Source organism: Nipponia nippon, unplaced genomic scaffold, assembly GCF_047370975.1.
Source record: "Nipponia nippon isolate SJK-2023a ecotype South Korea unplaced genomic scaffold, ASM4737097v1 scaffold_42, whole genome shotgun sequence".
In the NCBI taxonomy this organism is placed as follows: Eukaryota; Metazoa; Chordata; class Aves; order Pelecaniformes; family Threskiornithidae; genus Nipponia; species Nipponia nippon.
Genome location: NW_028262361.1, coordinates 500,533 through 1,023,436, shown reverse-complemented (window position 1 = coordinate 1,023,436; position 522,904 = coordinate 500,533). Strand labels below are relative to the sequence as shown.

General features: G+C 63.3%; 49 protein-coding genes and 3 long non-coding RNA genes across 113 annotated transcripts in view; 26 read left to right on the top strand and 26 right to left on the bottom strand.

The window, feature by feature from the left end:
• The window catches only part of MAP2K7 (mitogen-activated protein kinase kinase 7), a 13,285-nt gene extending 12,972 nt beyond the window's left edge, over positions 1 to 313 (bottom strand). For 2 of the 3 annotated variants that reach the window (XM_087778187.1, XM_087778185.1), the window contains exon 1: positions 9 to 264. In XM_087778187.1, coding sequence (XP_087634313.1) covers positions 9 to 132 — 124 coding nt within the window. In that variant the 5' untranslated portion in view covers positions 133 to 264. Of the gene's footprint in view, positions 1 to 8 lie in introns of all 3 variants that reach the window. The other variant, XM_087778186.1, reaches the window with a different exon arrangement.
• Positions 314 to 1,735: 1,422 nt separating this feature from the next.
• SAMD1 (sterile alpha motif domain containing 1) lies at positions 1,736 to 7,963 on the bottom strand. 2 transcript variants are annotated; one of them, XM_087778188.1, is made up of 5 exons: positions 7,361 to 7,963; positions 5,609 to 5,885; positions 4,074 to 4,167; positions 3,844 to 3,955; positions 1,736 to 2,029 (listed from the first exon to the last, which is right to left on the bottom strand). In XM_087778188.1, exons 1-5 carry the CDS (start codon positions 7,961 to 7,963, stop codon positions 1,865 to 1,867), a joined length of 1,251 nt encoding a protein of 416 aa, XP_087634314.1. In that variant the 3' UTR covers positions 1,736 to 1,864. The 2 variants fall into 2 exon arrangements, with proteins under 2 accessions (XP_087634314.1, XP_087634315.1); XM_087778189.1 differs by lacking the exon at positions 4,074 to 4,167 and having other exon boundaries at positions 1,861 to 2,029.
• Positions 7,964 to 9,627: 1,664 nt separating this feature from the next.
• On the bottom strand, positions 9,628 to 22,496 carry LOC148052922 (cAMP-dependent protein kinase catalytic subunit alpha-like). Of its 2 annotated transcripts, none has more exons than XM_087778200.1 (10): positions 22,387 to 22,496; positions 20,835 to 20,896; positions 19,195 to 19,323; positions 18,375 to 18,473; positions 16,958 to 17,040; positions 16,028 to 16,154; positions 14,900 to 14,995; positions 14,686 to 14,808; positions 11,677 to 11,781; positions 9,628 to 9,895 (listed from the first exon to the last, which is right to left on the bottom strand). In XM_087778200.1, exons 1-10 carry the CDS (start codon positions 22,430 to 22,432, stop codon positions 9,770 to 9,772), a joined length of 996 nt encoding a protein of 331 aa, XP_087634326.1. In that variant the 5' UTR covers positions 22,433 to 22,496; the 3' UTR covers positions 9,628 to 9,769. The 2 variants fall into 2 exon arrangements, with proteins under 2 accessions (XP_087634326.1, XP_087634325.1); XM_087778199.1 differs by having other exon boundaries at positions 9,632 to 9,895; positions 11,677 to 11,841.
• A 1,253-nt stretch (positions 22,497 to 23,749) lies between these two features.
• On the top strand, positions 23,750 to 60,563 carry LOC148052920 (adhesion G protein-coupled receptor L1-like). Its single transcript, XM_087778106.1, is given in 24 exon segments — positions 23,750 to 23,768; positions 26,521 to 26,644; positions 28,090 to 28,303; positions 30,335 to 30,444; positions 41,171 to 41,971; positions 42,933 to 43,325; positions 43,974 to 44,077; positions 45,227 to 45,412; positions 46,440 to 46,478; positions 46,964 to 47,147; positions 48,144 to 48,266; positions 49,368 to 49,573; positions 51,239 to 51,409; positions 51,519 to 51,728; positions 53,092 to 53,312; positions 54,212 to 54,278; positions 54,644 to 54,735; positions 55,321 to 55,489; positions 55,923 to 56,051; positions 57,323 to 57,419; positions 58,027 to 58,155; positions 59,162 to 59,179; positions 60,041 to 60,245; positions 60,247 to 60,563. Coding segments are annotated over 23 exon segments (4,254 nt in total). The 5' UTR covers positions 23,750 to 23,768; positions 26,521 to 26,574; the 3' UTR covers position 60,563.
• LOC148052921 (uncharacterized) lies at positions 33,275 to 34,813 on the top strand. The gene is made up of 3 exons (XM_087777902.1): positions 33,275 to 33,436; positions 33,550 to 33,937; positions 33,974 to 34,813. The coding sequence occupies exons 1-3, from the start codon at positions 33,275 to 33,277 to the stop codon at positions 34,621 to 34,623; spliced, it is 1,200 nt and encodes a 399-aa protein (XP_087634028.1). The 3' UTR covers positions 34,624 to 34,813.
• Positions 60,564 to 66,359: 5,796 nt separating the features above from the next.
• Positions 66,360 to 79,862, top strand: LOC148052919 (adhesion G protein-coupled receptor E5-like). Its single transcript, XM_087778168.1, has 15 exons — positions 66,360 to 66,432; positions 67,160 to 67,288; positions 68,565 to 68,602; positions 69,146 to 69,226; positions 69,833 to 69,998; positions 70,494 to 70,601; positions 71,676 to 71,893; positions 72,735 to 72,929; positions 73,448 to 73,642; positions 74,529 to 74,749; positions 75,540 to 75,606; positions 76,243 to 76,334; positions 78,682 to 78,868; positions 79,502 to 79,591; positions 79,690 to 79,862. Exons 3-15 carry the CDS (start codon positions 68,570 to 68,572, stop codon positions 79,714 to 79,716), a joined length of 1,680 nt encoding a protein of 559 aa, XP_087634294.1. The 5' UTR covers positions 66,360 to 66,432; positions 67,160 to 67,288; positions 68,565 to 68,569; the 3' UTR covers positions 79,717 to 79,862.
• Positions 79,863 to 81,201: 1,339 nt separating this feature from the next.
• CRB3 (crumbs cell polarity complex component 3) lies at positions 81,202 to 84,358 on the bottom strand. Its single transcript, XM_087778216.1, has 4 exons — positions 84,288 to 84,358; positions 83,376 to 83,474; positions 82,741 to 82,805; positions 81,202 to 81,940 (listed from the first exon to the last, which is right to left on the bottom strand). Exons 2-4 carry the CDS (start codon positions 83,434 to 83,436, stop codon positions 81,737 to 81,739), a joined length of 330 nt encoding a protein of 109 aa, XP_087634342.1. The 5' UTR covers positions 83,437 to 83,474; positions 84,288 to 84,358; the 3' UTR covers positions 81,202 to 81,736.
• Positions 84,359 to 85,079: 721 nt separating this feature from the next.
• Positions 85,080 to 97,845, top strand: PLPPR2 (phospholipid phosphatase related 2). The gene is made up of 7 exons (XM_087777913.1): positions 85,080 to 85,170; positions 86,190 to 86,378; positions 87,106 to 87,226; positions 90,548 to 90,813; positions 94,698 to 94,874; positions 97,084 to 97,131; positions 97,813 to 97,845. The coding sequence occupies exons 1-7, from the start codon at positions 85,105 to 85,107 to the stop codon at positions 97,843 to 97,845; spliced, it is 900 nt and encodes a 299-aa protein (XP_087634039.1). The 5' UTR covers positions 85,080 to 85,104.
• Positions 97,846 to 101,728: 3,883 nt separating this feature from the next.
• On the top strand, positions 101,729 to 104,148 carry SWSAP1 (SWIM-type zinc finger 7 associated protein 1). Its single transcript, XM_087778210.1, has 2 exons — positions 101,729 to 102,604; positions 103,334 to 104,148. Exons 1-2 carry the CDS (start codon positions 102,368 to 102,370, stop codon positions 103,814 to 103,816), a joined length of 720 nt encoding a protein of 239 aa, XP_087634336.1. The 5' UTR covers positions 101,729 to 102,367; the 3' UTR covers positions 103,817 to 104,148.
• Positions 104,092 to 110,821, bottom strand: EPOR (erythropoietin receptor). Of its 2 annotated transcripts, none has more exons than XM_087778177.1 (7): positions 110,691 to 110,821; positions 108,104 to 108,282; positions 107,411 to 107,562; positions 106,806 to 106,959; positions 106,113 to 106,200; positions 105,907 to 105,994; positions 104,092 to 105,444 (listed from the first exon to the last, which is right to left on the bottom strand). In XM_087778177.1, the coding sequence occupies exons 1-7, from the start codon at positions 110,786 to 110,788 to the stop codon at positions 105,085 to 105,087; spliced, it is 1,119 nt and encodes a 372-aa protein (XP_087634303.1). In that variant the 5' UTR covers positions 110,789 to 110,821; the 3' UTR covers positions 104,092 to 105,084. The 2 variants fall into 2 exon arrangements, with proteins under 2 accessions (XP_087634303.1, XP_087634302.1); XM_087778176.1 differs by lacking the exon at positions 110,691 to 110,821 and adding an exon at positions 109,467 to 109,956.
• Positions 110,822 to 111,418: 597 nt separating this feature from the next.
• Positions 111,419 to 116,955, bottom strand: LOC148052914 (uncharacterized). The gene is made up of 9 exons (XM_087777911.1): positions 116,854 to 116,955; positions 116,722 to 116,759; positions 115,988 to 116,086; positions 114,882 to 115,496; positions 114,014 to 114,147; positions 112,769 to 112,928; positions 112,275 to 112,427; positions 111,799 to 111,982; positions 111,419 to 111,528 (listed from the first exon to the last, which is right to left on the bottom strand). The coding sequence occupies exons 1-9, from the start codon at positions 116,912 to 116,914 to the stop codon at positions 111,419 to 111,421; spliced, it is 1,554 nt and encodes a 517-aa protein (XP_087634037.1). The 5' UTR covers positions 116,915 to 116,955.
• Positions 116,956 to 117,001: 46 nt separating this feature from the next.
• PRKCSH (PRKCSH beta subunit of glucosidase II) lies at positions 117,002 to 124,442 on the top strand. Of its 5 annotated transcripts, none has more exons than XM_087778174.1 (17): positions 117,011 to 117,275; positions 118,468 to 118,566; positions 118,670 to 118,786; positions 118,879 to 118,974; positions 119,567 to 119,624; positions 119,767 to 119,884; positions 120,560 to 120,689; positions 121,013 to 121,100; positions 121,186 to 121,264; positions 121,363 to 121,449; positions 121,663 to 121,806; positions 121,902 to 121,992; positions 122,414 to 122,483; positions 122,788 to 122,877; positions 123,387 to 123,461; positions 123,556 to 123,655; positions 124,022 to 124,442. In XM_087778174.1, exons 2-17 carry the CDS (start codon positions 118,482 to 118,484, stop codon positions 124,154 to 124,156), a joined length of 1,563 nt encoding a protein of 520 aa, XP_087634300.1. In that variant the 5' UTR covers positions 117,011 to 117,275; positions 118,468 to 118,481; the 3' UTR covers positions 124,157 to 124,442. The 5 variants fall into 5 exon arrangements, 4 of the variants coding, with proteins under 4 accessions (XP_087634296.1, XP_087634297.1, XP_087634300.1 ...); XM_087778172.1 differs by having other exon boundaries at positions 117,145 to 117,275; positions 121,016 to 121,100; XR_015709119.1 differs by lacking the exon at positions 118,468 to 118,566 and having other exon boundaries at positions 117,002 to 117,275; positions 118,696 to 118,786; positions 122,788 to 122,873; positions 124,022 to 124,161.
• Positions 124,443 to 124,567: 125 nt separating this feature from the next.
• COLGALT1 (collagen beta(1-O)galactosyltransferase 1) lies at positions 124,568 to 135,375 on the bottom strand. The gene is made up of 12 exons (XM_087778163.1): positions 135,119 to 135,375; positions 134,171 to 134,281; positions 133,553 to 133,670; positions 133,324 to 133,458; positions 131,638 to 131,842; positions 130,311 to 130,430; positions 130,110 to 130,186; positions 128,747 to 128,853; positions 128,509 to 128,641; positions 126,684 to 126,811; positions 126,398 to 126,604; positions 124,568 to 124,899 (listed from the first exon to the last, which is right to left on the bottom strand). The coding sequence occupies exons 1-12, from the start codon at positions 135,358 to 135,360 to the stop codon at positions 124,632 to 124,634; spliced, it is 1,851 nt and encodes a 616-aa protein (XP_087634289.1). The 5' UTR covers positions 135,361 to 135,375; the 3' UTR covers positions 124,568 to 124,631.
• A 617-nt stretch (positions 135,376 to 135,992) lies between these two features.
• On the bottom strand, positions 135,993 to 146,314 carry NIBAN3 (niban apoptosis regulator 3). 8 transcript variants are annotated; one of them, XM_087778151.1, is made up of 14 exons: positions 144,376 to 146,314; positions 143,423 to 143,553; positions 142,792 to 142,923; positions 142,284 to 142,398; positions 141,136 to 141,285; positions 140,747 to 140,862; positions 140,560 to 140,664; positions 139,968 to 140,130; positions 139,444 to 139,631; positions 138,970 to 139,128; positions 138,610 to 138,726; positions 138,322 to 138,429; positions 137,583 to 137,694; positions 135,996 to 136,653 (listed from the first exon to the last, which is right to left on the bottom strand). In XM_087778151.1, the coding sequence occupies exons 1-14, from the start codon at positions 144,428 to 144,430 to the stop codon at positions 136,550 to 136,552; spliced, it is 1,755 nt and encodes a 584-aa protein (XP_087634277.1). In that variant the 5' UTR covers positions 144,431 to 146,314; the 3' UTR covers positions 135,996 to 136,549. The 8 variants fall into 8 exon arrangements, 5 of the variants coding, with proteins under 5 accessions (XP_087634276.1, XP_087634277.1, XP_087634275.1 ...); XM_087778150.1 differs by having other exon boundaries at positions 135,993 to 137,694; XR_015709116.1 differs by having other exon boundaries at positions 136,618 to 136,653; positions 137,583 to 138,429.
• A 137-nt stretch (positions 146,315 to 146,451) lies between these two features.
• PGLS (6-phosphogluconolactonase) lies at positions 146,452 to 148,229 on the bottom strand. The gene is made up of 5 exons (XM_087778208.1): positions 147,922 to 148,229; positions 147,728 to 147,835; positions 147,543 to 147,644; positions 147,034 to 147,174; positions 146,452 to 146,872 (listed from the first exon to the last, which is right to left on the bottom strand). The coding sequence occupies exons 1-5, from the start codon at positions 148,195 to 148,197 to the stop codon at positions 146,735 to 146,737; spliced, it is 765 nt and encodes a 254-aa protein (XP_087634334.1). The 5' UTR covers positions 148,198 to 148,229; the 3' UTR covers positions 146,452 to 146,734.
• Positions 148,230 to 150,142: 1,913 nt separating this feature from the next.
• On the bottom strand, positions 150,143 to 160,470 carry SLC27A1 (solute carrier family 27 member 1). Of its 2 annotated transcripts, none has more exons than XM_087778159.1 (12): positions 160,343 to 160,470; positions 156,784 to 157,178; positions 155,802 to 155,963; positions 154,870 to 154,939; positions 154,676 to 154,767; positions 154,437 to 154,546; positions 153,396 to 153,605; positions 152,961 to 153,087; positions 152,603 to 152,740; positions 152,033 to 152,197; positions 151,263 to 151,409; positions 150,143 to 150,721 (listed from the first exon to the last, which is right to left on the bottom strand). In XM_087778159.1, the coding sequence occupies exons 1-12, from the start codon at positions 160,378 to 160,380 to the stop codon at positions 150,564 to 150,566; spliced, it is 1,812 nt and encodes a 603-aa protein (XP_087634285.1). In that variant the 5' UTR covers positions 160,381 to 160,470; the 3' UTR covers positions 150,143 to 150,563. The 2 variants fall into 2 exon arrangements, with proteins under 2 accessions (XP_087634285.1, XP_087634284.1); XM_087778158.1 differs by lacking the exon at positions 160,343 to 160,470 and adding an exon at positions 159,132 to 159,445.
• Positions 160,396 to 161,759, top strand: NXNL1 (nucleoredoxin like 1). The gene is made up of 2 exons (XM_009466391.2): positions 160,396 to 160,718; positions 161,457 to 161,759. Exons 1-2 carry the CDS (start codon positions 160,396 to 160,398, stop codon positions 161,752 to 161,754), a joined length of 621 nt encoding a protein of 206 aa, XP_009464666.1. The 3' UTR covers positions 161,755 to 161,759.
• A 1,579-nt stretch (positions 161,760 to 163,338) lies between these two features.
• On the bottom strand, positions 163,339 to 226,638 carry LOC148052911 (uncharacterized). 9 transcript variants are annotated; one of them, XR_015709122.1, is made up of 13 exons: positions 225,333 to 226,638; positions 209,258 to 209,387; positions 199,337 to 199,461; positions 190,312 to 190,392; positions 189,026 to 189,516; positions 177,523 to 177,907; positions 177,296 to 177,417; positions 176,110 to 176,306; positions 171,094 to 175,924; positions 170,548 to 170,668; positions 168,119 to 168,176; positions 163,866 to 163,979; positions 163,339 to 163,359 (listed from the first exon to the last, which is right to left on the bottom strand). It is a non-coding gene; the product is annotated as an uncharacterized LOC148052911 (long non-coding RNA). The 9 variants fall into 9 exon arrangements; XR_015709129.1 differs by lacking the exons at positions 163,339 to 163,359; positions 163,866 to 163,979; positions 190,312 to 190,392; ... (1 more) ...; positions 209,258 to 209,387; positions 225,333 to 226,638 and adding exons at positions 165,142 to 165,261; positions 165,533 to 165,895; positions 167,532 to 167,699; positions 168,504 to 168,705 and having other exon boundaries at positions 167,933 to 168,176; positions 170,548 to 173,008; positions 189,026 to 189,652; XR_015709125.1 differs by lacking the exons at positions 163,339 to 163,359; positions 163,866 to 163,979; positions 190,312 to 190,392; ... (1 more) ...; positions 209,258 to 209,387; positions 225,333 to 226,638 and adding exons at positions 165,142 to 165,261; positions 165,533 to 165,895; positions 167,532 to 167,898; positions 168,504 to 168,705 and having other exon boundaries at positions 170,548 to 173,008; positions 189,026 to 189,652.
• On the top strand, positions 165,061 to 188,651 carry GMIP (GEM interacting protein). Of its 6 annotated transcripts, XM_087778130.1 has the most exons (23): positions 165,061 to 165,313; positions 166,679 to 166,816; positions 170,075 to 170,119; positions 176,283 to 176,376; positions 176,461 to 176,536; positions 177,404 to 177,467; positions 178,338 to 178,463; positions 178,714 to 178,778; positions 179,196 to 179,306; positions 179,555 to 179,635; positions 180,275 to 180,463; positions 180,582 to 180,719; positions 181,167 to 181,357; positions 181,909 to 182,030; positions 182,272 to 182,358; positions 182,477 to 182,575; positions 182,661 to 182,800; positions 183,107 to 183,295; positions 183,377 to 183,514; positions 183,622 to 183,818; positions 184,361 to 184,655; positions 186,193 to 186,313; positions 186,829 to 188,651. In XM_087778130.1, exons 1-23 carry the CDS (start codon positions 165,061 to 165,063, stop codon positions 187,323 to 187,325), a joined length of 3,456 nt encoding a protein of 1,151 aa, XP_087634256.1. In that variant the 3' UTR covers positions 187,326 to 188,651. The 6 variants fall into 6 exon arrangements, with proteins under 6 accessions (XP_087634256.1, XP_087634252.1, XP_087634250.1 ...); XM_087778126.1 differs by lacking the exon at positions 170,075 to 170,119 and having other exon boundaries at positions 183,212 to 183,295; XM_087778124.1 differs by lacking the exon at positions 170,075 to 170,119.
• LPAR2 (lysophosphatidic acid receptor 2) lies at positions 189,898 to 207,797 on the top strand. Of its 3 annotated transcripts, none has more exons than XM_087778198.1 (3): positions 189,898 to 190,109; positions 201,507 to 202,249; positions 206,083 to 207,797. In XM_087778198.1, exons 2-3 carry the CDS (start codon positions 201,517 to 201,519, stop codon positions 206,382 to 206,384), a joined length of 1,035 nt encoding a protein of 344 aa, XP_087634324.1. In that variant the 5' UTR covers positions 189,898 to 190,109; positions 201,507 to 201,516; the 3' UTR covers positions 206,385 to 207,797. The 3 variants fall into 3 exon arrangements, with proteins under 3 accessions (XP_087634324.1, XP_087634323.1, XP_087634322.1); XM_087778197.1 differs by lacking the exon at positions 189,898 to 190,109 and adding an exon at positions 190,420 to 190,540 and having other exon boundaries at positions 206,083 to 207,796; XM_087778196.1 differs by lacking the exon at positions 189,898 to 190,109 and adding an exon at positions 196,923 to 197,532 and having other exon boundaries at positions 206,083 to 207,795.
• Positions 216,426 to 230,613, top strand: PBX4 (PBX homeobox 4). Of its 3 annotated transcripts, XM_087778184.1 has the most exons (10): positions 216,670 to 216,801; positions 217,217 to 217,578; positions 220,147 to 220,220; positions 226,661 to 226,902; positions 227,259 to 227,449; positions 227,746 to 227,881; positions 228,138 to 228,294; positions 228,514 to 228,620; positions 229,228 to 229,329; positions 229,777 to 230,613. In XM_087778184.1, the coding sequence occupies exons 3-10, from the start codon at positions 220,172 to 220,174 to the stop codon at positions 229,867 to 229,869; spliced, it is 1,077 nt and encodes a 358-aa protein (XP_087634310.1). In that variant the 5' UTR covers positions 216,670 to 216,801; positions 217,217 to 217,578; positions 220,147 to 220,171; the 3' UTR covers positions 229,870 to 230,613. The 3 variants fall into 3 exon arrangements, with proteins under 3 accessions (XP_087634309.1, XP_087634307.1, XP_087634310.1); XM_087778183.1 differs by lacking the exon at positions 217,217 to 217,578 and having other exon boundaries at positions 216,426 to 216,801; positions 229,228 to 229,314; XM_087778181.1 differs by lacking the exon at positions 217,217 to 217,578 and having other exon boundaries at positions 216,426 to 216,801.
• Positions 230,614 to 230,691: 78 nt separating this feature from the next.
• Positions 230,692 to 235,429, top strand: DSN1 (DSN1 component of MIS12 kinetochore complex). 4 transcript variants are annotated; one of them, XM_087778190.1, is made up of 13 exons: positions 230,696 to 230,908; positions 230,996 to 231,041; positions 231,299 to 231,643; positions 232,085 to 232,158; positions 232,367 to 232,439; positions 232,792 to 232,879; positions 233,800 to 233,859; positions 234,037 to 234,108; positions 234,230 to 234,377; positions 234,489 to 234,576; positions 234,664 to 234,756; positions 235,195 to 235,290; positions 235,395 to 235,429. In XM_087778190.1, the coding sequence occupies exons 1-11, from the start codon at positions 230,822 to 230,824 to the stop codon at positions 234,750 to 234,752; spliced, it is 1,170 nt and encodes a 389-aa protein (XP_087634316.1). In that variant the 5' UTR covers positions 230,696 to 230,821; the 3' UTR covers positions 234,753 to 234,756; positions 235,195 to 235,290; positions 235,395 to 235,429. The 4 variants fall into 4 exon arrangements, with proteins under 4 accessions (XP_087634319.1, XP_087634320.1, XP_087634318.1 ...); XM_087778193.1 differs by lacking the exons at positions 235,195 to 235,290; positions 235,395 to 235,429 and having other exon boundaries at positions 230,692 to 230,908; positions 233,977 to 234,108; positions 234,234 to 234,377; positions 234,664 to 234,715; XM_087778194.1 differs by lacking the exons at positions 235,195 to 235,290; positions 235,395 to 235,429 and having other exon boundaries at positions 230,695 to 230,908; positions 234,234 to 234,377; positions 234,664 to 234,715.
• MVB12A (multivesicular body subunit 12A) lies at positions 234,790 to 237,050 on the top strand. The gene is made up of 9 exons (XM_087778205.1): positions 234,790 to 235,099; positions 235,195 to 235,290; positions 235,395 to 235,491; positions 235,577 to 235,703; positions 235,786 to 235,920; positions 236,086 to 236,168; positions 236,514 to 236,578; positions 236,672 to 236,722; positions 236,831 to 237,050. Exons 1-9 carry the CDS (start codon positions 234,947 to 234,949, stop codon positions 236,891 to 236,893), a joined length of 870 nt encoding a protein of 289 aa, XP_087634331.1. The 5' UTR covers positions 234,790 to 234,946; the 3' UTR covers positions 236,894 to 237,050.
• A 280-nt stretch (positions 237,051 to 237,330) lies between these two features.
• ATP13A1 (ATPase 13A1) lies at positions 237,331 to 253,060 on the bottom strand. Its single transcript, XM_087778123.1, has 26 exons — positions 252,725 to 253,060; positions 251,204 to 251,293; positions 250,699 to 250,889; positions 250,267 to 250,339; positions 249,789 to 249,944; positions 249,572 to 249,641; positions 248,812 to 248,918; positions 248,049 to 248,178; positions 247,713 to 247,768; positions 246,972 to 247,098; positions 246,560 to 246,697; positions 245,922 to 246,042; positions 245,129 to 245,286; positions 244,153 to 244,328; positions 243,638 to 243,748; positions 242,995 to 243,120; positions 242,557 to 242,665; positions 241,837 to 242,036; positions 241,365 to 241,461; positions 240,751 to 240,932; positions 240,311 to 240,425; positions 239,768 to 239,964; positions 239,186 to 239,328; positions 238,514 to 238,625; positions 238,127 to 238,270; positions 237,331 to 237,731 (listed from the first exon to the last, which is right to left on the bottom strand). The coding sequence occupies exons 1-26, from the start codon at positions 253,058 to 253,060 to the stop codon at positions 237,621 to 237,623; spliced, it is 3,576 nt and encodes a 1,191-aa protein (XP_087634249.1). The 3' UTR covers positions 237,331 to 237,620.
• LOC148052910 (uncharacterized) lies at positions 247,701 to 248,805 on the top strand. Its single transcript, XR_015709134.1, has 3 exons — positions 247,701 to 247,794; positions 247,872 to 248,040; positions 248,260 to 248,805. It is a non-coding gene; the product is annotated as an uncharacterized LOC148052910 (long non-coding RNA).
• Positions 253,061 to 253,091: 31 nt separating the features above from the next.
• CHCHD5 (coiled-coil-helix-coiled-coil-helix domain containing 5) lies at positions 253,092 to 254,914 on the top strand. Its single transcript, XM_087778206.1, has 4 exons — positions 253,092 to 253,233; positions 253,317 to 253,457; positions 253,591 to 253,742; positions 254,454 to 254,914. Coding segments are annotated over exons 1-3 (294 nt in total). The 5' UTR covers positions 253,092 to 253,231; the 3' UTR covers position 253,742; positions 254,454 to 254,914.
• A 2,475-nt stretch (positions 254,915 to 257,389) lies between these two features.
• LOC104018411 (LIM homeobox transcription factor 1-alpha-like) lies at positions 257,390 to 288,374 on the bottom strand. Its single transcript, XM_087778180.1, has 9 exons — positions 288,188 to 288,374; positions 287,641 to 287,718; positions 283,864 to 284,050; positions 265,172 to 265,404; positions 264,551 to 264,708; positions 264,383 to 264,460; positions 263,584 to 263,716; positions 263,034 to 263,192; positions 257,390 to 262,606 (listed from the first exon to the last, which is right to left on the bottom strand). Exons 1-9 carry the CDS (start codon positions 288,372 to 288,374, stop codon positions 262,452 to 262,454), a joined length of 1,368 nt encoding a protein of 455 aa, XP_087634306.1. The 3' UTR covers positions 257,390 to 262,451.
• Positions 266,472 to 275,379, top strand: LOC148052909 (uncharacterized). 3 transcript variants are annotated; one of them, XR_015709132.1, is made up of 4 exons: positions 266,472 to 267,223; positions 271,965 to 272,194; positions 272,284 to 272,562; positions 274,376 to 275,379. It is a non-coding gene; the product is annotated as an uncharacterized LOC148052909 (long non-coding RNA). The 3 variants fall into 3 exon arrangements; XR_015709133.1 differs by lacking the exon at positions 272,284 to 272,562 and having other exon boundaries at positions 271,965 to 272,043; XR_015709131.1 differs by having other exon boundaries at positions 271,965 to 272,562.
• Positions 288,375 to 289,897: 1,523 nt separating the features above from the next.
• Positions 289,898 to 295,623, bottom strand: LOC104018398 (hepatic lectin-like). 3 transcript variants are annotated; one of them, XM_009471525.2, is made up of 6 exons: positions 293,634 to 295,623; positions 292,594 to 292,701; positions 292,118 to 292,192; positions 291,571 to 291,722; positions 291,063 to 291,175; positions 289,898 to 290,787 (listed from the first exon to the last, which is right to left on the bottom strand). In XM_009471525.2, exons 1-6 carry the CDS (start codon positions 293,674 to 293,676, stop codon positions 290,652 to 290,654), a joined length of 627 nt encoding a protein of 208 aa, XP_009469800.1. In that variant the 5' UTR covers positions 293,677 to 295,623; the 3' UTR covers positions 289,898 to 290,651. The 3 variants fall into 3 exon arrangements, with proteins under 3 accessions (XP_009469800.1, XP_087634337.1, XP_087634338.1); XM_087778211.1 differs by having other exon boundaries at positions 290,645 to 291,722; XM_087778212.1 differs by lacking the exon at positions 292,118 to 292,192 and having other exon boundaries at positions 290,645 to 291,722.
• Positions 295,624 to 295,757: 134 nt separating this feature from the next.
• On the bottom strand, positions 295,758 to 299,121 carry FBXL12 (F-box and leucine rich repeat protein 12). Its single transcript, XM_087778204.1, has 3 exons — positions 298,982 to 299,121; positions 298,831 to 298,903; positions 295,758 to 297,444 (listed from the first exon to the last, which is right to left on the bottom strand). The coding sequence occupies exons 1-3, from the start codon at positions 299,092 to 299,094 to the stop codon at positions 296,671 to 296,673; spliced, it is 960 nt and encodes a 319-aa protein (XP_087634330.1). The 5' UTR covers positions 299,095 to 299,121; the 3' UTR covers positions 295,758 to 296,670.
• UBL5 (ubiquitin like 5) lies at positions 299,092 to 300,102 on the top strand. The gene is made up of 5 exons (XM_087778218.1): positions 299,092 to 299,187; positions 299,332 to 299,392; positions 299,497 to 299,580; positions 299,741 to 299,778; positions 299,871 to 300,102. The coding sequence occupies exons 2-5, from the start codon at positions 299,337 to 299,339 to the stop codon at positions 299,912 to 299,914; spliced, it is 222 nt and encodes a 73-aa protein (XP_087634344.1). The 5' UTR covers positions 299,092 to 299,187; positions 299,332 to 299,336; the 3' UTR covers positions 299,915 to 300,102.
• A 269-nt stretch (positions 300,103 to 300,371) lies between these two features.
• On the top strand, positions 300,372 to 313,751 carry PIN1 (peptidylprolyl cis/trans isomerase, NIMA-interacting 1). Of its 2 annotated transcripts, none has more exons than XM_009471524.2 (4): positions 300,372 to 300,521; positions 302,195 to 302,395; positions 309,067 to 309,177; positions 312,439 to 313,751. In XM_009471524.2, exons 1-4 carry the CDS (start codon positions 300,464 to 300,466, stop codon positions 312,546 to 312,548), a joined length of 480 nt encoding a protein of 159 aa, XP_009469799.1. In that variant the 5' UTR covers positions 300,372 to 300,463; the 3' UTR covers positions 312,549 to 313,751. The 2 variants fall into 2 exon arrangements, with proteins under 2 accessions (XP_009469799.1, XP_087634339.1); XM_087778213.1 differs by having other exon boundaries at positions 300,488 to 300,627.
• Positions 313,752 to 331,980: 18,229 nt separating this feature from the next.
• Positions 331,981 to 334,716, bottom strand: LOC104018409 (microtubule-associated protein 1 light chain 3 gamma). The gene is made up of 4 exons (XM_087778215.1): positions 333,265 to 334,716; positions 333,125 to 333,180; positions 332,853 to 332,959; positions 331,981 to 332,177 (listed from the first exon to the last, which is right to left on the bottom strand). Exons 1-4 carry the CDS (start codon positions 333,314 to 333,316, stop codon positions 331,988 to 331,990), a joined length of 405 nt encoding a protein of 134 aa, XP_087634341.1. The 5' UTR covers positions 333,317 to 334,716; the 3' UTR covers positions 331,981 to 331,987.
• Positions 334,717 to 342,560: 7,844 nt separating this feature from the next.
• Positions 342,561 to 358,018, bottom strand: OLFM2 (olfactomedin 2). 3 transcript variants are annotated; one of them, XM_087777973.1, is made up of 6 exons: positions 357,804 to 358,018; positions 348,971 to 349,120; positions 347,542 to 347,697; positions 345,613 to 345,832; positions 344,958 to 345,064; positions 342,561 to 343,518 (listed from the first exon to the last, which is right to left on the bottom strand). In XM_087777973.1, the coding sequence occupies exons 1-6, from the start codon at positions 357,858 to 357,860 to the stop codon at positions 342,841 to 342,843; spliced, it is 1,368 nt and encodes a 455-aa protein (XP_087634099.1). In that variant the 5' UTR covers positions 357,861 to 358,018; the 3' UTR covers positions 342,561 to 342,840. The 3 variants fall into 3 exon arrangements, with proteins under 3 accessions (XP_087634099.1, XP_087634100.1, XP_087634097.1); XM_087777974.1 differs by lacking the exon at positions 357,804 to 358,018 and adding an exon at positions 355,918 to 356,000; XM_087777971.1 differs by lacking the exon at positions 357,804 to 358,018 and adding an exon at positions 354,124 to 354,286.
• Positions 358,019 to 359,095: 1,077 nt separating this feature from the next.
• Positions 359,096 to 382,041, bottom strand: COL5A3 (collagen type V alpha 3 chain). 10 transcript variants are annotated; one of them, XM_087777964.1, is made up of 68 exons: positions 381,903 to 382,041; positions 379,598 to 379,708; positions 375,972 to 376,139; positions 375,602 to 375,815; positions 375,371 to 375,533; positions 374,720 to 374,842; positions 374,404 to 374,550; positions 373,171 to 373,395; positions 372,931 to 373,092; positions 372,734 to 372,781; positions 372,583 to 372,624; positions 372,446 to 372,508; positions 372,179 to 372,253; positions 371,939 to 372,022; positions 371,805 to 371,861; positions 371,639 to 371,692; positions 371,468 to 371,521; positions 371,275 to 371,328; positions 371,118 to 371,171; positions 370,992 to 371,045; positions 370,863 to 370,907; positions 370,600 to 370,653; positions 370,412 to 370,456; positions 370,131 to 370,184; positions 369,985 to 370,029; positions 369,810 to 369,863; positions 369,656 to 369,700; positions 369,505 to 369,558; positions 369,352 to 369,396; positions 369,067 to 369,120; positions 368,719 to 368,826; positions 368,584 to 368,637; positions 368,444 to 368,497; positions 368,132 to 368,176; positions 367,546 to 367,599; positions 367,368 to 367,412; positions 367,138 to 367,191; positions 366,911 to 366,964; positions 366,781 to 366,834; positions 366,578 to 366,685; positions 366,332 to 366,421; positions 366,186 to 366,239; positions 365,885 to 365,992; positions 365,659 to 365,766; positions 365,226 to 365,279; positions 365,029 to 365,082; positions 364,773 to 364,880; positions 364,565 to 364,618; positions 364,357 to 364,410; positions 364,216 to 364,269; positions 364,045 to 364,098; positions 363,770 to 363,877; positions 363,547 to 363,600; positions 363,210 to 363,263; positions 362,952 to 363,005; positions 362,780 to 362,833; positions 362,520 to 362,627; positions 362,286 to 362,339; positions 362,146 to 362,199; positions 361,935 to 362,042; positions 361,752 to 361,805; positions 361,516 to 361,551; positions 361,354 to 361,407; positions 360,969 to 361,212; positions 360,672 to 360,784; positions 360,419 to 360,487; positions 360,025 to 360,261; positions 359,096 to 359,896 (listed from the first exon to the last, which is right to left on the bottom strand). In XM_087777964.1, exons 3-68 carry the CDS (start codon positions 376,105 to 376,107, stop codon positions 359,750 to 359,752), a joined length of 5,328 nt encoding a protein of 1,775 aa, XP_087634090.1. In that variant the 5' UTR covers positions 376,108 to 376,139; positions 379,598 to 379,708; positions 381,903 to 382,041; the 3' UTR covers positions 359,096 to 359,749. The 10 variants fall into 10 exon arrangements, with proteins under 10 accessions (XP_087634090.1, XP_087634092.1, XP_087634091.1 ...); XM_087777966.1 differs by lacking the exon at positions 381,903 to 382,041 and adding an exon at positions 380,818 to 380,949; XM_087777965.1 differs by lacking the exon at positions 381,903 to 382,041 and having other exon boundaries at positions 379,598 to 379,746.
• RDH8 (retinol dehydrogenase 8) lies at positions 378,817 to 380,862 on the top strand. Its single transcript, XM_009471533.2, has 6 exons — positions 378,817 to 379,154; positions 379,689 to 379,850; positions 379,927 to 380,106; positions 380,189 to 380,282; positions 380,370 to 380,553; positions 380,630 to 380,862. The coding sequence occupies exons 1-6, from the start codon at positions 379,049 to 379,051 to the stop codon at positions 380,852 to 380,854; spliced, it is 951 nt and encodes a 316-aa protein (XP_009469808.2). The 5' UTR covers positions 378,817 to 379,048; the 3' UTR covers positions 380,855 to 380,862.
• Positions 382,042 to 382,152: 111 nt separating the features above from the next.
• On the top strand, positions 382,153 to 388,342 carry LOC104018404 (uncharacterized). The gene is given in 13 exon segments (XM_087777910.1): positions 382,153 to 382,246; positions 382,904 to 383,074; positions 383,209 to 383,310; positions 383,586 to 383,636; positions 383,729 to 383,899; positions 384,834 to 384,910; positions 384,998 to 385,105; positions 385,189 to 385,312; positions 385,403 to 385,481; positions 385,570 to 385,811; positions 385,814 to 385,928; positions 386,116 to 386,466; positions 386,939 to 388,342. Coding segments are annotated over 13 exon segments (2,889 nt in total). The 5' UTR covers positions 382,153 to 382,228; the 3' UTR covers positions 388,219 to 388,342.
• A 264-nt stretch (positions 388,343 to 388,606) lies between these two features.
• On the bottom strand, positions 388,607 to 391,687 carry EIF3G (eukaryotic translation initiation factor 3 subunit G). The gene is made up of 11 exons (XM_087777975.1): positions 391,584 to 391,687; positions 391,187 to 391,236; positions 390,650 to 390,742; positions 390,475 to 390,563; positions 390,141 to 390,200; positions 389,805 to 389,909; positions 389,506 to 389,695; positions 389,300 to 389,407; positions 389,034 to 389,170; positions 388,839 to 388,945; positions 388,607 to 388,701 (listed from the first exon to the last, which is right to left on the bottom strand). The coding sequence occupies exons 1-11, from the start codon at positions 391,601 to 391,603 to the stop codon at positions 388,686 to 388,688; spliced, it is 975 nt and encodes a 324-aa protein (XP_087634101.1). The 5' UTR covers positions 391,604 to 391,687; the 3' UTR covers positions 388,607 to 388,685.
• A 131-nt stretch (positions 391,688 to 391,818) lies between these two features.
• Positions 391,819 to 408,945, bottom strand: DNMT1 (DNA methyltransferase 1). Of its 2 annotated transcripts, none has more exons than XM_087777969.1 (34): positions 408,805 to 408,945; positions 405,747 to 405,789; positions 405,040 to 405,147; positions 404,665 to 404,935; positions 404,336 to 404,408; positions 404,002 to 404,092; positions 403,822 to 403,862; positions 403,638 to 403,689; positions 403,211 to 403,294; positions 403,012 to 403,121; positions 402,801 to 402,919; positions 402,541 to 402,633; positions 401,389 to 401,540; positions 401,121 to 401,308; positions 400,429 to 400,618; positions 400,149 to 400,246; positions 399,886 to 400,033; positions 399,639 to 399,754; positions 399,253 to 399,454; positions 399,028 to 399,164; positions 398,726 to 398,899; positions 397,973 to 398,194; positions 397,155 to 397,347; positions 396,611 to 396,701; positions 395,885 to 396,019; positions 395,419 to 395,701; positions 395,183 to 395,324; positions 394,804 to 394,970; positions 394,552 to 394,729; positions 394,083 to 394,278; positions 393,848 to 394,011; positions 392,652 to 392,768; positions 392,455 to 392,545; positions 391,819 to 392,282 (listed from the first exon to the last, which is right to left on the bottom strand). In XM_087777969.1, the coding sequence occupies exons 1-34, from the start codon at positions 408,861 to 408,863 to the stop codon at positions 392,236 to 392,238; spliced, it is 4,575 nt and encodes a 1,524-aa protein (XP_087634095.1). In that variant the 5' UTR covers positions 408,864 to 408,945; the 3' UTR covers positions 391,819 to 392,235. The 2 variants fall into 2 exon arrangements, with proteins under 2 accessions (XP_087634095.1, XP_087634096.1); XM_087777970.1 differs by having other exon boundaries at positions 399,028 to 399,161.
• A 1,850-nt stretch (positions 408,946 to 410,795) lies between these two features.
• Positions 410,796 to 419,733, bottom strand: S1PR2 (sphingosine-1-phosphate receptor 2). 3 transcript variants are annotated; one of them, XM_087778013.1, is made up of 2 exons: positions 418,730 to 419,733; positions 410,796 to 412,574 (listed from the first exon to the last, which is right to left on the bottom strand). In XM_087778013.1, the coding sequence occupies exon 2, from the start codon at positions 412,480 to 412,482 to the stop codon at positions 411,430 to 411,432; it is 1,053 nt and encodes a 350-aa protein (XP_087634139.1). In that variant the 5' UTR covers positions 412,483 to 412,574; positions 418,730 to 419,733; the 3' UTR covers positions 410,796 to 411,429. The 3 variants fall into 3 exon arrangements, with proteins under 3 accessions (XP_087634139.1, XP_087634136.1, XP_087634137.1); XM_087778010.1 differs by lacking the exon at positions 418,730 to 419,733 and adding an exon at positions 417,446 to 417,535; XM_087778011.1 differs by lacking the exon at positions 418,730 to 419,733 and adding an exon at positions 413,510 to 413,722.
• A 562-nt stretch (positions 419,734 to 420,295) lies between these two features.
• MRPL4 (mitochondrial ribosomal protein L4) lies at positions 420,296 to 423,304 on the top strand. The gene is made up of 9 exons (XM_087777931.1): positions 420,296 to 420,431; positions 420,526 to 420,574; positions 421,235 to 421,406; positions 421,511 to 421,562; positions 422,170 to 422,287; positions 422,382 to 422,488; positions 422,583 to 422,692; positions 422,808 to 422,878; positions 422,992 to 423,304. The coding sequence occupies exons 1-9, from the start codon at positions 420,333 to 420,335 to the stop codon at positions 423,135 to 423,137; spliced, it is 924 nt and encodes a 307-aa protein (XP_087634057.1). The 5' UTR covers positions 420,296 to 420,332; the 3' UTR covers positions 423,138 to 423,304.
• Positions 423,305 to 424,013: 709 nt separating this feature from the next.
• LOC104021460 (intercellular adhesion molecule 4-like) lies at positions 424,014 to 426,025 on the top strand. Its single transcript, XM_087777930.1, has 5 exons — positions 424,014 to 424,207; positions 424,596 to 424,859; positions 424,942 to 425,226; positions 425,413 to 425,673; positions 425,841 to 426,025. Exons 1-5 carry the CDS (start codon positions 424,150 to 424,152, stop codon positions 425,975 to 425,977), a joined length of 1,005 nt encoding a protein of 334 aa, XP_087634056.1. The 5' UTR covers positions 424,014 to 424,149; the 3' UTR covers positions 425,978 to 426,025.
• Positions 426,026 to 426,159: 134 nt separating this feature from the next.
• LOC148052906 (uncharacterized) lies at positions 426,160 to 430,774 on the top strand. Its single transcript, XM_087777909.1, is given in 3 exon segments — positions 426,160 to 428,212; positions 428,214 to 428,511; positions 430,256 to 430,774. Coding segments are annotated over 3 exon segments (1,572 nt in total). The 5' UTR covers positions 426,160 to 427,457.
• On the top strand, positions 430,116 to 434,954 carry LOC104018401 (intercellular adhesion molecule 1). The gene is made up of 7 exons (XM_087777926.1): positions 430,116 to 431,136; positions 432,219 to 432,491; positions 432,573 to 432,890; positions 432,978 to 433,244; positions 433,379 to 433,654; positions 433,751 to 433,993; positions 434,148 to 434,954. Exons 1-7 carry the CDS (start codon positions 431,085 to 431,087, stop codon positions 434,378 to 434,380), a joined length of 1,662 nt encoding a protein of 553 aa, XP_087634052.1. The 5' UTR covers positions 430,116 to 431,084; the 3' UTR covers positions 434,381 to 434,954.
• Positions 434,874 to 439,382, top strand: LOC148052905 (uncharacterized). Its single transcript, XM_087777929.1, has 4 exons — positions 434,874 to 435,349; positions 436,280 to 436,461; positions 436,723 to 437,001; positions 438,287 to 439,382. Exons 1-4 carry the CDS (start codon positions 434,874 to 434,876, stop codon positions 438,448 to 438,450), a joined length of 1,101 nt encoding a protein of 366 aa, XP_087634055.1. The 3' UTR covers positions 438,451 to 439,382.
• Positions 439,383 to 440,472: 1,090 nt separating this feature from the next.
• Positions 440,473 to 447,245, top strand: ICAM5 (intercellular adhesion molecule 5). Its single transcript, XM_087777925.1, has 11 exons — positions 440,473 to 440,707; positions 442,101 to 442,226; positions 443,043 to 443,319; positions 443,396 to 443,707; positions 444,360 to 444,638; positions 444,716 to 444,994; positions 445,087 to 445,329; positions 445,409 to 445,651; positions 446,117 to 446,362; positions 446,465 to 446,728; positions 446,812 to 447,245. Exons 2-11 carry the CDS (start codon positions 442,167 to 442,169, stop codon positions 447,024 to 447,026), a joined length of 2,418 nt encoding a protein of 805 aa, XP_087634051.1. The 5' UTR covers positions 440,473 to 440,707; positions 442,101 to 442,166; the 3' UTR covers positions 447,027 to 447,245.
• Positions 447,246 to 447,331: 86 nt separating this feature from the next.
• On the bottom strand, positions 447,332 to 449,718 carry ZGLP1 (zinc finger GATA like protein 1). Of its 2 annotated transcripts, XM_087777928.1 has the most exons (4): positions 448,939 to 449,718; positions 448,520 to 448,608; positions 448,337 to 448,430; positions 447,332 to 448,254 (listed from the first exon to the last, which is right to left on the bottom strand). In XM_087777928.1, the coding sequence occupies exons 1-4, from the start codon at positions 449,583 to 449,585 to the stop codon at positions 448,131 to 448,133; spliced, it is 954 nt and encodes a 317-aa protein (XP_087634054.1). In that variant the 5' UTR covers positions 449,586 to 449,718; the 3' UTR covers positions 447,332 to 448,130. The 2 variants fall into 2 exon arrangements, with proteins under 2 accessions (XP_087634054.1, XP_087634053.1); XM_087777927.1 differs by having other exon boundaries at positions 448,520 to 449,718.
• Positions 449,719 to 451,489: 1,771 nt separating this feature from the next.
• On the bottom strand, positions 451,490 to 453,724 carry FDX2 (ferredoxin 2). The gene is made up of 4 exons (XM_087778027.1): positions 453,397 to 453,724; positions 453,213 to 453,319; positions 452,726 to 452,813; positions 451,490 to 451,926 (listed from the first exon to the last, which is right to left on the bottom strand). Exons 1-4 carry the CDS (start codon positions 453,636 to 453,638, stop codon positions 451,770 to 451,772), a joined length of 594 nt encoding a protein of 197 aa, XP_087634153.1. The 5' UTR covers positions 453,639 to 453,724; the 3' UTR covers positions 451,490 to 451,769.
• Positions 453,725 to 454,047: 323 nt separating this feature from the next.
• On the bottom strand, positions 454,048 to 463,756 carry RAVER1 (ribonucleoprotein, PTB binding 1). Of its 3 annotated transcripts, none has more exons than XM_087778024.1 (14): positions 463,296 to 463,756; positions 461,784 to 461,850; positions 460,531 to 461,000; positions 460,105 to 460,296; positions 459,333 to 459,462; positions 459,152 to 459,252; positions 457,774 to 457,882; positions 457,216 to 457,475; positions 456,912 to 457,005; positions 456,636 to 456,778; positions 456,425 to 456,505; positions 456,192 to 456,320; positions 455,947 to 456,102; positions 454,048 to 455,048 (listed from the first exon to the last, which is right to left on the bottom strand). In XM_087778024.1, exons 1-14 carry the CDS (start codon positions 463,509 to 463,511, stop codon positions 454,902 to 454,904), a joined length of 2,295 nt encoding a protein of 764 aa, XP_087634150.1. In that variant the 5' UTR covers positions 463,512 to 463,756; the 3' UTR covers positions 454,048 to 454,901. The 3 variants fall into 3 exon arrangements, with proteins under 3 accessions (XP_087634150.1, XP_087634149.1, XP_087634152.1); XM_087778023.1 differs by having other exon boundaries at positions 454,050 to 455,048; positions 457,774 to 457,885; positions 463,296 to 463,753; XM_087778026.1 differs by having other exon boundaries at positions 454,051 to 455,048; positions 456,019 to 456,102; positions 457,774 to 457,885; positions 463,296 to 463,751.
• A 1,326-nt stretch (positions 463,757 to 465,082) lies between these two features.
• Positions 465,083 to 485,054, bottom strand: TYK2 (tyrosine kinase 2). 3 transcript variants are annotated; one of them, XM_087777920.1, is made up of 25 exons: positions 482,163 to 482,370; positions 480,865 to 480,932; positions 480,533 to 480,745; positions 479,474 to 479,597; positions 477,290 to 477,434; positions 476,800 to 476,963; positions 476,199 to 476,583; positions 475,763 to 475,957; positions 475,357 to 475,514; positions 475,128 to 475,251; positions 474,807 to 474,999; positions 474,602 to 474,708; positions 474,073 to 474,249; positions 473,859 to 473,946; positions 473,596 to 473,723; positions 471,882 to 472,017; positions 471,367 to 471,518; positions 471,122 to 471,272; positions 470,010 to 470,107; positions 468,426 to 468,618; positions 468,026 to 468,144; positions 467,311 to 467,483; positions 467,063 to 467,180; positions 466,859 to 466,969; positions 465,083 to 465,972 (listed from the first exon to the last, which is right to left on the bottom strand). In XM_087777920.1, the coding sequence occupies exons 3-25, from the start codon at positions 480,717 to 480,719 to the stop codon at positions 465,838 to 465,840; spliced, it is 3,561 nt and encodes a 1,186-aa protein (XP_087634046.1). In that variant the 5' UTR covers positions 480,720 to 480,745; positions 480,865 to 480,932; positions 482,163 to 482,370; the 3' UTR covers positions 465,083 to 465,837. The 3 variants fall into 3 exon arrangements, with proteins under 3 accessions (XP_087634046.1, XP_087634048.1, XP_087634047.1); XM_087777922.1 differs by lacking the exons at positions 480,865 to 480,932; positions 482,163 to 482,370 and adding an exon at positions 483,775 to 485,054 and having other exon boundaries at positions 480,533 to 480,683; XM_087777921.1 differs by lacking the exons at positions 480,533 to 480,745; positions 480,865 to 480,932; positions 482,163 to 482,370 and adding an exon at positions 477,617 to 478,239 and having other exon boundaries at positions 479,474 to 479,565.
• A 498-nt stretch (positions 485,055 to 485,552) lies between these two features.
• On the bottom strand, positions 485,553 to 490,093 carry CDC37 (cell division cycle 37, HSP90 cochaperone). Its single transcript, XM_087777923.1, has 8 exons — positions 489,908 to 490,093; positions 488,734 to 489,015; positions 488,553 to 488,658; positions 488,096 to 488,211; positions 486,437 to 486,559; positions 486,091 to 486,273; positions 485,905 to 485,976; positions 485,553 to 485,783 (listed from the first exon to the last, which is right to left on the bottom strand). The coding sequence occupies exons 1-8, from the start codon at positions 490,007 to 490,009 to the stop codon at positions 485,634 to 485,636; spliced, it is 1,134 nt and encodes a 377-aa protein (XP_087634049.1). The 5' UTR covers positions 490,010 to 490,093; the 3' UTR covers positions 485,553 to 485,633.
• Positions 490,094 to 493,522: 3,429 nt separating this feature from the next.
• On the top strand, positions 493,523 to 522,111 carry PDE4A (phosphodiesterase 4A). The gene is made up of 17 exons (XM_087777908.1): positions 493,523 to 493,638; positions 494,546 to 494,778; positions 505,379 to 505,564; positions 506,203 to 506,239; positions 506,440 to 506,513; positions 506,602 to 506,651; positions 507,096 to 507,208; positions 512,585 to 512,678; positions 513,659 to 513,840; positions 513,928 to 514,026; positions 514,650 to 514,814; positions 516,246 to 516,345; positions 517,558 to 517,712; positions 519,454 to 519,576; positions 519,658 to 519,840; positions 521,126 to 521,509; positions 522,073 to 522,111. The coding sequence occupies exons 1-17, from the start codon at positions 493,597 to 493,599 to the stop codon at positions 522,109 to 522,111; spliced, it is 2,259 nt and encodes a 752-aa protein (XP_087634034.1). The 5' UTR covers positions 493,523 to 493,596.
• Positions 522,112 to 522,904: the final 793 nt, after the last annotated feature.

Below are 522,904 nucleotides of genomic sequence, written 5' to 3'. Positions count from 1 at the left end.
CGCCTTACTGGGCCGGGCCCGGGCGGGGCTGATGTCGAGGTTGAGGTCGATCCGGCGGCGGGCTTCGCGGTTTTCCTGCTTGAGCTTGGCCTCCAAGCGGGAGAGCTTCTGCTCCAGCGAGGACGCCGCCATCTTCCCCCGCAGCCAGCGCCGCCGCCGCGCAGCCAGAATGCACAAACAGCGCAGGGCGCAGGCGCGGCCTGACCCCGCCGGGCCACCGTCCGCCCGCCGCGAAGGCCGACGGCGGAGGTTTTGAGGTCGCCGCCGGCCACCGTCGCGCCCGCCCGTCCCCGTGGCGGCTTCGGGAAGGGGAAAGCGCATGCGCGGTGCCCGGGGAAGGGCGGGGTTTGGCGGGGCGGGCGCCCCCTGGTGGGGTGGAGGAGCTGCGCATGCGCACTCGGCCCCCTCCCCACTATGGGGGCCCTTAGGGAACCCCCCGCCTCGGGGACCCCCCCCACGCCTTGGGGACCCCCTGTGAAGCCCCCCCCTCCCCAAGACACCCCCCCAGAGGGGCAGTAAGAGGCCAGGACCCCCCTAAAAGGGGGGGCATCACCCCCAAAGGGCCCCCAGGCCCCCCCAAGTGCCCCCAGCCCCCCTAAAGAGCCCCCCCCCAAAGTGCCCCCAGCCCCCCCAAGGGAGTCCAGACCTCCCCTAAAGGGACCTAAGACCCCCCCAGCCCTCCAAAAAAGCCCCCCCCCCCCCAAAGTGCCCCCAGCCCCGGAGGGGGGGGAATGCGTTTAATTTTTTCCTCTGTTTTTTACCATTTTTATTTAAAAAACCCCAAAACAAGCCAGGCCCGGGGAAGGGGGGAGGGGCACAGACCACGATTGGGGGGGGCGGGGGGGGCAAACCCCCCCCTCGTGGCAAAGGGTGGGGGGTGCACCCCAATTTGGGCGGGGGGGGGGCACAGGCTGGGGCAGGTTTAAAACATCTCCGGGCAGCGCCCCCCAACCCGACCCATCCCCTCACGATTAAAAATCCCCCCCCCCCCCAAAGAAAAAGGGGGGTCCCCCCCCTAAAAAGGGGGCCCCCCCAAAGAGGGTGATCCCCCCCGAAGAGGGGGATCCCCCCCCAAAGAGGGGGGACCCCCCCCAAGCGAGTACGCTCCCAAAAGAGGGGTGAGCCCCCGAAGAGAGGGGGGACCCCCCTAAAAGAGGGGGACCCCCCCCAAAATAGAGGGGTGAACCCCCTAAGAGGTGGGTAACCCCCCCCAAAAGAGGGGGGTGACCCCCCCAAAAGAGGAGGTGGGCCCCCAAAAAGAGGAGAGGGACCCCCCAAAAGAGAGGGACCCCCCCAAAAGGAGGAGGTGGACCCCCAAAAGAGAGGGACCCCCCCCAAAAGAGAGGCAGACCCCCAAAGGAGGACGTGGACCCCCCCCAAAAGAGGAGGGGACCCCCAAAAGGAGGAGGTGCCCCTGCAGAGAAGGAGGTGGACCCCCAAAAAGAGAGGCCCCCCCAAAAGAGGAGAGACCCCCCCAAAAAGAGGTGGACACCCCCAAAAGGAGGAGAGGGCCCCCCAAAAGGAGGTGGACACCCCCAAAAGAGAGACCCCCCCCAAAAGGAGGTGGGAGCCCCCAAAAGAGGAGAGACCCCCCTAAAAGGAGGAAGGACCCCCCAAAAGTAGGAGGAGCCCCCCAAAAGAAGTGGACACCCCTAAAAGAGAAGAGACCCCCCCCAAAAAGAGGGGGTGCCCCCCCCCCCCCAACCCCCCCCCCCAAAGTCTCTGCACGCAGCGGCCGGGGGTGGCGGCGATGCCCCACCTCGGGGTTTGGGGGGGCCCTCCCGGATACCGGGGTGCCCCCCCCCCCCCTCTCTCTCTCTCTCTCTCCGATTTTGGGGTGCCCCCCCCTCGTTTTGGGGGGGCGTCAGGCGGGGAAGGGCTCCGGGGGGGGCTCCTCCTCCTGGAAGTGGCTGCGCTGCAGCAGCTTGACGTGGTACTCGTAGATCTTGAGCGCGGGGCCCAGGCGGATGGAGAGCCCCGTCAGCACGTCCGCCCGCTGCATCAGCAGCAGCGACTTCCCGTCGATCTCCTGGGGGGGGGCACCCGTGGGTGGGGGGGCACCCGTGGGGGGGGGGCACCCATGGGTGGGGGTGTCATGGGTTTGGGGGGGTCCACCCCGAGGTGGCCCGAGGGGATGGCAGGGGTGGGATGGGGATGGGAGCAGTGGGAGCGTTTGGGGGGGGTGCTCTTGGGGACACCCCCGGGGAGGAGGGGACACCCTTGGGGACAAGGGAACACCCATGGGTGGGGGGGCACCCATGGGGGGGTGGTGCGTGGGTTTGGGGGGGTCCTCCCCGGGGTGGCCCGAGGGGATGGCAGGGGTGGGATGGGGATGGGAGCAGGGGGGCGTTTGGGGGGGTGCTCTTGGGGACACCCCCGGGGAGGAGGGGACACCCTTGGGGACAAGGGAACACCCATGGGGGGGGGGGGCACCCATGGGGGGGGGGGTGGTGCGTGGGTTTGGGGGGGTCCACCCCGGGGTGGCCCGAGGGGATGGCAGGGGTGGGATGGGGATGGGAGCAGTGGGAGCGGGGGGGGTGGGGGGGGCTCTTGGGGGCACCCCCGGGGGGGAGGGGACACCCTTGGGGACAAGGGAACACCCATGGGTGGGGGGGGGCACCCATGGGGGGGGGGGTGGTGCGTGGGTTTGGGGGGGGTCCACCCCGGGGTGGCCCGAGGGGATGGCAGGGGGGGGATGGGGATGGGAGCAGTGGGAGCGGGGGGGGTGGGGGGGGCTCTTGGGGACACTGCCGGGGAGGAGGGGACACCCTTGGGGACAAGGGGACACCCATGGGTGGGGGGGGCACCCATGGGGGGGGGTGGTGCGTGGGTTTGGGGGGGGTCCCCCCCGGGGTGGCCCGAGGGGATGGCAGGGGTGGGATGGGGATGGGAGCAGGGGGGCGTTTGGGGGGGGGGCTCTTGGGGACACCCCCGGGGAGGAGGGGACACCCTTGGGGACAAGGGAACACCCATGGGGGGGGGCACCCATGGGGGGAGTGGTGGTGCGTGGGTTTGGGGGGGGTCCTCCCCGGGGTGGCCCGAGGGGATGGCGGGGGGGGGAGGGGGAGGGGAGCAGGGGGAGGGTTGGGGGGGGGGGGTCTTGGGGACACCCCCGGGGAGGAGGGGACACCCTTGGGGACAAGGGAACACCCATGGGGGGAGTGGTGGTGCGTGGGTTTGGGGGGTCCTCCCCGGGGTGGCCCGAGGGGATGGCAGGGGTGGGATGGGGATGGGAGCAGTGGGAGCGGGGGGTGGGGGGGGCTCTTGGGGACACCCCTGGGGAGGAGGGGACACCCTTGGGGACAAGGGAACACCCATGGGTGGGGGGGCACCCATGGGGGGAGTGGTGGTGCGTGGGTTTGGGGGGGTCCACCCCGGGGTGGCCCGAGGGGATGGCAGGGGTGGGATGGGGATGGGAGCAGTGGGGGTGGGGGGGGTGGGGGGTGCTCTTGGGGACACCCCCGGGGACGAGGGGACACCGGTGGGGATGGGGGGCACCCATGGGGTTGGGGGGGGGGGGGCCACCCATGGGTGGCCCGAGGGGTGGTGGGAGGGGTGGGGGTGGATGTGGGGGAACTGGGGGGGAGGACAGAGCTTGGGGACACCCTTGGGGACAAGGGGACCCCACCCCGGCGAGAGGGGGACACCCTGAGGGGACACGGGGGACACCCAGAGGTTGGGGGGGGGGGGGGGGATCACCTCGGGGATGGCATCAGTGGGGACCCTGGAGACATTGGGGGGGGGGGCCTTGGGGACAGCCCTGGGGACACCGTGGGGACCGAGGGGACACCGGGGTGACACAGGGTGACACGGGGTGACACGGGGTGACACGGGGACACCCACCTGCTCCTGGAAGGCGGTGGCCTGCTCGGGGAAGCCGGCCTCGGTGAAGTAATCCACCACGTCCCGCACCGACCACTCCACGGGGTCGGACGCCTTCTCCTTCTTCCCGGCCCTGGGGACAGCGGGGACAGCGTCACCGGGGGGGGGGGGACAGTGTCACCGGAGGGGGACAGCGTCACTGGGGGGGACACGCAGAGGTGGGGGGCGACGCGGGGCCCCCCCAGACTCACGTGCAGCTGAAGGGGGCCCCGTCGGCGGCCTGGGGTCCCGGCCGGCCCGGGGAGAGGGGCACCGAGGGCTCCGCGCCCGCCAGGGCTGGGGACACTGCAGGGACACGGCGGGGTCGGGCCTTCGCCCCCCAACTGCCCCCCCCGGCCCCCCCAAACTGCCCCCCCCCACCTGCCCCCCAACACCCCCAAACTGCCCCCCTTGGCCCCCTAACTGCCTCCCCCAGCCCCCCAAAACTGCCCCCCTGCACCTGACCCCCCCAACTGCCCCCCAGCACCCCCAAACTGCCCCCCAGCACCCCAAAACTGCCCCCCGCACCTGACCCCCCAACTGCCCCCAACACCCCCAAACTGCCCCCCAGCCCCCCAAAACTGCCCCCCTGCACCTGACCCCCCAACTGCCCCCCAGCACCCCCAAACTGCCCCCCAGCCCCCCAAAACTGCCCCCCTGCACCTGACCCCCCCAACTGCCCCCCAGCACCCCCAAACTGCCCCCCAGCCCCCCAAAACTGCCCCCCTGCACCTGACCCCCCCAACTGCCCCCCAGCACCCCCAAACTGCCCCCCAGCCCCCCAAAACTGCCCCCCTGCACCTGACCCCCCCAACTGCCCCCCAGCACCCCCAAACTGCCCCCCAGCCCCCAAAACTGCCCCCCTGCACCTGACCCCCCCAACTGCCCCCCAGCACCCCCAAACTGCCCCCCAGCCCCCCAAAACTGCCCCCCTGCACCTGACCCCCCAACTGCCCCCCAGCACCCCCAAACTGCCCCCCAGCCCCCCAAAACTGCCCCCCTGCACCTGACCCCCCCAACTGCCCCCCAGCACCCCCAAACTGCCCCCCAGCCCCCAAAACTGCCCCCCTGCACCTGACCCCCCAACTGCCCCCCAGCACCCCCAAACTGCCCCCCAGCCCCCCAAAACTGCACCCCTGCACCTGACCCCCCCAACTGCCCCCCAACACCCCCAAACTGCCCCCCAGCCCCCCAAAACTGCCCCCCTGCACCTGACCCCCCAACACCCCCAAACTGCCCCCCGCACCCTGACCCCCCTACTGCCCCCCAGCACCCCCAAACTGCCCCCCCAGAACCCTGACCCCCCAACTGCCCCCCAGCACCCCCATACTGCCCTCCAGAGCCCTGACCCCCCAAAAAACTGCCCCCAGCACCCCCAAATTGCCCCCCCAGTGCTCTGACCCCCCCAAAACTGCCCCCCATGTGCTCTAAGCCCCCCAAACTGCCCCCCACGTGCCCCCCAGTGCTCTGACCCCCCAAAACTGACCCCAAGTGCCCCAAGCCCCCAAACTGCCCCACTAAGTGCCCCCCGAGCCCTGCCCCCCCAAACTGCCCCCCCAAACTGCCCCTCAACAACACCCTTACCCCCCAAACTGCCCCCCCCAAGCCCTGCCCCCACCAAGTGCCCCAAGCCCCCCAACTGCCCCCCAAGGCCCTGACCCCCCGAACTGCCCCCCCCCAACAACACCCTTACCCCCCAAACTGCCCCCCCAACGCCCCCCAACCCCTGGGCCCCCGGGGGGGTCACCTGCTCTGTCGGGCTGCCCGAAGGCCCCCTCTTTTTTGAGGGGGGCCAGGTGGTGGCAGGCGCTCTCCCCCGGCGAGCAGGCCTTGGGCTGGGGGGGCCGCTCGGGGGGGGGCTGCCCGGGGGGGCGAAGCGGGGGACCCCCCCGCCCCTCGCCGTTCAGCTGTCGGGGGGCCCCCCCGTCCTCCGAGGCCTCCGAGCCCGTCCCGTCTTCCTCCTCCTCCTCCTCTTCCTCCTCCTCCTCCTCCCTCGCCGATGCCTCGGTGCCGCTGCGGGGGGGCTGGGGGGGGGGGTGAGAATAAGGGGGGGGGCCCCCAAAAGGGCAGCCCTACCACAGGGTCCTCCTAAATCTGGGATGCCCCCGCTAAAATCTGCAGCCCCCCTAAAACCTGCAGCCCCCCCCCCCCAAACCTGCAGCCCCCCCCCCCCAAAACCTGCAGGACCCCCTAAAAATCCACAGCCCCCCCAAAATCCACAGCCCCCCCCAAAAGCTGGGGGACCCTCAAAGCTGCGCCTCCACCCCAAAGCCACCCCACCCCCCCAAACCCAGCCCCCCCAAGTCCTGCTGGGCTCCTCCACCCCCAGGAACCCCCCAATTTTGCAGTGCCCCCCCCCAACCACAACCAGGAATAACTTAAATAGCCCCAAATGAGCCCCCCCAGACCCCAATGGGCCCCCTAAAGTCCCCCCCAGCCCCGCAGTTCGCCCCCCAAAACCAAGACCCCCTCGCCCCCACCCCAGCCCCCCCCCCCCCCTCGGGGCCTGGGGACCCCCTGGTCCCTTCACGGACCCCCCATCCCCCATCCCCTCAGGGGTCGTCCCTGTCCCCCCACGGTCCCCTCAGCCCCCCATCCCCTCAGGGCCCCCCCTGTCACCTCCATGGTCCCCCCAGTCCCCTCAGGGTCCCCTCTGTCCCCTCAGGGGTCCCCACCATCCCCTCATGGCACCCACGGTCCCCCCCAGTCCCCTCAGCGGGCGTCCCTCTCCCCTCCCGGTCCCCCCAGCCCCCCATCCCCTCAGGGTCCCCCCTGTCCCCTTAGGGTCCCCTCAAGGATCCCCCCAGTCCCCTCAGGGGTCGTCCCTGTCCCCCCACTGTCCCCGCTGTCCCCTCAGGGGTCCCCTCCGTCCCCTCATGGCACCCTGGGCCCCCCCAGGTCCCCCCCCACGGCCCCTGCTGCCCCCCCAGGGGTCCCCGCTGTCCCCTCCCGGCCCCCCCAACCCCCCCAGGAACCCCCCATCCCTTCAGGGTCCCCCCTGTCGCCTCCATGGTCCCCCCAGTCCCCTTAGGGTCCCCTCAGGGGTCTCCCTGTCCCCCCACTGTCCCCGCTGTCCCCTCAGGGGTCCCCTCCGTCCCCTCATGGCACCCACGGTCCCCCCAGTCCCCTCAGGGTCCCCGCTGTCCCCTCCCGGTCCCCTCAGCCCCCCCAGGATCCCCCCATCCCCTCAGGGTCCCCGCCATCCCCTCAGGTCCCCCCGCCCCGGTCCCTGCCGTCCCCTCAGGGGTCCCTCCCCCGGTTCCCGCCGTCCCCTCCCGGTCCCCTCAGACCCCCGGTTCCCTCCCGGTCCCCTCAGACCCCCGGTTCCCTCCCGGTCCCCTCAGGCCCCTCCGGTCCCCTCAGCCCTCCCCGGTCCCCGCGTCCCCTCAGGCCCCTCCGGTCCCCCCCCGTCCCCTCAGGCCCCCGGTTCCCCTCCGGTCCCCGCGTCCCCTCCGGTCCCCCCGTCCCCTCAGGCCTCCGGTCCCCCCCGGTCCCTCACCTTTCGGGCCCTACCGGCGGCCCCGCGTCCGCGCTCGGCCCGGGCCATGGCGATGGTGGCGAGGCGGGTGCGCTCCAGCCGCCCCCCGCCGCTCCCGCCGCCGCCGGGTGCCGGTGCGGGTCCGGGCCCCGACCCACCGCCACCCCCGCCGCCGCCGCCGCCGCTGCCGCCGCCGCAAGGCCCCCCGGTGACTCCCAACCCCCCGTCAGCCGGTAACGCCGATCCCTGTAGGCGTCCGCGGGTCAATCGCCCGTCGCCTCCGAGGTAACGGGCGGCGTCGCGGAGGCTGACGGGCGGCTCGGCGCGGCGGGCGGGCGGCGGCGGCGGCGGCGGCGGGCGGCGCGGCGGCTGGACGCGGGCGGCGTTGCGGTAGGAGATGCTGCCCTTGTAGCTGACGCGGAGCACGGCCCGTTGCTGGATGAGCTTCTCCAGCTCGGCCCGGGTCCGTTCGGGCTCGGGGCCGTGGCGCCGCCGGACCATCCGGCAGATCCGTTCTAAATCGGGTCGGGCTTTTCGCGATCGTAACGAATCGATCGTATCTAAAATCCACTCTTGGTAACGCGGTGCCTCCGGGCCCGGCGGCGGCGGCGGCGGCCCCGCCATGGCCCCCGCCCTCCTCCTCCTCCTCCTCCTCCTCCTCCTCCTCCTCCTCCCCCTCCGCCCGCCCCCCCTCCCGCCCCGCCGCAGCCCCGCACCGGCCCCGCCGCCGCCGCCGCCCGCCCGCCCGCCCGCGCCCCTTAAGGAGGAGCCGGAGCCGGAGCCGGAGCCGCCGCCGCCGCCGCGCGCGCCTTAAGGTGGAGCCGCCCCGTTCGCCCCGCCCCCGCCCCGCGCGGTACCGGACGCCGCGCCCTAAAGCCCCGCCCAGAGCGCGGGAAGCCCCGCCCAGCGGGAAGAGGCCCCGCCCAGCGGGAAGAGGCCCCGCCCAGCGGGAAGAGGCCCCGCCCCGCTGGAGAGGCCACGCCCCCCCACACCCCTGGGGGGTCCCCCGCTTCCGTGAGCCCCGCCCCGCCCATGGGGGCCCCCCCCCCCCCAATTCCAAGCTCCTCCCAAAACCATGGGGTCCCCCCAAAACCCAGAGCCCCCCAAACCCCCGTGGGGGCCCCCCCACCTCCAGGGGGTCCCCAAACCCCCAGGGCCCCCCCAAACCCCCATGGGGGCCCCCAATTTCCTTGGAGCCCCCCCAAACCCCACGGGGGCTCCCCAAACTCATGGGGCCCCCCCAAAACCCAGAGCCCCCCCAAAACTCCCATGGGGGCACCCCCACCTCGAGGGGGTCCCCAAATCCCCAGGACCCCCCAAACCCCCATGGGGTCCCCCCAAAACCCCCAGGGCCCCCCCAAACCCATGGGGTCCCCCCAAAACCCACAGCCCCCCCCCCCCCAATTCTAAGCCCCCCAAACCCGTGGGGGTCCCCAAACCCCCAGGGCCCCCCAAACCCCCATGGTGGCCCCCAAACCTCACAGGGCCCCCCCAAACACGGGGACCCCCCCAAACACGGCCCCCCCCCCCCCCCCCCAATTTTAAAACCGGTGTTTTTAAACAAAACTTTATTGTATTTGTCTCAAATATGTTTACAACGGAGCCCTGGGGGGGGGGCGGGGGAGTTGGGGACCCCCCGGGGTTTTGGGGACCCCCCCATGCCCCCCTCCCCCCCGGGAGCCCCCAATCCTGCCCCCCCCGCGTTTTGGGGCTAAAACCGCCACGATCAGTTAAAATTGGGGGGGGGACGGACACGTGAACCCTGCCCCCCCCCCCGTTAAAAATAGGGGGGTCGGTGCCCCCCCGGTGGGTAAAAGTGGGGGGGCTGCCCCCCCCAGCACCCCCTGGGGGCAAATAACCCCCGGGGGGGGGCAAATCCCCCCTTTAATTACCCCGGGGGGGGGCAAATCCCCCCTCAAACCTGGGGGGGGGCTCTGAATTGCCCCCCCCGGGGGTAAATACACCCTGTAAATTACCCCAGGGGTAGTGAAGCGCCCCGCTTACTGCGGGGGGGGGGGGGGGGGAATCCTCCCCTTATATTGGGGGGGCCAAATGCACCCCAATATTACCGGGGGGGGCAAATACCACCCTGAAATTACCCCGGGGGGGGCAAATCAACCCCTTGATTTACCCCAAAGGGGGTAAATCTACCCCCGTAACTACCCCGGGGGGGGGGGGGAGGGGGGGCAAATATCACCCCTTGGGTTACCCCCGGGGGGGGGGGGCACCCCCTAAAATCCCCCCCCCCCCCCCCCCGGGGCCGGGGGCCCCCCCAACCCCCTCCGGGGGCGCGGGGGTTGGCTGCTCACCGGTGGGAGGGTGTTGCCCCCCGCCGTTGCTTTGTGGGGGGGTTTGACCCCCCTGGGGGGGGTCGTAGCCCCCCCGGGGGGGGGGGTATTTTTTGGGGGGGGGCCCCCCCCCCCCGCCCCCCTAGAAGTCGGCGAACTCCTTGGCGCAGCGGACGGTGAGGGAGACGCGGATCTCCTCCTCCTCGTACTCGTCGAAGTTGCTGGTGCCCCCGGGGTCCTTGCACTTGGGGACGAAGGGGGCTTCCACCTGGGGGGGGACGGGGGGACGGGGACACACACGGGACACGGGGGAGGGGGGGGGGGGGGGGGTCCCCGGAGGCCTGGGTCCCCTCTGTGGGCCACCCCCCCCCCCCCCCCCCCCCACTTCTGGGCGTCCCCAGGGATCCTCTGAGGAGCCCCCCCCCCCCCCCGCCAAGGGAGGCTCCTGGGGTTCTGTGGCCCCCCAGCACCCTGGAGGATCCCCATGGCCCCCCCCCCCGGGACCCCCCCCCCCGGGACCCCCCCCATTCCCCATGTCCCCTCCCAGACCTCCCCAGACCCCTCGCGTCCCCTCCCAGGACCCCCCCCATTCCCCATGTCCCCTCCCAGACCCCCCCAGACCCCCCGTGTCCCCTCCCAGGACCCCCCATTCCCCATGTCCCCTCCCAGACCCCCCAGACCCCCCGTGTCCCCTCCCAGGACCCCCGCCATGTCCCCATGCCCCCCAGGATCCCCCAGACCCCTCGCGTCCTTTCACAGGACCCCCCCCCCCCCATGTCCCCTCCCAGAACCCCCAGACCCCTCGTGTCCCCTCCCAGGACCCCCCATGTCCCCACGTCCCCTTCCAGGACCCCCTAGGGCCCCTCCAGGACCCCCCACGTCCCCTCCCAGGACCCCCAAGGGCCCCATGAGCCCACCTAGGACCCCCGCGTCCCCTCCCAGGACCCCGTAGGTTCCCCATGTCCCCTCCCAGGACCCCAAGGACCTCCTAAGCCCACCCTGGGACCCCACAGACCCCCCCAGAGCCCCGTGTCCCCTCCTAGGACCCTACAGACCCCCCATGTCCCCTCCTAGGACCTCGTAGATCCCCATAGGTCCCCCATGTCCCATCCCAGGACCCCCATGTCCCCTCCTGGGACCCTGCAGACCCCCCATGTCCCCTCCTAGGGCCTCATAGATCCCTGTAGGTCCCCCATGTCCCCTCCTAGGACCCCCAAGTCCCCTCCTAGGGCCCTATAGGACCCCCATGTCCCCTCCTAGGACCTTGCAGATCCCCATAGGTCCCCCATATCCCATCCCAGGACCCCCAAGTCCCCTCCTAGGGCCCTATAGAACCCCGTAGGACCCCCAAGTCCCCTCCTAGGACCCTATAGACCCCCTGTGTCCCCTCCTAGGACCCCCATGTCCCCTCCTAGGACCTTGTAGATCCCCATAGGTCCCCCATATCCCATGCCAGGACCCCCAAGTCCCCTCCTAGGGCCCTATAGGACCCCGTAGGACCCCCAAGTCCCCTCCTAGGGTGCTATAGACCCCCTATGTCCCCTCCTAGGACCCTCAAGTCCCCTCCTAGGGCCCTATAGACCCCCCATGTCCCCTCCTAGGGCCTTGTAGATCCCCATAGGTCCCCCATATCACATCCCAGAAACCCCAAGTCCCCTCCTAGGGCCCTATAGACCCCCTATGTCCCCTCCTAGGACCCTCAAGTCCCCTCCTAGGGCCCTATAGAACCCCATATCCCATCCCAGGACCCCCAAGTCCCCTCCTAGGGCCCTATAGACCCCCTGTGTCCCCTCCTAGGACCCCCATGTCCCCTCCTAGGACCTTGTAGATCCCCATAGGTCCCCCATATCCCATCCCAGGACCCCCAAGTCCCCTCCTAGGGCCCTATAGACCCCCCAAGTGCCCTCCTAGGGCCCTATAGACCCCTCATATCCCATCCCAGGACCCCCAAGTCCCCTCCTAGGGCCCTATAGATCCCCGTAGGACCCCCAAGTCCCCTCCTAGGCCCTTGCGGATCCCCCCGCGGCCCCTGGCGGGCCCCCAGCCCACCTTGCGCTGGTAGATGGCGATCCAGTCGGTGGTGGAGAACCACTTGTGGCCCTTGATGTCGGCGACGCCGTTGCGGAGGTTGCCGAAGCGCTTGGTCAGGTCGACCTGGAGCAGGTTGCGCAGGAGGTCCTTCAGGTCCGAGCTGAAGTGCGAGGGGAACCGCACCTGCGGGCGCGGGGTCAGCCGGGCGCCCGGGGCCCCTGCGCCGCTGCGGGGGGCCCGGGGGGGGCGGGGGGTTGTGGGAGGGGGGGCTGGGACCCATTTGGGGGGTGGGGTGGGGGGCTGGGACCCCTTTAGAGGGGGTGGGGGGGCCTGGGGGCCTGTGGGAGGGGGGCTGGGACCCCGTTACAGGGAGTGGGGGTCCCGGGGGGCCCAGGTCCCTGTGAGAGGGGGGGCTGGGACCCCGTTACAGGGAGTGGGGGTCCCGGGGGGCCCAGGTCCCTGTGAGAGGGGGGGCTGGGGGCTGGGACCCCGTTACAGGGAGTGGGGGGGTCCTGGGGTGGCTGGGAGTCTGGGGAGGGGGCTGGGACCCCGTTACAGGGAGTGGGGGGGTCCCGGGGGGCCCAGGTCCCTGTGAGAGGGGGCTGGGGGCTGGGACCCCGTTAGAGAGAGTGGGGGAGTCCTGGGGGGGCTGGGGGCCTGTGGGAGAGGGGGCTGGGACCCCGTTACAGGGAGTGGGGGGTCCTGGGGGGCCCAGGTCCCTGTGAGAGGGGGGCTGGGGGCTGGGACCCCGTTACAGGGAGTGGGGGGGTCCTGGGGTGGCTGGGAGTCTGGGGGGGGGCTGGGACCCCGTTACAGGGAGTGGGGGGTCCCGGGGGGCCCAGGTCCCTGTGAGAGGGGGGCTGGGGGCTGGGACCCCGTTAGAGAGAGTGGGGGAGTCCTGGGGGGGCTGGGGGCCTGTGGGAGAGGGGGCTGGGACCCCGTTACAGGGAGTGGGGGGTCCTGGGGGGCCCAGGTCCCTGTGAGAGGGGGGCTGGGGGCTGGGACCCCGTTACAGGGAGTGGGGGGTCCTGGGGGGCCCAGGTCCCTGTGAGAGGGGGGCTGGGGGCTGGGACCCCGTTACAGGGAGTGGGGGGATCCTGGGGTGGCTGGGAGTCTGGGGGGGGGCTGGGACCCCGTTACAGGGAGTGGGGGGTCCTGGGGTGGCTGGGAGTCTGGGGGGGGGGCTGGGACCCCGTTACAGGGAGTGGGGGGTCCCGGGGGGGCCCAGGTCCCTGTCAGAGGGGGGCTGGGGGCTGGGACCCCGTTAGAGAGAGTGGGGGAGTCCTGGGGGGGCTGGGGGCCTGTGGGAGAGGGGGCTGGGACCCCGTTACAGGGAGTGGGGGGGTCCTGGGGGGGCCCAGGTCCCTGTGAGAGGGGGGGCTGGGGGCTGGGACCCCGTTACAGGGAGTGGGGGGATCCTGGGGTGGCTGGGAGTCTGGGGGGGGCTGGGACCCCGTTACAGGGAGTGGGGGGTCCTGGGGGGGCCCAGGTCCCTGTGAGAGGGGGGCTGGGGGCTGGGACCCCGTTAGAGAGAGTGGGGGGTCCTGGGGGGGGCAGGTCCCTGTGAGAGGGGGGCTGGGGGCTGGGACCCCGTTAGAGAGAGTGGGGGGATCCTGGGGGGGGCTGGGGGCCTGTGGGAGGGGGGGCTGGGACCCCGTTACAGGGAGTGGGGGTCCCGGGGGGCCCAGGTCCCTGTGAGAGGGGGGGCTGGGGGCTGGGACCCCGTTAGAGGGAGTGGGGGGGTCCTGGGGGGCCTGGGACCCCTTTGGGGGAGGGTCTGGATGCCTGGGACCCCCTTAGAGGGGGTGGGGGGGGTCCTGGGGGGGGGCCAGGACCCCTTTTGGGGCAGGGCAGCAAGGCCCCAGTGACCGCCAGGCCTCTCCCAGTGGCACCAGTGCTCCCAGTCTCCACCCCAATATCCCTGCTCCCTCTGCTAGTCCCTGCCAGCGCCCCCAGGCTCTTTCCCAGTTGCCCCCGCTGCTCCCAGTCCCTCTCCAGTCCCCCATGTGCCTCTCCCAGTGCTCCCAATCTTCCCAGTCTCCCCAGTCCCTCTCCGAGGGCTCCCAGTCCCCCCAGTACTCTGTCCTTTTTCCAGTCCTCCCAATTCCTTCCCCAGTGCTCCCAGTCCTCCCAATCGCTCTCCCAGTCCCAACGCATTACTCCCAATCCGTCTCCCAGTGCCCCTCCGTGCTCCCAGTCCCTCCAGTCCTTTCAGACCCTCTCCCCAGCTCCCCAGGCCCTCTCCCAGCCCCCCCCCGCCAGTGCTCCCAGTCCCTCTCCCAGTCTGCGTCAGTGCTCCCAGTCCCTCTCCCAGTCCCCTCAGCGATCCCAGTGCCTCTCCCAATCCCCCCAATCTCTCTCCCAGTCTGCTCTAGTGCTCCCAGTCTCTCCCAGTCTGCGTCACTGATTCCAGTTCTTCTCCCAGTCCTCCCCAGTGCTCCCAGTCCCCACCCATTACTCCCAGTCCCTCCCAGTGCTCCCAGTCCCTCTCCCAGTCCCCACCCATCACTCCCCTGCCCCACCCATTACCCCCCATCCCCCTCCCCGATCCCTCGCTCCCTCTCCCAGTCCCCCCAGTGCTCCCAATCCCTCTCCCAGTCTCCCCAATCCCTCTCCCAGTCTCCCCAATCCCTCTCCCAGTCCCCCCCAGTGATCCCAATCCTTCTCCCAGTCCCCCCCAGTGATCCCAAAGCCTCTCTCAGTCCTGCCCAGTGCTCCCAGTCCCCCCAATCCCTCTCCCAGTCCCCCCACTGCTCCCAATCCCTCTCACAGTCCCGCCCATTACTCCCAGTCCCTCTCCCAGTCCCGCCCATTACTCCCAGTCCCTTTCCCTGCCCCCCCAAGCCCCCCCATAACACCCCCAACCCCCCAGCCCCCAACCTGCCTCCACCCCCCTGCCCAAGCGGAGCCCCCCAACCCCCATAACCCCCCCCAGGGAGCCCCCCCCCCAGGGGACCCCTTGGGGGCCCCCCCAGCCCCCCCTGAGCCAGGGCCCCCCCGGGGGGGAGGGGCAGGGCCCCCCCTCACCTTCCCCGAGACGATTTTCTCGTAGATCTGGATGGGCTGGTCGGCAAAAAAGGGGGGGTACCCGGCCGCCATCTCGTAGATGAGGACCCCCAGGGCCCACCAGTCCACAGCCTTATTGTACCCCTGCGGGGGGGGACACGTGGGGTGACAGGGGGGTCCCCCCAAAACCTGGGGGGGGGGGGGGTGTCCCCAAGGGGGTTTAACCCCCCCTCACCTTGCTGAGGATGATTTCGGGTGCCAGGTACTCGGGGGTGCCGCACAGCGTCCAGGTCCGGCCCTTCACCCGCTTGGCGAAGCCGAAATCCGTCACCTTGGGGGGGACACGGGGACCCCCAGCCGGGAGGGGTTAGGGTGGGGGGGGGGTGTTTGGGGGGCAATGGGGTGGCCTTGGGGGGATTGGGGTGGTTGCAGGGGGGATTAAGGGATATGGGGGGGGGGACAAGGGAGTTTTGGGGTATATTTGGGGGTTTTGGGGTAACCTGGGGAGGTTGTGGGGTGCCCTGGAGGGGTATTTGGGGGGTTAAGGGGTATCTGGGGGGGACAAGGGGGTTTTGGGGTCTATTTGGGGGGTTTGGGGTAGTTTGGGGGGCTTTGGGGTGCCCTGGGGGGTATTTGGGGGGGTTAAGGGGTATTGGGGGGACACAAAGGGGTTTTGGGGTAAATTGGGGGTTTTGGGGTAACCTGGGGAGGTTGTGGGGTGCCCTGGAGGGGTATTTGGGGGGGTTAAGGGGTATTGGGGGGGGACACAAAGGGGTTTTGGAGTAATTTGGGGGGTTTGGAGTAATTTGGGGGGGCTTTGGGGTGCCCTGGGGGGTATTTGGGGGGATTAAGGGGTATTGGGGGGGACAAGGGGGTTTTGGGGTGTATATGGGGGGTTTGGGGGTATTTGGGGGGTTATTTGGGGGGGCTAAGGGTTATTGGGGGGGACAAGGGGGTTTTGGGTGCATTTGGGGGATTTGGGGTAACCTGGGGGGGGGGGGCTTTGGGGTGCCCTGGGGGGTGTAGGGGGGGGTATTTGGGGGGATTAAGGGGTACCAGGGTGGGTCAAGGGGCTTTTGGGGCATATTTGGGGGGTTTGGGGTACCTTGGGGGGGGGCTGTGGGGCACCCCAGAGGATGCCTAGAGTATTTTGGGGTGCCTTGGGGGTACGTGAAGGGATTTAGGGGGGGTCAGGAGAGGTTTTGGGGTGCATTCGGGCTGTTAGGGGTCCCTCGCCACATCCCTGCCAGTCGTAAGCAGCCTGGGGGGAGGACTGAGGGGTGGGGGGTTGGGGGGCGCGGAGGGGGATTTTGGGGTGCGGGGGGGGGGATTTTGGGGCGCGGGGGGGGGGATTTTGGGGTACCTCGATGTAGCCCTGCTGGTCGATGAGGAGGTTTTCGGGTTTCAGGTCGCGGTAGATGAGGTCGAGCGCGTGCAGGTACTCGAAGGTCAGCACGATTTGGGCCGCGTAGAAACGGGCGTGGGGCTCGCTGGGGGGGGGGGCGGGGGCTGAGACCCCCCTCCCAGCACCCTGGGACCCTTCTGGGACACCCCCACCCTCCGGCCACCCCTGGAAACCCCCCAGGGACCCCCCAAGAGCCTTTCTGAGACCCCCTTGGAGCCCCTGTCACCCCCACAATCCTAAGACCCCCCCCGAACCCTCCCGAGATCCCCAGGGACCCCCAGAACCAACCTAGACCCTGTCTGAGACCCCCCCAGACCCTTTGGGACCCCTGCAACCCCCAGAGACCCCCCTGAGACGCCCCCCCCCCCAAGACCCTGACAACCCCCAGAAGTCCCCAGGACCCCCCTGAGACCCCTCAGCCCCCCCAAGACCCTTCCCGAGACCCCCCAAAACCCCAATCCTCCCGGAACCCCCAGAGACCCCAGGGGGCCTCTCCAGTCCTCCCTGAGACCCCCCAGGGACCCCCAAGACCTTTCCTGGGACCCCCCAATCCCCAGACCCCACGGGAACCCCCAGAAGTCCCCAAGGGTCCCCCCGAGACCCTCTGGGACCCCTCCGAGCCCCTCCGCGACCCCCCAGGGACCCCTGAACCCCCCCAAGATCCTCCCTGGGACCCCCCCAATCCCCAGACCCCCCAGGAACCCCCAGAAGTCCCCAAGAACGCCCCCAGGGCCCCAGGGGACCCCTCCGAGCCCCCCAGGGACCCCTCAGAGCCCCCCAAGACCCTTCCTGGGACCCCCACAATGCCCCCGGGAGCCCCCAGAAGTCCCCAAGGACCCCCCCGAGACCCCAGGGGGCCCCCCCCAGACCCCCCAGGCTCCCGCTCACCTGAAGCGGCCGATGCGGCGGAGGTGGGAGAACATCTCCCCCCCCGGGATGTACTCCATCACCATGTACAGGTTGGAGTTGTCCTGCCGGGGGGGGACATCCACGGGGGACAGGGGACACCTTGGGGACAGCCCGGGGGGGACGGGGGACATCCGAGGGGGATGGGGGACACCTTGCGGACAGCCCGGGGGGGATGGGGGACGTCCACGGGGGACGGGGGACACCTTGGGGACAGGCTGAGGGTGACGGGGGATGTCCACGAGGGACGGGGGACACCTTGGGGACAGCCCAGGGGGGATGAGGGACATCCACGGGGGACAGGGGACACCTTGGGGACAGGCTGAGGGTGATGGGGGACACCCAGGGGAATGGGGGACACCCTGAGGACCACCCCAGGGGGACAGGTGACATCCAAGGGGGAGAGGGGACAGCCTGAGAGTGATGGAGGACACCCAGGGGAATGGTGGACACCCTGGGGGCCACCCCAGGGGGACAGGGGACAATTTGGGGACAGGCTGAGGGTGATGGGGGACACCTTGGGGATCACCCAAGGGGGACAGAGGACACCCCAGGGGGACAGGGGACACCTTGGGGACAGGCTGAGGGTGATGGGGAACACCCTGGGCAATGGGGGACACCCTGGGGACCACCCAAGGGGGACAAGGGACACCCAGGTGACATCCCAACGGGGTACCTTAGGGTGATGGAGGACTCTTCACAGATGCGGGGATACCCTGGGAGCGATGGGGGGACAGGGGACACCCCGGGGGTGGCAGGGACCCACCCTGGGGCCATGGGGACGACCTGGGGTGGCAGGGACCCATCCTGGGGGTGACAGGGACCCACCCTGGGGCCATGGGGACGACCTGGGGGTGGCAGGGACCCATCCTGGGGGTGACAGGGACCCACCCTGGGGCCATGGGGACGACCTGGGGGTGACAGGGACCCATCCTGGGGGTGACAGGGACCCACCCTGGGGCCATGGGGACGACCTGGGGGTGGCAGGGACCCATCCTGGGGGTGACAGGGACCCACCCTGGGGCCATGGGGACGACCTGGGGGTGGCAGGGACCCATCCTGGGGGTGACAGGGACCCACCCTGGGGCCATGGGGACGACCTGGGGGTGGCAGGGACCCATCCTGGGGGTGACAGGGACCCACCCTGGGGCCATGGGGACGACCTGGGGGTGGCAGGGACCCATCCTGGGGGTGACAGGGACCCACCCTGGGGCCATGGGGACGACCTGGGGTGGCAGGGACCCATCCTGGGGGTGACAGGGACCCACCCTGGGGCCATGGGGACAACCTGGGGTGGCAGGGACCCATCCTGGGGGTGACAGGGACCCACCCTGGGGCCATGGGGACGACCTGGGGTGGCAGGGACCCACCCTGGGGTGACAGGGACCCCGGTCCCCACCTTGAAGGAGTACTCGAGGCGGACGAGGAAGGGGAAGGTGACAGCCTGCAGGATCCGCTTCTCGTTCAGCGTGTGCTCGATCTGCTTCAGCTTCACCACCTGCGGGGACACCCTGTCACCCCTGGGGACACCCCTGGGGACACCCCGGATCACCCCCCCTCCCTCGGGACAGCCTGTACCCCCTGGGGACACCAGTTCGTCCCTCCCACCAACGCTGGGGACACTGGGCTCCCCCCAGGACGCTGAGGTCCCACCACCTTGGGGACACCAAGGACACCCCCCACCATCTTGGGGACACTGGGGACACTGAGGTACCCCCAGACCAATGCCATCAGCAACCCCCCCCTCCCCCGGGGACACCAATGTCCCCCCCCCACGTTGGGGACACCAAAGGCCCCCAGACCCAATGCCACCAGTGTCCCCCCAATTTGGGGACACCAAAGTCCCCCAGATCCGATGCCACCAGCGTCCCCAAAATTTGGGGACACCAAAGTCCCCCAGACCCAGTGCCACCAGAGTCCCCCCACGTTGGGGACACCAAAGCCCTCCCAGTCCCGATGCCACCAGCGTCCCCCCAATCTGGGGACACCAACGCCCCCCAGACTCGATGCCACCAGTGTCCCCCCAATTTGGGGACACCGAAGCCCCCCCCAGACCCGATGCCACCAGTGTCCCCTCACGCTGGGGACGCCAAAGTCCCCCAGACCCGATGCCACCAGCGTCCCCCCAATTTGGGGACATCAAAGCCCCCCCACGCCCCCCCACCAGTGCCGGGGGGTGGCCAGGTGCCACCGCGGCCCCCCCGGGACGTCCCTGTCACCTTCTGCTTATCGAGGATCTTCATGGCGTAGTGGTGGCCTGTGTCCCTGTGCCGCACCAGCATCACGCGCCCGAAGGAGCCCGTCCCCAGCGTGCGGATGCGCTCGAACTGCTCCAGGCTGGCCGTGTTCTGGGGACGGGGACGCGACCGTGTCACCCCCCCGGGGTGGCAGCGTACCCCACCCCCCCCCCCGGGCTCTGGAGGGCTCCCGGACCTGCCTGGGGGACGTGGGACTGTCCCCAAGGGGACAGGGGACCCCCAAGGGGACAGGGGACACCCCCAAAGGGGACCCTGAGTGATAGGAGGGCATGGGGATACCCCAAAGGGACAAGGGACACCGCAAAGGGGACAGGGGACACCCCCAAAGGGACTCTGAGTGATGGGAGGGGACAGGGGACACCCCAAGGGGACCCTGAGCGATGGGAGGGCATGGGGACACCCCGAAGGGGACAGGGGACACCCCAAGGGGGATCCTGAGTGATGGGAGGGAACAGGGGACACCCCCAAAGGGACCCTGAGTGATGGGAGGGCATGGGGACACCCCAAGGGGACAGGGGACACCCCAAGGGGACCCTGAGTGATGGGAGGGCATGGGGACACCCCGAAGGGGACAGGGGACACCCCAAGGGGGACCCTGAGTGATGGGAGGGCATAGGGACACCCCAAAGGGGACAGGGGACACCTCAAGGGGACAGGGGACACCCCCAAAGGGACCCTGAGTAAAAGGAAGGGACATGGGGATGCCCATGGGGACCCGAAGCTCAGGAAAGGGACCTCGACCCCCCCAAAGGGACAAGGGCCCCCCCAAACCTTCCGAGAGGGACACAGAACCCCCCCCTCGCTCCCTTGGGAGGGGACATGGCCCCCCCAAAGATACAAGGGCCCCCCCAACCACCCAGGAGGGGACACGGGGGGACACGGGGGGGACACACAGAGGGGACCCCCAGGAAGGGACATGGGGGGGGGGGGCACAGGGGATCCCTGGGAGGGGACACAGGGGGGACACACAGGGGGGATCCCCAGGAGGGGACAGGGGGGGACACGGGGCAGAGGGGCAGAGGGGGCCCCCAGGAGGGGACACGGGGACACACACAAAGGGGTCCCCCAGGAAGGGACACATGGGGACACAGCGGGGGCAGAGGGGACCCCCAGGAGGGGACACGGGGGGACACACAGAGGGGACCCCCAGGAAGGGACACAAGGGGACACGGGGGGGGCACAGGGGACCCCCAGGAAGGGGGACAGGGGGGCAAGGGGGGGGCACAGGGGACCCCCAGGAGGGGACACGGGGGGACACACAGAGGGGACCCCCAGGAAGGGACACAAGGGGACACGGGGGGGCACAGGGGACCCCCAGGAAGGGACACAGGGGGACAAGGGGGGGCACAGGGGCCCCCCAGGAGGGGACACGGGGGGACACACACAGGGGACCCCCAGGAAGGGACACAAGGGGACACGGGGGGGGCACAGGGGACCCCCAGGAAGGGACACAGGGGGACAAGGGGGGGGCACAGGGGACCCCCAGGCGGGGACACGGGGGGGACACAGGGGATCCCTGGGAAGGGACACGGGACCCCCTTTGGGGGGGACACACAGGGGACCCCCGGGAGGGGACACGGGGGGGGGGGGGGCACACGTACCTGGGCCGGGTTCTCCCATTTTTTGAGAAAATCCTCCTTGGCCCGGGCCAAAAACTCCTTCACTGGGGGGGGGGGGACACACACGGGGGGGGGCAGGCCCCCCAGAGCCCCCCAACCCCCCCCCCCCGAGCCCCCCCACCCCCCCCCCTCACCGTCCTCCATTGCGGGCCCGGGGAGCTGCCGCCGGGCGATGACCCCGGGGGGGGACGCGACGGGGACAGACTTTGTCCCCAGGGGCACACGTGGCCCGCACCAGGGTCAGCCCCCACCCCACCCCTCCCAGTATGGCCCAGTAAGGCCTGGACTGGGGTACGGGGGGGGTAAATAAGAAGGAGGGGACAAATACCCCCCCCCTTTTTCAACAGGGGAAACTGAGGCAGGGAGGAGGCAGGCAGCCGGGAGCAGCCCCCCCAAACCAGGTGAGCCCCCACTTGGGGACCCCCCCCAAAGACCCCAGGGGTCCCTTTGCCCCCCCCCCCCAGTCAGGGCTGGCCCTGGGGGGCCCCTCCCGCCCCCCTTTTTGGGGGTCCCGGGGGGGTCTCCCCGGCCCCAGCCCCCCCCGTAGCGCAGGAGCCGCCCCAGCAGCAGCGCCCACAGCAGCGCCTGCACCCACAGCTGGAAAGGGGGGTCCCAGCCCCACCCCGCCCCCCCGGCGGCCATCGCCCCCCTCTGCGGCCCCTCAGCACCCCGACCCCCCCCGGGTGGGGGGTCCCCCCGGGGTTCCCCAGCCCCTCAATGAGCCCCCCGCCGGTACCCCAATACCCCCCAGTGCCCTACCAACCCCCCAGGGTGTCCCCTCGGCCCCCCAATCCCCCCCAAGTGCCCCCTCAGCCCCCCCAGTCACCCAATGCCCCCCCCCAATGTCCCCTGGGTCCCCAAATAGACCCTGGGCCGGGACAGGGTCCCCAACCCCCCCCCAGCCCCCCCCCCGGTACCGCCTGCGTCCCCCCCATTGTTCGGGAGCCCCCGGGGAAATGGGGGGGGGTCGGGTCTGCACCAGCCCCGCCCTCCCATCGCTCTCCCGCTAGGACCCAGGGGACCCCCCAAGCTCCCCACTGGCCGAAGCCCCGCCCCTCTCCCCGCAGGCCCCGCCCCAGTCCCCATGGCAACCCCCAGCGCCCCGCCCCTTTCCCCCTCCGCCCCGTCCCCACGGCAACCCCGCGCAGGCCCCGCCCCTTCCCCGATAGCAACCCCACCTGCCCCGCCGCCGGCCCCGCCCCCGTTCCCACGGCAACCACGCAGGACCCGCCCCCTGCCCGCAAGCCCCGCCCCCGCGGTCTCCCCCACGCTCCCCGCTCGGGGGGGGAGGGGGAACCCCCGGGATCCTCCCCCCGTTCCGGCCGCTTCCACCGAGACCCCCGGGGGGAAACGCCCCCCCCCGGTCCGGTTCCCCCCGGTCCCGGCCCAGCTCAGTCCGCGCCCCCCGCCTCAGTCCGGTCCTCCCGGCCCGGTTCGCCTCAGCCGAGCCCCGGCCCGGCTCCCCCCCGGCCCGGTTCGGCCCGGTTTCCCCCCGGCCAAGCCCCGGTGCCCGGTGCCGGGCCCGGCCGCTCACCGCTCTCCAGCTCCCCGCCCTTCTTGGCGGCGGCGGCGTTGCCCATGTCGGGCCCCGTCGGCTCCGCGCTCGGCCCGGCCCGGCCGCCCGCTCCCGGCGGCCCAGCCCCGCCCCGCCCCCCGCCGCCCATTGGTCGCGCCGCTCGGTCGCCGCCGCGCCATTGGTCGGCGCCGGTAGTGGCGCCCGCCCCCTCGCCGCCATTGGGCCCGGCCGCCTCTGCGGCACCGCCCCTCCATTGGTCGGGGAAGCCGTCCCTCCGCGCTCGGCCCGCCCCCGCCCGCCGCTCATTGGCTGCGCCCGGATAAAAATAGAACCCGGGGGCTGCGGAGGGGGTGGGGCCTCGGGCGGGGGGGCGGGGCCAAGCGGGGCTGTGGGCGAGGCCAGGGCGGGTGGGGCGTGGTCAGGCGGCGAGGTGGGCGGGGCCATAGGAGATTGGCGGGCGGCGGGAGGAGCTTGGGGGAGATTGGCAGCGGGGGCGGGACCAGGCGGGGCGGAATCGCCCGGAGCGGGGCCGGTAGCCCCGGGGGGCGGGCCCGGAAGTGGGCGGGGCTCCCCACCCCCGGTTCCGGCCCTCTCGGCCCAAGCCCCGCCCCCACCCCACGACCAATGGGGAAGGGCGAAGGGGAGGGGGCGGGACGAAAGCCTCGCGCCGGGCTGCGGGCACGCGCGGCCGCGTGTGCAAGGGGGGGGCGGGGCCTTGCACGCGCGCGGCCTCCTGCGCACGCTCGGGCCTCGCGCCCCGCCCGCGCCACACCCCGAGCACCATTAATGAACCCAGCGAGGCCCCGCCCTGCCGTAATTAACCCCCCCGCCCCCTAACGAGCCCGGTAATTAACTCTGCCCCCCTTCAATTAACGAGCAGGCAGCTGCTTCCTTACCCCAGCTCATTAGCATATGCTCAGCAGCTCCTGCTGCACCGCCCCCTCTCAGTCGCTCCCCCCTCCCCCCCCCCCCGTTAATTGGCCTAATGAGCCCCAGGCCGCATCCGGGCCGGGTTTTACCCCCGGTCCGCTTCCGATCCGGATCCAGGCCGGGTTTTACCCCCCGGTCCAGATCCAGGCCCGGTTTTACCCTCCCAGGCCGGGTTTTACCCCCCCGTCCGCTCCCGATCCGGTCCGGGTTTTACCCCCCCATCCGCTCCCGATCCGGTCCGGGTTCTACCCCCCCCGGCCGGGTTTTACCCCCAGTCCGCTCGCAGTCCAGTCCGGGTTTTACCCCCCCGGCCGGGTTTTGCCCCCGGTCCGGATCCGGTCCGGGTTTTACCCCAGCCCCCCCGTTCCCGCCGGGCAGCCCCGGGCCGGGGGAGGGGGGGGATCCGCCGCCCCCAGGCCCCGCTGTCGTCCTCGGCCCCCTCCGCCACCACCGGGACCCGGCCCCGCCAGGTACCGATCCCCCCGCCGCCATCGCCGCCCCCTCACGGGCTTCCCGCCCTTTTTTCGCTCCTTCACACGGTCCCGTCCCCTCTCCCCCGCCCGTTACCGCCTCCTCGGACGGCTCCCACACCGTTACCGGCCCCTCAACTCCGTTCCCGCCGCATCGCTGCTCCCTCAGGCGATCGGTTACCGGTTCCTTCCCGCCCTCGGTACCGCTCCTCTAAGCCAGATTCTCCCGTTACCGGTTCCTCAGGCCTTTCCCGCCCTTTCCCGCCCCCTCACAGGCTGCGCCGCGCGTCCCCCGCTACCGGCTCCTCGCGCTCTTCCCGCCCTTTTTGGGTTCCCTCAGGATCCCCGTTACCGGCTCCTCACGGTGCCCCCGCCGTTAACGGCTCCTCGCGCTCTTCCCGCCCTTTTTGGGTTCCCTCAGGATCCCCGTTACCAGCTTCTCACACGGTTCCCCCCCGTTACTGGCTCCTCACGATCTTCCCGCCTTTTTTCGGGTCCCTCAGGCCCCGCCGTTACCGGCTCCTCAGGCGGTGCCCCTCGCCCCCCCCAATTAACGGCTCCTCACGTTACACCCCCCCCCCATTAACGGCTCTTCACACGTTGCCCCCCCCCCGTTAACGGCTCCTCACGTTACCCCCATTAACGGCTCTTCACACGTTGCCCCCCTCGTTAACGGCTCCTCACGTTACACACCCCCCCCCGTTAACGGCTCTTCACGCGTTGCTGCCCCCCCCCGTTAACGGCTCCTCACGTTACACCACACCCCCCCCCATTAACGGCTCTTCACACGTTGCCCCCCCCCCGTTAACGGCTCCTCACGTTACACACCCCACACCCCCCCCCCGTTAACGGCTCTTCACACGTTGCCCCCACCCCCACCCCGTTAACGGCTCCTCACGTTACACACCCCACCCCCCCCCCCGTTAACGGCTCTTCACACGTTGCCCCCCCCCCCCGTTAACGGCTCCTCACGTTACCCCCCCCGTTAACGGCTCTTCACACGTTGCCCCCCCCCCGTTAACGGCTCTTCACACGTTGCCCCCCCCCCGTTAACGGCACCTCGCGCTCACCCCCCCCTTTTTTCCCGCCGCCCCCGCGGTGATTGACAGGCGGGGGGGCGGGGCCGGGCGGGGCGGGGCGGGCGCGCGCCGCGGGGGGGCGCTGCCGGCGGCGGCAGCGGCGGGGGGGGGGGGCGGGGGCTCGCGCCGCCCGCACCGCCCGCGCCGCGCGCCGCATGGAGCTGCCCCCCGGGCCCGCGCGCCCCCGCAGGTACGGGGGGGGCCGTGCAAAGCGAGGGGGGGGGGGCGTGCAAAGCGGGGGGGCCTGTGCAAAATGGGGGGTCTGTGCAAAACGGGGGGGCCCTGTGCAGGGGGGGGGGTCTTGCAATGAGGGGGGCCCTGAGCAAACCGGGGGCCCTGTGCAATGCGGGGGGGGGGGGTCTTGCAATGGGGGGGGGCCTGTGCAAACCGGGGGCCCTGTGCAAACCGGAGGCTCCGTGCAATGGGGGGGCCTGTGCAAAATGGGGGGCTGTGCAAAATGGGGGGGGGGGGCTGTGCAAACCGGGGGCCCTGTGCAAACCGGGGGGCGTCTTGCAATGCGGGGGGGGGGTCTTGCAATGGGGGGGGGGGCCTGTGCAAACCGAGGGCCCTGGGCAAACTGGGGGGGGCGCCATGAAACCGGCGGGGGCCCTGTGCAAAATGGGGGGCGCCGTGCAATGCGGGGGGGCTCTGCAAAATGGGAGGGGGCTGTGCAATGGGGGGGGGGGGGGCTGTGGAATGGGGGGCCCCCCTGTGCAAACCAGGGGCCCTGTGCAAACCGGGGGTGGGGGGCGCCGTGAAACCGGGGGGCCCCTGTGCAAAATGGGGGGGGGGGCTGCCCTGTGCAAAATGGGGGGCTCCGTGCAAACCGGGGAGGGGGGTTATTGCAATGGGGGGGCGTCGTGCAATGGGGGGGGGGCACTGTGCAAACTGGGGGGGGCTGTGCAATGCGGGGGACCCCTGTGCAAAACGGGGGGGGCTGTGAAAGCCGGGGCAGGGGGGCTTGCAATGGGGGGGACTGTGCAAAATGGGGGGCGCCGTCCAATGCGGGGGGGGGGCTGTGCAAAATGAGGGGGGGCTCCGTGCAATGGGGGGGGGCTGTGGAATGGGGGGGTGTGTGGAATTCTGGGGGGGCCGTGCAAAATGGAGGGGGTCGTGCAATGGGGTGGGGGAAGCTTAACCTGGGGGGGCGCCGTGCCAGCGGGGGCTGTGGGGGGGCGGGGGGCAGGGTCTGGGGGGGCCGTGGTCGCCCCCCCCCCCCCCCCCCCCCCGTCCCTCAGTTTCCCCTGGGCGGGGGGGTCCCGGGGGGGGATGGGGGGGGGGGCGATGGCGGCGCGCAGGGCACGCTGGGAAGGCGGTGCGGGGCAGCCCCCCCCCCCCCTCCGGTTCCTTCCCACAATGCCCCGCGGCCTCCCCCATCACGGGGGGGGGGCGGCTAGTGAGTTTCCCACAATGCACCGCGGCGCCGTCTCCTTGGCAACGCGCCGGATGGGAGCTGCCCGGCCGGGGCTGAGCTTCCCACAATGCCCCGCGGCGGCCCCCATCCCCCGCACGGGGTGAGCGCGCTGGGGGCCGCCGGGGGCTTCGACCCCCGCCGGGGGGGGGGAGGGGAGGCCCCGGCGCTGGGGGAGGGGCGCGGGCGCCTGGCCCCCCCCCCCCCCACCCTGACCCCCCCCTCCCCCTTTTTCTCTCCCCCCCCCCCCCCCCCCCCCCAGGTTGGTGCCCGCTGAGGCCGTGGGGGCTGGCAGCGCCCCTCCCCCCCCCCCGCCATGGCCCGCCCCGCCCCCGCCCTGCGCAGCCTCCTGGTCACCGCCGTCCTCGTCACCTCGGCCACCCAAGGTAGGCACGGGGCGGGGGAGGGGAGGGGGCGCCCGGGGGCCCCCTGGGGGTGGGGGTGGGGGCTGGGAGGTGCCCGGCGCCTGGGGCGTGCGAGGGGCGTGCGAGGCCCGGGCAATGGCCGGGGGAAGGGCGTGCGAGGGGCGTGCAAGGCCTACGCGATGCCCAGGCAAGAGGTGCACAGACTGGTGCAAGGGGCGTGCAAGGCCTGTACGATGCCCAGGCGAAGGGCGTGCGAGGCGCGTGCAAGGGGCGTGCAAGGTCTACACGGTGCCCAGGCAAAGGGCGTGCAAGGCCTCTGTGATGCCCGTGCAAGGGGTGTGCAAGGCCTATGTGATGCCTAGGCAAGGGGCGTGCAAGGGGCGTGCAAGGCCTATGCCATGCCCAGGCAAGAGGTGCACAGACTGGTGCAAGGCCCGAGCAAGGGGCGTGCAAGGCCCATGCAAGGCTCGTGCAAGGTCCATACGATGCCCGGGCAAGAGGCGCACAGGCTCGTGCAAAGCCCATGCGAGGCGCGTGCAAGGAGCGTGCAAGGGGCGTGCGAGGCCCTATGTAGCGCAAGAGGCACGTGGGCGCGCGCGAGGCTCAGGCGCACAACTGCACGACACCCGCGTAAGGGGTGTGCGAGGGGCGTGTGTGGGGCGTGCGAGGCTTGCGCATGGGACTTGTACAAGGCTTGTGCAAGCAGTGTGCCAGGGGCGTGCGAAGCCTGTGTGAGGAGCGTGCAAAGCCCGCGCGAGGGGCGTGCAAGCCTGTGCAATGGGCGTGTAGGCTCGTGCAAGGAGTGTGCAAAGCCTGTGCAATCGGTGTGCAGGCGCGAGGGGCGTGCAAAGCCCGTGCCAGAGGTGTGCAGAGCCCATGCAATGGGTGTGCAGGCTCATGCGAGGGGCGTGCAGGCTAGTGCAAGAAGTGTGCACAGCCCGTGTGACCAGTGTGCAAAGCCCATGCAAGGGGCGTGCAAAGCCTGTGCAAGGGGCGTGCAGGCTCGTGTGAGAAGAGTGCAAAGCCCATGTGAGCGGCATGCAAAGCCCGTGCAGGGGACGTGCAAAGCCCGTGCAAGGGGCGTGCGAGCTCATGCCAGGGGCGTGCAGAGGCGTGCAAAGCCTGTGCGAGGGGCGTGCGAGCCCATGCCAGGGACACACAGGGGCGTGCAAAGCCTGTGCAAGGTCATGCCAGGGGCGTGCAAAGCCCGTGCGAGGGGCGTGCGAGCTCATGCCAGGGGCGTGCAGAGGCGTGCAAAGCCCGTGCGAGGGGCGCGCAGGCTCGTGCCAGGGGCGTGCAAAGCCCGTGCGAGGTCCGAGCTGCCGCCTGCCCCCCGCGGGCCTCGCACGCCGCGCGTGCACGGGGCCGCCCTCCCGCGGGGGGGTGGGGGCGGGGGCGCGGGGCGCGGCGGGCGCGCGAGGCGCGGGCGTGCCCGGGCGCGCAGGGACGCAGGCGTGCCCCCGCAGGGCTGAGCCGGGCCGGGCTGCCCTTCGGGCTGGTGCGGCGGGAGCTGGCGTGCGAGGGGTACCCCATCGAGCTGCGGTGCCCGGGCAGCGACGTGGTGATGGTGGAGAACGCCAACTACGGGCGCACCGACGACAAGATCTGCGACGCCGACCCCTTCCAGATGGAGAACGTCCAGTGCTACCTGCCTGACGCCTTCAAGATCATGGCCCAGAGGTGGGGGACGGGGGGGGACACACGGGGATGGGTGGGGACGCGGGGACACGTCGGAGGTGAGGGGACACGGGGACAGGCAGGGACATGGGGACAGGTGGGGACTTGGGGAGACGGGGACAGGTAGGAGGCAAGGGGACACAGGGACGGGCGGGGACACGGGGACAGGTCAGAGGTGAGAGGACATGCGGACAGGTGGGGACATGGGGACACAGGGACAGGTGGGGACATGGGGACAGGTGGGGACATGGGGACACGTCGGAGGTGAGGGGACATGAGGACAGGCGGGGACATGGGGACAGGTGGGGACATGGGGACACAGGGACAGGTGGGGACATGGGGACACGTCGGAGGTGAGGGGACACGGGGACAGGCAGGGACATGGGGACAGGTGGGGACGTGGGGAGATGGGGACAGGTAGGAGGCAAGGGGACACAGGGACGGGCGGGGACACGGGGACAGGTCAGAGGTGAGAGGACATGAGGACAGGTGGGGACATGGGGACACAGGGACAGGTGGGGACATGGGGACACGTCGGAGGTGAGGGGACATGGGGACAGGCAGGGACATGCGGACAGGTGGGGACGTGGGGAGACGGGGACAGGTAGGAGGCAAGGGGACACAGGGACAGGTTGGAGGGGTGGGGATGCGGGGACAGGTGGGGACATGGGGACATGCAGGAGGCGTGGGGACATGGGGACAGGTGGGGATGCGGGGACAGGTAGGAGGTGAGGGGACATGCAGGCAGGTGGGGACACGGGGGACACATGGGGACAGGTCAGAGGCTTGGGGACATGGGGACAGGTAGGAGGTGAAGGGACACGGGGACAGGGAGGGGACACAGGGACAGGTGGGGGCACAGGGAGGGGGGGGGACACGGGGACAAGTTGGAGGGGTGGTGATGCGGGGACAGGTAGGGGACATGGGGACAGGTGAGGATGGGGGACATGGGGGACTTATGGGGACACAGGGACACGTCGGAGGTGAGAGGACACAGGGACAGGTGGGGACATGGGGACAGGTGGGGACATGGGAACAGGTGGGGACACGGGGACATGGGGACGCAGGGACAGGTCAGAGGCATGGGGACAGGTGGGGACACAGGGACACATGGGGACACAGGGATGGGTGTGGACATGGGGACAGGTCAGAGGTGAGGGGACACAGGGACAGGTCAGGACAGGGGGGACGTGGGGGACTTATGGGGACACAGGGACAGGCAGGAGTTGAGGGGACAGGGGGACAGGTAGGAGGTGAGGGGACATAAGCACAGGTGGGGACATGGGGACACGCAGGAGGCGTGGGGACGTGGGGGACACATGGGGACACGAGGACAGGTCAGAGGCATGGGGACATGGGGACAGGTAGGAGGTGAAGGGACACAGGGACACGTGGGGACACAGGGAGATGGGGACAGGTAGGAGGCAAGGGGACACAGGGACACGTGGGGACACAGGGACAGGTGGGGACACAGGGACAGGTCAGAGGGGTGGGGATGCGGGGACAGGTAGGGGACATGGGGACAGGTGGGGACATGGGGACACAGGGACAGGTCAGAGGGGTGGGGATGCGGGGACAGGTAGGGGACATGGGGGACTTATGGGGACACGGGGACAGGTGGGAGTTGAGGGGACATGGGGACACGCAGGAGGCGTGGGGACACGGGGACAGGCGGGGACATGGGGGACACATGGGGACACGGGGAGAGGTCAGAGGCGTGGGGACATGGGGACAGGTAGGAGGTGAAGGGACATGGGGACGAGCGGGGACGGGGATATGGGGACGGGTGGGGACATGGGGACGCGTTGGGGACAGCGGGGACACGGTGGGTGCGGGGTAGCATGGGGCAGCGTGGGGCCATGGGACTGTGGGGACAACGCAGGGACGTCCCCGCGTCCCCGCGGCCTGGGCCACGTGAGGGCTCCCCTGGGCCCAAGTCCCCGTCCCCAGCGCCGCGTCCCCGCTGTCCCCCACTGTCCCCCGTCCCCTGCGCTGTCCCCCGTCCCCCGTCCCACGTCCCCTGTCCCCGCGCAGGTGCAACAACCGGACGCAGTGCGTGGTGGTGGCCGGCTCCGACGCCTTCCCCGACCCCTGCCCGGGCACCTACAAGTACCTGGAGGTGCAGTACGACTGCGTGCCCTACAGTGAGTCCTGCCCCACGGCGGCCCCACGGCGGCCCCCCTGCCCCACAGCGGCCCCCCAGCCCCACGGCGGCCCCGGCCCCCCAGCACCCCCGGCCCCACGGCACCCCCGGCCCCCCCAGGCACCCGGAGGTGCAGCACGACTGCGCGCCCTGCAGTGAGCCCTGCCCCACAGCGGCCCACCCAGCCCCACAGCGGCCCACCCGGCCCCACGGCACCCCCGCCCGGCCCCATGGCCCCCCCGAGCACCCGGAGGTGCAGCACGACTGCGCGCCCTGCAGTGAGCCCTGCCCCACAGCGGCCCACCCGGCCCCACGGCATCTCCGGCCCCACAGCAGCCCCGGCCCCACGGCGCCCTGGCCCTGCCCCACGGCGGCCCCAGTGCCCCCAAGCGCCCGGAGGTGCAGTGGGCCCGTGGCGCCCAGCCCCACAGCACCCAAGAGCACCCACGTTGTCCTGCCACGTAGCACCCAGCCCCACAGCACCCACAGCGCTCACCCCGCAGCACCCCATAGCACCCACGGCGCCCCGCCCCACGGCACCCACAGCCCCCCAGCGCCCCCCAGCGCCTCCCAGTCCCCTCCCCCGCCCCGGGGGGCACCCGGATGCCTGGGTCCTCGCCTTGGGGGGGGGAGGGGAGGGCAAGGGGTGATTTGGGGGGGGCAGGGACCCCCCATAGAGCAAACCAGGAAGCCCCGCCCTGCCCCAGGGCATTCTGGGAGCCCCCCGGGGGGGGGGGGCGCTGCCGGGGTCCCCCGTGGCCCCCCCAGACGCGGGGGCTGCCTCTTCCTCCCCCATAGATCTGTGTCCCCCCCCCCAAATTGGGGCCCACCCCCCCGTGCCCCCCTTTGTGGAGACCCCCCTGCCCCCGTTGGGCTCCGAGCCCCCCGGCCCCTCGCTCGGGGGGAGGGGGCTGCGACCCCCCGCGGGGGCCCATCCCCCCCTCCCCCCCCCGGGGGTCAGCTTGGGGGCTCCGTGTCCCCCCCCCCCGTGGCCCCGCGGGGGGAGGGGTCGGTCCCGTCTCTCCCCAGGCGCCGTCGCGGGACCCCAACCCCCCCCTCACCCCCCTTTGCTTTGCAGCCGCCGCCGGAGCCGCCGGAGGGAAAGCGCCGGAGCCCCCGGCACCGGGACCCGCGGCACCGGCGGCACGCGGGGACAGCGCCTGGCACACGCTAAGCACGCGCTGGGCACGCCCACGCACGCCCAGCACACGCAAAGCGCCCCGTACATGCCAAATCCGCGCCTGGTGCAAGCCGGTGTGTGCCGAGCCCGGCTGTACACGCTAAGCACACGCTAAGCACGCCGTACACGCGAAATACACGCCTGGTGCAAGCTGGCGTGTGCTAAGCGCACCCCCGTACACACTAAGCACATGCCTGGTGCAAGCTGGCACACGTTAAGTACATGCTAAGTGCACACACACAGGCCTGGTGCAGGGTGGCACATGCTAAGCACACGCCTGCACACGCTAAGCACGCATCTGCAGCACATTTGTACACGCCAGGCACACTAGCACACGCTAAGCACATGTTTACACACGTGTAGCTGGTGCCTTGCGCTTGCTGGCACACAGTAAACATGCCTAGCACATGCTAAGCGCATGCCTGGTGCACGCCAGCACACGCCCAGTGCACACTGGCACACGCCAAGCACACACCTGGTGCACACCTGTTACCTACCTCGTACATGCGAGCACGTGCACCAGGCACACGCTAAGAACACACCAAGCACATGCCTGGTACATGATAAGCACATGCCAGGCACACACCAAACATGCCTGGCACACGCCAGGCACACGTGGCACACGCCAGGCACCTGCGGCACATGCCTGGCACATGCCAAGCACACGCCAGGCACACGTGGCACACGCCAGGCACATGTGGCACACGCCAAGCACATGCCTGCCACATGCCGAGCACGCCAGGCACACATGGCACACGCCAGGCACACACCAAACACGCCTGGCACACGCCAAGCACACGCCTGGGACACGTGAGCACGTGCACCAGGTACATGCCAAGCACACGCCAGGCACACACCAGACATGCCTGGCACACACGCAGCACACGCCAAGCACACGCGGCACACGCCAGGCACACGCCAAGCACATGCGGCACACGCCAGGCACACGCGGCACATGCCTGGCACACGCCAAGCACACGCCAAGCACACGCCAAGCACGTGCGGCACACGTGGCACACGCCAGGCACATGCCAGGCACACGCCAGGCACACGCCAAGCCCACGCCAGGCACACGCCAAGCCCATGCCAAGCACACGCCTGGCACACGCCAAGCCCACGCCAGGCACACGCCCAGCACACGCCAAGCACGTGTGGCACACATGGCACACGCCAGGCACATGCCAGGCACACGCCAAGCCCCCGCCAGGCACATGCCAAGCACACGCCAAGCACGTGCGGCACACGCCAGGCACACGCAGCACATGCCTGGCACACGCCAGGCACATGCCAAGCACACGCCAAGCACATGCCAAGCATGTGTGGCACACGCGGCACACACCAGGCACATGCCAGGCACACGCCAAGCACATGCGGCACACGCCAGGCACACGCGGCACATGCCTGGCACACGCCAGGCACACGCCAAGCACACGCCAAGCACGTGCGGCACACGCCAAGCCCACGCCAGGCACACGCCAAGCCCACGCCAAGCACACGCCAGGCACACGCCAAGCACACGCCAAGCACGTGTGGCACACGTGGCACACGCCAGGCACATGCCAGGCACATGCCAGGCACACGCCAAGCACACGCCAAGCACGTGCGGCACACGCCAGGCACACGCAGCACATGCCTGGCACACACCAGGCACATGCCAAGCACACGCCAAGCACACGCCAAGCACGTGTGGCACACGCGGCACACGCCAAGCACACGCCAGGCACACGCCAAGCACACGCCAAGCCCACGCCTGAGCACGCCCAGCGCCAGCGCCCGCTCCCCCGTGCCGGCCGGTGCCGCGGGCCGCGGTGCCGTGGGGCGGGGGGGTGGGGCGGGGGAGGGGTGGGGCCGGCCGTGGGGCGGGGGGCGGGGGGCCGGCCGTGGGGCGGGGGCCGGCCGTGGGGCGGGCGGCCTCTTCCTTTGCAGGTCCGCGCCGTGGGGCAGAGCCCCCCATCGCCGCCGCCGTGGGGCAGAGCCCCCCCGCCGTGGGGCAGAGCCCCCCCGCCGCCTCTCTCTCTCCTTCGCTTCCTTCCTTCAGGGCGGGGGGGGGAGCGCGGGGGAGGGGAGCCCTGTGCCCCCTCCAGCCCCCCGTCCGTCCGTCCCCCTGTCCGTCCGTCCGTCCGTCTCCATCCCTCCCTTCGCTGCCCGTCCCTGGGTTTGTCTGTCCGGGGGTTTCTCTGTCTGTCTGTCTGTCCGTCCCCAGCATCCATCCGCTCTCCCCGTCCGTCTGTCCATCTCCATCCCTCCCTTCGCTGTCTGTCTGTCCATCCATCCACGGGTTTCTCCGTCTGTCCGTCTGTCCATCCATCCACGGGTTTCTCCGTCTCTCTGTCCGTCCATCCATCCACAGGTTTCCCCGTCTGTCTGTCCGTCCGTCCCCACCATCCATCCGCTCTCCCCGTCCGTCCGTCCATCTCCATCCCTCCCTTCGCTGTCCGTCTGTCCATCCATCCACAGGTTTCTCCATCTGTCCGTCCCCACCATCCATCAGCTCTCCCCGTCCGTCCGTCCGTCCGTCTCCCTCCATCCCTCCAGTCGCTGTCCGTCTGTCCATCCATCCACGGGTTTCTCCGTCTGTCTGTCCGTCCCCACCATCCATCCGCTCTCCCCGTCCATCTGTCCCCATCCCTCCGTTCTCCGTCTGTCCGTCCATCCATAGGTTTCTGTCTGTCTGTCCCCTCTGTCCCTCCTTCTGTCAGCTCTCCCCCCCATTCTTCTGTCCGTCCGTCCGTCCATCTGTCCTTCTACCTGTCCCTTTCCATTCTTCCCTCTGGTCTTTTAGCCACCCTGGCGTCCGTCTGTCCGTCCCCTCACCCTTTTGTCTGTCCGCCCGTCCTTCCTCTCCTTCCTCCTTCCCTCCGTCCTCTCACCCGTCCATCCGTCCGTCCGTCCACCCTCCCAGCCGTTCTCCCACTCATCCTTTCAGGCGTCCGTCCGTCCGTCCATCCCCCCTTCTACCTGTCCATCCGTCTGTCCATCCCTCCTCTCACCCATCCTTGACCTGTCCGTCTGTCTGTCCATCCCCCCTTCTACCTGTCCGTCCGTCCGTCCGTCCGTTCCTCCTCTCACCCATCCTTGACCTGTCCGTCTGTCTGTCCGTCCCCCCTTCTACCTGTCCGTCCGTCCGTCCATCTGTCCTTCCTCTCCCCCCACCTCTGTCCACCCATCCCTGCCGTCTGTCCATCCCCTGTCCGTCCATCCGTCTGTGTCCTCCCCCCCCCCCCCCCCCGTGTCCGTCCGTCCGTCCGTTCCTCCTCTCCCCCATCCTTGACCTGTCCGTCTGGTCTGTCCGTCCGTTCGTCTGTCCCTCCTCTCCCCCCACCTCCGTCCACCCATCCCTGCCGTCTGTCCATCCCCCCCCCCCCCCCCCCCCCCCCGTGTCCGTCCGTCCGTCCCCCCGGGGGCGCGGGGACCCCCCCGCACGGGCTCAGGGACCCCGGGGGGGAGGGGCTGGGGGGCCGGAGCCATTTAATCTCTTTTCTCTTTGTCTCCTCTCTCGCCCCCCCTCCCCCCGCCCGTGTCCCCCCCCGCCCCTCCCCCCTCCCCTCCCCCGCTCTCTCCTCTGCCTTTTTCTACCGGTGCTAAAAGTAGAAGTGGAACAAAAAGGTAACGCTCCCGCCCCGCCCCCACCCCGACCCCCCCACCCCCCCCGGCCCGGCCCCCCCAGCCTGGGCCCCCAACTCCCCCATCCTCCCCCCTCCCCCCACCCCGACCCCGCACCCCAAAAGTCTCTAAACTCACCCCAAACCCTGACCCCTCCCCCCCGCCCCCCAAATCCCCCCTCCTCCCCCCAAATCCCCCTTCCTCCTCCCATCTGACCCCCTCCACCCCTCCCCCCACCCCTCCTCGCTCCCCCTCCCCCTCCCCCATTAGCGCAGGGGCAGGGGGGCATTGCCCCTCCCCCCCCCTTAATTAGCTCTAATTGGCGTCCCCGGGGCCCCCCGATCCCCCTGGGCCCCCCCGGGGCCCTGGGGGTCCCCAGGACCCCCCAGCCCCCCGGGGCCCCCCGGGACCCCCAAGTGCCCCCCTCCCCCCCCCCCCCCCAGGACCCACGGGCAATGCCATAAGTGGGGGGGAGGGGGGCTGAGGGGAGGGGAGCCCCGCGCCCCCCCCATCCCTCCGCCCCTCCCCCGCCAGCCGTGGAGCCCCCCCAGGCCCAGCAGAGGCACCCCAAAATCGCCACCCCTCCCCCCCCCCCCCAAATACCCCCCCTCCCCCTCCCCCACTGAGCCCAGGGGCAGGACAGGCCGGGGCAGCTCGGGGGGGCCCCGGGGGGCACTTGGGGGGCAGCAGGGGCAGTTGGGGGGCAGGCAGGGGCAGTCAGGGGGCAGTTGGGGGGCAGCAGGGGCAGTTGGGGGGCAGGCAGGGGCAGTCGGGGGGCAGTTGGGGGGCAGCAGGGGCAGTTGTTGGGGGGCAGTTGTTGGGGGGCAGTTGGGGGACAGTTGGCCCCCAAGGGGCAGCAGGGGCAGTTGGGGGGCAGGAGCAGCAGTCAGGGGGCAGCAGGGGCAGTTGGGGGGCAGCAGGGCAGCAGTCGGGGGGCAGCAGCAGGGGCAGTTGGGGGGCAGTCGGGGGCAGCAGCGGGGGCAGTCGGCCCCGGGCGCAGTTGGGGGGCAGCAGTTGGGGGGCAGCAGGGGGGCAGTCAGCCCCGGGCGCAGTTGGGGGGCAGCAGTTGGGGGGCAGTTGGCCCCGGGGGCAGTGGGGGGGCAGCAGTTGGGGGGCAGTCGGCCCCGGGGGCAGTTGGGGGGCAGCAGTTGGGGGGCAGCAGTTGGGGGGCAGTTGGCCCCGGGGGCAGTGGGGGGGCAGCAGTCGGCCCCGGGGGCAGTTGGGGGGCAGCAGTTGGGGGGCAGCAGTTGGGGGGCAGCGGGCAGGGGCGCAGCCAGGGCGGGAGCCCCCCCATGTCTCTCTCTCTCTCTGTGCGGGGGTGGGGGGGGGGGCGGGGGCCGGGGCCGGCGGCTTCTTCCCACAGGTGCCCCAGGAGCGGGGCCGCGGCGGGGGGCGGGGGGCCCCTAACGTCTCTCTCTCCTCCTCCTCCTCCCGCAGGGCCGCGGTCCTCCCGCCTCGCCCCCCCGGACCGCGGGGCCCCCCCGAGCCTGTGAGTCTCCCCTCCCCCGCCCGGCCCCTCCCCCACCCCCAGCGGGGACCCCGCCCCACCCCCCCCCCCGCCGCCGGGGGTGGGGGGAGCAACGCAAGGGGGGGGCACGGGGGGGGGGGCACGGCGGGGGCGGGGGGAGGGGCCGGCCTTCACGGCCCTCGTGCGCGCGCGGGGCCTCGTGCACACACGAGTTCTTGTGCACACGCGGGGCCTCGTGCACACACGAGTTCTCGTGCACACGCGGGGCCTCGTGCACACACGGGGCCTCGTGCACACACAAGTTCTCGTGCACACGCGGGGTCTCGTGCACACACGAGTTCTCGTGCACGCGCGGGGACTCGTGCACACGCGGGGCCTCGTGCACACACAAGTTCTCGTGCACACATCAGGTCTCGTGCACGCGCAGGCCCTCGTGCACACGTGGGGCCTCGTGCACACATGAGGTCTCGTGCACACGCAGGGCCTCGTGCACACGCGGGGCCTCGTGCACACACGAGTTCTCGTGCAGACACGGGGCCTTGTGTGTTCACAGGGCCTCGTGCACGCGTGGGGCCTCGTGCGCTCGTGGGTCTTTGTGTGTTCACGGGTCCTCGTGCGCTCACAAGTCCTCGTGCACACGTGGGGCCTCGTGCACACCTGGGGCCTCGTGCACACACAAGTCCTTGTGCGCACACGGGTCCTCGTGCACTCATGGGTCCTTGTAAACACGCAGGTCCTCGTGCACACACGAGTTCTCGTGCACACGCGGGTTCTCGTGCACACACAGGTCCTCGTGCGTTCACAGCCCTTGTGCACACAGGACCTCGTGCACACGCGGGTCCTCGTGCACTCACAGGGCCTTGCGCACACGCGGGGGTTTGTGTACTCGCAGCCCTCGTGCACGCACAAGCCCTCGTGCACACACACGGCTCCTCGTGCGTTCACGGCCCTCGTGCACGCACCTGGCTCCTCGTGCACGCACAGATCCTCGTGCGCACGCGGGTCCTTGTGTGCCCGTGGCCCCCGTGCACACGGGACCTTGTGCACACGTGGGTCCACGTGCACTCACGGCCTTCGTGCACGCACGAGCCCTCGTGCGTTCGCGGGCCCTCGTGTGCACGCGGATCCTTGTGCCCCTGCGGTTCCCCGTGCGCACGTGGGTCCTCGCACGTCCGCGGCCCCCGCGCACGTTTGGGTCCTCGTGGACTCACGGATTCTCGTGCACACGTGGGTCCTGGTGCGCTCGCGGCCCTCGTGCACAGGCACCGCGCACACGCGAGGCCCCCGTGCCCCCCCCCCCCCGCCCCGCGCCCCCAGCCCCGCCGCTCACACGCGTGTGCGACGGGGCCCGGACAGGCGGGGAGGCGCGGGCACACACGTGTGCGAGCCGCGGGCGCAGGCGCGAGGAGGCGCAGGCGGGACGCGCCCACGCCAGCGACACGCGTGCTCTTGCACGCGCACGCGGGCCCAAGGGCGCCGCACAAACGCACCCGCGCGCGTGAACGCGCGGCCGGGGGAGCACGCGCCCCCACGCGTGTGCAACGCGCGCCCGCGGCCCCGCGCACACGCGTGTGCGAGCGCGCTCCCGCCGCGCGCCCCCCCCCCGCACACGCGTGTGCGACGCGCGGGGGGCCCTCCCCGCCCCTTCGCACACGCGTGTGCGACGCGCGGCCCAGGCGGGGGTTGGGGCTGGGGCCCCCCCCGAATCGGGGGGGGGGGGGGGTGTCCCCAGCCCGGCCCCAGCCCCCACCCCCTCCCCTCCCCCCCCCCCCGGCGCAGAGACCCCCGCGGGGGGAGGGGCGCCTTGGGGGGTCTCTGCCCGGGGGGGGGGGGGGCTTTGGGGGGCCTCTGCCCCGGGGTCCCCCCCGTGTCCCCCCCTTTCTCTCCCCGCAGCGCTAACCCCCCCGTTTCTCTCCCCCAGCCTCTCTGCAGCCGGCGCCGGACAGCGGGACCACGCGTTCCCCTCCCCCACCCCCTCCCCCACCCCCGCACCCCCGAACCGTGGGGGTCCCCCCCCCCCCCCCCCCCCCGCGCTCGATCAACCCTGGCTGTGGGCCCAGGGCGGGGGGGATGGGAAGAGCCCCCCCATTTTAGGGCCCCACCACCACCATTTTAGGCCCCCCTCCCCCCATTTTAGGGCCCCCCAGGGAGAGCTGCCCCTCCCCCTCAGGGTGCTGCCCCCCCCCAAATAAAAGGGGGGCTGGGGGGCGCGGCCCCCCGTCCCCACGGCGGGGGGGACAGACGGGGTGTCCCCCCCCCGTCACCCCTGCCCCCCCCCCATTTTGTCCCCCCCGCCCCTCCCCCCCGGACGAGGGCCCCCCCCCCGTGTCTCCTTGTCCCCTCCCCCCGCCCCCCCCGGGGTTGGGGTCCCCCTGGGGTCGGGGTCCCCCCTGTCCCCCCCCCGGGGTTGGGGTCCCCCTGCCCCCCCCCCCCAGCCGCTGATGAAACGCTTCTCTCTTCTCTCCTGCCTCTCGCTGTCCCCACCGCTGGCCCTCCCGCCCTCCCTCCGTCCGTCTGTCCCTCCGTCCTTCTGTTCATCTGTCCTTCTGTCCCCCCCGCCCCCACCGCTGGCCCTCCCTCCGTCCGTCCATCCCTCTGTCCGTCCATCCCTCCGTCCATCCCTCCGTCCTTCTGTTCATCTGTCCTTCCGTCCCCCCCGCCCCCACCGCTGGCCCTCCCTCCGTCCGTCCATCCCTCTGTCCGTCCATCCCTCCATCCATCCCTCCGTCCTTCTGTCCATCTGTCCCTCCGTCCCTCTGTCCGTCTGTACTTCTGTCCCCTCCCGTCCTCCCCACGGCTGGCCCTCCGTCCGTCTGTCTGTCCCTCTGTCCCCCCGCTGGCCCCACGGCTGGCCCTCTGTCCTTCTGTCCGTCTGTACTTCTGTCCCCTCCCCATCCTCCCCACGGCTGGCCCTCTGTCCGTCTGTCCATCCCTCTGTCCCTCTGTCCCCCTCCTGGCCCCACGGCTGGCCCTCTGTCCCTCCATCCCTCTGTCCATCTGTCCCTCTGTCCGTCTGTCTGTCCATCCCCCGTCCCTCCCTGTCCCCACGGCTGGCCCTCTGTCTGTCTGTCTGTCCCTCTGTCCCCCCTGTCCCTGTGGCTGGCCCTCTGTCCGTCTGTCCCCCCTGCCCCCACTGCTGGTCCTGTATCTGTTTGTCCCCCCCCATTGCCATGGCTGGTCCTCTGTCCGTCTGTCCCTCTGTCCCCCATCCCCACGGCTGTCCCTGTGTCCATCTGTCCCCTCCCTGTCCCCACCCGCTCTCTGTCCCCCTGTCTGTCCCTGTGTCCCTGTACCTGTCCCCATGTCTGTCTGTCCCCATGGCATGCCTGTCCCTGTGTCCCCCTGTCTGTCCCTGTGGCTGTCCGTGTGTCCCTACGGCTGTCCCTGTTCTCTGTATCTGTCCCTGTGGCTGTCCCCCTGTCCGTCCCCCTGTCCGTCCCTGTGTCCCCCCATCTGTCCCTGTGTCCGTGTCTGTCCATCCCCGTGTCCCCCTGTCTGTCCCCGTGGCTGTCCTTGTGTCCATCCCCATGTCCCCACATCCCCTGTCTGTCCCTGTGTCCCCCTGTCCGTCCCCCATCTGTCCCTGTGTCCATCCCCGTCCGTCCCCATGTCCGTCCCTATGTCCCCCTCTGCCCCTGTGTCCCTGTGTCTGTCCCTGCGTCCCCCTGTCCATCCCCTGTCCCCCATCTGTCCCTGTGTCCCTGTGTCTGTCCATCTCCGTGTCCCCACATCTCCTGTCTGTCCCTGTGTCCATCCTTGTGTCTGTCCCCATGTCCCCCTGTCCGTCCCCACATCCTCCCATCTGTTCCTGTGTCCCCATGTCTGTCCCTGTGTCTGTCCTTGTATCCATCCCCATGTCCCCCTGTCCATCCCCGTGTCCCCCCGTCCGTCCCTGTGTCCCCCTGTCCATCCCCACATCCCCTGTCCGTCCCCGTGTCTGTCCTTGTATCCATCCCTGTGTCCCCCTGTCCGTCCCCGCGTCCTCCCGTCTGTCCCTGTGTCCCCATGCCCATCCCCATGTCCCCCTGTCCGTCCCCGCATCCCCTGTCCGTCCCTGTGTCCCCCTGTCTGTCCCCACATCCCCTGTCTGTCCCTGTGTCCCCCTGTCTGTCCTTGTATCCATCCCCATGTCCCCCTGTCCGTCCCCATGTCCCCCTGTCCGTCCCCGTGTCTGTCCTTATATCCATCCCCGTGTCCCCCTGTCCGTCCCCGTGTCCCCCCGTCTGTCCCCATGTCCCCCGTCTGTCCCCATGTCTGTCCTTGTATCCATCCCCGTGTCCCCCCGTCCGTCCCCGTGTCCCTGTCTGTCCCCTTGTCTGTCCTTGTATCCATCCCCGTGTCCCCCCGTCCGTCCCCGTGTCCCTGTGTCCGTCCCCGTGTCTGTCCTTATATCCATCCCCGTGTCCCCCTGTCTGTCCCCGTGTCGTCCGTCCGTCCCCGTGTCCCCCCGTCCGTCCCCCCGTCTCCCCCCCGCAGTCTTCGTCTGCCCGGGCACCCTGCAGCGCATCGGTTCCCCCACCTCCAGCCACGAATCCCAGCACCAAGCCGGCGCCTGGTGCCGCGACCCCCTCCAAGCCGGCGACCGCCTCTACGTCATGCCCTGGGTGCCGTACCGCACCGACACCCTCACCGAGTACGCCTCCTGGGACGACTACGTCGGCGCCCGCCACACCACCACCTACCGCCTCCCCAACCGCGTCGACGGCACCGGCTTCGTCGTCTACGACGGCGCCGTCTTCTACAACAAGGAGCGAACCCGCAACATCGTCAAGTACGACCTGCGCACCCGCATCAAGAGCGGCGAAACCGTGGTGGGCGCCGCCAACTACCACGACACCTCGCCCTATCGCTGGGGCGGCAAAACCGACATCGATTTGGCGGTGGACGAGGACGGGCTGTGGGTGATCTACGCCACGGAGGGGAACGGCGGCCGGTTGGTGGTCAGCCAGCTCAACCCCTACACCCTCCGCTTCGAGGGGACCTGGGAAACCGGCTACGACAAACGCGCGGCCTCCAACGCCTTCATGGCTTGCGGCGTCCTCTACGTCATCCGCAGCGTCTACGTGGACGACGACAGCGAAGCCGCCGGCAACCGGGTGGCTTACGCCTTCAACACGCGGGCCAACCGGGGGGAGGCGGTGGAGATGGCCTTCCCCAACCCCTACCAGTACGTCTCCTCCGTCGACTACAACCCCCGCGATAACCAGCTCTACGTCTGGAACAACTACTTCGTCGTCCGCTACGGCCTGGAGTTCGGGCCGCCGGATCCGGGGGCCGGTGAGGGGCGAAACGGGGGGGGCGCGGGGGAGGGGGGGCCTGCAGGGGCGGCCCTGGGGGTGCGGGAGGCGCCCTGGGGGTCCCGGGGTCACTTTGGGGGCGCCCCAGTCACTCATGGGCAGCCCTGGGGGTCCCGGGTGACTTTGGGGGCGCCCCAGACACCCATGGGCAGCCCTGGGGGTCCCGGGTGACTTTGGGGGTGCCCCAGTCACTCATGGGCAGCCCTGGGGGTCCCGGGTGACTTTGGGGGTGCCCCAGTCACTCATGGGCAGCCCTGGGGGTCCCGGGTGACTTTGGGGGTGCCCCAGTGACTTGGGGGGTGCCCTGGGGGTCCGGGGTCACTTTGGGGGCGCCCCAGACACCCACGGGCAGCCCTGGGGGTCTGGGATCGCTTTGGGGGTGCCCCAGTGACTTGGGGGGTGCCCTGGGGGTCCGGGGTCACTTTGGGGGCGCCCCAGACACCCATGGGCAGCCCTGGGGGTCCCGGGTGACTTTGGGGGTGCCCCAGTGACTTGGGGGGTGCCCTGGGTGGTCCAGGGTCACTTTGGGGGTGCAGCCCCAAATGTCTAGGAGTACAGCTTTGTTTTGGGGGTGCTCCAGTAACTTGGGGGGAGCCCTGGGGGTCTGCAGTCACTTTTGGGGTGCCCTGGGGGTCTGGGGTCTCTTTGGGGGTGTCCCGGTCCCTTGGGGGGGCCCTGGGGGTCCGAGGTCCCTTTGAGGGTGCTCTGGGGGTCCGAGGTCACTTTGGGGGTGCCCTGGAGGTCTGGGGTCTCTTTGGGGGTGTCCCGGTCCCTTGGGGGGGGCCCTGGGGGTCCGCGGTCCCTTTGGGGGTGCCCCCCATCCCCAGAGTCCCCTCCACCTGCGGTTGGGGGGCTGGGGCGGAGGGGGGCCCCCCAATCCCCGTCGGGGGGCTATGGGGGGGCTCCTCCCCCCCGACCCCCCCCATCCCCGTCCCCCCCAGGTCCGGTGACGACGGCGGCCCCCAGCGCCGCCCCGGCGCGACCCACGGCGCCCCGGAGCTCGCCGGCGCCCGCTCCCACCCCCACGGCGCGCAGGGGCCCCCTCACCCCCCGCCCGGGGCCCCCCCCGGGGCCCCCCCCGGGCCCGGGCCCGGCCCACAGCGCCGCCACCCCCGGGGGCCCCCCCGGCTCCCCAGGGCCCCCCAGGAACGGGGCGGGGGTCCCGGCGGCCCCGCCGCCCCCCGCCGCCTCCCGCCGCCCGCCGGGGGGGCCCGGGGGGGGGCCCGGGGGGGGCCCAGCGCGGCTGTGCGAGGCGCGGGAGGTGCGGAGGGTGCAGTGGCCGGCGGCGCAGCAGGGGGTGGTGGTGGAGAGACCCTGCCCCAAGGGCACCCGCGGTACGGGGGCACTGGGGGGACTGGGGGGCTATGGGGGGACTGGGGGGCTATGGGGGCACTGGGGAGACTGGGGTCAGGGGGGCCTCGGGGGTGCTGGGGGGCTACGGGGGGACTGGGGGGTTATGGGGGGACTGGGGGGCTATGGGGGCACTGGGGGGCTCTGGGTACTGGGGGACCAGGGGTTGGGGGGTCTGGATGGTACTGGGGGTACTGGGGCTGCTGGGGGACCTGGGTCAGGGGGTCATGGGGGGCTACGAGGGGCTGGGGGCTATTTTGCGGCCATGGGGGTACTGGCATCAGGGGGGTCATGGGAGCCTGGGGGGTACTGGGGGGCTATGGGGGTACTGGGGGACCAGGGTCAGGGGGGCCTGGGGGGGTTTGGAGGACCAGGGGCCAGGGAGGATACTGGGGGGCCATGGGGGTACTGGGGGGCTCTGGGTACTGGGGGACCAGGGGTTGGGGGGTCTGGATGGTACTGGGGGGCCATGGGGGTACTGGGGGACCTGGGTCAGGGGGTCTTGGGGGGATGGAGGGTATTGGGGGGCCAGGGGGTCCGGGGGGGGCGGGGGGCTCAGGGGGGCCTGGGGGATTATGGGGGGGCTGGGGGGTCTTGGGGGGCTCTGTCCCTGACCCCCCCGCGCCCCCCAGGCATCGCCTCCTTCCAGTGCCTGCTGGGGCTGGGGGTCTGGAACCCGCGGGGGCCCGACCTCAGCAACTGCACCAGCCCCTGGGTCAACCAGGTGGCCCAGAAGGTAGGGGGCAGCTGGGGACCCCCAAACGGGGACCCCCAAACGGGGACCCCCCCAAACTGGGACACCCCCCCCCCCCCCACTGGGGACCCCCCACTGGGGAGCCGCCCCCTGAAACTGGACCCCTCCGAAATAGGAACCTGTCCCCAAAACGGGATGGTCCCCAACGGAGACACCCCCCCCCAAAACGGGACCCCCCCAAATGGGGACCCTCCCCCAAAATGGGGACACCCCCAAATGGGGACCCCTGCAAAAGAGGGCCTCTCCCCTCAAAATGGGGACCCACCTCGGGGCCTTCATTGCCCCAGGGACCCCACCCCCCACCCCGGGGACCCCTGGGACCCCCCACCCACAGCCCCCAGCACCCCCACCCACCCAGAGCCCCCCAAAAACCCCCCGCGACCCCCCAAAACCCCTGTGCCCCCCAAAACCCCCCGTGCCCCCCCAAATCCCCTCCCCAAGGCCATCGCCACGTCCCCGTCTGACCAGGACCCATGGGGGCAGGGGCTCCTCACCCAAGGGGGTCACCTCCATTCCCCCCCTCGGGACCCCCCCAGCACCCCCACCCACCCAGAGACCCCCCAAAACCCCCTGTGCCCCCCAAAACCCCCTGTGACCCCCCAAAACCCCCCGTGCCCCCCCAGATCCCCTCCCTAAGGCCATCGCCACGTCCCCGGCCCACAGGGTGCCACCGGGGCGGGGAAGGGGTCACCCCAATACCCCCCCACCCCTGGGACCCCCACCCACCCAGAGACCCCCCAAAACCCTCTGTGCCCCCCCAAAACCCCCTGTGACCCCCCAAAACCCCCGCGCCCCCCAGATCCCCTCCCTAAGGCCATCGCCACGTCCCCGGCCCACAGGGAGCCACCGGGGCGGGGAAGGGGTCACCCCAATCCCCCCCCCACCCCTGGGACCCCCACCCACCCAGAGACCCCCCAAAACCCTCTGTGCCCCCCAAAACCCCCTGTGACCCCCCAAAACCCCCCGTGCCCCCCCAGATCCCCTCCCTCAGGCCATCACCACGTCCCCGTCCCACAGGGAGCCACCGGGGCAGGGAAGGGGTCACCCCAATCCCCCCCCACCCCTGGGACCCCCCCGGGGGATATCGGGGTGCCCCTCTGACCCCCCCATTCCCCCTTCCCCCCCCCCCAGATCAAGAGCGGGGAGAACGCGGCCAACATCGCCAGCGAGCTGGCGCGGCACACGCGGGGCCCCGTCTACGCCGGGGACGTCAGCTCGGCCGTGCGGCTGCTGGAGCAGCTGCTGGACATCTTGGACGCCCAACTGCAGGCCCTGCGCCCCGTCGAGCGCGAATCCGCCGGCAAGAACTACAACAAGGTGGGGGGGGGGGGGGGGCCCCCCGAAAGTCCCGTCTTGGGGTACAGCCCGCCCCGAGCCCGAGGTTCCGCCCCGGCCGGGAGTTGGGGTGCGATGGCCCGGGAGTTGGGGGGTTCTCCCGCCCCAGGGGTTGGGGTTCTGCCCCGAATGTTGGGGTTCTGCCCCCAATGTTGGGGTTCTCCCGCCCCAGGGGTTGGGGTTCTGCCCCGAATGTTGGGGTTCTGCCCCCAATGTTGGGGTTCTCCTGCCCCAGGGGTTGGGGTTCTGCCCCAGATGTTGGGGTTCTGCCCCCAATGTTGGGGTTCTCCTGCCCCAGGGGTTGGGGTTCTGCCCCAGATGTTGGGGTTCTGCCCCCAATGTTGGGGTTCTTCTGCCCCAGGGGTTGGGGTTCTGCCCCAGATGTTGGGGTTCTGCCCCCAATGTTGGGGTTCTTCTGCCCCAGGGGTTGGGGTTCTGCCTCAGATGTTGGGGTTCTCCTGCCCCCAATGTTGGGGTTCTCCTGCCCCAGGGGTTGGGGTTCTGCCCCAGGGGTTGGGGTTCTCCTGCCCCCAATGTTGGGGTTCTCCCGCCCCAGGGGTTGGGGATCTGCCCTAAATGTTGGGGTTCGCCTGCCTCAAATGTTGGGGTTCTGCCCCAAATACTTGGGTTCTCCTGCCCTAAATGTTGGGGTCCCCCCTGCCCCAAATTTTGGGGTTCTCCTGCCCCAGATGTTGGGGTTCTCCTGCTTCAAATACGGGGTTTCTGCCCCAAATCTTGGGGTTCTGCCCCAAATACTGGGGTTCTCCTGCCCCAAATGTTGGGGTTCTGCCCCAGATGTTGGGGTCCCCCTGCCCCAAATCTCGGGGTCTCCGGCTGCAGACATTGGGGGTCTCCAGCTGCAGATATTGGGGGCCCCATACGTGGGGGTCCCACGCCCCAGATGTGGGGGTCCCCACCCCATACGTGGGGGTCCCGTGCCCCAGATGTGGGGGACCCCGCCCCATACGTGGGGGACCCCACCCCGACGCCGTTCCCCCCCCCCCCCCAGATGCACAAGCGGGAGCGCACCTGTAAGGATTACATCAAGGTGAGCTGGGGGCGGGGCTTATCAGGGCGGGGCCTATCAGTGGGTGGGGTGTGGTGTGGGTGTGGCCAGGGCGGGGCCTGTGGACAGTGGGTGTGGTCTGTGGGTGGGAGGGGCTTGTGTGGTGGGGAGGCGTGTCCAGTGGGGGATGCTGGTGGGTGGGGTGTGGCCAGGGGTGGGGTCTCTGCTGGTGGGTGGAGCTTGGGGGAGATGGGCGGGGCTGGGGTGGGTCCAAGGGGCGGGGTCTCTGCATGGGCATCACCTGTGGTAGGTGGGGGGCTGTGCTGGTGGGCAGGGCCTGAGTGGGTGTGTACCAGGGTGTGGCCAATGCATGGATGGGGAGCTCTGCTGGTGGGCGGGGCTTGGGGAGATGGGCGGGGCCTGTGAGTGGGCAGGGCTGAGCTGGAAAGGCAGGTGGGGCAGTGTCCGTGGGTGGGGCAATGGGCGTGGCCCTGGTGGGCGTGGCCAACCCCACCCCTCCTCTGCAGGCGGTGGTGGAGGCGGTGGACAACCTGCTGCGGCCCGAGGCGCTGGAGTCCTGGAGGGACATGAACGGCTCGGAGCAGGCGCACACGGCCACCATGCTGCTGGACGTGCTGGAGGAGGGCGCCTTCCTGCTGGCCGACAACGTCAAGGAGCCCGCCCGCTTCCTCGCCGCCCGCCAGAACCTGGGTGAGCCCCCCGCTGCCCCCCACCCACTCCCACCCCTCGCCCCCAGACCCCCGTCCCCTCCCCGGGGTTCCCAGCAGGGTGGGGGAGACCCCCACTCCCACACCTGGATCCCTGGGGTCCTCCCCAAAACCTCCATCCCCTCCCGGGGGTCTCTGGGAGGCTGGGGGAGACCCTGACCCTCACGCCTGGGTCCTCAGGGGACACCTGGGTCCTCGCCCCCAGACCCCCGACCCCTCCCCAGGGTCCCCAGCAGGGTGGGGGAGACCCCCACCCACATACATGGGTCCTCAGGGGACACCTGGGTCCTTGTCCCCTTCCTCAGACCCCCGTCCCCTCTCTGGGGTCCCCAGCACCTGGGTCCTTGGGGTCCTCCCCACAACCTCCGTCCCCTCCCGGGGGTCTCTGGGAGGGTGGGGGAGACCCTGACCCCCACGCCTGGGTCCTCAGGGGGCACCCAGGTCCTGACCCCCAGTCCCCCAACCCCTCCCCAGGGTCCCCAGCAGGGTGGGGGAGACCCCCACACCTGGGTCCCTGGGGTCCTCCCCCAAACCTCCGTCTCCTCTTGGGGGTCTCTGGGAGGGTAGGGGAGACCCCAACCCACCCACATGGGTCCTCAGGGGGCACCTGGGTCCCTGGGGTCCTCCCCCAGAGCCCCGTCCCCTCCCCACGGTCCCTGGCAGGGTGGGGGAGACCCCCATGCCCATGACTGCATCCTCAGGGGACACCTGGGTCCCCAGGGCCCTCCCCAAACCTCCGTCCCCTCCGGGGGTCTCTGGGAGGTTGGGGGAGACCCCGACCCCCATGACTGCATCCTCAGGGGGCACCCAGGTCCTCGTCCTCTTCCCCAGACCCCCGTCCCCTCCCTGGGGTCCCCAGCAGGGTGGGGGAGACCCCCGACCCCCACACCTGGGTCCTCAGGGGGCACCTGGGTCCCCGGGAGAGCCCCACGCGTGTGCGGTGGCACGCGTGTGCGGTGACGCGCGCGCTCTCCCGCAGTGCTGGAGGTGACGGTGCTGAACACGGAGGGGCAGGTCCAGGAGTTGGTTTTCCCCCAGGAATTCGGGGGCGAAAGTTTCATCCAGCTCTCGGCCAACACCCTCAAACAGAACAGCCGCAACGGTGAGGGGCCGGGGGGCACCCAGGGGGTCCTGGGGGGAGTAGAGGTGCACCCTGGGGGTTCTGGGGGGCCGGGGGGCACCCAGGGGGTCCTGGGGGTCTGGGGGGGGCAGGGGGGCACCCAGGGGGGTCCTGAGGGTCCTTGGGGGGGTCTCAGGGGGGCACCTGGGGGTCTCAAGGGTCCTGGGGAGGGTCTACAGGGGGGCACCCAGGGGGTCCTGGGGGTCCCAGGGGTCCCGGGGGGGCAGGGGGGCACCCAGGGGAGTCCTGGGGGTCTCAGGGGGGCACAAAAGCACCCAGAGGGTCCTGAGCGTCCTGTGGGGGTCTCAGGGGGCCAGGGGGGCACCCAGAGGGGTCTCGAGGATCCTGGGGGGTCTGAGGGGGGCACCCAGGGGAGTCCTGAGGGTCCGGGGGGTCTGAGGGAGGCAGGGGGGTCTGGGGGACCCAGAGGGGGTCCTGAAGGTCCTGGGGGGATCTCAGGGGGCACCTAGGGGGTCCTGGGGGGGGGGGGGGTCTGAGGGGGGCAAGGGGGCACCCAGGGGAGTCCTGAGGGTCCTTGGGGGGTCTCAGGGGGGCACCTGGGGGGTCTCAAGGGTCCTGGGGCGGGTCTGAGGGGGTCAGGGGGACACCCACGGGGTCCTGGGGGGGTCTGAGGGGGGCACCCAGAGGGGTCTCGAGGGTCCTGGGGGGTCTGAGGGGGGCACAAGGGCACCCTGCGGGTCTTGGGGGGGTCCTGGGGGAGGCAGGGAGGCACCCAGAGGGGTCCTGAGGGTCCTGGGGGGTCTTAGGGGGCCGGGGGGTTTGAGGGGGTCCTGGGGAGGTTGGGGGCACTTTGGGGGTGTCAGTGGGTGTCGGGGTGGGGGAGTCACGGATCTCGAGAGGGACTGTGAGATTCTGGGGGGCTCCAGGGGGGTCGGGGTGCTTTGGGGGGTCTTTGGGGGTCCCAGGAGACCTCGGGGCTCTGGGGAGATTTGGGGGGATCAGGGGGGATCAGCAGGGTTTGGGGGGCTCCCGGGGCTCTGGGGGGGCCAGGGTGGATTTGGGGGGTGCGGGGGGGTTTTGGGGGGCCCAGGCAGGGCGGGCTCTGACAGGCGGCTCCCCCAGGGGTGGTGAAGGTGGTCTTCATCCTCTACAACAACCTGGGGCTCTTCCTCTCGACGGAGAACGCGACGGTGCGGCTGGGGGGGGAGGGGGGGGCCCGCGCCCCCCCCCTCGTCGTCAACTCCCAGGTCATCGCCGCCTCCATCAACAAGGAGTCCAGCCGCGTCTTCCTGATGGACCCCGTCGTCTTCACCCTGCCCCACCTCGAGGTGGGACCCCCGGGACCCCCTGGGAGCTCCCTTGGGACCCCCACGCTGCCCCAGGGACCCCACTGCCACCCCCTGGGATCCCTGAGACCCTCACCCACCCCCTGGGACCCCACCCAGCTCTGGGGACCCCCCAGAGACCCCCACCCACCCCCTGGGACACCCTGGGACCCCACCCAGCTCTGGGGACCCCCCAGAGACACCCACCCACCCCTTGGGACCCCCTGGGACCCCCACCCAGCTCTAGAGACCTCCCCAGAGACCCCCACCCACCCCCCGGGACCCCCTGGGACCCCACCCAGCTCTGGGGGCCCCCACCCACCGCCTGGGACACCCTGGGACCCCCACCCAGCTCTGGAGACCTCCCCAGAGACACCCACCCACCCCTTGGGACCCCCTGGGACCCCACCCAGCTCTGGAGACCCCCCAGAGACACCCACCCACCCCCTGGGGCCCCCACCCAGCTCTGGAGACCCCCAGAGACCCCCACCCACTCCCTGGGACACCCTGGGACCCCACCCAGCTCTGGGGACCTCCCAGAGACCCCCACCCACCCCCCAGGACCCCCTGGGGCCCCCACCCAGCTCTGGGGACCCCACTGGGACCCCCTGTGGTCCCCGAGACCCTCACCCACCCCCTGGGCTACCCCCAGGGCCCCGCCAAACCCCAGGCACCCCCTCCCACCCCCAGGGACCCCACTGGGAGCCCCTGTGAGCCTCGAGACCCTCACCCACCCCCTGGGATCTCCGCAGGGACCCCCCCAAACCCCAGGGACCCCACTGGGAGCCCCTGTGATCCCTGAGACCCCCACCCACCCCCTGGAACCTTCCCAGGGAGCCCCCGGACCCCCCGGGACCCCCTGGGATCTCCCCAGGGCCCTCCACCCACCCCCAGTGACCCCCTGGGACCCCCCCAAGCCCCGGGACCCCACTGGGAGCCCCTGTGATCCCCGAGACCCCCACCCACCCCCTGGGATCTCCCCAGGGACCCCCCCAAACCCCAGGGACCCCACTGGGACCCCCTGTGATCCCTGAGACCCTCACCCACCCCCTGGGATCTCCCCAGGGACCCCACTGGGAGCCCCTGTGATCCCCGAGACCCCCACCCACCCCCTGGGATCCCCCCAGGGACCCCCAAACCCCAGGGACCCCACTGGGAGCCCCTGTGATCCCCGAGACCCCCACCCACCCCCTGGGATCTCCCCAGGGACCCCCCAAACCCCAGGGACCCCACTGGGAGCCCCTGTGAGCCTCGAGACCCTCACCCACCCCCTGGGATCCCCCCAGGGACCCCCCAAACCCCAGGGACCCCACTGGGAGCCCCTGTGGTCCCTGAGACCCCCACCCACCCCCTGGGATCTTCCCAGGGACCCCCCAAACCCCAGGGACCCCACTGGGAGCCCCTGTGATCCCTGAGACCCCCACCCACCCCCTGGGATCTTCCCAGGGACCCCCCCAAACCCCAGGGACCCCACTGGGAGCCCCTGTGATCCCTGAGACCCTCACCCACCCCCTGGGATCTCCGCAGGGACCCCACTGGGAGCCCCTGTGATCCCCGAGACCCTCACCCACCCCCTGGGATCCCCCCAGGGACCCCCTGAGATCACCCCAGACCCCCCCCCCCCAACCCCAGGGACCCCCCTCAAACACCCCCCTCTCCCCCCGCCAGGCCAAGAACCATTTCAACGCCAACTGCTCCTTCTGGAACTACTCGGAGCGGTCGATGACGGGGCACTGGTCGACGCAGGGCTGCCGCCTGCTCGACACCAACGCCACCCACACCTCCTGCGCCTGCAGCCACCTCACCAACTTCGCCGTCCTCATGGCGCACCGCGAGAGCGTGAGCTGGGGGACGGAACCGCCGCCTTGGGGACACCCTGAAAAGAGCCGGGGGTGACGCCTGCGCCTCTCCGCGGTCCTTTATTTTTATTTTTTTTTGGGGGGGGCAGTACCAGGGGCGGCTGAACGAGGTGCTGCTGTCCGTCATCTCCTGGGTGGGCATCGTGGTGGCCCTGGTCTGTTTGGGCGTCTGCATCTCGGCCTTCTGCTGCCTGCGGGGGCTGCCCTCCGACCGCACCACCATCCACAAGAACCTCTGCATCAGCCTCTTCCTCGCCGAGCTCGTCTTCCTCGTCGGCATCGATAAGACTCAGTACCAGGTCTGGGGGGGAGGGAGGGGGCTCCTGGGACCCCCCACGGGATGTCCCACGGCACCCCTGGGGCCCCCACGGCACCTCTGGGACCCCCCTGGGACCCCCACAGCCCCCCTGGGACCCCCTGCTCCACCCACGGCACCCCCGGGGCCCCCACGGCACCTCTGGGACCCCCACAGCCCCCCTGGGACCTCCTGCTCCCCCCACGGCACCCCTGGGGCCCCCACAGCACCCCTGGGACCCCCTGGGACCTCCCGGGACCCCCACAGCACCCCTGGGATGCCCTGCTCCACCCACGGCACCCCTGGGGCCCCCACAGCACCCCTGGGATGTCCCACAGCACCCCTGGGACCCCCTGCGACCCCCCTGGGACCCCCTGCCCCACCCACAGCACCCCTGGACCCCCTGTAACCCCTCTGGGACCCCTTGCACCCCCCACAGCACCCCTGGGGCCCCCACAGCACCCCTGGGATGTCCCATAACCCCCCTGGGACCCCCTGTGCCACCCATGGGACCCCTGGGATCCCCTGCAGCACCCCTGGGACCCTCTGAAACCCCCATGGGACCCCTGGGGCCCCCACAGCCCCCCTGGGACCCCCTGTGCCACCCATGGCACCCCCGGGACCCCCACAACACCCCTGGGGCCTTCTGTGGCACCCTAGGGACCCCCTGCAACCCCTGGGGACCCCCACAGCACCCCGGGGACCCTCCGGTGCACCCCAGGGACATCCACAGCACCCCAAGGACCCCCGTCCCTGCAGGTGGCCTCCCCCACTGTCACGGGGTCCCCTCGCTGTCCCTGTCCTCACGCTGTCCCCGTCCCCATGGGTGGCCTGCCCCCTCACTGCAGGGTCCCCTCGCTGTCCTGCCCCCCCCCGTGTCCCCCCTGTCCCCACCACGCTGTCCCCGTCCCCGCAGGTGGCCTGCCCCATCTTTGCGGGGTCCCCTTGCCGTCCTGTCCCCCCTGTCCCCACCATGCTGTCCCCGTCCCCGCAGGTGGCCTGCCCCCTCACTGCGGGGTCCCCTCACTGTCCTGTCCCTCCTGTGTCCCCACGCTGTCCCTGTCCCCGCAGGTGGCCTGCCCCCTCACTGCGGGGTCCCCTTGCCATCCCTGTCCCCACGCTGTCCCCATCCCTGCAGGTGGCCTGCCCCCTCACTGCGGCATCCCCTCGCTGTCCCCCCTGTCCCCACCACGCTGTCCCCGTCCCCGCAGGTGGCCTGCCCCCTCACTGCGGCGTCCCCTCCCTGTTCTGTCCCCCCTGTCCCCACCACGCTGTCCCCGTCCCCGCAGGTGGCCTGCCCCCTCACTGCGGCGTCCCCTCCCTGTTCTGTCCCCCCTGTCCCCACCACGCTGTCCCCGTCCCCGCAGGTGGCCTGCCCCATCTTCGCAGGGCTGCTGCACTACTTCTTCCTGGCCTCCTTCTCCTGGCTGTGCCTGGAGGGCGTCCACCTCTACCTGCTGCTGCTCGAGGTCTTCGAGAGCGACCTCTCCCGCCGCAAGTACTACTACGCCGGCGGCTACTGCTTCCCCGCCGTCGTGGTGGCCGTGGCCGCCGCCGTCGACCACCGCAGCTACGGCACCGACCAGGCGTGAGTGGGGGGCGGGGCCTGAGCCCTGGGGGCGGGGCTTGAACCCCTGGGGGCGGGGCTTCCCCCCCACTGTCATGGGGGTGGTGGGTGATGTTGGGGGCACTGGCCGGGGGGGGGGGGGGGCTTAGGGGCGGGGCCTGAGCTGGAGGGGTGGGGCTTGGTGCCTGGGGGTGGGGTCTAAGCCTGGAGCCTGAGCTGGAGGGGTGGGGCTTGGTGCCTGGGGGTGGGGCCTGGGCCATAGGGGTGGGGTCTGAGCCTGGAGCCTGAGCCATAGGGGTGGGGCCTGGGCCATAGGGGTGGGGCCTGGGTGGGGTCTGGGCCATGGGGGTGGGGTCTGAGCCCTGGGGGTGGGGTCTGAGTTGTAGGGGCGGGGCCTGGTGCCTGGGGGCGGGGTCTGGGCCATAGGGGTGGGGCCTGGGGATTGGATCTGAGCCATAGGGGTGGGGCCTGAACCATGGGGTGGGGCCTGGGGGCAGGATCTGAGCCCTGGGGGCGGGATCTGAGCCCTGGGGGCGGGGCCTGAACACAGGGATGGGGTCTGAGCAACAGGGGTGGGGCCTGGAGGTGGAGTCTGAGCCATGGGGTGGGGCCTGAGCCCTGGGGTGTGACCTGGGGGCGGGGCCTGAGCCCTGGGGGCAGGACTTTCCCTGATGTTGTGGTTGTGGCTGCTGTTCTTGACACTGCTGGGGGCGGGGCTTGGGAGAGGAGCCTGAGTCCTGGAGGCGGGGCTTGGTCCCTGGGGTGGAACCTCAGCCTTGGGGGTGGAGCCTGGCCCTGGGGGTGGGGTCTGGACTGTGGGCGTGGTCTTATCAAGCCCTGGGGGTGGGGTCTAGTCCCTGGGGGAGTGGCCTCCCCAGCCAGAGAGGGGCGTGGCTCCCTGACACCCCACCCACCCCCAGGTGCTGGCTGCGTGTGGACAACTACTTCATCTGGAGCTTCATCGGCCCCGTGGCCTTCGTCATCCTGGTCAGGGGGGGCTCGGGGTGCTGGGGGTCCCGCCGAGGGGCGGGGGGTGCTGGGGGGCCAGGGGTGCCCATGGAGGGTGCTGGGGGGAAAGCTGGGGGGTCCCCCTGTGGGGCTGGGGGTGCTGGGGGGTCCCCACTGTGGGGCAATGGGTGCTGGGGGTCCCACCAAGGGGTCCTACCAAGTGGTAAGGGGTGCTGGGGGTCCCAGTATGGGGTGGTGGGTGCTGGGGGGCCAGGGGTGCCCATGGAGGGTGCTGGGGGAAAGCTGGGGGTCTCACCAAGGGGCTGGGGGTGCTGGGGGTCCCACCATGGGGCAGGGGGCCGCGCCGTGGGGCGGTGGCGGGGCGCTGAGGGCCGTCCCCGCAGGTGACGCTGGTGTTCCTGCTGGTGACGCTGCACAAGATGGTGCGCAGCTCCGCCGCCCTCAAGCCCGACTCCAGCCGCCTCGACAGCATCAAGTGAGGCCCCGAAACAGGGGGGGACCCCAAAACTGGGACCCCAGAAAAGGACCCCAGGAGCCACCCTCCCCAATGAGGAAGGGTCCCCGAAACTGGGACCCCCCCCGAGGCTCCAAAACAGGGACGGACACCCCAAAACCCACAGCACCCCGGAATGGGGAGAGAGCCCCCAAAATTGGGGCTCCCCCTGGGACCCCAAAACCCAGACAAGACCCTCCTGTCTCCCCCAGACCCTGTGGCCCCCCAGATCGTGGGTGCTGGGGGTCCTGTGCCCCCCAGTCTATGGGTGCTGGGAGTCCTTGATCCCCTGTGGCCCCCTGATCATGGGTGCTGGGGGTCCTGTGCCCCCAACCCCCCCAGATCGTGGGTGCCAGGGGTCCCTGACCCCCCATGTCCCCAGATTGTGGGTGCTGGGGGTCCTGTGCCCCCCAGTTCATGGGTGCTGGGGGTCCCTGTGCCCCCAACCCCCCCAGATCGTGGGTGCCAGGGGTCCCTGACCCCCCATGTCCCCAGATTGTGTTGCTGGGGGTCCTGTGTCCCCCTGATCATGGGTGCTGGGGGTCCCTGACCCCCGGTGTCCCCCAGGTCGTGGGCGCTGGGGGCCATCGCGCTGCTGCTGCTGCTGGGGCTGACCTGGGCCTTCGGCCTCCTCTTCGTCACCCGGGAGTCGGTGCTGACGGCCTCGCTCTTCACCGCCTGCAACGCCCTGCAGGGCACCTTCATCTTCGTTTTCCACTGCGCCCTCCAGAAAAAGGTGGGGGGAGGGGGCACCCAAGGGTGGGGGGCACCTAAGGGTGGGGGGCACCCAGGGTTGGCGGCGTGGGGTAGGGGGTTGATGCGGGGCATCTTCATCTTCCTCTGAGCCCTCTGGTACAAGGGGTTGGGGGGCACCCAGGGGTGGGGGGCACCCTGGGGACCGCCCCAGGGTGGGGGGATCTGGGGGTGGGGGGTCCCAGGGGAATGGGGAGGCCCTGGGTGGGGGGACACTGGGGACGGGGGTCCCAGGGGAATGGGGGGGCTCTGGGGGGGGGTCCCAGGGATGTGGAGGCTCTGGGTGGGGGGGGTGACCCTTGGGGGGGTCCCAGGGTTGGGGGAGTGAGGGAGTTGGGGTCCCCAGGGTGGGGGATGTCCCCAAGGAGGGGGTCCCCGGGGTGCTGCCCCCCCTCACGCCCCCTGCGCCCCCCCAGGTGCACCGGGAGCTGAGCAAGTGCCTGCGGCACACATCCTGCTGCCTGCGCAGCCCCCCCGGCACCACCCTGGGTGCCCTCAAGACCTCGGCCATCCGCACCAACACCCGCTACTACACCGGCACCCAGGTGGGACCCCCGCAGCACCCCCACACCCCCCATGGCACCCCCAGAGCGCCCCAGAGCCCTCTCAGTGCCCCAGACCCCTCCATGGCACCCACAGAGCCCCCACAGAGCCCCCCATGGCACCCACAGAGCCCGCCCAGCACCCCCAGAGCCCTCCATGGCATGCACAGAGCCCCCCCAGACTCCCCCATGGCACCCCCAGAGCCCCCTCAGTGCCCCAGACCCCCCCATGGCACCCACAGAGCCCCCACAGAGCCCCCCATGGCACCCACAGAGCCCCCCCAGACTGCCCCATGGCACCCCCAGAGCCCCCTCAGTGCCTCAGACCCCCCATGGCACCCACAGAGCCCCCTGACACCCCCAGACCCCCCCATGGCACCCACAGAGCCCCCCACAGAGCCCCCCATGGCACCCCCAGAGCCTCCTCAGTGCCCCAGAACCCCCTGGCACCCCCAGAGCCCCCTGGCACCCACCCATCGCACCCCTAGACCCCCCCAGAGCCCCTCCAGCACCCCCAGATCCCCCCAGCACCCCCCAGACCCTTCTGGCACCCCCTAGACCCCCTCCATGGCACCCTTGGCACCCCCAGACGCCCCATGGCACCCCCAGAACCTCCCCAGACCCCCTGGATCCCCCCAGCACCCCCAGATCCCCCCCGGCACCCCCTGTACCCTTCCGGCACCCCCCAGCACCCCCAGACCCCCCATGGCACCCCCAGAGACCCCCAGAGTCCCCCGGCACCCCCAGACCCCCCCATGGCACCCCCAGAGCCCCCTCAGTGCCCCAGAACCCCCCCAGATCCCCTTCAGCACCCCCAGATCCCCACCCCTTTGGCACCCCCCAGACTCACCCCAGTCCCTCCCAGCCCCCCCAGAACCCCCTGGAGCCCCCCAGCACCCCCCAGACTCCCCTCAGCACCCCCAGACCCCCCCAGCACCCCTGGCACCCCTAGATACCCTCCCCCATGGGTGACACTTCCCTGGGGTGCGGGCGATGGACGTGGGGGCTCTGGGGCAGGGGGTGCCTAAGGGTGGGGGGTCCCGGGGCTCTGGGTGACCCCCACCCATTGTGGGGTGGCCCATGGGGTGCCCGGGGTGGGGGGAGCTGGGGGGTGACAGGGTGGGGGTCCCCAGGAGGGGAGGGGGTCCCCAGTAGTGATGGGCCTTGGGGACAACGGGGTCCAGGGGGGTGACAGGACCCCGGGGGCGATGGGGACCCCAGGGTGGGGGGTCCCTGGGGGGTTCCCGGGGGTCCCAGCTGCGCCCCGTCCCCAGAGCCGGATCCGGAGGATGTGGAACGACACCGTGCGGAAGCAGACGGAGTCCAGCTTCATGGCGGGGGACCTGAACAGCACCCCCACCCTCAACCGAGGTGAGACCCCCCCCGGGGACCCCCCCGGGACCCCACCCCTGCCCTCAGCCCAGCTGGGACCCCCAAGGACCCCCCTGGGGACCTCCCCAGGACCCCACCCCTGCCCTCAGCCCAGCTGGGACCCCCGGGGACCCCCGGGACCCCCACCCTTAACCCAGGTGAGACGCTGGGACCCCCCCAACCAAGGGGAAACACCCCTCGGATCCCCCTGGGACCCCCAGCCCAAGGCGAGACCCCCCAGGACTCCCCCGGGACCCCCTGGGACCCCCAGACCCCCCTCAGACCCCTTTGGGACCCCCCAGACCCCTCAGGACCCCCCAGACACCCTGGGACCCCCTGGGATCCTTCAGACCCCTCCAGGACACCCATGGGACCCCCTGAGACCCCTCTAGACCCCCCTGGGACCCCTAGAACCCCCCTGGGATCCCCCAGACCCCTCGGGGACACCCTTGGGACCCCCTGAGCCCCCTCTAGACCCCCTGGGACCCCTAGAACCCCCCTGGGATCCCCCAGACCCCTTGGGGACACCCTTGGGACCCCCTGAGACCCCTCTAGGCCCCCCCCGGACCCCCCCCGGCGGGTGCTGGCCCCCCCCCCCTTCCCGCAGGGACGATGGGGAACCATCTGCTGCCCAACCCGGTGCTGCAGCCGCGGGGGGGCTCCAGCCCCTACAACACCCTCATCGCCGAGTCGGTGGGCTTCGCCCCCGCCTCGCCCCCCGCCTTCACCTCCCCAGGTGGGTACGGGGGGCGCCCGGCCCCCCAAACCGCCCCCGGGACCCCCCACAGCCCCCCCCCCCCCCGGCCTTCACCTCCCCAGGTGGGTACGGGGGTGCCCGGCCCCCCCAAACCACCCCCGGGACCCCCCACAGCCCCCCCCCCCCCATCCCCAGGTGGGTACGGGGGCGCCCGGCCCCCCCAAACCACCCCCAGGACCCCCCACAGCCCCCCCCGCCCTTCACCTCCCCAGGTGGGTACGGGGGCGCCCGGCCCCCCCAAACCGCCCCCGGGACCCCCCACAGCCCCCCCCTTCACATCCCCAGGGGGGTATGGGGGTGTTTAGGGGGTCCTGGACCCCCTGTGCCCCCCCGTGTCCCCCCCAATTTCAGCTCCCCAGGTGGGTACAGGGGGCACATGGCCCCCCCAAACCCCCCATAGCCCCCCCTCCCCTGTTCACCTCCCCAGGGGGTACGGGGGGTGCCCGGCCCCCCAAACCGCCCCCGGGACCCCCCAACCCCCCCAAAGCCCCCCCCCCCCCTGTTCACCTCCCCAGGTGGGTATGGGGGGGCCTGACCCCCCAAACTCCCCCTATGCCCCCCCAAACCCCCCAGGACCCCCCACAGCCCCACACCCCCTCCTTCCACTCCCCAGGTGGGTTTGGGGGGTCCTGGCCCCGGCCCCCCCCCCAGTACCCCCGATTTCAGCTCCCCAGTTTGGTACCGGGGGAGCACCCCCAAAAGTACCCCCACCTTCACCTCCCCAGGGAGATATGGGGGTGCGGACCCCCCAACCCCCCCGTGCCCCCCACATCCCCCACTGTCCCCCCTTTCACCTCCCCACATGGGTGACGGGGAAAGGAGCCCCCCAGTACCCCAAATCCCCCCCCCCATCTCCCCAATCACCCCCACCCCCCCCCCCCTGGGGCTGGGGGGGGCCGGGGGGGAGGGGGGGGGGGGGCGGGGGGGGGGGGTTGGGGGGCTGGGGGGGTCACGGCCCCTCCCTAACGGCCACCTCTGTCCCCAGGGAGCTTCCGCGAGACCAGTAAGTGCCCCCCATGTCTGTGCCCCCCGTGTCCCCCCACACCCCCCGTGCCCCCCAATGACTCCTGTGCCCCCCAAGCCCCCCCATGTCCCCCCGTGTCCCCCCACACCCCCCTGTGCCCCCCCAAGGCCCCCCATTCCCCTTCTGTCCCCCCCCCGTGCCCCCCCAGGCCCCTCGCCCCCCACCTGCGCCCCCCACTCTTGTACCCCTGAGCCCCCCGTGCCCCCTGATGCCCCCCCATATCTCCCGTGCCCCCCCAGTCCCCTTGCCCCCCCTTGTACCCCCATTCCCCCCCGTGTCCCCCTGTGCCCCCCCAGGCCCCCCAATCCCCTCGCACCCCCTCACCCCCACCCGCCCCCCCGTGCCCCCCAAGCCCCCCAGTCCCCCCGTGCCCCCCTGCCGCTGACGCCCCCTCCCCACAGAAGCCCCCCGATCCCCTCGTCCCCCCCCGTGCCCCCATTCCCCCCACGCCCCCCGCCGCTGCCACCCCCTCCCCGCAGAGCCCCCCCGCGCCCCCCCCTCCCCTTGTCCCCCCGCGCCCCCCCGCCGCTGACGCCCCCTCCCCGCAGAGCCCCCCCGCGCCCCCCGCTCCCCTTGTCCCCCCGCGCCCCCCCGCCACTGCCACCCCCTCCCCGCAGAGCCCCCCGCGCCCCCCGATCCCCTCGTCCCCCCGTGCCCCCCCGCCGCTGCCACCCCCTCCCCGCAGAGCCCCCCGCGCCCCCCTGCCGCTGACGCCCCCTCCCCGCAGAGCCCCCCGCGCCCCCCGATCCCCTCGTCCCCCCGTGCCCCCCCGCCGCTGCCACCCCCTCCCCGCAGAGCCCCCCCGCGCCCCCCCCCGCCGCTGACGCCCCCTCCCCGCAGAGCCCCCCCCGGGCGGCCCCCGCGACCCGCCGGAGCCTCTGCCCCTCAACGGCAACTTCAACAACAGCTACAGCCTGCGGGGGGGCCCCGAGGGCGGGGGGGGGGGGCCCCCCGACCCCCGCCGCGGCCCCCCGGACCCCGCCGCCCTGGAGAAGATGATCATCTCCGAGCTGGTGCACAGCAACCTGCGGGGGGGCCCCGCCGAGCCCCCCCGGCGCCCCCGAGCTGGGACTCCTCTACCAGGAGCTGGCGCGAGGCCAGGGGGGCTGGGCCCCCCGAGCCCCCCGCGACCCCCGCCACCCCCCGCCCCCGCCCCCGCCGCCCCGCCCCCCCCCCCCTCCCCCGCGACACGGCCTATCCCGACAGCAGCCCCGAGCTGCCCCCCCCGCCCCCCCCTCCCTGGGGGGGCCCCCCCGCGCCCCCCCCCCCGCCCGCCGCCACAGCCCCGAGGCCTTCGGGGGCGGCGAGGGGCCGGGGGGGGCCGAGCCCGACGGGCAGATGCAGCTGGTCACCAGCCTCTGAGCCCCCCTCGCACGGGGACCCCGCCTCGCACGAGGACCCGGCTTCGCACGAGGACCCGGCCACGAGCAAAGACCCGGCCTCGCACGAGGACCCGGCCTCGCACGGGGACCCGGCCACGAGCAAAGACCCGGCCTCGCACGAGGACCCGGCCTCGCACGGGGACCCGGCCACGAGCAAAGACCCTGCCTCGCACGAGGATCCGGCCTCGCACGAGGATCCGGCCTCGCACGAGGAGCCCGACTCACGCAAGGAGCCGGCTTCGCGCGAGGGCTCGGCTTTGCACGGGGCGCCGGTCTCGCCCGGGGGTTTCACTTCGCACGGGGACTCAGCCTCGCACGTCGTCCTCACCTCGCACGGGGACCCGGCCTCGCACGGGGACCCGGCCTCGCACGAGCGCCCAACCTCATCTGGAGACCCAGCTTTGCACGAGGAGCCGGCCTCGCACGAGGGCCCGGCCTCACCCAGAGACCCCGCTTTGCACGAGGACCTGCCGTCGCACGAGGACCTGCCCTCACACGTCACCCTGGCCTCGCACGTGGACACGGCCTCGCACGAGGAGCCGGCCTCGCACGTGGACACGGCCTTGCACGAGGACCTGGCCTTGCACGAGGACACGGCCTTGCACGAGGACGCAGCCTCGCACGAGGGCACCCCCCCTGCCCACCCCCAGCCGGACCCGGGCCCCTCGTGCCCCCTCCCCGTGTCGACACGAGGGTCCTCGTGCCCCCCACCCCGGACATGGGGGGGCCCCCCCCCGAGCGCGGGGGTTTTGGGGAGGGGGCACGGCCGGAGCTGGGGGGCTGCTGGCCCCATGGGGGGGGGGGGGCCCCCACCAAAAGCCATCCGGGGGGGCCCCCTGTCCTTGGCAGCAGCGAGACAGGGTGGGGGGGGGGCTGACCCCCCCAAACTGAGGGGGCCCCCCCCAAAACGGGGGGCCCCCCCCGGCCGACACGGTTGTTGCCAACCCCCCCCCCCCAAAAGAGACACATTTTCCTTGTAATATAGATGTAAATGGACCAGCCCCCCGGGGAAACTGAGGCACGGGGGGGGCCCCCCAAACTGCCCCCCCCCGGGGTCCCCCCCCCCCCAAAGCGGGGCCCCCCCTGGAAGCACAAGCGCCGCCCCCCCCCCCCAGCTTGGGGGGGCCTCGCCGCGCTGTACATGGGGGGGGGGGGGGGGGCCCGGGATGACCCCCAAAAATGGGGGGGGTGAAGGGTTGGGGACCCCCTGCAGTCTGGGAAATCCCCCCTGTCGAGTTTTGGGGACCCCCCGAGTTTTGGGGACCCACCCAGACTCTGGGGAGCCCCCTGGCTCTGGGACCCCCTGGAATTTGGGGATCCCCCCAGTATTTAGGGCCCCCCTATATTTTGGGGATCCCCTCTGGGATCTGGGGACCCCCCCAAGTTTTGGGGACCCCCCGGGGTTTGGGGGACCCCCCAGGGCTTGGGGGCCACCTTCGGGGTCTGGCCCCCCCCCCCCAGAATTTGGGGACCTCCCCAGTATTTGGGGGCCCCCCAGGTTTTGGGGAACCCTGAGAGTTTGGGGGTGCCCCCCCATTTTTGGGGACCCCCCAGGGTCTGGAGACCCCCCAGGTTTGGGGGGACACCCCAGGGCTTGGGGACCCCCCCCAGTATTTAGGGACCCCATATTTTGGGGACCCCCCAGGGCATTGGGGACCCCCCCCAAATTTTGGGGGCCCCCCCAAGCTCCCGGTCGGGGGGGGCACATGGGGGTTTTGGGGTGCCCCTCCCCCCTTTAGTGCGGACCCCAAATTTGGGGTGGGGGGAGGGTCCCCCCTCCCCCCCCCCCATCTTGGGGTTCCCCCCTCCCCCCCCGGGTTTGGGGGGGCCCCTTCCCCTCCCCCCCCCCCCCCCCAATTCTGCCAAACCAACTTTGGGTCGAGTGCGTCAAACCAACGAAACCGGAGGGGCCACCGAGAGCCACCGCGGGGCCACCAGCGTCACCGCAGGGCCACCGAGAGCCACCGCGGGGCCACCACAGGAAGAGCCAGGGAACAGCCAGGGCCACCATGGGCATGGCCAGGGCCACCGCACAGATGACCACCACGGGAACAGCCAGGGCTACCGTGGGGCCACTATGGGGACAGCCAGGGCCACCACAGGAAGAGCTAGGGCCACCATAGGAACGGTCAGGGCCACCACGCGGATGGCCACACAGGAAGAGGCAAGGGACAGCTGGGGCCACCATGGGGACGGCCAGGGCCACCACAGGAAGAGCCAGGGCCACCACAGGAAGAGCTAGGGGACGGCCAGCGCCACAACGTGGATGGCCACCACAGGAAGAGCCAGGGCCACCATGGGGATCGCCACCGCCAGGGGACACCACGGACAGCCACTGCCGGGGCCACCATGGAGGTGGCCAAGGCCATTGCCAGGACCATCAAAGGGATGGCCAGGGCCACCATGAGGCCAAGGTCATCATGGGGGCAACCATGGCCACCACAGGGACAGCCAGGGCCACCACCGGAATGGCCACCACCAAGGCCACCACAGAGACAGCCACTGCTGGGGCCACCATGGCCATGGTGGAGGTGGCCAGGGCTACTGCCAAGGCCGCCAAAGGGACCAGAGGACAGCCAGGGCCACCAAGAGCCTGGTCAGGGCCACCATAGGGACAGTCACAGGCACCGCTGGGGCCACCGAGGCCACCACAGGGATAGCGAGGGCCACCGTGGAGGTGGGCCACTGCCAGGGCCACCAAAGTGACCAAAGGACAGACAGGGCCACCAAGGCCACAGAGGGGGTGGCCAGGGCCACCATGGGGACAGCCAAGGCCACCAGGGTCACCACAGGGGTGGCTAAGGCCCCTGGGGAGATGAGCAAGGGCCACCATGGGGATGGCCACCACCAGGGCCACCACGGGTGGTCGTCGAGGTGACGGCCACTAGCAGGGCCACTGCCAGCAGGGCCAGGGCCACCATGGGGATGGCCAGGGCCACCATGCGGTCAAGGCCTCCATGGGGTCAGGGCCACCATGAGGACAACCAGGGCCACCACAGGGATGGTCAGGGCCACCACAGGGTCAAGGCCACCACGGGGTCAGGGCCACCATGGGGGCAACCAGGGCCACCACAGGGATGGTCAGGGCCACCATGGGGTCAAGGCCACCACGGGGATGGTCAGGGCCACCACGGGGTCAAGGTCACCATGGGGTCAGGGCCACCACGGGGATGGTCAGGGCCACCATGGGGACAGTCGCGGACGGGAACCAATAAAGGTGACACCAGTTCTTGGAGCGGGGTCAGAGCCACCACCTCTGTCTGGGGGGGAGGACGGGGGACACATGGGGGGGACAGGGGACACTGGGGGGGCTTGGAGGGGGACAAGGGGGGGGCAGGGGGTCCTGGGGGGGGGACAAGGAGGGGCAGGGGGTCCTGAGGGGGCTTGGAGGGGACAAGGGTACCTGGGGGGGGACAGGGGGGTTGGAGGGGACAAGGGGGGGTCCTGGGGGGACATGGGGGACACTGGGGGGCTTGGAGGGGACAAGGGGGGACGGGGGGACCCTGGGGGGACCCGGAGAGGGCGCTGGGGGCGTGTCCCGCCCCCCCGCTGCTCTGACCCCGCCCCGGGGCGTGGCCACGCCCCTCCCCCGGCCACGCCCCCGGGGAAGGGGGTCCTCGCTTCACCTGAGGGGGCCTCAGGTACCCCAGGCCCCGCCCCGCTCATCAGGCCCCGCCCCCTGCCCCACCCCCCGAGGCTATAAAGCCCCGCCCCCCGGCCCCACCCCACCGCAGCCGCCGCGATGGGACCCGCCGGGCGCCTCGGTGAGAGCGGGACCCCCGGCCCCCCCGGCCCCCCGGGACCCCCGGGACCCCCAGCCCCGGGACCCCCCGCCCCGGGACCCCACCCCCCCCCGGGCCTGGCCCCCCCCCCCCGCCCCCCCCGGTAACGGTTTCTGCCGGGCCCCGCCGCGCCTCAGTTTCCCCATTGCCCTGGGGGGGGGGGGGGGGCGAACTCGGACGCCTGGGTGCCCCCTCCCCCCCCCGGGGGTCCCTTGGTTGGGGGGGGGAGGGGCGCCCCGACGCCTGGGACCCCTCCCACGCGTGGCGGGGGGGGGGGCGTGGGAACGCGGGGGCCTGAGGCCCTTTCCCACGGCTGGAAGGGGAACTCGGGGGGGGGGGGGGGGGGGGGCTGGGTGCCTCCTCGGCCCCGCCCCCAGGTGTTGGGGGAGGGGGACCCTCGGGGGGGGGAGGGGCGCAGGGCGCCTGGGTCCCCTCCGGGGGGGTGGGGGTGGGGCGGCCACACCCAGTAGCTCCCGCGCTCCCAGTCCCCGCGGGTTACTGGGAGCAGCGAGGGGGGGGGGGGGGGGGGGTGTCCTGCCCGCAACTTTAGGGGTCCCCGGGGGGGGGGATTTGTGGTGCCCCTTCCCCCGTGGTCACGCGGAAGCGGGGCGGGGGGGGAGGGGCACCCGTGGGTGCCGGGCGACGTCACGGCACGCGTGGGTCCCAAGGGCCCCCCCCAATTTACCCCCCACCCCCCCCCTTTGCTGCAGGGCTCTGCCTGGTGCTGAGCGCCCTGCCCCCCCCCGGCCGCGGGGGTGAGTGGGGGCGGGGGGGGCTCGGGGGGGGGAGGGTTGGGGGGGCTCGGGGGGAGTTGGGGGCTCGGGAGGGGAACTGGGGGAGTTTGGGGGGGCTGGGGGGATTTGGGGGGCTGGGGGAGGCTCGGGGGGGGGGTTGGGGGGGCGGGGGCTTGTTATTGGGGTGCTGGGGGGGATTTGGGGGGGCTGCGGGGGGCCGGAGGTGCCCCCCAGGCTGGGGGGGGGATGGGGGGATTGGGGGGGGGATGGGGGGGTTGGGGGGGGGGGGCTGGGGGGGATTTGGGGGGGGGGGCTCTGGGGGGTTTGGGGGGCTGGGGGCGGGGCCCGAGGCCTGTCCGTCCGTCGGCGCCCCCCCCCCGCCCCGGCCCCCTGCCCCGATTGCCCGCTGGCCGCCTGCCTCAACGCCACCCACTGCGGGTGCCCCCCCGGGCACCGGCCCCCGCCCTGGCCCCGCCGCCCCCGCGCCCTGGAGAGCTGCGACGGTGGGGACCGGGGGGGACACGGGGGGGGGACGGGGGAGGACATGGAGGGGGATGTGGGGGGACACGGGGGGGGGACACGGGGACGGAGGGGATGGGGGGCATGGGGTGGGGGGGGACACGAGGGGGACACAGGAACGGACATGAGGGGACACGGGGACAGAGGGGATGGGGGGGACCGGGGGGGACACAGGAACGGACATGAGGGGACACGGGGGGGGGGGGGGGACACGGGGACAGAGGGGACAGGGGGACACGAGGGGGACACAGGAACGGACATGAGGGGACACGGGGGGGGGACACGGGGACAGAGGGGATGGGGGGACACGGGGGGGGACCGGGGGGGACACAGGAACGGACATGAGGGGACACGGGGGGGACATGGGGGGGGACACGGGGGGGACACGGGAACGGACATGAGGGGACACGGGGACAGGGGGACACGGGGGATGGAGGGGACGGGGGAGGGACACCGGGAGGGGACACGGGGGCACCGCGGGCTGGGGCAGGGCCCGGGGGGGGGGGGGGCCACTGCTCACACCCCCCCCCCCAGACATCAACGAGTGCCTGGAGCAGCCCCCGCGCTGCGGCCCGGGCCAGAGCTGCACCAACACCGTGGGCAGCTTCGCCTGCCGCTGCAACCCGGGCTACCGCCCCGCCCCCCCGGGACCGCCCCCCCGGGACCGCCCCCCGGGACCCCCGGGACCCCCGGGACCCCCGGGAACCACACCGGCACCCCCCCCCCGGGATCACCCCCCGGGACCACCCCCCCGGGAACCACACCGGCACCCCCCACCGGCACCCCCACGGAGCCCCCCCCCCTCCACTGCGTAGGTAAGGAACCCCCAACCCCCCTTGCGGACCCCCAATCCCCCCGACCCCCCGACCCCCCTGAACCCCCATCCTTGCACCCCCCCAAGGCCCCCATGACCCCCCCATCCTTGCACACCCCCGCTCCAGGGACCCCCTGACACCCCCGAACCCCCATCCTTGCACCCCCCGACCCCCCCCCCCAAGGACCCCCCGAGCCCCCCGAACCCCATCCTTGCACCCCCCGACCCCCCCAGGGACCCCCCGACCCCCCCAAGGACCCCTGTCCCCCCCAACCCCATCCTTGCACCCCCCGACCCCCCCAAGGACACCCCGACCCCCCCATCCTTGCACCCCCCAACCCCTCCAGGGACCCCCTGACACCCCCGAAACCCCATCCTTGCACCCCCCCGACCCCCCCAAGGCCCCCATGACCCCCCCGAACCCCATCCTTGCACCCCCCGACCCCCCCAGGGACCCTCCCGACCCCCCCAAGGACCCCTGTCCCCCCCAACCCCATCCTTGCACCCCCCGACCCCCCCAAGGACACCCCGACCCCCCATCCTTGCACCCCCCAACCCCCCCAGGCCCCCCCTGCCCCCCCCAACCCCCCTCCTTGCACCCCCCGACCCCCCCAGGGCCCCCCAAATCCCCCTCCGCCCCCCCCAACGCCCTCCCCCGTGGGGGTGGGGGTGGGTCCCCCTGGGGGGGTGTCCTCGCACTGAGGGTGCCCCCTCCCCCCCCCCCCCAGACGTGGATGAGTGCGCGGAGGGGGGGGCGGGGCGGTGCGGGAGGGGCTCCGTCTGCTTCAACACCCCCGGCAGCTTCGAGTGCCACTGCGGCCCCGGCTACGCCACCGCCCCCGACGGCACCTGCGCCGGTGAGTGACCCCCCGGGACCCCCCCAAACCCCCCCGGGGCCCCCAAACCCCCCGGGACCCCCCAAACCCCCCAACCCCCCGGGACCCCCGGGACCCCCGGGACCCCCAAACCCCCCGGGACCCCCCAAACCCCCGGGACCCCCGGGACCCCCAAACCCCCGGGACCCCCCAAACCCCCCGGGACCCCCGGGACCCCCGGGACCCCCAAACCCCCCGGGGACCCCCCAAACCCCCCGGGACCCCCAAACCCCCCGGGACCCCCAAACCCCCCCAACCCCCGGGACCCCCCGGGTCCCCGGGACCCCCAAACCCCCCGGGGACCCCCGAAACCCCCCGGGACCCCCGGGACCCCCAAACCCCCCGGGGACCCCCCCCCAAACCCCCCCCGGGACCCCCAAACGCCCCGGGACCCCCCCAACCCCCCCGGGACTCCCAAACCCTCCGGGACCCCCCCAAACCTCCCGGGGACCCCCCCTCCCCCTCCCCCCGGCACCCCCAAACCCCCCCGGGGCCCCCGAACACCCCTGGGACCCCCAAACCCCCCCGGGGCCCCCCTCAGCCCCCCAAATCCTCCCAGTCCCCCCCCAAGCCCTCTCCCCCCCGGGGGTCTCCCTCAGGACCCCCAAAACCACCCTGGGGACTCCCACACCTCCCGAGGGGGCCCCCAAAAATGCCCCGAGGTTCCCCCCCAAATCCCCCCAGGACCCCTCAAACACCCCTGGGACCCCCAAATCCCCCCGGGACCCCCAACCCCCCTGGGACCCCTGGGGTCCCCCAGCACCCCCAAACCCCCTCTGGGACCCCCTCAAACCCCTCTGGGACCCCCAAATCCCCCCAGCACCCCCAAATCCCCCCGGGCCCCCCAAAACCCCCTTGGGACCCCCCAACCCCCCTGGGGTCCCCCCCCAGCCCCCAACCCTCCCCCAGCACCCCCAAATCCCCCCTGGTCCCCCAAACCTCTCTGGGACCCTCAAATCCCCCCGGGACCCCCCAGGCGCCCCCCCCCGCCCCTCCCCCACTCTCCCGCCCCATAATTTGGGGGTGCCCCCCCTCCCCGTGTCCCCTCCCCCCACCCCGTTCCCATGGCAGGAGGAAGTGGGGGCGGGGGTGCCCGCTGGGGGGAGGGGAAGTGCCAGCCCCACCCTGTTCCTGTGGCTGCGGCTGCCCGCCCCCCCGTCCCCCCCCCGCTTGTGCAAGGGCCGTGTGCACCTTGCACGAGGGCTTTGCACGAGGGTTGTGCACGAGGGGTCCTGACGCTGCCCCCCCCCCCCCCCAGCTGTGATGGTGCCCCCCCACCTCTGCTCCGATGACCAGGGGGGGGGGGGTCGCCAGGTCCTGGGGGGGTCCTTGGGGACGTGGGGGGGGGGGGCATGGGTCACTTTGGGGGTCCCCAGGACTTGGGGGGGGTCACCTCATGGGGGGGTCCCTGGGGACATGAGGGGGGACATGGGTCACTTTGGGGGTCCCCAAGGCCTGGGGGGGGGTCACCTCATGGGGGGGTCCCTGGGGGCATGAGGGGGGACATGGGTCACTTTGGGGGTCCCCAGGACTTGGGGGGGGGTCACCTCATGGGGGGGTCCCTGGGGGCATGAGGGGGGACATGGGTCACTTTGGGGGTCCCCAAGGCCTGGGGGGGGGTCACCTCATGGGGGGGTCCATGGGGACATGGGGGGCACGGGTTACTTTAGGGGTCCCCAAGTGACACTGGGGGTCCCTAAGTCCTGGGGGCGTCCCTGGGGACATGGGGGGGGGGGGACATGGGTCACTTTGGGGGTCCCCAAGGCCTGGGGGGTCCCTGGGGACATGGGGGGACCCCAGGATATTGGGGGGCCCGGTCCCATCCCGGTGCCCCCCCAGAGCGGCTGTGGGCTGGCGAGGAACCTCACCCACCTCTACGAGGTGCTGCGGGGGGGGGGCGACCCCCACCACATCCTGCAGGTTTGGGGGGCTTTGGGGGGTCCCAGGGAGGTTTGGGGGGTCCTGGGGGCTCCTAAAGCCCATGGGAGGGTTGGGGGGGTCTCAAGGGGTCCCTGAGGTGGGGGGGGGGGGGCGTTTGGGGGGGTCCCAGGGAGGTTTGGGGGGTCCTGGGGAGCTCAAAGCCCATGGGAGGGTTGGGGGGGGGGGTCTCAAGGGGTCCCTGAGGTGGGGGGGGGCGTTTGGGGGGTCCCAGGGAGGTTTGGGGGGTCCTGGGGAGCTCAAAGCCCATGGGAGGGTTGGGGGGGGTCTCAAGGGGTCCCTGAGGTGGGGGGGCGTTTGGGGGGTCCCAGGGAGGTTTCAGGGGGTCCTGGGACTGTGGGGGCATTGGAGGGGGTGTCCCATGGGGGTCCCCGAGATCTGGGGGGGATTGGGGGGTCCCGGGGGGGGCATTTAGGGGGTCCCAGGGAGGTTTGGGGGGTCCTGGGACCTTGGGGGGGTCGCAGAGATTTGGGGGGGGTCCCGGGGGGCTGGGGGGGTGTTTAGGGCATCCCGGGAAGGACTGGGGGGGGGTCCGGGGGGGGGTGGGGTGGGGGTGCTGGCAGTGACCCCCCCCTTCCCCCCCCCCAGGAGCTCTTGGGCGTCCTGGACGTGGCGCTCGGGGACGGGGACGGGGACGGGGACGTCGCCAGGCGTCACCTCAGGGCCACCGCGCTGCTGGCGGCCACCGAGGGGCTGGTGCGGGGGGTGGGGGCCCTGCTGCCCCCCGCCACCACCCTCAACTCCAGTCGCACAGGTACCCCCGCGTCCCCGACCCCGGGGCTGGCGGCGTCCCCGGCCCGCGGTGGCACTGTCCCTACGCGTGGCGGTGTCCCCAACCCTGGCAGTGTCCCTATACATGGTGGTGGCACTGTCCCTGTCCCCAAAGGTGGCACTGTCCCTGTCCCCAGGGGTGCCATTGTCCCCATGCATGCCAGTGGCAGTGTCCCCATTCTGGTGGTGGCACTGTCCCTGTCCCCAGGGGTGCCACTGTCCCCATGCATGGCAGTGGCAGTGTCCACAACTGTGGCAGTGTCCCCACGCATGGTGGTGGCACTGTCCCTGTCCCCAAGGGTGGCAGCGTCCCTACGCATGGCAGCGTCCCCATTCTGGGGGCTGGCACTGTCCCTGTCCCTGGGGGTGGCAGCGTCCCTGTCCCCAGGGGTGGCACTGTCCCCATGCACGGCAGTGGCACTGTCCCCATCCCCGGGGGTGTCCCCGCGCGGGGGTGACGCGTCCCCGTCCCCCCCAGAGCTGCAGCTGGCCGTGCACCAGGGCCACCCCCCCGGCCCCACGCGCCTGCAGGTCACCGGGGTGCAGCTGGGCGTCCCCGAGGAGGTGGCCGGGGACAGCGACACCGGTACGGGGGTCCCGGGGGGCTGGGGGGGTCCTGAGGGTCCCCATGGGGGCTGGGGGGAGTCCCCCAAGGGGGGCTGGGGGGTCCTGAGGGTCCCCAAGGGGGCTGGGGGGGTCCCATGGGGGCTGGGGGAGTCCCCCAAGGGGGGCTGGGGGGTCCTGAGGGTCCCCAAGGGGGGCTGGGGGGGTCCTGAGGGTCCCATGGGTGCTGGGGGGTCCCTGGGGGTCCCCAAGGGGGGCTGGGGGGTCCCATGGGCGCTGGGGGTGTCCCTGGGGGTCCCCAAGGGGGGCTGGGGGGTCCCATGGGGGCTGGGGGGGTCCCTGGGGGTCCCCCAAGGGGGGCTGGGGGGTCCTGAGGGTCCCCAAGGGGGCTGGGGGGGTCCCATGGGCGCTGGGGGTGTCCCTGGGGGTCCCCAAGGGGGCTGGGGGGTCCCATGGGTGCTGGGGGTGTCCCTGGGGGTCCCCAAGGGGGGCTGGGGGGTCCCATGGGGGCTGGGGGGTCCCTGGGGGTCCCCCAAGGGGGGCTGGGGGGTCCTGAGGGTCCCCAAGGGGGCTGGGGGGTCCCATGGGGGCTGGGGGGGCCCCTGGGGGTCCCCCAAGGGGGGCTGGGGGGTCCTGAGGGTCCCCAAGGGGGCTGGGGGGTCCCATGGGCGCTGGGGGTGTCCCTGGGGGTCCCCAAGGGGGCTGGGGGGTCCCATGGGTGCTGGGGGTGTCCCTGGGGGTCCCCAAGGGGGGCTGGGGGGGTCCTGTGGGGGCTGGGGGGATCCGTGGGGGTCACCGAAGGGGTCTGGGGGGTTCCTATGGGTGCTGGGGGGATCTCTGGGGGGGTTCTGGGGTCACTGGGGGGGTCTGGGGTGTCCCATGGGCCGGGGGGAGGTCACTGGGGGGGGTCCCATGGGTCCTGGGGTGTTACTGGGGGTCCTGGGGTTTATTGGGAGGTCTTGGGGGGGGGGGGGGGTCTGGGGCATACTGGGGGGTGCTGGGGGGTTCTGGGTGTCACTGGGGGGAGCCGGGGGACGTGGGGGGTCACGGGGGGGTCGGGGTGCGGGTGCCAGCGTGTCCCCCCCGCCCCCCCCAGGCCCGGTGCTGGTGGCCCTGCTGTCCCAGCGGGCGCTGGGCCAGGTGCTGGAGGGGGCCCCGCAGGTGCAGTGGGGGGGGTGGGGGGACCTGCCCCCCCCCCGGGAGGGGGCTCGCCCCTCCTACCGCGTCCTGTCCCCCGTGGCCACCGCCTTCGTCGCCCGCCCCCGGCCCCCCGGCCACCCCGAGGTCACCCTGCGCTTCCAGCACCCCCCCCCGGTGAGTGGGGGGACCCCCAAAGGGGGAGGGGGACCCCAAAATGGGGAGGGGGGCCCCCAGAGGGGGGAGGGGGACCCCAAAGGAGGAGGAGGACCACAAAAGGGGGAGAGGGGACCCCCAAATGGGAGAGAGGGACCCCCAAAGGTGGAGGGGGACCCTAAAAGGGGGAGGGGGACCCCCAGAGGGGGGACCCCCAAAGAGAGAGAAGACCCCAAAAGGGGGCGGGGGAGCCCCCAAAGGAGGAGGAAGACCCCAAAATGGGGAGGGGGACCCCAAATGGGGGAAGGGAACCCCAAAGGGGGAGGGGGGACCCCCAAAACGGGGAGGGGGACCCCAAAAGGGGGGAGAGGGAACCCCCCCCAGGGGGATGGGGACGTGGGGAGGGGAGGTTGGCGACCCCCAAAGGGGATGGGGACACAGAGGGGACAGGGACCCCCAACAGGGGTGGGGGGCAATGGCGGGTTGGGGACCCCCATAAGGGACAGGGACGTGGGGGACCCCTAAAGGGCAGGGGGATCCCTAAAAGGGGTTGGGGACCCCCAAGGGGGATGGGGACACCTGGGGGGGCATTGACCCCCAAAGAAGACCTCTCCCCCCCCCCAGGGCAATGGGGGGGACCCCCCTGAGGTGTTGGGACCCTCCCAGGGTGATGAGGACCCCCAAAGGCTGTGGGAGCCCCCCCAGATCGCTGGGGACCCTCCCAAGAGTTCTGGGGACCCCCCTGGGTGCTGGGACCCCCCCCCCAGGGCAATGGGGACCCCCAAAGAGAGCGCCCCCCCCCCCCGGGCTATGGGGGGCCCTGGGGGGGACACAAGGCCCCCTGACCCCCCTGTCCCCCCAGGACCACAAGCTGGGGGGCCGGGTGCTCTGCGCCTTCTGGCACCCCCAGGAGCGGCTCTGGGCCACCACGGGGTGTCGCGAGGTGGCCCCTGCCCCCGGGACCTCCCCCGGGACCCCCCCGGGCACCGTCACCACCACCTGCGCCTGCAACCATCTCACCAGCTTCGCCGTGCTCCTGGCCTTCCACGAGCTTGAGGTGGGGCCCCCCCAAACCCCCTGGGACCCCCAATCCCCCCTCAGGATGCCCCTAGGACCCCCAGCCCCCCCAGGACCCCCCGGACCCTCCTGAGGTCCCCCCCCCTTTTGGGCCACTCCAAAGCCCCCTCTTGCACCCTCCAAACCCCTGTGAGACCCCCAGTGCCCCCCAGAACCCTCCCCTGGGACCCCCAACCCACTCCTGGGGCCCCCAGGACCCCCCTGGGACCCCCAACCTCCCCCAGGATGCCCCTGGGGCCCCCTAAACCCCCCCAGGGCTCCACTGAGACCCCCAATTCCTCCCCCAGGACCCCAACTCACCCCCAGGACCCCCCCCCGGACCCTCCTGTGCCCCCCCCCCCCCCCTTGGGCCCCCCCATAGCACCCACAACCCCCCAGGCACCTGGGTCACCCCCTCCCTATAGGGAAACTGAGGCACGGGTGGGCTCAGGGTGCACCCACCCCCCTGCCGTCAGTGGGGGGGGGGGGGGTGTCTGACGTCTCCCGCCCCCTCCCCAGGAAAATTGGGTGCTGGACCTGGTGACGAAGGTGGGGCTGGGGGTGTCGGTGGTGGCCTTGGTGGCGGCGGCCGCCACCTTCCTCTTCTGCCGGGCGCTGAAGGGGCTTCGCACGACGCTGCACCTGCACCTCAGCCTCAGCCTGCTGCTGGCCCACGCCACCTTCCTGCTGGGCATCGACAGCACCCAGCACCCGGTGAGCGGGCCGGGGGCCTTGCACGGGGCTGGCGGCCAGCGGGAGGGCGGTGGGTGCAGTCGTGCAAGGGCGTGCGAGGGTAGGGGGCACGGGGAGGGAGGTGGGGGGCCTTGCACGGGGCTGGCGGCCAGCGGGAGGGCGGTGGGTGCAGTCGTGCAAGGGCGTGCGAGGGTAGGGAGCACTGGGAAGGGATGTGGGGGGGGCTTGCACGGGGCTGGCGGTGAGTGGGAGGGCGGTGGGTGCAGTCGTGCAAGGGCGTGCGAGGGTAGGGGGCACGGGGAGGGAGGTGGGGGGCCTTGCACGGGGCTGGCGGCCAGCGGGAGGGCGGTGGGTGCAGTCGTGCAAGGGCGTGCGAGGGTAGGGGGCACGGGGAGGGAGGTGGGGGGCCTTGCACGGGGCTGGCGGCCAGCGGGAGGGCAGTGGGTGCAGTCGTGCAAGGGCGTGCGAGGGTAGGGGGGACGGGGAGGGAGGTGGGGGGGCTTGCACGGGGCTGGCGGTGAGTGGGAGGGCAGCGGGTGCAGTCGTGCAAAGGTGTGCAAGGGCCAGTGGGTGCTGAGGGGGGCCTTGCACGGGGCTGGCGGTGAACAGGAGGGCGGTGGGTGCAGTCGTGCAAGGGCCAGTGGGTGCCAGATGGGGAGGGGGGGCTTGCACGGGGCTGGTGGCGAACAGGAGGGCACGGGGTGCACTCGTGCAAGGACGTGCAAGGGCTGACAGCTCCTTCCACGTGCACCAGCGGGGAGGCGGGTGCTGGGTGCCACGAACGGGGAGCGTTACCGGTTGTGCACGGGGCGGGGGGGGGGGGGTTCGTGCGAGGTCCTGCACACCCCCGGTGCGAGGCCCCGGTGCGAGGCCCCGGTGCGAGGCCCCGGTGCCCGCCCCCGTGCAGACGGCGTGCGCGGTGGTGGCGGGGCTGCTGCACTTCTCCTTCCTGGCGGCGTTCTGCTGGATGTGCCTGGAGGGGCTGCACCTCTACGTCCTCCTCGTGCGAGTCTTCGTGCCCTCGTGGCTGCGCGTGCGACACCTTCTGCTGGTGGGCTACGGGCTGCCGGCCCTCCTGGTCGCCATCGCCGCCGCCGCCTTCCCCAAGGGCTACGGCACCCAGCGCTAGTGAGTGCACCAGGCCCTTGCACCAGGCCCTTGCACCAGGCCCTTGCACCAGGCCCTTGCACCGGGCCCTCGTGCAAAGGCTCTGTCACCGGGAGGGGGGGTGGCCCTAGTGCGAGGCGTTGCTTGTGCGAGAGGGTTTGGGGTACTGGGGGGGGGTCCTCGTGCAAGAGCCCCCGTGCAAGGGGCCCGTCCTCGTGCGAGAGCCCCCCCGCAGCCCGTGCGCTGCCCCGTTCCTCCCAGTATGGGCCAGTTCCCTCCCCCCCCCCAGCAGTGGCTCCAGTTCCTCCCAGTTCCCCCGCACACTCCCCAGTGCTCCCAGTCCCTCTCAATGCTCCCAGTTCCCCCCCAGTGGCTCCAGACCCTCCCAGTTCCCCCTCAGCCCTACCCCAGTGCTCCCAGTCCCTCCCAGTTCCCCCCGTTCCCCTCCAGTGCCCCCAGGTCCCCCCCTAGTGCTCCCACTCCCTCCCAGTTCCCCCCCAGTGCTCCCAGTTCTCCCCCCAGTGCTCCCAGTCCTTCCGAGTTCTCCCCCAGTCCCTTCCCGTGCTCCCAGTCCCTCACAGTTCTCCCTCAGCCCTCCCCCAGTGCTCCCAGTTCCCTCCCAGTGCTCCCAGTTCTCTCCCCAGTGCTCCCAGTCCTTCCCAGTTCTCCCCCAGTCCCTTCCAGTGCTCCCAGTTCCCCCCAGTTCCCTCCCAGTTCCCCCCCAGTGCTCCCAGTCCCTCCCAGTTCTCCCCTAGTCCCTCCTAGTGCTCCCAGTTCCCCCCAGTCCTCCCAGTCCCCGCCCCTCCCACAGCTGCTGGCTCTCCCTGAAGCGAGGTTTCCGCTGGACCTTCCAGGCGCCCGTCTGCCTCGTCATCTTGGTGAGCCCCCCTGTCACCCCCCTGTCACCCCCCGTCACCCCCCTGTGTCACCCCCATGTCCCCCCCGTCCCCATGTCCCTCCTGTCCCTGTGTCACCCTTCACCCCCGTGTCACCTCTATGTCCCCCATGTCCCTGTGTCCCTCCGTGTCCCTGTGTCCCCCCATGTCCCCATGTCACCCCCACATCCCTGTCACCTCCGTGTCCCCGTGTCCTCCCGTGTCCCCATGTCAACCCCACATCCCCATCCCATCACGTCCCCCCGTGTCCCCCCCACATCCCTGTGTCACCTCCATGTCCCCATGTCCCCAGTGTGTCCCTGTCCCTCCGTGCCACCCTGTCCCCCTGTGTCCTCATGTCCCTCCTGTCCCCGTGTCACCCCTGCACCCCCATGTCACCTCTATGTCCCCCATGTCCCTGTGTCCCCCCGTGTCCCCATGTCCCCCCACATCCCTGTGTCACCTCCATGTCCCCATATCCCCCGTGTGTCCCTCTCCCCCCGTGCCACCCTGTCCCCTATGTCCCCCTGTCCCCCTCTGTCCCCAGGTGTCCCCGTGTCCCCCGTCTCCTGTGCCCCCCCGTTCCCCTCCGTGTCCCCCCTCTGTCCCCGCTGTCCCCCCATGTCCCCCTGTCCCCAGATGAACGCCGTCATCCTGGTCATCACCGTCTGGAAGCTGGTGCAGAAATTCAACGACGTCAACCCCGACATGGGGCACCTGCGGAGGATGAGGTGGGGACACGGGGGGACACGGGGACAGAGGAGGACAGGGACATGGGGGACACGGGGGGACACGGGGACAGAGGAGGACGGGGGACATGGGGACACCAGGGGCATGGGGACACAGGGACAGAGGAGGATGGGGGGACATGGGGACAGAGGAGGATGGGGGACATGGGGACATCGGGGGCATGGGGACACAGGGACAGAGGAGGATGGGGGACATGGGGGGGATGGGGGACATGGGGACAGAGGAGGATGGGGGACATGGGGACACCGGGGGACACGGGGAGATGGGGACAGAGAGGGATGGGGGACACAGGGGGACGGGGGACACGGGGACAGAGGAGGACAGGGACGTGGGGGACACGGGCGGACACGGGGACAGAGGAGGACGGGGGACATGGGGACACCAGGGGCATGGGGACACAGGGACAGAGGAGGATGGGGGACATGGGGGGGATGGGGGACATGGGGACAGAGGAGGATGGGGGACATGGGGACACCGGGGGACACAGGGGGAGATGGGGACAGAGAGGGATGGGGGACACAGGGGGACGGGGGACACGGGGACAGAGGAGGACAGGGACATGGGGGACACGGGGGGACACGGGGACAGAGGAGGACGGGGGACATGGGGACACTGGGGGACACAGGGACAGAGGAGGATGGGGGACATGGGGACACCGGGGGACACGGGGACACCGGGGGACACATGGAGAGATGGGGACAGAGAAGGATGGGGGACACGGGGGGGGACGGGGGACATGGGGACACAGGAGGACCAGGGACATGGGGGGACAGGGGGGACATGGGGACAGAAGAGGATGGGGGACATGGGGACACCGGGGGACACAGGGGGAGATGGGGACAGAGGAGGACGGGGGACACGGGGGGACACGGGGGGACACAGGGGGACACTGGGACCATGGGGACGGGGGGATGGAGGGGCTGGGGACACAAGGGGACACGGGGGACACTGGGACGGGGGGACATGGGGGGCACAAGGGGTCCCAGGGTGACCCGAGGGGACCCGGGCGGGGGGGGGGGGGCTGTTGTGCAAGGAGGTTCCTCGTGCAAGGAGACCCCTTGCACGAGCAGAGAGCCCTCGTTGCACGAGTGCCGTCCCTGTGCAAGGGGGTGTCCCCCCTCCCCCAACACAGGGGCCTGGCCCCGCCCGGGCGGGGTCAGGTGGGCGGTGGTGCGAGGGCGGTGGTGCAGGGGTCCTGGTGCGACGGTGTTGGTGTGAGGGTCCTGGTGCGAGGGTGGTGGTGCGAGGATCCTGGTGTGAGGGTCCTGGTACGAGGGTGGTGGTGTGAGGGCGGTGGTGCGACGGTGCTGGTGCGACGGTGCTGGTGCGAGGGTCCTGGTGTGGGGGCAGTGGTGCGAGGGTCCTGGTGCAGGGGTCCTGGTGAGAGGGTCCTGGTGCGAGGGTGCTGGTGCGAGGGCGGTGGTGCGAGGGTCCTGGTGCAGGGGTCCTGGTGTGGGGGTGGTGGTGCGAGGGCGGTGGTGCGAGGGTCCTGGTGAGGGGGTCCTGGTGTAGGGGGTCCTGGTGCGAGGGTGGTGCTGCGAGGGTCCTGGTGTAGGGGTCCTGGTGCTTGGGCGATGGTGCGAGGGTCCTGGTGCGGGGGTCCTGGTGTGAGGGTCCTGGTGCAAGGGCCCTGGTGCGAGGGTCCTGGTGCGAGGGCGGTGGTGCAGGGGTCCTGGTGTAGGGGTCCTGGTGCGAGGGCGGTGGTGTGAGGGTCCTGGTGCGGGGGTCCTGGTGTGGGGATCCTGGTGCAAGGGCCGTGGTGCGAGGGCGGTGGTGCGAGGGTGGTGGTGCAGGGGTCCTGGTGCGGGGGTCCTGGTGCGAGGGTGGTGCTGCGAGGGTCCTGGTGTAGGGGTCCTGGTGCGAGGGCGATGGTGCGAGGGTCCTGGTGCGGGGGTCCTGGTGTGGGGATCCTGGTGCAAGGGCCGTGGTGCGAGGGCGGTGGTGCGAGGGTCCTGGTGCGAGGGCGGTGGTGCGAGGGCAGTGGTGCGAGGGTGGTGGTGCAGGGGTCCTGGTGCGAGGGTGGTGCTGTGAGGGTCCTGGTGTAGGGGTCCTGGTGCGAGGGCGATGGTGCGAGGGTCCTGGTGTGGGGATCCTGGTGCAAGGGCGGTGGTGCGAAGGCGGTGGTGCGAGGGTCCTGGTGCGAGGGCGGTGGTGCGAGGGCAGTGGTGCGAGGGTGGTGGTGCAGGGGTCCTGGTGCGGGGGTCCTGGTGCAAGGGCGGTGGTGCGAGGGTCCTGGTGTGGGGGTCCTGGTGCGAGGGTGGTGGTGCCAGGGCCCTCGTGCCAGGGCCCTGGTGCGAGGGCGCTGGTGCGAGGGCGGGGGTCCCGCAGGGTGCTGGCGGCCACCGGGGCGGGGCAGCTCTGCCTGCTGGGGACGGGCTGGGCGGTGGGGCTGGGGGGGGGGGGGGGGCTGGCCCGCCCGGAGGGGCCCCCCTCGCCCCTCCCCCTCCTCTTCTGCGCCCTCAACGCCGCCCAGGGGCTCTTCATCTTCCTCTGCCACTGCCTGGCCCACCCGAAGGTCGGCACCCCCGCACCCCAAAACCCCCGGGGTCCCCATCCCCCCACGTCCCCCAAATCCCCCCATCCCCCAACCCTACACACAGCCCCCCCACCCCCCACCCCGGTGCCCCCACCCCCCTGCACCCCAAAACCCCTCCAGTGCCCTCCAGCACCCCCCAGCGTCCCCACTCCCCCTCAGGACCCCCCAAATCCCCCCCAGCACCCCCAAACATCCCCTGGGGTCCGCCCCATCCTCCAATCCACCCCCCGGTACCCCAAAACCCATCCTGGGGTCCCCCAAATCCCCCCCCCGGTGTCCCCAACCCCCCTGCACCCCCAAATCCCCCCCAAATCCCCCCAGTACCGCCAAATCTCCCCCCAAATCCCCCCCAGGGCCCCCCAACCCCCCCAGCACCCCCAAATCCCCCCCAGTGCCCCCCAACCCCAGTGCGGGGCTGTCAGGCCGCCCTCGTGCGACAGGGGGGTCCTGGTGCGAGGGGATCCTCGTGCAAGGAGTCCCTCGTGCAAGGGCTGCCCCGTGTAAGGGCTCCCTCGTGCGACGGGGTCCCTCGTGCAAGGGGTTCCCCGGGGGGGTCCTGGTGCGAGGGGATCCTCGTGCGAGGCCCCTCGTGCGAGCCGTCCCCGTGCACAGGTACGTGAAGCCTACCGGGCCTGCCTCTGCCCCGGCAGCAAGCGCTACTCCGAGTTCACCAGTAACACCAGTAACACCAGTAACACACGGGTGAGCCCCCCCCACCCCCGCCCAACCGCCTGGGTCCCCCCGAGGGGGGGGAGGGGGCCAGGCCCTGGGTCCCCCCCGACCCCGCGCTCTGCCCGCAGCTCTCGCGCCAGCAGCCGTACACGTAGGCGTGCGAAGGCCTCGCACGAGGATTTGGGGGCCCGGACCCCCCCCTCCCCCGCAGCGCCTGCACCCGCTTCGGCCGCCCCCCCCCCACGGGCGCCCCCGCCACGGATTTTACTCGCGCCGGCATTAAAGGTTTTTCACGACGCCACCGGCGTGCAAGGTGGTGCACGAGGGCTGTGCACGAGGGGCGTGGGGGGGTTGCACGAGGGTGGGTGCACAAGGGCCGTGCACAACGGGGTGCGAGGTGTTGCACGAAGACTGTGCACAAGGGCTTTGCACGAGGGGTGCAAGGTGTCGCACGAGGACCGTGCACAAGGGCCGTGCACAAGGGCTGTGCACAAGGGGTGCGAGGTGTTGCACAAGGGCCGTGCACAAGGGCTTTGCACGAGGGGTGTGAGATATTGCACAAGGACCGTGCACAAGGGTGCATGAGGGGTGGGAGATGTTGCACGAGGACTGTGCAGAAGGGGTGTTTGCACAAGGGCCGTGCACGGGGGGGTGAGGTGTTGCACGAGGACTGTGCAGAAGGGGTGTTTGCACAAGGGCCGTGCACGGGGGGGTGAGGTGTTGCACGAGGGCCGTGCACGAGGGCCGTGCACGAGGGGGGGTGAGGTGTTGCACGAGGCCCGTGCACAGCAGCTCACGCGCTCGTGCAAGGCCCCTCCCCCGCCCCCTCTCACGGACCCAGGCACCCCCAGCCCCCCCCCCCCCAGTGACCCCCCAGCGCCCCCAGCTGCCCCTCGGGGACCCCAAATTCCTTCAGGGACCCCAAAACCCAACCCCAGAGACCCCCAAAAGCAGCCCCAGCGACCCCCCCCCAGCACCCCCAGCTGCCCCTTGGGCGCCCCGAATTCCTTCAGGGACCCCAAAACCCAGCCCCAGGACCCCCCCAGCACCCACAGCTGCCCCTTGGGGACCCCAAATTGCCCCAAGGACCCCAAAACCCAACCCCAGAGACCCCCAAAAGCAGCCCCAGCTGCCCCTTGGGGACCCCAAATTTCCCCAGGGACCCCCAAAAGCAGCCCCAGGGACACCCCAGCTGCCCCTTGGGGACCCCAAATTCCCTCAGGGACCCCAAAACTGCCTCAGGGACCCCCCCAGCACCCCCAGCTGCCCCTTGGGGACCCCAAATTCCCTCAGGGACCCCAAAACTGCCTCAGGGACCCCCCCAGCTGCCCCTTGGGGACCCCCAAAACCCAGCCCCAGGGCCCCCCAGCTTTGGGGTGTCGCTGTGCCAGGGAAGGGGGGGGCTGGAGGGGTGAAGCCCCTGCCCAGGGTCCTCCCCAAACCGCCCCTCCGTGCCTCAGTTTCCCTCCTGAGGATCTACCCCCTCAGATTGGGGGTGCCCCCCCCCCAGCAGCCATAGGGGTGCAGTGCCAGCCACCCCCCCCCCCCAATGGTGGGTTTTGGGGGGGCCCCAAGGGAGGACCCCCCCCCCCCGGGTACCCCAAAAGGGGGGAGGGGGGGGGGCAACAACCACCCAAGCACCATTTTGTGAGGTTTTTATCTCAAAAATAAACTATTATAGAAACTCTCCCGTGGGGCGGCGCGCGCGTCCCTCGTGCGAGACCCCCGCCCCTCGTGCGAGGCCGTGGGGCAAGACCCCCCCTCGTGCGAGACCCCCTCATGCGAGGCCATGGGGCGAGACCCCCTCGTGCAAGATGTCCTTGTGCGAGAGCCCCTCGTGCGAGGCCGTGGGGGCGAGACCCCCTCGTGCGAGAGCTCCTCGTGCGAGAGCTCCTCGTGCGAGGCCGTGGTGTGAGACCCCCCTCGTGCAAGGCTGTGGTGAGAGACCCCCCGTGTGAGACCCCCTCGTGCGAGGCCATGGTGCAAGACCCCGCTCGTGCGAGGCCGGGGTGTGAGGCCCTCGTGCAAGCCCGGGGTGGGGGGGGACACTCCCAGGCGTGCGACACGGCCGTCGTGCGAGGCCGGGGTGCGAGGCCCTCGTGCAAAGCCGGGGTGGGGGGGACACTCCCAGGCGTGCGACACGGCCGTCGTGCGAGGCCCCTCGTGCGAGGGGGGTCAGATGAGGCGCTCCTCGGGGGGCAGGCGCAGGGGGGCCGGGGGGGGGGCGCGGGCCCCCGCCTGCTCCTCGCGGCTGGGCCGGTACGTGCCCTCGGTGCGGCGCTTCTCCCGCAGGCGCAGGGCGAGGAAGAGCAGGAGCCCCACGAGGCCGAAGGCCCCCAGCCCCCCCAGCACCACCGTCAGCGCCACCTCCCCCGCCACCTGGGGGGGATGGGGGGGGGGTCGATGGGGGGGGCCACGGGGAGCCTCCGGGACCCCCCAAAGCTCAGGGGGAGACCCAACCCCTCCCGCAGGAACCCCCAAAGCTCCTGGGGAGACCCCAAAGCCCCCCAGGACACCCTGGGGACCCCCCCAAACCTCACAGGGACCCTCTGGGGAGCCCCCAGACCCTTGGGACCCCCCCAAACCTCACAGGGACCCCCTGGGGACCCCCCAAGACCCCAAGGAGCACCCTGGGGACCCCCCAGACCCTTGGGACCCCCCAAACCTCACAGGGACCCCTGGGGAGCCCCCCAGACCCTTGGGACCCCCCAAACCTCACAGGGACTCCCTGGGGACCCCCCAGACCCTTGGGACCCCCCAAACCTCACAGGGACCCCCTGGGGACCCCCCCAGACCCTTGGGACCCCGCCAAACCTCACAGGGACCCCCTGGGGACCCCCCGAAGACCCTGGGGACCCCCCAAAGCCCCTGGGGACCCCCACTATACTCAGGGACCCCCTTGGGACCCCCCAAAGCCCCACGGGACCCCCCAGTGCTCTCAGGGACACCCTGCCCCCCAACCCTCCTGGGAATCCCCAACGACCCCCCCAAATGGCCTGGGGACCCCCCAAACCTCCTGCGGAGCCCCAGGGACCCCCCAAACCCCCTTGGGCCCCCCAACCATCCCAGGAGCCCCCCAACACCGCAGGGACCCCCACCACCAGCCAGGCTGGCCCCCCCCCAAACACCCCCAGGGCCCCCCCAAATCCGGGGGGACCCCCATAGACACCCCAACTCACCGAGAGGCCGCCGCCATTGGAGTCTGTGCTGTTACTGGTGGTGGTACTGGTCACACTGGGAGAAGCTGGGAATGAAATGGCAGAGGGGGGGGGGTCACAGGGGAACCCAAGAATTTGGGCCCCCCCCCACCCACCCACCTGCCGACGCCCGGCTGTGAGTCACGGCCCCGCCCCGGCACCCGAAACCGGCAGGGAGGGGACCCGGGCGTCCGGGGACACCCAGACCCCCCCCCAGTCTGTACAGAGGGGACCCCGGTGCCTGGGACCCCCCCGTAACCCCCCCATGGAGGGGTCCGGGACCCCCATAACCCCCCTAGGGCACCCGGGTGTCCGGGGACACCCATGGAGGGACCTCAGTGTCTGGGGACACCCAGACCCCCCCAAATCTGTACAGAGGGGACCCCAGTGCCCAGGACCCCCGTAACCCCCCATGGAGGGACCCAGGCCTTTTGGGCCCCCCCAACCCCCCCCGCAACGGGGGGACCCAGGCGTCCAGGACCCCCATAACCCCCCACAGAGGGACCCAGGTGTCCGGGGACCCCCCAACCCCCCCAAATCTGTACCGAGGGGACCCGGGCCCCCCATGACCCCCCGCTGGGGGACCCGGGCCCCCCACGCCCCCCCCCAACACCTACTCTGGGCCAGGGCCAGGCAGGGCAGGGTCAAGGCCAGGGCCAGGTGGGGGGCACCCGCCATGGCGGGGCGTCGGCGGGGGGGCCCGGGGGCTCCTGCGGCTGTGGGGACACGGTCAGGGCCCCCCGGGACCCCCGATACCCCCGGGACCCCCAAATACCCCCGGGGCCCCCCAAATACCTCCGGGATCCCCCTAATACCCCCGGAACCCCCCAAATACCCCCGGGACCCCCCAAACACCTCCGGGATCCCTCTAAATACCCTCGGGACCCCCCTAAATACCTCCAGGATCCCCCAAACACCCCCGGGACCCCCCAAAATACCCCCGGGATCCCCCTAATGCCCCTGGGACCCCCCAATTACCCCCGGAATCCCCCCCAATACCCCCAGGATTCCCCAAATACCCCCCGGGACCCCCTCAAACACCCCCAAAATACCCCTGGGATCCCCCCCAAACAACTCCGGGACCCCCCTAACACCCATGGGACCCCCAAACACCCCCGGGTCCCCCCGAATACTCCCGGGACCCCCCAAATACCTCTGGGACCCCCCAAACAACCCCGGGATCCCCCCAACACCCCTGGGACCCCCCAAACAACTCCGGGACCCCCCCAAACACCCCCAAAATACCCCCGGGACCCCCCTAACACCCCCAAAATACCCCCGGGACCCCCCAAATACCCCCGGGACCCCCTAACACCCCTGGGACCCCCCAGACACCCCTGGGACCCCCCCACCCCCCCCCCCGGCACCCTCACCCCTCCCCTGGCCCCCCCCCCTCCCCCCCCGGGAGGGACCCAGGCGTCCAGGCCCGGGGCAAGGGCCCCGGGTGGGGGGGGGGGGGTGGGGAGGGGGGTGACACCCCCCCCCATGGCCGGGGTCCCCCCCGGGGGGGGGGGAGGGGCCCCTCTCACCGCCCCGCTCCGCTCCCGTCAGCTCCGGCCGCTCCCGTCCGCCCCGCCCCGCCCCGCCCTTCCCACGTGACCCCGGCCCCGCCCCGCACCTGAGCGCCCCCGCCCACACCTGGCGGGAGGAACGAGGGGGCGGGGCTTGGGGGGGAGGCGAGGGGGCGGGGCGAGCACCTGCTGCGGCCCCGCCCTCCGGCACCTGCTGCAGCCCCGCCCTTCGCGCGTGCGCCTTGCGGGATCCCCCCCCATTAACCCCCGAAGCACGGGGCCGCTTTTGGGGGGTCCGGACGCCTGGGTCCCTTTTGGGGGGGGGGCCCGGGCACCTGGGGCCCCATTTTGGGGGGGGTCCGGACCCCTGGGTCCCCTTTTGGGGGGGGTCCGGGCACCAGGGTCCCCATTTTGGGGGGGATCCGGACCCCTGGGCCCCTTTGGGGGGGGTCCGGACGCCCGGGTCCCCCGTTGCCGCATTGGGGGGGGCGCAGAGGGGGGAGGGGCACGCCCGAATCGCCTGGATCCCGACAGCATCCAATCAGCGGCCTCTGCCCCCTCCCCCCCCCCCACCCCCCGCAGTATCGCGATGTCTCTGTCGCGACAGCGCCACCGCCTCCCCCACATCCTCCCCCCTCCGGTGATGGCGGCGGCGTGAAGGAGGCGGGGGGGGGTCGGGGGGAGCGGAGGGGGGTCCCCCCTTTTTTGGGGGGCCCAGGCGTGCGGGGGGGGTGGGGGAGGCGCTGACACCCCCCCCTCTCTCTCCCCCCAGCGCGAGCGCGGGAGCCCCTCCCCCTGCCCGAGCCCGGGGGTCCCGGGTGCCCCCCCCCCCGCCATGGCGGCCCCGCGGCGGGAGGTGAAGCGCAGCGGCTCCATCGTCCCCTGCTTCCTCTTCGTGGAGGTACGGGGCGCGCCGGGACCCCCCCCACCGGGACCCCCCTCGCACCGGGACCCCCCCCCGCGCCGGGACCCCCCCTCGTACCGGGACCCCCCCCGCGCCGGGACCCCCCTCGCACCGGGACCCCCCCCCGCGCCGGGACCCCCCTCGTACAGGGACCCCCTCGCACCGGGACCCCCCTCGTACCGGGACCCCCCCCCCCGCGCCGGGACCCCCGTACCGGGACCCCCTCGTACCGGGACCCCCCCCGCGCCGGGACCCCCATACCGGGACCCCGCCTCATACTGGGACCCCCTCGCACCGGGACCCCCCCCCCCGTACCGGGACCCCCTCGCACCGGGACCCCCCCCCCGTACCGGGACTCCCCCCTCGTACCGGGACTCCCCCCCGTACCGGGACCCCCTCGCACCGGGACCCCCCCCCCCCGTACCGGCCACCCCCCGTACCGGGACCCCCCTATACCGGGGACCCCCCCCGATACCGGGGACTTGGCCGGGGGGGGGGGGGGTGACAGTGGGGTCCGGGGGTCCCGCGGGTGCCCCCCCAGCTGGGCATCCTGGGGGGCACGGCGACCCCTGGGGTCCCCATTCCGGGGTCTGGGGGGGTCCCAGCCACCCGTGTCCCCACGCCCGGGGTCGGGGGGGTCCCAGCGGGTGGCCCCCCCCCCCCAATCTGGGGTCCGGGGGTCCCACGGGTGCCCCCCCAGCTGGGCATCCTGGGGGGCACGGCGACCCCTGGGGTCCCCATTCCGGGGTCTGGGGGGGCCCCAGCCACCCGTGTCCCCACGCCCGGGGTCGGGGGGGTCCCAGCGGGTGGCCCCCCCCCCCAATCTGGGGTCCGGGGGGCCCACGGGTGCCCCCCCAGCTGGGCATCCTGGGGGGCACGGCGACCCCTGGGGTCCCCATTCCGGGGTCTGGGGGGGTCCCAGCCACCCGTGTCCCCACGCCCGGGGTCGGGGGGGTCCCAGCGGGTGGCCCCCCCCCCCAATCTGGGGTCCGGGGGTCCCACGGGTGCCCCCCCAGCTGGGCATCCTGGGGGGCACGGCGGCCCTCGCCTACCAGCTGGAGTTCACCGACGCCTTCCCGGTGCACGACGGGGGCTTCTTCTGCCGGGACCCGGCCTACGGGCGCCCCTACCCCGGCCCCCCCGCCGCCAGCCGCGCCCCCCCCGCCCTGGTCTACGCCCTGGTCACCGCCGTCCCCGTCCTCACCGTGAGTGGGGGGCCCGGGGGGGGGGCTTTGGGGGGCCCTGAGGGGGGGGGGGTCCTAAGGGGGCTGGGGGGCCCTGGGGGGGGTGAAGGGGCCCGGGGGGGCCCTGGGGGGGTCCTAAGGGGTTGGGGGGGCCATGGGGGTCCCAAGGGGCACCTTGGGGGGTCCTAAGGGGTTGGGGGGGCCATGGGGGTCCCAAGGGGCCTGGGGGGGTCAAGGGGTTCTTAAGGGGTCTGGGGGGGGGTCCTAAGGGGTTTGGGGGGCCCGTGGAGGTCCCAAGGGGCCCGGGGGGGGTCGAGGGGGTCCTAAGGGGTTTGGGGGGACCCTGGGGGTCCCAAGGGGCACCTTGAGGGGTCCAAAGGGGCCGGGGGGGGCCCATGGGGGGGCCTAAGGGGTCTGGGGGGTCCCATGGGGGGTCCCAAAGGGTCTGGGGGGACCCTGGGGGTCCTATGGGTCTGGGGGGTCCCGAGGGGGTCCTAAGGGGCCTGGGGGGGTCCCAAAGGGTCCCGTAGGGGCCTGGGGGGAGGGGGCGGGGGGATCCTAAGGGGTCTGGGGGCACCCAGGGGGTCCCAAGGGCTCGGGGGGGGGCCCTCAGGGGTCCCTTGGGGAGGTCCCAAGGGGCTGAGGGTGGCCCTGGGGGGGGGGGCCCTGGGAGGTCCCTTGGGGGTCTGGGGGCCCCCGAGGGGTGAGGGGGTCCCCCGGGGGTGCCGGCGGTGACGGGGGTGCGCAGATCGTGGTGGGGGAGCTGCTGGGGCGACTGGGGGGGCCCCGGGGGGGCCGGGACCCCACCATCCTCTGGGGAGAGTGCTGCTACCTGGGGGCCCCCCTGCGGCGCCTGCTGCGCGTCCTGGGTGAGGGCCGGGGCTGGGGGGAACGGGGGGCAAACGGGGGGGCTGGGGGGCAAATGGGGGGAATGGGGGGCAAATGGGGGGCAAATGGGGGGCAAATGGGGGACTGGGGGCTAGTGGGAGGGAATGTAGGGGCAAACGGGGGGCTGGGGGGCAAATGGGGGGAATGGGGGGCAAATAGGGGGCTGGGGGGGCAAATGGGGGTTAATGGGGGGGAATGTGGGGGCAAATGGGGGGCAATGGGGGGAACGGGGGGCAAATGGGGGGAATGGGGGGCAAATAGGGGGCTGGGGGGCAAATGGGGGGCAAATGGGGGGAAATGTGGGGGCAAATGGGGGGGGCAATGGGGGGAACGGGGGGCAAATGGGGGGAATGGGGGGTAAATAGGGGGCTGGGGGGGCAAATGGGGGTTAATGGGGGGAAATGTGGGGGCAAATGGGGGGGGCAGTGGGGGAACGGGGGGGCAAATGGGGGGAATGGGGGGTAAATAGGGGGCTGGGGGGCAATGGGGGGCAAATAGGGGGCTGGGGGCAAATGGGGGGCTAATGGGGGGGGGAATGCAGGGGCAAATGGGGGGCTGGGGGGCAAATAGGGGGAATGAGGGGCAAATGGGGGGGCAAATGGGGGGCAAATGGGGGACTGGGGGCTAGTGGGAGGGAATGTAGGGGCAAACGGGGGGCTGGGGGGGCAAATGGGGGGAATGGGGGGCAAATAGGGGGCTGGGGGGCAAATGGGGGTTAATGGGGGGAATGTGGGGGCAAATGGGGGGGCAATGGGGGAATGGGGGGCAAATGGGGGGAATGGGGGGTAAATAGGGGGCTGGGGGGCAATGGGGGGCAAATAGGGGGCTGGGGGCAAATTGGGGGGCTAATGGGGGGAATGCAGGGGCAAATGGGGGGCTGGGGGGGCAAATAGGGGGAATGGGGGGGCAAATGGGGGACTGGGGGCTAGTGGGAGGGAATGTAGGGGCAAACGGGGGGGCTGGGGGGCAAATAGGGGGAATGGGGGGCAAATAGGGGGCTGGGGGGGCAAATGGGGGTTAATGGGGGGAATGTGGGGGCAAATGGGGGGGGCAATGGGGGAATGGGGGGGCAAATGGGGGAATGGGGGGTAAATAGGGGGCTGGGGGGGCAATGGGGGGCAAATAGGGGGCTGGGGGCAAATTGGGGGGCTAATGGGGGGAATGCAGGGGCAAATGGGGGGCTGGGGGGCAAATAGGGGGAATGGGGGGCAAATGGGGGGCAAATGGGGGACTGGGGGCTAGTGGGAGGGAATGTAGGGGCAAACGGGGGGGCTGGGGGGCAAATGGGGGGAATGGGGGACAAATAGGGGGCTGGGGGGGCAAATGGGGGTTAATGGGGGGAAATGTGGGGGCAAATGGGGGGGCAATGGGGGAACGGGGGGCAAATGGGGGGAATGGGGGGTAAATAGGGGGCTGGGGGGCAATGGGGGGCAAATAGGGGGCTGGGGGCAAATGGGGGGCTAATGGGGGGAATGCAGGGGCAAATGGGGGGCTGGGGGGCAAATAGGGGGAATGGGGGGGCAAATGGGGGGCAAATGGGGGACTGGGGGCTAGTGGGAGGGAATGTAGGGGCAAACGGGGGGGCTGGGGGGGCAAATAGGGGGAATGGGGGGCAAATAGGGGGCTGGGGGGGCAAATGGGGGTTAATGGGGGGAAATGTGGGGGCAAATGGGGGGGCAATGGGGGAACGGGGGGGCAAATGGGGGGAATGGGGGGTAAATAGGGGGCTGGGGGGCAATGGGGGGCAAATAGGGGGCTGGGGGCAAATGGGGGGCTAATGGGGGGAATGCAGGGGCAAATGGGGGGCTGGGGGGCAAATAGGGGGAATGGGGGGGCAAATGGGGGGCAAATGGGGGGCAAATGGGGGACGGGGGGCTAGTGGGAGGGAATGTAGGGGCAAATGGGGGGCTGGGGGGGCAAATGGGGGGAATGGGGGGCAAATAGGGGGTTGGGGGGGCAAATGGGGGGCAAATGGGGGGCAAATGGGGGACTGGAGGCTAGTGGGAGGGAATGTAGGGGCAAACGGGGGGGCTGGGGGGGCAAATAGGGGGGAATGGGGTCTGGGGGGGCAAATGGGGGGCAAATGGGGGGAATGAGGGGGCAAATGGGGGGCTGGGAGCAAATAGGGGGGAATAGGGGGCAAATGGGGGGCTGGGGGCAGATGGGGGGGCAATGGGGGGCAAATGGGGGGGCTGGGGGGCAATGGGGGGTAAATGGGGGGAATGCGGGGGCAAATGGGGAGCAAATGGGGGGCAAATGGGGGGCAAATGGGGGGAATGGGGGGCAAATGGGGGACTGGGGTGAATGGGGGGCTAATGGGGGGAATGCAGGGGCAAATGGGGGGAATGGGGGGGCTGGGGGCAAATGGGGGTGAATGAAGGGGAATGGGGGGCAAATGGGGGGGCAAATGGGGGGCTGGGAGGGAGAATGGGGGGAATGCAGGGGCAAATGGGGGGCAATGGGGGGGCGAATGGGGGGGCTGGGGGGCAAATTGGGGAGCTGGGGGCAATGGGGGGAATGGGGGGCAAATAGGGGGGAATGGGGTCTGGGGGGGTAATGGGGGGCAAATGGGGGGAATGGGGTCTGGGGGGCAAATGGGGGGCTGGGGGGAATGGGGGGGCAAATGGGGGGCTGGAGGGGCAAATAGGGGGCAATGGGGGGGCAAATGGGGGGCTGGGGGGAATGAGGGGGAATGGGGGGCAAATAGGGGGGGAATGGGGGGCTAGGGGGCAAATGGGAAGCCGGGGGGCAATGGGGGGCTGGGGGTGCGAATGGGGGGAATGGGGGGCTGGGGGGGCAAATGGGGGGGCTGAGGGGCGAATGGGGGGAATGGGGGGCTGGGGGGAAATGGGGGAAAGTGGGGGGGGCTCAGGGGTAAATGGGGGGTTCTGGGGGTGAATGGGGGGGCTGGGGGGCAATGGGGTGGGGGGCAGCCCCTTTTGCGCCCCTAACCCCCAATTTTCCCCCTTTTCCCCCAAACCCCTCAATTTGCCCCCCTCCCCAATTCCCCTCTTTTTTACCCCTCTGCCCCCCAATTTGCCCCCCACCTCCCCAATTCCCCCTTTTTGCCCCCCTGAACCCCCTTTTACCCCCTCAACCCCCCTTTTGCCCCTAACTCCCCCTTTCACCCCCTGCCCCCCCAATTTGCCCCCCACCTCCTCAATTCCCCCCTTTTTGCCCCCCTGCCCCCCAATATCCCCGCTAACTCCCCCCTTTCACCCCCTGCCCCCCGATTTGCCCCCCACCTCCCCAATTCCCCCCTTTTGCCCCCTAACCCCCCTTTGCCCCCCGCTGCCCCCCAGGGGTGGTCTCCTTCGGGCTCCTGGCCACCGCCATCTTCGCCAACGCGGGGCAGGTGGTGACGGGGGCCCCGGCCCCCCATTTTCTGGCCGTCTGTCGCCCCAACTACAGCGCCCTGGGCTGCGCCCCCCCCGCCGCCGCCCCCCCCCGCTTCGTGCCCCCCGGGGGGACCCCCTGCGCCGGGGACCCCCCCTTGGTGGCGGCCGCTCGCCGGGCCTTCCCCTGCAAGGAGGCGGCGCTGGGGGCCTACGCCGGGGCCTATGCCGGGGTGGGGGTCCGGGGGGTCTGGGGGGAAATCTGGGGCAATTGGGCAAATTGGGGGGGGCTATGGGGGGGGTGGGGGGAAATTGGGCAAATTGGGGGGGCTAGGGGGGTTTTGGGGGGAAATTGGGGGGGATTGGGCAAATTGGGGGGGCTAGGGGGTTTTGGGGGGGAAATTGGGGGGATTGGGCAAATTGGGGGGGCTAGGGGGGTTTGGGGGGAAATTGGGGGGGATTGGGCAAATTGGGGGGGCTATGGGGGGGTTTGGGGGGAAATTGGGGGGATTGGGCAAATTGGGGGGGCTAGGGGGGTTTGGGGGGGGGTGGGGGGGATTGGGCAAATTGGGGGGGCTATGGGGGGTTTGGGGGGAAATTGGGGGGATTGGGCAAATTGGGGGGGCTATGGGGGGTTTGGGGGAAATCTGGGGCAATTGGGCAAATTGGGGGGGCTATGGGGGGGTGGGGGGGGGGTGGGCAAATTGGGGGGGGCTAGGGGGTTTGGGGGGAAATTGGGGGGATTGGGCAAATTGGGGGGGCTAGGGGGTTTGGGGGGAAATTGGGGGGGATTGGGCAAATTGGGGGGGCTAGGGGGGTTTGGGGGGAAATTGGGGGGATTGGGCAAATTGGGGGGGCTATGGGGGGTTTGGGGGGAAATTGGGGGGATTGGGCAAATTGGGGGGGCTATGGGGGGTTTTGGGGGGAAATTGGGGGGATTGGGCAAATTGGGGGGGCTAGGGGGGTTGGGGGGGGGGTGGGGGGGATTGGGCAAATTGGGGGGGCTATGGGGGGTTTGGGGGGAAATTGGGGGGATTGGGCAAATTGGGGGGGCTAGGGGGGGTTTGGGGGGAAATTGGGGGGGATTGGGCAAATTGGGGGGGCTAGGGGGGTTTGGGGGGGGGTGGGGGGGATTGGGCAAATTGGGGGGGCTATGGGGGGTTTGGGGGGAAATTGGGGGGGATTGGGCAAATTGGGGGGCTATGGGGGGTTTTGGGGGGGAAATTGGGGGGGATTGGGCAAATTGGGGGGGGCTAGGGGGTTTGGGGGGAAATTGGGGGGATTGGGCAAATTGGGGGGGCTAGGGGGGGTTTGGGGGGAAATTGGGGGGGATTGGGCAAATTGGGGGGGCTATGGGGGGTTTGGGGGGGAAATGGGGGGATTGGGCAAATTGGGGGGGCTATGGGGGGTTTGGGGGGAAATTGGGGGCAATTGGGCAAATTGGGGGGGCTATGGGGGGGTGGGGGAAATTGGGCAAATTGGGGGGCTAGGGGGGTTTGGGGGGGAAATTGGGGGGGATTGGGCAAATTGGGGGGGCTAGGGGGGTTTGGGGGGAAATTGGGGGGGATTGGGCAAATTGGGGGGGCTAGGGGGTTTGGGGGGAAATTGGGGGGATTGGGCAAATTGGGGGGGCTAGGGGGGTTTGGGGGGGAAATTGGGGGGGATTGGGCAAATTGGGGGGGCTATGGGGGGTTTGGGGGGAAATTGGGGGGATTGGGCAAATTGGGGGGGCTGGGGGGGGGGTTTGGGGGGGGGGGGGTGGGGGGGGATTGGGCAAATTGGGGGGCTATGGGGGGTTTGGGGGGAAATCTGGGGCAATTGGGCAAATTGGGGGGGGCTAGGGGGGTTTGGGGGGAAATTGGGGGGATTGGGCAAATTGGGGGGGCTAGGGGGGTTTGGGGGGGGGTGGGGGGGATTGGGCAAATTGGGGGGGCTAGGGGGGTTTGGGGGGAAATTGGGGGGATTGGGCAAATTGGGGGGGCTGGGGGGTTTGGGGGGAAATTGGGGGGATTGGGCAAATTGGGGGGGCTAGGGGGGTTTGGGGGGAAATTGGGGGGATTGGGCAAATTGGGGGGCTATGGGGGGTTTGGGGGGGGGGTGGGGGGGATTGGGCAAATTGGGGGGGCTATGGGGGGTTTGGGGGGGGGTGGGGGGGATTGGGCAAATTGGGGGGGCTAGGGGGGTTGGGGGGGGGTGGGGGGGATTGGGCAAATTGGGGGGGCTATGGGGGGTTTGGGGGGAAATTGGGGGGATTGGGCAAATTGGGGGGGGCTGGGGGGGGTTTGGGGGGAAATTGGGGGGGATTGGGCAAATTGGGGGGGCTATGGGGGGTTTGGGGGGAAATTGGGGGGGATTGGGCAAATTGGGGGGGCTGGGGGGTTTGGGGGGAAATTGGGGGGGATTGGGCAAATTGGGGGGGCTATGGGGGGGTTTGGGGGGAAATTGGGGGGGATTGGGCAAATTGGGGGGGCTGGGGGGGTTTGGGGGGGGGGGGTGGGGGGGATTGGGCAAATTGGGGGGGCTAGGGGGGGTTTGGGGGGAAATTGGGGGGATTGGGCAAATTGGGGGGGCTAGGGGGGGTTTGGGGGGGGGTGGGGGGGATTGGGCAAATTGGGGGGGCTATGGGGGGTTTGGGGGGGGGGTGGGGGGGATTGGGCAAATTGGGGGGGGCTATGGGGGGTTTGGGGGGAAATTGGGGGGGATTGGGCAAATTGGGGGGGCTATGGGGGGTTTGGGGGGGAAATTGGGGGGATTGGGCAAATTGGGGGGGCTATGGGGGGTTTGGGGGGGGGGTGGGGGGGATTGGGCAAATTGGGGGGGCTGGGGGGGTTTGGGGGGGGGTGGGGGGGATTGGGCAAATTGGGGGGGCTATGGGGGGGTTTGGGGGGAAATTGGGGGGGATTGGGCAAATTGGGGGGGCTGGGGGGTTTGGGGGGAAATTGGGGGGATTGGGCAAATTGGGGGGGCTAGGGGGGGTTTGGGGGGAAATTGGGGGGATTGGGCAAATTGGGGGGGCTAGGGGGGTTTGGGGGGAAATTGGGGGGATTGGGCAAATTGGGGGGGCTGGGGGGGTTTGGGGGGGGGGTGGGGGGATTGGGCAAATTGGGGGGGCTAGGGGGGGTTTGGGGGGAAATTGGGGGGATTGGGCAAATTGGGGGGGCTGGGGGGGGGTTTGGGGGGAAATTGGGGGGGATTGGGCAAATTGGGGGGGCTAGGGGGGTTTGGGGGAGAATTGAGCAAATTGGGGGGGCTATGGGGGGTTTGGGGGGGCATTGGGGGGGATTGGGCAAATTGGGGGGGCTGGGGGGTTGGGGGGAAATCTGGGGCAATTGGGCAAATTGGGGGGGTTAATGGGTCGTTGGGGGGGCAGTTGGGGGGCTATGGGGCGGCTGTGGCGGGAAATTGGGGGGGCCAAAGGGGGGAAAGGGGGGATTGGGGTTAAAATGGGGGGGCCACGGGGAAGTTGGGGTGACTCTGGGTGTTTGGGGGTGCAGTGGGGGGTTTCAGGGTTACTTTGGGGGGGACCTGGGGGTCCCTGGGGATCCGGGGGTGCTCGGGGGGTTGGGGGGTTCCTTGAGGGTCTGGGGGGTCTGGGGGACTTTGGGGGGTCCATGGGAGTGCTAAGGGGGGTTTGGGGGGGTCCCTGGGGATCTGGGGGTGCGCAGGGGGGTTTGGGGGTGCTCAGAGCGGTTTGGGGGTGCTCAGGGGAGTTTGGGGGTCCCTGGGGATCTGGGGGTGCTCAGGGGGTTTGGGGTGCTGGGGGGTTTGGGGGGACCTGGGGGTGCTCAGGGGGGTTTGGGGGGATCTGGGGATGCTCAGGGGAGTCTGGGGGTGCTCAGAGGGGTTTGGGGGTGCTCAGGGGAGTTTGGGGGGTCCCTGGGGATCTGGGGGTGCTCAGGGGGTTTGGGGTGCTGGGGGGTTTGGGGGGATCTGGGGGTGCTGGGGGGGTTTGGGGTGCTGGGGGGGTTGGGGGGATCTGGGGATGCTCAGGGGAGTCTGGGGGTGCTCAGAGGGGTGTGGGGGTGCTCAGGAGGGTTTGGGGGGGTCCCTGGGGATCTGGGGGTGCTGGGGGGGTTGGGGGTGCCGCTGCCCCCTGGGGTGACCCCCCTCCCCGCAGCTGTACGTGACGCTGGCCTGGCGGGGGGGGGGCTCGCGGCTGGCCAAGCCGGCGGCGGTGCTGGGCTTCGCGGCCCCCCCGTTCCTGCTGGGCGCCCTGCGGGTGGCCGAGCACCGCAACCACTGGGGGGACGTCCTGGCCGGCTTCCTCACCGGCACCGCCATCGCCGCCTTCCTGGTGAGCCCCCAGCCCCCCCAGCACCCCAAAACCTGCCCCAACCCCCCCCGGGGCTCCCCAGGCCCCCAGCACCCCAAAACCTGCCCCAACCCCCCGGGGCTCCCCAGGCCCCCCAGCACCCCAAAACCTGCCCCAACCCCCCCAGGGCTCCCCAGCGCCCCCAGCACCCCAAAACCTGCCCCAACCCCCCCGGGGCTCCCCAGCGCCCCCAGCACCCCAAAACCTGCCCCAACCCCCCCGGGGCTCCCCAGGCCCCCCGCACCCCAACACCTGCCCTCAACCCCCCCGGGGCTCCCCAGGCCCCCCCACACCCCAACACCTGCCCCCAACCCCCCCGGGGCTCCCCAGCGCCCCCAGCACCCCAAAACCTGCCCCAACCCCCCCGGGGCTCCCCAGGCCCCCAGCACCCCAAAACCTGCCCCAACCCCCCGGGGCTCCCCAGGCCCCCCTGCACCCCAACACCTGCCCTCAACCCCCCCGGGGCTCCCCAGGCCCCCCCACACCCCAACACCTGCCCCAACCCCCCCGGGGCTCCCCAGGCCCCCCGCACCCCAAAACCTGCCCCAACCCCCCCCTGGGCTCCCCAGCGCCCCCAGCACCCCAAAACCTGCCCCAACCCCCCCGGGGCTCCCCAGGCCCCCAGCACCCCAAAACCTGCCCCAACCCCCCCGGGGCTCCCCAGGCCCCCCCAGCACCCCAAAACCTGCCCCAACCCCCCCGGGGCTCCCCAGTGCCCCCAGCACCCCAAAACCTGCCCTCAACCCCCCCGGGGCTCCCCAGGCCCCCCAGCACCCCAAAATCTACCCCCAACCCCCCCGGGGCTCCCCAGCCCCCCCGCACCCCAACACCTGCCCTCAACCCCCCCGGGGCTCCCCAGGCCCCCAGCACCCCAAAACCTGCCCCAACCCCCCCGGGGCTCCCCAGGCCCCCCCGCACCCCAAAACCTGCCCCCAACCCCCCCGGGGCTCCCCAGCCCCCGGCACCCCAACACCTGCCCCAACCCCCCTGGGCTCCCCAGGCCCCCCCGCACCCCAACACCTGCCCCAACCCCCCCGGGGCTCCCCAGGCCCCCCCGCACCCCAACACCTGCCCCAACCCCCCCGGGGCTCCCCAGGCCCCCCCAGCACCCCAAAACCTGCCCCAACCCCCCCGGGGCTCCCCAGCCCCCCGGCACCCCAACACCTGCCCTCAACCCCCCCGGGGCTCCCCAGGCCCCCCAGCACCCCAACACCTGCCCCCAACCCCCCCGGGGCTCCCCAGCACCCCAAAACCTGCCCCCAACCCCCCCCCCCCCCAAGACTCCCAAATTCCCCCTCTAGGACCCCCAGATCCCCCCAGAGACCCCAAGACCCCCCTGGGGGTCCCCAAAATCTGCCCCTGAACCCCAAACTCCCCCTGAGGGTCCCCAAACCCCCCAGGGCCCCAAAACCTGCCCCAACCCCCAGGGACCCCCAGACCCCCCTGGGGTCCCCAAATCCCCCTGGGACCCCAAAACCTGCCTCAAAACCTCCCCCGGACCCCAAAACCTCTCCTGGGCCCCCCAAAACCTGTCCCTGGGTCCCCAAAACTTCCCCCAGACCCCAAATCCCCCCAGGACCCCCCAAATCTGCTCTGTGGTCCCCATGATCCCCCCAAGCTGCTCCGCGGACCCCCAAAATCTCCGGTGACCCCCAAATCCTCTCTAGGACCCCCCAACACTTCCATGGGGTCCCCCAAAACCTCCCTGTGACCCCCCAAACACCCCAGGACCCCCCTGAAACCCCTTGGGACCCCCAAAACCTGACTGGGACCCCCCAAAACACCCCCAGGACCCCCCAAAACATCCCCAGACCCCCTCTGAAACCCTCTGGGCCCCCCAAAACCTGCCTGGGGCCCCCCAAAACACGCCTGGGACCCCCAAAACCCCCTCAGGACCCCCAAAACCTGCCTGGGGCCCCTCAAAACCCCCCAGGACCCCCCAAAACCCCCTCAGGACCCCCAAAACCTGCCTGGGGCCCCCAAAACCCCCTCAGGACCCCCAAAACCTGCCTGGGGCCCCCAAAACACCCCCAGGACCCCCCAAAACCCCCTCAGGACCCCCAAAACCTGCCTGGGGCCCCCAAAACACCCCCAGGACCCCCAAAACCCCCTCAGAACCCCCAAAACCTGCCTGGGACCCCCAACCCCCCCGAAACCTCTCTGGGGCCCCCCCAAATCCTGCCCCCCCCAGGTGACCTGCGTGGTGGGGGACTTCCAGAGCGGAGGGGGCGGGGAGGGGGTCCCCCCAGAGCCCCCCCGGAGCGGCCGCCCCCCCAGCCCCCCCTGGAGGGGACCAGCGGCCCCCAGGGGGGGGGGGGCCCCCCAAAACTGGGGGGGGGGGGGGCACATAGCACCCCAACCCCATGGAGAGGGGAACTGGGGGGGTCGTGGGGGGACCCCGACCTTATGGGGGGGTGTGAGGGGTCATGGGGGACCCCAACCCCATGGGGGGGCACTGGGGGGCCTGGGGGGATGCCAACCCCATGGGGGGGCACTGGGGGGGTCGGGGGGCACCCTGACCCTAGGGGGGGGGCACTGGGGGGGCCTGGGGGGACGCGAACCCCATGGGGGGGCACTGGGGGGGGTCGTGGGCCCTATGGGGGTGTTGGGGGGGACCCCAAACCTATGGGGGGAGGGGGGGGGGTCATGGGGGGCCCCCGACCCTATGGGGGGGTGCGGGGGGGGCTGTCTCAGGCCCTATGGGGGTGTTGGGGGGGACCCCAAACCTAGGGGGTCACTGGGGGGCCCTGGGCCCCATGGTGGGGTCATGGGGGGACCCTGACCTTATGGGGGGGTCATGGGGGGGGGTCCTGGGCCCCATGGGGGGACCCCATTTCCCTGGGGGGGCACGGGGGGGGTCCCAGGCCCCCTGGGGGTGTCCGGGGGGGTTGGGGGTCCCCTATCGCCCCCCTCCCCCCAGGCGCGCCGTGCCGACTTCCCGGCCGTCACCTGAGCGGCCCCCGCCCGGGGGGACCCCGACACCTGGCTGGGGGCACACGCGTGTGCGGGGGGCTGGGGGGGGCCCACGCGTGTGAAGGGGCTGGGGGACGTGTGAAGGGGCTGGGGCACACGCGTGTGCGGGGGGCTGGGGGGGCCCACGCGTGTGAAGGGGCTGGGTGGGCACACACATGTGCGAGGGGGTGGGGGCACACGCGTGTGCGAGGGGGTGGGGGGGCACACTCATGCACGGGGGGCACACGCGTGTGCAGGGGGGGCACGCGCCGTGACACGGGGAGGGGGGAATAAAGTGGCTGCGTGTGACGTCCCCGTGTCCCCGTGTCTGTGTAGGGGGTGGCTATAGGGGACGTGGGTCTGGGGGGGTTATGGGGGGGCTGTGGGGGTCCCTGGAGGGCTGGGGGTGCCTATAGGGGCTGGGGGGTGTCTATAGGGTCGGATGGGTGTCTATAGGGGGTAGGGGGCATCCGTAGGGCTGGGGGCTGTCTATAGGAGCCGAGAGGTGTCCCTAGGGCTGTGGGGTTCCTATAGGAGCTGTGGGGGATCCATAGGGACTGGGGGTGCCTATAGGGGCTGGGGGGTGTCTATAGGGGTGGGGGGTTCCTATAGGAGCTGTGGGGGATCCATAGGGACTGGGGGTGCCTATAGGGGCTGGGGGGTGTCTATAGGGGTGGGAGGTTCCTATAGGAGCTGTGGGGGATCCATAGGGACTGGGGGTGCCTATAGGGGCTGGGGGGTGTCTATAGGGGTGGGAGGTTCCTATAGGAGCTGTGGGGGATCCATAGGGACTGGGGGTGCCTATAGGGGCTGGGGGGTGTCTATAGGGGTGGGAGGTTCCTATAGGAGCTGTGGGGAGTCCATAGGGGCTGATGGGTGGCCACAAGGGCTGGTGGTGCCTGTAGGGGCTGAGAGGTGTCTATAGGGCTGGGGGGGTGTCTATAAGGCAGTCGGGTGTCTATAGGGGTGGGGGGCATCCGTAGGGCTGGGGGCTAGCTATAGGAGCCGAGAGGTGTCCCTAGGGCTGTGGGGTTCCTATAGGAGCTGTGGGGAATCTATAGGGGCTGATGGGCTGCCACAGGGGCTGGGGGGTGTCTCTAGGGCTGTGGGGTTCCTATAGGAGCTGTGGGGAGTCCATAGGGGCTGATGGGCAGCCATAGGGCTGGGGGTGCCTATGGGGGCTGGGGGTGCCTATGGGGACTGGGCGTGGCTATAGGGGGTGTCAGCCTATAGGGAGGGAAGGGCGTGGCCGCAGCCCACGTGCCCGCAGGGCGCCTATAGGTTGCCCGCAGGGCGCCTATAGCGGGCGTCGGCGGGGGGGGGGGGCCGCGGTGGGAGTGGGGCGGTGGGCGTGGTCAGAGGGGGCGTGGCACTGCATCGCCCCGCCCCCCGGACTGCGGCGAGGCGGGGCGCGGCGAAGGGGCGTGGCGTGGTGGGGCGTGGCGGGGGGCGTGTCCAGCCCCCCTCGGCCCCGCCCCTCCGGACTGCGGCGGGGCGGGCGGCGGCTCCGGCGGCGGCGGTGAGTGAGGGGCGGGGGGGGCGCAGGGCCCTATGGCCGCGCCGTATGGGGGGGCCTATGGGGCGCCTATGGCTGGGCCCTGGGGCCGGGGGCTGCGGGGGGGGGGGGGCCTAGGGCCGGGCCCTCAGGCTGCGGCGGCCGTGAGGGGCCGCCCACCCGAGAGCGGAACCCCCGGGGCCGGGCAGCCCCCGCGGAGCCCCTATAGAGCTCCTATAGAGCCCCTGTGGAGCCCCTAGAGTCCCTGTAGAGCCCCTATGGAGCCCCTAGAGCCCCCATGGAGCCCCTATGGAGCCCCCATAGAGCCCCTGTGGAGCCCCTAGCGCCCATGTGGAGCCCCTAGAGTGCCTATCAAGCCCCTATAGAGTCCCTATGGAGCCCCTAGAGTCCTCATGGAGCCCCTATGGAGGCCCTAGAGTCCCTATAGAACCCCTGTACAGCCCCTAGAGTCCCTGTGGAGCCCACATGGAGCCCTTAGAGACCTTATGGAGCCCCTATAGTCCCTGTGGAGCCCCTATGGAGCCCCTAGAGCCCCTATAGAACCCCTATGGAGCCCCTGTGGAGCCCCTGTAGAACCCCTTTGGAGCCCATATGGAGGCCCTAGAGTGCCTATGGAGCCCACATGGAGGCCTTAGAGTCCTTATGGAGCCCCTACAGCCCCTATGGAGCCCACATGGAGCCCCTAGAGTCCCTATGGAGCCCCTAGAGCCCCTATAGGACCCCTATGGAGCCCCTGTAGCCCCTATGGAGCCCCTATAGAACCCCTATGGAGCCCCTATGGAGCCCCTAGAGCCCCTATAGAACCCCTATGGAGCCCGTAGAGCCCCTGTGGAGCCCCTAGAGCCCCTATGGAACCCCTATGAAGCCCCTAGAGCCTCTATAGAACCCCTATGGAGCCCCTAGAGCCCCCATGGAGCCCCTAGAGCCCCTATAGAACCCCTATGGAGCCCCTAGAGTGCCTATGGAGCCCACATGGAGCCCTTAGAGTCCCTATGGAGCCCCTATAGGACCCCTATGGAGCCCCTGTAGCCCCTATGGAGCCCCTATAGAACCCCTATGGAGCCCCTATGGAGCCCCTAGAGCCCCTATAGAACCCCTATGGAGCCCGTAGAGCCCCTGTGGAGCCCCTAGAGCCCCTATGGAACCCCTATGAAGCCCCTAGAGCCCCTATAGAACCCCTATGGAGCCCCTAGAGCCCCCATGGAGCCCCTAGAGCCCCTATAGAACCCCTATGGAGCCCCTAGAGTGCCTATGGAGCCCACATGGAGCCCTTAGAGTCCCTATGGAGCCCCTATAGAGTCCCCAGAGCCCCTATAGAACTCCTATGGAGCCCCTGTAGCGGGGCTGGGGAGGGGGAGCTGTCCGCGGTGCTGAAAGGGGCGGGGCAGCCCCAGACCACACCCCCCCCCCCCCCGGGTCCCCCCCGGGTCCCCCAGACCCCCGGTCGTGTCGTGTCCCCCCCGGGTCCCCCCGGCCCCCCCAGACCCCCGGGCCCCACCCCCCCCCCCCCGGTTCCCCCCCCCCGACGCCGGGTCCCCGCTCGCCGGCCCCCGCTCCCTTCGGCGACGGGTATTCTCGGGCGGATAATACGGACGCGCTGTTATTGCTTGAGAATACGCGTAGCCGAGGGGACGCCCTCGTGCAGCCCTCGTGAGCCCTCGTGAGCCCTCGTGCAGCCCTCGTGCAGCCCTCGTGCAGCCCTCGTGCAGCCGGGCCCCGCCGCCCCCGTGCAGCCCGGTGAGGCCTCGCGCGGCCTGGTGCGACCCCCGCGCGGCCTCAGGCGACCCCCGCGCGCCCTCGTGCACCCTCGCGCGACCCTCGTGCAACCCCGTGCATCCTCGTGCGACCCTGGTGCGCCCGCGTGAGATCCTCGTGCATCCCCGTGCGCCCTCATGCGAGCCTGGGGCGTCCTCGTGCGACCCTCGTGCACCCTCGTGCATCCCCGTGCGACCCTCGTGCACACCCTCGCCGTCCCCAGGGCTGCAGCAGAGCCCGGATCGCGACCCTGCACGTGGGGGTGTGCGCGCGCGTGCACCGCGCCGGGCCGTGCACGCGGCCGTGCACGACTGTGTGCGTGCGCGCGCGCGCACGAGTGCGCGTGTGCGCAGGCGGGGGGGGGGGGGGTGTCGGCGCGTGCGCCGGGGTGTGCGTACAACCGCGCGTGGGCGCGCGCGTGGGGCCGGCGCGTGCAGCGGCCCGTGCGCGCGCAACCGTGCGCGCGCGCAGCGGGGCCTGCGCGCGCGCGCACCTGCACGCGCAGGGGCGGTGCGCGAGGCTTTGCACGCGCGGGTGCGCGCGCGCGCGCGTCACACACACACACACACACACACACACATCCCCCCACACCCCCGCCCCGTCGCCTGGCAACCGCCCGCCTTTGCCGGGCAACGCGTTGCCGGGTAGCGCGGGGGTGACCGACACCCGCCCCTGCCCCGCCTGGCCACGCCCCCGCCCGCCCGCCGCCTCCCCATTGGCCCGGCGGCGCGTAAAGGGGCGGTGCACGGAATCGCATTAGAAGACGGGGGAGGGGTCGGCGCTGGATTGGCGGCCCGAGCGGCCAATAGGAACCGCGGGAGGGCGGGGCCGCGGGGGAGGGCGTTGCGCAACGCCCGATTGGCTGAGGCGCGCGTGCCGGCCGCGATGGGCGGGAACGGCTCTGAGGGAATCTGCTCCCCGATTGGCTGAGGCTCTTGCCGGCCGCGGTGGGCGGGAGCTGCGCTGAGAGAAACTCCCCTCTGATTGGCTGAGGCGCTCGCTGGCCGCGGTGGGCGGGAACGGCGCTGAGGGAACCTCCCCTCCGATTGGCTTAGTCGCGCGTGCCGGCCGCGATGGGCGGGAACGGCTCTGAGGGAATCTGCTCCCCGATTGGCTGAGGCTCTTGCCGGCCGCGGTGGGCGGGAGCGGCGCTGAGGGAACCTCCTCCCCGATTGGCTGGATCGCGGCCGAGGCTCACCTGATTGGCCGCCAGCCGGGGAGCGCGCGCGGCGCGGGTTCTGCCGAAGCCGCGATGGCGGCGGCGCTGGAGCGGGCGCTGGGCTCGGTGACAGCGGAGGAAGCGGCGGCGCCGCCGGTGCCGGTGCTGGTGCTGGGCCCGGCGGGCTCCGGGCGGACGGCGCTGCTGCTGCGGGCGGCGCTGGCGGGCGGCGGCGACGGGCCCCGCGCGCTCTTCCTGGCGCCCAGCGCGCTCCCGCGGCTCCCGGGCGGCGACGACGACGGCGGCGGCAACGACCCGCGGGCGCTGCAGGTGAGGGGGGCGCCGGGGGCGAGCGGGGCTGGGAGGCGGGGGCGGCCCGGGAGCAGCAGGGGGCGCTGCAGGGGGCGGGGCCGGCGGCGAGTGGGCGGGGCGCGGGGCGTGGTTTCCAGCAGGGGGCGGGGCTCTGCATGTGGGCGGTGTTTGCTGGAGCGGGCGGGGCGGGGCGCGGGTGGGCGGGGCTTGCTGCAAGCGCGGCGCCGGTGGTCGGGGCGTAGCGCGGGTGGGCGGGGCTGTGGGGGGCACACTGTGCTGTCCGGGGTGGGCGGGGCGTGCCGCGAGTGGGCGGGGTTGCGACAGGGGGCGGGGCTCTGCATGTGGCGGTGTTTTGCCGGAGAGAGGGCGGGGCGGGGCGCAAGTGTGACACCGGTGGGCGGGGCGTCGCGCGGGTGGGCGGGGCCGGCGCCAGGGGGCGGGGCGTGCAGGGCAGGACTCCGCTTGTGGGCGTGGCATGCAGCCAGGGGCAGGGCATGAGATACGGGGGTGGGGCTCTGCTTGTGGGCGGGGCTCCGGTTGTGGGTGGGATCTTGAAGCCAAGGCGGGGCTTTGCATCAGCTGTTGGGGGTGTGCCTCGTGTGGGCGGGGCCTGCAGCAGGGAGCGGGGCTCTGTGTATGGGCGGGGCTATGGCTGATCCTCAGCCTTGCGGGGGGTCATGCTATGGGGAGGCCTGGCCTGCCGCAGAGGGGCGTGGCTTGACCCCCCACGCCCCGCCCCCCCCCCAGCGGCTGGAGCTCCGGTACCCCCCGACCCTCGGGGCGCTGGGCCGGGAGCTGGCGGCGGTGGCAGCCCGGCCCCGGCCCCCCGGGCTGCTGCTGCTGGACGGGCTGGAGCGGTACCTGGGGGGGGCCCCGGCGGCACCCGCCCGCCTGGCCACCCTCCTGCTGGAGGCCGCCCGCTCCCCCGGGCCCCCCCGGCCCCCCGGGCAGGTCCTGGCCTCCCTGCGCCTGCCGCCCCCCGGCCCCCACGTCCTGCCCCTCCTGCGCCGCTACTTCCCCGCCGAGTGCCGTCTGCGCCCCGTGCCTGGGGCCCCCCAGCGCTTCTGCGCCCGCCTCGCCCGTCCCGGGGCCCCCCCTCGCCGCTGGCGACTCCGCTTTGGCCCCCACGGGCGGCTCCACGTGGCCCCCGCCGACGGGGACAGCGACGGGGACGAGTACACCACCAGCGACGGGGACGAGGCCGGTGACGGGGACGAGGCCTGGGGGTGAGCTCGGCCGCCGCGGGTGTCGGGGCGAGACGGAGCCCCGGACCCCGACGTCGCCCCGACGCGGAGCCTGGAGATGGGGGTGAGGCGGACCCCCGGGGTGGCGGGGACCCTGGCCGCCAGCCAGGGGTGACGCCGGTCCCGGACCTTGGGGCCACGGGCAGTGACGCGGAGCCCGGGCGCCAGCTGCCCCCCACCGAGGCCCCCCGCGAGCCCCGCCCGGCGCCCGGGGGCCCCGATAAGGCTTATCAGCCCCCCCCCGGCCGGCAGCGACCCGGGCCGAGTCCAGCGCTGCTTTATTGTAAAAAACAGGAATTAAAAACCCCAAAACCCAAAGCCAGGAGGATTCCATGCCCCGCGCAGGGGGCGGGGTGTCCCTGCGGGACGCGCGCCCTCCGTGTCGCCGGGTCCCCGCGCGCCGCGAGGCGTCCCCTCCCTCGGGATGTCACCGCGTCTCCGCGTGACGTCGGTGCTGACGCGTCCTTTCTGCCATGGTGTCACCGCGTCTCCGTGTGACATCAGAGCGGCACATCCTCTCTGTCGCGGTGTCACAGCATCTCCGTGTGACGTCTCCCCTCTGTCTTGCCGTGTCATGAGGCGACACGTCCCCTCTGTGTCCTCGTGTCACGGGGTGTCTGTGTGATGCGTCCCCTCCATTGTGGCGTCGTGGCGTCTCCGTGTGACATCAGTATGACGTGTCCTCTCCATTGCGGTGTCATAGCCTGTCCACGTGACGTCACTGTGACACGTCCCTTCCATTGTGGTGTCACGGTGCCTCTGTGTGACATCAGCGTGACATGTCCACTCCATCGTGGTGTCACAGTATCTGCATGTGACATCAGCGTGACGCATCCCCTCCGTCGTGGTGTCACGGCGTCTCCCTGTGACACGTCCCCTCCATTGTGATGTCACAGCATCTCCATGTGACATCAGCATGATGCATCCTCTCCATTGTGTTGTCGTGGCCCGTCCACGTGCCATCAGCGTGACGCAACCCCTCTGTTGTGGTGTCACGGCGTCTCCATGTGACGTCAGTATGACACGTCCCCTCCATCATGGTGTCACAGCATCTCCATGTCACGCGTCCCCTCTGTCATGATGTCACGGCGTCTCCGCGCACCATCAGCGTGACGCGTCCCCTCCGTCGTGATGTCACGGCGTCTCCGCGTGCCGTCACTTCGCCGCGTCCCCTCCCGCGGGGTGGCCCGGGGACCCCCCTGCGCCGCGTCCCCTCCCCGCGCCCCCCCGGCCGCGCCGCGGGCCCCCCCCGCCTTAGGAGCAGAGGACGTAGGGGGGGGCGGGGGGGTCCCCGTCAGCGGGGGGGGGCGCCGGTTTGGGGGCGGGGGGCGGGGGGGCCCCTTTCTGGGGGGCCAGGTTGGCGTAGGGCCCGCGGGGCGGGGGGCTGCCGGGAGGGGCACGGGGGCAGAGCAGGGCCGAGCCGGGGTCGAAGAGGGTGTACTCGAAGCTGGAGGCGGGCGAGGGGCCGGGGGCGGCGGCGGGGGGGGGCCCCTCGGCGGGGGGGCCCTTGCCCGGGGGGGGCCCCACCTCCTCCACGGCGCTGGGCAGCTCCTCGGCCTCGGCGCCGGCCCCGGGGGGGGCCCAGGGAGCCCCCACCCCCTGGCACAGCCAGAGCTGGGGGGACACGGGGTCAGGCACCCGCGGGGGGGGACCCTGGGCACCCCCAGACACCCCCCCAAATACCCCCAAACACCACTCCTTTGGGGGGAGCCCTCCCTTTGAGGGACCCCCCCCCCCAAATATCCCCCTAAACACCCCCCCTTTGGGGTAAACCCCCCCAGGCACCCCCCACACTGGGGTAGGACCCCCCCAAATACCCCCCAGACCCCCCCTTTGGGGTAAACCCACCCCAGGCACCCCCAAACACCCCCCTTTGGGGACCCCCCAAATACCCCCTAAACACCCCCCATTGGGGTAAGCCCCCCAAACCCCCCCCAACCCCCCCATTGGGGTAGGACCTACACTAACACACCTGCCCCCCCATGCTAAACCCCCCAGCCCCCGAACCCCCTCCCCCATTACTGTAGGGCCTACAGTAACACACCCCCACCCCCCCCCGCCCGGGCCCCCCCTCACCTGGAAGTTGCCCCCGTAGGCGCTGAAGAGCCCCTCGAATTCCCGCTCGGGGCCCGGCACCGGCGGCCACAGCTTCTCCTGCAGCAGCCTGCGGGCAGCCCAGCCCTCGTGCCAGCCCTCGTGCGAGGCCCCGTGCGAGGCCGTGCCAGCCCTCGTGCGAGGCCCCGTGCCAGCCCCCCCGCGTCCCCCCCCCGTCCCCCCCGTACCTGCGGTGGCCCAGGAGGCCGAGCAGCCCCAGGCCCAGGAGCAGCAGGGCCAGCAGGCAGGACAGCCCCAGCGTCACCGGGTCCACGTCTGGGGACGGGGGGGGGGACAGGTTGGTGGGTGGCCCCCGACCCCGCGTCCCCGTGTCCCTAAGTCCCCCCCATCCCCCTGTCCCCTCATGTCCCCTCCCGTCCCCAAATCCCCCGTGTCCCCTGTGCCCCCCACATCCCCCTGTGTCCCCCTGTGTCCCCCTGTCCCCACTCACTTGGGGGTGACAGCTGTGTCCCCCTCTTCCCTGCATCCCCCTGTCCCCTCCTGTCCCCCCATCCCCCTGTGTCCCCCCGTGTCCCCAAATCCCCCCCATCGCTCCCTGGGCCCCCCAAGTCCCCCCCATTCCCCTGTCCCCCTGTGTGCCCCCCATGTCCCCTGTGTCCCCACTCACCCGGGGGGTGACAGCTGTGTCCCCCCATGTCCCCCCATCCCCCCCATGTCCCCTGTGTCCCCACTCACCCGGGGGTGACAGCTGTGTCCCCCCATGTCCCCCCGTCCCCCCCATGTCCCCTGTGTCCCCACTCACCCGGGGGGGTGACGGCTGTGTCCCCCCATGTCCCCTGTGTCCCCACTCACCCGGGGGGTGACGGCTGTGTCCCCCCATGTCCCCCCGTCCCCCCCATGTCCCCCGTGTCCCCACTCACCCGGGGGGGTGACGGCGGTGGCGGGGAGGGACCAGGGGCTCCAGTAGCCGCCGTAGCTGAGGCCGTCGGGGCGGGCGCGGGCCCGGACGCTGTAGGGGGTGCTGCCCCGCAGGGCCCCCACCCGCTGCTCCCGCTGCCCCGCCGGCACCCCCACCTGGGGCGGGCGTCAGCGGGGACGGATCCCCCGGGACCCCCCGGGACCCCCCAGATCCCACGGGACCCCCCAGCGGGGTGAGCGGGGACCCCCTGGGTGCGAGGGGCCACCCCGGGAGCCACCCATCCCCCCTGGGACCCACGGGACCCCAACCACCCCCACCCTCTGGATATCCCCCCCCCGATCCCCGCTGGATCCCTCCCCCCAACCCCTCCTGAGAGGAACCAGACCCCCCCTGGGACCCACAGGACCCCAACCACCACGACCCACTGGATCCCCCCTCCCCAGGGGCCACCAGATCCCCCCCAGGACCCACTGGTTCCCCCCACGCCCGCGGAGCCACTGGACCCCCAGGGCCCCACCCCCCGGGGGCTCCCCCATCCCCGTACGCCGGGACCCCCCGGCACCCCCCGATCCCCCCGGATCCCCCCCGCTCCCCCCGGCTCCGCACCGTGCGGGGGGGCAGCCCCGGGGCCTGCAGGACCAGCTCGTAGGCCAGGCTGGACTCCAGGTAGCGGCTGGGGGGGGGCTGCCAGCGCACGCAGAGCTGCCCCCGCGCCCCCCCCGGCCCCACGGACACGTTCTCGGGGGGGCCCAGCAGCACTGGGGGGGCGGCGGTGAGGGGGGGCCCGGAGACCCCCGGCCCCCCCAAACCGTCTGGGGCCCCCCGAGCCCCCGGGTCCTTCCTACCACCCGCGGCCCCCCAAATCCCCCCCACCTGGGTCCCCCAAATCCCTTGGGACCCCCAGGCCCCCCAAACCACCTGGGTCCCCCCCAAATCCCCTGGGCGCCCCCAGATCCCCCACCACCACCCAGGTTCCCCCGATCCCCTGGGTCCCCCCAACCACTTGGGGCCCCCCAAATCCCCCCAAACCACCTGGCCCCCCCAGATTCCCTGGGCCCCCCAGATCCCCCGCCACCACCCAGGTCCCCCTGATCCCCTGGGTCCCCCCAACCACCCAGGTCCCCCCAAATCCCCTGGGTCCCCCCAACCACTTGGGGCCCCCCAAATTCCCCCAAACCACCTGGGCCCCCCCAGATCCCTTCTCCCACCTGGGCCCCCCCAATCCCCTGGGTTCCCCCAACCACCCAGGCCCCCCCCAAACCACCTGGGCCCCCCCCGATCCCCCGGGCCCCCCCGTACCGACTTGGTCGAGGAAGAGGGTGCGGCGGTGCAGGGGGGGCGCGGGGGGGGGCGGCAGCACCCGCAGCTCCAGGGGCACGAAGGCGACGGCGGCGGTGGGCGGCAGCGAGCACCAGAAGCGGGAGCGGTTCCTGCGCGTGCGGGCGGCCGCCAGCGTGCAGCCCTGCCAGGGCTCCTGCCTGCGGGGTCAGGGGTCAGGGGTCACGGGGCCAGCCCTGCCAGGGCTCCTGCCTGCGGGGTCAGGGGTCAGGGGTCACGGGCCCAGCCCTGCCAGGGCTCCTGCCTGCGGGGTCAGGGGTCAGGGGTCACGGGCCCAGCCCTGCCAGGGCTCCTGCCTGCGGGGTCAGGGGTCAGGGGTCACGGGGCCAGCCCTGCCAGGGCTCCTGCCTGCGGGGTCAGGGGTCAGGGGTCACGGGCCCAGCCCTGCCAGGGCTCCTGCCTGCGGGGTCAGGGGTCAGGGGTCACGGGGCCAGCCCTGCCAGGGCTCCTGCCTGCGGGGTCAGGGGTCAGGGGTCACGGGCCCAGCCCTGCCAGGGCTCCTGCCTGCGGGGTCAGGGGTCAGGGGTCACGGGGCCAGCCCTGCCAGGGCTCCTGCCTGCGGGGTCAGGGGTCACGGGGCCAGCCCTGCCAGGGCTCCTGCCTGCGGGGTCAGGGGTCAGGGGTCACGGGCCCAGCCCTGCCAGGGCTCCTGCCTGCGGGGTCAGGGGTCACGGGGCCAGCCCTGCCAGGGCTCCTGCCTGCGGGGTCAGGGGTCAGGGGCCCAGCCCTGCCAGGGCTCCTGCCTGCGGGGTCAGGGGTCAGGGGTCACGGGCCCAGCCCTGCCAGGGCTCCTGCCTGCGGGGTCAGGGGTCACGGGGCCAGCCCTGCCAGGGCTCCTGCCTGCGGGGTCAGGGGTCAGGGGCCCAGCCCTGCCAGGGCTCCTGCCTGCGGGGTCAGGGGTCAGGGGCCCAGCCCTGCCAGGGCTCCTGCCTGTGGGGTCAGGGGTCAAGGACACAGCCCTGCCAGGGCTCCTGCCTGGGGTCAGGGGTTACCAGTGCCAAGGGGCACTGGGGGCACCGGGGCAAAGGGCAGGGGCCCAGGGCATTGGGGTCAAAGGGCGCCTGGGTCAGGGGGTGCCGGGGGTCAAGGGGCAGTGGGGTCAGGGGACCAAGGGTAAAGGGCAGGGGGCACCGGAGGCAGGGGTCATTGCAGGGACTGAGGCCCCATAGGGTCAGGGGTCAAGGGTGGGGTCAGGGGTCACCAGGCAGTGCTGGAGGGGTCAGGGTGGGGTCAGGGGTCACACATGCAAGGCGGTACTGGGGGTCAGGGGTCGGGGTCACACACACGAGGCGGTACTGGGGGTCAGGGGTCGGAGGTCACGCACTCGAGGCGGTACTGCAGGCGGAAGGGGCGGGGGTCCGGGGCGGCGTCGCTCTCCCAGAAGCAGGTGAGGTCGTGCAGGAACCGGGAGAAGCACTTGGGGTCCTGGGGCTCCTCCGCCAGCAGCACCCCCGCTGCCACAGCGCACCGTGGGCACCGGGCGGCCGCGGGGGTGCACGGGGGTGCGCACGGGGGGTGCGCACGGGGGGGTTGCACGGGGGGTTCGCACGAGGGGGTTCGCACGAGGGGGTTCGCACGGGGGGTTTTGCACGTGGGGCTTTGCACGGGGGGTTTTGCACGAGGAGGTTTGCACGGGGGGTTTTGCATGAGGGGGTTTGCACGGGGGGTTTTGCATGAGGAGGTTTGCACGGGGGGTTTTGCACGAGGGGGTTTGCACGGGGGGTTTTGCATGAGGAGGTTTGCACGGGGGGTTTTGCACGAGGAGGTTTGCACGGGGGGTTTTGCATGAGGGGGTTTGCACGAGGGGGTTTGCACAGGGGGGTTTGCATGGGGGGGTCACATAAGCAGTTTGCACGAGCGGTTTGCACAAGGGGATGTTGCACAGGGGGTTGCACAGGGGGATTTTGCACAAGGGGGTTTGCACAAGGGCGTTTGCGCAGGGATGTTGCACAGGGGGCTGCATGGGGGGATATTGCACAGGGGGGTTGCACGAGGCAGTTGCACAAGGGGGTTTGCATTGGGGGTGTTGCACGAGGAGATGTTGCACGAGGGGTTTGCACAAGGGGGTCGCATAAGCAGTTTGCACAAGCGGGTGGCACAAGGGAACGTTGCACAGGGGGGTTGCACGAAGCGGTTGCACAAGGGGGTTTGCATTGGGGGTGTTGCACGAGGAGATGTTGCACGAGGGGTTTTGCACAAGGAGTTTGCACGAGGGGTTCGCACAGGGGGTTGCACGGGGGGTTTTGCACAGGAGAGTTCACATAAGCGGTTTGCACAAGCGGTTTGCACGGGGGGGTTGCACAAGCGGTTTGCACAGAGGGGTTGCACAGGGGTTTTTGCACGGGGGGGTTTGCACGAAGGGGTTGCACGAGGGCTCCCCCCAACCCCCTATCCCCCTCACCCCCCTCCCCCCTTGCACAAGCCCCCCCTTGCACAAGCCCCCTCCCCCCGCACAAGCCCCCTCCCCCCGCACAAGCCCCCTCCCTCCTTGCACAAGCCCCCCCTTGCACAAGCCCCCTCCCCCCTTGCACAAGCCCCCCCCCCCTACCTTCCACCTCGAAGTCCCCGGGGGCCCCGCGCCCCCCGCCCCCCCCGGGCGCAGGCCAGGAGCCCCCCCAGGGCCAGCAGCGCCCCGGGCCCCACCATGGCGCTGGGTGCTGGGCGCTGGGTGCTGCCCCCCCACCCCCCCCCCCCCGCTGATAAGGCCCGCCCCGCCCCTCCCCCCCGGGGGGGGCCGCCCCGCCCCTCCCCCCCGAGATCTGTGGGGGGCAGATAAGGCCCGCGGGGGGGGAGGGGCGGGTGTTTATGGGAGGGGGGGAGGGGCGGCCCGGACGCCTGGGGCCTCACGGGGACCTTCCAGCCCCATCCCCCCCCGGGACCCCCAGAGACGAGGCACAGGCGGGGGGGGGGGGCAGGAGGGGCTTTAATGGGCCACACGCGGCACCGGGAGCTACTGGGGTGGTACTGGGGACACTGGGAGGCACTGGGGGAGCACTAGGGGATACTGGGAGCAACTGGGCAGGCACCAGGGGATATTGGGAGGCACTGGGGGGGCACTAGGGGATACTGGGAGCAACTGGAGGAGCACTGGGGGATAGTGGGAGGTACTGGGGAGGCAGTGGGGGATACTGGGAGGCACTGGGGGGGCACTAGGAGATACTGGGAGTTACTGGGGGAGCACTAGGGGATATTGGGAGCAACTGGGTGGCACGGGGGGGGCACTGGGGGATACTGGGAGGCACTGGAGTGGTACTGGGGGGCACTGGGGGCCTGGGCTCAGCGGGGGGCCCCCCGCCCCCCCCGCCGCCCCTCCAGGATCAGCCGGGACTGGCGCTTGATGGCGGCGCGGGACGGGGGGGCCCCGGCGGGGGCGGCGGGGGTGTCCTCTGCGGGGAGCGCGGTGAGCCCCACGGCCCCCCCACGGCCCCACGCCTGCCCCACGCCTGCCCCACAGCCCCCCAGCTGCCCCATAGCCCCCCATAGCCTCCCATAGCCCCCCACAGCCCCCCACAGCCCCCTCCAGGCCCCTCCATAGCCCCCACAGCCCCCTGTGGCCCCCCAGCTCCCCATAGCCCCCATAGCCCCCCCAAGGCCCCTCCAGAGACCCCCCAGCCCCCTGTGCCCCCCCAGCCCCCCATAGCCCCCCCATAGCTGACCCCCAGCCCCCCATAGCCCCCCCAAGGCCCCTCCATAGCCCCCAGAGCCCCCCCCAGCTGCCCCATAGCCCTCCCATAGCTGCCCCACAGCCCCCCATAGCCCCCCCTCACCGTCGGAGCTGTGGGGTGGGGCCGCGGGGTCCTCGGTGGTGTCGGGGGGGCTGCGCTGGAGCAGGGCCTCCAGCTGGGGGGGCCGGGGGGGACCCCCAGATGGGGTCAGGGCCCCCCCAAACTGGGTCAGGCCCCCCCCAGACCTGCTCAGGCCCCCCCAGGAGCCCGCAGAGGGGCTCAGGACCCCCAAGATCCCCCCAGACCAGCTCAGCCCCCCAGGCCCCCCCGGGGTCAGAGCCCCCCCAACTGGGTCAGGGCCCCCCCAGCCCTGCCCAGGCCCCCCCCAGGAGCCCCCAGAGGGGCTATGGGCCCCCCAAGATCCCCCCAAACCAGCTCAGCCCCCTCTGAGACCCCCCTGTGCCCACCTGGGGGGGGCTGCCGGGGGGGGGGCGCTGGGCCCGGGGGTGCCCCCCCAGCCCCCTCTGCAGCGCCGTCAGCCGGGCCCGGGTCTGCGCCAGCAGCTGGGGCAACGCCTGGGGGTCCCCCGGGGGGGGCTGCGCCTGCCCCCCGCCCTCCTCCTGCGGGGGAGACTGAGGCACAGCCACGCGCGCCCACCGCCGCCCGCCCCACGGTGGCACAGGCCTCCCGCCCCACGGCGGCCTGCCCCACGGGGACCCACGCCTCCTGCCCCACGGCGGCCTGCTCCACGGTGGCCTGCCTCACGGAGACCCACGCCTCCACCCCACGGTGGCACAGGCCTCCTGCCCCACGGCGGCCTGCCCCACGGGGACCCATGCCTCCTGCCCCATGGTGACACTGGCCTCCTGCCCCCCAGCACCCAGACCCCCCGCCCCACGGGGACCCACACGTCCTGCCCCCCAGCACCCAGACCTCCTGCCCCCCAGGGCCCCCGGCTCACCAGGGCCACGTGCCGCAGGCGGCCGGCCAGCTGCTGGAGGCCGATGCTGGCCGTGGCCAGGGCCTGCGTCACCTCGGCCAGGTCACGGCGGGCGACCTCCCGGCGCCGCTGCTCCTGCCCCAGCCGCTGCCGCAGCTCCTCCGCCCTCCGCTGCGCCCTGCTGGGACCCCCATGTCTGGGACCCCCACGTCTGGGACCCACCCCCCCCAGGGACCCCCAGCACCCAGGGGTCTCACCCCCAGGGACACTCAGATCCGGGTGGGGACCCACACATCCAGGCCCAAGGGGCCACAGGGGTCCGAGACCCCCAGCCCCCCCCCAGGGAACCCCAAGGACCCAGCTGTCCCCCCCACAAGGGACCCAGGTGCCCCCCAAGGGACCCAGATGTCCTCCCCAGACCCCAGTGTCCCCCAAGGGACCCAGGTGCCCCCAGGGGTCCCCTCCAAGGGACCCAGATGCCCCCCCTGGACCCAGATGTCCCCCCCAAGGGACCCATGTACCCCCAGACCCATGTTGTGTTCCCCCCAGGCACCCCTGTCCCCCCCAGACCCCAGTGTCACCCCCAAGGGACCCAGATGTCCCCCCCATGGGACCCATGTCCCCCCAAGGGCCCCAGGTCCCCCTCAGAGCCAGGTCTCCCCCCAAGGGACCCAGATGCCCCCCGGACCCAGATGTCCCCCGCCAAGGACCCATGTCCCCCCTGAAAGGGACCCAGGTACCCCCAGACCCATGTCCCCCCCCCCCAGGGCCCCATGTCCCCCCCAGGGCCCAGTGTCCCCACCAAGGGACCCAGATGTCCCCGCCATGGGACCCATGTCCTCCCCAAGGGACCCAGGGGCCCCCCTGGACCCCGGTGTCCCCCCCAAGAGCCCCATGTGCCCCCCCCAGCCTCCGGTGTCCACCCCGGCCCCATGTGCCCCCCCCAAGGACCCCCATGTCCCCCCCAGACCCCAGTGTACCCCCCAGGGCCCGGTGTCCTCCCCAAGGGACCCAGATGCCCCCGGACCCAGATGTCCCTTCTGAATGGGACCCAGGTACCCCCAGCCCCATGTCCCCCCTCAGGGCCCCAGTGTCCCCCCAAGGGCCCCCATGTTCCCCCCAGGGCCCCATGTCCCCTCCAGCCCCATGTCCCCCCGGCCCCCAGTGCCCCTCCCAGGCCCCCATGTCCCCCCCAAACCCATGTCCCCCCCAGGGCCTGGTGTCCCCCCTGGCCCCCGGTGTCCCCCCGCCCCCGGCCCTGCTGACCCTGCCCGCGGGCCCCCCCCGCCGTAGCGCAGCCGCTGCAGCCGCTCCCCCAGCGCCGCCGCCTGCGCCCGCAGCTCCCCCAGGGCCAGCGCGTTCCCCCGGGCCAGGGCCACCAGCCCCCGGGCCACCGCCTGCTGCAGGGACACGGGGACAGGGGGACAAGGGGGGACATGGGGACACAGGGACCCCCATCTTCTTGGGGACATGGGGGGGACAGGGGACATGGGGACCGGCCAGGCCGCCCACTGTGGGGACACGCATGGCGTCATGGGGACACAGGGACATGGGGACGGGGACATGGGGACGTGGGATACAGGGATGGGGACATGGGGACCAGCCAGGGCGCCCGCTGCGGGGACATGGGGACATGAGCGTGGGGACACGGGGACACAGGGATGGGGCCGGGGGGGGCCGGGCTGGGGGCCGGGGGGTGGCACTGTCCCAGCCTGGGGACAGGGACCCCTGTGTCCCCCCCCCACCCCCCAGCCCCCCCGTGTCCCCCCCAATGTCCCCCCATTCCCCCTCTGGCCCCCCCGTACCGGCAGCTCCAGGTACCCCCACCTCCTGTGGGGCACCCATGGGTGCGGGGGGGCCATGGGCACCCCCCTGCCCCATGGGGACCCCCCTGCCCCGCAGGGGTCCCACCAGCCCCATGGGGGCCCCGCCTGCCCCACAGAGACCCCCCCTGCCCCATGGGGACCCCCCCTGCCCCATGGGGGTGCTGCCTGCCCCACAGAGACCCCCCTGCCCCATGGGGACCCCCTCTGCCCCATGGGGGTCCTGCCTGCCCCACAGGGACACCCCCTGCCCCACGGGCACCCCCTGCCCCATGGGGACCCCCCTGCCCCCGGCCCCCCCACTCCCGTACCCGTTCCTGTTCCTGGCCCAGGCCCGGGCCCCCCTGGCGCCCCCCAGCCCGGGGCCTGGCTGCCTGCGGATCCCGCAGCTCCCGCGGCTCCTGCGGCCCCCGTGGCTCCTTCGGCCCCCGTGGCTCCCGTGGCTCCTGCGGCCCCCGTGGCTCCTTCGGCCCCTGTGGCTCCTTTGGCTCCCGTGGCTCCCGTGGCTCCTGCGGCCCCCGTGGCTCCTTCGGCCCCTGTGGCTCCTTTGGCTCCCGTGGCTCCCGTGGCTCCTGCGGCCCCCGTGGCTCCTTCGGCTCCTGTGGCTCCTGTGGCCCCCGTGGCTCCCTCAGCTCCCGCGGCTCCTGCGGCCCCCGTGGCTCCTTCGGCTCCTGTGGCTCCTGCAGCCCCCTCGGCTCCCGTGGCTCCTGCGGCTCCCGCGGCTCCTTTGGCTCCCTCCGCTCCCTCAGCTCCCGTGGCCCCCGTGGCTCCTGTGGCTCCCGTGGCCCCCGTGGCTCCTTCGGCTCCCTCAGCTCCCGTGGCCCCCGTGGCCTCCGCAGCTCCCGCAGCTCCCGCAGCTGCCGCCGCCGCCGGCCCAGCTCGGCCTCCAGCTGCTCCAGGTGGCTCCGGGCAGCCCCGGCCTCCTCCTGCCCCACGGCCCGGCTGGAGGCAGGCAGGGGCCCCGGCACCCCCACCCTGGGACCCCCACCCATGGGACCCCGGGACCCCCCCAGCCCCCGGGAGCCCCGCCCTGGGGACCCATGGGCCCCCCACCCTGGGGCACAGCACCTGGGGACCCCCACTCTGGAGAATCACAGCCATGAGACCCCCGGGACCCCCACCCTGGGACTCCCACCCATGGGACCCCTGGCACCCCCAGCCCCAGGAGCCCCGGGACCCCCACCCTGGGACCCCCACCCATGGGACCCCCACCCTGGGACCCCCACCCATGGGGCCCATGGGCCCCCCAGCCCCAGGACCCCCACCCATGGGCCCCCCGGGCCCCCCCCAGGGAGCCCAGCACCCGTGGGAGCCACAGGGCCCCCCCACTCAGGGGACCCCCACCCGTCCCCGTCCCGTGGGGGTGTGGTGTGGGGCGTGGCGGGGCGTGGCAGGGCGGGGCGGGGCGGGGCCGTACCTGGAGGTGTGCGCGCAGGCGGCCGTACAGCCCCGCCAGCCGCTCGGCCTCCTCCGCCCGCAGGCGCAGCCGCCCCAGCCCCCCCCGCAGCCCCCCTGCCTGCGGGGCACGGGGGGTCACAGGGGTCAGGGGGGCATGGGGGGTCAGGGGGTCACAGGGGTCAGGGGGCAAGGGGGTCACAGGGGGTCACAGGGGGCATGGGGGTCACAGGGGGCATGGGGGTCACAGGGGGTCACGGGGTCACAGGGGTCATGGGGCACGGGGTCACGGGGGTCATGGGGTCACAGGGGTCATGGGGATCACAGGGGTCATGGGGATCACTGGGGGCATGGGGGCATGGGTCACAGGGGTCATGGGGCATGGGGGTCATGGGGTCACAGGGTCATGGCAGGGTCATGGGGGCACAGGAGGGTCATGGAGGGTCACAGGGGCACGAAGTCATGATGGGGGGCACGGAAGAGTCATAGGGGTCACGGGAGGGTCATGGCAGGGGTCACAGGGGGTCGCAGTGGGGTCATGAGGGTCATGGGGTCATGGCAGAGGTCATGGGGGTCACAAGAGGGTCATGGTGGGGGTCACGAGAGGTCATGGTGGGGGTCATGGGGGTCATGGAGGGTCATGGGGCCATGGCGAGGGTCATGGGGTCCCGGGGGTACAGAGTACCGGGGGTCACAGGGTCACGGGGGGTCACAGGGGTCACTGAGGGGTCAAGGGGTCATGGGCCCGCCCCTCACCACCGGGTCCCGCTGCAGCCGCCGGTGCTGGGCCCGCCCTGGGGGGGAGGGGGGCACACGGGGTCAGCGACCCCCTGACCCCCCCGTGACCCCCCCGCGACCCCCGGGACCCCCCCTCCCCCCACCCCGTACCTGGGTCCCGCCGCTCTCGCCGGGGCCGCGCGGGGGGGGCGGGGCAGCGCGCGGCCGCCATGGGGGGGGAGGGTCCCGCTTCCTGGGGGAGGCGGGGGGGTCGGGGGGTCCGGGACCCCCCTCCCCCCGAGCTCCCCCGCCCCCCACTCCGCACGCACGTGCCGCCCCAGCTCCGGTCGCCCCGTGCCCCGCCCCCTTGTCGCTATGGCAACCGGACGCTCGGCCGCTGATTGGACCGCCCCGCCACACCCAAGATGGCGGCTCCCCCACGGGACAAAGGCAGGGCCGGAGCGGGCCGCCACACCCAAGATGGCGGCGACGATCGGCCGCTGGCGGCGCGGCCGGAAGTTCCGCCTCGTCCGCTTCCGCTTCCGCTTCCGCCGTGTGGGACCCTGAACCGGCCGCGCGCGGACGGCCCCGCGGTACCGGGGGGGTCTATAGGGGACGCGGGGGGTGTGGGGGGTCTTGGGGGACATGAGGGGCCTGGGGAGCATCTGGGGGGCTTATAGGGGACCCGGGGGGCCTATAGGGGGTGTTGGGGGGTCTGAGGGGTCTGGGGGGCCTATAGGGGACTGGGGAGGCCCTATAGGGGGTGTTGGGGGGGTATAGGGGGATATGGGGGGCATCTGGGGGCCCTATAGGGGACGTGGGGGGCCTATAGGAGGTGTTTGGGGGGGTCTGTGGGGGATCTGGGGAGGCTATAGGGGACCACGGGGGCCTATAGCGGGTGTTGGGGGGTATAGAGGGACATGGGGGGGCTGAGGGGGATCTGGGGTGTATATAGGGGGCCGGGAGGGCCTCTAGGGAGTCCTGAGGGGTATAGGGGGGTCCTGGGGAGCCTGTGGGGGGTCTGTAGAGGGTTCCAGGGGGCATGAATAGGGGCCTGGGGGGCCTGTAGGGGGTGCTGGGGGGTATAGAGGGACATGGAGGGTCTAGGGGTGATCTGAGGGGCCTACAGGCGGTCGTGAAGGGTATATAGGGGACCTGGGGGGCCATAGGGGGCTGGGGGGGCCTATAGGGGGCCTTTAGGGAGTCCTGGGATGTATATAGGGGACCTAGGGTGCCTATAGTGGGTGTTGGGGGGCTATAGAGGGGTACGGGGGGCCTGTAGGGGACTGGGGGGGCTATAGTGGGTCTTGGGGGGTATACAGGGGTTCTGGGGGGGTCTATAGAGGGTTCCAGCGGGTGTAAGGAGGGACCTGGGGGGCCTATAGGGGGTCCTGGGGGGTGTAAAGGAGTCTTGGGTAATCTATAGGTGGTCTGGGGGTCTATAGGAGGTCCTGGGGAGCATATGGGGGTCCTGGAGGGGCCTATAGGGGGACCTGGGGGTTCTATAGGAGGTCCTGGGGGGCGTATAGGAAAGCCCAGGGGGGAAGCAGGGGGGCTGAGGGCATCTCTAGGGGGTCTGGGGGGGCTTCTAGGGGGCCTGAGGGGGTCTATAGGGGCTCTGCGGGGGCTATAGGGGGTCCAGGGGGGGCCTATAGGGGCGCTGGGGGTCTATGGTGGGGGCCATGGCGGGCAGGAGGCCCTGGCTTGGGCAGGAGTCGAAGGTGGTGTGGCGGGGCTCTATAGGAGCAATCTATAGGGGGCAGGAGGGCTGACTCCAGCCCCCAGCCCCCCGTCCCGCCATGCTGCCACTGCTGCTGCTGCTGGTGCCGCCGGTGCTGCCGGGCACCGTGGAGGTGACGCGGCCCCGCGGCGTCTCCCTCTCCAGTGAGTGACGGCCCCGCGCAGGGGACACGGGGGGGCCCCACAGGGGGCGGGGGGACACGGGGGGACCCCCCAGCCCCCCCCCCCACGTCCCCGTCCCCCCCAGACCACCACTTCTACGAGGCCTCGAAGCCCTTCACCTGCCTGGACGGCTCCGCCACCATCGCCTTCGCCTGGGTCAACGACGACTATTGCGACTGTCGCGACGGCTCCGACGAGCCCGGTGAGCCCCCCCTGGCCACTGGGGACCTCCCCTGGCCACTGGGGGGTCCCCGGCGTCCTGACGTCCCCCCCGTGTCTCCCGTCCCCCCCCAGGGACGGCGGCGTGTCCCAACGGCCGCTTCCACTGCACCAACGCCGGGTACCGGCCCCAGAACATTCCCTCCGCCCACGTCAACGACGGTGTCTGCGGTGGGTGGGGGTCCCAGAGGGTGGGTGGGGGTCCCCGGGGGGGCCTGGGGGTCCCCAGGAGGTGCTGGGGTCCCAGAGGGTGGGTGGGGGTCCCTGTAGGGGCTCTTAGGGGTCCCCAGGAGGTGCTGGGGTCCCAGAGGGTGGGTGGGGGTTCCTGAAAGGTATTGGGGCCCCAGAGGGTGGGTGGGGGTCCTCGGGGGGGCTCTTGGGGGTCCCTGAGAGGTATTGGGGTCCCCGGGGGGCTCTTGGGTGTCTCCAGGAGGTGCTGGGGTCCCAGAGGGTGGAGGGGTGGGGGGTCCCAGACAGTGGGTGGGGGTCCCTGGGGGGGGCTCTGGGGGTCCCAGAGGGTGGGGGGTCCCTGGGGGGCTCCTGGGCATCTCCAGGAGGTGCTGGGGTCCCTGGGGGGGTCTCTGGGGGTCCCCAGTTGGGTGTTGGTGTCTTGGGGGGGCTAATGGAGGTCCCCAGGGATCCTTGGGGTGCTTGGGGGTCCCCCGGGGGGATCTGTGCTGGCTGCAGGGGCTGGGGGGTCTTGGGGTCCCTGGGGTGGTGTTGGGGTCCCCAGGGTGCTGAACGCCCCCCCCCGCCCCCCCAGACTGCTGCGACGCCACCGACGAGTACAACAGCGGGGCCGCCTGCGAGAACACCTGCAAGTGAGACTGGGGGGGGGGGAACTGGGAGGGACTGGGCGGACTGGGAGGGACTGGGCGGACTGGGAGGGGGGGTCCCGGCCTTGGCGGGGGGGGGGGGTCCTGCGTGGCGGGGTGCCTCCCGTGCCCGTGCCGCTGCCCGCAGGGAGCTGGGCCGGCGCGAGCGGGAGGCCCTGCAGCGGCGGGCGGAGGTGGAACGCGAGGGCTTCCGCATCAAACAGCGCCTGGTGCAGGAGGCGGCCGCCGGGCGCCAGGAGAAGCAGGTACCCGGGGGGGCGGGGGGGCAGGGACATTTGGGGGTCCCCTGGGGGATGGGGGGGCCTGGGGGACCATTGGGGGGGAAAGTGGGGTTCCGTTGGGGACGTGGGGGATGTTGGGGGGCACATGGGGGTCCCCTGGGGGATGTAGGGGGGCCTGGGGGGCATGTGGGGGTCCCGTGGGGGATGTAGGGGGTCTTGGGGGCCATTTGGGGGTCTTATGGGGGCTGTAAGGAGTTGTGAGGGTCCCATGGAGGACATAGGGGTTCTTGGGGGGCACATGGGGTCCCCTGGGGGATGTAGGGGGTCCTGGGGGGCACCTGGGTGTCCCATAGGGGATATAGGGGGACCTGGAGGACATTTGGGGGTCCTATGGGCGATGTAGGGGGTTGTGGAGGTCTCAGGGGGGAACCTAGAGAATCCTGGGGGACATATAGGGGTCCCACAGGGGACACATGGGGGGCACAGAGCATCCCAGGCCTCATGGGGGGGTCCCAGGGGGGACATAGGGGGTCCCAGGGGGGACATAGGGGGTCCCAGGGGAGGATATAGGGGGTCCTGGGGGGGACATAGGGGGTCCCAGGATGCTTAGGGAGGCCCGAGGGGGCACAGGGGGCCCTGGGTGGGAAGCAGTGGGTGCGGGGGTCCCGGGGGGGTGCCGGGTGCTGACCCCCGCGGCAGGGGCGGCTGGGGGGGCTGCAGGAGGCCCGGCGGGGGCTGGAGCAGCGCGTGGGGACCCTGCGGGCGGCCAAGGAGGCGGCCGAGGAGCCCGAGCGGGCGGCCAAGGAGGAGCAGCGGCGGCGCTGGGAGGGTACGGCCCCCCCACCCATGGGTGCCCCCGGGGCGAGGGTGGGTGGGGGGCTCCTGAACGCCTGGGTCCCCATGGGTGGGGGGTGCCCGCTTCCCTGGGGGTGGGGGACACCTGGGTCCCACAGTGGGTGGGGGGCACCTGGGTACCTGGGTCTCTGTGGGTGGGGGGCTCCTGGATGCTTGACTCCGATGGGTGGGGGTCTCCCGGATGCCGGGGTCCCCTCCAGGTGGGGGTGGGGGTCTCCCGGATGCTGGGGTCCCACGGGTGGGGGTGGGTGGGGGTCTCCCGGCCCCTGGGGTCCCCCCCGACGGGGTCGCTCCCAGCAGAGCAGCGGGCGGCGGCGGCGGCGGCGCAGGAGGCAGCGCGGGCGGACGAGGCCTTTGCCGAGCTGGACGCCGACGGGGACGGGCGGTGAGCTGGGGGGGGACAGGGGGTCCCCAACGGCGGGGGGGCAGCACCCAGGACCCCCCCTCTTCACCCCGTGCCCCCTCCCCAGGGTGACGGCGGCCGAGCTGCGTGCCCGCCCCGAGCTGGACGCCGACGGGGACGGCGCTGTCTCAGAGGACGAGGCGCAGGTGGGACCCCGGGACCCCCCCCCCCAGGGCCTGGGGGGACCCAGGTGGCCGGGAGGGTGACACCCCCGCTGTCCCCCCCCGTGTCCCGTCCCCCCCAGGCGCTGCTGGGGGACCCTGTGGCGGTGGACGCCGCTGCCTTCCACGACCGCATCTGGGCCACCATCAAGCACCGTTACCGGCCCCAGGTGGGTCTGGGAGGCTCCCCTGGCCTTTGGGGGGGTCCCCCTAGCCTTTGGGGGGGGTCCCCTGGCCTTTGGGGGGGGGCAGGGCTTTGGGGGGGTCAGGAAGTGCTGCTGGCACTTCCCTGTGTTTGGGTAGGTCCTATGTTAAGTGCTTATGGGGAAACTGAGGCAGGGGGGCGTCCGGGCAGTCTGACCCCTCCCCCCCGCTATACACAGGGTCAAGCCGAGCCCCCCCCGCCCCCCCCCGAACCCCCCCTGGAGGAGACCCCCCCCGAGGAGGAGGAGGAAGAGGAGGAAGAAGAGGCTGAAGAGGAAGAAGAGGAGGAGGACGGCAGCGAAGGCCCCGAGGAGGAGCTGAAGGTGGGGGCGGGGGGCCACGGCTGGGACCCCCCCCACCCCATCCTCTGCTTTGGGGGGGATTGGGGACCCCCCTCCTGCCCCCGCTGCCCCCCCAGGTGCCCCCCCCGCAGCACCCTGAGGAGAAGGGGCCCGAGGAGCCCCCCCCAGAGCCCCCCTTCGACGACGCCACCCAGGCCCGGAGCGATGGTGCGGGGGCCTGGGGGGATGTTTTGGGGGGGTCCCTGGGAGATTTGGGGGGTCCCTGGGGGGGTTGGGGGGCTTTATGGCATATTGGGGGGGAAGGTCATGGGGGGGTGTTTGCGGCATGAGGGGGAGGTTTGGGGGTCCCTGGGGGGCTTTGGGGGGGGGGGTCCCCGGGGGGGTTGGGGGGCTCTATGGCATATTGGGGGCGGGGGGAAAGGTCACGGGGGTTGTCTTGGGGGGTTGGGATACCAAGGGGAGGTTTGGGGGTCCTGGGGGGTCTTGGGGGGTTGGGTGGTTTGGGGGGGGGGCAGGATTTTGGGGGGGGTCTCTGGGGTAAAGGGGGGGGGTCCATGAGGGGGATGATGGGGTTTTACGGGGGTTGCTCCCAGTTTGGGGGCCCCCCCTCACCCCGCGCCCCCCCCAGCCGCCCAGCGGGCCCGCGAGGAGCTGGAGGAGGCCGAGCGAGCCCTCAAGGAGGCCGAGGAGTCCATCAGGTGGGGTGGGGGCCTGGGACCCCCCCCCACCCGCCTTTTGGGGGGGGAGCACCCTAAAAACCTCTGTCCCCTCCCATTGCAAGGGGGGGACACACCCCAAAACCCCTCCTGGGTGGGGGGGGCACACCCCAAAACCCTCCCTGGGGGCCACTGAACACTGGTGTCTGCTCTTTGCACCATGTGCCTCAGTTTCCCCCCATGCTGGGGTGGGGGTGTGTCTGGGGGTATTTTGGGGGGGGTGGGGTTTTTTGGGGGGGCCTGGGGGTGTCCCTGTCCCCTCCTGTGACCCCCCCCATCCCGGCAGGGCCCTGGAGCAGGAGCTGGCCTTCGACTTCGGCCCCCAGGGCGAGTTCTCCTACCTGTACAACCAGTGCTACGAGCTGGGCACCAGCGAGTGAGGGGACCGGGGGACTGGGGGGACTGGAGGGGGGGGGCAGAGGACATTGGGGGGCCAAGGAGAGGGGACAGGGGGAGAGCTTGGGGGGACAACGGGGGATGTGGGGGGGCAGGGAGAGGGGCTGGGGGGGTTATAGGGGACATGGGGGGGTGAGGATGGGGGGGCAAAGTGGGGGTCACTGGGGAGCAGGTGTGGGGAGACTGGGAGGATTGGGGGGGTCACTGGGGGCTGGGGAGAGGGGACATGGAGGAGCAGGGATGGGGACATTGAGGGGCTGGGGGGGTCGGGGGGGGCACCCAGGGTCTGGGTGCAGGGGACATGGGGGGGTTGCTAGCAGGGGACATTGGGGGGGTTGAGCTGGGGGGCACCAGGGACCAGTTGTGAGGACATTGGGGACAGGGGAGAGCCAGGTTCGGGGACACGGGGGGTGGCTCTGGGGGACACGGGGCAGTTGGGGTCCCCCCGTGTCCCCCCCTCCCCGTCACCGTGCCCCCCTCTGTCCCCAGGTACATCTACCGCCTCTGCCCCTTCAAACGTGTCTCCCAGAAACCCAAACACGGCGGCGCTGAGACCAACCTGGGGTGAGGGGACCCCGGAGACCCCCGGGGACACCACGGTGGCCCCTGTCCCCTCTGTGTGTCCCCCTCCTCATGTGTCCCCGTGTCCCCCCCACAGGACGTGGGGCGCCTGGGCCGGCCCCGAGCACGATCGCTTCAGCGCCATGAAGTACGAGCACGGGACGGGCTGCTGGCAGGGCCCCAACCGGGCCACCACGGTGAGGCTGGCTGTCCCCGTGTCCCCTGGGGTGTCTCCAGTCCACTGGGGAGCCCCCCCCATCCCCATCAACCCAGCGTGACCCATGTCCCTGTCCCCCAGCACTGTCCCCATCCCCTGGGGTGTCCTTGTCCCCTCGGGGTACCCCCCATCCTTGTCCCCCAAGGTGTCCCTGTGCCCTTGGGGTGCCCCACAGCCCTGCCCCCCAAGGTGTCCCTGTCCCCTGGGGTGCCCCATGTCCCCAGCATGTCCTTGTCCCTGGGTGCCCCAGGTCCCCCATCCCCTGGGGTGTCCCCATCCCCTGGGGGGTCCTTGTGCCCTTGGGGTGTCCCCTGGCCTCCCACTGAGCCCCCCTCCCCCCGCGCAGGTGAAGCTGTCCTGCGGGACCGAGACGGCGGTGACGGCCACCACGGAGCCCAGCCGCTGCGAGTACCTGATGGAGCTGGTGACGCCGGCGGCGTGTCACACGCCCCCCTCGCACGAGGACCACGACGAGCTCTGACCCCGGGTACCGCCGTCCGCACCCCCTCCTCGCACGAGGAAACCCCCCCCTCCTCGCACGGGGACTCGCCTCGCACGGCTGTGGTCTCCGAGGCCGTGCCTCAGTTTCCCCTTGGGGGACGCTCCCTGCTGCTCTCATCCCGGGGGGGCTCCCCCTTGTCCCAGCGGAGGGTGACAGCACCATCCCTGCCTCAGTTTCCCTCTCCCACAGCCCAGCAGGAGCTGCCAGGACCTCAAGGGACCGCGACCCCCCCAGGGACCCCTCGGGGGGGGGGGGGGCGGGGGGGGGGACACACACACCGCACACAGGACGCTGCGACTGAGCCGGGGAGGGGGGCCACGGGCCGGGGAGGGGGGGGTGTTGAGGAGGAGGGAGGGTTCAGACGCTTCCATCGCTCTCCAAACCGAGAAATAAAAATAAAAATAGAATTTAAAAGCGGCGTCATCGTCCCCCCACCCCCGCAGCCCCCGCCGGGTCATAGCTCGTCCCGCGCGGCGCTGTCGAGGGGGGACTGGAGCACGTCGGAATTCTGCGCCTCCCGCCGCAGCTCCTCCTGCTCCTTCATCTTCTGGGACTTGGCGCGGTCCCAGTCGGTGACGGTGGCTTCGTCGTCCCACACCACCGAGGTCTCGGTGTCGCTGACGTAACCCTCCTCCCCCGTGTAGTGGGTGGGAAACACCAGCAGCGGCTCCGCCGAAAAGGCCACCAAATCCCGCTTGGCGAAGTGTTTGGTGTAGTCAGCGCTGGGGATGGAGGGAGAGGGGTTAGAGAAGGCCGGGAAAAGCGCTTTTCCCACTGGAACGCGAAGGATTTTTGAGAGAGAAATGGTCCAGAACGGAGCCCTGGGAACCGGCGGAGGGATGAGAAAATGGCTGCGAGGGAAGTGGAACCGGCTCCGAGGGGAAACGCAGCCGAAGGGCCAAGAAAAACGGCTCCCGAGGGAGAAGGAACCATCGCTGAGGGAAAAATGGCTCCAAAGGGACATGAAACCGGCTCCCAAAGGACACGAAAGTGCCTCTGAGGGGAAACGGAGCCAAAGGGACAAGAAAAACGGCTCCGAGGAATGGATCCAAGGGCGACGGCTCCGAAGGAACAGGAAAAACGGCTCCCAGGGGCCAAGGAACCGTCGAGAGGGAAAACGGAGCCCAAGGGACGAGGGGGAAAAGCTCCGAGAGAAGCGGATCCCAAGGGATGAGAGAAACGGCTCCGAAGAGACAAACCGGCTCCCAAGGGATGAGGAACCGTCTCTGAGGGGAAACAGAGCCAAAGGGACGTGGAAAATGTCTCCTAAAGGGACAAGAAATGGTCTCGGAGGGGAAATGGAGTCAAAGGGACAAGAGAAACAGCTCCCAAGGGACAAGGAACCCTCTCCGAAGGGAAACGCATCCGTGGGGACAGGAGAAATGGTCCCAAGGGACAAGGAACCAGCTCCGAGGAGAAACGGAGCCAAAGGGCCAGGGACAAACATCTCTGAGGTGAAATTGCTCCAAAAGACAAGAAACATCTCCAAAGGGATCAGAAAACTCTCTCCAGAGGGACAAGGAACCGTCTCAGAGGAGAAACAGCTCCAAAGGGACGAGAAAAGTGGCTCCAGAGGGACACAAAATGGTTTCTGAGGAGAAATGGAGGCAAAGGGACAAGAGAAACAGCTCCCAAGGGACAAGGAACCAGCTGTGAGGAGAAACAGAGCCAAAGGGACAGGGACAAACGTCTCCGAGGGAAAATAGATCCAAAAGGCCAAGAAACATCTCCAAAGGGATAGGGCACCATCGCCAGAGGGACAAGGAGCCGTCTCGGAGGGGAAACTGAGCCGAAGGGACACAGGAAAATGTGTCCTAAAGGGACAAGGAGCCGTCTCCGAGGGGAAACTGAGCCAAAGGGACAGGAAAAGTGGCTCCAGAGGGACACAAAATGGTTTCTGAGGAGAAATGGAGCCAAAGAGACAGGAGAAACAGCTCCCAAGGGACAAGGAACCCGCTCCGAAGGGAAACGCATCCATGGGGACAGGAGAACCGGTCCCAAGGGACAAGAAAAATAGTTCCACGGGGCAAGAAACGAGCTCTTAGGGGACGTGGGCCCGAAGAAACGGATCCAACGGGATAAGAAAAATGTCTGCAGGAGAAACATCTCCAAAGGGATGAGAAGCCAGCGCCAAGGGGGAACCCCTCCGAGCCCGGCGGCACGGGGACGCTCCCCCAAACCCCGACCCCCGCGGGCGCCGTCGGCCGCCCCGGCACTCACAGCGGGTGTTTGTCGAACATGACGGGCAGGAACTCGTCGACGGGCAGCATCTTGGCCAGCGGCTCGGCCGCCAGCAGCTTCCGGGCGCCGCGCAGCGAGAGGACGTAACCCAGCGTCCAGTAGGAATAATCCGCTTCCACCAGGTTCCTCACCCGCGGCACCGACTTCTCCGGCCGCTCCACCTGCATCCGTTTCCTCCCGATGTAACTGCGGGGAGACCCGATGCCCTCGTTAGCGCCGGCGAGGCCTTCGTTAGCGCCGGCGAGTCGTTAGCGGCGAGACTCACATCAGGTCCCAGGCCAACCCCTCCGCCTCCAGGTCCTGCATCAGGTTCATCAGGCGCCGCTTGAAGAAGATCTCGAAGCGCAGGTCGTCCTCGAACACCACCGACTTCTCCAGCCCCCTCGCCGCGATCTGCGGATTGAACCGGAACGGCGGCTTTTTACGGAAAAAGGGAAAGGCCGCAGGGACGGGAGCGGCTCCGCTCAGCCCCAGCCACCTCCGACGGCTTCCCATTGGGATTAGGGACTCGTCCCCATGCTTCCCCTCAGGATTAGGGATTCATCCACGTCCTTCCCCTCGGGATTAGGGGACTCGTCCCCATCCTTCCCCTTGGGATTAGGGATTCATCCACATCCTTCCCGTTGGGATTAGGGACTTGTCCCCATCCTTCCCCTCGGGATTAGGGATTCATCCACGTCCTTCCCATTGGGATTAGGGACCCGTCCCTGTCCTTCCCTTTAGGATTAGGGACTCGTCCCCATGCTTCCCCTCAGGATTAGGGATTCATCCACGTCCTTCCTATCGGGATTACGGACTTGTCCCTGTCCTTCCCTTTAGGATTAGGGACTCGTCCCCATCCTTCCCATCAGGATCAGGGACTTGTCCCCATCCTTCCCTTTAAGATTAGGGACTTGTCCCCATCCTTCCCCTTGGGATCAGGGACTTGTCCCTGTCCTTCCCTTTAGGATTACGGACTTATCCCCATCCTTCCCATCGGAATTAGGCACTCATTCCCTCCTTTACCATCAAGATTAGGGGCTCGTCCCCTTCCTTCCCGATAGAATTAGGGGCTCACGCTTTTCCTTCCCCTTGGGATTAGGGATTTTTCCCCTTCTTTACCATTGGGATTAAGGACTCATCTTCTTCATTGACCATTAGGGTCTCGTCCCCTTCCTTACTGCCAGGACTAAGGACTTGTCCCCTTCCTTCCCACTGGGGTCAGGGATTTGTCCCCTTCCTTCCCACTGGGGTCAGGGATTTGTCCCCTTCCTTGCTGTCGGGATTAGGGATTTGTCCCCCTTGTTACTGTCGGGATTGGGGACTCATCGCCTTCATTAGCATTAGGGACCAGTTCCCTTTGTTACCATCAGAACTAGGGACTCGTTCCTGTCCTTCCCATCGGGATTAGGGAGACGTCTCCTTCGTTCCCATCGGGATTAGGGACTTGTCCCCTTCCTTCCCGTTAAGATTAGGGATTTGTCCCGTTCCTTCCCATCGGGATTACAGATTTATCCCCTTCCTTACTGTCGGGATGAGGGATTTGTCCCCTTCATTACCATCACAATCAGAGACTTGTTCCCCTCCTCGCTATCAGAACTAGGGACTCATCCCCTTCCTCCCCAGCGGGATTAGGGATTTGTCTTCTTCCCAGTGGGATTAGGGACTTGTCCCCTTCCTCCCCATCAGGATTAGGGATTTGTCTTCTTCCCACTGGGATTAGGGACTCGGCCCCTTCCTCCCCAGCAGGATTAGGGATTTGTCTCCTTCCCACTGGGATTAGGGACTCGTCCCCTTCCTCGCCAGCGGGATTAGGGAATCATCCCCTCCCTCCCCAGCGGGATCAGGGGCTCGTCCCCTTCCTCCCCATCGGGATTAGGGATTTGTCTCCTTCCCAGAAGGATTAAGGACTCATCCCCTCCCTCCGCAGCGGGATTAGGGGCTCGTCCCCTTCCTCCCCATCAGGATTAGGGATTTATCTCCTTCCCAGCAGGATTAGGGAATCGTCCCCTCCCTCCCCAGCGGGATTAGGGATTTTTCTCCTTCCCAGCAGGATTAGGGGCTTGTCCCCTCCGTCCCCAGCAGGATTAGGCCCCCGCAGCCTCACTCACCTCCTGCCAGACGCGGTAGTGGCTGAGGAAGCAGCCCAGCTCCCCCTTGGTGAGCGGCCGCCCGTGGTAGGGGTCCTTGTACCCCGGCAGCATCCGGATGCCCAGCGCCTCCACCTCGCTGCTGTTCATGGCTCTGCAACCCAACCGGCTCCGTCCTGGGACCCTTCCCGAGGGAAAATCCCCCCCGGAGGGCGGCCCCAGGGCTCACCCGCCGCCGCGGTCCCCTCCCCAGACTCACTTGCCGTCCACCGCCTCCACCAGCTTGCAGGCGATCTCCTGCTCGTACAGTGTCCGCAGCATCCGCTCCCGCCGGTCCGCCCGCCGCTTCAGGTTAATCATGAAAACCTGAAAAGGGGGGGGGGGGGGAACCCCAAAATTCAGAAGAGAAGGGGAAAAAAAAACGCAAATCCAGAAGAAAATAAAAAAACCCCACCCCCCAAAATCCAGAAGAGAGGGGGGAAAACCCCCCAAAATTCAGAAGAGAAGGCGAAAAAAACCACAAATCCAGAAGAAAATAAAAAAGCCAAACCCCGAAATCCAGAAGGGGGGGGAGGAACCCCCAGATTCAGAAGAGAATGGAAAAAAAACCCAAATCCAGAAGAAAGAATGGGGGGGGGGAAAAACCCCAACCAAACCCCAAGATCCAGAAGAGCGGGTAAAAAAACCCCAAAATTCAGAAGAGGGGAAAAAAGGCCCCAAAATCCAGAATACGGGGGGACACGACATGGACGGACGACCCCGAATCCGGAAGGGGGGACACAAAATCAGGGAGAGGGGGAGAAAAACCCCCAAATTCAGGAGAGGGGAAATCCCCAAAATCCAGAAGGGGGCGATGACCCAAAATCCAGAAGAAAGGGGGGAAACCACCCCAAAATCCAGAAGGGGAGAGGGAACCCCCAAAATCCAGAAGGGGGGGGGGACACCCCCAAAATCCAGAAGAAAAGGGAAAAAACAACCCCAAAATCCAGAAGAGAAGGGGAGGAAAAAACCAAATTCCAGAAAAGAGAGGAGAAACCCCCCCCCAAATTCACAAGAAAAGGGAAGAACAACCACAAAATCCAGAAGAAAAGGGGGAAAACCCCCAAATTCCAGAAGATGGGGGGGGAAAAACATCCCAAAATCCAGAAGGGAGGGAACACCAAAATTCAGAAGAAAAGGAAAAAAAACCAACCCAGAAAACCCCCCAAATTCACAAGAAAAGGGAAGAACAACCACAAAATCCAGAAGAAAAGGGGGGGGGGGAAAACCCCGAATTCCAGAAGATGGGGGGCAAAAAACCACCCCAAAATCCAGAATGGGGGAGGAACCCCAAAATTCAGAAGCAAAGGGGAAAAAAAAAACCAAACCAACCCAAACTCCAGAAGAAAAGGGAAAAACCACCCCAAAATCCAGAAGAGAAGGGGGGGACACATGTTCCAGAGGGGGGGAAGGAAACACCCCAAAATCCAGGAAAGGGGAGGGGAGAAAGCCCCAAAATTCAGAAAAAAAAGGGGCAAAAATCCCCAAAATCCAGAAGAGAAGAGGAAAAACCTAAACCCCCAAATCCAGAGGAGAACCCCCCAAACCGGGCGGCGCGGGGAGCCCCGGGCGGGCGGCCTCACCTCGTCGAAGCCCATCTTGTCGGGGACCTTGGGGGGGACCCAGACGTGGGGGGAGGGCTCCGCCGGCGGGTTCTTCACTGCGGGGAGAGGGAGAAACCCGGGGCTGGCGGGCGAAGCCTCCCCAGGGGCCGGATCCGGGCACGGAGGCGCTCGGAGCGCCGCCGCCGCGCTGGGAGTGACGCCGATGCCGCCGCCGCTCACCCATGATCTCCAGCTGGACGTGCAGGAAGCTCTCGGCCTCGTCCCGCAAGGTGCTGTGGGAGCGCAGCGGCACCGGCAGGAACCCGTACACCTCCCGGTTGCAGATGAACATCTGGACTTCTGGAGATTTAAGCCGAGCTGGAGTTAAGCAGGGCTGAAGCCAGGCCGAAGTTAAAAAAACGTGGCTGAAGTTAACCCCAGGCTGAAGCTAAAAGTTAAGCGGGGCTGAAGTTAACCCCAGGCTGAAGCTAAAAGTTAAGCGGGGCTGAAGTTAACCCCAGGCTGAAGCTAAAAGTTAAGCGGGGCTGAAGTTAACCCCAGGCTGAAGCTAAAAGTTAAGCGGGGCTGAAGTTAACCCCAGGCTGAAATTAAAGTTAAGCGGGGCTGAAGTTAACCCCAGGCTGAAGCTAAAAGTTAAGCGGGGCTGAAGTTAACCCCAGGCTGAAGCTAAAAGTTAAGCGGGGCTGAAGTTAACCCCAGGCTGAAATTAAAGTTAAGCGGGGCTGAAGCGGAAGTTAAGTGTGGCTGAAGTGGAAGTTAAGCGAGCCTGAAGTGGAAGTTAAGCAAGCCTGAAGTTAACACTGGGCTGAAGCTAGAAGTTAAGCGGGGCTGAAGCTCACACCAGACTGAAGTGGAAGTTAAATGAGCCTGAAGTTAAGGTTAAGTGAGCCTGAAGTTACAGCTGCGCTGAAGTTAAAAGTTAAGTGGAGCTGAAGCTAAAGTTAAGCAGGGCTGAAGTTAATCCCAGGCTGAAATTAAAGTTAAGTGAGCCTGAAGTTAAAGTTAAGTGAGCCTGAAGTTGAAGTTAAGCAAACCTGAAGTTAAACGAACCTGAAGTTAACCCCAGGCTGAAGTTAAAAGTTAAGTAAGGCTGAAGCAAACCCCAGCCTGTAGTTAAAGTTAAGCAGGGCTAAAGTTAACCCCTGGCTGAAGCTAAAGTTTCTAAAGTTACCAGTTAAGTGAGCCTAACATTAAGCGAGCCTAAAGCTAACATTAACGCCAGCCCGAAGTTAAGCCAGCACCAGCCCAAAGTTAAGCCAACGCCAGCCCAAAGTTAAGCCAGTGCCAGCCCGAAGTTAAGCCAGCACCAGCCCAAAGTTAAGCCAGCGCCAGCCCAAAGTTAAGCCAACGCCAGCCCAAAGTTAAGCCAGTGCCAGCCCAAAGTTAAGCCAGTGCCAGCCCGAAGCCCAGGCTAGCGCCAGCCTGAAGCCCAGACCAGCGCCAGCCCAAAGCCCAGACCAGCGCCAGCCTGAAGCCCAGACCAGCGCCAGCCCAAAGCCCAGGCCAGCGCCAGCCCGAAGCCCAAGCCGGCCCCCCGGCTCCTCACCCGCCTGCCGGCAGGAGAAGGCGAAGACGATGATGTCGTCGAAGGCGCCGGTGTAGTCGGGGTGGGGCGGGTAGAAGGCGAGGGCGCGCGAGGCCTCCTTGCGCAGGTCCAGCAGGAAGGTGGAGTGCACCATGGGCACGGCGAAGCAGCCCCGGCGCTCCCGCTTCCGGATGGGCAGGTAGGCCGGCGTCCGCCGGTAGTAACCCTGCGAGAGGCAGGAACCGCCTGGGCGCCCGGCTCGGCCCCGCCGAGCGGCGGGACGGGGGGTGCGGCGGCCGGAGGACGAGGCACCCAGGGGACCTGGCACCCAGAGGACACAGCACCCAGGGGACCCGGTGCCTGGAGGACCCAGAGGACCCAGCACCCAAAGGACATGGCACCCAGAGGACATGGAGCATGTGGCACCCAGGGGACACGGAGGACTCAGTGCCTGGAGGACCCAGCACCCAGAGGACCCAGCGCCTGGGGGACCTGGCACCCAGGGGACCCAAAGGACCCAGCACCCAGAGGACATGGCAGCCAGGAGACCAGAGCACACAGCACCCAGGGGACTTGGCACCCAGAGGACCCGGCACCCAGAGGACCCAGAGAACCCAGCACCCAGTGGACCCAGCACCCAAGGGACACGACACCCAAGGGACCAGAGGACGCAGCACCCGGGGGTCCCGGCACCCAGAGAACTCAGCACCCAGGGGACCCAGAGTACCCAGCACCCAGAGGACCTGGAGGACCCAAGGCCCAAGGGACACAGCACTCAGGGGACCTGGCACCCGGAGGACCTGGCACCCAGGGGATGCGGCACCCAGGGCACCAGAAAATGTGGCATCCATGGTATGTAGCACCCAGGGGACCCAGAGGACCCAGCACCCAAGGGACACGGCACCCAGGAGACCACAGAACCCAGCACCCAGGGAACGTGGAGAACCCAGTGCCCAGGGGACCCGGACAACCCGGCACCCAGAGAATGCAGCACCCAAGGGACACGGCACCCAGGGAATGTGGCACCCAGAGGACCAGAAAATGTGGCACCCAGGGAACCTAGCACCCAGGGGACCTGGAGGACCTGGCACTGAGAGAACATAGCACCCAGGGGACCCGGCGGACCTGGCACCCAGAGAACATGACACCCAGGGGACCTGGCCCCCAGGGGACCCGGCCCCCAGGGGACCCAGCACCCAGAGGACCTGGAGGACGTGGCCCCCAGAGAACCCAGCACCCAGGGGACCTGGATGACCCAGCACCCAGAGAACATGACACCCACGGGACCCGGCACCCAGGGGACCTGGAGGACCCGGCACCCAGAGAGCCGGGCACCCAGGGGACCCAGCGGACCTGGCACCCAGAGAACTTGACACCCAGGGAACCTTGCGGACCCCAACACCCAGAGGACCCAGCACCCAAGGAACATGGAGAACCCAGTACCCAGAGAACCTGGATGACCTGGCACCCAGAGAACGCAGCACCCAAGGGACATGGCACCCAGGGAATCCAGCACCCAGGAGACCTGGAGAACCTGGCACCCAGAGGACACAGCACCCAGGGGACCTGGAGAACCTGGCACCCAGAGAACCGGGCACCCAGGGGACCCGGCACCCAGAAAACACGACACCCAGAGGGCCTGACACCCACGGGACCCGGCACCCAGGGGACCTGGAGGACCCGGCACCCAGGGGACCCAGCTCTCACCTGCGCCGTCATCCCGCACCAGAAGTTGGAGTAGGCGGCGCGCGAGTCCAGCATGGGCGCCACCACCGTCTTGTTCTCCGCCATCAGCAGCCCCAGGGTGTCGGGGTTGGTCAGGACGTTGTCGGCGTCCAGGAACTGCCCGAGAGCACCCAGACACCCGACGGGCGCCGTCAGCCGCCGCGCCCGCGCCGCCGCGCCGCCCCAGCCCGGGGTGCCCGGACCCCCTTACCAGCAGGTAGTCGGCCCAGATGGCGCGGGCGGAGTCCAGCGCCGCCTGACGCAGCTTCATCACGTGCTCGTAGCGGGAGGGGGACCAGTGCTTGGGACCCTCCTCGTCAGGGTACGACCTGGGGGGGGGGGGGGGGTCCGCGCCGCCCTGAGAGCTGGCCCCCACCCCGCACCCACCCACCCGCTCCGTGGGGACCCCCCGAGGCTGGGAACCCCCCCCAGGCCGGGCACCCGCAGCCCACGGGGTCCCTCTGAACCTGGGCACCCACCACCCACAGGGCTCCCTCAACCCACAGACCCCCCCCAAAAATTTGGGGACCCGTGGCAACCCCCAAACCTGAGCACCCATAGACACCCACCCATAGACATCCCCCTCCCCAAAACTGGGCACCCACAAGACCCCCCCCCAGGAATTTGGGGACCCGTGGTAACCCCCAAACCTGAGCACCCGCAACCCACAGACACCCCCCCCCAAAATTGGGCACCCACAGCCCACAGACCCTCCCCCCCATAGACACCCCCCCCCCCAAATCAGGCACCCACAGCCCACAGGAGACGCCCCCACCCCCAGGGCCCCCCAAGCCCCCCCAGCCCACGGGTGGCCCCCGGCCCCACTCACCGCGGCTCCTCCATGGGCCGCCACTCCACGCGGTGGTAGAGCCCCCGCACCCGCCCCAGCCACTCCCGCAGCAGCGCCGTGGTGTTGTCCACGCTGTGATCCACCGCCACCCTGGGGGGGGGTCCCACCGCGTGGGCCCGTCAGCCCCCCACCCGTGTCCCCCCCGTGTCCCCCCGCCACCCTGCGGGGTCCCGCCGTGGGCCCCATCAGCCCTGGGGTGCCCCCCCCCCGCCCCAGGTGCCACCCAAGAACGTGTCCCCCCCACCCGTGTCCCCTCCATGCTCCCCCTCACGCCCGTGTCCCCCCCCATATCCCCCCACGCCCCGTGTCCCCCCTTACCCATGTCCCCCCAGCCCCCCTCAAGCCCCGCATCCCCCCCCACACGTGTCCCTGTCACCCGTGTCCCCCCCTACACATATCCCCCCAAGCCCCGTGTCCCCCCCACTCGTGACCCCCCACCCGTCCCCCCCAGCCCCCGTCCCTCCCCAGCCCCCGTCCCTCCCCACCCGTCCCCCCCAAGCCCCACGCCCCCCCCTCGTGTCCCCCCTTACCCATGTCCCCCCCCCAAGCCCCCTGTCCCCTCCACTCGTGTCCCCCCCACCCATACCCCCCAAGCCCCGTGTCCCCCCCACACGTGTTCCTGTCACCCGTGTCCCCCCACGTCCCCCCCACCCGTGTCCCCCCTACACATATCCCCCCAAGCCCCGTGTCCCCCCCACTCGTGTCCCCCCGACCCATACCCCCCCAGCCCCACGTCCCCCCAGCCCCCGTCCCTCCCCAAGCCCCATGCCCCCCCACTCGTGTCCCCCCTTACCCATGCCCCCCCCCAAGCCCCCTGTCCCCTCCACTCGTGTCCCCCCCACCCATACCCCCCAAGCCCCGTGTCCCCCCTCCTCGTGTCGTCCCCCCCCCCCCCCCCCCGTGTCCTCCCGCCCCACGCCCCCCCACCACAGCGCCGTCCGCTCCGGCGGGTGCCGCAGCCGCTCCAGCGCCCCCAGCGTGGCGGGCAGCGCGTGGGCCGCGTTCCGCGCCAGCAGCGCCACGGCCACGCGTGGCGGCCGCAGCGGCGACTCGGGGCTCCAGCGCTCCTCGGGGAAGTACCCGCCCGCCGGCCGCGGCCCCGGGCCCGGCCCCGGCCCCGCCGCCAGCGCCAGCAGCACCAGCAGCGGCCACGGCCGCGCCGCCGCCATCCTGGGCCGCCCGCGGCTCCGCCCCGCCCCGGCCACGCCCCCTCGGCCACGCCCCCGCCCGTGGCCACGCCTCCCCCGGGCCCATCTCCCTCGTCCCCTTCTCCTTCCCTCTCCTGTCCCCTCTCCCCCGCCTCCCTCCCCCCATCCCGGCTTCCTCACCTCCATTCCCGCTCCTCCCTGCCCCATCTCCCTCTCCCCCATCTCCCCTCCCTCTCTTAACCCCTCTCCTCCTGCCCCATCTCCCCACCCCGGCCTCCTCTCCTCCCTTCCAGCTCCTCCCTGCCCCATCTCCCTCTCCCCCATCTCCCTCCGCCCCCCGCCATCTCCCTCTTTCCCTTCTCCCCCTCTCCCCCATCTCCCTCCCCCCTTCTCCCCCACCCCAGCTTCCTCACCTCCCTGCCCCATCTCCCTCTCTCCTGTCCCCTCTCCCCCATCTCCCTCTTCTCCTTCTCCCCCCCCGCTTCCTCACCTCCATTCCAGCTCCTCCCCACCCCACCTCCCTCTCCCCCCCTTAACCCCTCTCCTCCTGCCCCATCTCCCCCACCCCAGCCTCTCCTCCATTCCAGCTCCTCCCCACCCCTCTCCCTCTCTCCTGCCCCCTCTCGCCACCCCATCTCCTCCACCCCATCTCCCTCTTCGCCTTCTCCCCCCTGCCCCATCTCCCTCTTCGCCTTCTCCCCCACCCCAGCTTCCTCTCCTCCATTCCAGCTCCTCCCTGCCCCATTTCCCCCTGCCCCCTCTCCCCCATCTCCCTCTGCCTCATCTCCCTCCCTCCTGCCCCTTCTCCCTCATCTCCCTCTCCCCCTGCCCCATCTCCCTCTCCCTCCACCTCATCTCCCTCTCCCTGCCCCATCTCCCCCGGCCCCCTCTCCCTCTCCACCAGCCCCATCTCCCCCTCTCCCTGCCCCATCTCCTCCGCTCCCTCTCCCCCCACCCCACGTCCCTCTCCCTGCCCCATCTCTTCCACTCCCTCTCCCCCAGCCCTTTGGGGCCCCAGGGCTTCACCCACTCTCCACACACGTCAGCCATTTCCAATCGCTCCATTCTTCGCCAGGCACAACCGCTCCCGGCGGGGCCGAAGGGCTCGCGCCCACCCCGCGGCCCCCACGCCTGACCCTGCCCGCAGGCAGGGACCCCTGCCCGCCCCGGGGGTTCGCACCCAGCGCGTCCAGGCCGCGGCGACGCCGATTCAGCCCATCTCCTCGTAGAGCGGCTCCTCGGCGCTCGCCGGCGGGCAGGGGCAGCCGTCACCGGAGAGGGGGCGGCTGCCGCGGCGCGAGGCTTCGGCCAGCGCTGGAACGGGAATGGGAGCAGCGCTGAGCGCTAAATCCTACCCCGGCCTTCCGCGGCCGCGTCCTTCTGCCTGCGGAACGGCGCCGTCAGGTGCTTTTACCTTCAAAATGGCACTTTCAAGTATTGTACCCTCAAAACTTCAAGTATTGCTACCTTCAAAATGTTACTTTCAAGTATTTTACCTTCAAAATTTCAAGTATTTCTACCTTCAAAATGTTACTTTCAAGTATTTTTTCCCCTCAAAATGGGACTTCGAGTATTTTACCTTCAAAAATTCAAGTATCATTTCCTTCCAAATGGGACTTTCAAGTATTTTTTCCTTCCAAATGGGACTTTCAAGTATTCTACCTTCAAAATTTCAAGTATTTGTGCCTTCAAAATGGGCCTTTCACATATTTTACCCTCAAAATTCTACTTCCAAGCCCAATTTCCAAGTCGAACCCTCCACGGTGGACTCGCCAAGGGGCCCGCGGACCCCTCCAGCCTGCTCTCCCCCTCTTTTCCCGCCTGCCCTCGCCCTTCGGGAGGGTGGAAGCGGCGGCGCAGCCCCGGCTCCTGAGTCACCCTGCCCATAAAAGCTCCCCTGTTGGGCGCCGGCGACGCCGCGGCCCTCCCGTGACATCATGCCTGGAAAATGAGAGGCTTTTTCCCCCGGCTTTGGCCAGCGGGAGGTTTCGCGGTTCCAGCCAGTGAAGGGGGAGGGAAAGAAAACTGGCAGGAAGAAAATAGCTCAGCCTTGGGATTCTGGAACCGAGGGCAACATCTGGGAAGAAACTCAAACATACAAACATGGAAATCGCTGTTTCGCGGCTTAAAAAAACCCCCAAATCTCTGCTGTGCACAGAGAAGCGGCAGTGACGACTCGGTGACTAAATATTTTCCCGGGGGTATCCCAGCCCGGCGTTCCCGCGGGAACGCAGCCCCCTCACCTCTGCCGACAGCCGGCAGCAGCGCAGCCAGGACTGTCTCTTCGTAAATGTTTTCCAGGTTAACGATGCCGCCGAAGTCGGCGAAGACGAAGCTCTCGTATCGCGGCAGCTCCTACCCGGGGGCAGAGCGGGGCAGCGTCAGCGTTCGCCTTCCCAGCGAGCCGGGAGGCTGCGAAACCAGCAGCCGGGATGGGAAGAATCGACGGGAATGGGGTAAGGCTCCCCAAAAACCGGGGGGAGCGAGGCCGGAGGCTACGGCAGCGCCCTCGGATCCCAGAGGAGCCCGCTTTCCCCGTGCCAGAGCGCCCTTCGCCTCCAAAAACACCCCCGGGACTCGCTGCGGAGGGAACCGATCCAGCCAGCGCTCCGGCACAGCGAAGACGCCAAAAAAAAAAAAAAAGGGAATAAAATAAAAATACAGGAGAATGTTCTGGGAAACAGCTAAAGGACGGTCACACCCGCGACGGCGTGAAACAGAACACGAGTTGTGTCCGTTCGGAGGAGGTTTTCGGGATGCCGCCTGGGAGAGGGCTGCGGTTTGGCAGCCTGCGCCGCTGTAGCTTGAATTAAAAAGCTCTTTTCTGCAGAGAGACAGCTCCCGAGCGCCAGGACGCTGGCGAGAGGGGAAGGCCGCAACGAGGGAAGGAGTCGCTTTTTCTCGCTGAACTAAAACCCGCTTGTTTGAGCCCGTTCCCCCGAGCCCAGTCCCCCCCCCAGCCCGTCGCAGGCTCGGCCCTACCAGTTTACACCCGGACTCCAAACGCTTCAGCAGAAAAGGAAGAAAAATCCGGACCAGCCACTCCTGAGCGAATCGCTTCCGGAGGGAGCCGCTGTCGCAGTCAAACTTCTGCAATCAAATTCAGACGGAGATCGGTCCGACGGGCGCCGTCTTTTAACGCCTGCGGCGTGAGCGCAACGCAGAACGGCGGGGAAACCGCGGCAAAGCGGGGCGATTCGGCGGAAAAACCCGAACCGCGTCCACGTAAACCCCTCACAGGCGGGAAAGGGAGAGGCACCCGCGCCTCACCTTCAGCACCCGCTCTTTGATTCTCCCCAGCATCTGGGCGAGCTGGCGACGGCCGGCTGCTCGGCCGCGGTGCTGCCGCCAGAGCTGCTGGAAGGTGTGGGTGGCGTTCCGCATCAGCTGCAAGACAAAACCCCGCTGAGCCGCTGCCGGGCGCGCCGGACCCGGGATCTTCCTCCGCATCTCGCCCCCGTGGCGAGCGCCTTCCTCCTCGGTTAGCCAACTCGTTGTGTTTTTAAACCAAGAAAAAGCTTTTCAGACCGCTGCTTCGTGCTTTTTAGGCAGCCCAAGGAGAAACGGAGCAGAAGGGGAGCAAGCGGCTGAGGCTGGAGCCAGCCCGCAGCGGCCCCCGTCCCCACCTACCTGCTGCATGAGGTTCTGAGCGCCGAGGACCAGGCTCGTCACGCCGCGGAAGCCGAACCGCTCCTCGAGCCCTCGCAGGCTTTCTCGATACAGGTCGGCCTCCTCGTAGCACGGCTGCATGACTTCGGGCTGCCAGGACGTTCTCCCCAGCGTCAGGAGCTAGGTCAGAGCGGCAGCGCGTTGCTCGCGCGGCAACGCACGTGCTCCCCGGCTCCGCATTTCCGCTCCCCCCGTGTCCTCTCAGGAGTCCGGGAACGAGCGCGAGCAAAAAGCGCCCTCCGACATCCCCCCAGCAGCCGAGAGTCGGCGCTTAATAAAGCTCAACCCCGCGAGAACCTTCCTGCCGGGATTCGGCACCGATTCAAAGGAGCTGCGGCAGCGCAACGACGACGGCACCTCGGGAATCGGTCCCGCGCCCACAACGGTGGGGCTGGAGGAGCGCGGCCGCCTTTGCCGTCCCGTTCCCGCCGTTACCTCTTTCTGCAGGGTGACGATGGGAGAGCTCCGGACGCGCCCGATCATCTCATCGACTCTCTGGGCGAAGAGCGAGCGAACCGCCTCGACGCCCGCGCTGACGGGACGCATCAGTTCCTCCATCACGCAGCCCAGGTGAGGCTCCACGTCCCGGCCGCAGCACGACTCCGCCGGGCCCCGCACCACAGCTGCCAAAACCGAAAGCTGCGGGTCACCCGACAGACCGTGCCGCGTTCCCACCACGCTTCTTCCCACCGCGCCGGCTCCACGGGGCACAGGATGGAGCCAGCGGGGCTCAGGCCGGGTAGAAAACGCCACCCGAGATCCTCCACCCGCAGCCCCTCTTTACCAAACCCAAATCCGCCGTAGCTGCTGGTTTGCGGTTCCCAGAACAACGCTATTCAAGCCAGCGCTTCCCAAACTAAGGCCTGCAACTACGGGCGGACAAATTTCATGGATTTGTCCAGTTGGTTTTTTTTGAACCTGCGTATTTTTTGCCTTTTATCCCCCCCCGTTTGCCCAACCTTGGAGTTTGCTGGCTATCTGATCCTTCAGAGTCAGCATCTGATCCAGGTCGGGGCGAATTTTCTTCTCCAGCTCAATCTGTAGTTTTTCCTTCTCCTTCTGAAAAGCTTCGAATTCACCGGAGATTTCGCTGAGGATCAGGGTGTAAACCTCCTGGAGAAACTGGGGGGCCGATAAGGAGCGGGTGATCCAGAGCGAGAAGGAATAACGGAGAGGTAAGAGGCACCAAGCAGGCAAATTTCAGAAACGTTACCGTTTCCTGGCCTCGCCACTGAACAAAAACCCGCTTCCCATCCCTGTCACGCTCCTAAAATTCCTCGACTCATCCAGCTTCGTTTCACCCAACCCAAATACCAAGTAATTAATTTGTCCCTCTCCGTTATGACCAGCCCCTCGCTGCCGATACGCAGAACCAGCCGCGCCGCTCGCGCGCTGCAGCGCTCCCTGGTTTTTGCTCCAGCGCTGGGAAGCGGCCGTTTTCGCCAATTTGTTCTTTATTTGCTGAGTTTGTACCCGACGCTCCGCTCTCCCCCTGAGCACGCCGGTCGCCACCGCGTGTGCCGGCACGACCGCGACTTTCAGGGAATTCACCTGGAGCCACAGCTGCTGCCGCCTCCTTTCTGACCCTCTGATGCTCGGGAGCACCTGAGAGCGCAGCACCGGCAGCAGATCCTCCATTAGCACGTTTCCGAGGATCTAAAACCCAAAAGGAGCAGCTGAAACCACCCCGGAGCCACAGCCTCGCTGGAAACGCCCCGGTCTCAAACGCTTTACCGACCTCGGGTTCCGGCCCCAGGAGAAGATCCCCTGCCCCGTAGCGGCCTCTCTCTTGCCTGTAAAACCGCACAGCCTCGAGGAAGGCCTCCGCTTCCAGAGAATCCCTCCTCTGTAATTCTGAGGACAAAGGACAACGCAGTCCCGGTGACGTTTCATCGAGGACGCTCAGAGCAATTCCCACCGAACCACGTGAAACCGCGGGAACTCGGCGGCTAAAAACTATTCCGAGCGAGAATAAAGGCTGCAAGCGGCTCTCGCCCTCCGGCATAAACGCAGCGAGACCCGGCTCGTGCCGCCCCCTCCGCGAAAAGACGCCGAGGGCGGAGAGGGCTCACGCTCTCGGACCTCGCCGCTCTGTTGGGCAGCGTCCACCCGCTGCGGCAGCCTCACCCGTGCTGCGGTAGCGAATGCCGTCCCGAAGAGCGGCCCTCCAGATCCGCCGCGATCCCGCCGAGCCCGCGCAGAAGCAGAATTGCCTCCGGAAGGGATGGTAGAGGAAAAAGAGAAACTCTCCCGGCGCGTCGGCGAAGGGGCTGCCACCTCGGGGAGGAAGGAGAGAGGAAGAAGCACAACGTACGCTGGCGCGGCCACAATTTTAAATTAATTCTCTATCGACTCTTGGAAGCTTCCCCAGCGGTACGGCCGTCGGTCGCGTTTTCGTTCAGAAACACCAGTTTACAGACAAAAAAGAAAAGGCCGTCCTTGGAGAGCGCTCCGAGGCCTGCTGCGCCGCAGCCGCTCCTTGGAAAACGACGGCGATCGCGCCCCGCCGTGCCGGGGAAACGCCAAAGCGAAGGGATCGGCTTTGCCAAGCCGGGCGCCTTTTCTTTTTTTTTTTTCTCGCCTTACCAGACGCAACAAATAGGAGCTGTGCCGCAGCGCTGCGAACAGCGAGAGCCGTTTGTAGGGGAGGAGTACAAACGTTTTGTTGCGAGAGCAAATCGGTGAAGCCTTGCCTCCCTTTCCAGCCAGATTCTGCAGCAGACTGGAAAGATCCCAATTCCATTAAGTTTTTTTAACGGCGCTGCCCAGAATTTAAAAACGCAACGATAACTCACACATGTTTGCGACCAGATGTAAACTCTTTCACGGGAGGCAGCTCTCTAATAAAAGCCAGAGGGCTGCACGCTGAAGAGCTGAGCAGAGAAAACAATTTGAAATGAATTTCCGTCGCTGGCCAAGTTTCTCTGCAGCTGCTTCTGTTTTTGCGCCACCTGGGTTTAACGCCCCGGCGTTCCAGCTGGCCAAGGAAAGCCGCGCAGGCTGCCGGCAGCCCCGAGCGCAGCTCCCCGCGGCCAAAGGATACGGAGAAACGAGGAAAACAACGGATTTAGCAGCATGGGATCTCAAAAGCGCCGAGCCTGGGTGATGCCGTAAGTTTAGCCGCAAGGGTTACGGCTCTGCCTACACCTAAGGAAGATTCTCGGGCATCTTTTGGTGCGAGGACACAGAACCCGCCTCGCGCCTCCGTCCGGCGCCGAACCGGACCCCGCTCGCACCTCCACCGTTACCCGTTTCTTAACGCGTCCCAGAATTACCCGCGAGCCCTTGGCACAGACGGGCGAGCGACTCGGCGTATTCGCTCGGCGAAGACAGCAGCAGGTAGCCAGAGAGAGCGGTCGAGCCTCTGGGCTCGCAGCCTTTCCTCAGGGCCTGGAAAAGAAATCGGAGGGCGAATCCTCAGCGGCAGCGCTCACGCCGACCGCGGCGCAACGGCGAGCGGGTTCGTTTCTCGTGGCTTCGCTTACGCCAGCTGCGGAACTCGGCGCCTCTTTCGCGCAGCTGAGCGCCAACAATTAAAACGAAAGAATCGAACGCAACGCAGTAAATTGGGGTGAATTTTAAAGGAAATGGAACGCATTCGTGCAGGGATTCTCCGTGCAAGGAGAAAAAAAAAAAAAAAGCAGCAGGCTTTTACATGAGCGCGCAGGCGGCGGCGCGGCCCCGCACCCATCTCGCGCTCGGCCTGCGAGGTCCGAGCTTTTCACGAGGTTTGACCGCGTCAAATCCTGGATTTCACAGCCTCTGCGGCAGGACCGCGTTTACCTCTTCGCTTTCGAACCACTGCAGGGTGAAATCTCCGAGCAGAACGAAGTAACTCTCCTGCCAGCTGTGGGAATCGCCGTCGTACTGGGAGAGCGACCCCTCGTGCAGAGCGGCGTCGGGCGGCCCCCGGAGCTGCGGACACGCGAGAGAAGAACCAGAAAACCTCAGCGACGAGAGAGACCGGGGAGGGAGCCGGCCCCGCCAAGAGCTTTTGCTGCCAGCGTTGTGGGAGTTACAGCGCGAGGCAGCTGGACACGGACATCTAGCGGTGATGAAAAGCAAAGGGAGAGCCTAAAAAACCGCGCCGTCGCTCTCCGTGATACACCGTGGCGATGCCGTAAGGGCTTTGACGGTCTTTGGCGTTGATTTGTGAGCTAGATCCTCGGCTGTCGACCCCACCTTCTCACCTCTCTTAAAATACACTCCTAAATACTTACTTCTAAGCCACAAAAGAGAAAGTTTTCCCTAACAGCCGGTCGCTGTTCTGCGTAACGGTGTTTAATTACGCAAAGCTGGAAAGAGACAGGGAACGGCAGCCGCGTCTCCCCGTTCATCGGAGGACGGACGCCTCCGAGGCGAGACCGACCTCGGCAGGGACGCGTTTCTGGCAGAGGCCGCGCTGGGCTTTTACCTGGCTCGGCAGGAGCTGCAGGGCCGGTTTGCTCTGGGGGTCCAGCTCCCCCGAGACCCGTCTCAGAAGGGCGGTCGCCAGCTGCCTCCGGTAATAGGGCACGAAGTTCTTCACGGCGGCGTCGGCGCGACCTGCGGGCAGAGCCGGACCGGAGCCCGTTTCGGGGGGGGTGCCCTCCTCCCGCAGGAGGCTGCTCGCTGGTTTGAGTTCGCGTTTTTTCTCTCCTCTAAGAACGCCGGCGGAAACCGAGCGCTGAGGCGTGAAGCAACCTCTCCGCGTCTCTCGTCGCCGGACCCCGCTCCCGAACCGCGGGTGCTTTATCACCCCGGGAAGGCCGTCAGCGCAGCGCGGGAGGGCGTCCGGTCAAGAAGGGATCCGAAACGCCAGAGGATCTAACGCTAATCAAAATTACAAAAGACTCTTTATGCGCCGCTGCTTCTCTAAGCGCTTCTTCTGCCAGCTGGAAAGACGGAAAACAAGGGAGCAAATTCATCGATAGCAGAGCTACCGAAACGTCGCGCCCTTGAAAGAATCGGACAACAAAGCCGCGGTCTGAAGCTCCGGAGGTGTCTCGCAGCACCGAGAAGGGCGTTGCTCAAGACGCGGGAGGAGCCGGGGAGGGCAGCGAGCCGACGTCTACGACCGAGGCGTTTCCCAGCCCTCTCTCCGAGAGCCGTCTGAAGAGGAAGGCACCAGAGGAGAGGGCCTGCAGCCTCCTTGCTCTATTTTTTTGTCCAACCGACGCCTTAAAACCAACAGCTAAACTGGATTTCACGTCTCACAAAGCCCAAACGCGAGCTCAGCGAGCGCCGAGCCAACGCTGGCAGCCCTGCGGTGCGGAAGGAGGGCCGATGCCACCGAGGGAGCCTGCCGCAACTCACCGCAAATAGGATTTACGTTCTTTCCGCCCCAAAAAAAAAAAAGCAATAGAGACAGTAAAAGTCGTTTCTCACCTCTCAGGTACCTGCGCTGCCTCCCGTTCAGAGCGCTCGAACACCTTCCTCCCATCTTCAGCCTCAGCGCGCTCACGGCCGGCCGGGCTCCGAGGCCGGGACGTGGCACATGCTCCCTGCCAGCTCCGCCGCCCGGCAGCGCTTTCCTGTCTCGCTCCCCTCCAGATCACCGGCCCGTAAATATTCAAATAAAGTTTCATATCGACCCCCGTGCGCGCACAAAAATAAGCCTTAAAGGGGCGGCGGCGCCTCCGCCGCTCCCCACCCCTTTCTACCAGTTTCACCCCAAGTTCCACGCGCTAAAACAGCACCGGTTTGGTTTCTGATTTAATTTAAATCGTTTAATTTAAAAAAATTTAATTAATTTCTGAAATAACTGCTGGTTCCCGTTAATTAACACAGAACCGTTCAAGGCGAGGCTGCACGCGCTGGAATTTAAATTCAGGACGCTGAAGCGGTTCGGGCTGTAAGTTTACACGACGCTGCGAAAGGCACGACCGGATTTATCCGAATTTGCTCGCGGTGCTCCGCGTTCCACCTGCCTCGCCCCTCTCCCGGCTACCGCCCGCGCGGGACGCCCCGCAACCGAACGAAGCGGGCGAGGAATTCGGGACCGAGCGGGATACGGCGAGGGGATTTTTCTGAGTTATTTCCAAATCTGAGAACGGATCGCAGAAACGGCCCTGCTCGCCGCTGCGCCCCGCACCTGCTCTCGCTTCCCTAATCGAGCTGAACCAAATTTGCCATTTTTACCGTTACGCAGCCGGCGGTTTTTGATACCTTTCACGCCCCACAGGACGGGTGGAAACAGGAAACTCTCAGCAGAAAGACCCAGCGCTTGCCCCCGAGCTGCCCAAAAAGCCCAAACACGAGGAAATCAACAGGGGATGGTTTAGAAAAAGCTACAAAACCGGATGGAAAAAGGTTTCGGAATCGCTACGGGGATAACGCGGCGCTGCTGCGCGGGAGAAGCGGGTTTCTACGGACACGGCGCCGCGGACCGGAGGCGTGACAATTCACCGCTGCGCGTTTTCGGACTCGCCTTTGCCAAAACCGTCTCGTTAAAGCTCGCGTTGTGCGCCAGGTCCAAAAACGGGGAATTGGGGCAGTTTAAATATTCTTTTAAATGCTGAGTTTCAAAGTCTTGCCCGCGCGCACCTGCTTTGCTGGTTTACTCACGTTTTTAAGACGCGGAGCTCGGCTATCGGGCAGATACAAACGTGATTTTAGTCACGTTCGTGTTTAATTCACAAATCTGGACGCTTTCTGCCTGGATCGCCTTAAAACCGATTTCAGAGACGCCGAAACAGCCGCCAGCCGGGCTGTCCGCAGCCCCCGCCGGCACCTACGCGCGCCCCCGGGAAGGCCGCGCTAGCGCCGACTGCGGACAGCGGGAACGAGCCAGAACCCCGCGTACGTCGCCGATGAAGGTGGAATCGCCCGCGCTCCGGCTGCCGTTGGCTCTGCGGCTCCGGCAGACGCCGTCGCGAGGGACGGCTGCGCCCCGTACGGCGCGTTCAGGGCTTTTATCCCATCAGCTTCTGCGCGGCGTATCTGTAAAAATCCACATCCGCCCCGGCAACCTCAATTCCCGTGGTTTTTTTTTCCCAGATTTGACACGGAAGCGCCGCGCGTAAAAGTCATCTGCCTCTTGCGACTCGGCTTCTTCGCCCGTCAGCGCAGGAACGCCGTTCCTTTCCTGCGGCGCCAACAGATATCGTTGGACGCCGCGCGATCTCAGCGCCTTCTTCGCTGCTCCGAAAGCAGCGGACGTCGACGGGACAGGACCGAAAGCCAAAACTTTACCGCTGCGCACGCGGACATGCAAAAAAACAGGTAGAAAGGAGCCGCCGACGCTGTTTTAGGCAAGAACTAAGGCGTGATTAAGGTCAGGATTAACAAGGACAAGCGCGACGAACCAGGGAGGGAAACCGAGCGTCGCCCTACAGCCAGAGCTGCTCCAGACGAGCGTCCGTCCGTCCGTCCTCGCGTCGCCCCAGCCCCCGCGCCGCTCCTCGAGCCCCTCGCTGACGGAAGAGCGCGGCCGGGGGGAAAAAGAACCAGGAGCAGAGGAGCTGAAATCCGCCCGTTTAATATCGCGCACCCCTTTCGCCTCGCGGCGACCGAAACGAGCCGCGCGTCGCCGTGCGCGATTCCGCCCGGCCCCCGCCGAACCGAAGGAATTCCCGCGTGGGAATTCGTGCTCGGCAAAGCACCGTTTGTTCCAAAAAGAGGGGAAAAAAAAAAAAAAACAACAAACCCCTGTTTTGTGCCGCGACCGAGCGCTGCGATCAAACGCGGCGCTCTTCGCCTGGAACGCGAGGCAGCCGGCGCTGCGGTTCCCCGTCGCCCGCCGGCTCTACGGGACGGAATGGTTGTCGACGGGGATGGTCAGCTCCTTGGCCGCCGCCGCGTCCAGGAACCAGCGCAGCTGCCCGGAGCGAGGCCGGACGCGAGCGGCGGGAAGGGGGTTTTCCTCGTCGCCTTCCAAAATGCGCTGCGGGGAGAGAGGGAACGGTGCCTCAGCCGAGCGGTCGGCAAAAGGGAACCGCAAACCCCGCCTAAAACGCTTCGGCGGTTGACTGAAACCTCTCTCTCGCTCGCTGCCCCCAAACGCCTTGGATTTTCGTTAGGACGAGGAACGGTTTGGGTCCAAACCTTGAGAACGGCAGCTTTGCCCTCCCCCGTCGCCACGAACGCCACCATCCGCGCGGCGTTCAGCACGGGCAGCGTCAGCGTTATCCGCTCCGGCGGCGGCTTCGGAGAGTCGGTGATCGCAGCGACGATTTTCTCTTTCTCCTATCGGAGCGAAAAAAGAAAAAAAAAAAAAAACAGGAAAAGAGGAAAAAAAAAAAAAAAAAGAGCTGAAGCAGGGGGCGACCCAGGCTCCGACCGCAGGCGGGTGAGTGGGGGTGCGCAGCCCCTCCGCGTCTCCACCCCACCCAAAGTTTCCTTTTCTGTTTCCCCCCCCCCCCCAAACCGGGAGAAATTTAAGGGAAACGAGCGGGGGGACGAGTCGACTCCAGCAGCTTTTTTCTCCCCACGACGGCTTCTTCCCCTCCTCTTTATTTTTCCAACTACGACGCCCCCAAATCGGGAACTGCCGCGTGGACGCGATTTAGGGGTGAAAACGGGGGGCGAGGGCGTCCCCCGGGAGCGGAGCCCACCTGGAGCAGGGGGTGGCCGGGGAAGAGGGAGCAGGTGTGCCCGTCCGGCCCGACCCCCAGCACCAGCAGGTCGAAGACGGGGACGTCCTCGCCCGGGAAAGCCTGCGGAGAGGACGGGAGGTGGAAGCGGGGCGGGAAGGGGCTTCTCCCCGCCGCCCCCCCGCCCCCCCCCCCCGGGCCGGTACCTGGCGGAGCTGCGCGGCGTAGTCATCGGCGGCGGCGGCGGGGGGCAGCCCGGGGGCGGGGGCCAGCACCCGCGGGCCGGGGGCGAGCAGCCGCGGGAGGAGCTGGGCCTGCGGAGAGCGGCGGCGGCGGCGGCGATGGGTCAGGGCCGGCCCGGGAAGGGCGGCAGAGCCCCCGCCGCCCCGGCCCCGCTCACCTCGTAGGCCCCGGCCGTGCTCTCCGGGTGCTCGGGCGGCACCAGCCGCTCGTCGCAGAAGGCCAGCAGCCAGCGGGCGGGCGCGGCGGGGCCTACGGCGGCGGGGGGCAGCTCCCGGACCAGGATCCCCACCAGGCTCCCTCCCGAGAGGCCCAGCGAGAAGCGCCCGCCGGCCCCCGCCGCCCGCTCGGCCACCAGCCGCGCCAGAGCCGGGCCCAGCTCCCGCGGCGAGGGGAACACGGAGACGCGGCGGGGAGCGGCGGCGGCGGCGGCCATAGCGGCGCTGAGGGAGCGGCGCGCCGGAAGTGACGCGCCCGGCGCGCCGCGCTGTTGCCTGGCAACCCGCGGCCTGGCACCCCGCGGCCTGGCACCCCGCCGCCCGGGCCTCCCCCAGAATCGTGGAACCGTTTGGGTTGGAAAAGGCCTTTCGGATCCCCGAGTCCCATCGCTAAGCTAAAGCCACCACCTCCGCCCCAAACCAGGGCCCCGAGCGCCGCGTCTGCGGGGCTTTGCGATCCCCCCCGGGGCGGGGACTCGGCCCCTGCCCTGGGCAGCCTGGGCCAGCGCTCGACAGCCCTTTGGGCGCAGGAATCCTTCCCGAGATCCCACCTCAGCCCAGGTCCCATCCAGGACCTATTCCTTCTCCTGTCGCTTCTTCGTTGGCAAAGAGCCCGACCCCCCCGGCCTCAGCCTCCCTTCAGGCAGCCGTGGAGAGCGCCCAGGGCTGCCCTCAGCCTCCCCCTCTCCAGGCGGAGCCCCCCCAGCTCCCCCGGCCGCTCCTCCCGAGCCCCCCAGCCCCTTCCCCTCCCGCTCCAGCCCCTTCCCCAGCCTCGCTGCCCTTCTCCGGCCGCGCTCCAGCCCCTCCGCCTCCTTCTTGGAGCCGGGGGCCCAAGGCTGAACACAGCGTCCCAGCTGCGGCCTCCCCAGGGGGACGGTCCCTTCCCCGGCCCGCTGGCCACGCCGCTCCCGACACAAGCCAGGACGCTGGTGGCCCCTTTGGCCACCTGGGCACGCTGCCGGCTCCCATCCAGCCGCCTGCCGACCACCAGCCCCAGGTCCTCTTCCACCAGGAGCTCTCCAGTCACTGCATCCCCCCCGACGTCACCGGGGGTCCCCGACACCAGCGGGTGGCCGAGGACGTTGTGCGGGGGCAGGCTGGCCCCGTGGGCTGCCCGTGCTTGGGGACACCCAGCTGGGGACATGGGGGTGGCACTGGGGGTCCCTGTCCCCAGGGGAAGCTCAGTTGGGGACATGGGGGTGGCACCGAGGGTCCCTGTCCCCAGGGGATGCTCAGTTGGGGACACCATGGTGGCACCGAGGGTCCCTGTCCCCATCTGGTACCCAAGGGTGCTGTGCAGGGACATGGGGGTGGCACCGAGGGTCCCTGTCCCCAGGGGATGCTCAGTTGGGGACACCATGGTGGCACCGAGGGTCCCTGTCCCCATCTGGTACCCAAGGATGCTGTGCAGGGACATGGGGGTGGCACCGAGGGTCCCTGTCCCCAGGGGATGCCCAGTTGGGGACACCATGGTGGCACCGAGGGTCCCTGTCCCCATCTGGTACCCAAGGATGCTGTGCGGGGACATGGGGGTGGCACCGAGGGTCCCTGTCCCCAGGGGATGCCCATGCTTGGGGACACCCAGTTGGGGCCACCAGGGAGCCACCCAGGGTCCCCGTCCCCACGCCTCTGCCTCCTCCCCGCGCCCGCAGCGTGGCCGGGGGTCGGTGGCACCCACGCGCAGGACCCGGCGCTGAGCCCTGCTGGCCCCGGGCCCACGGCTGCGGCCTGGCCAGGCCCCAGGGCAGAGCCTCCCTGCCCTCGCAGCCCAACGCTCCCGCAAACCTCGGGGGCGCGAATCCCCTCGCCGCGGACTCCATCATCGATAACGGCGTTAAACAGAGCTGGCCCCAGTACGGAGCCCTGGGGACGCCACTGGTGACCGGCCGCCCACTGGATTTAACTCTGTTCACCACAACTCCTTGGGCCCAGCCGGTTTTTACCCAGCAAAGCGTACGCCCATCCGCGCCCCGAGCAGCCGGTTTCTCCGGGAGAGCGCCGTGGGACGAAGGGAGGCGGAGGCGGGCTGAGCTCTCACCGCTTTACCCCGTTACTTTCCACCCTCCGAGCACAAACCCCCGGCTCCGCCAGGCCTCAGGCTGCCGCCACCACAGGGAGGGCGAACCCAAAGGCCGCTCCCCTCCACCACAGCACCCATCAGAGTCACATTTTCTTCTTTTTAATGTCCTCGCATCCCCAGCCCTAAGGGCAGGGGTAGTTAAAACGTGCCCTAACACCAAGTGAGGTTAAAAGTCGTCTAAGTCGGTGAGTAAAGTTCCGAGTCGGAGCAGAGAGAAGCCGCTGCGGGGCGCGGGGATCTCCGTAAATAAATATGGCCATCGCGCTCCTCCCTAAGCGGGTAGTGGTTACAAAAATACTCTCTCTAGAGGCGTAAGGGGGGGTTAATGGGACGGCAGCGCTCGGGGAGGGAGCGGGCGACGGGTTAATGTGCTTTAGGGGAGGGAGACGGCAGGCGAGGCGCGTCCCCGCCGGCGATTCACCGCCTAAGGAATCCCTCGCCTCCCGCGAGCGTCGGCCCTCCGATTAGTCATCGTTTTCCTCGAAAAGGCTGAATGGGACCAGATCATAAAGCGGCTTTTCCAGAACAAATCCTTTCATAAAGGCATTCATCCAGAGGAACGTATTTTCCCGACTTTAGATCCAGAAAATACAACCGGTCTGAGGTTTGGTGGGGGTCGAATCCTTCCCTCTGCAAGCGGGTTTTCTGAATCTTAAATGTACCTTCAAAAAGAGAAAAAGAAATTAAAAATACCTTGCATCGAAAAGCCCGCTCGAGCACCAGAGCGCGGAGGAAACGTCACGGGTGGCCTAAGGTTTTGCCTAACAATTTTAGCAACTCGAGGCTCGTTAACCCTCCTGATCGTTAGCGGAGTTCTTACATAAACCTTGCGCAATTTTTACTTCTCCTCACCCCCGGGCTGGTAAAGAGCCAGTGAAATTCCTGGGGAATGGAAAACAGAAAACGCAGCAGCCAGATAGCAGCTGACTCGGCCTGGAGGAAAGCCCCGGGAAAGGCAACGGACAGCACACGAGAGCATTAGAGCGCACGCGTTCCTATGCATCTATAGATCTTTCCTATAAGGGCCTGGAACTGGACGATTTCTTGTTTAAGACTCAACCGCACTCATCGTTTTTAGGAGAGGTGCTTCTGCGCCTGCCGCACTCGACGGCGGGACGTTATTTCACCCTGAAGCAGGCGGGAACGCTTCCAAGCTCCTTTCGGGATGCGAAGCTTCCCGGAGAGCAGCCGGATCACCCGTACCTGTGGTGTCAACCTGGGGTAGGAGCCGGAGGAAGACGGGCCGGGCGTAGGGAGGCAGCACCTTCTGCAGCTCCTGGTACAGGACCTTGGGGTTGACTTTAGCTTTGGGATCCGCGATCGCCGCCATCCCAGCTTTGCCCTCCACCCCTGAAACAGAGGAGCGCAGCTGGGGCGGAGACCGCAGACGTACGAAACGTTTAGCAGAGGCGAGCGCGGGTTTTTTCCTCCTTCTTCAAGGCAAAGCGCAAAGGCGCTGAGGAAAACCCAATTTAATACCAGCGGCTCCGAGACCGTTGCCATCGCGTCCCCTCGCCCCTTAGTCGAGGCCGCCCCGAAAGCTAACCCAATTCCTGTTCTCATCGGCTTTCTCACGTACGCCGTGATAAAAATTGAGGAAGCGCCACGACGGGCACCTCTCCGGCCCACGACCGCTCGGTTCCCACCCCGTTCCTGGATTTCTTGAAGGTCCGAGGGCTGGCACGCACCCACGGAACGGTCTATTGCACGCCAAGAGCTTCTGCAAAGCTCACGTCGTAAAAACCTTCCTTGTTAAGACAGAAATTAAGATTCCGCTGCTGGATCTCGTAATTTCTACCGCTCAGAATCAATGTGTCAAACTCCACTGCTTGACTCGATTCTGTCTTTCCGTTCTTGGGTGCCTGGTTACAAGAGAGGCGACCGATTTCTGCCCGTTCCGACGCAGATCCGGTACGTTTGCCCGATATTTGCCTTCCTCCCTAAATCCCCAGAGCTCCGACTCAAGGTTTTACCTGGTACTTCCACTCCGTACACCGCAACATCCGTCTGGTTGAGGATGCGACTCAACGTTCCTTCCACCTCCGTGGTGGAGACGTTCTCTCCTCGCCATCGGAAGGTGTCCCCGCTGCGATCTCTGAAGTACATGTAACCGAGTTCGTCCATCACCAACACGTCTCCTGGGAGGGGGAGAGGCCAAAAACCACCTCAGGATCCAAGTCCGTTAGCGCTCGGGACTGCCTCACCGCCCTCTGCTCGGTGCCGCGCCGTTTTCTTCCCAGGGAAGCGCAGAAGCGCCTCGGTGACTTCCCGCCACCGCGTCTCCTCGTTACGGGAGGCAGGCAGCAGTAGGAAAAGGATGAGGGGGGAAAAAAAAAAATCCCTCCCACTTTGAAACGTTAATTTTTTATTAAATCCAGTGCAGCTCAACAGCTGGCAACTTCAAAACGCTAACACATCTGTTCATAGAATCATTTAGGTTGGAAAAGACCTTTAAGATCATCGATTGCACTCAAAAATCCCGGATTTCGGTCTCTCGAGACCGCCTTTGCACGAGGAACGCCTGCAATCCGTACCGACAGTACCTGAAAGGTACGCCTGGTCCCCTTTCCAAAGCACGTTGTAAGCGATCTTCTTGTTGGTGGCGCTCTCGCTGACGTAGCCGTCGAAGCGACGCAGGGGATCCTGCTGATTGATCTGACCGACGAGCAATCCCGGCTCTCCTGCGGGAAAACGGGATTAACGCACGATGGCACCGACATTTCACGACACGCTAAACTTTTCCGCACGGTTGCTGAACTGGATCCATCTTTGGAGGAAAGAACTGGAAGTGAAAACCCTGCAGGCGACACTGGAAACGCCGTCAACCAGACAGAGCTTATTATATATTCTATGTTTTTTAGAACAAAAAGCTGCGATTGATTTGTTCGGGTTCACGCTCACCTGGGCGACAGGGGATACAGAGCCCACCGGAATCCCGGATCAGCTCCATCGTGTCCTCGTTGACCTTCACCAAACGAATGGGATAAACGTTGGGCAAAATCCGACTGTTGAACCCACAGGCGCCGACCTTCCGAAAGACAGGAAAAAAAAAAAAAAACAAAAAACAAAACAACCCAACAGGCTGAAGAGAACGGCTTGGGTTTTGCATTACCGCTTTCCGGGAATTCTCTGCTCTTTCCTCCCTTTCCGTTTAACAGGCAAATTCACCCAAAACGTAACGGTTTTCCCAGGTTTGTGCACACGCCGCCCCCGATTACCAACGTAGCTCCCTGCCATCCCTCGCGAGAGGACTGGGAGGCGGCAGAGAAGCCAGCGGAGGTTTTCCTCCTTTCTGCCCGCTCCCCGTGGCCGTCGCGGCGCCCTCTTCCTCCTCACCTTTCCATCCAAGTTGGCAATGCTGCAGTTGCACTCCGTGGCTCCGTAGAACTCTCCGATCTGCTTAATTCGGAAGCGCTTTGTGAAGTCCTCCCATATGGTGGGTCTCAAACCATTGCCCACCGCCAGCCGCACGCAGTGTTGGGTTTCGGACTCTCGGACCGGCTGATTCAGAAGATACCTGCAGATTTCCCCGATATACTGAATAATCTGAAGCAGTAAACACAAAAACATAGCTCAGGCTTCAGGCGACCCTTACAACGCCCTGGAAAAAGCCGACCACGAGGCCGCTGGTGTCAGCGTACCTCGTGGAACTGAACACGTCAGGCATTTTAATAAACTCTGCGGTTTGGCGAGTTCAAGTTGGGATTTCTCGCCGCAAAAAAAAAAAAAAAAAAACCCACAAACAAACACCAGGCAAAGATAAAACAGTCGTTGCCCTCCGGAACCCCCACGCTAGCGCCAGAAAAGAGCACAGGAGGGATCCCTCAGCGTGAATAAAGAAACACCCTTGTGCTTTAACAGGTGACGGGAAGACCTCTGGGAAGACGGGGGGAACGAGTGGTCAATCGTAACCTAACAGCCTGACCCAGCAGAACGCGGTCGGAGCGGAGATCCAATTACCAGCTATAAATACCGCCGGCGAGGAAAGGGCAAGGCAAACAGCGGGGAGGAGAAAGGGCTGCTTAAATTAGAAGGTAGCGTTGACATAAACAGAAAGAGATGTTCATTGGCTATCAGCTGCCGAGAGAATTCCTCTGCAGAGATTCCTAAATTCTGGCAGAGCTTTCCTGCAACTCTAAGGGATGCAAAGTGGAGCTTTAAAAGCTGGTCTTGACAACTTTACAAAGAGAAAAGATGGACGAAAGACCTTTTCTGAAGCCCTGCGTGCCTAAAGCGGCACCGGCCGTTTGAAGACGCCGCGGCGCAGGCCCCCCGATACCCGACAAGGGACGGGGGATTATCTGGAGATCGATAATTAAGCAGCGAACCTGGCGCTCTCGAATCGAGTGCCGAAGGTGGCGACCGCGGAGCCCTCACCGTGCATCTGTATTTCGTGCAGTCGTCCCAGAAGCGGCTGGCCGAGAACTTCTTCCTGATCACCACCGTGAGGCCGTGGATCAGACACTGGCCAACTCCCATGATGTTACCTGGAAAACAAGGACCACGGGGATGGCTCCGACCATCCCGGGGCCGCGCGCTCACGAGGACGCAGGAAGGAGCAGGCGGGGGGGGGAGGCCAGCGCCTTACCTCCGCCTCCGAGGAGGAGGCCGCTTACCTGCGGAGTGATAGAGCGGGAGGCAGTTGTAGAGGACATCCTCCGGGCGCATCTTGTAGGCGTAGTAACCGAAGGCAGCGATACGGTAGTACCTGCAAGAACGCAGCGCGCGCTAAGCGAGCGAGACGGGTAAAGGCCGGGGTTTCGCGATGCGAAAGGCGCCTCAAGGGGGAAGAACGTCCTCAGGGCCTCACCTGCTGTGCACCACAATGGCGGCTTTGGGCATCCCTGTTGTTCCCGAAGTGTAGATATAGAAGAGCCGATCTAGAAGAACGGAAACAGGCGTCAGACAGACTGCTCTCAACTGCCCGAGAAAAATCCCCACGGGGTTTGTTTTGTGGTTTAGGCTTTGTTCCCAGCAGCTGAGGAACGGCTCTGAAACGGTGACAGCGAGCTGCGACGGCCGAGGCAAACGCGGAGGCGCAGCCTGACGGAGAATCTGCTCGTTGTCCGTCACGGCGAATACAGGAAGGCGTAACGAGGAGTTTGCGGAGCTCCGAGGACACCACCTGTACGCCTTCACGCAGATTGTCCTGGGGTTAGCTCTCCAGGCCAGACATTAACTCCAAATCAATCGAGAAGAAAGGTCTCAGCCTGACAGCAGGGCAGGTGTCTAACTCTACGATTAAAAAAACAGAATCTAAAGGAAAAGCCTCTTAGCAGCGTCGTTCCTCCTGCTGCAAACAAAGCACTGAAACGGAGCCTCACGCCTCAGGGATCTCAGATACGCTTAATTGTCTTAAAGTACGGAATACGGACTGGAGGCCAGTTAGGATCTTCCTTTCCCTCTCCCGAATCCCAGACCCGCCAATATTCATCCTCGCCACCGGCGTATTACAAGGAAGGATTTAAATTACGCGCGAGTCAGCCGCGGGGGAAGGCGGCAGGGGCTGTGAAATGCTACAGACGAGTCAGACGGGCTCGCAGAGCTGCCGGAGCGCGGGGTAAGCCCTGGCCCACCGGCTGCTTCGCCCCGCGCACATTCCACGTTCTCCTTTCTTCTATTTGCGAGCCCAAACTGGGTTGATTTAATCCCTCCACCTTCCTTAGTTTTCTCGTTTTGCTGTCACCTAGCCCAGCTCTCGCACACATCGCATCGAGAAATAAAAATCGTTGATAAAATTACCATCTAAACCCTTGACTGGAATCTGAGCCGGGGGCGATGTCGACGCGGTACTCAGCAGAGGATCGAGATGCCTGGTCTCTACGGGAACGGCATCCGGGTTATAGTCGCCGGAGCAGAACTTTGCCATGTTCTTCCCCAACATCCCGTTCACTTCAGATATCGCTGCAAGACAAAGCAAGTCGCTTTTGCAACAAACGTAACTCCCTAGGCAGCAGCAAAAATAATCCGGATAACATCCCGTTGCGCCTCAAAACCACAGGAGGACCTGAAGAATCAGGGACTCCTTTAAAATACTCACGTCACACCCATCCAGATAACGTCTGCACCAGCGCGGTCAGACTGACCCGGGCCCGGTAAAAACCCTAACAAAAAAGCTACGCAAAATTGCCTCTCCCCGTGACCCACCACGTCGTGATCTTCAAGTTATCTAGAACGGTTTCAAGATGATTCAGAATAATAAACCACCGGATCTAACCATAACCATCGGAACAGGGTTCGTTAGAGAAGCAGGGATGTATTTAAAACCAGCACCCGCTGACAAACCTATCCTGCGGCAGAAAGCGCGGCGTTAAAGAGCACGAACGCGGCAAAAAGAGAAAAACACGCCTCGCGGCAGAAAAACACGCCTCGCGGCACGTATGGCCCCTTCTCGATGAAGCCCAAGGCTCCCGAGGCAGCGCTTCCAGATCCAGCAAAGCAGGAGCAAATCAGCGAGCTCAGTCCGGGCACCACGAAATCGGGAAGACGCCGGCAGATGAAACCGAGCTCCCGACCGCTCTACTCAAAACGCCGCTCCTCTTTCGGCCTCGGATACTAACTGAACGCTTCTGCCTTTTGTCATCAGGAGATTTACCACCTTCCCTAGCTTTTAATACGGCCAGCTGCCTTTTTGGTTGTAGTTTACTCGGCCTCTGCGTTACTCAGGACCAAGCGAACGGTTGACGAGCTGCCCGCGAGGCGTACGAACGCCCAAGCGACTCACCTGAAGACAGCTCCCCGCCGAAGATCACGGCTTTCGCACCCGAAGTCGTCACGCAGTAAACCAGAGAATCCAAGCGCAAATTGAAGTTGATCAGCGCCGCTTCGATGCCGATTTTTGCCATCCCTAGCCAGAGGCCAACAAACTCGGGGCGGCTCTCCATGAAGATGGCAATGACGTCCCCCAGTCGGAAGCCTTGCTGGTAGAAGTAGTTCGCCACGGCGTTGGAGTACTCGTCCAGCCTCCTGAAGGTCCACTGCTCACCAGTGGCCTCGTAAATCAGGGCCGCTTTGTCGGGGTGCCTGCGGACGACATCCTGGAAGATCTTGGGGACGGTGCTTTTGGCTTTTTGATGCTTTCGCAACTTGTACTTGACTCGTAACAGCACCGAGAGGCCGCTGCGGCAAAGAAAAGAGCGCGACAACTTCATTTTCAGCACGATTTCCAAATCAGAAGGGACGCGGGCAGGACGCGCGCGAGCCCCCCGCTGGCATCCCCCTGTCCTCGGACAGCTGAAGCTTTACCCTGAAACTGGAACCTGGAATCGCTGCTGCTCTACAGAAAGCGACGGCCATTTTAACGTTACGGTAAATAAACGGTATGCAGCAACTGTTCTGGTACTTTCCACGCTATAAACCACAGGGAATCCATCTTCACGTTGACAGCAATTCAAACAAGCCCACAGAAAATATGAAAGAGGGTAAATCGCATCTTTTAACCTCCTAAAAAGGCCTTTGCAACCACTGCTTTTACCTAGAAAGGAAGCAAACGTCCTTCGCGTGGGAAGCGTCTTTCTCGCCGGGACGTTCTGCAGCACCTTTGTGCTGTTCCGCACAATCGCGCCCCTCGGGACGCAAAAGCATTTGAACGACAAAGGCAACCTGACCCTTCGAGAGCAACCCGCGGCCTCAGCTTCAGGAGAACGACGCCGAAGGCTTCCCCTTTCACCCACGAGGGAGAGGGCTGCCGGCGCGGTGCTCACGGGCACGCTTTCCCGTGAGTCACCCTGCCGCGGTCCCGGGACGAGAGGAAGCGAGGCTATCTAAATACTACCGGGCAGAAGCCATCGATTTTAATAATAATTAACAAATAATAAGAATTCTTGGACGGCAACCTCCTTTAAAGACGGCGGCGCCTTATCAAGAAAATAATTGCTGCCTCTGCGGATGCTTGATGCCACAAAGAGCAACTGCTCAATAAAAGAACAAACCAGACCGCTCTACTTTTGTCTTCCGTAATTCACGTAATTATTTTAAGTCTCCAAGGCAACAGCTGCAAGTTAAACCTCGACACGGTTCAACCTCGGTCGCAGCGAAAGTTGTTGTCCGACCTTCAACTGTCTCACGGCGTCCTGGAGGAAACTATATCTTCACAGGCGCGCTGGCTCCCTTGCTTTGGCTCCCAGTTGTAATTTAGACGCGAAAATAAATTTATGGAAGTACTCTACCACAACACCGCCACCAAAGCCAGGCCAGCGGCTCCGGGCAAACGTAACCGATCCCGTTTCCTTCCCGGAGGTAGGAAGACGGAGGCGGTGTTTTTCCAACGTTAAAATAGGAAATCGTTGTACAACAAGGGTTTGGAAGAAGCCCCAGAAACTCGAAAGGTCGTTTAATGTTAGCGCTTAAAAAACCCCCGCAACTGTCACGACCGAACGTCGAGAGCCGGGGGCCTCGCTCGGCAAAGCCCCGCGGAAGGGGGAAGGGTGCGTTTCAGAAACAAGTCGTTGGCAACGGCCAGGCCGAGCTGGGCTTTCACGGTGACCTTACGCCGCGCTGTGCCAAACGCAGAACAGAGGAGCCTTTTCACTGCTGAGCTGCGCTTTCCAGATACTTACAGGGCTTCATTCTGCCCAGTTTATTTTCTGTCATTATTCCCAGCTTGCCGGGAATCAGGAGGAAACAGCTCTTCAAAGCACAGCGACAGCCGCAGCGAAGCTGGCAATCGCAGGAGCCCTAAATCCTTTGGAATAAAGGCACATCCTCCTAAAAACCGCGGAACCGAGCGGAACCGAGCGCGACGGCGGCGACGGCCTCCCGGGAGCGGGGCGAGCTGCCGGCGCCTTGCCGCTCTTTACGCCGCAAGCCCCAAGGTTGGGATTTAAGAGGGATCTTGGCCCCTCTTGGCGCGCAGGGGGTGCGAGGGCAGGCATCGCCCCGCGACCCCTTCCGAGGGTGAAGGGCGGCGGGCATCCCGCGCCCGTCGGGTCGCTCCCTTTGAGGCCGAGCCTGTCTGGGCGCAGGCAGGTTGAAACCCCGACGGGGCCGAAGGCAGCGAACCCAGCCTCCCACCGGCCCGGGCCCCTCCACGCCTGGGGGGGGGGGGGGGGGAGCCCCGGGGGCCGCACTTACAAGAGGTCCCGCGGAGCCGTCCTGAAGAGCAGCCGCAGCAGCCGCCATCCCCCGCTGCCCAGGCAGACGCCGAGCGAAGCGGCCAAGCTCCAGGGCCAGGGAGCTCCGAGGAAGCGCAGCAGCCCCAGGGAGCCCAGGGAGGCGGCGCAGACCCCCGCCGGGTGCATGCTGCGGCGGGAAGGGGCAGCGGTCAGGGCTCCGGCGGCCGGGCCGGGCCGGGCCTCCCTCGCCCCGGCCCCGTCACCTCAGCGGCTCCCGCTCCCGCCTCAGCCGCCGCCGCCTCAGCTTCGGCCCCGCCCCGGCCGCGATCGCTCCACCCCCCCCGGGGGGGGGGCGGGACGGCGGGGAAACGCGAGGTTCTATTGGCCGAGGGGCGCGGCTGTAGGCTTCGGATTGGGCGAGGCGGAGGGGCGTGGGGAACGCCCGCGAGGCGTCATCGCGTCGGGGCGGGGCGCGGCTCGGCTCCCTCCCGCCCCCCGCTGCCGGTACCGGGTCGCTCCCTGCCCGCCCGCGGGCAACGGGCGCTCGGGGAACCGGTCCTTCGCGTCCGCGCCGGCACCGCCCGGGCCACGCACGCCCGTGGCTTCCCGGCCCCGGACCGGCGCTGCCCGCGACCCCCACGCCCGGGTCCTGCACACTCGGGACTCCACGGCCGCGGGACCGGCACCACCCGGGTTCCCACAGCCCGGGGACCCCACGGCCCGGGACACGCACACCCGCGGCCTCCCAGCCCTGGACCGGCGCTGCCCGCAACCCCACGGCCCGGGACCCCACGGCCCGGGACACCCAAGCCTGGTTTTCCCACCGCCCAGGACCCTTACACCCGTGGCTTCCCGGCCCCGGACTGGTGCCGGCCAGGACCCCACGGCCCGGGACGCGCACACCCGTGGCCTCCCCGGACCAGCACACTACCCAGGTCCTGCACACCCCACAGACTGGCACCGCTGGGGACCCCACGGCCCCCGCACACCCGGCACCGGCACCACAGCCGGGTTCCCACAGCCCGCGACCGGCGCTGCCCACGTTCCCACGGCCCGGAACGCGCCTCCCCCCCACCCCGGGGACCCCACGGCCTGGGACCGGCGCACCCGGGACCAGCACCACCCCCAGGCTCTGACCTCCCCCATTTAAGCCGCTTCCCGGAGGCTCTGGGGAATCCGCGATCATCCGCGATCCGGTGAGGCCTCATCACCCGTGAGCCGAGCGCTCACCGAGAGCCTGCGGGGTCCGTCCATCCCGCCGGATCCATCGGCCTCGTCCGCCCATGGCCGCCCTCTTCACCGGGAAGGTCCTGATGGCCAACCAGGAGCGGGACGAGGTGGAGACGGAGCGGGAGCTGGGCCGGGCGCTGGAAAACAAGGTGCTGCTGCTCTACTTCGCATCCGGGCAGTGCCCGCGGTGCCGGCAGTTCTCCCCGCTCCTCAGGGATTTCTTCCTGCGGCTGACCGACGAGTTTTACGTGGAACGAGCTTCGCAGCTGGTCCTGGTGTACGTGTCCCGCGACGAGACGGAGGAGCAGCAGAGCGCTTTCCTGAGGACCATGCCGAAACGCTGGCTGGCCCTACCTTTCGGGGACGCCTTCAAAAGGTACGCCCCGGGCGAAGCAGCGAGGCAAACCGCCCCTCCCCCCAGCCCCGGCTGCGTTTTCAGATATTGAGAGTCTTTTCCAGATGTTTTCCCTCATATTCAGTCCCCGCCGGAGCGGTTGGTGTGGCGCGCTCATGGGAAAAATTGTTCAGGCTGTTTGGCTGCACCTATTTATAAAGGAAAAATATTTCCTCTTCCTTCCATCTCGCTTTTTGCCGATACATTTGTACGCCAGTTTTACAGCGCGCTATTTATAACTCTAAAAGACACGTCAGCCGACCCTCCCGGCAGAACGCGTAGCGTGAAAGATGGACGCAGCCAGGCGGATTGGAAGCGCTCACGTACTTGCTGTAACCCCATTAGCGACAGAGCGAGCTGCAATTAATACCGAGAATTATTCCCAGCTCCTTTGGAGGGCAAACCGGAGCAAAATTCCAAGCGTCCTGCTGCTGTTTAACCGCTGCTGGTGTAAAACACGTCCCAGCAGCCGTCACGCAGCTCCCGTACCCCAGGGAGCTGAGGCCCAAACCCCCTTCCCCTTTTACCGGCCCCACAGAGATCCGCGTCAGGCTCTTAATTACCAGCCACGGACAAACGAGAGGGTTATGTGCAGCAAAACGGGCTTCGCGTAACTGCACCGGGACAGCCGCGGGAATCCCACCGGACGGCGAGGACGAGGAGCGGCGAGGACCGCTACACCCTTCCCGATTTGAGGTTTCTTCCCCCTTTGCCTTGCAGGGAGCTGGAGCTGCGGTTTGCCGTGTCCGAGGTGCCCGCGGTGGTGGTGCTGAAGCCGAACGGGGAGGTAATCGTTGGAAACGCCGTGGAAGAGATCCGGCGCGTGGGCCCCGCTTGCTTCCGAAACTGGCAGGAGGCTGCCGAGCTGGTAGACAGAAATTTCCTCTTGGCAGAGGATTTTGATGACTGGACCAGGAGAAGCATCACCGAGCCCATCCGCCGCCTCAAGTACAAGCTGGACAAGAAGACGGAGGCGAAGAACAAGGAAAGGAAAGCGGAAGGCGAAGAGTCGGCTTAGGGGCTCGAAGAGGCCGCGGCCGCGTGGGCTGACTTGGCCGGGGCCGTCCCCGCAGGTCGCTGTCCCTACCCGACGTCTCCGGGACAGCAACATCCGAGTTGTAGAAGTCCACTAAAAGCACGGTAGTTTTCCAAAAGTTGAATCGTTTTAAGGCAAACGTGCTCCACTCCCACGCGCAGCTTTTCACGCGTGGAAGGCCGGTTAGCGTAATAAGGATATCGCGAGCCCGACCGAATTACGTTTCCTTTTTGTCACCCTAGGACGTAGCATAGTAAAAATCTCAGTTACATCTTTGTCATTTATTTACCAAAAAAGCGAGAAGAAAAGTAACTGACAGACACCGGCATTCAGCGGGTGACTCACTAAACAGTTTTAAAAACGGGAATTGCATTAAAAAAAAACCCCGCAGCAGGCCCAAGCGCGGCTGCGGAGGTACGGAGCCGCCGGGGCAAACAACAGGAACAGAATCCCTACGATAAGCCGATACGGGGGGGTTTAGGAGACAGACCCCCACGCGCTAAGCGAGCAAGTCCTGGGAGATCTCCCATCTCGCCGCTCGCGTTACGCTGCTGAAAATTTACGTTTCGGACAAATCCTGCTGAGAAGCAGGTTGCTTCATGACCGGAATTACAACAGGCAGCGGCTGCCCCGGTGACCTGCCTCTCCGAGCGCGAGCCGCCTCTCTTTATCCGCTAATCGCGGTTGCCATCTGCTGCTGCAGAGCGCCCGGCAGCAATCCGCCGGGAAGCCGAGTCCCATCCCGGCTGGAAGATCCGCCTGTCCTAACCCACCGCAGCAGGCAGCAGACATCCTCAGCAAACACCACTCTGCTTCGTCCTTTCAAATTCAACAGATTTGGACGGGGCCGACTCTCTGAACGGCTGAGGGGGACGACGCTCCGCAGCCAGAAACCTCGTTTACGGAGCCTGCAGGGAATCCTGCTGCGCGCATCCCCCGCTTCCCGCAATCGAGGGGTCTGAAAAGCGGGAGAAGGGGGGAAGGGACCGTTCACGTGCTCGTTTCTGGTCCCGCTCTCCACTATATCACCGGGGGACGAGCGGAGGATTTCCGAAACCTTTGCTGGATCCATGAAGGATTTGGGAAGGAAAGCGCATGTCGAAGACAGACAGAGAGGCCGCGCAAGGCCGGCTTGTTCAACTTGTTTTCCGACTTAATCCTCCCTCTCTTCACCCAGCAAGTTTGACAGGTAGAAGAGGGAAGGAGGAGAAGTCCTATAAAATAAATGGTTGGGAGGGACTCTTGGGCAGAACAAGAAGGGCAGTTCCGTCAGGATGCTCCACGGTGCACGGACACGGCGTGAGAAGGCACAAATAAGACCCCACGGTGCTTCCAGGTGGCGTAGCTGCTGGAGGAGCGAAGCTGTGCTGCCTGACGGCCGCTAAGGAAACACTACTCCATTCGCCTCGGGCAATGTCCAGCGGTTAGTACGCCTGTATTTAAAAAAGCAGGTATAAATCACAAATTAGGAACCTGGAGCGATGGGAGGGAGGCAAAGGGCAACATTTTCACCTGTTATTATCTGGCGGCCAGGTGCTGCTTCTCCTCCCCGTGGACCTTTGATGTCAATAAAAGGCCACCCTCCACCTACATTTATGAAAATTCGATAATATTAAATGTTGCCTTTTACCAGCCCTACCCATTTATTTTTTTGAGCCGCCGTATTTTCCTCTGTTCAGAACCAAAAGCTGCCCTTTTCTTGGCCGTCGTGGGGCCAAGGAAGGGACACCGAGCGATAGCGAAAAGTGAAGCTGCCAGCACGGGGCAGCGCTGCTGTGCTATCATCATCATCATCATCATCATCATCATCACCACAGCAAAGACAAACAAGTGCTTTAGCTCCTCTTGATTTTCTGGACGTTTTCCCCCCAGTAAAAGAAGCCACAGTGCATGTGAGTGCACTTCAGGCAAAAGCAGGAGATGGAGCGGCTCTTCTCTCACAGCTGATAAAGCTCGGCAATCCCTGGGAAGCCGGGAAAGCCAAATCCCGCTGCCGGTAGGAGGGGAGGCAGCGCCGGCAGATGCTCTGCCTAGCGAGCGAAGGCAGTGCTGCACCTCAGGAGAAGAAAAAAATCCTACAGCCAGCCACAAACCTTATTTCTCCATCTCAGGTTCCATCAGAGATGAAAATCCTCCCGACGGATGCGTTGCACAGCGCTGCTAAGACATTTAGCTCTGCTTTCGTGCACGGGGCTTATTATTTGTATCTACAGAACACAGAACAAAGGGAATTCGAATGCTTAGAAATCTAAGCACCCTTCAGTGCAAATAACCAATTCCCGATACATTTACTTTGTCAAACACGCTACCTTACGGTTGGTCTGCATAATTCTTGCTTTACCCTTTCCCTGTGTCACACAATCTCCTTACAAAGAGCCTTGCCGTCCTGAAAAACAGAATACACTAACGCACGTGGAATGACGAAGGTGCTTCACAAGTTTCGGACAGCACAGAGTTAACGAAAGCCGGGTAGGAGGATGGGTCTGATCCAGTAGATAGCCTGGGAAGTGAGTAATTTTACAGCTCCCAAGAGGAATGTGGAAAATCCGCACAGCCTGACACCTGCCTGAGGTTGCAGACTCATCCCACGCAGGCTGCGCGTAGCGTCGCTTCCCGCAGCAGAGGCGCGGGGCAGCCCAGCGGAGATTCGGGAGCCCGACTGCACCGGGACACCGGCAACGGCTCGATTTTCTGGTTTCACCAGCAAATACCAAGACGCCGCGGTACCCGGGACAAACAGAGATTTCTCACGAGAGGCGATGGCTTTTTCCTCGTCCGTGTTTTAGCTGAGGAAGGACAACGAAAGAGATGGAAGACAGCTCGCCTAAGCCGACGTTTTTACTTGCAGATAATGTTATGGTAAATAAGAGAGACCCATACGGAAATGCAGCGCTACTGCATATGGATATTCGGCGCTTGGTTTTGATATCCAAGCCTTGCTAAGAAAAAGTTTCCTAAACTTGGGTTTCCATTTGCTGGAAAGGGTGCGAAGAAACTTGATAATTAAAACTTGCTTCAGAAAACTCTGGTTGCAGCTCTACTCAATTAGAAAATGAATAAATGCTGAGAGCATGAGAATTCATCTCATACCTTCCATTTTCTTCCGAGTGTTTTGTCTTGCGTCTCCAGTTGCTTTTGCAGAATGCTGCTTCTCCTCCTCCATTCAATGAGGGGGAGCCGCGCTCACGGCCCGCGGGACCTCGGAGGTGTGCGCCCAAAAACATAGCCGGAGAAAAAGGCTCACCCACCGGACTCGGGAAAGCTCCGCAGCGGGTGCTCCACCTCGCCATGAACGGGCCGGGAGCCCAGGGCAGCGCCGGTCCTGCTCGGATCGCAGGCGGATCGCCAGGCAGACGCCTTCCACCCGGCCACGAGCCCGATGCCGGATGCCTGGCTGCTGCCTGGGCTCCGATCCAGAGCCCTGCCCCTGGCGATCGCGCCGGCGGCGGGGACCGCACGGCCGGCGAGGCGCTCCGCATCACCAAACACCTGAGGAACATCGACAGGAAACTGCAGAACTTCCGCGAGCTCTTCCGAAAAGGTAAATATTTTTCAGTCCACTTATTTGCTTACAAAACAAGCAGATTATATTCAGCAAAAACGATCCTGTCTCATTCTTGCTGCATTATTTATTTAAAGCAATGAATTTAGACAGCCCTCAGACAATTTAGAGTGGTTTCTCGCTGCGCAGATATTTAATTATGCAAACGTCTTTTGCTCTAATGAATTGCATCAATAGATAAAATTTCAGAGCACTTACCCACCTAAGTGCGCAGGTTTTCTCCAAAAGCGATGCAAAACCACGCCAAGTGCTGCTGACAGCACCTGCAATTACTCAGGCGTGAGTTCAGCTGGCTCAGAGAAAGGCTGCCTGCGATAACCCCGCTGAGAAAACCGGGATTCATCCCCAGGGAAGGAGTCCAAATGCCACGAGTCGGAGAGAGGCTCAAGCTGGCGGTGCTCTGGGTGGCGGCGGGAGCCCCAGCGTGTCTCCCAGCCTGGAAACGTGCTCCAGAAGCGCCGCGCCTGCCTGTCCGGCACCTTCCCCCTCTCTCCTCCTTTTTCCCAGGATAGCCTCTGTGCTTGCAGGACGCTCTCCAGGCTGGAGCCCAAGTAAATAGACCTAAACCGAGAATTAAGAAAACAGTTATCACAGGCTCGGTGCTGCTCTAGAAACCTTGTACAGCACGGCAGCATTAACAAAATCCCTTCAACTACTTGCTGGAACAAGAAACCTCCTGGAGAAGTGCCACCCTCTCCACCAAGGCACCCGGAGAGCCCTGTGATCTTGGTCTCCCCACCCACGGCCGCAAGCTGTAGCTGTAGGTCACGGTGACTGCCTCACCCCAGGCGCGCCGAACAAGTTGGGTTGGCCGCGCTCCTCCAGCAGACTCGTAACTGCGGTGGTGCTCTTAGCTTCGCAAGGTGTTTGCTTTTAACAGCCCCCAAACAACGCCGGCTGCACGTGGAAATTCAACCTGCCCGGGCTGGCTCCTTCGCGGAGCGTCTTTCCGAGCGCCCAGCTTGGGATTGCGTTTTTGTCTCGGAGGTTGGCCTTTGGACGTAAAGACACGAAGATACGCAGCGCTCCTGCAGCAGGAAGCGGGGCCGTTCATCGCTTGGGCTCGCGGAGTAGAGCCCAGACAAAAGGCAGCGTGGAGCCTCGTTGAGGGTCCTGGCCCTGGTGACTAAGGACCGGGCAACGTCCACATCCATCCCATCGCCGCGTGGGGGTTTTTTCGCTCGCTTCGGTCCTCAGAGTTTGTTATTTGCCGTTTTGGGCAGAACTTGAGTATTTGGGAACAGCCGGGTACCCGTACCATGGTGCTTATCCTGGGAGAGGTGAGGATGAGAGTTCATGCATGCAAAAAAAGAAAACTGTAATTTTTCCCCTTCTTTATTTTAGGCGAAGTTATTTCAGCTTCTGTTGAAGCCAAACTGGCAGACGTACTGCAAGCCATCTCCTCCTTCCTGAACGCCTATCCTGCTTTGACCGGGGATGCCATCCAGCCTGCCGTAGCAACCCTTATCGCCAACATTGATGGTAAATCCGTAACCTTAGAGAACCTAACGAGCGCTGTAGTTGTTGCCCTCTGCTCAGCGGTGATGGAAAGCTTTCGCACCGCGCTCAGCACCGACACAGGGGTGTCCGTGCGCACGGAAAGCGCGTGTCACTACCGAAGCTGAGCAGAAGTCGGTGATCGTCAAGGCTTATTCGTATCCACATCCCATCGTTAGGGAAGACAGTGCTTTTAAAACGCATGAAAACGAGATAAAGGCTTAGACGTGAGAGCCTTTCTATTTAGGTTGGCAATTGTGCTGGCAAACCGCACCTATCTGTCTGTTTTCCACTAATAAAGCCACGTTGCGTTCGGGTGGTGAAACCAAAGAACGGAAACGCGAGGCCCCGGGGAGCTGTTCTTGGCTTGGTTACGTCTGTTGGAGCGAGCAGGCGTGTGTCAGGACTTCTCTCGGTGCGGAATTCCTGTATAACCCCGTGCAAAACGTTTTCACGTGTTTGCTTGTCAGCGCGTGGCAGGGGGGTAGAATTAGCCTGACTCACAGAACGGTTGTGGCAGTTCGTTTACGCGCTAATTAAGAAACCGTTACCCGCCTCTGGGAGGTCAGGGCAGCGTCCTGCGCCACGCTGACCTTCTTGGTTCGATGGTTTGGACGTGAATCCTTAATGCTCTTTCTATCGTTTGCACGTTACTGTCTTGGGAGCTGAGATATACTTAAATCTAGTGGGAAACCCTCACCTGAAAGCGAGTCTCAGCCTCCTCGGGAGAAAGGCACAGTGGTTCCTGGCCTTTGTCTCAGGGGTCAGATGCGTTTCAAGAGGAAGCACCGACCGTCCCGTCCCGATATTCTGCGTACGGTCCCCACCAGAGCAGAGCCGGGACCGGCACGAGGCTCTCGGCGGGGAGCTGGAAGGAAGGAAAGTGCAGTAACCACGCCGCCGCTTCCACTCCCTCTTTCTTTCCTGCCCTGCCTTCAAAAGACTTGCTGATGTGAAAATGTATTTGCCTTATAAAATAGCAGTGGTGACGTAAAGGGAAGTTTAATGAGACCTCACAGGGGGCTGCTCCTGTGTATTGTCTGCAGTAACTTGCCATCGTGCTTGGTCTAAAATAGTAATTAAAAAAAAAAAAAAATTCACCTGTTAGAAACGCAGGAGGAGTTTGCAGGCTGCGCTGGAGGAGCTCAGCGTCAGCAGAGCGGCCGAAGCAGCTTTCTGCTCCGCCATCGGTGCCGACCCGACCGCACCGGCAAGCGGAGAGGCTGCCGCTAAGCTTCCCGCTGGTCAGAGCGCCGCGTTATTACGCTGCGCGCGGCTCTGCCTTACCTTGGCAGATGGGCCGTTTCTCATGAATTCCCGTACTTCCCTTTTGCGAGCCTCTGATCTGCAACAGAAAGTTTAGGGGTTTACCATCTCCACTTTTACCCCTCCAAAAAAACCCCAACCAAAAAAGGACGGACTCATTCAGCAAGAACGCCTAGGAAACAGTCGGATGGGACTGGGTTCCTGGTAAACGAGGAGCCACCCCCCTTGCTTTGTGCTAGCTTTTATTAGCTTTTTTTTTTAATAGAATTAATTGGCGGGGCGTTGCTGTACTGCGTTGCAATCCTTTTGGCTATAAATGCCTTCGCACTAGAAAAACATTTTTTAGATCGCTTAGCTATAAATACGGCACTGTGCAAACTGGGTACGATAATTACGCTTAGCATACCCGTAATTATACCAGTCGAACGTAGGAAACGGAGAGACAGGCTAGGGAAGATTTGATAGGAGAAAGTCATCGTGCCGACCCCTCCGCGGATCCCAGCAGCACTTTGCCATCATTACGCATCCCAGTTTTCTCGTTCTCTTTTCAAAAAGTCAGCCGATACCTCCAGAGCCCGAGCAGAAACCGCCGCCACGGTCACTCGAGCCTGAAACATCCATCACGGAAGCAGTAACTCAGATTCTAGGATTTCTTTTGAATTAAGCAAGCGTTACGGACAGAAAGGCCAGCCGAACCATAACGCTGGCTTGTGCCTGGCCGCAGTCAGTGTGACTGAAGAGCCCGGAGATTTGCCTGGTGGCGCAACTGCGGGGAGAGATTTCGCAGAATTTAGCAGCATTGCTTGAGCCTTCAGCAGATGCCAAGGGCAGGGAAACCGCTTCTGGGGAGCCCAGAGCCCCAAGCATGCTTTTAGGTTGCAGCAGAAAACATAGGGTTTTTAATTATTCATTATTTTTATTAAAAAATAATAGCTCCACTGCTGAGCACAAGTTTGTTTCTCGACTGTCGCATTTTTGCTGTCAGTTTCTCTCACATTTGCAGAAGTTCGCTTCAGTTCCTGCTCGCTTCGATCTATAATCTTTGAATAAACGTTTTCTATTTCCCACAGCACAGTTTCGTCGTTAAATCCCCACCAGTATTCCTAAACCGAAGGGAAAATTCACCAATTTTAAAGAGGGCAACGCTAGCTACGTGCTTGCGGCCAGTAAATCAATTGCTTGGGAGCTGGAGCGTATTGTCCAGCGCGAGGGGAATCAGATTTAAAGGCTGACGTCCCAGCCCGCCGCCTGGAGAACGCTCCCCGGCTGAAAAACATCTTGACGCAAGCCATAGATTTTGCCCTAGCTCATCAATAACCTACAAAAAAATCAAGACTTGTTTTTATTTAAGAAACAAACCCTCAAAAGTTTAGATTTCCGTTTTGCTGAGCAGAAGTCGAGAAGGGCTGCGATCTCCGAGACGGCTCCGTTACACCCAGGCGCCGGCGAAGAGAGCAGAGGAACGGTGGCTCAGGCAAAGACGGCTGCTGGCCCGTCCTTTCCCTTCTGCTGTCCCCTCTTTTCACCTAACAGCCCTTTCCCCTCGCCACCGGCACTTTCTCAGCGGTTTCTTCAGTATATTTGGAAGCAGGGGCGTTTCTTCGGAAGCAGACAGTGCCCTCCAGGTAGGAGAACGGGGGCTGCTGCGATAGCTGCGAGCACCGAAGCCAGGAGGACTCAGAAACGGTCCCTTTGCTATTTGGTAAATAGCAGGGTTATGCAAATTGCATGATCAAACAAATGTACGCCGCACGCTGTTTCCTTACACGGAAGCGCGTCTGCAGGAAGCAGATTTGGCTACAGCAGCCGCGCTCACCGACGGGCGCTTCTGCCAGTTATTTCGGGCAGGTCTTCTTCACGTGAAGCTATCATGGGCCTCTGGATAATTCCTTCACGTCTGATCTGACCAGGAATTTGTGTTTTATTTGCTTGAGCTGTGATTCATAGCTGGGTCATTTGGGATTCTGCTGCTTTCAGACCAAACCGCTGAAGACTCAGCCATGGAAGACCCAGAACCGAGTGGTATGTGATGGCGTTTGAAACAACCTTTTATACTGTTTGTAATGTAAGCTTTTGGGGCGTGCTATGACATACGATGCAGATCAGCCTGGGAGCCACCTAGGGAATACGGGTGCTAGAGAACAGCTCTAAGTTCCTCTATCTGGGGTTTCCATGAAGACCCCAGCTGTTCAGTGCTCTAAGTCTCTCTGACAGATGAAATTATTTGATGCATTGGTACTGGACGTTGACTTCATGTAAGAGGAAAGGGTGCAAACCCCTTTTTCAGGAGGCAGAAGGTGCAGTGTTTTCTCTTAAGCGATTGGAAGTACGTTGCTACTTGCATACCATCAGCTCAAGTCCCTCTGACAAAAATTTGCTCTAAGTCCTTGTTCTCAAAGGTGACAACCTTAATTATGAACATAATCAGTTTGACTCAGAGTAACACTTACCGATCGAGCATCTAAGAGGTCTCTGTGCCACCTGAGAGCACGAATCCCTCCTGCCAGAGCCCCATCTTCAACAGGGGCCAGACCCTGGCGCTTCAGAGAGGTGAAAAAACCCTCACTGTCTCTGTAATCAAGGAAAGACAGCAAGCAACACCAGTCCTTTCCCTGCTCTCACGTTCAAATGCATCATTACCCTCATAGCTAGAAAACTCTCAGTTCAGCGTGCCTTTCAGCAGCTGGATCTTGTCATGTCTTTGTCGTGAAAATCGAAAAACCATGAGCAGAATTTCTATAGCTCACGATCGTACACGGGGACAGTTAAAGGACGCCTCGGCGTCTTTGATAAACTGAATAAGCTGAGCTGGTTTGGAAGCTGCGTCGTGAGATCAGTTTTCTGCCCACTCTCGCCCTACAGAGCGCTTTTGTGTCTTCAGCAACGTCTGCGCAGCCTCTCGCCAGAACTAACAGCTAACGCGCTCACCACCCAGCGCTGGGCGCAGAGGCACACGCAGAGCCTGTTTCTGCTCGATGTTCCCCTTTTGTACGTACCCAGCGCTCGCGGAGGTCCTCTTTCCGCAGCGTTGCATGCGAGGCTCGCGTTAGGCAACCACCCGCCGTGTCCTTCTCTGCTTTTCGGGGCAAAGACTTCCAGCCTGGCGATCCGAGATCCGCACCTAATTTGCGGACGTTCGGCTCTACGCTGCAGTGGAAGCATAACCGTTTCTGAGGCCGCTGAAAGGCTCTGTAAGACATAGCTGCCTTACTTCTTGGCCTACAGTCTCGGTCTCATCAAGCACTTTACCAGGAGAGATGGCGATACAAGTCCGATCATTTAACAATCCCACCAAAAAGCAGGAAGCTGTTTCTGAGATCCCTCTAGAAACAAGCCCGTACGTTGGTTAACGATGTATTTTTAGGTTTGTCAGTGACACAGTTTTTAACACGCGACCAAGAATGCCACCAGAACGTGACATGACCGTAAAAGTCAAAAGCCTTTGAGAAATCCAGGTGTGCCGTACCCACAGAGGGCCTTTTATCAACAACATCTCATCTGTTAAGGAGGTTTATTTGACAAAATGACCCGTGTAAGTGATTTTGTTCAGTCTTATTTGTTAGCCAGTAAGTGTTGCTGTTGCTAACTGGGAGGTCCTTTACTGCTTTCCAGTACTGGAAGCATCTGCTGTGCTTCACTGCCAGCCTAAATTCTTCTTACCATCGCTAACGTTGCCTTATTTGTAATATTGAAGAAACAAGCAGCCTGAAGTTTAATGTAGTTGTACTTTTCTGACATAAAAAGCAAGGTTTATTAATTACTTAAGTACTGCAGGGGGCTGCCGTCTGCCAGGACAAGCCTGGGTTACCGATATTTCCCTCTAAAGCTGGCAATCACCTCATTTTTATTTTGCGAACGAAGGCACCTGCGCTCGGTTTCTGCTGTCAGACGTCTCGGAAACATTTGCAGCGTGCACACCACCTTTTTCAATGAATTGATGTATTAAGGGGAAATTCTCCTTTCCCCCTCCCCGACATGCTTCATTAATCCCCTCGGTATTACACACTGCTAGTTAAGACATCGCTAGTATGTCCTGCTCGTTGTGGCTGATCGCACTATTTGGTACCCGTTCCGACCTCCTCAAAAATTAGCCGATTTGTGAATTCAGTTTTTGCCAGGGTCTTTGCTCCACTGAAGTGGGAAGAGAAGACGAGAAATCAGAGTGACAGATGGGAAGTGGTCTTGGTTTTGCAAAACCGTTGTCAAGGAACTTGGATGATTTTGGTCCAAAACTGTTATGCCTCAGAGATGCCGATCGAGGCAGCCGGAGCAGCGTCCCTTGCTGCGAGCCATAACCAGAGTCTGACTGAGGGATATCTTGGTTACGGAGGGAGGATTTCACGCAGGAGTGGCAGATAACGATTTTCAGACTTATTTGGCCTAATTTGGTGCAAACCGCACAGTGGCTTAGCAAGCTGGGGATTTTTCTTTTATGCAGAAACAGGAGATTTGCCTCAGTGGAAAAATTCAGATGTGTTGGAAAGCGCGAGACTGAGCGCAGAGAAGGGGAAGGCGCTACCGGGAACAGGCTTGTGATACCGAGGTTTGGCAACGGTGCCATGCTGAATTAGGGTTTTAGACATTTTACCTCATTTCACAGTAACTGCAGCTGAAAGGGAAGTGATGCTTCTGCTGAACGGCAGAACAAGAGCTTCTCCTGCTAAAAATATCGACGCTCTGCACACCCACCACTGCGGGAGCTTGCTCTCTCCGTAACGGTGGCAAAAGGCAGAGAAGAGCGGTGAGCTTTCCAGAAGGCAGATGATGGAGATGAGATGATGGCCTCGTCCATCCAAGGATGGGGCAGAACTCTGCACGACAGCTGGCCCGCTCCGCTGCGAGCGTTGGCCATGCTCTCCTTTAGGACGCCGGCCTGGTGCCGACGCTGGAAGAGGTTTCTGCTGGAATTGTCTGAAATAAGAAGAATAAGGATACGCCATCCTTCAAGAAACATAGATGGTTTTTAATCTCCAGAGGAGTTAGTCTCCAGATCAGCCTTCCAGTTGTCATTGGGTTATCCAGTAAGATAACTGGTTTTAAATCGAAGCGTCCGTTTGTAAATAAGGCTGCAGAGTGGTAGTGAACGGACAAAGGACTGAGCCGGGGTCTCTTCCAGGCCCGTGGTCCTACACCCCAGCGCCGCGGCGGATGCTCTGCTACCTAATCCTCACTGGCCAAGGCAAAGGGCTTTCATCAGCATCTGAAAGATGAATTCATCGTGAATTCATCGCCAGTTTATGGATATTTACGGGAGCCTCTGCAAGCCTGCCAGGCGCAGGGGCTCCATTTTCCTTCCAGCCCAGGAAAACGTACACAGATGTTTACGTATTTAGCGAGTGGGCAATCGGGAGTGCACGGTTCCTCAGGAAGGGACATCCTGAAGGTGTCCGACAGGCGGCTGCCTGATGACAGCTGTGACGACAAAGAGCAAGACATTCGAGGCAATTCCTTTCCTTGATGAGATACGTACGAGGCACACGCATCATTTGGCCCAAACCTGCAGGTGCCAAAAAGCCACTCGAAAGATTTTAAACAGATGGACAAACTGGCGCAGCTCCCAAATGCCAAAGGGGCTGCGCATCGGGAAGCACGCGTTTAAACCCGTGAGAATGCAGCTAACAACATCAGCGGCAGCCAGGCTAGGAAAGCTTTTTCTGTCCAATTTTTCCACCTTCCTACTTCTATAGTATTAGATATGGTATTATCTTAGTGAGATGAAGCAAAAGACTTGTGAGAACCTGAGGTTCTTGCCTGTCTTACAGCACCTCACAATAGCTGCTTTCAAAAGCGGAATGTTTCATTTTGCCCATCGCCAGCGCTGCTCGAGTTGAGTCACTTCTTCCTGTTGTACAATCCCCTGCTAGTGGTAAACAAGAGAAATTAAAGATGTCCGTCTGCTCAAAGTAACAAGAGTAGTTAAGATTCAAATTAAATTAGTATGCCTTGGATTTGTTACGTCTTGGATTGTGAGCAATTTGTGTCTCTTCCAGAAAAACCAGAATGAGATGTTTGGTAAACTGCCTGTCTCGCTGAGCGCGAAACGTTGATTTATCACGGTTAAGCAGGACGGGTGCCGGGTGCCGTTTGCAGTTCTCCGTTCGCACCAGTGGTGCGTTTAAATCCCTTCCCCAGGCCCCCCAGCCTGGCAGGCCATTCTGAGCCGATCCCTGCAGTTCCTTCAGATCGCAGTGGTTTATGGTAAAAAACCAAGCGCGTCTTCACACGTTTTCAGCGTCTCGTTCCGCTTTGGAGTAAAACGTTCAGAAGACTTTTAAAGAACAAGGCCGGCATAAATTTTAATTATTTGCCCAGCAAAGGCAAGTAGGCTAGGAGCATTCCCAGCTCATTTCTTGATGCAGAGGGAACACAGCGTCTGGCCCGTGCTGCTCAGCGCTGGCTGCGAGCGAAGCGCGGCTTCAGCGCCACACCCAGCCTGCTTCACAGCTATTTCTATTTTAAAGCTGGCGATGGGGTTAGGTTGGTTGGTGTTCACGGCTCGGACACCGTAACCGTACGATTGTCAGCGAGCACTCTCGTTTAACAGCAAACAAGGAGCTCTGAAGAACAAAATCCCTTTTCCCATCTGTCTTTTAATTGTATGTTCTCCCTTCAAATCCTTTCTTTGCATTGTCCGATGTCTTTACAGAGTGAAAAAAAGATACGTATGCATCTGTACATGCCCACCGTCTCCCTTATCGCCAGCACAGACAAGCCAGTCTCGTGCTCTTCTGCACCATTTGGGCTGGAAGGGTGGAAGATGCCAGAGGAGCAGTACCATCCCGGTCGGGTGCCCGGGGTCTTCCCCTGCCTGCTGGGAGTTTCCCTGGAGCCATCGGCCTCTCCCAGGGGCAACGTGGTTCTGCAAGCCTGGGCTCAGCAACCGTGCGATGCTGTTCACGTAGCCCGGCACCTCGCTCAAGGGCAGGCCAGCTCCTAATCAAAACCCGACCGGAAAATCTGTATTTTTCAGGACTGAGACAAGGCCCAGGAGTAGCTGCAACTAACTGAGACACAAGCTGACTTTTCTACCAAGCATCATTTGAGCAACATTTGCAAGTACTTGCTGCTCACTGTCAAAAACTCAACTTTCAGTGAAGCAACTCTAGATTTAGGTCAACCACATCCTGTTTCCTGGAATGTCAAAAGGACAAAGAAGAGTGAAGTTTTCTTTTGTTTTTACCAGCGGTGCCCAGTTTCATATTTTAAAACTTTTCCCCCCCCTTCTTTTTTTTTTTTGCAGCAGCAGCTTTCAGCCTGAGTCAATTTTAGTTTCAGCCCTCAGTGACAAACACATGACAGAGTGGAAAGTGAGGTTAACAGCGTCGCTCACCCCATGTAAAACGCATGTGCTCGCCTCCACCCTGCTACACGTGCAACTGCAGGCAGAATACGCGTAGACCTTAGAGATGCGTGGCAGGAGCGCGTTGCCCCTCAAGCGGGGACAGGCCCATTTTATATTTTGCACGCCCACTAATTTGTACCAGCTGGGGACCGAATGAGACGCAGGATTTCGTAACGTAGATTAGCACCATAAATAAGGACACATAATACTGAGAAACGGTCCCTGCACGTAAAACATTGCGACACAGACACACGGCGCGCAAGGAACGGGCAACTTCTGCGACGCAGCACAGCCCGTGCACCGCCGGACTGCTGTTTCCTAGGCACGCGGCTCTGCCGACACACCTTGCGCGGCGTGCGCGCGGGTTTGATCGAGGCGCGGGGCATGCCGCCGCGTCCCGCGAGCCCCTCCATCAGGTCTGCCAGCCCATTGCCGGCACGCAACTAGGGGCAGCGTGTCCCTGGTGTGACTCCAGCTCAGAGCGGCTACGATAAAGATTTCCGTGTGATTTACGCAGCTGATCTTGGGTCTGATCACAAGCCCTAAAATCAGCTTCGATGTCTCCCCTGGGCCTCCACAGAATCATTTTCTGCGGGTTCTGCCCAAAGAACAGTTTTACAGTTAATTTACAGTTACCCAAGTTTTCTTTTGAATTCCATCTCGCCCTCACCTTGCCGTGCTTTGCCAGGCCATCGCAGCTTGTCGCTTCCCTGTGAACCTGCGCGGGATAGCGGGGCTCATCCACGCTCCCCCGCACCCTCTAGAAACCGTCCTGTCGGTTTTCCAGCCTCGGGGAGCTTTGGGTCAGGCGCTCCAGCGAAATGATTTCTTCTCCAACTCCAGGTCTCGACAATCAAGAGAAGGTACCTGAAAACAGAAAGCGGTACAGTGAGATATTCCGGAGCCTGGATGCCTTAGAAATCTCAATTGGAAATGCGTATGTAGAGAAACGGGGCTGAACTAGTTTTTTGGGATCTTTGCAACCTTCATTTATTTAATAGTGTTCTTTTTCATTATACAGGACGGTTGATATGTTCGCTGGTGATGCTGATGGCACTGACGACGCAGACCTAACCACAGAAAGGGAGGTCGTTCCGGTAGGCAAAAAATGAGATCTATTTTATTAAAGAAATTATCGATGTCCATTGCCAAAGTGGATGATTCTATCTTATTAAATTTTATGGTTTTAAAATTCTCTTTGGGTGATCATCTGAAAAAAAAAATAGTTACAGCTCTTACTTGAATAGACAGAACCATACAAGACTTGGTTATAACAGTGATGAAGGTGAAAACAGAGCAGATAATATTTAGTGGAAACATTCAGGCATTTACTGTTTGGATTTACATTTTTCTGAAAAACCAGATGTGGAAATTGCTGGTTTAAGTTCTGCATGCTGGAAAAGAAGATCAGACAAGACAGCAAACCCAAACTACACTTGAGAGTCATGCATCAAAAACCTCTAAAATGTTGGCCTTAAGAAACAGAAGATCTTCAAAATAGAACTTAATGGTTTTTCGCTTGCTTTGGGCAGTAGGGGACTTTGGGGCATAATCAGCCTCATTTCATGCTTTTCTGTATAAACAAAGGGGCTAGGAACTTCATTTTTCTCTGTCAGTGACTGTTCTCATGTAATCGTATTATCCCATGAGCTCAACTTAACAATAAAAATGCAATGTTTTGTGATTTGTAGTCAAAGAAGAGCTGCCAGCATTCAGTCTCGCAGCCCTTTTCCAGCCTTGATCTCTCTGCCGTAATGCTGTTCTTCCTCCGGGTTTCTGTTTGTCGTGGACTTCCATACCATGCTACCTTCCCTCGGTCAAATCTCAGACTGTTTTAACTGCGCTGGGTTGCTTACCTAAGCAAAAGCAGCACTCCAGCTGGCCTTTTGGAAAAATCCTCCAGATTTCTGCATACTCATTTTTCTTTTACTATTTTCTTCTTTTTTCCCTTTTCCTCCCCACAGCCGAGTGAAAGTTTCTGCAAGAGCAAAACCAGTTCAGAGAGGCAAGTGCAGGCAGACATAACAGGTAACATTGCTAATTAAAAATCCAAAAGGTGACACGAGAACACGTAGGCAATCACCTGGCAACGGTCCCGGCAGCCTCCCGAGGACACGGATGAATAATGCCGGTGTCTCCGCTGGCATCGGTCTCGGGGCTGATGGCCAGCAAGGACGCGGATGCCTCTTTGAGCTCAGTAGTCCTGCTGCTTCCTCCAGCGCCCAGATCTTCCCCTGTTCAGCCATTAACATCTCGTTAAGGAGCTTCTCCCGAGGTCCTGATTTCTAAATACCGAGACATCAATTCCCAAAGGTCTGCCGGTTTTAAGCACGGCAAAGATCAACCTAGGGAAACTTGGGATACTCTGAAGCACTTTGCTGCCCGCTGGGAGGGTTCTCACCAGCTCTGTACTTGTCGGCGGTATCATAAAATGCAACCAAAAATTGTTTTTTCCTCATATAAGGTCCCTATGAAGAAAAAAAAAAAATTCTAAGCTGCTTTCTCACAGATTTTGGCTTGAAAAGTGTTCAGATTCGCTCACTGCAGCGTAACAGATCTGTCTTAGGTTCCACCAAGGAACAAGAATCCTTCCTGCAGCTCCCCAGTAACCCGTTAGGTCCTTCACTTCTGGTTTTCAAAACAAATTAAAACTAAATATTTAATTAAAGGGGGGGCAGAGGAATATACCTGTGTAATTTGCCTGGAATGGGTGTGGTTCCATGGGTGGGACAGCACGGGGTCGCCGTGAAGTAGATCATAACGACATCGTTCAGTGAAAGACCTTTTTTATGGCTGTTACCCGAGTATTTCACAGCACCAACTCCAATTTCACCACTCTTGGGGGAGCCTCTGCCCGTCAGCCAGAGCTGTTCCGAACCTGGATTTATTCTGTTGCAGTTCAGAAGGCAGACGAAATGCTGATAAAATGTGAAGGCGGCATTGACGCAGCCCTCGAATATGCCAAAATGTGGTGTAAATACGTCAAAGAGCTCCTCAGCTGGATTGAAAAACGTCTGAGCTACGGTGAGTCTGTGCCTTTTTTTTTTTTTTTTTTTAAATCATAGCCAAGAACACACAGTTGCAAGCAAAAGTATACCAGTGAGAAACTGGCCAAACACCAGCCCTTTTAGTTGCTTTTCCCTGACGATAAAGACATGGAGTCAGAATTTCTTCTTCCCTGAATGATCCTAATTGACTGGCACGACCTCTGGCTCTGACGAACCCACCTCTGCGACCGTGAATCCGGTGTCTAATCCACTCTGCCCTTTTACAGAGACAGAGTTTGCCAAAGGGATAGTGAAGATAGCTGAATCGGGACGAAACGCCATCTTCCAGCAGGTACGGGTCCTTGCGGGGTTCCTGCCTCACTGCACGGGGTTCCCTTCGGAGGAGGAGGAGGAGCAAACGTGAGGCTGTCCACACACCTGAACTGCTTGCAGAGTCCAGCTTAAGCAAATACGCCTCCAAAAACTTTCCTAAAACTCTCAGTATTGGAACAGTTCCTTTTTTCTTCTACGGGCTTATAACACAGAGTGATTGTTTGGAAAATTAGATAGAAGGATGAACTGGCAAGGAGTCAGAACGGTACTGCCCAGCATAAAGCTCTTCTGCTTCCAGTATCCTGCTGGGGGGGCTGAAATAGGCCCCCCCTCATTTAACCGCTCTCACCTTGCTGTAATAGATCTCCATCATAGCTAGCAAAAGCTCTCAAATTTAGGAAAGCTGCAGTGATTATCCATCATTTCGTGTTTGCAGTACAACATGCCTCTTCGGGAGCTATATACAATGGTGCTGGACCATGACACAACGGTCGGAAATTCAGCTAGCGAGACTGCAGGATTGCTCCAACAGAAGGAATTCTACCAGGTACCGTGTTGCTGCGTGGACTCAACAACTTTGCTGAAAGATGAGACGGGAGCATCACAGAGACCTAATGAAGCGATTTATCCTGGTCCATGGGGGTGGAGGGGATGAAAGAAGGAAATGCCCCCCGAGTTTAAGGGGAAAAGAGGCATCTTGCAAGGCTTGCTTTCTACTGTCATGCCCTCACCTGTCAGATACTTTTTCCTGCCTCCCGAGGAACGGTTGCCATCCTAACTGTTATTGCTCTGCAGCCTCTGTCAGCCAAGAAGAACGAAATTGAGAAATGGAGGAAAGAATTCAAAGATCAGTGGACAAAGGAGCAAAAGAGAATGGTAAGAGGCCGAGAGATGGGCCTGACCTTTACGCCAGTCACGGCTCAGAACACTGAAAACAAATGTTCATGAGCAAGCGATAACTAAATAACATAATACGCACCCCGCGATGGAATAAAAGTGCTTTTTTAAAGAGTACAAGGGGGGAGCGCTGGTGGCATTCCTGTGCCATCCTGCCCGTGCTACCTGCTAGATCCCACCACCTCCTGCCGGCTGCAGAGGCTGGCTCTGAGCGAGGACGCGGTTTGGGTTCGCACTCGCTGGCGCGAGGCCGCCTTCAGCAGAGAGGGATCCCCTGCAAAGGCTGTGCCAAAACCCCAGCCGCACACAGGCTGCCAGCACTTCACCCTCAGCCCTTTTCTCCGGGGTTTCCTGCTGGGGAGGAAGATGCTCCCGGGCGCCTTGCGGATGCAATCCAGGATGGCTGGGTCTCTCCTCAGCTGCAGAGGAAACCCAGGGGCACCCTTAGAGCTCCTGAACTTTGGGAGGAGAGGGAGGGAGAATACTGATGTCCATTTGAATGAGAATATCCACTGGAACCAACAGACAGGCAGTTTCCTTATAAGCAGAGTACCGCTGTGACTTGTTCCTCCCACTGCCTCACCGAGCTGCTTAAACCTCTTCCTTTTCCCACCCAAGAACGAAGCCTTGTCATCCCTGCGCAAGTCCCGCCTGCAATACATACAGCGCTGCGAGGAGCTGGAGAAAGCAAAGCACCTGAGCGCCAAGGCGGAGGACGAATACCAGAGCGCAGCCCTCACCAACCCCGGCAGCGCCAACAAGCAGCTGGAGAAGCGACGCCGTTCTTGCGAGGAGGCGCAAGCCAAGGTGACGAGTTCAGATCAGGCTGCCGGTACTCCCAGCCATCCCACGCGCCGCGTGACGGCACCTTCCCACCCATCCCGGTGACTTTCTCCTCCTTTGCTCCATTTCTGATCGCGCACAGGTTCAGGAAACGGAAGCTTTGTACAAGATGTGCATCAGCGATGCCAACTTTCGACGACAAGAACTGGAGAAAGTACGAGCACGGATCGTCTCCCATATTCGGAAGCTCATTTACCAAGGGGATGAGGTGCTGATGTGGGTACGTGGAGTCCTACAACTTCTCCTCTAACCCTCATTTCAGGGAAACTGCTGTTTGGGGTAAGACCTCCAGGCTCTTCACCATTTCACTGTTGAATCACCCTATAACTGACCATTCTCAAGCAGTTGAAATTAGGGGAGTGCTCTGGACGTTGCTTTGCTACTGACCTGCTACCAAAGAACCTCAGCTATATAATCACATTTTCAACTACTACTGCTTTGAGGACACAAATATCCATAGAAAAAGTCTAGGGGGGAAAAAAATCCTGGAACAAGAAACAGTGACTATTTTTATCCGCCCTGCTAAGTAGAACTATCAGAAGTGCAGGTAACCGAGTTTGGGTAATGAAAAACTGAAGACGAGCGAATGACTGTGAGATGCAAGGGAGGAAAAAGCACCTGGGCTTTGACTAGCAATGGTTTTTGGTTTTTTTTTTTCCCCTGTAAGGTCACTTTAAGGATGTTCAAGCAGCGGCAGACTCAGTCAGAAAAGATTCCAGTGGAATACCAGTTCCTGTCCGAGGTCTGCAAGCCATACAAAGCGGGTGAGAAGTACCTGGAATTCATTCAGGCTCTGCAGAAGAAAGACATTCACATGGAAGTGTTTGAATTCGAGCCACTTGCTTCCGGAGGACAGAGGTAAAAAAACACAGAAAACTTCCATCCTAGCTGAAAGGTCAGAAATATCTAGTGCACAGAACAACAACAAAAAGTTTAGAACACATTTATAAAGTCACTAGCAACGCTGTGAGTGCTAATTACCGAAAAGCCCACGGCCTCAGCTGTTAGCATCTTTTCTCTCTGCGTAGCTCCGCTACCGAAGAACAGATCTCTAAAGATGCGCTCGGTTCCTTCTGCTGAGCGCAGGACCAACATCAGTAAAAGCAGGGCAGCAGTTTCGTGCCACCTCCCTTCACTTATTTCTACCGTTTGCCAAAGATTTGGATCGCTCTTTTCTCACGCGGGTGCTGTCCGACTTCTAAATTTTGCCTGCGGATAGAAAAGGTGAAATTATATTGAACAACTTTGGTTTCCTAGATTTGTGCCAGTGTTTATTATAGTCTCCTTGAAAACTCAGCTTACACCTGAAGCAGACGCTTTGTCTCAAGTACCCACAAGGCAATGCAATATTGTGATTTATTTGTCCGTTATTCTTCACTGCTGGAAAATTGTTTGCAACCCCTTCTCAGGTCCCCTCCCAGCAGCAAAAAGAAGATGGCGTTGCATTACACCGGACCCTCTTCCGCAGCAAAGGATGCGAGCACTCCAGAAGATCCATCCAGAAAGCACTTCTCCACAAACGGTGAACAGAGTAGGTGGAATTTAATAAAGACAACCCGATTTTCTCTCGAGCCACTGTAGTTTAATTTAGATTAGCAGCCAAAGAGGTGGGAGAGGTTCTCAAATTCTTAGGGCAGTGCTTTGCTCAGACTGGGAGAAAATATTGACAAGTATTTATGGATTTTCTTGGGAGCTTGGTTTGGACTTCAGCCCTGTGTTGAAGTATCCCAAGAGCACTCGGGATGGCCTGTCACCGCATCCACCTTCCGCAGGTGCGAACAAATCCCTCTGCAGCGACACAGAAAGCCTCGGTGGGAGTTGTGAATCCCGGTCCCTGGACTCTCCCAATTCCAGCCCAGGTGAGAGCCGCAGAAATTCTTGCCTCATATTGCCCAAAAGCCTAAGACGGGACTAAAGCCTACACTGCCCCGCTGTGTGCATCATGAGGACGAGAACAGCTGTTTCTATTTTCTCAAGGAAACTCCGATAGGAAATTGTTGAAAGCTCCATCCACCAGCACCATGTCCTCCTCAGAGGATTTTGAAGAGAGAGATTCCTTGCAAACTTTTGACAACGGTGAGCCACGCACATATTTGACTCACGAGGTGGAAACGGTGCTTGAGTATCGGTTCCTTTTAACGATTTAATGCTGTTTCCGCAGAAAACGGTACATCCCAGCAGCAGTTTAAGAACATCCTCCTCTCCAGCGCAGCGCAGACCCACCGGCTGCGGAAGCTGCGGGGACCATCCAAGTGCAAGGAGTGCGACACCTTCATGGTCAGCGGCTTCGAGTGCGAGGAGGTGAGGGCTAGAAGCTGTCGTTGCAGATGCCTTGCGTAGGAGCCTGGGGTGACCGTCGTCTCACTGAAAGTCGGCGGGAATGAGGGGCCTTTCTGCAAAATTCTGGGCTTTTTCTTCCTCTGCATTACACAAGGCGTGCTTTTCTGTCCTTGAGTAAGCCACCAGCTGCCACTTGCCTGAAACAGCCCTCCCGGGGTTGGTGGGACTTTGGTGGTTGAGGGAACAGGAGAAGTCCTCCAAGTTCAGCCACCGCTGCAGGGCTGGACCACAACCAGACCATAACTCGCGGCGGTTCTGCCATTTCAGTGCTGCCTGGCCTGCCACAAGAAGTGTCTCGAGAACCTGCTCATCACTTGCGGCCACAAGAAGCTGCCCAACCGAGTACCTCTTTTTGGCATTGACTTCACGCAGGTTCCTCGAGATTTCCCAGAGGAAGTTCCCTTCATAGTGGTGAAATGCACCTCGGAAATTGAAGCCCGTGCCCTCGGGGTGCAGGTGAGCAGTCAGTTATTCTTGCTTCGGTCTTCTCTGCTCCGTATCCAAACCTCCTGACCTCTCCCCCTCTGAACCATGCAGGGGATCTATCGGATAAGTGGATCCAAAGCCCGGGTGGAAAAGCTGTGCCAGGCGTTCGAGAACGGACGGAGCCTGGTGGAGCTCTCCGAGCATTCCCCCCACGACATCACTGGGGTCCTGAAGCATTTCCTGAAGGAAGTGGGTACCAAATCTCTGCCGGGAGCGCAGGTCTCGGCTGACCGCATTCCTCGGTGCCAGACCAGCAGGATGAAGTAACGTGCCGTTTTCCTCCCCTCTCGCTGCAGCTTTCGGCACCGGTGCTGCTGTCCCAGCTCTATAACGATCTCATCGCGCTTGCCAAAGACCTGCAAAAACCCGGGGAGGAAAAGTCGGACTGCGCAGGCCTCCCGTCAGACCCCATCCAGAGCATGAAGGACCTGCTGAGCAAATTGCCTGGAAGCAACTACAACACTCTGCGGCACCTCATTGCCCACTTGTACAGGTGAGGAGCGTGCCGGTTGTCACGCTGGTTAGCGTCAGGTCCGACCCCAGGAGATCCCTGTTGAGACCTGGCTGCCAGAGGAGCGGTAGCACAGCGCCAGACGCGTACGAGAAGAGCACCTGGGCTTCCTTGACCTGGGAGAGCCAAGCAGGCAGTTGAGGAGGGTAAAAAAAATTCATTCATGGAAAGGACCATCTTGCAGCAATTAGGAGAAAGTCTTAATGACCAAGAAGGACCAGAAGGTCCTTGCTGATAACGGTTCATAAAGTGCAGAGCAAGAGGTCAAGGAATAACCTGAATCGAGCCCTCTTTCACCCAGCTCTGCACGCAGGTCACAAGAAACAGCCACTCTCATCAGGGCTGCACCATCCAGACAGATTTTTCTCCGGAGTTTCCCTGCACAGACCAGAGCTCTGGTCCCCGTAAAAGATGGGGTTCCACTCTCTCCTAGGAAATGGGGGTTTTGGTGCGTTCCATCTGTGTGCTAGCGCATTCGGGTTGAGAGCTGGGAAGCCCCTAACAGTCCTGTTTCCCTTCCCTAGGGTGGCAGAGAAATACGAAGAGAACAAGATGTCCCCAAACAACCTGGGCATAGTATTTGGGCCAACTCTGATCCGGCCAGGCTCAGGGAGCGATGTCTCAATGTCATGCCTTGTTGACTCTGGGTATCAAGCCCAGATTGTGGAGTTTCTCATTCAGAACTACGAAAGGGTGTTTGGGATGGATGACCTGCCTTCATCCTTATCCCTTGGATGTGAAAATCCTTCGCAAGAAGCCTCGACAGAAACGGATGAAGGACCTCAGAGCCTAAACACAATCCAGAATATAACTCTAGAGGTAGAGCTCCCAGACACTGAGCTGGGCTTACTGACCCTGCTGTAGAGACAGGAAGGTGGCCTAGCAATTAAAGAGAACTTTTTTTCCACGGATAACAAAACCGTTTGCTATCAGAGGGTTATTCCGAGAGGAAGGAGCAGAGAGCCTGTTGCATGTGGAGTGGGAGAACCAGGAAAAAAATTAGAAGCTGCAGATCACTCGGCAGCTTCTCAGACCACTCTGGACGGTGGTTTTGCTCCATGTTTTAGATCCTAGTCATTCTGAAAAGTTGTGGGGTTCTCCATACTGAATTGCTTAGGACGCTGCTGTTTCTCTCTGTAAGCAGCTCTACAACTTTGGAAGCAGCTATGTACACTTAAGACCTGGCGCATGCCCCAGTAGAGCCCCACGGGGCTCTGCCGCATCCCTGCCCAGCGGCCACGGACCCTGGTTTTCCCCCGCTACCGCTGAGTGTTCTGCGGCCCTCCCAAGCGCCACGGCTCTTTCCTCACAATGTTTCACAACCTATTCCACAGCACTTTAAAACACACAAATGGGCATAGCATCCCTCAGCTGGGACATGGTGGGTTTTTTCCTTTTCGCAGCTGGTTTGATGAGCAAGAAAGAGGAAATGACTTTCCTAGAGTTAAGCCAAAGGGAGCGAGATCTGGGTTCGGGGACTCTCTGCCTCCTGCTTTTGAGTCATGGGTGCTTATGTGCAAGACAGCCTGTCTGCAGTGACCGTATCCATGTCTGACACGCAGTAACGCTGCTTTCTCTACAGGTCCAGCTCACTGAGGAAGCAGAAATTAGAATAACCATGATTACAGTTAAAATAAAATCACCAGGGTAGACACAATTCACTTCTCGTGTGCAGAAATCCTACAGGATTAATAAACCTCCACAGAAAGCACTTTGAGATACACACAACTATTGCCTTCGACTATTTGCAAAGCCATTTTTACCTGCTTCTGCAGCGTGACTGAATTCCACAGAAGGCATCAAATGCCTTTAAAAAGGGGAGTCGCTTCTAAGGGCACTCTCGTTTTGGCATCGACAAAACCGAGCTCTGGAGCCCCCGCCCAGGCGACCTGCTCCTTGTGCACACTCACACTGGTTCCATACCACTCCCGTGTCCTTCGCTCATCCTCCCATTTGCATTTGACCATAATTACTGTGCTCCAGTTAATGGCTTGCTTTCTGTTTCCCCTTTTTGTTCCGAAATGGGCTACTTGAGTGTCCCGCGGGACACGGGAATCGGTCTCGGCACACGGCTGCCTTCTGGGCCGAGCTTGGTGGCAGTTGTGGTCTGCCGGCACGGATGCTGGAGTTGGCAGGTCTTGAACCATAATTTTCTCTCATGGCCCTGCCCCGTGACCTTCTGCAAGCTCCTTCCCTCTTCCCCCAAGCATTACAGCATTACAAATCAAAGCATTTTCAGCTTAAGCGGTTGCCTCCATTCACTTGGCTCTAACAGCATTCGGGGTGAAGTGGGAGTTGACAGTATCTTCATGTCAAATAAGAGTCCTGTATAAACACTCGTGGCTTTTTCCAACAGAATTCCTCCTCCAAGCATGGTTTAAATGCGGACTGTGTCTCTGATAACTCGTCTTCCAGGGAAGCCATCAATGAGCTGACTCTGGAGGGAGCCCACAGTCCCTTAAGCGTGGATGCCCTAGGTAAATAAAGTGCTGATCCTGATGTTGTTACAGGTTCTCTTGTACTACGTTTGCTGGTTTTCACACCTCCTGCCTGCCTGCCTCTACATTACACAGCAGAGAAAGCATGGCTGGGCCCTCCTCGGCATCGCTGCTCGGTCTTTGCGCAGATAACCTACTGCAGAGCAGCCGCCACGTAGCTGGTGTGAAAGTGCAAGCACGTTTTCTGCTCGTCTCAGGAAGAGCTTTTCTCTGCTGCAGCCTCAGCTCTCGAGCCCGCAGTCACCTCTGCCACCTCTCCTGGCTTTAATATGCCTCGAGGACAGCTTTAAGAATAAAAACCTGATTCATATCTTATACCTCTTTCAAACGCATACCTTGCGATTGCTCCCGATTAAGGAGGCTGTTAAGAGGGGCATTTTAGCAGGAGGGATTTCAGTGTCCTTTCTAACAGGAAGAGAAGCCATCAGCCAGAATTGTTTGTCGCAGTAACCTTGTCTCGCTGTTCTAAGATAACTGTCTAATTTTTTGTTCAGAGATGAATACAAGTGTTGGCTCTGAGCTGGAGGAGCTGGAGGACTCTGTGCAGGAAAAGACAGACAGTGACTCGGACACGGTCCTCGGGACCCAGCCCAGATGCCATTTCAGCCGGCAGCCTGTAAAATATATTCGAACCCAGCCAAAAACGAAACCAGTCCTTCCCAAGTCTTCCAATTTGCCCTTGAGGACTACCACATTAGCCAGTGTGGCAACGGAGTCTGGTGCAGAAGGCAAGCCTACCGACAGCAGCTCCGTGACAAAGGATGTCCTGGAGGAGAGCACTAGGAGCAGGAACAGCTCGACCGACACAAGCACACTCAAGCAGCGCTCAGGAGGGAGACAGCAGCTTAAACATTTTGAGATCACGCAGGAAACCGCCAGGATTATCTCAAAGTTTAAAGTCGATGACACTTCTGCGTCCCCTGAGTCTTCTCTGGAGAGCGTGGGATCTGCTGAGAAAGCAGAGGACCTCAACCCAGGGACATACCTATAGAAAAAACCCTAAGGGTAGCAGATAATAGCAATGGAAAGGGAGGGAGGACTGAAATCCCACCCCTGCTGAGCAAAGGAATAGCCATGGGGGGAGAAGAACATCCTATTTGTATCTACCAGGCAGGCTAGAGAAAAGGCACCTGCTGTGAACTACCGGGCAGGCTTTCAGCTAACCCAGGATTGGCTTTTTATTCGCTAACAAACCCATAGGAGTGATAAGAAGCAAGCCCAACAGCACTCTCCCTCCGGAGCATGCCCTGTTTAGCATGAAGGACAACGCAAGAAGGAGAGGAAACACAGATTGCCTGGCTGGAAAGATATAGCTGGGAAGGAGGCAACTGAAATGTAGGACATTGGACAGAAAACGTTCCCAAATGGTTGTTTTCTGGCAGCTGCAACAAACACTGACTTTTGTCATTTTTATTTCACAGCATTTTTGAGTGCAACTCACTTTTTGAGTGTACTAGAACAGGGTGCGCGGCCAAAGCTCATGTACTCTGGATCCTTCTGCTTCCATTGCTGGAGCTTCAACCCGCTAGTCAGCGCAAAGTAAAGGGAAAAGACGCTGCTGTACTCGGAGCCGGACCCCATTTCTCCAGAACTATTTCCCTCAAAGCACGTTGAGCTTCCACGATACCTCCGCTGGAAGCTGTCGTGAAGGGGGCAAAGCCCTGAACCCCCAGCAGAGACGAAGATTTCTTGGGTCTAAGATGAGGTTGCTCTGACTTGCTGGCTCTCCAGCTCACCTCCGTGTGGGTTGCTCCTTTTGCCTCCCTGCAGCGGATTTTCTGTCTGCCAAATTTCAACCCGAGGACAGGGAGGACTCTGTCCTATAGTGCCATCTCCTGACGCAGGCCTGGGGAAGACAGGCTTCCCACACTGCTCACTCCGGGGATAGCTTTGCATTACAGGACGGGCAGTGTTACACATTTCCTTGGTGCTTGGTTGCGTATACAGCACGAAATTCAGACGACAACATAAAAACTTCAGCACTAGGGCAGGTTTCGGTGATTACCGTCGGCTACAAAGACACTAGGAGACGTACAAAGACGCCAGAGCTAAATGCTAAAAGAAAACATTATGCCTTCCCCAAATAGCTCAAGAGATTAAACGATCTACTTTACCAATTTCTTTTGTCTCGTCAAAAGACTGTTAAGAAACAGGACCGAAACATAAAGTTGTAAAAGAAATGCTAAGGATCTGTTCTTAGTATTTGTACAGTTCAGGCTAAAGAGAGTTTGCATCTCTGGAGCAATGTATATTTGTTAATAGAGCGCTTTGAATTCATGAATACTAAATTATCTTTTACTGTAGAACTTCTGTAATAAATTACTGGGTGTTTTATTATGAGTTTACCCTGTATTTATTCAATGTGAATAGGGAAGCCTTAAGCAAACACTTACTGGACTGTTATTGAAAGCACCAACTGCGCTCGGGTCCCTCTAAAACAAAGGTAATGCTTGCCCACAAAAATTTATAATTTGAGGAACCAGCAGAGCTAGAATAATATCCCTGGTCAAACCCCTAGTTTCCTTTTCCTGCTGCACACTTAAATAGTTAAACAGGAGATTCACCCTGCGCAGGAGAAGCGTTAGGGGCTTGCACAGCGCAGCTCCTGCCATCCACCGCTGCCCTCCGCTTTTCCTTCCAGCGGTCCAACGCATACAAAAACGCTATTAGAGAAAACACGCTTGCTCTTACCTCGTAACTCCTCGTTCCTCGCCGCTTTCCGCAGGGCTGGTGATTTGTTGAGGGCAGGAGCTGCCAAAGCAACGCTTCCAGCCAGAGTCGCACGGCTGCCAGGTCCCGCTCGCGCAGGGAGAGCTTGGACGCAGGGTCCGAAACGTCTCTCCTCGGGATTTTCTGTCGTCCAGCCGCAGCCACCCTGGTTTGGAAGCTGAGACGCTCAATTTAAGATGAAACTTGGCAGGGAGGGAAGCACCACTTCCTCAATTCCTCCCGCCTCCTCAGGGCTGCGTCTTCACTTCAAAGGAGCAGCCTCCGCTGTATTCATGTACGGCGAGGGACGGGCAGCAGTCCTGGGAAGCACTAACAAGGAACGACCGCGTTTCCCAGTTCAAAGCAGGAGCAGAGAAGATCTTACAAACGTCCTATTTTCGCAGCAGCACCTTACGTAGGCGGCTGCCTGGCCCTCCAACTCAGAGCTACACCACGGAGGATAGCAGCAGCATCTGTGTAATTAATATCCAAAACCATATTAATATCCAATAGCACCCCCTCAAGAAACCTCTTATCACCCAACCAACCAATAAACCCATTTCTTACTACAAGCTTCTTTTTTTTTTTTTTTTTTTTTTATCAGCCAATGTGAATCCGGAGCACAACGCAACCATCTCATCTCAGCCAGTCAACGTGCGCCTGAGCATCGGTCGCTCCTCGTTAAGGAAATTAACGGTCCCAGGTCTTCACAAACAAGGGCCTCAGCTGGGCTGCATACGCTGGACTCTGAAGTGACTTAGGAAAATTCAAGCACCTGATAATTTTAAGCAGGGACCAAGAGATTCCTTTGTCTTGGAGAAGCCAGTAGGTGTTTGTGATTTGCTGATCACTGATTGTTTAATTGCCACCAGGCTAGTGACAAATTCTGCCCCAAATTTCCTGCCCTCAAAAAAAGGAGCTCTTTAGCTTTATCCCCTCTAAAAACAATCAAAGCAAATAGACCTGCAGGTATTAGGGAAAACGTTCCAGGTTTTTCCAGCAGAGACGGCTGAGGGACTACCTTGACAGCGCGCTAACAAAGCAAGGCAAAAGGCATTACGTTTTTGTAAGGAGCTCGAGGCTTTGGTCCAATTCTTGATCCCATCCTTTTCCTTTTTTTTTTTCCTTCCTCATTTGAAGTTTTGTGCTCTTGCTTCTTATTCTCTAATTAGAGAAGGTAAATGGAGATTCAAACACACCTGTCAGATATTTCTTAAAATTACCCCCAGAAGGAGAGCCTGCAGAAAAAGACAGTTCAGGCTACTTACTAGCTGGAAACCGGCTTCATTCACAGGTGCTTCCTTTTGAACCATCAGCACTTCTCCATCCTTTGCCTTGAACCAGCATCCCTAGAATATAAAGACAGGGATGAGTGGCTTGCTTAGGGCCTGAGGCTTTGATGGAGGAACATGGGAGTTCAGTGGGGTTTATTACTGGTTTCCCTGGAGCAGGCTTTTTCTGGGAGCTTTTGTGCTTTGTGGAATCCATCCTCTAAGGGTAAGAAGTGTTTGATTATCAGGCTGTGCCTCTCAAAATGTGAAATGTTGTGGAGTCTTTGCTATTTCTTAAAACCAATCCAAATACTAGGTAGCATGACAAGAAGCTGGTTTATAGTTTGGGGCCCCTTTGTGGATCATCTGCTGCCTGCTTTGAGAGGAGTCCCTGGGACGTCTGTGCTTGCAGCAAGCCAAATCTCTGCGGTCCCTGCGTAGCACGCGTGCACGTACCCCCTTTGAGGCTGTTGAGCGAACGCTTGCGAGGAGACCAGCTGTTGCTGAATGTTTACGTGAGCAGATAGGAAAGGTCTTTCCCTGAGTCAAGAAGGGGCCAGCAGAAGAAGTGGCATCCGCTCTCTTCCTGAGGCTGGCTGGGGCACGACTCGGGCTTGTACAGGGGTGGGAGGGTTCCCTCCTTGAGAGCGAGCGGTGTCCATGTTACCCTCGCGCAGGATGCGTCCTTGCTCGGTTATTGCTAAAGATCAGTCGAGGCCGCTGTGTTCTGCCTTGCCCTTCTAGCGCTTACTAGTAGGTACCCGATTTACTCTTATTCCTCCTTCTAAGCTGTTTTGTTGTCTCGTGCTATAGCGGGTGGTTTAGCAGCAGGAGTGGCTGTGTAAGTTGCTGTTTGGAGTCAAATGAAATCGTTCCTATCCATACCCTGGGCACTGACACATCTGGAGTACTGCAGGATATAGGATACATCGGTATTATTGCATTCTTGTTTTATTTTACTTTGGAAGCTGTCTTCCAAGAGTCGGCGAGCAGATCAGATGAGGCAGTGAAAAGCGAGCTCCTCTGCATGTCTTGCTGGGAGTTCACGCTGCTGCCGACAAACAGCTTTTGTTTTCTTCTTCTCTCCCCCCCTGCCCCAGTATGTTTTGTAATAATCTTGGCTTTGTGAATGTACAGAGCGATGGCACCTGTAACCATGTGGAAGATGGGAGAGCGCGTAAAGCAGGCACGTCAATCTCCGATCAGCTGAAGCTCCCGCATCTGAAATTCAGAAAACGCTTTGCCTGGGGAATTTTCTAAAGATGCTGAGTTACAGCGTGCTTCCGTCCTTTCCTTTGCGTGGCAGCGCAGGCATGCCCGTAGGCGGCGTACACCTCGGGGCGTTCAAGAAAAGCACTGGCAAAGGGAAGTCTGGAATCAACTAAATCAAATATGCATGTCTACGTATTCAGGCCCACAGCTTGTGGCTGGAATCCTTTCAGGGCACTGGCTGCTCTCCTCTATCATTTATTTTAAAAAAAGAATGTGTGGAGCTGTAATTCAAGCTTTGCTTAGACAGCGAGTTTCGGATATTTGGCATCCAGGGCCCTGGAGGCGGTCAGTTTTGTAGGTGTCTTACAAAAGAGTTTCAAGGGAGTTGTATTTTTCAGTATAAATCTCTTTAATAAATGAACACGTAGACTTCCTATGCCCTCCACAAGAATGGCTTAGTTAAGGGAATATTTTTCTTAGAAGGAGCAACAGCTTTCCTGTTGCTTTGCAACAGAAGAAGGCATCTGAAATAATTTTTTTTTCTGCTAGAAACGTGCCGAAAAGCTCAAGGCTTTAGGAAGTTAGTACAACATCACCAAAAATGATCAGAAGTTCAGGAATTAAGCAAGCAGAAGTAGAAAAGGCTGTTTCATTTGTAATGGAAACCTGGAATGTTATGGGCCAGACTGTGGCCTGAGTCTATCAAAATCGTTTTGGTTACCCTGCGCTTACCAATACGCGAAGGGCAAAGAGAATCCAGGCTCTGGTGGTGGGAGCAACAAAACCCAAATGGTTTTGGCTGCTGACCAGGCAGCTGGGTCTGCCTCGGAAAGACCTTGCGTTAGCCCGGGACCGCAGGACCGAGGCAGGAGAGGAAAGGTTTGCTTGAACGCGTTCAAGGGATTTGGTGGGGGAAAGATTTGTAAAGGGAGGCTTGCGTTGAACTTACCTTTTGCTTGTTTCAAGTGGGGGTGTTGTAATTTTTCTCCCCATGACCTCACTCTTGTGGGAGCGGACTCTTGAGAAAAAATGCAAGACTTGCCTCAGTCTATTGATGAAGCAGTTGTGGGCATAATGAAACATCCCAGAGTGAGCCGAGATCTTCACTGAGCTGGGAAAAAGCCATGTTGCTGAGCATTTTGCTTGACCAAGGCCGCCCCAAAGGCTAACTCTCTGGAGGCAGTCGCATTTCTTCGAAGGGACAGGTATTCCCGTTTCTTGCTCAGGGATAGTAGCTGTGTGTCGGTCCCTGATGCTCCCTTTCAAGATAAAGCTGCAGTCGTGCTGCATCTGCTTATTCTGTAGCTGGAGGCTTTTCTGAATTGGTTTTGTTTGTTCTTTCTAGACTTAAGCAGAAAGGCATGTTAAATGCTTTTTATGACTCTCCAGCCACGAGCTGCAGGCATCTGACATTAAACCAAATGGAGACACGGGGGAAGTGGGTTTTCAGAAATAATCCCTATAAAAGCAAAGGCTGAGGCATGCGGAGCTTGAGTGCCTGTAAAGTTCCCTGACTTTCCAGCGAGTGCTAACTAAACAGGGAGACTTCATCTTGCTGGGTGCCAGCCAAGACCAGGGGAGTTCAGGGCAAGGCGGCGTGCGGCCCTCTTGCGAACGGAGAGCGCGCTGAGGGCCGCCTGCATGCGGTTCGCAGGAAGGGAATTTCCACCCAGTTTTGCTTTTATTGACAATAGCGCAAAGTGCCAGATGGAATTATCCTTGGGTGAAGATGAGGCCGAGTCCTGCTTCATAAACGCAGCATCCCGACTTGATTTTCACCTCGCTGTGGCTTCTAATAATGTGACATCGCTCCGAGGCCAAGCTCTTTTTTCTCTGAACTGCTTCTGCCTTCAGTGTTGCTTGTCTCTGTGTAGGATAATCTCCTCCTTCCTGTGTGAATTAGGAGGAGCAGCAGCAGAGGGGCCCCTAGACCATCCCGACTCCAAACAAAACACCGCTGCAAATAACCCTCTCTTCCCTCCCCTGCCCTGTTTTCTCTCCGCTGCTGCAGAACAAACGTTTTCCTCTTGGAGAGGGCTGGAATGGCCAGTAACTGCAGAAGGAAGGTGGCCCACCAGAATCCATTCCCAGGGTAGTTACCTGGGGAAGGCGAGAGTGGTGTTTTGCCAGGACCCGGATGCATTTGAGGGAATATCCTGGCCATTTGTCCTCCGCTGTTTTTCCATCTGGTCTAACAAGGCAAAGGTGACAAGATCCAATGTTCTGTTTCGCTTCGGTGGTCTCCCCGCTTCAGTTCCAGGTGTTGTCTGCAATATGGAAATGCCTTGATTCTAAGTGTCCAAAGGCAGCCAAGGCAAACCTCGGGAAGATGAAAGGGGGAGAGGAATTTTCCCGGTTCTTTGTGATTTGTTCTGGAGCAATTGATTGTAAGTGGTCGCTAACTTGCTGGAAGGAAAGAAAATTCCTGTTGTAGGCAAGGCTGCAGCGGGCACGGATTTCTTCCCTACCTCTTTGTGGAAAAGCATTCTTTGATGCTGGAGGCTTGCAAACAAGAGCTCTGCTCCACCTCAGAGCTGGCTGCATGTCAGCAGCAGTGGGTGTTATGAAATTCCTGCATTTTTAACGCTGGTGTATATGCTGCTTTCCATCGAAAGATCCGCCTGTTAGCTGCAGTTGTGAGAACCGCGTCGTCGTTTTGTTGCACTCGAGGGAGCGCTCCTCGCTGAGGGGTTGGGAATCTCTGGGCCAGTTGGGACTTGGGAAGTATTAATTTGAGCAACTGGTTCTCTGCAGAGATCTGCTGGGGGGGAGAGGGTGACATGACTCCTTCCAGAAGGTTTTTAACATTCTTGGGATTCCAGGAGAAGAGGGGTCTCAGGAAAAAAAAAAAAAGCAACAAACCCTTCAGATTGTCATCCGCGGGAACAGTCACAGCAATGAGGCTTAAAGAAAAATATTGGCTTTAGGCTTGTTTGAAAATGCAAAATCTACTAAAACAATTAACTTCACTTTGAAAAATAGAAGTGTGATAAAGGGGAGGCAAACATGTGTTGTCTTTGGAAACGTTTCTCTACCAGTTCTCTGCTGGGCACCCGAATGCGATCAGATCTGCCGGCTGCATCAAGATCAGGTTACTCGGTGACTCTGCTTGAGCAGCCTTCCTGCTTGGGGGAAGGACGCTGCACAACACCCTACGAGCCCCTTCGGAACTGGTGGAAACGGGAAAACTCCTGGAGCGATTGGAGGGGAAGGGGGGGAGACAGAGGGGCTGGACGTGATGGGCGTCTGCTCGCCTTGATCTTGCCTGTGTTCAGCGTCCGGGACTCGCTCCCAGAAGTATCGTTGCTGGAAGATACCCAAGCTCAGTCTTTAAGAAACCATTACCTTGGCTGCAAAAGCTGACGCGAGGTTTTCAGGTGCAATGACTTCTGGTTTTGCAGGTAGCGCCCTGAAAGGGGGAGGCTGTGTGGGGCCCGAACTTGTGTATCATAACATCCCCCAATCCTGAAGATAACCAGACCGCCAAACTTCTGTTAGGCGGAGAAGTAAAGTTAGTTTTTTCTAAGCAAAGGGGCTAGAAAAATTGCTGTTATTAAGGTCAGGACTTTGAAACCTGAAATATCCTCTCACCTCCATATGCAAGCAGACACCGCCTGGGACAGGCTTACTGGCCTGATGCAGTCTGATATTTCTTGTACCCCACTTTGTCCCAGCTCCGGGGTGTGGGGACGGAGTTGCAAAAGTGCTTCTGACCCTTTGTCAGGGCCGGGTGCTGCGAACTCGCTGGGTCTGTCTGACGTGCTGAGCTATTGTGACGGACTGTTGACACTTCAGTTGAAACCAGTTATGCTGGGCTGTTTTCCTGATTGCTCTGGGTGTTTCTTTATGAAAACGTTGCCTCTAAAGCACTTGCTGAGTGCCAGTTTGAAACCTTAAAGTAAATCAAAAGTATTTTTGCTGCCATCCCAAACTGCACAGCTGCAGAGCATGTGTGGCTTCGTAACTGTCCGAAGCCTACGGAAGCCAGCGCTGCTGCAGAACGGTTGCTCTGAGCTGGGTGCTGCTGCTTGTGCGCTGGTGTGGAGAGCTGGATCTGTGACTTGAACCTATCGCTGGCAGCACAAGTGCTGCAGCGGACCGAAGGGGGGGGGGGGGGGGCTGTGTTATTGCAGCTTGGACTAATTTGGTCTCGGACTAATAATGTATCCAAAATGCCTGACGGAAAGGTGACGGCTCTGCTCTGTGTCACCTGAGTAAGGCACTTCGGATTTGAAATGACTTGGTGTAACTATAATGTTGTTGTAAAGCTGTCTAGTTGCAGTAAGGACTTCTGGCTCTCTGTGTTAGGACCGGACTTCTTGGTAACTTGCTTGTTCTCTGCTATGAGAAAGCAAGCTTGTTAAACTATAGTGGGTTTTTTTCCCAGGCAAGGACTCTGCGATACCTGTTAGCACGACGTTTTGCTGCTTCTAAAAAGGCACAGGGAAATCTTGTGAAAGGCCTGGCACCGTCTTGTGGGTGGCATCCTCGGTCCGAAGGTGCAGAATTTGTAAGCAGTGGGATGACAGGCTCTTCCCGAGTTTTTGTAGCCCTCGTGAGCTTCCTGGCATGATTTTGGCCTTTGGGGGCTGCAGGACGTAGGGGTAGAATTTAGGGAGCCTGGTGCAATTTTCAGTTTTTGCAGGGCTTGATTGCTGCCCCTCTGCTATCTCAGCCTGTCCATTCACCCATCTTTTCTGCCCCCGTCACTACTGCGCTGCCTCCGTTTATCGGCTGCCCTGCTCTGTTAACGTGTCCTTGGATCTTTGGCCCTATCTCTTTCCCCTTTGTGCTGGGCTCTCCTTGTAAATCTCCTGCCGGTTTTACATAACGCGACCGGGCTCTGCCAAGCTCCGCGGTGTATCTGACTGGCAGCAGATTAGGGTTGTGCTTGGTGATAACATTGTTCCTTGGGGAGCAGATGAGGGTAGGAGGAGGGTGGGAGAATAGGAAATGGGAGTTGCATGGAAATTGCTGGGCCCTTTGCAAGAGCAGCAGGCATAAATCGGAATGAATGGATGTTGCAAACTCGGGGGGGTGTTTTTGTCTTTCATAATTTATACAGCTATGGCTTGTTAGCACAAAGTGTGCTGCTGGTATTTGTGCAGTACTTAGCAGGTAAGATAATTCAGATGTGTCAAGGACTAGCTAGGCTGACGTATCAGAAATATGAGCTCTTTTTCTAGCAGTGAAACACACATTTACCAAGTTACAGCAGGGGAAATCCTTCCCAGTCTGTGCCTCAGTTTCCCTTCTCCCTGCTTCTTACCCACTTGAAGGTTTCCTGTGTTGCATTGGGTAGGTGTGGCCGCTGTAGCGGATGTGGGGGGCCGCATCCTGACCTGACAGTCCGCTTGAGATGTGGGTGCTGTAGCTGTAGGCGAGGAAAGCAGCCTCATGGTGCCAAGGCAAGGCAGCCCCTCCATCGTGGGTCGTTCAAAGATCCGCTCCCCTCCTGCGGTGGGGCGAAGGCTGTGGGGCGGCAGGCGAGCACAAACGAACCCTCGCCATGGGGCGAAGGGGTGCGGTGGGAGCGTTGGGACCAGAGGGTGCCAGTTCCCGCAGAGCAACACCTTGCTGGCAGGAACGGTCCACGAGGGAGATGCTGGCAGATCGGAGCTAACTCGTTCCAGCCAGAACCGGAGGTGCTTGGAAAGTGGCTTTGGCTTCCATGAAGGCGGCAAGGACTCGAGTTACAGCTCCTGGGTCTCCTGGAAGGACCCGCCTAGGGGAGGACCCAAGGAGGGACGGGCTCATCCGAGCTCTTGCAAACTTGCCTCCCAGGAGCCAGTGTTTCGGAGCGGTCCATGATGGACTCTGAGGCTGTAACGCTTGTCTGAAACTTTCCTGGAAGGCACTTGGCTTTTTTTTTTTTTTTTCCCTTGCTTGGAAAGCACCTCTGCCCTCCAGAGATGGGGATCTCCTTGCTGGATAGCTGCCCTGGTTTCCTGCGGTGGGGAGACCAATGCTAAATGTCAGGTTTGGATGCGGTGGTTGTGCTTTCAGGTAAGGACGCTCTTCTTTGGGGTAAAACCTTGTACTGTTTATGGCTTTAAAATATAGCAGTGGTTTGAATGTTTGGCCACGTAAATCTGCGTGCAGTGGACGTGGGTAAAACAGGTTGGATGTGAGTCGCTGTGAGCCTTTATAGATCCATTGTTCTGCCTTGATCGACACTGATTGCAGTTATTAGTGGGAGCATAAATTCAGCCATTCATCCCTGCTCGCTTCCACACTTCGCTGGCTGTCGGTTTGTTCACAAGTCTTGAATGTCTTCCCAGATCTGAAGGAGCTGACTAGCATTTTCCACTTTTGCAAGCAAGAGGAATTGGAGAAGGGAGGATGCTTACACCTTTACTTTCTGTGTAAAAGGACTCTGAACTTACCGTGAACCTGGGGCAGTAATTAACTGAGTAAGGAGGGAGATGGTGTATGCGTACGGATAACGCTGGCGAGGAGAAAAGACGGGGTCTGTGCTCATTTTGTGCAGTGGTTCCTACCAAACTGCAAAAGCTGCGCTGGATTTTAAGGGGGAGAGACTTGAGTGGAGTTTGAGGCAGCATGATTAGAGAAGAGTGTTTGCGTATTGCCCAAGGAAAGGGGCCGCTGAATTGTTGCAGCATGTAACTAGAGTCTTGTTTTACCGAGTAAACAATGCTGGTAAGGAAAAAAAATCGTGTAAGATCCTGCTGAGGAGTGTAAGGCCATGGAAGGGGGTTGCTCGGACACTGAACAATAGGCTCATCCAGCTCCTTTGTGCATCATGGCACCAGCCTGACTTTCTGTCTGCTTGCTGCTGTGGGCAGGGTGTTTCTCTGCCTGTGAATTTTTGATTTGTGGTGGTGTCTGCCCTTGATGCCGAACTCCAAGGTCAGTTTTCTAATTGCAGGGTAGCAGTGAAGTGGCACACGCGCTCCCAGGACCCGTCACGAGCATTAACCTGTCAGTCCCTCCGGGACCCCACCCAGCTCCCGGCATTGCACACTTTCAGCTTGTAACCTACGCACGTTTCGGAGGGTTCTGCAACTCTCAAACTTTTTTCCCCGTGCTCTGACTGGGTCTGGCCTAAAGAAGCAGTTCAGCTGTTGTCATTGGGACTAATGCTGAGGGACTATTCTCTAGATTTGAGTATTACGCATGCAGAACACGGCTCCTTTGTGGGTTTACACAGCTCTAATCCCCTCCCCCAGTAAACATGCCATTGAACCAGTACTTGTAGAATGCTTTGAAAAAAGCTCATGGTTTGCCAGTGAGCGTGCAGTCTTACCGAGGAAGCTTATGGGGCCTGTCGCAGCTGTGGAATCTTTATTTGCAACAAAATAAGATAGGTCTCCATAATTTAGTGGCAATTTTAAAGCTAGCCTTATCTGGATTTAATTTGTCTTGGTGTCAGCTCAAAAATTACTGGGAATAAGACCTAGATCCATCAACACATTATTTCACTGTAGTATTTTAATGTTTCTTAAAAATTAAAGCGTGGCATGAGCTGTCTTCGTGCTACCCTGTGCACAGGCAGGCAAGTTTCTGGGCGTCCACATGTGTAACCTTAAAAAGGTGAAGCCTTACCTAACTTCAGCAGCAATTTCCTTTCTGATTGGGGATTAAAGCTTTCAAAAGTGTTTAGAGAAAACTGTTTTGCATAAGAGTGGCCTAGCCTTGGATCTGGTGCCTCCCCAGATACACCCTATGCAGGTGGTCATCTACCTGCCTGTGATTCACAGCGGTTGGGTCCCTCCTGTTCCTAGGCTTTCCTCCCTCCCTCGTTCTTCCACCGCTTTCCCCTGTTCAAGCCCAAATCCTCCCCAGTTACCTGCCAAGCTGCCACGTGGTACCTCTGCAGAACCCACTCGGTTGCGTTCCTCCCCTGCACTGCGTTCGGACCTCACGATCCCGAGCCATAGAGCGGCGCAGGGGAGTCTACAAACATCCCGTGAGCTGAAAAGAGAGGAAAGACGGACTTGTTATATAGCACTAGCCCACGACTCCATCCCCTGGGGCAGGCTGATTCCTCCTCTGCCTCCTCTTCCTTTTTTCCCCACCAATATTTGTGAAAATAATATTTCCCTATTCAGATTTTTGAAGTAGTTCATTGGTACGGCTTTCTCGCCTCAAGGTAAAGGCGGCCATATGCCAAAGCAGGCCGATACAGAGCCCATGAGGCAACGGAGATCAAAAGTTCAGCTGCAGGTACAACAGGGTTTCCTGGCTCACCCATCTTGTTCACGCCGCTCAGCGTGCGTGCGTGGGTGCGGTGCAGGTGATAATAAGCTGACCTGCCTGCAACGATCTCGCCTCCCTGTTACTAACAGCAGCGTTGCTGCTATGCCGAGAGCTCCTGCTGAAGTGTCCCGGAAAACAGAGCCATTGCTGCCTGGAGAGCGGAGGAACATGCAGCTAATTAGGGCCCCTGAGCTGTGTTTTGGTTTCAGGGGTGTTTAAAGTGAATCGTGAGTCAGGCACTTTGGTTTTTCTCCCCGTCTGAAGAGGACGGCACTCTTGCTGCGTGGTCTGCTTTAAGCTTTCTCTGAAGCGAGGATGGCGGTTGAGCTCATGTGAGGACAGGGAGAACCAGTGACTTCATGTGCAGAACACAGCAGGGTAAGGAAAAACTGTGTCACTTTTCAGCACCTCGGTGCCGCGAGGAAGGAGGCTCCAAACTGGGTTTGCCCGTCCCAGCGGGGACCGCAGCCAGCCCTGACTTGAGATTTCCAAGCTCTTGGTTAGGAAAGGAACACGAACATCTGCTGCGGGGTGTAATGATCGGGCTGCTTCTCATCCCTTGGGTTTGTTCACGGTGCTGTATTTTTTTCATGTTTTCATTTTTCCGTGGCCAAGTAACACAAGCGTCAATTACCGGCTTTAAATTCTAATTCCGCAAGGTAAAACATCCTTCAGCTTAACCTGCTGCTTCACGTTTGGCGGTCCACAGGACAGGAAGCTCATTACCAGAGAGGTATACGGGCTTTCAAAATTAAGACTTAACGTTATGATCCAGACGTATGGCTTGTCTGGTCTTGCTCCCAGCAGTGCCCAGTGCATCAAAGAAATGTGAGATGTCCTCCTTGAGACCTAAATCTCTTTTCCTATCCAGTTTTTCAACGGAGTTCAATGGGTTTTGAATTGCAAGCTTGTTCCAGAGCTGGAAGGGAAGAAGGGAGTTGCCCAGGTGACTTTATTCTGAGGTTGATACTCTGGGTGCTGCCCCACACGCTGCTGTGTAGCCTGGAAGCGCTGCGGGGCTTGCAGAGGATCCAGCTCTTGCAGAGATCCAGCCCCGCCGTCGTATGCGCTGACTTGCTGCTGTTTGCTTTTCTGGGCTGAGGAGTTTGTTTCTGCCCAGCTCTATGTGCTCTTTGCCCCTTGGCAAGGTTTGGGAAGTACTCACCTGTGTTGGAAGGATTGCTGTGCGTAGAGCAGCGTTCGGAAGCAGCTGTGCATGACGTTAGCCTTTAAGCAATAAAACTACCCAGGAAAGATGAGCGATCTGTGGTTGCTGAACCAGAAGCAGCACTCCTGGGGACTGCAACAGCTGCAGAGGCTCATAGGCTTCATCAGAGCGTTGTTTAGTGACTGACTGATAAACATTCTTTGCTGCTGCTTTGTGTTTGCATTTCTGAAGTAGGACATCTGGGACAATGAAAACAGTTTTGTCTGTCATCCCCATGAAGCTGCGTGGGCTGGACAGGGAGAATCTCTTATCAGATCTGGCAAACCTTCTCTCCTCCCATGATCAGTCAAGGTTTTGCTGCATCCTCAGCGTGGCTTTGAGAACAGATGAGGACGCGGCCTGTGAGATGTGTAGTTCTGTTTTGAGTACAGAAGCGGTTTTCTGTTGCTCGTGTGGTGGTTTCTGTATGTTTCAAGCTCTTCCCCACCTTCATCTGTGGCAAAGGCACTATCATAATGCTCAGCATCTCCCCGGCTTGTAATAGCTGTGTGTGTGGGCACAACAAGCTAACGATACTCTCGTCCCTCTCTAGGACAGCAGCGATGAAGCACTGTTTTTACAATGAGACTGTGGGGTTCTTCTACAACAACAGCCGCAAAGAGCTGACCACATACTGGAGGACAAAGGATGTCCTGGTCGTTGCCCTGGGCCTGACGGTGAGTGTCATCGTGCTCCTGACCAACCTGCTGGTCATCACCGCTATCATCATCAACCGGCGTTTCCACTACCCCATCTACTACCTGCTGGGGAACCTGGCAGCTGCCGACCTCTTTGCTGGCATCGCGTACATGTTCCTCATGTTCCACACGGGGCCCAGGACAGCAGAGCTCTCCCTGAAGACCTGGTTCATCCGCCAGAGCCTGCTGGACACCAGCTTGACAGCCTCCGTGGTGAACCTGCTGGCGATCGCTGTAGAAAGGCACCAGACTGTGTTCACCATGCAGTTACACAGCAAAATGTCCAACCAGCGTGTGATGATCCTGATCTTCTGTATTTGGGTCACGGCCCTGCTCCTGGGGCTCATCCCGTCCTACGGCTGGCACTGCCTCTGTGCCCTGGAGAAGTGCTCCAGCATGGCACCGCTCTACAGCAGGAGCTACCTGACCTTCTGGGCCATCTCCAACCTTGTCATCTTCCTGATCATGGTGGTTGTGTACACGCACATCTTCATCTATGTCAAAAGGAAGATGACACGGATGTCCAAGCATACTAGTTTCCACCCCCGCTACAAGGAGACCATGATCAGCCTTGTCAAGACGGTCACCATTATCCTAAGTAAGTCCCCTTGCTGTAGTCAATCGAAGCGATGCTTTGATCCTTCGTCCTGGGTTGTGCGGGGCTGGAGAGGTGAACGTGCTCGGGACAACGGGGAGGACTGGGAAGTGACGTTCTGCTTCCCTGGTCTCTGAAGCTGCTGGGGTGATGGTTTGGTGCGGCTCCTGAGGAACTCACCAGTTTCAAGACTCTGCATGAATTGTGTGAGCTGTAATGGGAGGAACCTGGCAGGCAGAGGGGAGGGCGAGCCCCAGAATCTCTTCCCCTCTGTCACGGCTGCTCCTCTGGTTAGCAGGGACAAGAGGGACTGTTACTGATGTGACTTGGTAATATCTGACTACTGTAAGTGCCGGTGCTTTGGGCAAACGAGAGGCTCTGTTATGTGCTCTAGTATGCTTCCTCTGTAGAAGAGCAGCATGGAATTAGGAGCTATAATCAGGCCTTAATCAAGAAGCAGCACTTGGTGCATCCTTTATGAAAGGATGGAGGAAGGTTTGGGGCAGATATTAAAGGTGATGGGGGAAGAACGAGGGAGTTGCATCCAAATTCCTTACTGTTTACTGGAACAAAGCGCTGAACTCTGTTCAGACTTTTTTTTTGAGCAGGTCAGTACCAGGTCTCAATCTGCTTGGGTAAATATATCCTTGGGAGCTCTCAACTCTCTTAGTTTGAGCTGTTCTCTGTGAGCACGGGATCTCCAGCAGAGCGCTAACTGCCTGTCTGTCTGCATCTGCAGTGCAAATAGGAGCAGATCAGTAACTGGAAGTGGTTGGCACTGAGGCTCTGCCTCTCCAGGATATTTAACTTTATTCCGATAATGTGCTGGGCATCTAACAGCAGAGGCTGGTGCATGCATTGTGCTTTCAGCAGCCTTTCGCTCCGTGGTTTCTTTAATCTGCTTTCATCTCATGCTTTAATGGTCTAACAGCCTTTCTTTAAAGTGAAACAAATCAATGCGCTCAGATCTTCCACAACCCAGCTCGACTCTGGGCTTATGGTCGCAACCCTTTGCTTGCAAATCTTTCCTGATAAGCGCAGAATTTGCTCCGTCAGGGAAACCTTGTAGCTGCAAACAAAACCTACTCCCTTGCAAACTGCAGCTGGCAGAGCAGGCTCAGCAGGGGAGGGGAGCAGGGGGGGCTGTCGGGCGGCTTGGTGTGGCCCTGCTCAGGAGCAGGAGGCTTGCCGGGTCCTGTTGCAACTTGTGAGCATTGAAACTGGAGTTTTCTGCCTGTTCCTGCCTTTCCTGTCATGTCGTCTTCCCTGCCCCGCAATCTCTCCCTCTCTTGTGCGCAGCTGGGAGTTCATTACTGCCTTGGAGCTGATCAGATGCAGCACAGAGGGTCAGCAGGGCTGAAGAATGATTTACTTCATGTATTTTGCGCAGCCCGCAGTGGAGAGAAGTTTTGTTCCCCCTTTCCTCCCTGAACAGTGTTGGAGGGTCACCCCGTGGTGTCAGCAGGACTGCTTAATTTTATAGCACTTCACAACAGCAACTGGAAGAGGGTCGGCAGGATGGGGATGCTGGCCAAGAAGGAAAATACAATTTCCAAGAAGGAAAATACAATTCACGCTTGGTGCATCACCTTGTTTTGGGAGATCCCTTTCCTCTTGCTGTCCCCGCTCCCGGCTTGGCCTGCCTGCCTTTTGTCTTCTGCACCGAGTGAGGAAAAAGCTTGGGTCAGAGGAGGCTCAGAAGAGCTGCTGTGGTTTCACAGGGAATTGGGACTGGTGTCTGAGGACGGACAGAGAAGGGAGGAACCTAATGTGGGAAGTTGAGGGAGACTCAGGGGTTCATCGGGCCTTTGGGACTCCTGTAACCCAAGGGTTTTTCCCCTTTCTCTGCGGGACAGTGTCGGAGAGAAGCAGCAGACGGTTCTGAACAGGTCCCTTGCACAGGAGGGAACAAGGGAGGGAATTGCCCAACTTGGGGGGGAAATACCTTTCTGTTCGGACTCAGTGTACAGAAAGTTGGGACCGCAGAGGGTTTTTTCTCTCCCTGTGAAAGCCCTGGTGTAATTCCTTCTCCACCCTCGTTCCCCAGCCTTCTGCAAACTTGGACTCTGCACAGAGGAATACTTTGCGCCTTATGCATCAGAGGGCGTAGCCGCTGGTGAGGGCGCGGTAGGAGCTGTCTGTGTGCGCCACTTCCTTGCAAGGCAAGGTAGCCGTGGTTGGTAATCCTGCAGGTCCTGGGCATTAAGAACAGGTCTCGGAGCTGACCTGGAAACCAATGATAAGTCCAAGGTACATCTGGAAACTAGCAGCAAATTTTCCCACAGGCCAGCTGAGCGACACAGGGTGTCATGGTGACCAAACCACAGGGCAGAGCCATTAATGACGATGCTGTGTTAGATTATTAAGAGTTCAGGCTTCTTTCTGAATACTTTAGCTTCCATTAAGGAGCAAGGACATCACTGGATTTGCAGGCAAAGGCCCAAAACTTTTTGGGTACCTCTTTTTGTTTTTCCCCTCTCGCCTTTAATATTCCTCTGGCTTAGTGCTGCTGGGAGCCAGTCTCTAGAGAATCTGGCTTGCCTTGTGGGTGCTGAAAACCTGGCTAAAAAAAAGTTACATCACTAAAGGAGGAGGCCCCTTTCCTGCAGGCTTACTCAAGACAGCAGTATTGGACCTTCCTTCATGACAGCCAGGAATCTCTCTTGCATATTTGCGAAATTTAAAGGGGGCAAAGTCATGTCTGAAAGCGCAGGGAAAGGTGCCTGGCCCAGATGCGGTGGCTCCTGTGCTGAGCTTCTGGGAGCATGATTTGCTTAACTAAAAAGAGTTACAGTGGCCTGAAATCAGCAGGGAACACTCCCAGAAACCCAGGAGATCCCACCCGTGTGTTCCTTTTGACTTTTCACTAGTGCAGCGTTTCGCTCAGGGACAGCTTTAAATTCAGCCTCTCGGTTTTGGTGCGGCTCCTCTGGCTGTTGTTCTTTCCTGACAGATGTTTTTCAGTAAAGGGTGTAGCCGCAAAGTTTCCACCGAGTCTCGTTCTCTTCCACCCTTTCCCAGAAGGCACAGCAGGGTGCAGCTCCTGTGCTTTAAGATACAACCTTATGCATGACCTCCAGGAGCACCGATGGGCGAGTGCTCCATTTACGTCAGCCTTACAAACATGACTGTAAAAAGAGGTTTTAGGAGCCGCAAGCACCTCCCACTCCGTCATGCGAACAGCAATTATCCCATTTGCCAAAGAGCTTTGCAGGTGGTGGCAAGAGCATGGTATCAGCCCGTCTGAATCAGCGGTGGAGCCTGCCCAGCCCGGTCCTGGCGTTGGCCAGCCCGTTGCTTGGCTATTTCCTACTCGGCGTATAGCTGTGTGAGAGAGCCTCTGTTGGACTGCCCGAAGTGTTGGCCAGGGCTCTTCTGAACTCATGCTGTTAACTAAAATGCTCATAAACCGTATGGACAGTGGGGATTATTTCATTCGAGATGTGTTACTCTGACTCTTCCCTGATTTTTATGGCTTGTTCCCCTTTTTGGAGGGAGCGGCAGGTAAATAGGAAATATGGACGCTTGATCTTCACTCTGTAAATGCAACGATGGGGATGGGGGGAGGTAAGTGAAAGTACTCGGAAATGTTGTTCTGAGTGAGCGGAGGGGGGGAAAAACAGTGCCTCCATTTTTGGTATTTGCTGGTTGAATCCTTAGTCTTCCTCCAAAGCAAAAATACGGAGTGAAACTAGTTCCCCCCCCCCCCCCCCCCCCCCCCCGTAACTCTTTTCACAAGATAAAACGCCAGTGATTCCATTGAGCATCTCTGTGGTGAGTGACTGGGCAGGGCTGGGAACCTGCTTTTTCTCTAACAGGGGTTCTTCTCTCCCCAGGTGCTTTTGTCATCTGCTGGACTCCAGGACAAGTTGTGCTCCTCCTGGATGGCTTGGGCTGCAAGAGCTGCAATGTTCTAGCGGTGGAGAAATACGTCCTTTTGCTGGCAGAGATCAATTCGTTGATAAACGCTATTGTCTACTCTTACAGGGACAATGAGATGCGTAGCACCTTCCGGAGGATCCTCTGCTTTGTCTGTTATAGGAATTCCAAATACACCCCCACGGTGGTGAAGCTGAACACCACAGACCGCAGAACGCTTTCTCAGAACGGGCACTTTACTGTGGATTCCTCTATTTAGCTCTTGATCGGCAAGACAAGCACGGTGCTGACCAGCAGCTGCTTTCTGAGCGAAAGAGCAGAGGCTAAGAGCGACCTGCTTCTAAAGCAGCAGGGACTTCTTTTATGTGCTCAAGCATAAATATTTCTATAGAGTACTTGTCATCGATAAAGGACAAGAGGCTTTTAAGGAACTGCTGGATGGTGCGTTATTTAGGGCAAACATACTTTGAGTAGTATTCTTATTAAAGACTGCTATTTCTAACGCAAAGTTGATTTAATTTAGCGGCATCTAGAAATACGCGATGTGCAACAGGAATCTCGCGCGATCTCTCAACGAGCAAAGTGTTTTCCTGGTACTTCAGTATTACTGCCTTCAGAAAGAGTCGTTCCAGTGGTAGCGTACTCCAAAGAGCCAAAGCTCTTCAGCTTTACGTGTTGCTTCCTAAACAGAGCTGCTTAGTGTCTCCCCAGAGAGCCTTATTCAGGTTGTGTTCCACCCGCTTCAGCAATCGTGGTGTTCTTAAGGCCTCTTCTGAGAGGAATCTGCTTGAATTGCTTCCTGAGAAGCAGATTCCTGCTTCCCTAAGTGTCTGTTACTGAATTTCAAAGTATTCTGGGCTTTCAGAGGATGTCTTAGGAGCACCTAATTCTCTCCTAAAATGGAGAGTGGCGCTGTAACTAACTGCAGTTGTGTTTGTGTTCTGCTAAGTGATACCATGTGGTGTTCACAAGTTCATTGCCTATTCATAAATGTGGAGTGAGTCATGTTCGCATTAAACCATCTTTCTACTCGCTGAAAACCCTTTGGGACAGGTTTAGGTTAGATTCCAAGGCAATCAGTATTTTGCCTTGGGTTTTAATGTGCGGTTTGTACCTTAATACTCGACTGCTCAAATAATGTGTTAACAGTCGGTTCAAATGTAGCCTTTCTCTCCGCAAAGCACTGCAAGAAATTAGCAATGTTAATTAATATTAGCGCACGCGGGATCTAGTTGTCTGAGTAAGTCCATTTGCTGCATCTGACGTGCAGTGTAAACTGTCGCTCTTGATTGCGTGGCCGCGACTGGAGGGCAGAGGCTCTGCTGGCAGAAGAATATTCGTGGCTGAGAAGCTGTAAATATTCTCCGGGCTTCCTTTGCCTTCACGCTGTTTAACAGTGTGACTGCGCCTGTGACAGTCCAAAATCTGGAGTTAGTCTTCTACCGTGGGCTTCTGTGAGAGCAGAGAGAGGCTAACGGAAGGCAGGTTTTGGAACATTGTCTAAACTTATAATTTCATGGGGTTGTTTTTTTAATGGAACAGCCCTGTTCTGTCAGATGATCAGCTTCCTGACTGATCGCATCAGCTGGCTTTGCAGGGAAGACAGCTTACTGGAGGCGTCGTTACTGAAACGTGTGCGCGTGGACTTTTCCTTGCAGAACGTGGTCAGGAAGTGACAACGTTAAGGTGACAGTCTCCTGGACTGACTAACGCAGTCTTGGAATATGGTTCCCGTCTCTGTGTCCCAGAGACTTTTTGAATAAATATTTTGTCCTGGGTTTTAGAAAAGAGGACTTTGAGTTTTTCCCCTATTTCCCCGCTCTGAAGCCCTGGGAAAATACCCCCTCCAGTGGTGCGTTGTGATGCTGGAAGGGAGGGGTACTGGCCTTCACGCTTGCATCCATTGTGACTTGCTGTGCGGTGGCCCCGCTGCTGATCTGCCTCCTAGGTAGGTTGTGAGGGCGTCTCGCAGGACGTGTGCGTGTGTCTGGAGGGGCTGCAGCCTCCGGAAAGACTGAGGAGAACCGGAGGAAGCGATTTTCAGCCAGCCATCTGCAGCCAGAGCAGGGGGTAAGGCTCCAGCCCTGGTCCTTTCCCTGGTTTGGGGAAATTTCACACCACTAAAGCATGCCAGGTGGTAGGGCTAAGAGAAGGCCTAACTTTATTTTTATTGCCAAAGATAACTTCTAGGTACTTTTACTTTCCCTGGAAAATATTGTTGTTGGGATACAGGCCCACGCCGAATTAGCAGTAGCTGGAGGAAGACTGTAGTAGTGAACACCTGGGAAGCTGTTACTGGGAGCGATGGAGCTGGGACAGAACAGACTCAGACCTTTTCTGCTTTCCTGAACACCCCTGAAGCAGGAAAGCGCACGAGTCCTACTTCACGCAAAGCTAATTTTGCAATTAAATACGTGCCAAGCTCTGCTGTTATTAACAAAGGGGGAAGGAGGAAATAAGCAAGTTCTTGTCGCCTAGGTATGGGATTAGTACCAGTCTGATTTAACTGGGGTGTGCGGGCGCGTGAAGGATTGACTGTGCTGCGTTTGGGTGTGAATGAAGCTCTGCAGTGGGCGAGATGACACTTGGCTCCTCAAAGAACTGCAATTGGCTTTTATGCCTGATTGGGCCTTTAATAAGCTGTACGTGTTCTTCCCCGAGGGATCTGGTAACGAGCCTGACCTCAGCCTTCGCTGGCTGCTTGTCAAGCTGCGTTTCAGCGATGCGACCCCGCTCTGACAAGTGCTTTCCCGTAAGTATCCGCAACACAGGCGGACGTCAAGTCACTGCCAACAGACTCCTGATGCTTTATGATCACCATATAGAGAGGATCGTCTCTGAGGGTTTTTCCCAATATTTTAAAAGGCTTATTTAAATTTAGCCCAACTGCCAAACCAGTATAAATGCTAAAGAACTGTTGCACAGCACACTGATAGGAAGTATACCGAGGATTTGGCCAGTTTGGACCAAGCAGAATATCCTGACTACCTGGAGGATGTCGGTACTTTCTGTATAAAAGTGGACTCTGCTGAATAACGGTAACTGACTGTACGAATGCAGCTTGGCGCGTGATTTCACAAAGGTAAATAGCAATTGATGAGTGTGAGGAGGAGGGAAAAAACCATCCCAAACCTTTAGTGGAGCTTCTCTGAGTGATGGCTGGCACCCGGCGGGAATGGAGGGGGGTTGCCTGCAGTTCTTCAGTGGGATTTCTCTTCCTGAGCGGCTTGGGACCTGTGGATTTCTAGTTGTTTCCAGCTGGCTGTAACAGATGAGAGAGCAGGAAATTAGGAGTAATAGAAACTAGCCTGGAAAGTGCTGTTTTCAGTGAGATTTGAAAAGAAATGGTGAATCAATGAGGCAGAAGAGAGAGGAGGAGGATTTTAACAGCCCTCCCAGCAATGAAGGAGGGGGAAGGGGAGAGGGGAGACATAAATGTGTATATAAAACATATATAAAACAAAAAAGAGGGTTTAGGCTGTTCAGTATTCCACACGACTTGACTTTCCAGTTTCATTTGGGAACGCGAAGCCTTGTCTGGCTGCATGGAGGCAGGAACCACGTTGCACTGCGTTTTCCACTCGCTGTTTTGCGTCCTAACCAAGATGCTGCAGCGAAGGGTGTGGTGTTACCCGATTACGTGGTCGTTCCCCAAAGCTGCTTAGAAGATTTTAAGTATCGCTTTATCATTGGATGCAGAGCTGGATGCTGCCAGGTTTGTGGGATAGCTTGGTTTTTAATCCACGCTCCACAACCTATGCTGTGCCTAGCTTAAATGTGGCAATATCCCTTTTTTTCAGTTTGAGAAGACCCCCTGCCTTTTTTTTTTTTTTTAAATCACAGTATGAAATTGCCTTTGAGGGCTCATCGCTGGTTTCATCGAGCTTTTTTTTTTTTTTTGAGGAAATCTCCCTGAAATTAGTGTGTGTGGGGTTTTTTGAGTGTTTTGGGGTTTTTTTTGAGGCATGTGAGATTTGTTCTAGACTTATTGTGTTGGGTGGGAAGAAGGAAGAGACACCTAGGAACTATTTTAAAGGGATCAAACGCGGGACAAGCGAGAACACACAGCTCGATCAAAGATAGGCCGTGTGGTTCCAGGAATGAGAGGTCATGCCTTGCTGACTAGTTGGAATTCCTGAAGCAAGCCGCTGCCAACAGTAATATGGATTTTTGGTGTGTTTTTTGGGGAGGGTAGCACTGGAGACTAATGCTGTAGGGACTGATGGACTCCGAAGGTTTATTTTATTGAAGAGAAAAAAAATCCAACAAAAAAAAAAACCTGCAGGAAGGGGAAAGACGGAATAAGGGGGAAAGTGAGATTAATAAGGGGAAGCTGGCGATGGTGGGTTTTTCTTTGTTTTTAAACTTCAGTTTGTCATCTCTCTGACCTACTCAGACACGGAAAAAGAAAACCAAAGTTTCTGCTAGGCCGTAAGCGTAGGCAATGCAAAAGTTAAGCTTTTTGGAGTCAGTTGTGCTTTTCTGAGTCTCCGGCGATACCGGAATATCGGGGCTGAGAGTTGATTTTCAATGTGCAAGGGTGACCGGTGCAACACCCGGGGGCCCTGGTCTCTGGGGGGGTGTAGGTAGTTTTGGAGCCCGCCCGTAGGTTTGTGTTGTGCTCCCCCAGCCGAGTGCCAGCAAGGAGACGGCGCCTAGGACCTTTTATGGGGTAAATTCTTCCTGGCTTGGGGCACACATCTTACGAACGCAGTTGTGAAGTGAAGCCTGGTATCTCTCTGCAGTGGATTGGCATGTGTGTAGCCAAGATAATTTAAGAAAGGTCACGCTGATGGTGTAATTATCTTCCCATGGTATTTCTGTGAAAAGCTTTTCTATAAAAAGCATGATGTTTAGCAGCAGCAGTTGGGTTTCACGGGTCCACGCTCCCATGCAGTATGTGAGTATAATTTCTGTGAGCGAAAGTGAGAAGAACCCGTGTCTCCTCTCGTCTGAAAGCCGTTACAGCCCGGAGTCCAGCTTCAAATGGAGTTTCTGGAAGATGCTGCTTCTCTAACTGGTGGTCTTGGCCAGGTTTTGTCCTCATGCTGTGACTGTCCCAGGGCATACAGCAGGCACCAGAAGGTAAGGAGGGGCTCTGATTTGCCTGCATTTCCCAGCAGGGGAAATAAAACTGTCCTTTAGCTGTTCACACCCATTTCCTAATAAATCTCACCCCGGTTTCCCCGTAATGGTCACAGAGCGCGTTCAGCTGACTTCTGCTTGGCTTCCATCTGGAAAGGAGCCATGTGGTTGAGTTGCGTTGACCCTTCTCATGGTAGAACCAGCCTTACTCTCTAGGTTTTTTTTCTCTCCTCGCTGAAAGCAAGGAATACGAACTGGAAAAAAACGTGCCTACGATTTCTCAGTTTCCCTCGCATTATACCAGAACGTGCCTGTAGATGTCTCTGATGCTGCAGACTGTCCCCATCACGCCCTCGATGTCCCAAGCCCTGCGTGCGAAGAACGTCCAAAGGCAGCGGAATATCTTCCTCCTAAGTTTCATAATCGTGGGCTTGTCTAGATTTCGGTGCCACCAGCCAGGAAGGGGAGCTTGCACACTGGTTTTTGCTCTGGTATAGTGATTTCTCCACAAAATGATTTTTTTGGTGATACCCCACTGATTTTTTTTATTTTTTTTTTTTTAGCACTTAACCACCCACTTTTGTCCTGGTAGGAGTAATGCAGCACGGTGCAGCAGTGGGGTCTGGAGATACCAATGGCTAACTGGCTGCTCTGCTACATGGCGACAGAGAAACAAATGCTTTTGGCACTGCTGCTTTTCTCTTCTCCTTGCTGTCTCCGTGCCTCGGGGACCTTCGCTGACGTGGTGCTTGCTCTTATTTTTCTCTCTGGCTGTCAGGGAAACCACACTTCTTATTGCGACTAGTCAGAGATCAAAGATGCATCCTTCTGTCTTGATCGTAAGATCATTTAGGTTGGAAAAGACCTTTAAGATCAAGTCCCACCGTTAACCCGGCGCTGCCAAGGCCACCACTAAACCACGTCCCCAAGCACCACATCTCCCCGGCTTTGAAATCCCTCTTGGGGTGGGGGCTCAGCCCCTGCCCTGCGCAGCCTGGGCCAGTTTTCTGTGTTTTCCTGATGTTCTCTGGCATGGGCTGTTGTGAGTGTAATGCAGCTTTTGCTGCTAGACCAGTTTTACTTTATTATTTGCTTGATCTGGCTGTAAGAAGCAACTTAGTTCACAGCCCAAATCAAAGTAAAACCCATCGGTGTTTGGAAAGCCTGGCAGATCACACTGAGTCCAAGAGGCGCTTCGCAAAGACGAAGGCCAAAGCCTGAGCATCCCAGCTCAGCGTGGATGGGGAATCCTTGGGGTATCGATGGTGTGACCTGCGTCACCACTGTTGCATACGGTTCGAGGCGCGGACGCGGCGGTCGCCTTCATCTGCTCGTAACGGCCCTTGCCAGTCCCGAGGCCGTTGCAGCGGTAGCCAAGGGCCACGTTAGCAACTTGAGCAACTTGAGGTTGAAGCTGCAGGACGCGCGTGTGGATAACCACAAGCGGAAGCTCGGAGCAGTATGACTGCGCATGTGATGGGCTGCGGCTCGCCAGAGAGATCTCTACAAGTGCACGGAGATCTCTACAAGTGGTGTTTTGAAATGGTGAGTGTATGGTTCTCCTTGGAAGTGGCTCACGAGTCCCCTTACTGGCGGGAAAACCTTGGCAGCTGCTGCGGGGATGAGGGTGGCTGTTGTGTGGCGTGCTGTAGCCCTCCTCCGCCGGGAGGCAACGCAAGCCAAGCTTTTCTTTCACCGTGTGTTTTCCTGTTCTCTGCCTGAGGCTTCTTGGTGCCCCTTTCTCCCCTGAGAAGGGGGGATGCGTAGCCTCCCATCAGCCCGCCGTCCCGTTGGCACTTTTCAGTGCCCCGTGGAGGGGCTGTGCCACCCATGCCGGCACTGGCATGCGAATCCAGGAGTTGGGCGACGTTAGTCGTGGCAGCGGGGCCTGTTTCCCGCAACTTCCCTGTTAGTTTTGGGGCTGAGCAAAGCCTCCGACTGATCGATGAAACCAAGTTTGTCAGCTCCAACTTACAGGATGCCGACCGCAAGCGATGGTCACGGATGTGAGAGCAAGGCGAGTGTTCCTTCCCGTGCGAACGAACAGCGCGCAGGCGGAGCGGGCAGGTATCTTCACACATGTACATATGATTTACATATCTTATTTACAAATAAGTCTGTCCAGATGAACTCTGAAATACAGCTGGGGAGCATGCAAGCTGCTTGCTGGGCAGATCATCGTTTCCCCTCGCCAAAGCAGCGATCATGGGTCTAGCAGCTAATTTAATCCCATCACAACACAAGCACCGATGTGAGCTGCAGCTGACAGCTATGGAAATGCCCAGAGATAAGGCACAGACTACAGTGGGGGTGTATCTCCCTGTGAATTCACGCTCTGTGGGCTTCAGGCTCAGTTTGCAACTTGTCAGTTGGCATCTGAAGTCCTGGCTTTAGTTTTAAAATGAACTCTTTCCCCCCCACCACCCCCCTTTTTGTGCTGACAGGAGAGAATTCGCTTGCTAATTATACCCCAGTCCATTTCCAATCGAAATGCACGGGGCGATTTATCAGAGAGCTGGAGACAGCTCTCGCCGTTCCCTTGGCTGCATCAGCAAGAACTTCTGCAAGACAATTTAATTTCTTGTCATCTTTTAATCCAGCTCCCTTTCCCCCTATAGTCAGCCTGTGAATGAGAAAAGATGGTTTATTAATCATTTTAGCAAAAGGCTGAGAAATACAGTGTGTTTTCGGTGGTGCCTGCTCTCGGTCTCATCAGTCAGCATTCCCAGAGCACTCGGAGCCACAGGGTCATAAACATTCAGCCCTCTGACATGGGAAAACGAGTTCCCGCATTGTGAAAACCTGACAAGTGTGAATGCGGGCAGCCAGGTTTTGCTGCCTTTGGGGTCTCAGTGGGTGTTACTCGGAATGGGATTTGGCCCCAGCATTTTGTGCAAGAACCTGCTTAAAATAAAGCCTGATTTAAAAAAAAAAAAAAAAGTGTGTGGGGGGGTGGTGGTGTCGCTGTCTTACTGAGCTGAGTGGGAACTTCTGCCTCATAAAGCCAGGCCTAAATCAAGGTCCTAAATCCTGTGGTGTTACGCTGGGATAAATGGAAGATTGCTGGATGCTGCAGAACTTTTCCACTAAGAAGTGATGTGCTAGAACCTAGCTACAGCTGCAGGATGAATACTGCTGTCGTTAGCAACCGCCTGGTGAGCTAGGCTAACGAAGGAGGAGGGGCTGATTGTTCTGAGCCAAGTCACAACCCTGGCACTCGCAGCGTTTATCGGTTTGCTCTGCCACTGTCATTCTCCTCCCCGCCTCGCTCTGTCTCTCCTGTCTTCGTCCCCACCCTCTTTCGGCTCTGGTGCCTTTCCAATAACCCGTCGCTCGCTTAGGATGTTTTCTGTATTTATTCCACAGCAGTTTTAGCTAAAACGTCTTACCTGAAATAACAAAGGCAAAGCATCTAAACCTGAGGTCAGGAGCCAGAGTAGATTTTGGTTTTCCGTATACATAAATGTCAGAGTTCAATTTGAGTTGCTCAGGTTTAGAAATTTTTACAAATAAGCTGCGGTTTGCTGCCGATCCCCTAATGGTGGAAAGTATTAGTGTGAGTGAAAGGGCTGCTTGGCCACGCAGGCATCGTCCCTATAGAACCAAATCCAGCAAGATGTAAAGCCAGGGTTGCTTTAACCATAAATGGGCCTATATATATGTATACACGTATACACACAAATACATATGTATACGTAAAAAGAAACCAGTAAGAAGCGGTTCTGTTTCTGGGCAGTAATGCTGCTTCTGGTCCAAACACTGCCCAATGACTTAAAAAGGTAAATAATAGACCAAGAGCAGGTCGCTTGAGAGTGTTACTGTGGATCCTAAAGTATCCAGGGAGCCCCGTTCACAGCCCCACAAACGCTGGCGCTCCCTCTTTCTGGAGCCTCCCAAAGCCCGTTACAGTCTCTCTCCCTGGGCACCGAGTACGGCCGGAGCCCAGCTCGGAAATTGCGAACGTCCAGGGATTCCTCCCACGCCAAAGGTGCCAGGACCAAAAGCTCTTGCTGCTCTGCGTGTTAAATTGCCCTTGCCTGCGAGGCGAAGATTCCAGCGTTGGGCTGGTGGCAATCAGGAGCACGGAAGATGCTTCTACTTGAAATGCAGCTGCAAAAGGACGTAAATCCTGGAAGCACGTTGTCCTGCTGGGCTGTAAAACAGCGAAAGAGGTGAAGAACGATGACCGATGCAGTCAGCTCTGTGCTTGCACAGAAGCACTTAAATCTGAATTTGGGTTTTTCTCCTTTTTTAACTTCTATTTTTGGGCAACCGTAGGTCTAGCTGTAATGCTGTCACTTTAAAGGAGCAGCTTAGGAAGACCCCCGAACTTCATCTAGAGCTCTCTGGGTGACCCTCTATAAAAAGTAACTTCTTCTGCACCGCGCGGTACCTGCAAACCTTATTCAGCTGCGAGTACGTGAGATGCGCAGCAGCTTTGCTGTTGGAGGCTCTGCACGCTCGGAGCCGCGCGCGGTCACGTGAAAGCGTCTTTCCAAGGTGGCGAAGCAAGGAGCGAGTACGACCCGAGCCCGGGTTGCGGCCTGTGCCGCCTGCTGATGGAAGAAGGCAATCATGGCGCCGTTTGGGGCTCGTGGTGTTGGTGTTTCAGGGGATCGGTAGCTTAGCGGTGACCAGGTGGAATAAATCGGTTTAGAGTTTCCTCAGGGTACTCAAAAATGTGACCGGTATTAGTAACAAAGAAGAAACATAGAGTCTGATTCTTCCTTCGGTTGTGTTTCTTACCAATGAAACGCCATTAGCGTCGATCTGAATAATTTGAGTGCGAAAAGCGGAGAATCGGGACGATGTCCCGTGTTTGTTCGATGCTTGCCCTGACGTCAGGCGCGCGGCCAGGCAACGGACGGAATCCTTGCGCTGCGCTTAAATGCAGATTTGCGTGTTAAGATTGTTTATTGTCCGCCTAGGCAAGTTAGAGGTCAATTAGGCGGGGAACCCCAAATGCCATCACGGTGGAGTTTTATGACGTGGCCGATCGCCGCGCTGACGTTACGGCGTGGATTTGCTGCCGTCGCCTCCTCGGGGAAACGGGGAAAGGGAGCGGGGGAACGGCGGGGCAGCAAGCGGGGGGAGGCCGGGGCGGGCGGCGCTGGGACCCGGCGCCGAGCTCCCGGCGGCCACGCCCCTCCGGTGTGCGGCGGGGGCGTGGCCCGGCGGGGGCGGGGCACGTCGCGGGGCGGGGCGGGCCCGGCGGCGGCGGCGGCGGCGGCGGCGGCGGCGGCGGCGGCGGCGGCGGCGGCGGCGGCGGCGGCGGCGGGGGGGGGGGCGGGTGCGGGCGCTGGGCCCTGTTGTGTGGGAGCCGCTGGGGCCGCGGCGCTGCCCGACCGCGGCGGACCGGCCCCGCCGCCCCCCGCCATGGAGGACCCGTCGCGGCTGCTGGCGGCGGCGCACGGCGGCGGGGTGAGCCTACCCGCTGGAATCCCGCCGCCCCCGCCGCCCGCCGCCGGGGATCCGGCAGCCGCGCCCCCAGCGGGGCCGGGACCGCCGCCGGCCGCGCACCACGACACGGGCGACGTCCTGCAGCAGATCATGGCTATCACCGACCAGAGCCTGGACGAGGCCCAGGCCAGGTACCGGCGGGACCCGCGGCGGGCCCGGCCGCCGGGGGGGGAGGGGGGGGGGGGGCGGGGGGCGGCGGAGCTGCTCGGTACCGGCCGCCTTCCCGCGCCGCCGTGACTCAGCTCTGCGCGGCCTGGGGGGGGGGGGGACGGGGGACGGGACACGGCCCCCTCGGCCCCGCCGCTCCGGTGGCTACCGGGGAGGCGGAGGGCAGTGGCCCCTCGCTGCGACCCCCCCGCCGCGGCTCCGGTGGGGGGAACGGGGGGGTTCGGTGGGAAATCGCCCTCCGGAGGCGGAAAGTTCCACGTTCGTCCCCCGCTTCCCGCTGTTTCCGCGCCTTCGCCTCTTCAACGCCCGACGCCGGGATGATGCCCGGGCTCCTCGCAATTAATTTTTCCTATTTTCCTTCCTTCTCACCGCATTAAGAAATCGCCCGGGTGATGTAATCGCAGTCGTCATCCCGGTGGGAACGGGATCGTCCCGCCCGACGCCGCCGGCAGCGGGGAACACCGGAGCGGCGGCTGCCGTTGAGGGCCAAAGTTGGGGCGGGAGGGAAGGTCTGTCGAGCCCGCGCCAGGGGCTCTAACGGTTTTTCACCACCGTCAAGAACTTTAATATTTAAAGGAAAAAGAATTCCGCTCGTTCTTTCCCCGTCTTGTTGACTTCCTTGGGACGTAAATAATTACGTGGCGAAACCAGCCTGGAAATCAAGAGAATTCGGCACCTTCTGGGGTGTTCTCCTCGCCCCGGCGCTGCGGCTGGCCCCGATCGGCGCAGCGTAATTAGACGTAATTACGCGCTTTGCTTCCTCGGCGTGCGCGAGGTGGGGGAGAAGGTGGAGCCTTAGGGAGCGGGTTTCTAAAAATCAGCAGAATGGTTTTCTGGCCTTTTATTTTTTTCCCCGGTTAACGCGGTTTTCCCCTCGTTTTCCCTATCGCGGCGATTGCCGCGGTGCCAATAAAACCCTGCTCTTAGTTTAGCCGGTTTTGGGTATTCCTGCGGCTATCGTGCGCCGTCGGCAAGCGTTGTGCCGAGGCAGCGGCGTTACCGCGGACGGGTACCAGATTCCTGGTGGCTGAGCGGATTTATATGAATATAAGGAAAACCCGTCCCTTCCGAGAACGTCACAATTTGGGTTTAAAGTCAATTCCTTCGGGTGACTTTCAATGAAAGCTGAGCGGCGCTCGCCGTGGTCACGTGGAAGACGCTTGCTTCTTCCCAAAACTTACGTTTTTCTTTCCTACCTGGCGCTATATCTCCGAAATAACCGCCCGCAGCTCCTGTATAGATTCTATAGGCGTGGATTTGGCTGTATGCTGCATAAAAGCCGGAGTTTTCTCTCACAACCTCGTATTTAAGATAATTTTGAGCGGAATAAATTTGTCGGGAGCTGTAGTTTCAAATAAGAGTTGAGGAACGGGCTTAGGAAAATGGCCTGACCGTTGTTTGAACTGAAGAACTCTGCTCGTTGCCGTCGGAATGCCGTGGGAGCCCACCTGAAGCACAGCAGGCTTCGAAGGCCCCCAAATTTTAAAGCGCCTTTGGTGTATTTTCACGTATCTTTGCACAAAAGAAGCTTTTGTCTCCTGGACGAGAAGTTTGTCGGGTTTACTTAGTCCTGCTTAAGAGGACGCGCTGCTGAGAAAGTAAAACTGGTTAAACCCATCGCGCAAGCGATACGGGGACGCGGAGGGGGATCCGGGACGTCTCACCCCTCGGTAACGCGGCGTTAACTGCTTCGGTTGCTGGGGATTCCTTTTATGCTTTTGTACGAAAAACGCACGTTGGTGTGTTTTGTACGTGTTATTTTAATGCCCGGTGAATGTCGGAGGGTTCTTTCCATGCACACAAGGAGAATTTTTAAAATCCAAGTTGAAAACTTAGGTGAAAGTTTCATGGAAAGGAAATTAATCGGCCAAGGATGCGTTAAACGCGTTCCGTTATCACCTTAGTCTTCCTCACAAGAGTTAGAGGCCACTTTAATTACGCAATTAGCTCCGGGTCTGGCATCTCCGCTGCCTTGTACGTAAACGCCGCTTTTTAGACCCGGGTGGAGAGCGCGGTCTGGAGGCTTGGAATTCATTTGCTCTCTCCCCCCGTTTTTTCCCTCACCGGGCAAGGACAATAGACTCCGCTCGGCTGTCTTCTCAGCTGCCTTTGTTCTCAGGCTGTTTGTCTTGGGGTTGATATTACCAAACGTCTCCGTAGCCGAACGGGTTTTATACTTCTTTTGGCCGTGTCGGGAAGGAAAGTGGCCAGTCGACTTCAGCTTCTGCGATTTTTGTTAAAAGCTAGCGTTCTGATGTTCGCCGGCAGCAGCTGTCAGCGTTTCGGGGTTCTAAGGAAGCCGAGCACCTGTGTTTGCGCCGTTCCCCATAGCTGGAGAGGCGACCGGCGTGCAAGAAGGAAGCCCAATTTGTATTTACATAAAAACCATATTGAAACTTAGCTATAAAGGCGATTTAAATACTGTTTCTGAATCACGGAAGGGGTCACAAGAAGCACAAGAGGCTTTCTTTGAGGCGTACGTTGCAGCCAGGTACTTCTTTCCACTGACTTCCAGCGGAAGTGAGGCACCGAACTGGTGGCTGCCCTTGGAAATCGGCGACGGCTAGGTAAAAACACCGCCCGCCCTCCGCGGGAAACCTCAGCTCCCTCCTTCACAGGTTGCTCGCCACACGTCAAGTGTGTTTTCGATGGAGCAAAGGATGTCATTCCCTGTTTTGATTAGACATTAGGACGGATTCTGTGTTCACGGTGTAATTAACGTTGTCTCTTACTGGTGAGAAGGGGAGAAAAAAAGGCCGCAAACACTGGAAGAGCTTCCAAAAGGCAAAACCAGCACGTGTGGTAAAAGTTGGACTAAAATGCTGTGAAATACAGTCTGCTTTTCGTTGGATCAGGCGGCCGCTCGTTGCGTAAGCCGGGCGAGTCAGTGCCTGGTACTTGTGTTCTCTGTTGTTCAGGACCTGTGTGCTCTAAAACCACCATTTTTTTTTTTTTTACCTTTTGGGTGGATTCCGTTCTTAGATTTTATAGAGGCGTACTAACTCAAGAAGGAACTTTTTATCCCCGCATATAAAACGTGCTTTCGGTAGAACCGAAGGTGCTTACAGTTCCTATAAGCGACGCAGCATTTTGAATTTTAAGGCCTGCGTATTTCCGTGACGGTTTGCTCCTAGCGATGACCGAGCGTGGCACTTAAATGAAATACGTCGCCAGAACTTGCGCGTTTCTCTCTGAATCTTATGCGCTAACCTGCTGTTACTGAAGCGCGATCCAGTTTTCCGAGAGTCTTGGCATCTTTCTCGGCTTTTCCTGTTGGCGTTCACTCATTCTTTCTTCTTCCGTTTCAGAAAACACGCCTTGAATTGCCACAGAATGAAGCCTGCTCTTTTCAGCGTGCTCTGTGAGATCAAGGAGAAAACAGGTGCGTTGGTGTCTCTTTCGGCCTCAGCTTTCCCCAAAATCCCCACGTTCAGTCATCAGCTCTGCCCTCATTTCACGTGGCCTGTATTTTCCCTGATACATTCGACAACGTAAGGCTATTTTTTTTTTTGGCTTAATCGTCTTCTCTAAGCTGGAAATTGTTTCGATGTGCTTTTTATAACGCTGTCTGTGTGCAGGTTTGGAGAAAACAGCGCTGCTTACCTGAGCAAGTCTTTTGGTTGTGTGTGTGTGAAGCATCTGTAGGTTGGGGTTTTTGCTGAATCCCGGAGAATCCTGAATAATCCTGCTCTTGTTCTGCTCTTTTTTTTCCTGTAAGGAATTGGTACCAAAATTGTGGTGGTAGTAAGAGTTCAAAGGTGACAAATAACTGTGCTACGGAGGAAAAGAGACAGTAAGGCGGAAGGCTTGGGGATATTGGAAAACACAGAAGCAGGAGGAAACGGAGTTAGTTGGTGATCGCACAGCTTGCTTTGAGGAGCAGAAGCACTGGGGGCAAATGGATTTCGGGTTTGAATTGCCCGGTGTATGCTCATACGTGAACACTTAAGCAATGTTTGAATATCTAATTTCTATAAACTATAGCGAACGTTGATGGTTTTTTAGAGAATAGCTGCTTTCATTATACGTAACTAAAATGGTGGGTTTGGTTTTTTTTTTTTAGTTGTATGAACATTTAACATCCTAAACCTACATTTGTATTATTTTTTTCTAAAAGCATCTCAGAGCTTGCAGTGCTCCTCGTTGCATTGCCAAGCGAGGGACCACGCGGTTCCGTCCTCCGCCGTGCTTTCGTCATCGAAGGCAGCCTTGAGGCAGACATTACGCCTTCGTTTCTGGAGAGTTTGGTTGCAGAGGTTGCGTTCTCCCGGTACCAGTTTGCTTCTGAAGAAAAATGTTGCGGTAATAAGCGTGTGCGTGCTGTCCGGGTGTGCTTTTATGTCTGTCTGTCCTTCAGGATTGCTGTCCTTAAAGAGGGTCTTTCGCCCGTTTTTCTTTTCCACGCTGAAAGCTGCCTTTCTGTGTTTTATTGACTGAAACTGGGACTTCTCTGAGCTAAATACACTGGCAGGAGCAGACTCTGATATCCTGGTTATGCTGGATTTGTTTTGGTCTCATAGGTTTTTGAATGTCTGATGGTCTGTCTATTCCTTATTTAAATTATGGGGAGCAGATGTTATGGCTTCAAGCAAACAAAAGCCTGGACATACTGTAGCACAAGGTTTTGGGCTTTCTTTGTGACCCAGGCACGCAAGCTTCTTTTCGAGCTCGGAAATCAGTTTCAAACGTGTTCCTCCCCCCATCTTTCTTGCCTTCTTTGTTGGAGCGCTACTATCATTCACAATAGCGCAGGATAAGCCGTACGCCTTTGCCACGGGCAGCCAGCTGAAAGGTGCCGAGAAATTCTCCCCAATCGTGTTTATTAATGAAAAAGAAATGACGAATGACTCTTTGTAATTCAAATAGATTTGGCCACATTTAATATTTTGTTCAAGCCCTGTTTCCCCCCCCCCCCCCCCCCAATTTAAATTTTTTAAATTTTAAACCAGTTATGGGGAAAAACAGGTATTTTATTGTCAAGTCTTAAATACCTGCCTGGAGCACAGGCAGCTATTTGAAGAGGCATCTAATCCAGTAAAGCCTCCTTAGGGTTTTTGGGAACTCACAGAAGCATTTGGAGCATTTTTAAGGTTTTGTGGGAACTCACAGAAGCATTTGGAGCATTTTTAAGGTTTTGTGGGAACTCACAGAAGCATTTGGAGCATTTTTGATCTATGCAGCAGATAGGGGTTTTGCTGGTTGGGTTACACTCCGGATATGATTCAAGCTGCATGAATTCAAACACGGCGTAATTCTATCTTAAAACCAGAATGAAACATCCGTAGTGTTCAAGATGCATGCTTTGGGTGCCGAATATTACATTTCAGAGTTTTATTTCTCGGCTGCTTGTACCACGCTAGGAAGACGGGAGGCTGTGATGGGCTTCAGGCCCCTTGGGGCAGGGAAAGCGTATTTCTACCCACTTTGGTGGAAGACGCTGCGCAGCGGGACTCGGATCCTGCGTTCCGGGCCCGTGGTGGGGAATGCGTTTGTCGCAGCGTCGTAACATGGAGTACCAGTTTTTATTGTTTCTTGTCGGTGCTGGCTGCAGCCCTCTGTCCGTCCTCTAATGTGCTGGCACTGGGCTGGGTTAATTCAACGGGTACCTTTTCGGTCGGTTATAAAACTTGGCAAGCGGCGTGGCTGAGGAACACGCTTTCTCTTTGTTGCTGAGTTTGTTGACATTCTTACGTAGCCGAGTCTTGTTCCTCGGCGCTTGGAGCCCCGCTGGCTTTTGTCTCCTGATTCCATTCTCTCTCTCTCTCTCCCCCCGAATGTGCAAGGCTGTCTTGGGTTTGGAGAAAGCGCTCTCCTGTCACAAGGCTTTGGGAGCAGCTGAACCAACAGCGATGTCGCGCTCTGGAGCGGGCTGCTCAGGAGGCCGGGGTCCCCACGGAGGACTGACTGCTGACTGAAAAATGGGGTGTCTCGTGCGGGTGAAAAATCCGCTTGATAGTGCGTTGGGGTGTGTGGTGGTTTGGTAGCGTTAAGGAGGGGTTTAGAAGGGGTTCGTGGTTGCTTTAGGTGACCTGCTATTAAAAAAATACGCTCCTGCCTTCTCAGCTAGCGGTGTGATTTGTGGACTGCCAAATCAAGGAAGCCCTTCTGTCTGAATAAAACATCAGGAGGCGGTATTTAGCATGAGTTATAAGATAAATATTTGCAAGTGTAACGCAGGCGATGGGGTCATCTGGGAAAAACTGAGAGGTGGGCGAGGAGGGGTGCAGGCCCGGGACCCAACTGCCTCCTTCCTTGCGCTCTGCAGAGGTATTTTAGACTTCGTACAGTACGGGCTGGTCATTTCTGGCCCTAATACGGCAGGTTTGGGGTCTGACTTTGTGTATTCTATACCCAATAGGCGCATTTATCCTGCTCTTCTTGCTCTGTCATCTGTTACCGTGCGTTAACTTACTCTATGAAGGAAAATCTGGAAAGGAAAGCAAGGCTACGCAAAGTGTGTATCACTTATTTTGATACCAGTGATCTCGTACAGTTCATTACAGAACTGCAAATCTTTAATTAATGAGATGTAAATATATTGTAATGATTGCATTTGCATACCGAGTGAGGCTTCGGCACCTTAGGTTGTGATGTATTTTAATTAAAGATTAATTAGAAATGACGGGAATTTCATTTTGCTTAGGATAATTATTTTGCATATCTGACGAATACCTGGTGGGTGACGTGCCAGAGAATGCACAACGTTCTATCGGTACATCCGACAGGAGCGACTCTTCAGGCTCTTTGAGCCAGCGTAGGGTATTTCTTAAACATCCGTAAAAGTGATGGATCGTGAAGGATTTAAGTTACCGTTATGCAAGGACTTTCTAAATCATGCTTAAAACACTGACTGTGCCATAACTCCGGTCTCTCAGCGTCTGGAGTATTCAGAGAGTTGTCAGGTGTTAAACTGTTGTGGCAACTTCCAAAAGTGTGACGGCCAGAAGGCTGCTGGGAGGTAAGCTTTCCAGAGAAGCGTTCTCCTTGCAGCGTTGGGAGCCGGTGGGTAAGGACGGGCGTATGTTGCAAGGCAGTGTTGACCGAGATGCTTTTTTTATATTGTGGTAACTTTTTCCCCCCCCGGCTTTGGAATCCTTTTTCTTTAATGAAACCTAGTTCTTCCAGAAGCCACGCAGCCTGCAAACCCCTGCTGGCGTCGTTTTCAGGGCTGTACGCAGAAATGGGTGACGCCTGACCCACAGAGCACGCCGAAAGCTCGCGGGGTCGATGCAGCTTCCCTGACAAAACTCTTAGTGGTACGGCATGCGCTTCTGGAATTGTTTTTACCAGACTGTCAAAAGAGACTTTTGCAGAAGCCGGTGTGAGCGCAGCGTTCCTGCGGCTGCAATGGTTCTGCTCTCCCATTGCGCCATCTTTTGAAATGATCCGCTCTGGAAAGCTGGTAGTTGAACAACTTGGGAATCGGAACTGGCTGCTACTTGCAGCAAACGGAGTTAGGAATTCACGGAATAGGTCGTTTTGAGCGAATCTGATGGAACTTGGGATCTGTGCAAATATTACCGTTAGGTGAAGGTACTAGGAGCAAAACTAAAGTTGAAGCAAAAGGAACGGACAGTTCCAGGAGATGACGGCTTAAATTTAAAAATAATACCTGTGGCAATGATTTTTAAACTCGTGGCTTAACTGTCACGCGTATCAAGATGCAATTACGCCAAAAGTTTAAAATCAACCTGATGGAGCGGGTTGGACAGAGCGAGCTTCTGGCGCTCATCGATTCTTAGGTCTGCTCACCTTTGAGAGAGTTTATTAAATAAAAGTTTGAACTCCTGGGTTGGAAATGTAGTTTATGATACGTTGATGATGGTTAACTCCTTTCTAGTTTCTTGTGACTTACTAGAGCCAGCCAACCAGAGTCTTCCCTCGAGACTTTATACACGCTTTATACATGCTTTTCAGCAGTCAACTTGAGATGAGCTTATGTGTAATTGATGATAACTAATGTCTAATTACCATAATTAGACAAGTGACATAAAATTAAGCTGCAGCTGGGAGCTTGACTTCAACGTGAGGTACTCTGAGGTGCATCGTAATGTGCATAACAAGACGTTTGGCAGAAGCACGTTCAAATAAGAAGGTGACACCAAAATATCTGTTCTGCTGAATTTACACTTGCTAGCGCGAGTCGTTTAATGCGAGTTTTATCGAAAAGACTGAGGAGCCAACGGCTGCTGGCGAACTCTCTGCTGGGTCTTTTGGAAAAAGGGAGAACTGGCGATTTTTAAAAACAAAAAACCACCCACAAATTTTAAAACCCCACATTTTTTCTGTGTTTGCTTCGTTTCTCGTAACATTGACTCAGTAAAGGGTGTATGCAGGAGATGGTCTGCTGGTTTTTTAAAAAGGTATTCATTTTAACTCCGTAATGAGTTAGAAAAGCCACTAACTTTTAAAACAGTCAACACTTTCCTCATTGCTGTCTTAGCTTGAGCTCAACAGTTACCCATGTACTGTGTTACAGCTACTTTTGCCTTACCTTTCTCCGCTTGCAAAAGGACTGGGGATCTTCCGGAGAAGACCTGTGGCGCTCCAAAACTCTCTTTTCTTCAGAATCGTGCAGTAATTTCTGTATAGCCTGCAACACATTAAGTTCAGGAATGGGATTGTAAGTTTGGGCTGCTGGCGTGTTCAAAATTATTATTGGTTTTTTTTTTTTTTTAGATGAGCTATTCTTTTGCCTACGAAACGCTGAACATTATTATAAATGCGTATGTTTGTTGTACGTTGTTCTCCTGCCCTCACGCTCGAATCTCTGCATAACGAGATCTTTTGTGCTTATCTTTGGTAGGGAACGTAATATCCCGCTAACCTGCCAGTTACGATTTGGAAAAGGTCATTTGAATTTTGCAGCTTCACAAGGTTAAGACCAAACTCTTCATCAAACTAAAAAGGTCTAGCAATTAAAATCCAATTAAAAGCCAAAAAGCTGTTGGCGTTTTTTGTGTTGACTCAATATCTCGTGAGTTCGTACGCTTTTTAAAAAAGGAAGTTCATAATAAATTGTCAAAAAATTTGGGAAATGAAGTTTTAAAAATAAATTTCCTTGGACTCAAACTTGAATAATCTGAGCATACAGGCTGCTGCAGTCTGGGCTTGTTGAATATAAGCGTAAGGAAACCGGCTTCTGGAGCATTTTTTCACGTTGTTTCAGATTTTGGTAGATTTTAAAACGGATTTTAATAGAGTTTAAAATTCAGCACTGTTAAGACTTCAATTAGTAGCCTGCTGCTGTACAGCACAGTCGTATCCTTGGCCTATAAAGCGGACGAGGTCAAACTCATGCCTCGTGCACAGATTCCGACGGGATCTTACGCTAGCGTGGTGCGCCTTTCCGTCCCTGGACGCGGAGGCGTAGCCGTTCTCCCGGCGGCTCAGGCCTTTTGTCCATCCACCGCGGTCTGTCCGCGCAAGCTAGCGCTGGACGCTGTTGAGGACCGCGCGAGGCGCCGGGCAGCGGGCTGAGATGGGGGCATCTGCTCTGTGAGAACCTCGTCCTGATTTTTATAGGCTGCTGAAATAATTTCTAAATGTAGCATGAACTAGATGAGCCCGAGTAGTCGTCTTCCCTGCGTGCGTTTGAAAACTCGCCTTATGGTTTGGTGTTTCTCGATCGGAACAATGGCCTGTTCGTTTTGATGTGTTGCCTCGTGGCTTCGTTAAACGCTCCCCTTTCCCCCCCCCCCCCCTTGAGCTCAAGACCTGCTAAAACCTCTGAAGGGTGTTTAAGTGCTTTGCCCGAATTGAAGTGGATGCTCTTTCCTGTTTCGGAAATAATCTTTTGATTCCCTCTTTATATTTATCTAGTGTTAAGTATTCGCGGTATTCAGGAAGAAGATCCCCCCGATGCTCAACTAATGAGACTAGATAACATGTTGCTGGCAGAGGGTGTCTCCGGGCCCGAGAAAAGAGGAAGAGGAGGACCGATGGCTGTAGCAGCAACATCAGGTGGCTGTCCAAATGACAATAGCATTGAACACTCTGACTACAGGGCCAAGCTGTCACAGATCCGACAGATATACCACTCTGAGCTAGAGAAATATGAACAGGTGATCTTTCTGCATGGAAGAGTTTTTATCATCTCAATTAAAAATAACCGTTTTTTCCTTTGGTGTCGGTTTTAAGAACGGAACAGGAAGCATAATGAATTCAGGTGAACGCGAGGATATCAAATCCAGTTGAAAACTTATCTCAGTGTTGCAGAAGTAAGGTGAAGATAGGGGGACTGGACATCAAAGTACAGATAATAAATGTCTCGTTTATCTTTGTTGCCGTTTTTTAAGAGTAAATAGAGTAAAGCTGAACCATGGAAACTCCTCTGACGTTTTTTGGCTATATATTCTTGTTGGGAAAACGAATTCTAGGGTATTTTATCGTTTGTCGATACAAATGTGTGTATTTTCAGGCCTGCAGTGAGTTCACCACCCACGTTATGAACCTGCTTAGGGAACAGAGTAGAACAAGGCCAATTTCGCCAAAAGAAATAGAGCGCATGGTGAACATAATCCACGGCAAATTCAGCACCATCCAGATGCAACTGAAGCAGAGCACGTGCGAGGCAGTAATGATCCTGCGCTCCCGCTTCCTTGACGCGAGGTACGAGAAAACGCAACCTAGCCGTAAGCGACGTCGAAGCCTGAACTGCTTCTGTTGCTCGATGCCAGGCAGGGTGTAAGAAAGCTCAAGGCTGGCATTCCCCGCGTCGATCTAGTTTAAATATTAAGAATTCGCCACCTGGTTCGCTTGCTAGGGTCTGTCTGTTCACTTCCACTCAATTCTTACATTCTCCTTCAAACCCAAGTGTATTTTAGAGGAAAAGAGAAGCCAATGCTGTACTCTAGCCGGTCTACTCGATAACACCATTTAAGTAGGAATAATTAATATTTTTGTAGGCGTAAACGACGTAACTTCAGCAAACAGGCAACGGAAGTGCTGAATGAATATTTTTATTCGCATCTGAGTAATCCTTACCCCAGTGAAGAGGCCAAAGAAGAGCTAGCAAAGAAAGGTGGCATCACAGTTTCGCAGGTATGATGTGTTTTAGCTGGAATTAAGTGGCTTTTTTTTTTAACTCGGACAATTTTTTTTTTTTTTCCCCCCCCATAGTTAGCAACAGGCTTCAGTTCCTGGTACCTTAAATAGGATTTAGGTTGTCCTGAAGGGTTTAGTAGTGGGTATTTTCTTCTTGAAGCCTAGTTTAACACGTCTCCTTTGCTGGTAACTTCGGAATATAGTGGAAAATGTAATAATTTGGTTAAATGCTAACAGCGATATATGTCTCCAGGTTTCCAACTGGTTTGGTAACAAAAGAATTCGATACAAAAAAAACATGGGGAAGTTCCAAGAAGAAGCTAATATTTATGCCGCAAAGACAGCAGTGGATGCAACTAATGTCGTGGCTCAAGGCAACCAGGCAAATTCTCCGTCTACACCAAATTCAGGTGAGCGAGTGCCGGTGAAGAGTCCGTCTGCTTGAAAGTCTCTAATTATTTCTTGGGACAATTAGTACCGCGGTGTTTGAAACGTTCGTAGGATTTCTTTTTCTTTTAAACTTAAATAACGTAGTACTTATTGGAGAACCATTTTTGGTGGGTTTTGTTTCTCATTAAAACATGTGGTTTGTTGTTTTTGGTTTTGTTTTGGTTGTTTTTTTTTTTCAGCTTCTTCTGGCTCTTTTAAGATGACAAATTCCGGAGATTCGTTTATAAACTTGCAGTCATTGACTTCCTACCAGAGCTCCCCAGTGGGAGCCAATGTGCAGTCGCAGGTCAGTAAGGGGACGGGAAATACATACTTTCAGCAGTGAGATAAATGTTAAAATCCCATTTCTCTGCCGTTTAAAGGGTATGAACGGGTTTCCCAGGGAGGCTGTGGAGTCTCCGTCCTTGGAGATATTCAAAACCCAACTGGACGCGGTCCTGAGCATCCTGCTCTAATTGACCCCACTTCGAACCTGGAGCTATTCTTCTCTCCCTTTAAACTTACATTAATGAATCAGTATTTTTTCATTTTAGAGTCAGTCTTGTTCCATATAAGCAGAACTTTGCTTAGGATTTGTGGTTAACAGTATTGTTAAACTCATTTTACGCTTTCTGCTGAATTTCTAAATCCGTCTGAACGGCATAAAATCTGTTCCTCTGTCATAAAAGCTATAGGCGATAGGCACGATACTAAGGCTCTAATTCTGCTTGATCGTGAACGAGTTAGCTAGAGCTCAGGTAACAGCAAGAACTGCAGAGAAAACTTGTCTTCCTGCAAGAAAACCTGCCCCGTGTTTAAAGAATTTCTTAAATAGAGATGTACCACGTAGTACTGCATTTCTTGAACTTGACTTTTTATCCTTATCGTTCTCACCGCGTGGGATCTGGTTCTAGATGGATTCCTTGCATCATGTCATACACCAGACGGGAAGATATGACACAATCGTGGGGAATCCTTTGTACACGACGCAGCGCATAGATGTAAGATGTACTGAGGTATTAGTTACTAGAAACACAAATTCTGCCCGAGATGGGTTAATGGTCTGTGAATAAATGTTGGCTTTTTATTCCCCCTGGCATCTCTGATGTGGGGATAGGAAAAAGCTGGAAAAGATGTGCTAAATAAATATTTACCCCAGCCTTTCCCTCCCAGAGACTGGATTTAAAATTTTGGCTTTGGTCACCAGAAATGTTGTGCATTGCAGTTAATTCTTGCCAGAAGGAGATGGCGCTAGGAATAAGAGGAACCCCATAAAATCTGTGGGGGGGGGGAAGAGGTTTTACGGGATATTTGTGGACTGTGCTTTGCCAGAGCCGGTAAGTAGTTACTGCCTTTGGAAAGCACCGTCGCTTGTAAGGTGTAAGCATATAAAGGCATACTTTGTTGTCTGCAAGGAGTTTTCTTCAGGATTTAATGAAATGCTGTATTTATTCTCCCTTCAGGCTAATGGCAGCTGGCAGGATGCTACCACCCCTTCATCAATCACTTCACCTGCTGGAGACCCTGGAAGTGTTAATTCAGATGCGTCTAATTAAGTTTTTAGGACCTATTGATGAGAGGAAAGAGGTCATTAGTGTAATTTGTCAGTGTTGCTCTTTTGCCAATACTATTGTTTATACAACTTGACACACAGCTAATTACCTCAGAAAAACCCCTGGAACCAATAGAAGATTGTGATTACAATGATACCTCTCTACCTCTCAGCCTCACGCAGTTGAGTTCTTTTTACTTATGCCCATTGGGATGTGAAATTGTTTTAAAAGAACTTGCTTCATTTTCCTAACCAAATTCATTTTTTTAAATATGGATTTTATGGTAAGAATCTGAAAGTGTCTCAAGTTTTACAGCTTAAAAAAAAAAAAAATTGACTTATTTTAATTTCCATAAAGTTTTTTACTATGAAGTTTCTGTTCTAGTTGATAGCTACTAACAGTTAAACCCCCTGTATTGTAATTGTATGCGTTCTCTGTATTGTAATTTTGTATAGGAAAATAAGCTTTTCTTAACTAGAATTCATTCTGAGCTAATTAATCAGAACGTTGCTTTACCAAAACTCTCACTGGACTTTGCTCTCGGGTAGGACCTTCCATCCTGTGTCATTCCACGTAATTCTAATTTAATGTCGAGTGAAAAAACAAAGAAACAAACAAAAAAAACCCCAAGAAACCCACCTGACTTCCCCATGGATAATAGGTTTTTGTGCATTTCTGCAGCTGTTAACAGAGAGTCCACCCCTTTCAGTTGAGATTTTATCAAAGATAATAAACTTCCAAAGCCTTTTTTTTTTTTTTTTTTTCCATGCTTTTTCCTCTCCGTTTTCCTCGGCGGGGCTCCCTGAGGGGGTGAGGGGGCGCCGGGGCTCCCTGAGGGAAGGGCGGGAAGCCGGGGCGGGAGGCGCGAGGCGGGCCTCTGCGCGTGCGCCAGCGGGCGGCGCCTTCCCGCCATGCCCCGCGCCCAACGGCCGCCGCGGGAGCGAGCGGCGCCGCCATGGAGGAGCCAACGGCAGGGAGCTGCGGGGCGGCCGCCGCCGCCGCCTCCTCTTCCTCACCGGGGCCGGCTGGCGGGTCGGAGGAGGTGAGCGATGGCGGGGGGCCCGGCTGGGCTGAGGGGGCCGCGGGGAGGCCTCGCTGCCGGCCCCCGTAACCGTTTTTCCCCCCTCAGCGTTCCCCCGGCGGAGCCCGCCCTGCGGGTGAAGGCGCGGCGTCAGGTAAGAGGGGCGGCGGGCCTGGGAGCGGGGAGGGCCGGGCGGTACCGAGCATCTCCGTGCTGGAAGGGAGAACCGGAGGCACCGGCGGTCTTGGGAGGCTGCGAAGCCCTGATCCGGCCATCGCACCTCAGCGCTGCTTTTGCCCCGAGCTAGAAAGCAAAGCGCCAAGAACAGGTTCGGTGCCTTTGAATCCCTGGGAGAGACCCTTCCCTCTCGCTTGACCCTGCTAACCTATTGATCGCGTCTGGTTTTCTCAGATCCTGACCCTGGAGAGAAGAAAGCGGATCCTGAGCGCTTCCTAAAGCCACCCGACGTAACTGCTGTTAGCAAGAACGTTAGTCCCTGTGAGACCCCCGGAGCGGCTACGAGGAAAAGATCCCATGACAGTCCCAGCCTCAGGAAAAGCCCCCTCGGACCTAGTCCCACGAGGCTGTCTCCCTGGAGAAGCAGTCCCAGGAAAGACCACGCTTCGAGTTCTTTTAACTTGACCCCGAGACCCCTCATCACCACTCCTCAAGCCAAGCGTCGCTCTTGGTGTCGTTCGAGCCTGAAGGGGACAAAACGCCGAAAATCTCTGCCTCCTGTTCACCAAGATGTCACTGGTGCGTGCTCCGCTTCTTCCCTTTATCAAGCTCTTTCAAAACTCGTAGGGCAGCCTGCAGCAAGTTGAAATTTAATTTCACGGCACGACCTTTAGGGTAATTACAGTCTAATTGCGCTATTCCTAACTGGTAGCCACTGACGTCCGTGTTGGCAGTGATCTCCGAGGCCTGGGTCCTTGATGATAAAAGGAGATGCTGCATTAACGGCTTCTGTAGACCAGCGGTTTGCAGCCTCTGCCTTTTTATTTCCATGGTTGAGCCCTAAGTGTGACTTTTCCTTGTTGGGAACTCTGTTTCTCTCTCTTTTCCCTGCTCCTTCCATATCCTGCAAACCGCGCTCCTGTACAACAACAGCTTTTAGTGTCTTTCAGGAGCGTTCCAGCCGTTTGCAGCTTGGTGTGAATTGAATTGTTCTTAAACAATTTTGTTCTGGTTTTTCAGAATTAAGCAAATCAATTAGCTTGGATCTGCCGGAGATGGACCGGCTTTCTATGCTGTTGTTGTCCAGTTTCCAGGTAAGGTACTCTCTTTTAAAAAGTGATTTTTTTTTTCTCTTGCCTTTTTTTCTGCCCCTAAACGTACGTTCCGATTTGTGTAACTGAACTGTGAAATACGTGCGAGGGGAGGAGGGACTCCTTTCTCCTTCGGTAACGAATCTGCCCGCGAGCTTTGTCGTACCACTCGGGAAGGGGTGCGAAGACGTTCTTTCCTATCTTCTCTTAGTTTTCTGCCCAGAAGCTCGAACAAGTCTTGAAGCAAACTGACGGCTTTAGCCCGGAGGCTTTCAACGCTAACGGTAAGGTGTGCTATTTGCGCCAGCAAGGGTAATCCTGAACTTTAAAATATCCTCCCGGAATGAAGCTAGCTGCCTTCCGGAAGGGGTGGGTGCAGCCAAAAATACAGGAACGATGTTTTTAAGATGCTGTGCAGACCACAGGTTTCTGGGAGGGAAGGCAAACGGACACGCTAAAGTAAACCGTGGCCGCAGAGATGAGTTATCCTTCCCAAAACAGCATCTAATAACCGGAATGCCTTCCGATAAGGAATCAGAGCAGTACCTGTAGGTTAGGACGCAGCTTGCTTTCTCAGTATTACCGATTTTCTAGGCAGCGGGTACCAGCATTGTTTTATTCTGTCTTCATCTCCAGCGCACTCGGTTTCAGAAGACCTGAAGCGATACGTGCAGAAGTTGAAACGAGACGGAACGCTGAAGAGCTGCGTCGAAGACCCTAAAGGGTGAGGACTCGCCGAGCTCGTCCCCTGTGGAGCGTCAGCAGCGAGTCGTTACCGCTTTTGGGGGCGGAAGGGGGTAGCCCGAACACAAAACGCATCTGTTGCCACATAAACCTTCCTAACCCAGTCGTGCCACCGTGCCTTGGGCTCATTTAAACGCTTTTTAATTAGCTGGCTTCCCTCACCCAGGCAACAATAACAGAACCAGTGAGGAAAGGCTGACGTGCAGATGCGCCAGCAGATTTTAGGGGGGTGAAGCTTTTAAATGGGAAAGAAACCATGATATTATTCCTTTGTACACGTGCGGGATCTGGAGAGGGGAGCGGTTCATAAGTCCAAGACCAAATAAGATTTTGCCTGTTAAGCAGGTGAATAAATACATATAAACGTCACAGGTACGTGCACGTAGAATCGTGGAACCGTTTGGGTTGGAAAAGGCCTTTCGGATCCCCGAGTCCCGTCGCTAAGCTAAAGCCACCACCTCCGCCCCAAACCAGGGCCCCGAGCGCCGCGTCTGCGGGGCTTTGCGATCCCCCCCGGGGCGGGGACTCGGCCCCTGCCCTGGGCAGCCTGGGCCAGCGCTCGACAGCCCTTTGGGCGCAGGAATCCTTCCCGAGATCCCACCTCAGCCCAGGTCCCATCCAGGACCTATTCCTTCTCCTGTCGCTTCTTCGTTGGCAAAGAGCCCGACCCCCCCGGCCTCAGCCTCCCTTCAGGCAGCCGTGGAGAGCGCCCAGGGCTGCCCTCAGCCTCCCCCTCTCCAGGCGGAGCCCCCCCAGCTCCCCCGGCCGCTGGATAACGAGGACCGTATATCTGGGGGATCATTTACAGCTGGGGTTGCATACGAGCACCAGAGCCCTCTGATGGACGTATGGAACGTATAGACCTCCGTACGTCGTGCTGATGTGCTCTCTCTGCTTTAGGATTTTACTGGACTCGGCTTTGGACGAGTCAGTGGCCCAAGTTAAGGAGTACATCGCCAGGTAAGCGCGACCGCGCGACCGATCTGAACCTCTCGGCGCCGATACGGCTTCGGACGCCTCTCCCCAGCGGGTGTTTTGGGGGTATTTATCTTATTTAATAGCTGTTTTTTCTCCGAGCCCGCACTTTGCAGAGGGGTGCTGCGGGGCGCCGACCCCTTCTCGCCTCTCGCCCCGCAGGTTCGCCGCCGAATGTCAGTCCTGGGATCAGCTCTTGCTGCGCTACCAGGAGAGCGCCGAAGAAATGTCCAGGTGTGGATCGTTCCCCCCCATCTTACAGCTGTTGGGTACTTGAAAAGAGAACGGAAGGTCAGAACCTGCCTCGGATGACGGCGCCAGCGCTGCCCGAGGGATAAATGACTTTATTTCGCAGGCAGCTGGCGGAGTGCAAGCGGAACGGAGGCCGGGCAGAGCCGCGCGGTTACCTCCGGACCTCTCAGGCCGCCGTCCTCAGCAGCAAACCCAACTACCAGGAGATCCTGGATGAGCAGGCGGAGGTCCTGAGCTGCGTGGAGCTCGTGGTGAGGCGGTCTCGGCTGTCGGAGGCGAAAACCGTTCTGCCCCGGCGCCGATTTCACCATTTTTCAGCTTTTTTGTTTTGTTTTGTTTTTCACGCGGCGCTCGTTTTGCAGCTCGACGAACTACAGCAAGGGGTGAAGCTGCTGCAGGCCTTCAGCGAGGACAGCCGGCAGTACCTGCAGCGCCTGTCGGAGCAGCTCGGTAAGCGGGAGTCCCTCGGGGAGCAGCCCCCGTGGGGGCCGTTAACGGGGGTTAACGGGTGTTTTTCTCCCCCCCCCCCCGTTCCAGCCAGGAGAACCTTCCGGCAGCTGGAGAACTCCCCCGTGCGCAAGCTGCTCGCCGCCCCGCCGAGGAAGGCTCCGCCGCCGGACGGCTGAGCGGGTGGGGGGGCTGCTGGCAATAAAGGCGGTGGGCGCCCGGTACCGGTCCGGTGCCCCCGGTACCCACTCCGGTGTCTCCGCGCTTCCGCGTTTAAAGGCGTCCTGGGGGGTCTGTGGCGGCTGAGTGGCCGACGCGCCCGTCACTCAAAACGCGCCAGCCAATCCGCCTCAGCCGCGGTGTGCGCCGTCCAATGGTTGCTCAGCGGCGGGGTGGGGGGTGGAGCTCCGCCAGTCGCGGGGTGGAAGCGGCGGCCATGGCGGCGGCGGCGGCGGCGGAGGAAACGCCGCTCACCGGCGTGGCCTGGGCCGCCGCGCCCGAGGCGGCCCCCGCCGGCTGGACCGTGGTGGGCGCGGCGGGGGGGGGCACCGGTTGGACCGCGGGGTGGGCGGGCACCGCCGCCCGGTTCTCCCGCGGCCTGACCGCTCCCCGTGCCCGCAGATCACCGCTACCGTGGAAGGCGCGGCGGCCAACCTGGGCAAGGGCTTCGGGCACAAGGGCGGCGGGTACCTGTGCGTGAGCACCGGAGGAGCCCAGGTGCGCGGGGGGGCGGCGGGGGACCGGTACCGGGGACGCCGGGAACCGGTACCGGGGTGGGGGGTCCATGCCCCGGTCCGGTGCCGAGGTCCCGTCCCGTCCAGGCGGCTCCGGGGCCCGTGGTGACCGACGTGCAGGTGCTGAGCGACCGGAGCCCTCAACCCGCCGGCTACACCCGCATCCCCGAGTTCCCGGAGCCTCGTAAGTGCCCCCCGGCCGGGGAAGGGGGGACCCCGGCCCGGGAAGGGGGGGGCGATCCCCACCATCTCCCCCCCCCCCCCCGCAGGGACCGGCGCCTCCCGGAAGAAGCGGGTGTACGTGAAGCTGGCGCCGCTGGCCGCCGCCGAGACGGCCGTCTTCGCCATCAAGCTGAGCGCCAAGAGCAAAGCCCTCCCGCAGCACACGAAAATAGGGTAGGGGGGCCCGTCCCGCTGCCGCCCCCGCTCCTGCCCCCGCTGCAAAACCCAGCGGGGTTGGGGTCTTTTTTCCTCCTAGGGAAATGGGGAGCTTTGCCGTCTGGTGTAAAAAAGGGCCGGTTCCGAAATCCAGCCCCCAGCCCGTCCCCAAACCGCGGACGATCGGCGCAGGCCTGAAGCAGCTCTCGCTCCAACCCCCTGACTCAGACCAGAAGTATGCACTCGTTAATTTTTTTTTTTTTCTTTTTCCAGTCTTACCTGAACCGGTCTGGGACTGGAAATAAATCCTGCGACTGCTGGTGCCACCTCCTGGTGTCCCCTGCTCTGGGGCTCGTTAGCGGCTGCCCGAGAGGCACTAATTAATTCTGATCCGCTGCAGGTCGCCCCTGGCTCGCTGCAGCACCAACCGCGCTTCCCAGCACGAATCTCTCTACGACACCTCCAACATCTACGGCCTCTCAGGTAAAACGTTTCTTCGTCTGGAATCGAACGAGGAAGCCGCTTAAAGCAAGCGGATCTGGATTTTAGTAGTTTAAAATCAAAATACAGGCGGGAAGTCGGTTCACGCACGAGGGCTCCTGCACAAGCGTTCCGTCCTAAGACTGGAACCCAGCTAAATTTTGAGAGGAAGGGGTTCTTAAAGATTTCACCCTGAAAGTTTTTCCTGGCTTGAATCAAGCCGGCACCGACACCTTGCTCAAACTCTCCTGGCTGCTCAGGTGTCCCCTTCCGCTCCTCTGCTTTATGCGGCACTTTTCCGAGCAGCTCCCGGGCTGTTCCTAAAGCACCTCTCCCCTCTCTTCCCAGCTATGGATGGCGTGCCCTTCGCGCTACACCCCCGATTCGAAAGCAAGCTCGCTCCTGGCAGTAACGTGAGTCCTCCTTCGCGCCGCCGGGCTTAGTCCCGCCTCGTAACTAACCTTAAGCAGAAACGCGCCGTGCCTTTGGGGTTTGGTTTTTTTTAGGCTATCCTCTCAGACCTGAACGTCAAGTCGCTTGCCGATATCGAGAAAGAGGTAAGCGGGCTGCTCTTGTCGTGCGCCTCTTTTGGGGCGGCGAGCGGTCGTATTCTGAATTTCTCAAATACCACGGTCTTGGCCTGACCGCTTCTTTCTCGTTTGCAGTACAATTATGCTTTCGTAGTGGAAAGGACGGCCGCTGCCAGGCTCCCGCCCAGCATCTGCTAGCGCCGGAGTCTACCTCGAGGAAGGAAGCTGCAGGCAGGCAGCCAGCTGGGCCGCGCTCCGCTCTCTCTGATTAAATTTCAGGGTACCTGAAGAACTGCAATCGATATCTGATTACAAGAATTGCTTAGGGAGAAAAATAAACGTGTTTCTCTTCTCACCTGCCAAAATATTTTTATAATGCTTTTGAAATACGGGGCTGGCGCGTACGGCAGCGTAACGCCGAGGAGTTCTTGGCAGCGTTTTTTCTCCTACGCTTTGTCAACGCTACGGCTCTTTATTCCGAGCGTTACCGCCCGCGAGGGCGGTTCTAGCGTTTCTGCTGCGCGCGAACTCCTACCCCTCGGCCTCGCCTTCGGTTTGTCGCTGTTCTTACTCCTGCGCTCGGCCTCGTTGGCTATTAAAAACATCACAAAGGAAGTTCCAAACACGTTTCAAAATACACCGATTCTGATTTTAGTTACCAAATTCTGTAAACGTTTCCTTAAACGTTAGGGCAGTACAAAACTCCCGACAGTTGGTGGTGCGTCCTGGAAACATTAAAAAGTCAGGTCTGCTTTCACAGAGGTGGCTTCCACGCGATTTGGAAGAAAACTTCCCCACGCCTGCGTCCGAACGGGGTCAGAGTTATCGTCAAGAGAAGGAAGGGCGATTCTCGCGATGGCGGAACACGGCCCTGGGCGCTGTCCTTCCTGCGGCGCTGCTGGGGGCGAGGACCTCGGAATCCCTTTCAGGAAGGCACTTGAAGTTTTGCGCTCCCCAGCAGAAACTGAAGAATTCGGTCCGCTAACAAGGCGAGGAAGAAGTCAGCCAGCAACACTTCCGTGATCACGATCTTGAACTGGGAAAACAAACACACCCCGTTAGCCCTCTCCTCCCCCTCTTGGGTTCATCAGAGCCTCTGCCCCACGCGGCGCTCGCAGCAACTGCTGAACTAGAGCTTGCGCTTCCTCCTTTCGCAGCGTGCTGTTAAACCGGCTAAATTGTACAAACGGCTAAATTGTACAAATTCCACAGCATGCTGTAAAAACTCCCCAATGCATCAGCAGGATTGCGACCACATCCTCTCTCTCGGAACTGCTTAGGCAGGCAGCGCTCCCGTGAGCCGTCATCTGCCTGACGTTCTGCTAGAACACCTTGAGATTCTCCAGAGCTCTGAGGACGGGCTCAGAGCCGCGTTCCCGCTGGAAACCGCCCGTGCAATGCGGGAGGCGCGGAGAAACGCTGCCTGCTCACCTCCGTAGGGATTTCTACCAAACCAAACTGTTCGTTGAATTCTGGCGAAGAGCCCGTCAGAAGGCCCACGATGGCGAGTCCCGAAAGGACGATGCTCCACAGCAAGGGCTTGTTCTCCCGGAGACTCTCCATGAAAGGGTGGCCCTGAAACACAGCGGGGAGAAAGCGTGAGCAGAGGTTCAGCTCAGTTCTGAGCTCCTTCAGACTAGGGGATGCGGAGCAATTCCTGACGCAGCTGGGGACGCTGGGCTTATTCCAAAACGCAAAAGAAGGGGAGGTTTTCCCTGCAGAGCACTGACAAAACGCCGTTTGTTTTGCATTATTGCACCTTCATTACAAAAATCGCTTCGCCGGTGCTGCTGGAGATGCGACTTAAACAGGGCTTGCCTTGTAGTTGATAGCAAACGTGGCCATCTGCATCGCCATCGACATGATGTAGACGGTGCTGTTCACAAGGCTGGGCTCAAACTCCTTGTACAGATCCACAAACTCCTCCTGCCTAAAAGGGAACAAAGCTGGAGATCAGCGGACCGGACTCAATCACCAGTTTATTCAGCTACAGCTGATTTCAGCTACGTGCAAGTTTTGCTGGGCCACAACAGTTTGCTCCCAGACTTGGGTGGCTCCCAGCAGCAGCACCCCCGCTCGCACGGGTGAGAGCGGAGCCGCGGGTGCTGCGAGCACAGGTAATCATTGCGTTCTTTTTCACAAAATAAAAATCAAGTGGGGAAAAAAAAATAGGTTTTTGTGTGTTTTTCTTTATAACTTTCCGGTAATCCACCTCCTTGCTGTTATTTCTATTTCCTTTTCCCCTCCATAGACCATATCACAGACGGTATTCCCGCCAGTTCCCTCCCATCCGTGCCGGGATCCTGCCGACGCGCTCCAGGTACAACTCAGAAATGCTTTTTCTGGACCTAGCACATCGAACTCCTACTGCTTGGCGCGCTCCATAAAGCATTCACCGACAGAGCGCTGCGGTGGGGGAGGCCTCTCTCCACCCTCCTGCTCAGCAGCAACTGGAGAAAACATTCCAGGGTCGGAGGAAGAGACGCTTACTTGGAATCGCTGCGCGCCTGGGCGCTGCGGTACAGGTAGACGAGGCTGAGGAAATGCACGAGGAACTGCAGCAGCACTGTCAGGACCGTGTAGAGGTTAAAGATGTTGGGCAGCGGGCGCTCCTTGGAAAGCGTCTTCAAAGGCTGGCAGAGAAAAGCAAGCAGGGTTGACCCGACTGGTTTGGACCATCTCTCGGCGGTTTTCCAGCAGAATCCAACTAATATTTGTGTTTCTCAGGAAACAGTCGGCAAGAATTCCACTTGGATTCCACGTATCTCACGCAGACGTGAGACCCACAGCTTAGCTGGTGCAAGTAACGGCCTCAATCGAGGCATTTTATCTGCGTTACCCTTCCCGCCTCCCCCACCTGCCCTTCCTGCAATCCCAAGGTGCTCCCTGAAGCAAGCGCTGGCCTCAGGAACCTCCCAAATCCAGGGGAACACAACACCCCACCCCCTCCAGCATCGTGGACTGGGCACCTATTAAAACAAGCAGCTTTTTTTGGAGAGGAGCACTCCGTCAGTAATCCTGATACGGCTGATGTCGACCAGCCGCTCTCCCGACGCGCTTCCCTCCCCTCACCTTTGACCGGGAGATGAAAAGGAAGCAGCCAGCCAACAGCAGACCCTGCAGAGTTGCCTGAAAATCACTGAACTTCACCCCCTCCAAGTAGAGGACGCTCTGGCTGTAAGCAAGGATCAGGGCGTTCAGGGCAAGGATCTTGAACATTTGGAGCGTTGTCACGAGCGTGCAACGACCTTGCTTGATCACGTGGCAGACTAAGGAGCAAGAGGAAGCAGCGTTTGGAAACAAAACAAAACAAAACAAAACAAAACAAAACAAAAAAAACCAAGTTCTGGGGCTTTGTCCCTCAGTCCTCTCCGTTTCCGAAGCAGGACAGAGGGAAGCCAACTCCTCGCTGCTTGCATCCCCATCTAAGAAACACCCTCCCAGGGCTGCTCCACGCAAAAAGCTGGCAAAGCCATGGCTTTGGGGGCATTTCTCACCACCCCACGCCCTCTGTCTTGGCTTCTTTCAAATCTAGACTTATCTAGATAAGGTTCCGAGAGGAACCTGGGCACACGGAGACGCACATCAACTGTTCAGCTCCCAGCACGCACTTACTGCACTGAATGGAAGAGAGCTTGGAGGTAAAGGGGGCTGCAATGCTGGCGTCACCCAGCTTCACGACCGGTACGCGCTCCTCTTCCAAATCCTTCAGGACCTGACTGATCCGCTCCTGCAGGCGAATCAGAGAACGATGCAAACGCACGCCTCGTTAGCACAACCTGGATCAAAGACGGCCTTGCGCTATCCTCTCCCGCACCCCTGCTCCAAGGTGAGGCTGAGAAGCCTTCCCGCTTGCAGCATTAGCCTGGTGGCTGGCTGGAAAAGCAGCACCTTCCCTGCCCAAATCCCTTCTGCTATTTCAGGATAAGAAGCGGAAAAGCTGGTCTTTTCTCAGAACATCCCGCCATTTCCAGTTCTCCGGAATTAGCAGTAAACCAGAGGAGGAACAAGGAGCAAGGATAAGTTAACGGGCTTCTAAACACCTAGTTACCAACCCTCTGGATGGCCAGCTGCTCCTCTCTTTGGGACATGACTCTGTGCTTGGCACCACGGGAGGTGGGCTTCACGGTTCCGCTCCCCAGCGCCGGCAAAGCAGGCCTCCCATCGCCGGGTCCATCTCGAGTTCTCTTCTTCCGTTCGGGCAGTCTCTCGGGAGCATTTGCCAGCAGCGCCACTCCTGTAAGAGTGTAAAAACATTAGCTGCAGGGAAAAAGGGCTGTAATCCCTTTGCCGACAGAGAATTTTCACCGAGTAGGAACCCCAACTGCTCTTTACACCTGGAGTCAGGCGGGCAGGCTGGTTACGCAGGGACCTCAGACATGTTACGCTTGCCGAGGCAATGCTTAGGAAGAAAAAAAAAATTAGGAAGAGTCTTTCTTCCAGGAAAACGTGTTTGCAGCTAATTCTCGCTGCCTGCTGGTGCGCACAGAGCGGGTATTCCACCAGCACAAAGATCCTCCTTCTTTATGTTGGTTTATGCCACCAAATGACGTTGGTCAGATCGATCCCAGCCCTCAAAACACCAGAGAAACAAACACCGGGTCTGTGTTTAGGAACGCTAGCCGAACTCAGGCAGGGGCACGCGTGAGAGTCCTGCGTGCGGACTCACCCACGTCCGCATGCTTCAGAGCCCCGACATCGTTGGTCCCGTCCCCACACATCAGCGTGACGTAGCCCAGGCTCTTCAAAGCAGTGATCACAAACTCCTGCAAAAAGAAACGCGTAGCGAGAATTGGCAGCCTGCGGGTTCTGATACGCTGCAGCCTGGGCTGGGTTACGTGTCTTGGTCTTGCAGGAACTCGCTGGCCTCGCACCCAGCCTCCAAAAGCTTCACCTTCAGGCTGTGTTGGGAATGCAGAGCTAGAACGGGCCGACGGGCTCAGGACTCTTTAGGAGAACAACGTGGCACATCCTGAGCTCTGGTTCTTGCTTCCTGCTGGCTTGGATATTGGGAGGGGCGACGCTGCTTTGTTGAAAACAGCTTTTGCGTTAATCATGTGCTAGCATCGACGTGGCTCCCGCGTGAGCCCTGCTGGGAACCCTGCTAAAACTGGGTTTTACCGGCAGCTGAAGTCTCTCACCTTCTGCTTTGGCACCACTCTGGCAAACACCTGGATGTGCGGTATGAGTTTCAGCAGCTGCTGTCTGTTCACAGACTGTAGGTGAGAGAGGCCTTCCCCAGTGACGCACAGGTCGTACCGCTGCGTCAGCTCTTGCAAGGAGGTTGGCAAGACTGGGAGCACGACAGCACCATCGATGGACTGCCACTGCCAGCTGGAGTCTGGAAAGAGAAGCACGAGCTGGACACGAGCACGCCTGCGAGGTGCCTGGCTGCGAGAAACGCCCCCAGCCACCCAACAGACGCTGACCCTGGCGTTTGCAGCCCCTCGGCACAAGGCCCGCCGCTTCTCAGGACGGCGACGTGCCCACCTCCCACCTCGGTCCAGCCTTTATGTGGACCCTCCTCCCCGCAGCCAGCGACACGGCTCTCAGCTTCCCTGGATGGCCTCTCAACCCGCACAGCAGGGAGGCCTTCAAGCTGCCGTTATTTTTGTTATTTTGGTGCTCAGACAGCTCGGTTTAGGGGCTGGCAGAGGGATGCACGTAGCTCCCATGGTTCTCCAAGCCAGAGGGAGGGGCAAAGCACAGAGGGTTATCTGGGATTCTGGAAAGCAACCGAGTCGTTTCCTTTATCAGCATCAAGCAGCAGCGCTAATAGCACGTGGCTGACTTTGATACAATGCCCCAGCTTTGGCCGTCGTCCTCCGAAAGGCAGAGCCATTCTGCATGGGACGGGTTACCTTTGCTCACAGGAGGCTGCAGAATGAGGGTGTGCTCCCTCTGGAGGAAGTGTAGCTCCCGGGCCACGTGGCAGGCAGTGAGAGGATTGTCTCCTGTTATCATCACTACCTGAGGGGAAAGCCAGAGGGGTCAAAAATCAGTTCTGGGTAGATAAGCAGCACTTCACAGCGAGTCTTCCGTATGCTGAAAAGACTCCTGCCTAGCTTGGATGCTGGCGACATTCCCTGTGAGACGTAGCTCTGCGCAGCTCCCTGCGGAAAGGCCTCCTCTCTGGGCCAGGGCAAATCCCACCGCAAAAATAACATCACATCCACAAGGTCTCCTTCCCTTCACCGCAGGGAAGCCTTTGCCCTCGCTCCAGAAAGGCTTCTGGTACTGAAATTCCACATCCCAAACACCACGGCTACCAGTAAGGCTAGGATGCTGGTGACGCTTACGTGGTGTGACGCATTCTGGATCTCCCTGATGACAGATTTGGAGTCAGCTTTGAGAGGACAGGAAACCACAATGAATCCAACAAATCTAAGATCACACTCCAAAGCTTCACGTTTCGTCTCTCTCACCTGCCAAAGCAAATCAGCAAACAGAGGGTTACCTGCTGCTCTGGAGCAGCAATCTTGTTTTCCTTGCAATCAAAGCATCACTAGAAACACAACTGGTGCTCCGAGATGCACAGAGCAACCTGGACAGGGCCCAGCTGCTCTAGAAAAAAAGGCTTCTTTGGCACAAAGCTCCCCAGAGACAGCCCTGAAAACAATTACACGTGCCCATCCCCACATGAAACCAGTTTCACAGCTAAGCAGCTCAGTGCTAAGCCTCTTCGATTGCTGCAAGGGAAGAGTTGACCCTGCTTTACGCACAGGGAAACAGAAGCATTGATCGATGGTGCACAGGAATTCAAAGCTGGGAGCACAACGCAGAGGCTGCGATCTTCCCAGAAGATCCAGATCGTAAAAACAACACGGTTACAGCAGCTTTGGGCAACACATCCATAAAGAGTCCCACCCCTCTTCCCTGCTCACGCCACCTCCCTTTCCTTTAACGGGTGCTCGATTTCAAGGCTTAACCAGACAGATTTACCTGCTGGTGGGTGAGGTGCCCCAGTTCTTTGTAGCCAAGGGCCAGCACTCTTGCCCCCTCACGTGAAATTTCCGTGTGGACGGCATGATAGTTGCTTGGGCACTGAGACAACTAGAGAAGGCGTGGGGAAAAGCATCGTATTAATACAGTTTCAAACACAATTCAGCAGCACGTTTCAGCATTTCACATTAAATATGCAGACAGGGGAAAGAGGCGCCTTTGGGAGGCTCCCTCACCATCAAGGGCAAAAGTGGAGATCCCCCAGACTCAGCCCTCTGCTGTCAGCCAGAGCAACAGGGCCAGGAACGCATACGGTGGGATACTCAGATCTGACTGGGATTAGACTGAAACTCCCCAGGGGAGTTTGTTTTCAGGCACAGGGTCACTGCGTTCTTTTGCAGGATGAAATCCCTACGTCATTCAGGTTCCAGACTTGGCGGGGACAAGCAGAGGTGTAAGGGGACGAGCACACGTTGCTAGAGAAGGCCCTTCCTCTCCTGGAGAGGTGCGCTCACCATTTTGTGCAGCGTCTCTGGGGCCCCTTTCACAGCTGCAATGTAACAGAGATCAGTCGAGCCGATCTTCTCGTACGACGCCAAGACAGACATTCTTTTCAGGGCACTGGCAAAATGAAAGCGCTGGTGAATTTTCAGTCCCTGAGTTTTAATACTTCTGGGGAAAACTTTCTCATCTGGAAACAAACAGATCAGGAAATCCTGAAAGGTTTCTCGGTATCAAAAGCAACATCCCTCCCTTCGGGTCCCAAAGGAACCCACAGGCCACCGAGAACAGATGAATATTTCCTCTCCTTAGATACAAGCATACAGGGCTGGAAATTCTAGCGCCAAGAATTAAGGGATGTAACTGATCAGAACACCGATGTGCGCTAGGATGAACAGCTACACAGCAGGTTCAAGGTGCCTTTATAGCACATATTATCATCACAGGTAAAAATCCAGAAGCAAAAACCACAACAGCGTGGGTTTCAGTGGGCTACGTATACAATATTTCTGGAAGATTTCCACTTTAGTTACCTGTGCGCGCGAAAGCCAAGAAAGCAGAGCAGGAAGGCTCCGGAGAGACCGCCCGCAGACCATGCTAAAACCCAGGCTGTCACGTTTTCACTGCTGCGATCTGCGCTAGTCACGCCCTGATTTTACCGAGTCGGCACAATCGGAACCAGAAAACGCCAACCTGAGCGTGCCGGTTGCAGAATGCAGCATCTGCAACCCTGAGAACAGACTTCTGCTGTTTGTTATCCCTCAGACATGCGGTGCAAGGATTTCCACTGCCCCAAACCAGTTCCTGGGATCATACCATTCACTCCTTGCAGAAAGCTGGCACGAGGCCTAGGAAATCTCTACAGACCAGGTAATTTCACGCTCCGAACTGACGAAACCAGCGTTATCATCGTCACCCCCCCAAAAAAAACCTGACGACATATGTAAACAGGGCTCAGGTATCGAGGGAGGAGCTGGAAACAGGTTTTACCTTTGGTCAGGGTCCAGTCCACAGCCATCAACATCGCCTTCTCTAACGGATCCCCCACCAGCGTCCCATCATCCAACTGTACAAGAGAGTGGCAAGTAGCAATCGCTCGGTGGGTTTCTACAGGAATGTCAGATACTGGTGTCACTTCCTTCCCATCCCTGCAGCACAAAAAAGACTGCCCATGTTAACAGACCCCATTCACATTATCTCAGACAAATTATGGAATTTTTCACAGCCAAAAATTCCTACTCTAATGCAGTAAACACTGGAGCTTCTCGTGGTGAGATCAAAGCCACAGGAAATCTGGCGCTGTCTCAACTGCAAACAGTGCCAAAGCCCATGATTTTGGCCAGTCCTCCAAGGCAAACTCGATTCAAGCAGAAGACTCGAAGTAGAGGCCTGAACTAACACATTTAAGTAACTGTAGAATCAAAGGACTCGGATGCCTCTCCCTGCTGCGGCATCTAGCCCTCAAGCCCAGTTCCTTATGGCAGCAGAACGAGAAGGCAGGATGCTACCGCACAGAGGAGCAGCGAAGATCTCAGTTACGTAAAAAGCCCTAGGCAAGAAGTCCCCTGAGACAATTAAATTCACAAGTCCTGAGCCCACAGTCGTTGCCAGAGACCGACGACCCTCTCCCCCTTCCAGCTCAATCCACTTCTTTCACTCTCTGCATCCCTGATTGTCTTCTCTTCCCCACCGGAATGCGATTGCGCTTGTGCCTGAGGAGCTCCCACAGTGCCCAAAGCCCAGAGCACAGCAAGTCACACACGGAAAATCGCCCAGGACCTACCTGAGCCCAGCTACTCCTCTCACTACAAGGTGATCGCTGGTTAACGTGCCAGTTTTGTCAAAACAGCAAACTTGAACTTTGCCTGCAAAGGGGATGCGGAAGGGCTCTGTACAGTACACATCTAGAAGAGAGGAGAGGAAATTCTGTGAGAGATCAGCTACAAGAAAGCCAGGACAGGATGCTCAGTGGGTTTATCACACGACAGGAGCTATCAACACGGTTCTCAGCCAGAGTTAATGAACCCCGAACTCCCCACTCTGAATTTTTGTGGCATTTGAAACCAGAACAGACACCGACTTGTGGCAGCGATGTAGTCCAACACAGAAGTCATTCACCTCCCTGTTCCATATACAGGAACCTGCTCAGTGCAGAACTGCAGGACTGTTGAGCAAGCAGGCTTTCAGATGAATATATTCCCTCCTACGCTTGATTTAGGACCCCCTTCAAAGCACACACCTCTTAAGTTCTTTGGGGCTTAAACCCCCTCACATACACCAGCTCCAAACCCCATACTGTCACCGTGCAGAAACTGAGGACACTACAGTAGTTTCACGCTCGTTTCCTCACCAACGTCCCCACAGTTCCAGACACGAGAAAGCAGTCCCATTTTTGTTTCCGAGTTTAGGCTTGGTACTTACAGAGCTTGGCCAAGGCGATGAGGGAGGTGTTGACGGCCAGAGAGAGCTCAATGGGAAGTTCAGGTGGAACGACTGAAGTCAGAATTAAAGTACACTCCAGGAAGAGCTTGTAACGGTTCCTGCTAGGATCCTTGGTGCCTACGGAATGAGACAGGAGACCTGTTTATCTCCTCATCCTCAGACTGTGTGCCCCACAGAACTCAGACGAGTACCACAAAGAAGCTCACCTACCTAGGAAGGGCTGTGGGAGGGCAAGAAAAGCATCCAGAATGCAGTGTGGGCCCCTACACTGAAACACGGGCGCAGCCCAACCCAGCTATTGTAACTCTCAGAAATTACGTCAACTGTCCTTCCCACAAGCTTTGGTACAAGTCCTGTGTAGAGACCTGGAAGAGGCAAGAAGAAATCTCACCTTCAATCCAGACGTATGCTGCAGCAGCAATGGCAAAGACCAGCAGGAACAGGATGAAAATGAAGGTCTCTAAGTTATTGGCTGTCACTCTCTTCACCCCAAAGAGGATTGTACGTAGCAATTTCCCCTGAGAAGAACAGCCTTCAGTGCAAGAAGCTACCTCTGCTGCATGCAGTAGCTTGTTAAAAATATGTATGAAACCCAGTTTTAAAATTACACTCTGGTGTTTTGGTGCCAGAGCCTGAAAATTATTCCCGCGTCTGTGATCCTCTTAATAGGCAGCAGCCTAGAGCCACCCATAATCAATCTGTTAAAAACCACCCAAGCTCCCCGCTAAGTCCCTTAAGTTGATGATTACTGTGAAGCAGTCTTCAATTTTCAACTGAAAAAGCTCACGTTCACCTCTCTGGTCTCTACAAACATGCTCCATTCCCTTTTTCCAACAATTATCATTACAGAAACAGGGATAACCAGGAGCTGAAGTATGTACATAGTGTGGTCAGTCACAACAGGAACCCTGAATCCCAACTCCCAGGCTTCTGCATCAAACATCAGACTATTTATTTGACACACAGAGACCAACCCTATTTATTCCTCTTCCAAACAAGCAAGTAATTTTAATGCCCTGATTTGTATTTTCCCACTGCTGTACTTCATAAGGATTTCCTTACAGCGAAGCGCTGAACGACACAACCGACACCATCGACAAGACAGAGGTGAGAAGGCGCGTTCGCATCTTACCTGAGATGTGTTGAAGCCGGTCCTCAGAGCATACGCCACGCACCCGTTATCGACAGCTGGAACAGGAGCAGGAATGAAGACAGTAAGCTTAGTGTAAATCTTTTACAGGCTTATCGCAGACAGAATACACCTGAAGCTACACCCCCCTCTCGCTTACAGGGCGACAGTCAACTTTAACAGAATGTCGCAGCAGTCTAGCAATCACAGTCAACCGTTAGTGACAGGGCCAAGGAGACTGACACAATGACGCCCTCCAAAAGTTCCACCAAAGCCATTTAAAAGACATCTGTGGGTATATGACACGCCTTCTCAGAGAGAATTCATGCAGGTACGTACGCTTCAGTCCTGTGCTGGCTTTCTGGGGCGGGATGTGCTGCACCACTTTTGTTCCCCCAAATATGATGTGGAGGCGGGAATCTGTCTGCATGTCCAAGACGTGCTCTGGGCTGAGATCCTCCACAGGCTCCTGCAGGACAACGTTCAGGTCTCAGACTCACAGCTATCGACAAGTAAACGTCAAGCGTTCCTTTCTGTTCTTATCCCGCAGGATGGTCTCGGTTTCACTTCAGCGGAAGGTGGCCTGAACGGCATCGAGGCCTTAACACGCCATTCAGCTCCCGATCGGTCTGGGTTTAGAGCCCGGCATCTGTGGAAATTCTGGTTTCGGGGGACTAGTTCACCCTTGGCACGCTGAATTCAGCAAGGGAGACTCTGCAAGCATTACTTTATCATTTTTAAGTCACCCGCTGGCACACAAAGAAGGAATATTCAGGGTTTTGAAGTGCTTTACACTTGTTCCTCCCCCCACCTCTACCCAGCCAAAGGAATCCAGACTGGGGAATGTGTAGGAGGGCGATGCCATGCCCACACGGTGCAGGTCAGGCCCCAAGGCTGGAGACATTGCCAGACAAACCAGACATTTCTGTTTCTCATTTACCGGAGACCATCAATCACTGATAGGGAGCTGGTAACAAACAGAGCAGGTTGCCTGGGCCAGCATTCCCACACAGAGACTTATTTGTACTCGCAAATGCTGCAGCGGCTTGGATATTTTTACTTTTCCAGGTTGCAACAAAGGGACAGCAGAGAGGACACAGACCTTCATCTGCGGCACAGACTCTCCCGTCAGCATAGCTTCATCTACGATACACCTTCCACGCAACAGCAGCACATCACACGGCACTAGATTTTCATGAGGAGATCGGCCTGCAATTAATACATTAAAACTGAGAAGAAGCTCAAAGGCAGAAGTGACTATTCTTTAGCTATTTGTCTGGCAGGGCACAGCTCTCCTTCAAGTTTAGCTGAGATACAGGAGATTCCTAGAGCTTCAAACCTCCCATGGGCTGCCAAGTCCTCCACAGCACGTACCCACTCAGCGTTGCTGAGAACCAAAAAGGTTTGAAGGTTATTGAGTCTCTATTGAGACTAGGAAAATTTAAAATCGAGTCACTTCGTTCTCATTGCCGTTCAGGCTTCAAAGACTGGGATCACATCCTGGGTGATACAACCTTGAAAGGGAGAGCAGGGTTGAGAGAGAGATCTGCCCTTCCCCTTTCCATTCTAGGAAGATATTGTCAGGAGGAAGGGAATTCTTCATCTTCACAATCCTAAACTGAAGAATCCGAGGCCGATTTACCTAGGTTTTTACCTTTCTTTGAGACAGCTAGCAGGCCCAAGAGATCCAGCCCAAGGATTCATCTCTTGGACCCTTGAATTGTGACACCTACGAATCAAAGTGCACCTGACCACGACCGTCAGATTTTTATGCCCAATTCAATTTACTGCGCAACTTAACGCACCGGAAAGAATCCGATTTTAAACAAGCTTTTGATTACAACCCTCATGCAAGCCATTACCAATGGAAACGATATCCCCTGGAATAATCTCATCGCTGGAAATGGGGCGCCACTTGCGGTTTCTGTAAACCTGTAGGAAAAAAAAATCAGCACTTTCAGAAGCCCCGCGCGCGTCAGAAAAGGATCAGAGGAAAAGGATGGGAAAAAGGAACAGCAAATCAGCTAAAAGACAGCTACGTCAAAAATTTCACGTGCGATCCTCTCTGGTTCTGGTTACCTGGATCATGTACGGCTTGTTGCCCATTTTTCGAATCTCCGACATGTTCCTCATTTGCTGCTGGACCAGAGAAGCTTCAAATGCAACCAACATGGAGAGGGTGAAAACACTGTAATACCAGTATTCATCCAGGCACCACAAACCCACGCAGAACACCTGTGGGGAGAACATGACAGGGAAGTTATTCTAATCTTCCTCAAAAAACAAAAGCCTTCAATTTCTGGGAATTTTTTTTAAGCTAACTTGGTACACATTTAATTGTAGGAAGCCAGAAAAACAGAGAAATCACAGTAACTCCTTAGGGAGAAACAGGGTCACTCCCAGAAGTCACAACAAGATTGAAGTGCAAGAACAGCGTCTATTCCTGATTTTAGAAAGCTGCCAGCTGATTTATGGCTCTGAAGCCAGGACTGTAAGGAATTCTCTCATTTTTCAGCAGGGAGAAGTATTTACAGCTTTTTTTGTTTGTTCGTTTTACCTGAAAGACAAAGAATGGAGCTGTAGCTCTTTCTTTAAAGAGTTCCAAGAACTCCGGCACCACCATCTCAGCCCTGGGAAAGAAATGAATCCTTGTTAACCTAAACGTTCCAGATTCTCAGCAAAAACCCAACCCAAAAGCCACCTGCAGCCGCTGGTGTCAGACTGGGCTGTGCTCCAGAACATCCACAATCTCCCTATTTTCAATTACTTTGATTCAGTTAATTTGCAATATGCAATTAATTTCCATCTGTAGCCCACCCTGGAGAAAACCACTTGCTCCGATACTGTTCTCTGTCCTTAAAGGAATTTGAAGCAAGTGCCGGGAGGAATTGAAATTTAAAAAAACAGGACTAGAACTGTGGTTCAACACCGTTGTTCCTGACCCAGTGGGCTATTTCGGCAAAGAGAGATCTGCGCCTGGAAAACTTACTTGTTTGTACCGTATTTCTTCTCAGCTGCTCGGATATCTTTGTCCTCCTGATAGCCTCGGGCATTCTGGTAGTAACAAAGGGGATGTTCCACAGGGAAAGCTACAGGAAGAAACTGTTTCTTGCCGTCTATCTCATACGAGTATTTGATTTTCTGAAATTCAAAGGAAAGAGCCTCCTGCCCGTCCTCGCCCTGCAGAGAGGGGAAAAAAAAAAAACAACAACCAGCTGAAGACAACCCGAAGGCTTCACTCCACACGTAATCTGGCCTGAAGAAGGAAAGAAACCCCAGTCCCTCGCATCTTTAGTTATTGTATGATTCTGCTTGTGGTACACGCGCCAGGAAACGCCCTGCAATCTTTAGCATCCCCACTTTTGACTGACTGCAGCTGCTTTTTCCCATATTACTTCAGTTAAAAGCTAATAAACTGCAGGCTGACGGCACGATGTGGCAGTTCCCTGGCGCGTGACGAATGTCAGCTCTGCTCCCGACAGCCGTATCCTTACCTGGTCTCTGTGGAGCGGCACTAGTTCGGCTGATCCGTTATTTGGGGTTGGCACAACTTTAGCCAATGTGGCTTTCTTAGGACAAGGTTCCTGCAACACAAACAAGACAGGCTTCGTCGAGCGGATCACAGACCCGGAATTTCAACGAGCCAGGAGGAATCCTTGCCGGATCGCATTGAGACACGCAGAGAAAAGAGCTCTTTGCAGCCCGGTGGTTTTGCAGAGCCGTTGTTAGAATCGAAGACATTCCAATTATCACAATCCATCCCCAAAATCATACCCTAACGCCAGAGAAAGTATACTCAGTACTTCCCGTGCATATAGAGCTGCCAATAAGACACGGTTACAACAGCGACGGCAAAAATGGCAACCAGCTGGTCCGTTGTCAAAAGATGGAACGATCGACGCTGGCAAAGGCAGTCGGCCCCTGCCCTGAAGAGTTCATTGAGAGCAGCCCTGAGGAGAAGGACTTGGGGGTGCTGGGGGATGAAAAGCTGGCCGTGAGGCGGCAACGTGCTCTCGCGGCCCAGAAAGCCAAGCGTCTCCGGGGCTGCATCCCCCGCAGCGTGGGCAGCGGGGCGAGGGAGGGGATTCTGCCCCTCTGCTCCGCTCTGGGGAGACCCCCCTGGAGCCCTGCTCGGGGGTCCTCAGCACGGGAAGGACATGGAGCTGTTGGAGCGGGGCCGGAGGAGGCCACCGAAATGCTCCGAGGGTGGCACAGCTCTGCTGGGAGGACAGGCTGAGAGCTGGGGGGGTTCAGCCTGGAGAAGAGAAGGCTGCAGGGAGACCTGATTGCAGCCTTTCAATACTTATAAGAAAGATGGGGACAGACTTTTTAGCAGGGCCTGTAGCAATAGGACAAGGGGTGATGGTTCTAAACTAAAAGAGATTCAGACTGCATATAAGGAAGAAATTTTTCAGGATGAGGGTGGTGAAACACTGGAAGGGGGTTCCCAGAGAGGTGGTAGCTGCCCCATCCTTGGAAACATTCAAGGCCATGCTAGATAGGGCTGTGAGCAACCTGACCTGGTTGAAGATGTCCCTGCCCACGGCGGGGGGGGGATGGACCAGATGGCCTTTAAAGGTCCCGTCCATCCCAAAGCATTCTATGAGTCTGTGACGAACGCTCGACTCTCCCCAGGCTGCCCGTGTGCAGACACATCACTGGACCCCCCGACGCCGCTTCGGGGCTGGGGCCCGCTGAACGCACGCACCTCTCCTTCCCCTTCGCCAGCGCGCAGCCCCGCCGCCCCAAGCCCAGCGAAAGGGAGAAGCGTTTCTGCGCAAAGCGTCTCCTCGCGCCCACCACCCTCTGCCTCGCCGCGCCTGCAGAGCTTCCCTACGGGGCCGATGCGGCTCTGCCACGTCCAAAAGCATCCCCCCCCCGTGAGACCGAGCGCCCCCGTGCCCTCGCACGGCAGGAGAGCCCGCGGGGAGCGGCAGGAGCCTCCCCGCCCTGCTCGAGGGCAGCCCCGGGGGGCTCCCGCCAGCGTGGCCGGCACCGGTAGCCCCGGGACTCACCCGGACGCAGGTGAGGGCGCAATGAGCGTGCACCGACCACAGCCCCGACAGCGCCGTCAGCAGATGGACGACACCGATGGCGGCGAGCGCCAGCAAAGCGGCCTCGGGGGGCGCGGAGCCCGGGCCCGGTCTCGGGCCCTCCTCTTCCTCCGCCGCCGCCGTCGCCTCCCGCCATGCCGCCCACACGCGCGGTCCCCACAGCCACAACCAAGCCGGGTAGAGCCCCGCTACGAAGGGCAACACGGTGCCGTGAAGAAGCCTCGGCCGCCGGCGGTAAAGCGTCACCGACGAGACCAGCTCGTCCACGGGACCCGGAACCGGGCCGGCCGCCGCCATTTTCCGACAACCCGCAAAGGACTCACTTCCGCTTCCGGCGCGGGAGGGGACGCGCATGCGCAGTCGCTGCATAACCGCGTTTGCGCATGCGTCGCGGGGCCGTTTAGTGGTCGCCGCGCATGCGCACAAAAAGTAGTCCGGTGCTGCGGCGGCTGTGGCGGCGGCGGCGGCATGTGAGTAGGGGTCGGCGGGGGAACCGGGCCGGGTTAGGCCGCGTTGCTCCCGCCCCCTGTTAATTTTGCTGTTTTCCCCGTAGGGAAGCGGCCCTGGAGATCACGGCACGCTACTGCCGGAGCGAGATGGAGCAGTACGGGCGGTGCGTGGCCGCCAGCCCGGCCTCATGGCAGCGCGATTGTCACCGTCTTCGCCTCAGCATGTCCCGCTGTGCCGCCGCCCAGTGAGTGCGGGAGGGGCCGGGGCCGGGGCCGGGGCCGGGTTGGGCCTACCGGGTCGGCCCTGAGGGCGGTTGGGCCTGGCAGGGTTGAACCCCGCGGCTCCCGGGAGCTGAGGGCCCGGTGTTGTCCCCCCAGCCCGATCGTGCAGCAGATCCGCCAGGACTGCGCGGAGCCGTTCGCCGCCTTCGAGCAGTGCCTGAAGGAAAACCAAGCCTCCGTCATGAACTGCAGCGACCACGTCAACGCTTTCCTGCTCTGCGCCGACCAGGTGAAGCTCTCCGCGTGAGGTGAGTGTCGGGCTGCGGGACGGCGTCGCTTCCCCTCTAGACCTGCGGTCCAGAGCCCTCCCGCTGACAGCCGCTCTCCGCGTCTCCTTGGGAGCTGCTCGTTTAAACAGCCGGAGTGGAATCGTACAGCCCAGAATACACACGGACCCGTGTTTCTCTCCCACCCGCCTTCCCTTCCTGTCTCTGTAAATTCAAACTTAGCCTCCTCGGAAAAATACAAAGCACAGCCAGGAAGTATATCTAGGCTAAAAGTGTGGTAATTCATTGGCGTGGAGTGTCGGGGGCTGTAAGCGATGTGCGAGGCCGTTACGGGCGTGAATGCAACAGCGTATTTCTCCCAATGGGTTGGTCGTTCTCAGTGTCGGCCTAAGCCGATGCCCTGTGGCAAAAGGCTCTGGGAGGACAGCAATCTCGCTGAGGTAAAGTTGGATTTTTGTCCAAATCCATTAATCAACCCGCTCATCGGTTTTGTACAGTAATACAGAGAGAATGGTTTTCTTGGGGTAGATCAGCTTGCAGCGCTCTCCTAAAGATCTTGTAAACACCTATGGAGCAACATTAAAGTAAATGACACGTTAATAAGCGTCTAGAAATCACCTGAACGTGACGTAGTCCCGTGACCTGACGTGGTAATCTACTGTACCTCATAACGAGGGTGCTGCGTACGCACGGAGCCTACCTGACCCTTTTATTTGTGCTGTTTTTTCATAGGGGAGCCTTGGAATTAAAATTCGTCTTCAGGAGTGAACGAAAAGTCTTTCTGTACTCTGGAGTATCGTTCCAGTGCTTGGTTGGGTTGGTTTTTCCCCTCTGAAAAACGAAGCGCAGCCCCGCGATGTGGTTTTCTTGGTTCTGGTCACACTATGCTTGTCTCCAGCCGGCAGCTGGACTCCGACCGGGATGTCGGAGCGTTCCTGATCCGTCGGCACTTGTGTGCTGATAACGCTGGGGTTTTGTCTGCTGAGTTGCCTCTGAAAACTTTATAAGTAAATAAATAACAGAACTGTGTTGAAGCGACGCCAAAGGATCAGGACCAACCTGCAGATGTGCTTGAAAAAGAACTGAAAGCTAAAATCAGCCCTTACCTCTTTTTCTGCGGTCTGTGTTCTTCGACAGTTCCTTTGATAATTAAGCACAATATTTTCCTTTGTCCCAATAAAAAAAAAACCAAACCACTTTTCGAGATCCAAAGCCAGTTCTGGCTTTTCCCACTGATGATGGAAGCTGCTCCCCGAGCTGGACCGACTACAGGGACGTTTCTTTGACTGTAAATGTCCCAGCTTGACCTGCTTGAAAACATCCTGTGCGGCTCCTGATTTTGGGGGGGCCGTGAGGGGTTGTAGCCCCGGGCCTTCTGCTGGTTTAGAACAGCAGAGGGAGTCTTCCCACCAGCAGAGACGGCAGAAAAACCGCGGACTTGAGAGCACTGACTGCTCTATTGACAGCGCGACAGAGATCTTCCAGTGCGGGGCTGCGGGGGGGCACCTCTGTCGTTCGTACGCGGGGGAACAAAGAGCCCAGCTCTAAGGAGAGGTGGTTTCTGGGCTGTAACTAGTGGAAAAAAAATTAAAACAATACCAGAAACAATAGATGGTCTAACGAGGAGTGGATTAAGACCCGGAGCTCGTGAGATCTGTGAGCAGTTCTGCGGAGGGAGAGCTTTGGGGCGCTGCGAGCTAGGAGCTACTCCGGTGCGCCGTGTCTGAAAATCGCTGTAGGTCTGTTTAATGCGCTGCCTTAGTGGGACTGAGAATCTCTCCCCGCAAAAGTTTAAACCTTGGAAAGTCCTTTGGGGTGCTTGAGACCAGGTACGAGGAAGGAGAAATGAGCTTTTACAACCTAGTTATACAAATGCAGCTTCAGAGGAACAGCTTTGCTGCTGTCCGGAGTGGGAACTTGGTCTTCCGGGAAAGTTACAGGGAACCAAACCCCCAAATTTTCCAGAAGTGTGCAGGGAGCAGAGGACACACAGAAACTATTGTGTACAGCACCAGCAGAGTCTTTGTCTGAAAGTACAGCACGGCTTTGCTGCGTGAGGATTTTTTGTACCTCTAAGAGAGGGCGAGGCATGGACCGGGAAACTTGGCTTTGACCTGGTTCCCAGGGGTTCATTCCCCCTTCCTGGGACACATTAATCCTCGTCCGTGTTTCAGCCAGGCGTAAGTCCAAGCGTTCGCCTCTGAGCCTGTGGTGGCTGGCAAACATCGCTTGCATTTTCCAGTTGGGCAGAGTTTAACTCCTTTGGGGAGAGGGACAGCAGATTTAAGTTGATCTGTTCCAGCTTCTAGCAGAGCCCGAATCACAAAGCTGGCTGCCGGCGTTGTGTCTGGCTCACGGAGGTGGCTGCGTTTCAGCGGTGATGGGAACATATGAAGATGCCGGGGTCATGTCTGAAAACGTATATGCATGCTCGCAGAAAGCTCTTTGTTTGCTTCTCTCAAATGCCGTGCATTTGCAACGTAAAGAGCCGTTTTCTGGCAGAAAAGTTGGGAGAAAAAGGTGACGGTAGCTTCACTTCAAAATGAATTTAGAGAGGGGGCAAGTGCTACCAGAAAAGGGGGAAAAATCTTATTTTTAGTGAGTCTTTTGAGTTTTATTTATACCAGGCAGCACCCCATTAGTCATAAATGTCTGTGGTGTGAATAGCTTTATTAAGGATGCCATTATACAGGAGCGAAGGTGCTTTACATGTTGTTGACATTGTATTGAAATGTCAGCCTGTCAGCAGAAAAGCCATTTTTCATTATGTTTAAGGTGCACTGGGCCCCCTCTTAAGCCCAGTTATGCCTCCTCTTTCTCAGGAGCCTGAGCCACTCTATTATTACTTGCTCTCACACATTAACCGCTGAGCTGCCAGGCACTTGCTGTTGTCATCGATGAGCCAGACTCTGACAGGGTTCACTTAACTTCGGAGGGAGAGGAAGATGCTGCTTTATCCTGTTTCCACATGCAATTGAGGAGAGAAATGCTTTCTGAGACAATATGGGGCAGGTGCAAGCTTTATTCTGAATAAAGAATGCCCTCGTACATCTTTCACTACGTGTGTAATGTAAGCGTAAAATAACTTCGCGTAGCAGAGAATGACGGAACCTTCCCGTGGAGGGAGGAATTGTGGCGACGGTCGCTACCTGAAATTGTTGCCTCCCTCAGTTTACCAGCTCCCTTGGAAAAGTTTCTAGATTAAATCAACTTGTAGCCCTGGCAGATTTGGCAAATTCCTTTGTGAAAAGTGAAAGGAATACCAACAATTTTCTTTCCTTCAACTGCATGTGCCAGGTAGTGACTAGAAGAAGCCGGGGAGTATTCTCTGGCTTTCCTCTTAGCCTTGAAGGAATCCGTAGCTGTATGTGCAGTACTGCACGATTAATCAGTTTAATTCTCACTTGGGCAGAGGGGCCTAAGACCTCTTGAAGTGAGAAGCATGGAGCAGGAGTTTTGCGGCTCTTTCTGACTGCGTGGGCTACCTGCTCTTGCTGGAATAAAATCGGAGTGGCAATTACAGCTGTTTCTGGCATTGACACACGGAAGGGAAGGGCTGCTGTGGGTCTGACTTGCTTGGATGCGTGGTAGAAGCTGGAAATACGGCAAAACCATATACACAGGGTGAGCAAGCGTCCCTGTGAGTATCGGGAAAAGCCGTTACTTCCAAATCCAGCCGTTGTTTTTTTGGTCCTGCCACTGGAAACATATTTAGCAATAAAAGCTAACGGGAGCATCGGTTGCTCCAGTGTCTTTCACAAGGTGTAAACCGGCAAGGGAGACCTCTGAAAACCTGAGGCTGAAACAAGAATTAGGAACCCAGGAAGCGTTCTCTTCATTTCTTCTACCACAGGATTATGATACTGTCTCGTACCTCTTGGTTTGATTAGGACAGGATCATGGAAGCAAGTGCAGGAAGCCATTAGGACAGTTACCGGCATAAAGCTAAACACGGGGAAAAAAGTCCTCGGGCAGTCAATCAAACTGGTAGGTTCAGCTTTATCTCCAAAGGCTGCAAAGAGATTCAGCTAAATTAATGCCAAGTGGCTGAAATCAATAAGTGAATAAGCCTGTATTTCCCAGAGTGGGAGACTGGGGGGGGGGAAACGATTTAGAGCAGGATTCAGAGAGATTGGTCCTCTCGCATCCTCCCAAACACAGACCAGACCAGAAATAAAGACTAAAGCCCTGCAGCACCAAGGAGAAGAACCCAAAGGAGCAAGTTCTAAGATGGTTGAGAACCGTTAAGAAAGCAGCGTCAGACCTGCGTAGGCGTTCTCGCCGGGGGGGCTAATTATTGTAAAGGAGCCTTCATTCACACAAGTCTTTTTGTGTCACCATAGGCCTTCTGTTTCTTGTCTGCTGGCATGGGCTTTTGTCATTCTCTGCTTGGTTTCCATCTCCTGGTTCTGGGTTTTCTCCACTTTTAATTGTTCTCGACTCTTGTTTTCAGTCAAATGTGCATTTTGGCTGGTAGTTAAGCAAACTGGATGTCAGGTTTTTTTCTGTTTTAACTTACCCGCTGTCTTTCTGTGTGGCCTTGGAAGCTAGTGGTAAGATGTTCTATGTCTCTGTTTACTCGCCTCTGAAATAAATAACACCTACTTGGCTGGGGAGTAACGAGAGATAATTAATTAATGCATGCAAGGAGTTCTGAGGTCCTTAACGAAGAGAAAGCCAAGGATCATTAGGTTAGTTAATTCTCTGCTTTGTTTTTCCTCCATTTTGTCTTGGTTTAGGTCTCTCAGAATGTGAAGTTAAGTGTGTCAGGACTTTTTTCAGCCTGTTGCTTTAACTCCTGTTGATGTCACTTTTCCTTTCAAGTGGAACTTTAAAACCAATAAGGTAAATTACACGCGATCCTAGAATGAGGAACTAACAAAAACATCTCTTTAATTTTTCATCCAGAAAATATTCTCGTTTTACACTCTGCTTCTCTTACTTAAAGGAACCATAAATCAGCGTGTTCCTTTGGTGTTTGCAGTCACAGGGAGAGATTTAGTGCTGCTGGCAGGCCCGGGTCTGAAATGGGCAACCGTCGAGGGCAGAGCGCTGTACGGAGCCACATTCCATTCACACACACACATTTGCTTTACTTGGCTGTCGTCCAGGTGATTTTTTGAGTCGCTCGTGAGCACGAGGGAAATCGTGCGGGCCGAGGGGAGCGTTTTTCATCTCGTGGTCAGTCTGTCACCTCGACTGGCTTTTGTTCACCTTTATTCTCCTGTCTGCAAAGGCAGGAGAGAAACGCATCTGGGCACTTCAGAGAGGAGCGGGCATTCCCAAACCCTCCTTCTCAGCAAGTACGTTGGCGTGTCACAGCCAGGGACCTGCACCTCCCTGCTTGATGAGAGCAATTGTTCTGTCTCTTGACCGTGCAGAGCAAAAGGGGAAAGCCAAAAAGTCTGGGTGTTGCCCAAGGCGCGCGCGATTCTGTTCTTTGCTCTGCTGCAGAGCCGGCTTAGCCTCTTGCTGCTGTTATTTCCTCACCAGTACGCATTCCCCAGGTCCCACGGTAGCCGTGAAACTTAATTCACCGATGTCCCGAGGTGCTTTGGGATGCACGTTGATACCCCTAGGTTGCCAAAGGGTCAGATCCCCTCTGCGTACGTACACAAAGCTACTTCTGCCTCTTCCCCTGCCCTCGCTGGCACTCCTGTCGCTGTCTCCCCAAGTCTCTTGTCACTACAAGACTTCCAGCTGCGAGATACGGCTGGGAATAGATTCAGCTGCAGTCACTCAACTCTGATACCTGGCTGTCGATGCTAAAAGCAGCTCTATCCTTTGCTAAGAGAAGCAGCAGGACTTGCGTGGCAAGCCTGATAGCTTTCCGGGCTCTGACCGCGTCAGCGGTGGTGCTTGGTGTCCACCTTTCTGCTCGTTTGAGGCAGAATCTGGCCTCAACGTTGGAGAGTACCTGCCCCCTAACAGGTCGTTTCTTTCCTTAGCTGTTGGGTATGAATTTCATCCCTGGCTCTTGTACTTGAACTCTCTTGTCACCATCAGGCTCCTTTGCCCGAGTACCTCGAGGTCTAGCATAGCTCTTCACCATATTTATTTATTCACGTTGGGATTCTAGTTCCTCTTGCAACTAACTGACTCCTGCTCTTGAGTTTGCTGACTCCGTTAAGGTATGAACGGCCGCCAGCACTCCTTGCTCCTTTGCTCCAGGATACCTAGTTCCTGGGAAAGGTAACGGATGGGCCGTCCTCCTGAGGAGCCCAGGCCAGCTTTCGTGGGACCGCAGGGAGCCAGCTGACTGCTCGTGCGTGCGGTTTGTCTGACTGTGCTGAGGCAAGCTTCAGATTTCCACTTAGAGTTTGCTTTTTTTTTTTTTTTTATTTTCAAATGTACATGCAAAAAAACATCGGCACATCACAGCACTAGATCACAAGGGGGGGGGGGTTCAGTGGGTGAAGCTGGCTCTGGTATTTGGGAGAAACATCAACTTGCACATAGTTCACTGTAACATTCTCTTAAAACTTCATCTAAACTGAGACCGTCTCTAGTGCAAGAGCCTCTAAAAGGAACGTACAGCTTTAGGAGTTTTTCGGTTTCGTTTCTTAGGGGTGGATGACCACACAGCAAAGGTGGAAGTCACCCAACTGCAGCAGCTTGGCCTAGAACTTGTCTATCTGGGCACACATATGTCATAAATAGCTGTTTCTGTGACAGGCTCCCCCTTCCCTCGTAAAAAGAAATGTCAAAGTGTCTGTAAACTATGTACACAACTGCCTTCTGGGGAGAAACATCGTCTGACACTGAGAGCAAAGGCAAGTCCAGCTACAGAACCTGGCACTGTAAACACAACGGGAAGTGACTGCACATCAGCACGCGTCACGTTCGCACAGCTTTATTAAAGGTGAAGCAACGGTGGAGCGATCTTTATAAGGGCTGTGGTTCTGTTACACGGCATTCTTTACATCAGTTCTCTCTAAGCAGTCGAGAAGGTGAAAAATCCTGATAAAAAGCAAAATGCGTCAGGACTGCATCTCCTTTCATCCCCAACTCCAGAATGGTGTAGTTCCCGGGAATCTTCCTCCACAACTGCAGACAACAAGCATTATCCATTTATTTTATTTTTTTTTTTTCATTTGAGAGGCTACGCACCTTTGAAATCAGGCTGACGAGCCTGCGGAGGCTTAGAAGTAAAACACCGCATACAGAAACATCAGTCGGCGAAGTTCTCGGGTTGCATTGCTAGACCCCACAACTCTGGAGATCCAAGATTTAAAAATAAGTCATCATTTCCTTTTAAAGCTGTCTGCCAGTTGTTCAGTTCAAATAGAGAAGGGAAGGTTGGTTCTGGAGGACCCTATTCCTTCAGCTGGCATGCTGTAAGCAGGCTCATGGGAAAACCTGACCTTTCCAGGAATACCGGCTACCCTTCACGTATATAAAGAACAAAATCCCAGACTTGGGTCTTAGGCAGGAGAATAAAGAATTTCCCTTTGGTAATAATTCCGACTTCCATTCTCTGCTCTCTCTTTCTTGCCCTTTTTGTGGGTAGACATATTAGTGCCCACCTGCTTCTCGGAACTCGCCTGCCTCGTGGCACGATGATGGGTAGAGAAAATGGATTATTCCTTTCTATCCGCAGCAGAGACGTGCTTTTCTCTTGGCTGAGTCCTGGGTTGCCCTCGAAGCGAAAACCAACCCTAGCCTCTTGGAGTTAAGTGACTTGGCGGGGCCGCGTTGGAGGATAATGCAATCCAGTTTCTTTCTCTTATCACTTGTTGGAGGGAAGCGAGGTGCTAGGATGCCTTCAGTGAAACGGGAGCGCAGTCAGGGTGGGAGATCCCTCTGTGGACAGACCTACAGAGGAAGGGCTTCCTGGCAGGAATATTTTTAGACTAAAAGCATTTCACTTTGCTGTTTTAAAAAAGAAACAAACGGAAATTAGCGTGGCTGGCAGCTGTGATTTTGTGAGAATAAGTCTTTGTTCTGTCCATACAGGGTGTAAAACTGCCCCGTTAGAGAAAGACAGACAGACAGAGAGGCGATAGAGAACTCGCTGCGGGTGTGTTACACTTCTCTTGGCATCCTTGAACATGACAGAGGATAAATATTCTGTTGTTTCTTGAAGCAGATACCCGAGCGTAGCCGTTTCAATCAGGGGCCAAACTACTGTGCATTTCCGAAATGTCAAACGTTAAAAAACCTGTCCCGGTCCGACTGATCAACAGCCATGAGGAGAATCTCTGAAGCAGCAGTGGCATCCTTTAGAGATGCCTCAGGACCTTGGATTTTACTGTTGAAAATTAACCTTGTCCCGTGAAGCCTGCATCTGGATCGGGAAATGAGGCAAAACAGCACAGCGAGCAGCTCAGCTGCAACCAAGACTTAAATAAACTGAGTTCTTGTGGGAAGGGCACCTCCTACTTCTAGGGGCAGCTCTGGTTACCTTGGCCAGTCTTTCTTTGCAGGACATAACGCTCAAAAGCTTAAAACACTGGACAAACTGCTAAAGTTACAGCTAAACAACATCATACCATCGATCTACTCGTGGCTAGAAAAAAGGAGAGAGGCGATCCAAAGTCCTTCAGGCTGTGAAGGGTCTCCATGAATTAGTGCTTATGCGTGTGGCGGACCTAGTTGCCTCCTCCGTTGTGCAGTGCTCAAGGAATGTCTCTGAAGGTCTCAGTCTTGTTTCTTCTCCCTCACCCTCGTTCTGAATTTGAAGCAGCATCCATCCGAGATACTCGTGAAGAGTTGGGAGCTTTTCTATGGTCAGGATGTGAAGTAGGAGCTCTGCATGGAGTAGAGTCGGTCAATGGGGTTGCCCACGCGGGCTTGGAGGAGGTTGGCTTCAGCCGTTGACAGCAGGCAGTCTCCCAGGTGGCTGATGCTGTCACTGTCCATATCGTGAAAAACTCCTTCCGAGTCTAGAAGAGGAAGGAAAAGAAAATGAGCGTGAATGTGGCACGAGCGTGTCTCGCGGGGAGCTGCAGCACAGAAAAAGGGTGACAGCAGGGCCACGTTTCACCTGGAGCCACGGTCATCCTCAGCAGGTGTGAGGTGAGCCCCACACGCAGGACCGGCTTTGGGCATAACTCTTTCCTCCCTCACCCAAACGTTTCACGTTGGATGGAGGTAGGACCGCAGCCTCGCTCCCCGGCCCTAGCAGAGCTCAGTCTGAGGCTCTGGCCTCACCAAACTTCTGGGAAAGGCTCTGCGCAAAGTCCAAGTCCTCTGGAGCATTCACTGCTGCTGGCTTCGTCAGCAGTCACAGCAGAGTTGGCTTTTCACGACTTGGACCGCTACGTGCAGCTTTGATGCAGAGACAGGACAATCTCCACACCGCTTTCCTACCGTAGGGGTGCAGATGGTCTCCTGGCAGCTGGGGTGGCGTCAGCCCTTGTCTGTACAAGTCTGCGCTGTAGCCGTTCTGATCCAGGGGCAGCAGCTGCTGCTGGGGGATCCTGGGGTAGGGGACCATCAGCCCATCCAGGCCGTGAACGCTTGCGCCGTCTAAAGACACAACCGGTGGGATGGGTTGAAGCAAAGGGTGCACAGCACGCGATAACGTGATTCGCATTGCTGCAGCAATATTTGGTGGTCTGACTCTGGACCAGCACCGCACGGTACGAGGCCCTGTGCGTACGTGCAACACAAAAAAACCCCATCGTCTTCTCAGAAAGAGGAGCTACGTGCTGCATCACGAGAACCCGCGAGTCTTGCTGAACACCGCCTCGTTATTCCAGCTTGCAGTTACCCCCACCTGCGTACCGACTTCGTTACAACCCGTGTGCTTTTTGCTAATCTCTTCCTGCGCGCGTTCTCTCTCAAACACGTCCGAGTCAATCCCCTCCATCCCAGCCTGCAGCCCCCAGAGCTCTCACCCTGCGCGGCGGCTCCTCACCTTCGCTATCGTCGTTGCTCTGCCTGCTGTTGCGACCGGTCCCTCTCCCGGACCCTAAGCGAGGGTTGCCCAGCTGGTCTTGCTCCTGCTGTTGCTGCTGCTGTTGTTGTTGCCTGCGGGCGATCTTCTTCATCTGCAAGGAGACGGAGACCCCGGATTTGAGGTTCTGACTGAGAGAGGAGGGGAGGGGGTTGCGTTTAACACAGCAGCGGACCGCTGCCGCCTGCCTTTCGCAGAGACCCAGCGCTGCCGTGATCCAGCCCTGCTCAGACTCCTCTGGGTGACTCCTCTGCAGTCAGTGTTCAGTGAGAAACGGGGCTGACAGAAAAGGTTGTATTATGTTTTTGGGAGATGCCGTTTGCAGTTTAAAAGCCAAAGGACTACAAAGCGAGGTTTTCAAAGCCACATGCTTTCTGTTTTCACCCTTTAAATTCTGCAAAACTAGAAATGCTTCAACTTCTAGAAGAAAGAAGTGGGAAATCCTTCTAGTCTTTCTATAGTGAGGGGGAAAAGGCAAGTAGAAAAAGAGTCATCAAAAAACCCACCGAGGTGAAAAACGTTAAGCCCTGCAAACATCTACAATTAATCAATTTTGTATTTCTCTTTAAGCTTTTGCTACTACTAGATACATGTTGTAGGACTAGGTGGACCTGTGGATGGTCCCGCGTAGCCGTTCTTCTGTTCTTCTAACCGTTTTCTCTTTTTCTGAGCTATTCTACATTTCCTTTTAATTGAACGAGCGTGCGTGGTATCCCACAGGTACGCAGAACCCAGCTGTGGCACGGGAACCGTCACTCACCTTGGCTCTTTGGTTCTGGAACCAGACCTGTACCACCCGCACAGTCAAGCCCGTCTCGGCTGCCAGGGTCTCTCTTACCTGTCCACAAAACCCGGAGAGCTGAATCAGAACTTAAGTTGCACTTAAAAGGATCCAAGCCAGCAGTTGTGCTGAGTGGCCTCCTTATACCTTTCTGCAAGGTTTTGAGGAAACCTCGAAGGAGGCCTTGAATGCCCGACGCTGCTGCGTGGTAAGGATGGTGCGCGGGCGCTTGGAGCGCTTGTGGTCTTTGCTCTCCTCGCCGCCTTTGCCGTGCGAGTGGCTGCCGTCTTCATCCTCGCTTTTCACTGCAATGGAAGATCAGGAGCGGTGATTCAGCAGAGAGTGGCCTTTCTGAGCCATCTCCCAGGGCAAGGATTCAGAGAAACTTGTCAGAGTTTTTTGCTCCTTCCAAGGTGCGATTTAGAGCAGGGGCGCGGAACGAAGCCGGCAAAGCTTGGGGACTGAGCTGTGGCTCAGGGGAACCCTGTCAATTCAGAGACAGAGCTGATGGGCCACCCCGGCCCCGTATCATCCGTTCTGGAACGGCTCAGAGCAGCACACCCAAACCTCTCCAGATCAGCCAAGCAGATCTCAGCAGCCTGGTACCCCCTTGGCTGCCTATCACCAAGGGGAAAAGATGCTACAGCCTCCACCTACCTACATCTCCTCCCTCTGAAGCCTTCCCTATAGTTAATTAGGGAATTAGGCTCAACTTTGTCCTCTACAAAGTTCCCCACCCGCAGCACCGCTCCAGCCCCGGCCCCTCACCGGACTCAGTGGGTGCCGGGCTGATAGCGCTCAGCATCTCCTTCTCCTTCTCGTAGTCACTGCGGCACAGCAGCTGCCCCTCCTTGAGCACAAACTCGTCTCCCCGCTGCAGGCGCCGCTCGCACTCGCAGCAGTAGAAGCAGTGAACATGGTAGACGTTCTCCAGCACCCGCATGATGAGCTCGGAGGGGGCGATCGCCTTCAAGCAGCTGCTGCACTTGGTCTGGAACAGCCTGCAAAGAAGATCACGGTGGTTAGACACTCGGGCAGGGAAGATCAGCCCTGGGTTGGGGCTCAGGAAGCCAAGAGAAGGGGGTGGATGTTTGGAGCCGTGCTAGCACGTCCCAGCAAGAAGTGTACGTCCCAACCGTGTTTTGGAGCTTTCGGACCTTCCGTAGCCCCAGGGAGGAACACAAACTTGCCTGGCCCAACGGGACAGAGCTTTACGTCCCCTCTTCCTCTCTAGGCCTGTTCACTGCCTGGCTTTGTTAGGTTGCTCCTAACGAGAGGACTTTATGGAGCCCTCCAGGGCCATCCCCAGGGCCTGGAGCAGCCTTACAGGGAGTCCCACGGGGGGAGGCTGTTTGTGCCCCGCACCGTGTCCAGAGAGAGAAATAAACAACTGCTGAGCGCCCCGCGTACAGAGCAGATGGTTCTGATGAAGTAATTTGGGATCTAAACAAATGTGAGCGGTGGTGGCTGCCGGCTGACAGCTTCTATTTAGCCACTTGACAAGAGAAAGTAATAAAATAGGGATTAATTAGGCTGTTGTTTAAACACACAGGATCTTCCCCACCAGCAGGGAACTCATAAACTGGGATTGAGAACAAGACTGGGTTAATCCTCCTGGCAAACTCTGTGGAGCAGGATGAAGAGGCTTACAGGGGTGGGCTCATCCCTTCCAAATACCACCATGGATTTGTGCTGTGCGGTGGCTTTCGGCTGAAGTGTCTGGGACATTCCAACTGGAATGGTGTGGGATTTCTCTCTCCTTTGTGTGAGCGTCTCCCCGTCTCTCTTTCTCTCCCCTTTCCCTCTTTGTCTTTCTGTAAGTCACACTTGAAAAATAATAATCGAATTTGAGTTGAAAAAGCTGGGAGTAAAGAGCAGCCTTTTAACCACAACCTCTCACTGTCTTAACGAAGGAGCAAACTGGGAGCGTGTTCCAGGCGCAATCCCAGTCCAAATCTGGGCTGAGTCCAAATCTGCCCCTTTCCTAACACCAACATCCTTCTGTTACAGCAGAAGGGAAATACTAAAAAGAATAAAAAAGACCCAACAATAGAGCCAGTCCGCGATCACGACGCTCTGGGATCAGTCAGGAACACGTGACACGTCACTAAACGTTAAGTTATTGATGTTCCTGGACTTTAAGGCCAGATGGAAGATAACGGCGATGTAGTCTGACTCCGTGTTCGTTGCAACCCAGAGAATCTCGCGCAGGGATTCCCGCCTCAAGCCTGTTCGCTGGTGGGAGATGTGCAGCGAAGGCCAGCCAGTCACGGTCTGGAGGCTCCAAGGGAAGGAGGATCTGTCCACATCCATTTGGAAGAGGTTCCAGAGGCTAACTAGCTCCTCACCCCTAATTTCCAATGTGGATCTTCCTTTATTCCACGCCCAGCAACTAGACTTTGTCATGTCTTTATCTTCTTGAGAACCGCTTTTAATTAGTTGTGCCAATTGTGGGTAATCAAACTATTCTTCTTTCCAGGTTTCTGTCCCTTATCCTTCAAACAACCGGTTTAGGAGTGAGTACTGCCTTTTCTTTGCATCTCAGCTGGGAGCATTACCATCCCCAAAGAAAGATCTGCCGGGCTTCGCTATATGCTGTCACATAGCTGAACCTAGGGACACAAATGCCGTTTGAGTTTGAGACAAGCTAGCCCCAAGCTCCCATCTGGTCTTACCGTATCTTTCAGAGCCGGGTTTGCTCCTGTAACGCACCCAGGCCAAGCTGGTCCTGCCTCGGAGCCCCAAATCCAGGGACAGACCCATTAAGAACACGGACCTGACAAACAGAAGCTTTTCTTCAATATCCCGACCTGACTCCAAGTAAGGAACAGGGTAGTTTAGGAAAACACTGATGGAAAACTCCCTGTCTTGTTTCAGACTTGTGTTTCCTTAATTAGTTTTACCCATAGAGATACTGGAGCATTCCCTGGGTCCTTTTATATTTCTAGCCTCAGTGATATCGCTGGTTGCTTGAGGGAAACATCCAGAATATTGCTTAGCCAAGGCAGGTAGAGGAAAGCTTTGAGCGTGATGTGCTTCTAATTGCGGGCAGGCTGATAGCGAGAGGGATGGAGCAGAACAAGGGAACGTGGAAACATGTCAGAGCCGGGAAAGGAGACCTCTTCACCTGCAAGGCACCAAGCCGGTTCCTCCCGCTGCTGTTGGGACGAGGCAGTTAGCAAGCCTTATTTAAAGATGCTGTCATGTGCCAGATTTCCATGAAAAGGGCTTTTTTTGCAGCTATCAGGTGAGGGAAGCGCCGTTACTGCAGCGTAACTCAATAACGCTTTCGGCATGGCAAGGCCCGCGCCTTCCCATCTCCCAGCTAAGCCCCGAAAACAAATCCGCTCTGCTTTGTACTAATTGAAGAAAACATTCAGCAAGCAGCTCATAAACACGGTGTCAGCTCGCATTACACAAAATTAAAATTCTCAGCCCCTCCAACACCAGGAATTCCTAAAGAGGCTGGTTTTAATATTGCCTGAATCCGTTTAAGTCAAGGTAATATTGTTTGGGTTGCCATAGGAACAAAATACATCTCCGTCGCTGGCAGTGGGTTACAAGGAGGCTTGGGAGGCTGTGCTGCGGACGCGGCTACGCGACGTCTAGAAGCGGCTGCCTGCAGAAACGACGCTGAGGGACAGGCCGAAAAATAAGCGCGTTCCCAGGTTCATAATGAAAAGTGCATTTAGGAACAGCAGTGACACAAGCGAGATCTCTGCATGCTCCCGGAGAAAACAGCCTCGGCAGCAGCAGGAGCACTTCTAAGTGCCTGTAACTCACGACAACTATATCCTGCTTCTTTTGGAAAGATCCCTATGCCGCCTGAGCCTCATCGTCCACGTACCTCCTCTTCTATTTTGACCAAATCTCCCCATGTCCTTACTCAACACTCTTGTTTCCTCAAAATCCCGCCTGAGTTTGATTTCTGTTCGGGATTTCCTTACAGGAGGTGTGGTAAGGCTATCAACTTTGATTCCTGGAAACATTCAGAAACCACCCAGCAAGCAGAAGCGGGTGCGTGCGCGCAGGTACCTATCCCACGTCCTTCTTACCAGCTTGCCTCAAATTAATTACCTTTGCAGATGATAGAATTTGATTTTCCTGCCAGGGCATTGCTCACCTTGGTGGAAAAAGTGACAGTAGCAGGAAGGCAGATGGGCTTATATCGGGAAGGTCTTTGGGAATTGCAAAGGCGGTGGCTCTGGAGCAAGCGGAACGGTTACTCACGAGTCAGCATCGCGAGAGAGGCTTGGGGCTACAGGCACAGGTTTTGGCAGCCGGTTCGTCACGCTCATGGGCGCTCAAGGCAAGAGGACCGGCGTTGCGGGCAGGATAGCAGCCTGGCTAGCTGTGGCAAGCACATCTGTAGCATTTGCCAGCTCAGAGACAGCACGTGTCACCCAAGCAAGGATGAAGATACACGGTATCTTAAAGAGAGCTTTGATGCTGGGCTGGAGGCCAAATTCCCTGCCTGCCCACACTCTTCCTGCCAGGAGGTATTTGAGGCCAGCCCCGGGGCCGCCTGGCTGACAGGCGTACGTGCAGCAACGCCTTGAAAGTCCCAGTGCTCCTTCTCTATTTCTCTTTTATGCCTGGACACTACAGCAGTGCCCACCATCTTCTTGAAGCTCCCTGAAATCTTGGTCCCAACAGCATCCTGTCGCAAGGAGTTACACCCTGCGAACAACCATTCCGTTATCTGATTCCCTCACCCCACCTACAGCTTCACTGGCTCTTTTCTACCAGTAACGATTTGCTTTTCTTTTAATAACAAAACAGTTGGGGAGAGCCCAGCGTGCAGTTAATTCCCCCCCGCCCCGAGAAGTTCAGTAAAGTTTCAAAGTGTGGAGCAGCGGGAAGAGGAATCGCAGCAAAGCGACCACGTGCATCTTGGCTTTTGCACCCGGCTGAGGAGCCCTGAGATCTTTCTACGTCCTTTCAGACATTTCATGGACTTAATTTATCAGACTTCAGCCCTGGTACAACACCCCAACGCCTAGCTCTCCGTTAATCCTTGCAGAACGCTCCTGTCGCAGCTCAGGGCACCGCGCTCTCGGCCGATGGCTCTGGAGGAGAGGCGGCAGCCCAGCTCCCAGCTCTCCAGCTGGGGATGAGCTGAGCACAAGTTATTTGAGAACCTCTCTGACCCGCCGTGGCACAGAGAAGATGCTGACCCAGGCCTGGGAAGGGTAATTTGGGGGGCATACGCTTGTCTCGATGGGATTAAAAGGTGTTAATGAAGCAAGGAATAAGCTGGGAGGCCTGTGCTTCATGAAACTAGCTTATTTAGTTAGGGTTTAGTCAAAATGAAGCAGTCCAGGCTTAAGCAAGGTCTGTTTACTTAACATTGAGCTGCAAAATCCATTGTAGCCGTCTGAAATATTGAAGTGGAACTTGCAAAGCCTCTTTCCAGATTTCGGGCTGGGGGCTAGGGGCGTGATGGGGAAGGGGACACACGAGGGAAGCGAGGAGGCAGCGGCAGCACAATATGCTCTTTCATTCCCTACTGCAACAGCCATTTCCCCCAATTCAGCGATACAGAGTGGCACCAGGGGATTAAGGGGAAAAAATTTCCTTCTGCTTAATTTCTGACTTCTTCCAGCAACGTTTGGGTCAGAGAGAGAAGGAGTAATTTGGGGGCAACAGTTACCTTTGCTCTCCGTTCCCTCCAAAGCTCTTTGTGGGTTAGGTGAATAGATTTGCCCCCAGAAAGGAACTTTGTAATTGTGGAATTATGTCATTGTGCCTCTTGTCAGAAATAGCCAAGACTCAAATGGACTCAAACCTCCTCTCGTGTGAGCGTGTACACCAGAAAAGAAGTCTTCAGGAGTCAAACCTTACCAAAGCCAAGCTGCCTGCTGCATGCAAAGTTCTCCCCCCGAGGAGCGGAAAAAACCAAATTTAAAATACCAGGTGTTAGTCAGCTCGCTTAAATGTTTCACTAAAAGGCAGAAGGACGGGGTAGGAGTCGGAGAAGAGCCACCATCGCACTATTGCTGTTGCATCTTCACAGTCGCACCGAGGGAATGACCCGACCTTCTCTATCCATCGCTGGAAATATTACTTATAAGGAGGAGGGCAGCACCACGGTCGTGTAGAACAGAAGGATTTTGGGACGGGGCACGCAGCAGAGAGATCTCCCCGGAGTTTTACATCGAGCGCCACGAGCAGCATTTCATGTAATTGCGCTTGGTTATAAAAAGTAACCAAAAAAACTGCATCTCATAAGTGTGGTCCTGCTTGACTGGACCCTGTAAATGCCCTTGGCATCCACCCAGGAGGTGAGAGGTGTTACAAGCTCTGCTCCCTGGGCTTGATTCTGTTCGTGTCGGCGATGAAAACTGACGCTGAAAAAAAAACCCCCCCAACCACTACCGCTGCCGAAAACCTAAACCACAAGCAAAACAGAAAAGCAAAACAACCCCAAAGAGGTTCCCAAAGCCAGAGAGATTCATAAATATTAAAGTGACACAAGTGAAATGCTACTGAAAGATTTAATACTGTGCTGCTGCTCTGTCCCTCAAGGGGTTAAACCCCCCACTGCGAGGATATTACTGCCAGCACGGTGGCACTGAGCCATCACCATATAATCTGATGAACTCTTTTATTAAATTTCACAGGCCTGTCTTCTTTATTAAAATCTCCCAGAATTCATAGGGCGCCTGTCATATCACTGCTGAATGCTAACAAAAAAATGTGGGTTGTTGGTTTTTGGTTTTTTTTTTTCTCTTTTTCCCCCCTTTTCCCTAACTACTGCCAGGGAGGGGTTGCGTTGCGGGGTCTCCGTCAGGTGAAGGAGAGCTGGGAGGGACGGTGCCACGGGCTAAAGTACAGCGGGAGAAGGGGGCTGGGTGCTTTTGCAAGCAGGTAACCCCCCCAAACCATCTCCCTTCACACCCTGCAGCCGCTCCCTGCAGACAGAGCTTGGTGGCGGGGAAAATGGGTCCCAAAAAGGAGTTTTACCTGTCTCTGTACCCGCAGGTGCTTGCTTTCCTGGAGGGGCAGCTCGCAGCGTGCGGCCCTTCCCAAACCCCGCTGTGCCCCGGGCAGGGGGCTGCTGCGGTGACGGAAAGAGCGTGGCAGGCCCACGCTTGCCAGGTATCGTGGCTCTCGACAGGAGCCAGCATTAACCACCGCTTCCGAGGAAGAAAATGAGCAGACTCCTTCCAAGCCCATCCAGAACAGAGGGATGACAGCCGTACGCGTGCCTTGAGCCGTTCCCTCCTGCCCTTCGCTTTGAGCTCCTAACACCCCATTTAACATCCAAGCTGCCTTGCGCTCGCAGCCCTGCAAGAGCTCTCCTAAGCTGCAAATACTGTCACTGGGGCAGGGCGGTGAGGGGGACTGGGCTTCTGCAATCACCCTCGCCTCTGCCAAGCAGAGGCAAAAACGTTCCTGCTCTGTTTTAATCCCACATTCGGCTGTCTCTGAGCTGCAGGAAGGTGGGATTCAGCTGTTGAATCTCTACAGACCCACGCTGGACTGGAAATTAGGCTGCAGCTTTGGGTTTATGCTCTTTAGAGCATACTCTAAATGCTTTTTTTAATATTTCCAACAGGAGACTGTGGGAGTCCTACCCCGAGCTGAGCGTGGACGGGCACAGCGGACCACGGGACGCACAGAGCTACAGCGTGCAGGTGCAGCGTTTATTTCTCTGTAGCCCGTGCAAAGTTTCCGCTGTAATTCGGAAGCTCTTGTGGAGTCCTGCGCTTGGTGCTTTTTAAAGAATATTCTGCAGGCTGTCAGGAGCGACAGAGCAAAGCCTCTTGCTAGTGCGGGATAGAGGAGGTGGGTCCTGCCCCAAGCCAGCCACCTCTGCCTGCCTGCCCAGAGAACGGCATCGCCCTCCTCTTTTTGAAATGATTTTCTCTTCCAAGGGCGGAGAGCTGGTGTAGTGCCTTGGCAAGCTGCCCCGCTTTCGGACTCCGGCTCTTACTCCACACTGAGCTCTTAAGAAGCTCCCGTCCCTGGTTCAAAAAATGGGAACTGCATCGCTACGGGGATTCCACCGCTTTGGGAAGAGACAAAGTTCCTGGTCCGGCATCACCAAGACAGCACCTTTCTGCTGTCCCCTGAGAAGGGAACCATCAGCTCCTTTCTCTCTCCTGTTTTCCCCCTCTCCACTCAACGAGGCGCAACCCAAAAGCTCGCTCCAGGTCCGCGGGTTTAAAGTTGGGAGTTATCAATTCATATTGATTTTGTCCTGCCTTATTGCCTGGCTCCGGGAAGCCTCCGCATCTCCATTAGTATGCCTGGCAGGAGAAGGGTTCCTTCGCTTAGTAGCTAGGGGTGATATTACCGATCCAGATAGTATCCAAACTCAATATCCTGTTTCTCCTTTTCTCATTTCCTGTTTGCAGGTCTGAATGCTGGCGTTGTCACAGCGAGAGGGGGGAAGGCAGGGAAAAAGAGAGACAGCAGGACAGTGTGTGCACGGGAGAGGGAGGGCTGGCGGTGGGGGTATTAATGGGGGAAGCGAGGGGGAGGGAGGTAGAAGGGCTGCAGACACTTTTATTACAGATTTAATAATGACAAAAGAACATCATTAAACATTCATTAGAATTATTTAATTAAATTTTACTTTGGAGGGGGGGAAAAAAGAGATTAGATATGATGTAAAAAGCAATATTGATTGAGAAAAGAACAAGCTTGGGAGATGTGATTTAAATTAAACTCTGCACTCTCTCCCTCTTCCCTCTGTTTTAAACGAGGAAGGGGGCGTGCGGCGGCGCAGGGGACGATTCAGTAGCGCGCAGCGGTAACGGGGCAGCGTGGCTGCTGCCCGCCACCGGGAATGCCCCCATCCCGCCCTAACGTGGCGACTGGAGCCAACTTCCCTGGCAAAACGCCGCCGGTCCCTCCGAAGGGTTTCAGAGCTCTGCACCCTGGGGCTGGGTTGGGCATCACCGGGTGGCAAGCTGGAGATAGGCAACTGGCAATTAAAAATTGTAGTCCCTGTCCGGGCCTTGCTGGAGTTTTTGTGGAGCTCTGGGCGTATCCTCTCTGTGCCGCGGTTCCCTTTGCGGGTTAGGAATAACAGAGCATCCCCACCGCAAGGGCTGAGAGTAAGTCCTGCTTTGAAGTCCTTTAAAGCAAGACTCATTTTAGAAAGAATTAAAATGCTCATACAAAACAGTCGTGGCCCAAGAGGGGGCCGGGACAGTATTTCAGCAAAATTTAAGCCTGCGTTAAGGATTGAGAAGAGAAAAGGTATGCTTCTGCTAACAGCGGCCTTAGGAAAAAAAATTGAATGTAAAGTTGCCTCGATGAGTGATCATCTACGGAGAGCACGCCAGGCTAACGCAGTCAGCTTCTGAATCCCTCTGTGTGGATGCTCTTAAGGCAGATGCCAGTTAAACATAATCCAGATTTAAAAAAACTAAGAGATGTTTTAAACGGTGAAAGCTGTTAAGCTGTCACCTAATAGGAACCCGCCTGTTTAACTCGAGAAACCGGCTGATTTAATAGCGCGGGAGATCTCCACGTACAGACCAGCCTGACTTGTGATGGAGGGGGTAGGAATAAAGAGAAGCGAAGTTAAAAATTGTGAGAAGAAAGACAAGAACAGAAAAAAGAGCAAGCCAAAGCCTCAGGGACCGGGTCACAAACTGCAACGCAGGCTCTCCTGGTCCGCAAAGCAAGTTGCACGCAAGCGGACCGTGAGCCAAAAGTAGCGTGGTAGCTTGACTGCGCTTCCAAGACAAACTGGGATTATTGGTTTGAGCCCGAGTCTAGGTTAACGAGGCAGCTTCCATTTTGGCAGTAGCCTTGCAAAGGCTGCCTGGTCGTGCACGAGCTCATTAAATGGGTGCAGTGCTGCGTGGCTGCTCATTTCTCTGCTTGAACCGCGGCCCTAAATTTACTGTAGCACTGGAAGTGAATTACATTGCTTTGGGGGATTAATGTAACCAGTTTAAAAGCACACTGGTAATTAAACTTGTGCATCTTTTTTTTTTTTTTTTTTAACAGGCCAGCCTTCTTTCTAGCTTCACCTTTCTCCTGGCACCAGCGAAACCACATCCAGGAATCGGGGACGGTGCTTCTCCGCGCAAGGCTGACCGGCTCCGATATTACCACCGCTGTATCGGCAAGACCTCAATAAGGGAAAAAAACTGTGTGAGCAGTCAAAGATGTGTGAAGCTGCCGCCAAGATAGTTAGGATAAACTGTAATTAACCACATTTAAGCTTAATTGCATTAAGGGGGAGGGGGAAATGAAAGCTGGAAGCAGATTATGGATCTGGCTTATAATTCAATTTGTGCAACAGCTAGGAAAGAAGGGGCTACATTCTCCAGCAGCGTGTTAGCAACGCAGGAGGCGTGGAGCTACTAGGACTCCAGAGACGATCGGTGAGCAGAAACAGCAGAGGGAAAGAGAGGGAGGATTGGGAAGCAGAAGGTAGGAAGCAACCTTGGGAGAAACAAGGGAGAAAGAGCAGCTTAACTCCTCCCAGAGGACTGGGGGGGACAGGCCGGAGGATCTCGGTTCAGGGTACTGCGTGACACCGACAACGCTCGTTCAACATTGCCAGCTGTCACCCGTGTTTCTTTAGCGTCTGGCTTCACACAGACTTCTCAAAGAAGAAAAGAGAGGATGGAGAAACCGGGCGATAGATTGTAAGTGCTACGCTGGCAGTGTTAGACAAGTTTAGAAATAAAAGAGATGTGGTAATACAGGGATGGTAGCACCTCTATGTTTTGTAAATCACCTTCCCTTAAATCCTTGCAATCAGCCACACCAGCCGTGGGCTCTCCACGGTAGCGCAAACTCTCTGCTGGGACTGAGCGCCCGTAAATACCTTCCAGTGCATCCCCTCTAAACCACTGCTGATTGTAAGAGAGAAGAACAGGGTCTGGGCTCCCCTTGCCGTGCTCCGGGAATCCCCTAGTCTGGGAGAAAAATGATTTCTTAAAGCATCAACAGTTCAGGGCTCCCCTTTGCCCATCGGGATGCTCGTGCTGCATGGGAACAGCTCCTGCCTGCCCGCCTGCCCGCCTGCCTGCTCTTTCCAGCGCTGCAGCCCCTGGCACTGCTGGAAGCTGGCTCTCAGGAGTTTATTTCTGGCACCTTTGCCTTCGCGGCTGCCCTCTGGTGGTCCCTGGTTCCGGACTGAGAGAGATGCTGCGTCCAGAAGCAGGAGCGTGGTACGGCCTCCAACCCTTCAGCGCCTTGAAAAGCATAAGCCTGTCCCCCAGAGCCCTTCCTGGTGTGCCGCTTTAGGAGCTGGCGCTGGGAAAGTCAACGGAGCAGCGCGTCGGCTTTCCTGCAAACGAGCTGCAGCGCTCGGCGCGTGGCATGGAACATCCAGAACCCCTGGTAACTGCTGCGAGGGACAAGCGGTGTATTCCGGGCACGGAGAGGGAAACGGAGGTGCCGGGGTGAGGACAGCACCGGCACCCAGAGTGTAACCCTGCTCCTCGCCTGCTAGCCCAGCCTTGCGGCAACGGCACCGCTCCTCGCCCAGACACTGCAGTGTACGAACCCGCGAGCCCAGCTGGGGTTGTGCTGGGTCTAAACCGAATTAATCTTGGGGAAATCGTGCCAGGCATGCTGTCAGAACACAGCCGGGTACCGTGTCCAGTGCAAACCCTCGCCCTCGCAGCCACCGCTGACCCGAGCGAAACTTCCCTCCTCTTCCCCAGCCCAGCGAACGGTGGCCGGCCCCAGAGCTTGGGGAGCTCTGCAAGCAAGGCTGCGAGGCTGGGGGCACGGGAAGGCAGAGCTGTAGCACGTCTATCAGCGCCACGGTAATAAGCTCGGCCCTGAAGAGCAGGCTGTTGAACCCTGTGCTGCTCCGAGACTGCTTGCCTGCTGGACCGCGTCCACCTCCCCAAACCCAGGTGCCAGCTGGTAGCATCCTCCATATCTGCTTCGTGCCCGTAAAGTCACCTGCAGCCTGAAAGGCTAAGAAACGTCTTGCACTGGAAGTGCCGAGCATCCAAACCGTTTACAACCACTCGATTGTTAAGGTACATCTGTGTCCTCTGGCTGGGGGGAGCCGATACCCTGAATTATAGTTGTTTACTTGGATATCTCACTCTTTTTGGGTTCATATTTTCCTTTTCCTCATCAGAAGAGAAAGCAAATTATCTTTACAGGCAGGCGTTAGCTGATCTCGGCCTATGGTCAGAGGGCTCCAGGAGCTGGGTGGTTAAGAAAACTCTGCCCAGTAGGAGCAAGAAAGTTGGTGACATGGGTCCGGGAGAGACTCAAAGCCGTGGAACACAAAATGTGGAAGGAAAAAAGCAGCCCAAAAGAGAAAGAGTATCTCTCAAAGTAAATTACATTTAATTAAACTAGAAAAATAATGTGCCGCGCACGAAAAAAAGTTCTTCCTCCCCCATGTATTCCCCCCATTATAAAAACAATCCAGCAGCGATGGGGAACAGACAGCACGTGGTGGCTGGCTTCTTAATCGCGCTCAAGGCGCATCTGCATATTTCTTTCATTTTGCAGTGATTATAGAGTTAGTGTTTAATTTCCTGGGCCCTGCGAACAAACCAATGCAAGGGAACAGTGCGAACTGGGGTAGGAATAGCTTTGCGTAATTAACGTCATTAATCATCAGCCGGGCTTCGCTCTCAGTGGGAGACGGGGCTCAGCCACCCACCCGACGAGGACGGCGGAAATGTTTGGGATGGGGAAAAGGCAGGAGCTTTTGCGACTGGGTTCTTTGCTGAAGCTTTGGGGAACCCATCCTGCTCCACGGCAGCGGTCCCGCCGTGTCCAACAGAGATTAAAAGCTGCAAACCCACCGGGGCTGTCCTAAAAACAGGGCACCAAGCTCCTTCCCGGGTTCAAGCCGCCCAGTTTCTGCACTACTGAGGTCCCGCTGCTCCTCACCAGTGGAGCAGGGGTGGCTGCAGTGACCTCCCCGGTTTGGAGGAGCAAAGTGTCTCAAGATAAGAGCTGTGGATGCTCCTCGGAGGACCAGCAATAAGCACAACTCGCCCTGCTAACGGGTGCTATCGAAGGGCGTCCGGACTCGGCCCCAGCACCCAGCCCGGAGGAGCTGGAGGGAGTTGCAGGCTCTCTCCTTCCCACCTCCTTCGTCCCCTCCTCTCCCTCCGCGCTACTCGAGGAGGTACCCGCAGGCTCTGTTAGCCGGGCACGCGGGCTCCATTCATCACTGCCTTGTCAAGGGTGCTCATTATCTCATTTATTTGCTCACTTTTCAGAGCACTGTCACTTTTCATTACCTCCCTCCAGCCCGACGGAGAGGGAGGGCCAGGAGAAGACACGACTTGGAGGGGACCCCGTTGCTCAGCGGACGGAGAAGCTGCCCGTGGCCGAGCGGGGCAGGAGGGACGGATCCCTGCCTGCTGCCTTCAAAGCAAGAGGACTGGGATGCCCAGCACAGTCGGGAACAGCGGCGCTTGGTAAAGCAAGACTGGACGGGCAACCGGTAGCCCCTTTTAATAGTAGCTATCATCAGCTCTTGCAATCCGTCACGTTTTGGCACTGTTTTGTCCTTGAGTCCCTGTTTTTTGGGTTAGAAATACATCTCAAGCACCACTTTTTAACATCCTCATACCTAGGAAGCGCTCTGATAATTTCTGAGCTGACTCTAATCAAACGTCCCAAATGCACCAAAGGGGAAGGAGAAGCTTGAACACTTAAAAGCCAAAAAAATCCCACCACAAGGAAAAAAAAAAGTTCCCAAATCCTGGTTTCAACACCCATTTCATCATTTTTAGGGCCTGACTCCTGCTCCTGGAATGCGATGGGGTTTGCACACAGCGCCTGGGCTCGCTCTTGTCCAACTCCTGTCCCGGCTTCTCCTACCCGGGAGATCTTTGCTCAGAGGGGAGCCCTCCCACATGGTTTTAAACATTAACCAGCTTGCTCAGAAGAGTTGCCAAGGTGCTCGGTCTGGGTCAGTCCCCGATATTTGGGCAGGGAGGGTCACTGCCTGTTCGGCAGGGAGAAGCAGGGCTGCTGGCTACTCCTTGGCTGCGCCACGCTGCTCCTCTGGATGCACAAGAGACTTTTCGGTCCCCTCTACCTTCCCTCCGCATCCCAGCCATCACCTGAGCCCACATCTTTAAGCTGCTTACTCCACCCGATGAAAAAAGTCAGCTCCTATTTCCCATTTCTCAGGCAACTCCATTCGTATCGCACTGCTTACCTGCCTGCTGGGCTCTTCCTAACCTGCACAGCCCAGAAAATTGGCCAAAATGGTTCAAAGTCCCAAGAGGACGATGCTGGATGTCACTCCAGGCTACCAAAATAGCAATTTGGCAGCCGTGCACCAAACGCTCCGGTCTCGGAGCCCAGGTTTCCCACCTCTGCTCTCTGAGCATCCCTGCTCGACACGCAGGGGTAGCCGAGGTTGTCTGTGGTGGGTTTCAAAAGGCAAACGAGCTGCTCTCGGTTCAGAAGGGTCTCCCTGAACCTCGGCCACGCTTTCATGGCCTTTCAAAACCCTCGTGGCTAGGAATATTATATCTCAGCTTCAAGTGCAGCGCTAGGTTCTGCACGTCTCACCCGGCAAGGATGAGGATGGCTCCGAGAGGACCCCAAAAGGGATGCAGGCAGAGCCGATGGCTGGGATGCGCTGGTCAACCCCTCCTCGACCCTCTCGCTTCTCCAACCCGATGGAGAAACCACGGCGATTCAGGCAAAGACCGAGGACCAGGAGGGCATTCGGAGGACTCGGTCTGTGCTCAGCTGCGCCGGTCACGTGCCAGCAGCAATGGAGAAGCTGCAAGTCAGGTTCGAGCCGAGTTCACCCCGTATCTCTACAGAGGATGAGCAAATCATCTCCACATGGGCAAAAGGAGAGTGTGGAGGAGAGGGGGAAGGCTGCCAGCGCAAGGCTGCGGTTCAGATCCCTCTTGACAGCTCCCCGGCAGCCCCCACATCGCCTGTCATTCCACAAAACAAACTTCAAAGTAAACAAGGCGCCCAGGACCCGGCCGTTGCAGCCACTCTATCATCCTTCAGCAGTATTTTTCCTTCCTCCCCCCGCTCCTTCTCCCGAGCCGTTGCATTTACACGAGCTGCCCGGAGCTGGATTTACAGGGCAGGTGCCTGAGCAAAGCACAGGAGAGCTGGCTGGGCCCCAGGCAAAAGGGGAAGAGGAGAGTTTCACAAAAGCCTTCAGACTGTGGTTTTATATGATAGGGACTGCAGAACAACATCCATCTTCAGGCTTAACATTTCATCTCTAGATCAACAGTCCGTTCCTTCCCCCACGTTCAGCTGCAGCTGCTGGCTTATCTCTCCATTAAAGCATTTTCCTCTTATTGCGCAGTTTCACATGAGGAGGAATAAATGCCAGATGGGTCTCCCCGCCGGGTCACCATGCTGCAAGCCCCGGTCCACGCCGCAGCCCAGGGCGACACTGGATTCTGCGGGCTGGGATTCATCGTTGGCCAAAAAGACGAACTTTGGAAAGTCAAGGCCAAGAATGAATACGCTGGGGGACAAGATTTCCAAACAGGACGACTGAGAGTTTGCCTCCCTGGAAATTCCCATGCTGGAAGCACAAAGGTGCTGAGCGGAGGCGCCTTCAAAAGTGCCTGAAGCACCAACTTTCAAATGCACTTAAGGAGCTGGAGACCCTAAGGGGTGGTTTTGAAGCTGGCTGAGATAGATGCTCGGGAGCACAGAGGTGGGATGGAGCAGCCCGTGCCAGGGGTCCGCAGCCCTGCAGCTGCAGCTGAACGCAGCGCGGTGCTAGGGAAAACAGCGTGGCCGCGCTATCCTGCCCCAAAATCACGAGCAAAAAAGCAATGCTGGAGGCTGAGGTCTCCCCGCGTGGAAACGCCGTCGTCGGTCTCGGGTCAGGCACGCCGGAGCAGGAGCCGATGCTCCTTACAGACCGGTTGTGCAAACATGTTTTTATCTGGTTACTCTTAACCACAGTGGTCAAACCCACTCCAGCGCTGGCTCCTGTCTACCTGCACAGCAGCCAAAGCCAAGACCTCGTGCAGGTCCACCTCCTTTGCTTCAGAGCGTCCCGGCACCCTCACCCTTCGCGGGGACGGTGCGGTGCCGCCGCGCTCAGGCAGCCTGTCCTTCCTTTCCACGTCAAGCTGTGGCTGTGCCTGCCCGGCTCCTTGTCCCTGCCTCTCCCAGCCACCCTGGACAAGTGGGCAAGCCCTGGTATTTTTATTACCATTCCCATCGCTGCCAAGCGCTTGCGTCAGTGGCCGGGAGGAGGCTGCGCTCCCTCTTACGAAGCGCAGGGAAGATAAGGTTGGACGGTTAAGTCTTTAGAGGATGCTGCCAAACTTCAGGGAATGGATGGAACGTCTTCCCGGCATCCTCGGATGTCTGTGTGACACCAGCTCTTCCCAGCAGCACCAGCTGCAGGAGGTCACCGCCAGACATGGGATTTCCAGGCAGCAGCACTGTCCCCCCGCCAATATTGGAAGTCTCAGCACGGGGAAGATGAGCTGGGAGGGAGTGGGTGGGAAGCAGCTCGTGTTGTGCCCATGGGAGATGCCCATTTGATAGAGGAGGAGAACCGAGGGAGCATCACCGTCAGCATGAGCCACCAACTGACCCCGGGCCGTCTCGGTGCCTCATGCCATGGCATTAATGGCATTGCCAGCAGCCGTGGTGACAAGCACCGACGTCAGGGAGCTCCGAGGAGCTCCCTATCCCAGGCAGGGAGAAGCTCACAGCGTTTTCCGATGTATCCAAAGTTTGCCGGAGCGTCGCCGTGATTACTTAGCTCTCTTGCCAGAGGCAAAAGGAAAGGTGGCAACCTTCGAGCCATCCCCTGCCTTCGAGCCATCCCACGCCTTCGAGCCATCCCCTGCCCTGCTGCAAGGCGGACACAGAGCCAGCAGCCAGCGTGGCAGCGGCTCCGTTTTTTACAGACACGATCAAAGTGCTCCGTGCCCAGAGATAACCTCCGGCAGGATCGACCCTGCCCCGGCTCCGTGGAACGATGCCACTTGCTTGGTGCATCCCGACAGGAGGCTGCGGTGCTGGCTCATCATTCAAAGTCCTGCTCGGAGAAGCGGATCCTGCACTCCCTTCAGGCTCTTCCAGCTTATCTCTTGTTCCCGAGATGCTGAAGGAAAGGGGGTGGCCAGAGAATAAGCTCTCACCGCTCCGGCTCCGAGCTGTCAGGGATGGGCCTTAAGGGAAACGAGTGGCTTGTTGTGCCACATCACCCCCCAAAAATGCCACCTGGGGCTCGTGGCGGCTGCCAGGGGAAGGCAGAACTGGGGACACGAGGCTGTCCTTAGCAGTCAGCCCCTTTCCGTGTCCTCCCAAACTCGTTCCCAGCTGCTGCTCTGCTGCAAGCTGCTTCCAGGCTGCAAAAAATGAGGGTGCGCAAACAGGGTCCCTGGGCTTCCCGACGCCCCGTGGAAAAGGAAAGCACGGGCGTTTGAAGGAACGCAAAGGGGGGAGGCTCCGGTTTTCCCGTGGAGGGGAAAGGATTTGCCCGTGGCCGCAGAGCCGGACAGTGGCAGAGAGAGATTTCCATCCGCGTTCACCTCCCAGCGGTGTGAGGAACGCTAACAAGCACCCGAGCGGCTTCCTTAATAAAAGTGCAGTTATGACCACTAAAGGCAAACGAACCTTCACCGCTTTAGTGCTGGGGCAGGGCGCGCCCACGCATCCGCCACCAGCGCTGCGGGAGATGCTGCTCTTTGAGCTCCGCAGACAAGGCTGAGTTTGGGACAAATCTAAAAACCTGATTTTCCCGAGGATTTCGCAGGCAGCAACGGCTATATTTTATCAAATCGTTCAGCCCAGAGCAGAGCCCGGCGATGCGCAGGGCAGCTGCTTCCCCAGCGGTCCCGCAGTCCCTCCGGGTACCGGCCACGCTTTCGTTTTAGGGATGTCTCCTTCCCTATCACACCACCGCAACCCAGCTTTCCCCTTCTCCTCCTCAAAATGCCTTCCGCCCCTCCAGCTCCGCGGGCCGCTTCCCCCTCCTCAGCTCTGCCCGGACGCACGAACGCCCCCGCGCCGCGGCTGAGCGACGCAATGAAAATCGCACGACGAGCAGAGGAGCGCGACGGCCCCGTCTTCTCCGGGAAGCCCTAGCAAGGTGTTCGAAAGCAAATGAGGTTGGACTGGACGATCGCTGTAGGTCCCTTCCAACTGAAATAAATACAATATTCTATTCTATTCTATTCTATTCTATTCTATTCTATTCTATTCTATTCTATTCTATTCTATTCCTACTTCACTTCTTTTCTTTTCCTTTCTTTTCTTTTTTCCCTCTCCTCTCCTCTCCTCTCCTCTCCTCTCCTCTCCTCTCCTCTCCTCTCCTCTCCTCTCCTCTCCTCTCCTCTCCTCTCCTCTCCTCTCCTTTCCTCTCCTTTTCTCCTCTCCTCTCCTCTCCTCTCCTCTCCTCTCCTCTCCTCTTTTCTCCTCTCCTCTCCTCTCCTCTCCTCTTCTCCTCTTTTCTTCTCTCCTCTTTTCTTTTCTTTTCTTTTCTTTTCTTTTCTTTTCTTTTCTTTTCTTTTCTTTTCTTTTCTTTTCTTTTCTTTTCTTTTCTTTTCTTTTCTTTTCTTTTCTTTTCTTTTCTTTTCTTTTCTTTTCTTCTCTTCTCTTCTCTTCTCTTCTCTTCTCTTCTCTTCTCTTCTCTTCTCTTCTCTTCTCTTCTCTTCTCTTCTCTTCTCTTCTCTTCTCTTCTCTTCTCTTCTCTTCTTTCCTATCCTATCCTATCCTATCCTACCCTATCCTATCCTATCCCATCCCATCCCATCCCATCCCATCCCATCCCATCCCATCCCATCCCATCCCATTCCCATTCTATTCTAAATATCTGGTGCTGTTGACCCCCCTGAAGGCACGGATTGCCGCCACGAGCAGAGCCAAGCCCAGCACCTGGCCACAGCAAAGACAGGGCCCGGCCACGCGGCGCAACCAAAGCCCTGGGCTCCCTCGCACCGAAGAGCGGGTGCCCCGCTGCGAGAGCGTGCCGGGCCGGCTTGGAGCTCCCGGCGTGCCGGGCCAGCTTGGAGCTCCCGGCGTGCCGTCCCGGGCACAGCGTGCACGCTCCTGGCCTCGTCTGATCTGCTCTCCACCCCGTGAGCAGGACCTTCGCCGCAAAGCAAAGCTCCTCAGGTTAAATCTGCTGGCCCGCGGGTGCCGGGAGGACACGGCATGGGGTGCTGTCAGCTCCTGGGCAGCCTCGGACCTCCCGCAGTCCTTGAAAAAGCATCCCAACAACCAACAGCTCGTCCTTTCTGCCTCTTCAGCCAACAGCTCCTCCCGTCACCCTCTTTGTCCCCACCGTGTCACCAAGTTAAATCAAAGCTAAACGCTTCTGTCCCTCTGTTTGGACAGCATCCCTTTGCAGGGGACCTCTGTGGCCCTCACCAGCTCACCTGGTCCTCGCCAGCCTACGTGACGCCAACACCACGACGCCCTTTCGCAGCCCACCCTTCCAGAACCCCACCTCGCGCCTGACCCTCCAACACGGTCAAAACAGAGCCGAGAGGGAAGGAAAAAATCGGCGAAAACCGGAGAGCACTTACTTCTCGTAGTCGTGTTTGCAGTAGAGCTGCCGGTTGCGACAGTAGCAGGTCCCGGAGAGCGGCTGCAGGCAGACGGCGCATTTCACGCAGCCTTCGTGCCAGGAGCGCTCGTTGACGCGCAGGAGGAAGCGGTCGGAGATGGGGGTGTCGCAGCCGGCGCACACCTCCCGCATCTTGGAGTCTGAACCTGGGCAGCAGGGAAAAGACGGCGTGAGAAGGAGTTTTCCTTTGCTGGGGGGGAATCATGTCCCGCAGTAACAGCGTCTGCCTTTTCGGGGGGGATGCTGAGCCTCCATCACTCCTTGCAATCATCTACTGTTGGCTTTTGCTTTTTTTATTTTTAAAGCCAACGGGGTTAGCGCAGGAGAGGGAGAAGGGAGGCTCGGCAGGGAGTTTTTGTGACAACCTTGAAACTAAATGCCAAAGTTGGCTCTGCCAAAGCAGCAGGTTCTGGGTTTCTCTGCAGGTGGTAAATCCCTGGTGACCCCCAAGCCCATGGCTCTGGCACGGGATAAATCGCAGAGGACGTGGAGAACGCACATTCGGGAACCAGAGAGCACGTGTACGTGCGTCTCGGCAGGAGACTGCGGGTGCTGAGCTTGTTGGAAACCTTGCTCCAGGTCCGAGGACAGACCCGCGTCTGAATTTTGTCCGGTTTCACCCCAGATTCGATGCTAAGAGCTGCTTAAAAAGGCTCCAGAGATTTGGGATTTTTTTCCTCCTCAGTGTTATCAACATGTAAATCTATGGCTGCTCTTCAAAGGCTTCGTCATGATAACTTCGAGGTAAAGGAGTGAGTAATAAATGCGCCCTATCTGGGGCGCTGGGTCTGGGCTGCAGGCTGAGCCAGGCAGCGGCACCCTCGCCGATGTCCCCAGCCTCCCCCTGCCAAGCTCCTTGGGTTTTACGAGCGCTTATCTCTGTCCTCTCCGGCTTCTCGATGCTTTTATCCCCCTGTAAGCTTGTGGATCCTGGGGTAACGCCTGCCCGAGCCCCCTCGAAGGGTTGGGGGGATGATGGCATCCCACGGATGAAGCTTACGGCTGTTTTAAAAGGCAAAGGAGCTGCCAAGGGCACCCAAGGTCTTCTGCTGCGCCTTGGAGGAGCGTGGGGCTGGGGGGGAACGCTAAGCCCAGCTCTAATTTGGGCGCTGTCCCAGGGCAAGGACTCAAAGCCAACAAGGAGAGGTGGCAAATGGCAGGAGCCGCGTTCCAGTGGAGAGCCCTGCGCAAGGCTGGGAGACACGGAGGAGCCCTGGCCCAGCAGCATCGCCAAATAAAGGGGATTTTCTGCTTCTCCAGGAGCATGCAGAGACTCTCCCAGCCCTGCAGATCTCCCCCAGGCTCTGGGAAGCAGCCCTTACACCTGACTGCGCTCCTCCGCTGATGGAGATCCCAGCCAGGACCCTGAGTCGGCCCACCACCAACTTGCTTCCCGGCTCCTTGGACTCAGCAGGCTCCAACTGGCGGGAGGAGGACAGAGGAGTGGGACACGGAGCAGGCAGGACCGCCACGGCGGAGGCAAAATGCGGGCAGGCAGAAAGTAGCCACGAGCAGGAAACTTTCTGAACGCTGTTTCTGTCCGATTTTAGCTAGAGATGCTTCCCCCAAGTCCTGAAATCATTTGAAACTACGGCAAATGCTCTCAGGGCGCTGCTGCTGTTACACCAACGCAGGAGGGACGGGGGGGGGGGGGGGCAAATTGGGCTAATTTGGGCTTTCTGTGCACCCGAAAATGGGGGGGGTCTTGTGCGAAGGCAGCTTCTGCCTCGCTTCGTCGCGGTGCTTGGGTTCGGGTCCTGCATCTCCAGCGTCCCAGCTGGCCGAGCCTGCAGACACGTGCCAGGGCGACGCAGGACGCGGGGGCCGGTCGAGTCCCTCGCAGCTCCCAGGCTCGGCACAGCGCGTTAATTAAGTGCTGGGACCCGGCGATCGGGCGGCAGCGGCAGCTGGAGGGGACCAGACCCCGAGAGCCCTCCTGCAGATTGGGATCCAGCAGATCGGGAGTGGAAACGAGGATTTTAGCCCAAGAAGAGGAAAAATGAACGTCTGCCATGCTGCTGGTGGTGCCGGAGCCGCAGCACAAGAGCTATACTGGTGCAGCTCTATAATGCCAGGAGGGCAGCGTGGACGGCCAAGGCAAGGAGCAGCCACATCCCCGTGGCTGTGGGCACGTGCGGAGGTTCTCCGTGGACGTTTATCCCACGCTGAGCCTCCCCTTCTCACTTTTTTCTCTGTTATTAACTTCTGGAGCCAAATATTTTCACCCTTCTTGACTTTGACCCCACGGGCTGCGTGGCGCCGCGGGACCAGCCAAACCTCCAGTGGGTTAGAGGCATCGGGGACTAAAATTCCCCAATTTTTCTTTAATTTAGGGGGAAAAAACAGGGAATAACCTAATAGCAAATTAATCTGAGAGCAGACAGTTAAATCACCAGGGAGCTCCGGGAATGTGGGATCAGTCGAAAAGGGAGAGACACCAAACTTCAGCCCTGGGATGTTTGTGCCTCCCTCGCCCAGCGAGCAGGCAGGAGGCTGCCAGGGGTTCGAGGCGGCGGAGGCAGCAGAATCCTGCCCGCTGCCTGCCCGTGCCGGGCTCGGGATGCACAGGCAGGGCCCGGAGCAGAGGTTGCTGCCCGGCAATAAGTCACACCCGAGTCTCGCTCGAACACGGTGATGCCATAACACGACGGGAGACGAGCGAGCGATCCCGAGCCCCAGGGAAAAGAGGGGATGTGAAAAATCCCAGGAAAACGGTCGGCTGCCCTGAATCCCCCCACAGCCAGCCCGGGAGAAAGAGGCAAAACTGAAAGTAAAGGAGATGCTGCCTCACGCTGCCCTAAAGACAGCAGGCTTATAAAAACGCAACAGTTCGGACCCGCAAATCCGTTAAGGAAGAGCGATCCCACCCCACCACGTCGTGGCTCTCTGAGACGGGGACAAGGAGGGGGACAGGACCCGGCGAGCCCAGCGTGGAAGCGGAGGGGAGGCAGCTCGGGCGCCTCATCCCGGTATTGCCCCCAGTTGACCCCCCGCATCCAGGCCCTCCCACGGCGCGCGAGCCCCCCGCCAGCTCTCCGGGGCAGGTAGCCTCGCCGCCGTTTAAAATTCGGGGCAGCAAAGCCAGCTATCGCCCGCGGCTGGGACGGTCGAGGGCCACGCGACCGCAGCCTGGCCCTGCGCCGGCTGCTCCCGAAAATCAGCCGAGGACCGGGATGAACCGAGGCTCCGCGGGGGCTTATCCAGGAGGTCGGGACAGAGCGGGGTGGAGGCTGGCTCTGGCCCTGTCCCTTCGGGGCTCCGTGCCTTGCTAAATGCCGGTGCTGCCTGCCGGCAAGGACAGCCTCAGCCCGCAGCGCCGCAGCTGCTTTGGGGTTGCAAGATGGCATTTTGCAGCGTGCCAACATCTTGCCGCGGCTTTTGCCGCCTCCAAATTGGCAAACCACAGAGCCAGGCTGAGCGAAGGGGGTGCTCCCTCTCCCCCGGCCACCCCGACAAGCCGGGGGGGAAGGAATCTCTTTCCTGAGTGGGGAATAAACACCGCCGAGGAGCCGGGAATGCCGCTGACGGCAGATGGGATCATACGGTTGGGGAAAAACGGGCAGGGCCGCCTGGTCCCGCTGCAACTTGCGGACGCGCCGAGACCCCCGCAGCGGCCCGGGGAGGATGAGGATGGGGCGAGAGCCACGGCTGCCGCCCGAGCAGCCCGGGCCTGGGGGTTGAGGGGCTCCCCGCTCCCCGGTGCGTGGCACCCGCTCCCGGTCTCTCCGGCACTCACCGAAGCCCAGGACCGGCGTTGCCTGCTGCAGGCAGGACGGAGCCTCTTCCGTCTTCATGCCGGCGGCCAGCGCGGGGGCTGCGGGCGGAGAGGAGCGGTAAGGACCGGGACCGGTCGCCTCCCCGCTGGCTCGGGGCTCCCCGCTGCCTCCCGGTCGTTTTCCGCCTCCCGGAGCTCCCATTAACGAACGGTAACGAAATCCCGGCGGCGGCGGCGGCCGCCCGCCCCGCTCCCCCCGGTCCCGTTGGGGTTAAGCCCGACCTTGCCCCCGGCAGCCCCGGAGCCCACCCCGGGGGCTGCACCGGGGGCTGCGGCCGCGGTGCTTCCCCCCCCTCCAGCTCCCCGTCCCGTCGGGACACGGCGGCCCGACGGGTCCCTGCGCTGCCGGTGCCGCTGCCGGTGCCGCTGCCGGTGCCGCTGCCGGTGCCTCGGCTCACGGACGGGGCGCACACCCCTGTCGCCTCCCCGAATTCCCCCCCCCCCCCCGGGGCATCCCCGGTTACCGGCACCGCATCCCCACCCGTCCCGTCCACGCGTGGCTACTTACCGGCACAGCGATACCGGTACCGGTACCGGCAGGGAGGGGAAGGGAGAGGAGCGGAGCGGGGCACGATCGTACGCGGGGCAGAGCGCGCAGCCCCCGCCCGTGTCCGCGCCCGCGCCCGTGAGCGCCGCCGCCGCCCCCCGCCTCCCCCGGGAGCGCGCCTGAGCCGGGAGCGCGGCGGGGGCCCCATCCAGGCGGGGACCCCCCCCCTCCCCGTTCCCCCCGGGGGCCGAGGCCGGGAGAGCCCGGTGAGCCCAGGAGGGGATACCGACGGCGCTGCCGGCAGGAGCTGTCGTGACAGAGGGAGCGCTCCTGACGACAGGGGCTGTCGCAGGCACGGGGGGGGGGGGGGCTCGGCGGGGTCCGGAGCGGGAGCGGGGGGGAGCTCTGCCTCCGTTTCGCCGCTCACCGCGGGGTTGCCGGGCTCTGTCACGACAGCCGTGTCGTCGACAGGGCAGGCGGAGGAGCGTCCTCCCGCCGTCGGGGCCGCCGTGGCCCCGCTCGGCCCCGGGGACGGATGCAGCGGGACCCGGGGGGGACCGGGGGGAACGGGGGGACCGGGGGGAGTCGGGGGGAACCAGGGGGACCGGGGGGAGCCGGGGGGAACCAGGGGGACCGGGGGGACCGGGGGAAGTCTGGGGGGAGCCGGGGGGGACCGGAGGGAACCGGGCCGGGCGCTGCCGCTGCGAACCGGGAGCGAGCGGCGGGGCCGGGGCTGCGGGCGGGGGGGGGGCGGGGGGGGGCACGGCCGGGCACCCCGGTACCGGGCGGCTGAGAGCGGCTCCCACCCGCTCCCTGCAGCGCGTCCGCACCTTGCAGTGTGCACACGCGTGGGCACACCCGCACCTTGCAGTGCATGCACACCTTGCAGTGCACACCCTCACCCTGCAGTGTGCACACGCGTGGGCACACCCGCACCTTGCAGTGCACACACCTTGCAGTGCACACACCTTGCAGTGCACACCCTCACCCTGCAGTGTGCACACGCGTGGGCACACCCGCACCTTGCAGTGCACGCACACCTTGCAGTGCACACCCGCACCTTGCAGTGTGCACATGCGTGGGCACACCCGCACCTTGCAGTGCACGCACACCTTGCAGTGCACACCCTCACCCTGCAGTGTGCACACGCGTGGGCACACCCGCACCTTGCAGTGCACCCATGCGCCTTGCAGTGTGCACACACACCTTGCCGTGCACACACACCCCTTACTGTGCACGCACACACCTTGCAGTGCACGCACGCACGTGGGCACAGCCGCTCCCTGCAGTGCACGCACACCCGCACCCCTCGCAGTGTGCACACCCACCCGTACGCACACCCGCTCCCTGCAGCGCACACACGCTCACACGCATCACGCTCACACCTTGCAGGGTGCGTGCCCACCCCGCAGCACCCACACCCCCCCCTTGCAGCAACCCCCCACACCTCGTAGCGCGCACCCCCGCGTGCGCACCCCCGCACGCATCACACGCACACCTCGCAGTGCGCACACGCGCACGCCCGCGCCCGCTGACCCCGTGCACGAACAGGGTGCCGCCAGCGGCTCGTAGCACGGGGGCGAGCGCGGTGAGCCGACTCCTGCCCAAAACCAGTTTGGGAGCCGGCGGTTTCCCAGTCAGGCCCCAAATGAGCTTTTTTTTTGCGGAAGGATGGAACACGGCGGAGGGAGCCCGGGGCCTGCGGGGTGCCGGAGCCCCCGCCGCTGGCCGAGGACCCCGCCGGTGACCGGTGACGTGATGCAGAGCTGCCCCGTGATTGAATTTCGTGTTATAACAAAAAACCGGGCGATTTTGTGGAATCCAAATTGGAACAGCAGCAACAAAAAGGAAAAGTTACGAACAACGACGGGTTTTTTCCCTCGGTCGGGAGCCCAAAGCTCATTTCCACCTCTGAAACCCTGTTTACTGCTGTCCCGCGGCTGCTGGCAGGGACTCGAGCGGGGGGAGCGGGTACAGGCAGCCCCGGCTGCACCTTACGGATGCCGACCTCTCCTTCCCCAAACCCCTTTAGGAGCGGGAAGGTTCACGGCGGAGGCACCAGATCCTCTCAGACGTGGCTGGGCTCCGCTATGGCCCCTCCGAGCCTCCCCTCCCTGGTGCCGCCGTGGGAGATGCCCCCGTCCCACCCCCGGGATGCTGCGTTATCCCATATTCCCACCCATTTGTCCCCAGCCTGCTCCCGGCGTTGCTGCTGACCCGCACGACATCCACCTTCACCCCTTCACCCGCACGCCTAGAAACAGAGAAGCTTCGTTAACCGGAGCAATAATCGTCCTTTATTAGGCTGAGCTCCCCACTGAGAACCCGGATTCCTGCGTCTATTGCTTAGGACCATCAAAATCCATCCCCGCTCTTCCTCGGGACGGCGCGGCGGAGAGGAAGAGCAGGGAGCGGGCGCTCAGATAGTATAAATTAAGAAGAAAAAGGAACATTTGTGGTGCCGGAGCACGGCGCCTGGCTTTGCTCAGTTGGGCAGAGGCTTTTCGCAGACGAAGTAGCACTCGTAGGTGCAGTAGACATCGTTCCACTTCCCGGAGGTCCAGACGTGAGCACAATCTTCGTTGTTGCCGCTGTTGTTGGGCTCTCCCTCCTTCCAAAATCTGGGCAGAGAAGGATCAAACTGAGAGAGGGCAGCGGGGGCAGGCAGCCGAGCGGAGCGGCTTTCCCTGGGGCTGCGACTAACTAAACCTCTCTGGGTTTAGGTGGTTTTAGATGCTCATTCTCGCCTTTGCGGCTGTTGGACCCCGTGTGCGTGCCCGTCCCAGGGCAGGGTGCAGAAACCCGCTCTGCCGGCTGAAACGGGCGCGCGGGCAGGGAAGCTGCCAGCTGCTTTTGGGGCGAGGGGCAGAAAAACGCGGGGCAGGCCGGCACTCACGTGAATGTGGTTTTATAGTCGGTCCCGTCGATCCATTCCCATTCCCCTTCCGAGTTCTCGTCTGTGAGCCCGATCCAGAAACGCTCATTCCTTGTCCTGAACATGACAAAATTCTGCAGCGGGGAGAGGGATCAGGAGGGAAAAGCACCAGGAAAGGGCTCCTCGAGCCGGCAGCTCCGCGTTGGCGCCGTGGAGGAGCCGGAGAGGTACAATTCTGCTCTTGGCTATTTATTTACAAGGTGGAGGAGCAGGATAGGTGCCGGTGCTGTGTCTCAGCATCCCGCACGCATACGGAGAAGCCCTGGATGCAGGCAGAGCAGGTTCTGCCTGCTCTCTGCTGGCTGATGCAAAGGATAACAAGCACCAGCTCTCCGCTGCCCGGCGAGGCTGGGGTGCGCAGGATGGCAGCAGGGAGCCGGGGAGGTAGCGGGGGGCTCTGCAGAAGGCCGGGGCCGCGGGCAGGATTCGGGCAAGCCTGGGCTTTCCTGCCTGGAGCTGGGGTCTTTACCTGCTTGGCGTAGCTGTTAATGATGGCCAACTGCGAGTGCATCTCTTCGCACTGAGCCTTCGCCTTGTACCAGCTCATTCTGGTTAGGGAGAAGTAGTAACATTTGCCGTCAAAGTATTCCCATTCCCTGGATCCGGGTCCGCAGGGAAACACTGGCGAAAGAAGGATGAGGGGGAAGTCAGGGGGACTGTGGGCAGTCGAGCTGGTCCTCGCTGGGCTCGTCCCAGCCAGAGGGTTTTCCCAGCAGCGCTCCAGTGCCAAACTGGTACGGACACAATGGCACAGCCCCGAAGCTTGCTGTATATTGGATTGCCACGAAGGCGGCAACCGGCACCCGAAAAAGCCTCTTCCACAAGGAAAATTTGGGGTATTTTTTCTAAAATATAAAAGCGTTTGGTGCTGGCAGAGCAGGAAACCCAGGAGGGGCCGGACGCCCTGCACCGCCTTAGCGAAGCGCTCCAGAGCGGGGGAACGCTTTGGGGACAATTTAGGGGAACTTCAGAGGGGAAGAAAAAACTTGTGGGTTTGGGCAGCAGCCGGGACTTACAGAGAAAATCCCTGCCGGAAAAGTTCTGTTTCCACTCCGGGTGCACCTCGTTGAGCTTAGAAGAAATGGCTGAAACTATGAGAGAGAGAGAGAAGGAGAGACGCTGGGTCAGCGGTTGTGTTGCACCCGTGCGCCGAGGGTTGCCCGCGAGGAGCTCACCCCGGCAAGGCTAACGCCGTCTTTCGTTCCGGCTTGTTTAATCTGCTGGGGACGCGCTTTTCCGGCAGCCTATGGGGCAAAGAAATCCCAGGAAACTTCAAATACCGGCTTATAGCTTGCATTAGCCGGTATTTTATATATAGACGGTGGCGTGGACGTCGGCGGTCACTACATGGGACAGCCTGGGAGCTCCTCTGGTCGCCCCGTCCTGTGGAATTAGGACCTATAAAGTCCTCCAGAGCACGAGCCTGCGCTCAGCCCTCACGTATCTCTTGGTCCTACCTGCCTCATTAATTAGTTCAAAGATGTTGCGGTACCTCTGGAGAAGGACACGGCGAACAGGGTGATGATCAGCAAGAAGGAGAGGGCCAGGAGCAAGTATACCGTGAAAAAGGATCTCAGCTTCTGCTGGAAGAAGTTTTTGTCTTTAAAAGAAAAAAAAAAAAAAAGAGAGATGTGAAAATATTCCCCTCGGATCACTGTGATTTTTTTCACGGCTCCTCTGGTTCCATTTATAGAAGGGTTAATAAATAACCCGGAATAGTTAACTATTTGCTACAGAAGCCAAAATTTTGATGATAATTCCTGCTCAGACCAAGCTGGGGGGCCGAAAGCCCCCCAAAACTGATGGCTGTCAGACGGCGCGTGGTGGTAGCGCTTGCTGAAGGGCAGGCGATCTCGGGTACCGCATAAGCAAAATAAGAAATGTTAAGTTTACACCGTGTATTTGGGGCTGTGACGTGTTTTTAAACCCTCCTGGCTGTCCCGTGACCCTTTTCAAAAGGGAAATGGTTCCCCAGGTGACAGTCCGCGGTCTGGAGGGCTCTTTGCTCTCCCTGGCTGGCATCGGGTGCCTTCTCGGCGGGGCCAAACCTTGGAAATGCCCGTGGGTCCCAAGGTCCAACCTTGGGAGCTTTGCGAGGGTGCTGGGCCACCCGGATTGGGGAGCTCGACTTGGGAAGGCTCCGGGAAAAGCCTAATTTTACTCGGGTCCAGGGCACTTCCAAGGCTGAACCCTCTCAGGTGCTGCTGGTTGGGCAGCACCAGCTTCACCACACCAAGAGACCTTCATCGCAGGGAGAGCCCACAGCTGCGGCCATGTCCCGTTCCCTCAACCCCAGGGCCAAGCTCAACAGGGTGGGGTTCCCCATCCCAATCAATCAACCAACCCCGTTAGAGCTCATTAGCCAAGTTGCTTAAGCAGAGGAGAAAGGAGAGCACCGACCTTCCTCCCCCTCAGGAACCAAGCGCGTCGGTGGAGGAAGACCGTGCTACAAGATACAGTCTCGTTACCCTCTTTGCTCCTGCCCATCTCCTCGAGGTGGTGGGTTGAAGGGCTGGCGCGGCTGAAGTTTACCTTCAAAAACGTGCAGGTCGTCGTGAAGATGTTCCTCGTCCATCCCGGTAAGCTCTGGCGGGGAGCGGGATGCAGCTTAGGACCAAGTAAGCAGAAGCTTTTTCCCCAGGGTCGCTGGAATAGAGAACGTGCAATGCCCCTAGGGATGTTCAGTCCAAAGGTTATAATTTAACCAGCGATTTTTCAGGCTGCGTCCTATTGGTTTGTCCTCACAAAATCGCAGCTTGGATTGTGTCCACTTCCAATAATTCGGCTGTCGGGAGGTTTTTCCTCCAGCCAAGTTGGGTGCCCCTTTTTGTTTGTAACTCTTCCCCATCCCTTTGGATTAAAAAAGGGGAAATTCTCAAGTTTCCGAAGGTCTTTCCTCCACGTGCGGAAACGAGCGGGTCTGGAAAATAGGAAACGGTCTTTGGTCTGGAAAGCAAAGCCAAAGGCACAAGCAAGCTCCCCAAGAAAATAAAACGGAGCCGGGCCTGATAAAGCACCTGTATGAACCATGTAAATCCGCGCGCGATGGAGGCGCGGGAGCAGCTTGCTGACGGAGGGTCGCTCCCCGCGGTGAGCGATCACCCAGAAAGTTTAGGGCCTTTCTCCGTTTTCTCTTCACTTTGGTGGTTGTCGCCTTTCGCTCCGCTCGGCCCCGATGGGACACCGAGAGCCGCTTCGCGCCCTGGCTTTGCTGAGGGTTTGGCTGGCTCTCTAACTCTTTTATTCTGTATTTTTAAAAAAAAAAGTTGGGCTTTGATGCCGTGATGTGCGTATAGCCGGCTGTAAGGTGGGGCTGGGGGAAGAAGCGTTCAAGTTAAAGGCTGGCAAAAGATGAAATGGAGATAAACCGAGTAGAACCCCCCCGAATTTGGAAATTGGAAGCAGTAAGGGTCTAGGACAGCCCTCCAAAGGCTTCAGTAGGTGGGCGAGGAGGGTGAGCTGCGCAGAAACAGAACCAACGATGCCAGAAGACCCTTTCAGTCCTTTATTCCTATAATTTGCCCCTGGTCATCCCATATTTGCAGCTCCCCTCCTGCCGAAAGCCCACTTTGTGCCACAGAAACTTGTAATTGCTGCTCCGTGGTATTATGCGCTCCGCGGAGATGGTGGAAAACTGGCAAGTTGGGACTGGCGGATATTAAATTCCGTTGTTCGGAGCGCCGTGCCGTCAGGCTCGCAACCGTCGCACTGCAAACACTGAGGGACCGTTTAGGTTCTTGCCGCATCGAGCTGCGCCTCGACTGACTGACGGATTTTTTTTTTTTACTGTTTTTAATTTCCCCTTTTGCTGTTTTACCTTCGCTCTCCGAGCCCAGAGAGCGCTGGGACAGATAGCGCTTGAAGTTTTAATAACGCTAATTACTCCAGCGTAAATCTGGGCCCGTGATAAAGGCGGCGCGGCGGTTATTAAGCCAGCAGCCTTGGGATGCTTTCCAAAGCAGAGCCGGGGCGTTTTACCGTTGTTTATTTGCCCCAAAGCTGCACTGAGATTGTGGAGAGGAACGGAAAGGAGGCCAGGGCACAAAGACCGGCCGTTAACGAGATGCAGAGCAAGGAGGATTTCATCACACGGGGGGTCACTGCCATCCAGGTCTGCCCCAAACCCAAGGGTTTATTGCGTAAGCTGAACGGAGGGGGGAAACAGCTCGCGCTCGAGGCCGAGCCCCGAAAAGCTCGGCTGAGACGTTGATCCTTCCGCTGTGCTTCCGAGGAGGACGCTCTTGTCTCTCCCAGCTCCCGCGGAGGGGGGGGAAAAAAAAGAGCTTAATGTTCTGCGGGGAACGTCAGCTCACGGCTCAGTCGGGATCAGGGAGAACGCGAACAACGTAGCTCTCGGGGAGTTAAGAGGATCCAGGAGTTGGGCGCTCGTTTGAGCTCTCTGTAATTCCACGTGTTTCCCCGCCGTTGAGGGAAAAGCTCTGCCGGGACTGACGGGGTGACTGAATCGGGACAGAAATCGATGGGTCCCCCTGAGGGGCTCCTGTGCCAAGCTCCGGATCGCCGCGGCCTGGCTCCGGGTCCCCGCCTGTACCTTCATCTCTTAGCTGTTAGCACCCGAGGACGCTGCTCGGTGTCAAAAGCTGCCCGACTTCTTTATTTTAACAAAGACATTAGTTCAGTTAAAACACTGCAGCATGACAAAACATAAACCCGTTTTTATTTAATAAATACAACATTTGATTTAAAAACATCCTTGGCCGACTCAACGACCCAAGAACAGCAATGTCGCGGCGCTCGGTTATCTGGTTTGACGTTGCGGGGAGCAGAACGCGGACGATAAAAAGCGACGAGGAAAGGTGGCTGCTGCCGCTGCACGGCCCAGCAAAACCCAGAGGTAACGGCAGCCCCCGGCGACGCCCGACAGCCCGCTTGCCGCGCAAAAATGGCGTTCGGGAAGCCCCGCGACCAAAACCTTCCCAAAAAGTAACTTGAAGAACTGAATTTGAAGGTAAGTAGAAGCAAGATGACATCTCGGACTGAAAACGCTCGCTGTCTGGGCAGATGGCCTGAGCTCTTGCTAAAAACCAGCAGCTCTGGCACGTCTCGCTGAGGTATTTCTTCCCCGGCAGAGTCTGGAGCGCGCGCGCGCGTGCAGGGCGGTTGAGCAATCGGAGTTAGGTATTAACTGGAAGCCTGGGGTTTGGGCTGCCAGACCTTTTTTGTTTCAGTGGCAAGAGGGTGCCTCGCTTTGCGCCTTGAATTCTGCGCTCGTTAAGCCGCCGCCTGATGCTTAGCGGCGGGGGAAGAGGAGCAGGCAGAGGTTAAGCTGGTAACCTCAGCCCGTCTTTGGTCAGCTCGCCAGCGGGGTTCCCGCAGGCTGGGTGCTCCCCGGCTTCCCCGTTCCCCTGAGCCGGGGAAAAGGGGGGATCCTCCCAAAAGCAAGTTCCCGACAAACCACTTTACACGACACGCTTGCTGCTTTAGCCCTGACAAAACTTCTGTCCCAAAAATACGTACAGCAGCCCCCAGGAAAAGGGACTTTACCCAAAAAGGAGCACTTGAGGCACAGTAAAACAATGACAAAAGCCCCGCTGCTTCAGGCTGCCTGTCAAGGAGCACGTGAAAAACTACAGTGGGGCAAACTCGCCTGAATTTTATCGATTACTTCGTCTCCAAAGCGAGCCCCGCCTAATTTGAGATCCCTCAGCCGGGGCAGCGCTTGGCACAAAGCAATAACGGCAGCGGGGGAAATCTTATTGCAGAAGTCAAGGCACAGCGACTCCAGGCGCTGCAGGGTCGCTAAAGAAGCCAGACCCGCGTTCGTCAGGGAGTAAGCGCCGCTGATCTCCAGGAACCGGAGATGTTTCATGTGGCGCCCGACAAAGTCCACGGCGGAGTCGCCGATGACGCAGCGGCGCAGCACCAGGCGCTCCAGCTCCTCCAGGTGCGGAGCCGCTCTCTGAATCCCCGTATCGGTTACGCGGTAGGTGCCGGAAAGGCTCAGCGTCTTCAGGCGGCTCTGGGAGGTGACGTTCAGCAGATGGTGATCGGAAAAGGCAGGGACGTCGTGGACAATGAGGTGCTGCAGCTGGGGCAGGGCCCTCGCGGCAGAGCCGCAGAACCAGGCGGCGGGGATTTCGCAGTGACTCAGCTCCAGCGCCGTGAGGGAAGGGGGGATGCTCTCGTAGGGGACGGGGCGGAGGTCTGTCTCTGCCAGGCAGAGCCGGTGGAGCTGGGGACACCGCTTCCCCAGGGCGGCCAGCAGCGCGGGGGAGAGGAGCCGCTGCTTCCCGCCGGAGAAGAGCGTGCCCCGCACCCGCAGCGTCCGCAGGCTGTCGCGGAGCCGCCGCCGCACCAGGTGCCACAGGGTCCGGCAGGTGATCTGGGGGTGAGACAGAACACGGCCCGTTCCCAGGGGGTGGGCAGGGGGGGTACCCTGCCCACAGTGGGGTGATGCCCCCATCTCCGCCCCTGCCTGCAGTGAGGTGACCTCCCCCCACTCCCCACCGGGGTGATTTCTCCCCTCCCATCTCAGCCCCCTGCCCGCAGTGGGGTGACTTCTCCCCCTCATCCTGTCCCCTGCCCACAGTGGGGTGATTTCCCCCCCCCCCCATCCCAGCCTGCAGTGGGGTAATCCCCCCCTCAGCCCCCTGCCCACAGCGGGGTGATTCTTCCACCCCCTGCTCACTGTGGGGTGACCCCCACCATCCTTCAGCCCCCCTGCCTGCAGTGGGGTGATCCCCCCTCCTCAGCCCCCTACCCATGCCCCCCCCCCCATCCATTCCCCACAGTGATTTCCCCCACACTTCAGCTCCCTGCCCACAGTGGGGTGATCCCCCTGCCTCCATCCCCTCCCCTGCCCGCAGTGGGGTGACCCCCCCCACCCCGCAGCCCCCTGCCCGCAGTGGGGTGACTCCCCCCATCTCAGTCCTCTGTCCGCAGTGGGGTGATTTTCCCCCCCCCCCATCCCATCCCCTGCCTGCAGTGGGGTGACCCCCCCCCCCAGCCCTCCCCTGCCCACAGTGGGGTGATTCCCCCACCTCCACCCCATCCCCTGCCTGCAGTGGGGTGACCCCCCCCCCATCCCATCCCCTGCCCGCAGTGGGGTGGACCCCCCCCCATCTCAGTCCCCTGCCCGCAGTGGGGTGATTCCCTCCCCCCATCCCATCCCCTGCCCACAGTGGGGTGACGCCCCCACCTCCATCCCATTCCCTGCCCGCAGTGGGGTGATTCCCCCCCATCCCATCCCCTGCCCGCAGTGGGGTGATCCCCCCATCTCCAGTCCCCTGCCCACAGTGGGGTGATTCCCCCCCCCCATCCCATTCCCTGCCCACAGTGGGGTGATTCCCCCCATCCCATCTCCTGCCCGCAGTGGGGTGACTCCCCCCCATCCCATCCCCTGCCCGCAGTGGGGTGATCCCCCCATCTCAGTCCCCTGCCCACAGTGGGGTGATTCCCCCCCCCATCCCATTCCCTGCCCACAGTGGGGTGATTCCCCCCCCCATCCCATCTCCTGCCCGCAGTGGGGTGACTCCCCCCACCTCCATCCCATTCCCTGCCCGCAGTGGGGTGATTCCCCCCATCCCATCCCCTGCCCGCAGTGGGGTGATCCCCCCATCTCAGTCCCCTGCCCACAGTGGGGTGATTCCCCCCCCATCCCATTCCCTGCCCACAGTGGGGTGATTTCCCCCCCCCCCCCCCGCCAGCCCCTGCCCGCAATGCAGCGATTCCCTCCCCCGCCGCGGGAAGGCGGCGGGGCCGCCGGTACCCGGTGCGGGCTCAGATCCACGTATCTCCAGACCGTGCGGTCCAGCGCCAACCGCTGCCACCGCCGGCAGACCCTGCGGGGAGGCGGGAGGCGATCAGGGCCGAGGCGGGAGGCGGCCGGCACCGGGCGGGGCGGGGCGGGGGGGTCCCACCTGGCCGCCCGCAACCGGTCCCGCAGCGGCAGCAGCGCCAGGACCCGCATTAACACCGAATCGGGCAACACCGGTAACTCCGCTCCCGCCGCCTCCGCCATCTTGACCCGCATGAAGGCGGCCGTAGCGCGTCACTTCCGCTTCCGCCCCCAGCTCCCGGTAGCTTCCGGTTGGGACGCGGTAGCGGCGGAGTGACGCAGAGCTCGGTGGGTACCGGGGGGCTCCGGTGGGCTCAAAACCTCCTTTTTTTAACCCAATTCCTCACCGATAACCCCTCTCCGGTGCCTCTTTCCCCCCCCCCCCCCTCCCGGTGCCTCTTCCCGTCTGCGCGTCCCCCTCCGTTACATCAGCAACCATGATCGAAGTCGTCTGCAACGATCGTTTGGGCAAGAAAGTGCGGGTGAAATGCAAGTATCCCCGGGAACCGGGATTGGGGCGGGGGGGGGGGGGGGGAGGGATTTTCCCGGTTTTTCCCCCCGTTTTTTCCCCCCGGTTTTCCTTAACGGCCCCGCCAGCACGGAGGACTCCATCCGTGACCTGAAGAAGTTGATCGCGGCTCAAACCGGGACCCGTTGGGATAAAATCGTGCTTAAGAAGTGGTGAGTGGGGCCGGGGGGTGGAAGCAGCCGCTGCCCCGGGATGGGGGGGGGGGGGGGGGTCCGGCGGCCCCACCGGGGCCGCCGGACCCCCCCCCCCCCCCATCCCGGGGCGATAAAAACGTTACCGGCCGCCTGATAACCGTGTTTTCCGTCCCCGCAGGTACACCATCTTCAAGGATCACGTCACGCTGGGCGACTGTATCCTTCTCCGGGCGGGTGTTTTACGGTGTTACCGGGAGTGGGGGGTACCCATCTTCCCCTCCACCCTTCTCCTTAACTCCATCCTCCAGATGAAATCCATGATGGGATGAACCTGGAGCTCTACTACCAGTAGAGGCTGCCGTCCTCTCCCGGTTCCGCCCCCCGCCCCCCCCTCCGGTGCTCGTTTCTCCGTGGGATTCCCCCCCCCCCCCCCCGCCGCCTCTTCCCGCCTCCCGTATGGCCGAGCTGGAGCCATGTTGAGGCTTTCAACCTTCTGTAGCTGCCCTGGAGTGATTAAGTGGTTTATAATAAACGTCTCTCTCGAGTCTCTGCTTGCTGTGTGGGTCTGGGGGGAGCGGGGAGCGGGAACGGGGCACCGGGAGCGGCTGAAGCGGCCGGGGAGCGCCGTGCTCCGCGCTCCTACGTCTTTTTGTCCACTCGCGGCCACCGTCCGCTCCCGCGTCACGTGCCCAGGGCCGCTTCCTGCCTCAATGCGGCCTCCCGCCCGCAACCAATCAGCGCTAGACGGGCGGGCGTTTCCACCAATAGCAGTGCAGAGAGGTGGGGACTGCCTTCCCTTTCAGCCAATAGGAGCAGGGAGGGGGCGGGGTGATCCCGCCCCTCCCCGCGCCAATGGGGCCGGGCCGGGCGCGGGCGGTGCGGGAGGTGCAGCCGAGGGAAGATGGCGGAGGAGGAGAAGCTGCCCGCGGGCTGGGAGAAGCGGATGAGCCGCAGCTCCGGTACGGGCGGCGGCGATGGGAGCGGAGGGGCTGGGAGCTGCCCGCTCCCGGGACGGCGGACCGGGCCTCTCGGGGCGTTGGGGGCCCGGCCTGGGCCTCGGCGGAGGTGCGGCCCGGTGGGCCCGGCCTGGGCCTCGGCGGGGTCTGAGGGGTTGTGAGCGGGGCCTGGGGGCGGCGGGGTGTGGAGAGCCGGGCTTGGGGTGGGGGCTGCGGGGTGCCCGGCTCCGGGGGTGCCGTGCCCGAGGGGCGGCGGTGGCCTTGGCGGAGGGGGCGAAGCGGCTCCTTGGACCGTCGTCTGCGGATGTACGGGGTCGGGGGGGGGGTTTGCTCCGCCTGGGGTGACTGGTGGAGGGAAGCGGGGCCGGGCGGCAGAGCCGAGAGGAGCCTCTTTGGAAAAGGTCGGGTTAGAGCGCGGCGGGACGCTGTGCCCTCGGTGGGGCTGCGGTGGCTCGGGGAGGGACGTCGCTGGTCAGGGACGGTGCTTTCAGCAGGCTTCTGTCCTTGGCGGTGAGAGCTTTCCACGCTTAGCGGCTCAAAAGCGGGTCCTAGGAGGTCGCGTTCATCGCCTCGGCTGCTCTGCTCGTTTGTTTGAGGTGGGGACGATGAGTTGAGGGAGAAGAGGGGTCTGTGTGAACCCTTTTTTGGCGGAATTACCATGGCTGAAGGCTGCTGGAGGGAGGGAGCTCCGTGGCCGTTTGGAGTTAGCAGGTCTAGGCTGTTGGTTGGGATTGCAACCGGGAATTTGGGCCCTTTGCTGCTAGGTCGTAGCTTCCCGCCGCACAGCTCTGCTGTTGCAATCCCTCACCTTGGTTTGCTTGGCTTTTTTCTCGAGTCTGGTCTGCTTCGAGCTTCAGTGGAGAGCTTTGGGATGAATGGTTCGCTAGAAGAAAGCAGAAATCGTCTCGATCGATGCTGTGAGTTATCGCAGGTAAACGCACGCGTGGCTTTGAGCGCTGGAAGGCCTTTGAGCGGCAGAATTACCTGGCTTTAACGCTGAATGTGTCGAGAGGTGACCTCACAGGAGCTTCGCTTTCTGCTACCTGGGGAAACTATGGCCGTCTTGTGCAGGAAGGTCTTATTTTCTAGTAGAAAAAAGGTGATTTTTCAGAAAGAAAAGTCTGTGCAACGCAAAGATGTGATCTTTGCTGACGGTAACTCACCGCGTTTGCTGGGGGACGTGCTTAACAGAGAGGCTTTACGCTGTTTCACCCTTGTAAAGAGGGCTAGAGTGAAAGGCAATCTTATCCCCAGGCCAGAAACCCGCCACCGTCTGCCTTCTCGGCAGCGGCAGGGTGTTGCCTGGGGGTGTTTGTGGTTTCTGACTGTGTCAGTGGGTATTTCCGTCGCTGATGTGCGCCAGGGTGGTGAATTGGAAAGGCAGCTGGAGCCAGCTTCTGCGCGGGGCTGTTGCTTTGACTGAAGGCGCTTCCCGACGGAAACGCTTGCGTAAGGAAATTATGCGGAGTTGTAAAGTCTCGTTTCCTACCTCGTGCGTTTGAGCTGATCGCGTGGATGCGGCCGAGCGCTCGCGGAAATCTAGTCTTCTGTGCCTTTGGGGTCAAGCAGCGGATTCCTGGGGTCAGAAACTGATTCCTGGGGTCAAAAAGCTGATTCTCGGGGTCTGCCGGGAGCTTTTTTTTTTTTTAACCCCAGCCCCTTCTCTCTGTCCGCAGGCCGTGTTTACTACTTCAACCACATCACAAATGCCAGCCAGTGGGAACGGCCCAGCGGCAGCGGGAAGAACGGCCAAGGGGAGCCTAGCAAAGTGCGATGTTCGCATCTCTTGGTGAAACACAACCAGTCCAGAAGACCCTCGTCGTGGAGGCAGGAAAAGATCACGCGGACCAAAGATGAGGCACTGGAGCTTATAAATGGCAAGTAAATGCAGGAGAGAGAGAGAGAATATGATGCTGTTGAAGGGGAAAAGTCATTTTAAGGCTAGAATTGGACCCCGAGATGAGTGGTTCAGTGTGTTGTGAACTTGCTAAAGCAAAGTTTGTTTTTTTTCTTAAGCCAAGTGGTTTGAACGTGGACTTTTGTGTGGCCCAGCCACTTGGAGAAACAATTTTGCTGTATGATTAAATGACGTAAAGATAGGTCCCAGCCCATGTGTCTTCCCCTTTGTGTTTTTTTTTTGTAATGTTATTTCAGAGGTTTGTTTGTATTTTCTTTGTAAATGTGTATTTTTATATTAAAAATAAAATTATTTAAAGCTAAAACACATGTTCTTTAAACATTTCTTTTTATTTAATGTCACTTGACTCCTTGCCCTAGTAGCAACTTAGAGTAAGTTCTAATTAACCTCTGCTTGAAATCAAGTTGCTTGTAGGAGGCAGCCAACCTTGGACGAGGCTGTACGGGTGACCTGATCGGCTCGGGCTTTTCCCAAAGCGTTCTGGCTTGCGATCTGGTCTAGGAGCGAGGCCGCTGCGTGCCTTCCGCCATAGGTGGTGTTCATCTTTGCAGCCTAGGTTTTTTTTTTTTTTTTTTTCCTTGCAACTCTGGCAATAGAATTGAAGCGATGTCGCGTTTCTTCACCGTTGAGGTTTTGATCTTAGGGAAGCAAGTTCAAAGTGCAGCTGTTACTGCTGGCTTTTACCGCTTAGGATAAGGAATTTGGGGGCTTGGGGTGGGGTTTAAGTCGGTCCCGCTGATTAATCGATGAAACTGAGACGCGCTCTTTAGCGGGCAGCTTTGTCTTTTCTGGCAGCGAGGTTGCAAGGCGAGCTGACGCGCTGCGAGCGCACAGATGTGTACCGCAGTGCTGGGGCTGTCTTATCTTTTACGGCTTCGGCAGTGAGGGAGGGAAGATAGGGAGGGTGTTTTGGCTATTGCCTTGGTCCTAACCAACAATAAATTTAAGGACATTCTTGTTTGAAAGCCCTGGGAGGGGAAATTTCTTTGCTAAATAATTTGAGGCAGCGACCAGCAGGTGGTATCTGCTCACCGCTTTTTGGAAGGGGAGGCTAAATTAACTGGCACAGATGGGAATTTTCGTAGGGAATTGTCTCCTTTGGGTTAGGGTGGCTGTGAAAGTGTGGCCGGAGGTGACGAAGCGGGATGCAGGCCTAGTGTGGAGACCTGTGCCAAGCGAGTTGAGGCTGTTGCAAAGATAAATAGATTGAAATATTTCAGCCAAGCTGCAAATTCTCTTTCTTTCTCTTCTCTTTCATTTTTTTTCTTTTAAAGAACTGTTGTAGACCCATCTCCTGGAGCGTTGTTCCTCAAAAGGTCAGCGCAAAGCTTTCCACAGATCGGAGGTTAAATGATGCACGATGCTGGCGTGTTTTAAGCGGGCATTGGTGAACTTGGATCTTTGTACGAGGGAATCGTTTCTATTTTTAGAAGGGAAAGTTGTCGTCTTATCTCTAGAGAGGTATTTCAGGAGCTTGTGACCAGGTGGGCTTTCTGATACGTTGATGTTCTGTAAAGTGGTTATCTTTAGAAGCCTGAATAACGTTATTTGGACTCAACGCTTGTCATCATTCTTTCTTCGCGTGCTTTTCTTTGAGGTGCCGCGGTTCTTTGCTACCTGGTAAGGCGACGGAAAGAAACGGCTTAAACTTTCCTTAGCTCGAAAGAATGAGATTAAGCTTGACGGCTTCAGAGCCTTCTCGCTATCAGGTAACTCTCGCGTTTCGTAATCTCTCTGTGGTGTCTGAAGAGAAGAGAGTCGTGATTAAAACTTACTTCATGTAAATGCTCTGCTTGTCGTCTTGGTAAAGGGAATTAAGTCCTATAATGGGAATGCCGTTGTCAAAAAGAAAAAAAAAAAAAACCAAACCTAACCGCCTTTCTGTCCACATTTGTCCCGATAAACACTATTCCTGGGAAGGTCATAGGGAACATCAGCTTATGATTAATTGTTTTATGGTGGCTTCTTGAAAATTACTGTAAGTTAGGTTTCTAGAACAGCTGAAACTTATTGGGAGGATGCAGGGCTCAGCTCCGCTACGGCTCCTGACAGTCGGGCATCGGTGAACTCCTCTGAACAGCTGTACTGTCCCTGGTGACTGTAATTATAGCGTGGAATCGTCTGAGTAGGTCTCTGGGGAGGAATTTGTTTGAGCAGGCACAGTACCACACGTTTTCGTGTTTTGTTTGGAGATCGGTTATGTCTGAGATCTCCCTCCGAATCTGGCTCTGGCGTTAATGCTTTCTGCAATAAAAATCTGAGAAAGAAATTTGATTAGGGAGCTCTTTGTCCCCACGGGAGAGGGGACAATACTAAAGATAAATGTTTTCGGTAGGTGAACTTGACTGATGTCAAGTATTCCATGTGATGGCTTTTCTCCGATAATAAGGGAGGAGAGTCGAGAGAGCTGGAGGGGTGCGTCGTCCGTGAAGAATTTTTAATCCGTTAAGAAAGTTGCAGCGGAGAATTAAATGTAGGTTAGCTCTCCTCCCGTTGTGTTTCAGCAGGAGTTGGCTCACCAGGTGCTTTTCTGACAGGTGATAACATCGCAGGGAACGTGGGACTAAAAGACATTGCAGATTGGAGCCTGACCCCCATATTAAAGGTAGCGAAACCTCTTGGTCCCCTCTGCCAGCTTTATCAAGCGCCGTTTAAGAGGCAGTTAGGGGTCTGGCTGAATTTGCCCTGAAGGTTATTCCAGACCATCTCTGATCTGTAGAAACCCATTTTCCAGCTAAATACTGCTTATGATCCATTTCTATCTGGCGTTTCTTGCGTTAGTGTTGTTTTAATTACTTAATTAAATTTAATTTCTTCCTGATGTTGACCTCTCAGCGGATTTAGGGAGCCCTGCTCTCTACCAGCCTGTTTTTGCGGGCTGAGCCAACCAGGCTTTTAGTTTCTGGTAATGTAGGTCATCCCTTCTGCTGTTTCCACTCTTAGCCCTCCTTTGCACTTCAGTTTCGATTAATCTTTCTTGAGCGTGGGTTCGTCGTGGTATGCAATAGTCCAGATTAGCTCATAGCAGTGCCTTCTACTGTGGCATTTACTACTGCCCTTCCCTCTGCTGAGGATACCAGGACTTCAGTGCTGTGTTTTCTTGCTTTCAAAGTCATACTGCCTGCTTCGGAGCTATTTGTAACTCCGCACTCGCGTCCTCCTCTTTCTGATCGAGCTCTCTGCGTGCAGCAGATTGTTGTCGTTGCGTTTGTAAATACGTGTGTTGAGTTCGCTTGGTGTCGTTGGATCTTGCTTGGTCGTTCAGATCACGGTTAATATTCCGATCCTCCTTTCTGCTGACAGTGCTTCCCCACCCTCCAGCTCGTTATCCGCGTGTTTCGTTAGCTTAACCCCCTTTCTTGTTGCGGAATCCGCTAGGATTCATCCCAAAGTTCAGTCCCCGACAGCTTCCCTTCCCCAATACTCCCCATTTCAGCGCAATCCATCGCCATTCTTCATCTTGCTCTTTTTGCACTCATCTCCCATTATTCCACGCTTAGGCCTAGAGATTTTTTAGGGGTGGTTTATTAACACCTGGACAGTACCCGGTCTGCATAATTTGTTCTCAAGGGCTGAGATCGTCTGGGGAAAAGGTTCATTACTCCCACTTCGCAGAGCCAAAGTTTGGACACGCGGTGCAGGTGTCTTGTTCTGGTAGAGGTGAGACCAACTACCCCAGCCTTAGGCTTTCTCCAGGAAAGCCCTCCTCTAGTTGACAGGCGGCTTTTGCTCTCGGGCTGGTCACTCGCGTAAAATTAGGAGGTTTTAATAACAAAATTCTGTTTCAATATGTAGTTGGTTTTCTCCACAACCTTGGGAAATCCTCTTTACCCCTCAGAACCTGCTGATGTGACCAGGGCGGGCAGTATTGGGGTATAAATGTAAGCACTCTGATCCTTAATTTGTTTGCTTTATGACTTTAACATCAGTATATGTCTCAAAGCTGTGATTCCCGATACTTCTGGGTGGGATGTGTGACGGGTGCGTGCTGGGGACTGATGGCCGTGTGCAATTAGATACGTATTTACGGTGGTGCAAATAGGTATTTTTAGGATAAACTCTGTTTTGTCAGCAAGTAGGCTGTTTATGCTCAAGCAGCTTAGTTTAATAGGATGAGCCAGCATCAGTTTCTTTCCTAAACATACGAATGCTGTGAACTGTCTTCCGCCCTGATAAATAATCCTTTTTCTCTTCTTAATGCAGGATAAATAGCTGTTGTCTTAAGTTTTGTGGAGTTTGTCTTTCGTGTTAGGCTTTCTCCACCTGTACGTGTGCACTCTAAGCAGCAGGTAGGATAAATGTGTGTAATCTCACTTAGGTGACGATACCGGTGCTGGTGCTTTCTGGTAAAGCAGGTTATGCGCTTTAGGAATGAAGATAACTTTCTGTGGCTTTTGAATTATATTCAGGACACCTGTTTAAAAAAAAAAAATAAATTCTAGAACAAGAGATGATCAATCTCCTATTCCCATTTTTTTGGTAGCTCTTCCTCCTGGCCTGTCCAGCTGGAAAAGCAAACCTAGCTGTCCTGAACTCCTTGCTGAATTCCACAGATGGAGGTTAGTGGCAGCCGATTTAAAAGAGACGACTGAATTGGGGAGGAAAAATGGGCCGTAGGCTAGAAGACTAATCTGAAGATTTAAAATCCCTTCCTTTTGGTCTTGCAAGCATTAAATTGCGGTAAAGGAGTTTAAATTAAAAATGGATAGCCTGCTTTTTCAGTTGCTGCTGGATACCTCAACTCCTAAGAGGCAACCTCCGTTCTCTCACTAAGGAATATCTTCTTAACAGCCCTCGCAGATATTTCCTCAGGTGTGTACAAGTATATAGCATTAAAATGAGCTGGAAAATACTTATTTCTTCCTCCTTTTGCATCAGAAACCGCCCGCTTTCTTTTGCGAGAGCATCCCTCCAAATAATAAAGCCTAGCTCTTGAATTATGGGCATGACCCTTTTTCAGGTAGGGATCTTCCACTGCTTGCGGCTGGAATAAACGATGCCCAGCCCAATGTTTTTTTTGGTTTTTGGGGTTTATGTAGCCAAGTGCAGACTCTCTATACGTGCAGGCTACAGGGCTTTACATGGGAGTGACCTGAAATAGAAAGTGTGGTTATCGAAACCAGGAGACTCAATCGCTTCGAGGGGGCAGGACGACATTTCTTTTCTCTTAATTTCTCTGGTAAAGAAAATCAGCTGCTTCTCAGTGTTTCTTTTTGAAGGTGGAAAAGACTGCTTAGGTCTAAAATGGAAGACAGTCAGGCTTTGCCGATTCTTTCCAAAGCTGACGGGAGGTTTCTGGAAAGAGGGATTTAAAAATGAAACACATCGAAATATAAATAAGTTGAGCTGGATTTCACCTGGTACAGAGCGTTGCTTTGGGTTGGCAGCTGGAGCACTGGGTTGGGGCTGTTCCTCTGCGCTTCAGGGCACGTGTGGATGGATTCGGATTGGATCCATCGATTCGGATTCATCGATTGGACTCGATGACCTTAAGGGTCTTTTCCAACCTTAACGATTCTAGGATTCCTCTGGGAGATGCTCCCTTGCTTAAAATACACGGATGAATGATTTTTTTGCAATGTCATTTAGTCTTAATTTATCACTTGTGGTCCGAAGCGCAGGAGGCAAGCCCCTCCGGCAGGAGCGGGCTGCTTCGGGAAGGTGGAGGGTTAACTGGCAGCCAGACCTACAGCAGCTAGAGCTGCTCCTGGCAGGCTTTAAGTCCAGCTTACACGGCTGTCCTCCTGCAGAAACATTTCTTGCAACTGGTACTAAATTGCGTTTTGGAAGGGGGTGGCTGCAAGTCGGACCAGTGATGGCCTGGGATTTCGATTAGCGGTTACGCTCTTTTTAATGAAGGAGCTGAAGCTGGTTGAGTTGGATGAAATTCCGCAGGATTTCCTCGTCGTCTCGAGAATCCGTGCAAATCTGCCTCACGCGGCGTTAAGGGATGTGTCAGTGGCACTTGTGCTTTGCTGAGCAAAGCAGAGAGCAGTCACTATCTGTAATTAGTGGCTCTCCAATCACGTTATCAAGCTGTTGACTGGAAAATATGATTTATCTCCTAGGTTTTCTTGTTATGAGCTAGCAGGGGGGTTTTCCGCTGGTCCGGAAAGATTCAGAACGGTGAGGCAGAGCTCTCGGTTAAGACCACGAATATTTCTTAACTGACCTTTTAAAAGGCTGCCTTGACAAATAATTCACTCCTCGGGGATTCTTCGTGCTCGTTTTTCTACCGAGGTGAGCCCTTCTGAGATCAAAAGCTCATCTATTTTGAAGCCCAATAATAAATTCCCACGCTTCAGGGGTAGTAGTAGGCGGCATCGCCTTTTTTTTATTTAATAGAAGCTTAAATAGAAACGGGCCACGGTGCAAAGGTGGAAACGTGCTTGGAAAAAAGAAGCAAAAACCCGAGACAAGTGCTTTTGGGGTGTTGTGAAAGTTTAGTTCTCGCTCTGTCTTCATTCCGGAGGTTTGAAAACCTCGCTTCGTGTGCACGGTGTGTGCGCGTGGCTGTTTGCGCCCTTCTTGCCATGGGATGTAATGCTTAAGGTAGGGGTTTGGGGTGGGTTGTTTTTTCCTTTCTCCGTTTTTTCCTTCTCCTGACGGAATTATTCCCTGTATTTACAGGCTACATCCAGAAGATAAAATCGGGAGAAGAGGATTTTGAATCTCTCGCTTCCCAGTTTAGCGACTGCAGCTCGGCAAAAGCAGGAGGCGATCTGGGTGCGTTTGGAAGAGGTAAGTCGAGCTCAGCCTGGCAGCGTGAACGCCGGATCGAGATTACAGGGTTGATGCTGATCTTCTTGGCAGGGGGTGGGCTTTAATAACGCACCCCGCTGCTGGGGGAATGAACGTGAAAATGGATTTATATGCTAGGCGGCCTGCTGTGCAGGAAATGTAGTTTGATGCCTAGAAGTTAAACCAATTAGGAATGCAACCATAATATTATTCTAGGCAGAGAGGCGATGTTGTGCAAATGCCCTTCGTGAAATTGGCTTTTCCCTCTGGAAAAGGATTTTCCAGCTACACTGAATGGAAATCCAGTTGCACAGGGTAATGAGCCATGAATAAGGAAGAAGCAGATAAGTCTTGCTAACGGCGTGCCAGATAAATGATTTGGCATTGTAATCTTCAATAAGAAAGCTGTTAACAAATTGTGGAAATAAGACCGAAATAATGGTGCTGGTGAGAGATTTTGTTACAGGATTATTGATCGGTGCAGTGAGGGAACAACAACACAGAGCTTGTGGATGCTTCCTCATTAACGAGATTTGCTGGTGTGGGTGGGAAAGTGTAACGTTGAAGCCTCTTTTGCTTTGTCTTACAAATGCTTTTTGCAGTAATTTCCACTAGGAGGAAAATATAAAGCAGTGATGCCATGAGTACAGCTACAATATTCAAAGAACAACCCAAAATCTCTTTATAGCGAGAGTGTCCTTGCATATTTTATTTGAAGAGGATGAAGAAGGGTTCCTGCCAGGGAGAGAGAATGCTATATTTATTGTTATAATCTGTGCCCCAAAGTCATAGGGACTCGCAGCGATCCCTGAAGAGGCTCTGTAGTAAGAGCTGCCCACGTCTGAAACGGTGAGCAGCAGTCCGGCCTGTCATTTTAGTGGAAGTCTTGTTCCTAAGCTCCCGCTCAGGCTTTTCTGAAGCATTCAGAAGCTCGTCTCAGGCTCGTACCCTGCAGCAAGTATACAGATCTGGCAGATTTTTCCAGCTGCCTCGTCGTGCCAGGCTGTTACCCCACGTAGGATGTCCCGGGAATATTTAAAACACTAGTGGGCTCGCTGCTGCTGCAGATGTAACGGCGGAAAGGGCTCCAGAGCCGCTCTCCTAGCCCCTGCTAGCTGAAGCCCACCCAGCTTTGGCAGGTGAAACTCTATTCAGGAATGTAGTTTGGTTGGTTTTTCTTTTTTTCCTCCCACCAAAATACTGTTTTTAATCACCGCTCCTTTTTAGGGTGCGGCGTTGCTGCAGTTCAGCAACAGTTCCTTCCTCAAATAGATCCTTTCGGGCAGGGCTAAACAGCGATATTTTATTGTACGTAATGAAACATTAATCCTAGGCTGCGGTGTCCGCTATTTTGGGTTCAGCGGAAGCTCAGCTCGCTGCGCTCTTTGGAAATGTACGGAAAGAGATTTTTTTTTTTTTTCTGGCTGCACCAAAAAGTAAAGAAATGTTGCAAAAGCCAGCTTCCACTAGATGGCATTGGAGCCATGCCTGGTGGCCAAAGCCCTGAGCTGTCGCTCCATCACCCTCTCTGCCTCTTTTTGTCCCTTTTTTTTCCGGGCTGAAAATGTAATTTGTTAGAACTTGGAGCACTGGTTACTTCGGAGGTGAAGTTATTAAAACATTTCAATTTGTCTTCCTGAAACCCTTCAAATAAGTCATGTTTCTGCTCGAGGAAGACAACTGTGGTGTAGCAGGGAGGCTGTTACCTCATCTGAAGTCAAGATTTCGGGTCCTAGTGGAAAATAACCAAAAAATTCAGGTGACGAGGCAGGTCTGCCTGACAATGAATGACACGGGCTTTGTAACTGGAGCTCGTGAGCCAGGCAAGCTGCTCGCCTCTCCTAGCAATTAATCTAAATGCTGAAATGAGAGAAGCGAGACTCTGGAAAGCCATATGCATCAGGTCACTTCAGTAATAAAACACTTTTTTTTTGGAAGGGGAAAATGCCAAGCTGAAGGTGTTACTAATCCTGAAAGGGAGGAATTGAGCATCCTTTTGTGGCATCTAGCTGCCTTGCTAGGGAAAGGGGTACGGATGGATGGAGGTCCCGAAATAAAACATAAATTCCGGAGATGCTGCTGGGCTAGACGCGATGCATCGGGGACGTGCGGTCTTTGAAGGGGTCGGGAAGGTTTAGTTTGCAAAGGGATTAGCGTACGGCTGCAATGTCTGCTGATGATCCAGCTCTCAGGCTGCCTAGAAGCTTTCTGCAGCCCCCTCCTAACGTGCGGCGGAGTCCAAAGCGACAGCACCGCCGGAGGCAAGGGTCGTAAACTTACAGGAGATCTACGTTGGGGTTTTTGGCAAGGCGCTGGGCTGTACGTCTCCTCGGGGGTCTCGAGGCAAGCTTCGCGAGCATGGTCAGTGCTGGGAGCAGAGAGTAAGGGTTCCCTCTGTGCCCGGGGGCCTGTCGCCTCCTGGCCTTCCCTCGCAGGCATCTTGTCCTTCTGCTGAAGCTTTTGCTGAGAGTCTCCCGGTGAGACTTTGACCTGTTGGTAACAGTAAAACCTCATTATTTCGGCTGGGGTGGGCAAGTTTCTCTGCTCTAACTTCTGTCACAGGAAATCAGGCAAAAATACCGTCTCCCTTGAGCCCCCCTGTAGCAGGCTGGTCTCTCTCCTCTTGGCTTGAATTATTCTGGCTGAGCACTTGTGCTGCTTTTTCCTTCTGCCCCGCCGCAGAGCTGCGGTAGTTCTGCTCGTGAGTCCCCGTGCGGGGTCCTTCCTCTGAGCACCTCTGGCTTTCCTGAGCCTGGATCACTAAACCTCCTGAAACTCAGCGACGTGGAGACCGGAGCCTTAAGAGCAGTTCTTATCTAGGTCATGACATTATCCACGCGTACCTTGTAAATTATTTAGCGCAGCTTGTAACGCACACCGCGTCCATTCCCCCTGTGTACCTGGAGGGCACGCGAGGCTGGAAGACGAACGTCCCCTTGTGCCAGTGAGTCTGCAGAACAGATTTCCTCTGCCTTTTGGGTCCGCAGCTCTCCGAGTGTCTTTCCTTACTGCAGTGATGCCCGTAGGATCTGAACAAACCCCCCTGTTTAAAAAAGACAAAGTCTGTGTACATGCATGTGTGAATGAGTTGTTTTGAATCATCTTCTGGGACTAGATGAAAACAAACACCCCCCTGCAAGTTATTAATTGGTGACTTTGTTGTTTGCCTGGAAGCTGTCTTCATTTGAGGCTTGCTTGCTCAGAAAGCTCTTCCATTCGTTGCCGAGCTTAATTGAACTTTCTGGTGTCTGCTCTCTGCAGGTCAGATGCAGAAACCTTTTGAAGATGCCTCATTTGCGCTGAGGGCTGGTGAGATGAGCGGACCAGTTTTCACAGAATCAGGGATCCACATCATCCTACGCACAGAGTGAAGTGCCTTGGTGACATGTAGAAAGGAAAGGGCGAGGGGAAGGAAGGAAAAAAAAAAAACAAAACAAAACAAAAAAACCCAAACCAAAACCTACTCCAACCCTGCACTCTCCCAGATGAACTTCATATCCAGTTTAAAAACAAAAACATAAATAAAAGCTCATTTCATATCTCAATATCTTCTGTGGCACCTGACACAATGTTTTTCACCTGCAGAGATGCATGGTTAGCCAAGGGTGAGAACGCAATCAAAATAAGACAGTAGCATCCTTCATAAGCAGAGAGAATGTTAAAACCACCATTTCTGGCATGCCACAGCTGCTTGAGTTATATTGACATGTCTCCTAAGCCGAGGAATTGTCAATGCTAAAGGTCACACTCCAGTGCTTCCCACATCCACCCTGTTAGAGGCGCCGAGTATTTATTGCAGCGCAGCACTGACGATGGCCAAGCTGACTTGAGAACTCTGGTGCTATGACGGAATGAACTCCCCAACCCTCTGCATGTTTGTTTAGACACGTTTTAATCCGAATGAACGGTATTTGCTCGGCAGTCCAGTCCGTTGGTTTGTAGAACTGATTTACTAAAGCCATCCATAAATTGACCGTGAGATATCAAACGATGAGCCAGCTTAGCGTGGGGCACCCGTCCCTCGGTGTCCGTCCGTAGCTTCCCTAAACGCAGCTGTCTCAGCGAGGATCGCCCCTCTGTCCCGTCACGCGGTGGCACCGGGGGCTCTCTCTGCTCCTGCCATTGCTTTGACTCTCAAACTTGAAGATGCCTTTTGGTTCCGAATGCAAACGAGAGAGGCTAACGGCCAGTAGTTGCCACTGCAGGAAGATCGGTAGCCAGCCCGAGCTGCGTAGCGGTACGTAGGATGCTGTGTGCTTCCCATTCCAGCCTGAAGTCACTCCATTACGTAGACGTGACAGTGCCATTCTGTAGGGCAGGCTGTGTTGTGGATTTTCAGTTTTAGCTAGAAGGCTGTTTTTTTTTTTTTTTCCCTCGAGCTCCTCTGGATCCACTTGTGGTTTAAACACTGTAAGTCATTGTTTTCCAGTTACACCGCATTGCTTCTGTTTAGCGAAATAAAAACGGGAAGAAAAAAAAAAAAAAAAATCCCAGCTTTGGTCCAGTGCAAACCAGCTGTATAGTTCCAGTTCTCTTAAGCAGAAAATAAAGCCCTCTCCAATTAAACATTTCAAGAGCTCTGGTATTGATTATTTCTCCTCCTTCGCCTATAGAGGTCTTGTTGCTTCTATTCGAACAAACAAAAACCTCTGCAATGTATGCTGAGTTGGCTCTCACGGGGGGTTTGGGGTTTTTTTTTGTTGTTTGTTTGTTTTTTAATAATCCTAAAATGGAAATGTGCCTTGCATGGTCTTAAGAAAAACTTCTCCAAATTTGTCTTAAGCTAATATTCTTTATTCTCTGTTGTCACTGGCTTCTCCTGCTTTGTGTGGAGTTGATGTCTTCTTTCCTAAGAGCTGTATAAATCCTGGTATGAGGTGTTACTCCAGGCAAGGTAAAACCAGACCTTCGAGTGCCATTTAATAACTACTTTCTACCTCTCCTCAGTTCCGCAAATCTAGCTGTTCCGCTTGTGGTATGAAATCAGCCATTACGGAGAGTGGCTCCTCGGTGCGTTGGGTTGGGTTATTTTTTTTTTCTAAAAAGGCAACATCTCCTCCGTACTCTCTGCAATTACGGTGATCGCCAAAACATCTGAATATTGCTTGCGGTTCTGCTTTTTGCTGGTTGTGCTGGGGAGGTGGAAGGCTCCCGCGCATCGGGTAGAAGTTGGTTTCCATAGCTACCCATCGATTTAAAAAAGAAAAAGAAAAAGATCCAGCTCAGGGCGACAAGCAGGTGAGGACTTCAAAAAGAAAAATTGCCTCAAATAGCTGTGTGGTATCACGAAAGCGGGATCAAAGGTAAATAAAGGCAAGCAGAGATGCCACCTCTGCCTGGAAACGTGGCAAGACAGCAAAAGCAGCGGCAGCTAAGCGTCTCCGTGGCTGCAGCGGTTTTGCTTTCCAGCCGCCGCTCCTGCTGCGGCGGGGTGATCCCGGTACCGCGTCCCGATCTTCCTCAGAAGGTGGGAAGCAGGGTGGGGATCGCCTCGGCGCAAGCTAAAAGGTTGACGAGATGGCGGTGAGAGAGAGAAGGTGGAGAATTTTGGGGTGGGGTTTCAGATGCTACCAGGGGTTTTCTGTTCTTGTCCTAGGCGGCGGGTTTGTAAGGGGGGAGGACCTCGCAGCAGCAAGCTGCGGGGCTGCGTGAGAAGGCGCTGGCTTCTAAAAAGTGCTCGTTGGCGGCTGGGGATGTTGTTTAGCATATTTACTACCGCTGAAAGTGCCCTAAAGCATAAGGCTTCTGGGGCGCAGCTGTACATTGGGGTCCAAGCGGCCGCCCAGGGAATAATAAATGCCCTTGGGACGCCCCGCCGGTGTTGCTCAAGGTGGAAACCGCGTAGGAAGTGGGTTTAATGGCTCTCAGTTCTCCGCGTAGTTGTGAATTGGCCGTATCCAGCCCTGCACTGTGCCGAGGAGAGCTATTCCGTGGTGCTGGGCAGCGGCGTATCGATAGCTGGCGTTGCGTCCAGCGATGCTGTTTTGGCTTGGCCCTTCCATTTCCCGGCAGCGAGACCTTGCTGAAACGCTTGGCAGCGCAAGCGCGGGGAGGGTGGGGGCTTCTCCCGAGGCTCCGCTCGCGGCTTTGGTGTCGGTTGCCCCAGGATTTGGGTTCAGCTCCCCCCAGAAACCAGCGCACCGTCCTGGGTCCCGTTTCCCTCTTCGCAGAGGTCATAAACGATGAGCTGCTTTGGTCTCCTGCCCTTTCCCCGGGGGAACGCGCGCTTGTTGCTGCGCTCAGCGAGCATCTGCGATACAGTAACCTGATTTGGCGTGCTGTCATGGCCTGGATTCGGGTCCCTTCCTGGTACCGTTCCTGGGTGAGATCTGGAGCAGCACGGCTCCGTCTAGCCCCGTTCCTGCAGGGGACCCTGGCTCGGTACTCCAAACGCGTGTCAACCCTTGGACTCCGTCACTGGAGCGGTGACACTAACAGTAACCGCTTCTGACTGTATCGTGTTTGAAGCCTTCACTTCTCCAGAAGGATCGTTTAAGGGATTTCTCCTGGTTTCTCTCCAGGGCCTGAGGAAGAGGCTGTCGCATCCCAGGAGAGCAGGAGCCAGGTTGGAGGCAGGTCTGGGGCTGTCGCAGGAGAAGGATGCTTTTCTCCAGCTCTCTCAGCCCGGAGTTGTGCGGTATCGAGGAGGCCGAAGGCAAGAAACAGGCAGGCAGGGAAGGGGTAGCCCCCCTGCCCGTGCTCCCACCCCGAGACCAGGCTCAATCCTTATTTTCTGCCTGCCAAATCCGCGGTGCATTACGCACGCCCGCGGAGAGGGCAGCCTGTGCTGGCTGGCTATCGCCACGCTGCAGGAGATTGCATCCATCTCTGTCAAGCGCCGTTATTAAAGCAGGGCTGCGAGACTCCGGGCTCCTGTCCTCAGGCTGGTGATACAGCAGCTCCCCGCTTCCAGCCCTGGAAAGGGCTGGGGAGGGAACTGGAGCCGTGTCCGAATCCCATTAAAAATGCACCTCTCTCACCTATGGAGAGGTATAGGCTGATGTGCGTGGATATAGGGGAGACAGGGAAGCTCGTATACGCAGCCTGCTCTTTAGGGGCTGCGGCGAAGCTGCCCCACGTGGAAAGATGAGCAGTTCTCCTTGTGCTCAGAAGGACACAGAGGATGCTCACGGTTGGCATTTCTGCCCCAGAAGAAATCATAAGATTTTTGGAGGGGGGGGGGGAGAAGAAAAGGTTCCTGGGTGCGCTGTGGAGCGGTGAGCGATATTCTGGTTAATGGACCAAAGTCTGGACGTGGTTAAACCGAACGGTCGGGTTGGGATGAGGTTCTGGTGGTGGTGGTGTGAAGGGAGAGGAGGTTGAAGTGGTGTTTGTCGGGTGTGTTACCGAGCGGTTCAATCCCGACACGTTAGTTTTTTACAAAGGCTTTGCAGAAATTGCGTTTTCTGGAAAATACAACAGAGATTATCCACAGTCTGCTCAAGGAAGTGTCTTTATGAGATCCCGAGCGGGGCGGATGGAGAAGCAGCCCTCGCGTGGCTGAGGGTCCGTCCCTGCTCCTGGAAAGAGTGGGCTCTCCGTGGCCCAAAGCAGCAGCACCCAAGTCGGGACCCCTGGGTCCCATCCAGACCTCGGGAGCTTTGTGGCGGTCCGGATGAATCGCAGCCCATCCCTCGCCCGTGGATGTGCTCTGGGGATGGCTTTGCTGTCTCCGTGCCAAACGGCAGCCGGCCAGCACCACCCTGGGAGCATCCGCGAGTTTTCCTTCCCCGGCCAGGCTACGCTGGCGTTCGCTTGCAGGCGCAGCCTCTCCGCCTTCCGCGGGACGTGCGACAGTTCTCCAGGCGTTAGGAACTGGGATCCAGAAGGACGCACGGACGCACCGGAGTGGGCTTATTTAACGCTGCCATTTCTACCTGTCAAAAAGCAAGGGAGCGCTCGGTGGCTCCGCTGGGGAATGCAATTATTTTTTTGGGCTCCATCTAATCCCCGTTACTGAATTTCTTGATCCTTCGGATCCTTCTCCCCAGGGAAGCCACAAATCCCATTTGCGCAGCCCTATCTTTGCGGCCGCGGAAGCCCGCTCCGCCCCTCCGTCACGCCACCCCGATGTCACTTTGCATTCAATTAACATTCCTGCTAAGTTTCCTAACTAATCCCTCATTTTAAGATTGCTGCTTACTCTCTCCTGGCACCAAACGCTTTTATCGCTTACCCTGACAGAGGCGATGGCACAGAAGGACTTTTGGGGGAGGCAGAGGTTGGCTCGGAGAGCCCGGCCGAGGCTGGAGCCTGCATCTCCGGGACCTGCTCGTACTTGGGCCGAGACGATCGCTGGTGGGACAGACGCCTGCGTAAAAAGGCATATCTCTGCTTTTACGTGAGCCGTGGCTGTCGCCGACGAAGGAGCGCGTTGCTCAGATTGCAAATATTCCAGGAAGGAGCGATATCCCTTAAGACGTTTGCAGTTATCAGCTTGGAGGGTGCCTGGACCTCTAGATGTAGCTCTTGAGCTGTTGTACGAAGATGAAACTAGACGCATCTCCCCAGCCCCCCCCCGCGCTCCCTGCAGGGCCATTTTGTGCGAGCTGCCTCTCAGCGTGGCATCTGCCCAGGGACTGTCTTTTGCGTCCAATAGTTCTGCAAACATAACCTTAATTGGATCATCAACTGGATCTAATTTGCCCAGTTTTCCCCCCTCCCCGCCCCGCGTTTCATTACGGGTCTGGGCAAGCGAGCGGCGTGCACGCCACTGCCAGCTGCGGGAGAGCTGCTGGCAGCTTCCAAGGACGAGGCTGGAGCATTTAGCTCTGCTGTAATGAACTTTCCTGCTAATTATTTTTAGGCACTCCCAGCTTAAATAAAGAGCAATCCTTCCCTGCCGCGGCCTGGCTGGAAGGGGCTGGGCTGCTGCGTCTCTGCGGTGCAGGACTGAGCTTGCCTCGGTGCAGCCTGGAGGGTTTGGGGAGGGGAGCGATGGTTTGCGCGAGGTTTTTCCTTGCACAAGAGAGAAAATGAGGATGGATTCCCCCCCCCCCCTCCGCCCCGTATTTTAGCACAAAGTGCTTTTACTGGGCTCGGAGGGTGCTGGTGTGTTTGCAAGCTCCTGCTGCGGGGTCAGGAGCCGTGCCTGCAAGGCAGAGGTGCTGCTGGAAAGCCCCACGCATGGCGAGAGGTCCCGGGGTGCTGGAGCCCGATGTTTGTGAGCTGCTGGCTTTGCCTTGAACCCACCCGGGCTCTCTGCGGGTGCTGCACCCGCCAGGGCGCGAGCCCAGCAGCGCCTTACAGCTCCCCTCCGCTGCAGCACCCAGCAGCGTGGCAACCCCGGGGGGCTTTCCATCCACGGGGCGAGCTCAGGAGGAGTTGGACCAGTTTACTTTCCTGAGATGGCTCCGCAATGCAGATTGACCTCGTGGTCGGGGTCCCAGGACGCGGAGGGCCCCTTCCCAGCTGGGCTCGTGACTTTGCTTCTCTTTCCCCCCCCCCAGTTCTCCGCTGCTTTCGGCGGGATACCTGAGAGAGCTGCCCTGCGTCTCGGGGACCTTTGTCTCGATGCTGCGGCTTTACCCCCATAACAAAGCATCCGCGGTGAGGCCGGGCGGCGGCGGGTGCTTTCCCTTCATCTGCGACGGTGAATTATTAGCGAGCGAGCAAGTTGTAGGAGCTCCCGTGTGCTTGGAGACCAAAGCAGGGAAGAGCAATTTTGGCTTGGCGATACAGCGGAGGCCGAATTCCTCCGGGCATCTGCCGCCTGTGAGCAGTGGGGATGGCACCTGAGCAGAGAGCCTGGGGTGCTCCGGGCCTCACGTTCACCAGCACCGGCTAGGATTTAGGTCATTATTTCCATGAAAGGTCTCAAAGAACATTTAAATGTGCCAAAGACTCCGATGGCCTTTGCTTCAGCTGAGCAAGGTCTCCTTATTGCCCCGTCGCTGCTCCTGCCTTTCCCTCTTCATCCGGAAACTCGGGCATGTCCGGCTCGTGGGTTGGCCGTCCTCATCCTGACAGCGGCCCCCATGGGTGATTATAAAGTGCCTTTTGTTCTTGCTAGGTCACAAAACTTGCCAACTTCGCTTTTAAGTGGTTTTTTATTATTATTATTATTTTCAAACAGCTGCTTTTCTGTCCCGAATACATCACAGCCGCCTTCCTGTATGTAGTTCTGCTTCCAAAGGGACGTGAGCAGGGAAATACCGGTGGGTGATCGTTACCCTAATTCTTCTGATCCAGCCTCCTACCTCCACCCCCAGTTGCTTTAATGGTGAAAAAAGGAAAGGCGGCGAGCGCGCGCCTTCCACGGGCTCTGTGCTGCTCCCAGCCAGGCTTGAATCTCACCTGATGGGGACGGCTTCCATCTCCAGCCCTTCTCCTGCCATCAAGCCCCAACTCCACGCCGGTGGAGGCTGGTACCGAAGGGGAGAGATGCTGGGACAGGTCCGTCCGGCTGCGGTGATGGTAAATCCCGTGGCAGTGCCCAGGTAAAGCCTGCTGTTGCTGCCCATCCAAGGGAGTTTCCTTTCCCGGGGTTGGAAACCGGGCTCCCAGGCATGGCAGGAGCCAGTGTTTGAGCTGGGATGGAGAGGGGAGGCACTGGGATGGAGGGGGAAGGCACTGGGATGGAGGGGAGGCCAGGAAAGCTGCTCACGTTGGTTCGGTGTAGAAGGGCAAGTGCTGCCTGGCTCCCGCGTTCGATTCCTGCGGAGCAGACCCAGCGCGCCAGGCTGCTCGTGCCAGAGTGAAGGAAGGGCTTGGATACCTGAATTAAACCTCCTTCTCTCAAAAGGTGGACGCTGTCCTGAAGGTTTGGCTTCCATCCGGCTCGGGCCCAGGCACCAGCTGGGCTCTGCTGGTCCCCGTCCCTGTGGCCTGTCCCTGATGGGAGCTGCTCCGAGTTCCCTCCTGGAAGCGAGCCAGCCGTGGCAGGCGAAGCATCAGCAGGGAAACAGCCCTCGGATGCGGGACCAGCTTGGAGGTGTCCAGGAAAGGAGCTGCCTGCTGCTCTTCCCCCCTGCAGCACGGAACGATACGGTCCTCTTCATTACGGATAAGTTATACATTTTACCAGCTTCCAGCAGCTTTTTCCTGGTGGGTTGTTTGCTTATTTTGCCTTACTCTTAAAGCACCGACTGTAATGATTAATCACCGCTCGCTCTGCCCATTACACTTCCTCATCAGCCCCAGCGAGCTGACAAGAGTGATGGGAGCTGCAGAACGTCCAGAGTCGGAGCTCAGCCCGTTTCGCTTTTCACTGAGCCAATTAGTGCCTGCCTTTATGGTTTTCGGTTGGTCCATTAAACCTGCTACCTTCAAACAGATATTTCAAAATCTACAGCATTGGAAAAACATACTGGGAAGGCTCTTTCTCTTTTTTGGGGGGAGGTTGGAGGCTTCTCCTGCCTGTCTGCCTGGTGTGAAATCCTTCTGTGAGGGGTCCCCGCCTGTCTGTGTCCAGTAGCGAAAAGCCAGGGTGAGATGCAAGGGCTGGAAGCTTTAAGCAAGAGAAACGCAACATGGAAATGGTTTGCATGGGGGGAGGCTCACTGGATATGCCCCAGTCTGGTGTTAGACAAACTCAGACCAGAAGTAAGGGGTGAATATTTTATTTTTTTTTTAAATCCTAAGAGTAACGAACCATAGAAACAGCAGGCCAAAAGGCACGGAGGGTCTTCCATGCCTCAGCAGCCGTGTTTCCTTCTCAGATATCCGTCCTAGCTGAGCCGGTGGCTGTTGATGAGACTGGCTGGGTCACTGCGCTGGCGCTGGGCCGGAGCAGGGAGATGTGGTGGCATCCGCTGGCTTTGAAGCCCCTGAACCCAGCCGGAGGTTTGCACCTCAGGGAAATAAATGAGGAGCCGCTCTGCAAGGAGCCGTTTAAACCCTCTGCTTCTCGTCCCCTAGAGACGAGCAGCGGGAACTTTCCCTCGGCTGCTTTTGCTCCAGCAAACCCAGTGTGCTGGGCTGGGTTTTTCCTTCCTTGGATTAATAGCGCCAGGATGATGAATGGGGCTGTTGGAGCAGGGCTTTCTGCCTAGATGTGCTTCGTGGCTCTCGGATGCAGGCATCATCCGAGGTTGTTTGCATCCACTCTGGTTGGAAATCCCTTTCTCCCCCATTTTCCTCCCCAAAATGAACTGCAAGCGATGCTTTCGACAGCTCGGAGTTGCATCAGTGGTGGTGGGCTGGGCAGGACAAGGGAGACACGGGGCGTATCTGAGATGCTCGGCCGCTCAGGATCTCTGGATCGTGTTTGCGGTCCCCGGTCCCAGCCCCACGCCTCTGTGGATGTTCAGCCCTGCCCTCCCGCTGCTCTCTCAGCTCCTTCCCTTCTGTCCCGATAGCGGAGCCGTCTTGCCATAATTTTCTTACGTGCTTTAGTCACTGAGACCTCGTTTGCCTCCACTGAGCCAGCAGAGCTTGAAAATCCTGTTACTCCTTTCCGCGTGCCTGTGTCCCCATCCCCCCTCCGTGCCCCGCTGGGGGTTTCTGCCCCGTGGGTGCCCTCCTGGGGCTCCCGGTCTGGTCTGGTACCATCAGCGGTTTTGCGGTGTCCTGGCCCAGCTTCCCAGCGATGCGGAGATGTCATTAATACGCAAATCCCGCAAAATTACTGCGGAGAGTTTCAGCCCCCTTAACGAGCAAGGAGTGAATAAACCTGGGGGGTGAGGGTGGGCGAGGAGGGGAATGGCTTTCCCCAAGCTGGCCAGGAGCAAAGGTGCCAGGCTCCCTCTTGAGCAGCCCTCCGAGCCCCATTGCCACCCAGCAGAACCTGGCAGGGAGCTGCCTGCACCTGCCTGCACCGTCCCACGCCGGTTGGAGCCCTCGCTGATGCTCGGCCGCATCCCAAGGCTCCGAGGTTTCCATGGCAACTCCCCGAGCATCCACGCTGCTGCTGCTGCTGCGGAGGACCCTGCGCAGCGTCGCCTCCCCTGCCTGCCCTGCCTGCGCTCAGGGAGGGCTCAGCAGCTTCTCAACATCCCCAACCGTTTGGCCATTATTTTTACATATTTTTTATTTATTCTATTTATATATTTTTAATATATTTAGATATATTTTGGTATATATTATTTATATACTCTGTGCAACTCAGGAGAGCCCTCTAGGAAAGCGGACGGGGGGATTTCGGTTGCGGTGCTTGGGCACGGATGCGATGCTCAAGGGTATCCAAAGGTCCACAGCCGGAGGCTCCAGGGACCAGGGCTTCGCCGTGGCGGGGTGCCGTGGTCCGGCATTAGTTGGCCCAGGTACTTGTGCATAGTCGAGCGTGCGAGGAGGCGTGCGTGGCTCCGGCAAACGGTGCGTGGGGTGATTTTGTGCACGGCTCATTCCTCCCTGCAACTCGGATCTCTAAACCCACCGGTCCCATGAGGAGGCTGGGCCCATCTCTGATTCCTCCCGGCTCTTCTGCCCCTCGTTGGAGATGATCAAGAAGAAAGAGCTGGCGATTAGCTCGCAGCGAGCCTGCAGCGAGGCAGCCGAGCCCTTTCGCCGGAGCTGCGTGTGCGAACGAGGCTCTGTCTGGCGCAAAAACTTGAAACCAGCCACCTGGCTTCGCCGGCAGAGCCGAGCCCCTCTCCTGCTGAATGGCACTCAAAGGCAGATGATGACCATTATCCCAATCCATAGCAGCAAATGATGCATTTCCAGCCCTCCAAGTGCAGCCGCAATTAATCAGAGTCTATTTATGGCAGGCTATTCATCAAAAGGGAAGAAATCATCAACATTGTAATGGGAGGCTTTAATGTCCACGCATTCAGAAGCAAATCTCAGCAAGCTGCTTCCAATCTGCACAAACATCTCGCTGCCGTGGATCGGGAATACATTTCCATATTAATGACCTGAGGGGCTTTTATTACTTCCAGGGAATGTGCTGCTAATGCAGAATGAGTGTGCTCGCTCCGTCGGGATGAGGCCCTGGGTGGGCAAAAGCAGCGTGGCTTTGAATTTGGGCAGGTGTCTTTGCCTGTCCCCTTGTCCCCTGCTGTTGCGCGAATTGAATGGCTTTCCGGCGATGCCAGGGGCGTGTTTTCAGCTTGGACCATCGGTCTGGTTCATGATCTGATTGTACTGACAGCCACGAACGCAGAGATGGGGTAAAAAAAAAGTCACGATCTGCCTTCTCCGTTAATCTGGCGGCCGCCTCGGTTGAGGTGGGAGGTGGATTTACCCCTTTGCTGGGCTTGGGCAGGAGGAACGTTGCTTATGAGGCTTCTGCTTCCTCGCGTCTCCTCTCGGGAGGGAGAGCTGTTGTGCAAGGGGGTGTTTTATCCTAGAATCGTGGAATGGTTTCGGTCGGAAGGACCTTTAAAGCCCATCTCATCCAGCTCCCCTGCAATGAAGAGGGACATCTTCAACGAGATCGGGTTGCTCTCGGCGGGTTGCTCGTAGACCCCGACGTTCGAGAGGCAGGGAGCCCCGTGCCTTTCGGAGGAGAAGGGGGCAGGTGGTGTGATCCCCAGGCTGCGTCGGGAGTAACGGTCCGCTCCTCCCTACCCAGCATCTCCCGTGGCTATTTGGTAGGGAATCCCCTTCCCTCCTTGCTTCGTGCTGTTCAGTGGAGGCAGCCGAGCCTCCGCAGTTTTCAACTGAACGAAGGGGGTAAAAATCCTTTGCTTTTTTCTGCTTATTTATTATGCAAAGTGCTGAAAGAGCCAGAGCAGAAGGAAGGGGCCCCTCGTGCACAGATAACAAAATTACCCAGACATCAAGGCTTCCCACTGGGAACGCTTGCCGGTAAAAAACACTTTTTTTTTCTTTAATCCTTCTCCAGCAGTTGTAAATTTGCAAAGCCGGAGCCAGGTTGCGGCCCTCGGGGAAAATCTTAATTTGAACAAAGCAGCTCTGATGATTTCTGGGGATGGGCAGGGAAATCTGGGAATTACTCGGCAGCTTCAGGGCCAGGTGGGGTTTGCATCTTCTGCGACGCACGAGCCTAACAACTGAACGTGCAGTGCAGAAAAGGGGGTCAGGCCGTGCTAGTGTCGTGATCGCTGGGATGAACTAGTTCCCTCCTCTTCCTCTCCAGCTTCCTCTCTTCTGGAGCATCCCTGGTGCCGTGAGGTCTTTCCTGGGACCGTGTCTGTCTGCTCTTGCTCCCTTTTATCCTCGCGGAAGCTTTCGCTCCTGTTTGCCAGGAGCTTGCGGCGAAGGAGAGCGCTTTCAAGCCAAGCGTCTGCCAGCGAGCAGCTCCTGGCTTTGCACGTTGGTTGTTCGGGGCGCGGGAGCGGGGGCTGCTCTCCAGATGAGCGTTATCCAGGGACGCCGGGGACCCCCCCCGAGGAGCAGACACCCTTCCAGCCGGGGTTTGTCTCCCTATGCCGCCTTGGAGCTGGCTGTCCCAACCCCTTGTGCATCGGTGGAGAGAAACCGGCACTTCTAGGCCATCCACCGGGTTTATGTGAGTGTCCTCGAGAGGACCTTACTCCCTTGAACGAGCCTGTGGTCTCCTTTTGGACGGCTACGTCTGGAGCCGGGGCTGTGTCACTCATTCTGGTGTAACGGGGCTTGATGTAGAGGCTGCCAGATGATTTACAGTCCTCGCCAGCAACGATCCGATCCGGCTTCTCCAGAGGTCTTGAGCGGTGCTTGCTTCAACCTTTTCTTCAGGGCCCCAGGGTTTGGCGTGCGGTGAAGGGGGCCCCCGCGCTCCCCACCGACCGGCCCAGGTGGATGTGAAGGACACGGAGGGCGAGACCGATGGGGTCTGCAGGGCCAAGAGGTTCGGGCAAAGCGAGGGCTAAACCCAACGGAGGTTGGCAGCCAGAGAAACGTCCTTCCCCTCCGCCCCCAGCTTTGGCCTCCTCGTATTGCTCGGCCAGGCAGCAGGACAGCCGGAGCTGCCCTCGCTGTCCTGCTCCCCGGTGCTACGGGTGGGCACGGAGCAGGCGGAGACGGGCAGAGCCGGGTCTCGGGGCAGCTCGACGCAAGCCCAGCCTCTTCTCATTCCTTCTCCCTGCCTCCTTCCCATGCTGTCCTCATCTACCCTTCTCCGCAGTCATCGTTCTCGACGGTCCTTGCTTCCAACCCGCTCCTCGTTTCCACTCTTCTGCTGGGTTTGCTCCGTGCCCCCAGCCCAGGTTTGACGCAGTTGCGACGGCTTCGGCTTTGGCACTCTCTGAATCGGCTGCGGTTCGCTGCCTGGGATTGCAGATTGAAATAGCAATTTTTAAACTTTTTTTTTCTTTTTTGGCTGCTGTTGTGCCGAACAGCAGGAACGCAATTAGCAGCAGCGTTAACGGAGCAATTTGGAGCTGGTCCCCCTCTGCTATGCCCTCCTGTGCCGTGGCTTTTTTCCCTCACCTCTCTCTCGTTTCTCACTTTCAGCAGCAAAATAACGCAGCGAGTTGAGAGGGTGCCTCCCCCCCACCCCCAAATCACATCTAACGCCTTTATTTTGAAAGGCAGCCTGCCATTAATCATTAATAAACCAGCCGGAGACGACGCTGGATTCCTAGAAGGTTTCTATTCCTAACGAGCGTCGATTAGAAAAGTTCAGCCTATGAACGGATTGCACTGCCCGCTCTTGGACCCCATCTTTCTGCCGGTCGGTGGGACGCGGCACAGGCACCGAGACGCTTTCGGAGGGGCCGGTGTCTTCAGCTGGGTCTCTCTCCTGGCCGCTGTTAGCCCTGCTCCTCCCTGGGTGCTGGGAACGTGCGTGGGTCCTGCTGGCCCTGGGCACCCAGCTCCGGTCATCCCGGCGCTGTCCATCCGGCTGGAATCACGGCATCATTAAGGTTTAAAGGACCTCTGAGAGCATCGAGTCCAACCGTTAAATGAAGCTGCGTTTTAAAAATATCCTGCGATGTGGCGGGGGGGGGGGGTGTTAGTGTTTTATTTCCATGATCTCTTTAAATATGTATCTCACCTCTGCCCGGTGAGAGACAGGGCAGCTCATTAGCTGCGGATCTGGTGCTAATTGCCTGATAGGGAAGGTGAGTCATTCCCAAGCTGTTCCTTACTCATTCGACCAGGGAACCAGCACCAGCCAAACCAAAATCCTGCTTTTTCGATGCTGCCGGCTTGCCGGGTGGGCGAGCCTGTGTGGGTGGGGGGGGCCTGGGGCTGCGTGGGTGCACGCAGGCGCCTGTGCTTGCTCCCAGACCCTCACGGTGGAAGGGTAAATCCCTTTTCAGCGATGGTGCTCACCCGGCTGGACCCTCCTGGGGGGATGCTCTGCGGCACGGTGCCCCCAGACCGGCCCGGTGCTGGCGCAGGCTCAGGCAGAGCCTCCGACTACCTGCTCCGCTCTAACATAGCCCCTCTTGTGGGTTATAAATAGTGTGAGATGTGATTGCAAATCACTTTTAATATAAAGTAATGAGAAGAGGAGGAATGCAGGCAGGAAATATCGCTGCTGCTGGCTCAACCTGGATTTAGCTCTGAAATTAAACAGCCTTGGGGGATCCCAGGATAAATAAAGGTGAACAAATGGCTCAGAAGAGGCGATAACGTCAAGGCTGGACTCCTAGAGCAAGGCAAAGGTGCTCTGCTGGTCTGGCTGCCATTCATGTAAATAGTCGGCGCCTTTGAAGGGCAGCAGCCGAGTGCCTGCCCTGAACACATTAAAAATATGCCTTTATTAGCTGTGTCACGCTGCAAGGTTTTCTCTGCGTCGTTGGCCATCGGGCGATGCATCGGGTGGCATGGGATCCTGACCGGCACGCTTTTCTCTGCGTCGTTGGCCATCGGGCGATGCATCGGGTGGCACAGGGGCCTGACCGGCACGCTTTTCTCTGCGTCGTTGGCCATCGGGTGGCACGGGGGCCTGACTGGCACGCTTTTCTCTGCGTTGTTGGCCATCGGGCGATGCATCGGGTGGCACAGGGGCTTGACCAGCACACTTTTCTCTGCGTCATTGGCCATCGGGCGATGCATCAGGTGGCATGGGGCTTGACCAGCATGCTTTTCTCTGCGTCGTTGGCCATCGGGCGATGCATCGGGTGGCATGGGATCCTGACCGGCACGCTTTTCTCTGCGTCATTGGCCATCGGGCGATGCATCGGGTGGCATGGGGCTTGACCAGCACGCTTTTCTCTGCATCGTTGGCCATCGGGCGATGCATCGGGTGGCACGGGGGCCTGACCGGCACGCTTTTCTCTGCGTCGTTGGCCATCGGGCGATGCATTGGGTGGCACGGGGGCCTGACCGGCACGCTTTTCTCTGCGTCGTTGGCCATCGGGCGATGCATCGGGTGGCATGGGATCCTGACCGGCACGCTTTTCTCTGCGTCGTTGGCCATCGGGCGATGCATCAGGTGGCATGGGATCCTGACCGGCACGCTTTTCTCTGCGTCGTTGGCCATCGGGCGATGCATCGGGTGGCACAGGGGCCTGACCGGCACGCTTTTCTCTGCGTCGTTGGCCATCAGGCGATGCTCATAGCATCCTACTGGGCTCAGTGAAGGCAGAGCGCGGGTTGTCTCCTGCCCGGGGAGGTTGCGGGCAAGGTCCTGCTGCCTGCGGCGACTGGGCTTGGGCTCCGTTGACTTCCAAGAGCTTCTGGACTCGCGAGCTCAGGAAGCACCTTGAGCAAGCCAGCTCCTTGTTTTCCATTTTGGGCTATTTTGATGCCCCAAGCAGGACCGCCCAAACTCCAGCTACAGCAACAAGGTGCAGAAAAACCATTGCAACGGTAAGGGGAGGCTTGGAGGGCGATGGAGAGCAGAAGAGCATCTCACGAAGGACCTGAAGCCAGGAGGCAAACAGTTGAAACCGTTTAGGTACCTCCTTCATCACATAGGAGCCAAGTGGCAGTCGTGAAGCTTCCAGCTGCAGGAGGAGCAAAACCGGGACTAAAATAAAAGCCGGACACTTCATGTGACAAACCACAAAATTTCAGATGGGGACAAAAAGCAGGCAGAGGAAGCGAGGGCTTAATCACCTCAATCTGGAGATGGCTTCATATTATGGCTCTCAGGGAAAACATCTATTCAAGGGCTAGACAAAAGGAACTGAGTATAATCAGGAGCTAGTGTGTCGAGCAGCGTTTCCCACACAAACAGCATCTTCAGAGATGAAAGAACAATTTACAAAACAAAGGCACGGCAATTCTTCCAACTGATAAAGAGTCCAACAATAGAGATTTACCCGCTAATGAACACACAAAACCGGCTGTGAAGGGAATCTGAATGAGGAGCGAGGAGGTGAAGCCTGTCCAGCGGCGCCCGTGCTGGGCAACATCTGGGAGGAAGGCTGCTTCTGCGCCCGCTGCAGGTCGGCCGGTCGCCTTTGGTGCGACATCGCCCGGTGTGTTAAAGAAACGGGGGAGAAAAGTGCTCAGAATTACAGCTGTCTCCTTTGCACCCAAATATCGCAAACCCCCGCTGAGAAAATTAGTTGCCGTATAATTAACTCAGAATTATATTGGCAATAAATATGTAATTATATTTGTACTAGTGCAGGCAGCTTGCGATTACAAATGGCATTTAGCAAAATAAATGAACCAGCAAAAAGTCCATCGGCATCCTGTAAAATGCTGGTTGGCATTTTTTTTTTTATTTAACTGATTTACCAGAAGAAACGAAAGATGTGCAGAGCGTCCTTCAGCATCCCTGCATCTGGCCGGGGCAGAGATGCTCCTGGTCTGCCGAGCCCGGGCAGGGTGCGTGGTTCTGCGGTCCTCTCTTTCCAAAAGCGGGATCCCGAGGGAGATGGGCCCAAGTTCTGCAGGAATCCGCACGGATGCGCCCTGCCTGGCTGCAGGATGCAGCAGCGACGGCTCCTGCCAGCGTCCCCACAGCCCCCCAGCCCACGGGGCAGCTCCGACGCTGTCTCCCGCTGTCCCTAAAAGTACCTTTTTCCTGGAAAAAACCTGCCCAGGGAGAAGCTCTGAGGGCACCTTCCCTCAGCTGCCTCCGCGGGGGCCTTCGGGGTGGGGAAAAGCCGTCTCGCGTTCCCTAAGCTCGCTTCGGCCCCCCAGGGGTCTCGTGCGTTTTTCCTTTTGCCCGGCTTTACTGGAGGCTGTAAGGCTCCGGAATGGGTTCAGCAATGAGCCTGGAAGGCAGCAGGGCCCTTCCAACGTGCTGCGGGGCTGTGCCGATGCCCGCGTGGGTCCTCTGACTGGGCTGGGTGATGGGAAACCCTTCGGCTTTGTGCTCGAGTGCAGCCTTCCTCATCGGATTCATCCTCGTAGGATCCATCCTCATGGAGTAAGCCCTGACATCTGCAAGGAAACAGCTTTTTGGGCTTCCCCTCCCTCCCTGGGATGAGGGGAAATGGAAAAAGGGCAGGAAAGTGGATCGGATACGTGAGAAAAGCTCTTTCCCAGCAGAGATCGGGGCTTTCCTGGGCTGCGCCCCCCCTTCTTTAACCCCCCCTCTGCTCCAGACCCCTTTGTTTCAGAAGTTATTCCTCACTGCGAGTTAATTAAAGAGTTGAACCTGCTCTGAACCCATCAGGTGCCGCATCTCACACCTCTGGGAGCCTTCAGCATTAATTCAACCTCTCATTGAGACTTTTTTTTTACTGGCAGGGCAAACCACCCCATCCTTCTCCGCACGTCTGGCGTGGAGGCGATGCTCCGAGCGGTGAAAGCTTTCGGGGGAGCGTGGCTGCAAACCTAACCGGGCTCTCCTTGCTTTCAACCCCTCCTTTGGAACGCGGAAGCTTTCTGGGAAGCAATTGTCTGGTGCTAGTGAAAAATATGCTTTCATCTAACAAATGCCAACCCCATCCATCCTGCTCTGACGGGAGCTCGGGACAGGAGAGGATGGATTGAGGGAGGTCTCCCCCGTCCCCCTCCCTACAACGCATGTGGCTTCTCCCTTTGGCTTGTAGCCTGGGGGCTTCCAGGCGGGTTTCAGGTAGCCAAGGGATGCTCACGGAAAAATAACATATGCACACACGCACGTATAAAGAGGCAATTCAGCATGGAAGGCAACTGAACGTCCAGGCTGCTCAGAGCCACCCCCGTGGCCTGCAGGGACCCTAATAAAGAATATAAACAGGTAAAACAGAGTCCTTGCCCCAAAGAGCTCGCAGTTTTAATTACAGGATGGCTAGAGGTAACACGAGCGTAGAGGCTGCGCCTGTGTGCAAACACTGCGAGGCACGCCAGCCCCTTCCCGGTGCAACGGGGAGAGAGACGGGTTTAGGTATAAGCAGATCAGCTGCAGGCTGACAACTTAAATATATGTTTGGGGGGGAAAAAAAAAAAAAAAAGAGAAAAAGCCGAGCAGGAAGGCGTCTGTGCAGGGAGCGAGCGCTGCCTCCCACCATCTGCCCGGGAAGCTCCGGCGGTTGCAGAGGTTGGGATAACAGCCGGGGAAAAGGCTGTGGGTGATGGAGCTCCGGTGACGGGGCAGCCATCCCCCGGCGGGCAGAGACAGCCCCTGCGGCACCGAGCTAACAGGGCCCACAGCTCAGCAATGCCATCAAGATTTTTTTTTTTTTTTTTGAGCTCCTTTCCTCAGGAAAATGAGGTCTGTGGATCCTCTATGCTCTGCTCTTTGCTTTAAGGGTTGCAGCTCCGTGCCGGTTTCATCGCAGGCAGCGGGGCTGCTCTAGCTGCTCCCCGTGCTCCTGCCTGGCCCGGGCAGGGGCAGCTCTGCCTGTTTTGCCCTGCCAGCAGCCCGGGAGCCGCGTCGGTCACCGGGAGCCACCAGGAGCCAAGCATCAGCTGCGCCCCGAGATGCCAAGCCGGACTCCTCTATCACTAGGGCTCACCCCTTATCTCCAGCGACCGACTGGCACAGAGCTGTCGCCCCCCACGAAAATACCCCCGGAGCCCCAGCTCAGCCCGAGGCCTCAGGAGAACCCCGCTGCCCCACAGTTTGGGGGCTGCATCCAGCCCGGGGGCACGGCGCGGACCCCAGCTCCCCATCTCCATCCCTGTGCGGGAGGGGGGCTCGTCTGAGCTCCCCCCAGTGCATCAGGGACCCAGCTCTGCTGGTGCGGCAGCTAATTTTAGAGCTTATTTATTAACATTTTAACACGAAACGTGCATGAAATACCCAGTGTGACAATACATTTTACGGCAAGGGAAGCCTTAAATATTTAAGAGGCATTTTGCAGTATCAGTGGCAGGAAGCATTTATGTCTGACTCACAGCACAACGCTACGATTTCAGCTCAGTTAATCTTTGCTGCAGCTTTTAGCCGTGTGCCCCGTCCTTGGGGTGCTGGTTGGAGGTAGGGGGGGGTGAACCCCCCCAGTCTGCCCAGGGGAGCGAGCTGGGGAGCTGCTTTTCCGCAGGAGGGTCTCTCCCAGGCTGCTTTCGCAATGGTGGGAGCAGGGTCCTCTCCCCTCCCCGGGCTCTCGCTCCCCCGGGCCCCCAGCCCAGCAAAGCCAGGGACAAAGCCCCAAGGTTAAGGCTGGCTTCACATCCAAGGGACGAGCTGCGTTTAGATGACCAGGGGCCCCAGCCAGATTTCCTTTATTCCACGTTTCAAGAGCAGGGATGCCCTAGCAGCAGCTAGAACAGACACGCAGCTTAACAAAAACCCGCACAAGCCATGAAACTCCCCGTACCCGATCCGATTAGGGCTGGCGTTTAGAAGGAGCCTAAGGTTCCCGGGCAGGGATGACAGGCTGTAAAGCCCTTTAGAAGAGCCTGTCAGAAGAACAACCTTCCCATGGATCAGAGTAAACCAGCACCATCTTCTGCTGTGTTTGGAGAACAATTTGTGACTAAAGTCACAAGATTAAGGAGGCGTTGAGCCGAGTTTAAGACCATTACAAAGCTGAGCCGGTCAAAGAGCAGCCAGAGAGAAGGTGAGGTTTGGTCCAGCCGCAATCTGGGGCTCCCCACAGATTTTAAGCCGAGTTTGGAGAGATACATCCCAGACCTCACCGGCATCGGAGTCCTGAGACGAGCAGCCCCGAGGACACGGTGGTGGCAAGTGGTTTTGTGGTCAAGCAGCCGCTGGCTCGCTGGAGGAAGAGCTGCCGAACATCTCCTGGGAGGCGTAGGTCAGGTAGAGAAAGCCATCCTCATCCTTGTTGTCACGGTACAGCTCCTGCATGGTGACGGCCATGTTCGGCAGCCCTTTGTTGTTCACCAGCAGGTAGAAGGTCTGGGAGGAGGCCAGGCAGAGCCGTGTCCTGCCAAGAGGACGGCGAAGACGGCGTGCGGGTGAGTATTGCCCAGCACGTGGCCATCGGGGAGGACCCATCCACGGGGACACGGTGCTTGTGGTCCCTTCCCAAAGGGACCGGGCTTCAGCATCACCTCCCTCTGGTGCCAGCCACCCACCAGCACCCGCAGGCACGAGGGTGGGTGCTAGGGCACGGTCAGCGGCCCCCCAAACCCTCTGTAAGAGCCAACCCCCAGCCACAAGCTCTCACCTCCCTCTGTCCCGAACCGTGCTACCAGGAGATGCTGGTCCTCGGGAGGGATTCCAAGCGGAGCCCAGGGCACAAAGGGTTTGAGTCAGCTGCAACAGTGCTGCTCGTCTGCAGGGCTGCTAATCCCCTCGCCCCAATTAGCCACTCAGCCGTGCTGCAGGTCCCCAGGAAAAGGGCTAATGGGCACCTTTCATCCCAGCGAGGTGCCACAAGGCACCCCGTGCATCGGCAAGCAAATGCTGATTGCAAAGGCTAATTGCATTAGGCTAAGACTAGCCACTTGCCCACTAAACGCTCGTCCAGTGGAACAGCCAAAGTGGCTTCCAAGCCAAGCTGCTTCACGGGACCGGCTGCATCTGGACTGGGCTTTTGCACTGGGCTGGGGCCATGGAGCAAGCAAGCCTTGGCCCCTCTGCCTCATTAACCACTTACCGCAGGGTGACAGCAAACTGGGACAGGGGCAGGTCCTGGGACACCAGAAACTTGGTTCTGGTCAAGGGAGGCAAGGTCGTCTCCTTCTGGTAGCGCTCCACAACCACCTGCAGCGGGGAGAAGACGCTGGAGGAGGAGACGGGGACTGGGAGGCTTTGGGACCACGCTTGCAGGGGTACCCAGAGCAGCAGAGCCGTGGTCTCCAGAGTCGAGCCGTAAAGCCTTTAGCAAAGGCCCTCACAGCTTGCCTTTCAGCTGGCCACAGCCCTTACCGGGATCTTGTTGGGATATTTTATGCGGATCTCCGTCACTTCGTGCATCCTGGTGGCTGTGGAAGAGAAAAGAAAGAGCAGTAAGTGCAGGCCATCCCAGTGTCCCTGCTCTGCTGCTCCCCTCGTCCCCAGTAACTGACCGAGGCTTTTCCTTTGCTTGAAGGGGCGAGAGCTGCTGTCGCCTCGTTGCATCTTCTGGAAGGAGGAAGAGGAGAAGGAGGAGGAGGCGGCGGCGGCAGCTTGAGGTGCAGGCAGGATCTGAGCCCTGCCATAGGCAGCTGTGGCTGGCAGAGCTCCTAATATAGGCTCATCCTGCCCCACCTGGGCTGGGAGAGGAGCCGTGGTGCTCAGCTGGGACGGGTGGGGGGGTGGATGGAGACAGCAAGAGGAGAGGAGCTGGCGTTGGCTCCTTACGGCCGTTTTGGGGAGCAGCTGGCCATCCCCTAGCACCCAGCCTCGCGCCTGGGGGTGCCGTCGGGCGACTGGCACCGGAGGGGAGCGATGCCGAAGCCTGGGCCCATCCGAAGGGAGCAGTGATTTCAAGTCCTTCGTTTTCCCACCGGACTGGTGCTGTGCTTAACGAAGCGGGTTCATCTTCCCTGGGATGGGACTCGGTGCGAGCACGGTGGAACCGGTGCCGGCTCGGCATCCCCTCCCTGCGCCCCGGCAGGCTCCGGAGGCATTTTTATTTTCCCCCTGAGCTGGCCGTTGTTGCTTTTTAAGCCTCTTCCATCCCCTGGTTCGTCTGAAGGGCCCTGGCCCCACGCAGAAGCTGGGCGACCGATTCCAGCCATCAAACTACGCTGCGGATTAGATAATAATTAATGGTCCGGGGTGGTTATCGCAGCCAGCGATAACCTCAGCGGCTGCTGGGGGAGTTACCGATGGCGAAGGGAGGCTGGGGGTCCCCCCTGCCCCGTCCCAGCCCTGGGAGGGTGAGGGATGACACCCTGCCCTGGCACATCGATCCCACCCGGAGCGGGACCCGGCTGCGGGCGCCGCTACCCAGCAGATACCGGCATGCCTTATCCTGACAGTTTAATTCCTGCACTATCTCTGGTTTGATTTAACGAGGGGCTTGTGTCAGGTGGGAGCCATAAAGCTGCCCAGAAGCCGGCTCATTCGCATGCTGCAGGTATTTTTCACGCGATGCCAATTCCCTGGGTCAGGGGAGAGGCGGCTTTTGAAAACAAATTAGACCCCATTACGCCAATTAGACCCCATTTGTCTTCTTATATATTTTTTTTCCCCCTTCATTTTTCTTCCGGAGCCGCTCATACGTGCTCCGCAGGCTCCCGCCCCTCCGCCACCTCTGACAGGGAAGGAGGCAAAAGCCGCCCGGATCATTTAGACACGCCAAAGCCTTAAATTGGCCTGGTTCAAATGAGCTCTGGGGCGTAACGGGGCCTTCTGGGCTGCTGGAGGAAGGAGGCGGCTGAGGAGGAGGCGCTGCCTTCGGGAGGAGGAGCGCTTCGCCGCGCATCCCGGGCTCCGCCGGCGTTGTCCTCGGAGCCAGGCGAAATCCCGGCCGGCTCTGTCCCGAAATCCCGGCCGGCTCTGTCCTGAAATCCCAGCTGGTTCTGTCCTGAAATCCCGGCCAGCTCTGTCCCAAAATCCCAGCCAATTCTGTCCCAAAACCCCAGCCAATTCTGTCCCAAAATCCCGGCCGGCTCTGTCCCAAAATCCCGGCCATCTCTGTCCCCAAATCCCGGCCGGCTCTGTCCCCAAATCCCAGCCGGCTCTGTCCCAAAATCCCAGCCGATTCTGTCCCAAAATCCCAGTTGGCTCTGTCCCAAAATCCCGACCGGCTCTGTCCCAAAACCCCAGCTGGTTCTGTCCCAAAATCCCAGCCGGCTCTGTCCCAAAATCCCGGCCGGCTCTGTCCCAAAATCCCAGTTGGCTCTGTCCCAAAATCCCGGCCGGCTCTGTCCCAAAACCCCAGCTGGTTCTGTCCCAAAATCCCAGCCGGTTCTGTCCCAAAATCCCAGCTGGTTCTGTCCCAAAATCCCAGCCGGCTCTGTCCCAAAATCCCAGCCGATTCTGTCCCAAAATCCCAGTTGGCTCTGTCCCAAAATCCCGACCGGCTCTGTCCCAAAACCCCAGCTGGTTCTGTCCCAAAATCCCGGCCGGCTCTGTCCCAAAATCCCAGCCGGTTCTGTCCCAAAATCCCAGTTGGCTCTGTCCCAAAATCCCAGCTGGTTCTGTCCCAAAATCCCGACCGGCTCTGTCCCAAAATCCCAGCCGGTTCTGTCCCAAAATCCCAGTTGGCTCTGTCCCAAAATCCCAGCCGGTTCTGTCCCAAAATCCCAGTTGGCTCTGTCCCAAAATCCCGGCCGGCTCTGTCCCAAAATCCCAGCTGGTTCTGTCCCAAAATCCCAGCCGGCTCTGTCCCAAAATCCCAGCCGGTTCTGTCCCAAAATCCCAGCCAGCTCTGTCCCAAAATCCCAGCTGGTTCTGTCCCAAAATCCCGGCTGGTTCTGTCCCGAAATCCCGGCCGGCTCTGTCCCAAAATCCCAGCTGGTTCTGTCCCAAAATCCCAGCCGGCTCTGTCCCGAAATCCCAGCTGGTTCTGTCCCAAAACCCCGGCCGGTTCTGTCCCGAAATCCCAGCTGGTTCTGTCCCAAAACCCCGGCCGGTTCTGTCCCGAAATCCCGGCCGGCTCTGTCCCAAAATCCGGGCCGGCTCTGTCCCCCCCTCGCACCCAGCGCCCCAGCCCCTGCCCCGGGCTGTAACGGAGCACGGGCCAACCGCCACCCTGGTTTTTTTCTGATGTTTCCTATACATATTTAATATATTTTGCCAAGGTGCAATACATTCGCCTGTATTACTTTGCCATAAAAAAAATAATAAATCCCTCAGACACGCTCATCACCGGTTCGGAAAATGACATTAGCAATATATATTCCATCTGTGTAGCGAGTTAAGCCGTTATAAATTTATACCCCTAATAAATTTAATCCTGGAAAGTTTGCGTGGGCTTGGAAGTGGAGTTTTGGGGGCGGGGGGGGGGGGGGGGCATTTTCCTCCCAGGTTTCTTAACAATAAACTGATAAATATTAAAGCGCCTCTCAATTTGTTAATAAAAGGAATCGATTACTGTTCAGCGAGTTAATTCTGCTTCCAGGCGAGTGCTAACGGCTTCGCTGTGAGCAGAAAAAGTTGCAAAGTTAAAAAAAAAAGAGAAAGAAAATCTCCATTTTAAATTAGTTCATTAACGGCGAGCATCTATTATTTATTGGTTTAATTTCCAGCTATTGCTGCGGTACTGGGCTGGGAATCGGGGGTCGCCATGGAAACGTGATGCTTTCGTTAGCGTGAGCTAATTAATTAAAGATGAAGGAAAATTGCTTTTCCTGATTTAGGGAGGGGGGGGGGAGGCTTTGACACCCGTGCTTTGGCCCTGGCGTCGTCCCCGCTGCCGAAGCGGGGCTTGCGTCTGCCAAACCGGAGCCGGGAGCCCGACGTGGAGCACGAGCCTCCGCGATTAAGTTCCTTGGCGAATAAATATCGCCGGAATAATCCCAATAAGACAAAAATAATAAAAAAAAAAAAAAAAAAAACACCAAAGCAGGCGCAGAGGTGGGATACGGGAGGTAAAATTTATACCTACAGCTTCCCCAGCCGCCGGCTCGGCCTGCGGAAGAGGGATCGCATCTGTATTCCTGCCTGCCGCGCCGGGCCCTCCCGGAGCAAGGAAACTCATAAATAACCCCAATTCTGCACAGGCGAAGTTTTATTCGTCGCTCATTTGGCGATACACCGGAATAAAATACACTAAAAATCAAAATCCCCCCGGATTTATCTTTAATCTCACGTTAAATATGAAAGCGGGCGTCTCAGGCCCGGGCCGCGGCCAGGCTGCCCCGGGGCTGGGGGGGACGGGAGGTGGGGGGTCCCCGCGACCCCTGCGGCGCGGCGGCGGGGTGCTGGGCCGGCCCCGCGCCCCCGAGCCGGCCCTGGGGCCGCAGCGCTTCGCCGTGCCCCTGTAGCCGCAGGTATAGACCCTATCGCTCTATTGCAGGTCGCTATAGCTAAGATGTGTATATTCTAGCTGATTTCCACGTATTCTAGCTAATGCGTATATGTTCTAGCTCAGATTTGCATATATTCTAGCTAAGATGTATATATTCTAGCTAAGATGTATATATTCTAGCTAAAATGTATATATTCTAGCTGATTTCCATATATTCTAGCTAAAATATATATTATAGCTAAGCTTTCCATATATTCTAGCTAAGATGTATATATTCTAGCTGAGATTTCCATATATTCTAGCTACGATGTATATATTCTAGCTGATTTCCATATATTCTAGCTAAAATATATATTATAGCTAAGCTTTCCATATATTCTAGCTAAGATGTATATATTCTAGCTAAGCTTTCCATATATTCTAGCTAATGTGTATATATTCTAGCTGATTTCCATATATTCTAGCTAAGATGTATATATTCTAGCTAAGATTTCCATATGTTCTAGCTGATGTATATATTATAGCTGATTTCCATATAATATAGCTAATATGTATATATCATAGCTAAGATTTCTATATAGTCTAGCTAATATGGCTATATTCTAGCTAATGTGTATATGTTACAGATAAGATTGCCATATATTCTAGCTAAGATGTATATATTCTAGCTAAGATTTCCATATATTCTAGCTAAGATGTATATATTCTAGCTAATGTGTATATATTCCAGCTAAGATTTCTATATATTCGAGCTAATATGTATATATTCTAGATGATTTCTATATATTCTAGCTAAGATGTATATATTCTAGCGAATGCGTATACATTCTAGCTAAGATTTCTAGACACCTTATAGCTATCTACATACCTTATAGAGCAGGTCTCTGTGGCGGGGCCGTGCCCCGCTCCCGGCCGCTGGTCCCCACCGGGGGGGACGCGGGGACGCCGCGAGCAAGCTCAGGGCCAGGTCCCCCCCCCAGCAGCAGCTTGGCCCCGCGGGAGACCCCAACCCATCGCTTCTCTCCGGCCACCAAAGCCGCCCAGGGCAACGGCCTGCGGCCGGTGGCTAGTAACACCCCGGCGTGGGCCAGGGAGCGGCAGCATCCCGAGCGCAGGGCGACGAGGGATGGAAGCCCAGCTTTTTCTTTTCCGCGGCCTATTTTAGCAGCGACAGCCATACGCTCCCGCTGCTAACAGCTTCCCTTCCATAAATAAGCCTCAATTATTGAGCTCCCGCTGCTTTTGCGTGCGGGGGAAAGTCCCCGGCGGGCCGTGACGGGCGCAGCGGCTGCGAGCCCAACAATACGGCTCTGCAGTAAACGTGATTAGTGCCGTATCCCCGGCTCGGGCAGGCGCGGGGGTGGATTTGCTGACGCTTAATGACGAAGCCAGTTATTAATGGGAGGGCTGGGGCTTGGCGAGCCAGCAGACGGTTCCCCGGGCTGGGGCGGGTGTCCCACCGGGATCCCACCGAGCCCACGCCGCTGGGGACCCAGCACGGGGGCCGTCGTAGCCTCTTTGGGGGGGGTTTCTCGGGACCTGGGCACCCTGGGCATTGGGCACATCCCAAATATTTTGGAACCCCTTTTTTAAGAGCAGGCAAAGGAGCCGCAGCCGCCCCCGCCATTCCCCCGCCCCGTCCGGCTCCATCCCCAGCCGGGATCGGCGCTGAATAACCAATTCGGCGCCTATTAGGGCTGAGCCTTGGCGAGAATTACAATAAGCTGGAAAAACCCAGCCTGCAGGATGAGTGATTTCGGGCAGGCAGACAGGCTGTTTTCCAGAAGAGTTTCTACATGTGTGAGGTTATTAAGTGCCCTGGGTTATTTTTTTTTCCCACCCCCCCCTTCTTTTGTAGCCTAATAAATAGCAGCAGAAAGGAAAAGCGCGTTGGGGCGGTTTTTTTCCCCAGCTGTAGGCACCGACCGAACGTGCCCGGAACGGCAGCTGCACTGCAGCACTCGCTGCATCGCCGGGGCTCCGGTCCCATCCCTGTCCCCACGCGGGGTCCCCCTCTCAGGACACCCGAGGCTGAGGGTGCGGGGAAGGTGACCAAGGTCCCTGCGTGGCAGGCGGTGGCATCGTCCTTGTCCCGGCGAGCCTTTCCCCAAAGCTTTATCTCAGCCCCCTCAACCTGCGTTACCGCGCCCGCTGGTGCTGCGGCGGCGTTTGGGGCGATAAATCCAGGCTGGGTTTGAGGGCGGGGGGCGATCGCCGGCACCGGTGGAGGGGAGAAGTGGGAAGAGGCTTGGAGAGATGCTGCGGGGCAGGGCTCGAGGGGGGCTTGGCTGCTGACGGGCACCCCCGCGGCTCCGTGTCGGCCCCGGGGCTGCCCCTGCGGCGAGGGACGCGGCATCTCTGGCACCGGGAAGGAGTAACCGCGGCACGGGACCCTCCTGCGCGGAGCTGCCGAGGTCCAGGGACCCCCTGTGGTGCCCGGTCCTGTGCCCCTGGCACAGCTCCGTGCCCAGGGCTCACTGCACGGGTGACAAGTGGTACCTGGGACACTTGTGTGGGATGGGATGGGATGGGAGGGGAGGGGAGGGGAGGGGAGGGGAGGGGAGGGGAGGGGAGGGGAGGGGAGGGGAGGGGAGGGGAGCGGGTGGGGAGGGGGATGGGGATGAGGATCGGGATGAGGATGGGGTTGGGATGGAATTGGATAGGAGGGGATGAGGATTTGGGTAAGGATGGGGATTGGATGGGTATGGGACTGGATAGGAGGGGATGGATGGGGATGGGGATGAGGATCGGGATGAGGATGAGGATGGGGATGGGATTATAGGAGGGGATGGGGATGAGGATCAAGATGAGGATGGGGATGGGATTATAGGAGGGGATGAGGATGAAGATCGGGATGAGGATTGGGATGGCATTATAGGAGGGAATGGGATGGGATGGGATGGGATGGGATGGGAGGAGATGGGATGGGATGGGATGGGATGGGATGGGATGGGATGGGATGGGGGTGAGGAGGCAGGCATGCCCTCCCGCTCCCAGCCCCTTGCTGTTCCCCGCTCGCTTTGCGCCGCAGCAGCCGGCACCCCTTTGCGTGCCCCCTGCCATGGTCACCGACAGCCGGGGCGAACCCCCCCCCGCCCTTGCTGGAAGCCCCGGGGCGAGACACGAACGCTCCTCGCGGGCGAGCAGCAGCCGTGCTGCCGGCCCAGCCCGGGTTAATATCGCGGCCCCCAGGTCGCTTGGCTACAGGCTCTGCCGAGCTTTGCCCAGGCACGAATTGCTAAATAACCGCTGCAGGGGGTTTGCCAGCCACGGCCCGGAGCCGGCAGCCGTGGGGCTGCACAACGCACACCCCTTGCAAAGTCCTCCATCCTCCTCCTCCTCCTCACCTGGCTTTGCTCAATAGCCATCCTCGCCCTGCCAAGCTGCGCGCCGGAGCCGTGCCTGCTCTTGGCCGCTGGCCCGCACGTGCTTCCGACAGCAAATTAAACTCCCTGCATGAGCGAGCCTCAAGCCACGGTGTGAAAAGTGGCCGGCGGGGTTTTGGCCGAGCCACCCTTCACGTCCTGCTCGCAGGGGCTGGGGCAGGGAGGCTTCGGTCGGGGCGCGCAGCGTGGGGTTAATCGCCTTCCCGTGGTCACGGCCCAGCCGGAATGCGGGAATGAAGCTGGAAAAGCAGGGGTGTGCTTCACTGGATGTTGCCGGCGCAGGGTGGGAGCCCAGCACCCAAACCCAGCAGCACCCCCAGCACCCAGACGGCGCCGGGGCCGAGGTGCTTCCCCGAGTGCCTGGCTGATGCTCTGCAGAAGGGGCACACAAGGGTCTTCTCCTCCCCCAGGACCTACTGGTGGCCCCCCAACGAGCGCACCAGCATCGTCGGGGCGAGCCAAGCTTCCCAGCGTCCCAGAACATGGCCACCACGGGGAGGGGGTGCTGAGATCCAGCACCGCTGCAGCCCTCCGAACCCGCTCCTCCTGCACACAAGCCGCTGATGGGATTAGCGGGGATTATCCTCTCCTCCCCACTCCTCTCTTGAGAGGAGAATAAACGTGACGAGGTGCTTCCAGCCTGGATTTTGTGCTCTCGACCCAGGCACTGGCACCGTGATGCCGTCCCCGGGGCAGGGATGGGGTTCCAGGGCTGGAGCAGTCCCCCCCTTTCCCCTGCCCAAAGCCCGCGAAGGTCCCAGGGCTGCGATGGGGACTCAGAAGGGCTGATGGGACCTCTGTGGGTGTTAACGCACCCTGTCCCTGTCCCCGTCCCTGTCCCCAGCCCCACGCAGGTCTCTGCCCAGGTTTGGGGGGGGGGTGTCTCTGCCTTCAGGGTCCGTCCCCCCCCCCCAGTTTGCAAAGCATCTCGCAGGGTCCAGGCTGAGCCGGGAAGCAGAGCTCTGCAATTTGCTTTTACAGGACCATTTTAAGCTTTATTACGCCTGACCATGCCCACAGGAGGTTTGCCTGAACGGCCGAGCCCCAGGCAGCACCCGTCCCTCTGCCTCCTCCTCTGGGTCTCCTCCATCCCTTTGTCCCCTCCCACCCCATCTCCTCCATCCCCTCCACAGCTGCTCCATCCTCTCCTCCATCCCCTCCTCCCCTTCCATCTCCTCCACCCCTTCCATCTCCTCCATCCCCTCCACAGCTTCTCCATCCTCCCCTCCATCTCCTCCACCCCTTCCATCCCCTCCACAGCTCCTCCATCCCCTCCACCGCTCCTCCATCCTCTCCTCCACCCCCTCCATCCCCTCCATAGCTCCTCCATCCTCCCCTCCATCTCCTCCACCCCTTCCATCCCCTCTACCGCTCCTCCATCCTCTCCTCCATCCCTTCCATCCCCTCCATCCTTTCCATCCCCTCCATAGCTCCTCCATCCTCCCCTCCATCTCCTCCACCCCTTCCATCCCCTCCTCCATCCTCTCCTCCACCCCTTCCATCCCCTCCACAGCTCCTCCATCCTCCCCTCCATCTCCTCCACCCCTTCCATCCCCTCCTCCATCCTCTCCTCCACCCCTTCCATCCCCTCCACAGCTCCTCCATCCTCCCCTCCATCTCCTCCACCCCTTCCATCCCCTCCTCCATCCCCTCCGTCCCTCCTCACCTCTGGGCAGCAGGTTCCTGCTCTCCCCCAGGGCCAAGATCCCGCTGCCCCGGCCTCCTCGGGTGCTCAGTTTGGGGTGAGCCACCCATGCCGGGGTGCTCCCCCCTTGCAGGGTCTGCTCCCCCCGTGCTCGCCACAGCTGCACCATCATTTCCCTTCCCTTCCTCCTCGCCCGGCTCTGCTGTAATTTCCCCAGCGCCGCACCCGCATGCATTAAACATGCCCATAAACAACATCGCTGGCTGCCGGCGCACAGCTGGAGGAGAGGGCTGGAGCTGACAGCCAGCTCCCGGCATCCGCCGGCAGAGGGGATGCAGGAAAAGGGGGGGAAGCAAGCCCTCGAGTGACAAAGAATAATAATAATAACTGTTTAAAAAATTGGGGGGAAAAAAACTATCAGCACAAGCCCCGTCAAACGTCAAAGAGACTGGTTTTATTTGCCGTCAAAATAAAGATGTAAATGAGGGGGGGGACCAAACCAAAAGAACAACCGAGGTCAGCTCAAATGAAGGCGGAAGAGATCCATGCGCCATGAACCGCGGGCAGTAACCAAAGAACCGGCAAAAAAAGAAAAATCAAAGAGGAGGAGGAGGAGGAGGAGGAAGGCTCCATCCCCTCGAGAGAATGGCTGAGGCTGAAGTGTAGAAAAATAAAGAGCTGGGGAGGGAGTGCAGAGGAGTCCGGCGCGGGGTCACAGCTCACCCGACGTCTTTATGACGTGGAAGAGCGTGACGTTGTAGATGACCTGGTGGCCGTTGTTCCAGGTGTAGAGCACCCTCTCCCGCGGGTTGTAGTCCAGCATGGATATGTGGGAATACTGGTTGTGGAAGGGAATATCCGTGTATTCGTAGCTGGAAGTGTTTGTGTAGTAGGCAAAATAGATCTTGGCGCCGGCGAGGTGGGAGTTGGTGACGTAGAGCGTGCCGCAGATCATGAAGGACTCTCCGGCGCTGCGTTTGGGGTAACCCGTGTCCCAGCTATGCAGGACCTCCAGCGTCTGGGGGTCCACCCGGCTCACCACGATGTTGCCGGCGTTTTGGTTGGTGGTGTAGACGGCCCACAGCCCGCTCTCGTCCACCATGAAGTCGATGTCGGAGAAACCACCCCAAGAATAAGGGAAGGTGTTGTTGTAGCCGGCGCCGGCGAGGCTGCGCTGCACCAGCACGCTGCGGGAGCGAAAGTGGTACTTCACCGCGATGTTACTCTGGTATTTGTTGTAGTAGAGGGACCCGTTGAAGACCACGTGGCCGGTGCCGGCCCAGGGATGCGGCAGGAGATGCTGCACGAAGTTCTGTCCCGTCACGAAGTCGTTCAAGGTCCGAAACTCCAAGACACGGCGGCCCTTGTAGTAACCGTCCATGTACCACACCTGCAGCGGGCTCAGGTTAGGGATGCCCGGCCAAAACGGGGCCCCCACCCCCATCGAGATCGGCTCCCAGGACAGACGGACACGATCCACGTCCTTCACGGCCCCCTCCCAGCACATGCAGCCATTTGCACTGCTGCCACGTGTTGGGACACTAAGTTTTCCTGGCTTCCCCCTTTAACCCTGCTTTCTGCTCTTTCTGCAGATCAAATGCTTGGCTGATTTTTAATAAGAGGGCGTCCCTCGTCCCAGGTCCCAGCCTGCAGAGACCCCCAGGGAGCTCCTGCCCAGCCTCCCGCCGCCACAGCCCAGTTCCCTCCATCAGCACCTGCCAGAGCTCCGCAGAGGCAACGCGTGCCCCCCGTGCAACGGAGCAGAGGGCTTGCACCCCGGCGAGCGTGCACAAGGGCACGTGCACCCCAGGCAGCGTGTGCCCCGGGTGCACGGGCAGCGCGCACCCCAGGAAGCATGCACCCCAGGCAGCGTGCACCCTGGAGATCGTGCACCGAGGTGCATGGACCCCAGGGAGCGTGCACAGGCAGCATGCACCCCAGGGAGCATGCACCGAGGTGCACGGACCCCTGGCACTGTGCACTGAGGTGCATGGACCCAAGAGAGCACGCACGGGCAGGTGCATCCCAGGGAGCGTGCACCGAGGTGCATGGACCCCAGGGAGCATGCACGGGCAACACCCCAGGGAGCATGCACCGCGGTGCACGGACCCCTGGCAGCATGCACAGGCAGCATGCACCCCAGGGAGCATGCACCGCGGTGCACGGACCCCTGGCAGCATGCACCCCAGGGAGCGTGCACCGAGGTGCACGGACCCCTGGCAGCATGCACGGGCAGCATGCACCCCAGGGAGCGTGCACCGAGGTGCACGGACCCCTGGCAGCATGCACAGGCAGCATGCACCCCAGGGAGCGTGCACCGAGGTGCACGGACCCCAGGCAGCATGCATGGGCAGCATGCACCCCAGGGAGCGTGCACCGAGGTGCACGGACCCCTGGCAGCATGCACGGGCAGCATGCACCCCAGGGAGCGTGCACCGAGGTGCACGGACCCCTGGCAGCATGCACAGGCAGCATGCACCCCAGGGAGCGTGCACCAAGGTGCATGGACCCCTGGCAGCGTGCACAGGCAGCATGCACCCCAGGGAGCGTGCACCGAGGTGCACGGACCCCAGGCAGCATGCACCCCAGGAACATGTCCCCATGGAGGCACAGCCAGGAGGGACACGGCAGCGTGAGCCAGGCGGGTTGCAGGTGCCTGAGGAGTGCTGGCATTTTGCAAAAATTCAGAGCCAGGCCTGCAAAATTCACCTCTGCTTGGGCCTGGGAGAGTTTTAGGGAAAGACACCCAGAAAAAAGCCACGCGAGAGCCACGGGAAGCCCAGGCAGGGCTGTCCCCCCCCCCTCCCCAAGGGCGCCCCTGCCACTCACCCGGCTGTCGGCGCTGGGCGTCATCGTGTCGGTCATCCACGACCCAAAGCGGGAGCCCGACGCTCGGATGGTGATGGGGTTGCTGACGCCCGTCAGCTTCCCGCAGCCTGGGCGGGGGGACAGATTTCAGGGTTAGGGGTGGGCATCCAGGACCACGACATTGCCCAGCTCCCTCCGGTCCCGCGGGCGCCACGCAGCAAGCGGGGAGGGACCAGGGCTCCCCTTCACCCCAGGGACCCCCAGGAGTCTCAGGGGAGGGGGACAGGGCAGCAGGAGGGGGGATGCGGATGGAAAAGGCACCGCTGGGCTCCGGCAGCTATTCCTGAGCAAGGACAGGCAGCTCCTGCGGGGGTCCCGGGGCCCGGCCGCACCAGCAAACCTCCCGTTGGCACATACTGGAGGATGCTGGGCTGCCAGTATTATTATTATTCGGAAGCTATCAGCAGTGCAGCAAAACAGGAGGCCCAGCACGTGGGCAGAGCGCACGGCAGCCGCAGGCAGCAGCGGCGGCTTGGGTTCCCTGATCGGCTGCCTGCCCTGCCTGCACCGGGAGGGACCCCGGGTTTCGGGGTTTCCCCGACGCTGCTGTGAGCGGGGGACCTGGGTGCCCACCCACTCCGGAGCCGAGGCGGGGGGGGGGGGGATGACACCATACCCAGTTTTTGCATGCAGGCGTGCAGCCGTGCCTCCAGCATCAGCACCCGCTGCTGCAGCTCCTCGTAGTCGTAGGCGCCCATCTCCTCCTGGATGGCCAGCAAGCTCCCGGAGAGGTTCCTCACCTCCTCCTTCAGGTGCACGATCAGCCTCGTGTCCGACTTGTACTGGTCCAGGACGGGCATCAGAGGCAGCAGCTCCGTCATCTTGTCCTTGAGCTCCTGTTTAAGGGGAAAAAATAATCAACCCCCCCTTAAATTAAGCCTGGCGGTGCTTGCCCCCATGCCTGCTGTCCGTCTGTCCGTCCCTCCGGGGTTAGCAAGGAGCTTTCCGGCAGCGGCAGGGATTGCGGAGCGCAGCCTTGTTAACACATCAGAGACGAGCCCTATTCCCTGGGCTGGTAATTAATAACAATTACAGGGCTTTGCATCTTCCAAGCGCTCGGGGAGCGGTAGCTAATGAATCACCCGCGGCCGATGCTATCGCCTCGCTCCGCGGCGCGGGAACCAGGCAGGATCCGGCCCCGCCGCGGGAGCACCCACGCCAGGAGCAGCGGGGTGACTGGGCACGGAGCGATGCTCTACGCAGGAGGGATGCAGGACGGCGCAGTGACCGTGCTGCCCCCCAGGCAGAGTTATAGGCCAGGTCCAGGGTTTAAAAATCTCCGCTTATTTTAGTGCGAGGAGAACGTTCAGAGGTGTTTTGACCTTGGCCTGGAAGCACCCAGGCAAAGGCTTCAACCGTCCGGCACGGGAAGGCTGAGCGGGTCCCCGACAGCCGACGCGGGAACGGGGTGCGAGTATGGGGTGGGGAGAGCGAGCCAGGGATGGGTGATGGCTCCAGGCACCGGGTGCGTGGGCACCCAGCACCCTGCACGCCGCGGGGACGCTCGGGCCCCGGGAGCCATGCGTGATCCCGGCAGGCTTGGGCCAGCCACCGCCCCGGCGTGGCAGGGCAGCGGTGCGGGGGAAGCACGGCGGCGAGCTGGCCCTGGCTGCGAGCCACCCCGGCGCGTCTCCTTCGCTCAAGGACGCTGTCAATCCACAGCCAGCACCTCCGTCCCGCTCCGAGGCCCCAGCCCCGCTCCCGTCCCACGGCTCAGCGGGTTTTCCCGGGAACAAGCCCGGCTCGCCAGCACCTCTCCTCCCTCCTCGCCTTTCATTTCAGGGCGGCATTACTGGGCCAGCGTTCCCGTGTCTGGGTGGGATTGCATCCCAGGCACGGGGCTCAGCACCTCCTGCTGCGATTAAAGCAGCCGAGACATTTGCTGCAGCTCAGATGTTTAATCAATGTCTCGTCTCTGCAACTGTCAGCGCCCAGCGTCCACCCGAGCATCCTCCGGCCCGTCTCAGTGCCAAGAAACGGCCGCTCCCGAGACAGAAACACTCTTCAGCTGTCAGGATGAAGCCTTGAGGCTCCCAAAATAAACCAGTGCCCCGGCAGGGGGGCAGGCAATGGGATTTCTTGGGGGTGCAGAGCCGCTGCAGCACGGGCAGCATTGACTTGCAGCCTGCATCGATCAGCACGCGGCGCTGGCGGCTGCCACCCGTCAGGTGGAAATCGTGGCTTTGCCGGGGAAGAGCCGTGTTTTGTTTAATTAAAGGTGTCGATTCGCAGCCAGATGGGCTGGGAATTGGCCATCTCACCCCATCACCAGCACAGCTCCTCCCGCAGCACCCGGGGAGGCGGCAGGATGTGGCCCCAGGGCCGCTTGCCCTGCACCTTGTCTGCGCGCCCACCGTGGCGCACCCACCCTGCACTCTCAGGTGACACAGGGATGCTCGGCCCCCCCGGACCGCCAAAAGCAAATCCCTTCCCAGGGTGCCCACCCGTGTCGCGGCATCACGCAGCACCGCGTGCTCGGGGAGGGCTGCCAGAGCCAGCAGCCGGTCCCACGGGGCACGAGAGGCGTCGGGGGGCACGGGCTCACCTGGAAGCTCTTGGCGTTGAGGCTCTTCTGGCTCTCAGCAGCCACCTTCAGCCTGGAGTCCAAGCCCTTCATCAGGGACTCGGTGTTGCGCACGTACTGGAGGTCCCGGTAGGTCCGGAGGTCCAGCACCTCCATCGACTGGGAAATGTTCTGCACCTGCGTGGTGGGACGGCGGAGGGGGTGCTAAAGCCCTCGCTCTGATTAACACCAGCTCTGCTGCTAACGAAGGGCTCGGGCTGGGGAAACTGGGGGTGCGGAGGCAGAGAGGGGATGGGGAAGGGAGAGCAGCCCCCAGGCCACCGGGTGCTGGTGGGGCCGCAGCCCTGGGAGACCCCATCCCGGCATCCCCTTCCCCGGGGAGCCGCAGGACGAGCGGCTCCCTGCTCCACCGCACCGGCGTTTATGTAAATGCTTGCGAGAAAACGCTTCCCCCTGCAGCTTTAATGTATAAAATAATGCGTTTTACTCATCCTGCTTCAGCTGTTATTTGTTTTTTTAAACCATCCGAGCGCACATTTCCCAGCCCGGTCTATGAGCTTTCATTCTTTAATTTCATCTGCCGCAGCCAGCGAAGTTATTTTGTTTCCACGCTTTCAAACGACGTGAGCGCGGCCGTGTTCCTCAAACGGTTATTTATTTATTAGCACCAGCCCTGCTGGTATTTACGGTGCCGCCGCCTCGGAAGGGAGCTGCTTAAGAGGCGATTTTGCAGCACGTTATAATAAAAGTTTAATCGGGTTTGCGGCGTGCCTGCCCGTGCGGACGTGGAAAAACCGGGGGGGGGGGAATTAAATGAGCTCTGCTCAGGCACGCAGCTCCCCGCCGCGGGGAGGGGGCGGCTAACGGCTTCTGCCAGCATTTCTGCAGCGCCCACGGGGAAGGGGCCGGGAGCGTGGGACCCCCCGTGGGAAACCACGCGTCCCCCGTCCCGCACGGGGAAACCACCCGGGCTCCGTTAAGCATCGGTTGGCTCCTGGGGCTGCAGGCTAAAGCACGCTTGGGCTTTATCTCCGGGCTGATTTCATCCCTGCGGCCACGTGGTGGGCTCGGTTCGTGCGACGAGGGCATCGCCACGTGCTGGTGGCACCACGGACGTGTGGCGGCACCGTGACACCCTTCCAGCAAACCTAATGGCCAGGCAAGGAGGATGCGGGATGCAGGAGCGTTAAGGATGCTCGTACCGGCAAACGGCAGCAGGGAAGGAGGGAGCTGTGGGTGTCCTCGCCGGGACGTGGCCGCCGCGGGTCCCGAGGGAAGGGACGAGCCCGTCACACCCCACCACGGGCTGCACCCACGCTGGAAGGGGCTCCCCCACCACGGACGTCCACGCTACCGGGCAAGGCTGGGCATCCTCCCACCCACCAATTAACCACTTCGTTAGCAGGCTGGGCCGGCAACGCCAATTAGCAGCAGGCCGGCCAACGCTCACCTTCTCCATGAGCTGGCGGAGCTGGTGGCTGCGCAGGTCGCGGGAGCAAGTGCCCTGGACGGGGATGACGGCCGTGCAGAGGCATTTGCCGTCGGGGGCTTGCGCCGAGGTGTAAACCTGCCAGCCCTCGTCGGGGCTCTGGAAGAGGGTCTGCGGGAGAGAGGAGGGGAGACGTCAGGGCCCCGACGGACGCCAGCACCGCTCGCCCGCCCCAGGCTCCTCCCGGGCTTCCCCAAAACCGCGGGGGCTGGGGCAGGGCCGGCAGCGCGGCATCGCCTTGGCATGACGCCGGAGCGCCCTTCCCGCTCGCCGTCACCCGGCTGGGGACAAACCAGCGAGGCAGCGACGTGCCGGCGCCAGGATGAGCCCACCGAGCCCTTCCGGAACCACCACCATACCCGTGCGGTGCCGGCAAAGCCCGGTGCCGAGCACATCCCACCACGGCACAGCCCCGCAGCCCTGCCCTGCCCGCTGCCACCTCCCACGCAGCTCCTCCAAAACCCGGTGGATCCGAGCCACTTTGCTTTTTTTCCCTCCTTTTAGGTTTTTATCCAGGTCATTTAATAATTTTTTTCCTTCTCCAAGACTCATTTCACCGCAGCGATCTGCCCCAAATACGGCGATTTCAGCTTCCCGGCAGGTTCCGCGCTCCCGGGCCGGCCACGAAACGACAGCAGGATGGGAGGGAGCGATGAGGAAACGCTCTTCATCCTCTCCCACCGGCCAGCTCCGCATCCCTCCTCTTCCTCCCGCGCACCCAGCCCGGGGTCACTTCCCACTAATAGACGTGACAAGGCAGGAATCGCCGCCGCCGCGGCTGCCGCGGCCCTGGAGGGGAGCGGGGCTGCGGGTACAAATTGCTGATTCCTTCCCCTGGAATTGCGCATCCCTTCGAGAGCGGCAGGGAGACGCCAGCGCATCCCCCTGCCCGGGTGGGCATCCCCGGCCGAGCGTCCCCCCCCAGCCCCACCGCCCTCGGAAAGCCGATTTTTGCATCCAGCTGCGGCTTTTCCAGGCAGATCCAGGCTCGGGGTTTCGCTTTTGGTCTCCCAACGCGGCCGAGGATGGGGGTGAGCACTGCGGGCTCCCGCCGCCCCCCGATTTCGGCTGGCTCCCACCACACTCGCCCTGAAAACCAAGCAGAGAAACATCCCCCACCGCCCCCCCCTTCCTCCCCTTTGCCTGATTTATTCATGCCATAAGCCGGCATTTTTGTGCTGGGCCATTTAGCATTTCATGGGTAATTCATAATTATTAATTATGAAAATCAAGAGCAAACTCATCGCTCTCCGAGCGCCTTCTGCACCGAGCCAGGCGAAGATAAATGACCCGTTCCCTGTAACAAGCCAGGGACGATACTTTACTTTACACGCCGCGGTTTTAACTTCATGTTTCACATCGGAAGGGATTTATTGGACACGGCGGTGGCTAAACACCATTCTCTAACCTCCAGCGCAACGAGAATAAATTAACTGACGGCGGTGTAAAACCAGCCCTTAACCGAGGAAATCCCGACTTGTCGCAGGGGGAGGTAAATAGAGGATTTATTCAGCCCGGCTCCAAGGCGGCGGAGATGGAGCCCGGTGGGCGCGGGGGCCGGGAGCCCTCGGCAGCTCCCGCTGGTGACGAGCTACATCCCGGGATAACGAATCCTTAGGATGGCATCGTGCCGGCCACTCGCTGCTACGGCAGGTGAATTAATGTGATGAACAATTGTCAGATCTACATGTCGGGAAAGACTTCACGCACGGCCTTGTGTGCTCCCACCCACCAAAACTGGGGGCCCCGCAGCAGGAGGGGTCCCCCCGGTTCCTCCGGGCACGGCACAGGGCCGGCACCCACGGCACAAGCACCCGCAGCGGGCACAGGCACCACCCGATCTCCAGCCCCCGGGAGCATCCTGCGCACCGAAAGCTTCATTTCTTCTCCCCAAAAAAAGCTGCTGAAATGAAAGAGCCCGGAGCAAACCCGGGAGCAACCCGGGCCGCGCATCCGCAGTCACCGAGGAACCAGTTCCCTTTCCCCGGGACCCTTCTGGCCGCGGCCGAGCGGCAGGCAGACATAAATACTTTATAGAGAGCTAATGCATAATTAATGCCAGGCAGCAGCCTGTGGCAGGCAGGATACAGGCAGGCAGCGCTCAGAGCCACCCATTTGGAGGCTGGCAGAGCTCCTCTGCCTGCCAGATTGGGCTTCACACGGCGCAGAAACCCTGAGGTCCATCCCCAGCCGCCCTGGGATGCGGGCGAGCATCCGTGGGCGAGAGCCAGATCCCGAGAAGACGCAGCTCCGCGGTGGCATCCAGCCCCCTCCCTGCAGATAACCCCCCGGGACGGAGGTGGAAGGCAGCCCTGCCCGCGCCTGCCCACTGCGGCTCGGGGGCCTGGAGGCAGCGGCTGCTGCTGCTGGCGGTATTCTCGGGTTAAACGCAGCCTGTGCAATCTGTCACTGGGTTATTAATTAGAGCTCCCCAGGAAAGCTGCCTGCTCGCAGCTCGGGAGAGGAGAAACTGCTGACACCCTGGGCCGCGGTGCGGCGAGCTGCCAGGGAGCCGGTGCCCGGCTGGGGGGGCTCTCGGAGCACCCCAACCCCTCTCGCAGGGGACACGGGGGTCCCCAGGCTTCCAGGAACCCCCGCTCAGCCCCTTGCCTCAGCAGAGCAGCCACGGCCGGGGGCACGGGGGTCCGACCAAGGGCCCTTCGGAGCCCCCGAATCGGCACGGGCGGTAAAGGCAAGAGCCCCTCCGCGGCTCTGCCCCCTCTTTCTGGAGAGGGACGGCTCCAGGGCAGGCGATGGAGCCGCGGCAGAGGATGCTCCGGTCTCTCCCCATTGCCGGCCGGAGCGTGGGGCTGCTCCTCCACCACAAGTCGAGAGCCATTGCCTGCTCCAGCACCGGGCTCCGCAGCGCCGGTGTCCCCAGGAGCCGGTGTCCCACGGGGCCGAGCTGATGGGAGCACCCGGGCCTGGGCCGGGTGAATCTGGCTCCTGCCCTCAGAGCCAAAAAGGAACCGCTCTTTTCTAGAAAGGGGCTTCGAGAGTCCCCAGCCAACGGGCAAAGGTCGCGCCAGGCATCGCCGTGCCCGGAGCCGAAGCCGGGGAGGCGAGCACCGGCTTTTGGGTAAGCCCAGCTCATTCCAGCATCCAGGGGAAAAGCTCTGCCTTGCTAAACCCAGGCGGGAGCTCAGCTCCACAACCAGCACGCCAGCTCCCCGCCACGGCCGCGCCGGCGGCCCCTCGCACCCCGTGGTCCGGCACGCCGTCCCGGCAACTCCCGGGGGCGGTTGTGCCAGGCCGTTACAGCCGCATCAGCCGCGCTCCTTCCCCGTGATTAATGATTTTACAACGAACACCAAAGAGTGACTAATGATTAGCCAATTATGGCAGCGCAGCGCCTGCTTTACCCCCAGCGCCGCTAATTGCCTTGCAACACGATTGCCTATTTGGTGGTGCCCGGTGAGACCCTCCCGCCACGCACAGGGCTGCGGCGACGAAGGCCACCGCGCTCATCCTCCGCAGAAGCCCAGCTGGGAGTGGGACCCCAAAAAGGATCCCTAGGGATCCCAGACATCCCTATGGAATGGGTCGAGGGCTGCGGGGGGAAGGCCCTCGTGGCTAGGAGCAGCCCGGTGAGCCCCCAACGGCTCGGGGGGGGCCGGGGCGGTTGCTGCCGGGAGCGGGGGGCACGCAAAGCTGGCCGGCTCCTGCCGGCGGGCGGCACGTCTGCCAGCCCAGCCGACGGTAGGCTCCCGATGGGCTGTGCCAGCGCCTTCCTCCAACACCCCCAAACCGGCTCATCCCCTCCCCAGCCGAGATCGGCGCTGGCAATAGCACCGAGCACCCGCGGCGGCAGGATTTCCCACCACGGCCCCCCAAACAGGGTGCCCAGGCCGACGCGGGAAGGCTGCGACTACCGCAGGGGTTTTCTCACGACGAAGGACGCGGCCCCACGTCATGGCCCCCACGCCGGCGTTACCAGCGGCGGCTGGGTGCCAGCCAGGCCCCGCGGCACCGACCGTGCGGCCCAGCCCTCCCCGGGGGCTCGCTCCTGCCTGCGGCATCACCGGAGCCCAGTCCAGCCCTGGCGCTGCCATCGCAGCCCCCCAAAACTGGGGTGCCCCCCCGCAGCTTGTTTTCACGCCGCGCACCCAGCCCGGCTCTCGCAGGGGTTTGCACCGAAGGGCGGGCACCAGCCGGAGCTCGGAGATCCCGGGGGGAATTTGGGGTGTCCCTGCCTGGGGGGGGGCAGCGCCCAGCCTGGGGACAGCCACCAGCTCCCCAAAGGCCTGTGAACGGGGGGGGGCTCATCCACCTTCCCCAGCCCGGAGCCCCCAGGCCGGGGGGAGCAGCAGGACCCTGTGGGGGTCCGGTCCCCCCCCAGCCCTGCCCCAGCCCCCCAGAACTGCCCAGCTCGGGGGGGCCGGGGGAAAGAAGGGGGTCGGGAGCCCCCCGACCCCTCACAGGGGTCTCCTCCGTTGGATAACCCCAGCCCCAGGCTCCCCAGTGAGACCAGTCCCCCATCGGGGGGTCCCAGTGCACCCCGCCCGGGGGGGGGGGAAGGCAGGGAGGGGGATCCCCGTGCCCCGGGGGGGGGCCCGTGTGCCCTGCCGGGGGGGGGGGGGGGGTCCCCATGCCCGGGGAGTCCCCGGCAGAGGGGGGGGCTTGAGCCCAGGGGGAGAGCGGGGGGGGGAGGCCGTGTCGGGGGAGGGAGGGAGGATGAAGAGGGTGCCCATGAGTGAGGATGAGGAGGGTGCCCATGAGTGAGGATGAGGAGGGACCCCATGAACGGGGGGGGGGGGTCCCCGGTGCGCCCTGCCCGGGGGGAAGGGAGGATGAGGGGGTGCCCATGAGCGAGGAAGATGAGGAGGGTGCCCATGAGCGAGGGGGAAGGCGGAGGGGGTCCCCACGCCCGCGGGGAGGCGGAGGGGGGTCCCCACGCCCGCGGAGAGGCGGAGGGGGGGGTCCCCACGCCCGCGGAGGGGGGGGAAGGCGGAGGGGGGGGGCCCGGGGCGCCGGATCCCGGGGCCGCCCGGGCCCGGCGGGTGCCGGTACCGGTGGCGCAGCTCCGCGCCGCAGCCCGGGCGCCCCCCGCCGCCTCCCCCGGCCCCTCTCCCCCCCCCCCCGGTGCTCCCCTCCCCAGGACCGGGCCGACTCACGATCTTCTCGGAGGTCCCGGCCCGTGAGACGGCGGTACCGTTGAGCCCCACCAGCGAGGGCAACGTCTGGGACATCCAGTTGGTGACCATGGCCATGGTGCTCAGCACGGCCCCGATCTTCAGCAGCGGCACCGTCATGTCGCCGCCGTCGCCGCCGCATGCCCATCCCACCCCCCACCCCCCCCTCGCCCTCCGGTAGCCGGTGCCCGGCGGGGCGAAGCACGGCCCCGGCCCCGCCGCCTGCGGAGCCCCCGCGCCGCGCTCGCCCTTATAACGGGGCCGGCGCCGCTCCGGAGTGACGTCGGCGTCGCTGGCCCCGGGCCAGCCCGGGCCGGCCCCGCTTTGGGGCGGGTTCTGCCCGGCCCCGGCCCCGGTTCGGTCCCGGTTCGGGGTGCTGAGTGCCCGCACGGCACCGTTCCACCCAGCTCCCTGGGGGGCAGCGCGGCATGGCCTGGGCTGGGGGAGCGGGGACCCCCGAGCCCCCCGGGGTGGGGGAGCGGGACCCCAGAGACCCCCAGTTTGGGGGAAGAGGACCCTGGAGACCCTCGGTTTGGGGGAGGACCCCTGAGACCCCCGGTTTGGGGGAGCAGGACCCCAGAGACCCCCGGGCTGGGGGAGGACCCCTGAGACCCTCGGTTTGGGGGAGCAGGACCCCAGAGACCCCCGGTTTGGGGGAGGACCCCAGAGGCCCCCGGTTTGGGGGAGCAGGACCACCGGAGACGCCCAGTTTGGGGGAGCAGGACCCCCAAGACCCCCGGTTTGGGGGAGGAGGACCCCCAGAGACCCCGGCTCTCCCTTACCCTGCTACCAGCATCAGGGACCTCCGCACCCCCAGCCTGGTTTGGCGGCCGCAGCCCCCCCCCGAGCACCCCACAAGCCCCCCCCCGACACCCCAAATCCTCATCTCCATCCTCGCCACAGCCCACGGCTGCGGGGACCGGGGAGGATCCGACCCCCCCCCGGGACCCCCCACCTCCCCCAGCGCACCCCATCCCCTGGGGTCCCCCCGGGCACCCCAAACCCTCTCAGCACCCTCAGCCCCCCCCCCCCCCCCCCGGGACCCGACCCACTGGGGCCAGCGGGGCCCCCCCGAGGCTCTGAGCATCCCTGGGCCGGCCTCCATCTCCCGTGTCGCGGTCACACAGTGCCACCGCGTGGGGACAGCCACGCACCGCACGGCCACCACGGGGAAAGGCCCCCCCCCCCGCGCCCCCCCCGCCCCCACCCACGGGTTTTGGGGTGCTCCTGGGCTCTGCGCTGCAGGCACCGGCTCGGCCACCGCCGTGGAGGGGACAGGGAAGCACCCGCAGGGAGAAGCGGCCCCGTGTCCCCAGCGACAACCGGCCCCGCGGCCCCAGGGACAAGGCCCTGGTGGGTGGGGACGGCCAGGAGACCCCAGCGGGGACCGAAGGGTGGGTGCTCACCCCTGAGACCCCCCCCTCAAGTGCCCAGGGATCCCCAAAACGGGGATCTGGCCCCAGAGGGGACCCACGCCGGGCGCAGCCGCCACCGGAGGCACGGCTGTCCCCATGCTCCGGCCCCCAGCGATGCGGCTGCCGCTTTAAGGACCCATTTTTGGGGGGCTTGACCCCGCAGCCACGGGGCAGAGCTCCCAAACCCCCCCCCCCATCTCCCACCCGCCACGAGTCCTGCGTGCCACGTGCTCCCACGGGGCCACCCACGGGGCCAGCGCGTCACCGGCCCAGCGGGGCCGTGGGGCTTTGCGCAGCCAGGACAGGGTGGGAGGATGGGGGAGACCCCCCCCCCCCCGGGACCCCCAAACCTCCTCCCCACCTCTCCGTTGCTCCATTGCAGCATTCCCTCCCAGCCCAGGGATCTGCCCGCCAACGCCCCGTTAACTCCGGCGCGTTAGGCGGGGCTGAGCAGGGTGCTGGGCACCGAGGCGCAGATGCGAGGGACCCACGCTCCCACCCCCAAACCCACTGGGGCGCTGGGAGCGGAGCAGCCGTTTAGGGGGGGGATCCGGATGCGGCTGCGGACGCCGAGGCCCGCCTGGAGCTCCCCGGCCCCCGGCCGGGTCCCCGCACCCCACCCCGGCCCCGTCACCCCCCGGATGAGCCCCCCGGGTGGGCAGCACCCAGAAGAGGAGGTTGGTTTGCGGGGGAGTCCCACACCGGCCCCATCGCCTGCAGCTTGGGGACACGAGCAGGGCGGCGGCAGGGCCACGCTGGGGACAGAACTCCCACCTGGAATTGGCCCCAGTTCAGCCCCAGCATCACCCCAGCACCCCACTAAAGCACCCACCGGGAAGCAGCTGCGGGGAAGACCCGTCCGGGCTGGCGCAGCCCCCAGCCTGGCAACCCCAGCTCATGCATATTCAACAGGCTGCACAACCGCCGCTGAATATTCAGCAGAGCCAGCTGCTAATAACGAACAGCTTAATTGCAAATAACGCCAGGCCCGGCACACGGCTCCGGCCGCCGAGCCACGGGCCCCGGGCGGTGCCGAAGCCGGCGCGTGGGGCTGCGGGGAGCGGCCGGGGCCACCGCGGGAGCCCCCAAACCGGCCCTGTCCCCATGGCGGGTGGCGGCAGCTGCTGCGGGTTGACCTCCCGTGGCCCCGGAGCTGGCACCCAGGGATGGGCCCAGGCGGTTGGGAGGACGGAGGCGGCCCTGGGGTACGCGGGGCCACGTCCTCGCGGTCTCGCCCGTTGGGATCTTCCCGCCTCGCCACCTCCGCCCCGGCGCAAGGATGCCACCGGCACGCGGGCGCCGGGACGGTGCCATCCCGGTGGCATCGGGCCGAGGGAGGCGGGTGGCGGAGCCACGCTGGCCCCGGCCCCGCTGGGACACGGCGCGCAAGCCCGTGACACCCGCCTTGGCGGGCGCCGGTGCAGCTGCCGCCGCCCCGGCAGTGCCGAGCACAGCTGGAGCACAGCTGGCACCTCCAGAGCCCGGTCCCTGCCGGTGCTGCCGGGGCGGCTGCTCTCAGGGGACCCAAGTCACCCGTCCGTCCCCCCGCGGGCAGCTCAGCCCGGCGCAGAGCCAGCACCAGCCCCGAGCCCTGCCGGGGTGCGCCCATGGGTGCCTGCTCCCCCCCCCAGGCTGGCCTGGACCCACCCGCAACCCCACGGTGTCCCCCAGGGTGGGGACAGCCAGCACCCCACGTCCACGCCGGTGTCGGGGGCCAGCCCGGGGCACGCGGCACGGCCGGGGTGAAGCGGGACGGATCCAGGCCGTCGCCATCCCTCGTCCTCGGCGGCCACGTGCGAAGGCGTTCCCGCCCCGGTCCCGCCAGAGCCACCCGTCACCCACGTGTCCCCAGCACCGCGCTGGCGCAGGGCGAGGTCCCCGGCGTCCCCCAGCTCAGTCCAGGGGGGCCGGGGAGGGGGGATGCCACCGTCCCCGCACCCAGGTGGCCGCGGGCAGCCCTGGACCCCCGAGGCCGGGAGGGCGGTGGGGCACCGGGGCAAAGCCCAGCGCCCACCTCGGCTTGGGAAGGACCCCAGCACCCAAACGCCACCCGCAAGCACCCAACCCCCCCCCCCCCAAACGCATCCCTGGGTGGGCGCCGTGGGGCGCCCGGGGTCCCCCGCGGTCCCCGGCCTGGGGCTGTCCCCAGGGCAGGTCCTGGCGGCCCCACCGGCCCCGGTGCCACAGCGGCAGCCCCGGGGGAGGCGGAGGGCAGCGGCCGGCCCCCCTCGAACCGCCCGCCCTTACCTGCATGGCGGGGGAACCGGCGGAGAGGAGGAGGAGGAGGCCGGGGAAGAAGCGCATCCTGCAGGCACGGACCCCGCCGGGGGCCGCCCCGCTGTTACCGGGACCGGAGCTCAACCGGGCCGGGTCGTTACCGGAGCCGGTCCCGGAGCCGCAACCGCTCAGCGCCGCCGCAGCCGCATCCCCCGGGCCGGGCCCCGCCGCCGCCGCCGCCGCCTTTGTCCGCGCCGCGCCCCCGCCCCGGCCGGGCCCCGCCGCCGCCGCCGGTTGCAGCCGCGGCCCCGGGCCGGTGCAGGGGGCGGCGCGCCCGGGAGGGGAGGCTGGAAGCGGAGCGGCCCCGGGCTGGGCGGAACCGAACCGGGCTGGACCGAGCCGGGGCGGGGGGAGGCGACCGAGCATCCCCCGCGGGGTACCGGCAGCCCGGGCGCAGGGATGCTCGGGGGCGCGGGGGACTGCCGGTCTCCTCGGCGGGGTGGCCACCGGTCCCCTCTCCGGGGTGGCCCCCGGTCTCCTCGGCAGGGTGGCCACGGGTCCCCTCTCTGGGATGGCCCCCGGTCCCCTCGGCGGGGTGCCCATGGGTCCCCTGGCTGGGGTGGCCATGGGTCCCCTCTCCAGGGTGGCCCCCAGTCCCCTCAGCAGGGTGCCCATGGTCCCCTGGGCAGGGTGGCCACGGGTCCCCTCTCCAGGGTGGCCCCCAGTCCCCTCAGCGGGGTGCCCATGGGTCCCCTGGGCAGGGTGGCCACGGGTCCCCTCTCCGGGGTGGCCCCCGGTCCCCTCGGTACGGTGGCCCTAGGCCCCCTCTCTGGGGTAGCCACAGGTCCCCTCTCCGGGGTGGCCCCCAGTCCCCCCAGCGGGGTGGCCCTGGGTCCCCTGGGCAGGGTGGCCCCTGGTCCCCTCTCCCAGGTGGCCACAGGTCCCCTCTCTGGGGGACGGAGGTTTGGGGGGACACAAGGGGGATGCCCGGGTCCCGCTGGGCTCGGGGCCAGCTGCCACCGGTGCTCAGGCCCCAACCCTGCCCTTGTGTCTCCCCCCCCCCGGGGACAGAGCCTGGGCGGTCCTGTCCCCCCCCCCCAAAACTGCCCACGGGGACACGGCGATGGGTGCCCAGGGTGGGCGCAGGAGGGGCCGGCAGCGGGCGCGCGCCCAAGCCAAATCCCGGCCTTGCGCAAGCGGGGACACAAGGCCGGCGGCCTCAGGGTGCCACGGACCCCGGTTTGGGGTGCGCCCCCCCCCCCGCCCCGCAACGGCTGCCCGTTTCCCTGGGAATCGGCAAGGATTCGGGGCAGGAGACGGCGTCGATACAGTCGGTTTATCGTACAGTAACCGCGACGGCACCGGGAGCGGGGCTGAGCCTCGCGCGCGGCCCCAGCCCTGGCCCAACCTCCCCGCTGCCGCCGGCGCTGGGCTCTGCCGTGAGCCGGGGCGATGCCCCCCGCAGGGGCAGGGGGGCTCCCCCCGCTCCCCCTGAGGGGGGGGCAGCGCATTGTGGGGGGGGAGGAGGAGATTGAACACCCACCACCGAGTCCCCCCACGTCGTGGCCTGGCACGGGGACACCAGCTCCGTGCGGCGGCCGGGGAGGGGGCTGGATGCAGGCCCGGCCGGCGCCCGCAGGCACGGGGATGGGGCTCGCGGTGTTGCCGTGCCGAGGGCACGTCCAGTGCTTCACTAAGGGGGCTCTCGGGGAGCGGTGTAGCACCACGGGGAGGGGGCCGAGCTCGGACCCCCTCCCTCCAGCCTGGGGCAGCCTGCCCCGGCCTCCCCCCGCCCCGGGGAGCCGGCTGTATAAATAAGGGGGGGCCGCGCAGGCACGGGGGGATGGCACTGCGGCGGCTCCGAGTCCTGAGTATGCCAGAGCAGGCCCGGCGTCACTGTCCCTGGCGCGGGGGGCGGCGGAGGGAGCGGAGACCCCCCCAGGCCGTCCCGCCCCGTGCACTCTCCGGGGCCGCGCTCAGCCCATGAAGCAGACGGGGCCCAGCTCGAAGCCGAATTTCTGGTTGGCGTCTCCAAAGTCGAGGACGGCCACGTCCGTCAGGGGCAGCCGCTCGACGCGGGACGAGGTCACCTCCAGCACCGTCCGCTCCTGGCCGCGGCGTTCCTGCGGGAAAGCGGCAAACGTTGGCGTACGCGGCGCCCGGGTGCCCCGTACGCAGGCTGGGAGGAGCGATGGGGGGATGGAGGCGGCGGGGACGGAGATAACGGGGTCCTCGCGGCTTGGGGACCCACCTGGCAGCCGTCGTGGAGGGCACGGATGGGTGCGGCCGGGTGATTGTGCCCCAGCTCCTCCTCGTTGGCCCCGCGGAAGCGCAGGGCACGGGCAAAGGTGCCGGCACGGGCATCGTACCAGGCGGCCGCGTGCTGGCAGTTCAGCGTGAAGTTCTGCCGGGCGCTGGCGCTCAGGAGACGCAGGAAAGTGAGTTGGGTCACGGGCACGGCGTTCCCGTCCGCGTCCACGTAGGAGAACTGGGAGGAGGAGGAGGAGGAGGAGGGCACGGGGGGGGGGGCTGAGACACAGGCACCCATCTGCACCCGCCTGCCCAGGGGTCGGGGTGACGCCACGCTGGGGGTCTGCCTTCCTCCCCACCCCAGGCCGGAGCGCGAGGAGCGCCCACGTTCCCACCTTCTTGCCCCTTTTGAAGGTGCTGTACCACGTTCCCGGTTTCTCCCTGTTCCAGGCGGCCAGTCGGACCTGGGGGGGACAGAGACGGTGGCAGGGGGGACAGAGACGGTGGCGGGGGGGACAGAGACGGTGGCGAAGCCTCTCCAAGCCCTGGGCCCCCAGAGCGTGGGGAAAAGCGAGCCCCGCACTGGCCCCGTCGCGTCCCCGCCGGGGGATGGTTTTGGACACCCAGCTCCCCTCTGCTTCAACTCACAGCCTCAAACTTCTTATCGGGGAAAAGACAGGTCTCGCCGCCGGCTGTGAAGTTACAGAAAACGCGGAAGGCGTCTCGGGAGCAGCCCTGGTTGGGGTCAATCCAGTACTCGCCTGGGAAAGGCAGGCAGGAAGGACAGACAGACGGAGAGATGGTCTGGCTCCCTGCTGGCTCTGGCCGAGCCTTGGCCAGGGCCACGCCGCAGGGGCACTGCCTGGCACGCTGTAAAGTGCCCCCCGTCCCTCAGAGGGGGTTTTGCTGTCCCCTCTCCCTCAAACCGGCCCCCCAAAACCTCACCGTCCTGGAGGTGCGGGTGGCAAAGCTGCAGCTCCCGGCAGACCCGCGCGGGGCTCTCGGGGGTGCCCAGGGGCCGCCTCAGCTGCTCCACCTCGGTGCGCAGGGAGCTGAGCGACGCGTACACCTCCTCCAGCCCCTCGTAATCCCGGGGGGCTCCCTGCTCCCCCGGAGCCCCTTCGGTTGCCCGCCGGTGCCTCCCGCTCCGGCTCGAGGGCAGCGGCTCAAGCAGCTCGGCTGGGCGGCCCTGGGACAGAAATGGATGAAGGGGTGAGAGCGGCAGAAGCGGGGGCCAGGCAGCGGGATGAGGGGCGTCCTGGGGACTCCGGAACCCTCCCAGGAGGGGACAGACGCAAATTGGTGTCTGTCCAAAGCACCCCTTACTCACCGGTGGTCCTGGGGGGCCGGGAGGGCCTGTGTCACCTCGGGGACCCAGAGCACCCTGCAAAAGAAGAGGACTCGGCACCGCGGCACTCGCTCCCCGCCTCGGGTTCTCCCCTGGGAGCACGTTAGGAGCTGCCCCCCGTCCCCATCCCTCCCCAGCACTCACCGGTGAGCCTTTGGAGCCCTTCTGGCCCAAGGGTCCCTGCGAGGAGGAGAGAGGAGAGGGGCACTGGCTGGGCACGCGGTGACCCCATGGCGGCTGCCCCCCGCCCCCTCCCTGGGGCTCAGGCTCCCCCCTGCCCCTCTCACCCTCCCAGGGACGAAGCCCCCAGGGGTCTGCGGGGGAGTTAAGGGCAGGCAGGAGACCCTTGGTGAACCCACACGGCGCAGGCAGATACTCACCGAGAGCCCAGGGGGGCCGGGGGGCCCAGTGGGGCCAGTGGGGCCAGCCAGACCCTGCGGGTAGAGACAGCATCAGCCCCGTGCACGAGGGGGCTGCGCCCCATCGGCCCCTGCACCTCTGCACCTTGTCTCCCGCCACGTTCCCCCAAGCCCCTGAGCTCAGGGGAGACACCAAATACTCACAGGGTCTCCTTTGGGTCCCGGGGGGCCCTGGATGCCCGGGAGCCCCTGGTCTCCTTTCTCCCCCATCTCTCCTGGCGGCCCAATGAGCCCGATCAGTCCAGCGTGGCCCTGGGGGCGAAGGGCAGCGTCAGGCAGCCCCCTCCCAGGACCAGGGGGGCTCGGAGACGAGGCCGGGGTGAGGGACCCCAGCTTCTGCACTACCTTGTCTCACCTTATCTCCCTTGTGGCCGGGGTCTCCCTTGAGGCCAGGCAAACCCACGGGACCCTGCAAGAGGCCAAGCGGGTGTCACACACCCCGGAGCGTGCCCAGCTCAGATCACCCATGCCCAGGGCTCGCTCACCCTGACTTACCAGGGGGCCGGGTGGTCCCGCTTGTCCCGGAGCCCCCAGCAAGCCTTGTTCACCCTGGAAAAGACTCGGTGTGGGAGAGGAGCCCGAGGCTGAGCCCCTCCAAAACACCCTTCCAAGCTGCGACCCCTCAGGCTGGAGCCACCGTGCCCGAGGGGACACGGGCTGGCCCAGCGTCGGGGACACGGGCAGCCCTGTGTCGGCACCGGAACGGCCTCCCCGCAGCCCCCGACTCACAGCAGGGCCGGGGATCCCACGCAGCCCTTCAGAGCCCGGCCGTCCCGGCGGCCCCTGTGGCCCCACGGGGCCCGTCTTCCCGGGTGGCCCGTCCGTGCCAGGCTGTCCCTGGGGACAGAAGGACAGACAGAGCTGAGGCTGGCACCCCTCGGCACCCAGCCCCACCTCTCCGGGGGGGGTTTGGTCCTGCCCCAGGCTGGCGGAGGCTTCTGGAGGGGAGTGGGTTTGGGGAGCCCTGAGCCGTGCCGGCCACCGCTCACCTTGGCACCCTTCTCACCCTGACGGCCCTCACGCCCCATCGGTCCCACGGGTCCCTGGATGAGGGGACAGAGACACCAGGAGCTGTGCGCTGGCCCCGGCCAGCCCCGCTCGCGGTCCCAGTTCACCCCGCACTGTCCCTCCCCAGCTCACCCTCGCCCTTCCCCTACTCACCCTCCGTCCGGGGGGACCCGGGGGACCCGGCTCCCCTGATGCGCCTGGCGGCCCCTGAAACGAACCCCGTGGGAATCTGGGGTGAGGGGAGGGTCCCACAGCCGGGACCGGGGGAAGCGTGGAGGGCGAGGGATGCGTAAGAGCCCTGGGAAGCAGCACGGCTCAGCCAGAGCCCCTCGAGCCCCCCAGCCCAGGGGGGTCCCGCTGGGAATGTGACCCCCCTTTTGCCGCTGTGATACCCCCAGCTGCCCCACTCACCGGCAGACCGGGGTCCCCACTGTCACCCTTCTCTCCAGCAGCTCCATCCAGACCCTGTGACAGAGGGGAGGGTGAGCACTCACCTAGCCGAGCCCCCCCGGCCCACCCCCGGGCTGTCGGGACACTGGGAAGCACCGGCGAGGTGGAGCAGGGAGAGAACTGTGGCGTCTTGGCACCTCCCGACCCCATCACCACCCCAGGGTGACGGCAGCGAGGCAGCGGGTGACACCGGAGGGCCACGGGGGACGTGGGGGCTGGCTCCAGCCCTGGGGAAACGCCAGGAGCGGGGCTGCTTCTGCTCTGCGGCCCCTCTAAGGGGTGATCAGGGGCTACTCACTGGCACGCCGGGGTCTCCGGGGGGGCCGGGATCACCGGGGAAGCCGATGGGACCCTGCAGAGAGAAGGGGACACAAGGGGGGAACTGGGAGGGAGCCCCAAACCTTCCGCGTGCTGGGAAAGCAGAGGCAGGGACAGGGATTAGAGCCTGCAGGGCTCTCGGGGCGGGGATGGGGGCTCGGGGCAGCGTCCCCCTGCCTCTCCATGCTCGCTCCTCCCCTTACCAGGTTGCCTTTGGCTCCATCCTCTCCTGGTGGGCCCTTCTTGCCAGGGGGTCCAGCTGCTCCCGGCTGCCCCGCGTCTCCCTTCTCCCCCACATCTCCTTTCACACCCTGCGGAGGGACGAGGGGGTCACGTTAGAGCAGGGAAGGGGCAGTTGGGGCAGGAAAATGTTCACCAGTTCTGCCTGTGCTTTCCGTGGCCAGCGAGAGCAGGATCTGGCCCCCATTCTCCTTGTCTTGCCCCTAAAAGACACCCCGTTCCCCTCCGTGATACTCACGGGTGGTCCGGGCTCCCCTGGGGCTCCAGGATCTCCCGCTTCGCCCGGTTCACCCTGGGTGAGAGAAAAGCAACGGGGCAGATGCTGCCGGGTGCTGGCTGGTGCGGGCAGCTCTGCCCAGCCCCAGTACCCAGACTGAGACCCACGCCACGCTCCCAAATGTGGGCTTACCTTTTCTCCCACGGCACCCGGCTGTCCCACGCCACCCGGCATTCCCTGAGGGCCCTAAAGGCAAGAGGATGGGGGGTACCCACGGTGGGGGCAGCCCCTGCATCCAGCAGCCCCCGTCGAGCCCCCCAGGGCCGTACTCACCTCGGCACCGCTGGGGCCCTGGGGCCCCCGGGGTCCTGGCGCGCCGGGGGGACCCTGTGGGGAGGACAGAGGGGGTCAGACTGCAAAGGGTGGCTGAGCCGTGCGGCTCCCACGGGAGAGGGAGACGTGGGAAGCTGGAGACAGGGCAGAAGGAGGCAGAGGGGGAGCGGTGGGCGTGCAGAACAGGACGGCTGCGGGGTTTCCTTACCATGGGGCCAACGTCTCCGTTCTCGCCCTTCTCGCCCGGTGGGCCCGGCATGCCCTGCAGGGAGCACGGCTTAGCCCGGCGGGTCTCAAAGCCCCTCGGGCAAGGCAGAGCGTGCCCTGGCCCAGGCAGGCTGCGCAGAGCCCGCAGTCGTCTGTCCCTTGTCCCTCCTGTCCTGTCCGACCCAAGCCCACCCCGCTCTGCTCCTTACCTGCAGGCCAGGGGGGCCGCTGAGGCCAAGGTGACCCCGCGATCCCTCATCTCCTTTCTGCCCAAACATCCCCTGCTGCCCGCGGCGCCCCGGCTCCCCGTCCGCTCCCTGCAAAGGGAGAGGTTGGGGTCAGCGCCGCCTGCCCCGCAGAAACCCCAGTGCGTGGGGTGGAAGGGCAGGGAAGGGAGCCAAGACGGGAGGTGAGGTTCAGCCGAGGGAATAAATAGGGTGGGAAGGGTGCTCAGCAGCTACTCACCGCGGGGCCAGGGTGCCCGATGGGTCCCTGGATTCCTGTCGGTCCTGGGGGGCCCTGTGGGACAGGAGCACCCACATAAGGTTAGGGCAGCCCCCAAACATCCCCCACCTCGCTGCTGCCATCTCCCCCTGCTCCCGGTGCTGCTCTGCCCCTTGGAGAACCCCCCACCCCGGGCAGAGCGGCCCCCCAGCACTCACCGCCTCGCCCTTGTCGCCTTTGCTGCCCTTCTGTCCGGGAAGCCCCATCTCGCCCTGCCACAAAGAGAAGACGTTGAGGGCCCGCGGCCGGCGAGAGACGGCGAGGAGGGAGTGGTGGCAGCCAGGGAAAGCTGCCATGGCTGGGGAGCCAGGGCCAAGGAAATCCCAGCACCGGGGAAACCTGCCACCACCTGGGAAGCAGTGCCGAGGAAGCCTGCCAGGGCCAACAGCCCGCTGCCGCCCGGGGAATCCCTGCTCCCGGGAAGCCATAGGGGAAACCTGCCCCATCCCAGAGGTCCCCCAGCGCTGGGACATCCCCTCTGCGAGGGAACTTGTCCCCAGCGCCCGTGCCGGGGTACGTTCCCTGTGCTGTCGGTAGCGAAGCGCAAAGGATCCGTTGCTGGAGGTGCTGACTTGCGTTCCCCTGCCTTACCTTGTCCCCGTCTTCTCCAGCAGGGCCGGGGGGTCCGCCCGGCCCCGGCAGCCCCACGGGGCCCTGGATCCCGTCATGCCCGGCCGGACCCATGGGACCCCGCTCGCCCTGCAGACAGGAAGGGGAAGGGCTGAAAGCAGGGCTGGCCGGGACCCATGGGAGACACAGCTTGTCCCAGCGCTGCCCCACACCTCCCGCCTCACCCCCCACCCCCTCTCGCACCTACCGGGGAGCCCTTCTCGCCAACGGGACCAGGGGGGCCCTGGGCACCCCCCCGGCCCGGCAGTCCAATGCCTCCAGCAGCCCCCGTGGGGCCTCGCTCTCCGGGGGAACCCTGGGGAGAAGAGAGAGGTGGGGTGGAGGGAAGAAGGCCCCGGCAGTCTTCCTCCTCTCCAAAGAAACCTTTCTCTTTATCAACTAGAATTTTAAGCAGGGTGGCAAAATTGCTCCCCAAGGAGTATATATATTCCAAAGGAAACCCCAAAACGCCGGATAAGTCCCCAAATGTCATGATGCTTTGGACTCACCGTGGGTCCAGGGGGACCAGGGGGACCTTCCCCACCCTTCAAGCCAGGTGGACCCTGTAGGAGGGCAGGGAAGATGGTTAGAAAGGACCCTACTCCCCTCTCCCAGGACCGTAACAAGCTGTGTCCAAGCCTGGGACAGCACTGACCATCTCTCCGGGTGCCCCCCGTGTGCCGGGAAAGCCGTGGATGCCTGGGGGGCCGCTCTTACCGGGGATGCCAGCGGGGCCAGGGTCACCCTGCAAGGTGGAGAGGAGCAGCAGAGAGCTTTGCTCTGTCCCCACTAAGCCGGGGAGAGCCCTCGTGCGCTGCAGAGCTCAGAGGGGCCCCAGCCCCGCTTGGCTCAGGCTTGTGGTGGTCCGGGCGAGTGGTTGGACCCCCGACGCGGCTCCTACCTTGGCTCCTTCTCGGCCAGCAGCTCCGGGCAGGCCCTGTTCCCCGGGGGGGCCGGGGGGACCTGGGTGCCCCCTCTCTCCCACAGGTCCCGTCTCGCCTGATTTACCCTGGGGAGAGAGAGCAGGGTGAGCTCTGGGGGTCCCTCCATCCCACCGGGCTCGCTCCAACACAAACACCTCCTGCCTCCGTCCCCGGCACTCACCTGGGGTCCCACCACCCCTGTGGGGCCGGGGGGGCCGGTTTTGCCATGAAAGCCCTGCAGGGGAGAGAGGGGTTAATGCTGGGTACTGCCAGGCGTCCTCCCACCCGGGCAAGGGAGGCAGGGGACCCACCGGCTCGCCACGCTGTCCCGGGTGTCCTGGCAAGCCATACTTCCCGGCGGGACCCTGGGCAGGAGCAGAGGTAACGGGGTGGGGGACACGGGCTGCGTAGCTGGGCTCCCCGCTCCGCTGCCTGCACCCCACAGGGCGCAGCGGGAGGAGGAGGACGTGCCAGCCCGACTCTGTCCCCCACGCCGTCCCAAGCACGGGCAGGACCCTGCGCAGATGTCACCACTTACAGGGGGACCTTTCGTGCCTGGGAAGCCGTTGGGTCCCTGCGGACCTTGAGGACCCTGTGGGAGGGAGAGAAAACCCACGGTCAGCGGCAGAGGGGCTTTCCCCATGGCTCTGCAGCATCCAGACCCTCTCCCCATGCCCGGCACCCCATTTTCCCCATGCTCGGTCCCTTCCTGGGGTGCCTTTGCAGGGGGACACCCCTCCGGCTGTGCATCGACCACCCCTCACTTACCTTCTCTCCCACCGCGCCGGGGGCCCCGTCATGGCCAGGATCTCCCTGGGGCGACAGAAACAGGCTGAGGGCAGCAGCAAAGACCCCCCCACCCTCCCCACTGCCAGCACCCACGGAGCCCTGAGCACAGCGGGGAGACGGGGAGATGGGGGACAGTGGGGGACAGGCTCCTACCTACCTTCGGGCCGGGTTTTCCCGTGGGACCGGGCAGACCTCGCTCCCCTGGGAGGCCCTGTGCAGGCAGGAGGCAAAGAGCGGGGTGAGAAGGCGTGGGGCAGGGAGCAGAGCCAAAAGTGGGGTGAGGAGAGGGGAGATGGGGCTGGAAGTGGGGGGTACGGGGCAGGGAGCGGGGCGGGGAGCTGGGGGACCGGGATGGGAGCGGGGCATGGAGCCAGGAGGGACACGGCTGGCCCCAGCGTGGTTCCCATGGGATACAGGCGGAAGTTTGGGATCTGGTCGCCATGGGTTACGGTGGTCCTCAGGGTCTGGTTGCTGTGGGAAACAACCGGCTCCAGCCTAATTGCCATGGGATACCGGCAGGCTGCGGAACGTGTTGCCGTGGGATACGGCAGACCCCAAGCTCTGTTGCCATGGGTTACAGCCGGCCCTAGGATGGTTGCTGTAGGATACAATCCACCCGGGAATGGTTGTGGTGGGATGCAGCTGGACCGCGGGATGGTCACGGTGGGATACAGCCGGCTCTGCGGTAGTCACCGGCCACAGCGGACGGGGTGATTCCTGTCACCCCCAGCTCAGTCACTCACCGGAGGCCCTCGCTGTCCCGTCTGCCCAGCCTGGCCGGCCTTGCCCTGCAGGGAGAGGGGAGGCGGTGGGGAGAGCAGAGCATGCGGCAGCCCCCCACTCGCCCACGCTCCCCCCGCCTGCCCCCCGCGGGGACTGAGCAGGCCCAAGCGCGTTTGCGAGAGGGCACGTAGCACGGAGAGGGTGCTGGGTCCCTTCCCCGGCTTTGAGCTCGGCCCAGCCCCTCTCTGGCTTGCAGAGGGGGTGGCAGAGAATGGAACGGAACGGCCCGGAGGGATGGGACAGGGTGACACAGCGGGACAGGGCCGACTCACCCTCTTGCCTTTCTCTCCTGCCAGCCCCATGGGACCCTGGAAGCCAGTGGAGCCCTAAGGAGAGAGAGGACGAGTGATAACCCAGGGCTGCCAAGGCACCTGGGGTCCCGGGGACACCCCAGGGGCTCCCCTGTGCTCACCTTGGGGCCCTGGCGCCCGGGATAGCCTGGGAGACCCGGCACTCCCAGCTTGCCCTGCAAGGGAGAGAGCAGAGTCGAGTCGCGGGCTGCGAGGGACGCGGGGATGGGGACAGAGGGACACGGGGCTCCCCTCACCTTCTCGCCTGCAGGGCCGGGAGCGCCCGGTTCCCCCATGGGACCCGTCTGCCCCTTCAGCCCCTCGGGGCCGTCCTCGCCACGGGGGCCCAGCAGACCCTGGTCACCCTGGAACGGTAACGCAGAGGTGCGGGGAGCACGCTGCCAGGGGGACAGGGCTGCCCCTCGGGTCCCCAGCTGTCCCCTGAGACAGAGCTGTCCCCTCCTCGGCTCCATGCCCCCCCACCCCACCCCCCCGAATCCTGCAGGCAGCCGGCAAAACCCCACGGGGCTTCGTGGCACCTGCAGCCAACCCACAAAGCCCTGACGAGGAGACCCCCACCAACCCCACCCCGGGACCCCACTTACCCTCTCGCCCTTGGGGCCCATGTCCCCTTTAAAGCCAGGGAATCCATCTTCTCCCTGAACAGAGGCACGTTTTGGGGGGCTGAGACTGCGTTAGCCCTGGCGCGAGCCCCAGATGGGGTCACAGTGTGGGGCTGAGCCCCAAATCCCAATACAGGGGGGCTGCCCCAGCTGCAGCGCAGGCGTCCCCCCACCCACAGCTATCTCAGGGCAGGGGTGAGGCACCCACGGCCACCGTAGGATGAGGACCCCCGTCCCCTGCTGTCCCCTCTCCCCGACACCTCTTACCTTCTCCCCTTTGCTGCCCTTCAGGCCCCGCACGCCAAAAGCTCCCTGCAGAGACACAGAGGGGTTGGAAGGAGGACCCCAGCCCGGGGGACACCGCCTGATCCCCCACACCGTGCCTCGGCAGAGCCCGGCGGAGGGGGAGGCTGTGCTTACCTTCACCCCACGGGGTCCCGGATAGCCGACGGGCCCAGGGGCACCCACAGGGCCCTGGGGACAGGGAGAAAGTCAGCAAAAACAGGACCCTCCCTTGAAAAGAGGACCCCTTCCCCCTGCCCAGGGCATGATGGGGGGATGAGCCCCTTACCTGGAGGCCCTTCTCTCCGGCTGGCCCTTCTCGGCCGGGGTGACCCTGCAGGGACGCACAAGAGGTGAGCGCCAAGCCGGGACGGTGACGCTGCCCTGCGGTCCCCGCTCCGCTGGGGACCCGAGTGACTCCACAGCCCCTCGCCGGTACTCACCGGGGGCCCGTCGGCCCCAGCCACACCCTGTATTCCTGGCTTCCCCGGCGGGCCCTGGGCGAGAGGAGGACGTGTGGGAACGCAGAGGGACCGGGGTCACCCCTGTGGCACCCCACCACCCGCTCAGAGCTGGGGCAGCTCCGGACCCCCCCATCCACGCTGGGTCCTGACTCACCTTCTCCCCTGGCAGCCCGACAGGGCCCTGGGGGCCGGGCAGACCCTGCGAGAGAACAGACCGGGGTGCTGGGAAGGGACTGAGGGAGCACCCGAGCACCCAGCCCTGTGGGGACACCCTGCTGGCCCCCCATCACCTCCACGTACCTGCGGACCGGGGTTCCCTTGCTGTCCCGGGGGTCCCGGCTCCCCCTGGATTCCCTGGGGAGGGGGCAGAGAAAGGCCATCAGCACAGAAAGCCCCCTCAGACCCCAGGATGTGCCGCTCCGACCCTCGCTGCACCCCCACGCACCCTCCCGGCCCACGCACCCCTCGAGGGCACGTGGCAGCTCTCGCCCCAGCCCTGCCTCCCCCTTCCTGGAGCATCCCGGTTTCTCGCCGGCTAATTCGGGCTGGGTGCTCCCAGGGGGGCTCCCACTGACACCCACCACGTTGCCTTTGGGCCCCGGTGCTCCATCGATGCCGCTGGCCCCCTGCGGAGGAAGGAGAGAGGGTGAGGGTGATGCTGCACCCCGAGGTGATGCCGTGCCCAGGCTGACGGGTGACAGAGAAAAATCCCCTTGGCCTGAGGTGGGGACAGACGGACGGACAGACAGGCAGGAGCAGTGTCTCATACCGGTGGTCCAGGGGGGCCGGGGGAGCCGCGTGAGCCGATCAGGCCTCGCATACCCTAGGGCCAAGGACAGAGGGGTCGGTGGGGGCTCAGACGGCAGCGCTGACCCCAGCACCCCCTATTCCCCAGGGAGGGGGAGCCCAGTGCCCAAATCTCTTCTCCAAAAAGCCGCAGGGAGAAAGCCGGGGGCCAAGCTTGCCCCCCGCCGCTCCTGGGGCTGGGGGAGAAGCCAGGCCAGGCTCCCGCTGCCGGCAGCAGGTACTTACGGGTTCCCCAGGCTGCCCTCGAGGTCCCGGGAGGCCGTCGGAGCCCTAGAGAGGACAGAGCGGAGCTGAGCACGTCCCGCCAACACCAGCAGGGCCTGATCCTTCCCTATCCCTCCCCATGCTCCTCACTTTGGCGCCTTTCTCCCCGGGGGGTCCTGCTGGTCCTGGCTTCCCCACGTCACCCTGCAGAAGAGAGAGGGTGAGGCGGCGTGGGGACGGCGGTGGCAGGAGGGGACACGGCGCGGTGCCACTTACCCTGTGGCCCTTCTCACCCGGCAGCCCCGGCAGCCCGTCAAAGCCCCTGTCACCCTGCGGGGTAGGAGAGGCGTCAGGCTGAGCCCGCGTGGGTCATCCCCTGCCGCACAAGGCCCTCACCCTGCTGCCAGCACCGATACCACCCCACGCACGAGACCTTGGGTCCGGTTTCCCCCGGGAGACCCCTGGCACCGTCCGCTCCAGCACGACCCTGCAAGACAAATCGATGGAGTTGGAAGGGGCCCGAGGCTCAGAGCCCCTCGGGACGGGGATGGGAAAGGGGCACCCTGGCACATGACAGGGGACCAGGACATTTTGGGGGAGGCAAAACCCGAACCCCCAGCGCTTACCCGTCTGCCCAGCTTCCCCGGCGGCCCCGGTGGTCCCTGTATTCCCCGGGGACCCTGGTGGAGAAGAGGGGAAGGCGTCAGGGCTGGGCTTGCCTGCAGCCTGCCAGACCTCTGCCAGGGGCATAACCCCACACGCCCTCTCCTCGCACAGCCCAGCCGAGCAAGACTCACCCGTGGCCCCATGTCCCCTGCCTCTCCTTTCAGGCCCGGGTGTCCAGGTAGACCCTACAAAAACAGGAGAGCGTGGAGACCCCACCATGGGGGTTTGCTTGATGAGGAGATGTGCCTGATAAGGTGCAGCTTAGCAGGGTGGGCACCCCGCAGCAGCCGTACTCACCAGGGGTCCTGGGCGGCCAGTCAGCCCCATGGGACCTGGGGGACCCTTCATGGCAAGCTGGGGAGAGAAGGGAGGAGAGGGGTGAGGGGGAGCGGGGGAGGCTGCGCAGGGGGCCCGGTCGCGGGGGTCCCTACCTTCGCCTGCTGCAGGATCGCTTGGGCTTGGGCTTCTTGGAAAGAGACGGTGGGACCCTTGAGGGAGTCTCCACCAAACTGGAACTGGGGGGAAGGAGCAGGGTGAGGGACGGAGGGAGTCACTGCCCCCCAGCACTGGGGACGGCCAGCTCTGTGTCACCTAGAGAGCTGTTCCCCACCAGGCTCCGTGGGAGGCAGGCGGGAGGGTCCCCGAGGGCCCCATCCTGCCCCAGCACTTACCGGCAACATGATCATGGTCCCCGCCGGGCCGCGGATCCCGTCAGCTCCCGGCAGCCCCGGCCGTCCCGGGGGACCCTGGCGGAGGGGAAAGGGGGGGATAAGCCGTCATCGCGCCGGCAGAAGCCAGGCTGTCAGGTCAGGGCTTGCAGCTCCATCGCCCCGCACGCACGCCGGCATGCACCGGCAGGAGCGCCGGGACGCCTGCGGCCCCAGCCCTACCGCGGGGCAGCTCTGGCACCGTCGCCGCCCTCCCCATCTGCTCCATACCTGATCTCCGGGGTCCCCGGGCAGCCCTGGGAGCCCCGGTGGTCCCAGGGGACCTGCTTCCCCCTGCAGAGAACACGGAGGCGTGTTAACGCTCTGTCATCTCCAATCCCTCCCCACAGCAGCCCCTCGCTCCTCACCGCAGGGCCTGGGGGTCCCGGCGGCCCCTCGAATCGCCGACCCTAAAGAAGAGAGCGAGCCCCGTCCTGCAACTGTCTCAGATGGGTGGCCCTGGGGTGCCGCAGAGGGCTGGGGGCCACACGGCCCCAGGGGGGGCCGTGCCCCACTCACCGGCTCCACGATGGCTGGCTCGCCCTTCTCTCCCTTCAAACTGGGCTCCTGCAAAACACCGGGGTGAGGAGAAACGGCCGAGAGCTGGGCTGGGGTGAAGGGCTCCAAACTGCCTACACGGCCCCTGGACCCCGTACCGTGGCCACAGCTCGGCCGGCTGTAGCCAGGGGGGGCCCAGTCCTCGTCCCCGGCGTTACCTGAGGAGCTCGGATCACCGTCTCCTCCCGCTCAGCAGGGCCAAACCGCTCCCGGCTCGCAGGGTCCCCGTCGTAGTAGTCCTCGTAGCCCAGCAGCTCCGTGCTGTCAGCCCCAGAGTCTCCATCCTCCTCGAGTTCAAGCACAAGCTCCTCACCAGTGTCCTAAGGGATGGGGAGATGCTGGGGGTGCAAAGCGGGGGGACCTCCCCTGCCTGCCCCAGCCCCCAGCCCTGGCGCTACCTCGAAGGGGTCGGTGCCATTCAGGGTGACGCTCACGGTGGTGGCAAGGCTGGTGGGGACCGGCGGCGGGGAGCTCTCCTCCGCGGACGGCGTCGGCGTGGGCGCGCTGGCCTTGGGCGATGCGGAAAGGGCGCAGGGTGAGGAAGGGAGCGCTGCGGCAGAGGGAGGTGCTGGCCCATGACCCTTGTGGGGTCCCGCAGGCCAGCAGGGCCAGGGGATGCCCTGCTTTTGGGGGGGCCACGGTTAGAATCGGGATGTCCCCACCCCACCACAGCCCCTGCCTGGCTTTGGGACACCGGAGCTGTTCCCCTTTTGGGACAAAGCACGGGGACTCCCGCTCCTTGGGGACCGCCGGCTGGCAGCGATGCCGGGGCAGAGGGGAAGGCGAGCCAGGGCTCGGCAGCTGCTGCTCCCAGGTGCGGGGGCGGCCGTTCCCCCCTACGCCGGGGCCGCACGGCCCCTGGCTGCGAGCAGCGCCTGGAGCACGGCCACCCCTCACCGGGTCTCTCGCGCCCGGCTCAGCCAAGACTGACTCATCAGCAGGAGGGGCCACCGTCCCCGGGCCGCCCTTGGCCAGCGCCGCCGTCCCCAGCTGCAGCCGTGACCCATTTCCAGAGCCAAAGGGGCCGAAGGCAGAGGCGGGGGGCTGCCTCCTGCCCCGCCCCAGCGTCTCTACCCAGGGGATCCCCACCAGCTCCTGGGACGCGTTCCGCAAGGCCAGGAGCCGTGGGGATGGCTCAGCCCCAGGTGCCAGCGGGATCGGCATCCTGGAGGGGATGCGTCGGCTGCCCGGGCTCCCCCGAATCCTGGGGAGGAGCCGTTCCGGCCAGAACCCTGCAGTCACGTCCAACAGACCCAAAGGTCCGGCTCCGCGGGGGCCAGAGCGGCTGGAGCCGGCCTGCTTTGTCCCAGCCCATGCAAAGAGGAGGCTGGGAGTCGCTCTGGATGCAAGAGGCCGCGTGTGGCATGGCACGAGCTTCGTGCACAGGCACCGCCAGCTCTGGGATGCGGCTGGTCCACCTCAGGCCATGCACCCCCGGAGCGGCTCTGCATTTAAGGTGGATTTGGGTCCCGGCTGTCCCGTCTCAGCACAAGGAGCCAAGCCGCGGCACAGCGCTGGCCGGTGGGCGCTGGCGAGCTGCGGAGCGGGCACGCCGCAGCCAAGTGCAAGCAGCAGGTTAGCAGAGCTGGGTGAACCGGGGTGGGTTAAGCAGCCGCAGAGGCGCTCTCTACCTGGCTGGCCGTGACGGAGGGCACGGAGGCCTCGTGCTGCTCCAGCAGCTCCTTGTTCCTTCTCTTCTTGCCCTTGCCCTTGCGCTTGCCTTTCCCCTTTCCCTTCTTGCCCTTCCTACGTGGGGTGGCAGTGGGCTCCGGGCCGCTCTGCAAGGGGCAGCGCAGATGCCGGTGGGGAGAGAAATACAGGCGTCAGGGGCCCTGGCAGCTCCCCCCAACATGACACCAAGCCTGGCAGCACCCTGCGGGCTGCCCGGCAGGGTGGGGGCTCCCAAGGGTCCCCCCAGCCTTTCCCTTTCCCAGCTTGGGTGCTTACCTCCTCTGGGAAGGGGGCTAGGAGGGGGTAGAGCAGGGGCTGGTCGCAGTCTGGCATGTAGAGCTGGCAGTAGGAGCGGGCGGCCTCCGGGTCGGCCACGATCAGCAGCTGCTGGACATCACCCTGTGGCAAAGGAGAAGGGGGGAGCGTGAGGGAGTGAGTTTTCTGCCCCCCATATCGGCACCCCGAGCCGGTCAGGTGCCCACGCACACCCCGGACACGCGTGGAAGAGCCGGTGCTCGTGGCCAGCCCTGTCCCTGCGGCAGCTGGCTGGTCTGTGGGCGGCTCGGGGCACCCCCTCGGCTGGGTGGAGGGTGCAGGGGGTGGCGAGCAGACAAAGGGACCCTTGTCTGCCTGCTGGGGACAAAATGGGCAGGGGGGGGGCCAGCCCCACTCGCCTCGCTGCCTCAATGCGGCCTCTTTGCCCGTGGCCCCTGACATTTGCAGCGGGCAGGAATGCAGGGAGGGGAACCAGGTCACCCCATGGGGACAAGGACACCCCATGGGGACAGAGAGCAGCCCCCAGCGCAACCGGGGCCTCTACCGACCACGGCAACTGGGTCCCCCCCTTCCCCAGACCCCTCACTACCAGGGCAAGGGTGCTGCGGGACAGCCAGGGGCTCTGGCACAAGGATTTGGGGAGGGACCCACCTCGAACACCTCCTCGTCCAGGAGGCGGGCCCCGAAAATCGTCACCCCCTCGGTGCTAACGAGGGGCTGAGGTCCCCGCTCCAGCGGCAGCGTGGCAAGGAGGTGGCAATCCACCAGCAAGGAGACGTTGGTGCCCTCCACGGCCAGCGCCACGCGGTGCCACCTGCGGAGACGGGACTCGGTCGCAGCGAGAGGGGATGGAGAGACCCCCTGTTGCCCCCCAACACTCACCTGCCGTCGGCCAGGTTGACCCTGCGGAAGACGGGGTACTGCTCAGGGGCCGGCCGCCCCTCCTGGTCCTCGTAGAGGAAGACGGGCGAGAGTCCGATCTCCACGCCCAGCTGCTGCACGCCTCGCTCGTCGTAGACGGAGAGCAGGAAGGCTTGTCCTCCGCGCCGGGCACGCACCGTGGCCAGGATGGAGAAGTCCTCGGGGAAGGAGCCATCTGCAGCAGGGAGGAAGGGAGGCAGCCATCAGGCTAAACCCCCCAATGCGCCCCAAGAGGCAGCTCTGCACCCCAAAAGGGGATGCTCGCCCTTGGAGCGGCTCGGTTTGCACCCCGCGATGGGCTCGGCGGCCCCACGGCCGCCCGGTGCCGTACCGGGGAAGAGCTGCCGGGTGGGTGCACTGAGCTGGGTGCGGTTGTCCACACGGAAAGCGAAATCGGGGTCTTCGGTCCCCGGGCGCTGCGGACAGATCCCGGTGGTGACGGAGACGCCGTCCCGGCCATCCTGCATGCCCAGGGTCTGCAGCACGTCCACGGGCACCGCTGCGGGGCAAGAAGGGACCCTTCAGGGGGTGGGGACCCACCGCAGACACCCCGGCCGTTCTCTGTGCTTCCAGCCGGGGACCGCGGCCGCGTCCCCATCCCCCTGCCTGCCTCCTGCCAAGCCGGGCCGGCCCGGTGCCAGGCAGCTGTGTGGGCCCAAGGTCCGGTCCTGCAGCCGCCAGATTCCTTCACCGCATTCCTCCGCCCCCGGCCCTGCTCTGCACCCCACGGCACGGGTGCACCCTGCGGGGCGGGAGGGCTCCGTCACCCATGGGAGACCCCCGTCACCCCTAAGCGCAGCCCTGTTGCACCCAACTGGGGGCGTGGGGAGAGGGTTGAGGGTGCTCCCCTCTCTCCGCAGGGAGCCGGACCCCAATCATCGGCTGCGCCCGGGCGCGGGGAGGGTTAATCCGGCACAGCCAGGTGCGCATGGCGGGGTGCAGCCACAACAGAGAGCACCAGGGCCCCCCCCAGCCCGGGGCAGCAGCCACGCTCCCTGCCAGAGAGGCCTGTCCGGGCAGGCCAGGCAGGGGGATCCAGGGAGGGGGGCTGCAATTCCTCCTGGGGCTCCCCAAGGTGCCCCCAGTCCTGCTGGGGCACCCCAAGAATCAGTGGGGGCACAGCAGGATAGGGCCGGGCTGGGAACGGGCTGACCCCGCTCCGGTTGAGCCATCTCTCAGGCCCTCCTGACCCCGGCACATGGGTCCGGCTTCCTGCCGGCGTTCCCCGGGGAGAGCCGTCACCCGGCCGTGGCGTGCCGGGGTTAGGGGGGGCCCCCCCGGGCTGGGAACCCCCGGTACGGGGCTGGTGGGTGGCCCTGGAGTGGCTGTAGCAGCCAAGCCCCTCTGGATGCCAGACCCGGGCGTGTGCGGCGTGGGGGGCTCGGGGAGCTGGGGGGGCCGCGGGGGTGCCAGCGGCTCAGCACCACTCCTGGTGAAACCCCAAGGGGTAGGGTGCGGCGACGCTGGCGGGAGCGGGGCGAGGGGGGCTCCCCACAGCCCCCCCCACACGCGCTGGCACTAATCCCCGTTATTCACGCTTCGGGTGCTCCCCCAGACCCCCCCACTGCCCCCCGGCCAGCCAAGGGACCGGGGTGTCCGGCTCCCCATCCCGCCTGCACCCCTGCCCGGGGGGGAGCACCCCTACCAAGGGACCCCGGGGGTGCACCCCTGCCGCGGGGGGAGCCCCCTTGTCCCCCAGGGAGCACCCCCTCCCCATGGGGAGCACCCCCGAGGGACCCCCGGCGAACACCCACGCCGCGGGGCGGGGGCCCTGCCACCGGCTGTGCCATCCCACGGGGGACCCCCAGCGCCCCGTCCCAGCGGGTCCCCCCCCGGGGTGTCCCGACCCCCCCCGCCCCCCACTCCCCGGGGGGGCCCTGTCCGTGGTGCTGAAGGCGGCGGGGCCCCGGGGGGGCCCCACGTGTGACAGCACCGGGGATCCCGCGGGGACTCCCGCGTCCCCCCTGTCCCCACGCCGGGTCCCGGGGGGGGGGTGGGGGGGGGTGTGTGTCTCAGCCCGCCGGTGCCCCCCACCTCCCCGCGGAGCCAGGGCTGGGGAAGGGAGCGGGGACACGCGTGGGCGTGGGGTCCCCCCCAGCCGGTGCCCGTTACCTGCCCTGGCCGGGGGCAAGCCCTGCAGCACGGCGAGGAGCGCGGTGAGGAGGGCGGCGGGGAGCGGGTGCCCCTCCATGCCCGGCCCGGTGGGTGCCCGCTGCCCGGTACCGGAGCTCGTAGCCCGCCCTGCCCGCTCCAGGCTCGTCGGGGCTGCGGGGAGGGGAGGGGAGGGGAGGGGAGGGGAGGGGAGGGGAGGGGAGGGGAGGGGAGGGGACGGGAGGGGAGGGGAGGGGAGGGGAGGGGAGGGGGAGGACCGGCCCGCCCCACGGGTGGATCCCGGGACCGACACCGGAGGGGGGGGGGGGGGGGGTCCCGGCTGCGAGCTCCCACCGCCCCGAAGGGTGCCGGGAGCGGACGAGAGCCCCCCAGCGAGGTTTTGGGGTGCAGAGCCCCCCACCCCACAGCAACAAGGACGGTGGGTTTTGGGGTGCAGAGACCCCCACGCCGCTCCCAGACCCGTGGCGAGGACAGGGGGGTTTGGGGTGCGAAGCCCCCCACCCTGCTCCCAGCCCCACAGCAAGGATGGCAGGTTTTGGGGTGCAGAGACCCCCACCCTGCTTCCAGGCCCGCAGTGAGGTTTAGGGGAGCAGAGACCCCCACCCCATTCCCAGCCCCACAGCGAGGCCGGGGGCTTTGGGGGTACGCAGCCCCCAGCCCCGCTCCCGGCCCCACAGCGAGGCCGGGGGCTTTGGGGGTACGCAGCCCCCAGCCCCGCTCCCGGCCCCACAGCGAGGCTGGGGGGTTTTGGGGGACCCCCCACCCCGCGGTGCAGCTGCCGCTCGGCCGCTGGCCCCCGGGGCCTGGCTGGCCGGAGTCGCCCCATTGCCTCATCGCCTGAGTCACGGCCGCTCGGCTCCGCTCCCCCGATTTTCCATTTCCCGGCAAATATTTACCCTCGTCTCTGCAGTAACGAGCCCCCACGGATGCCCCCGGCCCCCCAAACCGAGCCCCTGTCCCCCCCCCCGGGCTCTGGGGACAGCGCAGCCCCCTCCCCAACCCTCAGCCACCGTGTCCCCACTCCCCCGCGGCCCCCCAGCACAGGCTGGGGGGCTGGGGGGTCCCCGCCTGGCCCAGGGTGCAAGGCGGGCACCTCGCCACGGGGCCATCGCCTGTCCCGGTCCCAGCTGCCCCGCCGGGGGGTCCCCGAGGGCCGCCGTGCCCCGTGCGGGCGGGCAGGGGAGGGGGCCACGACCCGGCGGACCCCCGTGCCCTCCCCGGGGAGTTTGATCCCGCTCCCACGTGACGCCGGCTCCTAATCTCATAAGAGCCTTTGGACCGGAGGCCAGCGCAGCCATGGCCACCCAAGCGCCCCGCACTGTCCTCGTCACCGGCTGTTCCTCCGGCATCGGCCTCGCCGTCGCCGTGAGGTTGGCGCAGGACCCCCAGCAGCGCTTCCAGGGTGAGAGGCGGGGAGGGGACCCTTCCACGTTGTCCCAGGAGGGGACAGGATGGGGCAGCGGGGTGGGGAGGTTTGGGGTCCCACCGCTCCCTGCTCACCCCCTCCATCCAGCCCCGGAGCCTCTTTCTCCTCACGGCCCCCAGGACTTGAAGTCCGGTGGCCCCAAACTCGCAGACCCCCCCGCCTCAGCGCGCCGAGGCGTCCCCGTGCCCCCCACCCAGCACCCTGCCAGGCGGAGCTGGGGACGTGGGGCAGCCCCACAGGGACACGGACAACACGAGCAGCGCACGGTTGCGAGCGCACACGCGCGTAACCGGGACCGGCAGCACGCTCCCACCCGGGCGGACGCACACGTGTGTGTCCCCACGACGCCGCTGCCCCGCCACCGACCCCGTGCCAGGGCTGGGGATTAGCCCCGGGGTGGGGATTAAAGGCCGTGTTACCAAAGCAGCTTAGGGAACGTCGTCCCGGCTTGACCCTCCGACCCCGGCTGGCATCCGGGGTCCCCCTGATGCGGGCTGGGGCTCCCCGCAGTCATCGCCACCATGCGGGACCTGCGGAAGAAGGAGAAATTGGAAGAGGCGGCGGGATCGGCGCTGGGAAAGACGTTGAACATCCAACGCTTGGACGTCTGCAGCGACAGCTCGGTGGCAGAGTGCATGGGGAGCATCCCCGGGGGACGGGTGGACGTGCTGGGTGAGCGGGGTGCTGGGTGGGGGTCACACGGGGCGGCCGCGGGGGGTCTCTGAGCCCCCCCGGCACCGTGCCGCAGTGAATAACGCCGGCGTGGGGCACGTCGGTCCCGTGGAGAGCATCAGCATGGAGGAGATGAAGCGTATCTTCGAAACCAACTTCTTCGGGGCCGTCAGGATGATCAAGGCCGTCCTCCCCGACATGAAGCGGCGGCAGAGCGGTCACATCGTGGTCATCAGCAGCGTCATGGGGCTGCAGGGTGAGGCGTGGGGGGGGTCCCGCTGCGGCGGGGGTCTCGCTCCAGGGGGGTCTCACCGAGCTCGGCCCCTCTCCGCCCGCAGGGATCGTCTTCAACGACGTCTACGCCGCCTCCAAGTTCGCCGTGGAGGGATTCTGCGAGAGCCTGGCCGTGCAGCTGCTGCAGTTCAACGTCTTGTGAGTGTGAGGGGGCGCGGGGAGGACCCCAGAGGGCCCACGGGTGGCTCTGGACCCCCACCCCGAGCACCCACCCCGGCCCCGCAGTGTCTCCATGGTGGAGCCGGGCCCCGTGAACACGGATTTCGAGCTGAAGCTGATGGAGGAGGTTTCACGCTCCGAGTTTCCCGGCACCGACCCGGCTACCGTGCGGTATTTCAAAGACGTGTACCTGCCGGCTTCCCACGAGATCTTCACCACGCTGGGGCAGAGCCCCACCGACGTGGCCGAGGTGTGGGGCTGGGAGGAGTTGGGGGGGGACTTCTGGGGGCCGTTCCCGGCCCTGAGCCTCCCCTCTCCGCTCGCAGGCGATCGTGAACGTGATCGGAGCCAGGCGGCCGGCTTTCCGCACGCAAACCAACCGCCTCTACACGCCCTTGGTGGCCCTCAAGTACGCGGACCCCTCGGGGGACCTGTCCGTGAGGACCTACTACCGCCTGCTCTTCGACTACGGCACCCTCTTCCACCTCAGCATGGGCGCCCTGCGGTGCCTCACCTGCGGCTGCTTCCGACGTAGGGTCACCCCGCTCTGAGCGGGGCACCCCAGGGTGGGGGCTCGGTCCCTTAATGGAGGGGAGGGGGCTACGGCTGCGGCCCCGCACCCCCCGGCATTGCTCACAGCAGGACATACGGACGGCACCGGCGGCTGAACGCGTCCCCCGGGGTCGGAGACGGAGAGGGGGGGTTCTCCCGCAGGATGGGGTCCCGGTGGGGCTAAGCCTTCTGCTGGATGGGGAGGAGGGTGGGGAGCCTTGGGCGAGCTGGGGGGGGGGTGCGGAGCCTTGGGGGGAGTTGGGGGAAGCGGTGGGGTGATGAGTCTTGAGGGTGGGGGGAGCCTTGGGGGGGCTTTGGGGAGCCTTAAGGGCTGGGGAGTCTGGAGGAGTGGGGAGCCTGGAGGTCTCTGGGGGGACCTGGGGGTGTTGGGGAGCCTGGGGGGGGAGTCTGGGGAGGGCTCTGGGGGACTGGGGAGCCCGGAGGGGGGCTCTGGGGGGACATGGAAGTGTTGGGGAGCCTGGGGGAGTTGGGGGGGGGGCTCTGGGAGACTGGGAAGCCCGGAGGGGGGCTCTGGGAGGACATGGAAGTGTTGGGGAGCCTGGGGGGGTTGTCTAGGGGGGCTCTGGGGGAGTGAAGAGCCCAGAGCAGGGGTCTGGGGGACCTGGGGGGGTCTGGAGGTGTTGGGGAGCCTGGACGGGGCTCATGGGGGGCTCTGGGAGACTGGGGAGCCCCGAGGAGGGCTCTGGGGGGACATGGAAGTGTTGGGGAGCCTGTGGGGGGTGTCTAGGGGGCTCTGGGGGACTGAAGAGCCCAGAGCAGGGCTCTGGGAGACTTGGGGGTCTCTGGGGGGACCTGGGGGTGTTGGAGGGGGGCTCAGAGGGATCTGAGGGGACTCTGGGGGACCTGGGGGTGTTGGAGGGGGGCTCAGAGGGATCTGGGGAGGCTCTGGGGGAGCTGGGCGGGCTCCGGGGGACCTGTGGAGCCCGGGGGGTCTCTGGGGGTGTTGACGAGCCCGGGGGAGCTCTGGGGGTCTCCAGTAAAGCGTGTGACTTCGCCCCCCTCCCCCAGCCGCCCCCTCGCACTGACCTTCGCGGCGGCGGCAGCGACACGGGACGGCGGGGCCGGGGGTTCCCCGGGCCGGGCGGGAGGGTGAGGCGGCCCCGACCCCTCAGGCCTCGCTCCCCGCCACGGCGGGAGCAGGGACGGCGGGACCGGGGGGAGCGGCGGGACCGGGCCGGGGCGGGAAGAGGCCGCGTAACCATGACAACGGCGGGCGGAACGCGGAGCGGCGGCACGGGGTGCGCCGGGCAGGGACCGATCGGAAGTGACGCAACGGAAGTAGCCGGAGCGGGCGGGAGGGTGCGCGCCGGAAGTGCCCGTGGCCGCATGGTGGCGGCGGCGGTGGCGGCGGGATGGGGCGGCCGAGCAAAGTACGGGCCGGGGGGGGCCGGGACGCGGCGGGCGGGAGCCGGGCCTCGGCCGGGGGGAGCGGGAGTCGGGGCGGACCTGGAGCGTGGCCGCGGCCCGGTCCCACCGGGGATCGGGCCCTCCCGAGAGGGAAAAGAGGGGAGGGGGGCCCGGTTGTACCGGGGATCGGGCCCTCCCGGGGGGAAAAGGAGGGGATGGGGGGCTCGGCTCTACCGGGGATCGGAGGATCGGGCCCTCCCGGGGGGGAAAGGAGGGGATACGGGGGTCCGGTTGTACCGGGGATCGAGGGATCGGGCCCTCCCGGGGGGCAAAGGAGGGGATGGGGGGCCCGGTTGTACCGGGGATCGGGGGTTTGGGTCTCCCTGACGGACAGGAGAGGATGGGGGGGCCCGGTTGTACCGGGGACTGGGGGCTCGGGCCCTCCCGGGGGGGAAAGGAGGGGATACGGGGGTCCGGTTGTACCGGGGATCGAGGGATCGGGCCCTCCCGGGGGGCAAACGAGGGGATACGGGGGTCCGGTTGTACCAGGGATCGGGGGTTTGGGTCTCCCTGACGGACAGGAGGGGATGGGGGGGCCCGGTTGTCCCGGGGAGCGGGAGGGGGTGCTCCCCCTCTCCCCGCAGCCCCCGGCCCTGACCGCCCGGCCCCCCGCCCTGTAGAGCAAGAACCAGAAGAAGGAGCGGGCGGCGGCGCTGCAACACGCCCAGCAGGAATTCGGCACCGTCCCCCATTCCTTCGTCTTCCACCGCGGCCGCGTCGGCAAGAACGTGCGGCAGCTCATCGCCGACGTGCGGAAGGTGATGGAGCCCTACACCGCCAGGGCCCTCAAGGTGAGCTCAGGGATCATCTTCGGCCCGCGGCAGGGCCGGATCCTGCTCTGTCCCCACGCTAAAGCAGAGCCCTCGCAGCCGGGAGGCGTTTTGGCGCGGGGGGATCTCAAGGACTCATCCGCTCTGTGCCGCAGGTACGGAAAAACAATTCCCTGAAGGATTTCGTGGCCGTGGCCGGGCCCCTGGGGGTGACGCATTTTTTGGTCTTCAGCAAATCATCCTCCAGCATCAACTTTGTGAGTAGCGCGATCGGCCCGCGGCCTCGGCCTCCGCTCCCCGCCAGGCTCCTGGGGTTCGGGGGGGGGGGCCCTGGCTGCCTCACACCGGGCGCCGGCGCCTTTTCGGGGGGGATTTCCACCCCGCCTCGCAGATGCAGATGATGACAAAACCCTGTTGAGTTCATGCCGTGATTCTATCCAAAGTAAACGCACTGATGCGTCTGCGCCGGGGTCGCGGCAGCACCACCGGCGCTTTCCCCCGGCGCTGAGCACCGCTCTTTTTCCTCCCCCAGAAGCTTTTTCGGCTGCCGGGCGGCCCGACGCTGACGTTCAAGGTGACGCAGGTGGGTGCTGGCGGGAGCCGCCTTTCCCCGCCGGCGCGAGGGGCAGCGTCTCGCCCCCTCCTCATCCTCGCGCGTTTGTCCCCCTCCTCCAGTACTCGCTGATCAAGGACGTGGTCTCGTCCCTCAAGCGACACCGCATGCACGAGCAGCAGTTCACCCATCACCCGCTGCTGGTCCTCAGCAATTTCGGTCTCCAGCAGATCCAGGTCAAGTTGATGGCCAGTATGTTCCAGAACATGTTCCCCTCCATCAACGTCCACAGGGTGAGCGAGGAGAGGGGGTGTCCCCGCGCTGCCGGGGGGCTCGGCGCCCCGGGTTCCTCAGGGTTCAGTTCTAGGGCCAGTTCCTCTTCACTGTATTTATCAACGATCTGGATGCAGGAGTTGAATACCAAACTGGGAGGTGCTGGGGACTCTTGAGGGACAGGCTGCCTTGCAGGGGGATCGAGGCAGATCGGAGCATTCGGCAGCGATTAATGGGATAAAATCATGGAACCGTTTGGGTTGGAAAAGGCCTTTCGGATCCCCGAGTCCCATCGCTAAGCTAAAGCCACCACCTCCGCCCCAAACCAGGGCCCCGAGCGCCGCGTCTGCGGGGCTTTGCGATCCCCCCCGGGGCGGGGACTCGGCCCCTGCCCTGGGCAGCCTGGGCCAGCGCTCGACAGCCCTTTGGGCGCAGGAATCCTTCCCGAGATCCCACCTCAGCCCAGGTCCCATCCAGGACCTATTCCTTCTCCTGTCGCTTCTTCGTTGGCAAAGAGCCCGACCCCCCCGGCCTCAGCCTCCCTTCAGGCAGCCGTGGAGAGCGCCCAGGGCTGCCCTCAGCCTCCCCCTCTCCAGGCGGAGCCCCCCCAGCTCCCCCGGCCGCTCCTCCCGAGCCCCCCAGCCCCTTCCCCTCCCGCTCCAGACCCAGAACAGGCTTCCTGGAGAGGTGGTCGATGCCCCAAGCCTGGCGGTGTTCGAGAGACATTTGGATGGCGCCCTTAATAACGCGCTTTAACTTGTGGGCAGCCCTGAAGTGCTCAGGCAGTTGGACTGGATTGTCACTGTAGGTCCCTTCCAGCTGACATCGTCTCTCTTCTTGTCTCTCCTCTCTTTTCTCCTCTCCTCTCCCTCTCCCTCTCCCTCTCCCTCTCCCTCTCCCTCTCCCTCTCCCTCTCCCTCTCCTCCCCTCCCCTCCCCTCCCCTCCCTCCACAGGTCAACCTCAACAGCATCAAGAGGTGTTTGCTCATCAGCTACGACGCAGAAACGCAGCTCCTCGATTTCAGGCATTAGTGAGTGTCGCGCCCCTGATTTTGGGAGGGGTCCCTGCGCCCCGCGTCCCAGCGCTGACCTCTTCCTCCTCCTCCTCCTCCTCGCAGCAGCGTGAAGGTCGTGCCCGTGGGCATGAGCAAAGGCCTGAAGAAGCTGCTGCAGGAGAAGTTCCCCAACATGAGCCGCCTGGAAGACATCAGCGAGCTGCTGGTGAAGTGCGTGGCGGGGCGCCGAGGGGGACGGGGGTCCCAGAGGCGCCTTCCGGCCCGTCCCCAAACGCGGTCCTCTCCCCCGGCAGAGACATAAACCTGTCGGAGAGCGAGGCCGAGCAGGACGGGACCCACAACGTGCTGGAGCTGCCGCAGGCGTACGCCGGCCGAGGCAACATGAAGGCGCAGCAGAGCGCCGTGCGCCTCACCGAGGTCCGTGACGGCGGTGATGCCGTGGTTGCTGCCGCCCCGGGGATGTGATCGAGCCTGACCGGAGCTCTCCGCATCCCCCCCTTCCTGCAGATCGGACCCCGCATGACCCTGCAGCTCATCAAGGTGGAGGAGGGCCTGGCGCAGGGCAACGTGCTCTACCACAGCTTCGGTAAGTGCCGCAAAACGCCGGTTCCGGTAACCTGACGGCGCAGGGGCTCAGGCCAGGGCGTCTCACCCCTCTCCCCCTGTGTTTTAAGTCCACAAGACGGAGGCGGAGGTGAAGGAGATCCTGGCGCGGAAGGAGGCGAAGCTGCAGCTGAAGGCGGAGCGGCGGCAGAAGCAGGAGGCGGACGTGGAGCGCAAGCGGCGGCAGCGGGAGGCTCACAGGTGAGGGCAGCGCGGCAGCGGCGGGGTCCGGCAGCGGCCGGGCAGAGGCTGACACCACGGCGGCACCGTAGGGAGAAGAGCCTGGCGGGGATCCGGAGGAAACGGCAGCAGGACGGCGACAGCGACGCCGAGGATCCCGGCGCGCCGGAGCAGCAGGATGCGGCCGAGCAGTCGGAGGAGAGCGACGCCGAATATTACCGGCAGGAGGTGGGCGAGGAGCCGGACAAAGGTGAGTCTGGAGGGGACCGATCCTGCTCTGTCCCTTCCTCCTGCTGATAGTGGCTGATGATGCAAAAACCTTGAGCTCTCCGTGATCTCGGTTCAAAGTAAACGCACTGACACGTCCGTCAGCCCCAACGCCGCGTCCCCGTCCCCCCTTTTTCGCTGAACGTTTTTTTTATCTATCCCCCACCAAGATCTGTTCCCCGACCGCGCCAAGAGGAAGCGAAGCTCCTCAGGCGGTGCTCCACTACGGAAGCGACGACGGCGAAGCCAACCGGAGCGTCCCGCCACAGCCGCCCCCAGCCCTACGGCGCCGGGGAAGCGGCAGAAGGGAAACCCGGTGCCAAGGGACCCGCGGCGCCGCGGCAAAGCCGGGAAGGGGGTGGCCGGCCGAAAGCTGCACCGAGGAACCGAGTGCCCAGCCCGGGAGGGAGCCGGTCTCGGCTCCGGCCGTGCCACCTCGAGGCCGAAGGGGCGAGGGAAGCTGCTGACGAAGGGGAAGACGATTTTCCAGCGCCCCAGACGTGCCAAGAAGGGGAAGCGCTGAGGTGCCAGCTGCCAGCCACGCACCGAGACTGGGGGGGGCGGGGGGGGGAGAGGAAATGGGCCCCGCGCCCCCCCGTTCCTGTGCAATACACTGCTTGGAACGACCCTCTGCGGCTGTGCTGGGTTTGGGGAGGGGGGAAATGGGGTCCCCTGGGCTCTAACAGCATCCCCCCACCCCAGTGTGGGCAGGCAGAGCAGGCAGCCTCTGCCTGTACCAGGAGGATGTGGGCAGGCATGCGCGGCTCCTTCCTCTTTTGCTGCCAGGGTAGAGGGCAGCTGCCAGGCTCCCTTCAGAAGAGGAAGTGCCCGTCCCTGCCTGCAACCCCCCCCCCCGCCAGCCTCTTGCCCCCGCTGTCCCCAAAACGGGGCAGGACGTGACCCTGCGGTGGCCCTGCGACTGCCACCGAGAAGGGAGGGACGGGAGAGGAGGGAGGCGAGCGCGGAGCCCGAGGACGGGGTGAGTGGGGCGAGCGGCGGGGCTGCAGGCAGAAGTACAGACCCCTGCCTGCACCCGGGAGGCCTGCCTGCACTCTAGGATTCCTGCCTGCACCCTGGGAGCCAGGCAAGGAGGAAGGACGGACAGAGGGACACCATTCCGTCCCCAGCGTGGAACCACAAAGCCTCCTCGGTCCTGGCGCGAGGCCTCACCGCTTCCCTGCGCGGCTGGTTGCCGGCAGCCGCGCCTCGTGGCCGCGCTCTGCCTCTTCGCTGCCTGCAACCTAAACCGTGCCCCTGCCCGCAGCCACCAAAAAGAGGAGGGGGACGCGGGCAGGAACCCCCCCGAGATGGCCGCCCATCTCCATCACTGCGGTAATTTCAGCAGCTTCCAGGAATCGCTGTGGCTGGTGCTGGCGGCGCAATTCCCGCCGGCGCTGGTGGGGAACGGCATGGCCGTTTACCGTTTCGCCACCCAGGAGCGCTCCTGGCACAGCGGCATCGTCTACTCCTTCCACCTGGCCGTCAGCGGGATGCTCTACTCCCTCTCGCTGCCGTTTCTGGCGGCGTATTACTACCCGCCCAAGGACTGGCGCTACGGAGCGACGCTGTGCAAGCTGGAACGCTTCCTTTTCAACTGGAACCTCTACGGCGGCATCTTCTTCGTCACCTGCATCAGCCTCAACCGCTACCTCGGCATCGTTCACCCGCTGTGGGTCCACGGGCGGCTGCAGCCGCGCCACGCCAAGGCGCTGAGCGCCATCGTTTGGGTGCTGGCCGGGGCGCTCTCGGCACCCACCTTTTTTTTTTCGGAGCTGCAACAAGCGGAGGGCGCGATCGAGTGTTTGGGGAGCGCGGCCCCGGAGCGGCTGCGGGAGTTTTATCCCTACAGCCTGCTGCTGGCGGGGCTGGGCTGCGGGCTGCCCTTCCTGCTCGCCGCCTCCTGCTACGCCGCCATTATCCGCACCGTTTTCCGTAATCCTCACCTCAGCCGGCGGGAAAAACGGAAAGTGGGAACGCTGGTGGCGGCGGGAGTGGTTCTCTACGCCTTTTCCTATCTGCCCTACCACGTTTTCCGTAACCTCAACTTGCAGCGTCGCTTGCTGCGCCCGGGCGTGGAGGACTGCGCCGTCTCCCGAGCCATCCACACCACCGCTCAGGTCTGCAAGATCCTCGTTAACCTCAACATCTGCCTGCAACCGCTGCTCTACGCCGCCCTGGCCGACAGCATGCAGAGCTGCTGCGGTGCCGCCTGCGGCGCCGGCACCGCCGACGGGGAGCGGGCTGAGCACGCGGAGCTGCAGCCGGTGGCCTAGAAGCCTCCTGGGGTGGCCCAAGGCGGCTGGCGCAGCCGTATCGGGCTCGGCGCGGCCCTTCGGCACACGTTTCCCTCCCGGAAAGGGCAGCAGAAGGCAGATTAAAGCCGAAACTGCAAGCACAGCCTCGTGTCGCGCCTTTTTTGGCAGAGATCCCCCTTTTTCCTAGCTAAAAAGCTGGGAATGAGCCTAAAAACGGAGGAACGGTGGCGCCGTGCCCTTCCCCGCGTCGCTGGCTTGGGTGCTGCCATCTCCACCATGTGCCTGGGGCAGGGGTGGGTCGGGGACAGCCCCAGCTCCACCGCAGGACGATGTGGTGACAGCGTGGGGACAGGGCTGCTCCCTGCCCGGCAAACCGCCCCCCTTCCAGCTCAGATCGACACCTTGGTGCATACCAGACCGTGCGTCTTTATTCAGAAGCGCCGACTGCTCTCGCCGGGAGCCGGCACGGCACCGGCGCAGTGGGTTCAGTTGGTAGAGGGTCTGCAGAGGAGGAGGAGAGCGTGGTGAGGAGGGGAGACCACGGTAAAGAGAGGGGCGGCCACACACGGACCCCCAACACCCGGCAGGGACGGAGCCTGCGCCCCCCCCCGAGCCTCCGAGCCACCCCCGGCACTTACTTGGCCCATTCCACGTTGAGGATCAGGTGGTCGTAGCCGAATCCGGAGACCCCGGCAATAGCCCGGGCCGCATCCTCCCGGCGGTGGAAGCTGATGAAGGCGAAACCCTGGGGTGGGAGGGAAGTGAGAGGGTGAGGGGAAGCCGGGGGGGTCTCCTCCTCAGCCCCCCAAAGGGGAAAATCCCTCTGTGCCCACCTTGGACTGCCCGGTGGTCTTGTCCTTGGCTAAATAGATCCTAGAGATGGTGCCGAAGGGCCGGAACAGCTCCTGGAGATCAGTCTCACGCGTGTCCTCGGACAGGTTGGTGACACGGATAGTGGCGTTGTCGTCGGCTGAGGAGGAGGAAGGTCAAGGCTGCTGGCGGGACCGCCACCAGAGCCGGCGCGCGCCGTACACGGCACCGCGGAGGCCCGGCGGTGAGCGCGGAGGTCGCCCCGACCCCGAGGACGGGCCTGCCTTACCCCTGCGGTTGGGCTGCATGGACTCCCCGCGGCGGCTGGCTCCGTCTCTCAGGCTGGGAGGGACGTACTTGCCCGTCTTGCTCTGCTGAGCCTGCACCGGCTCCGGCTCTGAGGGCAGGAAAGGCGACAGGCAGGAGGTGAGGCTGCCCGCAGGCAGGCAGCGACCGCCCCTTGCTCCCCCGCCTCAGGGTAAGGGGGTGCCGTACCCCCGGGCAGCTTCTCCTTCTCGCCTGTGGACAGCCCCAACTGCTCGGCCAACTCCTTCTGCATCGGCCCCAAGGTGTCCTTGTAGGGACAGCGGGTGGTCCAGTGGTCGCCCTTGCAGATACGACACGAGACGATCTTCTGCCCCTTCAGCTTGTTCATGGGATCCTCCTCCTCCTGGCAGTTCAGGTCCTGGGGGACAGGGAGACTCCTGAATCCCGTGGGATCCACCACGCGCCCGGGCGCGGCATCACCGGGGCGCTCACCGCCGGCCGGCGAGCTCCCGCCGCGCCCGACCCACCTCCTTGCTGGTGATGAAGGTCATGAAGACGTCATCGCTCACGGTGGTGGTGGCCACGTTCGGTCCGGGGGCATCGAACTCCGAGTTGCCAAATTTCTTCCAGTTCTGGGGAGAAAACGGGGAAGAAAAAGGGGGGCTCGTTCGCAGGGCAATCGCTGAGCAGGAGCAGCCAGCGGGAAGGGAAACGCTCCCCACCGAGGGCTGGCTGGGAGATTGAGAAGGAACGGAGAGAAGCAGAGGGCTGGGAGAGGAAGCGGTTCCTGCTGGAGCGCCGCTTTCCCTCCCAGCGGAGGGAGCGCTGTCCCCCCCCTCGCCCTTCCCGCCGGAGACGCTCACCTTCCGACGGGCCACCGCCTTGGAAGCCTTCCTGGTTTCGATGCGGAAGGTGCGGATGATCTGTAAAGGAGTAAACGAACCGATTAACGCGGGAGGAGGGACGGCAGACGCGCCTCCGCCCTGCAAGTGCCAAATTTGGGGCTGCCCGAAGCAGCAGAGTCGAAACGGGGCTCTGACGGGACGTCCCGGCTGACGCGTGGCTGCCTGGTGCTGCCCGACGGCGCAGGCAGGGATCAGCCCCTGCGCCGGGGCGGAGCTGAGGGCTCTGGGAGGGGAGGAGGGGAGCTCGGCGGCGGGAAGAAGCCAAAACGGCAGCCCGGGACGCGCTGCTCACCTTCACCTTGCGCCCATCCTCCTCCTCGCGATACTCCGTGATGGTTTTGATGTTCCCGTTGATGAGCTCTTTTGGGGAGGGGAGCGGGCCTGCGGAGAGGGGGGAGAGTGGGACAGCGTCCGATGTGGGGGAGGCGGCAGGAAAAGAGCCCCCCGGCCTCTTGCCCGGCTCTCACCTCCCTTCAGCAGCTCGGCCTCAGCGCTCAGGCTGCCCCCCAGCACCCCGGGCAGGGGGATGTCCTTCAGCAGCTCGCTGGTGATGCATTTGTCTGCGGGAGGAGAAGGGGAGAGTCACCCCCTCGCTTGGGGCGAGCCCGGCAGAGGGGGAAGGAGCCCCGCACCCCGGCGCAGCCTCTCCCCGCAGGGAGGAGGTGCCCTGCTCTCTCCCCTGAGCACGGGAAAAGGCCAAAGGGTCAAGAAATCCTGGCGGCTCCAACCCCCTGGGCTTCCTCAGCCCCCGAAATGGGTGGAGCAAGGATGGCGAGAGGGGCCCTGCTCCTTGGCCCAGGTCAGGCACGCTCTGCTCGCGAGGATCGGCCTCGGAGAAGAGCCTGGGAGCCTGTTTTGAGCCCTGGACAAAGAGCGGGCGCATCTCCGGGCTGTTTTAGGAACAGCAGCTGCTTTTTTTCTCCAGAAAAACTCTCCGGTTGCCAGCAGGAGGAGCAGCAGGAGAAAAAGGGGGAGGGAAGCGGCCTGCGGCAGGTGTCACTCACCGTCCTCTCCGCCCTCCTCTTCCACCTGGTCGGCCCAGCTGGGCTTGGAGCTGTGGGGAGAGCAGAGCCTCAGACCCGCTGCCCCCCCCCGCCCCTTCGCTCGGGGACGCCGCTGTCCCCTCAGCTCCGGGCTCCGGCCGGGCCGCTGTCCACTTCACCCCCGCCACCGACGCTCCCCCCTCGCCGTTCCCTGGCCCCAGCACCGCCGCCGCCTTCTCCTCACCGCCACAGCCCCGCCCGAAGCCCCCCCGGGGCCCGCCAGGCCTCACACCCGCGTCTCGCCGGCTGCCGCCAGGCCCCAGCCCCGCTCCCCCCCGAGGCCCTCCTCCCCTGCGGGCCCCGCTCCCCGGGCCAAGCCCAGGCCCGACGCCCGGTCCCCGGTCCCCGGTCCCCTCACTCGTAGTCGCCCGTCGGCATCGCGCTCCCCACCGTCCTCACGCACAGCGACCGGAAGGAGGCGCCACACTTCCGGCGGCGCCGCGCCACTTCCGGCGTAGGGCCGAGGCGGAAGGGGCGGGGCGGGGCAGGCCGCGCTGCATGCCGGGAAGCGGTTGCTAAGCAACACCTCCATGGCCCCAGCGGGGCCGAGGCCTACACTAGGCTCGGAGAGAAACGGGGCTGGGGAGAGGGGGTTATAATTTATAGGAGAGATTTATTTGAAGAAATATTACAACATATAAAAACTACATAAAGTATCAATTCCCACTTGTACAAAGCGGCCGATTATTTTCAATACAATGCGGCATAAAAACAGGGAGCGGGGCCCCAGGGCAGGGCCGGGACTGGGGGGGGTCCCACAGGGCTCTGCCGGGGGTCCTGGGGGGGGGGGTAGTGGAGTTCGACCATCACAGACAGCGGCGGAGGGCAGCCGGGAGACGGAGACGAGCGGGGCCGGGCCACGGCGGGGCCCCAGGGGCCGGGAATTAAAAAAAAAAAACAAAACAAAACCAAACCAAACAAAAAAAAAAAATCAAAACAAACAAATAAAAAGGGGGTAAAATAAATCAGTGCATGTTTGGGAGTCCTGGTGCCGGAGGAGAGGCCGCGCGTCAGGCGGCCGTTTCCATCGTCTCCATCTTCTCCGGGGCGCTGGTCCCTGGGGGGAGAGGAGGGGGTGAGGCCGCCGTCCCCCAGCCCAGCGCGGGCAGGATGGGCCCCGCCGCCCCCAGCCCTAAACCGGGACCCCTCGACACCGGCGACGGAGCTTCCGACCCCGCCGCCCGCGGCGCGAGGAGGGGACGGCGGCGTTTACCGGCGCGGCGCCCTACCCGCCATGTCTTCTCTCAGCTTCGCCAACACGCACGACTTGATCTCCAGCCCGATGGCTTTGGCTAGAGGAGGAGGCACTGCGTTACCGACCTGCGACAGAGGGAGGGTTACGCTGGGCGCCGGCTACACCACGCCGCCGGCAAGGGGATGGCGGCGCCGGTGAGGGGTTTGCCGCCGGCAAGCGGCCGCCGCTCACCTGTCTGTGCTTGTCGAGGATGTTCCCGAAGAGGCGGTAGGTATCGGGGAAGCCCTGGGAGCGGGCGCACTCCCTCACGCTCACCACCCGGTGCTGCTCTGGGTGCAGCACCCGACCCTACGGCAGCGAGTAAAACCAAGGGTTGGGACCATGGCCACCATTCGTAGAATCGTGGAACCGTTTGGGTTGGAAAAGGCCTTTCGGATCCCCGAGTCCCATCGCTAAGCTAAAGCCACCACCTCCGCCCCAAACCAGGGCCCCGAGCGCCGCGTCTGCGGGGCTTTGCGATCCCCCCCGGGGCGGGGACTCGGCCCCTGCCCTGGGCAGCCTGGGCCAGCGCTCGACAGCCCTTTGGGCGCAGGAATCCTTCCCGAGATCCCACCTCAGCCCAGGTCCCATCCAGGACCTATTCCTTCTCCTGTCGCTTCTTCGTTGGCAAAGAGCCCGACCCCCCCGGCCTCAGCCTCCCTTCAGGCAGCCGTGGAGAGCGCCCAGGGCTGCCCTCAGCCTCCCCCTCTCCAGGCGGAGCCCCCCCAGCTCCCCCGGCCGCTCCTCCCGAGCCCCCCAGCCCCTTCCCCTCCCGCTCCAGCCCCTTCCCCAGCCTCGCTGCCCTTCTCCGGCCGCGCTCCAGCCCCTCCGCCTCCTTCTTGGAGCCGGGGGCCCAAGGCTGAACACAGCGTCCCAGCTGCGGCCTCCCCAGGGGGACGGTCCCTTCCCCGGCCCGCTGGCCACGCCGCTCCCGACACAAGCCAGGACGCTGGTGGCCCCTTTGGCCACCTGGGCATGCTGCCGGCTCCCATCCAGCCGCCTGCCGACCACCAGCCCCAGGCCCTTTCCGCTGGGCAGCTCTCCAGCCGCTCTTCCCTGCGCCCGCAGCGTGGCCGGGGGTCGGTGGCACCCACGCGCAGGACCCGGCGCTGAGCCCTGCTGGCCCCGGGCCCACGGCTGCGGCCTGGCCAGGCCCCAGGGCAGAGCCTCCCTGCCCTCGCAGCCCAACGCTCCCGCAAACCTCGGGGGCGCGAATCCCCTCGCCGCGGACTCCATCATCGATAACGGCGTTAAACAGAGCTGGCCCCAGTACGGAGCCCTGGGGACGCCACTGGTGACCGGCTGCCGACTCGGTTTAACTCCATTCGGCACGGCCGCCGGCAACGCCCGCCCTTCCTGGCGCGGGGGACCGATCCGGTGGCACCCACCTGCTTGCCCATGGGCTCGGGGTTGGTGACGGTGGTGCTGAAGAAGCCGTCCCACTCCAGGCGCCCGTAGAGCCCGGCCCAGTGGTTGTGCCGGTTGCCGGTATGCGGCAGGCACCAGGGGATGAGAGTGTTGAATTGCCGGTCCGCGGGGTCACAGGGCTTGCCTGCGGAGACAAAGAGGGTAAGTGGGGGGCGGCGAGGTGGCCACGGCCGTTTTCGGGGAGCCAACACCTACCTTCGGCACAGGAGCAGACCCCCCGCAGCGCCCCGGAGCTGCTGCGGCCGTTCTTCTTCTCGTGGTGCGTGTACCGCAGCTTGCGCGTGGTCGTGCCGTCCGACAGGCGCACCTCGATGTTGGGCAGGTCGCGCCAATCGGAACCGGGGGCCAAGGGGATGTGTCTCATCCGGGCTGCGACCAGGGCGCTCATGTCCTGCCAACGACAAGCCCGGCGTCACCGCAGGGGACACAAAGGGACACCGGCCACCCCAAGAGGCCCCGGTCCTCTCTCCAGGGAAGGCTGGGGGAGAGGGATAAGTCCCAACAGCTCCGCCGGCATCATTTTGGGGGAAGTTAACCAGGGAGGGCTTGGGGATGGCTCCTCTCACCCCACCTCACATCCAGCCTGCCCTTGACCCCCATCTCGGTTTGGGTCTGGGGGGTCCGAGCGCAGCCCAGCCCCCCGTTGAGACCCCGGCATCCGCACCTTGCAGATATGGTCCCTGAGGATGGGCTGATACTGGGAGCCCCGGATTTGCCGCTGGAACCAGGACTGGGGTTCCCCGTTGTAGGAGATTTCCAAGGCGGAGGCACCGTTCCTGATCTCCGGCAGGTCGGACATGGTGTCCCGCACGGTGATGGTGCGGAAGGGGCCGGAATATGTCCTGGGAGGAAGGAGGGAGCCGTGAGCGGCCGAAACCTCGCCCTCGTCAGCCCCGGCGTGGCTCCGAAGGCTCACCGGGTGATATTGCTAACGAACTTCTTGTCGTCCACCACGACGCTCAGCTGACAGGCACGGGGTGCGAACACGTGCAAAGGCTCGGGGAACATGGGCAGCTTCTCGCCGGGAGCTGCGGCAAGGACGATGGCTCTCCGCCGCGTCTGGGCCACGCCGTACTGGCCAGCCTGGGAAGGAAGGGACAACTCCTGAAGGCGCTGGAGCTTCCCCATCCAGTCTGTGCCCTCGAAGAGCCGGGAACGTCCCCCAAACCACCGAGGGAAGCCAAGCAGCAGCGCAGCCAACTGCTCCTTCGGAGGGGACAGTTCACGGCAGCGCCGGGTGAGAGGAGAAGGGTTTTCACCCCGGTTAACTGTCTCAGCGTCACCCAACACCCTACCTGTAGGACCCCGAAGGTGCACTGGTAACCCATGCGGACGAGGCAGCGCAGCGTGAGCTTCAGCACCATGGAACGCTTGAAGGACACGAAATTCCTGACGTTCTCCAGAAGGAAGAACCGCGGTCTGTAGTAGTCGCAGTAGCTGTGAGGAGGGAGAGGGACACGTGAGCAAGGAGAGAAGGTTTGAGGCGGGGGTCCGCACCCCGACGCAGCTCCTCACCACCTCCCCTGCTCACCTGAGGAAGGAGACCACCAGGGAGTTCTTGAACTTGGAGTAGGTGCGGGAGTTGAAGCGGTTCATGCCGCTGAAGCCTTGGCACGGGGGACCACCGCACAGCATCTCCACGTCCCCCTTCTGCGGCAGCTTCTGCCCCAGCGAGTTGGTCTTCTCGCCGGACATGACCAGCTTCAGCAGGACGTTGCAATCCTCCGTGAAGACGGTAGTGCCGGGATTGTTCAGTCGGAAAGCCTGGGCCGCCGGTTCCCACATCTCGATGGCCCAGAGCGTCTCCGACACGCCTGGGGAGACAAAGCGGAGGGTCTGGAGCCTGTGCGGAGGAGCAGAGCGCTGGCTCGCACTCCCTGATCCGGCACGTGCCGAACACAACCGCCAGCTCGGAGGAACCGAGCGGCCAGCACCGATGCCCGTCTCCCCACGGGCTCTGCTCGTCGCCCCGCTGCTGTTCCCGCTCTGCCGCTCACCTGCCTGGTGGAAGCCCTCGGACAGCCCTCCGCAGCCAGAGAAGACATCCAAGGTCCGCAGCTTGGGGAGCTTCAGCTCGGCCGGCTCCTGCTCGCTCTGCTCGCAGCTCACCGACGACTTCCCTTTGCCTTTGCCTGCGAACAGAGCCCCGCTCACATCAAAAGCCAAAGTCATTTCCTCCTCTTCATGCTTACAGGGCAAATTCTTCTCCCCCTCCTCCGCAGCAGTTAAAACATCAGCTCCCAGCACCTTTCTGCCCCTTAATTGTTTCACCCCCCCTGCCAGAATACGCCCTTGCATTTGGAAGGGAAGCCTCTCGTCTTTCCCCCGTGGGATCCCATCCAACAGCCCGTGGGCGCAGGCAGAGTTTCCGAGGGTCAGACGGGCGCAGCGGTAACTCACAGGGCAGCTCCCCGTCTCGGGAGCAGGGTACAAAAAGCCTACGCTACGGAGCAGCCAGCCCCTGGCAAACGGTTGGCACGTGAAAGGCTTTGCGATCTCTCAGAGCCCAGGTGCTCTCGCTGCAAGCTTTATTTTGAAATGATCAGGTGCCTTAAAACCAGAGCTGCCGACCACATCGCTGCATCCTGCCAGAGCATCGGAGCAAGGAGGAGAGCACAGAAACATCTGCTCGGCGGCAGGTCTTATCTCTGCTCGGCAGCACGTAACGGCAGGCGCGAACGGGTTCACCCCCCCCGAGACCTCGCCCCCTCGAGCAGCCTTACCTTTCCCTTTCCCCTTCCCCTTCCCTTTATTGCCAGAGCTCCGAGCGTGGTTGGGAGGATCTTCAAAGCTCTTAGTTTTTGCGTTGTACGCCTGGCAAAGAGAAAGGGTTCAGGACACTTGAACGCAAGGAGCTTTTCTAGCCGAGGCATTGCCCATCGGAGCTGCGAAAGCCAAGGGCAGGACACAGGCGCAGCGCTGGGGCCCGCAGAAGGGCCATCACTGCCCTCTCCATTGCCTCAGGGAGCTGGGGCGGCCGCCCGAGGGTCCGAATTTGTCCCCTCAGTTCCATAGGGAGCAACTGCTCCAGCCAGCTCCTGGTGATGCTCAGATTAAAGCTTCCTTTGCATCTGAGACTTAGCCCCCAGGGGGTTGCAACGAGCTGCAAATCCTCGCTCTGCGCTCCAGCTCCTCTGCAAAACGCACCCGGCGAGGCGGGACAGCCCGCGCCAACAGGCGGAGGTCGGCGTGCCTGCTCTGCTCGGCCCCCGAGGGCCCGGCGTGCCCGGGGACACAGCCAGACCCCTCGAACCCCGGCTCCCTCACCTCCAAGAAGTAGAAGCGGTCGAGCCCACCGGCGGAGTAGTCCTGGATGCTCTCCGTCAGATCCTCCCCGTACACCACCGTGCAACGGCCCTGCACGGCACGGAAGTCGACCGTCGCCTCCTCGTCGCTCCAGTACAGGAGGTTGATGTCTGCGTGGTAGCTGGCTTTCATGGACTTGTGCGTGTTCTCGGGTCTGCAAGGAAAAAGCACCTGGATCGGGGAAATCTTTTTGGCAACATCCTCACCCCGCTCCAGCCTCCGGCGCTCACGCTGCTCCGTCTCCCCAGAGAGAGGAGGGTTTGCTTCCTCTGGCTGCATGGCCTGGGCACAGCACCAAAGGGATGATTTGTTTCATGCCAAAAGGAGGTTTTTTGGGGTTCTCTGAAGAGGAGGGAGGGGGAATTGGCACCAGAGCTGGTAAGTGAATTTAAAGGCAAAGAGATCTGAAGGGAGGAGAGCTGTTAGGCTCGAAACATCACAGTCTGAGCATCGGCACCTTCCTCTCCCGCTGCCAGGGCTCAACGCACACATCCCTCTGTGGCGCGAGGGAGATGACTAAGAGCCTGCAAATGTTTGGGTGAACACCCACGCCCTGGGACGGTGCCGGCGGCGCAGCTCGGCACCGGGTCTGAGCCCGGACCGTCGTGACGGTAAGCCCCTTCGAGCAGCGCCCACACTGCACCGACCGACCACGCCGTGGTGCTCGAGGCACCTGGCTCCGGAGCGACCTTGAGCTGACGGTGCAGAGCTTTTCCCAGCACCCAAGATCTCAGGGGGCTCTGCACCCCCGTAACGCAGACCCCAGCAGCGCCGCTCACCTGTAAAACTTGCAGATGCGCAGCTTGATGTCGGCCTCGTTGGGTTTGCCGTTGCTGCGGATGTTGCAGAAGATCTCTTTGATGCGGCCCACGCGGTAAGGGTCGGGGGCATCCAGGTTGCTGCCCTTGATGTACTCCGAGTACTTGCGGTAGTGCTCCGGGTGCAGCTCCTCATCCACCGCCTCCTTTTTGGGGCGCTTGGCTGGGCTGGCGGGTTTCATACTGGGGAGAAGGGGAGGGAAGGATGGTGGGGTATCCCCTTCCCCCCAAAACCAACTAGCAGCACAGAGCACCCTCCTCCCACGTCGCTGCCTAGCCTGCCTGCTTCCTCCTCTTCTGCTCGCCTTGGCGCAGGGCGGGCACCAAGCCTCCTGCTCCGCAGCACAGGCGTTTTACGGCCAGACCGTCGCATAACCGCGCACGGCTGCAAACCGAGGTGCCTACACGTTGCTGCCCCAGCCCCCTTCCCAAAGGGCCTTGCCATTTCTCCTCCCGTAATTACGGGCAGCAGGCAGGGTCTTGTTTCACCTTTCATCTACCCAGGCTCGCTCTTTTGAAGAAAAAGCGATGCGCTAAAGGATTCCGATGCATCTGCCAAACCACGGCAGCTCAGCGATCGGGATCGCCTGATCAGAGAGAAGTCACCCAGTTTAACGACGGGAGGTGAAATTGGGGTTCTCTGCGTCCTCTGCTACCAAAAGCTTGACCAAAGAGCATCCCGAGAAGCACGTACGGCCCCCCGCAAGCACCAACCTGAAGGAAAAGGCTTCTGGCAGGAGGTAGACGCCATCTCCCACCCGGTACTGCACTCCGTTCTTGGTCGCCATGGCGTAGAACATCTTTCCATCCCCTTCTTCCAGGGGCTCAGCCACTTTGGGTATCTCCTTGTGCCTTACCTCGTCCAGGCGCGTGCAGCTCATGCAGAACCTGCGGGAAAGGGGGACAGCAGAGCGCGGTGACGGGGACCCTGCCAAGGCCGGCTGCGGTGCTGCCGGGAGCCGAGAGGCTCCTGCTGCCCATTTGGGGCAGAGCGGATCCCAAAAGCGCATGCTCACTTGTATTTGTTGTCTTCCGTGGGCTGAGTTTTTGGTGGGGACTCGAATCGAGCGTACTCCTGGTCGTACCACATCTGATAAAAGTAAGTTCTCCCGTCGTCTTCCACCATCTTGATCTCCATGTCCAGCCCGCCCTGCTAGGAGAGAGGTGTTCACAAGGATCGGTGCCGCCGTCCGTGCCGTGCCCGGCCCGGATCAGCCGGGGTTTGCAGGGCTGTCACCCACCTCCATGGACCAGTTCTCCGAGGGCGCCTTGTAGATGACTTTGACTTTGCCGTGGATGTAGGAGAGCTGCATATCCTCGCACTCATCCACCAAGAAGAGCTCCAGGGGGTCGGAGGTGGCCCCCAGGACAGTGTCCGAGCCGGGGCAGAACCAGTGCGCGTGGAACATCTGGCCACTGCTGTCCTCCCACATGGCTGTCACCCTGAGGGGGAAGGAGCCAGGGTTATGGGGCAGCAGGAAAGGGCCGAGCCGCTCTCAGCCTTGCCAGAGCCGGAGAGTCCCCAGACAGCAGCACAGGCGAGCGGGGGGGAGCAATCAGGGTTCCCCCACGCACGTCCACCCCAGCAGGAGCAGAGACTCATCCCCTTCAGCGCCGCGGCACCGACCTGGCGAGGTAGAGGGGCTTGGTGGGATCGTCGGGGCTGACGGAGACGCAGTCTCCCACCTCCAGGGTCTCCGAGTCAATGCAGACCCTCTGGTAGTAGTCCTTCTTCCCATCGCTCTGCAGAAGCGGAGGGACAGCGGAGAGCACCGTTAAATCCCCGTGCCGGCGAGCGCCGCAGCCCCTTCGCAGCCCGAGCGCCCGCCGCAGCCCCGGCAGCGGGAGGGGAGCGGGGTCCTGCCCAGCCTCACCTTGATGGGCTCGCCCACCCAGGAGATCCGGCTCTTGTTCTGCTTCTTCTTCCTGCCCTGCAGCATCTTCTTGGGCGATGGCATCTCGGGGATGTTGTCATCCACCTCCTCATCCTCATCAGCTTCCCGGACGGCCAGGTTGGGACACCTGGGGACACAGGGACCGTCACTGCAGCAGGGCGCAGCGCGGGAACCACGTCCCCTCTCTCCAGAGGCGGAGAGGACCTTGGCAGGAGACATGGCTGCCGGGGGGGGACACGCACCTCCTCTGCAAACACGCCTGCTTACTCCGTCCGCTGCCCCCAAACTTCACCATGTTCTGGCAAGCCTTGCACTTCCCGCACTCGGGCTGCTGGCAGACCTGGAGCAGGGAGAGGGGACAGGCTGAGCGCGGGCAGACGCAGCGGAGGTGCCCCAGGCAGGAGGGACAGGGACGGAGGGGAGCTCGGTGGCCTCGGGAAAAGGGGTCATTCGGGTAGGACGGAGGGGACGGGGCGGGGGGGGGGATCAGGTCACTTCGGCTCCACGCCAGCCCCCCGTTACCTCGCAAACGCCGCAGCGCCGGCGCTTCATGGCGTTCTCCTTGTCATCTTCTTTCTCGTCCTTTTCGATCTGCTCCGAGAAGAAGGTGTCGAAGATGAGGTACACCAGCTTGGTGGTGGTGGCTTTGGTGGGACCCTTGTCCTTGTCTATTTTGGTGGGGTGCCGGATGGCCTGCCGCCTGACAGCTCGCCTGCGACCAAGGTGAGAGCGGTGAGAGGGGACTCTGTGCCTCGTATCGCTGACAGCTACAGCCACAACGAACAGCCTGGCCCCCAAGGAGGGTGCCCAGGGAACACGGCTCTCCCCGGGGCACCCGACGACCACGGCAGGATACCCCAACAGGCACCCAGCTTCGTCCCGTGGCTGGCGCGGGGTCCCGAAGGGATGCTACAGCAGGACAAAGAGCAAAGCCAGGCTCCGGGGACCCAACCCAGCGCCTTTCCTCCCTCGGGGCAGCACTAGCCAGAGGGTTTCCCCACTTTGGGGAGGATTTCTACTCCAATCTCCCAGCGCTGCTCATGCCACTGAGCCTAAACCCTCAGGTCGTCCCAGCTGGGAACAAGCAAAAGGGTTTTCCTGGAAGGATCCCCTGTGCAAAGCCGACGGGGAACCAACCCGCCAGGCTCCTCCTGGGATGCTGCGAAGCCAAGTGCCCCCCAAAGAGAGCATCTACGGGGGGAGACGGGGCTCACCTCTTCCCCAGGGTGACCCCAGCCAGCTTGATCAAGTCCCTCATGCAGGGCGTGATGAGGACGGGGGGTTCGTCGCTGTCCCCGGCTTCGTCGTAGCTTTCCACCTGCTCCACCACGAACTGAGCATGTCGCAGGAGCGAGTCCTCTGTGAAGCGGTTGAAGTTCAGCCCCGCGGGAGGTACGGTGGTCTGCGAGGAGGGGGGGTTGGTTAGGGAAAGGGGAGCAGAGCAACACCCGCCCCCGGATACCGCCGCCAGCCGATTTTCACCTCGATTTTGTTGAGCAGATCCTCGTAGCTGACGTCGCGGTTGTTCTGCAGGAACTCGACGACGATTTTGCTCATGTAGATCTTCTCTTGCATGAGGGCGAAGATGGGAGCGTACTCCTCGCTGGGCTCCATCAGGATATAATCCGCGAAGGCTGCGGCGGAGAGATCGCGGCGGGCGGTTAAATACCGGGGAATTCGGCGGTATTTAAGGATGAGCTCGGACTGCGGCGAGCGGGTCCTGGGGAGGGGAAGACCAGCCCGTCCGCGCTGCGACGGCACCGGGACCTAAGTGCGCGGGGAAGCTCTACCACAAGGCAGGACCCAGGGTCACTCAGCTATCACCACCAAAGCGAGGGGAGAGCGAGGACGTGGTGGGGCACGCTAGCCACGCGCTAGCCTTTTATTTTTGCTGTTACCTAATTAGAAAGCAAAGACAATCCAGGGTTTGTCACTACAAACTCCATTTGCTGACGCACAGGAGAGTTAAGTCCTCTGATATCACCGGGTTATTGGAAGGCTTCCTTGCAGAAACGGTGAAGGGAAAAAGCTTTTAAACCCCCAAATATCAGCTTCTTCCCCCAATTTGGCTAGAGAGTGAAAAAGCCAGCTGGGACACAGATCCAAGGGCTGGCTGGGACCGGGCCTTCCTCCAAGAGGAGTCCTCTCCACACAAACCTTCCCAAAAAGCCCGAGGAGTAGAGCAAGAAAGCAGCAGAGCCCTGCCATGGGGGCCAAGAGGTCAAGGGCAAAGGGAAAGCTCCCTCCCAGCGCAACCCTGACCGTCCCCGCATCGCGCCGGCAGCTTCCCGCGGAGGAGGGATCCTTCCTGCGCAGGGCTGGCGGGGAGACGCCCCGCTCCAGCCACCTCGCTCGGCCCAGCTCCGTGCAGGGCGCCGCCGGCAGCCGCGAGCTCAGCAGGAGGATTTCTAGGAATTTAACGTAAGCCTGGGTGCTGCTGAGCTAAATAAACCCAGAGCCGAGCTTCGGCGCGGTCCTCTGCCTCGCCACGTGCTTGACGGCGCGCGTTCCCGGCGGCAGCAAAATCCACGAACCCAAGTAAAGCTCCTTCACCAGCCGGACGCGCGGCAGAGACTTAAATCCCAAGGCAGGCGCGTTCCCCGAGCCCAACCTCCCCCATCCTCGCTCACCCACCTGTGGTGAAGCCGATCAAAGCCTTCTCCCCTCCATCAAACCCCGTGATCCACCAGGCGTTTATGGGTCCCAGCTTCTTGGCTCTCACCCCACCTTGAAAGCGAGAAAACACAAATTTCAGTCCGCAGCGCCCCAAAAACCCAAGCCGCTGGGGGTGACCAAGTGCCGCCGGGATCCAACTCCATTTTGCACGTGGCATCGAGCTGAAATTTAAGGTGACAAACCAGCTGTCCCTGGAGGCTCCTCCGCGTCCAACTCACCGTCCAGACAAGGGTTATCGTCGTAGATGGGCTTCACGGCACCGCTGAAATACAGCTCGATGTTCCTCTCGATCAGGCCGGTGTCGAAGGGGCACAAGTGACCTCGCTTGTCGTAGACGCTGGCAGGGGACAGAGGTTGTCGTTTGACGCGTTGTCCCGCGGCGTTTGCAAATTCAGCGGGTTTTTATAGCCCGCTTTCCCCACGTCTCACCTAAAAGAGGTGACTTTGTGCTGCGGCAAGTCCTCGTAGCTCTCAAAGCCGTCTTCGTTAGCGTCGAAGAGGGACAAGCGCTCATCCGTCAGCATTTCGGGCTCCTCCAGCTGAAGGAGGGAGAGAGGACGTTTAACGAGCGTTCCCGTTAGCGCGACAGCTCCCCCTGGACCCGGAGAAGGAGCGTGAAATCCCTTACGGCATCATCAGGATCCCCTTGGAAGAATTTGAGGTCGGGATCGTCGAGGTACTGTCTGCAGTCGACGCACTTGGGAGGGGTGGTCTGCAAGACAAAGGCGGAACAGCGTCGGCTTTTCTCTCCCCCCGTGAGCTTCAGCCCGCAACCAGGCTCAAAGCTCCTTCCCCAAAGGGGCCGGTTCGTTAGCGCAATCCTCGTTTTTAAAGCATCCGGGCGGCAAACCACGCTTGCCCTCGCTTCGAAAGCGGCCCAAGCTCGCACAGGCTGTGCTGCTCCCCGCCTTCCTCGAGGGGGCTGATTTTTGGAAGCTGCAGGGGGCTGGAAATGGTTTTAGCTTTCCTTTCGGGAAGTCCGGGCACTCTTTGGAAGAGTTAAAAGCACTAAAAAAGCCCCCAAAATGCCGAGATGGAGGAAAAAAGGAACTTACTTTAGCAGGTGGTGTAGTTTTAACCTGAGTAATTTCATCTTTTATCTCCAACCTGGGTGTAAGAAAATACAAAGGGATGAAGACGCGGAGCAGCGCAACGTCATCGTCACCGCGCTAAGGAGGCCGCGGCAGAGGGAAACGGGCACCGACCCGAAGCAGGGAACGCTCTCTCCTTCCTCCTTACCCTTCTTTGGTTTCGATTTTAATCCTTTTCTCATCTTGTTCCTTGAGGGAGAAACAAAGGGGTGTAAGGGGAGGCTGGAGAGCACGAAGCTCTGCAGGACAAGACGCTCCAACCCAGCGCGGCGGCGGCCCGGCAAAGCCGCTGGCCAAGACCTCGGCTGCCCGCGGTGCCGGCACGCACCTTCTCCTCCAGCTCCTCTTCCTCCTTCTCCACGCTCATCACCTCCTGCTTCACTTCCCCGTTCACCTCCTCCGATTTCCGCTTGTTGGACCTGCCGGTTTTTAAACACAAGGGATCAATCCCGGAGTCCAACGCCGCGAGGGTTCGGGGGGGACGAGGGGCTCTCCCGGCACCGGCAGGAGCGGGGCTCCCCGGGGAAGCGCTCGGCCGGTTCCCGAGGCCATTCCTGTTGGGAACCACAAGTTTGGGGATCGAACCCATCGGCCCTGGACGGCGCAGAGAGGAAGAGGAGGGCGAAGGCTCCCGGGGGTCCCAGCCCTGCCGCCGTACTGACCCTTTGGAGAACAGGCTCAGGATGGTCGGCTGCCGGCCGGAGCTCCGAGTGACCCGGGAACTGGCGGGAGACTCTGTCAGGAAGAGGGCGAGGGATTGCGTTAATGGCCCTTCCCCTCCCGCAACACCCCGCGGAGCCGGGACCGCCGCGGGCGACGGCACCCTTCCCCTGCACCCCGTCATCCCGGAGCAAGGCAAGGAGACCCCAAAACCCTTCCTGGGGGGATCCCTCCGGGAATCACCATACTCCCGCTTGGTATTTCGTGGTACTAACTGATTTAATTTAACCGTGTCGGAAAAGAGGATGGAAAACCAAGTTGCTGCCGTTACTTTTGCTTTCCCCATTGGATCGGCTCCTCCTGGCCTTGCGCGCCCGCGGCATGGGGACCGACGAAGAGGAAGAAGACGAGGCGGCTGCTTCCTCCATCTCCATGGCGCTGTCTTCTTCCCCATCGGGTCCTGCTCGCTCCGAGTCCTCGTCGCTCCCGTAGGCGCCGTTTTTGGAGCACCCATTGGAAGCCTGCAGCAGCGGCGCCGCGTCCCCATTCTCCGTCGAGAGCTCTTGGTGGAGCAGGGCTTTCACCTTGGCCAGGTACCTCTCCTGGGAGGGAAGAGCATCGGTTAAACCGCCCGGCTCCGGTGAGCCGTGCCGCCAAGGAGCCGGCACAACCCAATCCGCCGGCTCGCCGAAAACCGGGATCTCACCTCCGACAGCTCCTCGCAGTGGAGTTTGGCTTCCAGCTCGTTCAGCTGGTTCTGGACGTCGGCTTGGAGGAAGCCATGGATGAGGCTCAGCTTCTCCTTGACGCACTCCTGCGGGGACGGAGGGGACGGCGTGGGGCGGGCGGCGGTGACGCTCCCCGCGGGGCTCGGCGGAGCGGCGGCTCCGTAGGCGGTCGGGCTGAGCCAAACCGTCTGTTGCTCCGAATCTGGGCGCCGCTCACCCGGCTCACGGGGACCCTCCTGACACAGGAGGTGACAGCGGTTTCCATATGGCAACGGAGAGCGCCGACACCGGGACTACGACCTCACCGGGTCCAGGGAGCTGGGCCAGCCAGGGAGACACAGGGGTCTCACCCGGCCAGCCCGCCGCACCGGCCCTGTGCCCCCCACCCCACGCCGGGGGTCTCTGGACCCCCCCCATCCTCATAACACCGCGGCGGCACAGAAACCAGAGGCTCGGGAGCACCGATGGATCACAGTCCCCTGCTCGGCACCAGAGTCACGTCCATGCCGAGCATCCAGGAGCCAACTCCGGAGCCCCGCCGACTCCCACCGCTGCGAGCCGGAGCATCCCGAGCCCGATGGCAACACCCAATGCGGGACCGGTGGCGACGGCACGGGATGGCGGCGCCCAAATCGGAGCCAAGGGCGGGTGGAAACACGGCTTCTGGCGATCCAGGGCCACTCACCTTCTCGCTCAGGCTGTCTTCATCCCGCTCCAAGTCCTGCAGCCTGCAAGAGGAGAGCGTTGGGGGTCAGACCGCGCTCTGCCGATGGGCGACGAGGTTACGGGGGGACACCGACGGGCAGGGGCAACCGGGACAGACCCCAAAATCGCCTCGACGGCTCCAGAAACAGCACCCGGCGAAGGAGCGGCGCGGGCTGCGACCGCAAAGAGGGGCCAAGCTCCCTCGGAGCGAGAGAGATGCTCGGCTCCCAGGCGGGGAATAAGGGGGGGCCGGTAACCGGATCCCGGTGCCCGAGGGACCCCGCGAGGGAGCCGTGGGGGCTCGCTGCCCACCCGTGCCCTGCCCCGGCGTGGAGACAGCAAAAAAACCACGGGGGAGAAGCCACGTGTCGTCGTCCCACGGCGCTGGCGGCACAAAGCGGCGACGGAGGGTGGGGGGAAGCGGCCGGCGCTGCCCCTGCGCGGCGGGGACGACCCCCAGCCCCACGGCGAGGAGGAAACCCCGTCCACGCCGCCGTTGCCGGGGGGCTCGGCAAGACCCCGGCGCTCCCCCCCGGTTCACCGCGGCTCTCCCGCCAAAACGGGGAGCCCGTCCGCCGGACCGGGGCCATGCGGCGACCCTCTGGGAATGCTTCCGTCTGCCAGGACGTGGGATGGGACCTCTCCGGTGCCACCGGTATGTCCGGCACCGGCTCCGTTCGCTCCCATCTCACCTCCGGCCGCCTGCTTTTTCGTCTTCCTGCCCCCGCGCTGCCGCCACTTCCTTCGAGCCGGGGCCAGCGGGGAGGGAGAGGGGTCCCCACCGCCACCCCCCAAAAACCAGGAGGGTGAGAAATCCCGTCCCGTCATCAGCACCTGGGTTTGAGGACGGCCATGCAGCCGGAGCTCCGGCAGAGACCAACGGCGGACAGGGAAAGGTCGGGGCGCGCCAAGGCTGTGCCGCGCGGCCGCCGCACCGGAAGAGGGGTAGCCGAACCGGAGAACGGCTCGGCGGCGGCCGGCAAGCGCGGGCCCCCCCTTCCCGCCGGCCAGGGGATGCCGGGAGGCGAGCGGAAGGGACAATAGCCGGCGGGGAATACGGCGCAGGAAACGCCAACCCCTCCATGTGCCCTCCCCGCTGCCGGCGGCGGGGCGAGAGCCGGGGGGGGACGCAGGGACGGTGCCGGATCCCTCCGGAGCGAGGAGGGGGATGGCTCGAAACCCCTCGTCCCAGGGGACGGAAAGGTCCCCGCTGCGCCCCGCTTCCGCCCCCCCAGGGAGGGATTTGGGTGCCCCCCACCCCAGCGAAAGGTGGGGGCCACCCACGGTCCCCCGCGCCGCGGCCGGGCGCACCTTCGCTCCCTGCCCCGAGCGGCGGCGTGGGGACAAAGCCGCGCGGGGGCAAGGCCGGGCGTTCCCACCGCCACGTGGGGCCCGGCTGTGGGGCAGGAGCACCCTGAGGGGCCCCCCCAGGGACCCCCCCCCCTCCCAGCCGGGGGTCAGGGCTGCCCCGGGGGGCAGAGGGGGCTGCGGGGGGCCGGGGGACCCCCGCTGCGGTGCCGTGGTGGGGCTCGGCGGGGTGCTGGGGGGCGTGGGGGGCCGCGGAGCGCAGTGCTGGGGGGGGGGGGGTGAGGATTGGGGGTCAGGGCAGTGCTGGGGGGTCTCTGCACTGTACGGGGGGTCAGGGCACTGCACGGGGGGTGAATGCAGTGTCGGGGGGCTCAGTGCGCTGCAGGGGGTGTCGGGGCGCCAGCGCGGTGCTGAGGGTCACCGCACTGCGCGGGGGTGCAAAACTGGGGGGTCCCTGCAGTGCCATGCTGGGAGGGGGCGGCAGGGCAGGGCTGGGGGTCCCCGCTCTGCGGGGGGGGCAGGGCACGGCAATATCGGGAGGTGCCAGTGCCGCGCGGGGCTGGCAGGGCAGTGCCGGGGGGGGGGGGGGGGGTCAGGGCAGTGCAGTGCAGTGCTGGGGGGGTCAGGGCCATCCTGGGGGGGTCAGGGCAGTGCAGTGCAGTGCTGGGGGGGTCAGGGCAGTGCAGTGCAGTCCTGGGGGGGTCAGGGCAGGGCAGTGCGGTCCAGGGGGGGTCAGGGCAGGGCTGGGGAGTCAGGGCAGTGCAGTGCGGTCCGGGGGGGGGTCAGGGCCATCCTGGGGGGTTCAGGGCAGTGCAGTGCGGTCCGGGAGGGGGGTCAGGGCCATCCTGGGGGGTCAGGGCAGTGCAGTGCGGTCCGGGGGGGGTCAGGGCCATCCTGGGGGGGTCAGGGCAGTGCAGTGCAGCCCGGGGGGTCAGGGCAGGGCTGGGGGGTCAGGGCAGTGCAGCGCGGTCCGGGGGGGGGGTCAGGGCCATCCTGGGGGGTCAGGGCAGTGCAGTGCAGTCCGGGGGGGTCAGGGCAGGGCTGGGGGGGTCAGGGCAGTGCAGTGCGGTCCGGGGGGGGTCAGGGCAGTGCTCGGGGGGGTCAGGGCAGGGCTGGGGGGGGTCAGGGCAGTGCAGTGCGGTGCTGGGGGGTCAGGGCAGTCCAGGGGGGCTGTCAGTGCAGTGCCAGGGGCTGTCAGTGCCATCCTGGGGGGTGTCAGTGCAGTGCGGTGCTGGGGGGTCCCGGCAGGGCAGTGCGGTGCTGGGGGGGGCTGTCAGTGCAGTGCGGTGCTGGGGGGGGGGGGGGGGCAGGGCAGTGCCAGGGGGTCCAGGGCAGCACAGTGTGGTGCTGGGGGGGGGGGTCAGTGCTGTCAGTGCAGTGCGGTGCTGGGGGGTCCGGGCAGTGCCAGGGGGTCCGGGCAGCGCAGTGCGGTGCTGGGGGGGGTCAGTGCCGTGGTGGGGGGGGGGCTGTCAGCGCAGTGCGGTGCCGGGGGGTCCCGGGCAGCGCAGTGCGGTGCTGGGGGGGGGCTGTCAGTGCAGCGCGGTGCTGGGGGGGGGGCCAGTGCCGCCCCGGGGGCCTCGGTGCAGCGCAGGGCCCCGCGGCCCCGGGTGACGGACAGGGCAGCGCCGGGGGGACGCGGGTGTCAGCGCGGCCCCGGGGCTCGGGGCCGGGCACCGCCGGGCCCGGGGGACCCGCGGGGGCCCGGGACGCTGCCGGGGCCGGGGACTCACCGTCGGCGCAGCTCGGCGGGCAGCGGGGCCGGGGGCAGCGGGGCGGCCCGGGCCGGCATCGGGGCGGCGGCGGCGGCGGCGGGAGCGGCGGATTCGCGCGGAAACCAGCGGCGGGGGCGGGGCGGCGCCGGGCGAGACCACGGCGGCGGCGGGGGGGGGGGGGAGAGACCATTCCGGGCGCGGAGGGGTGGGGGGAACGGGGACAGACCATTCCGGGCGCGGGGGGGGGGGCGGGGAGGCGCCTGGCGGGGGCGGGCGGAACCGGGGGATCCCCGGGAGGCGGAGGGGGCTGCGGGCCCGGGCGGGCGGGGCCGTACCCGGGTACCTGGCCGGGGGCGACCGGAGCGGGGCGGCCCGGGGAGACGCGGCCCGGAGGGGCCGGGCCGGGCCGGGCCGGGCCGGGCCGGGCGGGAGGGGCCGCCTCGGGGGGGACCGTACCACTGCGGGGCGGGGGGGGGGGGGCGTAGGACCGTACCACTGCCGGGCGGGGGGGCGATGGGACGTACCACTGCGGGGCGGGGGGCGATGGGCCGTACCACTGTGGGGCGGGGGGGGCGATGGGATGTACCACTGCGGGGCGGGGGGGCGGGGACCGTACCACTGCGGGCGGGGGGCCGCAGGCCGTAGCACTGCGGGGATGGGGGGGGGGCGCAGGCGGTATCGCAGCGGGGGTGGGCTGTAGCATTGTGTGGAAGGGGGGGAATAGGCTGTACCACTGGGGGGGGCGGGGCACGCCATAGCACAGGGGGGACGGGGGGGCCCGCAGGCTGTACCATGGCAGGGATGGGGGAGCTCAGCCGGGCGCAGCCCCAGGGCTGCTCTACGCCCCCCAGCACCCAGTGCTCCCCCCCGGGGTGGGACCGGGCCGTGGGGACCCCCCGCCACCCCGCCACGTGCGCGCGACCCGGTGCAAAAACCCCCGCCGCGACCCCGCTGCCGGGCCCCCGCCGTCCCCCAGCGCCTCGGCGAGGCAGAGACCACCGGGCCCGGGTCAGCGCCGCCGCCGAGCCCGTCCCCCCCTTTTTCCGGCCCCAAACCAGCCGATGGCCCCCAATGGCTCCCGCCAGCTCGGAACGAACGCCGGCAGCCGCGGCCTTTCCCGCGGGATTCCCCCATCCATCGCCGGCCCCGCCGGGAGCCGCCCTCGGCATTTTGGGGGTCTCCGCCGGCGGGGCTGGGGGTCCCCGTGCCCGGTGGGACGTAGCCACGGCTGCTGGGGAAATGGTGGAGTTTCCCTGCCTCGGCGCCCGCGGAGGAGGTCGGGGACCGGCGCGGGGCCCCAGCGCTGCGGGGGTGGCCGAAACGCCACAGGTCAATGGCGGGGCACCCGCAGGGTGCCAAAATGGGGACTCGTCTGGACGGCGGCGGTGAGGGAAAGGAAACGAAACCCCCCCCCCCCCATTTCCTCTGCACCCCCCAAGGGAGGAAACGGGGCCAAATTGGGGCATCAAAGGGTTTGGTGCCGGCACCGGGGAGGGGTGCCGAGCCTGAGCCGGCGGCAGCTGCGAGAGCAGGGAGGGGGTCCGCAGGGCCGGGGGGAGGACACGTGTCCCCTCACTTCCCCCCGCAGCCCAGGGCTTCCCCAAAACGCCGCCGTCGCCACAGCGGGGAAGCAGCTGCGGTTGAGGCCGGAGCCGCGCGAGACGGAGGCGAGGAAGCGCCTGCCCGGCCCGATGCCGCGGCATCGCCTGCTGGCACGCGCGGAGGCGGCGAAAGCTGGGGTGAGGGCGAAGATCCGCAGCCCCCGACACCGGGCAAAGCACCCGACCCCATTCCCGGAGCGGGGAAGGCGATGCTCAGCCGGGCTCTCCGAGGTCGCTGGTGGTAAAAGCCGCCGGTGTCGGAACGTCCCCATCCAGCCAAATTTGGGGTCCCCCCGCAGCCCCGTCCCCTCCGTCCCTCCGCGAAGGCGCACCGGGGAGCCGGGGGGGCTCGGCGGTCCCCGGCCCAGGCCAGGAAGGAGGCGGAGGCAGGCGGAGAAGCGACGTTTTAATACAACCATCGCCCCTGGGGGGGGGGTCAGTGGGGATGGGGGGGCTCCTGGGGGGTCCCAGGGATGAGGTGGGGTCCCGGCGGAGCCGGCCGCGATGGGGACCCCCCCCTCTGTGTGCCAGCACGCGGCAGGACCGTGGAGCAGGGCGGGAGGATGCGGGGGTCCCCCCGCGTGTCGTCGTTCCCGGCAAAGCCCCCCCGCCCCGGGGCCGGAGCAGCGGTCGGAGCCACCCACGGTGCCGGGGAGCAGCCGGGGGCAGAGGATTTGCCACTGGCGCCAGGGGTGCCGCGGGGAGCCGGGTGCGGGGAGGGGCCCCAGGACCCGTCTGACAGGTCCCGCCGAGGCCCCGGGGCTCGGGCAGGGCGTGGGAAGAGCAACACGCGTGCCCGTGCCCGCGCCGGTGCGCGCACCGGTCACGCCAATCCCGGCCGGAGCACCGGCATCGTCACCGGGAACGCCCGAGGAGGGGGGGATGCCCGGGGGGATGCCCGGGATGAAGGTGCAGTTGTCCATCCGTACCTGGAAAAACGTCCACCCCGACTCCGCTCCCTTCGTACCACTGCCCCGGCCACGGGCGGCCGTGGGGCAGCCGTGGGGCGGCCGTGGGGCGGCCGTGGGGCGGCCGGGACCCCCTAAACGGAGGTGGTACACTCGCGGGTGATAGGCGAGGTGGGTAACTCGTATTTTGGGGTGCAGCGGTCCAGCGAGCTGGAGGTGCGGAGCGGGAGCCCGCAGCGGCCCGGGGGCTGGTCCCGGCGCCCGGCCCCGCAGCAGCACAGCACCCGCAGGAACTCCCGGCGCATGTCCTTGCTCCGCAGCGTGTAGATGATGGGGTTGGCGGCCGAGTTGAGCATGGCGAAGGCAAAGAAATAGTTCGCCTTATAGAGGATCTGGCAGGCCCGGACGGGGCAGGAGGCGTCCATGAGGAGGATGATGAAGGCCGGCAGCCAGCAGACGATGAAGGCTCCCAGGACGATGGTGACCGTCTTGAGCAAGGCCAGGGTCTGGGCGGTGGCGATCTCGGCGTGGCTGGAGCGCACGATGCAGTAGATGCGGCTGTAGAGCCCGACGATGGCGAGGAGGATGACGGTGAAGATGGTGATGACGAAGAGGATGTAACGTTTGGAGTAGAGGGGGAGGACGGTGGAGCAATCCCGCAGGTCGCTCATGCAGTTCCAACCCATGATGGGGAGGCTGCCGATGGCGGCGGCGATCACCCAGCAAGCCCCGATGAGCAGCATCATCCGACAGTTCTTGTCGCTGCTGTAGACCTTGACCTTGGTGATGGCCACGTGGCGCTCGATGGCGATGGCCAACAAGCTGAAGACGGAGGCGGCCAACGTGGCGAAGGCCGTGCCTTCCCGTACGAACCACTGTACCGGTGTCAGGTTGAAGGTGGTGGCTCCGGAGAGCAAGGTGTTGGCCATGAAGGCCAACCCGGCCAAGAGATCGGAGAAAGCCAAGTTCCCGATGAAGATGTACATGGCCGAGTGAAACTTCTTGTTGCGGCAAACGGAGATGAGGACCAGCAGGTTCTCCAGCACGATGAAGCAGCACAACACGACGATGAGGATGGAGACCACCCAACGGGAGGTGGGGGGGGAGCTGTCCGAGCCCTCCTTGGTGTAGTTGTAGTGCTCCCGGATCTTACCCGTGTTGAAGTATTCCTTGTAGATGCTCCCCATGGTTCCTCGCCGGCCGCGGCTCCGCTCGCCGCCCGTCCCGCCGACCTCAGCGCTGCCGGGACATGGTGCCGGCGATCCCGGGCTACGGAGACCTGTGGGACAGAAGAGACGGGGTGAAAACGGTGGTGGGGTCGGCGAGGAGAGAGGCGCGAGATCCTGTCGCGCGGCATCTGCGCCGGCACGGCAGAAATGACTCAAAAAGGAAATCCTGATGGCAGGCGATAAGAGGTGCACCTTCGAGCCGGCCGGGGTGCAGAGTGTGGGACCATCCTGCCGCCGCCACGGGGACACGCGGGTGGCTGGCGGTGACGTCCCGGGGTGAGCGCGACCACGGCGCGAAGCGGTCGGGGGCGGGGGACGCGGCGGGGACCCTCCCTGGGGACGGGGGGCTGCTGCGGGGGGAAGCCCCCGGTGCCCGCGCCCGGGGGGGACGGAAGAGCCGCGGCCGGGGCGGGCAGGACACCCCCGCACCCATCCCAGTGCGGGGTGGGGACCCAGCGCAGACCGCCCTGGTTGGGGGGGGGCGGGACCGGTCCTGCCTCCCCCTCCAGTTAGGGTGGGGGGACCGTGCACCCCAAAACTGGGGACGGGGGACCCAGTAATGTCCCCTTCCCCTGGGTTGGGGGGCACCCGGTGCTGTCCCCCATTCGATTAGGGGTGCCGGTGGCACCCCTCCCCGGTTAGGGATGGGGCACCCGGTACCCCCCGGTTAGAAGTGGGGCACCCAGTACCCCCCCGGTTAGGGGTGGGGCACCCGGTAACCCCCCCGGTTAGGGGTGGGGCACCCGGCACCCTGTGTCCCCCACCCCGCTTAGGGACGAGGCACCCGGTACCGTTCCACTCCCCCCCGTTAGGGACGGGGCACCCGGTACCGTCCTGTCCCCCCCCCCCCGCCGTTAGGGACGGGACCCCCGGTTAGGGCCCCCCCCCCCGCCAGTCCCGGGACCTCCCAGTGGCTCCGGGGTGGGACCGGGATCTGGGGGGGGGGGGGAGAGAGGGAGGGAAGGAGCCCCGCGCCCCGCCGCACCTCCAGCCGCCGCCCTCTCCGTCCCGGTGCCGTCCCGGTGCCGTCCCGGTGCCGTCCCGGTGCTCCCGGGGCCGCCCCCGCCGAGCGCTGCCTCCCGCCGCCGCCCGGGCTCTTGCGCAGCCGCGCCCGGTGCCGGGGCACCGCCCCTCGCTCCCGCCGCCCCGGGACCCCCCCCCCCGAGGGCCCCGGGCCCGGAGCAGCCGCCGCCCCGAGCAGAGGCACGGCCGCCGCCGCCGCCGAGCATCCGCCGCTTCCCCTTCCCCTTCCCCGCGCCCGCCCCGCCACCGGCCGCCCCCGGCCCCGCCGCTGCCGCCGGGCGGAGCCAGGGAACGGGGGGGCGGGGGGACCCCGGGGGGCCGCTCCGGGACCGCACCGGGAGCCTGAACCGGGAGCCTGAACCGGGAACCGCTCCGGGAATGCACCGGGACGGGACCGGGAGCCGCTCCGGGAGCCTGAACCGGGAACCGCTCCGGGAATGCACCGGGACGGGACCGGGAGCCGCTCCGGGAGCCTGAACCGGGAACCGCACCGGGAACTGCACTGGGAGCCTGAACCGGGAACCGCTGTGGGAACGCACTGGGAACCGCTCCGGGACCGCACCGGCAGCCTGAACCGGGAGCCTGAACCGGGAACCGCTCCAGGAGCCTGAACCGGGAGCCCGAACCGGGAACCACACTGGGAATGCACTGGGAGCCTGAAACGGGAACTGTACCGGGAGCCTGAACTGGGAGCCTGAACTGGGAATGGCTCTGGGAACCGCACTGGGACCCCGCACTGGGGTCCTGAACTGGGATCCTGTACTGGGATCCTGCACCGGGAACCTGAACTGGGATCCTGTACTGGGATCCTGCACCGGGAACCTGAACTGGGATCCTGCACCAGGAACCTGAACTGGGATCCTACACTGGGATCCCAAACTGGGAACCTGCCCTGGGATCCTGCAATGGGAACACACACTGGGATCCTGCACTGGGATCCTGCAACAGGAACCCGCACTGGGATCCTGTACTGTGATCCTGCACCGGGATCCTGAACTGGGATCCTGCAATGGGATCCTGCAATGGGAACACACAGAGGGATCCTGAACTGGGATCCTGAACTGGGAACCCACACTGCGATCCTGCCCTGGGATCCTGCCCCAGAATCCTTTACTGGGATCTTGTACTGGGATCCTACCCCAGGATCCTGCACTAGGATCCTGAACAGGGATCCTGCCCGGGGACCCTCCGGGGACCACCCCGGGACCCCCAGCGGGACCCTCCCCCACGCCCCTGCACCGGGACCCCCCAGCACCCCACACCCAGCGCCCCCCTGCCGGGATCCTCCCCAGGCCCCCCCAGCACCCCAGAGGAGCCGGGGGGTCCCAGGCAGGACCGGGATCCGGTCTGGATCTGGCGCGGCGGGGCCAGGGGTGGCCTTGGGGGGGCTGAGACCCCCCCAGCCACGGGCGCAGGGGGAGGGGCCGCACACAGGGCCCCTTGTTCCCAAAATATCCCCGCTCCCGCCCGGGGCCCACGGCCGCCTGGGAACAAATTGGATCAGGCCCGGGCAGCCGGTGCCCAGCCGGGCTTAGCGCCGGCTTTAAATCGCCGCGGAGGCGGCGGCCAGATGGTGCCCGGCAGGATCCGGCCCCGCGGGGTGGGGGACCCACCGCGCCCCCTGCTCCGGCACATGCACGCCGGGACACGCGGGTGCCGGTGGGTGCTCAGGCCCGGGGGAGAAGATGCGCGGCGTGGCGTGGCAAGGCGTGGCGCGGCAAGGTGTGGCATGGTGCGACCTCCCGGCCGGCCACCGCTGCCAAACCGCCCCGGCACAGGGACCCCCGACACCTCGGGGACCCCCCGAGCCACGCGGTGCCAGCCCCGGCCCAGCCGAGGCGGCCGCTCGGCGCCACGCCGGGCATGGAGTGTTTACCGAGCCGCAGCCGGCGGCGGCGACCCGGCTGCCGGAGCCCTGGCAGCACCAAATTCTCCAAATTCCACCGTAGCTGGGGGGGTCCCGGCTCAGGGGGCGGCGGGAGGCGCGGCAGGAGCTGGGGCGCAGCCAGCAGCACCCCAACACCGAGGGGGCACCGCGGGGACGAACCGGGGTGCAACAGGGCGCCAGCGAGGGCACGGCGGTGCCAGGGTGTGCAGGCGAGGGCACCGGCACACCCAGATGGGTGCTGGCAAGGGCAGACGGGTGCCAGCACCCCATTGCACACCCAGGTCAGTGCCACCGAGGGCACAGCGGTGCCAGCACCCTGTTGCACACCCGGGAGGGTGCCAGCAATGGCCCATGGGCACCAGCACCCCTTTGCACACCCGGGAGGGTGCCGGCGAGGGCACACGGGTGCCACCACCCCTTTGCACACCCAGGAGGGTGCCGGCGAGGGCACACGGGTGCCAGCACCCCGTTGCACACCCAGAAAGGTGCCAGCAAGGGCACACAGGCGCCAGCACCCTCTCGCACACCCAGGTGGTTGCCAGCCATGGCCCATGGGCGCCAGCACCCTGTTGCACACCCAGGAGGGTGCCAGCACCCCACTGCGCACCCAGGAGGGTGCCAGCGAGGGCACATGGGCGCTAGCGCCCCGTTGCACAGCCAGGAGGGTGCCAGCGAGGGCACACGGGTGCCACCACCCCGTTGCACACCCGGAAGTGTGCCGGCAAGGGCACATGGGCACCACCACCCCGTTGCACAGCCGGGAGGGTGCCGGTGAGGGCACATGGGCACCAGCACCCTGTTGCACACCCGGGAGGGTGCTGGCGAGGGCACCGGCGAGGGCACACAGGTGCCAGCACCCCGTTGCACACCCGGGAGGGTGCCAGCGAGGGCACACGGGTGCCACCACCCCGTTGCACACCCGGAAGTGTGCCGGCAAGGGCACATGGGCACCACCACCCCGTTGCACAGCCGGGAGGGTGCCGGTGAGGGCACATGGGCACCAGCACCCTGTTGCACACCCGGGAGGGTGCTGGCGAGGGCACCGGCGAGGGCACACAGGTGCCAGCACCCCGTTGCACACCCGGGAGGGTGCCGGCGAGGACACACAGGCGCGAGCACCCCGTTGCACACCCGGGAGGGTGCCAGCGAGGGCACCTGGGTGCCAGCACCCTGTTGCACACCCGGGAGGGTGCCAGCGAGGGCACACAGGTGCCAGCACCCTGTTGCACACCCGGGAGGGTGCCAGCGAGGGCACCTGGGTGCCAGCACCCTGTTGCACACCCAGGAGGGTGCCGGCAAGGGCCCCCGGGTGCCAGCACCCCGTTGCACACCCGGGAGGGTGCCGGCGAGGGCACCCGGGTGCACACTTGAGGGCACAGGCTCACCGCCACCCGGCGGCACCCAGGGACCGTCCCCAGGGAAGTACCGGTGATGCCACCCGCGGGCCGGCGGGTGCTCACCGCAGCCGTTAGGCATTGCACAAGGGGGGAACCGGGGGGTGCCAACGGCGCGGCTCCCCCGGGGCCCCCGCCAGCTGCGGGCCAGATGTTGGCGAGGCCAAAACAGCTGGGCCGGATCCAGGCACCCGCTTCCCGCCCCGGCGCAGCTGGGTGGCCTGGCCGCCGGCGAGCGGGACAATGGCCGCGGCCGGGGGGACGGTCACCGGGCCGTCACCGAAGCCCCGCCAGCCATGGAGGGTCTGGCCCCCTCAGCCCCCCCAGGGCGTCACCCGTGGGCCACCCCACTTTGTCACCACAGGGCACGCCGCTTTGTCACTGCAGGGCAGCCCCGCTCGTCACCGCGGGGTGGACGAGGGCGTGGGCACGGCCACCCTTGGGGACACGGCGGGGTCCCACCCACTGCCCTGGGTGGGGGGTCCCTCTGTGGGTGCCCCCCCCCCCCAAACCAGGGCTGGAATGGGTGCGTGGGGACGGGGAGGGGGACACGGGTGGGTCCCACGCGTGGAAAGGGAAGCCACGATGCCTTGGGGCGGGGGGAATAGCGTCTTACCGGCTGTTTTCCCGGTCCCGGTCCCGGTGCCGGTGCCGGTACCGGCAGCAAAACGCTCCTGCCCGCCGACCGGTTGCAACATGTGCGGGGGAGCGGAGGCGGGGGGGGGGGGGGGGGGGGGGTCATTCCCCCCGCCCCGTGGAGGGGCGAGGCCACTCGTGTCGTTTCCCCCCCCCCCCCGACGCGTGGGTGCCCTGAGTGGGGAGGGAGACCCCAAAAATGGGGCGGGGGGCGGGCAGGAGCCCCCCGTGCCCCCCCCCACGGGGGGGCGCGGGGGGCTCCTGCCTGGTCCCCCACCCACCCCCGTGGGTGGGGTCCTGGTCCCCCCACGCCCCCCTGTGCCCCATTACCAGGGGGTGTCCCACGGGGAAGTGGGTCTGTGGCTTTTTGTCACGGAGCAGGGTGACATCGGTGATGGGAAGGGACACGTCAAGGCGTCCCCAGCCACCCCCTCCTTCCCCCCCCGCCCCCAAAAAAAAAAGGGGGAGGGCACCCACTCAGGAAAGTGCCAGAGCTGGGGTCCCACCGGTGTCGTGGGGTCCCACCGGTGCCTTCCTCCCCCCAGAAGCCAAAGCGCTGGGGATTGGGGTGCAGGATTGGGCTCCGAATCCCAACCGGAGCACGGTGCCGGATCCCTCACCCCATTTTTGGGGAAGATTTTTAGGGGGGGGGGGGCGCGCGCGTGTGTGCGTGTGTGTGTGCGCGCGTGTGTGTGTGTCCCCTTCCCACCCCTTCGCCAAAGGGATCTTCACGCCTGGAAACGCTTCCAGGACTTTCCACGGCTCGGCCGGGGGCCAGCGAGGAACCGGGGAGGGGGTGGAAGGATCCGGCAAGGGGGGGGGGGGCTGGGAAAGGGAGACACACACCCCCCCCCCAGCAGCCCCCCCAAATATTGAGCAATTTGTGCCCCCCCGAGCACTGGGAGAGGGGTGGGGGGTCCCCCCTGCCCCCAGCATCAAGGGGCCACCGGCGAGGGGCCGGGGAAGGGATGTAATTAGAACCAGGCGGCGGGGGCGGGGGGGGGGGGGGAGGGGGAGGGGCGGGCAGTGGGCCCCCCCCCCCCCCCAGCCCTCCCGCCCCCGGACCCCCGGGACGGGCTGCGCACGGCTCGGCCCCCGTGACTTGGCCGGCGGAGCCCACCCGCCTCCGGGCCGAGGCCGGATCCTGGCTCGCCGAAAGGGAACGGGAGGAGAAGCGTTCCCAGATGTTTGGGGGGGCCCCCCCTTCCCCATCCCGCCCCCCCCTCCCCATCCCGCCCCCCCCTTCCCCATCCCGGCTCCGTACCGTGGGCCAAGCGCCGAGTTCACCGCTGGTTATCGGAGCTCAGGATCCGACTGGGATAAACACCCCGCTGGGACCCCTGCATCCTGGCAGGGAATGACACGGGGGTGGGGGGACACCCCAGCCCGGCCCCCCCAGCCGGAGCACGCAACGGCTCCGGCCCCGGCGCGGTTACAACCGGACGGGCGTCGAGGTGGCCATCCCGCCCGGCATCGCCGGTGCCACCCTGGTGCCACATGGCCCTGGGGAATGCCGCGATGCAACCGGTGTGTGCCGGGGCGGGGCACTGGGAAGGGGCACCGGGAAGGGGCAGCAGTGCCAGGAAGGGGCACCGGGAAGGGGCGCCGGGAAGTGGCAGTGATGCCGGGAAACGGCACTGGGAAGGGGCGGCAGTGCCAGGAAAGGGCACTGGGAAGTGGCACTGGGACGGGGCACCGGGAAGCGGCACTGGGAAGGGGCGGCGGTGCCAGAAAGGGGCACTGGGAAGCAGCACTGGGAAGGGGCGGCGGTGCCAGGAAGGGGCACTGGGAAGCAGCACCGGGAAGGGACACCAGGAAGCGGCACTGGGAAACGGCAGTGGTGCCAGGAAGCGGCACTGGGAAAGGACACCGGTGCCAGGAAGGGGCACTGGGAAGCGGCACCGGGAAGGGGCAGCGGTGCCGGGAAGCGGCACTGGGAAGGGGGAGCAGTGCCGGGAAGCGGCACCGGAACCAGCACTCACCGCCGCTCTCTGGGGAGGGGTCGGTGGGTGCTGCCGGCCCCAGCCTGGCCACGTCCCCAGAGAACACCGCGGTGAGCGCGGCGGCACCGGCACGGCTCCGGCACGAGGCCCTGCCCGGGGACAGAGAGGGTCTGGGGCTGGAGGCCAACGCCGGCCCCGGCGGGGGGGTCCCAAAACCGGCTCAGCCGCGGCCCAGCCCCGAGCCCCCCTCTGCCGCAGCTGGGCACCCCACGGGGCCTCGGCGGGGCGTCCCCGCCATGGCGGGGCCACGCGCTGCGGGAGAGGTGCTGGGGTGGGGGTGCTGGGGGCGGGGGGGAGATAAAGGGGTGGGGGTGATGGGGTGAGGGGTACGGGGTAGTAGGTGGGGGGCACTGGGGTGGGGGGCACTGGGGTGGGGGATTTGGGGGGTGTAACTGGGGTGTAACTGGGTGGGGTAATGGGGTGGGGGTGTTGGGGTGGGGGATTTGGAGGGGGATGATGGGGTAACGGGGTGGGGGTGTTGGGGGGGATTTGGGGGGATGATGGGGCGGGGGATTTGGGGGGAAAAGATGGGGTGGGGAGTAACTGGGTGGGGAGTAACTGGGTGGGGAGTAACTGGGTGGAGATAATGGCGGGGGGCAATGGGGCGGGGGGCACTGCGTGGGCGGAGGGGGGGGGTAACGGACTGGGAGGCGCCGGGGGGGCCCCGGCCCCGCTCCCTCTCCTCCCCCGCTTCCTCCGCCCTCTCCTCCCCGTCCTCCCGCTCCCTTTCCCGCTCTCTTCTTCCTCCTCCCCTTCCCCGTCTCCTCCTCTTCCTCCCCCCCGACTTCCGCTTCCGCCGGAAGTGGCGCCGCGCTCCCCCTAAAGACGTCATCGCGGCGCGCCGCCCGGCCGCGCGCTCCCGCCATGATCCGTGCGGGGGGGCCCCGTGTTGCCGCCGCCGCCGCCGCCAGGGCCTGGGCCTGGGCCTGGGCCTGGGCCTGGGGCCGGGCTGGGGCCGCGGGGGTGAGGACCGGCACCGGGGGGGGCCGGGGCCGCGTAGGGGGCGGGCGGAGGTCGGAGGCCGCCGCCCCTCCCGCTCACGGTTGCCCTCCCGCAGGTCTCGTCCGCCCCCGCCGGGCCCCCCGCGGCCCCCGAGCCCCGCACGGGTGAGTCCGGGGGGGTATCGGGGGGTCTGGGGGGGGGGGGCAGCGGGGACGGGGTGGCCGTGGGGCTGGGGACAGCGTGGGGACAGCAGGGTTGGGGTGGCCGTGGGGCTGGGGACAGCGTGGGGACAGCAGGGTTGGGGTGGCCGTGGGGCTGGGGACAGCGTGGGGACAGCAGGGTTGGGGTGGCCGTGGGGCTGGGGACAGCGTGGGGACAGCAGGGTTGGGGTGTCCACGGTGTCGGGGCCATCGTGGGGACATCAGGGACAGGGATGACAAGGGTCAGGGCAGTGGGGACAGGTTTCTGTGGGGTCAGGGCAGTGGGGCCACCCTGGGGACAACGGGGACAGGGTGTCTGTGGGGCTGGGGCCACCACGGGTGGAGATGAGCGAGGTCCGGCCTATGGGGACAGATTTCTGTGAGGTCGGAGCTGCGGGGACATCGGGGCGGGTGGCTGTGGGGCTGGGACCACCCCGGGGCTATCGGGGACCGGGTGGCCATGGGCTCGGGGCTGCAGGGCCACCCTGGGGGCGCGGGGACAACCTGGGGACAGATGTCCCTGGGCTTGGGGTGTCTGGGCCCCCCCTTAGCCCCCGGCTGGAGGTTCCTGGTGGCTCGGTGGAGCCGCCACGGTCCCCGCTGCTCTCGTGTCGTCCCCCCCAGAGAAGCTGCGGCTGTCACCGCCGCCGCGCTCCCCCGTCCTGCGGGCCTGCAGCGTCCCCGTCCCCTCGCACCGCTCCCCCGTGCAGGCCTGGGTGGAGTCGCTGCGGCACCACGATGACGAACGGCGGGGCCTGACCGACCTCCACCCCGATGTCTTCGCCGTCAGGCCCAGGTGGGGTTTGGGGGGGCTGCCGGGGAGCGGGGGGAGCCCTCGGGGACGCGCCGGGGGGGGGGGTGGTGGGGGTCCCCTCGCTGAGTGCCCCCCGTCTCCCGCAGGCTCGACATCCTGCACACGGTGGCGATGTGGCAGAAGAATTTCAAGAGGATCGTGAGTATGGGGAGGGGGTTTGGGGGGGCTTAGGGGGGCAGAGGGAGGTTTCGGGGGGCAGTAGGAGGGCTGGGGGGAGGAGAGGGAGGTTTGGGGGGAGAGGGGACTTGGGGAGGGGAAGGGGAGGCCTGGAGCCGGGTCTGGAGATGGAGAGGGAGGGGAAGGGGAGGTTTGGGGGGGGTGAGAAGGGTTTCGGGGGGTTAGGAAAGGCCTGGGGAGGGGAAGGGGAGGTTTGGGGGGGGGGGGAGGAGGTTTTTGGGGGTGAGGGAGGGCCTGGGGAGGGGAAAGGGGGGTCGGGGGGAGAAGAGGAGGCTGGGAGGGGAAGAGGGAGGCGAAGGGGAGGTCTGGGAATGGAGAGGGAGGAAAAGGAGGACTGAGGACGGGAAGGGGAGGGCTGGGGAGGGGAAGGGGGGCCCTGGGGGGGAGAAGGGGGCCTGGGGGGGCAGAGGAGGGTCTCGGGGGGGCAGGGGCTCCCAGGGCAGCAGCCTGGCCGCAGAGGAGGCAGCTGGGACCGGGGCTCCTGCGTCCCCTCCCGGCGTGGGGAGGGGGACAGGGGGGCCACGAGGGGCCGGTCCCCAAGCGCCCCCGCCTGCGTCCCCCCCGGCAGAGCTACGCCAAGGTGAAGACGCGGGCGGAGGTGCGGGGAGGCGGCAGGAAGCCATGGCGGCAGAAAGGCTCGGGCCGGGCCCGGCACGGCAGCATCCGCTCGCCGCTGTGGCGCGGGGGTGAGTGGCTGCGGGTCATGGGGGGACCCCCAGACGGGGGGGGGGGGGGCTGCGGCCAGGCTCGGGGGGGTCACTGAGCCGGGACCCCTCGCAGGGGGCATCGCCCACGGGCCGCGGGGTCCCACCAGCTACTACTACATGCTGCCCATGAAGGTGCGGGTGCTGGGGCTGAAGGTGGCACTGACGGTGAAGCTGATGCAGGTACGAGGTCCTCGGCGTTTCGGGGGGGCTCCTGGGGGTGCTGGGGACGCGGTGACACCCCCCATTTATTGGCGACATCCCCCCCTTCTCGCAGGATGACCTCCACATCGTCGACAGCCTGGAGATGCCCACCGCCGACCCCCAGTACCTGCTGGACCTGGCGCGGTACCGGCGCTGGGGCCGCTCCGTCCTCATCGTCGATGTGTGAGTGCGGGCAGCGCAGGCACGCGGGGAGCCCCAGGGACGGGCAGCGCTGCCTGCACGGCGCCGGGGGCGCCGGGGGTGTCCCCCCACCCCGATTTCACCCGTTTCTCTCCAGCAACGAGATGCCGGAGAACATCGGAACCGCGGCAGCCGGCTTGAAAACCATCAACCTGATCCCGGCGTTAGGTGAGAGCTCCGTGGTGACCGTGGCCCCTGTCCCCAGGGACCCCCCCCAAATGTGGCAGGGACCCCCCAAACCTGGTGGGGACCCCCCAAGCCCCCCCGTCATACCTCCGCAGGTCTCAACGTGCACAGCATGCTGAAGCACGAGACGCTGGTGCTGACGCTGGACACCGTCACCTTCCTGGAGAAGAAGCTGCTGTGGCACGACACCCGTTACTCGGCGCTCTACCCCTTCTCCATGCCCTACAGCGACTTCCCCTAGCCCCCCCCGGGCAGGGTGAGCCCCCCCGGGCAGGGTGAGGCCCCCCCGGGCAGGATCTGACCCCCCAGGCGTGATCCAGCCCCCCCCGGGCAGGATCCGGCCCCCATCCCTTTGGACGGGGGTTTTGGGGGAGTGCTGCGCGCCCCATTAAAGCGAGGTTTCTCCCAGCTGCTGCTTTGCTTTGTGCTGGGGGGGGGGGTTGCACCCACCTCCCTTTGCGGCCCCCCCGTATTTGCGGACCTTTTGCGGCCCCCCATTTTTGCAGTCTCTTTGTGACCCCCCCATATTTGCAGCCCCTTTGCATCCCCGCCATATTTGCACCCCCCATATTTGCAGTCCCTTTGCGGCCCCCCTATATTTGCATCCTTTTGCAGCCCCCCATATTTGCGGCCCCCCATTTTTGCAGTCCCTTTGTGACCCCCCCACGTTTGCAGCCCCTTTGCAGCCCCCCATATTTGCACCCCCCGTATTTTCAGTCCCTTTGCAGCCCCCCCATATTTGCAGTCCTTTTCCAGCCCCCCCATATTCACAACCCTATTGCAGCCCACCATATTTGCAGCCCCTTTGCGGCTCCCCCATATTTGCAGCCCCCCATATTTGCAGCCCCTTTGCGGCCCCCCCGTATTGGCAGCACCGCGGGGTGCCGCCTGGGTTCGGTGTCTGCGGGTGGCCGGGATTTTTGGGGCCACCGCGGCAGAGGGGTTCGTGTCCCGCCCCGCCCCCTGCAGTCGTGCCCCCCCCCCCCCCCCCCCCCCGATGTGCCGGGGTTCAACCGCCCTTGCCGGAGCCGGCGAGCGTTTCGGCGGGAGCTGTTCTCACCGGGCCTTGGCCGGGGCCGGCGGTTGGGGTGTCACGGGCGAGGCAGGCGTGGGCTGGGCCTGGCTGCTTCCCCCCCCCAGCCCCTCCCGGCATCCAGGGCTCCGGCACGGGAAGGCCGATTACAGAGGAAAGGGAGGAAATGTGGTAAGAGCTGGCCCTTCCCAGGCAGCGCCGTGCTCGCCGGTGCCGGACGATGGATCCTTGCCGGAGCTGGGGGGCGATGGCCTTGCTCTGCCTCCTCGTGCCGGGGGGTGAGTTGGGGTTTGGGGGGGACGCGTTCCCCCCACCCTTCCCAGGCTCGGCCGGGACGCTGGCACCCTGCCGGCGTTGCCGTTGGGTCCTGGCGTGCGGGCGTCCCCGCCGGTGAGGCGGTGGAAGAGGCTGAGGGTGCTTTAGGGGATCCCAAGGGGGGTCCCGGTGGTGGCCCCCCCTCCCCGGTGCTGGTTTGGGGGTCCGGTGGGGCCGGGTGGGGCCGCCCGTGGGAGGGTGCTGGTGTGGAAGCGGCTGGTTTTGTTAGCCACATCCTGGGCAGGACTTGGCTAACGGGCACCGGATCTCCTGCCCGCGCCTCGCGGCGGGGGTCGCCCCCGGTGCCGGGACCCCAACCGGGTCCTGCCGTAACTGGGTGCCCTCTCCCAGGGCACCCCATTCCCTGCCGGGTGTCCATCTCCCCCGAGGAACCGACGGTGGAGTTCGGCACCTCCCTCCTCCTCAATTGCACCAGCTCTTGCCATAACTACAGCCGGTTGAACTGGGAGGTCTCCATCACCAAGATGGGGATGCGGGGACCCGGCTGGGTGTCCCTCGACATCCCCAACGTCACCGACTGGAGCTTGGAGCTCCAGTGCTTCGGCGTTTTCGGGGAGCAGCGGGATATCGCCACCACCACCCTCCGTGCTTACCGTAAGGACCACGGCACGGGGGGGGCGGCCCGGGGGGTCCCGGCACCCTCCCAGTCACCTCCATCCCCGCCTTGTCCCCGCAGGGTTCTCACCCCCCAAAATTTGCCTGGAGGGCGACGCGGTGGCCGGCAAAGAGGCGCGTGTCACCTGCGCCGCGGCCGCCCAAGTCTCCCCCCCCGACCCCCCAAATCTCCGCCTGACGCTGAGGGGCGGGGGGCTCCCCACCAGCACCCGCCGAGGTCCCTCTGTGGGGCTGGGTTTCACGGCACGGCCGGAGCAGCACGGCCGGGAGGTGACGTGCGAGGCCGTGTTACAGCTCGGGCGCCGTACGGTCAATGCCAGCGCCACGACCGTGCTGTCGGTTTGGGGTGAGTTTGGGGACGGGGACGTGGGGGGCGAGCTGGGGGCCCGGGTGGGAGCGCCGGTGCCGCCGGCGGCACGGTGCGAGCCCTGGGTGCCACGCGGTCGGGGTGGTCTCTGGCATCGGGGTGGGGAGGAGAGGGGGCACCCAGCCGGGCTCTGGGTGCCACTTCCCTGCCACCCCCCATCTCCAGCCCCCCCCCGCGATGTCCGGGTGTGGGCACCGCGCACCGTCTTCACCACGGGTGACAACCTCACGGTGACGTGCCGGGCAGAGGGGAACCCCTCGCCGCAGTTCCGTTGGGAGCTGCCCACCAACGCCAGCTGGGAGCTGTGGGATGGCGGCACCACCGTCACCATCCCGGCTGCCCGACGGGCGCACGGCGGCACCTACCGCTGCCTGGCCGAGAACCGCTACGGTGCCAGCGCTGCCAGCATCGACATCCTCTTCCAAGGTGAGGGGCGCCCGCGGTGCGCGGCGGCACCCAGTCCCCCGCCGGGGCTGGGTGCCACGGCAAAGGGTCGGCACAGAGCGGTGTAAGCGACGGAGAAGGGGACGGAGCCGGCATCTCCCGGCGACGTCCATCCCGGCGCCCAGCTCAACCCCGTCCTCTCCCCGCAGGATCCCCCCGCAGCCCCCTGATCCCCGTGGTCGTCACCTTGGCCGTGGTCACCGTACTGGCCATTCTCGCCACCTCCTGGTGGCTTTACCGCGCCCAAGGCTGGAAGCCGATGCCAGGTGGATCCCAGCCCAGCTAATCCTGCCTCCGGGCTGTACGTGGGAGCAAAGAGCCGTTTTCCACCATCTCTCTGTGTATTTTTCCCACCTTTTCCCGGGCTGCCGGTACGGCGCAGGCACGCAAGCGGTGCGTGGGAAGGGAGGGCGAGGCACCGGCTCCCGGGCATCGATCCTGGTGCCGCGTTGCCTCCGGAGGAGGGAATCCTGGGGCACGGCGGGGCACGGCGGTTTCCTGGCACTCACGTGGCTGAGCGTCATTCAGCCGCCCTCGGCAGCGGGAGGGCAGAGGGACGCGTGGGGCGCGAGGCCGCGCCGGCTGCCGCTGGGATCCTGCCAGCCCCTGAACTTCGCTTCGGCACCAAGTCCCAGGGGACTGGAGCTCGCAGCAAGCGTGCAATGGGGCACGGGGCCCGCAGCAAGCGTGCAATGGAACCTAGAGACTGCAGCGGGTGTGCAATGGGGCACGGGGCCCGCAGCAAGCGTGCAATGGAACCTAGAGACTGCAGCGGGTGTGCAATGGGGCTTGGGGCCCTGCAGCAAGCGTGCAATGGGGCTTGGAGCTCGCAGCAAGCGTGCAATGGGGCTTGGGGCCCTGCAGCAAGTGTGCAATGGAACCTAGAGACTGCAGCAAGCGTGCACTGGGGCTTGGGGCCATGCGGCAAGCGTGCAATGGGGCTTGGGGCCCACAGCAAGCGTGCAATGGAACCTAGAGACTGCAGCGGGTGTGCAATGGGGCACGGGGCCCACAGCAAGCGTGCAATGGAACCTAGAGACTGCAGCGGGTGTGCAATGGGGCTTGGGGCCCTGCAGCAAGCGTGCAATGGGGCTTGGGGCCCTGCAGCAAGTGTGCACTGGGGCTTGGGGCCCGCAGCAAGTGTGCAATGGAACCTAGAGACTGCAGCGGGTGTGCAATGGGGCATGGGGCCCGCAGCAAGCGTGCAATGGAACCTAGAGACTGCAGCGAGTGTGCACTGGGGCTTGGGGCCCTGCAGCAAGCGTGCAATGGGGCTTGGAGCTCGCAGCAAGCGTGCAATGGGGCTTGGGGCCCTGCAGCAAGTGTGCACTGGGGCTTGGGGCCCGCAGCAAGTGTGCAATGGAACCTAGAGACTGCAGCGAGCGTGCAATGGGGCTTGGGGCCCTGCAGCGAGCGTGCAATGGGGCTTGGGGCCCGCAGCAAGCGTGCAATGGGGCTTGGGGCCTCCAGCAAGCGTGCAATGGGGCACGGAGCCCGCAGCAAGCGTGCAATGGGGCTTGGGGCCTGCAGCAAGCGTGCAATGGAACCTAGAGACTGCAGCGAGTGTGCAATAGGGCATGGGGCTTGCAGCAAGCGTGCAATGGGGCTTAGGGCCTGCAGCAAGTGTGCAGTGGGGCCTGCAGTGAGTGTGCAATGGGGCATGGGGCTCGCAGCAAGCGTGCAATGGGGCATGGGGCTCGCAGCAAGCGTGCAATGGGGCTTAGGGCCTGCAGCAAGCGTGCAGTGGGGCCTGCAGCGAGTGTGCAATGGAGCTGAGGGCTCACAGCAAGCGTGCGATGGAGCCTGGAGCCTCCCATGAGCGTGCAATGGGGCTTGGAGCCAGTAGCAAGCGTGCAATGGCACCTAGAGCGTGCAATGGGGCTTGGAGCTCACAGCAAGCGTGCAAAAGGGCGCAGAGCCCACAGCGGGCGTGCCAGGGGCCAGGCTGCTGGGCACCGGCGCAGGGACAGGCAGGATCGGTCCCATGGCGGGGGGAACGGGGTGGACAGAGCCGCAGGAAGAGCGGAAGGAAAGGCCGGTGCTTGGCGTGCAGCGTGGCCGGGAGCCAAGGGCACGTGTGGCCCCGCCGCGTGCCAGCGGGGTGGGGGGATGCTGGGGCAGCCCCCAGCCGGGCCCCACGGCTGCAGGAAGAGGTGGCTCAAGCGCCTGTTCCTGCTGGGAGCTGCCTCGGTGGCACGTGGCCGCGTCCTGCGCCGGGAGCCACGTCCTGCGCCGGGGGCCGCGTCCTGCCGCAGGGCTGCGTCCCGGAGGCTCAGCGCTGGTGGCTGGGGCAGGACTGTGGCCGTGACGCTCCCACCACCGGTGGCATCAGCACCGCGGCCATCGTCCCTGCCAATCTGTTGCCGTGTCCCTGTCCCCTGTGTCCCTCCCTGTCCACCTCCTGTCCCTCCCGTCCCTGCCATCCACCCCTGCGTCCCTCCCCATCCACCCGTGTCCCTGTCCCCCATGTCTCTGCTGACCCGTCCCCATGTCCCCTGCGTCCTCTGTGTCCCCCATGTCCCTGCCAATTCACCTCCATGTCCCCTGTGTCCCTGTCCCCCATGTCCCTCCCAATCCATCTCCTGTCCCCCAGGTCCCTGCCAATCCACCCCTGTGTCCCTGTCCCCCATGTCCCTGCCAATCCGCCTGTGTCCCCCGTGTCCCCGTCCCCATGTCCCTTGTGTCCCTGTCCCCCCGTCCCTGCCAATCTGCCCCCATGTCCCTGTCCCCCAGGTCCCTGCCAATCCGTCCCCGTGTCCCTGTCCCCCATGTCCCTGTCCCCCATGTCCCCGTCCCCCAGGTCCCTGCCAATCCACCCCCGTGTCCCCCCCCCGTGTCCCCGTCCCCCCTGCCCCTGCCCATCCGCCCCCGTGTCCCCGTCCCTGCCCATCCGCCCCCGTGTCCTCATCCCCCCCATCCCTGCCCATCCGCCCCCGTGTCCCCGTCCCTGCCCATCCGCCCCCGTGTCCCCATCCCCCCCGTCCCTGCCAATTCACCCCCAGGTCCCCCCCTCCCTCCCCAGTTCCCCACGTCCCCGTCCCCCCTTCCCGTCCCCCAGCCCCTTTCCAGCCGCTGCTGAGCCAGCGCGGGGCCAGGAAGCGCCCGTTGCCCACCCCGCTGAGCGCCGTGGCCTCCAACCCCCCGCGAGCGCTGGGGCTGGGGACGGTTGCCAGCGAGATAAGCACTTTCTGCCGGGAGCTGGGCCAAGGCCAAGGCCAAGGGCGGAGGGCTGCCTGGCGTTCGCGGCACTGTCGGCACAGCAGCGCCTAAACCAGCCCAGGGATGGGGACAAACCAGACGACGCTGGTGGCGGCACAGGCCGTTGGGATGGGGACAAGGCTGAAGGACGTCATGGGAGGCGGCAGCGGCAGCGGTGGGGGTGCAGACGCTGGGTCGCGACGTTTCGGCGACGGCTTTCGGGGAGGAACCTCGCCGCCCCGGCACGGTTCCCATTGAGGTGTGTGGGTTTGCTGCCGGGTGCAGAAGTGAAACCCCGCGGCCATGAGAAGCTGCACCGGACTTTCCTTCCCCTGGCAGCGCTGGAGCCGGGGTGGTGGCAGCACGGCAGCGGCGGGAGTGAGGGCAACCAGAGCCTCCAGTACCCTCTGGACCCTTTGTCCCAGTTGCGTCAGGAAAAGAAAACACTGGGTGGGAAGCCAACGGCCAACGCCGAGGGATTGGTGGCGGGTGGCCAAGCCAAACTGCCGGTGCCCCACGTCTGCCAGTTTGGCAGAAACCGAGGGGCCGTGCTGGCGTCCCCGGGGTCCCTCCGCTGCCCATCCCCGCAGCCCCGCGGTTCCCATCGGCCGAAAAAAATTCCCTCGCGTCAAAAAACCTGACTAGAAAAGAGGAAGCGGGGTGTTCCGGCGCGCTCAGCTCGCCCTTCCCATGTGTTCAGGATGAGGTCACCCCGCTGACGCCCCCGTACCCCGCGGTGCCTTAACCCACCCGCGGCCGGGTGACAGCCGGATCACGTGGTGGGAAATCAGGGCTGGGGTGCGTAACGCTGAGCCCCCCGCCCAGTTTGGGGGCGCAGGATGGGGCCCCCCGCTCGCCGCCTCTCTCAGTCGGTGGCACCCGGCCCCGATCCTGCGGCAGCCGGCGTGGGACCGGGGCTCGGCCGTGGGCACCCTTGTGGCACCGTGGGCTGGAGCGAGCCCCGTGGGGCCAAGCGGCTGCGGTATCGGGGGCAGGAGGGCAATGGGGCGGAAGAAGTGCCCCATCCCGGGGCAGGGGGGCAGGAGAACTGCCCCATCCCGGGGCAGGGGGGCAGGACCCCCCCTCCAGCCCCTCCAGCCCCCGGGATCGCCGCTGCTCCGGGGAAAACCCGCAGCCGAAGTCCCCGTTGCACCGGAATTCCCCGGGGGCCAGAGGGGCCGGGCTGGCGCCGAGCTCATAAAGCACCGCCCCGGGCGGGACGACCGACAGACAGACAGACCGACCGAGATCCCGAGCCGGCGTGGTGCTCCCGGAGAGCCTGAACTGATCCATCCCGGAGAGCCCGACCGGAGCCTTCCTGGTGCTCCCGGAGAGCCCAACCGGAGCCTTCCCGGTGCTCCCGGAGAGTCCGACCGGAGCCTTCCTGGTGCTCCCGGAGAGCCCGACCGGAGCCTTCCTGGTGCTCCCGGAGAGCCCGACCGGAGCCTTCCCGGTGCTCCCGGAGAGCCTGAACCGACCGATCCCGGAGAGTCCGACCGGAGCCTTCCCGGTGCTCCCGGAGAGCCCCACTGGAGCCTTCCCGGTGCTCCCAGAGAGCCTGAACCGACCGATCCCGGAGAGTCTGACCGGAGCCTTCCTGGTGCTCCCGGAGAGCCCGACCGGAGCCTTCCCGGTGCTCCCAGAGAGCCTGAACCGACCGATCCCGGAGAGTCCGACCGGAGCCTTCCTGGTGCTCCCGGAGAGCCCCACTGGAGCCTTCCCGGTGCTCCCAGAGAGCCTGAACCGACCGATCCCGGAGAGTCCGACCGGAGCCTTCCCGGTGCTCCCAGAGAGCCTGAACCGACCGATCCCGGAGAGTCCGACGCAACTGATCCCAGAGAGCCCAACTGGACCCTTCCCAGTGCTCCCGGAGAGCCCGAACTGACCGATCCCGGAGAGCCCGACCGGATCTGCCTGGAGAGCCCAACCGAACACTTCCCAGTGCTCCCAGAGACCCTGAAGCGACCGATCCCAGTGCACACCGAGAGCCCGACCGGATCCATCCCAGGGACCCCAAACCGACTGGTCCCAGAGAGCCTGACCGGACCCATCCCGGTGTTCCCGACCCCTCGCAGCGTTCCTGGAGAGCCCGACCGGATCCGCCTCGGTGTTCCCGAAGAGCCCGATCCATCCCGGTGCTCCCAGAGGACTGAGCCCACCCGGTGCCGGTGCCCACCCTGACACCCCACAGCACCATGCACCCCGCAGTGCTGCCGCTGGCCCTGTGCGCGCTGGCTGTCATCGCAGGTGAGGGGACACCGGGGGACACCGGGCTGGGGGTGGCATCGAGCGAGGGTGGCGGGAACCCAGGGACCCCCCCCGCGGGTGTTCCCGGCACAGTGGGGCGAGGCCGGCGCGAGCGTGTTGGCACAAGCGCGCGGGTGCGAGCCTCTCATCGCAAGCGTGTTGGTGGCGTCGCGGCTGGCGTGAACGCTTGTGTCAACGTGACCTTGTCACCGTGAGCGTGTCACAGCGGATCCTGGGGTCCCCATCGCACCGGGGGAGCGCAAGCGTGCCGCCGCGGTGTCGGCGTCGGGCCGCACCCGGCACCGGGGGCTTGGTGGGGCGGCCGGGATGGGGGTCCCGGATCCATCCCGGCCCCCGCTTCCCGCAGCCGTCGCCTCGCCAGCGGAAGGCGCAGCCATCCGGCTCCCGTTCTTGCGAAATCTCTGGATTACAGTGGGAATTTTTTTTTTCTTTGTTGTTTTCTTCCTGCCGAGGGTTATTCCAGGAAAGGGCAGGACTTTTCCCCTCCTCAGGGGCAGGGAGACCTCACAGCTTCTCCCAGGGAATCCCCCACCGAAGGGCGCCGGTGCTGACTCACCCCGGGGGGCTTCCTCCGCAGCCCGGTGGGGTTCGGCGACAGATGCTTTGCTCAGGAAAACACCGGCACGTGGGGCCGGAGGAGACTGCGAGGCTGCACCGGGCAGCAGCTGGGGACAGCTGCTGTTGTCCCCAAGGGCCGGAGGTGGGGCCCCGGCGTCCCTCCCCCGGCCCCGTCACCGGGTTTTTGGCTGAAGGCTCCCAGCTGGATGGGGAGGACGGATCCTTGCCCGCCGGCAGAGCCAGCCACTTCCTGTGGCCGAAGGAGAAGCTCGGCGGCTCTGCGGCTTCTCCCTGCCCACAGCGGCTGGCTGGCATCCTCGCCACCGTGCCGGGGATGGGGACCGGCCCAGGGGTCCCCTTGACCATTCCCCCTGCCATACTGGGAACGGGGACAAGCTCGGGGGTCCCCTCGACCTTCCTCCGCCGTGCCAGGGATGGGGATGTGCCCAGGGGTCCCCTCGACCACCGAACCCCCCCACCAAAGCCCTGGGTTTTCCTGGCAGGGCGGTCGGGAGCCTCCTTCGAGCTGTCGGTCGAGCCGGCGGTGCTGGTGGTGGAACACGGCGGATCGATCCAGTTGACGTTGAAGACGACGTGCCAGGATCCCAAAGCATCCGGTAACGTGGAGACATCAATTCTGAAGCAGTTGGTGACGGCAAAGCCGAGAGAGACGGTGGTGGACCTGCTCAACGTCACCACGTGGCACTCCAGCATCCTCTGCTACTACACCTGCAACCAGGAGAGGAAGGTGGTCACCACCCAACTCATCAGCTACCGTAAGGCACCGCGCGGAGAGGGGGGCCCTGCCCGTCCCGGCAAACTGGGATCGTCCCCGTCACTCTGCGTCTCTCCCCTAGGTATGCGGGGTCCGGCGGTGCTGGATCCAGTCCCGCAGCTGGAGGCAGGCAAGAGCTACGAGCTGGTGTGCCGCGTGGCCGACGTTGCGCCGATCCAGAACCTGACGTTGATCCTGTGGCAGGGCGATGAGATACTGAGCACCGAAACCTTTGAGCAGCGTGACGAGGACGAGCCGACGGTGGCGCGGGTGACCTACTGGCTGACGGCACAGCACTGGCACAACGGGCAGAACGTCACCTGCCAGGGGCTGCTTGACCTGGGGCCCTACGGCCCACAGCTGAACACCACCTCCGACCCGCAGATGTTGACCGTCTACGGTAAGCCGGCACCGGCATCTTACCCGCATTTGCTCTGCTGCGGTTGCAGCAACCGGCTCATCCCGGGGTCTTTCTCTCCGGTGGCAGAATTCCCGGAGGATCCCAAGCTGGAGCCTCAGATCTACCTGGAGACCGGTGAGATGGTGAACGTCAGCTGCACCGTCGATCGTGTCTTCCCGGTGGCGCGGTTCGAGCTGGCGTTTGCCAACCGCACCCTGCAGCAATTCCTTAGCAAGGACAAGCAGCAGGCCACCGCCGAGGTGTCCTCCAGCCAGCCGGGGGACTTCGGGCTGGTTTGCACCGCGAGGGTGGGACCCAAGGAGCGGCGGAAGGAGGCGACCGTCCACGTCTACAGTGAGTAACCGCGGCGGTGGGGCCGGCAAAGACCCGCCGGTGGCACGGCCCTGGCGAGCTGCACCGGGAAGGAGGGAGCGGTTTCATGCCGTGGCATCACCAGATCACCCCGGTGTCGTCTCCATCGCTCGCAGGGTTTCCCTTGCCGCAGCTGAACATCAGCACCACCAGCCCAGCAGCCGGCACGGCGGTGGCAGGGCACTGCTCTTTGCCGCACGGCCACGCCGCTGAGCTCCGGCTGCAGATCCGCGCCGGCCACCGCGTCCTGGCGGGGTGGGGACCGTCCCCGCTGCGCTTCAACCTGACGACGCGCGAGGAAGACGATGGGCTGGAGCTGAGCTGTGATGCCAAGCTACTCGTCGGCGGCAAAGCCCCAAAGAGGAGCGCGCCCATCCGGCTCACCGTCATGGGTGAGAGCACCGCGGCCGGGCTCCGTCCCGGGATGCTGAAGGGGAAATTTCTGGATGGGAATTAATTTGTTGTCCCTATCCCGGCTCTTCCCACAGCCGGACCCTGGATGGACGATGGGAGCTGCCCCCCCAGCCAGAACTGGACGGAGGGGCAGGATGAGACCCTGCGCTGCTCGGCACGGGGCAACCCCCCACCCCTCCTGGAGTGCACCAAGGACGGCGAGCCCTTCCCCGCGGGGGTGCCGCGCCCCGTCACCCGCACCCACGCCGGCACCTACCACTGCCAGGCCACCAACCGGCTGGGTACAGCCATCCGGATTGTCACCGTGAGGGTGCACTGTGAGTGGGGACGGGGGTCTTGGGGGTCTCGGGGGTCTTGGGGGCCCTGGGGGTCTCAGGGGGTCCTGGGGGTTTTGGGTTTCCTGGGATCTTGGGGGGTCCCAGGGGTCCCAGGGCTTGGTGCCACTGACCACCCATCCCCGCTCTCCGGCAGACCACGACCCCAACTTGGTGCTCCTGGCAGTGGTGCCGGCAGTGGCGGTGGCCGTCCTGCTCGCCAGCGGTGTGGGCTATGGTATTTACTACCGCAAGAAGAAAATCCGGGAATACCGGCTGCAGGAGCGGCAGAAGCAGCTGCAGATGGAGAAAATGGAGCCATCGAAGCCGCCGGTGTGCTCGGAGGAGACGGCCGCTCTCAACGGTTCGGCACGGGAGGCTCAGCCGTAGCCGGGCAGAGGCGGTGGAGGGGCCGGCAGCCCCCTGCCCGTCCCGCTCCCCTGCCCATGGGCAAGTGTCCCGGCGAGGGCTGAGCGCTGTGGCCGCCGGCTCCCTCCGACTGATGTGACAGTGACATTGAGGACTGGGGGGGAGCCGCGGCGGGGTGGTGGACGCTATGGTGAGACAGCACTGGTGGCTGCTGTTGCCACGGGGAGGTGACAGCTCCGAGACGAGGACCTGCTGCGGTTGGGATGCTGGGGGGGCGCGGCGCCGGCGTCCCCCCCGTGACGGAGACGCTCCTTTTCTCTCCGAACTTTATCCCTTGGGAGACCCGAAGCCAGTTTTGGGGTGGCCGCAGGCTGCTCCTGTTCCCCGCGGTGACACCGAGGCCGGGAGTCTTGGTGCCGCAGGGGGAGCATCCAGGCTGAATCCCGGGATTTCGGTGCTGAGGTGGTGTTGGCACTGATGCCGGCGGGAGCGTGAGGAGCTGGAGCGGAGGGAGATGCAGCTGCCGGTGAGGCTGGAAGATGCTGTCGCGACATGTTGCTCCAATAAAGGCTGTCGGCAGCAGTGCCGTAACGCACTGGGGTTCTGGTTGGGAACGGGGATAACCGAAGCCCAGGGGGGTTCCGATACCCTGAGCCCTCGGTGGCTGTGGTTGCGCCGAGCATGCGCCGCAGTACCCAAACCCCACTTCCTTCCTCGTTGCCGCCATTTGCCCACCGGCACCAGCGGTGTAGCCGGGGCCAGTGGGGCCGGGGCGGAGCCGGGGCGGACGGGAAGGATGGAGAGCGGCCGTCGCAGCGAGATGGGGGACGATGCGCCTCTGAGCCGGGTGCCCCCGCCCAGCGCCCTGTGCCGGGGTGACGGGCTCTGGCTTCTGCTCCCAGCCTTGCGGCTCCCCGCTCCCCGGCGTGGCAATGCCCCGGTGCGGCTTCCCAGCCTGGTCCCTCGCCGGGCTGCTCCCGGCTCTGTGCGGTGAGTGCCCTCCCTGCGTCCTGGCTCGTCCCCCTGCACCCCAACCCGGCTGGGGATGTCCCGTGTGTCCCAGCTCATCCCACCCCCACTCCAGCCCACCTCCCCGGGACATCCCCTGTGTCCCAGCTCATCCCATCTGTCCCAGCACATCCCACCTACATCCCGACCCACCTCCCCTGGGACATCCCAGCTGGCCCAGCTGGTCCCCTCCCACCCCAACCCAGTTGGGGACATCCCGTGTGTCCCCAGCTCACCCCCCTGCACCATGACCTGGCTGGGGACATTCTGTGTGTCCCAGTTCAGCCCGTGCATCCCAGCTCATCCCACCTCCACCCCAACCCAACTGGGGACATCCCCTGTGTCCCAGCTCATCCCACCTCCCCGCCAACCCAACTGGGGACAGCCCGTGCGTCCCAGCTCATCCCACCTCCCTCCCAACCCAACTGGGGACATGCCCTGTGTCCCAGCTCATCCCACCTCCCCCCCAACCCAACTGGGGACAGCCCGTGCGTCCCAGCTCATCCCACCTCCCCCCCAACCCAACTGGGGACATGCCCTGTGTCCCAGCTCATCCCACCTCCCCCCAACCCAACTGGGGACAGCCCGTGCGTCCCAGCTCATCCCACCTCCCCCCAACCCAACTGGGGACATGCCCTGTGTCCCAGCTCATCCCACCTCCCCCCAACCCAACTGGGGACAGCCCGTGCGTCCCAGCTCATCCCACCTCCCCCCCAACCCAACTGGGGACATGCCCTGTGTCCCAGCTCATCCCACCGCCCCCCCCCAATCCACCTCCCCAGCTCACCCCCTGCCTCCCAGCTCATCCCAGCCCATTCCAGGACCACCCACCAACCCCTTCGAGGTGGCGCTGGAAGGGACCTCCTCGGAGGTGGGCTATGGTGGGACGGTGCTGCTGAACTGCTCCACCAGCTGCCGCGACGCCGGGGCGCCCGGGGGGCTGGAGACCTCCCTCAGCAAGGAGTGGGTGGGCCGGGGGCCGGGCTGGCTGAGCATCCGGCTCCGCAACATCACCGAGCCCCTCTCCGACATCATCTGCTACGTCTCCTGCTTCGGGGAAAGGAAGGTGGTGACTTTTACGGTGCTGGCTTACGGTAAGAGGCTGCTCGGGTCCTTCCCGGGGGCATTCCCGGTGGATGGGGACTGGGGATGGGGGATGCGGGAAGGGAGTAGGGATGCACCGGATCTGGGGAGCCCCCACCCCTCGGAGGGGCAGCGGGATGGGGCAAACTGGGACGGATGCTGCAACTGGTCCTGGGGGAGAGAGGAGCTGGGTGCTGGATCCGGCCGCGCTCGGGCAGGATCCCCTTTGGGGTGACCTGCAATGTTGGGTGCCATCTCCCTCCCTGCCACAGAGCTCCCCCAGCCTCACCTGGCCATCAGCAACCCCAACGCCTCCTGCAACGAGACGGTGGCCATCGCGTGCTCCTCGGTGCCCAGCTGGCCCCCGGGGCTGAAGCTGTGGCTCCGCAGCAGCCGCCGGCCCCTGCAGCCCTGGGCAGAGGGGCCCGTGCACCTGGAGCTGACGGCCGGGGAGGATGACGATGGGACCGAGTTCTCCTGCGAAGCGCAGCTCAGCGTGGGCAACCGGACGCTGCGGAAGAGCTCGGCCACGGACATGCTGGGAGTCATGTGTGAGTGGGGCGGCGGGCGCCGGCGAAAAACCCTTCTGGGCCTTTGCAAAACTCCTCGGCCCTGGTGCAAAATCCCTCAGCCCTGGTGCAAAACCCTTCTGCTGTGGTACAAAGTCCCTTGACCCTGTGCAAACCCCCTTGACCCCATGCAAAACCCTTCTGCCCCGTGCAAAACCCTTCGGCCCCGTGCAAAACCTTTCTGCCCTGTGCAAAATCCTTTGGCCCTGTGCAAAATTCTTCGGCCCTGTGCAAAACCCTTCTGCCTCGTGCAATGCTCTTTGTCCCTGGCGCAAAACCGCTTGACCCCGTGCAAAGCCCCCTTGGCTCTGTGCAAAGCCCCCTTGGCTCCATGCAAAACCCCTCAGCCCTGGTGCAAGACTTGGGGCCCTGGCTCGTGCTGCAGGACCCCAGGCTGCAGCAGGGACCCTGCTGGCCCCAGCCTGGGGTGGTGGCGATGCCGGGGCTCGTGATGGGGGTCCCAGGTGTCCTGGTGGTCTCAGGGGTCCTGAGGATCTCAGAGCTCCTGGGGGTCCCGGGGGTCCCAAGGGTTCTGGGGATCTCAAGGGTCCTGGGTTCTTGGTGGTCTTGGGGGTCCCAGCGGTTTTGGGGGTCCTGGTGGTCCTGGTGGTCTCAGGGGTCCTGGTGGTCTCAGAGTTATTGGGGTCCTGGGGGGTCCCCGGAGGTCCTGGGAATCTCAGAGGTACTAGGGGTCCTTGGGGTCCTGGGAGTTTCAGGAGTCCTGGGGGTCCTGTGGTCCTGGGGGTCCTGGGGGTCTCAGGGGTTCTGGGGATCTCAAGGGTCCTGAGGTCTTGGTTGTCTCGGGAGTCCCAGAGGTTTTGGGGGTCCCGGTGGTCTCAGGGGTTTTGGTGGTCTCAGAGTTATTGGGGGTCCTGGGGGTCCTGGGGGTCCCGGATGTCCTGGGGGCCTTAGGGGTCCTGGGGGTCTCAGGGGTCCTGGGAGTCTCAGAGGTATTGCAGATCCTTGGGGTCCTGGGAGTTTCAGGGGTCCTGGGGGTCCTGTGGTCCTGGGGGTCCCAGGGGTCCCAGAGGTCCTGGAGGCCTTAGGGGTCCTGGGGGTCTCAGAGGTATTGGGGGTCCTGGGGGTCCTGGGAGTTTCAGGGGTCCTGGGGGTCCTGGGGATCTCAGAGCTCCTGGGGGTCCCAGGGGTTCTGGGGGCCTTAGGCGTCCTGGGGTCTTGGTGGTCTCGGGGGTCCCGGGGTTCTGGGGGTCCCAGGGGGATGGTGGGGGCTCAGTACCACTGACCACCCCTCCCCGTTCTCCGGCAGACCACGACCCCGACGTGGTGGTCCCGGTGCTGGTGGTGGTGCTGGCGGTGGCCGCCCTGCTTACCGGCCTGACGGTCTACAGGATCTACTACCGCAAGAAGAAAATCCGGCAGTACCTGCTGCAGGAGCGGCACAGGCGGCTGGCGCCGCCACGCTCAGGGTAGGAGGGTGCCCCCCTCAGTGATGGGGGGGCTCCACCATAGCCCCCCAAAAGCCGCATTCCCCCCCCGCAGGGAGCCAAACCCCTCCCTGGGGCTGAGGGCCGTATCCAGCCCCCAAGGGCAGCGGTGCTGGGGGGTCGCAGCCCCCCACTGCTGGGTTTGGGGGTGCTGGGGGGGCTCGGTGGCCCCAGGGATGGAGACCCCCCCCCCCCGTGCCCATCACCCTGGCCTCGGGCTCCCTCTGGGGGGCCCAAAATGGCTCTTAATGGTTGAAGGGTCCTTGAGGGATCGTCCCAGCTCCTCCACGAGCATCTTGTGACGGGAGGGGAGAGGGTTGCACTGGGCTACGTTGGGCTGCACTGGTCTTTACTGGTCTATACTAGGCTGTACTGGGCTATATTGGGCTGCACTGGTCTATACTAGGCTGTACTGCTCTGTACTGCACTATAGTGGGCTATACAGGGCTGTACTGGGCTGTACTGGGCTGTACTGGGTTATATTGGGCTGTACTGAGCTGCACTGGTCTATACTGGACTATACTGGGTTATATTCGGCTGTACTGAGCTGCACTGGTCTTTACTGGACTATACTAGGCTGTACTGGGCTATACTGGGCTGTACTGGGTTATATTGGGCTGTACTGAGCTGCACTGGTCTTTACTGGACTATGCTAGGCTGTACTGCTCTGTACTGCTCTGTACTGCACTGTAGTGGGCTGTATTGGGTTATATTGGGCTGTACTGGGCTGTAGTGGTCTACACTAGGCTGTACAGGGCTGCACGGGGCTGTACTGGACTGTACTGGGTTATACTAAGCTGTACTGGGCTGTACTGGGCTGTACTGGGGAGTGTTGGGGTCTTGGCCAGCTCCTTGGGAGCAATTCAATGTCCTTCTGGAGGGAGGAACCTGATTGGGGGTACAGGCAGGGGATTGGGTACAGGCAGGGGACTGGGGGTACAGGCAGGGGATTGGGGGTACAGGCAGGGGATTGGGTACAGGCAGGGGACTGGGGGTACAGGCAGGGGATTGGGGGTACAGGCAGGGGATTGGGTACAGGCAGGGGACTGGGGGTACAGGCAGGGGATTGGGGGTACAGGCAGGGGATTGGGTACAGGCAGGGGACTGGGGGTACAGGCAGGGGATTGGGTACAGGCAGGGGACTGGGGGTACGGGCAGGGGATTGGGGGTACGGGCAGGGGATTGGGAGTATGGGCAGGGGACTGGGGGTACGGGCAGGGGATTGGGGATACGGGCAGGAGAAGGGGGGTACGGGCAGGGGATTGGGGGTACGGGCAGGGGACTGGGGGTACAGGCAGGGGATTGGGGGTACAGGCAGAAGGGGGGTATGGGCAGGGGAAGGGGGTATGGGCAGGGGATTGGGGGGTATGGGCAGGAGAAGGGGGTACGGGCAGGGGAAGGGGGTACAGGCAGGGGATTGGGGGTACGGGCAGGCGACTGGGGGTACAGGCAGGGGACTGGGGGTACAGGCAGGAGAAGGGGGGTACGGGCAGGGGACTGGGGGTACAGGCAGGGGACTGGGGGTACAGGCAGGAGAAGGGGGGTACGGGCAGGGGAAGGGGGTATGGGCAGGGGATGGGGGGTACGGGCAGGAGAAGGGGGTACAGGCAGGGGAAGGGGGTACAGGCAGGGGATTGGGGGTACAGGCAGGAGAAGGGGGGTACGGGCAGAAGAAGGGGGGTACGGGCAGGGGAAGGGGGTACAGGCAGGGGATTGGGGGTACAGGCAGGGGATTGGGGGTACGGGCAGGAGAAGGGGGGTACGGGCAGGGGAAGGGGGTACGGGCAGGGGACTGGGGGTACAGGCAGGAGAAGGGGGGTACAGGCAGGGGATGGGGGGTACAGGCAGGGGACTGGGGGTACGGGCAGGGGAAGGGGGTATGGGCAGGGGATGGGGGGTACGGGCAGGAGAAGGGGGGTACGGGCAGGGGAAGGGGGGTACAGGCAGGGGATTGGGGGTACGGGCAGGGGATGGGGGGTACAGGCAGGGGATTGGGGGGATGGAGCCGGGCGACGCCGAGCGAGCGCGGCCGGAGCCAGCGGCAGCCGGAGCCAGCGGGAGCGCGGCAGCGCCTGGCGCTCGCTGGCACCGTCGCTGACGCCTCGGCGTGACACCGGCCCGCGCCACGCCATGCCCCGGCACGGCGCGCCCCGGCACGGTGAGGCCTGCTTCGGCTGCCGGCACCGGTGCGGGCAGGGAGGCGGCGTGGGCAGGCAGCGCGCCGCGGCGTTGCGTAGGCCGAGGTAGGGCCGGAGCGTGCTGCCGCGCGGCGGGGAGGAATCACGCCTCGCCCACGCCGCCGGCACGGCGAGGGGACGGGGCTGGGGGCGAGGGGGGCACCCGCCGCGGCGGCGGCGCGGCCTGTGCTCGAGGGGCACGGCGGCGTGCGCACGTGGTGCGCGCACACGCCAGCACGCACGCGCAATGCGTGGCTGCATGCACGGCTGCATGCACATGATGCAGGCAGCTGCATGCACGCGCGATGCATGGTTGGATGCGTGATACATGTGCCTGCATGCACATGCAATGCACCCCTGCATGCACATGCCTGCACGCACGCGATCCCCACGCCCGCATGCACGTGCAAGGCACACCTGCATGCACGTGAAATACACGCCTGCATGAACACGCAATGCGCGCCTGCATGCACACAATCCCCACGCCTGCATGCACACGATGCACATGCCTGCAGGCGCACACGATACCCATGCCTGCATGCACACACAATGCATGGCTGCATGCACACGATATAAATGCCTGCATGCACACGCAATGCACGCCTGCATGCACATGATGCACATGCCTGCATGCACACGCAATGCACGCCTGCATGCACACGATATAAACGCCTGCATGCACACACAATGCACACCATCCCCACACCTGCATGCACACGCAATGCACGCCTGCATGCACATGCTATAAATGCCTGCATGCACATGCAATGCACGCCTGCATGCACAAGATTTAAACGCCTGCATGCACATGCAACGCCCACGATCCCCGCGGCTGCATGCCCACGATGCACGGCTGCATGCAGGCGCTGCACCCCACGCCTGGATTACCCCCAGCTCCCCCCCGGCCCGGCCCGTGCCCTGCCCCCCCCCGGTGAGTGGGGGGGGGGACACGGGGGGGGGGCACCGCCGGGCCCGGTCTGTCGCTGCACCCACGCAGCACCGGGGCCTCCCCCGCGGCGCGGCTGCTGCTGGCACCGGGCTGCAACGGGGGGGGGGGCGGCGAGCGCGGGGGGCCCGATCCGGACCCGTTTGGGGGGCGGGGGGGTCCTGTGCAGCGCCGAGCATGGGGGGGGGGGGCCCGATCCGGGCACGTTTGGGGGGGTCCTGTGCAGGACGGAGCCGGGGGGGGGGGGGGGTGCGGGGGCGGGGGGGTCCTGTGCAGCGCCGAGCACCGGGCGGGGGAGGCCGAAGGCTCGGGAGGGCTCAGCCGGGGGCGGGGGGAGGAGCAGCCCCGCGGTACCGGCGCCGTCCTCGCCTCCGTGCGCGGCAGCGGAGCAGCTGCCTTCATCCCCATCCTCCTCCTCTTCATCCCCATCCTCTTCTTCATCCCCGTCCTCCTCTTCATCCCCATCCTCCTCCTCTTCATCCCCATCCTCCTCCTCCTCCTCTTCATCCCCAGCCTCCCCTTCCTCCCCAGCCTCCTCCTCCTCCCCGTGTCCCCCTACTCCAGCGGAGCCGGGCCCCGATGGCCCCCCCGTGCCCGGCCGGGCGGCTGCTGCCCCCCCTCCTCCTGGCGCTCGCAGGGAGGGGGGCGGGGGGGGGGGGAGGGGGGTCCCCGGGATGGGGGAGGGGGCTGGACCCCGGGGACCTGGGATCCATCGTGCTGGGAATTGGGGGGGGGGTGGTCTCCGGGGACCCCAGGCACCAGGGACCCTTAATTACGGGGGGTGGGCACCCCTGGGGACCCCCCCGACCCCAGAGACCCTTAATTACGGGGGGTGGGCACCCCTGGGGACCCCCCCGACCCCAGGGGCCCTTAATTACGGAGGGGGGGGCACCCCTAGGGACCCCCCTGACCCCAGAGACCCTTAATTACGGGGGGTGGGCACCCCTAGGGACCCCCCCGACTCCAGAGACCCTTAATTACGGGGGGTGGGCACCCCTGGGGACGCCCCCGACCCCAGGGGCCCTTAATTACGGGGGGGGGGCACCCCTAGGGACCCCCCCGACCCCAGGGGCCCTTAATTACGGAGGGGTGGGCACCCCTAGGGACCCCCCTGACCCCAGAGACCCTTAATTACGGGGGGTGGGCACCCTTAGGGACCCCCCCGACCCCAGAGACCCTTAATTACGGGGAGGGGGGGTGGGCCCCCAGGGCCCCGGACGCCTGGGTCCCCTGTTTCTGGAGGGTGGGGGGGAACCGGACCCCTGGGACCCCCGGGACCCCCGGGACCCCGGACGCCTGGGTCCCCTCCCGGGAGCAGGGGGCTCTCGGCACAGGGCTCGCTGGGCTGGGCCCTGGGGGTCCCCCCGCTGCCGGGATCGGGGTGGGGGGGTCTCCAGGCGGGGGGTGCCGGGGCTGAGCCGGCGGGGGCTGCCCGCGGTGGGGGCTCTCGCAGGGGCCGCCCGGGGCACGTTCACGGTGGGGGCCTGGCCGCGGGTGGCCGTGGTGCCCTTCGGGGGCTCGGTGGCCATCAACTGCAGCCGCAGCGCCTGCCCGGGGGGCAACGCCACGCTGGGGCTGGAGACCCCCTTGGCCGTGGGCATGGGCGCCGGCGGGCGCCGCTGGCAAAGCTTCCGGCTCCTCAACGTCTCCCAGTGGAGCCCCGGCACCGCCACGTGCTACGGGCGCTGCGGTGACGCCCAAGTCAACGCCAGCGCCGGCATCCTCGTCTACCGTGAGTACCGGGGCTGAGGGGCGGCTGGGCGGCATGGGGGGCCGCGGTTGACGGTTCGGTGGTCACCACCTCCCAGGGTTGCCGGAGCGGGTGGTGCTAGAGCCGGTGCCGGCCATGGCGGTGGGCGAGAGCCGTAACCTGACGTGCCGGGTGGTGGAGGTGGCTCCGGTAGGGAACCTGACGGTGACGTTGCGCCGAGGTGCCGAAACGCTGCGGACGGAGAGTTTCGGTGCCGCCGAGGGCAGCGCCAGCGTGGCTGTCAGTCACCTGCTGACCGCCGGCCCCGGGGACCACGGGCAGGATGTCACCTGCCACGCCGAGCTCTCCCTGCGGCCCCACGGGCCCCTCTTCGCCCGCGCCGCCGTCCCCCTCAAGCTGTCGGTTTTCGGTGAGTCCCCGCCGCGCGGCCGGGCTCCGGCATTGGTGCGGGTGCTGCTGTCGGGGGGAAGGAGCCAGGGAGCAGCTCGGCACCCCCCTGTCCCTGTCCCCACCCCTGTCCCCATTCCCATCCCATCTCATCCCAGTCCCCATTCCATCCCAGTCCCCATTCCCATCCCCATCCCATCTCAGTCCCCATTCCCGTCCCCATTCCATCCCAGTCCCCATTCCCATCCCAGTCCCCATTCCCGTCCCCATCCCATCCCAGTCCCCATTCCCAACTCCATCCCAGTCCCCATTCCCGTCCCCATTCCATCCCAGTCCCCGTCCCCGTCCCCATCCCATCCCAGTCCCCATTCCCGTCCCCATTCCATCCCAATCCCATCCCAGTCTCCCCGGGACTGGCCAGTTGAGCGCCATGACTCCAATCCTGTTCGTGGTGTGCACCACGCCACGCCGACTCCCTCCCTACCCTTGTCCGGCAGCCAGGGCCGTGCCGGGATCCCCGCTCCCACCCTGGTGCGGGGACGTCACCGCTGCCCTCCTGGCAGCTCCGCATCCTCACCGGAGCCCGGTGAGGGTCCAGCTGCCGGGATCCTCTCCCTGGCACCGAGGCGCAGCTGGGGACGAGGCACATCTCCGGTGACACCGCGTACCCACAGCCCTCCCCGAGCCGCCCCAGCTCCGGGCTCCCACCCGCCTTGAAGCCGGCACCGCCGCCAATGCCAGTTGCCGGATCGCCGGCGCCTTCCCCGCTGGGGACGTCCGCTTCAGCATCACCCTGGCAGAGCAGAGCCTAAACTTCACCGTGACGGCGACCGGGGACGTGCTCACCGCCGTCACCGTGCTCTCAACCAGCACCCCGGGGCAGCAGGAGCTGACCTGCACCGCCACGGTGGCGACGGCAGCACGGACAGCACGGACGTGGCTCCACGTCTACCGTAAGGCACCGGGTGCGGTGGGGCGGTTGCCGGATCCCATCCTGAAATCCCCTTGGACTCATGGCACCTTCCTGCAGGCTTCCCGGCTCCCGTCCTGGAGCTGAGCCCGGCATCGGCACCAGCGGGCAGCGAGGTGACGGTGGCGTGCCGCGCCGGGGTTGCCGACCCCCCTGCCGTCCGGCTGCAGCTCCGTGATGCCGACGGGGGGGTCCTGGCCGAGGGGCCGCAGGCCCGGCTAGAGCTGCGGTTGGTGGCCCGGCGGGAGGATGACGGGCGGCAATTCGGGTGCCGGGCCAGCCTGGCCATCGCTGACGGCATGGTGACAAAAGACACAGACACCCGGCTCGCCGTGCTCTGTGAGTGCCGCGCCAGGGGGTCCTGGTTGTGCCCGTGGCAGCCGGCACAGGCTGCTCCCGGCATTCCCGGTGCATCCCTCCGTCTTTTCCAGACAAGCCCGAAATGGCGGCGAGCGACTGCCCCAGCAACCGCACATGGCTGCGGGGGACACGGGAAGCGCTGTCCTGCCGTGCCACCGGCAACCCTGCACCCACCGTCGTCTGCGGCAGGAACGGCGTCGCCGTCAGCACCGGGGAGCCGGAGTTGGTCACCCGTTCCCGAGCCGGCACCTACATCTGCAATGCCACCAACAGCTTGGGGATGCGGAGCCGGCTGGTCACCATCCGTGTGGAGTGTGAGTGGCGCTGGCATCTCCCGCTGCAGCCGTGCCAGCGGCAACCGCGCTAACCGGGACCCCGCTTTCCCTCCCCCAGACGAGCCCACCCTGACAGAGAGGGGCTGCCCGGCGCACCGCACCTGGGTGGAGGGGGAGCAGTGGGAGCTCGCGTGCCGCGCCGATGGGGACCCCCCACCCAGCACCCGCTGCGCCCGCGATGGCGGTGCCCACCGCACCCGGGGGAGCCGGGCCGTCAGCCGGGCCGACGCCGGCCGCTACATCTGCCGGGCCACCAACAAGCACGGCTCGGCTGTTCGCAGCGTTGTTGTCACCGTCGAGTGTGAGTGCCGGGGGTGCCGGGGACGGGACGGGGATCTGGTGGTGCCAGGAGTGCCGGGACAGGGATCTGGTGGTGCCAGGGATGGGATGGGGATCTGGTGGGGCCGGTGGTGCCGGGGATGCTGTGGCTATGCTGGGGATGCCGTATCTATGCTGGGCATGGCACGGCCACGTCAGGGATGCTGTATCTGTGCTGGGGATGCCATAGCTGCGCCAGGGATGCCATTAGCTGTGCTGGCAATGCCATAGCCGTGCCGGGGATCCCATAACTGTGCCAAAGATGCCATGGCTGTGATACCGTGTCCGTGCCGGGGATGCCGTGTCCGTGCCAGCCTGGTGGGGAGCCCGGCCGCCTTTGGGCCGGTCCCATCGGCACAGGGTGGGGAGTGGGTCCTCACAGCCCCCCTTGGGCGGGGAGGGACACACGGCACCCAGCCCCCCGTGCCGTGTCCCTCCCGGTGTGCAGATGAGCCGAGCATCGGCGAGATGGGCTGCCCGGCGCGGCGGCTCTGGGTGGAGGGGACGCCGGCGGAGCTGGCCTGTGCCGCCAGCGGGAACCCCCCGCCCCACGTCGCCTGTGCCAAGCTGGGGGACGGCCAGGACCCCCCTCCGGCGAGCCCCAACGTCACCCGCGCCCACGCCGGCACCTACCAGTGCCGGGCCACCAACACCCACGGCTCTGCCCTCCGCAATGTCACCGTCGCCGTCGAGTGTGAGTGCGGGGAGTGGCTTTTTGGGGCAGAAAAGAGGGTTTTGGTTATTTTTAAACACCTGACGGTGGTTTTGGCTGATGGACGGTGCCGCCCCGGTGCAGACAGCCCCGCCGCGGTGAGCCTACGCGTGCTGCCCTCCGCCAACGTCTCACGAGGCGCCAGCTTCAGCGTGGAGTGCCGTGCCGAGGGGCTGCCCACCCCCACCTACGGCTGGGCGCTGCCGCCGGCCCCCAACCTCCGCTTCGCCGCCGATAACCGCTCGGTAGCCGTGGCCGGTGCTGCTGCCGCCAACCGGGGGCTTTATACCTGCACCGCAACCAACAGGCACGGCCGGCGAGCCGGCAGCGTGATGGTCCGGGTGGATGGTGAGATGGGGTCTATTGGTAAAGGGGGGGGGGTCTCTCCATCACCACCGCTGCGGCATCACCGGCACCTTCCCGCCCCGCAGAGAGCCGGCTGGCGCTGCTGGCCTCACTGGGCTCCTTGGGTGCCGTCACCGCGGTGGGTTTGGCGGCTGCCGGCGGTTATTACCTGAAGACGACGGCGTGCAAGAAGGGGGAATACAACGTGCGGGACGCCGAGGGCTCCTCCGAAGCTGCCTGCCTGCACCGGCAGCGGCACGACCGCGGGGAGGTTTACGGCATCCAGCTCACCCAGCCGTAACGGGGAACATCGCCATCCCGGGGGGGGATGGAGGTTTGGGGGTCCCTGGGTACCCCCCCCCCCCAGGCCGCAGTGGGGTTTGAGGGGTTTTTTTTGGTGTTTTTTAACCATTTCGGTGCCGAGGGCGGCACGGCCATAACTCAGGGGGGGAAGCGGCGTCAGCTCGGCTCTTCCCGGGGGATAAAGCGACACCCAATAAATAATGCCATTTTAATGAGAGGGAGGAAGATGGGGGCTCCGGCTGGGGGGAGGGGGCCCCGGGGCGAGCCCTGCTCCGAGCCCCCGCTGCCCCGGGGAGGGGGCCCATCCCCCCGCCCCGGCGTTAGGGTGCCCTGGAGTTGGGGGGCCCTGGGGGTCCCTACCCGCTCCCCTTCATTAAGGGACTCAGGTGGCCGGGCTCCTTGGGGTCCATCCTCTCCCACCCCCCCCAGAAATAAGGGACCCATCCGGGCACCCCAGAGCCCCCCACCCACTTGTGAGGGCCAGGCTGGGGGTGGGCAGGAGCCCCGCGGGTGCCAGCAGCGGGGGGGGGGGTCCCCGAGCCCATCCCCCTGCCACCCACGGGTGTCCGGTGGGTGCCGGGGCTCAGCCCGGCCTCAGCTCCCGATCCCGCCGGAAAATCCCGGGGCCGCTCAAAAGTTCTCGCCTTCCTGCCTGCACGGCCGCCCTTCGCTCCTGCCCGCGCCGGTGACCGCTCCTGCCCGCGCCGGTGACCGCTCCTGCCCGCTGGCCCCCAGCCCGCAGCCGGGGACAAGGACCCCCATCCCATGTGCCACCTCCTTGTCCCCAAGCCCTGTCCCACGTCCCCAACCCACACCCGGGACCCCCATCCTTGTCCCCGCAGCTCCCTGCCAGGGCCACCAAGCCACCGGTGATGGCATCAAGACCCAGCCAAGCACCGGCTCCCCCAAAGTCCCCCCCACTGCCACAACCGCCACCCCGTGCCCCCCGCAGCAGGTGACGCCGGGACGCACCAAGCTGCCATCAGCACCGGGACATTTAATTGCTCCCAAGGGATCGGCCAGGACCCCGACACCCCCCCAGCTTTCCACCGCCGTCACCGCTGCCACCAACGTCCCCTCGCCGCTGCCGGGGTCCTCGCCGTCACCGCTTCCCACCGCCGGCCGGGTGACATCGCTCCCCGCAGTGGGGACACTGGGGCCGGGGGGTCCCGCTCTTCCCGGGGATGTTCCAGCACCGCCGGCACCGCACCCGGTACTTCTTGTACCTGGGAGAAATCCCCGGGGTGAAGGCGGTGCCGGGGGTCCCCGGGGTGCGGGGTGTCACCGGGGGGGGTCCCCGTCCCCTACCTGATGCCGCAGGCGTTGCAGAGGGGGGTCCCGTTCTCGGCCGCTCGCCAGAGCGGGGTCCGGCGCGTCTTGCAGGATGCGCAGCGCTTGCTCCCTGCGGGGGACACGCGGCTGCACCCCCAAACCCAGCGGTGTCGGGGGGGGAGGGACACAGGGACACCCCCAGATCCCCCCCGGTCTTACCCTGGGCCAGGGGAGCGTCGTCCTCCGAGCTGCTGCCCGCCCCGGGGGGCCCGGCCGGGGGGCTGCTGCCCCGGCCCCCGCTGGGATCCCTGCGGGAAAGGGGGGTCAGGGGAGCGCGGGGACCCCCTGGAACGGGGAACCCCCCCGCCCCCGGCATGGGGACCCCCACCCCGGAATGGGGATCCCCCCCCCCGGGCATGAGGACCCCCCCGGAACGGGGACCCCCCCGGGGGCTGCCGGGTCCCCAGGGGCCATCGCCAGAGAGGGGGGGTCCGGTCTGGTGGGGAAGGGGATGCGGGGAGGGAAGGTGTAGCCGGACAGACGGACGGAGGAGCCCATGGCCCAGGGGTGCAGCCGGACAGACGGACGGGGCAGCCCCAGGTGCCCAGGGGCACAGCCGGACAGACGGACAGTACAACCCAAGTTCCAGGGATGCGTGGAGGTGCATCCAGATGGACAGAGCAGCCCAGGGATGCAGCTGGACAAACGGACGGTGCAGGCCAAGGTCCAGGGGTGCCCAGAGGAGCATCCAGACAGACGGACAGAGGAGCCCGTGGGCCAGGGGTGCATCCAGACAGACGGACGGAGGAGCCCACAGTCCAGGGGTGCATCCAGACAGACGGACGAAGGAGCCTGTGGGCCAGGGGTGCATCCAGACAGACGGACAGAGCAGCCCACGGCCCAGGGGTGCATCCAGACAGACGGACGGAGGAGCCCACGGCCCAGGGGTGCATCCAGACAGACGGACGGACGGAGGAGCCCATGGCCCAAGAGTGCATCCAGACAGACGGACGGAGGAGCCTGTGGGCCAGGGGTGCATCCAGACAGACGGACGGAGGAGCCCACGGCCCAGGGGTGCATCCAGACAGACGGACGGAGGAGTCCATGGCCCAGGAGTGCATCCAGACAGACGGACGGAGAAGCCCATGGCCCAAGAGTGCATCCAGACAGACGGACAGAGGAGCCCGTGGGCCAGGGGCGCATCCAGACAGACAGACAGAGGAGCCCGTGGGCCAGGGGCGCATCCAGACAGACGGACAGAGCAGCCCATGGCCCAGGGGTGCATCCAGACAGACGGACGGACAGAGCAGCCCGAGGTGCCCAGAGGCACGGCCGGACAGACGGACGGCAGGGCCGAGGCCCGCTACCTGCCGCCGCGGGCGGCGATGAGGAGGCGGCAGCCTTCGGCGCTGCCGGCGGGGAGGCGCAGGCGGATGCGCAGGGTCACCCCGCGGAAAGAGGGGTCCCGGGGCTCGGCGCCGCGCTGGGGGGCCGCCTGCTTGCGCCGCCGTCCGCTGCCGGTGCCGCTGCCGTTACCGGTGCCGTTACCGGTGCCGTTACCGGTGCCGCCGGCCAGGTGCCGGCACTGGAGGCTGATGAGGCTGAGAGCGTCGGGGCCGGCGGCGGGGGCCGGGGGGAGCCCCGGGGGCTGCGGGGGGGCGGCGGGCGGCGGCGGGGGCGGCGCGGGGGGGGCCAGCAGCCGCGCTGTCTCCTGCAGGAAGGTGAGGCCCTGCCCGGGGGGGCCGGGGGGCTGCAGGGCCCCGGGGGGGCTCCGGGCCCCCGCTGCTGCCCCGGGGGTGCTGTCAGGGCGCGGGGGGCGGGATGGGGACCCCCGCTGCCCCCCAGGGCTGCACCGGGCCACCCCGCCCCCCCGGCCAGGGCAGCCCCGGCCCCCGTGCTCCCAGTTCCCCCCAATCGGACCATTCCCAGTCCCGGTGCTCCCAGTTCCCCCCAGTCGGACCATCCCCGGCCCCCGTGCTCCCAGTTCCCCCCCAGTCGGACCATCCCCGGCCCCGGTGCTCCCAGTTCCCCCCCAGTCGGACCATCCCCGGCCCCGGTGCTCCCAGTTCCCCCCAGTCGGACCATCCCCGGCCCCAGTACTCCCAGTTCCCCCCCAGTCGGACCATTCCCAGTCCCGGTGCTCCCGGTTCACTCCCGGTGGGGCCCTCCCCGGCCCCAGTACTCCCAGTTCCCCCCCACTCAGACCATGCCCGGCCCCAGTACTCCCAGTTCCCCCCTCCAGTCGGACCATCCCCGGCCCCGGTGCTCCCCGTTCCCTCCCGATGGGACCATCCCCGGTCCCGGTTCCCCCCCAGTCGGACCATCCTCGGTCCCAGTGCTCCCAGTTCACCCGCAGTGGAGCCATCGCTGGTCCCGGTGCCCCCCCCAGTCGGACCATCCCCGGTGCCCCAGTTCCCCCCCGGTGGGACCATCCCGACCCCGGTTCCCCCCCGGCCGGACCATCCCCAGCCCCGGTGCCCCCAGGTCCCCTGCGGTGGGACCATCCTGCTCCCGGTGCCCCCGGTTCCGACCATCCCCGGTCCCGGTGCCCCCGGTAGGACCATCCCCGGTCCCGGTTCTCCCTGTTCCTCCCGGCCGGACCATCCCCGCTGTCCCCCCGGTGGGACACCCCCGCTTCCCCGGGCCAGGAGCGGAGCCCCGGGGCCCCGGTCCCCACCTGCGGGCTCGGGGGCCGCCGGTCGCGCCCCCGCCGGGGCTGGGGGGCGGCAGGAGGGGGCGGCAGGGCTCGGGCTCCAGGCAGAGCAGCCGCTGGAGCAGCGAGAAGTCCGGGGGCTGCCCCTCCAGGAAGAGCTGCTCCGCCATCACCGGCACCGGCACCGGCACCGGGCCCGGGCCCGGCCCTAAACCGGCTCCAGCTGCGCGGGGGCGGGGGCGGGGGCGGCGGGGAGGGACCCGGGGGCCGGGGCAGGGCCCCCCCGGGTGGGGCAGGGAGCCCCTTTTGGGGTACAGACCCCCCCCAGGGTGGGGTACAGAACCCCCATAATGGGGCAGGGACCCCCCAGGATGGGGTACAGACCCCCCCGGGTGGGGCAGGGAGCCCCTTTTGGGGTACAGACCCCCCCCAGGGTGCAGCAGGGAACCCCAGGGTGGGGTACAGCCCCCCCCCAAACGGGGCAGCACCGGGGGAGTCACGCCCCACACCCCTGCCCCCCCCCGAGGGACCCCAAGCACCGCTCAGCCGAGATTTATTCGTAACGAGCCCCAACGCTCGTTATCCCAAATCCAGAGCCCCCGGGGGGGGGGAGGGGGGGGCAGAGCCCAGTGTCACCCCCACCCCATGACCGGACCCCCCCGGCTCTGCCGTCCCCATCCCGCAGCGTCTCCTGCTCGGGGGGGGGGGGGGCCGAGGGGCCGCATCCTGCTTGCGGGGGGCTGCGTCCTGCTTCTGGGGGGGGGGCTCATCCCGCTGGGGGGGGGCTCATCCCGCGGGGGGGTCCCCCCCCCGCCGTCAGTGGGGCTTGGGGACGTGGCCGTCCACGTAGAAGTTGCGGGTGACCCTGGGGAGGACGAAGCGGGCGCCCTCCAGCGCGGGCGTCAGCAGGATCTGGCAGCCCAGGCGGGAATTCTCCTGCAGCAGCGGGGCCTGGTCCAGCAGGTCGTCTTCCCTGGGGGGGGCATGGGGAGCGGCTGGGGGGGGCGTGGGGGGGATCTCAGGGGGCGGGGGGGGCTGGAGGGGGGCTCAGGGCTGGGGGTGTGTGTGTGGGGGGGTCTCAGGGGGCGGGGGGGCTGGAGGGGGGCCCAGGGCTGGGGGGCGTGGGGGGTGTCTCAGGGAGCTGGGGGGGGCTGGAGGGGGGCCCAGGGCTGGGGGGGCGTGGGGGGGGGTCTCAGGGAGCTGGGGGGGCTGGAGGGGGGCTCAGGGCTGGGGGGTGTGTGGGGGGGTCTCAGGGGGCGGGGGGGGCTGGAGGGGGGGCCCAGGGCTGGGGGGGCGGGGGGGGGGTCTCAGGGAGCTGGGGGAGGCTGGAGGGGGGCCCAGGGCTGGGGGGCGTGGGGGGGGTCTCAGGGGGCTGGGGGGGCTGGAGGGGGTCAGGGGGTGGGGGGGAAGGGGTTTGGGGGGGCAGGGGTTCATGGCAGGGGGCAGAGGGGTCCCGGGGGGTTGTGGCCCCTGGGGGGGGGGTCAGGGGGTCTCTGGGGGGGGGTCAGGGGGATCCCGGGGGGTTGTGGTCCCTGGGGGGGGGGGGGGGGGGTCAGGGGGGGTCCCGGGGGAGGTTGTGGTCCCTGGGGGGGCGGTCAGGGGGTCTCTGGGGGGGGGTCAGGGTGATCCCGGGGGGGTTGTGGCCCCTGGGGGAGTCAGGGGGGTCCCAGGGAGGGGGATCAGGGGGTCGGGGGGGGGGCTGCGGTCGCCGGGGGGTCGGGGGGGGGGGCTGCGGTCGCCGGGGGGGTCGGGGGGCCCGGGGGGGCCGTTACCGCTCGTCGGGGGCCGGGAGCCGGTCGAGGTGGGGGGCGCTGACGTAGACGTGGCAGGTGGAGCAGGCGAGGGAGGCCTCGCAGGCGCCTGCGGGACCCCGCTCAGCACCGGGACCCCCCGGCACCGGGACCCCCCCGGACCAGGCCCCCCCGCTCAGCACCGGGACCCCTCCGGCACCGGGAACCCCCCCTCACTCAGCACTGGGACCCCACCCCGGGACCGAGACCCCCGGCACCGGGATCCGCCCCCCGCCCCTGTCCCGCCCCTGTCGGGACCCCCCATCCCGGTCCCGATCCCGGTCCCGCCTCCCCAGCCCTGGTCCCGGTGCGATCGTGCCCCCCCCCCCCGGTCCCGGTCCCGGCCCATCCGTGTCCCCCCCAGTCTCGATTCCTCTCCCGGTCCCGCCCCCCTCCCCAGCCCCAGTCCCGGTACGATCGTGCCCGCCCCCGCCGCAGCCCCGCCGCCGGTGCCGGTACCGGTACCGACCCTCCAGCTCCAGCCCGTGCCGCTGCGCCAGATGCAGCACGTTGTCCCCGACGCGGCCCCGCACCGGGACGTGACGCCCCGTCCGGTCAACGAAGACGACGTTTACCCTGGGGAGGGGACACGACACCGGGAGTCAGCACCGGCAGCCACCTCCCGGTATCGGTACCGGCTCCCCGGTACCCACACGGCGCCCTCCGGCTCCTCCGCCGCGGTCCCGCCGCCGCTGAGGCCCCGCACCGCTCCCCGCAGCAGCCGCCGCGTCACGGAGCCGCCGCTCGCCGCTGCCATGGACGCCGCCATGACGGGCGGCACGTGACCGCCGCCACGTGACCAACGCCGCCGGCAGCGGGCCAGGGCCAGGAGGGGGAACCGCGCTGGTCCTAGTGCCCGCCCCGCCTCAGGGCTGGGAATTACCCCCCCCCCCATTAACCCCCCCCCGCGGGGGGGAACCCCCACAATGGGGGGGTACAGGGGCCCCCTTGCACTGGGGGGGCCTTGGGTGAGGAGGGGGGAGACAGGGGACCCCTCTAATGGGGGTGGGGGGACATAACGGGGGGCTCCTTGCATGAGGATAGGGGACCCCTATAATGGGGGGGGGGGGCTTCTTGCATGAGGAGGGGGCACCCCCCAAACTGGGGGAGACATGGAGGGGACCCCACACATGAAATCAGCCCGGGGGGGGGGGGGAACCCCTTGAATGGGGGGGACACAACAGCCAGGACCCCCCTCCCCCCCCCCCTTGCTTGGCCATATTGGGGAGGGGGACAGGGACAAATTGGGGGGGGGGGGGGGGTCTCCCTCATTGGGGTAACGATGTCACAGCGAGCGTAATAAAAAAGGGGAGGGGAGAGGTGATATAAATATAGCTTTACTTTGGGGAGGGCCCGGCGAGGGGGGGCCACACGCCCCCCCCGTACAGCAAACCAGACAGCATCGACAGTAGAAAGGGGGCAACAACTCAAAACCCAGGGAACCCCCCCAAAAAAAGAGGGAGGGAGGAGAAAAAGAGGGTGGGGACCCCCCCAAAGCACCAGCTGGGGGGGCTGTGCCCCCCCAACCAAGCGGGGTGGGGGGGGGGGGAAGGCAAAGCCCCCCCCCGGGAGGGAAGGAAGAACTTTTAAAAAAAAAAAAAAAAGAAAAAAAAAAAGGCAATAAAAACGAGCGTTAAAGTAAAAAGGCAACTTTTACCCCCAAAAAAGTGTAAAATGGCGGCAGCTCCGGTCTTTAAAAAACAAGTAAAACAGGAAAAAAAAAAAAAAAACCCACACGGGTGAAATGTTGGGGGGGGCGGCGCCGTGCCCCCCCCAGGGCCGGGGACCCCCCCTTCCGCGCCCCAAGCAGCGGGTTAAGGCGGGGAGCGCGCGGGGTTCTTTTGGGGGGGGGGACGGGGACGACACACGCAGCTCCCAGTTACTGCTCCGGGAAGGGGCACTGGAAAATGGGGGGGGGGGCACTGGAAAATGGGAGGGGGTGGCTCTCGGGGACCCCCTGACAGCACTGGGGAGGGGGGGGGCCTCCATGCTGAGGCCCCCCCCCCCCCTCCTCCAGCGAGTCTTTCACATCACTAAAACCCTCCAAAAATAATCCAAAAAAAAGACTAAACATTAAAAAAAAAAAAAGGAAAAAAACCAACCCACGTTTGTACAAGATTTACAGGGGGGGAGGGGGGATTTTGGGGGGAGGGGGGGGCTAAAATATCCTCTTCCGCTTCAGGTAGGAGTCGGCGTAATGCCCCCCCAGGCCCTGGGAGTGCTGCCCCACGTAGCAGCCCTCGGGGCTGGGCTCCGGGGAGGGCAGGAGGTGGGAGAAAGCCCGTTTCTGGCCCCCCACCGGGGTCTGCAAGAGAAGAAAAGAAAGAATGGGGGGTCTTTGGGGGGGGTCTTTGTGGGGTTTGGGGGGGGTTCTTACCTTGGAGTGGGAGCTGTGCGAGTGGCTGGGGGGTTGGGGGCTTTTTGTGGGGTCTTTGTGGGGTTTGGGGGGGTTCTTACCTTGGAGTGGGAGCTGGGTGAGTGGCTGGGGAGTCTTTGGGGGGCCTGGGGGGTTTTAGGGGTGGTTGGGGGGGGTTTCTTACCTTTGAGTGCAAGCTGGGCGAGTGGCTGGGGGGTCTGGGGGGTCTTTGTGGGGTTTGGGGGGTTCAGGGGGGTTTTGGGGGAGGGGGTGTACCTTGGAGTGGGAGCTGTGCGAGTGGCTGGGGGGTTTGGGGGTCTTTGGGGGGCCTGGGGGGTTTTAGGGGTGGTTGGGGGGCGTTTCTTACCTTTGAGTGGGAGCTGGGCGAGTGGCTGGGGGGTCTGGGAGATCTTTGTGGGGTTTGGGGGCCTTGCGGGGACCTGGGGGGTTTTAGGGGGTTTCTTGCCTTTGAGTGGGAGCTGTGGAAGTGGCTGGGGGGTTGGGGGGTCTTTGTGGGGTTTGGGGGGGTCTTTGGGGGGTTCTAGAGGTGGTTTCTTTACCCTGGAGTGGGAGCTGTGCGAGTGGCTAGGGGGTTTGGGGGGGTTTTGGGGGGTCTTGGGGGGTTATAGAGGTGGTTTTGGGGGGCTTATAGGAGTGGTTTGGGGGGGGTTCTTGCCTTTGAGTGGGAGCTGTGCGAGTGGCTGGGGGTCTGGGGGGTCTCTGTGGGGTTTGGGGGGCTTTAGGGGGGTTTTGCACCTTTGAGTGGGAGCTGTGTGAGTGGCTGGGGGGTCTGGGGGTCTCTGTGGGGTTTGGGGGGTTTCGGGGTGGTTTTGGGGGGGTTTCGTACCTTCGAGTGGGAGCTGTGCGAGTGGCTGGGGGGTCTGGGGGGGTCTCTGTGGGGTTTGGGGGGGTTTCGTACCTTCGAGTGGGAGCTGTGCGAGTGGCTGGGGGGTCCCAAGGCGAGGACGGTGTCTGTGGAGGCCGACGGTGGCATCCCGACAGCCTTGGCGGGGGGAGAAGGGGACACATTAAGGGGGGGTCCGGGCAAAGGGGGGGGTCCCCAAATCCCTGGGGACGCGAGGGGGGGCTCACCTTGTTGAGGTGACTCTGTTTGAGCCCAGCTTGAAGGCCACTGGTGAAGTAGGAACTGGGAGATCCTGAGTAAAAGGGGGGTAGGGGCGGCCCCAAAGCCCCTCGTTCGAACCCCGGGGACGAGGAGAGCTGAAAGGGGAAGGGCTGCAGGTGACAATCGGGGACAAAAACAGGGTGGGGGGCCCCCTACTTTCCCATTCCACCCCCCACAAGGTGTTGGGGGAGCTTTTTACCTTGTGTCTGCTGTGCCCGAAGCCCCCCAGGATGGGTCCAGCGTGGTCTCTCGTCTGGGGGTAAATCCGGGAGCCCAAATCCTTCTCCGGAGAGAAGAGGGGTTAGAGGGGCTGCCCCAGCTCCGCTATCCCCCCCAAAAACCTTCTAAGCCCCCCAAAAAAACCTTCTAAGCCCCCCAAAAAAACCTTCTAAGCCCCCCGGTGCACCCACCGGCTGGTAATCGAAGGTGTAGGTGTCTCCGGCCAGCCCGGGTGAGGGTAGGAGCGGGTCGGCCAGGGAGGGCTGGGAGATCCGAGGGTTGGAGATGCTCCCCAAAACGCCGGCTTTCAGATTAAACCCTTTGTTGGCGGCGCCTGAAAAGGCAAAGAGTTGTTGAGGGGGGAGGGGGAAAGAAATCAACCCCAAAGGGCTCCGGTTCCTCCCCGCTCTTCATCCCAAGGGGATTTCCCTTCTCCATTTGGGAAAAGGGAAGCGGAGGGCGCTCACCTCCCAGGCTGTTCGCCGGCAAGAGGCTGTGCAGGTTCAGGTAGGGGTTGAGAGGAATCTTGAAGTCTTTGGGGGGCTCCCCCAGGAGTGAGACCTGTGAGAGAAACACTTGGGGGGCTCAGGTGGCTCCTCGAGGGGCTCAGGTGGCTTCCCAGGGGGCTCGGGTGGCTTCTCAAAGGGCTTGGGGGGCTCCCCAGGGGGGTTGGGCAGAGAAACCAGCCCCCAAACGCCGTTGGAGGGCATTTGGCGACGACACGGAGCCCCCGAGGTGCCACGGGCTTCTCCCGGAGGGAGGGGATCTTACCCCGGAGGCGGGAGGTCCGTTTTCGCTCTGCTTTGGTTTTTGGAGACCACTGATGACGGATCCCAAAATGGAGGTGGTGAGACCCTGCAGAGCCGGGGGGGTGACGGCGGGAGGGGTGAGCTGAGGCACCTGCGTCCCCAGCACCGAGTTTTCCCGATCTACTCCCACCGGTCCCAGGAAAGAAGCCAGGGGTACGTTTCCAGAAGGCAAAATCGGTGATTTTACGTGTCCCTGTGCCATGTCACCGGGCAAGGGGCCACCTGGGAAGACAGAAGGAGAGGGATGGCACCGGCATCCAGCCCCCCCACCTTGCTTCCAGCCTTTTCTCCCCGCTCCACGCAAGCTGCCTCGCCCCGGCGTCCGTCCCCCACCAGGAAAACCCGACCCCGGCCCCCTCCGCTCCTCCCAACCTGCCCGGGGGGGTCCCCTGGGTGGTTTCCCCCCCCAAAATCACACTCGGGGGGGGGGGGGGGTGTCACGCCCTCAGCCTGGCACCGCAGGGGTCCCTTTCTCCACCCGAAAGCGCCGTCGGGCAGAGCCCGTGCCGCCGGCTGTTACCTGAGGCGAGCTCTCCCAGGAGCTGGCTGGGGGGCTGCGCCGGCGCGTTGGCCAAACCCAGGGCGCCGTGGGGCAGGGAGCTCAGCGGCGAGTCGCCCAGGATCCCCGGCTTCTGCAAAAGAGAGCGGGAGGTTCACGCCGCGCGACATCGGGCCTTCCATGGCGGATCCGTGGCTCCGGAGGCGGCGGAAAACCCCTGGCGCTTGCGGGATGGAGGGGAACGGAGGCGGCACGAGGGCCTCCAGATCGTGGCCGTCGGCTAAAAGCTTGGCAAGAAACGCGCCGCAGAGAGACCCGGCTGCAAATTCACGGCTCTTTAAGCAGGGAATACCAGAAATAACGCCGGGCAGACGCTCCCCGCCACGGTTCAGCGCAAATTTTTGTTCAAAACGGTCCATTTGCGCTGGAACGAAGGAGCCAAGCCACTCAGCCCTGCGCAGACATCGTTCGCCGAGGCAGTGAGTTGAAGGGGAGCCGACGAGGGATGGGGGCTCCCCTCTTCTCACCCCCCCAGCGAGCCTGAGCTCGGCGCGGGCACCGGCTGACCAAGCGTGGGACAGAGGCAGAGAGCCGACCAGCCGCCTCGCCGGATCCCCGGAGCGGAGCCGCTCACGGAGGCCGAGCCCTCCGGTCTCCGATTTGGAGCAACGACTCGCTTCTCCCCGCAAGGAGAGCGGCTCCGGCGTTACTGGAGTCACTGGGGTGACTGGTGTCACCGCCAGAGCCCTCACCGCGATCGCTGCCTGGTCTTAAGGATGGGAAGGAGGATGCGGGGAAGGCGCCGGCGGGGGTCCCGGCGCTCCGGCTCGGCACCACCGCACACACAGCATGTTACCGCGCCGGCTGCCTCCTACCGCTCACAGGGAAGAGGGTTTGGTTCTCCTTGCTCTGCAGCAGCTGTGTCCGGACCTGGTTCTGCAGGAACAGGGAGTTCCCAAGCAATGCCTTCCGGGGCAGAAAGCACAGCGAGAAAGACCAGAAAAGACAGAAAATCACTCAAAAAGAGGGAAAAAACCAAGCGCGGGGCGGTTCGAGAGGCACGGGGAGAGCGAGAAGTGCGGCAGGGAGCTTTAATCCTCGCTTTGCTCCTCTCTTTACTCCTCAACTGGCAGCGAGAGTTTCGGGAGAGGCCGCGGAGATGCGTGAGCCGGAGCGGAGATATGAGGCGAGACGGTGCGGAAAACGGCAGCGGCACGAGGCCGCCGTCGGGTTTGGGAGACCCCCGCCCATCGGCGGCGGCACGGGCAGGACCCTGATCTAAGAGGAGATGTGTTTCTCGCAGAAGCGAGGCAGGCGGGAGCGCAAGGGCTCCGGCACGACAGCAGCGCTGGCGTCCGCGGCGCGAAGGGAAGCCGGCATCGGTGAAAATCCCGCGTACCTGCTGGGCTTGGGTTTGGTTCTGAAGCGCGAGTTGGAGGAGAGCCGTGGAGAGGGCCGGGTTGGTCACCAGCGGCACGGAGGGAGCGGCGCCCAGGATTCCTGGAGGGAAGAGAAGCCGGAGGAATCGCCGGCCGCAGCGAGGACAAACCGCCCGGCCTCTGCTCTGCGTTCGGCCTTACCCTGTTTGCCTCCGACGGCCCCGTGGAGCAGGGGGTTGAGCAGCAGCTGGAGGGAAGCGGGATTTCCCAGGCTGTTGAGAATTTGGAGGATATTCGGCTCAGGGAGGAGCCCTTTCCCACGATTCAGCGCCTTAAAAAACCAAAAAACAGCGTGTTAAAAGCAAGACAACCGGCTTCGAGGCTTCCCCCACCACAGGCCACCCTGAAATTACCCTTAAGTTCCCCAAACCAGTAAGATTCCAGCTCTGAAAATCCAGTTCCCAGCAAGATCGTTCCCAAATATCCCATTGTAGGGCAGGGAGGAAACGACCGACCCATCCCTACAGCTGACGAAAGCCGAGGCGCAGCGGCTGCCGCGCAGTTTGCCATCGGTATCGGCAGCTACGCCGTCGGCAATCCTGCCGGCGCGGCACCTGCCCGGCAAAGCTCTCCACGCCAAGCAGCCGCTGGATTTTGGCAACAAGCAGCATTCCCGCTCTGAGTTTTGTGGCGGCGCGCGGGAATACGGGAGCAACAGGGGAATTTGTGCCGTGCGATCGGAGCCTGGGAGCGGCAGCGTGCCAGAGATGCCCCGAAGCAGGAGCTACAGGCAACAGACGGCTGCTCCGTAGGGGATCCGATGGGAAATGTGCCGGCTGCTCCACGACAGCCTGCTCCAGGCTGGATACCCGACCTTGGGAATGCCGGCAGCGCCTGTCACGGTGCCAGCAAGCTGCGAAGGGAAGAGGGAGCGAGGAGGAGGAGGAGGAAGCAGCACACACACAAGCCTCACCGTCGCCTGCGCGGCTATCAGGGCGGCCAACATACTGCGGCCGGGAGGGCCGGGAGCGCAGAAGGAGACTCGGACGTGATTCCCGGCGAGCGGCAAACCGTCCGTGGCCTGCTGAACCATCTCTGCCATCTCCGCTGACTCGTACTCCAGGACGGCGAAGCCCTTCAGCTGCCCGTCCTGCCCGTAGGCCAGCTAGGAGAGGAGAGGCATGCCAAAGGGAGGGTTAGCACGACAGGAAGGGACGGAGCCAGCGCCAGCGCGACCCTGAGAGACCCTCACGCGCCGATACGAGGCTGTTGCACCCCGGGGTGCCGCTCGCTTTCGGCTGTCAGCCTTCCCGGGAGCTCGACAAAGAGCGTGGGGGGGCTCAGAGAAAGGCTGCACCCCAGAAAAAGCACCTTTACCCCCCCAAAATCCCCCCCTCACCTGGCAAAAAGCGGGGGCGCAGGCGGCGGAGAAGACCTGCCGCAGCTCCTCGAGGTCGGCGTAGTTGTGGGGCAGCTTGTCGACGCACAAGCACTTGGAATGGAGAAGATCTAACGTCAACTGGTTGACGTCCGTCCAGTGGACGTAGAGAGTCCGCGTGCCCAGCTGCTTCCCCAGCAGATCCGACTTGGCTCTGGCCGCCGAATCCTTTTTCATATATTCCACAAATCCGTAACCTTTCGAGTGTCCCGTTTTTTCGCTGTAGACCAGGAAACAACGTTCCAAGTTGCCGAAAGGGCGGACGAGCTCTTCGAATTGTTGTTGGGTGTAGAGCTGGGGGAGGTTGGCGATACACAGGAGGGCGTCCGTGGGCTGCAGCTGCACCGAGATCTCCTTCTCCCGGAGTTTGCTCAAGTGGAATTTTTTGATGGCCGATTCCGCCTGTTCCCCGTTGAGCAAGGTGACAAACGCTGCGGGAGCAGAAGCGGGAGGGAAGGGTGAGGCCGCGCGGCGCCCGCGGCACCCCAAAACGTGAAGCCGCGGGGGGCTGGCGAGGCGCAGGGTTAAACCTCGGAGGATGGGGGGTGAAATTCACCCCTCCGGCCGCCGTTAAGTGCCCAAAGCCCCGACGAGGCGAGGAGCTGGAGGGAAAGTCTCGGCGAGCGCCGGCCGGTGAAATCACACCGTCCTCGGTGAAGCCTCGCGCAAGGCAGCCCTGTCCCCAAGCTCCAGAGAGACACCGGTGCCCCCAGGTCCCAGCCACCCTCACCTCCCCGGGCTGGAGGAGCTCCCGCAGCTTCCTCTGCCCTCGAGAACCATTTTAGGGGTGCGGGGGATAACGCCAGCAGGCACAGCCCCCCAAAAGGGGCCGGATTGAACACCCTCGGTTTGGAAAGCCAGGGGTTCGGGAAGCGACGTAAATCCCACGCTGCAATGTACGAAGTCTCCCGGGGGGGGTTTAAACCCTGCAACCGTTAATTTTCCACCCGCCAAGAGCTAGCCGCCACGCAAAAAGGGTGCAGCGAGCGTGGCTGAGGGTGAAACCCTACGCAGGGCGCAGTCGGGGGGGGGGGACACAGGCGGAGAATCGCTGCAGAATAAGGTGTTGCCTTTCCCAACGGAACACCCAGCAGCGGAAAAGCCACCGAACGCGGCACCGGGGGGGGCGGGGGGCTGAGCCTGGCCGCGGCGATAGGATTCGGCGCTGAGAGAGCGTTCGCCGGAGACGCCCGCCGCGAGAGCAGCTTACTCACCAGTCCCTTTGTATTTGTCCACAAAGCAGTATTTCAGCTCGTAGTCGCTCAGCAGATCGTGGACTTCCTGGATAAACAGAGGGGTTTTAAATAAAAATAATAAAAAAAGAGGAGTCAGCTTCTAGGGAGAAGCTCCAGCCCCTCGCTCCGGCGGGTCCCCTAATTCCCACAGGTCACCCCAAAATATTTCCGCTTCTCCCTGGGCTTGGAGAAGGAGGCAGAGAGGGAACGGGCTCGGTCCAACGCGAAGATGCTCCCCGGGGATCCTCATCGTGCACCCAAACGAGCCCTTCGGCCCCGCTGTCTCCCTCCCTCCTCGCGGCGTCACCTCCCGCGTCCCCAATTTGACGCCCCGAGGGTGTTTATCCCTTAAGGCCGCCGGGGAAGCCGCTCCTCCTCCCAGATAAGCATCTCCAAACCAGTTGTGTCGCCTCCAGCTCAAGACTTTGCCCTCCCTGAAATAATTTACAAGCCTTCGGCCTCTCTGACACTCCGGGGCGATAATTAACTCTGATTTACGGGGAAGGGAATTAAAAAAGCAGGCGGGAAAGAGCGCTGAGGCGGCTGGGGCTCTCGGGGCTCGTTTGAGGTGGGTACTGGGGGCTCGTTAAGCGGCGCTGGCTCTTCCTTGGAGCCGAGTTTGGGGGGCGACTCCCCTGTTCCCCCCCGGGAACCGTTAAAGCGATAATTAAGGGGGGGTTCGGGGGGGCAGGAACCGGGGTGAGCCGAGGCCGTGAGGGGTTCAGGGAGGCCCGAGGAGCGGCCAAAGAGCCAGAGGCAGGAGCCGGCGGAGCTCGGGACCCCACCCCAGCCGCCCCCCGTCATTCCAGCAGCCGCATCCGAGGCCCGGCCCGGCTGCCCCGGCGCTGCCCGTTAGCCTGGCTCCTCACCGGTACCGGGCTCAGCTTTGCCCTCACCCCGCCCCCCCCCCCCCAAACCGGCCCCTACCAGAGACCTCCACCCCAAAGCCTCAACTCCTGCCCCGCTCCCACCCCCGGGGGGCTCCAACCGGCACCCCCAGGCCCATCCTCAGCCTCCCCCGCCGCAGCCCCAGGCCCGGTCTCCCCTCAGCCTCCCCCGCCGCAGCCCCGGGCCCAGCCCCGGTCTCCCCTCAGTGTCCCCCGCCGCAGCCCCGGCCCCGGTATCTCCTCAGCCCTGGTCTCCCCTCAGCTTCCCCGCCGCAGCTCCGGCCCCAGCATCTCCTCACCCCCGGTCTCTCCTCAGCCTCCCCCACCGGAGCCCCAGGCCCGGTCTCCCCTCAGCCTCCCCCGCCGCAGCCCCGGTCTCCCCTCGGCCTCCCCCGCCGCAGCCCCGGGCCCGGCGTCTCCTCAGCCCCGATCTCCCCTCAGCCTCCCCCGCCGGAGCCCCGGGCCCGGCCCCGGCCCCGCTCTCCCCTCAGCTCCCCCCGCCGCAGCCCCGGGCCCGGCGTCTCCTCATCCCCAGTCTCCCCTCAGCTCCCCCCGCCGCAGCCCCGGGCCCGGCCCCGCTCTCCCCGCAGCCCCCGGCCCGTACCTGGTTGCTCACGTCGGCCGGCAGCCCGCGGATCAGCACCTTACGGCGGTTACGGAACTGGCGGGCGCTGCGCTCCAGGCGGCTCCGCACCTCGGCCGGGTCCAGCACCGGTAGCTCCTCCTCGGGGGCCCGGCCCAGGCCCGGGGCCGCTACCGGTAGCTCCGGGCTCGGTGCCGTTACGGCGCCCGCCAGGGAAAGCGCCGCTGCCGCCGCCATCTTGGGCACCCGCCGCCTCCTGGGACCATCGAGATGCAGGCGGCGGGTAGAGCGCCGTCAATACGCCGCCGCCTCATTGGCCCGCCCGCTGCCACGCCCACGCGGCAGCATTCGGGGCGCTCATTGGGCAGGGCGAAAAAAACAAGCCGGCACCACCGGCGCTCGCCATTGGGCGGAAACGCCCCTTATTAGCATGCGACCTCCTGATTGGACGGAACCGGACGAGCCCTGCGATTACGGCACTCTATTGGCTGCTTCCCGGGAGCCACGCCCCTGAGCAACCCGACCCTTGACCCCCCTCACCCTATAGGGCCCCGGAGACACCCCCCCCCACCACCCTATAGGAACCCTGAGACACCCACTTCTATAGGGGGCCCGGGGCCCTCCCCGCCCTATAGGGACCCCAAGACCCCTCCCTCACCATATAGGGACCCGGAGACACACACACACACACACCCCCCCTCATCCTATAGGGGCTCCTGACCCCCTTATACACCCTACAGGGACCCCAAGACACCCCCCTCCTCACCCTATAGGGGCCCCTGACCCCCTCCCCCCCCCCCATACCCTATGGGGCCCCAAGACTCCTCCCTCTTCACCCTATAGGGACCCTGAGACACCCCCCTCACCCTATAGGGGCCCCTGACCCCCTCATACACCCTATAGAGACCCCAAGACACCCCCCTCCTCACCCTATAGGGGCCCCTGACCCCCCACTCTATAAGGGACCCCAAGACACCCTCCCCACCCTATAGGGGTCCCTGATGCCCCCCTCACCCTATAGCGACCCTGAGACACCCCCCCTCACCCTATAGGGGCTCCTGAAACCCCCCCCCACACCCTATAGGGACATAGAGACACCCCTTCCCTCACTCTGTAGGGGTCCCTGACCCCCCCCTCACCCTATAGGGGCCCCTGACCCCAACCCACACCTCCTATAGGGACCCTGAGACACCTCCCTCCTCCCCCTATAGTGGCTCCTGACCCCCCACGCTATAAGGGACCCCAAGATACCCACCCCACCCTATAGGGGTCCCTGACCCCCCCAGGGACCTCAAGACACCCCTCCCCTCACTCTATAGGGACCCCAACCCCTCCCTGCCCTACAGAAACCCTGAGACCCCCCTCCCCACTCTATAGGGACCCCTGCCCCCCCCAGGCCCTATAGGAACCCCAATCCCCCCACAGCCTATAGGGACCCCCCATAGGTCCCCCCAGCAACACCCCCCACCCCGCTCCCCCCACCAGGCCGGAGAGGAGGGGGGGCCGTGACGTCCTTTATTGGGAGATGACCCCCATGGGGGGGGGGGGGGGGAAGGAGGGACCCCCACCCTGCAGCCCCCCACCCCCCACCCCCCCCCGGGGGGGGCAGACAGCAGGCAATAAATAACGGCGAGGAGGGGGGACACAGCCCCCCTCTTCCTCCAGCCCTCCCCCCCCCCCAGCCCCCCAAAACCAGTCCTGGGGGCAAGGGGGGCCCCACCCAGGGTGAGGGGGGCCCGCCCCCCCCCCACGCCCACCCCGGGGGGGGGGGGGGGGGGCAGAAACGCAGCGGAGACCCCAAACCCCAATAAAGTGCCAAAATCTCTTTGCTGAACCCTTTTGGGGAGGGGGGGGGCACCCCAGGGTCCCCGAAGGCGACCCCCCCCCCCAGGCAGCGGGGTCTCAGCAGGTCCCCGAGGAAGAGGAGGGAGCGAGGAAGGGGAGGTAAGGCCGTAAATCCGCGTGTCCCCCCCCCCTCAGTCTCGTTCACAGTGTTCGGCGGGAGGGGCGTGCCGGAAAGCCGGAGCCGGCGGAGTGGGGGGGGGTCCCCCCCCCCCCTCCTCGGGTGCTGCTCCACCACACGCTCACCTCGGCATCCCGGCCTTTCCTTATCCCGTGCCGAAACGCCGCTGGGAAAACCGAAGCGTGGCGTCAAAACGCTACCGGGAAAACCGAAGCGCAGTGTCAAAATTCCGCCGGGAAAACCGAAGCGTGACATCGGAACACCGCCGGGAAAAACCACAGTACGGCCTTGAAACTCCGCCGGGAAAACCGAAGCGCGGCGTCGCAACTCCGCCGGGAAAACCGAAGCGCGGCGTCAAAATGCTACCGGGAAAACCGAAGCGCAGCGTTGAAACTCCGCCGGGAAAAACCAAAGCGCAGCGTCGGAACTCCGCCGGGAAAACCGAAGTGCGGCGTCGGAACTCCACCGGGAAAAACCGAAGCGCGGTGTGGAAACTCCGCTGGGAAAACTGAAGCGCGGCGTTGGCATCCAGCTGCCGCCGCCCCCCTGTCCTCGGCTTTTTGGGAAGCGGAGAGGGGTGTCCGTGCCCCCACTCCCGGCTCAGCAGAGGCTGAAGACGGAGGGAGCCTGAGCCCGGTATTTCTCGTGGAAGTTCTTGAGGATGGGGACGAGGTTGTGGAAAGCCGGGCGGAAGGAAGCCTCCGCTTCCCAGCAGTTCTTCATCAGCCGGTAGATCTGGGAAGGGAGGGAGGGGAAACGGAGAAACAGCCGGAGGCAGCGCGGCCGCCGGGATTTCACCGGGAAGAAGGGGGGGCTCCGCACTTCTAGAGCTCCGCCCGCCGCGTTCGGGACCCCGACTTCACCTTTCCCTCCTCTTCCTCACAGCAAGATGAAGCCCTTCCCGCTTTTTCTCTTCCCTTCCTCCTTTTTTCCCTTCCTTCCCTGTTTTCCTCCTTCCCTTTCCCCACGTTTTCTCCTTCCCATTTTTCTCTTTCCCTCCACACTTTTTCTCCTTCCCTCACCACTTTTCCCTTCCTACTTTTCCCCTTCCCCTCTCCACTTTTCTCCTTCCCTTTCCCCACTTTTCCTCCTTCCCATTTTTCCCCTTCCCTCCCCACTTTCCCCTTCCTTCCCCATTTTCCCATTCCTACTTTTCCCCTTCCCCTCCCCACTTTTCCTCCTTCCCATTTTTCCCCTTCCCTCCCCACTTTCCCCTTCCTTCCCCATTTTTCTCTTCCCTTCCCACTTTCTCCTTCCTTCCCCTTTTCCCACTTTTCCTCCCCCTTCCCTTCCCTTCCCTCCCCTTCACCTCCCTTCTCTTCCCTTCCCTTCCCTTCCCTTCCCTTCCCTTCCCCTCCCTTCCCTCTTTTTCTCTTCCCTTCCCATTTTTCCTCCTCCCTTCCCATTTTTCCTCCTCCTTCCCTTCCCCATTTTCCTCCTTCCCTTCCCCATTTTCCTCCTTCCCTTCCCCATTTTCCTCCTTCCCTTTCTCCACCACTCTTCCCCCTTCCCCTCTTCATTTTCCTCCTTCCCCTTCCCTCCTCCATTTTCCCCCTTCCCCAGGGGCCGGAGCGGACGGACGGACGGACAGACAGCCAGCCGTCGGAACGCCGATCCTCACCTCGCAAGGACAATCCTTGGGACTCGGCAGCCTCTTCCCCCTGTCCAGCAGCTCGATCAGCCGCAGCACCGTCATCTGTCCCTGCGTCGCCCCGATCATCTCAATGAATTTCTACGGGCAAAGACGGGGACAAAAAAGTCAGCCGCAATCCCCAGCTCGGCAAACGCCGCCGCGGCAAAGCCGGCAGCGCCGACCCGGACTCACCACGGGAGGGCTTTGGCCGGAGTCGCAGCGGGTCAGGAGCTCGTAGAGCGTCACCCCGAAGGACCAGACGTCGGAGGCGTAGTAAAACTTACACTCCTTGAGGCACTCCACGGCATACCTGCGCGGTCAAGGTCGCCGGTGAGCGCCGGCGGAGCTCGGCACGCGCCTCTGCTCGCCGTACCCGACCCCGGCGCCATCCTCCGCTCGCCCCAAATCACCCCAGGCGGTGAGGGGGCGTCCGCGCTCACCAAAAAACGGGGCTGTCCCCGTCCTCGCAGACGCGGTAATACTCGTGGCCCTCGGGGATGGCTTTGGCTAAGCCGAAATCCCCGATTTTCACCACGTTTTCGTTCTCCAGCAGCACGTTGCGGGCGGCGAGGTCCCTGTGGATGTAGTGCAGGGAGTGCAGATAGGCCATGCCCTGGAGAAGGGGGAAAAGACGGGGGGTTAGAGCCGCTTTGGGGGGTTCAGAGCCACTTTGGGGGGTTCGGAGCCATTCCGGGGGGCAGAAGAGCCCGCAAATGCAGGCCATGCCCTGGAAAAGGGGGAAAAGATGGGGGTCAGAGCCGTTTTGGGGGTTCAGAGCTACTCTGGGGGGGGGGTTAGAGCCATTTTGGGGGGCAGAGGAACCAAGAGTGCAGACAGGCCATGCCCTGGAGAAGGGAAAAGAGGAGGTCAGAGCCATTTTGGGGGGTTCAGAGCCATTTGGGGGGCAGAAGAGCCCGCAAATGCAGGCCATGCCCTGGAGAAGGGGGAAAAGACGGAGGTCAGAGCCATTTTGGGGGGTTCAGAGCTATTTTGGGGGTTAGAGGAGCCTGGAGTGCAGACAGGCCATGCCCCAGCGAAGGGAAAAGAGTGGGGTCAGAGCCATTTTGAGGGGCATCAGAGCCATTTTGGGGGGGATCGGAGCCATTTTTGAGGGGTTGGAGCCCCCAGGAGAAGGCGGGAAGGGTTGGGCTTTACCTCGCAGATCTGCTGGGCGAAGAGCAGGATGTGGGCCAGGCTGACGTTGTGCTTGGGCAAGTAGTCTCGCAGGCTGCCGAGGGGCACGTACTCCATGATCAGCTGCACAATCTTCTCTCCTGGAGGAGGAGGAGGAGGAGGAAGGCGACGTGTGAACCTCGCGGGGAGAGGGGAATGACCCAGCAACACCCCAAACCCCAGCCCTCTGCCAGGAAGGGGTTCCCCGCCGCTACCAGCCACCAAAAAACTCAGGGAATTGGGTTTTTGGCGCCTCTGCGTCGGACGACGCAAGCTTGGGCTCCGCTGTTGGTGTTCAACTACGCCGCCGAGGGAAAAACTCGCATGGGGAGATTTCCACGGCCACCAAAAGCCACCCCGCGTCCCCCCGTGGCCGCCTTACCCTGCTCGCTGCAGCAACCCTTGTACTTGACGATGTTTTCGTGATAAAGCGTCTTGAGGATTTCAATCTCCCTCTTCCAACTGGTCAGCAGCTGCTGGCTGCAGCCGGATTTGAGCGATTTGACAGCCACCATTTCCCCCGTCCCGTCGTTGGTGGGGTCGTAGCAATACAAGCTCACCTTGCCGAAGTGACCCTGGCAAGGAGAAGGCACAGAATTTGAGATCCGGCCAGGAGCAGCTTTTCCTGGCTTCCCCACACCGGGAGCAGCCTCTCTGGAAGTTCTCCATAGGGGTCAATAAACTCCTCAGACAGTGGGGAAGTCCTCAACAAAAATAGATTAAAATAAAGACTTTTGACTCTCATCCAGATGTAGATTCTTTGGAAATCAGTCTGGAAAGAGGCCGGTTCACCCAGAGGCAACCGGAGCCTATGAATCACAGAGCAGCTCAAGCCACCACAATAACCGGCTACGAGGGAAACATCTGCCCGACCAGCTCCGAGCCCTTCCGCATTCCCCGTAAGCCACCCTCGGCATCTTTATCAGCTCCGTGGTCCGTTGGGGATTTATCATATCAGCTCCTTCAGGGATTTAGAATTGTTTAGGTTGGAAAAGGCCTTTCGGATCCCCGAGTCCCATCGCTAAGCTAAAGCCACCACCTCCGCCCCAAACCAGGGCCCCGAGCGCCGCGTCTGCGGGGCTTTGCGATCCCCCCCGGGGCGGGGACTCGGCCCCTGCCCTGGGCAGCCTGGGCCAGCGCTCGACAGCCCTTTGGGCGCAGGAATCCTTCCCGAGATCCCACCTCAGCCCAGGTCCCATCCAGGACCTATTCCTTCTCCTGTCGCTTCTTCGTTGGCAAAGAGCCCGACCCCCCCGGCCTCAGCCTCCCTTCAGGCAGCCGTGGAGAGCGCCCAGGGCTGCCCTCAGCCTCCCCCTCTCCAGGCGGAGCCCCCCCGGCCCCTCCTCTCCTTCTCCAGCCCCTTCGCCGGCTCCCTCGCTCTTCTTTGGCCGCGCAATCCCACCTCAGACCCCGCGGAGCCCTCGGAGCCGGGGCAGGAGATCGGGGAATCGCGGAAGGGTTTGGGCGGGAAGGGGCCGCCAAGCTCATCCAGCCCCCTGCCCCCAGCAGGGACGGCTTCCCCCAGCCCGGGGCGCTCACAGCCCCGTCCAACCTGACCCTGACCGGGGCCGGGGCCGGGGCCCCCCCCGCTGAGGGCGGGGAGAGCCGGGCACAGGTTGCCCAGCGAGGCGGGAAGAATTTCTTCCTTCCATCGGCTGGGAATCTCCCCTCTTTTCGTTCAAAACCCTTCCCCCTCGCCCCGTCGCCGCGGGACCGACTCAAAAGCCCGTCCCCGCCTTTCTCATCGGCGCGGCGCGGTGCCGTAAGGTCTCCCCGGAGCCGCCTCCTCTCCGGGCTGAGCACCCCCGGCTCTCCCCGCCTGCCCTCCCAGCAGAGGGGCTCCAGCCCTCGGAGCAGCTCCGTGGCCTCCTCCGGCCGCGCTCCCGCGGCTCCCCGTCTTCCCTGTCCCGAGGCCCCCAGAGCTGGACGCAGAATTCCACGGCGGAGGTCTCAAGATGCCACTTACCTCCCCCAGCTCCCGAATCTTTTTCAGGTAACGCTTCTGAAAGACGGTGGGGTCGGACACCGGGAAGTCGGGGTTCACCGAGGTGACGTCGACGAGGTCTGGAAACGATGGGGGTTGAGGGGAGAGCGGAGCTCGCCTCGCCGCCGAGACGCTTCGCGCGTTTTCTTGCCCAAGCAGCGCCTTCGTCTTTCCCTTTTTTACTTTTCCCCCCCTTATTGCCTTTTTTTTTTCCCTTTTCTTTCCTCTTTTTTACCTTCCCCCCCTTCTGCCTTTTTTTGCCTTTTTCCCCCCTCCTTTTTTTTTTTGGCCTTTTCTTTGGCCCTTTTTTACCTCTTGTCCCCCCTTTTTGCCACTCTTGTCCCCCTTTTTTTGCCTCTCATCCCCCTTTTCTTTTCCCTTTTTTACCTTTTTTCCCCCTTTTGCCTTTTTTTTTGGCCTTTTCTTTTCCCTTATTTACCTTTTTTCTCTTTTTTGGCCTTCTTTTGGTCTTTTCTTTCCCTTTTTTGCCTTTTTTTTTCCCCTTCTTTTTTGCCATTTCTTTCCCCTTTTTTGCCTTTTCTTTCCCCTTTTTCCCCCTTTTTTGCCTTTTCTTTCCCCTTTTTTGCCTTTTCTTTCCCCTTTTTCCCCCTTTTTTGCCTTTTCATTCCCCTTTTTTGCCTTTTCTTTCCCCTTTTTCCCCCTTTTTTGCCCTTTCTTTCCCCTTTTTTGCCTTTTCTTTCCCCTTTTTCCCCCTTTTTTGCCCTTTCTTTCCCCTTTTTTGCCTTTTCTTTCCCCTTTTTCCCCCTTTTTTGCCCTTTCTTTCCCCTTTTTTGCCTTTTCTTTCCCCTTTTTCCCCCTTGATTGCCATTTCTTTTCTCTTTTTTTGCCTTTTCTTTCCGCTTTTTCCCCCTCTTTTGCCTTTTCTTTCCCCCTTTTTGGTCTTTTTTTAAACCTTTCCCCCCCCCCCTTTTTTTTTTTTTAACCTTTTTATCCTTCTTTAACCCTTTTTTTTGCCCTTTCCCCCCCTCATCCAGGACAAAAGGCTCCCCACAGCCGCCCTCACCCGATTCAGGGAGGGGGAAGGAACGACGGGGCCCTAACCCCCCTCCCCGGGAAAGCCCGCGGAGCCTCACTGTGCGGCTGGAGCTGGGTGAGATCCCGCAGGATGGTCCGGAAGGACGGCCGCTCGACGGGGGTGTAGTTCAGGCACTGACAGATGAGGGTGGCCAGCTCCTTGCAGGACGGCTCGGGCAGGCGATGCCTTTTCTCGTAGAAACGTTCTTTCTAAGAGAAAAAAGAAAACCAGGTCTCAAACAGGGCTGGATCCATCCCGGAACAGAGGAGCTGGGGACGGAGGGAGAGGAGAAGGCAAAGTCACCTCCGAAGGAGTGCGCTCCTTAAGCGGGACGTCGGCGTCGAAGCAGATTTCCAGCAACGTGGTGCCAAAACTCCATTTGTCGGCCGCCGTGCTGAGGTTTCCCACATCCCGGACGCATTCCGGGGCGATCCAGGGAATCCGGTCCACGCACTCTTTGGGAGAGGGAAGGCGAAGGGAGGCGTTGCTGAGGATACGGCCAGAAAGACCCCACGAACACGGAGCCGGGGGAAAAACTCCGCACAGGATCCCAGCCACTGGGGAGCCACGGTGGGACTAGCTCCGACAGCAGCTTTGAGGCCAAAACCAGCCACTGCCACAGAATTTGCGTGCCCGCACGTTCAAAATGCCGTAATCGCAAAAATTAAGGTCTGAAAGGCAGGCGAGACCTCGCCGAAACAGCTCAGGCACGATCCATGCTATTTATCAGCTACCTGAGCCGCAGGAGGGGAAAAAAGCACCTGGATTTTCAGCTCAGAACAAGCCCAGGCTCAGCCCAGCGCGGGACGACTCAATACCTTCTCGAGAGAGCACCGTAAAGCTGACTCCGGGGTCGCTGAGCTTCACAAAAGGCACCGATCCATCTTCCAGCCCCTTCCTGGCCAGCAGGATGTTTTTCGCGCACACGTTGCCGTGCACCAGGTTTTTGTCCTCCTGTGAAAACAAGGGGATAGGAAATCTTGGAGAAACTCCAAGAGGCCTCAGAACAAGGTCAAGTCTACGGACTACAGCAGAAAATAAAAATGCAGGACTCCTGGCTCTAATTACGCCTGACACCTCCCTGTCTCATTATCCCTTTGTAGAAAGGTGAACCCAGGGGGAATAAAAGGAACGTGGGGATTACCCAGCGCTGGGGCGCACGCCCTCGCAAGCGGCGAGCGAGCTTTCCCAAGCTGCTGGCCAGAAGCCCAGCGAGCGGGGAAGGCAGCGTCCTCGGCCAGGGCTCTTCCCAGCTCGCGCGGCCCCAAAATGAAGGTAGAGAGCCGGGATCCGGCGTTTGAAGTTCAGGTGCGCTACCCCAGCCGCTCGCCCCCGGGAAAGAGGGAGCGAGGACGGGTCTTGTGAGGTGCAGACAGGGCACGTTATGATGAAAATCTGTCTGTCTGCTCGGAGGGCAGAGGAATCATGGAATCATCGGATCGTTTGGGTTGGAAAAGGCCTTTCGGATCCCCGAGTCCCATCGCTAAGCTAAAGCCACCACCTCCGCCCCAAACCAGGGCCCCGAGCGCCGCGTCTGCGGGGCTTTGCGATCCCCCCCGGGGCGGGGACTCGGCCCCTGCCCTGGGCAGCCTGGGCCAGCGCTCGACAGCCCTTTGGGCGCAGGAATCCTTCCCGAGATCCCACCTCAGCCCAGGTCCCATCCAGGACCTATTCCTTCTCCTGTCGCTTCTTCGTTGGCAAAGAGCCCGACCCCCCCGGCCTCAGCCTCCCTTCAGGCAGCCGTGGAGAGCGCCCAGGGCTGCCCTCAGCCTCCCCCTCTCCAGGCGGAGCCCCCCAGCTCCCCCGGCCGCTCCTCCCGAGCCCCCCAGCCCCTTCCCCTCCCGCTCCAGCCCCTTCCCCAGCCTCGCTGCCCTTCTCCGGCCGCGCGCCAGCCCCTCCGCCTCCTTCTTGGAGCCGGGGGCCCAAGGCTGAACACAGCGTCCCAGCTGCGGCCTCCCCAGGGGGACGGTCCCTTCCCCGGCCCGCTGGCCACGCCGCTCCCGACACAAGCCAGGACGCTGGTGGCCCCTTTGGCCACCTGGGCACGCTGCCGGCTCCCATCCAGCCGCCTGCCGACCACCAGCCCCAGGCCCTTTCCGCCGGGCAGCTCTCCAGCCGCTCCTCCCCGCGCCCGCAGCGTGGCCGGGGGTCGGTGGCACCCACGCGCAGGACCCGGCGCTGAGCCCTGCTGGCCCCGGGCCCACGGCTGCGGCCTGGCCAGGCCCCAGGGCAGAGCCTCCCTGCCCTCGCAGCCCAACGCTCCCGCAAACCTCGGGGGCGCGAATCCCCTCGCCATGGACTCCATCATCGATAACGGCGTTAAACAGAGCTGGCCCCAGTACGGAGCCCTGGGGACGCCACTGGTGACCAGCCGCCGACCCGGTTTAACTCTGTTCACCACAACTCCTTGGGCCCAGCTGGTTTTTACCCAGCAAAGCGTACGCCCATCCAAGCCAAGACCCTTCCTGCCACTCGGAGGTGATCTCCGGCACCGTTCCCTGCCGGGAAACCCCCAGCTCCCAGCCCCATTACCAGGTAGCTCAAGGCACTGGCCAACTGCTTGGCCACGGTGATTTTCCAGCCCACGGTGACCCGGCCTTTCTCTTTCCGCAGCAGCACGTCCAGAGGTCCGTGTTCCACAAACTCCTCCACCATGATATCTGGGGAAGACAGAGATATTGTCCTCAGCCCGGCCTCGGCACGGTGCAGGAGCCGATCGGCCCCGGTGACGGAGCCGGCACTGGCACAAGGCGAAGCCGGCTGCGGCAAAGGGTGGAGGAGAGCCCTGTACTCACTCTCGGAGCCTCGCACGCAGACTCCGTGCACGAAAGCCAAGTGCACGTGAGACACTTGGCTCATCAGGCTGGCTGTCTCGAAAAACGCCTGCGGGGAGAGGAGAGAGGGTGTCACGACGGCGCCCGGTCTCTCGGAGCACCTAGGCAGCGGCTCGAAGCTGGTTTTTTTCCCCCCCTGTCCCACCTCCCCTTCCCCAGCCCAGGGGGGACTCACCAGGGCGATGTCTCTGTGGCTGGGGTCCAGGACTTTGAGGACCACGTGCATCTCCCGGCTGTTGTTATTCTGTTCGGTGGAGAAATACTCGGCTTCGTCATCGGCCCCCGTGGTCCCGCAGACGTTCAGCACCCCGTCGTAGATGTTGGTGCGGGTGCCCTGCCCCAGGTGGGCTCGCTGCAGGCAGAGACGAGGCACGAGGGCGTCAGACCCCCAAGCAGCGTGCGCGGGGGGGAATTTTCAGCCTTGCACGCGCGAGCCGACTCTCCCCCTTCCCTCATTGTCACCTCTGCCTCCTGCCTGGACCGCGCTGCCTCTGCACGGCTTTTTTCCCCCCTCTCTGTGAAGAGGGAAGGGAAAAAAGCGCCAAACCAAACCCAATAACTCCTCCGTGTCTCTCTCCTCTCTGCACCAGCGGCGTCAGGGCTGCGGTAGCATCCCCTGACCAGGAGGAGCAGCTTCCTCCAGCCATCGGAATCACCCGCAGCCTGCCGTAAACCCCGCTGCCCGGCGAGACCGAGCGCCCAACCTGAGTGATCTCGTTCTTGCGGATCTGGTGGAAGCTGAGCTGGGTCAGGTTAAGGATCTGCTTCGCGCTATCCTTCACCTTCCGGGTGATCAGCAGGTCCGAGATCTCTGCAAGAGGAGGGAAGAGATGTACGCTAAAGCCCCAGAAACTACGGACGCCCTTGTTCCGCGAGTCCGACGGAGGGAAAAATCATCCACCCTCATACCTCCCGGTTTGGGCGGACAGCATCTCTTCACCGTGAAGCTTTCATCGCCAGACTTGAGCGTGCAGCCTTTGAGTACGTCCAAGAGTTCCCGCAAAGTGGAAAACTCCCGGTCCCACCCTTCCAGCACAAAGGAGTTTCCTTTTTTTTGGATCCGGAATTGCCTGTACTTGAGGGCTCCCTGCACCCCAGGAGCCTGGGAAAGACAGCGTCAGGACAGGCGTCGCAGCTCCCCGTCACGCAACTCGGACCAGGCGCAGCCCAGCTTGTTCCTAACGGGAGCTCGCCGTTCCCGGGAATGCTACGCTGGGAATTGCATCTTACCTGCTGGTGGCCCCTTTTCACCACGGAGAGAATCATCCTGTTGAAGTCAAGGACGCTCCAGCGGATGATGTAGAGCCCTTCCTCCTGCTCCTCCCGCCGTAGCTTGGCAAAAACAAACTCTTCCCTGGCAGCAGGAGAAAGGGGGACGGCTTCGGATAAGCCCCGAGGACACGGCACGTCCTCCTCGACACCCCCAAGCCCTCCGTCGGGTCAGGAAGAAGCCACTTACTGCATGGGCCCGTGGATGCCGTTCAAGATGCTCATCACGACGCGCGGCGGCGCCACTTCGTGACACAAATAGTGGCTGGAGTCAGCCGTGAGTCGGAAATAACCGTCCACCAGCGAGACCAAGGAGAGCGCGCTCTCGGAGGATGGGAGAACCACCTCCTGTGGAAGGGGAGGGGAAGCAGGGTGAGAAGCCACTGCGCTAGAGGGCAGGCAGCCCAAAAATCCACCAAAAAATCCCTTTGCCAGCACGAGGAGAGCGTAAAACTCTCGCTTGCTGGCATTAAGGCCGGAAAAGATCCTTGTTCTTCCCAGCGCTGCCTCCTCCCAGTCTCTGGAGCGCAACTAGGGGTTCCCAGGTGCATCGAGACGGTCAGCGGGGCGGCCGGGAGAGAACAAGTCCCACTCACCAGGCACTTGTTGTCCTGCCGGTTGATGCTGACCCTACAGTCCTTGATGACAATGTGCGTGATTTCCCGAAAATCGCAGAAGTGAGCCCATTTCGGCTCGCTCCGCTCCGCCGGCTGAGTCGGCCCCTTGGGCTCCAGCTCTTTGTTTCTGCTCTTCCTCCCAAAATATCCACGATGGGAGAAGTTCTCGATGCTCTGCAGAAGCGGAGATGCAAAGGCATCAGTTCCAACCCTTCCTACCGCTGGAAAATGGCACCGCTAGCTGGTGACGGTTACCGGCCAAACTGGGATAAGCTGGAAAAGAACTTGGGGTGCCCGGAGAGCCTAAGGAAAAGCCCAGGAGCATAAGCTATGGAAAAAGGAGCTGGTGCAGGATGGGATTTGGATGGGAACGTCTCTTCCCATCCAGCAGCGGGGAGCGTGAGCGCCGACCTACCTCTACGGGCACGGGCCGCCACTGGATCCCGGTCGTGCCGGTGATGAGGACTTCGTGGGTGACAGGTTGGTCCTTGGGGAGCAGCGCGTGCCCGTGCTCCAGCTGCGAATGCCCCCCGTTGACGTACAGCTGCACCTTCTCGCCCTCGGAGGAGGTCTCCAAGGAGAGGACGGGGAAGAGCTCGCTCCCGAAGCGAGGCGCGAGGTGCTCCAAGGTAGCCAGGTATTTGTACATGATGTCCTGCACCGTCAGCTTGCCGGTGCTGACCGTGTGCCGCTGGAAACGCTGCACGAACTTCTTGAAGACGTTTTTCATGCGGAATTTGGTCAGGTAGTTGTTCTGCTGGATCTGGCGGTAGAAGGAGCGCGGGATGCAGTCCTTAAAGCTGCGGGAGGGAAGGAACGACCACTCAGCAAGACCTCACGGGCGCCTACACCTAAACACGCAGCCGGAGAAGCCACAACTGATCTCTCCGTCACCTAAACCAGCCCCAGAATCGCTCCCGGGGAGGAGGACGGAGAGGAAAGAGGGTGAGAAACCAGAAGAAAGCACCGCAGAGCAGAAAGTCCCCGGCCCCGAGGCTGGGAGGCCAAGCAGTCACCTGTATTTTCTGGCCACTTCTTCAAGGGAGATGCCTTTTTTGATGGCGATGTGAGAGAGGTGAAGCACGGCCATGCCCAAGCTTTCGTTCTTGAACCTCTGGATCTCCTGCTCGGTCTGGAGGTCTTTCAAAGATGCGACGTCATTGATGAATTCAAATTTCCCCTATTAAAGAGAAAAAGTTAAATAAAGGCGGAAAAAAGGCCCTGTACTGACTTCTGGAGTGCTTTTTCTTGTCTTTTTTTATTTTAAAGGTGTAATGGGGTCCCCCTCAGCTCGGCTCCCGGCCTCCCAGAGAGGCTTCGAGCAGGACAAAGCCTTTCCAAGGGCAAAACTACAGCTGTGTTTGTCCTTTAAACAAAGCCCTCGCAGATGGAAAAACAGCTCCTGACAACAGGGCTGAGCCGAATCCGGCTGGATCGAGAAAATCAGCCAGGTTTCCACAACTCCAGGTGCAAGTGAGCCTCCAGCCCGTCAGGCCGGTTCATTACCTGCTCAAACAGATACTCGAAGGACGATTTGTCAAGCAAGGCTCCTCCTTGCAGCTTCTCGTCGGGGGAGTCGCTCTGTCGGGGCACGTTGCGATAAACCGCCGGTTCCTTGTCGTTCATCCCGTGCCAATTCCGAAAGTAGTACCTGGAGGGGAGGAGGAGAGGAGAGCGGCGTTCGCACGTGGGGACGGGAGGGCTGTGGTCTGTCCCTGCCCCCTCTCGAAGCCGAGACGCCCTGGTTTTGCCTCTACAGCCAAACCCGGGTCCAGCAGCTACACTGGAACCGCTGCGCCGGGCAGAAGGAGCAGATTTATGGGTGAAACCAACCTCGAGCGGTTCCAGCGTCCCCGGGGGCTCTGGGGGACCGGAGCCAGCTCCCAACAAGGGTTTTGCAGAGGTTTTGTCACCGGCTGTGTCAAGAGGACGGGGAAAGGACCGGCAGACCGAGAGCGGAGAGGTCTGGCCCTGCCCCAGCGCAGCCAGGGTGCCCGCTCCGGGCTCAGAGTGGTGGGGGTTGGGTTTTATTTTTTTTTTTTTTAAGAGCCAGACTTCTTGAAACCCAGCTGCTGACACGAGAATCAGCCACATCCTCAAAAAGCGTGACCCGAGCACAAGGCAACGATTCCGACGGCGGGAGGCAAAGGGGAAGCAACCTCTTCCTGCCACCAAAACTGCCTCCTTTAAGCTTTTTCCACCACGTTTTATGACCAGCTGTGCCGTACAGCACACAAAACACATCCCCGTCAGCAAAGCTTCGTTAAAGGCACCCTAATTAACTCTGGCTGCAACCCATCCCGACCTGCAAACGCCTCTTTAGCAGCACTGCTCCCCACAACGCCGTTGCGCAGCCCGGTTTGCTCCGCACCGAGCTTTTCCTGCCGCCTGGAGCCCAGGGGCTCTGAAAAAGGGAGAGCAGGCGGGGTGAGGAGCGTCCCCGACAAACGCGACATCTAAAAAGAGAAAAAAAATCAGCACAAGGAGAGCTCTGCGGGCAGAGCGAGTTTCGGTTCCCACTGCTCAACCCTCAAAGCCGCATCTCCACCTGCGGTTAACGCGCCGGCGCCAGCCGAGTGGCATCGAAACCAGAACCAAAGGGAAAAAGATTTTCTGGCCCAAAAAGTCAGAGCTCTGCGACTTATCCGCAGCCGGAGAGCTACGGATCACGGTGCTCTGCTCCCGCGGAGGCGCCGGCCATGGGGACTCGAAGCCTTCCTCCTCACACACCGGGAAGCGTGGCTCCCACGGCCGCCGTTTCAACCTTCCTCGGACAACACGGCACAGCCGCACGGCGAGCCGGCGCGGCGCCTCGGAGACCGTTTTCTGCTGCACGCGTTGCGTTCGGCGCAACAGCTGGCTGCAGAGAGAGGCCTCGGCTCGATACGCCGCGGTTCCCCAGGAAGAAGGTGGTATTGCAAGCCGGATAAAACAGGCTAATAAATCTCCAAGCCAGGTTTTCCGTTTCTCCCTCGCTTTTACCTTCGCTATGACTCACCATAAAAAAAAAAAAAAAGCAACAAAACCAAACCCCAACAAAACCAGCCTGAAAAAGCTCTCCGAATAAAATCGCCAGCGGCAACGTTTTGGGAGGAAACGCTAAGATCGCCGTTCCCGTTGTCCCCAGGGAACCCAAGTATCTCACAAAGATGTCTACAAAAAAGCAGCCGCCGCCTTCCCGGGAACGCAGCTGGCGACGCCGCAGCCCTGGGTCACCCAGAGAGGCCCTTGGGTGTTGGCTGTTGGTCTCAAAACCCTTCAGAGGGGACGTTGTCCCGCTCGGGGATGGAGCTGAGAGGGGGAAGCACGGGCTGGATCAGCCAGGGAGAGGCAGGACAAAAGGCGGAGGAGTAGCGGGAAGAGGGAAATTCCTTCCACGCTGAAGGAGAGGCAGGGACTCCAAACACGTCCCGTTCCTCGTTTAATCCTTCCGAGTCCGATTTAGACGAGCCCTGCTGCGTTTGCTCGGCTCCCCGACCCCGCGCCAACCTCCGCAGATATTTTCCAGGCAAATCTGGAAACCCTACAGGTAACTCGGGGGCGGAAAAGCAAGCAGCGTTATTTCCAGCGCGGCCCTATTAAAGCCCGGCACGTCTCCGCTCCGCGAGCAAAGAGGAGCTCGGCTGCTCCGCAGGGCTCGGCTCCAGGAAAGACGGGAGCAGGGGATGGAGCGGAGGGAAGCGGCCTCACCTCATGCGGAAAAGCAGGTTGAAGTTGGTGTCTTTGCCGATTTTGAAGAGGTGGTTGGGCGGGAGCCAGACTCGGCTCTGGGTGTCATAGAGGGCGAAGAGGCTGTAGCACAGCGGCGTGATGCCTGCGAAGAAAACACAATTCCTGTGAGGCGCTGTCGAGCCCGCAAAAACTCACAGCTGATAGCAAAAAATATTATAAAAAACCCTTCTTCGCCCCTTTCCTCCCAACCGCTCGATTTTACTGGCAGCAGAAACCCATCCGTGCTACCGACACCCCACCCCCGGGGACCGAGACGTCCTCCTCGTCCCCGCTCGCAAATGCCAGAGGCAGGATAGCCTTTAAAAACGCCGTTTAAAAGAGAGCCGCGCGTCTGCCGTCCTTCTGGCGCGCGCGGGGAAAGCCAGCTGGCCAGGGGAGCCTCAGCCGTTTTTTATTCCAAATAAACCGCCGTGCAGAGCTGCTTAGACTGCAGCAAGGGGAAGGGAAGTTAATAAAACCCATGGGAAACGCGAATCGGGAGCGATTTGCTGGTTAAACCTTAGGTGAGAACTAAAATCTTCTCCTAAGGGTTAAAAGAGAGATCAGGCGCCCTTAATTCAAACCAACACGTCCGCAAAACGGCTCCTCAGACCAAGAAGAGCTCAGACGCGGGTGCCCGGCACGATTTTTGCGCCTCCGCCGGGAGAAATCCACGGCGAGGGGAGGCAGAGCGCTCATTAAACGGGATGTTGATGAGTCAGAGGTGAAGTAATTGCTCTTCAATTCATCATGCTCCAATAACTCACAGACCCGTTGGCCTGAGCCTCAGGGTAGAGCCATCCCACCCCACTTCTCAGGAACCCCGGAGCAAGCGGGGATGCCCAAATTCCGACAGGATTTGCTAACAGCCTGTTACCAGGAAGCTGCTTCTTAAAAATAACACGAGCGCTCAGATTTATCAGATAAAGCAGCTTAGACGGTCGCAGGGATTGGGAAATTGGAAATTTCTCAGCCCCGGGACGTAACCCGATTGGGTATGGCAGTCTCAGAAGAGAGACGGACTTCCCCGGCGCTCACCGATCCTCCGCGCGAGGTCGATGCAGATCTCCTCGGCGCTGAGCGTGCCCTGGGCGTAGATCTGGCACCGTTCCCGCTCCTCCTCGCCGCTCCAGTGCAGGCAAACCTTCAAGCCGCCGCTCGCCGAGAAGCAACAGCCTTCGGCGTCCGACTCGCTGTGCTTCACCGCGCATTGGCACAGAGACATGGCGATGGCCCCCGACGACGCCCCAGCTGGGAAGAAACGGAGAAATAAATAAAAACAAGCGTTAGGAAAGCACGGAGCGCCCCGCCACCAGTCTCTCCCAGTTGGGCAACTGGGTGCCCTCCAGCCCGACGCTGGGGCTACGCACCTCGCCGTCAGATGAAGCATAACTCGGTGCCGATCCCCGAAGGCGGCGTGGGAGGGGGTTGTTATCACCTGGGGCGGGGGGAGGGAAGCGATCCGTCGGTGAGACCGGGAAAGCTGGATCCCTCCGTGCCTCCCCACACCGCAGCGCCGGCATCGCTCCCGCCTCCCCCAGCTCTTCTCCCCGATCTCTCCCGGCAAAATCTGGCGCCTGTTCCCCAGTTCTTTTTTTTGCTGATGAAGGCCAAGCGGGTCTCACCGCCGCAGCTCGACTTCCTCCGCCGACGATAAACACCGCAGGGAGCTCTCGCTCAGGGCCAGGACTCTCACGTGCCCTCGCTCTCTCGGCTTAGCGAGCCCGCAGCGAGCTTGCCGCGCCGCGGGGCAGGGCTTTTTGCCCTTTAAACAAACCCAGGGCTGCGAGAGAGCCGTGCCGAAGCTGCGCCCCCCGAAAAACAGCTTCACCGCGCCCTATCGACGCTGAACACGGGGACAGGATCAGCCCAACGCCTCCATCCCAGTGATACGGTGAAGGAAACCAACCCGCGGAGCAAAACCCGGCACTTTCAGGGGGTCAAAAGCCTTTTCAAGCATCACGTTCCGCTCCCTACGTCCCCGTCGCGAGGGTTTCCTCCATCCTGCACCCAGGGGAGCGAGCGGAGAGGTGAAACAAGCAGCTCTCGCCCTAAAAAAACGCGGCTTTGGGTGCAGGGCGGCGTTTGGCTGGGGTACAAAAAATGAGAGGTACCAAAAGAAACCCCTTTTCCCCGGAATTTCGTGCCGAGATGAGGGTCTTCCCCCATAGGAATGTGCCTCTCCAGATCCTCTCAAGGCGAGGCACGTGACGGCATTCCTTCAGCTTCCGCCCGCAGGCGCGGCGAGATCCCGAAGCCAAACCTTGGCAGATTTCCCCCAATTCCCTCCTCGTGAGGGGAGCGGAATCCGAAAGAGGCGGCTGCTCCGTCAGCTTCCTCATTTCTAAAAACCAGGTGAAGCCGGCGAAGCCGGGCGCAGCACCCTGAAGCGGCTCGGCGGGAGCTCAGCACCCCCAAAAAAGTTAGAAATCACCTTTAATAGGCTGCTTTTTTTTTTGGCATCCGAGCTCGGTGCTGACAGCAGATACAGCGAAAGGGCTGAAATTTGGATTGGGATTGAAAAATGGGATTCAGAGCAATTTGGATTTCCCCAAGCAACAGGTTGGGGAACAAAATAAACACGGAGGGATCCTCGCGCAGCAGGATCCAACCTTCCCCCCGCTGTTATTCCCAACGGCGGCAAACGCCGACGCCGCAGGGCACAAACCTTCCCGATTTCACCCCGATTTCGGCCTCCGCGGTGGCGGTTTCTTCCACTCGGGCGTCGTGGGCTCCAAGCACAGGCCTGGAGGGGGGAGACGAAGCGAGTTACGAGCCGTGTTTTGCAACCCCAGCACAGCTGTGCTCCCGAAAGACGCGGCCGATGAGGATTTTGCCCGTCTCCGCTGCAGATCCGCACGCACTCGGCTATGCCAAGGACCCGGGTCGTCGCCGGGGATGGATTTTGACCCATTTCAGGTTCTCCGAGGGGGGTTTCCCCCTCACACGCAGCCAAGCTGCAGCCCCTCGAGACTCTGGACACGTCCCCATGGTGCTAACGCTGCCTGCCGGCCCGTTTGCTCCCTGGCCCCGTGTTTCTGAGCGAGGAGCAGAGTACACGTGTGTTTTCTGGGGCAGAAAACCGCCCGGTCACCGGCACTGGAGGCTCGAGGTGCCCCCGAGAGGTAACAGCGGCGGCGGCCTTTGGTCGTGGGGCGGCGAAAACGGGGTGCAAAGTCCAGCGCGGGCTGGGAAGCGGCGAAGGGGAAGGCAGAAGCGCGGGGGCAGCGGGGACCAGCCGCCCCGCGGCGCGAGGGGAAGGCAGGGGAAAGCGGGCAGCTGCCGGTTGGTGCCGGTGCCCGTTCCTGCAGGCAGCTGAGCCCCGATGCCACGAAACCGTCCCTCCCTACAGCCCCACGTATCCTGACCCCTCGCCCCCCACACCTTCCCGCCTCACGCATCCTGATGCCCCACGCCAAAGCCCCTCAAATCTCCCAGCCCCACGCCCCAACACCCACACGCCCCATAGCCCCCAGCCCCACATCGCCTGAGCCCCCACATCCCCTAGGCTCACAAACTCTCACCCCCATCCCCGAGCCTCCCAGCCCCACGTATCCCGACCCCTGAGCCCCCCAGCCCCACATATCCCGACCCCTGAGCCCCCCAGCCCCACGTATCCCGACCCCTGAGCCCCCCAGCCCCACGTATCCCGACCCCCGACCCCCCCAGCCCCACGTATCCCGACCCCCGAGCCTCCCAGCCCCACGTATCCCGACCCCCCAGCCCCACGTATCCCGACCCCTGAGCCTCCCAGCCCCACGTATCCCGACCCCTGAGCCCCCCAGCCCCACGTATCCCGACCCCCCAGCCCCCCAGCCCCACGTATCCCGACCCCCCAGCCCCCCACACCTTGAGACCCCCACCTCTGACCACCCCCAGCCCCACACATCCCAAGACCCCCATCCCTGAGCCTCTTAACCCCCCACACCCTGACCCCCACCCCAGGGACTCCCAGCCCCCCCCACACTGACCCCCCCCAGCCCCAAACACCCCCAGCCCCCCACCCCAGCGCCTCCCAGCCCCCCAGCCCTGACCGCCACCCCTGACCCCCCCAGCCCCACACACCCTAACACCCCCCCCCCCAGAGCCCCTTCCCCACCTCCCCCACCCCACAGGCCCGGCCCCCCCTCCCGCCCCACAGGCCCCGCCACTCCCCACAGGCCCCCGCCCCGCAGGCCCCGACGCCCCCCAGCCGCCGTCCCTCCCCCCCCGGGCCCCCCAGCCCCGCACACGCCCCCCGGACCCTCCGGGACCCCCGGCCCGGGACCCCCGACCCGCACCGGGCCCCCCCCCCGGCTCGTACCGGGCCCCGCTCCCCGCCGGCCCGGCCGCCGCTCCGGCTCCCTCCGCCCCGCAGAGCCGCCGCCTCCCATTGGGCCCGAGAGACGCGCTCTGCCATTGGCCCGCCGCCGCCACGTTGCCACGCCCACAAGCCGTCGCCCCCCCATGGGCGGGGCGCTGAGCGCGGTCCCGCCCCCGGGAAGAACCGGCGGCGGCGGCTATTGGCTGCGGGGCAGGGAAAGGGCGGAGCCTGAGAGAGGGCGGGGCCGGAGCCCAACCAGGGGGCGGGGCTAAAGAGCACAGCTGGATTGGGAGCACAGCTGGATCCCAACGAAGGGGCGGGGCTGGATCCCAACGAAGGGGCGGGGCTGAGAGGGCACAGCTGGATCCCAACGAAGGGGCGGGGCTGGATCCCAACAAAGGGGCGGGGCTGGAGGGGGCACAGCTGGAACCCAGCCAGGGGGCGGGGCTAAAGAGCACAGCTGGATTGGGAGCACAGCTGGATCCCAACGAAGGGGCGGGGCTGGAGGGGGCACAGCTGGATCCCAACGAAGGGGCGGGGCTGGAGGGGGCACAGCTGGAACCCAGCCAGGGGGCGGGGCTAAAGAGCACAGCTGGATTGGAAGCACAGCTGGATCCCAAGGAAGGGGCGGGGCTGGAGGGGGCACAGCTGGATGGGGAGGCACAGCTGGCTCCCAACCAGGATGTTTGCTCCAATGGGGAGCACAGCTGGACGGCCCTGGGCACAGCTGGATCCAAACCCACGGGAGGCACAGCTGGATGAGGGCAGGGCTGCCCGTTAGAGACGTGGGCACAGCTGGATCTGAACCGGAGGCACAGCTGTAAGGGCTCACAGCTGGGCAGAGCCTGGGCACAGCTGGATCCAAACGGGGGGCACAGCTGGATCTGAACTGGGGGCACAGCTGGATCCGAACCGGAGACACAGCTGCAAAGGCTCACAGCTGGATCTAAGCTGGGTGGCACAGCTGGATCGAGGGGCACAGCTGGCTCCAAACCCAAGGGGCACAGCTGGCTGAGGGGCACAGCTGGATCCAAACCGGGGGGGCACATCTGGCTGGAGGGGCACATCTGGCTGGAGGGGCACAGCTGGCTCCAAACCGGGGGGCACAGCTGGCTGGAGGAGCACAGCTGGCTCCAAACCGGGGGCACATCTGGCTGGAGGGGCACAGCTGGCTCCAAACTGGGGGCACATCTGGCTGGAGGGGCACAGCTGGCTCCAAACCCGGGGGGGGGGGGAGGGGCCCAGCCAGCCGCCGGCAGGGCCCACATCTGGCCAGCGCCCTGGCCACATGTGTCCCCCCACCCCCCAAATTGTCCCCAAATTGTCCCCACCCCCCACCCCCACTCCACACCCGGCTTCTTCAACCTCTTTATTCAACACAAGAACCGCGCCGGCACGCGCCCCCCCCGCCCCCGCCGCCATTTTGCCTCCCCCCTCCCCAAAACCTCCCCCGTCCCCCCCCAAGGGGGGGACGGGGGAGGTTTTGGGGAGGGGGGAGGGGGCGCAAGCAGCTGAGACGTCACCAAACCCCACCAAAAATCACCAAAAGTCTCTACAGCGCGGGGGGGGGGGGGGGGGAAGACCCCTTTACGCCTTTTTTGGGGGGGGCTTCGCGCCTCTTTTTGAGGCTCGGCGCCTGTTTTTTCGCGGCTCTACGGGGTTTTTTTGAGGCTTTGCGCTGTTTTGGATGCTTTGCGCCTGGTTTTGAGGCTTTACACCTGGTTTCGTGAGGCTTTATGCCTGTTTTTTTGATGATTTATGCCTTTTTTTAAGCTTTACGCCTTTTTTTTTTTATGCTTTATGCCTTTTTTTTTTTTAAACCCCCCCCCCCCCAGCTCACGCATTTCCTTTCTCCTCGTCGCCGTTTTCCTTCTTAATTTCTTCGTAAATGGCTTCGCCGCCGCCTTTCTCGGCTCCTTCTGCCGTCTTGGCGTTGGGGACCCAGAGCCCCGAGTCGATGCATCGCTGCATGTGGTATTTTGCCTCCTGCGAGGGGGGGGAAGGCTCAGGGGGGGTCCTGCCTGCTCTGCCTGCCCTGCCAGACCGGCGAGACCCCCCCCCCGTACCCCTGGAAGCTCCCCCCCCCCCCCAGGCAAGAATCGCTCACCGTAGGATCCATTTTGCTGATCGTGTCTTGCAACATCTGAACGTCTTTTACGTCAAAGCATTTCTGCAGCTCCTGCGAGGCCGAAGAGAAGAGGGGGAACACGTGAGGACACCCCCAAGCATTAAAACCGGACCAAACTTTGCCGTTTTACCCCCAAAACCAATAAAATCACGGGGTGATACTCACGGGCGGCAAGGACTCGTACACCTCCACGGGGTCGAGCCCGCCGGGGCCCAGGCGTTTCTGTCGCTCCTCTTCCTCGTATTCCTTCATCGCTTTCTCGATGCGAACCTTGGCTCGACCTCGCACCCGTTCCTTGAAGGCTTCCAGCTCGTCGTTGAAGCCCTCCATGTACTGCTGGTCGGCCGTCTGCCAGGAGAGGGGCGTGAGGGGGGGCCGTGGGTCCCCTGGACCCCCATTTCCCCCCCCCCCCAAATCCATCCTGGGGTCCCGCCCGGCTGCGTCGCTTCACCCCCAAGCAGCGGTGCCGGAAAAATCAGCTGCTCCGGGGGGGATCCAGCCCGGTTCTCACCTTAATTTTGGTGAAAAACTGCCTGAAACAAGCCCTGGGATCGACCTTCAGGCTCTTGGCCAGCTCCAGGATGAACTGCATGACGATGGTCTGGTGGGCTACCTGCTCCATCAGGGCGTGTTTCTGGGGGGGAAAAAGGGAGGTGAGGACCCCAAAATTCACCCAGCTCCACGTTCCCCGCGTCGGGGAGGTTGGGGGGGCTCATCCCCAACCCCTTTTTATGGGGAGGGGGAAGACGGCGGCGGCGGGCGGATGAGCTGGATGAGGGGATCGAGCGCACCCTGAGTTTGGAGAAGACAGCGAGGCGGGTGGGAGCGTGGATCTGCTGGGGGGTAGATCCCTCCGGATCGATGGGTTGAGGCCAACGGGATGAGATTAAGAAGGTTCAAGGCCGGATCCTGCACTTGGGGTCATCACAACCCCACACGACGCTATCAGTTTGGGGAAGAGGGAAGGGATTCCGCCCCCCGACGCCGCCGAGACCCCCGGCAGCGCCAGGTTTCCGGTTGGACGCGATGATCTCACGATTTCAACTTAAATTATTCTCCGATTCTGCGTCCAGCTCTGGGGGCCTCGGGACAGGGAAGACGGGGAGCCGCGGGAGCGCGGCCGGAGGAGGCCACGGAGCTGCTCCGAGGGCTGGAGCCCCTCTGCTGGGAGGGCAGGCGGGGAGAGCCGGGGGTGCTCAGCCCGGAGAGGAGGCGGCTCCGGGGAGACCTTACGGCACCGCGCCGCGCCGATGAGAAAGGCGGGGACGGGCTTTTGAGTCGGTCCCACGGCGACGGGGCGAGGGGGAAGGGTTTTGAACGAAAAGAGGGGAGATTCCCAGCCGATGGAAGGAAGAAATTCTTCCCGCCTCGCTGGGCAACCTGTGCCCGGCTCTCCCCGCCCTCAGCGGGGGGGGCCCCGGCCCCGGCCCCGGTCAGGGTCAGGTTGGACGGGGCTGTGAGCGCCCCGGGCTGGGGGAAGCCGTCCCTGCTGGGGGCAGGGGGCTGGATGAGCTTGGCGGCCCCTTCCCGCCCAAACCCTTCCGCGATTCCCCGATCTCCTGCCCCGGCTCCGAGGGCTCCGCGGGGTCTGAGGTGGGATTGCGCGGCCAAAGAAGAGCGAGGGAGCCGGCGAAGGGGCTGGAGAAGGAGAGGAGGGGCCGGGGGGGCTCCGCCTGGAGAGGGGGAGGCTGAGGGCAGCCCTGGGCGCTCTCCACGGCTGCCTGAAGGGAGGCTGAGGCCGGGGGGGTCGGGCTCTTTGCCAACGAAGAAGCGACAGGAGAAGGAATAGGTCCTGGATGGGACCTGGGCTGAGGTGGGATCTCGGGAAGGATTCCTGCGCCCAAAGGGCTGTCGAGCGCTGGCCCAGGCTGCCCAGGGCAGGGGCCGAGTCCCCGCCCCGGGGGGGATCGCAAAGCCCCGCAGACGCGGCGCTCGGGGCCCTGGTTTGGGGCGGAGGTGGTGGCTTTAGCTTAGCGACGGGACTCGGGGATCCGAAAGGCCTTTTCCAACCTAAACAATTCCCCAATTCTCCAATTCCCTGATTCTCCAATTCCCTGATTTCTGGCAGGAAAAGCAAATCAACCCGCGGCAGAAAGGCCAGCGAGGTGAGGACAAGGCAATCCCGGCACAAAACCAGCAGGAGGAACAGGGTTTCATCCCAGTTTCTCACCTCTTCCACCTCCAGATCGATGCACCAGATGACTAAGTAATTAGCCGTCTCCTCACAAACGAGGTGAGGGTTATCGGAGAGATATTTCTGGCTGTCGTCCCAGCGCCGCAGCATCCCTTCAAAGCAGGGCAGCCCCAGTTAGCAGAGGAAGGTTTTTCCGCTCGTTAAAAAAAGAACAGCCTCTAAATCTCGTCAGCAAAAAAAAGTTGGGGGGGGGGGTGTGACTCATGCCAAGGTTCAATTAAACCCCCCCAAATTGTGATTAACGAAGGCAGCACATGAAGCTTTGCCTCAGCTGGGCGAGCGAGCAAAAAAATTTGGGGAAAAACATGGCAAATTGTCAAGCGGGCACCGGAGCGAGCTCCCACAGCGGAGGGGGGGGTTCCCCAGCTCGGCGGCCGCAGGGAGCCCCCCCGAAAGGGCCTGCCAGCCCCCCCAAACCCTGCCCGCCACTCACCGAAATGTTTGATCTGCTTCTCGTATCTCTCCACGAAAGTTTTGTGTTTTTTCTCTTTCTGTTCCTCCGTTTCCTCCTTCTCCTCCGGTTTGACGTTGAAGACGCTCTGGGGAGCAGAAGGATGTGAGCCGCCAGCCCCGCGACTCGGGGGGGGGACCCGCGGGGGCTCCCCCAAACCCACCTTGCTGAAGCCGTCCTTGCTGAGGGTGTCCACGTTCCAGGGCATGTTCTTCTCCTTCTTTTTCAGCTCCTCCAATTTGTTTTCCCAGCTCTTCTCCTCATTCTTCAGCTGCTGAGCTTCGGCCTGGAGCTTCTCCAGCTCCCCCTTCCCGCTTTCCGGATCCGCCACCTCCAGTTCCTTCATTTTTTTCTGGCACTCGGCGAGTTTCCGTTTGCATTCCCTGCATCCTTTATCCAGCTCTTCTTTTTCCTTCTGGAATTGCTCCATTCTCTCCACTCGAGCCTGAAGGCGACAGGATGGAAACCACGTCGGGAAAGACGCATCGTTAACTCTCTCCTGCTTCCCGGCCTCGTTAACCGCGCTCCGGGAAGCCCCACACGCTCTCCCGGATCTGTTATCCTTGCGGAACTGGGTGAAGCACAAGGAGCTGCTGCGAGGGGAGACCAACGTCCCCGAAACACCCCGATTTACAGGAAAACTCAAGCCGCTCCACACAGCTCCGGGGCGTTTTGTCGGAACTGGGGAGGGAACAGCTCGGGCAGCAGCTTCCTTCCTTCTCCCTGCTAAATCGGGAATGACTCCGGAATACCGCGGCCTCCGAGTCCCCACGGATTCGGTTCCCGGGGGGCGCGGGGCTGTGCAGCCCCCCCCTCCTCCCATTTACCCCCCAGGCTCCGAGCTGGGGGAAGCCCCTGTGGGAAGCTGGGGGGGTTACGGGACCCCAGCCCCATCCTCCAGCCCCGGGGGAGGGGGGGGGCGGTCCCAGGGTGCCCAAGCCCCCATGGGGGTCCCAGGGTCGGTTGCTATGGGAACAGGAGAGCCCCCTCCCCACGGGGGTCCCGGGGTCAGTCGCCACGGGAATAAGGGAGCCCCCTGCGTCCCGCCATGGGGGTCCTGGGGCCGGTTGCCATGGGAACAGGGAACACGCCCCCCCCCCCCCCCCGTGAGGGTCCGGTCGCCATGGGAACGGGGGAGGCCCCTCCCCATGGGGATCCCAGGGCCGGTCGCTCCCGGGGGTCCCCCCCCCTCCTGGGGTCCTTGGAACCGGTTGCCACGGCAACAAGCGAACCCCCTTCCCCCTCCCTACGGATGTCCCGGGGCCGGTGGCTCCCGGGGGAGCCCGGCCGGGCCGGGGGGGGGGGGGGGGAGCGGCGTCGGGCCGCCCGGGCCGCACCTGGTGCCGCCATCGGAAGAGGCTGGCCGTGTCGATGTTGGGGTGAGTCTCGTCCTCATCGTCCGAGACCTCGATGTGGTCCCACACGCTGTAGTCCACCATGGCGAGGCCGCCGCCGGCGCCCGCCGCCTCCGGCCGCTTCTCGAACCCTCCAGCGCCCGCCCCGCCTACTTCCGCCCGTGACTGGCGCACTTCCGGATGCGCCGTTTGCGCACTTCCTGTTGCGCGCGTCCTCTCTGCGCACGCGCACGGCCCGCCAGGGACGCGCCGGCGCGGCCGCCTCGCCCGGCACAAAGATGGCGCGGGTTTTAAAGAGACACGCACGCCGGAAAAGGGGGGTGAGGGCGGGACCCCCCCGCTCGACGCCCCAGGGTCTGGGGGGGCTGGGAGGATCCCACTCCCCTCAAGGAGGGTGGGCAGGGACCCTCAGGCAGGCGCTGCTCGTCTGGGGGCCTTGGGGACATGGGGGGACATGGGGACAGAGGGACACGGAGGCACAGGGACATGGCGGGACATGGGGGGACATGGGATCACGGGGACGTGAGGGGGCATGGCGCCTTGGGGACAGAGGGACATAGGGACACAGGGACATGGTGGCACAGGGACATGGGGGGACATGGGGACAGAGGGACATGGGGACATGGGGACATGGAGGCACATGGCGCCTTGGGGGGACAGGGACATGGTGGCAAGGGGGCATGGGGATACAGGGACATGGGGACAGAGTGACATGGGGGGACATGGGGACACAGGGACATGGGGATGGAGGGACATGGTGGCACGGGGACACAGGGACATGGTGACATGGGGACACAGGGACATGGGGACAGAGTGACATGGGGGGACATGGGGACACAGGGACATGGGGACGGAGGGACATGGTGGCACGGGGACATGGGGACACAGGGACATGGGGACAGAGTGACATGAGGGGACATGGTGCGTTGGGGACAGAGGGACATGGGGACAGAGGGACAAGGAGGAACAGGGACATGGTGACACAGGGACATGAGGAGACAAGGTGCCTTGGAGACACAGGGACATGGGGATGGGGGGACGTGGCTCCCTGGGGACACCGGGACAGGGGGACGCAGGGACAGAGGGACATGGGGACACGGGGACACAGTGACATGGGGGACAGAGGGACATGGGGGGATGTGGCTCCTTGGGGACACCGAGAGACAAGGACACCAGGACAGGGGGACACAGGGACAGATGGACACAGGAACAGAGGGACATGGGGGACACCGGGACAGGGGGATAGAGGGACAGAGGGACATGGGGACAGAGGGACATGGGGGGACATGGCTCCTTGGGGACACCAAGAGACATGGACACTGGGACAGGGGGACATGGGGACAGGGGGACAGAGGGACACAGGGACATGGGGGACACCAGGACAGGGGGACACGGGGACAGGGGGACAGAGGGACATGACATGGGGGACACCAGGACAGGGGGACACCGGGACAGAGGGACATGGGGGACATAGGGACATGGGGGGACGTGGCTCCTTGGGGACACCGGGACAGGGGGACACCGGGACAGAGGGACGTGGGGACACTGGGACGGGGTGGGATGCGTGGCGGTACCGGGGGGGGGCAGCGCTGGGGGACGCTGGGGACACCGGTACCGGGGGGGAGGGGGGGGGGGCCGCTCCCGCCGCGTTTGCGCCGCCGCTGGCACCGGGCGCTGCCGGCGGCACCGGGGCCGGTACCGGGGCCGCCTCCCGCCCCGCGCCGCCGCCGCCGCCGTAAACAAAGGCGGGCGGATGCCGGGGAGCGCCGCGGCACCGGGAGGCGGCCAGGTACGGCACCGGGAGGCACCGGGGCGGCCCCTGCCGCCGTCCCCGCCGCTACCGGAGCCCCCCCCCCCGCTCCGCGGTGCTTCCCCGGCCCCGAGCATCCCTCCGGTATCCCCAGGGGAGCCCCGGTGCCGTGCGGGACCGGTGTGCGGCAGCGGCTGCAGCCCGGGAAAACCGCGGGGGGCTGCGGGACCGGAGGCTCCGGGGCTGCGGGACCGGGGGCTCCGGGGCTGGGGGCTGCGGGACCGGGGGATGCAGGACCGGCGGCTGCGGGACCGGGGCTGGGGGGATGCGGGACCGGAGGCTCCGGGGCTGGGGGCTGCGGGACCGGAGGCTCCGGGGCTGCGGGACCGGGGGTTCCCGGGATGCGGGGCCAGGGGCTGCAGGACCCCGGGACCGGGGGCTCCAGGACCGGGGGCTCCGGGGTTCGGGGGGGCCGCGGGACTGGGCACCACCCGGTTGGGGTGCACCGGGCACAGGGGGAGCCGGGAACGGCACCGCACCCCGGGCGGGCAGCACCCCCGGTGCCCCCGAGCACCCCGGCAGCCCCGAACCCCCGGGGACGCTGCTGGGCCGCGGGGTCCCACCAGGACGGGGCCAGTGGCTACCGAGGCCCAAAGCCAGACCCGCCACGGGGTTGTGCCGGCAGCGAGCACCCATGGGTGGCACCCCCACCCCCTGCAAAGGCCCCTTCCCCCCGAGGAGGGGTCCCTCGGCCCACCCCGAAATCCCGCGGGGTGCCCAGGCCCGGCGGGGACCCCCGGCCCCGCGGTTTCTCCCCTTGCCGCGTGGCACGCCACGGTGTCGCCGGGCCCTCGCGCTCCCGGTGGCACCCCCCCACCCACGGCGCTCCCTCCGCCAGCCGGGTGAGCGGCCGGGGTCCCCGTGCGGGATGGGGGGGTCCCCGCTTCTCACCCCCACCCCGGGGGGACCCCTGGGGCGGCTGGGGAGGGGGCTCAGGGTCGCTGGGGTCGTGGTGCCAGCAGGGGTCCCGGCAGGGGGGACGGGGTGGCGGGGTCCCCGGTGGGGGCTGGGGGGGATGGGGACACAGGGGTCCCAGCTCCCCCCCTTCGGCCACCGGCATCAACCGCCGGGACCCCCCCAGGCCTGGCACTGCCGAGGGGGGACATCGAGTGGCCCGGCACTGCCAGGACCCCCCCAGGCCTGGCACTGCCGGGGGGGGGGACACCAGGCAGCCCCACGCAGTGGGAGCGATGCCGGTGCCGGTGCGGGATGCTGGTGCTGCAGGAAGGGATGCCGGTGTTGGGGGAGGCGACGCCGAAGGGATGCCGGTGCCAGGAGGGATGCCGTGCTGCGGGAAGGGATGCCGGTGCCGGGAGGGATGCCGGTGCCGGGAGAAATGATGCCGGTGCCAGGAGCGATGCCGGTGCCGGGGGAAGCGATGGTGATGCCGTAGGGAATCGCTGCCGATGCCACGGCCAACGATGGCGTGGCCAACGGTGCCGCGGGATGTGATGCCGTAGGGCGCGATGCCGGGGTTTCCTTGGCAACCTTTGCCAGGAGGAGCCGGGGGGTCCCCGGGGTGGGAGCCGGGGGCTGCCGGGAGCTGCCACGGAGCAGCTCACCCGCCGGCACAGACCCCCCAGACCCCCCGGCACCGGTGTGTGGAGGGACGGGGGGGGGGGGGGGCGCTCCGGTTGTGCCGCAGCTGCAACGAGCGCGTCAGGGCTCAGCCTGGCTCCCCAGGGACCCCCGGCACAGGCTGGGCTGCCGGGGGGGTGCCGGGGAGGTGCCGGGGGTCTCCCCGCTCCCCCCTCACCCTCGGCTCTCACCCGCAGGCGCCGCAGCCCCCCGGGACGTGGCGGGGTCCCCCCGCGCCCCCCGCATGGCCCCCGTACCCTGAGCCCCGGCGCCAGGCGGGCACATGAGGAAGAGCCGGAGCGACCTGGCCGGGCCCGAGGAGCAGGTGAGGCGGCACCGGGGGCACCGGGGCGGGGACGGGCTCCCCAGGGAGGATATTTGGGGGGGCTGGGGGTCCCTCTGTACCCTGGCCCTGGGGAGCTGCAGCAGGGGGTGAGGGGCTCCTGCCTGCGTGCCATGCCGTACCATGCTGTGCCGTGCCGTGCCGCGCCGCGCCGTGCTGTGATGTTCTGTGCCATGCCGTGCCACGTGGCGTGAGGCTCCCCGGCCGTGCCGTGCCGTGCCGTGCCATGCCGTGCTGCAACGTTCTGTGCTGTGCCAATCCGTACCACGCCATGCTGTGCCGGGCCATGCCATGTGGTGTGAGGCTCCCTGGCCATGCCGTGCCGTGCCGTGCCGTGCTGTGCCGTGCCATGCCATGCTGCGATGTTCTGTGCTGTGCCAATCTGTACCACGCCATGCTGTGCCGGGCCATGCCATGTGGTGTGAGGCTCCCTGGCCGTGCTGTGCCGTGCCGTGCCGTGCCGTGCCATGCTGCGATGTTCTGTGCTGTGCCAATCCGTACCATGCCATGCTGTGCCCTGCCGTGCCATGTGGTGTGAGGCTCCCTGGCCATGCCGTGCCGTGCCGTGCCGTGCCATGCTGCGATGTTCTGTGCTGTGCCAATCCGTACCACGCCATGCTGTGCCGTGCCGTGCCATGTGGTGTGAGGCTCCCTGGCCATGCCGTGCCGTGCCGTGCCGTGCCGTGCCATGCCATGCTGTGCCAATCCATGCCGTGCCGTGCCAAGCCACGTCGTGTGAGGCTCGCTGGCCATGCAATGCAACGCCATGTGGTGCCATGCCACGCCATGCCGCGCCATGCTGTGTGGCGCGAGGCTTCCTCGCCACGTGGTGCCGTGCCGTGCCATGCCACACCACCCCGTCTGACCTGCCCCCGTCCCCTCCTTGCAGCCCCCGCCGGAGACACCGGACCCCGGGTGCTGCAGCCGCTCTCCCCCCTCCCCGGGGATGTTGGGTGCCGACCTGCGCCGCGGGCGCCGCCGCCTCTCCGCCAGCCTCCAGGTGCCCCCCTGGAAGCCCCCGGAGCGGCCACGCTCGCCGGAGCCCGCCAGCCTCCCGCGCCCCACCACGCTGCCCCTCCGCATCCCGCCGCGCATCGCCATCACCCACCCCGAGCCCCCCAGGTAGGGACGGGGCTGGCGGGGGACACAGGCGGCGCGAGGCTGAGCCCGTCACCGCGGCGTCTGGTGGCATCGGGGCCCCTCTCCGGGCACTAATCTGGGGGGATGCGCTGGCATCACCCCCTGGCCGGGGCCCCCTGCCAGCGCCGGGACGTGTCCCCGGGCAGGGGGGCCTGCTGGGTGCCCAGGGTGGGGACGGGGACAGGGTGGGGACATGGCCTGGGATGAGGCCAGTGCCCAGGATGGGGATGGTGCCAGGGATGGGGACGATGCCAGGGATGGGGACACTGCCGGGGATGGTGCCCAGGACAGGGCCAGTTCCTGGGATGGGGACACTGTCTGGGATGGGGACATGGCCTGGGACAGGGACAGTAACCGGGATGGAGACGATGCCAGGGATGGGGCGATGCCAGGGGTGGGGATGTGGCCTGGGATGAGGACGTTGCCTGGAACCAGGACAATGTCCAGGATGGGGACAGTGTCCGGGATGGGGACAGTGCCCAGGACAGGGCCAGTTTCTGGGATGGGGACAGTGTCTGGGATGGGGACATGGCCTGGGATGGGGACAGTGCCAGGGATGGGGACGTGGCCCAGGACAGGGACATTGTCCTCGATGGGGACATTGCATGGGAGCAGACCGGTGCCCAGGGTGGGGACGGTGCCGGGGATGGGGACATGGCCTGGGATGGGGACAGTGCCCAGGACAAGGACGGTGCCCACGTGGGTGACACCAGCGCTGGCCCCACCGCAGCCGTGGCACCGTCCCCCTCGCCGACACGGTGCTGCGAAGCGTGGCCGGATCCTGCATCCCCGCTCCGCTGGCCGCCACCGCGTCCCCACCGCGTCCCCACCGCGGGCTGGGGGGAGCAGCTCCCCAAAAAGGCCACCTGCCCCCCCCAATTCCACCCACCCTTTAATCACGGCTGCCGGATCGCACGGCACAGGCCACCCCCGGTGCCAGGCCCCGGCGCGGTGAAGCGCCGACCGATGCCGGCGGCGAAGCGGCGGTGGGAGCGCGGTGACCCGGCCGGGGGGGGGGGGGGGCCGGATCCGGCCCCGGTGCGGCGGCGGCGATGCCGGTAGCCTGCGGCGTGCCACCAGCCCTCCCTCGCTGCAATGAATCATCCGCCGAATTTTCCAGGGTGTGTTCCTGCCCGGATCCCCAGTTCCCATCCCACATCCCCAAAATTCCCAGCTGCCGGCGGTTTTCCCGGAGCGGGGTGGGATATTGGGGTCCCCCGCGCCCCGGCTGCTCTCTTGGGTGGGTGACATTAATGGGGGACATTTGGGGGGGGGGGGGGCAATCCGCAGCTGCCTTCACGCCTGCCTGCACCCCCCACCGATGCCGATGGGTTCCCCGGTAAAACCGGAGCCGCCGGCAGCTGGAAATTGGGGGGTCACATCGGACCCCCCCCCATTTTATTCCAGGGCTGGAGCTGGGGTGGGGGGACGCAGCCCCCCCCGGTGATGGGAGGGGGGTGGGAGGTGTTGGGGGGCAGCGGGCAGGCGTGGGGGGACCCCCCGGTGTCCCCTCGGTAGGGTGGGGTGCTCACCGGGGACCCCCACCCTGACCCTGGGGGTCCCTGGGGCGCCGTGAATGTGGGGGTCCCCCCATTGCAGCTGGGGGGGTCCCTGCGGCACTGTGAATGTGGGGACACCCCCCCGTTGCCACCCTGGGGGTCCCTGCAGCACCATTCGCAAGTGGGGACCCCCCCCCCCCAAATCTGCAGTGGGGTCGGTGCCGTGCCTGGCCCGGGGGGGTCCCCAGTTTCTCCTGGGGGGGGGATCCCCCCCTCTGCGAGATTCCGCCCCCCCCCCCCAGCCGAGGCCTGCGGGGGGGAAACCTCGCGGGGGGGGATCCCTGGATGGGGGTCCCTATGGGGGGGGGGGTCCCTGAGGGGGGGGTCCCCCCATCGGGGGAACCCCGGGGGGGGATCCCCGCCGGGGGGGGGGCGTAGCGGGGGGGACCCCCGCCGTTGGGGGGGTCCCGGAGGGGGATCCCCGCCGTTGGGGGGGTGTCCGCGTACCTGCGTGGGGGGGTCCACGGGGTCCCGGGGCGGAGCCGCCGCCGGGGGGGGCAGGTCCCGGAGCGGGGGGAGGCGCCGAGACGGGCGCGCAGAGGCGGCACCGGCGGCACCGGCAGCACCGGCAGCGGTACCGGCAGCGGCGGCGGCAGCGGCGGCGGCAGGCGCCTCCCCCGGGGTCGTCCCAACCGGTTGCACGGGGCCATGCGGAGCCCGGGGCCGGGAAAAGCCGCCGCCGCTCCCGCCGCCGTGCATCGCTAGGGACCGGCACCGGGACCGGCACCGGGGGAGGCTCCGGGACCGGGATTGGGACCGGCACCGCCTCCGGGAGCGGCTCCGGGACCGGGACCGGGTCGGGCACCGGGACCGGCACCGGGAGCGGCTCCTTTCCCAGCACCGGGAGCATCTCGGGGTCCCCGGTTCCCCCCTCCCCGGTACCGCGGATGATGGAGCCGGTGCCCAGCTCCAGAAAAAGCCTCTCGCTGTCGTTACCGGTGCCCCGGGAGGGCCCGAGCACCCTGAAGCCCCCCCAGCACCTCTGGCGCCAGCCCCGCACCCCCATCCGCATCCGCCACCGCGGCTTCTCCGACACCGACCGGCACCGGCCCCGGCCCATGGAGCGGGCGGACGCCGTCGACACCGGGGACCGGCCCGGGCTGCAGAAATCCCGCATGTCCTGGCCCTCCTCCCTCCACGGGACCCCCGGCACCGGCAAGCGGTAGGTGACAGCGGCGGGGAACCCCCCAGAGCCCCCCAGCATCATCCCGGTACCGGGACCGGAGGCGGGACCCTCCCAGCATCATCCCGGTACCGAGACCGGAGGTGGGACCCTCCCAGCATCATCCCGGTACCGGGACTGGAGGTGGGACCCCCCCAGCATCTTCCCGGTGCCAGTACCGGAGGCGGTGGCAGGGCCCCCCCAGCATCTTCCCAGTACCGGGACTGGAGGTGGCAGGAGGGACCGCCCCCCCCCATCATTATCCTGGTGCTGGTACTGGAGGCGGTGGCAGGGCCCCCCAGCATCATCCCAGTGCCAGTACCGGAGGTGGGCCTCCCCCCAGCATCATCCTGGTACTGGTGGTTGTGGGAGAGACCCCCTCCAGCATCATCCTGGTGCCAGTACCAGAGGTAGGACCCCCCCCAGCATCATCCTGGTACCGGTACCGGAGGCGGTGGGAGAGACCACCCCCCCCCCATTATCCCGGTGCCGGTATCGGTAGTGGTGGCAGGACCCCCCCAGCATCATCCCGGTACCGGGACTGGAGGCGGGACCCCTCCAGCATCATCCTCATCCCGGTACCATGGCGGTGGGAGGGAGCCGGTGGCTGTGCCAGTGCTGGGGATGGATCCGGCCCGTGGGCTGCCGTGGGAGCCGGGGGCGGCAGCGACATGGGGGGGTCACGTCCCTTGGGACCCCCGGCCTCACCAGGCCCTTCCCAGGGTCCCCCGCCAGGCACCGGGGATGGTGATGGGGTCACCGGCACAGCCACGGCCCCCGGCTCTGGGCCCCCCTGCCCGTGGGCACCCCATGGGTGCTGGTGCCGGCAGGGTTTGGGGGTGTCCAGGGACCCCCCCAAGACCTGACTGAGGGCACCCCCATCCCGGCAGCTGCGGTTTTGGGGTGACCCCTCCGCGCTGCCGGCTCTGCCAGGGTGAACCCGCTCCCGGTGGAGGGGGGGTGAGCAGAGCCAGCCACGGCACGGCCACCAGCAGGACCCTCGGGTGCCAGCGGGGGGTCCCCATCCCAACACCAGGGTCGGGGGCTGCCGGGATCCAGCCGCTGTGCCGGTACTTGGGAGATGTGCCGGATCGGGAGATGCTCGGTGTGGGGGGACGGATGCAGCACCCCCAAAGCCACCCCCCGGGATCCATCTGGCCCCAGTGCCGGCTCTGCCCGTTCCCGATCGGGAAGTTTTTTGGGGGAAAACAAGTTGGGAACGCGCTGACGGGTGGTTGTGCCACAACGGCAGCATGTGCTGGGCACCGCGTCCTTCCGGCAGAGCCGAGGGGGCAGCGGCACCTCCGGCTGCGTTAGGGGAGCTAATTTATGCGCAGGAGGCTCAGCAGATGGTCGGGACTCGGGGGTTTTATTTCCTTCCTCCTCCTCCTCTTCCTCCCTTCCCGACGGAGTTTCCCCCCCCCTTCTTGAGACAGCTGTCCGGCGACGAGCGGCTGGGGAGGGCGATGGGGCGCAGGCAGGTCCGGCATCCCCCCGGTGAAACCAGGGCTGCCGAAGGGGTCGAACCCCCCACAAATCCAGGGGTTGGGGTGCCAGATCCCCCCACCACGGCACCCCATCAACCCCCCCGCGGTGAGACCCGGCAGACAGGCGACTCGCGATCCCTTATCCTGGCATCCCCATCCCGCTGCCGGCGCTGGTGCGGTTCAACCAGGAAGAACTGGCTTAACCCTCACTGACGGGTTTCTCCCTTCCTGGAGCAATTAGTGTAATTAAGCAAAACGAACGTGAAATCCCAAGCTGGGATTTCACCGGGACAGAGGCGGATGGCCAGAGCCCGGCTCACCGCGGCAGTGCCAGGATCCGGCCGGCCGACGCTGGCTCCCGGAGGCTTTTCCCGGGTTCCTGCAGCCCTCGCCCTAATTAATTCCTCCTGCTTTAATTCTTTTCCTTTTCAGAAAAGAAATAATAATCAAACCGACGCCAACCTTGCGCCGCCGGCGGGTCGCGGTGATGGCGGCAGTGCCGCGCGCCGCCCATCGCAGCCCCTCTGGCGTTTATGATGTGCCGTAATCTTTTTCGAGGGGGATGAGTCACCTGCGGCCATTAAAAGTGATTCACGTTTGCCTCCGGCTCCCGGAGCAGATCCCGGTCGGGAGGAAATCCCGCGCCGGCAGGCGAGCCGTGCCGCCGGCTGCCAGGAATAGCAGGGACACCCCGTCTTGCCGCCCCCAGGGCCAGCCGGGCACGCCAGCCGGTGCGGCACGGCGCGGTACGGCACGGTACGATGTGGTGTGGCACGGTACGGCGCGGTACGGTGGCAGCAGGCTGGGGGGCCCTCTGCACGGGGGGACGCCGGCGGTGGTCCTGGCTGCGGGGGTGTCCCGGTGCTGGTGACCGTCCCCGTCCCTGTCTCCTTCCCGGCCTCCAGCTCTTCCTCCTCTCCGTCTCCATCCCATCTCTGTGCCCATCCTCATCCTCATCCCATCCCCGTTCCCGTCCCCATCCCCATCTCTTCCTCGTCCCCATCCCATCTGTCCCCATCCCATCTCCTTCCCAATCCCATTTCCATCCTCATCCCCAGCCTTTTCCCATCCCCATCCCTTCCCATCCCCATCCCATCTTCATCCCTGTCCCCATCCCATCCCCGTCCCCATCCCATCTCCATCCCCATCCCATCCCAGTCCCCATCCCGTCTTAATCCCTGTCCCCATCCCCATCTCTTCCCTGTCCCCATCGCCTCCATCCCATCTCCTTCCCAGTCCTGTCTTCATTCTTTTCCCATCCCCATCTCCATCCTTTTCCCATCCCCATCCCATCCCCATCCTCTCCGAGTCCCCATCCTTGTCCCCGTCCCCATCCATCCCCATCCCATCTCCTTCCCAATCCCATCTCCAGCCCCATCCTTTTCCTGTTCCCAGCCTATCCTCATCCCATTCCATCCCTGTCCCCATTCCCAGCCCCATCCTGCTCCATCCCTGTCCCCATCCCATCCCATGTGGGGGGACCTCGGGGTCCCCTCCCTGCCCCCCACCCCCTCGGGGACAGGGATGGACCCAAACCGGCCGCTCCGGGATGAGGCCGGAGGAGCGGGCGCCCAGGGACCACCGGCGATGATCCAGGGGGACCGCTGCATCCCGCCTGGCTCCGCCGGGGAGTGGGGACCCCACTTCTGGGGTGCTGGACCCGCCGGACCCCCCCAATCACCCTGGCAGGATCCCATCCCGCATCCCAAACTGGGGGGGAGGGAGCTGGGACCCCCAGCGCACCCGGGGGTCCCCAATCCACTGGGGATAAACACACCCCGAAACGGACACTGGGGACACTGGGGGGTCCCCGTCCCCGAGGATCCCCGGCCCGGCTGCCCCCCGTCTCTCGCCCAGCAGCTGCGGCTCCCGAGGCGTGAAATATTCCCAATAAAATCCCAAAAAAGCCCTTTCCCTCCCCGGAGCCGGTTGCTAAATTTGCCGGCTGTGAGTCACCCCCTGCCCGCCCCGCTGCCTGCGCAGCCCCCCCGGCTCCCCCCGCCCCCCCGGGCCATGGGTGCTGAGCCGACGGGGACCCCACGGGCTGGGGACCCCCATGGGGCCGGGGACCCTCGTGAGTCCCCAGGGTCCCCCCCCCAGGGCCAGGGTCCTCCATGAGGCTGGGGACATGGCCCAGGGATGGGGACAGGGATGGGGACAGGGACAGGGGTGGGGACAGGGACAAGGGCATGGGATGGGGACAGGGATGGGGACAGGGACAGGGATGGGGACAGGGACAGGGGTGGGGACAGGGACAAGGGCATGGGATGGGGACAGGGATGGGGACAGGGACAGGGATGGGGACAGGGACAAGGGCATGGGATGGGGATGAGGGAAAGGCCATGGGATGGGGACAGGGATGGGGACATGGGACAAGGATGGGGACACAGGACAGGGATGGGGACAGGGACAAAGGCATGGGATGGGGATGGGGACACGGGACAGGGATGGGGACAGGAAAATGGAGACAGGGATGGGGACAGGGAAAAGAGACAGGGATGGGAACAAGGCCATGGGATGGGGACAGGGATAGGGACATGGGACAGGGCTGGGGACAGGGACAAGGGACAGGGCTGGGGACATGGGACAGGGCTGGGGACAGGGACATGGTGGCAGGGCTGGGGACAGGGACATGGAGCTGGGCCCATCTGGTCGGGCTTAGCCCAGAGAGCGGCAGCGTCCGGCCCCCCGTGGCTTTCGGGAAGAGCCGGGTCCTGGGGGGTCCCCGCCACGCGAGGAGCCGGGATGGGGCCGGGATGGGGCCGGGATGGGGGGAGCCCCGCCGGGTTCGGGGGGGCTGAGCCCTGCTTCCCGGGGCCCCGCCGGACCCCCCTCTCCTGGGGGGCCTGGGGGACATGGGGTCTGTCCCCAGGGACCCGTGGGGTGAGGACCCCCTTTCTGGGGGGACACAGGGGTGCAGAACCCCTCCCCGGGGACATGCGGGGTCCGGACCCCCTGATGGGGCTCAGGGACCCGCGGGGGGGGGGGGGGCACAGGGACCCCCAGGCTGGGCACAGGGACCCCCAGACAGGAGTCAGGGACCTTGGGGGGGCTCAGGGACCCCCGGACAGGACTCAGGGACCCCCCGATGGGGCACAGGGACCCCTGAACAGGACTCAGGGACCTCGGGGGGGCTCAGGGACCCTCCGGACAGGACTCAGGGACCCCCGGGGGGCTCAGGGACCCCCAGGCTGGGCACAGGGACCCCGGACAGGACTCAGGGACCCCCAGGGGGGCTCAGGGACCCCAGGCTGGGGTCAGGGTCCCCCGGGGGGGCTCAGGGACCCCCCGATGGTGCTCAGGGACCCCCAGGCTGGGGTCAGGATCCCCCGGGGGGGCTCAGGGACCTCGGGGGGGCTCAGGGACCCCCCCATCCACCACCCCCGCCAAGCCCCGGGCCGGTCCCTCCCCCCCCGGCGGCAGCGGGCGGTCCCGGGGCGGCACCGGGGGGGGCGGGATGAGCCCCCCCTTACCCCGCCCCCCGCCCTCCCCCGCCCCCCCGCCCCCGCCGCCCTCTCACCCCGTCCCCTCCCGCTGCCATGGCCGGGGAGCGGCGGGGGCTGCTCCGGCCGGGGGGGGCCTGGGGGGGGGGGCCCGAGGACGAGACCTTCCTGCCCGGCCCCCCCCCGGGCCCCCCCGCTCTCTGCCCCCCCGGGGGGTCCCCCACTTTCCTCCGCCGCCTCCGCCTCAACCGCAGCATCCAGGAGCGGCACCGAAGGATGCGGGGCAGGTAACGGGGGGACCCCCCCCAAAAAAATCCCTTGGGCCCGCCCGGGACCCCCTAACCCCCCAAAACCCCCGGGACCCCCGGGACCCCCTAACCCCCCCCCACGGGACCCGAGACTCCCCCGGGACCCCCTGACCCCCCTTCCCGGGACCCCGGACCCCCGTGGCCGGGAGTGCTGGACCCCCCCCCGGTACGGACCCCCCCCGTACGGACCCCCCCGACCCGGTACAGACCCCCCCCAGGGCTCCCTACGGCGATGGCCCCCCCCAAGGGCTGGGGGCGTCCCTAAATGCCCCCCCGGGCTGCAGCTGGGGGGGCGGTCAGGCCAAGCCCCCCATAAGCAACAGCCCCCCCCCAGGCTGCTCTACCGGCCCCCCCCTCCCCGGGACCCCCCCCCGGGACCCCCCCAGGGGGGTCACGGTGTCGGGGGGCTCCGGGGGGGAAGGGGGGGCCCCCCCCGGCCGCTCGTCCCGGGGCGGCTCCTTAGAGGAAGCCGGTAGAGGAAGGGGGGGGGCCGGGGCGGGAGCACCCCGTGTCCCCCCCCCCGCACCCATGGAGCCGGGGGGCACCCAGCGGCTCGGCAGCAGGAGACCCCCCCCGGGGAGCGAGCGGGGGGGGCCGGCGGCGAGGTAGGGGCGGGGTGGGGGGGCATGGGGGAGCACCCCGAGCCCGGGGCGGGGGGGCGGAGACCCCCCCAGACCCAGTTGGGGGGGGGGACACAGGGATACCCCCCCCATACCCATGTTGGGGGGCGACAGGGACACCCCCCATGCCCGGGAGGGCAATCGGGGTCCCCCCCATTTCGGTGGGACAGCCCCCCCCCCCCCGTTTTTGGGGGACAGAGGTGTCCGCCACGCCCAGGTTTAAGGGGGGGCCCTTTTGTGAGCCCCCCCCCCCCAATAACGGCCTTTGGGTGCCCTCCGGTTGCCTGGGGACCCCCCAGAAACGGCGGGGGGGGGGCGGGGGGGGGCAGGACGCTTGGGTTCCTCCCAGGGCGCAGGGGGAAGTGGGTGGCGGTTGGAGGGGGGAGGGGACAACGGGGAGCCCCCCGCCCCCCCCCCCCGCGGGTCCTCACCCCACAGCGGGGGGGTCCCAAAACCGAGGGGGGTCGTGGTTGTGACATTGGGGGTCCCGGGGTGCTCGGCACTGGGGGTCCCAACTGGGACACGCGGGGGGGGGGCGGTACCGGGGGGGTCTGGGGGTGCACGGGGCCCTGGGGACCCCAACCCCGGGGAGGGCCCGGTTTGGGGGGCACGGGGCTCCTGGGGGTCCCGGTACTGGGGGGTCCTGGTATTGGGGGGGTCCCAGTGATGGGGGGTCCTGGGACATGGGGCTCCTGGGGGTCCTGGTATTGGGGGGTCCCGATATTGGGGGGTCCTGGGACATGGGGCTTCTGGGGGTCCCAGTATTGGGGGGTCCTGGTATTGGGGGGTCCCAGGACATGGGGCTCCAGGGGGTCCCAGTATTGGGGGGTCCTGGTATTGGGGGGTCCTGGGACATGGGGCTCCTGGGGGTCTCGGTATTGGGGGGTCCCAGTGGTGGGGGGTCCCAGGACATGGGGCTCCTGGGGGTCCCAGTACTGGGGGGTCCCGGGACATGGGGCTCCTGGGGGTCCCAGTATTGGGGGGTCCCAGTGGTGGGGGGTCCCAGGACATGGGGCTCCTGGGGGTCCTGGTATTGGGGGGCTCCTGGTACTGGGGGGTCCCAGTGGTGGGGGGTCCCGGGACATGAGGCTCCGGGGGGTCCCAGTATTGGGGGGGTCCCTGGGCACAAGGCTCCCAGGGGTCCTGATATTGGGGGGTTCCCAGTGTTGGCACAGGGTCCGGTGTACGCGGTGACACCGGTGCATGTGGTGGTGCCAGTGGGTACAGTGACGCCAGTGCACGTGGTGACACTGGTGTGCACGGTGACACCGGTGCACGTGGTGACACCAGTGGGCACGGTGATGCCAGTGCACGTGGTGACACTGGTGTGCGTGGTGACACCGGTGCACGTGGTGACGCCAGTGGGCACGGTGACGCCAGTGCACATGGTGATGCTGGTGTGCACGGTGACACCGGTGCACGTGGTGACACCAGTGGGCACGGTGACGCCGGTGCACGTGGTGATGCCAGTGGGCATGGTGACGCTGGTGCACGTGGTGACGCTGGTGCACATGGTGATGCTGGTGCGTATGGTGATGCTGGTGCGTGTGGTGATGCCAATGGACACGGTGACGCCGGCGCGCGTGGTGATGCCAGTGGGCACGGTGACGCTGGTGCACATGGTGACGCCGGTGTGCGTGGTGACACTGGTGCGCATGGTGATGCCAATACGCATGGTGACGCCGGTGCACGCGGTGATGCCGGTGCATGCGGTGACGCCGGTGCGCACGGTGACGCCAGCACCGGCTCGCACAACCGCAGATAGGAGAGTCCGGCAGCACGCGGGCAGGCAGGCGGCGTGGCGTGGCCACCGTCACCACCGGGCACGTCACCAGCGCCACCAGGAATGTCACCAACGCCACTGGGCTCATCCGCCACCGCCGCACCGACCCCCGCACGGGGGTCTGCAGGGCGGCGCTGTCGTGCCGGCCCCGGGGGCCTGCGAGGGGGTCCCGGCCTGGCCCCCCCCGCCCCGTCCCCGACGTCCCCCCGTGTCCCCCCAGCTTCGAGGTGGAGAATGGCCCCTCCCCGGGCCGCAGCCCCCCGGACCCCCAGGCCAGCCCGGGGCTGGTGCTGCTGCCCGGCGGCCCCCCCGGCCAGCGCCGCGAGTCCTTCCTCTACCGCTCCGACAGCGACTACGACGCCTCGCCCAAGAGCATGTCCCGCAACTCCTCCATCGCCAGCGAGGCGTGAGTACGGCCCCGGCACCCCCGGCGCCCCCGGGGCCCTCCCACGCACCCCACGGACTCTGGGTGCCCCAGGACCCCCGATATCTCCCCAGGGACCCCAGTATCCCCCTGGGGACCCCCTGATACCCCCTGCAGACCCCCGAGATCCCCTCGGGACCCCCCGATATTCCCCTGTGTACCCTCCTGCCATCCCTTGGAGACCCCCCGATACCCCCCTGGGGACCCCCCAATATCCCCCAGGGACCCCCAATACCCCCCTGGGCCCCCTCCCCACCCTCCCCTTGGAGACCCCCAGTACCCCCAGGGACCCCCTGATACGCCCCTGGGCCCCCCAATATCCCCCTGGGGACCCCCAAATCCCCCCTGGCCCCCTCCCCACCCTCCCCTTGGAGACCCCCCAATATCCCCCAGGGACCCCCCACCATCCACCCAGCGACCCCCCAGTATCCCCCGGGGGCCCCCTCCCCACCCTCCCCTTGGAGACCCCCCAATACCCCCCAGGGACCCCCCGATACCCCTCTGGTGCTCCCCCCACCCCACTGGGGGCCATGTCCCCCCCCAGGGGGGGTGGGGGGCCGGGGGGGGACCCGGGCGTCCTGGCCCTCCCCCCCGCTGACCCCCCCCCATTGCTCTTCCAGCCACGCCGAGGACCTGATCGTCACCCCCTTCGCCCAGGTAGGGCTGGGGGGTCCCCGGGGGGGTCCCGGGTCGGGGTGGGGGGTGCAGGATTGGGCCCTGCACCCCCAAGCCCTGCCTGGGGGGGGGGGGCTGGCCCCAGCGCTCGGGCTTTGGGTGATGCCAGCGGCAGATTTGGGGTCCCTGGGGGGTCTCACCCCCCCCCTCTGTCCCTGACCCCCCTGTGTGTCCCCCCCCAGGTGCTGGCGAGTCTCCGCAGCGTCCGCAGCAACTTTTCCATCCTGGCAAATGTCCCCACCCCCACGGCCAGCAAGTGAGTGACCTTGACCTTGACCTTGACCCTGACCCCCCCCCATGTGGGGGTCCTGGCCAGCCCTGACTCCGCCCCCCTCCCCCCCCAGGCGGTCGCCCATCGGCTCCCAGCCCCCCCTCTGCAAGGCCACGCTCTCAGGTAAGGGGGGGGGGGAAGGGGTTAAGGGGGGATCCCCCCCCCCCGAGCTCGGAGGATTTGGGGGGAGGGGTAACACTGGTCGTGCCCCCGTCCCACTGGGGAAACTGAGGCACGGGGCTGGCAGCCCCCATCTCCCCCAGCCCTGTCCCCGGGGGGGCCCTGCAGCCCCCCCGAGCCGTGTCCCCAGGTCCCCCCACCCCTGGGGGCCCCCTCAGCCCCAGGGGGGTCCCTGCACCCCCCAGCCCCGGGGGCCCCCCAGCCCCCTCCCTGAGCCCCCCCATCCCAGGGGTTGCCCTCAGCCCCCCACCCCTGGGGTCCCCCCAGCCCCGGGGCCCCCCCAGCCCCCTCCCCAGGGGGGTCCCTGCACCCCCCAGCCCCGGGGACCCCCCCCAGCCCCGTCCCCTGGCGCGGGGGGCTCGGGCGGGCGCTGACCCCCCCCCGCAGAGGAGACGTCCCAGCAGCTGGCCCGGGAGACGCTGGAGGAGCTGGACTGGTGCCTGGACCAGCTGGAGACCCTGCAGACCCACCGCGCCGTCAGCGAGATGGCCTCCAACAAGGTGGGCCCCGGCGCGGGGACGGGGGCGCGGGGATGCACCCGCCGTGACACGGGGACCGGGATGGGACCCGCCGTGACACGGGGACTGGGATGGGACCCCGCCGTGACACGGGGACTGGGATGGGACCCAGCTGTGACATGGGGACTGGGATGGGACCCCGCCGTGACATGGGGACTGGGATGGGACCCAGCTGTGACATGGGGACTGGGATGCACCCGCCATGACACGGGGACCGGGATGGGACCCCGCCGTGACATGGGGACCGGGATGGGACCCGCCGTGACATGGGGACTGGGATGGGACCCGCCGTGACACGGGGACTGGGATGGGACCCAGCTGTGACACGGGGACCGGGATGGGACCCGCCGTGACACAGGGACCGGGATGGGACCCAGCTGTGACACAGGGACCGGGATGGACCCCGCCGTGACACGGGGACTGGGATGGGACCCAGCTGTGACACAGGGACCGGGATGGACCCTGCCGTGACACAGGGACCGGGATGGACCCTGCCGTGACACGGGGACCGGGATGGGACCCCGCCGTGACACGGGGACTGGGATGGGACCCAGCTGTGACATGGGGACTGGGATGCACCCGCCGTGACACGGGGACCGGGATGGGACCCCGCCGTGACATGGGGACCGGGATGGGACCCGCCGTGACATGGGGACTGGGATGGGACCCGCCGTGACACGGGGACTGGGATGGGACCCAGCTGTGACACAGGGACCGGGATGGACCCCGCCGTGACACGGGGACTGGGATGGGACCCAGCTGTGACACAGGGACCGGGATGGGACCCCGCCGTGACATGGGGACTGGGATGGGACCCAGCTGTGACACAGGGACCGGGATGGGACCCGCCGTGACACGGGGACTGGGATGGGACCCAGCTGTGACATGGGGACTGGGATGGACCCCGCCGTGACACGGGGACCGGGATGGGACCCAGCTGTGACACGGGGACTGGGATGGGACCCCGCTGTGACACGGGGACCGGGATGGGACCCGCCGTGACACAGGGACCGGGATGGGACCCAGCTGTGACACGGGGACCGGGATGGGACCCGCCATGACACGGGGACCGGGATGGGACCCAGCTGTGACACGGGGACCGGGATGGGACCCGCCGTGACACAGGGACTGGGATGGGACCCAGCTGTGACACAGGGACCGGGATGGACCCCGCCGTGACACGGGGACCGGGATGGGACCCGCCGTGACACGGGGACTGGGATGGGACCCAGCTGTGACATGGGGACTGGGATGGACCCCGCCGTGACACGGGGACCGGGATGGGACCCAGCTGTGACACGGGGACTGGGACGGGGCCCGCCATGACACGGGGACCGGGATGGATCCCACCATGACACGGGGACTGGGACGGGGCCCGCCATGACACGGGGACCGGGATGGATCCCACCATGACACGGGGACTGGGATGGGACCCCGCTGTGACACAGGGACCAGGATGGGGACAGGGATGGACCCCACCGTGACATGGGGACTGAGACGGGGATGGGGACAGGACCCTGCTGTGACACGGGGACAAGGATGGGGACTGGGATGGGACTCAGCTGTGACATGGGGACAGGGATGGACCCCGCTGTGACACGGGGGCAGGGATGGGGACAGGGATGGGACCCTGCTGTGACACGGGGACCGGGATGGGGACAGGGATGGGACCCCGTTGTGAGATGGGGATGGGGAAGGGAAAGGGACCCCGCTGTGACACGGGGACGGGAATGGGGACTGGGATGGGACCCCGCTGTGACACAGGGACAGGGATGGGGACAGGGATGGGACCCAGCTGTGACACGGGGACAGGGATGGACTCTGCTGTGACATGGGGACAGGGACGGGGTCAGGACCCCAGCTCTGCCATGGATTTGGGGACAAGACCCCGGTTGTGCCGTGGGGACAGGGATGGGGACAGGACCCAGCTGTGCCGTGGGGACAGGGACAGGACCCCAGCTCTACCGCGGTCCTGTGGCAGTGCCGGTGGTGGCGATTGTGGCGGTGGCTGTCAGGAGTGGCAGTGCCGGTTGTGCCAGTGGCGGCAGTACCGGTGGTGGCGATTGTGGCGGTGGCTGTCGGCAGTGGCAGTGCTGGTTGCAACGGCTGTGGCAGGAGAGTTGGTGGCACCGACAGTGGTGCCAGCGGTTGTGCCGGTGGCTGGTGGTGGTGGCAGTGCCGGTTGTGCTGGTGGTGGCAGTGCCAATGGTGGCAGTTGTGTCGGTGGTTGCTGGCAGCGGCTGTGTCAGGGTGTTGGTGGCACTGACAGCGGTGCCAGCGGTTGTGCCGGTGGCTGTTGGTGGTGACAGTGCCGGTTGTGCCAGTGGTGGCGGTGCCGGTGGCAGCGGCTGTGTCACGGTGTTGGTGATGCCGGCGGTGCCAGGGCCGGTGGCTGTGGTTGTGGCGGTGGCGGCCGGTGCCGGTGCCGTGGGTCTGGGTGCAGGATCGTGCCCCCCCCCCCCCCCCGCCGTGTCCCCGCATCCCCGTGCACCTGTCACCCCCCCCGTGCCACCCCGGGGGGGTCCCCGCCCCGCGGGGGGGGGCTGGGGGTCCGGGGGGGGGGCCCTGGGGGGGCCCTGGCCCTTTGCGGGGTCTGGGGGGGTCTCCGGCCCGTTGGGGGGGTCCTGGGGGTCCCCATCCCCACGCGGGGTCACTCGTGGGGGTCCCCGCCGCAGGGGGGGGTCCCGGCCGCAGTGGGGGGGGCCCCGAAACATGGGGACCCCAGCAGCGCCCCCCCCCCCGCCCGAACACCGGGGCCCCCCCGCCCCCTCCGCCCCCTCCGCCCGGCGCTGCGGCGGGGCCGTGGCCGTGGCCGTGACCGTGGCCGGGGGGGGGGGGGGCGTGGGCAGGGCCGGGGGGGGGCGGGGCGGGGCCCCGCAGCCCCGCGCAGGCGTGCGCCCCCCCCCCGCCCGCAGCTCCGCGGCCTCCGCAGCCCCGACGGGACCCCCCGGCCCGCCGAGACCCCCCGGGATCCCCCGGCCCCCCCCGGCACGCCGAGACCCCCCGCGACCCCCGCGACCCCCGGGACCCCCTCGCCCCCCCCCCCCCGCATCCTCCCGCATCCTCCCGCATCCCTGCTCCCCCCCGCTCCCCCCGCCCCCCTTGGCCCCCCCATCCTCTCCACCCCGCCCCCCGCGCCCTCCCCACCCCCCATGGGCACCCACTGACCCCCCAGCACCCCCGGGGGGGCTGCAGGACCCCGGGGGAGGGGGTTCAGCCTCTGGAGCAAAGAGGGGGGGCGATGGGGGGGACCCCCCGGCCGGGGACGGGGCCGGGGGGGGGGGGGGTGGCGGTGCCCTCCCGACCCCGAGGGGGGGCCCCTGCTCCCCCCCCCCGGTCCCACCATGCCCAGGGCCCCCCCGCTCCCCATCGCCTCCCCCGGCCCTTAGGAGGCTGCGGGTAGGGGGGGGGTGCTCGGAGAGGGAAGGGGGGCCCCCCCCCCCGCTAAGCAGGGGCCCCCCGGTTCCCTCGGGGTGGCGGGGGGGGTCCAGAGCCCCCGGCCGCCCCCCCCCCCCCCGGCTGGAAAATGCCCTTGGTGGATTTTTTCTGCGAGACCTGCGCCCAGCCCTGGCTGGTGGCCTGGTGGGACCAGGTAAGGGGGCGCGGGGGGGCCCGCTCGACCTTCCCCCCCCCCCCAATGTCACGGCGGGACCCCCCCGAGCCAGCCCCGGGGGTCGCCCCCCGCTTCCCTGCACGGTGACCCCCCGCTTTGGGGGGGTTGGGGGGGGCGGTGGGCATGCATGGCTCCGTGGGGGGGGGGGCTGTGTTTGGGGGGACTCCCCGCCACAATTTGTGGCCTGGGGGACCCCCCCCCCCTCAATTTGTGGCTTGGGGGGGGGGGCTGCGCCGTCACGCAGAGACCCGGCAAACTCATGACACGTTGAGGGGGTTCCCGGGGGATGGGGGGGGCTGGAGGACCCCCCCCCCGCCGTGGCACAGCAGGGGTTAAACCCCCCCCCCCCCCCCGCAGGGACGGGGATGGGGCAGTTGCTACGGAGACTGCGGTTGCCATGGAGATTGGGCGGAGGCTCCTGATTGGCTGATGAGGGAGGGATGCAGTGATGCTCTCCCCCCCCCCCCCAGTGTTGGGGGCAATGGGGGGGGGCTGGGGTAAATGGGGGGGGGCAGCAGCCCCCACCCCTCGCCCCGGATCGGGCCCCCCCCGGACTGGGGGGGCGGGGCCAGCACCTCCCTCGAGGGGGGGCAGTGGAGTCTGGGGGCTTTAGGGGGGGCAATGGGGTCTGGGGGGTTGGGGGGGGTCCCCGAGTGCTGGAGGGGTCCCCAGGGTGGCGGGGCCCGGACGCCTGGGTCCCCCCGGGGTGTGGGGGTGACAGAGGTGGGGACCCCCGGCCTCGCTGAGCCTGGGGGCCCGGGGGGGGACGACACGGGCCTGGCCCCCCCGGCCCCCCCCGCCCCCCAGCCGGGGGATGAGTCACTGGGGGGGGCAGCATCCGGGCCCCGCTCAAGGACAGCGGGGACTCAGGGGACATGGGGCGGCCGCCCCCCCCCCGCTACCGCAGCACCCCGGGGGGGGCGCCCATGGGTGCCCCTGGCTGGGGGGGGGGGGGGGGGGCCTCGGGGCCGGGACAGCGGCTGGAAGCGCTGGCGGCTCCCAGTGTCCCCTCCCAGTGCCACCAGTGTGTGTCCCCCCCAGCGCCACGGGGGCTGTAAAGCTGTGCTGGCCCTGTCCTGTCCCTGGCCCCGTCCCTGGCCCCTTCCCATTGTCCCCTTGTCCCAGTCCCCATCTCCCAGTCCCCATCCCTGTCCCCATCCCTGTCCCCATCCCCGTCCCCTTCCTCATCCCCTTCTTGTCCATCTTTGCCCCCATCGCCATCCCGTCACATCCCTGTCCCCACCCTTGTCCCCATCCTTGTCCTTGTCCCCATCCTTGTTCCCATCCCCATCCCCATTGCTGTCCCCATCTCCGTCCCATCCCTGTCCCCATCCCAGTCCCGTCCCATCCCAGTCCCATCCCATCCCTGTCCCCATCCCAGTCCCGTCCCCATCCCAGTCCCATCCCAGTCCCATCCCATCCCTGTCCCCATCCCAGTCCCATCCCATCCCGGTCCCATCCCATCCCATCCCTGTCCCCATCCCAGTCCCATCCCATCCCTGTCCCCATCCCATCCCAGTCCCACCCTGTCCCCATCCCATCCCAGTCCCATCCCTGTCCCCATCCCTGTCCCCTGGGGCCAACAGGACGGGGGTGGCCTGGCCAGGCTGGGACCCCCCATTCCCCTCGGGGTCTTCGTCCCTCTCCAGGGGTCGGACCCGGAGCTGGGGGGGTCCCGGGGGCGGGGGGCGATGCGGGGGGTCCCGGGGGCCATGCGGGGGGTCCCTCACCCCCGGCCCCCCCAGTTCAAGAGGATGCTGAACCGGGAGCTGACGCACCTCTCCGAGATGAGCCGCTCCGGCAACCAGGTCTCCGAGTACATCTCCAGCACCTTCCTCGGTGAGCCCCCGCCGCCCCGGCACCCCCGGCACCCCCAGACCCCCGCCAGCCCCTCAGGGACCCCCACCAGACCCCCAGGGACCCCCAGGGACCCTCCGGACCCCTGCCAGCCCCTCAGAGACCCCCAGGGACCCCCAGGGACCCTGGCCAGCCTCACAGGGACCTCCAGGGACCCCCGCCACCCCCTCAGGGACACCCAGGACCCTCGCCAGTCCCCTGAGAACCCCCAAGGACCCCCACCAGCCCCTCAGGAACCCCCAGGGACCCCCGCGACCCCCTCAGGGACACCCAGGACCCTCGTCAGTCCCCTGAGGGCTCCCAGGGACCCCCACCAGCCCTCCAGGGACCCCCAGGGACCCCCAGGGACACTGCCAGCCCCCAGGGACCCCCACCAGCCCTCCAGGGACCCCCAGGGACCCCCAGGGACACTGCCAGCCCCCAGGGACCCCCACCAGCCCTCCAGGGACCCCCAGGGACCCCCACCAGCCCTCCAGGGACCCCCAGGGACGCCTGCCCATCCCTTGCGTGCACGTCCCTTGCGCACGCATCCCATACACACACGTCCTTTGCATGCATCCCTTGCACACGCATCCCTTGCACACGCATCCCTTGCACACACATCCCATACACATGCATCCTTTTCATTCATCCCTTGCACGCACCTCCCTTGCACCCACAGGATGCATCCCTTGCACCCGCATCCCTTGCACAAGCACCCCCCTTGCACCCATGGGATGCATCCCTTGCACACGCATCCCTTGCACATGCATCCTTAGCGTGCATCCCTTGCACGCACATCCCTTGCACCCAGGGGATGCATCCCTTGCACCCGCACCCCTCGCACGCACCCCCCTTGCACACGCCCCCCCCCCCGCCCCCCCTTCTCGCCCCCCCGCGCCCCCCCTCGCTCCCTCGCGCGCCGGGGGGCTCCCACGGCGTGGCCGTGCCCCCCGAGCCGTCCCTGGCTCCCCCCGCCCCAGACAAGCAGCACGAGGTGGAGATCCCGGCCCCCGGCCCCAAGGAGCGGGAGAAGAAGCGGCGGCAGCCCCCCCCCATGGGGCAGATCAGTGGGGTGAAGAAGCTGCCCCCCGGCTCCAGCCCCGGCTGCTCCAGCGTCCCCCGCTTCGGAGTCAAAACCGACCGGGAAGAGCTGCTGGGCAAGGTGAGGGGGTTCACTGGGATTGGGGGGGGTCTGGGAACGCGGGGGGGGGGGGGCTGAGCTGTGCCCACCCCCCCTGCACCCCCCCAGGAGCTCGACAACCTCAACAAGTGGGGGCTGAACATCTTCCGCGTCTCCGAGTTCTCCAACAACCGCTCGCTCAGCTGCATCATGTACACGATATTCCAGGTACGGAGACCCCCTCACCCCCCCACACCCCCCGTCCCCCCTGAACCCCCCAAACCCCCTCATCCCCCCCAAACCCCCCATCCCCCCTAAACCCCCTCATCCCCCCTAAACCCCCCTCAACCCCCCTCATGCCCCCCTAAACCCCTCCAACCCCCATCCCCCTCACCCCCCATCCCCCCCAAACCCCCTTATCCCCCTCAACCCCCCTCGTTCCCCCTAAACCCCCCAACCCCCCTTATCCCCCCCAACTCCCCCTAAACCCCCCAACCCCCCATCCCACCCCAAACCCCCCTATTCCCCCCCAACCCCCCATCCTGCCCCAAACCCCCCATCACTCCCCCAACCCCCCTCATCCCACCCCAAACCACCTCAATCCCCCCAAAATCCCCCCAAACCCCCCAACCCCCCCATCACCCCCCCAACCCCCCATCCCACCCCAAACCCCCCATCACCCCCTAAACCCTCCCATCACCCCCCGACCCCCCATCACCCCCCAGCCCCCCCATCCCACCCCAACCCCCCCCATCACCCCCCCACCCCCCATTCCCCTAAACTCCCCCACCCCTGGATCCCCTGGGGGGGGGGGCGAGCACCCCCCCAAATCCCCCCCCCGCCCCGAGCAGGAGCGGGAGCTGGTGAAGACCTTCAAGATCCCGGTGGAGACGCTGCTGACCTACACCTTGACCTTGGAGGACCACTACCACGCCGACGTCGCCTACCACAACAGCCTGCACGCCGCCGACGTCATGCAGTCCACCCACGTCCTGCTGGCCACCCCCGCCCTCGACGTGAGCCCCCGGCGCGTCGCGGGGTGGGGGGACCCGTCGCGGGGTGGGGGGACCCTTCACGGGGTGGTGGGACCCATCGTGGGGTGGTGGGACCCATCACAGCATGGGGAGACCCTTTGCAGGGTGGTGGGAACCCGTCACGGGGTGGGGGGACCCATCGTGGGGTGGGGGGGCCCGTCGCAGGGGGGGGGGACCCGTCATGGGGTGGGGGGACCCATTGTGGGGTGGTGGGAGCCATCACAGCATGGGGAGACCCTTTGCAGGGTGGTGGGACCCATCGCAGGGTGGGGGGATCCTTCATAGGGTGGGGGGACCCTTTGCAGGGTGGGGGGACCCATCGTGGGGTGGGGGGACCCATCGCAGGGTGGTGGGACCCATTGCAGGGTGGGGGGACCCATCGCAGGGTGGTGGGACCCATCGCAGGGTGGGGGGACCCTTTGCAGGGGGGGGGGACCCGTCACAGCATGGGGGGACCCATCGCGGGGTGGGGGGACCCTTTGCAGGGTGGGGGGACCCGTCACAGCATGGGGGGACCCATCGCGGGGTGGGGGGACCCTTTGCAGGGTGGGGGGGCCCGTCACAGCATGGGGGGACCCATCGCGGGGTGGGGGGACCCTTTGCAGGGTGGGGGGACCCTTCATGGGGTGGTGGGACCCGTCACGGGGTGAGGGGACCCATCGTGGGGTGGGGGGACCCGTCACAGCATGGGGGGACCCATCACAGCGTGGGGGGACCCTTCATGGGGTGGGGGATCCCTTCATGGGGTGGTGGGGACCCGTCGCAGGGTGGGGGGACCTGTAGCGGGGTGAAGGGACCCTTCATGGGGTGGGGGGACCCCTCACAGGGTGGGGGAACCCCTCTGGGGTGGGTGGAGGGGTTGGGTGACGGGGGTTTGGTCAAGGGGGGGTTGTGGAGAGGGCTGGGGTGGTTGGTGGGGGGCATCTGGGGGTGAGGGGGGGGTCTTGGGGTGCTGGGGACACCGGGTGATGGGGTCCCCAGATGTTGGGGTCCCCACATGTCCGGGTCCCCAGCTATTGGGGTTCCAAGATGTTGGGGTCCCCAAATTCCATGGTCTCAAGGTGCTGGGGTCCCCCGATATTTGGCTCCTGAGATGTTGGGGTCCCCAAATGCCGGGGTCCCCAGATGTTGGGGTCCCTGAACGCCACGGTCCCAAGACATTGGGGTCCCTGGGTGCCGGGATGCTGAAATATTGGGGTGCTGAGGTCCTGGGGGATCCCTGGGTGCTGGGGTCCCTGAGTATCGGGGTCCCCGTCCGCCGGGGTCCCCAGCTGCCAGGACCTCCAGGTGCCGGGACCCCAACCGCCGCGGTCCCGAGGTCTGGGGGTCCCCAGCTTTTGGGGTCCCCCCAGCCGGGAGCCCGGGGGGGTTTTGGGGTGCCGGGGCGGGTGCTGAGGGCGCCCGGTGCCGCAGGCGGTGTTCACCGACCTGGAGATCCTGGCAGCCCTCTTCGCCGCCGCCATCCACGACGTCGACCACCCCGGCGTCTCCAACCAGTTCCTCATCAACACCAGTGAGTGCGGCCCACTGGGGCGGGCCTTGCACGCGCGCGGCCTCTTGCACGCGCGCGGCCTCTTGCACGCACATGCTGTGCTGCGTGTGTCTTGCGTGCATGAGCCGCCTTGCAGGCGCATCCCATCCGGTGCATGCACGCTGTCTTGCACACGCGCTGTCTTGCACGCATGTGTCATCTTGCACGCCCACGCTGTCTTGCACGCGTGTATCATCTTGCCTACGTGTCGGCTTGCACGTGTGCACCGTCTCGCACATGCCCATCGTCTTGCACACACAGTCTTGCACGCACGCGTCTTGCACACATGCACCACCTTGCATACGCCCGTCATCTTGCACACGTGTGTCATCTTGCACATGCAGTCTTGCACACACACATCATCTTGCATGTGCCCATCATCTTGCACACACATATTTTGCGCACACACGCTGTCTTGCACACATGCACCATCTTGCACACACATGTCATTTTGTCCATGTGCAGTCTTGCACACATGCACTGTCTTGCACATGCCTGTCGTCTTGCACACGCATGTCATCTTGCACACACGCAGTCTTGCACACGCCCATTGTCTTGCACACGCCCGTTGTCTTGCACACGCCTGTTGTCTTGCGCACGCACGTCACTTTGGATGTGTGCACCATCTTGCACGTGCCCATTGCCTTGTACATGCCCGTTGTCTTGCACATGCCTGTCATTTTGCACATGCCTGCCATTTCGCACACACACATCACCTTGCACACACGCAGCCTTGCACACGCCTGTCGTCTTGCACGCGCATGTGATTTTGCACATGCACGCTGTCTTGCGCACGTGCGCTGTCTTGCACACGGCCATTATCTTGCATGCATGTCATTTTGCACATGCATGCTGTCTTGCACACGTGCACCGTCTTGCACACTCCTGTTGTCTTGCACATGCATGTCATTTTGCACATGCACGCTGTCTTGCGCACGCCCGCTGTCTTGCACACGCCCGCTGTCTTGCACACGCGTGTCATTTTGCACACGCCCGCTGTCTTGCACACGCACGTCATTTTGCACACGCACGTCATTTTGCGCGCGCGCGCGCGCCGTCTCGCACGCCCCGTCCTGCTCCCGCCCGCCGCCTCGCCCGCCCTCCCGCCCCGCAGATCGCGGCCTCGCACGCCCGCGGCCTCGCACGCCCGGGGGGGGTCCCCTCACTCCGTCCCCCCGTCCCCCCCCCCCCCAGACTCGGAGCTGGCGCTGATGTACAACGACGAGTCGGTGCTGGAGAACCACCACTTGGCCGTGGGCTTCAAGCTGCTGCAGGAGGAAAACTGCGACATTTTCCAGAACCTCAGCAAGCGCCAGCGCCAAACCCTCCGCAAAATGGTCATCGACATGGTAGGACCCCCCCCCCGCCCCCCCGAGCCCCCCGTTCCGTGGCGGGGTGACGCGCAGGGGCTGTGGGCGTTGGGCTTCGGAGCCCGCGGTGCTCTCCCGGAGAAACCGGCTGCTCGGGGCGCGGGCGGGCGAACGCTTGGCGGGGTAAAAAGCCCGGCTGGGCGGCCGAGCCCACCGAACGGCGGTGAACGGAGTCAAACCCAGTGGGCGGCCGGTCACCAGTGGCGTCCCCAGGGCTCCGTACTGGGGCCAGCTCTGTTTAACGCCGTTATCGATGATGGAGTCCGCGGCGAGGGGATTCGCGCCCCCGAGGTTTGCGGGAGCGTTGGGCTGCGAGGGCAGGGAGGCTCTGCCCTGGGGCCTGGCCAGGCCGCAGCCGTGGGCCCGGGGCCAGCAGGGCTCAGCGCCGGGTCCTGCGCGTGGGTGCCGCCGACCCCCGGCCACGCTGCGGGCGCGGGGAGGAGGCAGAGGCGTGGGGACGGGGACCCTGGGTGGCTCCCTGGTGGCCCCAACTGGGTGTCCCCAAGCATGGGCATCCCCTGGGGACAGGGACCCTTGGTGCCACCCCCATGTCCCTGCACAGCATCCTTGGGTACCAGATGGGGACAGGGACCCTCGGTGCCACCATGGTGTCCCCAACTGGGCATCCCCTGGGGACAGGGACCCTCGGTGCCACCATGGTGTCCCCAACTGGGCATCCCCTGGGGACAGGGACCCTCGGTGCCACCCCCATGTCCCTGCACAGCATCCTTGGGTACCAGATGGGGACAGGGACCCTCGGTGCCACCATGGTGTCCCCAACTGAGCATCCCCTGGGGACAGGGACCCTCGGTGCCACCCCCATGTCCCCAACTGAGCTTCCCCTGGGGACAGGGACCCCCAGTGCCACCCCCATGTCCCCAGCTGGGTGTCCCCAAGCACGGGCAGCCCACGGGGCCAGCCTGCCCCCGCACAACGTCCTCGGCCACCCGCTGGTGTCGGGGACCCCCGGTGACGTCGGGGGGGATGCAGTGACTGGAGAGCTCCTGGTGGAAGAGGACCTGGGGCTGGTGGTCGGCAGGCGGCTGGATGGGAGCCGGCAGCGTGCCCAGGTGGCCAAAGGGGCCACCAGCGTCCTGGCTTGTGTCGGGAGCGGCGTGGCCAGCGGGCCGGGGAAGGGACCGTCCCCCTGGGGAGGCCGCAGCTGGGACGCTGTGTTCAGCCTTGGGCCCCCGGCTCCAAGAAGGAGGCGGAGGGGCTGGAGCGCGGCCGGAGAAGGGCAGCGAGGCTGGGGAAGGGGCTGGAGCGGGAGGGGAAGGGGCTGGGGGGCTCGGGAGGAGCGGCCGGGGGAGCTGGGGGGCTCCGCCTGGAGAGGGGGAGGCTGAGGGCAGCCCTGGGCGCTCTCCACGGCTGCCTGAAGGGAGGCTGAGGCCGGGGGGGTCGGGCTCTTTGCCAACGAAGAAGCGACAGGAGAAGGAATAGGTCCTGGATGGGACCTGGGCTGAGGTGGGATCTCGGGAAGGATTCCTGCGCCCAAAGGGCTGTCGAGCGCTGGCCCAGGCTGCCCAGGGCAGGGGCCGAGTCCCCGCCCCGGGGGGGATCGCAAAGCCCCGCAGACGCGGCGCTCGGGGCCCTGGTTTGGGGCGGAGGTGGTGGCTTTAGCTTAGCGACGGGACTCGGGGATCCGAAAGGCCTTTTCCAACCCAAACGGTTCCACGATTCTGGGGGAGGGGACGCATCCTGACCCCCCCTTTGCCACCAGGTCCTGGCCACCGACATGTCCAAGCACATGAGCCTCTTGGCCGACCTGAAGACGATGGTGGAGACCAAGAAGGTGACGAGCTCCGGGGTGCTGCTGCTGGACAACTACACGGACAGGATCCAGGTTTTTGGGGTGGGGGGCGCGGGGGGGGGCCGGGGGGGGCCCGGGGGCGGCTGACCCGATGGCGCGGGGGGATCCCGGCAGGTCCTGAGGAACATGGTGCACTGCGCCGACCTGAGCAACCCGACGAAGCCGCTGGCGCTCTACCGGCAGTGGACGGAGCGGATCATGGAGGAGTTTTTCCGGCAGGGAGACAGGGAGCGGGAGCGGGGAATGGAGATCAGCCCCATGTGCGACAAGCACACCGCCTCCGTCGAGAAGTCCCAGGTGCGGGGACAGCGGGGGGACACGGGGGGAGCCAGGGGGACGGGGTGGCCCCACGTGGGCGGCCACGTGCAGAGGCGTGGGGACAGGGACCCTTGGTGCCACCCCCATGTCCCCAGCTGAGCATCCCACAGCGACAGGGACCCTCAGTGCCACCCCCATGTCCCCAGCTGGGCATCCCCTGGGGACAGGGACCCTCCGTGCCACCCCCATGTCCCCAGCTGGGCATCCCCTGGGGACAGGGACCCTCCGTGCCACCCCCATGTCCCCAGCTGGGCATCCCTTGGGGACAGGGACCCTCCGTGCCACCCTGATGTCCCCAGCTGGGCATCCCCTGGGGACAGGGACCCTCCGTGCCACCCCCATGTCCCCAGCTGGGCATCCCTTGGGGACAGGGACCCTCCGTGCCACCCTGATGTCCCCAGCTGGGCATCCCTTGGGGACAGGGACCCTCCGTGCCACCCCCATGTCCCCAGCTGGGCATCCCTTGGGGACAGGGACCCTCCGTGCCACCCTGATGTCCCCAGCTGGGCATCCCCTGGGGACAGGGACCCTCCGTGCCACCCCCATGTCCCCAGCTGGGCATCCCTTGGGGACAGGGACCCTCCGTGCCACCCTGATGTCCCCAGCTGGGCATCCCTTGGGGACAGGGACCCTCGGTGCCACCCCCATGTCCCCAGCTGGGCATCCCGTGGGGACAGGGACCCCTGGTGCCACACCGATGTCCCCAGCTGGGCATCCCCTGGGGACAGAGACCCTCGGTGCCACGCCGATGTCCCCAGCTGAGCATCCCACAGCGACAGGGACCCTCAGTGCCACCCCCATGTCCCAGCTGGGCATCCCTTGGGGACAGGGACCCCTGGTGCCACGCCGATGTCCCCAGCTGGGCATCCCTTGGGGACAGGGACCCTCCGTGCCACCCCCATGTCCCTGCACAGCATCCTTGGGTACCAAATGGGGACAGGGACCCTCGGTGCCACCCCCATGTCCCCAGCTGGGTGTCCCCTGGGGACAGGGACCCCCAGTGCCACCCCCATGTCCCCAACTGAGCTTCCCCTGGGGACAGGGACCCCCAGTGCCACCCCCATGTCCCCAGCTGGGTGTCCCCAAGCACGGGCAGCCCACGGGGCCAGCCTGCCCCCGCACAACGTCCTCGGCCACCCGCTGGTGTCGGGGACCCCCGGTGACGCCGGGGTGGGGGGGATGCAGCGACACCCCCAGCTCCCGGGCCTGATGTCGTCGTCCCGTCCGTCCCCCCCCGCGTGTCCCCAACGCGTCCCCTCCCCAGGTGGGCTTCATCGACTACATCGTGCACCCGCTGTGGGAGACCTGGGCCGACCTGGTGCATCCGGACGCGCAGGAGATCCTGGAGACGCTGGAGGAAAACCGGGACTGGTACCACAGCCGCGTCCCCCACAGCCCCTCGCCCCCCCCGGCCGCCGCCGCCTCCCCCCCCCAGCACCGCTTCCACTTCGACCTGACGCTGGAGGAGGATGAGGAGGGGGGGCAGGAACCCAGCGCTCGGGGGACCCCCCCGCCCTGCCACCCCCCGGGACCCCCCCATCAACCCTACGTCACCCCCCCGGAGCAGCCCCCCGGAGACCCCCCGAGGAGGAGGAGGAGGAGGAAGAGCGGAACGGACTCGGGGGGGGGGGGACGCGGTCGGGGAGTGGTGACCCCCCCGCCTTGTAGATTATTTTTGGGGGGGGGGGGGGGGAGCAGAACTCAGATTTATTTTATTTTCCTTTTCAGGCGGTTTTAAGTTGGGGGGCGGGGGGGAGGGGGAATTTTTATTGTATTTTTTAAAAAACTCGAAAAGACAAAAAAAGAGAGAAAATGGCCCCCCCCGGGGGAAAAAAAAAGGGAACGGGGACAGACCCCCCCCCCCCAATAAACTGGGGGGGGTTGGGGGGCTCCCCGCCCCCCCGTCTGTCACCCAAAAGCCATTTATCTGGAGGGAGGAGGGACCCGGGGGGGGCAATTTGGGGGCTGGGGGGGGGGGATGAGGCCTGGGGGGGGGCACAGGGAGGCCCCCCCAGTTTGGGGCGCACGTTACCCCCCCCCCAAAGTCTTCCGCTCGCCCCCCCTTTTTGCACAGGGATCGCTGGGTTTGCCCCCCTCCCCAAATTACCCCCCCCAAATTGCCCCCCTCCCCAATTGCCCCCCCAATTGCCCCCAGCTCTCCTGGGGGGACCTCTCTCTATTGGGGGGCTCTCCTGTCCCCCCCCCCCCAAGGAAGGGCCCCCCAAACCCGCTGGGGTCTGTGCAGGGTGAGGGTCCAGGCCATACTGGGGGGGGGGTCTCCCCCCCCCAAATCCCCACTAGAGGTGAAGCAATAACGAGGTGCCCCCCCCCCAAATCCGAGCGGGGGGGGGGTGGGGGGGGCCGGGGGGGGGCAGCCCCCAAAACAGCTTTTTTTTTTTTTTTTTTTTTTGGGGGGGGGGTCCCCCATTTCTGAACACTGTACTGTAGCATCGGGGCTGGGGTCTCCCTTCATTTGGGGGGGGGGCACGGCCGGGGGGTGTGCAATGGTGCTGGGGGGTGTTGGGGGGCCTCTGACCCCCCCCCCCAAAATTTGGGGGGGGGGTGGTCAGGCCTGGCCTGTGGCCTTGTAGCGGCGGGGGGGGGGGCCCGGCGGGGGGGGTCGTGCAGAGCTTTTATTTTTGTACGCGCCGGCGTTTCTGTACATAACTGTGAATGCTTGGGCGGGACCCCCGGGGGGGGCGCTGGGGAGACCCCCCCCCAGGGTGCCAGCCCCCCCCCCCATCCCCTGGGGGGGTTCCCCCCCTCCCCGGGGGTCTCCTGCGGCCAGACCCCCCGTCCCCCATCGCCCCCCCCCTTCTGCCTCCTCCGCCATCAGCTCGAATAAAGAGGAGAAGGGAGCGAGCGTGGGGGGGTCTGTGCTGGGGGGGCTTTGGGGGGGCGATGGGGGGGTCTGTGCTGGGGGGGCTTTGGGGGGGGCGATGGGGGGGTCTGTGCTGGGGGGCTTTGGGGGGGCGATGGGGGGGTCTGTGCTGGGGGGGCTTTGGGGGGGCGATGGGGGGGTCTGTGCTGGGGGGGCTTTGGG

Excerpts from the sequence above, each read along its gene's own strand:
- SAMD1 (XM_087778188.1), bottom strand. The coding sequence starts at position 7,963 with ATGGCGGGGCCGCCGCCGCCGCCGCCGGGCCCGGAGGCACCGCGTTAC. Across the intron at positions 5,886-7,360 it reads CCGCCGGTAGGGCCCGAAAG|CCCCCCCGCAGCGGCACCGA; the intron begins GTGAGGGACCGG and ends CCCCCCCCCCAG. Across the intron at positions 2,030-3,843 it reads CCACCGCCTTCCAGGAGCAG|GAGATCGACGGGAAGTCGCT; the intron begins GTGGGTGTCCCC and ends GCCCCCCCCCAG.
- LOC148052922 (XM_087778199.1), bottom strand. The coding sequence starts at position 22,432 with ATGGGCAACGCCGCCGCCGCCAAGAAGGGCGGGGAGCTGGAGAGCG. Across the intron at positions 18,474-19,194 it reads AGATCCTCGATAAGCAGAAG|GTGGTGAAGCTGAAGCAGAT; the intron begins GTGACAGGGACG and ends GTGTCCCCGCAG. Across the intron at positions 17,041-18,374 it reads GCCTCGAGTACTCCTTCAAG|GACAACTCCAACCTGTACAT; the intron begins GTGGGGACCGGG and ends CCCCCCCGGCAG.
- LOC148052921 (XM_087777902.1), top strand. The coding sequence starts at position 33,275 with ATGCCAAGCACACGCCAAGCACACGCCAAGCACGTGTGGCACACGCGG. Across the intron at positions 33,437-33,549 it reads GTGCCGCGGGCCGCGGTGCC|GTCCGCGCCGTGGGGCAGAG; the intron begins GTGGGGCGGGGG and ends CTTCCTTTGCAG. Across the intron at positions 33,938-33,973 it reads GTCTGTCCATCCATCCACGG|GTTTCCCCGTCTGTCTGTCC; the intron begins GTTTCTCCGTCT and ends ATCCATCCACAG.
- LOC148052919 (XM_087778168.1), top strand. The coding sequence starts at position 68,570 with ATGGTGCCCCCCCACCTCTGCTCCGATGACCAG. Across the intron at positions 68,603-69,145 it reads ACCTCTGCTCCGATGACCAG|AGCGGCTGTGGGCTGGCGAG; the intron begins GGGGGGGGGGGT and ends GTGCCCCCCCAG. Across the intron at positions 73,643-74,528 it reads TCGACAGCACCCAGCACCCG|ACGGCGTGCGCGGTGGTGGC; the intron begins GTGAGCGGGCCG and ends GCCCCCGTGCAG.
- CRB3 (XM_087778216.1), bottom strand. The coding sequence starts at position 83,436 with ATGGCGGGTGCCCCCCACCTGGCCCTGGCCTTGACCCTGCCCTGCCTG. Across the intron at positions 82,806-83,375 it reads CTGCCTGGCCCTGGCCCAGA|CTTCTCCCAGTGTGACCAGT; the intron begins GTAGGTGTTGGG and ends TTTCATTCCCAG. Across the intron at positions 81,941-82,740 it reads CCAATGGCGGCGGCCTCTCG|GTGGCGGGGGAGGTGGCGCT; the intron begins GTGAGTTGGGGT and ends CATCCCCCCCAG.
- PLPPR2 (XM_087777913.1), top strand. The coding sequence starts at position 85,105 with ATGGCGGCCCCGCGGCGGGAGGTGAAGCGCAGCGGCTCCATCGTCCCC. Across the intron at positions 85,171-86,189 it reads CCTGCTTCCTCTTCGTGGAG|CTGGGCATCCTGGGGGGCAC; the intron begins GTACGGGGCGCG and ends GTGCCCCCCCAG. Across the intron at positions 97,132-97,812 it reads GCGGAGGGGGCGGGGAGGGG|GCGCGCCGTGCCGACTTCCC; the intron begins GTCCCCCCAGAG and ends CCCTCCCCCCAG.
- SWSAP1 (XM_087778210.1), top strand. The coding sequence starts at position 102,368 with ATGGCGGCGGCGCTGGAGCGGGCGCTGGGCTCGGTGACAGCGGAGGAA. Across the intron at positions 102,605-103,333 it reads ACGACCCGCGGGCGCTGCAG|CGGCTGGAGCTCCGGTACCC; the intron begins GTGAGGGGGGCG and ends CCCCCCCCCCAG.
- EPOR (XM_087778176.1), bottom strand. The coding sequence starts at position 109,873 with ATGCAAAACCCCCCGTGCAAACCCCCTCGTGCAAAACCCCCCGTGCAA. Across the intron at positions 108,283-109,466 it reads CGCCTGCAGTACCGCCTCGA|GCAGGAGCCCTGGCAGGGCT; the intron begins GTGCGTGACCTC and ends CTGACCCCGCAG. Across the intron at positions 106,960-107,410 it reads CGGGGCTGCCCCCCCGCACG|GTGGGGGTGCCGGCGGGGCA; the intron begins GTGCGGAGCCGG and ends CGCCCGCCCCAG.
- LOC148052914 (XM_087777911.1), bottom strand. The coding sequence starts at position 116,914 with ATGGCGGCCGCGCGCTGCCCCGCCCCCCCCGCGCGGCCCCGGCGAGAG. Across the intron at positions 115,497-115,987 it reads GCCTGCGCGCACACCTCCAG|GAGGAGGCCGGGGCTGCCCG; the intron begins GTACGGCCCCGC and ends GCCGTGGGGCAG. Across the intron at positions 112,428-112,768 it reads GCCTGCGGCACGTGGCCCTG|GAGGAGGGCGGGGGGCAGGC; the intron begins GTGAGCCGGGGG and ends TCTCCCCCGCAG.
- PRKCSH (XM_087778170.1), top strand. The coding sequence starts at position 117,108 with ATGGCGGCTCCCCCACGGGACAAAGGCAGGGCCGGAGCGGGCCGCCAC. Across the intron at positions 120,690-121,012 it reads GCAGCGGCGGCGCTGGGAGG|CAGAGCAGCGGGCGGCGGCG; the intron begins GTACGGCCCCCC and ends GGTCGCTCCCAG. Across the intron at positions 122,484-122,787 it reads GAGGCCGAGGAGTCCATCAG|GGCCCTGGAGCAGGAGCTGG; the intron begins GTGGGGTGGGGG and ends CCATCCCGGCAG.
- COLGALT1 (XM_087778163.1), bottom strand. The coding sequence starts at position 135,360 with ATGGCGGCGGCGCGGCCGTGGCCGCTGCTGGTGCTGCTGGCGCTGGCG. Across the intron at positions 133,459-133,552 it reads TCTGGGCCGACTACCTGCTG|TTCCTGGACGCCGACAACGT; the intron begins GTAAGGGGGTCC and ends GCTCTCGGGCAG. Across the intron at positions 130,187-130,310 it reads CGTCCAGCTGGAGATCATGG|TGAAGAACCCGCCGGCGGAG; the intron begins GTGAGCGGCGGC and ends CTCTCCCCGCAG.
- NIBAN3 (XM_087778149.1), bottom strand. The coding sequence starts at position 144,430 with ATGGGAGGAAGGTGTTCGAGCGCTCTGAACGGGAGGCAGCGCAGGTAC. Across the intron at positions 142,924-143,422 it reads TGCAGCTCCTGCCGAGCCAG|CTCCGGGGGCCGCCCGACGC; the intron begins GTAAAAGCCCAG and ends GCGTGTCCGCAG. Across the intron at positions 140,131-140,559 it reads GGCAGCAGCTGTGGCTCCAG|TTTCTCCAGGAGGTTTACAC; the intron begins GTGAATTCCCTG and ends TCGGCCCCCCAG.
- PGLS (XM_087778208.1), bottom strand. The coding sequence starts at position 148,197 with ATGGCCGCCGCCGCCGCCGCTCCCCGCCGCGTCTCCGTGTTCCCCTCG. Across the intron at positions 147,645-147,727 it reads ACGCCGCGCAGCTCCGCCAG|GCTTTCCCGGGCGAGGACGT; the intron begins GTACCGGCCCGG and ends TCCTCTCCGCAG. Across the intron at positions 146,873-147,033 it reads GCAAAGCTGCCGTTCTCAAG|CGCATTTTGGAAGGCGACGA; the intron begins GTTTGGACCCAA and ends CTCTCCCCGCAG.
- SLC27A1 (XM_087778158.1), bottom strand. The coding sequence starts at position 159,298 with ATGCACCCGGCGGGGGTCTGCGCCGCCTCCCTGGGCTCCCTGGGGCTG. Across the intron at positions 157,179-159,131 it reads ACGGCTCCGCGGGACCTCTT|CGGCCTCTCGGTGCTGTTAC; the intron begins GTAAGTGCGGCC and ends TCTTTGCCGCAG. Across the intron at positions 153,606-154,436 it reads GCACGAAATACAGATGCACG|ATTATTCAGTATATCGGGGA; the intron begins GTGAGGGCTCCG and ends TTACTGCTTCAG.
- NXNL1 (XM_009466391.2), top strand. The coding sequence starts at position 160,396 with ATGGCCGCCCTCTTCACCGGGAAGGTCCTGATGGCCAACCAGGAGCGG. Across the intron at positions 160,719-161,456 it reads TTCGGGGACGCCTTCAAAAG|GGAGCTGGAGCTGCGGTTTG; the intron begins GTACGCCCCGGG and ends TTTGCCTTGCAG.
- GMIP (XM_087778130.1), top strand. The coding sequence starts at position 165,061 with ATGAACGGGCCGGGAGCCCAGGGCAGCGCCGGTCCTGCTCGGATCGCA. Across the intron at positions 182,576-182,660 it reads CTTGCAAACTTTTGACAACG|AAAACGGTACATCCCAGCAG; the intron begins GTGAGCCACGCA and ends CTGTTTCCGCAG. Across the intron at positions 182,801-183,106 it reads GCGGCTTCGAGTGCGAGGAG|TGCTGCCTGGCCTGCCACAA; the intron begins GTGAGGGCTAGA and ends CTGCCATTTCAG.
- LPAR2 (XM_087778196.1), top strand. The coding sequence starts at position 197,492 with ATGCTAAATGTCAGGTTTGGATGCGGTGGTTGTGCTTTCAG. Across the intron at positions 197,533-201,506 it reads TGCGGTGGTTGTGCTTTCAG|GACAGCAGCGATGAAGCACT; the intron begins GTAAGGACGCTC and ends GTCCCTCTCTAG. Across the intron at positions 202,250-206,082 it reads GACGGTCACCATTATCCTAA|GTGCTTTTGTCATCTGCTGG; the intron begins GTAAGTCCCCTT and ends TTCTCTCCCCAG.
- PBX4 (XM_087778181.1), top strand. The coding sequence starts at position 216,587 with ATGGAGGACCCGTCGCGGCTGCTGGCGGCGGCGCACGGCGGCGGGGTG. Across the intron at positions 220,221-226,660 it reads TGAGATCAAGGAGAAAACAG|TGTTAAGTATTCGCGGTATT; the intron begins GTGCGTTGGTGT and ends ATATTTATCTAG. Across the intron at positions 228,295-228,513 it reads TCCGTCTACACCAAATTCAG|CTTCTTCTGGCTCTTTTAAG; the intron begins GTGAGCGAGTGC and ends TTTTTTTTTCAG.
- DSN1 (XM_087778190.1), top strand. The coding sequence starts at position 230,822 with ATGGAGGAGCCAACGGCAGGGAGCTGCGGGGCGGCCGCCGCCGCCGCC. Across the intron at positions 231,042-231,298 it reads GGGTGAAGGCGCGGCGTCAG|ATCCTGACCCTGGAGAGAAG; the intron begins GTAAGAGGGGCG and ends TGGTTTTCTCAG. Across the intron at positions 232,440-232,791 it reads GGAGGCTTTCAACGCTAACG|CGCACTCGGTTTCAGAAGAC; the intron begins GTAAGGTGTGCT and ends CTTCATCTCCAG.
- MVB12A (XM_087778205.1), top strand. The coding sequence starts at position 234,947 with ATGGTTGCTCAGCGGCGGGGTGGGGGGTGGAGCTCCGCCAGTCGCGGG. Across the intron at positions 235,492-235,576 it reads CCCCGAGTTCCCGGAGCCTC|GGACCGGCGCCTCCCGGAAG; the intron begins GTAAGTGCCCCC and ends CCCCCCCCGCAG. Across the intron at positions 236,169-236,513 it reads CAACATCTACGGCCTCTCAG|CTATGGATGGCGTGCCCTTC; the intron begins GTAAAACGTTTC and ends CTCTCTTCCCAG.
- ATP13A1 (XM_087778123.1), bottom strand. The coding sequence starts at position 253,060 with ATGGCGGCGGCCGGCCCGGTTCCGGGTCCCGTGGACGAGCTGGTCTCG. Across the intron at positions 247,769-248,048 it reads AGCCAGCACAGGACTGAAGC|CTGTCGATAACGGGTGCGTG; the intron begins GTACGTACCTGC and ends CTCCTGTTCCAG. Across the intron at positions 242,037-242,556 it reads GCAGCCTCCTGTGAGCAAAG|ACTCCAGCTGGCAGTGGCAG; the intron begins GTAACCCGTCCC and ends TTCTCTTTCCAG.
- CHCHD5 (XM_087778206.1), top strand. Across the intron at positions 253,458-253,590 it reads TCCCGCTGTGCCGCCGCCCA|CCCGATCGTGCAGCAGATCC; the intron begins GTGAGTGCGGGA and ends TTGTCCCCCCAG.
- LOC104018411 (XM_087778180.1), bottom strand. The coding sequence starts at position 288,374 with ATGGGGCCCCCGCCGCGCTCCCGGCTCAGGCGCGCTCCCGGGGGAGGC. Across the intron at positions 287,719-288,187 it reads GTACCGGTATCGCTGTGCCG|CCCCCGCGCTGGCCGCCGGC; the intron begins GTAAGTAGCCAC and ends CTCCGCCCGCAG. Across the intron at positions 262,607-263,033 it reads AGACCATCTGCACCCCTACG|ACTCGGAAGGAGTTTTTCAC; the intron begins GTAGGAAAGCGG and ends TTCCTCTTCTAG.
- LOC104018398 (XM_087778211.1), bottom strand. The coding sequence starts at position 293,676 with ATGGACGAGGAACATCTTCACGACGACCTGCACGTTTTTGAAG. Across the intron at positions 292,702-293,633 it reads CGACCTGCACGTTTTTGAAG|ACAAAAACTTCTTCCAGCAG; the intron begins GTAAACTTCAGC and ends TTTCTTTTAAAG. Across the intron at positions 292,193-292,593 it reads CGCCGTGTCCTTCTCCAGAG|TTTCAGCCATTTCTTCTAAG; the intron begins GTACCGCAACAT and ends TCTCTCTCATAG.
- FBXL12 (XM_087778204.1), bottom strand. The coding sequence starts at position 299,094 with ATGCGGGTCAAGATGGCGGAGGCGGCGGGAGCGGAGTTACCGGTGTTG. Across the intron at positions 298,904-298,981 it reads GACCGGTTGCGGGCGGCCAG|GGTCTGCCGGCGGTGGCAGC; the intron begins GTGGGACCCCCC and ends GCCTCCCCGCAG. Across the intron at positions 297,445-298,830 it reads TGGATCTGAGCCCGCACCGG|ATCACCTGCCGGACCCTGTG; the intron begins GTACCGGCGGCC and ends TCTCACCCCCAG.
- UBL5 (XM_087778218.1), top strand. The coding sequence starts at position 299,337 with ATGATCGAAGTCGTCTGCAACGATCGTTTGGGCAAGAAAGTGCGGGTG. Across the intron at positions 299,581-299,740 it reads AAAATCGTGCTTAAGAAGTG|GTACACCATCTTCAAGGATC; the intron begins GTGAGTGGGGCC and ends CCGTCCCCGCAG. Across the intron at positions 299,779-299,870 it reads TCACGTCACGCTGGGCGACT|ATGAAATCCATGATGGGATG; the intron begins GTATCCTTCTCC and ends TCCATCCTCCAG.
- PIN1 (XM_087778213.1), top strand. The coding sequence starts at position 300,537 with ATGGGAGCGGAGGGGCTGGGAGCTGCCCGCTCCCGGGACGGCGGACCG. Across the intron at positions 300,628-302,194 it reads CGGCCTGGGCCTCGGCGGAG|GCCGTGTTTACTACTTCAAC; the intron begins GTGCGGCCCGGT and ends CTCTGTCCGCAG. Across the intron at positions 309,178-312,438 it reads TCTGGGTGCGTTTGGAAGAG|GTCAGATGCAGAAACCTTTT; the intron begins GTAAGTCGAGCT and ends TGCTCTCTGCAG.
- LOC104018409 (XM_087778215.1), bottom strand. The coding sequence starts at position 333,316 with ATGCAACGAGGCGACAGCAGCTCTCGCCCCTTCAAGCAAAGGAAAAGC. Across the intron at positions 333,181-333,264 it reads CAAGCAAAGGAAAAGCCTCG|CCACCAGGATGCACGAAGTG; the intron begins GTCAGTTACTGG and ends TCTCTTCCACAG. Across the intron at positions 332,178-332,852 it reads CAGTTTGCTGTCACCCTGCG|GACACGGCTCTGCCTGGCCT; the intron begins GTAAGTGGTTAA and ends TCCTCTTGGCAG.
- OLFM2 (XM_087777971.1), bottom strand. The coding sequence starts at position 354,261 with ATGACGGTGCCGCTGCTGAAGATCGGGGCCGTGCTGAGCACCATGGCC. Across the intron at positions 349,121-354,123 it reads CCGGGACCTCCGAGAAGATC|ACCCTCTTCCAGAGCCCCGA; the intron begins GTGAGTCGGCCC and ends TCTCTCCCGCAG. Across the intron at positions 347,698-348,970 it reads TCCGCCAGCTCATGGAGAAG|GTGCAGAACATTTCCCAGTC; the intron begins GTGAGCGTTGGC and ends CCCACCACGCAG.
- COL5A3 (XM_087777958.1), bottom strand. The coding sequence starts at position 377,831 with ATGGAGGGGCACCCGCTCCCCGCCGCCCTCCTCACCGCGCTCCTCGCC. Across the intron at positions 366,422-366,577 it reads CTGGCCGAGAAGGAGCCAAG|GGTGACCCTGGCCCCGCTGG; the intron begins GTAGGAGCCGCG and ends TCCACCTTGCAG. Across the intron at positions 364,099-364,215 it reads CGGGTGCCGTGGGAGAAAAG|GGTGAACCGGGCGAAGCGGG; the intron begins GTAAGCCCACAT and ends TCTCTCACCCAG.
- RDH8 (XM_009471533.2), top strand. The coding sequence starts at position 379,049 with ATGGCCACCCAAGCGCCCCGCACTGTCCTCGTCACCGGCTGTTCCTCC. Across the intron at positions 380,283-380,369 it reads CTGCTGCAGTTCAACGTCTT|TGTCTCCATGGTGGAGCCGG; the intron begins GTGAGTGTGAGG and ends CCGGCCCCGCAG. Across the intron at positions 380,554-380,629 it reads GCCCCACCGACGTGGCCGAG|GCGATCGTGAACGTGATCGG; the intron begins GTGTGGGGCTGG and ends CTCCGCTCGCAG.
- EIF3G (XM_087777975.1), bottom strand. The coding sequence starts at position 391,603 with ATGCCGACGGGCGACTACGA. Across the intron at positions 390,743-391,186 it reads AGAGGAGGGCGGAGAGGACG|ACAAATGCATCACCAGCGAG; the intron begins GTGAGTGACACC and ends CTCCTCCCGCAG. Across the intron at positions 389,408-389,505 it reads GAAGGAGAAGCTGCCCGGGG|AGCCGGAGCCGGTGCAGGCT; the intron begins GTACGGCACCCC and ends TCCTGCCCTCAG.
- DNMT1 (XM_087777969.1), bottom strand. The coding sequence starts at position 408,863 with ATGCCGGCCCGGGCCGCCCCGCTGCCCCCGGCCCCGCTGCCCGCCGAG. Across the intron at positions 403,863-404,001 it reads AAGAGGAGCTGGAGGAGAAG|GAACAAGATGAGAAAAGGAT; the intron begins GTGCGTGCCGGC and ends TTCTCCCTCAAG. Across the intron at positions 403,122-403,210 it reads AAGGGGATCCTGATGATGCC|CTGGAGGAGCCCGAAATGCT; the intron begins GTAAGGGATTTC and ends TCCCTCCTTCAG.
- S1PR2 (XM_087778010.1), bottom strand. The coding sequence starts at position 417,527 with ATGTTGCAACCGGTCGGCGGGCAGGAGCGTTTTGCTGCCGGTACCGGC. Across the intron at positions 412,575-417,445 it reads CGGGACCGGGAAAACAGCCG|GTCTCCGTAGCCCGGGATCG; the intron begins GTAAGACGCTAT and ends TCTGTCCCACAG.
- MRPL4 (XM_087777931.1), top strand. The coding sequence starts at position 420,333 with ATGATCCGTGCGGGGGGGCCCCGTGTTGCCGCCGCCGCCGCCGCCAGG. Across the intron at positions 420,432-420,525 it reads GCCGGGCTGGGGCCGCGGGG|GTCTCGTCCGCCCCCGCCGG; the intron begins GTGAGGACCGGC and ends GCCCTCCCGCAG. Across the intron at positions 421,563-422,169 it reads AGAAGAATTTCAAGAGGATC|AGCTACGCCAAGGTGAAGAC; the intron begins GTGAGTATGGGG and ends CCCCCCCGGCAG.
- LOC104021460 (XM_087777930.1), top strand. The coding sequence starts at position 424,150 with ATGGATCCTTGCCGGAGCTGGGGGGCGATGGCCTTGCTCTGCCTCCTC. Across the intron at positions 424,860-424,941 it reads CACCACCCTCCGTGCTTACC|GGTTCTCACCCCCCAAAATT; the intron begins GTAAGGACCACG and ends TTGTCCCCGCAG. Across the intron at positions 425,674-425,840 it reads CATCGACATCCTCTTCCAAG|GATCCCCCCGCAGCCCCCTG; the intron begins GTGAGGGGCGCC and ends CTCTCCCCGCAG.
- LOC104018401 (XM_087777926.1), top strand. The coding sequence starts at position 431,085 with ATGCACCCCGCAGTGCTGCCGCTGGCCCTGTGCGCGCTGGCTGTCATC. Across the intron at positions 432,891-432,977 it reads GCAGATGTTGACCGTCTACG|AATTCCCGGAGGATCCCAAG; the intron begins GTAAGCCGGCAC and ends CTCCGGTGGCAG. Across the intron at positions 433,245-433,378 it reads GGCGACCGTCCACGTCTACA|GGTTTCCCTTGCCGCAGCTG; the intron begins GTGAGTAACCGC and ends CATCGCTCGCAG.
- LOC148052905 (XM_087777929.1), top strand. The coding sequence starts at position 434,874 with ATGCAGCTGCCGGTGAGGCTGGAAGATGCTGTCGCGACATGTTGCTCC. Across the intron at positions 435,350-436,279 it reads GCTGCTCCCGGCTCTGTGCG|CTGCCGCGACGCCGGGGCGC; the intron begins GTGAGTGCCCTC and ends CTGCTCCACCAG. Across the intron at positions 436,462-436,722 it reads TTTTACGGTGCTGGCTTACG|AGCTCCCCCAGCCTCACCTG; the intron begins GTAAGAGGCTGC and ends TCCCTGCCACAG.
- ICAM5 (XM_087777925.1), top strand. The coding sequence starts at position 442,167 with ATGGCCCCCCCGTGCCCGGCCGGGCGGCTGCTGCCCCCCCTCCTCCTG. Across the intron at positions 442,227-443,042 it reads TCCTCCTGGCGCTCGCAGGG|GCCGCCCGGGGCACGTTCAC; the intron begins AGGGGGGCGGGG and ends GCTCTCGCAGGG. Across the intron at positions 446,363-446,464 it reads TGTCACCGTCGCCGTCGAGT|ACAGCCCCGCCGCGGTGAGC; the intron begins GTGAGTGCGGGG and ends GCCCCGGTGCAG.
- ZGLP1 (XM_087777927.1), bottom strand. The coding sequence starts at position 449,585 with ATGCACCCCTGGGCCATGGGCTGCTCTGTCCGTCTGTCTGGATGCGCC. Across the intron at positions 448,431-448,519 it reads CGACGCTCCCCTGGCCCAGG|GGAGCAAGCGCTGCGCATCC; the intron begins GTAAGACCGGGG and ends TGTCCCCCGCAG. Across the intron at positions 448,255-448,336 it reads TGCAACGCCTGCGGCATCAG|GTACAAGAAGTACCGGGTGC; the intron begins GTAGGGGACGGG and ends GATTTCTCCCAG.
- FDX2 (XM_087778027.1), bottom strand. The coding sequence starts at position 453,638 with ATGGGGGGGGGGGTAATTCCCAGCCCTGAGGCGGGGCGGGCACTAGGA. Across the intron at positions 453,320-453,396 it reads GAGGAGCCGGAGGGCGCCGT|GGTAAACGTCGTCTTCGTTG; the intron begins GTGGGTACCGGG and ends TCCCCTCCCCAG. Across the intron at positions 452,814-453,212 it reads GCACGGGCTGGAGCTGGAGG|GCGCCTGCGAGGCCTCCCTC; the intron begins GTCGGTACCGGT and ends GGGGTCCCGCAG.
- RAVER1 (XM_087778023.1), bottom strand. The coding sequence starts at position 463,511 with ATGGCGGCGGCAGCGGCGCTTTCCCTGGCGGGCGCCGTAACGGCACCG. Across the intron at positions 457,886-459,151 it reads ACCAAACCCAAGCCCAGCAG|AAGCCGGGGATCCTGGGCGA; the intron begins GTACGCGGGATT and ends TCTCTTTTGCAG. Across the intron at positions 456,103-456,191 it reads AACAGAGTCACCTCAACAAG|GCTGTCGGGATGCCACCGTC; the intron begins GTGAGCCCCCCC and ends CCCCCCGCCAAG.
- TYK2 (XM_087777922.1), bottom strand. The coding sequence starts at position 483,942 with ATGGGGGGGCGACGGCTTGTGGGCGTGGCAACGTGGCGGCGGCGGGCC. Across the intron at positions 471,519-471,881 it reads TACGGTGCTCTCTCGAGAAG|AGTGCGTGGACCGGATTCCC; the intron begins GTATTGAGTCGT and ends CCTCTCCCAAAG. Across the intron at positions 468,619-470,009 it reads AGATTCGGGAGCTGGGGGAG|GGTCACTTCGGCAAGGTGAG; the intron begins GTAAGTGGCATC and ends TCTCCTTGCCAG.
- CDC37 (XM_087777923.1), bottom strand. The coding sequence starts at position 490,009 with ATGGTGGACTACAGCGTGTGGGACCACATCGAGGTCTCGGACGATGAG. Across the intron at positions 486,560-488,095 it reads TCGATCTGGAGGTGGAAGAG|AAACACGCCCTGATGGAGCA; the intron begins GTGAGAAACTGG and ends TTTCCCCCCCAG. Across the intron at positions 486,274-486,436 it reads AGTTTTTCACCAAAATTAAG|ACGGCCGACCAGCAGTACAT; the intron begins GTGAGAACCGGG and ends CTCTCCTGGCAG.
- PDE4A (XM_087777908.1), top strand. The coding sequence starts at position 493,597 with ATGAGGAAGAGCCGGAGCGACCTGGCCGGGCCCGAGGAGCAG. Across the intron at positions 514,027-514,649 it reads TCATGTACACGATATTCCAG|GAGCGGGAGCTGGTGAAGAC; the intron begins GTACGGAGACCC and ends CGCCCCGAGCAG. Across the intron at positions 521,510-522,072 it reads GGGGACGCGGTCGGGGAGTG|GAAGGGCCCCCCAAACCCGC; the intron begins GTGACCCCCCCG and ends CCCCCCCCCAAG.